Consider the following 487,500-nt stretch of genomic DNA (forward strand, 5'->3'; position numbering starts at 1 on the left):
TCCAGCCAAATTCATTTGTCATCTTAGTTATGAAGTGTCTAATTTGTAAGTATGCAAAAAATTCTTGGTTACTAAGACTGAATTCTCTTTTTAAACTCTCAAATGTTTTAATACATTGGCCATTCCAGTCTATCATCTGGGAGACATTATTCAAACCTAATGTATGCCATTTTTGGAAAGGTGCCGATTGTAGTCCCGCTTGAAATTTAGGGTTCCCTTTAATTGGCATATAATTGGAGACATTTCCTTTGATAGATAATAACCTACATATCTTCCTCCATGCCTGTAGTGGATATATTAATGTTTTGAATATTTTAATTTCCTGGGGGACTGTCTTAGGATTGCAGTGTATCAAAGCTGTGGGAAGATATGGTAGACTTACATTTTTTTCAAGTTCATTGTTTGTTACATAATCTTTGTTTAGAATCCAATCTACAACTATTCGGGCCAGTGAGGCCAGGTTGTAGAATTGTATATCCGGCAATGCAAGTCCACCATACTTCCTGGGAAGTGAAAGCTTCATTAACGAGATTCTTGGTTTTTTATTCTGCCATATAAAAATTCTCAACCTACTATTAATTTTTTCAATATCCTTCCTTTTAAGAATTATTGGAGTATTCTGTAAAATGAATAACAACTTTGGAAGCAAAATCATTTTAAATGCGGCAATACGACCTGAGATCGAGAGTGGGAAATTTTGCCATAATTTTAAACTCGCCTCAATCTCTCTCAGTACTGGTTTTACATTAAGATCATAGCATTTATCTAGGTCGGAAATGATCATTATCCCCAAATATCTAAATGATTCTGAGACTCTAAAAGGAATTTCTATCAAGGAGTCTGGGTTTTTTCTAATCCATAATAATTCAGATTTTGACGCATTGATCCTATAACCCGAGAAGGATCCGAATTGTTCTATAATTGAAATAAGTATAGGTATATTATTTTGCGTGTTAGAGATGTAAAGCAGGATGTCATCTGCGTATAACGCAATTTTAAGCTCTGCTCTACCTATTCTGATTCCTTCTATTTGTGTTCTTATCGCTATTGCCAGTGGTTCAATTGAAATATTGAAGAGGAGAGGAGAGAGGGGGCATCCCTGGCGCGTTCCCCTTTCCAGTAATATTTCTGAAGATAATGTATTATTAACGATTAACCTGGTGAATGATTTTTTATATAAGTTCTCCACAAATTTAGGGAAGTGCCCACTGAAGCCAAACTTGTGGAGAGACGAGAACAGGTGGTCCTGATGGATTGAATCAAATGCTTTTTCTGCATCAATTGAAACAATTGCTAGATCTGGGGAGTCCCCCTCTCTCCTCTGCCCCGCCAACTCAGTAGATTTAAAGTAGTCTAAAGTGACTAATACTTCCCTAATCTTTGCTGTTAGATTTCGTTTCTGCAAAAATCCAGCTTGGTCTTTGTGTATTATTTCCGGGAGAACTAATTGCAGTCTCTTGGCTAAAATAGAGGTCAGGATCTTGTAATCAGAATTTAATAGTGCTATGGGCCTGTAAGATTCCTTTTTTGCCGGATCCTTCCCGGGTTTAAGAACCAAAGTAGTGTGAGATGCACAAAACTGAGGCGAGACTGCCTTTCCATTGATAAACATGTGGTTAAAAAGTTTACTTAACGGTGAAACAACGAATGGTGCAAGAATTTTATAAAATTCATTTGGTAATGCATCCGGACCAGGAGCCTTGTTTGATGGAAGATCCTGAATCATCTTTAGAATTTCTTCCTGAGAAATTGGGGAGTTAACCATTAACATTTTTTCACCGTCAAGTACCGGGTGGGTAATTTTGCTCCAGAATTCATCTGATTTAGTTTTATCTGCATCCCTTAAAGAGTAGATCTCTTTGAAGTATTCTAAAAATATGTTAGAGATATCATCTACATTTGTGTGAGTTTTCTTCTTATGCAGAAGCTTATCTATTAATGGAGATCTTTTTTCTTTTTTCATCAAATTAGCCAATAACTTTCCAGCTTTATTGCCATAGCGATAAAGTCTTGCCTGAAGTTTAAGCTCCTTTTGGGTCTCTCTATAAGTTAAAAATGAGTCTCTTTCATTTTTTGCTCTAATATATCTGATCCAATTTCCCGGGGAGTTATCCAGCAAATAGCGATTATATGAGTTGATTACAGCTTTTGTCACTTCTGTTTCTCTGATTCTTAGTGTTTTTTTTCTGTTAGCAATATATGAAATCATTTCCCCCCTAAGAACTGCCTTTGCAGCCTCCCAGAAAATATCTGGGCGGTCACCATAAGTCTTATTAAATTCAGCATATTCTTCATATTTGCTTTTTAACCAGTTTTTAAATTTTAACTCATTCGCCAGCCATGTGGGGAAGAAGAAGCGAGAGGATCTTAGTTTGAAGTCATTATATTGAATTTCTATTGTGATGGGGCTATGGTCTGATATACATATGGGAAGTATTTTGGCTATAATTTTCATTTTACATAGCCTTTCATCTATAAGGAATAAATCTATTCTGGATAGAGTTTTGTGAGCTCGAGACAAACAGGTAAAATCTCTCAGATCTGGATTCTGTAGTCTCCATATGTCCCTGACTAACAAATTTTGAGAGATTTTCTTGAACATTTTAGTTTCCAGGCTATCTCGCCTATTCTTCCCCACAATGGACTTCTGTCTGAGTCTGTCCAGGGGTTGGTGTGGGGCCATGTTATAATCCCCGCCCAGAATTAGGTATCCTATTGATTCAGAAATTATTTTTGATTGCAGATTGTCCCAGAATATTGGATCGAATACATTAGGAGCATATAGGTTACAAAGTGTATACAGGATTCCTTCTATCTTTAATTTTAAAATTATATATCTCCCTTCCGGGTCTGAAATACTGTGCAAAATTTCATAATTAATTCTTTTCCCTAACAAGATTGCCACACCTCTCTTCCTTTTTGTGCCCGTAGAAGCAACCACTTCCTTTACCCAAGAGGACTTTAATTTTAGCACTTCCTGCAAATTTAAGTGAGTTTCTTGTAGCATAGCTATATCAGTGCCAATTTTTTGTAGGTGAGCCAAAACTGATTTTCGTTTGATAGGGGAGGTGAGACCTCCAATATTCCAAGAGGTTATTTTACATTTATCTGCCCTGCCCATCTCTCAGCCACCCAAAAAAAAAAGACAACAAAACAAAAAAAAAAAAAAAAAAAAAAAAAAAAAAAAGAAAAGAAAATTCCCTGAAGCTATATACCCTCCTAATGCAGGCATTCCCCTGGGGGCCCTGCATAACCCCCTAATAGAGCTTACACCTTGCATCGAGTATCAGACTATAATCTGTAAAACTCAAAAAATATGCTGATTTTTCATCTATTATCATTCCTTTCTAGCTCTTCTACAAATTTCTCTGCTTTTTTTGCAGATTCAAACAAGTGAACTTCGTCATTGAGAATAACCTTTAATTTAGCCGGATAAATTATGGTGGCACGGTAACCTGCTTTAATAAGTTTCGTACAGATAGGGGATAACTCTTTTCTTTTCCCTGCTGTTTCAGCGGAGAAATCCTGGAATATTAGTATATTGTTTGTCCCTAGGGAGATAGGTTGATTCTTTCGGTAGTACTGAAATATTACCATCTTATCCTGAAAATTTAGTAATTTAGCTATTATTGGTCTAGCTCTAGTCTTCCCTCTTCCTTCATCAGACTGACGCCCTACTCTGTGGGCCCTTTCAACTATTATTGGAGGATATGAGGGAGGTAATCCTAGTATTTGTACTAAGGTTTCAGATATAAATTTTCCCAAATCTTCATGTTGTTTCCCCTCTGGGACCCCTATTATTCTTAAATTGTTCCTCCGCGAGCGATCTTCAAGATCCTCTATTTTAGTTTGTATTTTGGATAGTGTTATATCTGCAGTTTCTAGTTTAGAGCTGTGAATTGAGCTAATATCCTCCAAGTCTGACACTCTTTGTTCAGCTTCTTGAAGTCTATTTGCAAATTGTCGAATTTCATTAGTGAGAGATACGATGTCTTGTTTAATCTCAAGTTTGAGAGATTCAAATCTTGGGGAAAGTGCTTCAGTTATACTGGATACCAGTGCTTGAGTATCTGCACTTTCTTTGTTATAGGAGAGATTAGAGGAGAGTGAGTGAATGTCTACCTGTGTTTCTATCGTATTTTTGTTTTTCTTATCTCTATGTCTGGCCGCCATAGCTGGTGAGGGGGTCTTAGTGTGTGTGTGTAGAAATTTATCCATGAATTGATTAAGTGCTTAAAAATGAAACAAAAAGAAGGTGGGGGACAAATTCCCCCACCTAAAGTGCTGAATAGTGATTTAAAGTGTTATCTATTGAAGGGGTAGAGAGAGAGAAAAAAAAAAAAAAAAAAAAAAGGAGTGAGGGAGTGAGTTGTGAGGGTATTTCGTGAGGATGTGGGGGGAAGGAAAAAAAAAAAAAAAAAAAAAAAAAAAGTGAATTAAAGTGTTTTAAATTATGGCGGTGTGTTACTTTATGTCCTTAAAAGGAGTTCAATCAGTTCTTTCTAAGTATCGAAATGCTTTTTATTTTTTAGTGCATTTGTTTAGCTGTTTAATAAATGGCTTTATTTATTCACTACAAGACTCTCAATCCCAGAAAAAACAGGGAAGGAAAAAGTTAAGCCAAACAAGCTTAACCTATGTGTCGAATTATTCTTCTCTCCTATTTCTAGTTACTGCAATGCTCCTGATTCCTAGAGAGTTAAGCTATACTTTAACAGTATCCAGTTTGCTTATGCTTTGTACTCAGTTATTTAGGTTTTATATATAATCACTTTTAACTTGCCAGTATATGAAATCAAGAAAACTACTACATTAATTTACCCCCTTTAGTACCTGTGTGTATCTCTTCACAATCTGTTACTTATATAGTAAATATTTTTATTTCAGTAATCACCACCGAACTTGAAATTTCCTTGTAAATGACACTTTTTATATAGTGTCTTTCTATTTTTCTAGGTTGAGTGTATTATATGGTACAGAAAAAGTCACAAATGTACTCCACTTTTGTATTCGATATTAGTCTGGGCAGTACCCAGCTTTGTATATGTATCACAACGTAGGTTATCAACTATTTATGTTTACACTTAGGACAGCAATTTGTTACCCTCCTAGAATAAAAAACACAGAAGGAAATACACTTTAGTACTTAAGCTATGATTCATCACTATGTCTTAACTTAAACAGCTATTCGGTGCCTTATTTAACCTTCATCAAATTAATCGCAAAACCTGTGTAACCATATTCAAGGGGATACATTACTATGCACATAAAATAAGAAAATATTAATTTGTTAATATAAACAGAAGCAATATCTTTCCAGCCTTCCTCCTTCCTTCCTTCTTCCCTTCTGAACCTTTCCCCTTTTTTCCCTTTTGCAAAAAGAAACATACAACAAATTCTGAAAGGGGGTTAGTATCATATGCCAAACATATTAATCTCTTCTGTTCACTTTATCTTCCTCAAAGTATGTGTGCAAAAAAAAAGATTAATCAGTGTCTCCAAGGTTGACACTGTTATGTCTCTTAAGAACAATCATGTTTTTTAAACCGTTCTAATAGTACTGTTCTTGTTATATGGTTTCTTTCCCAAAGAAACCGGCAAAGTTCTGGGAGGGATGTCAGCCACAACTTATTTATAGCAAAGGAAAGTTAAAAAACAAAGATAGTGGCTATTAATCTGTTTAACACATTAAGAAAACATGTGCAGATATCAGACAGTTAGCATGTACTTTACCAGCTACCGTCCAGACTGTACACGAGGAGCTAAGAAGCAATCACAGAAGTTTTTCTGGGTAATCCGGGCTCCCCCTTCACAACAACCATGAAAGGAGAGTGGTGAGTGTGGAGACCAGGCAGGCAGCGCTGGTCAGCTTCACCAGCCAAGACTCAGGGCAGGTATTTAGATGAGGACAGTGGCCCGGTCCCGGGGAGACAACTAGGCGAGCGGAGTGATCCAAGTCCCTCACGCAACATCGGTGGGAGGGGATCCCTGGGCCAATGAGGAGTAACACTCCCGGAGACGTTGCGCTCCTTTTCCTCGTTGCCAGAAGCGTAGCGGGACACAGGAAAAAACGGCCAGACCGCAGCCAAAGAAGATCCGGCAATCAGGTGATTCCTCCTACTCCCGAGTCAGGAAGATGAAGACGGCCGCGTCGGCACCCACCACCGGACAGCAGAGGTAAACTTCCTTCAATTACCCGACAGGTCAGAAAGGGCTAAGGTGCAGGGGGGCTCCGTCCGTGCAGGCTGGTAACTGATCAGTTGGGCTTCGCCTCTGGTATGTATGGCTGAGGAGGTATTCCCAGACAGATGCAGCCTTTCTCACCCAGCGCCTGCAGGAAAAAGGTGTATTGGAGGATTAACACTCTGGGTATAGCCGTTTAGGTAAGGTTCACCTTTCTGTTCCCTTTCTCCTTTACAGGCAGTAGTGCCAGGGCATGTAATTTTAAACAACTTTCCAATTTACTTTTATCAACAATTTTGCTTTGTTCTCTTGGTATTCTAGTTGAAAGCTAAACCTAGGAAGGCTCATATGATAATTTTTAAGCCCTTGAAGGCCGCCTCTATTTTATTTACTTTTCACAGCAGGGGATAGCTAGCTCATGTAGGCCATATAGATAGCATTGTGATCACGCTCGTGGCTAGTGGCAGACACTGCACTAATTGGCTAAAATGCAAGTCAATAGATAATAACTAAAAGTCATGTGATTAGGGGCGGTCAGAAGATGCTTAGATACAAGTTAGTCACAGAAGTAAAAAGTGTATTAATATAACAGTGTTGGTTTTGCAAAACTGGGGAATGGGTAATAAAGGGATTATCTATCTTTTTAAACAACACAAATTCTGGTGTTGACTGTCCCTTTAAGGCTTATTTGTGTATATGAATTAGCTGATTTTGTGTTTTGAAGCCACAGCCTAATAAACTAGGTTGAGCTTGTAGGTATAATCAGATCTCATTACTTTATCACATTGTGTACATATACATGCTTCTTTATCTTATATCTGTCCATAAAACAATCACCAATACTTGGAGAGAACAATGGAAAATTAAAATTGTATTGCCTTATCTCTTCTATAACCCACTGGGAGTGTAATTTATTCTACTGGCTGTGTTAACACAGCTTGGCCTTGAGGCCAAAAACTTTCAGGATGAGTGGGGATACCACAGGCTAAATAAACTATTTCAAATGCCAATATAAGGGTAATGGAAATACTTCTAAACAATTTAATACACTCCAGCAGGTAAAGTGGATCATTGGGAACAAATTAAAGGTGGGATTTTTTTTGAGGTAACTTTCTTTTACAGTCTACACTATTTGCATTTTTCTCTTATTTTAGGCTATTGGAACCCCATGTTATACATATGGGACTTTTATGAGGACAGAGATTTGGATTTATATTTTTTTCATCATTTTTGTATAATTCGTTTGGGATAATATCACATGAGGGCACCTTTGAATATTTTTGGAAATTTTTGGGAACTCTATCCTGGATGACATTGGAATTTAATTTCACAGATCAGGACTCACATTTTCATTGACTTATTAATTATTTTTTCTATTTTTAATGTGATACATTATTTGTACACTGGTGTATATTCACATTATTTGTATGTTGGTGTATATATACATTTATATGCTCTACATATACTGTAAGATATTTTGGGTTTGCTATATGAGCATATATTAGATAGATGTTATACTGTTTACATCTTACCTTTATTATTCATATATGTCAGATGTACACATAGATTTGTTTTCAACTAATATATATATATATATATATATATATATATATATATATATACACACACACACACACAATCTTTGTACCCTATACTCATTTGTCATTTGTTTGGCCCTTTCCTTGTTTGATAGTTTCAGGTGTTGTACTTTTACAGACTAAATTAGGGGGCTGTATTTGTAAACTTGATTGCTGCTTTATTGCTCTTGTTTACATATCTTTTCTTTGGAAATACTAAAGTATTCATATTGTCAGAATAGGTGGTGGTTCCAAAACGCTGAAGCTGCTATTTTATGTAAAAAAAAAAGCTAAATTAACTATTTATATATGTAAAAAAAATGTATACACTCAAGCATGTAAACTAGATTAATGGGAACACAAAGTTAAGAAAAATGTACAATACAATATCCCTTCAAATGCTGAGGAGCAGTGACAGTCTGGAAGACTTGGAATGTTGAAGGACATTTTTCTGTTATATAGCAATGTGCAAGTGTTCAAGGATTCCATTAAAGGACCAGTCAACACATTAGATTTGCATAATCAACAAATGCAAGATAACAAGACAATGCAAATAGCACTTAGTCTGAACTTCAAATGAGTAGTAGATTTTTTTTATAACAAATTTCAAAGTTATGTATATTTCCACTCCCCTTGTACAATGTGATGGCAATCAGCCAATCACAAATGCATAAACGTATAGTCTGTGAATTCTTGCACATGCCGAGTAGGATCTGGTGACTCAAAAATTGTAAATATAAAAGACTGTGCACATTTTTTTTAATGGAAGTAAATTGGAAAGTTGTTTAAAATTACATGCTGTATCTGAATCATGAAAATTTAATTTAACCTGAGTGTCCCTTTAACAGAGAGATAATTAAAGGACCAGTAAACACAGTAGATTTGCATAATTAACAAATGCATGATAAAAAAATAATGCAATAGCACTGAACTTCAAATGAGTAGTAGATTTTTTTCTGGCAATTTTAAAAGTTATGTCTATTTCCACTCCCCCTGTACCATGTGACAGCCATCAGCCAATCACAAATGCATACACGTACCATATGACAGCCATCAGCCAATCACAAATACATACACGTACCATATGACAGTCATCAGCCAATCACAAATGCATACACGTACCATATGACAGCCATCAGCCAATCACAAATACATACACGTACCATATGACAGTCATCAGCCAATCACAAATGCATATATGTTTATTCTGTGAATTCATGCACATGCTCAGTAGGAGCTGGTGACTCAAAAAGACTTTGCACATTTTGTTAATGGAAGTAAATTGGAAAGTTGTTTAAAATTGCATTGTCTATCTGAATAATGAAAGTTTTATTTTGACTCGAGTGTCCCTTTAACCATGCAAAGTTGCAATTCTTTGTTTTAGTAGTGTTTACTTGAATGGACATGAAACCCCAAATTTTTCTTTCATGATTCAGATAGAGAATACAATTTTTAAAAAGTTTTCAATTTTCTTCTATTAACAAATTTGCTTCCTTCTCTTGTTATTCTTTGTTGGATAGATATCTAGATAGGCAGTGTGCACTTGTCTGGAGCACTACATGACAGGAAATAGTGCTGCCTTCTAGTGTTATTACTAATCTATATATCTGCTGCCATATAATACTGCAGACACGTGAATACTCTTGAGGTAACCTTCCTGCTTTTCAACAAAGGATAACAAGAATACAAAGAAAATTTTATAATAGATGTAAACTGGAAAATTGTTTAAAATCGTATATATGTTCTATCTGAATAATGAAAGAAAAAGTTTGTTTTCTGTCCCTTTAATTAGTGAGCATGGTACAGACATTTATATGTACAAAGTTGTTGAATATTATTAGATGATCAAATAATATAAATGTCTGCTTGTGGCTTACAAAATGTGTCATCAGTTTGATTTAGGGCACCATTCTGTATGAAGAACACAGGTGCTACTAGATTTTAAATTTGGGGTCACAAACCTCTCTATAACTGCCACTTATGAGGGGCCACGTTTTTATGTTACAGAAATTCTATTACATAAAAATATAGTATTTACTTCTATATAAATAAAGTTGAAATGTGAAACTTTTTAATATTAATAATTTATCAAAACCTACACAGATCCGGAAACATCTCGCTAACGCAGGAAGACAGGGATTGACTATTTGCAGAGCAAAGGAACATCTGGTTGTTGCAAATCTTCATGGTTAAAGTAGTAGATGCCTGGGCACACGAGCCTTACATTAGATACACAGATAACAGGAGGTGCATGTTTGTGAACAACAGGACACTAAGGGGCATATTTATCAAGCTCCATACGCTGCTCCATAACCTGTCCGCCTGCTCTGAGGCCGCGGGCAGAAATCGCCAGAAATCAACCCAATCGAATACGATCGGGTTGATTGACACCCCCAGCTAGCGGCCTGCAGGGGGCGGCATTGCACCAGCAGTTCACAAGAACTGCTGGTGCAATGATAAATGATAGATTCCTTTTTAACCTAAAGGGGGAGGTGGGAAAGAACTGATGATAATAATCCACAAACCTAAATCCTAATAAACCTTCGTATTGGATAAGGTAGTGCCTAATGCCAAATATATATTAAATATATAAGAAGGAAAGAGACAGAAGCATTATTAGGGCACACTTGGGGGGATTATTATCTCATACATGTAGGGTAAGTGTGTTCATTGTGTAGTGAGTTTTAATTAAAACATAACGTTTATTATACAATATTATAAAATAGACTATAGTCTATGAACACACTTACCCTACATGTATGAGGTAATAATCCCCCCAAGTGTGCCCTAATAATGCTTCTGTCTCTTTCCTTCTTATATATGCAATGATAAATGCCAAGAGCGTATGCTGTCGACATTTATCGATGTCAAGCAGACATGATCCGCAATATCGGATCATGTCCTCTCGCACAATCATAAATATGCCCCTAAGGATCTATTGCTGTTGGCGAGTGAGAAAGAACTCACACTAATCTATTGATAGGCAGTGATACGCAACAAAAGCATTACACAAACAAAAAAAATCAGTTCAGTACTATACATAAAAAAAAAACTTTATTATCTGTTTGTACTACAATTAAAAGAGTGTTATCCAGAGAAACACTACTTTATGGGTATAATTAAAATAGCACTAAGAAATACCACCTGCATTGTATGGGGCGCTAACTATCCCAATCTGTTTCATTGTATGAGCATACTCAGTGTCATAAGATTTTAACACCTGATTCTACAATTAATCAAGGATCTAACAATCAGCAGATATTTGTCAGACTATAAAGCACAATTGAATTATGAGTTGCAAAAAGTAGGCAACATAAAAAAGATTGCTAACCCCTCACTGAATATGGGATAGAATATAGAAATTGAATATATTTAAAATAAGTAGGATATTTTGTAACCATTCATATCATCATTTTATTAAACAGAACAAAGACACGTCCATAATCTTATTCTCCAAAATCTATTTTACTAGATTATCCCTACACAGCACTCTCTCAATTTCCTAAAGCGGCAGAATTTAAAGAGTGTTTTTATGTATGAATGTGTCATTGTTCTGATGTTGATATGAATGGTTACAAAATATCCTACTTATTTTAAATATATTCAATTCCTATATTCTATAGGAGGGGTTAGCAATATTTTCCTTGTTGCAACTCATAATTCAGCAAATCTCTCTAGTGCAACTACCTCTCTGGAAGTGCATACAGTGATTTTGAGCAATTATTGCACTTATAGATTTCCATTATAGTTCTTCCTTATTAAGCCCCACCTTTTTCATTAAACTATAAAGCACAATTGTTTTGGAATTAGGAAAGCTGTGAACTCCTTCAGATGCTGCTCACATTTAGGCCCTACTGTAGCCCATTTTTCAGTCAGGAACCCACGCACATTATAATCTTTTTATTTTCCAGGCCCAGTGGATTACAATGATACCATTATTTTAGTATATATCAGGGCATCTAAGACTCCTGCAACAAAAAGTGTGAAAAAACTCTATCGTAAAAAGAAGGGTCTGTCCTCAAATAAATAAGTCTGAAATTTACCATCACTTTAAAACAATGGATTATTGGGGTCTCTAGGCCTTTGCCTTTTTGATCACCTGTTACAGGCACATAGAGACCCCATCTTTTTATTTTTTTTTAAGTGTTTTTACATTTTTTTACCACAAACACATACACCATTTGAAAGGGCAAACAAGTTCTTGGGTGTTCGTAGGAGTTAAGGGAGATTTGAGGAGTTTTTATATTCGCCTCCATCCTGCTTTACTGTCCCTGTCAATTCTGGGTCTAAGCGGCATCATCATGCCTGTATGTAGTGACATCACTTACATGCCCAGATTCCCCCAACTGAGGCCTAATCTTACACCACCTCATAAGTTGCTTAATACTGCAGGCAGAATGACTACATGCAGAATGACTACACATAGAATAATTCCACGCAGGGCCGCCACTAGAAATTTTGGGGCCCCTGACTTAACCATTGATCAGGCCCCCCCCCTCCTTTGACATGTGCAATTTTTGACCAAGTGACTAAAACATATATGCACTTTATTCTTAAGTGTCTATTTAAACTTGGAAATGTTGTAAAGGTAGTAAAATACAAACACACAGACACACTCATACACTGAAACACACACTCACACTCACACATAAGGATTCACATATAGACACTCTAGCAGACACGCAAAGAAACACACTCAGACACAGACACCCAAACAGACACTTAGTACTTGTTTACATTGACCTGACAAGTAATGAGGTAAACTACAGTTTTGTAAAAAAAAAAAAAAAAAAGGAGATTTAGAAAAAAAAATATGGAGTTCTGATTATCTTTTTGTAAAGGAAGATGCCAACTAAATATATTTATTTATAAAATATTTTACCAGGAAGGATACATTGAGATTTCTCTCGTTTTCAAGTATGTCCTGGGACCACAAAACATTGCATTGATACAGTAGGGTACAATAAAATACAAAAACAATAATAATACACAATATATGCAAAAGTTTAACATAGAAAAGGTCGGAAATATTTAATCAACCATGACAGGTGCATTCTGTTTTGAGCTATGTAGAGAGGGATCTCTTAAAGGATAGTAGGCTTGGGGAAGTTTTGAAAGTGTGCGGGAGGTCGTTCCATAATTGTGGTGCTCTGTAGGAAAAGGAGGATCTAGCTGCTTTCTTTTTGTATTGAGGCAAGCTAAATAATATGCTGTTATTGGATCGGAGGTTATAGGAGGTGGGAATAGCCGGGGAGAGCATTCTGCTCAGGTAGGGTGGGAGCTTCCCAGAAAGGCTCTTAAACACAAGGCTGGAAAGATGGAGGGTACATCTGGATTCCAGCGACAGCCAGTTCTTTTAGCATGTCACAATAGTGGGTCCTGTAGTTACATTACATTGTAGCACAAAGCGGCAGAACAAGTTATACAATGTATTAAGTTTATTAAGGTGAGTTTGCGGTGCAGGTGCATATACTACGTCCCGTAATCCATAATAGGCATCAGCATTTGCTGTACAATCGTTTCCTTTACTGTAGGGCTTAGGCAGGATTTGTTTCTGTACAGGGCACCTAGTTTTGGATAAAGTTTAGATGCAAGTTTTTCTATGTGAAGGCCAAAAGATAGATTGGGGTCTAACAACATACCTAAGTATTTGAAAGAGTGGACTGCGGTCAGCGTGCAATTGGTTTTTGTTTTGATGCGAAGATGGGAATTTTGTAATTTGTGTAATTTAGGTCCTGTTCCAAAGATCATTGTGTCAGTTCTGTCAGTGTTTAGGAGTTTGTTTTTTGAGATCCACTTTTCTACCTCTGTGAACTGGTCTTGGAGCACTGCTTCAAGCTGCGGCAGATCGGAATTGTTTGCATAGATTACCGTGTCGTCTGCGTACATGTGTACAGTTGAGGATTTGCAGACATTAGGCAGATCATTTATAAATAATGTGAATAGTAGGGGACCGAGAATGGAACCTTGGGGAACACCACACATGACTGGGAGAGGGAGGGAGTCACTGTCAGAAATGGAGAAATATTGTGATCGATCCGATACTTACGATCGAAACCAGGTTAATGGATGATCAGCAATACCAGAGTTTTTTAGTTTGAGCAGTAGTATGTCGTGGTCTACTGTGTCAAAGGTCTTTGCAAAATCAAGGAAAATTGCTCCAGTTAGGTTTCCTTGTTCCATACTAGTTTGGATGTCGTTGCAAACTTTTAGGAGGGCAGTTGTAGTGGAGTGATTCGGGCGCAAACCTGATTGATATAGTTAGATTGTTGGTAATACTCACATAGTTGTGTATGGATGCATTTTTCTAAGATTTTTGACAATACTGGGAGCAAAGATATAGGGAGATAATTAGAAACCAAGGTTAACTCCCCACTTTATGGATAGGCACTACTCTTGCAGGTTTCCAAAGTTTGGGTATGTATCCAGACACCAGGGCCGCCACTAGAAATTTTGGGGCCCCTGACTTAACCATTGATCAGGGCCCCCCCCCTCCTTTGACATGTGCAATTTTTGACCAAGTGACTAAAACGTATATGCGCCTTATTCTTAAAGGGACACTGAATCCAATTTTTTTCTTTCATGATTCAGATAGAGCATGCAATTTTAAGCAACATTCTAATTTACTCCTATTATCAATTTTTCTTCGTTCTCTTGCCATCTTTATTTGAAAAAGATGGCATCTAAGCTTTTTTGGGGGTTCAGAACTCTGGATAGCACTTTTTTATTGGTGGATGAATTTATCCACCAATCAGCAAGGACAACCCAGGTTGTTCACCAAAAATAGGCCGGCATCTAAACTTACATTCTTGCATTACAAATAAAGATACTAAGAGAATAAAGAAAATTTGATAATATGGGTAAATTAAAAAGTTGCTTAAAATTTCATGCTCTGTCTGAATCACGAAAGAAAAAATTTGGGTTCAGTGTCCCTTTAAGTGTCTATTTAAACTTGGAAATGTTGTATTGGTAGTAACATACACAAACACAGACCCACTCATACACTGAAACACACACTCACACTCACACATAAGGATTCACATATAGACACTCTAGCAGACACGCAAAGAAACACACTCAGACACAGACACCCAAACAGACACTCAGCACTTGTTTACATTGACCTGACAAGTAATGAGGTAAACTACAGTTTTGTATAAAAAGGAGATTTAGAAATTAAAATATGGAGTTCTGATTATCTTTTTGTAAAGGAAGATGCCGACTAAATGATGACAACAGCATGCAGTGGCTGAAAGGAAGGGCCCTGAACTGCCTAAACAATAATTTAAAGATTAAATGGTGGATTGGTGACTTCCGGAAAAGGTCTCATTAGTCTCAAAGTCTGTAGAAAGATGTGAATAATCAGTAGTAAGGTCAAATGTCCTAAAAAGGAACAGACAATGGACACACACACACACACAAGCTTGCACATACACCCAAGGAAACACCGACAGAGACAGCCTCAGAAAACACACAAAGACATACACACACACACACACACACAGAGAGACACCCACAGAAAACACACAAAGACATACACACAGAGAGAGACAACCACATAAAACACAGAAAGACATACATACACACACCCTCACTGAGACATCCACAGAAAACACACAAAGACATACACACACCCTCACAGAGACACCCACAGAAAGCAGGCACACCCTCACAGAGACATCCACGGAAAACACAGACATACATACATACACACACACACACACACACCCTCACAGAGACATCCACAGAAAACACAGACATACACACCCACCCTCACAGAGGCATCCAGAGAAAATACACAAAGACAAACATACACACACCCTCACAGAGACACTCATAGAAAAAGCTCAAAGACATATGCACACACCCTCACAGACATCCACAGAAAATTCACAAAGACATACACACCCACCCTCACAGAGAGACCCACAGAAAAAAAATACATACACACTCATAGACACACAAACCAAAGCACAAAGACATAAACACAGACACCCACAGAAACACTAACAGGAGGAAACATGTATGCACATTGTATCCCCTAAATCAACAGTGTGTGACATGCATGATAAAAAAAATTGCAGAAATTAAGAGATCGCTTTTTAAAGAATCATATTTGTAAATGTGCAAACAAAAATAATTCTGTGAATTCAAAATTGACTCAGGCACACACTGTACAAACAAAGTGCCAAGTCTGTCTCACACTGTGCATAGTGGTTTAGTGCACACTCAGAAATCCTCTCAAATGCTAATACTTTACTCCTTGTAATAACATTTTCCATGCTCAATTAGAACTCTGCTGTAGTACCCACTGGTGGCTGCCAAAACTTAAAAAAAAAAAAAAAAAAAAAAAATTTTTTTTTTTTAGTTCTTGCCTCATGGGCCCCCCCTGGCCCATTGGGCCCCTGACAGGAGTCACCCCTGTCACCCCCTGATGGCGGCCCTGCCAGACACCAAGGATTCATTAATTAGGGCTGTGACAGGTTTAGCAATTGTCGGCGCACTGAGATTCAACAGCATTGCTGGGATTTGATCAGGTCCAGATTGGTTTTTCATTTTTAGATTATTAAGGTGTTTCTTAATGACATTGATGGGTACAGGTCTAAAATTGAACTGATGACAACAGCATGCAGTGGCTGAAAGGAAGGGCCCTGAACTGCCTAAACAATAATTTAAAGGTTAAATGGTAGATTGGCGACTTCCAGAAAGGTCTCATTAGTCTCAAAGTCTGTAGAAAGATGTGAATAATCAGTAGTAAGGTCAAAATGTCCTAAAAAGGAACAGACAATGGAAACACAAACTCAAACTTGCACATACACCAAAGGAAACACCGACAGAGACAGCCTCAGAAAACACACAAAGACATACACACACACAGAAACACCCACAGAAAACACACAAATACATACACACACAGAGAGACAACCACATAAAACACAGAAAGACATTCATACGCACACCCTCACTGAGACATCCACAGAAAACACACAAAGACATACACACACCCTCACAGAGACACCCACAGAAAACACACACCCTCACAGAGACATCCACAGAAAACACAGACATACATACATACACACACACACACACACACACCCTCACAGAGACATACACAGAAAACACAGACATACACACCCACCCTCACAGAGGCATCCAGAGAAAATACACAAATACAAACATACACACACCACTAAAAAAAGACATATTCACACACCCTCACAGACATCCACAGAAAATGCACAAAGACATACACACCCACACTCACAGAGAGACCCACAGAAAAAAAATACATACAAACTCATAGAGACACCAACAAAAGCACAAAGACATAAACACAGACACCCACAGAAACACTCACAGGAGGTAACATTTCTGCACATTGCATCCCCTAAATCAACAGTGTGTGACATGCATGATAAAAAATTGCAGAAATGAAGAGATCACTTTTTAAAAAATCCTATTTGTAAATGTGCAAACAAAAATAATTCTGTGAATTCAAAATTGAACATTAATGATCTGGGTAGATGTCTAGATGAAGAAAAGTACTTTTAAAAGGTTGACATATGTTTTGTTTGATTTTTCCCCATTTTCCCCAACTAAGAGAACCACTTCAAATATAGTGTACAAATGTTCCCATGTGTCAGCTGTACTTATGGATTTTGAAAATTCTGTACTCTATATGGTCTTGGTGGAACCATAAGCTTTGGTACTCATACCATTAGATCTTGTTAAATGCAGGATTTAGGCTTGTTGGTATGTATTTCAAAATTAAGTCAGCTGTAGTGTAAACTGAACAGTTTTAAGTTAACCTGTCTCATTTCAAACACTGAGCAATCTTAGTCTGAGAGTATAACATTTTATGCAGATGTAAAAATCTTAGATAAAATGACTCCTTGCATCCGGAAAGTCATTGCATAAAGGGGCAGTAAACTGGAATGTAATTAATATATATACACTATATATATATATATATATATATATATATATATATATATATATATATATATATATATATATATCTGCCAAAAGGGCACCTACCATTTGTGTATTGAGGAGGAAACATTTCTGCATGGTTTTAAATATAGAATTTCGACAGCATTGTCAAATAATCATAAATACACTGCTGCTAAAAAAATGTGTTTTTATGGACCCCTGGCCCCACCATACAACTACTACCACACTGAAGTTACAATCTGAAATTGCACAAAGAAGTAAAAAACATTTGCTAAGTAAGTCCTACCTCCTCTGCAAATGAAAGTGATCTGCCGTCTGACTCAGGCACACACTGTACAAACAAAGTGCCAAGTCTGTCTCACACTGTGCATAGTGGTTTAGTGCACACTCAGAAATCCTCTCAAATGCTAATACTTTACTCCTTGTAATAACATTTCCCATGCTCAATTAGCACTCTGCTGTAGTACCCACTGGTGGCTAACAAAAATTATTATTATTATTTTTTTAAGTTCTTGCCTTATGGGGCCCCCCTGGCCCATTGGGCCCCTGACAGGAGTCACCCTGTCACCCACTGATGGCGGCCCTGATTGCACGCAGAATAAATACACGCAGAATGACTACACACAGAATGACTGCACACAGAATAACTACACGCAGAATGACTACACACAGAATAACTACACACAGAATGACTGCACACAGAATAATTACACGCAGAATGACTACACACAGAATAACTACACACAGAATGACTGCACACAGAATAACTACAAGCAGAATGACTACACGCAGAATAACTACATCCAGGATGACTACACTCAGAATAATTACTCGCAGAATGACTACATGCAGAATAAATACATGTAGAATAACTACACACAGAATAATTAAACTCAGAATGACTACACACAGAATAACTACACTCAGAATGACTATACGCAGAATAATTAGTTACACACAGAATAACTACACACAAAATGATTACACTCAGAATGACTACACGCAAAATAATTACACACAGAATAACTACACGCAGAATTACTACATGTAGAATAACTACACGCAGAATAACTACACTCAGAATGACTACACGCAGAATAACTACACGCAGAATGATTACACTCAGAATGACTACACACAGAATAACTACACTCAGAATGACTACACGCAGAATAATTAGTTACACAGAATAACTACACACAAAATGATTACACTCAGAATGACTACACGCAAAATAATTACACACAGAATAACTACACGCAGAATTACTACACGTAGAATAACTACACGCAGAATAACTACACTCAGAATGACTACACACAGAATAATTAGTTAAACACATAATAACTACACGCAGAATGATTACACTCAGAATGACTACACGCAGAATAACTACACGCAGAATGATTACACTCAGAATGACTACAAGCAGAATAACTACATGCCGAATAAATACACGCAGAATAAGTACATGCAGAATGATTACACTCAGAATGACTACACGCAGAATAATTACACACAGAATAACTACACGCAGAATAATTACACGCAGAATGACTACTCACAGAATAAATACACGCAGAATAACTACACGCAGAATGATTACACTAGGCCTTTGCCTTTTTGATCACCTGTTACAGGCACTTAGAGATCCCATCTTTTTATATTTTTTTAAAGTGTTTTTACATTTTTTAACCACAAACACATACACCATTTGAAAGGGCAAACGAGTTCTTGGGTGTTCGTAGGAGTTAAAGGAGATTTGAGGAGTTTTTATATTCGCCACCATCCAGCTCCCTTCTCCTGCTTTACTGTCCCTGTCAATTCTGGGTCTAAGCGGCATCATCATGCCTGTATGTAGTGACATCACTTACATGCCCAGATTCCCCCAACTGAGGCCTAATCTTACACCACCTCATAAGTTGCTTAATACACTACACGCAGAATGACTACATGTAGAATAATTACACGCAGAATAACTACACGGAGAATGACTACACGCAGAATAATTACATGTAAAATGACTATATGCAGAATGACTACACGCAGAATAATTCCACGCAGAATAACTACATGCAGAATTTCTACACGCAGAATGACTATACGCAGAATGACTATACGCAGAATAACTACATGCAGAATGACTACACGCAGAATAATTACAGGCATAACGACTACACGCAGAATAATTACACACAGAATGACTACACGCAGAATAATTACACGCAGAATAACTACACACAGAATGACTTCACGCAGAATAATTACACGCAGAATGACTACACGCAGAATAGCTACACACAGAATAACTACATGCAGAATAACTACACACAGAATAACCACACTCAGAATGACTACACGCAAAATAATTACACACAGAATGACTACATGCAGAATAATTACACACAGAATAACCACACTCTGAATGACTACACGCAAAATAATTACACACAGAATGACTACACGCAGAATAATAACACACAGAATAACTACATGCAAAATAACTACATGCAAAATAACTACACTCAGAATGACTACATACAGAATAACTACACGCAGAATAATTCCAGTTATTTATTTATTATTTTAGTTTTTAATGAGATCCAGAACAAGTTACAACAACATGTGTAGCAATTACAAGTCGTCATGTACATAAAAATGAGTGTACGGTTTTACTCATTCATCAGTCAAGATTTTAACAATGCTACAACGCGAGTAAATAATATACTGAATGTTATAAAATATGTTAATAATGGGATAATACAAAGTTTAGTAAACCTCTATTTTTTTAAATTATTCTAAATGTCTAACATATATTCAGAAATGAACCCCCTTTTGCAAGTAAATTGGTTACTCTTGGACCCATTGAGAAAGAAAACGTAATGGGGTAGATTACAAGTGGAGCACTATTTAACGATCTCTCTCTAGTGTTAACTGCACTAAAAGTTCTTTTTTTTTAACACATCGGGTTGTACTCGTATTATGAGTTGAAAGTAAACTGTTTTCACGCTAACCAGACGATTGCAAAATGCCGAACTTAGAATATCACGTGTGCATTCACGTATTCCCCCATAGAAGTTAATGTAGCAAAAAAGTGTGTGTGTGTGGGGGGGGGGGAACTAACACCCTACTCGTGCGGAAACCAGATTGCATATTCTCAAGTGCACTAACCTGACATGAAAATATAAATATTTCACATTTCAATGCTCTTCACATAGAAGAATATGTTCTATGAATTCATAAATACATTTATATATATATATATATATATATATATATATATATATATATATATATATATATATATATATATATATATATATATATATATATATACAGGGAGTGCAGAATTATTAGGCAAATGAGTATTTTGACCACATCATCCTCTTTATGCATGTTGTCTTACTCCAAGCTGTATAGGCTCGAAAGCCTACTACCAATTAAGCATATTAGGTGATGTACATCTCTGTAATGAGAAGGGGTGTGGTCTAATGACATCAACACCCTATATCAGGTGTGCATAATTATTAGGCAACTTCCTTTCCTTTGGCAAAATGGGTCAAAAGAAGGACTTGACAGGCTCAGAAAAGTAAAAAATAGTGAGATATCTTGCAGAGGGATGCAGCACTCTTAAAATTGCAAAGCTCCTGAAGCGTGATCATCGAACAATCAAGCGTTTCATTCAAAATAGTCAACAGGGTCGCAAGAAGCGTGTGGAAAAACAAAGGCGCAAAATAACTGCCCACGAACTGAGAAAAGTCAAGCGTGCAGCTGCCAAGATGCCACTTGCCACCAGTTTGGCCATATTTCAGAGCTGCAACATCACTGGAGTGCCCAAAAGCACAAGGTGTGCAATACTCAGAGACATGGCCAAGGTAAGAAAGGCTGAAAGACGACCACCACTGAACAAGACACACAAGCTGAAACGTCAAGACTGGGCCAGCTTGTGGGGCCTTTTCGGGTTGAGGATGGAGTCAAGCTCAACTCCCAGTCCTACTGCCAGTTTCTGGAAGACACCTTCTTCAAGCAGTGGTACAGGAAGAAGTCTGCATCCTTCAAGAAACATGATTTTCATGCAGGACAATGCTCCATCACACGCGTCCAAGTACTCCACAGCGTGGCTGGCAAGAAAGGGTATAAAAGAAGAAAATCTAATGACATGGCCTCCTTGTTCACCTGATCTGAACCCCATTGAGAACTTGTGGTCCATCATCAAATGTGAGATTTACAAGGAGGGAAAACAGTACACCTCTCTGAACAGTGTCTGGGAGGCTGTGGTTGCTGCTGCACGCAATGTTGATGGTGAACAGATCAAAACACTGACAGAATCCATGGATGGCAGGCTTTTGAGTGTCCTTGCAAAGAAAGGTGGCTATATTGGTCACTGATTTGTTTTTGTTTTGTTTTTGAATGTCAGAAATGTATATTTGTGAATGTTGAGATGTTATATTGGTTTCACTGGTAAAAATAAATAATTGAAATGGGTATATATTTGTTTTTTGTTAAGTTGCCTAATAATTATGCACAGTAATAGTCACCTGCACACACAGATATCCCCCTTAAATAGCTAAAACTAAAAACAAACTAAAAACTACTTCCAAAAATATTCAGCTTTGATATTAATGAGTTTTTTGGGTTCATTGAGAACATGGTTGTTGTTCAATAATAAAATTAATCCTCAAAAATACAACTTGCCTAATAATTCTGCACTCCCTGTATATATATATATATATATATATATATATATTATTTTATAGCACATATATATATATACACACATGATTATATAAAGGTATAAATATAAATACAGATATATATATATATATATATATACATACAGGTATATAGAAATATCTATTTATAAATATGTAGAACATATTACACTATGTGCAGAACATTGGAATGTAAAATATTTACAGTAAATACACACTATAACATGTTCTTAAATATGAATAATGCATAAATATGATTTTACATGTTTTCATCTATTTAACTGCAAAAGGCTCCAATGCACTTTTTTATATGTCTATATATGTGTACATTTGTATTTATGTAAAAAAAAAATAACAAAAATATGAGCACTGCAATTCAAAACATACTTTACTATATCATACTCAGTTTATACAGTAATCCAATTGTAGGAGCAAAGTATATTAATGAAGGACAAAGGACCTTCCTCATTCTTTCACCCAGCTTCATACATACTAGAATCAAGATATAGTAAAGAAAAAAACAAAAAAGGATCTAGGTGTAGGCTCTAACATGGGACACACTGTGTATGAGTGAGTGGAGTCACAGAACTTTTAACTGAATGTCCTGTTGAAATAGAGTGTGCATAGGACTAGGTTAACGTTCATCGCCACACATGCACGTTGTGATTTATAGTATCGTGCACAAACAAGTTGACAATAGGATACATACACAGGCACGAAGGAATAATGTTTGTTGCATAAAGTTTGACACATACAATGAAAATTGTGGCATCCCTGGCTGTTGAATATATGGATAGATGCATCATGAACTTTGTAACAGGATCCTCTTAAGAGATACGTATTTATAAGTTTACTAGTTATTGCAACATTTGGATACATTATCACCTTTGTATCTTTGGACTATATATATAATTTGGTCTAGTATGTAAGTGACTATTGGTATAGGACGGTGATGACAGTCATTCCCCCTAGGGACTCCTTGGGGGTTTCATTCTCTTTTTCTTTGATCTTTTTTTTCTTTTTTCTTTACTATATCTTGATTTTAGTATGTATGAAGCTGATTGAACAAATGAAGAAGGTCCTTTGTCCTTCATTAATATACTTTGCTCCTACAATTGGATTACTGTATAATCTGAGTATGATATAGTAAAGTATGTTTTGAATTGCAGTGTTGGGATTTTTGCTCTTTGTATATATTGGTTTTGGGTGATAAGACTACACCCTATCCCGGGCACTCTATCTCCATTTTAATAGGAGGCAGAATTTGAGGTGGTGCTGTCACCTGTTTAGTATTATATATGTATTTATGTGTTTATATATATATCTGTAAATACATACAGTATACATATATAAATACATCTGTACATATATATATATACTGTATATATATATATATATATATATATATATATATATATATATATATATATATATATATATATATATAAGCCATAAGAAAAACGATGGTCTGCCGATGAGGTTAAAAAAATCTTCCTTTTATTCATTCGTTTCAAGGTAAAAAACCCACAACATCCATGGGTCACAAATGTAGCAAACACTTGCAAAAGACTGCTGCTATATATATGCGAGTGTAAAAAAGCGAAGGACCAGCACTGTAGTAATAGAACCTTCAGATACAGTAAAAGAAATCTGTGGTCACCCTGCTGCTGCCCAAATCTAAAAAGGTCTGATTAAAGTGGCCCCCGCCAGAGAAATCACCCTTTCTATATGAAGAAACAATCGTGAGCAAAGAAAAGAAATAGGTGCATACAAGGAGTATCCACAAATTCTAATTTAAAGCATATAATAGGGTAAACAGAGCGAAAATTATAAATGCATCATCCAAAATATCGATTTGTGATGAATGTCATATATGCGTAAAAAAAAAATAAAAAAAAAATATATATATATATATACATATAAATAATAAATTATAATTAAGAGTTTAAACCTCTAATACAAAAATGAATGAAATTTAAAATGACCAAAATAACACTCAGGGGCCCATTTATCAAGCTCCGAACGGAGCTTGTGGCCCCGTGTTTCTGGCGAGTCTTCAGACTTGCCAGAAACAGCAGTTATGAAGCAGCGGTCTAAAGACCGCTGCTCCATAACCCTGTCCGCCTGCTCTGAGTAGGTGGCTAGGAATCACCGGAATCCATTGGCCGCGAGTCTGCAGGGGGGCGGCGTTGCACAAGCAGCTCTTGTGAGCTGCTGGTGCAATGCTGAATATGGAGAGCGTATTGCTCTCCACATTCAGCAGGTCTTGCGGACCTGATCCGCACTGTCGGATCAGGTCCGCAAGACCTTTGATAAATAGGCCCCTCAGCATAAAAGGTGGGAATAACATCCACCCTATAGAAGAAACGGAAAGTTAAAATAAAAGTCCAGAACTGGTTACTCATTTTCGCTTGTAATAATGTATATTGGGCTAGATTGCCATTGGAGAGCAATGCTGATGCTGGTTTCTTCCGCTTAAAAGATGCTGTTAACAAAATCTTTCAGGTTGCTACTGATGTCCATCTTGTAACCTGATTAGCCGGTGCTTGATTTCTACTTGTGAGAACCTGTGCTCCGTCCTGCGCACCGAGCTACTGACAAGTGGCACGGAGCACAGGTTGTCACAAGTAGAAACCAGGATTAAGGGACTCACGGAGTGCTGCTCATTAATCATTGCGTGAGCATCAGGAGACACATATAAAGGAGAGCCTACCATATCCAGGGAGGACTGAAGCAAGATCACTGGGGAAACCACAACTGAGAGTTTGTCCATATCGTGTGCGGCACTGACCTAATCAGATTGAGGTTATTTTATGCACGTTGGATATTTGTAAAGGATTGTATACCCACATTGTTACAAGCGAATATGTTTTCAGAGTAAGTTCTGGACTTTTATTTGAACTTTCCGTTTCTTCTATAGGGTGGATGTTGTTATTCCCACCTTTTATGCTGAGTGCTTTAATTTCATTCATTTTTGTATTAGAGTTTTAACCTCTTAATTATAATCTATTATTTATATGTATTTATATATATATTTTTAAATGCATATATGACATTATAAGACACATCGATATTTTGGATGATGCATTTATCATTTTTACTCTGCTTACCCTATTATATGCTTTAGGTTAGAATTTGTGGATACTCTTTGTATGCGCCGATTTCTTTTCTTTTCTCACAATATATATATATATATATATAAATCATAGTAGAAAGCGCACTTTCACCTCCTTCAACATCGACCAGGGTGCGGGCAAAGTAGTTTAATATCCAAACAGGCACGCATGTCTTTTTGAAAATTAAATGGCACTTTAAAAAATCCAGAGAGTATATATATATATATATATATATATATATATAATTTTAAATAAGTGCTCCTTGGATTTGATCCTGCTGGTGACAGAAAAGGTGAGAACACAACTTGACAAAATCAAGGGAGATATACAAGAATATGAGAACACTAATACTCCGAAATTAATAGCGGATACCAGTTCAGATTGGCTAAACCAATTACAAACACAGCTGAAGGAATATAAAGATGCTTTGATCTCCTTTAAAAACAGAAAATTGGCAGCCGTGACAGAAGATCATAAAGACAAAAGTGTGTACCGGTGGCTGACAGGAGGGGAAGGGGACAATAGGGGCTTTAGACCCAGAAGACAGAGACGGTTTAGACAGTACACCAGGAGAAACCTTCAAACTATTGATACTAGTTCGGGCACGGACTCAGACACTCCACAGTCTGCACAGGGTCCATTACCACCATATAGAGGGACCTCACGCCCATACAGAGGAAATAGACAACAACAGTCTTTTTTAGGGGTTACCACCCGCTCAGCAGGAAGGGGAAGAGGAGGCCACACCCAAGAAGAGGTGGTCAGAAGCAGACCACCGTTCCCCCACCAACCTCCACCGTTACACCAATGAATAATAACTTGGTCATTAACATCAGTGATCGTGCCCTATCAGAGCCAGAGATCCAGCTTTAAAATAAGGGACTTAATTTTGTGCCCACCAAAATGGGTGATCCGTTTGATCTGTGGATAGATCAACAGAAATTCCAGCGATCACTAAGACTCAAAGAACATTTCAGCAACAGCACAGCCTCTGAAACTGATATTCAATTCCGCAAATCGAGTAAGTTTGATCCCACCAGCTACAATTCAAGTATAAAAACATACTCTCGTTTGGGATACCAGTATGGCAAGTAAACCGGAATTCAGAAACAACCTGACGAAGGAGGAGTGTATGGCCATAAGAACTCTGGCTACAGACCCCAAGATCATCATCCGCCCAGCGGATAAAGGGGGAGCCACCGTGGTAATGAATTATGAATACTATCGATCAGATATCCTGCTCTAATTCAGTGATACCATGACTTATTCACAACTCCAGAGAAATCCGACAAAAGAATTCCAGAAAGAAATTGATACTTTGGTGAAGGAAGGCGTAATGCAGGGATGGATTGATGAGAAGATAGCGGGCTTTTTAATAACAGAATATCCGAAATGTCCTATTCTGTATACCCTACCTAAAGTACACAAGAACCAAACCCAACCACCAGGGAGGCCCATTGTGTCTGCCCGTGAGTCCATCACATCACCACTTTCCCATTTTGTGGACTTCTTTTTACAGCCCCTTGTTAAAAATATGAGATCATACACCAGAGATTCTATGGACTTGTTAGAAAAATTGGAAAATGTAAGGCTGGAGGAGCAGTGGCTATTAGTCACTGCCGATGTAAATAGTCTTTACACAGTCATACCACAAAAAGAGGGCATTAATAGGGTGGCGAGAGCACTGAATAGATACCCATATGTGGGTCCTCCTGCTCACTTTCTATTGCAGATCCTTGAATTGAGCCTGAGGCTGAATTATTTCAGATTTGAAAAGTCTTACTATTGCCAAATAAAGGGAACCGCCATGGGTTTGAATGTGGCCCCTTCATTCGCAAACTTATACATGGAGTTCTATGAGGAAGAAATTATGAGGGTGTTCCAAAAAAGAAGAAATTGCCATATACCAGCGATATATAGATGATCTGTTCATGGTATGGAGGGGTTCAAGGGAATCATTGGAGAAATGGTTCCTAGAATTGAATAAACTAGAACAGCCCATCAAATTCAAGATGTGCTACAGTGAAGATAGAGTTGAGTTCTTAGACCTATGTATCTTTAGGGATGGCAGTGGCATTGGAACTACACTGTATCAAAAACCAACGGACAGGAACTTGGTGCTACATCTCTTCTGAGAGCCATTCCCAAAGGCCAAATGCCCAGAGTGACTAGAAATAATACCAACAAGGAGACTCAGAAAATACAGCTTCAGGACATGGCATTGAAATTCATGGCCAGGGGATATAAGTGGCAATACCTACTTGAGTGTATGGGCGAACAAGATGATGCCAAAGAAAAGGAGGAGAGAAGGGCCACTAAACGCATGACCTTTACAACAAAATATTGTCCGGATACTAAACATATTGGACATAACCTTAAGAAGCATTGGCATATCATTCAAAGCGACCCCACACTACCATTTGGAGATTGGAATAGTCTGAGAGTAGGGTTCAAAAGAAATCGAAACTTAAGAGATCAACTGGTGGTGACTGACCCAGTACACTGTTATGATAACAAGACATGGTTAACTCATAATAAGAAGGGATGTTTCCGATGTATAGGGTGCACCACGTGTCACTCCATGATCCCTGGAGCCACCTTTCGCCATCCGGACACGAACTGTAACTACAAGATACATCACTATCTCACTTGTACTACACCCTTTGTGGTCTATCTCATCAATTGCCCATGTGGGCTGTTCTACGTGGGAAAAACGGTTGACGACGCCCGCACCCGCATGGCCAACCATAGATCAGTGATTAGAGCTGCAATCAAGAAAGGGGGCAGTGACCAACCTGTAGCACACCATTTTGCAATCAGTGGACATAGTGTCCAGGACTTAAGATTTAAGATCATTGACCATGTACCTGTACCCCCAAGAGGTGGGGATAGACATCGGACATTACTACAACTAGAATCTAAATGGATGTACAAGTTGAATACACTACGCCCGAGGGGTCTCAATGTCAGCTTGGACTGGCATTGTTTTCTGTGAATCCAGGGGACCTATAACTCAGATGAGTCTATCAAGGGGATCCCAGATGGACATATATTGATCCCTGGACCAAACTTGAGTATTTGAGAGTACATGACCCATTCTATATGCTCACTCCTTTAGATTTTTCTCCTCTTTCCTTTTTTCTCTTGTATTTTTTCTCTTGTACTTTGTTGTTTTAGTTTATTTTCAGGTGTTGAGTTTGGTCTTTCTCTTTCTCTTCCTCTTATGGTTTCGGTGTCTATCTTTGGAGGCTTTGTCTCTTCCTCTGCTGCTATTTCTGGGTTGTGTATCTCTATCTATTGGTGTATCTATATTTTATTTTATTTATTTTACTTTCATTATGTTATTCATTTATTTATTTCTCTATTTATTTATTTTGTTATTCTTAAATTTTGATCATATTTAGTATTTTTATTATTCTTATTTTTATTTTTATTTTTACTTTTATTTATTTGTATTTTTATTAATTTTTATTATTTATTTTTATTTTTATTTTTTATATCTATTTTATTTATTTTATTTTTTAATTTTATTTTTTTTGTTTATTTTGTGTCCATTATTTTGTGTCTATTTCCTTGCTTGCCTGATTGTATTATGGTTATTATCGTCTGGTGTAGTGATCCTTATATATGGCACAGGTTAGACAGATTGTATTATGTTTATCTGGCTGATTTGATCTATTGACTTAGTATTATTTATATTGAATGGGGACTGTAAGCCAGCTACAACTACTGGCAATATAACCTTTCAGATCTTGTTCAGCATTCGTTTTCTAATTGCAGTTGCTAGGATAACTAACCAGTATAAGGACATGCTGATTTTTTGAGGTGGCCGTTATTGGGTCTAATGATGAGCGGGTAACATTTTAGTTAGCTCTTTTTAGAGTGTAGCATAGACTGAGCGGTCACTATAAGGATTTCCCCTCTGGCGGATTTGTGTACTTGGTTGCTACGGCAACCAACCGCTGTGTAAGACATGGCGCGCAATGCTTGATGTATCAGGTTGCTATGGCAACTAACCGTGAATGTGGCATGGCGCTCGGAACCGACGTCAGAGCATGGCCATGAGGAGTGTGTGTTTCTCACCTTACTCCAAGTAACCGCATACATCAAACAGGTAGCGTAACACTGAATAAATGGATAGAGTTGTAATCTCCTATTTTAGTAATATAGTTTAATAGTAAGCAAAGGGATGTCTTTGAAAAACTTGGTTACTGGGGTTGAACCCTAATACGGTTTCTGATGTGTAAAGGTATCTATGTCCATCCAGGTTGTCTTTATCAGGAGTAAATAGTTGATACTACACGTATCACAGTTTTGTTTACAGTTCACTTTAACCAGGGTGTTAAATATATAACAGATATATAATAGATTTACACTTAATTTTGTTGTGTGGTATATTTTCACTTATGTATGATGACAATAGTTTGACGCCATTATAATGAGCACACTATTAGAATTAATGCATTTATATTTTATTGCTCACATCTATTTGCTCTATATAATGATGTATTTGATTTATTTTATGCATACAGAGCTCCTTTGTTGTGTATTTTACACTAGGCTTTGGATAGCCAGTACTTGTTTATTGAGGATCACCATGACAACTGTTTTTTGAATTTTGGCGCAATTTTCTCACTGGGGGAGGGGCTAGTTGTGTTTAAATTTTCAGTTGAATGCAATTTTTGTTTGTCTGAGGAAGGGGAGTGTGTCCCCGAAACGTCACGCTTGATTTATTAAAAATTCTTCATTAAAAGACCAGAGAGTGCTTTCCATTATTCATATATTCATATCTGCTAGCACCCTGGCATCTAATATCCTGGAAGTGAGAGTGCTCTCATTAAAACTATATATATATATATATATATATATATATATAAATCACAAGAAATGAAGATAAGTGCACTATCGCCGATAACACAAATATTCCTCTGAAGGGTAGGTCAAAGAAAATTCAGGCAAGTTCCAGGCAGGGTAAGATAAAAAAGAACAAAAATTTATTATAGTTAAAAGCGAATGCCACTGATAGTGGCAAACAAAAAGCAGAGCCAGCAGTAACAACGGTCAGGTGTAAGGGCTGGTCTCCACGCAGAAGCGTTTCGTGCCCATGCCCACTTGTTCACTGCATACCTGGAGACCGGTCCAGCACCTTTTTATAGCTATGTAATGGAAAACTTAAAACACCTGACTGAACACAGATCGGAAAAAGGGAAAAAGCCTCTCCTAACTGGTACAAGTGTGTTATCTGTTAGATACATTTTTTCCTTTTTCTCAGGAAAGCACACATGATAATGGAGACGCTCAGATAAACATTAATTAACATTAAACACACAAGGATGAACAGTGGCACTACTTAGACTTTTCCTCTTATAATAAGTCAAAATCAGAGGTAAGAGTTAGATTAATTCTACTGTATGTTAGAGGAAATGGTGCTTGTGCACAAATATAAATATAAACACAAAGGAAGAATGGTATAAAGGATACCAGACTACCCAAAGTATGCACTTGCAGCACTCTAGGTCTGAACTAAAGGTTGGGATTCCGTAACAGGATATTAAAATATAACTTTTATTGGTATTAAAATTAAAAAACCAAAGTTGTTTGGTTAATACATACACGATTAAAATTTGCTCCAGTGCTCAAATCAGTATAATGAGTTTCACATTAGATCACTATTCATGATAATTCGGCCTGAATAAATTCACTAGTTGTAGTGATCTAAATAGTTCAATAAATCAACTCGGTAATGGTTACCAACAGAGTGTTCATCTAAATAGTAGAGCTTATATATAGATTCTGGTCAAGGTTGTGTACTCTCAGCTATATAGACTCATGCTATCTTTATTCAATATAATGGGTGATAGCAGAGTAATGATTATTATATATTAATAATGATTATCCACGAATAGGGGTACTGGTGAATTAAATATTCACAAAAACGAGGGTTTGATCAGTTATAACCTGGGTTATAATTTTAACCTGTATATTGGTATAAATAGTAATGTGTGCGTGCTTGGTGCTACTGTAGTTTTCAAAATTTCATTAGGTATATATTCCTAAAAATTGGAGTACAGTTATAATCACAATAAGCCTAGTTCTGTGTAGCCCAGACCTCAGATCTGGCCACTTTGGTTCATTTAAAGTTATTAAATAGTTAGACCCTGATTAGTCCGTATAGTAATTGCTGCAAAGGTTACTACGGCTTATGTTAATCCACCTTTATAAATTTTAGGCGTATGTTTCATAGAAAACTAAATCTGCTATCCCGGCATCTCCCAGATTTGTATCAATTGACAAGTGTCCCAGAGTTTATTCACAGTGCCAAAAATTATTATTCTGGTCCAGTGTGTGGTAATTCGAATTGAGTGCCCTTTGGCACAGCCAATGTTATGATCCACAAGTCTTACAATTAACAGTCATCATTTTTTAACATTCTTCTCATACATATTCATTTTTATATACCGGGTTTTATAACTGCAGTTAAATTTGGCATAACCCACTTTCAATAAATGTTTTCTATGATTTAGTTTCAGTTAAATAACCGTGTTACAATATCAATTAATTTCGAAAGCTCTGAAAGCTGTGTTTAAAGTTAAAGCTCGGTCTGGCACAACCCAGATTATAAATATAGAGTTAACAGTCCATTAATTTGTAATATGAATCTCCGTTGAAACACCCATTCATTTTCAAACTTCAGTTTAACAATTAAAGTAAGTATAATCTGGTACAACCCAGGTTATATACGTAATGAATATCTGTCAGTTTCTGTTTAATTCGCAACAATGTTGCAGGTTGATATATATGTTACGGTTTAAGCGCTATGTGGTACAGCTAATGCTGTCACTATCGGGCAGTGTCAATCGCACTCATATGTTTGTAAGGTCTTACAATACACGCACATTCACACACCAGTTAGGTAGTTTAAGTTAAAACTGGCACAACCCAGTTACTATAGCAATATCCACAATGTGGCATATAATTTTTAAAAGACTTAGTTAACTATTAATGAAATAAAGTCTGGCACAACCCAGGCTATATGGTTATAACTCGTTATTGTATATATAGTAAGAAGGGTTTTTCTATAAACACCATGTAGCGGTCCCTATTAGGTACCCTGACCAGATAAGTCAAATATCAATGTTTTAGCTCTATAATTGCGGTAACCCTGTGCTCCACATGATTTTAGTGATACTGGGCTAGTTTAAAATACATAGAAAATAGAGCGTGAACAAGTTCAACACTCTCCCCTGACGCCTTTCGCCCGATTGGGCTTTATCAAAGGCAGCGAGCCGCCGTGTTTATGGGGATATATACCCTGTGGGACCGGAAGTCCCGCCCCCGCTCCACTCTGATAGGTATTCTAATTGGTTCTGAATGAATTGATAGACAGCTATTTGCTCTAATCGCAAAATCATGTTTACGGACCTAACATTAACATTAAATTAACTCATGAGGAGAGTCTGACACAGATTAACTTTCTGGACATTACCATCCGCAAGAACAGAGATGGAGTCATTAGCACTGATCTGTTTAGAAAACCTACTGCGACCAACAGCTTATTACATAGCACTAGTGCACATGCCCCAGGCACAATGAGAAGCCTTCCAACAGGGGAATTCCTGAGACTTCGCAGAAATTGCTCAGAAGCTCAAACTTTTGAATTGAGAGCATTAGATCTGGAGGAAAGATTACTGAAAAGAGGCTACAGTAAAAGATCGATCAAAAAGGCCAAACAGAGAGCCCGTCTAACACCACGCCAAAATTTACTTCATAAAAGACGGAAAAAAACCAACTCTCAAATCCCCAGATTAATTCTGACTCACAATACTCAAACTCCACAAATTGTGAACATAATTAAGAAACATTGGAATATTCTAATGACTGACCCTTTATTGAAAACCACTTTGGGTCCAAGCCCCTCATTTGGATTTAGGAGGACTAAGAACATCAAAGATATTGTGACTAGTAGTCATTTCCAAAGGAAAAAGACCACCTCAGCATTTAACCCGGGAGCTCACAAATGTGGGAATTGCAGCACGTGCAAATTTATGAAAAACACTACTGGGATTAAAGATAGATTTGGAAAAAATCATAAAATCAAACGATACATAAGTTGCAATACTGAAAGTGTAATCTATGTACTCCAATGCACTTGCAACCTGTATTATGTCGGAATGACAACTAGGAAACTAAGAGTAAGACTTCAGGAACATTTAAGGAACATCAAAAATGCAGCCAAAGATAAAGAAGAATTAAAGACCTTAACTAGTGTAGCTGCACACTTCCTAAGGCATCACAACTCAAACCAAAGAGATTTACAATGCTGGGGTATTGAGAAAGTCAGCCTAGGGTTCAGAGGAGGGGACCTTGAAACGGCATTATTGAAATCTGAAAGCCGATGGATCTATTTATTAAATTCGGTCCAACCTTGGGGTCTCAACGAACAGAACAACCTGTATGTTTATTTGTAATTATCAGCAGAACAACTTTTTAACCTGACAAAAGAAAGAATAAGATAAAATAATCTTTATGTCTAAGGATAATTACGAAGAGAACAATAAATTCTTCCAATAAAGGATAAGAAAGAACAAGGCCAAATGTGCAAATTTACCTATGAAAACAAGAATTTTTTTGTTTTTACAAAAATTCATGATTGTAAAACAAGATAAAACCATAGAAGGATATCCAACTCTACAAATGTTTCATTTTAATATAGAGGGTATTATCTCTATGAGGATCATATGAACATATCTAGAATCAAATGATCAACTATTGAAAGTCAGATAAGTCCTTATTGAAAACACTAGACAGGGCAATATTAGGAGATCTGCTAAAATATTGATCCAGTACCTAACTCTCATTATGTAGATTTATATAACAGTATATGATCTAATAGCTAACATTGCCATTCCCCCCAAAACATAGTGAGGTTGATGTTTATTACAATAAACCTATATTATAACTTATATGACAAATAAGTTAAGCATCTAACGATATTTATGAAATCCTTGCAAGGGAATAAATGAAATTCACTTCCACTACATACTCACATATATAAGTGATGCTGGTTTTGAAACCAAATAATCTTTGTGTTTTATATTCTCTTTTTCTAGCACCCCTAGCTACACTTTTAAATATAACCTAACTCTTATAAACACCTTCTTTCACTCCTATCACACTTATTCCCTTGTCACCTTCTTTTCCCATGTCTTCACTGCCCCACAACATTCACTTGTTTGTCTGTACGCATAATAACATAGTATATTCCATTCAAATAAAAGTTTATTAGAAGAAATACACATGCCACTTTGATTTTGGTGTAAGGAAGACAGTACACACACAACAACTTAATAGATGTTTTACACACAACACTTTCATTCATTCCCCTTTGGAATAAATTGATTTTGAAAATTGAACCAACATTTGCTTATATAAAAATAGCTGCAGAAACTAACTCTGATAATCTATAATGCTTTTGAAGCAACGCTCCAGCGAGCTTTTGAACGTAATTGTATAAATAATGAATAGTAAATAGGTTAAAGCACTGAACCAAAACTATGGGGGTCGAATAGTAAATGTAGATTCAAGTATTTTTAGACTTAATGATGACATAGAGTTTATCATGCAGACTATAATTACAGGAACATTTGTTAACATATTTACAGATTTAGGATATCCTCAGAATTTGAGACAGTATGGCACCCCAGAGTTATTATCATTATTTTTAGCGCATTGAATCTTAGGAATTCCGATGATTAATATCCTATAATGAATATCCAATTTCTATTAACAATGGTTTGACATAGATACTTGAGAGTCAGTTTATGATTGTCAAATCTTCTTACTATAATACATACAATATAACTATCCTTCTTCACAATACGGACCATGTAGTATTGCTAACATGACCGTGCTATTGGAGTAACCAACTGTCTATCAATCTATTCAGAACGAATCACAGTACCCATGAGTATGGCTCATGTAGGTCCGTAAACATGACTTTGCGATTAGAGCAAATAGCTGTCTATCAATTCATTCAGAACCAATTAGAATACCTATCAGAGTGGAGCGGGGGCGGGACTTCCGGTCCCACAGGGTATATATCCCCATAAACACGGCGGCTCGCTGCCTTTGATAAAGCCCAATCGGGCGAAACGCGTCAGGGGAGAGTGTTGAACTTGTTCACGCTCTATTTTCTATGTATTTTAAACTAGCCCAGTATCGCTAAAATCATGTGGAGCACAGGGTTACCGCAATTATAGAGCTAAAACATTGATATTTGACTTATCTGGTCAGGGTACCTAATAGGGACCGCTACATGGTGTTTATAGAAAAACCCTTCTTACTATATATACAATAACGAGTTATAACCATATAGCCTGGGTTGTGCCAGACTTTATTTCATTAATAGTTAACTAAGTCTTTTAAAAATTATATGCCACATTGTGGATATTGCTATAGTAACTGGGTTGTGCCAGTTTTAACTTAAACTACCTAACTGGTGTGTGAATGTGCGTGTATTGTAAGACCTTACAAACATATGAGTGCGATTGACACTGCCCGATAGTGACAGCATTAGCTGTACCACATAGCGCTTAAACCGTAACATATATATCAACCTGCAACATTGTTGCGAATTAAACAGAAACTGACAGATATTCATTACGTATATAACCTGGGTTGTACCAGATTATACTTACTTTAATTGTTAAACTGAAGTTTGAAAATGAATGGGTGTTTCAACGGAGATTCATATTACAAATTAATGGACTGTTAACTCTATATTTATAATCTGGGTTGTGCCAGACCGAGCTTTAACTTTAAACACAGCTTTCAGAGCTTTCGAAATTAATTGATATTGTAACACGGTTATTTAACTGAAACTAAATCATAGAAAACATTTATTGAAAGTGGGTTATGCCAAATTTAACTGCAGTTATAAAACCCGGTATATAAAAATGAATATGTATGAGAAGAATGTTAAAAAATGATGACTGTTAATTGTAAGACTTGTGGATCATAACATTGGCTGTGCCAAAGGGCACTCAATTCGAATTACCACACTCTGGACCAGAATAATAATTTTTGGCACTGTGAATAAACTCTGGGACACTTGTCAATTGATACAAATCTGGGAGATGCCGGGATAGCAGATTTAGTTTTCTATGAAACATACGCCTAAAATTTATAAAGGTGGATTAACATAAGCCGTAGTAACCTTTGCAGCAATTACTATACGGACTAATCAGGGTCTAACTATTTAATAACTTTAAATGAACCAAAGTGGCCAGATCTGAGGTCTGGGCTACACAGAACTAGGCTTATTGTGATTATAACTGTACTCCAATTTTTAGGAATATATACTTAATGAAATTTTGAAAACTACAGTAGCACCAAGCACGCACACATTACTATTTATACCAATATACAGGTTAAAATTATAACCCAGGTTATAACTGATCAAACCCTCGTTTTTGTGAATATTTAATTCACCAGTACCCCTATTCGTGGATAATCATTATTAATATATAATAATCATTACTCTGCTATCACCCATTATATTGAATAAAGATAGCATGAGTCTATATAGCTGAGAGTACACAACCTTGACCAGAATCTATATATAAGCTCTACTATTTAGATGAACACTCTGTTGGTAACCATTACCGAGTTGATTTATTGAACTATTTAGATCACTACAACTAGTGAATTTATTCAGGCCGAATTATCATGAATAGTGATCTAATGTGAAACTCATTATACTGATTTGAGCACTGGAGCAAATTTTAATCGTGTATGTATTAACCAAACAACTTTGGTTTTTTAATTTTAATACCAATAAAAGTTATATTTTAATATCCTGTTACGGAATTCCAACCTTTAGTTCAGACCTAGAGTGCTGCAAGTGCATACTTTGGGTAGTCTGGTATCCTTTATACCATTCTTCCTTTGTGTTTATAAACATTAATTAACAGTTGGCTATGCAGAAAAATGACTCAAAGCAGATTTACAATGCTTGTAGAAAAAAGATGTCCCTATAGCAAATTAATTAATTGTCCCTATTGGGTACCTTGATTATAAACAATACATATCTTAGAAATTGTTTAAAGGGGAAGTTAAAAGTTTCTAAACTCTCATTCTAGCACCCATCTTATACATAGGGATTCTGAATCAATGACCATATTAGAAACTTTGGCCTAGATTTAGAGTTTGGCGGTAGCCGTGAAAACCAGCGTTAGAGGCTCCTAACGCTGGTTTTAGGCTACCGCCGGTATTTGGAGTCAGTCAGGAAAGGGTCTAACGCTCACTTTTCAGCCGCGACTTTTCCATACCGCAGATCCCCTTACGTCAATTGCGTATCCTATCTTTTCAATGGGATCTTTCTAACTCCGGTATTTAGAGTCGTGTCTGAAGTGAGCGTTAGAAATCTAACGACAAAACTCCAGCCGCAGAAAAAAGTCAGTAGTTAAGAGCTTTCTGGGCTAACGCCGGTTTATAAATCTCTTAACTACTGTGCTCTAAAGTACACTAACACCCATAAACTACCTATGTACCCCTAAACCGAGGTCCCCCCACATCGCCGCCACTCGATGAAATTTTTTTAACCCCTAATCTGCCGACCGCCACCTACGTTATAATTATGTACCACTAATCTGCTGCCCCTAACACCGCCGACCCCTATATTATATTTATTAACCCCTAACCTGCCCCCCACAACATTGCCTCCACCTGCCTACACTTATTAACCCCTAATCTGCCGAGCGGACCACACCGCTATTATAATAAAGTTATTAACCCCTAATCCGCCTCACTCCCGCCTCAATAACCCTATAATAAATAGTATTAACCCCTAATCTGCCCTCCCTAACATCGCCGACATCTAACTTCAATTATTAACCCCTAATCTGCCGACCGAATCTCGCCGCTACTGTAATAAATGGATTAATCCCTAAAGCTAAGTCTAACCCTAACCCTAACACCCCCCTAAGTTAAATATAATTTAAATCTAACAAAATAAATTAACTCTTATTAAATAAATTATTCCTATTTAAATCTAAATACTTACCTGTAAAATAAACCCTAATATAGCTACAATATAAATTATAATTATATTATAGCTATTTTAGGATTTATATTTATTTTACAGGTAACTTTGTATTTATTTTAACCAGGTACAATAGCTATTAAATAGTTAAGAACTATTTAATAGCTAAAATAGTTAAAATAATTACAAATTTACCTGTAAAATAAATCCTAACCTAAGTTACAATTAAACCTAACACTACACTATCAATAAATAAATTAAATAAAATACCTACAATTAAACCTAACACTACACTATCAATAAATGAATTAAATACAATATCTACAAATAAATACAATTAAATAAACTAACTAAAGTACAAAAAATAAAAAAGAACTAAGTTACAAAAAATAAAAAAATATTTACAAACATTAGAAAAATATTACAACAATTTTAAACTAATTACACCTACTCTAAGCCCCCTAATAAAATAACAAAGCCCCCCAAAATAAAAAAAATGCCCTACCCTATTCTAAATTACAAAAGTTCAAAGCTCTTTTACCTTACCAGCCCTGAACAGGGCCCTTTGCGGGGCATGCCCCAAGAAATTCAGCTCTTTTGCCTGTAAAAAAACACATACAATACCCCCCCCCAACATTACAACCCACCACCCACATACCCCTAATCTAACCCAAACCCCCCTTAAATAAACCTAACACTAAGCCCCTGAAGATCTTCCTACCTTGTCTTCACCTCACCGGGTATCACACCGATCCGTTCTGGCTCCGATATCTTTATCCAACCCAAGCGGGGGCTAGACATCCATCATCCGACGGCTGAAGAAGTCCAGAAGAGGGTCCAAAGTCTTCATCCTATCCGGGAAGAAGAGTAGATCCGGACCGGCAACCATCTTCTTCCAAGCGGCATCTTCTATCTTCATCCGATGAGGACCGGCTCCTTCGTGAAGACCTCCAGCGTGGACCCATCTTCTTCCAACGACGTCCAACTGAAGAATGACGGTTCCTTTAAGGGACGTCATCCAAGATGGCGTCCCTCGAATTCCGATTGGCTGACAGGATTCTATCAGCCAATCGGAATTAAGGTAAGAAAATTCTGATTGGCTGATGGAATCAGCCAATCAGAATCAAGTTCAATCCGATTGGCTGATCCGATCAGCCAATCAGATTGAGCTTGCATTCTATTGGCTGATCGGAACAGCCAATAGAATGCGAGCTCAATCTGATTGGCTGATCGGATCAGCCAATCGGATTGAACTTGATTCTGATTGGCTGATTCCATCGGATATCGGAGCCAGGACGGATCGGTGTGATACCCGGTGAGGTGAAGACAAGGTAGGAAGATCTTCAGGGGCTTAGTGTTAGGTTTATTTAAGAGGGGTTTGGGTTAGATTAGGGGTATGTGGGTGGTGGGTTGTAATGTTTGGTGGGGTATTGTATGTGTTTTTTTACAGGCAAAAGAGCTGAATTTCTTGGGGCATGCCCTGCAAAGGGCCCTGTTCAGGGCTGGTAAGGTAAAAGAGCTTTGAACTTTTGTAATTTAGAATAGGGTAGGGCATTTTTTTTATTTTGGGGGGGCTTTGTTATTTTATTAGGGGGCTTAGAGTAGGTGTAATTAGTTTAAAATTGTTGTAATATTTTTCTAATGTTTGTAAATATTTTTTTATTTTTTGTAACTTAGTTCTTTTTTATTTTTTGTACTTTACTTAGTTTATTTATTTGTATTTATTTGTAGATATTGTATTTTTTTTTTTTTTTTATAATTTAGTTTTTATTGAAGTCATAAACAAAAGTAACAATAATGACACATCCAACAATTGTAACAGAGAAGAGAAGTACAGTGCTAATACCATAAACTTGCCAAGTAAATAACACAAGTTGTACCAACATAGTATACATGCTTGAGTGTAAGGAGTGACACTCGATGATAAGTAGTAAAAAGATGGAGAAGCTATGGTTGGTTAGTGTTATGAAAAAGCATGGAGATTTACTAGGCAGTGGAGCGAAATAGAGGGGGCATATAAATCCTATTTATGAAGGCATTAGCAAAAAGTTTGGACTATCAAGATTAAGACCTCAATTTTGTATTTTATATGTTATGTAGACTAGAAGTGACCCCACCTTGTGTTAGATAAATGTACCATAAAATATTTATTTAAGAAATATAGAATCAAGGGGGGGGTTAGTTTTGTGGGGGTAGGGGAAAGAGAAAAATAGAGAATAGTTTCCACATTGTCATAAAGAGCATTCAGAACGTTATATAATCTAGTAAGAATATGACAGATGCGGATTAGCTTGTGTTTGGCCACTTTTGGACCAAATTAGCGGGGAAAGTGGCAAGGGAGAGCAGCGGACAATAGCCGCTCAAAGTGGAGTGGGGAAGGGAATGGGGGGGCGGAGCTATACAGGACAGTAGAGTTGGTATGTAAGGACCTACTATATGGTTGTAAGGGTGGGAATCACAGAAGGGACCCATTGTTTACTTGACTAATAGAGAGGGACATGGCTCTATCAAGGTAAAGAAATTATCCAAAAGAAGTGTTATGCCCATATAACGAGAAAGTAACAGCAAGTGTGTAGCATATGCAGCTAAAAGAGATCTAAAACTTAATTATGGGGAGTAATGGACCTTAATAGTCACTCTACAGTATTATGTGGAGAGGGTGACATCAGAATGTTTGGAACATAGGGAATCTCTGGATGAGCCTCTCTCCTAGGGGAGTGCCATCTATAGGCGATGCTGGAAAAAGGAGTAGGGATATGACCCGCAGGCAGTAAGTACCGGCGGGAAAGGGAGGAGAGAGGTTTAACATGAACAAATAAAATATATTGATAATGTAGGCAGAGCAGTAAAGAAATTAGTGATGACAGTCCTACAGTTACTGATAATGATGGCAAATGACATACAGAATAGAAATACCATAATATTTAGGTAGCCAATACAGATACACAAACAACTAAATATTTTGGCTCAGTATGAATCTATAGAGATCACATTAGTAAACAAGCATGAAGAAGATTATATTTATACATACAGTCAATATATAACCAAAAAGATAAGGATATTAGAAGTGATTACTGACCATTAGGTCCACGTAAGGACCTCCCCACCGTGTTCAAAATTCAAAGGTAAGTATGTTAGTGTCTCTGTGCTTGCAGTGGGGGGAACAGACATGAAGGAAGCTACCTAGGGCATAATGGCTCCTTTGGACAGATCACATGACAGATATATCTTTATAGCTAAGAAATAGTATACCAGAGCATACTGGGTATTAATTATTTATAACGAGTCTAGCAGTCTTTGATACATACTAGTAATACTATATGTAGTTTTTTTCCTACCCATAGGGGGAGGGTAGAGCCATAAATATAGCTAGGCATTAGCAAGAAACAACTTTACAAAAAAGAAAAGAACAAAAAGAAAGAAAAATAAAATAAAAAGCTCTAATATGGGCATAGTAATTACAGCAAGAGTGAAGGTAAGATGCAAGACATCTCCTCAAGGTATATCCATAAAACCTGGGCATCCACTTAGAAAATAACTGTGTGTCAACTTGCAAAAGTAGAGATAATACCAGCATGGAGGCAAGGGTGTGGTTCATAATATAATGATATAATGGTTTGCATCTATATTGCACCTGAAAACCAACAGCATACTTAGGTATATCATAAAAGCAAATAGTTATATATAAATAATCTCTGAAAGAAGGTGATCCACATATTAGTAGTGAGATGGGACATATAGTTAGTTTACAAAGTATAAAGAGGTCTGTGGCCATGCACTACACCTGATGCCAAGGCACCTTAGTCAAAACATCCAATCATTAGTACTCTGGCAGTGATGATAGTTTTATAGTGAAAATACATTGCAGCGAGAGTCCTAAATTAAATAAACACACTATGGGTTATGGCATTGGAACAATGGTTAGGCTTATGGTCCACAAACGTAGAATGGGTCAGGAATACACATATAGGGAGCATAAGGTTAGGGGATCGTGAATAAGGAGACTTAGTTGTAAATAGGTTAGCAAGCGTTAAATCTAGTACTAAACAAAAAATCTTGTGAGAGAGAACTAAAACAGTATATAACGTTATAGATGAGAAAAAAAAAAAATAGCTAAAAGAAAAAGATACTTCAGAATATTAAGGACTAGAGTGTCTCATCTACTGTCTTGCATGCCGGAGTGTCATCCAATTCCCATCGGCTCATGTCCAAAGTGCCGTTTCCTAAACCATACTATCCTTCCGATCAGAGGGGGAGATCCATCTGTGGACTCTCCAGAGACTGCAGTCAGAGGGATCCCACAAACCACAGACGGAGCATCAGTGAGTAGCCCTGTTCCAGCCCAAGAGCTAACGGTAAGGAGATCCGGTTCCAAAGGCAAAGTTCCCACGAGATCTGACCATGACTTTGCAGGCGAGTCCATTAGGTCACCACAAGTGAGAGTTGCTATTGGGGCAAGTAGAGACCCAGTGTCTCGCTGTTGAAAACATATTTCTTCCGTTTTAGTGGCAGAAGGCTGCAGGGGGCTCAGTGGAATACTTAGCTCTGTAGATTCCGCTATATGGGACCCAAGATATCTTTTAACTTCGTCCTTGCACAGTCTCTGGGTATTGCAGTGAATCGTAACTCACATGTGGCGTGTCCAGCTCATATCTCCCGGTAACCTCCATTACCCCACTTGTTGTTGGTGCATCCTTGTGTCCGTTGATAGTTGCTCTAATCACCGCTACAAGTTCATCCTGATGGGCATCCAAAGTGCACATTAAGTTATGCAGTAAAGATACAACTTGCCTCTCCATAGCTTATTGTATGGCTGAGTCTCCAATATAAATAGTAGTGCGTGATTGATCTTTAAAATGGCGTGTCACCTCACATAACCAACACCACAGGCCAGAAAGATTTTTATGCTGATGCAGAATCTAACATTATTTTCAAGACCATAGAGATATTCATCTCACTCTTCAAGGCTTAATAAGAATTAGAGCTTAATATAAAGTTCCTTAATGAGCTCAAAATAATAAAAGGGTTAGATAAACAGCAGGAGCTCTAGTGAGATGCGTCTTTCTGCTTCGGCAGTTGGCTCCACCCCCGTAGATATTGTATTTAATTAATTTATTGATAGTGTAGTGTTAGGTTTAATTGTAGGTAATTGTAGGTATTTTATTTAATTTATTTATTGATAGTGTAGTGTTAGGTTTAATTGTAACTTAGGTTAGGATTTATTTTACAGGTAAATTTGTAATTATTTTAACTATTTTAGCTATTAAATAGTTCTTAACTATTTAATAGCTATTGTACCTGGTTAAAATAAATACAAAGTTACCTGTAAAATAAATATAAATCCTAAAATAGCTATAATATAATTATAATTTATATTGTAGCTATATTAGGGTTTATTTTACAGGTAAGTATTTAGATTTAAATAGGAATAATTTATTTAATAAGAGTTAATTTATTTCGTTAGATTTAAATTATATTTAACTTAGGGGGGTGTTAGGGTTAGACTTAGCTTTAGGGGTTAATCCATTTATTACAGTAGCGGCGAGATTCGGTCGGAAGATTAGGGGTTAATAATTGAAGTTAGGTGTCGGCGATGTTAGGGAGGGCAGATTAGGGGTTAATACTATTTATTATAGGGTTATTGAGGCGGGAGTGAGGCGAATTAGGGGTTAATAACTTTATTATAATAGCGGTGCGGTCCGCTCGGCAGATTAGGGGTTAATAAGTGTAGGCAGGTGGAGGCGACGTTGTGGGGGGCAGATTAGGGGTTAATAAATATAATATAGGGGTAGGTGGTGTTAGGGGCAGCAGATTAGGGCTACATAGGGATAATGTAAGTAGCGGTGGTTTACAGAGCGGCAGATTAGGGGTTAATAATAATATGCAGGGGTCAGCGATAGCGGGGACGGCAGATTAGGGGTTAATAAGTGTAAGGTTAGGGGTGTTTAGACTCGGGGTACATGTTAGAGTGTTAGGTGCAGACGTAGGAAGTGTTTCCCCATAGCAAACAATGGGGCTGCGTTAGGAGCTGAACGCGGCTTTTTTGCAGGTGTTAGGTTTTTTTTCAGCTCAAACAGCCCCATTGTTTTCTATGGGGGAATCGTGCACGAGCACGTTTTTGAAGCTGGCCGCGTCCGTAAGCAACTCTGGTATCGAGAGTCGAAGTTGCGTTAAATATGCTCTACGCTCCTTTTTTGGAGCCTAACGCAGCCATTCTGTGAACTCTCAATACCAGAGTTATTTAAAAGGTGCGGCCAGAAAAAAGCCAGCGTTAGCTACGCGGGTCGTTACCGACAAAACTCTAAATCTAGCCGTTTGAATCTGTAATATGATTGATACATATATTCATCATAATTTTGACACTGCACAAGAGACCAGAGAGCTAATAATATTTCACATAGGCATATATATATATACACATACATATACATATTTATATATGTATGTATCTCAATATTAAAGCCCGTTGCCTGCCTATTTTTTTCCAACATCTGAGATCTCATATCTTTGAGCCCTTATAACTTTTGTGTGCAATATTTTTTTTAAATAATTTTTATTAGATAGTATTATTATTAGTGTAACTGTTAATGTGTTTTGTGACAAATTTTTGTTTTGCAAAAAAGTTAACCATAGTTCTGAAGACGCTGTAATCATTCTAGTGTAAATCGTGATTGCGCTTGATCAATCACATTTGCTTTCATCTCGCAATACTAACTGTAAGCCTGACAAGCACAAACACCCGTGAAAAACCCCTTATCCCTTGCATGTTACTGTTTGCGCTCCACTCATAATCTGGCTCTCTGCCCTATCCATTAAAAGTATGGGTTTTGTTAAAAGGTTTTGGCTGCTTTAAAGGAATATAAAACCCAAACATTTATTTTGCGATTCAGACAGCGCATACTATTGAGTTTCCAATTTACTTATATTATCAAATTTGCTTAATTCCCATGATATTATGTGTTGAAGAGATACCTAGGTAGGCATCTGGAAGACTAAATGGCAGGAAATAGAGCTGCCCTTTAGTGCTCTTGCAAATGGATAACATTCTTGCAAAACTGCTGCCATACAGCACTCCAGAAATGGTCTGGCTCCTAAGCATATGCCCCTGCTTTTCAACAAAAGATACCAAGAGATCAGAGAAAAATGGATAATATAATTAAATTAGAAAGTTGTTTAAAATGGCATGCTCTATCTGTATCATGAAAAAAAAAAATTGGGTTTCATATCCATTAAAAATGCTTTGGTGAAAATTTTTAACCATCCACTGGCAATAGCAGATTGTTACTCTTCGTACAAGAACGAGCTCAACATAAGGAACCCTGCACTACTGGTCATCTAGCCCAATATGCCACACAGGCTTTGTTTGCACTCTTTATTTGTCAGGGGCAGACTGATCAGCAAATAGGACCTGGACCGAGGGCCCAGCAATTGCATCTTAATGGCTCCTGGTGTGCTGCTTAAGCTGCGGTTCACAGCTGCCCTATCAGTAACTAAGCAGTTAAGTGTGGGTTTGGGGGGGGAGGGCTTGTGCCTGGATGTGGGGTTTGTTTCTCAGGGGACCCAAGAGTATAGGGGGGTCCAGTTGGGGTCTGTTCCTGCGAGGAACATTGAGTGTGAGGTCTGGCCCTGGAGGTTGGGGGCCCTGTCTCTGACCCTTGATTGTGGGGGTCTTGGCCCTGGAGGTTGGGGGGCCTAATGGGGGCAGGGAGGCTACAATGTTCATTTGCATAAATTTGGGTCAGTGTGAGACAGTGGGGGCCCTTCCATAATTTTTGCCTGGGACCCTGATTGGTTTCAGTCCGTGCCTGTTTGTCCCTAATTGTCCTCAGCAATATAGGTTAGATAACAGGAAAACTATGTTTCAACATGGTGTCCTTTCCTTTATAGAAACTAAAGTTCTTTATAGTAACTAAAACTTTACTCTTCAATAGTTAACTAATTGTTCTCAGGCTAATCTTTGCTTTTAATATATAATTATACATAATGTCTTTTAACTGTTTAATGTCCCTTTAAATAAATGTAAGTCAAATGGACTATAACAAGATTATGATAACTGTTTTATAGTTATTATGCTCTTATTAGTTTTACTACTGTCAGTGCAGGTTTAAAGGGACAGTGTGCTTTAATTTGTTCCCAATAATTAATTTTAACTGCTTGAGTGTATTCAATTGTTTACAAATAGCTTCTTTACCTTTATTTTGTAATTTAATTTGAAGTAACTGTTTTTTCATGTTGTATACCCACAGTATATGAGAGAGAAAGAGTGGTATGGAATTTTGCAGTGCTATACAATTAAATAATAATAATGTTTATTTTCCATTGTTCTATTTAAGTACTGGCCTCACTGTATATACAGAGACAGATAAGAAAAATATAGAGAAATAAGCTAATGAGGTCTGCTCTCCCTGAAAACTCAGCCAATTTGTAGTGGGTTGTGGTTTCAATTAAAAGGGACAGCTATTTCATATACACCCCCCCTCCCCCCCAAGGAGCTATTTCTTATACATTTTATTTAAACTCTATGACTGGTTTAACAAACAATTGAAAATACATAAAGGGGAAACCAATTTTACAGTGCATTGTCCCTTTAATTGATTCTAGAGCTAAGAGTATGCACAACTACATCAGGGGGGTGTGAGTATGTTTATGTTCTTTCAGTATCACTTAGGAAATGAAAGGTTAGGCTAAAACAATGGCTTTGTTGATGTTTCACTCCAAACGAGTTATTTGTATCTTAGTGATGAGGTGTTAATTAGGGTATCAATGCTGTACTCTTGTAATAATATGACACTGATATAAGCAGGACAAGAACTAAACATGAGATAACATCATTATTATGTATAAGACAGTATGATCTGTAGCTACATACAATGGGAATGGTTTAAATGCAGAACTAGCATACTAGGGGCTACATTACAAGGGTAGCATGATTTTGTGTTCCTGCTCACGCACTAACTTTGCTATATGGAGGCTTTTCGTGCGCGTCGGGTAGCGTGCATATTACTAGTTGAAGGAAATTTTTTTTTGCACAAGTGCTAACCTGATGTCTGCAAAAAGCCGCACTGTGTTAATGTATTCCCCCATAGACTTTAATGGAGCATGAAAAGTAGAAAGAAAAACAAAACACCCTTACTAGTCTTACACAAACCCTATCGCGTTTAACCACGTGCGCTAACCCAACATGAAATATTATTATTTCATATTCCAGTGTTCTTCACAATGAAGAATATTTATTCATAAATACATATTTCCATGTATATCTATATATACAGTGTGTATATATATATATATAATGTTTTTTAGATAAAATATATATCTATACCGATATATATACTGTATATATATATATGTATATCTGCTATTTATTCTTATATGTACAAAAGCATTTTAATGGATGTTCCTGAACTGGATAAACCTACTTTTCGGTTTAATTTGTTTGTTGAGGTTTGGTCCTGTCTACTAACAGAGGGCCAGATAATAAGCGGCGTGCTATTTAGCGGTTTCACTCGATCACAAACACTGCTGGAAGTAAACTTTTAATGCAGGGGGGTTAGCGCACATATTACAAGTTTAAAGAGACAGTCAACACCAGATTCTTTGTTAAAGGGATAGCTAATCCCTTTATTACCCATTTCCCAGTTTTGCATAACCAACATAGTTATAATAAAACACATTTTACTTCTATAATTACCTTGTATCAAAGCCTCTGCAAACTGCCCCCTTATTTCATTTTTTTTTTTTGACAGACTTGCATTTTAGCCAATCAGTGGTCACTCCTAGGAGCTTCACGTGCATGAGGTCAATGTTATCAATATGAAACACATGAACTAATGCCCTCTAGTGGTGAAAAACTGTCAAAATGCTTTCAGATTAAAGGCGGCCTTCAAAGTCTATAAAATTAGCATATGAACCTCCTAGGTTTAGCTTTTAACTAAGAATACCAAAAGAACAAAGCAAAATTGATGATAAAGGTAAATTGTAAAGTTGTTTAAAATTACATGCCCTATTAAAATCATGATTTTTTTTTTTTACTTGACTGTCCCTTTAAAGTAAACTGTTTGCACATGAGTGAAACAAGATGCACACTAACTTCAGAACTTTACATATCACAACCGCTCACGCACCAACCTGACACTGTAAAGAACATTCAGGTAGATTTTGAGTTATGTGAGCTAGAGGGTTTTAAACGAACGCAACAAAAGTTGCGTTATTTCACCCTCTATAGCGCAGCCATTACAAGTTTTTAAACAGCCGGCTTGTGCATGCGATATCTTGGTTTTAAGCTCCATACCGCACAAAATACAAATGCTGTTTTGACGTGCTCGTGCACGCTTTTCCCATAGACATCAATGGGGAGAGAGGGTCAGAAAAAACCTAACACCTGCGATCGCGGAATGAAAAGCTCCTTAACGCAGCCCCATTGATGTCTATGGGGGAAAACAGAATTTATGTTTACCTGATAAATTTCTTTCTCCAACGGTGTGTCCGGTCCACGGTTTCATCCTTACTTGTGGGATATTCTCCTCCCCTACAGGGAATGGCAAGGAGAGCACACAGCAAGAGCTGTCCATATAGCCCCCCCTCTGGCTCCACCCCCCAGTCATTCGACCGACGGTTAGGAGAAAAAGGAGAAACTATAGGGTGCCGTGGTGACTGTAGTGTATAAAGAAAGAACCTTACTAAAAAACCAGGGCGGGCCGTGGACCGGACACACCGTTGGAGAAAGAAATTTATCAGGTAAACATAAATTCTGTTTTCTCCAACATTGGTGTGTCCGGTCCACGGTTTCATCCTTACTTGTGGGAACCAAAACCAAAGCTTTAGGACATGGATGAAGGGAGGGAGCAAATCAGGTTACCTAAACGGAAGGCACTACGGCTTGCAAAACCTTTCTCCCAAAAATAGCCTCCGAAGAAGCATAAGTATCGAATTTGTAAAATTTTGGCAAAGTATGCAGGGAAGACCAAGTCGCTGCCCTACAGATCTGATCAACAGAAGCCTCGTTCTTGAAGGCCCATGTGGCAGCCACAGCTCTAGTAGAATGAGCTGTAAATTGTTCAGGAGGCTGCCGTCCAGCAGTCTCATAAGCCAATCGGAAGCTGCTTTTCAGCCAAAAGTAAAGAGAGGTGACAGTAACTTTCTGTCCTTTCCTCTTACCAGAATAGACGACAAACAAAGAAGATGTCTGTCTGAAATCATTTGTTGCTTCTAAATAGAATTTCAAAGCACGAACTACATCTAAATTATGTAACAAACGTTCCTTCTTCGAAACTGGATTCGGACACAGAGAAGGAACCACTATTTCCTGGTTAATATTCCTGTTGGAAACCACTTTTGGAAGAAAACCAGGCTTTGTACGTAAAACTACCTTATCTGTATGGAATACCAGATAGGGTGAACACACTGCAAAGCAGACAATTCAGAAACTCTTCTAGCCGAAGAAAAAGCAACCAAAAACAGAACTTTCCAAGATAGTAACTTAATATCTATGGAATGTAAGGGTTCAAACAGGACCCCTTGAAGAACTGAAAGAACTAAATTTAGACTCCATGGAGGAGTCAAAGGTCTGTAGACAGGCTTGATTCTGACTAAAGCCTGTACAAACACCTGTACATCTGGCACGGCTGCCAGACGTTTGTGCAACAAAACAGACAGAGCAGATATCTGTCCTTTTAGAGAACTAGCTGACAAACCTTTATCCAAACCCTCTTGGAGAAAGGAAAGTATCCTCGGAATTTTAATTTTACTCCAAGAGTATCCCTTGGAGTCGCACCAACAGATATATTTTTTCCATATCTTATGGTAAATTTTCCTAGTCACAGGCTTCCTGGCCTGAATCAGAGTATCTATAACCGAATCTGAAAACCCACGCTTAGATAGAATCAAGCGTTCAATTTCCAAGCAGTCAGTTGCAGAGAGACTAGATTTGAATGTTCGAATGGACCTTGTACTAGAAGATCCTGTCTCCAAGGTAGCTTCCATGGTGGAGCCGATGACATATTCATGTCACTCCCATCTTTACTACGTCTCCTACGCAGTGTAAGAATGCCTGTCTTCTTCATCTGGTCTGAAGATAAGCGAGACATGTGGAACCTTCCCTTTGTTGGAAGTTCCTTGAATTCTAGAAGATATCCCTGAGAGACTATTCTAGTGTCCAGGGATCCGGAACATCTCTTGCCCAAGCCTGAGCAAAGAGAGAGAGTCTGCCCCCTACTAGATCCGGTCCCGGATCGGGGCTACCCCTTCAGGCTGTCTTGGTAGCAGCAGCAGGCTGGAGGCCGCAGAGTTAGGAATTGGTCCGTTCCTGAAATTGCGAAAGGAACGAAAATTAGATTTTGTTCTTAGCCTTAAAAGGCCTATCTTGTGGGAGGGCATGTCCCTTTCCACCAGTAATGTCTGAAATAATCTCTTTCAATTCCGGCCTGAATAGGGTCTTACCCTTGAAAGGAATATTAAGCAATTTGTTCTTGGACGACACATTCGCCGACCAGGATTTTAGCCAAAGCGCTCTGCGCGCCACTATAGCAAACCCTGAATTTTTCGCCGCTAACTTAGCAATTGAAAAGCGGCATCCAAAATAAATGAATTAACCAACTAAGTGCGTGAATTCTGTTCATGACTTCATCATATGGAGTCTCCCTTTGAAGCGAATTTTCCAGTTCCTCGAACCAAAATACGCTGCGGTAGTGACAGGAATAATGCACGAGATTGTTTGAAGAAGGAAGCCCTGCTGAATAAATTCCTTTTTAACAGTCCTTCTAATCTTTTATCCATAGGATCTTTGAAAACGCAACTGTCCTCAATAGGAATAGTTGTGCGCTTAGCTAACACTGAAACCACCCCCTCAACCTTAGGAACCGTCTGCCATGTGTCCTTTCTAGGGTCGACAATGGGGAACATTTTCTTGAATATAGGAGGTGGAACAAAAGGTATACCTGCCTTTTCCCACTCCTTAGTCATTATGTCCGCCACCCGCTTGGGTATCGGAAAGGCATCAGCGTGCACTGGAACCTCTAAGAATTTGTCCATCTTGCACAATTTCTCTGGAATTACTAGAGAATCACAATCATCTAGAGTAGTTAGGACCTCCTTAAGCAGGGCGCGGAGGTGTTCTAACTTAAATTTAAAAATCACTATATCAGTGTCTGCCTGCTGAGAAACTTTTCCTGAATCAGAAACTTCCCCTTCAGACAGGCCCTCCCTCACTGCTATACTCAGATTGATGTGAGGGAACAACTGATAAATTGTCCTCAGCGCTAACCTGCTCATCTTCTGTATTTAAAAACTGAGCAATCACGCTTTCTAGAATAGGATGGCAGTTTGGATAATAGATTTGCTATAGAATTATCCATCACTGCAGTTAATTGCTGCATAGTAACCAGCATTGGCGCGCTAGATGTACTAGGTATCGCCTGCGCGGGCAAAACTGGTGTTGACACAGAAGGAGAGGATGATAAACTATCCCCACTACCTTCACATGAAGAATCATCCTGGGCAATCTTATTAAATGTGACAGTACTGTCCTTACTTTGTTTGGACGCTATGACACAATTTGCATAAAACATTAATAGGGGGAACCACCTTGGCTTTCATACATACAGAGCATAAGCTATTTGAAGGTACAGACATGTTAGACAGAATATGGCAGGCTAAAAATGCAATAAAAACGTTTTTAAAGAAAAGCGTTACTGTCTCTTTAAATAATAAGCAAGCACACTTTATTTCTGAAAGTTTGAAAAACTATGAAGGCAATATCCGATTTTTTCAAAATTTGCACCCCAGAGTCCTAGTGCCTTGAAAGTATTGCACACCAAGTTTCAAGACTTTAACCCTTAAAATGAGCAAAACGGAGCTATTTGTTCAAATAAACAATTTTATCACACAACAATCACTGCCACAGCCTTGCTGCGGCTTTTTTACCTTCCCTTAAATTGATTCCACACTGAAATAAACCTTCCTGAGTCCGTTTTCTTTACCCACAGGACCCTCAAATGAAGCTGCATGCACTGCCAAGGAAATAAACTGCGCAATTGAGGCGCGAAAACGGGGCCTCCTTCATCTGCATTACCAGAGTGAAGGGGCCTTTCTGACTAAAGTAGTAGTCTAACTAGATGCCAGGCGAAAAAAACGTTCCCAAAAGTGCTTTTATAACACAAAAAAACACTCTAAATGTCCAATAAATCTGATATAAACCAATCGATTTAGCCCACAATAGTGTCAACCAGTATAGAGCCCATTTATAAGCCTTAATCTGTTATGAATCTAAGAAAATGGCTTACCGATCCCCTAAGGGAAAAACTGACAGTCTTCTAGCATTAACATGTCTTGTTAGAAATATGACTAATCGTACCTGAAGCAGATAAGTCTGCAAACTGTTCCCCCCAACTGAAGTTCTCTGGGCTCAACAGTCCTGCGTGGGAACAGAAATTGATTTTAGTTACTGCTGCTAAAATCATACTCCTCTTTTAACAGAAATCTTCTTCATTTTCTGTTGTAGAGTAAATAGTACAAACCGGCACTATTTTAAAATAACAAATTCTTGATAGAAGAAATATAAAAAACTACAACTAACACCACAAACTCCTCACCATCCCCGTGGAGATGCTACTTGTTCAGAGCGGCAAGGAGAATGACTGGGGGGCGGAGCCAGAGGGGGGGCTATATGGACAGCTCTTGCTGTGTGCTCTCCTTGCCATTCCCTGTAGGGGAGGAAAATATCCCACAAGTAAGGATGAAACCGTGGACCCGACACACCAATGTTGGAGAAAAAAGTTAAGTTTAAACCTAACACCCTAACATAAACCCCACGTCCCTAAACACCTCTAATCTGCTGACCCGACATCGCCGACACGTACATACAGTAGCTCTCATCATATTGGCTGATTTGAACAGCCAATACAATTTCAGAAGCTCTCATCCTATTGGCTGATTTGAATTATCAAAATCAAATCAGCCAATAGGAATGCAAGGGACGCCATTTTGAATCCCATACCTTGCATTGAAGATTTAGTATACATTGGCGATCGTATGAAGAGGATGCTTCGCGCCGGATGTCTTCAGGATGGAACCGCTTTGCGCCGCCTGGATGAAGATAGAAGATGCCGCCTGGATGAAGATGGAGCTGCTGGGATAAAGATGGAGCCGCCGGGATGAAGATGGAGCCGCCGGGATGAAGATGGAGCCGCCGGGATGAAGATCCTTCAAGCGGTACTTCAGTAACTGTGAGTACCTAAAGAGGATTTACTGTTAGGTTTTTTTTTAGTTTTTTTTGGGTGGGTTTTTTTTTTTAGTTTAGGGTTTGGGCTTTTCTTAAAAGAGCTAAATGCCCTTTTCAGGGCAATGCAAAAGAGCTAAATTCCCTTTTAAGGGCAATTCCCATACAAATGCCCTTTTCAGGGCAATGGGTAGCTTAGGTTTTTGTTAGAGTTAGGTTTTTTATTTTGGGGGGTGGGTTTTACTGTTGGGGGTTCTTTGTATTTTTTTTACAGGTAAAAGAGCTGTTTAACTTAGGGCAATGCCCTACAAAAGGCCTTTTTAAGGGCTATTTGTAGTTTATTGGTAGTTTTATTTTGGGTGGGCTTTTTATTTTTATAGGGCTATTAGATTAGGTGTAATTATTTTTTATTTTGGATAATTTCATTTGTTATTTTTCGTAATTTAGTGTTTGTTATTTTTTGTAATTTAGTATTTTTTATTTTTTGTAATTAGATATTTTTATAGTAGTGTTAGGTTTTTTGAATGTGTATTTTAGTTTTCTTTAATTATAGTTTAATAGTTATATTAGTTTAATTATTAGTTTAAACTTCGTTTTTTTTAATTTGACAGGTATGTTTTAATGTAATTTAAGATAGGGAAATAGTAATTTTAATCTACAGTTAGGGGGGCATTAGGTTTAGGGGTTACTAGTTTAAATTAGTTTATAGCGATGTGGGGGGATTTTGGTTTAGGGGTTAATAGTTTAATTTAGTATATTTCGTTGTGGGGGGCTTGCGGTTTAGGGGTTAATAGGTTTATTATAGTGGTGGCAGTGTAGGGGTTAATGACTTTAGTATAGTGGGGTGATGTGGGCGGACAGCAGATTAGGGTTAATAATATTTAAATAGTGTTTGCAATACGGAAGGGCGGCAGTTTAGTGGTCAATAACTTTATTATAGTGGTGACGATGTCGGGGAGCGGCGGAATAGGGGTTAATAATTTTTATTAGTGGCGGCAATGTTGGGAGTGGCAGATTAGGGGTTAATAACTTTAATATAGTATTTGCGATGCGGGAGGGCCTCGGTTTAGGGGTTAATAGGTAGTTTATGGGTGTTAGTGTACTTTGTAACACTTTAGTTATGAGTTTTATGTAACAGTTTTGTTACGTAAAACTCATAACTACTGCTCTCAGATGGTGGTACGGATCTTGTCGGTATAGGGTGTAATGCAAGCTTTTTAGCCATGAAAAAAACATTTTTACGAGTGCGGTACTGACGTTGCGTTACAGGCTAAAAGGCTTGCGGTACAGCTATACCAACAAGACTCGTAATGGCTGCGTTACTGTTTTAACGCTGAAATTACCATTTTTTAAGCATTAAAAGACGAACGCACAACTCATAAACTACCTGACAGGAAATTAAAGTATTCATAACTACCTTTAGCTTTAATGCACATAAAGAATTGTTTTACTCCTGTCGGGTTTTGTGCATATGCATGTGCGTTAAACCCAACAGGAGTGAAATTATGGTTCATAATGTACTTATATAAAATATTCTAAAATATTATTAATAAAAATAAATATTTATTAAAGGGGTTCTTAAAAATTATAATAAATCATTATTATATTTAAGTATATTTTATAATTATTAATAATTCAAAATAATATTTTTTATTATTTTATATGAAATATATACATTATGCACCTTAATATAACTCCTGTCGGGTTTAGCACACATGCATATGCGCAAACCCCAACAGGAGTAAAATAATTCTTCATGTGCTTTAAATCCAAAGGTAGTTATGAATACTTTAAATTCCAATGTTCTTCACATAGAGGACATTTTTCTTATTTTTAAATATTTATTTCTATATATAAGATTATTTTTTTGTAAATTTAAAAATAAAATTATATATATATATAAAATGAGCTGTTGCCATGCACTCCCCTCACTCCCACTTTTTCTTAGTGCCTGGGTGCATCCTTAAATCCATCCATATAAAGTAGGGTTGCAACGATACCGATACTAGTATCGGTGCAGATACCAAGTATGAGTACTTGTACTCATGCAAATGCACCGATACTTAAACCGATAGCTCCACTTCGTACCCATACGCCATCTTGTGGCGTTTTTCAAACTGCATGTTCCCATTTCATTTTAAGCTGGAGTGGAGACTTAACTAAAAATTGTTCACTTCTGTTCTGCCAATACAAATTGCTGTTATTTGTATGTCTGAGAGCAGTGCTCCAAAAGCCTCATTCAGACAAACCCCTGAAGTACTGGGCAGTTAATAAACTGAGATTTCCAGCTCTGGCTAAAATGGTCCAAAAATATCTTTCAGCCCCATGCAGTAGTGTGAAAATGAAAGACTGTTCAGCTTAGTGTCAAACGTCCTTACTGATAGCAGAAACAGACTTATAGCTGAACATGCAGAGATGCTTCTGTTCCTTAATATGAACTTGCCACTAACTTTTAAAAAAATATTCTAATTGCTAGATTGCTTGTTATACTGCTAGTTCTCATCTTGCACAATTATGTTTAAAACATACTGTACTCTGAGGAACATCCTTCCTTAGCCAGGGCTGGACTGGGAATAAAAAGCAGCCCTGGAAAAATATAAAGACCAGCCCTATTATCTGTTGAGTCAGTAGAATGCAAATGCCCCATTTTTCTCAAAGGGGATTACTGGGACACTTCCCCAATATTTTTTTTCAGAATTAAATTATATTACTTTGATTTGATTGATGTTATATAGGCACCCTACAACCCAACTGCATCCAGTAATCACCCCTTTAAATTGTAGCTTTCCAGCCTCAGTTGCTGCAGCTGTTATTTATTGTTGTTATTATTAATATATTTTATTGTAATATTTTATTTATAAACATGTTATGTGAACTTTGTGACAACAATCAAATAAAACTGTTTTATTATTTCAAAATGTCTTTTGAGTTACAATTCATAATTATAATAAGATATCTTAAATCATTAGTCTGTATTGTGCTTGGTAAACTGTCATATGACATAAAAAAAGTATCGGTGAGTATTTTGAAAAAAGTATTGGTACTTTTACTAGGTCTTAAAAAAATGGTATCAGTACAACCCTAATATAAAGTATACTCATTGAAGGGCACTCCCAGAGCTTGTATTAAAATCCTTTTAATAATCATTCATTATAAAACAAGTCACAATTCAACGTTTCTGCTTAAACAGAAAGTCTTTTTCAACCCATTAAAGCCTTTTTCAAGAGTTCCGTGATATGAATTTTGATGTATAAAAATTGATGTCTTGAAAAAAAGGCTTTCTGTTTAAGCCGAAACATCAACTTATGACTTGTTTTTAATGAATGATAATTAAAAGGATTTTTAATACAAGCCCTGCAAGTTCCCTTCAATGAGTATACTTTATATATATTTATATATATATATATATATATATATATATATATATATATATATATATATATATATATATATATATATATATATATATATATATATATATATATATATATATATATATATATATATATATATAGGGAGTGCAGAATTATTAGGCAAATGAGTATTTTAACCACATCATCCTCTTTATGCATGTTGTCTTACTCCAAGCTGTATAGGCTCGAAAGCCTACTACCAATTAAGCATATTAGGTGATGTGCATCTCTGTAATGAGAAGGGGTGTGGTCTAATGACATCAACACCCTATATCAGGTGTGCATAATTATTAGGCAACTTCCTTTCCTTTGGCAAAATGGGTCAAAAGAAGGACTTGACAGGCTCAGAAAAGTCAAAAATAGTGAGATATCTTGCAGAGGGATGCAGCACTCTTAAAATTGCAAAGCTTCTGAAGCGTGATCATCGAACAATCAAGCGTTTCATTCAAAATAGTCAACAGGGTCGCAAGAAGCGTGTGGAAAAACCAAGGCGCAAAATAACTGCCCATGAACTGAGAAAAGTCAAGCGTGCAGCTGCCAAGATGCCACTTGCCACCAGTTTGGCCATATTTCAGAGCTGCAACATCACTGGAGTGCCCAAAAACACAAGGTGTGCAATACTCAAAGACATGGCCAAGGTAAGAAAGGCTGAAAGACGACCACCACTGAACAAGACACACAAGCTGAAACGTCAAGACTGGGCCAAGAAATATCTCAAGACTGATTTTTCTAAGGTTTTATGGACTGATGAAATGAGAGTGAGTCTTGATGGGCCAGATGGATGGGCCCGTGGCTGGATTGGTAAAGGGCAGAGAGCTCCAGTCCGACTCAGACACCAGCAAGGTGGAGGTGGAGTACTGGTTTGGGCTGGTATCATCAAAGATGAGCTTGTGGGGCCTTTTCGGGTTGAGGATGGAGTCAAGCTCAACTCCCAGTCCTACTGCCAGTTTCTGGAAGACACCTTCTTCAAGCAGTGGTACAGGGAGAAGTCTGCATCCTTCAAGAAAAACATGATTTTCATGCAGGACAATGCTCCATCACATGCGTCCAAGTACTCCACAGCGTGGCTGGCAAGAAAGGGTATAAAAGAAGAAAATCTAATGACATGGCCTCCTTGTTCACCTGATCTGAACCCCATTGAGAACCTGTGGTCCATCATCAAATGTGAGATTTACAAGGAGGGAAAACAGTATACCTCTCTGAACAGTGTCTGGGAGGCTGTGGTTGCTGCTGCACGCAATGTTGATGGTGAACAGATCAAAACACTGACAGAATCCATGGATGGCAGGCTTTTGAGTGTCCTTGCAAAGAAAGGTGGCTATATTGGTCACTGATTTGTTTTTGTTTTGTTTTTGAATGTCAGAAATGTATATTTGTGAATGTTGAGATGTTATATTGGTTTCACTGGTAAAAATAAATCATTGAAATGGGTATATATTTGTTTTTTGTTAAGTTGCCTAATAATTATGCACAGTAATAGTCACCTGCACACACAGATATCCCCCTAAAATAGCTATAACTAAAAACAAACTAAAAACTACTTCCAAAACTATTCAGCTTTGATATTAATGAGTTTTTTGGGTTCATTGAGAACATGGTTGTTGTTCAATAATAAAATTAATCCTCAAAAATACAACTTGCCTAATAATTCTGCACTCCCTGTATATATATATATATACAGCAAATACACAGTAAAACACATAAGAAAATATTACAATGGAATAAAAATACTTTTTTTCAAGGTTTAAGGTATTTGAGTGGAAAGGGCCCCCAAGTGTATATATATATATATATATATATATATATATATATATGTTTACATTTGTATATACTGTATGTATATACACACACACGCACATTATAGCCCTTGCCAGTCAAACACTTTGCCATATACCTTTTATACATTTTTATATGAATATTTTTTTATCAGATAATGTATAAATTAGTGTAACAATTTATTTTACTATAATTATGTTGTGTTTGGTCCAAATTTTTTAAAAAATCTTTATGCAAGGTCTTCAAAAATATGTGCGCTATTTTATTTTGTGCTTGAGCGAACGAGTTTACTTTCAAATCATAATAAGCAACCAATTAAGCACAGACACTATATTGCTTATTGTAACCCGCACTACTTGTAATCTGGCCCAGAACTTTAATCCTTTCAGAAATGAGCATATTGACTACAAAAGCACTTTTACAACCTGCATTCCTAATAGTTTTTTGTTTCTTTAGAAAGAAGAAACATCTAAGTGTGACAGGCTTCCCCACTGTTTTATAAATAACAATATGGTATTTATTGTACATCATATGTAAAATATATAGACAAAAACAATACATTTCCCATATCATTATGTCTGCGCTGTCTGTCTTATATGATTTGAGGGGTGGGTCAGATATGCTAGTGAAAGCGTAGGGTTACCATAAGGGCATATGGGATGTGATATGGATGTGAAAGGGCATGACTTGGGAGTTGATATGGGACTCTTTGTCCTCTCCTACTTCCTCCAACCACCCCCTCACAGGTTATCCAAACCTCACACATCTGTTAAACTCTGGGTTTTGTTTAGTTTACCTGAGCCATCTTGAAGGAGTTTCTGGCAGTCTACAAATAAAATTAAATACTGTATGTACAAAAGTATTCAGTTTATTGATTCTAAAGTAGCTACCTCCGCTACATGACTCAATCACATCAATCAATCAAACAATGTAGGGATTGAGCTCTGTTTCCATAGGCAACCAATTAAAAAATTTGAGTTACATTTTAAAAGTTGTATAAATTACAGGAGAATTTTCAATAATGTTACAGGATCCAAGATACATTTGGGTCCCATAAAGGAGCACAAAAAGATCTAGACCTGGAACCAAAAAGGGCACAAAACAGGGCAACACTACCAAATGTAGAACATTGTGCCCATATCCTTGCACTCTCTTCAATACCTTCCAGATGTATGTGGGTATAGGTGTTTCAGACAGATCAGTGTGAGGTACCATCTGGCTAGTATTTTATAATTAATCTCCAACAATTTAGTGGATGTGGATGATTTCCTTGTAAGGCGAATTATCTTTTTCCAATCTTCTTCCCCCAAGTCTTTTTCCAATTCTCTATTACCATTTGTCACATAAGATGGAAGGCCCTGCCTATGGGTGTCAAGTAGTATCTATCTAGCAGTTAATAATGTTTTTTTTAAAGGTGTTTCTACTAAACATATTTGTTTGAAAGGTGTAAGGGGTCTGGTGAAATTAGATCTAAAGGGGAATGTCTGTAATAAGTGGCACAATTGGTTATATTTTAACCATTTATAAAAAAAAATATATCCATAATGTCCACTAGTTCTGTTCTAGGCGTAAATTCCCTAATAGTTTTACTATCAACTGAAACAGCTTTATCTTATTTGTGTTCCTGAAATAAGTTAAAGGGACAGTCTACACCAGAATTGTTATTGTTTTAAAAGATAGATAATCCCTTTTTTACCCATTCCCTAGTTTTGCATAACGAACACAGTTATATTTATATATTTTTTACCTCTGTGATTATCTTGTATCTAAGCCTCTGCAGACTGCCCCTTTATTTCAGTTGTTTTGACAGACTTGCAGTTTAGCCAATCAGTGATGGCTCCCAGGTAACTTCACGTGCATGAGCACAGTGTTATCTATATGAAAAACATGAACTAACACCCTCTAGTGGTGAAAACCTGTTAAAATGCATTTTTAAGAGGCGGCCTTCAAGGTCTAAGAAATTAGCATATGAACCTCCTAGGTTAAGCTTTCAACTAAGAATACTAAGAGAACAAAGAAAAATTGGTGATAAAAGTAAATTGGAAAATTGTTTAAAATTACATGCCCTATCTGAATCATGAAAGTTTTTTTGGACTAGACTGTCTCTTTAACTGTTGCCTTTAAAGTGCCTATTCCTTTTATAAGTTATTTTTACATAAATTAATCTAAGAACAACCATTACATTTATAAATGGAAGAATACATATTTCATTTTTATAGTTTCAGATCTCCTGATGTGGGAGCTCTGTTATACTTCCTCTATTTATGATCTGGTTTATTTGAAAGATCAATCTATCCTCTGCCCTAGATTGTAAAACTTTCCTGATTGGTTTCCACCCCAATCACTCAGACTCCTCCCCTGGCCACTCACTTTAAGATTATAATTTAAAAATGCTAGGAGGTATTTAGTCAAGGAAAGTCGATCTCATTTACATAACCAGAGTCCTGTTTTCCAGCAATTTCTTCAACATCCATTTCTTCCATTGCAGTTAAGGACTCTGGGTAAAAATGTACAATTGAGATTCACATCTCACTTTTTTAGCACTTTATTTCACTTTATACATTGATTACTTTTATAATTTTATTCAAAACAATTCTCTTGTCCTTCTACCTACATGGACTCTTTTTTTTCTATTTGCGGTCGTTCCTCCTTTTATTAAACTCCACTCTTTCAACGCCCCTTAAAAGTACTGTAATTTTACACATCTGATATTGAAATTTCAGACAAATTATGTATTTTTATAAATCATCAGTCATATATTATATTTACATTAAAAAACATACTTCGGGCAACATGGTTTGAGCCGTTACCTAAATTAAAAAAACAACAACAACCAGAGCATATGAAAATAAAACACAAGGCACAGAATTTTGTCAGTTGTATTTTTATGAATCTGTCACATTACAAATTGCTGAGGATTATTATCACTGAGGGATATATATATACTCTGATCAAAGAAATACTTAAGAGATGTACAGACAATATGGGAGCTGTATAGACAGCATGCAGCAAACAAGCGAAGCATTTGGGTGTTTGTATTATTTTTGTTTCATATATACATAAATAAGCCGTGTGTACAAAATCACACACACTACATTTGTTCACATGTTCATACAACATGTGTATTTCTTTATTTTGTTGAATCTGTTTCCTTTTCTTAGTAAAGAGAACGAGTTAAAGGATTTTTTTAGAATATATATATATATATTTTAGATTGTGATTGCAAACATATCATTTGCTGACAAAACTTTGTACACAGGGAAAATGTGGAATGATTACTTAAAATATGTATTTATAGCAAAACAGAATTCTACAGTACTTGTAAGTAATCATTTGAGAATTAAGGTTATGCCTTTCTATAGTATTTATCAAGGTTTGCATTGTAGTACGTTTCTGTAACAGAATATTTACATACATTTAAAAACTGAACAGCATGTTAAATACAGCTGGGAGCTGACAAGGTTGCTCTGTCTATATATCAGAAAGTCAGAAAATATTTTATATTATAATATTCTGAGAGCAAGACCATTTTTCCAATAATTTATAATGAGCTACTTGTTAAAAAACCAATTTCCTTTTCCACAGTGTTACCAATGGCACTCAGTCACTCAACTAGGAGAATTTGAGTTTGTTTTACGCATTCACGTATACGATAATCATCAAACACACCAAATAAATTAATCTCAAGTGTTTAGATTGTGCGCAAGTGTATGACAGTTGGTTTCTAGGTTACAGAATACAACGTAACAAAACCAATTTTTTTTTACAGTGTTGATGAACAAAATTGCAATTTCCAAATTGAAATTTAAAATAAAAAATATACATTAATCGCTTTGCCAATAATAATGTAATAGGCATTGGAGCAGAGGTTATGTAATGATGAAGTATTTTCCTTTCCATTTATTTTGGATTGCTTGTAAGCTAACATATCCAGTGATAATGTAATCTTACACTGGTTTGACTGCAAAGTGAACAGATCAATGACACATTTTCTGTAGATGCTCTGACAAGATATTCCTTTAGTAGAAAAATGAGGTACCACACAGTACAGTCACAATAAATAGAAGAGACACAAGATAGTGACCATATTCTTTCCAGTTAGATGTTTATGTATAATAAGGAGATGCCCAAACTGATATTTTTTAGCTTAAAAAATAGTTAAAATATCTCGAACCAATATAAAACAATCTGCATTGTGCAGTCAGATTGGCCTGTGTAGATCTAGCATTGCTTTGTTGCAATGGAAACAAGGTTACATGTTTACATAAACACACGTCGTACAGTTCTGATGCCTCCATGACGAGGGACATGTACGTATTGAGTGACAACACCACACACCATCTCAGGCTGTCACATAACCAAGCCTCTGCCTTTAGTCCTGTCTTCAGCAAGTAGTAGCCAGTGATTGGTGGATGGGAGGTTGGAAGCAGCGCACATGTTCTACGGTGGAGCTGTCGCTCTCAACTGATTTCATGTATTTGTTCAGCACGGCAAAGATCTCATTGTTTAAGATTTGATATTTCCGAATTCTATCAGCCATTTTCTTCAGAGGCTATTAAAGTAGAAGAGAAAAACAAAACATATGTGACACACTGACTAAATACATTTACACTACAAACACTGATAACTGGGTAAATATATATTGTGATCATTAATTAAAAGGACAGGAAAATCAAAATTAAACTTAATGATTCAGATAGAGCGTGACATTTTAAATTTAATTCTGATATATATTCGCTTTGTTCTTGTATCATCCTTTGTTGAAGAGTAAACCTAGATAGGATCATAGGAGTGTGCATGTTTCTTTAGCGCTCTACAGCAGCAGTGTTTACAACTTTGAGGGTTTAGGTAGGTGAAACTCAAATGCAGGAATAGATTCACAAGAAACTAAAGGCTTTAATAAAACAAAAGAAACTAAAACTGAGAATTGGCTAAAGGTCAGGTACCAGGAAATCAACCCAGAAACTAGGTACCAAGGTGTAAAGCAGGAGCAAAGTCCAAGAAAAGGCCAAAGGTTTGGTACCGGGAGATCAGTCCAGCAACTAGGTTCAAAATACTCAGCAGGAAACCCAGGTACAGGTGTTGAGGTTGGTACAATGGCACAGGAAGCCCAGTGGGTACTGTTGGTCAGGCTGTCACAGGATACCAGGTAAGCTGCCACTGGTACAATGGCACAGGAAGCCCAGCGGGTACTGTTGGTCAGGCTGTCACGGGATACCAGGTAAGCTGCCACTGGTACAGCAAGTACAGGAGATTCAGCAGGCACAGGAAGCCCAGCTGGTACTGTTGGTCAGGCTGTCACAGGATACCAGGTAAGCTGCCACTGGTACAGCAAGTACAGGAGATTCAGCAGGCACAGGAAGCCCAGCGGGTACTGTTGGTCAGGCTGTCACAGGATACCAGGTAAGCTGCCACTGGTACAGCAAGTACAGGAGATTCAGCAGGCACAGGAAGCCCAGCGGGTACTGTTGGTCAGGCTGTCACAGGATACCAGGTAAGCTGCCACTGGTACAGCAAGTACAGGAGATTCAGCAGGCACAGGAAGCCCAGCGGGTACTGTTGGTCAGGCTGTCACAGGATACCAGGTAAGCTGCCACTGGTACAGCAAGTACAGGAGATTCAGCAGGCACAGGAAGCCCAGTGTGTACTGTTGGTCAGGCTGTCACAGGATACCAGGTAAGCTGCCACTGGTACAGCAAGTACAGGAGATTCAGCAGGCACAGGAAGCCCAGTGGGTACGGTTGGTCAGGCTGTCACAGGATACCAGGTAAGCTGCCACTGGTACAATGGCAAAGGAAGCCCAGCAGGTACTGTTGGTCAGGCTGTCACAGGATACCAGGTAAGCCGCCACTGGTACAGCAAGTACAGGAGATTCAGCAGGCACAGGAAGCCCAGTGGGTACGGTTGGTCAGGCTGTCACAGGATACCAGGAAAGTGTAGCAGAATTCAGGTAACTGGTATCAGGAACAAGGTAAGTACAAGGTTGTTGCAACACTGGATATGGGGAGAACTGAAAGCAGGAAAGAACCAGGTGATCTGCTCAATAACTTAGGCCAGAGTAATGGGCTAAGTGTATTTATATGGGTCAATTCATCTCAAGTGATCCATTATTTGTCAAGTTGGTTGCTTGACCATTTTTAATTTTCCAATTTTTTTTGAGTGATTACCTCTATGTATTGGTATTTCAAAACCACCATTTTTTAATTTTACTTGGTTTAATCACGACAGCCATCTTTGTGTCATGGCGCACAACAAATTTTGGTTGTACAGATGTTTACGGAAACCTTAAAGGGACACTGTACCAAATTTTTTCTTTTGTAATTCAGAAAGAGTATGCAATTTTAAGAAACTTTCTAATTTACTCCTATTATCAATTTTTCTTCGTTCTCTTGCTATCATTATTTGAAAAAGAAGGCATCTAAGCTTTTTTTTGGTTTCAGTACTCTGGACAGCACTTTTTTATTGGTGGATGAATTTATCCACCAATCAGCAAGGACAACCCAGGTTGTTCACCAAAAATGGGCCGGCATCTAAACTTACATTCTTGCATTTCAAATAAAGATACCAAGAGAATGAAGAAAATTTGATAATAGGAGTAAATTCGAAAGTTGCTTAAAATTTCATGCTCAATCTGAATCACGAAAGAAATTTTTTGGGTAAAGTGTCCCTTTAAAGGGACAGTTCACCCCAAAAATTTCTCCCCTTTAAATTCTTCCCAATGATCCCTTTTACCTGCTAGAGTGTATTAAATTGGTTACAAGTAGCTCCTTTACTCATATTTCAGCATTTGAAATAGCTGATTTAGTTTTAGTATAGCCACCTATAATGAAAGTTTTGATACTGGAGTATATGCTATTGACAAGGCTAAGTAAACACAGCCAGAAGAAGAAGTTACACTCTCAGTGGGGTGCAGGATAGTTAAGTAATAAAATTATAATTTTCCATTGTTCTCTCTATGTATTGAGCTTTGTTGTTCCAGACAATTATAAGATAAGGAAGTAAGTCTGTGTACACAAACTTATGACATAATGAGATCTGCTATTACCTTTAAGTTCAACCCATTGTAATAGGCTGTGGTTTCAAAGCCCAAAAGCAGCTACTTCATATACACAAATAAACCTGAAAATGCAATTTCTCAAATATTTTATACTCCGCAGCTGGTATAACAAGTCATTGAAAATACAATAATATAAAAACAATTTTACAGTGTACTGTCCCTTTAATATCTCAGCTCAGGATGGTCTTAGCTCCTTGGAACAAAACTGATCTCTAGAGCACATTATAAGGTACATGCACATACTGTATATAAACATTTTGCACAGGGAGCTTGTCGCTGGAGGGCAGTCAGGTAAATACCTAACAACAACAATTGATGACACAATACAAAACTGCTGCTATAGAGCGCTAAAGACAAGTGCACATTCCTGAGATCCTATGAACAAATCTAGGTTTACTCTTCAACAAAGAATACCAAAAGAACAAAGCAAATTTTATAATAGAAGTAAAGGGAAAAGTGTTTTAAAATGGCATGCTCTATCTCAAGTATAAATGTTTAATTTTAACTTTAGGCTCTCTATAAAAATTGAAGAAATAAAGTACAAAATAATACGCCATTTAACAATACAACATGCTTAAAACAAACCACTGTGCACAGAAAAATATATTGAAAGCCCTTATATAGTAAGAATCTTCTAATTCTGTAAAGTAAAAGAGCAGGTAGTAAAGAAAACAGTAGATGCTTCCTAAATAAAAGTTAATTCAGAGTGTGCCAATGATTTGATAAGAAATACCCCCACACAGAATGTGAGATGCAGTAGTGAAGTACTGTAACCCGATCTCAAATCTTCCCTTTTATAAAAAAACGGTATTTAACACTGTACAGAATTATGACATCTGATCCAACGTGCATTTCACCCCCAACTGCTGTTTAAAACACAGGCTGCCCCTTTACGTAACGCAAGTAGACAATTATGACTAAATAAGGACTCACTACAGCCTTTTGTGAGTAGAGTATTTATGTTTTGAACACATTTTATTTGTACACAGTTGTTATTGAAAAAAATTATTCAAAAGTTTTAATCTCCATTAAAGTAATGGAGCCACCGTGTAGTAATTAGGTTTTCCTTGGTTTAAAATCCTATTGGGGTCTTTTCTTTAAGAGGTGAATGTCAGGTAAATTGAATCATTTAAATTCCTGCCATTAATTATGCATAAAATCTCCTTCAAGAGCTGAACTAGCCCTGCACATTTTAATGCTGTGTACGATTCACCTAAAATAGGATAACTGCAGGGGAATTGCCTTCTAACACAGCTCTATTTGCAGGAGATACTGACTGGGTTTGGCCCTTAATAATGCATAGTTAAAGGGACAGTCTAGCTTAATTAAACTTTCATTATTCAGATAGGACTTTTAATTTTAATCAACTTTCCAATTTACTTTTATCATCAAATTTGCTTTTTTCTCTTGGTATTCTTAGTTTAAACTAAACATAGGTAGGCTCATATGCTAATTTCTAAGCCTTTGAGGGCTGCCTCTTATCACAAGCTTTTTAAATCTCTTTTCAACACAAAGACAGAAAGTACATGTGGGCCATATAGATAACACTGTGTACAGGCACAGGGGGTTATTTAAGATTTAGCACAAAACAATGCTAAATTTAAGACAATAGTTAATAAACAGTCACAGTCATGTGATCAGGGGGCTGGAAGAAGGTTCCTAGATACAAGGTAATCACAGAGGTAAAAAGTATATTAATATAACTGTGTTGGGGTTATGCAAAACGGGGGAATGGGTAATAAAGGGATTATCTATCTTTTAAAACAATAACAATTCTATGGTAGACTGTCCCTTTAATGAAAGATTTCAAATCAACTGCAATTCAACTCTTGTGAATAGAGCCCTATTTGATCTTATCTCATTTGCTAAGGCCAGTAAAGGCCAATTACAAAGGAACTACAAGAGTAACAGTCTAACAGTGTATAATGTCCCTTTATACTGGGAGGCGGGGAAAGCGGTACTAAGAGGGGTACCCTTTAACTGCAGTCATATAAAAGGACATTTCACAATATTTAACCCCTTAACAGGTGCCGTACAGGGTACAGCCCCTCTTGTTTAGCCCTTAAGGACACACCCCTGTACAGTGGCTGCGTTCTGGGCTGTTAGTGTGCCGGTCTCGCCGCTGTCAGTACAACCGGACTATTTCTGCATGCCTCAGGAGTGAGCCACTGCAGAAATAGTGTAATGCAGGCAACCCCAGGCTAGCGATAACAGGGGCAGGGTGTCCCTGTGATCCCATGGCTGTAAGTGAGGGACTCTATTCATGAGATACACACTGCAATCAACATGTATCTCATGCTGTTGCTAGAATCCTGCAGGTGAGGCTACCAAGCAACAGTAAAGTAACTGTCAAAAATGTCAGTTACTGTGCATACAATCACTTTGATTGTATACTTAAAGGGACAGTCTACTTGAAAATGTTTACTGTTTAAAAAGATAGATAATCCCTTTATTACCCATTTCCCAGTTTTGCATAATCAACAATGTTACATTAATACACTTTTTACCTCTGTGATTACCTTGTATCTAAGTCTCTGCAGACTGCCCCCTTATCTCAGTTCTTTTGATAGACTTGCATTTCAGTGCTGGCTCATAAATACTACCCAGGAATGAACACAATGTTATCTATATGGCACACAATAATTAGTGCTGTCTAGCTGTGAAAAACTTTCAAAATTCACAGATAAGAGGTGTCCTTCAAGGAATTAGAAATTAGCATATGAGTCTACCTAGGTTTAGCTTTCAACAAAGAATATCAAGAGAACAAAGAAAATGTGATGATAAAAGTAAATTGGAAAGTTGTTTAGAATTGCATGCCCTATCTGAATCAAGAATGTTTAACTTTGACTAGACTGTCCTTTTAAAGTGGAGCCTATATACCAGCATGCGGCAATGCAGGCTGGTATCAGGATCACTGGGCAATCGCTGGATGCCTTAAGAGTGAGACGATCCAGTAATGCCCAAAAAACTGCTCCATGGTCATGTAATCACTATGACAGCCAGTCAGATTGATCACATGTCAAAAATGACAAGCCATTCTTTGCTAACAATAGCTTGTCTTGGCCCCTACCCTTCTCTCCCAGTATACACATACAATAAAAAAAAGTGTTAAATACATTTTACTAAAGTATGTTTTCATAAATTTATTTTAATAAAGTTTATTGTTTTTATCATTTTATTTTAATAAAGTGTTTTTTACCCCTAAATTGTATTTTCCGCCCTTGGAGATAAAAAAGGTTTAAGCATAATGTGTCAAAATACCGCTATATAAATACCATAGGGTGTCTAAATTGTATAAATAAGAAAATTTATGCTTACCTGATAAATGTATTTCTTTTTTGACATGATGAGTCCACGGATCATCTTAATTACTAATGGGATATTCACCTCCTGGTCAGCAGGAGGCGGCATAGAGCACCACAGCAAAGCTGTTAAATAGCTCCTCCCTTCCCTCCCACTCCAGTCATTCGACCGAAGTTAAGGGGGAAAGGAAAAAACCAAGGTGCAGAGGTGTCTGAAGTTTAAAATAACCAACAACCTGTCTCTTAAAAAAAAAGGGCGGGCCGTGGACTCATTGTGTCAAAAAAGAAATAAATTTATCAGGTAAGCATAAATTTTCTTTTCTTTTTTAAGACACGATGAGTCCATGGATCATCTTAATTACTAATGGGATCCAATACCTAAGCTAGAGTACACAGATGATACGGGAGAGACAAGACAGGGAACCTAAACGAAAGGCACCACTGCTTGAAAAACCCTTTCTCCCCAAAAAACGGCCTCAGCCGAACAAAAGAGTCAAATTTATAGAAAAAGTGAGAAGAGAGGACCAAATTGCATCCTTGCAAATCTACTCCACAGAAGCTTCATTCTTGAATGCCCATGAGGAAGCAACGGCCCTCGTGGAGTGAACCACAACCTCCTCAAGAGGCTGCTGGCCAGCAGTCTCATATGCAAAAAACAAAAAAGACTGGCGAAAAAAGCCTTAGTCACCTGTAGGTAAAACTTTAAAGTACGGACCACGACCAAATTGTGCAGAAACCATTCCTTCTGAGAAGTAGAATTAAGACACAAGGAAGGAACAACATTCTCCTGATTGATATTCCGATCAAAAACAGCCTTAGGAAGAAATCCTAATTTAGTACTTAAAGCTATCTTATCAGAATGAAAATAAGGTAAGGTGACATATACTGCAATGCCGAGAGCTCTGACACTCTGCGAGCAGAAGAATTAGCAACAAGAAATAAAACTTTCCCAGATAACAGATTCATATCTAAGGAATGCATAGGCTCAAACAGAGTCCCTGGAGAATTAGAAGAACTAAATTCAAACTCCATGAAGAAATAACTGGTCTGAACACAGGTCTGATCCTAAAAAAGGCCTGACCAAACGAGTGTACGTCTGGAATGACCGCCAGACGAACCTGAAACAAAATAGACAAGTCCACTATGTCTTTCAGAAAATTCTAGGAATCCGATCCCTACCTTAAGAGTATCCTTAGGATTCGCACTAGAATAAAAGTTTATGCCATAACATATGAGTAAATGTTTCCTAGACACAGGCTTAAAGGGACACTCAATCAAAATTAAATTTTCATTATTCAGATAGAGCATGCCATTTTAAACAACTTTCCAATTTACTTCCATTGACTAAATGTGCACAGTCTTTTTATATTTAAACTTTTTGAGTCACCAGTTCCTACTGAGCATGTGCAAGAATAAGTGTGTATGCATTTGTGAATGGCTGATGGCTGTCACATGGTACGTGTATGCATTTGTGATTGGCTGATAGCTGTCACATGGTACAGGGGGAGTGGAAAAAGACATAACTTTTAAAATTGTCAGAAAAAAAATCTACTACTCATTTGAAGTTCAGACTAAGTGTTTTTGCATTGTCTTGTTATCTTGCATTTGTTGATTATGCAAATCTACTGTGTTGACTGGTCCTTTAAAAGTCTGATTTATGGTCTCAATGACCAAATCCTATTCCATGCTTGAATAAAATAAAGTTTTCACTAGATAGCATCAGGGAAAATATTTCCAGGTAAAAGAAGGGTCCGTGACGTAAAAGATCCTTCCTCCACGGACACTCCCAGACGGAAGATGTGACATGTCCCCCAGGACTGCCTACCAATACTGCGGACCACGCCAATGAAATGAAGATCACTGACGCCCTCTCCTGCTTAGCTCGAAACAAGGCTCCAGGAGAAAAATTAAATGGAGGAATTAAATATGCAATATTAAAATTCCAAGGTAACACCAAAGCGTCTACTAAAAAGAGCATGAGGGATCATTGACCTCAATCCATACCTCAGGAATCTGATATTCTGTCGAAAAATCATGAAATTCAAATGCAAACGACCCCACTGAGAATCAATCTGGAAAAGGCACTCCCAGCCGGAGTTCCCACTACCCTGGGAAAAAAGTCTGCCCACTTATGAAGACCGCCTCTCCTAAGACCTTCCTGTAAAAGGGTCATCGACAGACAGAATTGCGGGTCTCAGCCCACTGAACTATTTTGGCTATCTCTGTCATAGTCAAGAAAACTTCAAGCCCCCCACAGATGAAGTAAGATTTAACTTAAACCTGATAAACCCAGCCGAAGCTAAGTGAGGCCAGGTTAGGAGAGGATAGAAAGATTACTCTTGTACTTTAAAATGATTATTGGAGGAACAAACTCCACTCGAGTCCATGTTCCCTGCTCTTAAGAGAGCCCCAAACAGTTCTCCAGCCCAAAGGCTGACTGTCTGTCACATTCACCCAGAAAACTTTCAAAGCAGGTTCCCTGGGAGCAAAAGATCCAGCGACAAACACCAAAGTATTCTTAACTACTGAGAACTGAGTAGGACGGCCAACTGAAAGTTCACTGTCGCTACCAACCCCAATTATTTCCCAGCACAAAGACACTGATGTGACTGATATGCTAGGCAAGAATCAAAAAAATTATTGTACTCCTGACAACTGTCAGCTTTATTGATGAGGAGACTAATATAGTTCTCCAAGCAAAACTACCCTTGTAGTTGGAACTAAGTAACTCTTTTCCAAAGTAATGATCCACAATCGGAGCACCACCCACAGAAATCTCAGACGAGTTGGAATGTTTGTCTGGAAAAAACATACTTAAGGATTTGAGATAGTCCTTGTTGATGAGAGCAGACACTTAGTATGCTTCCCTCAAATCCCCCGTGGTCTAAATTGACCCTCTTGGACCAAACAAAGTACGAAAGGATAGATTCCATCTTGAATTTCTGAGAATCCTGTAAGGATTCTAAAATAGGTCTGAAGATTTCCTCCTTCGGGAACCGCGGACAGATAGGAATAGCATCCCCAAACTCATTTTTGCCTTAGACCAGGAACTGTCACTCCCAGGTCGGAGAGGATCCGTACACAGTGTAAGAGCACCTCTCCCTTCGTCAGATCTGCCAATAAATCTTGAAAGCAGGAACCTGCTCTTGGGAGGAAAGACTCTAATTTGTATCCCTGGGACACAATGCACCCCCCCCAGGGATCATGCTCACAAACCCAAGTCTGATTAAAAAGGAAAACCTGCCCCCTTACGGATCGGGTGCACGTCCCTCATGCTGTCTTCAATTCAACAGCAAGCTTCCTTTACTGTCTTCCCCTATTCTAAACCTGATAGGGTCCTTGCCATTCTGTCAAAGAAAGTTCTCTCCTTTCCAGGAAGGTTAAAACTGCTTCTGCCTAGGAGAAGGAGTGGAAGGATTTCCCTAGAAATCTCGAAAGGAACGAAAATATTTCTTATCCTGTAGATAAAACATCCGCAGACCAAGATCTTAATATAGTACTCTGCAGGTCAATATAGCAAAACCTGAATCATATCTCCCAATGAATTAAAGGAGTCTACTAACTTAAAGGTCCTATCCTATCTCTGAGATAGGGGTGTCTGTCCAATAGAAACAGACAACGCATCAAAACCAGTACACCGTCGTACTGTAGACAGTAGGTTGACAATGAAAACCTTCTAGCTTCTATCCATAGAGTTCTCCTGTGTAGGGACCTTAGGGAACTACTATCCTCCATGCGAATAGTATCTCCCTTGCTTAGCGTGGAAATTCTCATCCACCCTGTATCGTTTTCTTTTTTAAGGATAGGAGAAAAAGGGGGAACAGAGCGTCTCCTATGCCTTAGCAATATCTCTATAGTCCTATCTGGAACAGGAAATACTTCTATCACACAATATTAGTATAACTTACTGGGCTCTCTCGGCTAGACTACACCGGTAGTGACGGAGTCACTCAGGATAGCTAAAACCTCCTCCAGTAGCAAATGGAGGAATTGAAGCTAAAACAGATGGAAAACAGACTCAGGATCAGATAAGGGCATTGCCCCATCTGAGCCTGAGAAGTCCTCCTTCAGTTACAGGGAGGAAACATATGAAATATCTACAACTGATCAATCACATTATGATGAGTGAATATGACCTCTTGCACTTTTCCCTACCGCTAGGGAAAAACTGTATTAAATGCAAGGTAACTCCAGGTGGAGTGAGAGAAGGACCGCAGGGCACTGCATGTGGGCTATAAAATTTTTGGGACGCCTTAGTGAGAAATTTGTGGCATATCTTGACCATTGTCAATAGGCTCCTAAGCAATATGCAACTTAGGAGAAGTAGGTTGAGAACAAGCTATCTTCATTAATTAAAGATCTCTCAAAAAAAGAGCAATAGAAAGGATTGGCAATGCTAGATTGGCATCCAAACCTAAAATAAGAGACCCCTCGCAAGGCCTCTTTGTCCATCCTGAGATACAAGGGATTAATTAAACAAATAAATAGCTGACATTTTTTAATAAAATTTAATACATAAAAAAAACGTTACTGTCTCTTTAAATTTAAAAAGTAACTTTTTTTTTTTTACTTTTTTTTATTATGAAGTGAGTTAAATTAACACTCAAATAACCTATCTACACCTCGGCTTAATCCTGCTGAGGTGCCTCTGAATCAATCCATCAGAGTCTGTACCTTCAACATTTAGCTCTTATTATACACTTAATCTTTGTATAAAAACAGATTCGGAGCGCAGCTGCAGCACTGTCCGGATCTGCTTAACTTTGTACAAAAACAGATCCGGAGCGCAGCTGTACCGCTGTCCGGACTGAAATACTAAGGACAGTGCTAGAAATAAATAAAGGCTCTACTATCCGATACTGAAACTGTGGAGGAGAGCACAGTCTAACAAGGCCTTAAACATAGCTCCGCCCCTCGTGGGCGTGATACAACTCAGGCTCCAGGTCCCATTAATGTAGCATCTAGCTATAGACCGTAGTGCAGCTCAAAAGAGAGCCAAACATAGCCCGCCCTTCGTGGGCGTTACAACAACGTTCTCCCGGTCCCCATTAATATGTTTTAGAAATAGGCCACCGGGAGCTATTGAACCATTCTCTGTAAACCTGGGGGCAAATTGTGACACAGTATGTTATAGAACACTCCTGTGACCCAACCAAACACCTCTTCTGAGTCCCTCTGTATGTATCTGGCTCAGCCCATGTGAATAAAGTCCCCAGAGAAGCCACCTTCTAGTCCCACAGCCCCAGTGCCTGCTCACAATGTGCTGTCAAAGGATCCCCTTCCTTTATATATATAGGAATTATGTCCCAATAAAGTGCTTCACTTCATCTGAGATTCCTCTTCAGACCCAGAATAAAAAGTCAGCACTTACCTTTAAATTCTACACGACAGCAGGGCAGCTCATTAGGATTGAGAGGTTCTCTCCCTCACATAATCCTGTGGAAAAGAATAAAGCCTGAGTCATCTTACTTAGGCTATTAGGATTAGGGCAGCATCAAAGTATGGGAGGCGCAGTGAGAATTATGTCCCACAAGTTCCCATTGCTCTAAAGCCACCAATGCTCTATTGAAGAGACTGATATGGACTACGGCTACACCCCAGAACAAAGCAGCACAATCTTGCGCTACTTTAAAAATAATAAACTCTTGATGAAGAATCACAATGTGCTGTCAAAGGATCCCCTTCCTTTATATATATAGGAATTATGTCCCAATAAAGTGCTTCACTTCATCTGAGATTCCTCTTCAGACCCAGAATAAAAAGTCAGCACTTACCTTTAAATTCTACACGACAGCAGGGCAGCTCATTAGGATTGAGAGGTTCTCTCCCTCACATAATCCTGTGGAAAAGAATAAAGCCTGAGTCATCTTACTTAGGCTATTAGGATTAGGGCAGCATCAAAGTATGGGAGGCGCAGTGAGAATTATGTCCCACAAGTTCCCATTGCTCTAAAGCCACCAATGCTCTATTGAAGAGACTGATATGGACTACGGCTACACCCCAGAACAAAGCAGCACAATCTTGCGCTACTTTAAAAATAATAAACTCTTGATTGAAGAATCTAATTTAAACACCTTTCTTTACCACTTCCTATCACTAACGTAGGCAAAGAGAATGACTTGAGTGGGAGGAAATGGAGGAGCTATTTAACAGCTTTGCTGTCGTGCTCTTTGCCGCCTCCTGCTGACCATGTGGTGAATATCCCATTAGTAATTAAGATGATCCGTGGACTCATCGTGTCTTAAAAAAGAAATAAACTTTTGTGCAGCAATTTTTAATTGGGTGACAGCAATTTCTCTTACAGCCCAAGCATAGCCAATGAGTGTTATACCAATAATCCCATCTTTTTGGAATCCTAGACATATGGGATATTTCTAAAATAAACTACAATAGTTATGTGGAAATAGTTATAAGAAAACTGCAAAAAAAAAAGATTAATTTTTAATTTTATCCCACCTTTTAAGCATTAAATTTCTATTTATTGTATTTTATATAACCACATTGGGTATCACTAGAAAGGCCTCTTTGTTAAAAAATGGTATATAATATGTATAGGTGCAATTAAAAAGAGAGCCAATAGTTAAAGTGAAGGTAATGTTTGACGAATCAGTGCCCGGTTTTTAATAATCCTATTAAAAACAGGGGCACTTTAATTAATCAAACTTTACATTTCACTTGTTTTGTTCAAATACTTACTTTTTAATCCTGACAGCTGCTCCAGCGATTCCCCCGGTCGTCGGAAGCCTCTTTATACGTCAGAAATGACGAATCCGGCTTCCTCCAATCACGGCTTTCCCCCCCGGGGAAACATGGCCTGAGGCAACGCCGCAATTGGAGGAAGCCGGATTTGTCAATTTGGACCCCGGAAGAAGGCTTGTGACGGGCGGAGGAAGCGCTGCAGCGGCTGTTAGGATTAAAAGGTAAGTTTTTGAACAAAACAAGTGAAATGTAAAGTTTGATGAATTAAAGTGCCCCTGTTTTAATAGGATTATTAAAAACTGGGAACTGATTCGTCAAACATTACCTTCACTCTTAGCTGAAAACAATAGTGATCAAAAATGCCACAATTGCTTGCATCATTTAAGAACAAAACTAAGAAAAACCTTGATCCTTAAGGGGTTAATATTTAAAACCCAAATAAGGTACATTTCAGTTTCCCATTTTGAATTTAACATTTAAAGAAACATTAAATGCAAAATGAAATCTCCTGTTTAAAGAATGAGATAAAACAACAAACTGCAACATACATTCGTTATTTTGATTGCGTTCACTGCAAAAATTGTGCTTGTTCCATGCTCCCTATAAACAGGAGCTTAAATTCTGTAACCTAAATATGATACAAACATCCTGACCTGGCTATATGCTACACACCAATTGCTGAGAGCAGGGCACAAATTAATTTACAGCTACCCCCTAACTGGTCAACATAGGGAGATAAGATAAACATACTGATTTCCCACTGCCTCCCGGGAGGTTGGTATGAATCCTACAGGAAACTGCAACATTCTACACAGTGATTGCTTAATCAGTGGAGTAGCACACATATCTGTCCCTAACTGGCCACAGAAAAGGAGATAACAAGTTTAAGAGGCTTTTCAAGGATGTCCGGAACTGAAAAATAATGGAAATTCTGATAACAAATTGACTGTTTTAAACAGTTTTTAAACATGTTTCCATGTACACAAAAATCAGCTATTGTCCCTTTAAGCATGCCCATGTTCTAATAAGTGACAATAATACAGCATTTTAGTCAAAAATGTTTAAAGATCTCCAGTCAGTCAAATAACGGTGCAGTCTGATTCCTCAAAATGATCTCTAATCTGCTTTAGAGGAATCCTCTCCATTATAAATGCCCGTTCAGCTCTCTGGTACTGATGTGGCAGTTACGATGCAGCTTGTGCAGAATAGTATAAGGTAAATAATATTTTTTGTAAAAAGTATAATCCTGATCAGCAAAAACTCACCACATTTTTTATGATCTCATCTTTTCCATCCTGGCGTTGCACCTTCAAAAGGTGGTAACAGAAGTCAAAGAGATCAAACCGCCGTTGCTGTCCGAGAAGCACAATGATTGCACAACCAGCCCAGTTTAAACCATCTCCGAAGCACTGCCTGCAAATGGTGCATAGCAAATGGTTAACAGTGAACAGGGGAGATGATGTAGGACATTGGTAAAGGGACAGCAGGATGATGTAAAAAAAATGTACAGTAAAATTATTATATATATATATATATACTGTATATATACACACACACATACAACACATAGAAAACCTGGTACTCTCTAGCAAGCACACAGTAATTTTTAAAGGCAAAAATGGGAGAGTCAGTTGCATTTGGCGCCAAACGGTTTAATCATAGGACCACGTCAAGGTCTCTCCCCTCCTGGGTCCACAATCAAACAGCTACACAATGCTTTCAAACAAACTGAGAACCAACAGTCTGAGAGTGTGGTCTGTTTCTCTGTTTTTATAAATATACAGTATATATATATATAATTATAGCTTAAAAATACAAAATACTTTTGGATGAAAATGTGAAGAATATGAAAAATAAAGAGAACAGAAGAAGGAAAGAACAGAACAGCAAAAAATTCAATATAATTAAAACATGTTTGTATAGAGGTTTTATTTAAAACTAGTTTTGAGAAAAAAAATGGTTTAGATGTCCCTTTAATTGTTAAAAAATAAATCCTCAATCTTTGAATTATTCTATATCACGCTGAAAAGTTATAAATAACAGGCTCAATATCATATGTAACCAAAGTGTAAGTAGGCTGTGGAGAGCTTCCTAGAGGAGCAGCACTTAAAGGGACATGAAACCCAATTTTTGTATTCATGATTTAGAAGGAGAATGCAATTTTAAACAACTTTCTAATTTACTTATATTATCTAATTTGTTTCATTCTCTTGATATTCTTGGCTGAAAAGCATATCTAGATAGGCTCAGTAGCTGTTGATTGGTGGCTGCACATAGATGCCTCATGTGATTGGCTCACCCATGTGCATTACTATTTCTTTAACAAAGGATATCTAAAGAATGAAACAAATTAGATAACAGAAGTACATTGGAATGTTGTTTAAAATTGCATAATCTATCTGAATCATGAAATAATTGTTTTTGGTTTAGTGTCCCTTTAATAAAAGGTTTAAGAACTTACTCTGCTGTGAACTCATTGGTTCCCACTGGGATACAGTATACGAACTGCATAGCACTCCAGAGTCGGTGAAACTCCACACATTCGTCTACATGCATCACACCATTTGTGGGGGGAGGACCGCGCCAGATGGGATCCTGAAGGTAGCTGCGGATCCGAGTCAGGATGACTTCAAACATGGAAAGACCGCAGCACAGTCGCTCCTTGGTCAAGAGGTCACCCTCCCGCGCGATAGCGATTTGCTGTAAGAAGACATTACTATTTATCTGTTCTAAAACCATTTGATTTGTGTATCACTCCTATGTGCATAATAATCTCAACATGTTTCCAGTAAAAGAGTAGCTAAGGCAATGTGAGAAATGGGGAAAAGCTACACATCGTTTTTTTTACTATATTTAAAGTGATAGCAACAGTGTTAATTATTTAAAAATACATTAAAGTGATTGTAAACTTTAATGAATTAAAGGCCAGTATCAAAAAATAATCTTAAAAACAGGGGCACTTTAATTCATTAAAGTTTACAAAGACGCTTATTTTTTAAAATACTTATAATTGCATTATGGAAAACATAATGCTGATCCTCCGCCCGCATCTCTTGCTTTCTTTAGCATATGGATGACGAATCCGGCTTCCTCCAATTGTTGCATGGCCCACGAGCTGCACTCGACGAGTGGAGTCATCCATATGCTAAAGAAAGCAAGAGATGCGGGCAGAGGATCAGCGTTATGTTTTCCATAACGCAATGGGATTTTAAAAAATAAGCTTCTTTGTAAACGTTAATGAATTAACCCCTTAGTGACCACAGCACTTTTCAATTTTCTTGGGACCAGGGCTATTTTTACATTTCTGCTGTGTTTTTATGTTTAGCTGTAATTTTCCTCTTACTCATTTACTCTACCCAAACATATTATATACTATTTATCTTGCCATTAAATGGACTTTCTAAAGATACCATTATTTTCATCATATCATATAATTTACTATAATTTTGTTTTATAAAAAAAACACTTTTTCTAACTTTGACCCCCTAAATATGTTACACATCTACAACCACCAAAAAACACCCATGCTAAATAGTTTCTACATTTTGTCCTGAGTTTAGAAATACCCAATGTTTACATGTTCTTTGCTTTTTTTGCAAGTTATAGGGCAATAAGTACAAGTAGCACTTTGCTATTTCCAAACCACTTTTTAAATTTTGTTAGCAATAATTACATTGTAACACTGATATCTGTCAACCCAAAGTATTGATCTAGGCCCATTTTGTTATATTTCATGCCACCATTTCACCGCCAAATGCGATCAAATAAAAAAAACGTAACTTTTTCACTAACTTTAGGTTTCTCACTGAAATTATTTACAAACAGCTTGTGCAATTATGGAACACATGGTTGTAAATGTTTCTCTGGGATCCCCTTTGTTCCGAAATAGAAGACATATTTGGCTTTAGTGTTGCTTTTTGGTAATTAGAAGACTGCTAAATGCTGCTGCGCACCACACTTTTATTATGCCCAGCAGTTAAGGGGTTAATTAGGTAGCTTGTAGGGTTCATTTTAGCTTTAGTGTAGAGATCAGTCTCCCACCTGACACATCCCACCCCCTGATCCCTCCCTGACCCCCCTCAAACAGCTCTCTTCCCTCCCCCACCTCACAATTGTCACTGCCATCTTAAGTACTGGCAGAAAGTCTGCCAGTACTAGAATAAAAGGCTTTTTAAAAAAATATATTATTTTTTATATATATAATACTGTGTTGGATCCCTCTTAGCCCCCAACCTCCCTGATCCCCCCCAAAACAGCTGTTTAACCCTCCCCCTCTACCTAATGGCTGCCATCTTGGGTCACAGTTTGTTCAAAATTTGGCAGTTTTTTAATAAATACCCAATTTTTCTGTAGTGTAGCTGCCCACCCTCAATACACTACCCCCCCTAACCCTCCCAGATCCCTTTCATAACACTAATTCCCTCCTCCCTCTGGCTCCCTGTCCCCTCGTGCTCTCGACGGAACTAGATAACTGATGGCTGGAACTGCTCCAGCGATGTTCCACCAACCTGCCTCCCTCGTATCCCTCCCACGCCACCAACGATCGGCACCATCGCTGGCCGATGAAGAGAGGGCCACATAGTGGCTTAAAGAAGGGTATTGCACGATGCCTCAATATTGAGGCATCGCTGCAATACCCTGCTCTGCCAGGCACGTCCTTTGTTATTAACTGACACTTTTTGTAGGACGTGCCTGGTCCTTGGTCGTTAAGGGGTTAAAGTGCCCCTGTTTTTAAGATAATTTTTTTGATACTGGGCTTTAATTCATTGAAGTTTACAATCACTTTAAACTCTCAAACAAATTTCAAATAAAATGTTTAAAGGGATACCGAACCCACATTTTTTCTTAAAATAAAGATAACAAAGAGAACAAAGAAAAATTGATAATAGGAGTAAATTAGAAAGGTGCTTAAAATTGCCTGATCTATCTGAATCGTGAAAGAAAAAAATCTGGGTTCAGTATCCCTTTAACTTTGCTTAAAGGGACAGCAACACCTTGTAATTACAAGACTTCTGTTGTGTTACTATAGAATAACATCCTTTTTACTGCAATTATTTTTCAGAAACCAAACTCCACCCACCATTTGCCTCATTTGGAGGAGCCAATCTGAGCTTTAGTTCACAGATAACAAGGCTAGACACTGTTGTAAAGTTAGTATCAGGTGACTTGTTTTGCAGTTGTTTTCAGTTAATACTAATTAGAGATAGATGTGTAGCAGGGTTATAGCCTTGAGAAGTCGGCATGGTGCATTTCAAGGTCTGAGAGTTAAAGGACAGGAAACCCCGACATTTTCTTTGATGATTTGGATAGAAAATACAATTTTAAACAACTTTCTAATTTACTTCTGTTATCAAATTTGCTTCATTCTCTTGCTATCCTTTGCTGAAGGAACAGCATTGCACTACTAGCAGCTAGCTGAACACATCTAGTCAGCCAATCACAAGTGACAAATGTGTGCAGACATCAGCAGCAGCTCGCACTAGTGTAGGGTATGTGCGTATTCTTTTTCAGCAAGGAATACCAAGAGAACGAAGCACTTCTGAAAATAGAAGTGAATTTAAAAGTGTGTAAAAAAAACATGCTCTATCTAAATCATGCAATTTTTATTTTGACTTTCCTACCCCTTTAGTTCTATTTTCTGAGCTAAACTACATGAAAAGGAAGCAAAATAAATATTGAAAATATAGTTGTTTCATTATGCATAACTAAACATTTTATATAAACATCTCAAGGTGTTTACTGTCCCTTTAACACAAAATATTTCAATGCATGTTATTATTTATTCTGCCCATTTTCCCTGTAAGTGAATTCTGCCCGCTGTGGTATTTCTTCTAACCTCTGAGAAAGGAGAGTACATCCTGCAGACTTCAGAACCCTAAATATTCAACACAGTGATTGTTTGATCAGCGCAGGAGCTCATTATATCTGTACATCACTAACAACAAGAGAGATTATAGAAACATTATCAAGGATCTTTGCAAGGGTATAGTCTAAAATGCTTTTACACATTTCTTTCGTATGCACATCTTTTTGCAGTGCAGTGATTATTTACTGATATATACTATACATTATTAATAGTATACATCTTTCTGTAGGAAGAGAAAATTAGCAGCAATTAATATTGCAGCCTATTAAAGGGACATTTGATTTTCAACAATTCTATCATGCACCTAAAAGTACTACTTACCTAAAAGTACTTGAAAATGTTATTGTTTATAATGATAGATAATCCCTTTATTTACCATTCCCCAGTTTTGCATAACCAACACAGTTATATTAATATACCTTTTACCTCTGTGATTACCTTGTATCTAAGCCTCTGCAGACTGCCCCCTTATCTCAGTGCTATTTACAATTTTGCATTTTAGCCAATCAGTGCTGACTCCTGCATAAGAGAGTGAGCAATGTTACCTATATGGACATATACACATGAACTAGCACTGTCTAAACTGTAAAATTAATTGAGATAAGAGGCAGTCTTCAAAATCAGTCTATGAGCCTACTTTATCCGTCAACAAAGAGAACAAAGCAAATTTGATGATAGAAGTAAATTGGAAAGTTGTTTAAAATGGCATGCCCTATCTGAATCATGAAACTTTAGTTTTGACTTTACTGTCCCTTTAAATGTGCAAACTGACTGAACAAAATATATGCTTACCTGTTAAATTTCCTTCTTTCCGGACATGGAGAGTCCACAACGTCATTCCAATTACTACAGGGATATTCAACTCCTGGCCAGCAAAGAGCACCCCAGCAAAGCTGTTAAGTGTAACGGCCTTACCCATAACCCCCAGTCATTCAGCCAAAGGAAATGGAAAAGGAAGAAACACAAGGGTGAAAAGGTGCCTGAAGTTTACACAAAAAAACTGCCGAATTATAAGAGGATGGGGTCGTGGACTCTCCACGCCAGGAAATAAATACATTTATCAGGTAAGCATACATTTAGTTTTCTTTGCTATAACATGGAGAGTCCATAATGTCATTCCAATTACTAGTGGGATCCAATACCCAAGCTAGAGGACACGGAATGAACAGGGAGGGAGAAAAAAGGCAGGAGGACCTAAACAGAAGGTACCACCGCTTGAAGAACCTTTCTCCCAAAAGAACAACAAACAGGGCAGAAGATTGCAGAAAATCTTTAGTAGCTTGTAAGTAAAACTTTAGAGCCCGCACAACATCCAAGTTATGCAAAAGACGCTCCTTTTGAGAAGAAGGATTAGGACAAAGAGAAGGAACAACAATTTCCTGATTAATGTTTTGATCCGATACTACCTTAGGTAGAAACCCCATTTTAGTACGAAGGATCGCCTTATCAACATGAAAAATAAGGTAGGGGGAATCACACTGCAGAGCTGAAAACTCAGACACTCTGCGAGCGGAAGAAATGGCCACAAGAAACAAAACCTTCCAGGATAATAGTTTTATATTAACAACATGCATAGTCTCAAACGGAGCCTGTTGTAAAACCTTAAGAACTAAATTAAGGCTCTATGGGGGAGCAACAGGTTTAAACACAGGCCTGATTCTAACCAGGGCCTGTACAAAGGCTTGAACATCTGGTAGATCAGCCAGACGTTTGTGCAAAAGGATAGATAACGCTGAAATCTGACCCTTTAGAGAACTGCCGATAAACCCTTATCCAGTCCATCCTGAAGAAAAGACAAAATCTGGGGAATCCTCACCCGGCTCCAGGAGAACCCCTTAGATTCACACCAATAAAGATATTTACGCCATATCTTATGGTAATTCTTGCGAGCAACCGGCTTCCAAGCTTGAATCATAGTTTCAATGACAGCTTCAGAAAAAACATGCTTAGACAGAACTAGGCGTTCAATCTCCACACTGTTAGCTTTAGAGAATCTAGGTTTGGATGGAAGAAAGGACCTTGAAGTAGAAGGTCTTTCCTCAGAGGTAACCTCCAAGGAGGTATAGAAGTTATCCTCACCAGATCCGTGAACCATATCCTGCGAGGCCATGAAGGAGTTAATAGAATCACTGATGCTCTCTCTTGTTTGATACAAGCAATGACTCGTGGAAGGAGAGCAAACAGAGGAAACAGATAAGCCAGAGAAACCCTCCAAGGAACCGCTAGAGCATCTATCAGAACGGCCTGTGGATCCCTTGACCTTGAACCGTACTTTGGAACCCTGGCATCAGATCCAACTCTGGAAACCCCCACTTGAGGGTTATCTGAGAGAACACTTCCGGATGGAGAGCCCACTCCCCGGGATGAAAAGTCTGTCTGCTCAGAAAATCTGCCTCCCAATTGTCCACTCCAGAATTCGAGTCACCTCCTTCATGGCTAAGGAACTATGAGTCCTTCCCTGTTTGTTAATGTAAGCCACTGAGGTGATATTGTCCAAATGAAATCTTATAAACCGAATCAACGCCAATTGAGGCCACGCTAATAGGGCATTGAAGATAGCTCTCAACACCAAAATGTTTATGGGAAGAGAGGACTCCTTCCGAGACCATAGGCCTGAGCTTTTAGAGGGCCCCAAACAGCACCCCAGCCTGACAGGCTGGCGTCCATAGTCACAATTTCCCAGGAAGGTCTCAGAAAGCAAGTGCCCCGAGACAGATGTTCCTGTGACACCCACAGTCTCTTGTCAGAGGGTCCAGATTTATCCTTTGAGCTAAATCCGAATGATCTCCATTCCATTGACGGAGCATACAAAGTTTCAGCGGTCGTAGATGGAACTGAGCAAAAAGAATGATGTCCATTGATGCCACCATCAGACCTATCACCTCCATGCATTGGGCCACAGGTGGACAAAAGGCAGACTAGAGAGAAAGGCAGGAAGCAAAAATCTTGTCTTTTCTGACCTCCGTCAGAAAGATCTTCATGGGCAGGGAATCTATTATAGTCCCTAGGAAACACACGTTGGTAGATAGAAAAAGAAAACTTTATTCCAAATTCACCTTCCATCCATGTGAACGTAGAAAAGACAACAGCATCTCTGTATGAGATTGGGCTAGTTGAAAAGATGACGCCTGAACTAAGATGTCATCTAGATAAGGCAATACAGCAATTCCCTGGGATCTGATCACAGCCAATAGCGCCCCCAGAACCTTTGTGAATATTCTGGGAGCTGTGGCCAGACCAAATGGAAGAGCAACAAATTATAAGTGCTTGTCCAGAAAGGCAAACCTCAGATACTGATGGTGTTCCCTGTGTATGGGAACGTGAAGGTATGCATCCTTCAGGTCTATGGTCGTCATAAACTGACCTTCCTGTACTAAAAGGAGAATGGAACGAATAGTTTCCATCTTGAAGGACGGAACCCTGAGGAACCTGTTTAAATACTTGTGGTCTAAAATGGGCCAAAAAGTTCCCTCCTTTTTGGGAACCACAAATAGATTTGAGTAGAATCCTATACCCTGTTCTGCTAGAGGGACAGGAACGATAACTCCCAGAGATAATAGGTCTTTAACACAGTTTAAGAAGGCTTTCTTCTTTATTTGGTTTCAGGAAAGTCTTGACAGGAGATATTTGGCCCTAGGAGGGCAAGACTCAAATCCTATTATGTAACCTTGAGATACTATGTTCCCCGCCCAAGGGTCTGGGACATTGCATATCCAGGCTTGACGAAAAAGAGAAAGCCTGCCCCCCACCTGATCCACACAGGAATCGGGGGCGGAATCTTTATGCTGATTTAGAGTCAGCAGAAGGCTTCTTGTTTTGTTTTCCCTTATTCCAGGGCTGGTTGGATTTCCAAGAAGATCTGGATTGATCTGGTTTAGATGAGGAAGAGGAGGACTCTTGTCCCTTAAAGTTATGAAAGGAACGAAAATTAGAAGTCTGACGACCTCTAGGTCTGTTCTTCTTGTCCTGAGGTAGGAAAGATCCCTTTCCACCCGTAATCTCTGAAATTATCTCTGCCAGACCAGGTCCAAACAGAGTCTTTCCCTTGTAAGGCAAAGCCAAAAGCTTGGTCTTAGAAGAGACATTAGCCAACCAAGATTCTAACCACAGAGCTCTGCGTCAAGCTAGACATCTTAGCTCCCAGACAGTGGCGTCCCCCAGGGATCAGTACTGGGCCCTGTTCTTTTTAATATTTTTATAAATGACTTGGAGCAAGGATTAAATAGCGACATCTCTATTTTTGCAGATGATACTAAGTTAAGTAAGGTCATTAGGTCAGAGCAGGATGAACTCTCTTTGCAAAGGGATTTGCTAAAATTAGAACTATGGGCAAGTGAATGGAAAATGAGATTTAATACGGAAAAATGTAAGGTTCTACATTTTGGAAGTAAAAATAAGCAGGCTATGTATTTTTTAAATGGGACAAGACTTAGCCAAACACAGGAGGAAAGGGATTTGGGAGTAGTAATAGATAACAAGCTAAAGATGAGTGCACAATGCAGGGCAGCGGCTTCAAAGGCTAATAAGATACTAGCATGTATTAAAAGAGGCATTGATTCAAGGGAGGAAAGCATAATTCTGTCATTATATAAAGCCCTGGTAAGACCTCACCTTGAGTTTGGAGTGCAGTTCTGGGGACCGATTGCTAAAAAAGATATTGCAGAACTAGAAAAAGTTCAGAGAAGGGCCACAAAGCTAATAAGGGGATTGGAGAAATTAACCTATGAGGAGAGGCTAGCCAAACTGGGTCTGTTCTCTTTAGAAAAAAGGCGCTTGAGAGGTGATTACTTTATATAAATATATTCAAGGCCCATATACAGAGATGGCAGAAGCTCTTTTCATTCCAAGAAAATTGGTTCTGACAAGAGGTCATAATTTAAGGTTGGAGGAAAGGAGATTTAATCTCCTGCAACGGAAACGTTTTTTCACTGTAAGAGCAATAAAATTGTGGAACTCATTACCAAAGGAGGTAGTGAATGCCAATACCATAGATACATTTAAAAATAGTCTGGATAAATTTCTGTATATAAACAAAATTCATGGATATGATTGCTAGTATTAAATGGGTCACATTTTAATGGGGTTATTTAAGCTTAACTGGAGCTTTTTGTAAGTATTTTAGATTTGTATAGGTTGAACTCGATGGACTTCAGTCTTTTTTCAACCTTATCTACTATGTTACTATGTTACAAATTATTTGTATATTGGCATCACAGATAAACGTATTGGCCAATTTAAGAGCTTTGATCCTATCTTGGATCTCCTCTACTGTAGTTTCCTCTGTAATAAGATCAGATAACGCATTGCAACAATAAGATGCAGCTCCTGCAACCGTAGCAATACTCGCTGCTGGTTGCCACTGTAACTCTTGATGGACATACATCTTTTTTAAGTAAGCCTCTAGCTTCTTGTCCATTGGATCCTTAAAATAGCAACTATCCTCTATAGGAATGGTAGTTCTCTTAGCAAGAGTAGAAATAGCTCCTTCTACTTTAGGAACAGTGTGCCATGAGTCACAAATAGAGTCGGCCACAGGAAACATTTTCTTAAAAACAGGGGAAGGGGAAAAAGGAACCCCTAGTTTGTCCTATTCCTGAGCAATAATTTCAGACATCTTCCTAGGGACAGGAAAAACCTTCTCAGGAGATGGGGAATCATATACTATCCAATTTTGAGAACTTCGTGGGGTTGATAGCAACAACCGGTTCAGAGTTGTCCAAAGTAGCTAGAACCTCCTTCAAAAGTAATCGGAGGTGCTCAAGCTTAAATCTAAAATGAATTTATTCAGATTCTGAAGATTTTTCGGCTAAAGTGTCAGAGTCTGAAATCTCACCTTCAGAAGCTACTGAAGTATTCTCATCATCAGACATCTGAGCAAGAGTGGTTAATGAAGTTCTAGAATCAGAAACCTTAGCATCAGGCAAGTGTTTAGATTTTCTCTTACGCTTACCAAATGAAGGGAAAGCTGACAAAGCCGCTGTTACTGCAGAAGAAACCTGGGGCGCGATCCGATATAGATCGCAGTTTGCGGCGCAAGCGAGGGAACCGGCGTCGCCCGCAGTTTCAGCTCGCAACTCGAGCTATCCCATATAAGTCGCCGTCAGATGCTAACGTGCCGTAAGTCTGACAAACCAGCGATGTCCAGAAATCTGCGCAAGTACAAATTTCTGGCGTCGCCAGTGACTTGCGCCACGTTAGAAACTGCCGGCGCCTCTAAAACCTGACTAAAATCTAAAACACCAGCACTGTCTAACAAGCCTCCCTAACATAGCCCGACAAGTCTAACACGCCTCCCTAACATAGCCCGACACGTCTAACACGCCTCCCTAACATAGCCCGACACGTCTAACCCTCTATCCGCTATCCCCCCTCACTATCCTAACAATAAAAAAGCTATTAACCCCTAAACCGCCGCTCCCGTACCCCGCGGCAACCTAATAAAGTTATTAACCCCTAAACCGCCGCTCCCGTACCCCGCCGCCAGCTATATTATATCTATAACCCCCTAATGTAAGCCCCTTACACCGCCGCCATCTCTATTAAAATGATTAACCCCTAATTTAATCTACCTACCCCGCCGCCAGCTATATTATCTATATTAACCCTAAGTATATTATAGTTAATATAGGTATTACATTATATATATTAACTATATTAACCCTAATTATATTAGGGTTAATATAGTTAATATAGTTACTATAGTATTTATATTAACTATATTAACTCTATCTAACCCTAACACCCCTAACTAAATTTATATTAAATTAATCTAATTCATTTATAAACTAAAATATTCCTATTTAAATCTAAATACTTACCTATAAAATAAACCCTAAGATAGCTACAATATAATTAATAATTACATTGTAGCTATGTTAGGGTTAATATTTATTTTACAGGTAAATTGTTAATTATTTTAACTAGGTATAATAGATATTAAATAGTTATTAACTATTTAATATCTACCTAGTTAAAATAATTACCCAATTACCTGTAAAATAAATCCTAACCTAAGTTACAAATACACCTACACTATCAATAAATTTAATAAACTACAAACATCTATCTAAAAATACAATTAAATTAACTAAACTAAATTACAAAAAAAAACAAACACTAAATTACAAAAAATAAAAAAAAGATTACAAGATTTTTAAGCTAATTACACCTATTCTAAGCCCCCTAATAAAATAATAAACCCCCAAAATAAAAAAAATTCCCTGCCCTATTCTAAATTAAACAAATTTCAAAGCTCTTTACCTTACCAGCCCTTAAAAGGGCCTTTTGTGGGGCATGCCCCAAAGAATTCAGCTCTTTTGCATACAAATACAATCCCCCCCCCCCCATTACAACCCACCACCCACATACCCCTATTCTAAAACCACCCAAACCCCCCTTAAAAAAGCCTAACGCTACCCCCCTGAAGATCTCCCTACCTTGTCTTCACCACACCGGGCCGAACTCCTGATCCGATCCGGGCGATGTCTTCCTCCAAGCGGCAAAGAAGAATTCTTCCTCCGGCGATGTCTTCCTCCAAGCGGCAAAGAAGAATTCTTCCTCCGGCGACGTCTTCCTCCAAGCGGCAGCAAAGTCTTCATTCTTCCGGCGGCATCTTCAATCTTCTTTCTTCGCTCCGCCGCCGCGGAGCATCCATCCCGGCCGACTGCTGTACTACGAATGAGGTACCTTTAAATGACGTCATCCAAGATGGCGTCCGCCGAATTCCGATTGGCTGATAGGATTCTATCAGCCAATCGGAATTAAGTTAGAAAAATCTGATTGGCTGATTGAATCAGCCAATCAGATTCAAGTTCAATCCGATTGGCTGATCGGAACAGCCAATAGAATGCGAGCTCAATCTGATTGGCTGATTGGATCAGCCAATCGGATTGAACTTGAATCTGATTGGCTGATTCAATCAGCCAATCAGATTTTTCTAACTTAATTCCGATTGGCTGATAGAATCCTATCAGCCAATCGGAATTCGGCGGACGCCATCTTGGATGACGTCATTTAAAGGTACCTCATTCGTAGTACAGCAGTCGGCCGGGATGGATGCTCCGCGGCGGCGGAGCGAAGAAAGAAGATTGAAGATGCCGCCGGAAGAATGAAGACTTTGCTGCCGCTTGGAGGAAGACGTCGCCGGAGGAAGAATTCTTCTTTGCCGCTTGGAGGAAGACATCGCCGGAGGAAGAATTCTTCTTTGCCGCTTGGAGGAAGACATCGCCCGGATCGGATCAGGAGTTCGGCCCGGTGTGGTGAAGACAAGGTAGGGAGATCTTCAGGGGGGTAGTGTTAGGCTTTTTTAAGGGGGGTTTGGGTGGTTTTAGAATAGGGGTATGTGGGTGGTGGGTTGTAATGGGGGGGGGGGGATTGTATTTGTATGCAAAAGAGCTGAATTCTTTGGGGCATGCCCCACAAAAGGCCCTTTTAAGGGCTGGTAAGGTAAAGAGCTTTGAAATTTGTTTAATATAGAATAGGGCAGGGAATTTTTTTTATTTTGGGGGTTTATTATTTTATTAGGGGGCTTAGAATAGGTGTAATTAGCTTAAAAATCTTGTAATCTTTTTTTTATTTTTTGTAATTTAGTGTTTGGTTTTTTTTGTAATTTAGTTTAGTTAATTTAATTGTATTTTTAGATAGATGTTTGTAGTTTATTAAATTTATTGATAGTGTAGGTGTATTTGTAACTTAGGTTAGGATTTATTTTACAGGTAATTGGGTAATTATTTTAACTAGGTAGATATTAAATAGTTAATAACTATTTAATATCTATTATACCTAGTTAAAATAATTAACAATTTACCTGTAAAATAAATATTAACCCTAACATAGCTACAATGTAATTATTAATTATATTGTAGCTATCTTAGGGTTTATTTTATAGGTAAGTATTTAGATTTAAATAGGAATATTTTAGTTTATAAATGAATTAGATTAATTTAATATAAATTTAGTTAGGGGTGTTAGGGTTAGATAGAGTTAATATAGTTAATATAAATACTATAGTAACTATATTAACTATATTAACCCTAATATAATTAGGGTTAATATAGTTAATATATATAATGTAATACCTATATTAACTATAATATACTTAGGGTTAATATAGATAATATAGCTGGCGGCGGGGTAGGTAGATTAAATTAGGGGTTAATCATTTTAATAGAGATGGCGGCAGTGTAAGGGGCTTACATTAGGGGTTAATAATATTAATATAGCTGGCGGCGGTATAGGGGGATTAGATTAGGGGTTAATAATTTTTATATAGGTGGCGGCGGTGTAAGGGGTCAGATTAGGGGATAGATAAGGTAGATGGCGGCGGTTTTAGGGGCTCACAGTAGGGGGTTAGTTTATGTAGATGGCGGCGGGGTCCGGGAGCGGCGGTTTAGGGGTTAATAACTTTATTAGGGATTTCGGGGGGGGGGGGGGGATCGCGGTTGACAGGTAGATAGACATTGCGCATGCGTTAGGTGTTAGGTTTATTTTAGCAGATCGCGGTTGACAGGGAGATAGACATTGCGCATGCGTTAGGTGTTAGGTTTATTTTAGAAGATCGTGGTTGACAGGGAGATAGACATTGCGCATGCATTAGGTGTTAGGTTTATTTTAGCAGCCAGTTTAGGAAGTTACGGGTCTCCAATAGTCAGCGTAAGGCTTCTTACGGCTGCTTTTTGTGGCGAGGTGAAAATGGAGTAAGTTTTCTCCATTTTCGCCACGTAAGTCCTTACGCTGCATATTGGATACCAAACTGCGCGGGTTTGGTATACCTGCCTATAGCCCAAAAAACTACGGGCGACGGCAGAAATATACGCGCGTAACTTCTAGGTTACGCCGTATATGTTATACCAAACCCGCGCAAATATTGGCGTCGCCGGCTTTTGCGGGCGACGATTTTTATCGGATCGACCCCCTGAGCGCCAAAATCCCCAGGTAAATAAACACCCCTAGGTGGATGAGAGGACACAGAAGGCACAGTATGAAAAACAATTAAGGCTTGGGACGTTTGAGGAGAAAGCTGAGGCATATCACGCACAGCATTATCCTGAGAGACATTAGGCTTAGAAGGGAGTAATTTGTCTTTACATTTTAAAGTCTTAGATAAACAAGAAGAACAAAATTGCATAGGCAAAACAATTTGGGCTTCTGAACAAAGTAAATGTTTATCCATGGAGCTGGACTGATCCTGTTCTAAGTCCATAGCTAATAATTCCCACAAGTAATAGGCAATTAAATACAAAAATAAAATGCTTTACATTTGATTAAAGGTTAAAAATCAAATGAGGAAAGAAAAACACTTAGATAAAAAAAAAACTCAGATTGCCTATGACAGAAAATTAAAAAGCTTTTAAATTTTAATAAAGTTTAAAAATTAAACGAGGGAAGAAAAAACTTTAAGACCAAAAATACCTCAGATTGTCTGAGGTTCCTACCGGCAAGAAAATACCCCACTAGGAATAGGAATGGAGTCTGACTTGCTCAGCAATACGATCCGATGAGGACACCAAATGCAGCCTCCACTTGAAGAGCTGAATTCAACTTCAAATCAGTCCGGTCGCAACGGTACCACTCAGCTTAACCGGAAGTGCGGGTGTCACGTGACCGGACTGAAAATAAAGTGCGCAACAATTTATCTGTAGAGAGAAAAAGACGCCATTTAAATCTACTGTCTGTAAAAACGGCATAATCGTCTAATACACAGAAGAGCAAACGCAAGTAAAAAACAATGCTTTGGCTCACCAGCCTAATATCCCAAGCCTTACACATGTCTTTATAAAAAAGTTAAAGATCTCTGACATCCTAACCCATTGAGAGAACTCTGTCTCTTTCATATCTCCAAATTAGGAATAACTTATCCCATATTAAAAAGTGCCAATATAAATGTGCCCGTATGAATCCTCAAATTAATCAAGGATTATTATGTCTTGTAACATAACGACAAAAGGGATCTGGAGGAGGATTAACCCCATACGTGCTACTGTCCTTCATTACATAGAAGGCAAAGGCACTTACCTTAGATTGTATAAGAGATGCTGATCCTCAAGGTGTGGCAAGCACTACGCTCCCTGTCATGGACCTGTAGGAAAAGAAAGAACAGAGTAACCAACTCTGGTTTTCCACAAAGGGGTAGCAAAGTGTTAAAAGTAAAGCAAAGGACTGCCTTGCCGCCTTTTAACTGCTAAAAGCCACCACTACTCTTACTCAAGAGATTGACATGGACACATCTAGACCCCAATCCTTGCTTGCAGGGAAAAGTACCCATAAAAAATTAAATTCTTCAGACACTAACTTCGCACAAACTCCATTGACAGAGGCAAAGAGAATGACTAGGGGTTATGGGTAAGGCAATTACACTTAACAGCTTTGCTGGGGTGCTCTTTGCCTCCTCCTGCTGGCCAGGAGTTAAATATCCCACCAGTAATTGGAATGACTTTGTGGACTCTCCATGTCATAGGAAAGAAAAAATAGTTAAAGTTGTTTATGTTAATGTTTACATTAACACAAGGTGCATGTTTGTGCTCAATGTGTTCCTGGGATAGAAGTTCAGTTTGACAAAGAAAACCATGATTGGTGGACAGTGTCTTGTTCTAAAATTCTCTCTTTTTAAATGCAACAAAAACAGAATTTATGCTTACCTGATAAATTACTTTCTCCAACGGTGTGTCCGGTCCACGGCGTCATCCTTACTTGTGGGATATTCTCTTCCCCAACAGGAAATGGCAAAGAGCCCAGCAAAGCTGGTCACATGATCCCTCCTAGGCTCCGCCTTCCCCAGTCATTCGACCGACGTAAAGGAGGAATATGCATAGGAGAAATCATATGATACCGTGGTGACTGTAGTTAGAGAAAATAATTCATCAGACCTGATTAAAAAACCAGGGCGGGCCGTGGACCGGACACACCGTTGGAGAAAGTAATTTATCAGGTAAGCATAAATTCTGTTTTCTCCAACATAGGTGTGTCCGGTCCACGGCGTCATCCTTACTTGTGGGAACCAATACCAAAGCTTTAGGACACGGATGATGGGAGGGAGCAAATCAGGTCACCTAGATGGAAGGCACCACGGCTTGCAAAACCTTTCTCCCAAAAATAGCCTCCGAAGAAGCAAAAGTATCAAATTTGTAAAATTTGGCAAAAGTGTGCAGTGAAGACCAAGTCGCTGCCTTACATATCTGATCAACAGAAGCCTCGTTCTTGAAGGCCCACGTGGAAGCCACAGCCCTAGTGGAGTGAGCTGTGATTCTTTCAGGAGGCTGCCGTCCGGCAGTCTCATAAGCCAATCGGATGATGCTTTTAAGCCAAAAAGAGAGAGAGGTAGAAGTTGCTTTTTGACCTCTCCTTTTACCAGAATAAACGACAAACAAGGAAGATGTTTGTCTGAAATCCTTTGTAGCCTCTAAATAAAATTTTAGAGCACGAACTACATCCAAATTGTGCAACAAACGTTCCTTCTTTGAAACTGGATTCGGACACAAAGAAGGCACAACTATCTCCTGGTTAATATTTTTGTTAGAAACAACTTTCGGAAGAAAACCAGGTTTAGTACGCAAAACCACCTTATCTGCATGGAACACCAGATAAGGAGAAGAACACTGCAGAGCAGATAACTCTGAAACTCTTCTAGCAGAAGAAATTGCAACCAAAAACAAAACTTTCCAAGATAATAACTTAATATCTACGGAATGTAAGGGTTCAAACGGAACCCCTTGAAGAACTGAAAGAACTAAATTGAGACTCCAAGGAGGAGTCAAAGGTTTGTAAACAGGCTTGATTCTAACCAGAGCCTGAACAAAAGCTTGAACATCTGGCACAGCCGCCAGCTTTTTGTGAAGTAAAACAGATAAAGCAGAAATCTGTCCCTTGTAGAAAGGATAGAATCTTAGGAATTTTTATCTTGTTCCATGGGAATCCTTTAGATTCGCACCAACAGATATATTTTTTCCATATTTTATGGTAAATTTTTCTAGTTACAGGCTTTCTAGCCTGAATAAGAGTATCAATGACAGAATCTGAGAACCCACGCTTTGATAAAATCAAGCGTTCAATCTCCAAGCAGTCAGTTGGAGTGAAGGTCCTGTCTCAAAGGTAGCTTCCATGGTGGAGCCGATGACATATTCACCAGGTCTGCATACCAAGTTCTGCGTGGCCACGCAGGAGCTATCAAGATCACCGAAGCCCTCTCCTGATTGATCCTGGCTACCAGCCTGGGAATGAGAGGAAACGGTGGGAATACATAAGCTAGGTTGAAGGTCCAGGGCGCTACTAGTGCATCGACTAGAGTCGCCTTGGGATCCCTGGATCTGGACCCGTAGCAAGGAACCTTGAAGTTCTGACGAGACGCCATCAGATCCATGTCTGGAATGCCCCATAATTGAGTTATTTGGGCAAAGATTTCCGGATGGAGTTCCCACTCCCCCGGATGAAATGTCTGACGACTCAGAAAATCCGCTTCCCAATTTTCCACTCCTGAGATGTGGATTGCAGACAAGTGGCAGGAGTGATTCTCCGCCCATTGAATTATTTTGGTCACTTCTTCCATCGCCAGGGAACTCCTTGTTCCCCCCTGATGGTTGATGTATGCAACAGTCGTCATGTTGTCCGATTGAAATCTTATGAATTTGGCCTTTGCTAGTTGAGGCCAAGCCTTGAGAGCATTGAATATCGCTCTCAGTTCCAAAATGTTTATCGGGAGAAGAGATTCTTCCCGAGACCATAGACCCTGAGCTTTCAGGGGTTCCCAGACCGCGCCCCAGCCCACCAGACTGGCGTCGGTCGTGACAATGACCCATTCTGGTCTGCGGAAGCTCATCCCTTGTGACAGGTTGTCCAGGGTCAGCCACCAACGGAGTGAATCTCTGGTCCTCTGATCTACTTGGATCGTCGGAGACAAGTCTGTATAATCCCCATTCCACTGTCTGAGCATGCACAGTTGTAATGGTCTTAGATGAATTCGCGCAAAAGGAACTATGTCCATTGCCGCGACCATCAAACCTATTACTTCCATGCACTGCGCTATGGAAGGAAGAAGAACAGAATGAAGTACTTGACAAGAGCTTAGAAGTTTTGATTTTCTGGCCTCTGTCAGAAAAATCTTCATTTCTAAGGAGTCTATTATTGTTCCCAAGAAGGGAACTCTTGTTGACGGGAATAGAGAACCTTTTTTCTACGTTCACTTTCCACCCGTGAGATCTGAGAAAGGCTAGGACAATGTCCGTATGAGCCTTTGCTTGTGGTAGAGACGACGCTTGAATCAGTATGTCGTCCAAGTAAGGTACTACTGCAATGCCCCTTGGCCTTAGCACCGCTAGAAGGGACCCTAGTACCTTTGTGAAAATTCTTGGAGCAGTGGCTAATCCGAATGGAAGTGCCACAAACTGGTAATGCTTGTCCAGAAAGGCGAACCTTAGGAACCGATGATGTTCCTTGTGGATAGGAATATGTAGATACGCATCCTTTAAATCCACCGTGGTCATGAATTGACCTTCCTGGATGGTAGGAAGAATTGTCCGAATGGTTTCCATTTTGAACGATGGAATCCTGAGAAATTTGTTTAGGATCTTGAGATCCAAAATTGGTCTGAATGTTCCCTCTTTTTTGGGAACTATGAACAGATTGGAGTAAAACCCCATCCCTTGTTCTCCTAATGGAACAGGATGAATCACTCCCATGTTTAACAGGTCTTCTACACAATGTAAGAATGCCTGTCTTTTTATTTGGTCTGAAGACAATTGAGACCTGTGGAACCTTCCCTTTGGGGGCAGTTCCTTGAATTCCAGGAGATAACCTTGAGAAACTATTTCTAGCGCCCAAGGATCCTGAACATCTCTTGCCCAAGCCTGAGCGAAGAGAGAGAGTCTGCCCCCCACCAGATCCGGTCCCGGATCGGGGGCCAACATCTCATGCTGTCTTAGTAGCGGGAACAGGCTTCTTGGCCTGCTTACCTTTGTTCCAGCCTTGCATCGGTCTCCAGGCTGGCTTGGTTTGAGAAGTATTACCCTCTTGCTTAGAGGATGTAGAATTTGAGGCTGGTCCGTTTCTGCGAAAGGGACGAAAATTTGGTTTATTTTTAGCCTTAAAAGACCTATCCTGAGGAAGGGCGTGGCCCTTTCCCCCAGTGATGTCTGAAATAATCTCTTTCAAGTCAGGGCCAAACAGCGTTTTCCCCTTGAAAGGGATGTTAAGCAATTTGTTCTTGGAGGACACATCCGCTGACCAAGACTTTAGCCAAAGCGCTCTGCGCGCCACAATAGCAAAACCTGAATTTTTCGCCGCTAATCTAGCTAATTGCAAAGTGGCGTCTAAGGTAAAAGAGTTAGCCAATTTAAGTGCATGAACTCTGTCCATAACCTCCTCATAAGAAGATTCTTTATTGAGCGACTTTTCTAGTTCTTCGAACCAGAAACACGCTGCTGTAGTGACAGGAACAATGCAGGAAATTGGTTGTAGAAGGTAACCTTGCTGAACAAACATCTTTTTAAGCAAACCCTCTAATTTTTTATCCATAGGATCTTTGAAAGCACAACTATCTTCTATAGGGATAGTAGTGCGTTTGTTTAGAGTAGAAACCGCCCCCTCGACCTTGGGGACTGTCTGCCATAAGTCCTTCCTGGGGTCGACCATAGGAAATAATTTCTTAAATATAGGGGGAGGGACAAAAGGTATGCCGGGCCTTTCCCATTCTTTATTTACAATGTCCGCCACCCGCTTAGGTATAGGAAAAGCTTCGGGGGGCACCGGGACCTCTAGGAACTTGTCCATCTTACATAATTTCTCTGGAATGACCAAATTGTCACAATCATCCAGAGTAGATAACACCTCCTTAAGCAGAGCGCGGAGATGTTCCAATTTAAATTTGAATGTAATAACGTCAGGTTCAGCTTGTTGAGAAATGTTTCCTGAATCTGAAATTTCTCCCTCAGACAAAACCTCCCTGGCCCCTTCAGACTGGTGTAAGGGCATGTCAGAACCATTATCATCAGCGTCCTCATGCTCTTCAGTATCTAAAACAGAGCAGTCGCGCTTTCGCTGATAAGTGGGCATTTTGGCTAAAATGTTTTTAATAGAATTATCCATTACAGCCGTTAATTGTTGCATAGTAAGGAGGATTGGCGCATTAGATGAACTAGGGACCTCCTGAGTGGGCAAGACTTGGGTAGACATAGAAGGAGATGATGCAGTACCATGCTTACTCCCCTCACTTAAGGAATCATTTTGGGCAACATTATTATCAGTGGCATCATTATCCCTACTTTGTTTATCACATTCATCACATATATTTAAATGGAGAGGAACTTTGGCTTCCGAACATACAGAACATCGTCTATCTGATGGTTCAGACATGTTAACAGGCATAAACTTGATAACAAAGCACAAAAAAACGTTTTAAAATAAAACCGTTACTGTCACTTTAAATTTTAAACTGAACACACTTTATTACTGAATATGTGAAAAAGTATGAAGGAATTGTTCAAAATTCACCAACATTACACCACAGTGTCTTAAAGCCTTAAAAGTATTGCACACCAAATTTGAAAGCTTTAACTCTTAAAATAACGGAACCGGAGCCGTTTTTACATTTAACCCCTATACAGTCCCTGGTATCTGCTTTGCTGAGACCCAACCAAGCCCAGAGGGGAATACGATACCAAATGACGCCTTCAATAAGCTTTTTCAGTGGATCTGAGATCCTCACACATGCATCTGCATGCCTTGCTTTCCAAAAACAACTGCGCATTAGTGGCGCGAAAATGAGGCTCTGCCTATGACTAGGAAAGGCCCCCAGTGAAAAAGGTGTCCAATACAGTGCCTGCCGTTTTTTTTAATACAATTCCCAGATTAAAATAACTCTTCAAAGTTATAATCCATTAAATATGCTTATAAAGTATTCGATTTAGCCCAGAAAAATGTCTACCAGTCTTTAAAGCCCTTGTGAAGCCCTTTATTCTTATAATTAAACTAAGAAAATGGCTTACCGGATCCCATAGGGAAAATGACAGCTTCCAGCATTACCAAGTCTTGTTAGAAATGTGTCATACCTCAAGCAGCAAAGTCTGCACACTGTTTCCCCCAACTGAAGTTACTTCATCTCAACAGTCCTGTGTGGAAACAGCCATCGATTTTAGTAACGGTTGCTAAAATCATCTTCCTCTTACAAACAGAAATCTTCATCTCTTTTCTGTTTCAGAGTAAATAGTACATACCAGCACTATTTTAAAATAACAAACTCTTGATTGAAGAATAAAACTACATTTAAACACCAAAAAACTCTAAGCCATCTCCGTGGAGATGTTGCCTGTGCAACGGCAAAGAGAATGACTGGGGAAGGCGGAGCCTAGGAGGGATCATGTGACCAGCTTTGCTGGGCTCTTTGCCATTTCCTGTTGGGGAAGAGAATATCCCACAATTAAGGATGACGCCGTGGACCGGACACACCTATGTTGGAGAAAAACGATTTTAAGGGGAGTGTAAGAGCATTTTAATATCACACTATTGCTTGCATATAACTATGTGTTTAACTTCTGCAAAGGGGTAAAACACATACGGCTAGATTACGAGTTAGGCTTAAAAAGCAGCGTTGGCCGGTCCTAACGCTGCTTTTTAACGCCCGCTGGTATTCCGAGTCTTGCAGGTACAGGCTCACCGCTCACTTTTTTGGCCAGACTTGGAAATACCGCAAATCCACTTACGTAAATTGCGTATCCTCTTTTTTCAATGGGACTTGCATAGCGCTGGTATTACAAGTCTGACAAAAAGTGAGCGATAGACCCTCTCCTGTCAAGACTGGTACCGCATTTTAAAGTCAGTAGTTAAGAGTTTTACACTACAACACCATAGCATAAAACTCTTAACTAAAGTGCTAACAAGTACACTAACACCCATAAACTACCTATTAACCCCTAAACCGAGGCCCTCCCGCATCGCAAACACTAAAATAAATTTTTTAACCCCTAATCTGCCGAACCGGACATCGCCGCCACTATAATAAATATATTAACCCCTAAACCGCCGCACTCCCGCATCGCAAACACTAAGTAAATATTATTAACCCCTAATCTGCCTTCCCTAACATCTCCGACACCTACCTATATTTATTAACCCCTAATCTGCCGCCCCCAACGTTGCCGCCACTATATTAAAGTTATTAACCCCTAAATCTAAGTCTAACCCTAACCCTAACCTCCCCTAACTTAAATATAATTTAAATAAATCGAAATAAAAATAACTATCATTAACTAAATTATTCCTATTTAAAAATAAATACCTATAAAATAAACCCTAAGCTAGCTACAATATTTTTATTTTTATTTTACAGGCAAGTTTGTATTTATTTTAACTAGGTAGAATAGTTATTAACTATTTAATAACTACCTAGTTAAAATAAAGACAAATTTACCTATAAAATAAAACCTAACCTAAATTACACTATAATTAAATTAATTCCCTAAATTAAATACAATTAAATAAAATTAGCTAAAGTACAAAAACAAACAAACACTAAATACAGAAAATAATAAACAAATTACAAGATGTTTAAACTAATTACACCTAATCTAATCCCCCTAACAAAATAAAAAAGCCCCCCCCCAAAAAAAAAAAAGCCCTACCCTACACTAAATTACAAATAGCCCTTAAAAAGGCCTTTTGCAGGGCATTGCCCCAATGTAATCAGCTTTTACCTGTAAAAAAAAATTACAAATCCCCCCCAACATTAAAACCCACCACCCACACAACCAACCCTACTCTAAAACCCACCCAATACCCCTTTAAAAAAACCTAACACTAACCCCTTGAAGATCACCTTACCGGGAGAAGTCTTCATCCAACCGGGCCGAAGTCCTCAACGAAGCCGGAAGAAGTCTTCATCCAGACGGCATCTTCTATCTTCATCCGGCGCGGAGCGGGTCCATCTTCAAGACATCCGGCGCGGAGCATCCTCTTCCAACGAAGTCTTCTTACTAAATGACGGTTCCTTTAAGTGACGTCATCCAAGATGGCGTCCCTTCAATCCTATTGGCTGATTGCATCAGCCAATAGGATTTTTCTACCTTTATTCCGATTGGCTGATAGAATTATATCAGCCAATCGGAATTGAAGTGACGCCAACTTGGATGACGTCACTTAAAGGAACCGTCATTTAGTAAGAAGACTTCGTTGGAAGAGGATGCTCCGCGCCGGATGTCTTGAAGATGGACCCGCTCCGCGCCGTATAGATGAAGATAGAAGATGCAGTCTGGATGAAGACTTCTGCCCGTCTGGAGGACCACTTCGCCCGGCTTGGATGAAGACTTCTCCCGGCTTCGTTGAAGACTTTGGTCCGGTTGGATGAAGACTTCTCCCGGTAAAGTCATCTTCAAGGGGTTAGTGTTAAGTTTTGTTAAGGGGGTATTGGGTGGGTTTTAGAGTAGGGTTGGTTGTGTGGGTGGTGGGTTTTAATGTTGAGGGGGGATTTGTAATTTATTTTACAGATGAAAGAGCTGATTACTTTGGGGCAATGCCCCGCAAAAAACCCTTTTAAGGGCTATTTGTAATTTAGTGTAGGGTAGGGCTTTTTTATTTTGGGGGGGCTTTTTTATTTTGTTAGGGGGACTAGATTAGGTGTAATTAGTTTAAAAATCTTGTCATTTGTTTATTATTTTCTGTAATTTAGTGTTTGTTTGTTTTTTGTACTTTAGATAATTTTATTTAATTGTATTTAATTGTTATTAATTTAGGGAATTAATTTAATTATAGTATAGGGTTTTATTTTACAGGTAACTTTGTATTTATTTTAGCTAGGTAGTTATTAAATAGTTAATAACTATTTAATAACTATTCTACCTAGTTAAAATAAATACAAACTTGCCTGTAAAATAAAAATAAACCCTAAGCTAGATACAATGTAACTATTAGTTATATTGTAGCTAGCTTAGGGTTTACTTTATAGGTAAGTATTTAGTTTTAAATAGGAATTATTTAGTTAATTATAGTACTTTTATTTAGATTTATTTAAATTATATTTAAGTTAGGGGGTGTTAGGGTTAGACTTAGGTTTAGGGGTTAATAAATTTAAATAGTGGCGGCGACGTTGGGGGTGGCAGATTAGGGGTTAATAAATGTAGGTAGGTGGCGGCAATGTTAGGGACGGCAGATTAGGGGTTAATAATCTTTAACTAATTTTTGCGATGCAGGAGTGCGGCGGTTAAGGGGTTAATATGTTTATTATAGTGGCGGCAACGTTGGGGGCGGCAGATTAGGGGTTAGAAGTGTAGGTAGGTTGCGGCGACATTGGGGAAGGCAGATTAGGGGTTCATAAGTATAATGTAGGTGGTGGCGGTGTCCGGAGCGGCAGATTAGGGGTTAATAATATAATGTAGGTTGCGGCGATGTTGGGGGCGGCAGATTAGGGGTTAATAAGTGTTAGATTAGGGATGTTTAGACTCGGGGTTCATGTTAGGGTGTTAGATGTAGACATAAATTTTATTTCCCCATAGGAATCAATGGGGCTGTGTTAAGGAGCTTTACGCTGCTTTTTTGCAGGTGTTAGACTTTTTTTCAGCCAGCTCTCCCCGTTGATTCCTATGGGGAAATCGTGCATGAGCACGTTACACCAGCTCACCGCTAACGTAAGCAGCGCTGGTATTGGAGTGCGGTAATGAGCAAAATTTTGCTCAACGCTCACTTCTTGTCTGGTTTGTAAAAACCCGTAATACCAGCGCTGTCTGTAAGTGAGCAGTGAGCATAAACTGCTCGTTAGCACTGCACAGCCTAGGTGATAGTAAAAGTCAGCTCTAGAGCAGCAATGCACAACTGGAAGCTAGTTGAACACATCTGGTGAGCCAATGAGAAGAAGCATATGTGTGTAGCCACCAATCACAAGCTAGCTCTCAGTAGTACACTGCTGCTTCTGAGCTTACCTAGGTATGCTTTTCAACAAAGGATACCAAAAAAGAACAAAGTAAATTTGATAACTAAACCATGGAAGTTTAATTTTGACTTTATGGTCCCTTTACTGCCCTTTTAGCTAGCAATCCCTTGCATGACCTTTTTACCTGTGGGGTTCCCAGTCTCTCAATTAAAGGGACAAGATGAAGTGGTGCATACTTTGCTTCCAGTCGCTTCATCCTTACCTCCAGACGTTCTCCCTCTGGAAGACAAAAAGCAGCATAGATATGGCAAGCCGGGAATTCATGGCACATATATGCTGCTCACACTCAATATTATCCTGTAACTTGCCTTTGATGAAGACTCGGGGTAAAATGTTCTGGAACGGAGCTGCGTGCAGAAGGTCGCACACTTCCTCCTGGGACTAAGTGAGGCAGACAAAAACAGCAGCAGAAAAGAATAGGAAATGCAAAAAAAGTAGAAAAAGAATGAAAAAACAGGAAAATAAAGGGAATGTGGAAAAGAAAATTATTAAAAATAAAGGGACATTCCAGCTAGAATTGGAATCCACATGGATGCATTTCAGTTGTGAATAGAAGCATTTTTGTAATATACATATATTAGCAAAAATGCTTTTAATATAAGCTATAACGTGTATTTAAGTATGCACCGTGCACCAGCATTTTAAACACAGCACTTGCTCAGAGAGCCTAAGGTACTTGTACCATCTGGTAATGACTCAGTTTGTTAATTGCTGACATGATACCGCCATTTATATACAATTAATACACCTTCACCTCACATCCTAGACATTGTATTTTATCTAACACATCCTAGACATTGTTGCAAATATGTTTCTATTCAAAGATGTAATTCATCTATGTGCATTTACATTTTGACCAGAATGTCCTTTTAATTCAGAAATACTGCACATCACTATTAAATTGTGCAAATATTTTGACAGTACCACTCTTTCCTCTCTACATTTTCTATATATCGTCTCTATCCATTGTTCAGTGTCCTAATTTATTTGTTGACTATAATTTTTGCAATCGTTTTTTTTTAATTTTTTTTAAATAAGCTGCACTTATTGTCAGTCCACATGTCATTCTGTTCACCATCATTGGTTTGAATAATTTGTCCAACCATCTAGCATATATTGTACATGGGTCCCACCCTCTAGCATATATTGTACATGGGTCCCACCCTCTATTGTATATGGGTTCCACCCTCTAGCATATATTGCACATGGGTCCCACCATCTAGCATATATTGTACATGGGTCCCACCATCTAGCATATATTGTACCTTGGTCCCACACTCTAGCATATAATGTACATGGGACCCACCATCTAGCATATATTGTACCTTGGTCCCACACTCTAGCATATAATGTACATGGGACCCACCATCTAGCATATATTGTACATGGGTCCCACCCTCTAGCATATATTATACATGGGTGCCACCCTCTAGAATATAATATACATGGGTTCCACCCTCTAGCATATATTGTACATGGGTCCCACTCTCTAGCATATATTGTACATGGGTCCCACCATCTAGCATATATTGTACATGAGTCACACCCTCTAGCATATATTGTACATGGGTCCCACTCTCTAGCATATATTGTACATGGGTCCCACCATCTAGCATATATTGTACATGAGTCACACCCTCTAGCATATATTGTACATGGGTCCTACCCTCTAGCATATATTGTACATGCGACCCTCCCTCTAGCTTATATTGTACACGGGTCCCCTCTCTAGCATATATTGAATATGGGTCCCACCCTCTAGCATATATTGTGCATGGGTTCCACCCTCTAGCATATATTGTGCATGGGTCCCACCCTCTAGCATATATTGTACATGGGTCCCACCATCTAGCATATATTGTACATGGGTCCCACCATCTAGCATATATTGTACCTGGGTCCCACACTATAGCATATAATGTACATGGGACCCACCCTCTAGCATATATTGTACATGGGTCCCACCCTCTAGCATATATTATACATGGGTCCCACCCTCTAGCATATAATGTACATGGGTCCCACCCTCTAGCATATAATGTACATGGGTCCCACCCTCTAGCATATATTGTACATGGGTCCCACTCTCTAGCATATATTGTACATGGGTCCCACCCTCTAGCTTATATTGTACACGGGTCCCCCTCTCTAGCATATATTAAATATGGGTCCCACCCTCTAGCATATATTGTGCATGGGTTCCACCCTCTAGCTCTAGCATATATTGTACATGGGTCCCACCCTCTAGCATATATTGTACATGGGTTCCACCCTCTAGCATATATTGTACATGGGTCCCACCCTCTAGCATATATTGTACATGGGTCCCACCCTCTAGCATATATTGTACATGGGTCCCACCCTCTAGCATATATTGTACACGGGTCCCTACCTCTAGCATATATTGTACATGGGTCCCACCCTCTAGCATATATTGAACATGGGTCCCACCCTCTAGCATATATTGTACATGGGTCCCACCCTCTAGCATATATTGTACATGAGTCCTACCCTCTAGCATATATTCTACATGGGTCCCACCCTCTAGCATATATTGTACATGGGTGTCACCCTCTAGCATATATTGTACATGGGTCCCACTCTCTAGCATATATTGTACATGGGTCCCACCATCTAGCATATTTTGTACATGAGTCCCACCCTCTAGCATATATTGTACATGGGACCCACCCTCTAGCTTATATTGTACACGGGTCCCCCTCTCTAGCATATATTGAATATGGGTCCCACCCTCTAGCATATATTGTGCATGGGATACACCCTCTAGCATATATTGTGCATGGGTCCCACCCTCTAGCATATATTGTACATGGGTCCCACTCTCTAGCATATATTGTACATAGGTCCCACCATCTAGCATATTTTGTACATGAGTCCCACCCTCTAACATATATTGTACATGGGTCCCACCCTCTAGCATATAATATACATGGGTCCCACCCTCTAGCATATAATGTACATGGGTCCCACCCTCTAGCATATATTGTACATGGGTCCCACCATCTAGCATATTTTGTAAATGAGTCCCACCCTCTAGCATATATTGTACATGGGTCCCACCCTCTAGCATATATTGTACATGGGACCCACCCTCTAGCTTATATTGTACACGGGTCCCCCTCTCTAGCATATATTGAATATGGGTCCCACCCTCTAGCATATATTGTGCATGGGTTCCACCCTCTAGCATATATTGTGCATGGGTCCCACCCTCTAGCATATATTGTACATGGGTCCCACTCTCTAGCATATATTGTACATGGGTCCCACCCTCTAGCATATATTGTGCATTGGTTCCACCCTCTAGCATATATTGTGCATGGGTCCCACTCTCTAGCATATATTGTACATGGGTCCCACCATCTAGCATATTTTGTACATAAGTCCCACCCTCTAGCATATATTGTACATGGGACCCACCCTCTAGCTTATATTGTACACTGGTCCCCCTCTCTAGCATATATTAAATATGGGTCCCACCCTCTAGCATATATTGTGCATGGGTTCCACCCTCTAGCTCTAGCATATATTGTACATGGGTCCCACCCTCTAGCATATATTGTACATAGGTCCCACCCTCTAGCATATATTGTACATGGGTTCCACCCTCTAGCATATATTGTACATGGGTCCAAGCCTCTAGCATATATTGTACATGGGTCCCACCCTCTAGCATATATTGTACATGGGTTCCACCCTCTAGCATATATTGTACATGGGTCCCACCCTCTAGCATATATTGTACATGGGTCCCACCCTCTAGCATATATTGTACACGGGTCCCACCCTCTAGCATATATTGTACATGGGTCCCACCCTCTAGCATATATTGTACATGGGTCCCACCCTCTAGCATATATTGTACATGGGTCCCACCCTCTAGCATATATTGTACATGAGTCCTACCCTCTAGCATATATTGTACATGGGTCCCACCCTCTAGCATATATTGTACATGGGTGTCATCCTCTAGCATATATTGTACATGGGTGCCATCCTCTAGCATATATTGTACATGGGTGCCACCCTCTAGCTTATATTGTTCATGGGTGCCACCCTCTAGCATATATTGTACATGGGTGCCACCCTCTAGCATATATTGTACATGGGTGCCACACTCTAGCATATATTGTACATGAGTCCTACCCTCTAGCATATATTGTACATGGGTGCCACCCTCTAGCATATATTGTACATGAGTCCTACCCTCTAGCATATATTGTACATGGGTCCCACCCTCTAGCATATATTGTACATGGGTGCCACCCTCTAGCATATATTGTACATGGGTGCCACCCTCTAGCTTATATTGTACATGAGTCCCACCCTCTAGCATATATTGTACATGGGTGCCACCCTCTAGCATATATTGTACATGGGTGCCACCTTCTAGCTTATATTGTATATGGGTCCCACCCTCTAGCATATATTGTACATGGGTGCCACCCTCTAGCATATATTGTACATGGGTCCCATCCTCTAGCATATATTGTACATGGGTCCCACCCTCTAGCATATATTGTACATGGGTCCCATCCTCTAGCATATATTGTACATGAGTCCCACCCTCTAGCATATATTGTACATGAGTCCCATCCTCTAGCATATATTGTACATGGGTCCCATCCTCTAGCATATATTGTACATGGGTCCCACCCTCTAGCATATATTGTACATGGGTCCCACCCTCTAGCATATATTGTACATGGGTCCCATCCTCTAGCATATATTGTACATGAGTCCTACCCTCTAGCATATATTGTACATGGGTCCCACCCTCTAGCATATATTGTACATGGGTGCCACCCTCTAGCTTATATTGTACATGAGTCCTACCCTCTAGCATATATTGTACATGAGCCCCACCCTCTAGCATATATTGTACATGGGTCCCACCCTCTAGCATATATTGTACATGGGTCCCACCCTCTAGCATATATTGTACATGAGTCCTACCCTCTAGCATATATTGTACATGAGTCCCATCCTCTAGCATATATTGTACATGGGTCCCATCCTCTAGCATATATTGTACATGAGCCCTACCCTCTAGCATATATTGTACATGAGTCCTACCCTCTAGCATATATTGTACATGAGCCCCACCCTCTAGCATATATTGTACATGAGCCCTACCCTCTAGCATATATTGTACATGAGCCCCACCCTCTAGCATATATTGTACATGAGCCCCACCCTCTAGCATATATTGTACATGAGCCCTACCCTCTAGCATATATTGTACATGAGCCCCACCCTCTAGCATATATTGTACATGAGTCCTACCCTCTAGCATATATTGTACATGAGCCCCACCCTCTAGCATATATTGTACATGAGCCCTACCCTCTAGCATATATTGTACATGAGCCCCACCCTCTAGCATATATTGTACATGGGTGCCACCCTCTAGCATATATTGTACATGAGCCCCACCCTCTAGCATATATTGTACATGAGCCCCACCCTCTAGCATATATTGTACATGAGCCCCACCCTCTAGCATATATTATACATGGGTCCCACCCTCTAGCATATATTGTACATGGGTGCCACCCTCTAGCATATATTGTACATGAGCCCCACCCTCTAGCATATATTGTACATGAGCCCCACCCTCTAGCATATATTGTACATGAGCCCCACCCTCTAGCATATATTATACATGGGTCCCACCCTCTAGCATATATTGTACATGGGTGCCACCCTCTAGCATATATTTTGAATTTCAAGGAGACACTTACCAGAGCTTGTTCTATAAGTAGACAGAAGAGAACTGCATTCCCCACCTCACGCAAGCTCTGAAACACGTCTGTCTTCAGCTCTGCATACTCTATGATGTCCTTTAGCTGGTGATGAAAGAACTCAAGGATTCCTTGAATGTAGACAAACATATGAAGCCGAGAAGTGAAATAGATTAGAATGGTGAAAGAATTTAAAGAAGAGGGGAAAATAAAATATAAATGTAAAGTAGATTCAGGTTAGATAAGTGAGAAAAAAACAGAGATTGTAAAACTTAAAGGGACACTTAAGTCCAAAAAAACTTTTATGATTCAGAAAGAGCAACAGTTTTAAGACACTTTCCAATGTACTTCCATTATCAAATTTTACAGTCTTTTTATATTCACACTTTCTGGGGAACAAGATCCTACTGAGCATGTGCACAAGCACACAGGGTATACATACACTAGTCTGTGATTGGCTGGTGTCTGTCACATGATTCAGTGGGTCGGAAAATAGGGGGAAAAATAAATTTGACAGGAAATTTTTTTACTGTTTTTTTGAAATTCAGAATAAGTGCTATTGCATTGTTTTTTTATGATTCACTTGTTAATTATGCAATTCTACTGTATTGAGTGGTTCTTTAAAGAGGCTGAAAATCAATGTACAGGAGACAGCACCAGCGGAATTAAAGAAACACCACTTCTATCCAGCAATACATCACAAAAGGATTCCAACCCTCTCATTTTTAATAAAATCTGACCTGTAGAGACAAATCCATTAGAAGATATGAAGAGTCCTCTAATGGCTGGAAACAATGTCTCTGTACCTTTTGACCTATGTGTCATTGTTATTAAATAAAGGTCTGGCTGTATTATACAATTACAAGGCAGTTACTAAAACATTTTGACATCTTTCTACTTGCTGATAGAGCTTGGTGCAATGTCTCATTAAAATAAATTGTAATATATTGCACAATATAAATAAGATAAAGGTGCCCAAAGATGCTGTGCATAATCATAAATGTACTCAAAAGCATACAAAAGGGACATGAAACCCAAGTGCTTTTCCTGATTCAGATGGGGCATACAATTGTAAACATTGTTCCAATTGATTGATATCGTCAAATTTGCGTCATTCTTCTGGTATACTTTGATGTGATAACGTGATTTCAAGGCCGGGATGGGATCATGGGAAAGTGCCTACGCTGTTAGCCAGATACCTTCAGTCTGATTCTAGATAATGCAGAAGGGGAGGTTGCAGGACACCATATCAGGTAGGACGCTCCATGCTGTCCTTCGGCGTTAAACCCAGCGCTGTTAGGATGGCATGGAATGTCCTAATGGTGTTAAGGGGTTAAAGGGATATAAAAGTGCTAAAAGAAAATGTGTTACTGTACTTTTACTTGTATTGTTATTATAATATATTGTAAGTTCCCATGGGAAATGGGGCCCTCAATTCCTCCTGTATTTGTTGGTCAAATTTTGTCTTTTACAAGTTTTGTTTCATTGCTTTATTTAACCCTTTCACTACCAGGAATTTCAGAGAACTTGCCCAAAATACCGGAGAATTTTTAGCATTTTTCCTATCACTCCATTTAAACGGAAATAGAGCCTTGTTTTTTTTATATACCTATCAAAACTATATATATATATATATATATTTAAGTAGACAACCCAAAATATTGATCTAGGGCCATTTTGGTATATTTCATGCCACCATTTCACCCACAAACGCTGGACAGCACTTGTTTATTGGTGGGTGAATTTATCCACCAATCAGCAAGAACAACCCAGGTTGTTCACCAAAAATGGGCCGGCATCTAAACTTACATTCTTGCTTTTCAAATAAAGATACAAAGAGAATGAAGACCATTTGATAATAGGAGTAAATTAGAAAGTTGCTTAAAATTGCATGCTGTATCTGAATCACAAAAGAAAAAATTTGGGTTCAGTGTCCCTTTAATTAACCACTGTTGTAACCTCAATATGTTGTCACTTATCTTTTTTGTTCTTTAACTATTTCAATACATTTTTTACAGTGTTTTGAAATAAAAAGCAAATAAATTCTCAATTTGCACTAAATTTGTTTTTCTTTGTCTTGTTAAGCTTGCAAATGAAATCAGTTTATATGTATTCTTAACATAATGACACAAATGCAGCAAAGATCACAGCTTTAACTAAAACTGCTTAAAGGGACATGAAACCCAATTTTTTTCTTTCACGATTCAGATAGAATATGCAATTTTAAATAACTTTCCAATTAATTTCTATTATCTCATTTGTTTCATTTTCTTTGTATCCTTTGTTGAGAAGTATACCTAGGTAGGCTCAGGGGCTGCTGATTGGTGGCTGCAAATATATGACTCTTGTCATTGGTTTTCAGCTAGCTCCCAGTAGTGCATTACTGTTCCTTTAACAAAGGATGCCAAGAGAATGAAGCAAATTAGATAATAAAAGTAAATTGGAAAGTTTTTTAAAATTGTATTCTTCATCTGAATGATGAAAGAAACCGTTTGGGTTTTGTTTCCCTTTAATGACGTAATAAACAAATTTTACCTGGGGATCCATATTCATGTCGTGGTAACCGGCAAATTTTTGGCATGACCTCTATAAGTGTCTTCACGTACTGCAGGATAGTTCCCTGTAACTGCAAGAGAGAAGACACAAACACAATTCAGTGTAATTACCTATGTCAAGTACAGAAAGTTGTGACTGCGTTATTATCATCACATCATAACCTTGTGATTTTGTTTTTTGGTAAATAATGATTTCTGCTGTATTGTTAGTGTGATTTTTTTAAGTGATCACAATCCTTAAAATCCTGCTGCTGTTAATATCCCTCAAGCGTGAAATCTTTACCTCCTAAAAAGACCACAAAATAATTATCTTTGTTATTAGTCTCCTGATTTTGCAATCCAAAACACAAATGCGCAGTGTTAAGGACAAACAAAATGGTAGTTTTGTGGAGTTTAGCAAATTATCACAAGTTGAATGGTCTTTATGTTGATTCATCCTGTTGAATAATGAGTAGTGATGAAAATAGGTATGCAATTAATAATAGAGTTGTGTGTGTCGCTGTAAGGAATTTTAATAGTCACATTATAAGTATAGTGGGCACCACACTCTTGTTTTTTCGATTTTACATGCAGCTCTCTTCAAAGCTTGTCTCTTACATTAACCCATTACACGAGCTTGTGTTAGTGAAGATCTACATCTTCACACTGGGGGCGGCCATCTTGGAATTAAAATATTCTTGCACCCTGTGACAGAAGCAGTGTGCATTCTCAAATCAGTGATATTGTTGTCTTCTTGACAACTCTTATTGTGCATATCAGTTAAAAAGCTCAATGTGGGAGCTGTATGTTTTTATATATTCTATATTATTCCTGAGGACTTTTTTTTATTTCTTATTTAACTTTTAAACTGTGTAAAAGAAACAAACTGCAAATCTGATTGTGCAAGCTAACCCTAAGTACAATGCACAGCTGTAAAAATCCAGAAATATCACTAATCTGTGAAAGTGCCGGACTGCAACATTATTTGTGTTACTAAATGGTGGCTCCTAATATAAAGATGCAGAGCTTTACCAACTGGCTTCTGTAATAGGTTACAATAAGCAAAAGAGAGCTTTAAAGAGAGCTGCAGATACAGGAGGAACAACACAAGAATGGTGAGTAGTAACCCTGATAATGTAGTGCACATTTGGTATTCATTATTGCCTGTATTTTCTGAAATTAACATTGTTAAATCATTTGTTTCCTCCGTCCCCCAGAGCCATGCAATACAGCAAGTTTAATATTTATTAGAACAATGTAACCAGCGTATCTCCATTTGTCCAAAATAGCAAAGCTCTACACGGATTGGTTACAAAGTTAGTTTAAGATGTTTTTAAAATTTTTGGGATAGATTATAAGTGATGCACAATCAGTAGCGCAAGGTGTCTTATCCTTTGCTCGATCTACCCCAAAGAATAACACATAATCTGGTATTACAAGTAGATGGTAAAATATTTTAAAGAAAGCATTTTAACATATTACAAGTGGTAAATTAAGTGTTGGGCTTGAGCACAATCTAAAATACAGCTGTAAAATGTAGCAATTTTTAAGATTCATCCTTACTTGTGGGATATTATCCTTCCTAACAGGAAGTGGCAAAGAGAGCACCACAGCAGAGCTGTCTATATAGCTCCCCCCATAACTCCACCCCCCAGTCATTCGACCAAAGGCCAAGGAAGAAAAAGGAGAAACTATAAGGTGCAGAGGTGACTGAAGTTTTTAATAAAAAATAGCATCTGTCTTGAATAGACAGGGCGGGCCGTGGACTCGGTACATCGCAAAAGAAAGAAATTTATCAGGTAAGCATAAATTTTGTTTTCTTTTGAATGATGTACCGAGTCCACGGATTCATCCTTACTTGTGGGATACCAATACCAAAGCTACAGGACACGGATGAAGGGAGGGACAAGACAGGAACCTAAACGGAAGGCACCACTGCTTGCAAAACCTTTCTCCCAAAAATAGCCTCCGAAGAAACAAAAGTGTCAAATTTGTAAAACTTTGAAAAGGTACGGAGCGAAGACCAAGTTGCAGCCTTACAAATCTGTTCAACAGAAGCATCATTTTTAAAAGCCCATGTGGAAGCTACCGCTCTAGTAGAATGAGCTGTAATCCTTTCAGGAGGCTGCTGTCCAGCAGTCTCATAAGCCAAACGGATGATGCTTTTCAGCCACAAGGAAAGAGAAGTCGCCGTAGCCTTTTGACCCCTACGCTTTCCAGAATAGACAACAAACAAAGAAGATGTTTGACGAAAATCTTTGGTTGCCTGCAAATAAAATTTCAAAGCACGAACCACATCCAAGTTGTGCAACAGACGTTTCTTCTTAGAAGAAGGATTAGGACACAGAAAAGGAACAACAATTTCCTGATTGATATTCCTGTTAGTAACAACCTTAGGTAGGAACCCAGGCTTGGTACGCAAAACCACTTTATCAGCATGGAAAACAAGATAAGGTGAATCACATTGTAATGAAGATAGTTCAGAAACTCTTCGAGCTGAAGAGATAGCAACAAGGAACAAAACTTTCCAAGATAAAAGCTTAATATCTATGGAATGCATGGGTTCAAACGGAACCCCCTGAAGAACTTTCAGAACTAAATTTAGACTCCATGGCGGAGCAACAGGTTTAAACAACAGGCTTAATTCTAGCTAAAGCCTGACAAAAAGCCTGAACGTCTGGAACATCTGCCAGACGCTTGTGCAACAGAATAGACAGAGCAGATATCTGTCCTTTTAGGGAACTAGCTGACAATCCTTTCTCCAATCCCTCTTGGAGAAAAGACAAAATCCTAGGAATCCTGATTTTACTCCAGGAGAAGCCTTTGGATTCGCACCAAAAAAGATATTTACACCATATCTTATGATAGATTTTCCTGGTAACAGGCTTTCGAGCCTGAATCAAGGTATCTATGACCGACTCAGAGAAACCCTGCTTTGATAGAATCAAGCGTTCAATCTCCAAGCAGTCAGTTGCAGAGAAATTAGATTTGGATGCTTGAATGGACCTTGAATGAGAAGGTCCCGTCTCAGTGGCAGAGTCCATGGTGGCAGAGATGACATGTCCACCAGGTCTGCATACCAAGTCCTGCATGGCCACACAGGAGCTATCAAAATCACTGAAGCTCTCTCCTGTTTGATTCTGGCAATCAAACGAGGAAATGGTGGAAACACATAAGCCAGGTTGAACGACCAGAGTACTGCTAGAGCATCTATCAGTACTGCCTGAGGATCCCTTGACCTGGATCCGTAACGAGGAAGTTTGGTGTTCTGACGAGACACCATCAGATCCAATTCTGGTGTGCTCCATAGCCGAACCAGTTAAGCAAACACCTCCGGATGGAGTTCCCACTCCCCCGGATGAAAAGTCTGACGACTTAGAAAATCTGCCTCCCAGTTCTCTACTCCTGGGATATAGATCGCTGACAGATGGCAAGAGTGAGCCTCTGCCCATCGGATTATCCTTGAGACTTCTATCATCGCTAAGGAACTATTTGTTCCGCCCTGATGATTGATATAAGCCACAGTCGTGATGTTGTCCGACGGAAACCTGATGAATCTGGCCGAAGCCAGCTGAGGAGAGAGCATTGAATATAGCTCTAAATTCAAGAATATTTATCGGTAGGGGAGCCTCCTCCCGAGTCCACAAACCCTGTGCTTTCAGCGAATTCCAGACTGCACCCCAACCCAGAAGGCTGGCGTCTGTCGTCACTATAACCCAATCTGGCCTGCGGAAACACATTCCCTGGGACAGATGATCCTGTGACAACCACCAAAGAAGATAGTCTCTGGTCTCTTGATCCAGATTTATCTGAGGAGATAAATCCACATAATCCCCATTCCACTGAGCAAACGGAACTATGTCCATTGCCGCTACCATTAGACCGATTACCTCCATACACTGAGCCACTGACGGCCGAGGAATGGAATGAAGAGCTCGGCAGGTGGACAAAATCTTTGATTTCTTGACCTCCGTCACAAATATTTTCATGTCCACCGAGTCTTTTAGAGTCCCTAGAAATGAAACTCTTGTGAGGTGGGAAAGAGAACTCTTTTTTACGTTCACCTTCCACCCGTGAGATCTTATAAAAGCCAACACTAAGTCCGTGTGAGACTTGGCTAATTGGAAAGTCGACGCTTGAATTAGAATGTCGTCTAGATAAGGCGCCACTGCTATGCCCCGCGGTCTTAGAACCGCCAGAAGGGACCCTAGCACCTTTGTGAAGATTCGTGGCGCCATGGCCAACCCGAAGGGAAGAGCCACAAACTGATAATGCTTGTCTAGAAAGGCGAACCTGAGGAAATGGTGATGATCTTTGTGGATAGCAATGTGTAGATAGGCATCCTTTAAGTCCACGGTAGTCATATATTGACCCTCCTGGATCAATGGTAAGATAGTCTGAATGGTCTCCATCTTGAAAGATGGGACTCTAAGGAATTGGTTTAGTTCCCTCTTTCTTGGGAACCACAAACAGATTGGAGTAGAACCCCTGCCCCTGCTCTGCTTTTGGAACTGGGCAGATCACTCCCATGGTAAAAAGGTCTTCTACACAGCGTAAGAACGCCTCTCTTTTTGTCGGGTTTACAGACAATTGAGAAAGATGGAACTTCCCCCTTGGAGGAGAATCCTTGAAATCTAGAAGGTATCCCTGGGTTACAATTTCTACTGCCCAGGAATCATGAACGTCTCTTGCCCAGGCCTGAGCAAAGAGAGAGAGTCTGCCCCCTACTAGATCCGGTCCCGGATCGGGGGCTACCCCTTCATGCTGTCTTAGTGGCAGCAGCAGGCTTTTTGGCCTGTTTACCCTTGTTCCAAGCCTGATTATGTCTCCAGGTTGGCTTGGATTAAGCAAAGTTCCCCTCTTGCTTTGCAGCAGAGGAAGAGGAAGAGGAAGTGGGACCACTCTTGAAGTTTCGAAAGGAAAGAAAATTATTTTGTTTGGTCCTTGTTTTATTTGACTTATCTTGAGGGAGGGCATGACCCTTCCCTCCAGTAATGTCTGAAATGATCTCTTTCAGTGCAGGCCCGAATAGGGTCTTACCTTTGAAAGGGATGGACAGAAACTTAGATTTTGATGACACATCAGCCGACCAGGACTTAAGCCATAATGCTCTACGCGCTAAAATGGCAAAACCTGAATTCTTTGCTGCTAATTTAGCAAGATGAAAAGCGGCGTCTGTAATAAAAGGGTTAGCTAACTTAAGAGCCTTAATTCTGTCCAGAATATCATCTAGTGGGGTCTCCATCTGAAGAGCCTCTTCTAGAGCCTCAAACCAAAAGGCAGCTTCAGTGGTTACAGGAACAATGCACGCTATAGGTTGAAGAAGAAAACCTTGATGAACAAAAATTTTCTTTAGGAGACCCTCTAATTTTTTATCCATAGGATCAATGAAAGCACAACTGTCTTCAATAGGTATAGTTGTATGCTTAGCTAGAGTAGAAATAGCTCCCTCCACCTTAGGGACCGTCTGCCATGAGTCCTTTATGGTGTCAGATATGGGAAACATTTTCTTAAAAACAGGAGGGGGAGCGAACGGAATACCTGGTCTATCCCACTCCTTAGAAACAATGTCCGAAATCCTCTTAGGGACCGGAAAAACATCAGTGTAAACAGGAACCTCTAAATATTTGTCCATTTTACACAATTTCTCTGGAACTACAATAGGGTCACAATCATCCAGAGTCGCTAAAACCTCCCTGAGCAATAAGCGGAGGTGCGCTAGCTTAAATTTAAATGCCGTCATATCTGAATCTGTCTGAGGGAACATCTTTCCTGAATCAGAAATCTCTCCCTCAGATAGCAAATCCCTCATCCCTACCTCAGAACATTGTGAGGGAATATCGGATACGGCTACTAAAGCGTCAGAAGGCTCAGCATTTGATCTTAACCCAGAGCTACTGCGCTTCCCTTGCAACCCTGGCAGCTTAGATAAAACCTCTGTGAGGGTAGTATTCAAAACTGAAGCCATATCTTGCAAGGTGAAAGAATTAGACGCACTAGAAGTACTTGGCGTCGCTTGTGCGGACGTTACTGGTTGTGACACTTGGGAAGAACTAGATGGCAAAACCAGATTACCTTCTGTCTGAGAATCATCTAATGCCAAATTTTTATAAGTCAAAATATGCTGTTTGCAATTTATAGACATATCAGTACAAGTGGGACACATTCTAAGAGGGGGTTTCACAATGGCTTCTAAACAAATTGAGAAATGAGTTTCCTCAATGTCAGACATGTTTAACAGGCTAGTAATGAGGCAAGCAAGCTTGGAAAACACTTTATTTAATGAAAAAAACACAATTTGCAAAAACGGTACTGTGCCTTTAAGAGAAAAAAAGGCATACAGAAACTGCAAAACTGCTTCAAATTTTCTGAAATTTTAACAGTGTACCCACTAAGCTTTAGAAGGATTGCACCACAAGTAAATAAGCAATAAACCCCCAAATGAAAAAACCGGATTGATAAATGTCTAAAACCGGTAAAAAAAAACGTTAGCACCTTGCCACAGCTCTGCTATGGCCCTACCTGCCCTAGGGAACAATAATATGAGGATAAAGCTTCGATTATGGCCCCAGAAGAGAATGAGGACCTCTGGAGAAGTTGCTGAGGACCTCTGGAGAAGTTGCTTGCTGCTTGACTGTATAACTAAATGCGCAACTGAGGCGCAAAAATAGGCCCCGCCCACCGCACTCAATGTTGCTGGGGCCTACACAAAATCCAACAAACCTTGTTTGCAAGCCATGTGGGTTATAAAAACCCCAAATAAGCCAAATGAACCATCAAACAAATGTCCCATCAGAATAAAAAACGTTACTCCCAGAACACACAAACGTTTGCCCAATCTCTAATATACAAACTGAGTGCCCAAAAAATTAGCCCTTTATGCAAGCTAGTAATGCCGCTTATAACACTAGGATTACTGCTTACCCTTCCCCTAATGGGTATACTGTCAGTCTATACACAGTCTCTGCAGAAAAAATGACTGAACATACCTCATTGCTGTATAGCAAGAAACCGTTCTTCACACTGAAGTTTTCCTGTACTCCTCAGCTTCTGTGGGAACAGCAGTGGACCTTAGTTACAAATGATAAGATCATCATCCTCCAGGCAGAAATCTTCATCTATGTCCTGCCTGAGAGTAAATAGTACAACACCGGTACCATTTAAAAACAACAAACTCTTGATTGAAGACAAAATAAAACTAACAGTTTAACACCTCTTTCACTTTACCCTTCCTGCTTAGAGCCGGCAAAGAGAATGACTGGGGGGTGGAGTTAAGGGGGAGCTATATAGACAGCTCTGCTGTAGTGCTCTCTTTGCCACTTCCTGTTAGGAAGGATAATATCCCACAAGTAAGGATGAATCCGTGGACTCGGTACATCATGCAAAAGAAAATTACTTTCTATTCATACATGTCATGATAAATGGGAAATACTTTTGAGCACAGTCTTTATACAAAGATACATGTGCTACACTTAAAAAAACAGTTCCAGCGGGGGGAGCTTCAGGACGGCGACCAAGATGGTTGCTTATTTCAGATGAGCTGATATATCTGCTGCATGTCACTCATAAGATACATCATCCAAGATTTATTTCTGATTATTTTGCCTATACTACACATACTGATCATTTTGAAATAAGCATTATTGCATGCCTTAGCTCTGAGATACTGGAACGGAGAGGAGTGCAGCTGCGGCCTTCTTCAAGACCAACTTCTATCAACCCCCCGCCCCCCGGAAAACCGGGTCATGTAGCGACAGCTACTATACACATATAACATTCCTGTGAGACTATAACCCCTAAAGTCGATAACCCTATAAATCTTATAGTAACGGGTCAATCGGAAGAAATATTTAGTTTGTTTTACTGGATCCAAAATGGCTACGCTACAAAGCTTGAAATTGGCACTATTGGAGATATTCAACAACCACTTTCTGATCATTCACCGATGCTAGATTGGCATTGCACACACTCTGGAGACCCCAGTAATAAACTACTCTATACGCAACCACCAGGTGAACCACCAGGTGAAGATGAAAAGACATGGGTAAATGATTGCGTGGCCTTGCTACCGGCCTCACTTACTGCATCATCCTTGCTGGATAGATCATTCGGACGAGAGCCCCTGATATCTGCGATGACTGAGGACACGGCAGCTTATAATACAGTCCTGTTTCGGATAGATAAAGTTGCGGCACCAGAGCGTTCATACTACCTAGCTAGAGTGAGATTCCCGACATTGTGGGAGTCGGTGCGCCGAGCTCCGAGAAGGAGCCCTCGGGCAAAACTCACCTGCCACTATCTGCAAACTACTGTGCAATCACCATAAACGATGTTGCTGTGCTGGGAGCCACTGTCCAGTGGGGGTTGGATTCCCTTGGCGGAGTGCTGCAGCCGCCTTTACATTTTTGGATGCCGACGTGCATGGCCCTAATTGATGGTAAGAAGGATGATGTGGTCCCACTTATAAACGGTTGGATTTTTGCCTCTGTTATCTTCTGGCGATCCGGGGTAGGATAAACCCCCTACTGGTAGTCACGCTGCTTGATATGGTTGTCTGACACCTACCACTATCATCTAACGAGTGTGGCTGGAGACTTGGGACTAAAACAGGCTTTGTTATTTGAGCTGAGGCCTCCCCACAAACTTTGCCTTTAGTTATATGGTTAAAATGCCTATTGTTATAATTGACCTGTTTTCTAGTTTTTTCTTATACATAATGATAACCTAGATAATCTATATAATATAGTTTCTGAAGTGTAGAACATGCTGTTTATTTACAAAATGTAATTTCTCTAGTGGATTATAGATGGTCAATAGGTATCATATGAGGTCTATAATATTGATGTGACTAATTTTAGAGAAAGTTTGCTGCTCATAGATACTTAATGGAGGGAAGTTCAAAGCTTATGAATAATATATCACTTTTTTTAATATTGTAATACTGGTCAATATACTGAAACGAGTACAGAGCTGCCAGCGGCCGAGGCGGCAGATTTTATGGGCCTCATAGTATAATAACCACACATTTTGAGCTCTGGTCAGTGTTTACAAACAATAACAGTCACACTACTTTTACTTTAAACAGAGACAGTCCTTTAATAAATTGTGATACTTCATATGGCCAGAGCTATAGTCAACCTCCTATTCATAAATTCATGTATTTCTAAATCTCTAGACCACTACAAGACCTCCTATTAATAAAAAAAAAACCTAGTTGGATTATCTACACTGGTTCAACGTTCAGTCATTTTTTGTTTTAATCATGATATACCTTCTATCTAGTAGCTAGGACTACTGATAGTTCTTTTTGTAAGCACATGATATAATGTTCTTCCTAAAGATACGCTGGTTATTGTTTGATTACTATGCTTTAATAAGAAAATTTATGCTTACCTGATAAATTTCTCTTTCTCTTGTGGTGTATCCAGTCCACGGGTTCATCCATTACTTGTGGGATATTCTCCTTCCCAACAGGAAGTTGCAAAGAGGACACCCACAGCAGAGCTGTCTATATAGCTCCTCCCCTAACCCCCACCTCCAGTCATTCAAGAAGAGAAAGAAATTTATCAGGTAAGCATATATTTTGTTTTCTCTTGTAAGGTGTATCCAGTCCACGGGTTCATCCATTACTTGTGGGATACCAATACCAAAGCTTTAGGACACGGATGAAGGGAGGGACAAGGCAGGAACTTAAACGGAAGGCACCACTGCCTGCAAGACCTTTCTCCCAAAAATAGCCTCCGAGGAAGCAAAAGTATCAAATTTATAGAATTTAGAAAAAGTATGAAGCGAAGACCAAGTCGCCGCCTTACAAATCTGTTCAACAGAGGCCTCATGTTTAAAAGCCCAAGTGGAAGCCACCGCTCTAGTAGAATGAGCTGTAATTCTTTCAGGAGGCTGCTGGCCAGCAGTCTCATAAGCTAACCAGATTATGCTTCTCAGCCAAAAAGAAAGAGAAGTTGCCGAAGCCTTTTGGCCTCTCCTCCTCCCAGAGTAGACAAAAAACAATGCAGATGTTTGACGAAAATCCTTAGTAGCTTGTAAATAAAACTTTAAAGCACGAACCACGTCAAGATTGTGTAACAGACATTCCTTCTTTGAAGAATGATTAGGACACAGTGACGGAACAACAATTTCCTGATTGATATTCTTATTAGATACTACCTTAGGAAGAAACCCAGGTTTGGTACGCAAAACTACCTTATCTGCATGGAAGATCAGATAAGGGGAATCACACTGTAAGGCAGATAGCTCAGAAACTCTTCGAGCCGAAGAGATAGCTACTAAGAACAGAACTTTCCAAGATAAAAGCTTGATATCTATGGAATGCAAAGGTTCAAACGGAACCCCTTGAAGAACTTTAAGAACTAAATTTAAACTCAATGGCGGAGCAACAGGTTTAAACACAGGCTTGATTCTAACTAAAGCCTGACAAAACGCCTGAACGTCTGGAACATCTGCCAGACGCTTGTGCAAAAAAATAGACAGAGCAGAAATCTGTCCCTTTAAGGAACTAGCTGATAATCCCTTTTCCAATCCTTCTTGGAGAAAAGATAAAATCCAAGGAATCCTGACCTTACTCCATGAGTAACCCTTGGATTCACACCAATGAAGATATTTACACCATATCTTATGATAGATTTTCCTGGTGACAGGCTTTCGAGCCTGAATCAAGGTATCAATGACCAACTCGGAGAAACCACGTTTTGATAAAATCAAGCGTTCAATCTCCAAGCAGTCAGACGCAGAGAAATTAGATTTGGATGTTTGAATGGACCTTGGAGTAGAAGGTCCTGCCTCAGCGGTAGAGTCCATGGTGGAAAAGATGACATGTCCACCAGATCTGCATACCAAGTTCTGCGTGGCCACGCAGGTGCTATCAAAATCACTGAAGCTCTCTCCTGCTTGATCTTGGCAATCAGACGAGGGAGGAGAGGAAATGGTGGAAATGGTGGACACACATAAGCCAGGCTGAAGGACCAGGGAACTGCTAGAGCATCTATCAGTGCTGCCTAGGGATCCCTTGACCTGGACCCGTAAAAAGGAAGCTTGGCGTTCTGACGAGATGCCATCAGATCCAGTTCTGGTTTGCCCCATAGTTGAATCAGCTGGGCAAATACCTCCGGATGGAGTTCCCACTCCCCCGGATGAAAGGTCTGCCGACTTAGAAAGTCCGCCTCCCAGTTCTCTACTCCTGGGATATGGATAGCTGAGAGATGGCAAGAGTGAACATCTTGGAAACCTCCATCATTTCCAGGGGACTCCTTGTTCCCCCCTGATGGTTGATATTAGCTACAGTCGTGATATTGTCCGACTGAAATCTGATGAATCTGACCGCAGCTAGCTGAGGCCAAGCCTGAAGAGCATTGAATATCGCTCAGAGTTCCAGAATGTTTATCAGAAGGAGGGCTTCCTCCTGAGTCCACAAACCCTGAGCCTTCAGGGAATTCCAGACTGCTCCCCAGCCCAGAAGGCTGGCATCTGTCGTCACTATAGTCCACTCTGGCCTGCGGAAACTCATTCCCCTGGACAGATGGACCCCAGATAACCACCAGAGAAGAGAATCCCTGGTCTCTTAATCCAGATTTAACAGAGGAGACAAATCTGTGTAGTCCCCATTCCACTGATTAAGCATGCAAAGTTGCAGTGGTCTGAGATGTAGGCGGGCAAACGGAACTATGTCCATTGCCGCTACCATTAGGCCGATCATTTCCATACACTGAGCCACTGACGGCCGAGAAGTGGAATGAAGAAAACGGCAGGAAGTTAGAAGCCTTGATATCCTGACCTCTGTCAGAAAAAAATTCATTTCTACTGAATCTATCAGAGTTCCTAGGAAGGAAACTCTCGTGAGAGGAGAGTGAGAACTCTTTTCTCTGTTCACTTTCCACCCGTGAGACCTCAGAAAGGCCAGAACAATGTCCGTATGGGACTTGGCGATTTGAAAAGTTGATGCCTGAATCAGAATGTCGTCTAGGTAAGGAGCCACCGCTATGCCCCGCGGCCTTAGAACCGCCAGAAGGGACCCTAGAACCTTCGTAAAGACTCTTGGCGCCATGGCTAACCCGAAGGGAAGAGCCACAAACTGGTAATGCTTGTCTAGGAAGGCGAACCTGAGGAACTGATGATGCTCTCTGTGAATCGGAATGTGGAGATAAGCATCCTTTAAGTCCACGGTAGTCATATATTGACCCTCCTGGATCATAGGGAGGATGGTTCGGATTGTCTCCATCTTGAAGGATGGGACCCTGAGAAATGTGTTTAGGATCTTGAGATCCAAGATTGGTCTGAAAGTTCCCTCTTTTTTGGGAACTATAAACAGGTTTGAATAGAAACCCTGCCCCTGTTCCTCTCTTGGAACTGGGTGGATCACTCCCATAACCAGTAGGTCTTGAACGCAACGTAAGAATGCCTCTCTCTTTAACTATTTGCAGATAATTGTGAGAGATGAAATCTCCCCTTTGGAGATGAACCTTTAAATTCCAGAAGATATCCCTGGGAAACAATCTCTAGTGCCCAGGGATCCTGGACGTCTCTTGCCCAAGCCTGGGCGAAGAAAGAAAGTCTGCCCCCAACTAGATCCGGTCCCGGATCGGGGGCTACTCCTTCATGCTGTCTTAGAGGCAGCAGCAGGGTTTTTGGCCTGCTTCCCTTTGTTCCAAGTCTGGTTAGGTCTCCAGACTGGTTTGGACTGGGCAAAATTTTCCTCTTGTTTTGCATTAGAGGAAGCCGAAGCTGCGCCACCCTTGAAATTTCAAAAGGAACGAAAATTATTCTGTTTGGTCCTTAATTTATTGGACCTATTCTGAGGAAGGGCGTGACCATTTCCTCCGGTAATGTCAGAGATGATCTCCTTCAGGCCAGCCCCGAAAAGGGTCTGTCCTTTGAAGGGGATGTTAATAAGCTTAGACTTTGAAGTAACGTCTGATGACCAGGACTTAAGCCATAGCGCCCAGAATGGCAAAACCTGAATTCTTAGAAGTTAGCTTGGTTAAATGAAAAACGGCGTCAGAAATAAAGGAATTAGCTAACTTAAGAGCTTTAATCCTGTCTAAAATATCATCTAACGGCGTCTCCACCTGTAGAGCCTCCTCAAGAGACTCGAACCAAAAAGCCGCTGCAGCAGTAACTGGAGCAATGCATGCAAGAGGCTGGAGAATAAAACCTTGATGAATAAAAATTTTCTTAAGGAGAACCTCCAATTTTTTATCCATAGGATCTAGGAAAGCACAACTGTCCTCGACAGGGATAGTTGTACGCTTAGCTAGGGTAGAAACAGCTCCCTCCACCTTAGGGACCGTCTGCCACGAGTCCCGTATGGCAACATCTATGGGAAACATCTTTTTAAAAGCAGGAGGGGGAGAGAACGGCACACCTGGTCTATCCCATTCCTTAGTAATAATTTCCGAAAACCTCTTAGGGACGGGAAAAACATCAGTGTAAACAGGCACTGCAAAGTATTTGTCCATTTTACACAATTTCTCTGGAACTACAATGGGGTCACAGTCATCCAGAGTTGCTAAAACCTCCCTGAGCAATAAGCGGAGGTGTTCGAGCTTAAATTTAAACGCTGCCATTTCAGAATCGGACTGAAGTAAAGCCTTCCCTGAATCTGAAATGTCACCCTCAGATAGAAACTCCCTTGCACCGGCTTCGGCGCCTAGTGAGGGTATATCGGACACAGCTATTAAAGCGTCAGAAAGCTCTGTATTTGTTCTAGCCCCAGAGCTGTCTCACTTTCCTTGTTACCCTAGCAGTTTAGACAATACCTCTGTAAGGGTAGAATTCATAACTGCCGTCATGTCCTGTAAGGTAAAAGAATTAGACGCGCTAGATGTACTTGGCGTCACTTGGGCGGGAGTTATAGGTTCTGACACATGGGGAGAGCTAGATGGCATAACCTCCCTCTTTTCAGTCTGAGAATTCTCTGGTGATAAATCTTTAAAAGCCATAATATGGTCTTTATAGTTAATAGATACTTCAGTACATTTGGTACACATTCTAAGAGGGGTTTCCACAATGGCTTCTAAACATATTGAACAAGGAGTTTCCTCTATGTCAGACATGTTTAACAGACTAGTAATGACACCAGCAAGCTTGGAAAACACTTTAATAAATGTGAAACAGCAATTAAAGAAAAACGGTACTGTGCCTTTAAGAGAAAAAAACTAGCACCTAAACTGCAAAACAGTGTTAAAATGTAGTAAAGTCTTCGAAATTTTTACAGTGTGTGTAAGGGACTAAAGCAACATTGCACCCACTTGCAAATGGATGATTAACCCCTTAGCCCCCAAACCGGATTTAAAAAACGTCAACCACCGGTAAAAGACAGTTAAGCACCTTGCCACAGCTCTGCTGTGGCTCCTACCTGACCTCAAATGCGATTAGGGAAGAAATAAGCCCTCTATAGTGGTCCTCAGATGCAAGAGGACTCCTCTAGGGAAGCTGGATGTCTCAGTCTGAAAGAAAACTGCGCAACTAAAGCGCGATAATAGGCCCCTCCCACCATGTACTCGATGTCAGAGAGGCCTTAAGGAAAACATAATTTATGCTTACCTGATAAATTCCTTTCTTCTGTTGTGTGATCAGTCCACGGGTCATCATTACTTCTGGGATATAACTCCTCCCCAACAGGAAATGCAAGAGGATTCACCCAGCAGAGCTGCATATAGCTCCTCCCCTCTACGTCACTCCCAGTCATTCGACCAAGAATCAACGAGAAAGGAGAAACCAAGGGTGAAGTGGTGACTGGAGTATAATTTAAAAGATATTTACCTGCCTTAAAACAGGGCGGGCCGTGGACTGATCACACAACAGAAGAAAGGAATTTATCAGGTAAGCATAAATTATGTTTTCTTCTGTTATGTGTGATCAGTCCACGGATCATCATTACTTCTGGGATACCAATACCAAAGCAAAAGTACACGGATGACGGGAGGGATAGGCAGGCTCATTATACAGAAGGAACCACTGCCTGAAGAACCTTTCTCCCAAAAATAGCCTCCGAAGAAGCAAAAGTGTCAAATTTGTAAAATTTGGAAAAAGTATGAAGCGAAGACCAAGTTGCAGCCTTGCAAATCTGTTCAACAGAGGCCTCATTCTTAAAGGCCCAAGTGGAAGCCACAGCTCTAGTAGAATGAGCTGTAATTCTTTCAGGAGGCTGCTGTCCAGCAGTCTCATAGGCTAAACGAATTATGCTACGAAGCCAGAAGGAGAGAGAGGTAGCCGAAGCCTTATGACCTCTCCTCTGACCAGAGTACACGACAAACAGGGAAGACGTTTGTCGAAAATCCTTAGTTGCCTGCAAGTAGAACTTGAGGGCACGAACTACATCCAGATTGTGTAGAAGACGTTCCTTCTTTGAAGAAGGATTTGGACACAAGGATGGAACAACAATCTCTTGATTGATATTCCTGTTAGTGACTACCTTAGGTAAGAACCCAGGTTTAGTACGCAGAACTACCTTGTCTGAGTGAAAAATCAGATAAGGAGAATCACAATGTAAGGCTGATAACTCAGAGACTCTTCGAGCCGAGGAAATAGCCATTAAAAACAGAACTTTCCAAGATAACAATTTTATATCAATGGAATGAAGGGGTTCAAACGGAACACCCTGTAAAACGTTAAGAACTAAGTTTAAACTCCATGGCGGAGCAACAGTTTTAAACACAGGCTTGATCCTAGCTAAAGCCTGACAAAAGGCCTGGACGTCTGGATTTTCTGACAGACGCCTGTGTAACAAGATGGACAGAGCTGAGATCTGTCCCTTTAATGAGCTAGCCGATAAACCCTTTTCTAAACCTTCTTGTAGAAAGGACAATATCCTAGGAATCCTAACCTTACTCCAGGAGTAACCTTTGGATTCGCACCAGTATAGGTATTTACGCCATATCTTATGGTAAATCCTTCTGGTAACAGGCTTCCTAGCCTGTATCAGGGTATCAATAACCGACTCAGAAAAACCACGTTTTGATAAAATCAAGCGTTCAATTTCCAAGCAGTCAGCTTCAGAGAAGTTAGATTTTGATGTTTGAATGGACCCTGTATCAGAAGGTCCTGTCTTAGAGGTAGAGACCAAGGCGGACAGGATGACATGTCCACTAGATCTGCATACCAAGTCCTGCGTGGCCATGCAGGCGCTATTAGAATCACTGATGCTCTCTCCTGTTTGATTTTGGCAATCAATCGAGGAAGCAGCGGGAAGGGTGGAAACACATAAGCCATCCCGAAGTTCCAAGGTGCTGTCAAGGCATCTATCAGAACCGCTCCCGGATCCCTGGATCTGGACCCGTAGCGAGGAAGTTTGGCGTTCTGGCGAGACGCCATGAGATCTATCTCTGGTTTGCCCCAACGTCGAAGTATTTGGGCAAAGACCTCCGGATGAAGTTCCCACTCCCCCGGATGAAAAGTCTGGCGACTCAAGAAATCCGCCTCCCAGTTCTCCACTCCCGGGATGTGGATTGCTGACAGGTGGCAAGAGTGAGACTCTGCCCAGCGAATTATCTTTGATACTTCCATCATTGCTAGGGAGCTTCTTGTCCCTCCTTGATGGTTGATGTAAGCTACAGTCGTGATGTTGTCCGACTGAAACCTGATGAACCCCCGAGTTTTTAACTGGGGCCAAGCCAGAAGGGCATGGAGAACTGCTCTTAATTCCAGAATGTTTATTGGCAGGAGACTTTCCTCCTGATTCCATTGTCCCTGAGCCTTCAGAGAATTCCAGACAGCGCCCCAACCTAGTTGGCTGGCGTCTGTTGTTACAATTGTCCAGTCCGGCCTGCTGAATGGCATCCCCCTGGACAGATGTGGCCGAGAAAGCCACCATAGAAGAGAGTTTCTGGTCTCTTGATCCAGATTCAGAGTAGGGGACAAGTCTGAGTAATCCCCATTCCACTGACTCAGCATGCACAATTGCAGCGGTCTGAGATGTAGACGTGCAAAGGGTACTATGTCCATTGCTGCTACCATTAAGCCGATCACCTCCATGCATTGAGCTACTGACGGGAGTTGAATGGAATGAAGGACACGGCATGCATTTAGAAGCTTTGTTAATCTGTCTTCTGTCAGATAAATCTTCATTTCTACAGAATCTATAAGAGTCCCCAAGAATGGAACTCTTGTGAGAGGAAAAAGAGAACTCTTCTTTTCGTTCACTTTCCATCCATGCGACCTTAGAAATGCCAGAACTAACTCTGTATGAGACTTGGCAGTTTGAAAGCTTGAAGCTTGTATCAGAATGTCGTCTAGGTACGGAGCTACCGAAATTCCTCGCGGTCTTAGTACCGCCAGAAGGGCACCCAGAACCTTTGTGAAGATTCTTGGAGCCGTAGCCAATCCGAATGGAAGAGCTACAAACTGGTAATGCCTGTCTAAGAAGGCAAACCTTAGATACCGGTAATGATCTTTGTGAATCGGTATGTGGAGGTAAGCATCCTTTAAATCCACTGTGGTCATGTACTGACCCTTTTGGATCATGGGTAAGATTGTCCGAATAGTTTCCATTTTGAACGATGGAACTCTTAGGAATTTGTTTAGGATCTTTAAATCCAAGATTGGCCTGAAAGTTCCCTCTTTTTTGGGAACCACAAACAGGTTTGAGTAAAACCCTTGTCCTTGTTCCGACCGCGGAACCGGATGGATCACTCCCATTAATAACAGATCTTGTACACAGCGTAGAAACGCTTCTTTCTTTATCTGGTTTGTTGACAACCTTGACAGATGAAATCTCCCTCTTGGGGGAGAGAATTTGAAGTCTAGAAGGTATCCCTGAGATATGATCTCTAGCGCCCAGGGATCCTGAACATCTCTTGCCCAAGCCTGGGCGAAGAAAGAGAGTCTGCCCCCCACTAGATCCGGTCCCGGATCGGGGGCCCTCGGTTCATGCTGTCTTTGGGGCAGCAGCAGGTTTCCTGGCCTGCTTGCCCTTGTTCCAGGACTGGTTAGGTTTCCAGCCTTGTCTGTAACGAGCAACAGCTCCTTCCTGTTTTGGTGCAGTGGAAGTTGATGCTGCTCCTGCTTTGAAATTCCGAAAGGGACGAAAATTAGACTGTCTAGCCTTAGCTTTGGCTTTGTCTTGAGGCAGGGCGTGGCCCTTACCTCCTGTAATGTCAGCGATAATTTCTTTCAAACCGGGCCCAAATAAAGTTTGCCCCTTGAAAGGTATATTAAGTAATTTGGACTTAGAAGTTACATCAGCTGACCAGGATTTTAGCCACAGCGCCCTACGTGCCTGAATGGCGAATCCTGAGTTCTTAGCCGTAAGTTTGGTTAAATGTACTACGGCCTCCGAAATGAATGAATTAGCTAGTTTAAGGACTCTAAGCCTGTCCGTAATGTCGTCCAGCGTAGCTGAACTAAGGTTCTCTTCCAGAGACTCAATCCAAAATGCTGCCGCAGCCGTAATCGGCGCGATGCATGCAAGGGGTTGCAATATAAAACCTTGTTGAACAAACATTCTTAAGGTAACCCTCTAATTTTTTATCCATTGGATCTGAAAAAGCACAGCTATCCTCCACCGGGATAGTGGTACGCTTAGCTAAAGTAGAAACTGCTCCCTCCACCTTAGGGACCGTTTGCCATAAGTCCCGTGTGGTGGCGTCTATTGGAAACATCTTTCTAAATATTGGAGGGGGTGAGAACGGCACACCGGGTCTATCCCACTCCTTAGTAACAATTTCAGTTAGTCTCTTAGGTATAGGAAAAACGTCAGTACTCGCCGGTACCGCAAAGTATTTATCCAACCTACACAATTTTTCTGGTATTGCAACAGTGTTACAATCATTAAGAGCCGCTAAAACCTCCCCTAGTAATACACGGAGGTTCTCCAATTTAAATTTAAAATTTGAAATATCTGAATCCAATCTGTTTGGATCAGAACCATCACCCACAGAATGAAGCTCTCCGTCCTCATGTTCTGCAAGCTGTGACGCAGTATCAGACATGGCCCTAGTATTATCAGCGCACTCTGTTCTCACCCCAGAGTGATCACGCTTGCCTCTTAGTTCTGGTAATTTAGCCAAAACTTCAGTCATAACAGTAGCCATATCTTGTAATGTTATCTGTAATGGCCGCCCAGATGTACTAGGCGCCATAATATCACGCACCTCCCGGGCGGGAGATGCAGGTACTGACACGTGAGGCGAGTTAGTCGGCATAACTCTCCCCTCGCTGTTTGGTGAAATTTGTTCAATTTGTACAGATTGGCTTTTATTTAAAGTAGCATCAATACAGTTAGTACATAAATTTCTATTGGGCTCCACCTTGGCATTGGAACAAATGACACAGATATCTTCCTCTGAATCAGACATGTTTAACACACTAGCAATAAACTTGCAACTTGGTTACAATCTTATTTAACAAAAACGTACTGTGCCTCAAAGAGCACTAAACGATTAAATGACAGTTGAAATAATGAACTGAAAGACAGTTATAGCATCAATCCTTAAAAACAACACAACTTTTAGCAAAGGTTTGTTCCCATTAGTAAAGTAACAATAATTAAGTTTGAAACATAAAAATTACAGAGCAACGTTTTTTAATCACAGTCAATATATAAGTCTCACAGCTCTGCTGAGAGAATCTACCTCCCTCCAAAGAAGTTTGAAGACCCCTGAGATCTGTTAGAGATGAACCGGATCATGCAGGAAATACAAGAGTAACTGACTGGAATTTTTTGATGCGTAGCAAAGAGCGCCAAAAACGGCCCCTCCCCCTCACACACAGCAGTGAGAGAGAAACGAAACTGTCACAATTAAAACAAGCAACTGCCAAGTGGAAAAATAATGCCCAATATTTATTCACTCAGTACCTCAGAAAATGCAAACGATTCTACATTCCAGCAAAAACGTTTAACATAATAAATACCTATTAAAAGGTTTAATGTACTTTTAACAGAGTAATTCCGGTGAAATACCATCCCCAGAATACTGAAGTGTAGAGTATACATACATGTCATTATAACGGTATGGCAGGATTTTCTCATCAATTCCATTCAGAAAATAAAAACTGCTACATACCTCAATGCAGATTCATCTGCCCGCTGTCCCCTGATCTGAAGCTTTTACCTCCCTCAGATGGCCGAGAAACAGCAATATGATCTTAACTACTCCGGTTAAAATCATAGGAAAAACTCTGGTAGATTCTTCTTCAAACTCTGCCAGAGAGGCAATAACACGCTCCGGTGCTATTGTAAAATAACAAACTTTTGATTGAAGTTATAAAAACTAAGTATAATCACCATAGTCCTCTCACACATCCTATCTAGTTGCTGGGTGCAAGAGAATGACTGGGAGTGACGTAGAGGGGAGGAGCTATATGCAGCTCTGCTGGGTGAATCCTCTTGCATTTCCTGTTGGGGAGGAGTTATATCCCAGAAGTAATGATGACCCGTGGACTGATCACACATAACAGAAGAAATACTCCTAGGAGTATCTGACTAGCCATGTGGAAACTAGGCCCCAAATAAAAAGACTTATCACCCTCAGAGAAAAAAACGTCCCATTTATGAAACATGTTTTGTCACTAACGTTTTGTCACTAATTAATATGAGTATTAACATGAGTATTACCCTATTTTGTAAGCATGATCCCAGTCGTTGCAAAATCACTGCGTCTAGGTTACCTCAAATACACAAGGTTCTGTCAGCATTTTCTAGAACTTATCCTTTCTATAGAAATAAAAGTACTGAACATACCTTAAAGCAGGTAATCTGCAGACCGTTCCCCCAACTGAAGTTTTCCCATACTCTTCAGTTATGTGTGAGAACAGTAATGGACCTTAGTTACAAACCGCTAAGATCATCAACCTCCAGGCAGAACTCTTCTTCTAATTTCTGCCTGAGAGTAAAACAGTACAACGCTGGTACCGTTTAAAAATAACAAACTCTTGATTGAAGGTAAAACTACACTAAGTCACCACATATCTCTTTATACTTCCTATCTTGTCGAGAGTTGCAAAGAGAATGACTGGAGGTGGGGGTTAGGGGAGGAGCTATATAGACAGCTCTGCTGTGAGTGTCCTCTTTGCAACTTCCTGTTGGGAAGGAGAATATCCCACAAGTAATGGATTAACCCGTGGACTGGATACACCTTACAAGAGAAATATGTTTATTATAACTTCAGGGGTATTAATATGTACGTTGCAAAATATTATTTGATATTTTATATGTTGTCTTCTACTAGTTCGTTTCCAAATCACAGTCTGTTATATAAAGTAAAGAAATTTAAGGAGGATCACCATATGAGATCCAAAAGTGGTCTCTTATTTGCTCTGAATCACCTTCTATAACATTGTATTAATTCTCTCTGGGAGGTCCAAGAGTGGCCTCATTTACCATATGGAAGGTTTCTAGTTTGATTGACAAATTATGAATATACTTGTACCCCTGTCATATGTCCTAAAAGTAAGCAATGTGTTTCTCTCTTCTCGTTAACACATATTGAGCACATGATGTAATTTATTTTGTCTGGTTTTTTTTTATATGGACACATTCGTTTCTATGCCTTGAAATGACCCTTAAATAAAAAATAAAAAAACAGTTCCAGCATTCACTCAGAGCATTAGAATTGCACTCTGTACTATACATCTCACTGTCATTAACTCACAAACTCTTTCATCCACCGCTAGCAAATCTCAGATATATTCTGTTCATCTCTCACCAGGCTCTTTACGATTTTCAGCAGCTCCTCCATCACTACAGCAATGCCCTGATACCCCAACAGGCGGCATATGGTCTTGAAGTGAGGAGGTCCCACAAAGTTGCGATATGAACTGTATATGTGGCTGTAGGCTATATTGAGAGGCTGTAGTAAGAGAGGACAATACGATGTATGATTGTAGTGATTTCATGATAAAAGTGAACAAAAAACCTAAACTAATAATTATTGCATCAGACATAACTTAAGTAATCATAATTATTTATGTACTACTAAGTGTTTTATTAAAAAGTCTTTTGAAAAAGTATAACATATTAACCAAGTAAAAGCTAACAGTGCTCAATTTGTCATTATAGATCCCTCCCCCTCACAGTATGCAAAGGGGTAGATTTAACAATGTCCGCCGCACATCGATAAATACAGACAGAATACGCTGTCGGCATTTATCATTGCACAAACATTTCTAGTGAAACGCTTGTGCAATGCCGCCCCCTGCAGATTCACGACTTGGCCACTAGCAGGGGTATCAATCAACCCGATCATATCTGATCAGGCTGATTGCTGTCCGCCTCCTCAGAGGTGGCAGACGAGTTAAGGAGCAGCGTCCTTATGACTGCTGCTTCTTAACTTATGTGAGGAACCTGTTGCATTCGCAGCATAATAAATAGGCCCCAAAAGCTTTATGTGGATTATAAATTGTCACATATACAGCAGATGGGGTGTATTGCAAATGCTGCAGTGTTGCCAATAAAATTAGCAAATTAAAAGAAAGGTGGCTGTTCGGTATTTGTGCTGCTTAATATTTCTGTATAAATGTAAATAAATTGTAATTGTGGTTATCAGCACTGGTATGCTGCAGCTTGTTGATATGTGTTATATGTAAGATTGTTACATTAAAGATGTCTTTCAAGGGGTGTGCCCTTGGCCTGGAAAACAATAAATATTTTTCTAACAAAATGGCAGTTAAATTCCTTTAAACATTTGTTTGCATGAATATTATATTTTGCAATACTATGGCCCATAGTTATCAAGGTCTGGCGGACCTGATCCGACACTGCGGATCAGGTCCGCCAGACCTCGCTGAGTACGGCGAGCAATACGCTCGCCGTATTCAGCATTGCACCAGCAGCTCACAAGAGCTGCTGGTGCAACGCCGCCCCCTGCAGACTCGCGGCCAATCGGACACCAGCAGGGGGTGTCAATCAACCCGATCGTACTCGATCGGGTTGATTTCCGGCAATGTTTGTCCGCCTGCTCTGTCTTTGTGACCGCTGCTTCATAACTGCTGTTTCTGGCGAGTCTGATGACTTGCCAGAAACACAGGGCATCAAGCTCCATTCGGAGCTTAATACATATGCCCCTATGAATCATTTATATATGCTTTAATATTCCTTTAAAGGGATAGGAAAGTCAAAATTTAACTTGCATGGTTCAGACAGAACATATCATTTTAAAACACTTTTAAATTCACTTCTATTTTCAAATGCGCTTTGTTCTCTTGGTATCCTTTGTTGTAAAAGACTAAGCCATATCTTACACTAGTGGAAGCTAGCTGCTGATTGGTGCCTGCACACATATGTTTCTTGTGATTGGCTAACTAGATGTGTTCATCTAGCTGCCAGTAGTGCAGTACTGTTCCTTCAGCAAAGGGTAACAAGATAATGAAGCAAATTTGATAATAGAAGGAAATTGAAAAGTTGTTTAAAATTGTATGTTCTATCTGAATCATATAAATGTTGGGGTTTACTGTCCCTTTAAGTGAGAACCGCTAACTTGTAAATACCTCATAAGTGCAGTATAGCACCTGCTCCCTCATATGAAAATATCTCATTGGAGTAGTGCTGTACTGATCCTAAATGCATCACCCAATACCTTGTGTGTGTGTAATGTGTATTCTTTCTGGTATCCCACTGGCTCACCTCAATATCCTCATGAAAAACATTGATTCTGGGAGCTATAGTTCTTCTGGATTTAATAAGTTTACTAGTAAAGCAAAACAGAACTAACACTCCCTATTATTATTATTATTATAGCCAATAAGATTACAGACTTAAAATCCTGCCTAGACTTCGTATATGGATTTGGTTTTCTTTGGTAGCAGTGACATCTATCAGAGGCATTTAAGCATCTTAAGTGCTCTAAAGCAGTGTTTCTCAACTCCAGTCCTCAAATACCCCAAACAGGCCAGATTATCATGATATCTAAATAGATCACAGGTGAAATAATCAGATGATTAGTAACCATGGTTACTAACCTGCTGTCAGCCATTAACTGATTATTTCACCTGTGCTCTAGTTAAGATATCATGAAAATCTGAACTGTTAAGGGTACTTGAGTACTGGAGTTGAGAAACACTGCTCTAGAGGTATCTTTTATAGACCAGATGCCCATAGGCAGTGGCCAAATTTGGGTAATTGGAAATCTGGCACTGGGAGCAAATGGAAATATGAAAATATGATCTTTAATATTGAAAATGTGTACATTTTGTAACCTACAAATGGATCATAGCAATGGCAAAGTGCCTATCCTTATGAGAAAATGATGCTATCTTGTTCACTCACCTTTGACCCATAGAGATAATATGGTTGTACATTTGCAGGTTTGTCTCTTTGAGGTTCCTGTGTAAAGGGAATGGCTGTGCGGACAAACCTGAGAGAGTAAAAGTAATATAATGGTCAAACTTTAAAAAGTGAAATATCTATCTATCTTTCTATCTATCTATCTATCTATCTATCTATCTATCTATCTATCTATCTATCTATCTATCTATCTATCTATCTATCTATCTATCTTTCTATCTATTATCTAACTTGTTATTTATAGGCTGAGGGACTCTGCTCATCAAGGAATCGTGTTATTTTGCACACCGCTAGGTCATGTCTTATTCAACACATTTATGATATGGACACTGAACTGTAAAATTCCCCTTAATGTGTTCAAAGTGACTTATTCTTTCATATTTATTTATTTGAAATAGCTGATTTTGCTCATTAAAGCCATCACCTATTGTTCTCAAGGGCATGTGTATTTAAATGGACTGAGCCTGCAGGAAGAACATACTTATGTTTTATCTCTTTATTTATACACAAAGGCCAATCATTAGGTATTAAAGGGCTAATTACAGCTGGTTGGTTCACATTGGCATATCCAAAACATATAAATGGGGGACACTTATTAGAGACCCACAGGTGATTTATCGCCACAGGAGAAGGGAAACCAGATGTGTCATGAGCTCAGTTGGACATGATATGGGAAAGACCTAGTGGAGCGGGGGATGGGATGATTGGTGGTGGGAAATGAAGAATGATAATGGTAAGGGGCACATGGGGGGCAGCCATTATGCTGGGGAGGGGGGTAGTGCCCCACTAGCGCAAAGCCACTGGGGTTCAAGGAGAAAAAACTGCTATTTTTTTTTTTAATTCTATCCCCCACCCCCACTGTGAGGCTACTTTATGCTGAGGTATCCTGTTTACATAGCTTTTCTACCACCAAAACTGCAGTATAGGTAGTGTATTCAACAGGCAAATGCAGGCATGTCAAATTACAAAATAGAGGTAAAGATGCTGTTTGTAAACAATATAAATTGATCATTGTGAAGACATTAAGGGGGAGAAAAACATAATTTATGCTTACCTGATAAATTCCTTTCTTCTGTTGTGTGATCAGTCCACGGGTCATCATTACTTCTGGGATATTATCTGCTCCCCTACAGGAAGTGCAAGAGGATTCACCCAGCAGAGTTGCTATATAGCTCCTCCCCTCTACGTCACCTCCAGTCATTCGACCAAAGACCAACGAGAAAGGAGAAACCAAGGGTGTAGTGGTGACTGAATTATAATTTTAAAAAATATGTACCTGCCTTAAAAAACAGGGCGGGCCGTGGACTGATCACACAACAGAAGAAAGGAATTTATCAGGTAAGCATAAATTATGTTTTCTTCTGTTATGTGTGATCAGTCCACGGGTCATCATTACTTCTGGGATACCAATACCAAAGCAAAAGTACACGGATGACGGGAGGGATAGGCAGGCTCATTATACAGAAGGAACCACTGCCTGAAGAACCTTTCTCCCAAAAATAGCCTCCGAAGAAGCAAAAGTGTCAAATTTGTAAAATTTGGAAAAAGTATGAAGCGAAGACCAAGTTGCAGCCTTGCAAATCTGTTCAACAGAGGCCTCATTCTTAAAGGCCCAAGTGGAAGCCACAGCTCTAGTGGAATGAGCTGTAATTCTTTCAGGAGGCTGCTGTCCAGCAGTCTCATAGGCTAAACGTATTATGCTACGAAGCCAAAAGGAGAGAGAGGTAGCAGAAGCTTTTTGACCTCTCCTCTGTCCAGAATAAACGACAAACAGGGAAGAAGTTTGGCGAAAATCTTTAGTTGCCTGCAAGTAGAACTTGAGGGCACGAACTACATCCAGATTGTGTAGAAGACGTTCCTTCTAGAAGAAGGATTTGGACACAAGGATGGAACAACAATCTCTTGATTGATATTCCTGTTAGAGACAACCTTAGGTAAGAACCCAGGTTTAGTACGCAGAACTACCTTGTCTGAGTGAAAGATCAGATAAGGAGAATCACAATGTAGGGCTGATAACTCAGAGACTCTTCGAGCCGAGGAAATAGCCATTAAAAATAGAACTTTCCAAGATAACAATTTTATATCAATGGAATGAAGGGGTTCAAACGGAACACCCTGTAAAACGTTAAGAACTAAGTTTAAACTCCATGGCGGAGCAACAGTTTTAAACACAGGCTTGATCCTAGCTAAAGCCTGACAAAAGGCCTGGATGTCTGAATTTTCTGACAGACGCCTGTGTAACAAGATGGACAGAGCTGAGATCTGTCCCTTTAATGAGCTAGCCGATAAACCCTTTTCTAAACCTTCTTGTAGAAAAGACAATATCCTAGGAATCCTAACCTTACTCCAGGAGTAATCTTTGGATTCACACCAGTATAGGTATTTACGCCATATTTTATGGTAAATCTTTCTGGTAACAGGCTTCCTAGCCTGTATCAGGGTATCAATAACCGACTCAGAAAAACCACGTTTTGATAAAATCAAGCGTTCAATTTCCAAGCAGTCAGCTTCAGAGAAGTTAGACTTTGATGTTTGAATGGACCCTGAATCAGAAGGTCCTGTCTTAGAGGTAGAGACCAAGGCGGACAGGATGACATGTCCACTAGATCTGCATACCAAGTCCTGCGCGGCCATGCAGGCGCTATTAGAATCACTGATGCTCTCTCCTGTTTGATTTTGGCAATCAATCGAGGAAGCAGTGGGAAGGGTGGAAACACATAAGCCATCCTGAAGTTCCAAGGTGCTGTCAAAGCATCTATCAGAACCGCTCCCGGATCCCTGGATCTGGATCCGTAGCGAGGAAGTTTGGCGTTCTGGCGAGACGCCATGAGATCTATCTCTGGTTTGCCCCAACGTTGAAGTATTTGGGCAAAGACCTCCGGATGAAGTTCCCACTCCCCCGGATGAAGAGTCTGGCGACTCAAGAAATCCGCCTCCCAGTTCTCCACACCCGGGATGTGGATTGCTGACAGGTGGCAAGAGTGAGACTCTGCCCAGCGAATTATCTTTGATACTTCTATCATTGCTAGGGAGCTTCTTGTCCCTCCTTGATGGTTGATGTAAGCTACAGTCGTGATGTTGTCCGACTGAAACCTGATGAACCCCCGAGTCTTTAACTGGGGCCAAGCTAGAAGGGCATTGAGAACTGCTCTCAATTCCAGAATGTTTATTGGCAGGAGACTTTCCTCCCGACTCCATTGACCCTGAGCCTTCAGAGAATTCCAGACAGCGCCCCAACCTAGAAGGCTGGCGTCTGTTGTTACAATTGTCCAGTCCGGCCTGCTGAACGGCATCCCCCTGGACAGATGTGGCCGAGAAAGCCACCATAGAAGAGAGTTTCTGGTCTCTTGATCCAGATTCAGAGTGGGGGACAAATCTGAGTAATCCCCATTCCACTGACTCAGCATGCACAATTGCAGCGGTCTGAGATGTAGGCGTGCAAAGGGAACTATGTCCATTGCTGCTACCATTAAGCCGATCACCTCCATGCATTGAGCTACTGACGGGAGTTGAATGGAATGAAGGACACGGCATGCATTTAGAAGCTTTGTTAATCTGTCCTCTGTCAGATAAATCTTCATTTCTACAGAATCTATAAGAGTCCCCAAGAATGGAACTCTTGTGAGAGGAAAGAGAGAACTCTTCTTTTCGTTCACTTTCCATCCATGCGACCTTAGAAATGCCAGAACTAACTCTGTATGAGACTTGGCAGTTTGAAAGCTTGAAGCTTGTATCAGAATGTCGTCTAGGTACGGAGCTACCGAAATTCCTCGCGGTCTTAGTACCGCCAGAAGGGCACCCAGAACCTTTGTAAAGATTCTTGGAGCCGTAGCCAATCCGAATGGAAGGGCTACAAACTGGTAATGCCTGTTTAAGAAGGCAAACCTTAGATACCGGTAATGATCCTTGTGAATCGGTATGTGAAGGTAAGCATCCTTTAAATCCACTGTGGTCATGTACTGACCCTCTTGGATCATGGGTAAGATTGTCCGAATAGTTTCCATTTTGAACGATGGAACTCTTAGGAATTTGTTTAGGATCTTTAAATCCAAGATTGGCCTGAAAGTTCCCTCTTTTTTGGGAACCACAAACAGGTTTGAGTAAAACCCTTGTCCTTGTTCCGACCGCGGAACCGGATGGGTCACTCCCATTAATAATAGATCTTGTACACAGCGTAGAAACGCGTCCTTCTTTATTTGGTTTGTTGACAACCTTGACAGATGAAATCTCCCTCTTGGGGGAGAGAATTTGAAGTCTAGAAGGTATCCCTGAGATATGATCTCTAGCGCCCAGGGATCCTGGACATCTCTTGCCCAAGCCTGGGCGAAGAGAGAGAGTCTGCCCCCCACTAGATCCGGTCCCGGATCGGGGGCCCTCGGTTCATGCTGTCTTTGGGGCAGCAGCAGGTTTACTGGTCTGCTTGCCCTTGTTCCAGGACTGGTTAGGCTTCCAGCCTTGTCTGTAACGAGCAACAGCTCCTCCCTGTTTTGGTGCAGTGGAAGTTGGCGCTGCTCCTGCTTTGAAATTCCGAAAGGGACGAAAATTAGACTGTCTAGCCTTAGCTTTGGCTTTGTCTTGAGGTAGAGCGTGGCCCTTACCTCCTGTAATGTCAGCAATAATTTCTTTCAAACCGGGCCCAAATAAAGTTTGCCCCTTGAAAGGTATATTAAGTAATTTGGACTTAGAAGTTACATCAGCCGACCAGGATTTTAGCCACAACGCCCTGCGTGCCTGAATGGCGAATCCTGAATTCTTAGCCGTAAGTTTGGTTAAATGTACTACGGCCTCCGAAATGAATGAATTAGCTAGTTTAAGGACTCTAAGCCTGTCCGTAATGTCGTCCAGCGTAGCTGAACTAAGGTTCTCTTCCAGAGACTCAATCCAAAATGCTGCCGCAGCCGTGATCGGCGCGATGCATGCAAGGGGTTGTAATATAAAACCTTGTTGAACAAACATTTTCTTAAGGTAACCCTCTAATTTTTTATCCATAGGATCTGAAAAGGCACAGCTATCCTCCACCGGGATAGTGGTACGCTTAGCTAAAGTAGAAACTGCTCCCTCCACCTTAGGGACCGTCTGCCATAAGTCCCGTGTGGTGGCGTCTATTGGAAACATCTTTCTAAATATTGGAGGGGGTGAGAACGGCACACCGGGTCTATCCCACTCCTTAGTAACAATTTCAGTTAATCTCTTAGGTATAGGAAAAACGTCAGTACTCGCCGGTACCGCAAAGTATTTATCCAACCTACACATTTTCTCTGGTATTGCAACAGCGTTACAATCGTTGAGAGCTGCTAAGACCTCCCCTAGTAATACACGGAGGTTTTCCAATTTAAATTTAAAATTTGAAATATCTGAATCCAATCTGTTTGGATCAGAACCGTCACCCACAGAATGAAGCTCTCCGTCCTCATGCTCTGCAAGCTGTGACGCAGTATCAGACATGGCCCTAGAATTATCAGCGCACTCTGTCCTCACCCCAGAGTGATCACGCTTGCCTCTTAGTTCTGGTAATTTAGCCAAAACTTCGGTCATAACAGTAGCCATATCTTGTAATGTTATCTGTAATGGCTGCCCAGATGTACTAGGCGCCATAATATCACGCACCTCCCGGGCGGGAGATGCAGGTACTGACACGTGAGGCGAGTGAGCCGGCATAACTCTCCCCTCGCTATTTGGTGAAATTTGTTCAATTTGTACAGATTGGCTTTTATTTAAGGTAGCATCAATACAGTTAGTACATAAATTTCTATTGGGCTCCACCTTGGCATTGGAACAAATGACACAGGTATCTTCCTCTGAATCAGACATGTTTAACACACTGGCAATAAACATGCAACTCGGTTACAATTTTATTTAATAAAAACGTACTGTGCCTCAAGAAGCACTAAACGATTAAATGACAGTTGAATAATGAACTGAAAAACAGTTATGGCATCACTCTTAACAAACAACACAACTTTTTAGCAAAGGTTTGTTCCCATTAGTAAAATATAAAAATTACAGAGCAACGTTTTAAATCACAGTCACTATATAAGTCTCACAGCTCTGCTGAGAGAATCTACTTCCCTTCAAAGAAGTTTGAAGACCCCTGAGTTCTGTTAGAGATGAACCGGATCATGCAGAAAAACTGACTGGAAATTTTTGATGCGTAGCAAAGAGCGCCAAAAACGGCCCCTCCCTCTCACACAGAGCAGTGAGAGAGAAACGAAACTGTCATAAATAACACAAGCAAACTGCCAAGTGGAAAATAATGCCCAAATACTTATTCACTCAGTACCTCATTAATGCAAACGATTCTACATTCCAGCAAAAACGTTTAACATGAAAAATACCTAATAAAAGGTTTAATGTACTTTTACAGAGTAATTCCGGTGAAATACCATCCCCAGAATACTAAAGTGTAGAGTATACATACATGTTCATTATAACGGTATGGCAGGATTTTTTCATCAATTCCATTCAGAAAATAAAAACTGCTACATACCTCAATGCAGATTCAACTGCCCGCTGTCCCCTGATCTGAAGTTTTTACCTCCCTCAGATGGCCGAGAAACAGCAATATGATCTTAACTACTCCGGTTAAAATCATAAGAAAAAACTCTGGTAGATTCTTCTTCAAACTCTGCCAGAGGGGTAATAACACGCTCCGGTGCTATTGTAAAATAACAAACTTTTGATTGAAGTTCTAAAAACTAAGTATAATCACCATAGTCCTCTCACACCTCCTATCTAGTCTTTGGGTGCAAGAGAATGACTGGGGGTGACGTAGAGGGGAGGAGCTATATAGCAACTCTGCTGGGTGAATCCTCTTGCACTTCCTGTAGGGGAGCAGATAATATCCCAGAAGTAATGATGACCCGTGGACTGATCACACATAACAGAAGAAATGTTCCTTTAAATCGTGGTGAGATAACATTAGTTTGCTGCTGATTTTTTTATTTTTATTTATGCAACACCGATCTTAAAAGTATTTAAGTTAAAAGTAAATGATCTCTATAGTCCTATAATATATAACAAGACACCCTGTAATTATTCTATATTTCTTTCTCCTCAGTAGATTAGTAGTATTTTAGCAATGACCTGGTCTCACAGGTAGCTGTACAATTTTATCCCATGAGCACATACAAACTCTTAAAAGACAGCTGATTGAGAAAATAATAACTGAACAGATTTTTGGGAAAAAAATTATTTGAGAAAGTGCTGCACACACTCAGTTGCAGTAATTGTGTGCGGTGATTATTTTTTTTATGTATAATGTAATGCCCTGCACTGGAACTAAGGAATTTGATATATTTGATGTCTATAGAATGTACATATGGTAAATGAATGAGAGTCTTCAGAGGGTGAATGTATTAATACATTCATGCAGGAGAATGTGTACTGTGACTTTTGATTGTTCTTGGCACAATACTTCAAAAAAGTTATAAGTACATTATCATACCCAGATCATTGAAAGTTGTATTGTACGCTTTAGGTTAGTGTGCACAAAACAGAGCAAAACCTTTATATTTTTTCAGTGGCTGAATTGTTCTATATAATTCATGTGGCTTTTTTTATATATGTTATGCAACTTATAAACTGTGAATAAAAACTGAAAAAATGTAAACCCCCTGCTCTGTATTGTGTGTGCTAAGCTGAAGCATAGGATATAGCTGTCAAAAAAGCCATCAACATCAGTGATCTGTGAATGTGCACCACTCCTATCACAGGGTGCAAGAAAAGAATACGTGAGCTCCAAGATGGCGCCCAAAGTATAAAAACACAGAGCTTCCCCAGTAGGCACTTGTCAAGGGTTAAAAACAAAGAAGATGGCTCAGAAGAGAGCTGCAGGCAAAGGAGGAAAAACAACATAATGGTGAGTAGTAATCAGTCAGTTGAAGTTGTGTCCATCAGTTTTTATGTCCCTTTAAGAAACTAGATCATAGAGTGAAAAGATACATTTAAACAGTGACGTGCGGTGAGGTCAGAGGCTAGTGAGGCACTGGCTATGATAAATATCTTACATCCATGCCAGCGCTCTAGATTTGCACCTACCGGTTAGTTGAACCATTATAACAATAGTTGGGCAGGAAGTCAAAGTTGAGCTCCCAAAAGACGTGGAGAGTGTTTCTTCCGTATGGAGCTGACACATTATGATTTGCCTCTCTGAACATGGCATCAAAACTATCCAATGTCAGATGCTTTGAAAGCAGACGGTGAGTTAAGCGATTAATATCCAGCAGCCACTCCAGCTCCTAAGGGAGGAGAATGAAAGTGGTGAGAGATGGGTAAAACCCTAAAGGGATATGAAACCCACGTTTTCTTTCATAATTCAGATAGAGCATACAATTTGAAAAAGAAGGAATGTAAGCTTAGGAGCCGGCCCATTTTTGGTTCAGCATTTGGGTAGCGCTTGCTGATTGGTGGCTGTACATATATGCGTCGTCATTGGTTTACCCAATGTGCTCAGCTAGATCCCTGTAATGCATTGCTGCTTCTTCAACAAAGAATACCAGGAGAATTAAGCAAATTTAAAGAAGAAAATTGGAAAGATGTTTAAAATTGTATGTTCTATCTGGATCATGAAAAAAAAAAGTTAGAGTTTCATGTCCCTTTAAAATGAAAAAAAAAAAATCCCTCTACAGGACAATCATCTGTGACGCATGCAAAAAACAATCTGTGACTGCAGCTTGCACAAGCTAATAAATCCCTGAGCTCATGGATTAGAGGCTAAGACCTTACTGACATCATGCAGACACATACAACGCATTGTGGAGAATAATAAGAAAGAAAGAAAAGAGCATCCCCTAAGCACTCAAATGTAATAATCTATTTAGAGCTAAATTACAAGTGGAACACTAATTCATTGCGCACCCGCAAACTGGCACATTCACCGTTTGCGGGCATGCAATATATAACCTCTGGTTAATTTTTTAAATGTGCCCCAATTGCCCCCCAAATACAGTGTGTAGTGTTTTTTTTTTAAATAAAAAATAGTAGCATTTTTTATTTAAAATAAATAAATAACTGCACTAGGCAGTTTTTGGGGGCAAAAGATGGCGGGAGTCGGGTGTTTAAAAAAACACAAAAAAACGGCATTGAAAAGTGCCTTTACATAGCGGTCTATAGGAACTGTGTGTTCCCAGCAAATATATATATTTAATGTGTTAATATATGTATATACACATATAAGCATATACATATATATTTGCACTTTGCTGCCCATCGCTGCGCAACTTACCCTTCGCATGCGCTCCCCATTGGAATCTATGGAAGCGCGCTCTCATGAGCGCAATGCTTCTGTGCAATGCAAACGCAAGGTTGCGTTCACATTGCACCTAACTCGTAATACCAGCAGCACACATTTGCATATATAGTTTTAGAGAAAGCGATATTTTGCGCTCCTCCACTTGTAATCTAAACCTTAATGTCTCTAACCCCCCAAAAGAAGGGGGTATCAAAATTAAACATAACGTTTACTGTGGATGGGTTAAGATAAAAACAGTTAAATACTAAAAATGTATACATACTGGTGAGTCCAATCCAAAATTCCAAACAAAGATCAGTTCCAAAATTATACTTAAATAAATATGCCAAGGAGAAGCACACCCAACTTGCATACAAACCCGATCGCATATTCTTATGTGCGCTAACCTGACATGAAAATAGAAATATTTCCCATTCCACTGTTCTTCACACAGCAGAAGTTCTATTTATTCATAAATATATATATATATCATTGATGTTTTTTTGCACAAATATATATTTATACTTGTCTGGGTTTAACTGCCTGGGACTCTGGGGACAGCACAGCTTCCCGAGAGTGCGATTGAGAACCCAGAGAACATATGCACACACATATAAACTATATATATATATACACACATATTTAGACATGTGTATGTATGTATCTCAGTGTTAAGCCCTTTGTATCCCTTTTTTTCTAACACCTGAGACCTCATATCTTTGAACCCTTTTTTGTGCAATTTTTTTTATAAGTGCAACTGTACCTTGATGTGTATTTTTGATGTGTTTTGTGACACTTTTTTGATCTCTGAGGACGCAATAATCATTCTAGCGTATATTGTGATTGCGCTCACGTGTTTCAACTTGTAATATGAGCGGTAAACCCGACAAGCGCAAAGGGCTGTAATAAACCCCTGTTCACTCGCTTGTTACTGTTAATGTGCAACCCACAGTCTGGCCCACAGTGTGCAACACAAATCAAAAAGATCCCTTCCTAATGACTATCAGTGGTTATTAAAGTCCCACAAGGGAGTAAAAAAGGGATTGGCGATCTACTACGCTCTCATGTTGCTCTACTGTTATTATTTAAAACAATAAAAAGTTTCAAGAGTCCAGCACCTGGGATCCAAGGTGTGCAAACACGGGGGCACTGCACAATACCCCCAGTCAATATAGCAAAAGATGATAGTCGCACCATTAAATGAATGAATTTCTTTATTGAGCCAAGATCAAAAAAATCAGCAACGTTTCGGACACAAGTCCTTAATCTTGCATAACAAACAGACAATAATTCACTTCTTATATACCCAAATAAGTCATACCTTTACAGCTAATTGTAACACCTGTAAAGCCAGGTATATCACTAACAGCCAAATGCTGCCACCATGTGGTCAACTACAAAAATCACACCTCTATAATTAATTTAAATTTTACTATTACTTACTTAGCAATGAATTAATACATAGTCTAAATATATCCATGTACAGTGCAGGCTCTCATGTAATATATTATTTTCATCTACCACTATTCATTTATATTACATATTAGCATAGATAGATATAAACATTGTTTTAAATAAAGATTTACATATAAATTTCTACAGAAAAATTGACCAATCTAGTACTTTATTCATGCCACCTGGAAATAATGTACCTAATTCATATATCCAATATGCTTCACGTTTTTGTAATAATTTAATTCGATCACCCCCTCTTCTAGGATGTTTCACCTGTTCCAAAATCTGGAACCTTAATTGGCTTAGATTACGGCCTGCAGACAAAAAGTGATGGGCAACTGGGGCATCCTTTTTCTTGGTTCTGATACTACTTTTGTGTTGGACTATGCGTTCCCTTACGCACTGGGAGGTCTCCCCCACATACCCCAGCCCACATGGGCATTTAATAAAATATATCACAAAATCAGTATTACAAGTATAGTGTCCCTTAATGAAATATTTTTTTACCAGTACTTGGATGACTAAATGTTGGCCCTTTAATTACACTATTACAATTTGAGCACCCTAAGCAGGGAAAACTCCCCAGATTTTTCTTACCAATATAAGTTTGAACCGGTCCCTTAGATGGACCAATATCTGCCCTTACCAGAACATCTTTTATATTTTTTCCTCTTTTAAAGGCTGGCATAGGAGGATTCTTAAATTCCTGAATATCAGGGTTACAAGTGCTCAAAATGTGCCAATGCCTGCAAATAATCTTCATAACCTGTTGATTCCAAGGTGCAAATTGACTTACAAAAACTAGTCTAGGGTTTTTTTTATTCTTCACAGGTTTTTTCTTTTCCAATAACATGTCCCTAGGGGTGTTTAATGCATTCTTAAATTCAGTCTCAATTAATTCACATGGATATCCCCTTTGAAGGAAACGATCTCCCATTTCTTTAAGCCTGTCCTTAACCACTGTTTCGTCAGACACAATACGCCTTACACGTAGAAACGGGCTCCTGGGTAAAGATCTTACCAATGAAGGGGGGTGTGCACTCTTATAGTGCAGGAGAGTGTTGCAATCTGTTTCTTTCCTATAAAGGTCCACAGTTAGACCTGATTTACATTTTGACACAACTGTGTCCAGAAATACAACACTCTCCTCATTAAAGACCAACTTAAATCTAATGTGACTAGTCGCTGCATTTAAATCATTAACAAAATTTACCAGGGTTCCAATGTCGCCCCCCCCCCACACACCAAACACATCATCAATATAGCGCCACCAGGTGGCGCTATATGATAGAAAAAAAGAATTATTATATACAAAATGTTCCTCAAACATATTCATAAAAATATTGGCGTATGTGGGGGCGACATTGGAACCCATGGCAGTCCCTTGGAGCTGAAGATAATAACTATCCTCAAAAAGAAAATAGTTACACCCTAAAACAATATTAAGTAACTGCAGAATAAATTCTGCCTGTGAAGTAGTATATCTATCAGATTCACTCAGAACTTTCTCCACTGCTCCAATCCCTGCCTCATGTGTGATAGCTGTATACAGTGATGTCACATCAATACTAAAAAGAATGCATTTACTTTCCTCTAAATATAGATCACGCAATTTAGCAAGAAAATCTCCTGTGTCTTGGATGTATGAACTAGAATTAACAAAAGGTCTAAGAACTTTATCCAAATATATTGACACCTTGGACAATACTGAGCCCATGCCTGCCACAACTGGGCGGCCAGGAGGTGCTTGCAGGTCTTTATGCACTTTTGGCAAAGTATACATCACTGGAGTGATGTCCTCAGATTCAAGTAAAAACCTTCTCACATCCTTACCAATAATGCCATTATTAAATGCAAACTGAACACAGGCCTCAATCTCTTTCTTTATCTCAAAGATAGGGTTGTGGGTCAACAGTTTATACACATCAATATCAGATAATTGTTTTTTAATTTGTTGGACATAATATTTTTTGATCTTGGCTCAATAAAGAAATTCATTCATTGAACTTGGTTGTGCGACTATCATCTTTTGCTATTATTTAAAACAATACTGGGTATTCCCGTATTAACTCCTAAGCAAAAAATTATTATTCTATAGAAGAGACCATCCTTCATATCGATAGCTCAAGTAAAAACCCATGCTAAGGGTTAGTATGCTAAGGGTTAGTATGTGATCGTTGCTTACTTTCCGAAGCCTGATTGTAGTAATGTTCACATTACTTAATGACAGGGAGAGAGTGCGCTTTCTCTACTCAAACTCTAAGCGTTGCTGAAGATTGTTTAATTATCCTCTCATGCTAGACTGCAGGACTTCTGTCCTGCAGCACCTACCCTCTGGAACACTCTCCCTCGTGCTGTCAGGCTTTGCCCAAATCTTTCTTACTTTAAATGCTCTCTGAAGACTTTTCTGTTCAGAGAAGCCTACCACCCAACTCAATAATATTCCTTTTACCTAACAACATTTCCCTCCTCTAACTCTGCATTAACATCTTTCTCAATCTTGCAGTCCTCAACTCCTGTTTCTCAACCTCCTACCCTTCTAGATTGTAAGTTCCCACGGGAATAGGGCCCTTGATTCCTCCTGTATGTGTTTGTAAATTCTGTCCTGTCTCTTAGTCTTAGAAGTTTTATACTATTGTTTTATTTAAATGATCTGTATCCATGGACAGCGCTGCGGAATATGATGGCGCTTTATAAATAAAGTATAATAATAATAATAATTATGTTGATAGAAATGTTAATGTTTACCTCACGTGGGTTACGTCAGATTCTGAGTGTCCATTTTATTATGATTGGCCAGGTATTGTGGGAGGCGGTCCTGAGGGTGACAGATACACACGGGCTGGCCCATTGAATAGCACATATGTGATGAATACTGGGAAGGATTTTGCTATTAGGCTGAATCGCTATAGGTTGTTCAGCAATACACGTAATGATTGAATATGCACTCACCTGAGGAGCATGCGCTCTTGTATATACAGATTCCCTGTCATTCTGTAGCAGAGACGGGGATCAGATAAACATGTAGGGTTCATATGCTATATCACTTAGAATTGGTTCTTTCTGATGATGCTCACTATAGGATAGATGGGTTATTAAATACCCTGATTGACGAGGGTTTTGTTGCCTTTGAAAAAGCATTAAGGCACAAAGAGCGTCAGGCTTCCTGGTGCGGTCCTCTCCTTCAAAGGGCCACTATGGTAATTGTGTTCCATGCTTATTTATTGTGTTTACACATTTTTGCTTAGGTGTTAGCATGGGAATACCCAGTATTGTTTTTTCCAATGCTTGTATATTGCATATATGTTACTGTTCAAATATGTAATCCATCTATGTGCATTTAAATTTTGTTTCAATCAGCCAATAGAATGCAAGCTCAATCCTATTGGCTGATTGGATCAGCCAATAGGATTGAAGTTCAATCCTATTGGCTGATTGTATCAGCCAATATGATTTTTTCAACCTTAATTCTGATTGGCTGTTAGAATTCTATCAGCCAATCAGAATCCAAAGGACGCCATCTTGGATGACGTCACTTAAAGGAACCTTCATTCGTCGGGAGTCGTCGGAAGAAGAGGATGCTCCGCGCCGGATGTCTTGAAGATGAACCCGCTCCGCGCCAGATGGATGAAGATAGAAGATGCCGTCTGGATGAAGACTTCTGCCCGTCTGGAGGACCACTTCTCCTGGCTTGGATGAAGACTTCTCCCGGCTTCGTTGAGGACTTCTTGCCGCTTCATTGAGGACTTCTCCCGGCTTCGTTGACGATGGATGTCCAGTCTTCAAAACGGCAAGTGGATCTTCAGGGGTTAGTGTTAGGTTTTTTAAGGGTTTATTGGGTGGGTTTTAGTTTTAGATTAGGGTTTGGGCAGCAATAGAGCTAAATGCCCTTTTAAGGGCAATGCCCATCCAAATGCCCTTTTCAGGGCAATGGGGAGCTTAGGTTTTTTTTAGTTACGGTTTTATTTGGGAGGCTGGTTGTGTGGGTGGTGGGTTTTACTGTTGGGGGTTGTTTGTATTTTTTTACAGGTAAAAGAGCTGATTTCTTTGGGGCAATGCCCAGCAAAAGGCCCTTTTAAGGGCTATTGGTAGTTTAGTTTAGGCTAGGGTTTTTTTTTAATTTTATGGGGGGCTTTTTTATTTTGATAGGGCTATTAGATTTGGTGTAATTAGTTTAAATATCTTGTAATTTGTTTTTTATTTTGTGTAATTTAGTGTTTTTTTTTGTAATTTAGGTATTTGTATTTAATTTAGTTAATTGTATTTAATTTATGTAATTTATTTATTTAATTGTAGTGTAAGGTTAGGTGTTGGTGTAAGACAGGTTAGGTTTTATTTTACAGGTAAATTTGTATTTATTTTAGCTAGGTAGTTATTAAATAGTTAATAACTATTTAGTAACTATTCTATCTAGTTAAAATAAATACAAACTTGCCTGTAAAATAAAAATAAACCCTAAGCTAGCTACAATGTAACTATTAGTTATATTGTAGCTGTTTTAAATAGGAATTATTTAGTTATTAATAGTAGGTTTTCTTTAGATTTATTTTAATTATATTTAAGTTAGTGGGTGTTAGGGTTAGACTTAGATTTTGGGGTTAATAACTTAAGTATAGTGGCGGCGACATTGGGGGCGGCAGATTAGGGGTTAATAAATGTAGGTAGGTGGCGGCGATGTTAGGGACGGCAGATTAGGGGTTAATACTATTTAACTAGTGTTTGCGATGCAGGAGTACGGCGGTTTAGGGGTAAATATGTTTATTATAGTGGCGGCGATGTCTGGAGCGGCAGATTAGGGGTTAATAATTTTATTTTAGTGTTTGCGATGAGGGAGGGCCTTGGTTTTTAGGGGTTAATAGGTTTATGGGTGTTAGTGTACTTTTAGCACTTTAGTTATGAGTTTTATGTTACAGCGTTGTAGCGTAAAACTCATAACTACTGACTTTAGAATGCGTTACGAATCTTGACGGTATAGGGTGTACCGCTCACTTTTTGGCCTCCCAGGAAAAGCTTGTAATATCAGCGCTATGAAAATCCCATTGAAAAAAGACTTAACGCAATTTGCGTAAGTTGATTTGCGTTATGGCCAAAAAAGTGTGCGCAGCCCCTAAACCTGCAAGACTTGTAATAGCAGCGGTAGTGAAAAAGCAGCGTTATAACCTGATAATGCTGCTTTTTCACCATAACGCAAAACTCGTAATCTAGCCGATAGTTTTAGAACCTCATTTAGTATCTAATTTCTCTGGTTTAGTTTTTTTTTTTCTGTTTCTTATTCTTACTACTTTGGATCACAAATTATTGTTGATAAATCTTTATGACACAAGATTATATTATATGGGGCTAATGTGTATTTATTTAGAATGTAATATATGGAGCTCCAATTTGATGTATGCTGTATTGTGATGTGCTTTGAGGATCCATTAACTGTGTTTTTTGTACATTTACTGATATTACATTAGGCATATGTTTTATTAAAGAATTGTATCACAATTTTTTTGTTGGGAATTATTTCTTTACTAAAGAATAAGCATTTATGAGTGACCATGTGATGAATAAACAATATGGCCTAGATTGAAAGTGGAGAGTAAAAATGGTAGCTCTATAGTGCGCGAATATTGCTAGAGCACAATCCATAGTGCTTCCATTTTTACTTCCATATTACAACTGGAAAGTAAAATGTTAGCACTCAAAAGCTTAGCGCACACTAACATTTGGAGGTCGGATAGCACAGTCATGCTAAATCCTTTACCTAATAGATTTCTGTGGGTCACTCTACAAACCTTGAGCCTTAAACTCTCTCTCTCTATATATATACTGTATATATATTAATTAAAATATAGTTTAAGACTGTGTGAAGAACACTATTATTATTTTTAGTGCACTTTCTACGGGATGTTAGCATGTGTGCTCTATCCATTGAAATTGTAGGGTGCGCTAAAAAAATAACGGCTGTGCTAACATTCTCTGGTAAAACTACCAGATTGTGCTCTATTCTTAGTTTAGGGCTGGGATACAGACAGTACACCCTGTGCTATCAGTAGCCCCCCACTTGTAACTTTTGCTTACATGTGTAAATATATATAATTTTAATACTTAAGACCCCTGGACTTTTGATATGACTAAATAAGAACACTAGATGGACAAGTATACTCCAAATCCCTGAAGCCCCTTCTGTCAACAGTTTACCATAAGACCTCAGATTAAACTCTAAGGCCCTGAAGCCCCTCTATAAGCTATATATCCACATAAGACCTCCGATCAGAACCCCTGACAATGCAGCTCAAGCAATACAAAGTTACTTTCAACTTGTAATATGACCTCAAAAATAAAAGAGTTATTAATTTAACTTGAGAGATGTTATTGAATCATGGTGCTGATATTTTTGGGCTCCACTTGTAATCTGGGCCTCAATTTACTTGAAGCACCCCTAACAGGAAAGATTCTAATTCCCTGCCTGGTCTGGTCAGCTTCTCACTCACTGGCTGACTCACCTGTACTCTGGTAGGGATTAGGGAAATCCTTATAATATCGCCGGTTATTGACATTTGAGGACTGAAGTTGGGAAACACTGATATAAAGTGTGTCACAGGGAAAGTGACAGGTAAAGAGAATATCATTGTGAAAAAGTGTCAGATATAGGGCCACAGTGAATTATTATTTAGAGTAAAGCGTTCTATAGCCTTGTATGCTCCATGAAATGAGCCTGATAATCCGCATATGTGAAATTAGATGCAGTAATGTGGTAATATGAATATTCCTTCCCTCATCATATATATTTTTTTCTAATGTAACCTAATATAGTCTGTTGTGGGTGCCATTTTCTTTCTAACTTGCTCTCTATTAACTAGTGCTCTAATATTTCCAAATACTTGCTACATTTGTATGAAGTAAAACTGGGTTTTAAAATCAATTCCTAAAAACAGAAAAATATATCTGATGCATTTGGTCACATTCTGGGATATGCATGACCGCCTTTTATTTTTTTCCCTAATAATATTTATGTGTTACATTCAGGAGAAAATAGGGCACAAATTCAAGCCTGTAGGGAGGGGCACTACAACAATGGTGAGAAACACTGCTCTAGGATATGAGGAGTCATGGACTGTCAGAGAGTAGATAAGAATGAGGAATATGTTTTTATAGTTATAAACTTTGCACAAACTTGACACTAAAAAATGTTGACTTAAAAAGATTTAAAAGGGATACTAAACCCATTTGTTTATTTAAATTCATGATTTGGATAGAGCCTGCAATTTTAAGCAACTTTCTAATTCTAATTTACTCCTATTATCAATTTTTCTTTGTTCTCTTGGTATCTTTATTTGAAAAGCAGGAATGAAAGCTTAAAGGGACATTATACACCTGCTTTTTCTTTGCAAAAATGTTTTGTAGATGATCTATTTATATAGCCCATAAAGTGTGTTGTTTTTAAAAAATGGATAGTTTTGCTTATTTTTAAATAACATTGCTCTGATTTTGAGACTCCTAACCAAGCCCCAAAGTTTTAGGAGAATACCGACGTATTCCTACTCCAGCTTGCTTCTGTTTGTGTAAAGGGTCTTTTCATATGCAAAGGGAGAGGGGGGTGTCTGATACTTCCCACTTGCAGTGGGTGTTCCAGTAACCTTTTAAACAGAGCTAAACTGGAAGCTTCTAAGTAAGATTTTAAACGGTTTTATACTGGATTTTTATATCAGTATCTGTGCATATTATTCTTTTTAGTAGTGTCTATTACATGCAGTTATATCAAAATTGGAGTATACTGTCCCTTTAAGGAGCCAGACCATTTTAGGTTCAGCACCTGGGTAGTACTTGCTGATTTGTAGTCACCAATCAGGAAGCGCTATCCAGGGTGCTGAACTTTAAATGGGCCAGCTCGCAAGCTTTCATTACTGCTTTTTCAAATAAAGATACAAAGAGAATGAAGAAAAATTGATAATAGGAGTAAATAAGAAAGTTGCTTAAAATTACAGGCTGTATCCGAATCATAAAAGAAAAAAAAATTGGGTTTAGTATCCCTTTAACCCCTTAGTGACCAGACCATTTTTTAATTTTCTTACCGTTAGGGACTAGGGCTATTTTTACATTTCTGCTGTGTTTGTGTTTAGCTGTAATTTTCCTCTTACTTATTTACTTATCCCACACATATTATATACAGATTTTCTTGCCATTAAATGGACTTTCTAAAGATACCATTATTTTCATCATATCATATAATTTACTATAATTTTTTTTTTAGAAAATCTGATGTAAAAATTGAAAAAAATCCCACACTTTTTCTAACTTTGAGCCCCAAAATCTGTTACCCATCTACAACCACCAAAAAACACCCATGCTAAATAGTTTCTAAATTTTTTCCTGAGTTTAGAAATACCCAATGCTTACATGTTCTTTGCTTTTTTTGCAAGTTATAGGGCAATAAGTACAAGTAGCACATTGGAACACTGATATCTGTTAGGAATCCCTGAATAACCCTTCACTTGTGTATATTTTATTTTAGTAGACAACCCAAAGTATTGATCTAGGCCCATTTTAGTACATTTCATGCCACCATTTCACCGCCAAATGTGATCAAATAAAAAAAATTGTTACATTTTTCACTAACTTTAGGTTTCTCACTGAAATTATTTACAAACAGCTTGTTCAATTATGGCACAAAAGAGTGTAACTGCTTCTATCTGGGATCCCCTTTGTTCAGAAATAGTAGTTATTTATGACTTTGGCATTAGTTTTTGGTAATTAGAAGGCCGCAAAATGCTGCTGGGCACAACACTTGTATTATGCCCAGCAGTGAAGGGATTAATTAGGTAGCTGGTAGGGTTAATTTTAGCTTTAGTGTAGTGTAGTAGACAACCCAAAGTATTGATCTAGGCCCATTTTGGTATATTTCATGCCACCATTTCACCGCCAAATGCGATCAAATAAAAAAAAATTGTTAACTTTTTCACTAACTTTAGGTTTCTCACTAAATCTATTTACAAACAGCTTGTGCAATTATGACACAAATGGTTGTAAATGCTTCTCTGTGATCCCCTTTGTTCAGAAATAGCAGACATATATGACTTTGGCATTGCTTTTTGGTAATTAGAAGGCCGCTAAATTCCGCTGCACACCACACTTGTACAGGGAGTGCAGAATTATTAGGCAAGTTGTATTTTTGAGGATTAATTTTATTATTGAACAACAACCATGTTCTCAATGAACCCAAAAAACTCATTAATATCAAAGCTGAATAGTTTTGGAAGTAGTTTTTAGTTTGTTTTTAGTTATAGCTAATTTAGGGGGATATCTGTGTGTGCAGGTGACTATTACTGTGCATAATTATTAGGCAACTTAACAAAAAACAAATATATACCCATTTCAATTATTTATTTTTACCAGTGAAACCAATATAAGATCTCAACATTCACAAATATACATTTCTGACATTCAAAAACAAAACAAAAACAAATCAGTGACCAATATAGCCACCTTTCTTTGCAAGGACACTCAAAAGCCTGCCATCCATGGATTCTGTCAGTGTTTTGATCTGTTCACCATCGACATTGCGTGCAGCAGCAACCACAGCCTCCCAGACACTGTTCAGAGAGGTGTACTGTTTTCCCTCCTTGTAAATCTCACATTTGATGATGGACCACATGTTCTCAATGGGGTTCAGATCAGGTGAACAAGGAGGCCATGTCATTAGATTTTCTTCTTTTATACCCTTTCTTGCCAGCCACGCTGTGGAGTACTTGGACGCGTGTGATGGAGCATTGTCCTGCATGAAAATCATGTTTTTCTTGAAGGATGCAGACTTATTCCTGTACCACTGCTTGAAGAAGGTGTCTTCCAGAAACTGGCAGTAGGACTGGGAGTTGAGCTTGACTCCATCCTCAACCCGAAAAGGGCCCACAAGCTCATCTTTGATGATACCAGCCCAAACCAGTACTCCACCTCCACCTTGCTGGCGTCTGAGTCGGACTGGAGCTCTCTGCCCTTTACCAATCCAGCCATGGGCCCATCCATCTGGCCCATCAAGACTCACTCTCATTTCATCAGTCCATAAAACCTTAGAAAAATCAGTCTTGAGATATTTCTTGGCCCAGTCTTGACGTTTCAGCTTGTGTGTCTTGTTCAGTGGTGGTCGTTTTTCAGCCTTTCTTACCTTGGCCATGTCTCTGAGTATTGCACACCTTGTGCTTTTGGGCACTCCAGTGATGTTGCAGCTCTGAAATATGGCCAAACTGGTGGCAAGTGGCATCTTGGCAGCTGCACGCTTGACTTTTCTCAGTTCATGGGCAGTTATTTTGCGCCTTGGTTTTTCCACACGCTTCTTGCGACCCTGTTGACTATTTTGAATGAAACGCTTGATTGTTCGATGATCACGCTTCAGAAGCTTTGCAATTTTAAGAGTGCTGCATCCCTCTGCAAGATATCTCACTATTTTTGACTTTTCTGAGCCTGTCAAGTCCTTCTTTTGACCCATTTTGCCAAAGGAAAGGAAGTTGCCTAATAATTATGCACACCTGATATAGGGTGTTGATGTCATTAGACCACACCCCTTCTCATTACAGAGATGCACATCACCTAATATGCTTAATTGGTGGTAGGCTTTCGAGCCTATACAGCTTGGAGTAAGACAACATGCATAAAGAGGATGATGTGGTCAAAATACTCATTTGCCTAATAATTCTGCACTCCCTGTATTATGCCCAGCAATGAAGGGGTTAATTAGGTCGCTTGTAGGGTTAATTTTAGCTTTAGTGTAGAGATCAGCCTCCCACCTGACACATCCCACCCCCTGATCCCTCCCTGACCCTTCTCAAACAGATCTCTTCCCTCCCCCACCTCACAAATGTCAATGCCATCTTAAGTACTGGCAGAAAGTCTGCCAGTACTAAAATAAAAGCTTTTTTTTAAAAATATATATATTTATACATATAATGCAGTGTTGGATTCCCTCTTAGCCCCAACTTCCCCGATCCCCCCCAAACAGCTCTCTAACCCAGTGCTTTCCAAACTGTGTGTCGGGACACACTAGTGTGTCGGCAGCAGTGTGTAGGTGTGTCCCTGCTTCAGCACAACTTTTTTTTTTTTTTTTGGTTTCTGACTTTCCGCCTGCCTGCTACGCATATCACATGGTTGACACGTCATTGATACCTAGGGGGACACAGATCTTCTTAACCTATTGGCTCAGCTCAGTGGAAACTGAAACTATTCCCATTGGTGGCACATTGGCTCCTGACTGCATGTGTAGTCTCCTTAATTGGCTTGTGACTGCATGTGTAGTCAGGGAGTGGGAGAGCAGTGTGTTTGCAGTGCAGGCAGTAGTCAATCAGACTCACCGAGCTCTGAGGGCTACAGCTTAAATGCTGAGCTGAAGTCAGTGGGGTTTTTGTGCAACTAGCTCCCAGTAGTGCATTGCTGCTCCTGCTCTTGATATATGGATAGGAAATGGAAGCTTAAGAAATGCTTGATGATGAAATGCGAGTGTCTTTATCTAATATTCCACCAAATATTCAGAAATTATATTCATCCCATCAACCTCATACATCCCATTAAAATATCAAGTAGCTATTGATGTTATTAAACTTTTTTTAATTCTTGCACATACATACTGTTACTTGTAAATACATTTCATTATTATATAATTCATGTATGTGTCCGTATCTCTTAAAACAAGTTAGTTTAACCTCCTGTTTGCTAGTACAACTGAATTACTGTGTCGCAAAATGATGTAGGTCTAAAAAGTGTGTCACCAACATAAAAAGTTTGGAAAGCTCTGCTCTAACCCTTTCCCCTCTACCTATTTGCTACCATCTTGGGTACTGGCAGCTGTCTGTCAGTACCCAATTTGGTCAAAATGTGGCTTTTTAAAATAAATATAGCCCATTTTTCTGTAGTGTAGCTGCCCCTCCTCCCAGATCCCTTTCCCAATACTTTATTTCTTACTGCCCCTCCCTCTCCCTCTCTCCTTCCCTTACAGAGGCTCGAGGAAAACAAGCACTTAATACTGTGCGCGTGCATGCGCGCACCCTCTCGCACACTGACGGAACTTGCTTGCCGGAACTGATCCAGCGATGGGCTGCCCACCCACCTTTCTGCTATGGATCCCACTCACCAACGATCAGCACCATCGCTGGCCGATGCAGAGAGGGCCACAGAGTGTCTCTCTGTGGATCGATGGGTAAAAAAGGGTATTGCAGTGATGCCTCAATATTGATGCATCACTGCACTACCTTGAAAGCGGCTGGAAGACTTCACAATCGCTTCCAGCACTCGAAACCCCAGAGGACGTGCCAGGCACGTCCTGTCTGGCACATCCTTGGTTGTTAAGGGGTTAAAGAAGAAAAAGGTTTGCATATTACAGCATCACTGCTGAACTCACCACAATAGATGTCAGATCCTCACTTTCAAATCGGCTGATGGCCTGATCGAGGGACTTGTACATAGCAGCTGAGATCCTCTGGGTGATGAGCCTGTTAAGGTCAATGGATCTGCCCAACAACTGTGTGGATGACAAAGACCAGAAAATAAATGTTAAAGCAGTACTGACGAAATAAAGGAAGCACCAGAGAAGCGTAGATATAAACAATTAAAGGGACAAGAAATTATTTAACTAAAAATGAAAATTCTAAAATGGATAAAAGGCTTTAATGTTTTAATGTTTGTGAGACTGTCCACCAATCAAACTGTACATATACACTTCTTGCTAGTTACAACACCATGGCCCCCATTTATCAAGCTGCGTATGCAGCTCTGGGGGCCGATCGCTGCAGGCTTGCATGAGCGAGCCCTCAGCCGAATACCTGCAGCTTCCTAACCAGTATGCCAGGTGTTAGCTGGAGGATTAAATCACCCTGGGTATGTTTGCCCCAGGGTGACTGACAACCCCCTAAATGCGCAATCTTCGATCCTGGGTGGACAGGTTCACATGAGCAAACATTTACCATCTGGCAGTTGATAAATGCCGGCCCAAATATATATGTATTTATTTAAATTTAATATAATTAAAAGGGACAGGTAAGTCAAAATTAATATTTTATTATTCACTAATCAAACTGTAAATATGCACTTCTTGCTAGTCGCATCATTATCAGGGTGTGTGTGTGTGTGTATATATATATATATATATAATTTAAAGGGACATGCAAGTCAAAATTTATATTTTATTATTCAGATATTGAATACAATAAAAAAAATCCAATTAACTACTATTTTCTCTTTCTCTTGGTGTCCTTTGTTAAAAGCGTGGTTTGTTTCCAATGCAACCTAACTAGGTGGGCTTAGAAGTGTGCAGGTCTTGAGCTTTACATGGCAGTATTGTTTGCAACAATGTTTATAACAATGTTGTACATTTAGTATGCAACATGTGCACACTCCCGAGCCTACCTCAGTATCACTAGTGGCTAAATGTCTGTGGCACGATTGGCTTACCTGTACATGCCGTTGTTTGAGGAGGGTTTCATAGCGATTTGAAGGTGGGTAAGGAATAATCACACCATAGTTCTTGCACTCAGCACGGAAACGTTTATCTAACAAAACACTGACAAACAGGGGGGTTAGACTGTGATCTGCTGGAGTAATTCAAGTCATATAGCTGTGCAGCATACTGTATAACAGCCCTAATGTCCAGATTGAGTCTACTGGAATCAAAATGTAATTACAGCTTAAAGGGATAGTAAAGGGCTAAATAGAGCACAACATTTTAAACAACTTTCCAATTTACTTCTGTTATCAATTTGCTTAGTTCTCTTGGTATCCTTTATTAAAGAGTAATCCTAGGTGAGCTCAGGAGCATGCATATGTCTTTCGCCATCTGGCAGCAGTGTTTGCAACATTGTTTATAGCAATATTATACTCAGTTACAAACACTGCTGCCATAGACTGGTGAAGACACGTGTACCCTCCTGGGCTCCTATCAGACTACCTAGCTTTACTCTTAACAAAGGATATCAAGGGAACAAAGCAAGTTTAATAAAATAAGTAAATTTTAAAGTTGTTTAAAATCACATATTTTATCTGAATCCTGAACGTTTAATTTTGACTACTGTTCCTTTAAAGGGACATCAAACTCAAAAAAATTCTTTCAGGATTCAGATAGAGAATACAATTTTAAACATCTTTCTAATTTACTTCTATTATCCCATTAGTTTCATTCTCTAAGTATCATTTGTTGAAGGAGCAGCAATGCACTACTGGTTTCTAACTGAAGACATGGGTGAGCCAATGACAATCAGTATATATATGCAGCCACCAATCTGCAGCTAGAACCTAGGTTCTTTGCTGCTCCTGAGCTCCTGGAACCTAAAACAGCTATTGAAATTCATCCGCAATATTCCACTTAAAATGCTTCTGTATTTCATGAATGGGAAGTAGGAAGATATAAAAACCTTTACTTACCTGCCTGACATGGCTTTGTAATATGCAAATATCTGGTCAGACAATTTGTATACAAACTGATCAAAGCAGAGGTTCACCTGCAGGAAAAAAACACGTAACACTTAAATAATGCATCTCCTGAAAAATAACACTTCCACCAGAAAGAGCAGCATTTACCTCAGCTTCTATCTCATCATAAAGAAACTGCTTCTTAAATTTGGTTAGAGCATAATAAGCACTGTCATTATAAAGGTCAAGGGGATAAAGTACGTACCTGGAAGAGAGAAAAGACACACCACATAAATACTTGTGGAGATAGCCATGGCTTGTGTTATTCACATATATTTTATAGCTAAATCACTTCATGTTAGATATGTAATGTGTTTCCACATTAGATCAGTGATGAGAAGCAAGATCAAGTGTATGTTTCTGTGTATATGCAAGAGAAGGTGTATGTTTCTGTGTATAAGCAAGATGAGGTGTATGTTTCTGTGTATAAGCAAGATAAGGTGTATGTTTCTGTGTATAAGCAAGATAAGGTGTATGTTTCTGTGTATAAGCAAGATAAGGTGTATGTTTCTGTGTATAAGCAAGATAAGGTGTATGTTTCTGTGTATAAGCAAGATAAGGTGTATGTTTCTGTGTATAAGCAAGAGAAGGTGTATGTTTCTGTGTATAAGCAAGATAAGGTGTATGTTTCTGTGTAGAAGCAAGATAAGGTGTATGTTTCTGTGTAGAAGCAAGATAAGGTGTATGTTTCTGTGTATAAGCAATATAAGGTGTATGTTTCTGTGTATAAGCAAGATAAGGTGTATGTTTCTGTGTATAAGCAAGATAAGGTGTATGTTTCTGTGTATAAGCAATATAAGGTGTATGTTTCTGTGTATAAGCAAGATAAGGTGTATGTTTCTGTGTAGAAGCAAGATAAGGCGTATGTTTCTGTGTAGAAGCAAGATAAGGTGTATGTTTCTGTGTAGAAGCAAGATAAGGTGTATGTTTCTGTGTAGAAGCAAGATAAGGTGTATGTTTCTGTGTAGAAGCAAGATAAGGTGTATGTTTCTGTGTATAAGCAATATAAGGTGTATGTTTCTGTGTATAAGCAAGATAAGGTGTATGTTTCTGTGTATAAGCAAGATAAGGTGTATGTTTCTGTGTATAAGCAAGATAAGGTGTATGTTTCTGTGTATAAGCAAGATAAGGTGTATGTTTCTGTGTAGAAGCAAGATAAGGTGTATGTTTATGTGTAGAAGCAAGATAAGGTGTATGTTTCTGTGTATAAGCAAGATGAGGTGTATGTTTCTGTGTATAAGCAAGATGAGGTGTATGTTTCTGTGTATAAGCAAGAGAAGGTGTATGTTTCTGTGTATAAGCAAGATAAGGTGTATGTTTCTTTGTAGAAGCGAGATAAGGTGTATGTTTCTGTGTATAAGCAAGATAAGGTGTATGTTTCTGTGTATAAGCAAGATAAGATTTATGTTTCTGTGTAGAAGCAAGATAAGGTGTATGTTTCTGTGTAGAAGCAAGATAAGGTGTATGTTTCTGTGTATAAGCAAGATACGGTGTATGTTTCTGTGTATAAGCAAGATAATGTGTATGTTTCTGTGCATAAGCAAGATAAGATGTATGTTTCTGTGTATAAGCAAGATAAGGTGTATGTTTCTGTGTATAAACAAGATAAGGTGTATGTTTCTGTGTATAAGCAAGATAAGGTGTATGTTTCTGTGCATAAGCAAGAGAAGGTGTATGTTTCTGTGTATAAGCAAGATGAGGTGTATGTTTCTGTGTATAAGCAAGAGAAGGTGTATGTTTCTGTGTATAAGCAAGATAAGGTGTATGTTTCTGTGTAGAAGCGAGATAAGGTGTATGTTTCTGTGTATACGCAAGATAAGATGTATGTTTCTGTGTATAAGCAAGATAAGGTGTATGTTTCTGTGTATAAGCAAGATAAGGTGTATGTTTCTGTGTATAAGCAAGATAAGGTGTATGTTTCTGTGTATAAGCAAGATAAGGTGTATGTTTCTGTGTAGAAGCAAGATAAGGTGTATGTTTCTGTGTATAAGCAAGATAAGGTGTATGTTTCTGTGTATAAGCAAGATAAGGTGTATGTTTCTGTGCATAAGCAAGATAAGGTGTATGTTTCTGTGTATAAGCAAGATAAGGTGTATGTTTCTGTGTATAAGCAAGATAAGGTGTATGTTTCTGTGGATAAGCAAGATAATGTGTATGTTTCTGTGTAGAAGCAAGATAAGGTGTATGTTTCTGTGTATAAGTCTAGATTCATTAACTTTCAGGAGCTGAAGTGAGGTACAATGGGGCATGTTCTGTAAAACCAGCTGCTGATCACCAAAAATAAATATGTTCTATGACGAATATCACTTATTTCACAGATATCAACAATGTCACTAATTCTGTGGTAGGTGGTTATACCAGTGAGATGGACACTAAAATATGTTACAAATTGCAGCCATTCATTTTATTATCCACTTCCTCATAGAGACCAGGAACAATCAAATTCCTCAACAGAATCTGAAGTTAAACATCCTTATGCAAGAAATGTCGAATCAATTTGCTGCTGTGTTTTACTTCACTTTGGCCCTATATCTTCTTTTGTTTGGGTCTGTGACAACTCTTGTAAAGTTTTCCTGTTACACTGACTGTAAACACATAACACAAGTGATTTTATTGTATAAAACCAGACTCTTCTAATGGATTGGAATGGGCGGCTAAAAATCACCCATGACAATCTGCAGTATGGGGAATGGTTGGAAGCCCTATTGTACTCATTTACAGTATTACTTTTATTTAAAAATGTATAATACAAATGATAACTAAAAAGTATAGTTAAAATATATATGTAAAACTAGGAAAGTGTCAGGGTGCCAGGAATCAGACTGAGATGAGAAGTGCAAAAATAATCACACCTTTATTAATAGCAAAAAATAATAAAAAGTCCACAAGTCAAATAACAAGCCAGGAATCAAAACCAGAGCTGGTAGTCAGACGAGCCTAGTTAGGAGCCAAAGCGAGTAGTCAGACGAGCCCGAATCAGGAACAAGGAGAACAGCAGAGTCAGGAACAAGCCAGGGATTAGGGATCAGGAACCAGGAGGGACGTCAGACAGCCAGATAATACACAGGAGCTCTCACAAACAGGTCTGAGACAATGCAAGGGCAAAGCATACTGAACAGAGGCCCTTTAAATAATAAGTGATGACATCACAATTCTGAGACTGCATACTGTCTCACACGGATGATGTACACCAGTCTGGCCATAAAAGGAAGTGCAGGAAATGAGCAGCATCACACAGTATCCACCAGAGTCAGCAAGAGAGGTGAGTAAAATGGCTGCCAGCAGCACATGGCAAACAAAACAGGGAAAAATCCCTGAAAGTACCCTCCCCTCAATGACCCCTCCCCCGAGGGAAAGCAAAAGGCTTATTGGGAAAACGGGCATGGAAGGCACGGAGGAGGGCGGGAGCATGAACATCATAGGAGGGAACCCATGAACGCTCCTCCGGACCGTAGTCCCTCCAGTGAACCAAATACTGTACGCGGCCCCTGGACATACTGCTGCTGACCTCATACTCCTCATGGTTGTCAACAAAGATAGGATGGGGACAAGGCAACACAGTGGTAAACCGATTACAAACCAATGGTTTCAAGAGGTAGACATGAAAAACATTGGAGATGCGCATTGCAGGAGGAAGGTCAAGAGCGTAGGCCACAGGATTGACCCGTCGGAGTATTCAAAAAGGACCAACATAACGGGGATCCAGTTTATTGGAAGGCACACAAAGATTCAAGTTGCGGGAGGACAGCCAAACTATCTCACCAACCTGGTAGGAAGGCGTGGGCAGACACCTACGATCAGCCTGGAACTTTTGGCGCTGCATAAAACGATGAAGGCAATCCTGAATCTGCACCCACGTGGAACGGAGTTGCCGGAGATGCTCCTCCAAAGCCGGAATACCCTGAGACATGAATGAATCGGGCAACAAGGATGGTTGAAACCTATAATTCGCCATGGACGGGGATAACTTGGAGGAAGCATTAATAGCACTATTACGAGCAAACTCTGCCCGTAATAGTGCTATTAATGCTTCCTCCAAGATATCCCCGTTCGTGGTGATCTGAGACATAGCAACGAAGGAACTGTTCCAGAGCTTGATTAGACCGTTCCGCAGCCCCATTGGATTGAGGGTGATATGCCGAGGAGAAGGAAAACTGGATCCCCATTTGAGCACAAAAGGAACACCAAAATCTGGAGACAAACTGGCTACCCCAGTCCGACACTATCTCCTTGGGTAACCCATGTAAATTAAAGCAAGCTCCTGAGCGGTAGGCAACTTCTTCAAGGGAATGCAATGTGACATTTTAGAAAAACGGTCAACCACCATAAGGATAACAGTATTGCCATTGGAAACAGGGAGCTCGACAATGAAGTCCATGGAAAGATGTGTTCAAAGACGCTCACCATTAGCAATAGGTTGAAGAAGACCCACAGGAAGACGTAGAGGAGTCTTTTTCTGTGCACAAACTGAGCAGGAGGCAACATACACAGCAACATCAGAACGAAGACCTGGCCACCAGAATTGTCGAGTGACAGACCAAAAAATTTGGTTCTTGCCTGGGTGACCTGCGGCTTTAGGATAGTGGTAAGTGTGCAAAAGTTTAGTTCGAAGATTCTCAGGAACAAAACGCATACCACTCGGTTTCTAAGGAGGTGCATTGGTTTGTGCAGCCAGGATCTCTTCCCCAAGGGAGAAGTCAAATTAGTACGTATTGTAGCCAAAATATGGTCAGGAGGTATAACTGGAGTAGGTACAGACTCCTCCTTGGACAGAGGGGAAAATTGTCTAGAGAGGGCATCAGCCCACATAATTAAACCGAGACAAAAATAGCCCATCTGGCCTGTCGGGGCAAAAAACATTTTGTTTCAGATAGATAAGTTAAATTCTTGTGGTCAGTAAGAATGAGCACTGGCACGCAAGTACCCTCGAGAAGATGCCTCCATTACTTGAGTGCCAAAATTATGGCCAGTAATTCCCTGTCACCAATTCCATAATTGCACTCTGCTGGAGACAATTTCTTAGAGAAGAAACCACATGGATGCAAGGAACCGTCAGGTGTAGGACGTAGAGGGCACCTACTCTAGTCTCAGACGCATTGACCTCAAGAACGAAAGGCAGGACAGGGTTAGGATGAGCCAGAACTGGAGGGGCAGCAAAGGCAGTCTTAAGACTATCAAAGGCCTTAATGGCAGTAGGTGACCAATGGAGTGGATCATTCTCTTTACGGATCATGTCTGTGATAGGCTTGACCAAGGAAGAAAAGTTTTTAATAAACTTTCTATAGTAATTGGCGAACCCCAAAAAACGTTGAATAGACCGAAGACCAACTGGGCGAGGCCACTGCAGAACTGCAGATAACTTGTCAGGATCCATGGAGAAGCCTGCAACGGAGATAACATAACCTAGGAAGGTTACTTGAGTCTGATGGAACTCACATTTCTCGAGTTTACAAAACAGGCCGTTCTCACGTAGTCTCTGAAGAACCTGTGTAACATCAGAACGATGAGCCTCAAGTGTGGGTGAGTGTATGAGGATGTCGTCCAAGTACACCACAACACACTGTTGCAACATATCTCGTAGGACATCATTAATAAATTCCTGGAAAACAGCAGGAGCATTACATAGGCCAAAGGGCATTACAAGATACTCATAATGCCAGCTCCTGGTGTTAAATGCTGTTTTCCATTCGTGGCCCTCCTTGATCCTAACAAGATTGTACGCTCCTCTCAAATCAAGTTTAGTAAACACCGTAGCTCCCATGAGGCGTTTAAAGAGTTCCGTAATGAGCGGAATAGGGTAAGCATTCTTAATGGTAAGATGATTAAGACCCCTATAATCAATGCATGGTCTTAACTCGCCACCCTTTTTCTTCACAAAGAAGAAGCCAGCCCCTGCAGGAGAGCAGGATTTGCGGATGATCCCCGCAACAGAGAATTGGCAACATACTCCTCCATTGCACAATTCTCCGCAACAGACAGAGGGTAAACCCAGCCCCTAGGAGGAATGGCTCCGGGTTGCAGGTCTATGGCACAATCTTAACACCGGTGAGGAGGCAACGTACCGGCACGCACCTTTTCAAAAACGTCTAGGAACTCTCGGTACTCCTCTGGCAATTGAGAGACTTGAAGAAGTACACAAGACTTTAACTGTTTTCCGAAGACAAGTGGAAATACATTGCGGAGACCATGACAAAATTTAGGACCTGCGCCAGTCGAGACTGGGATTGTGCTTTTGGAGCCAGGGATAACCCAGAACAACCGGAAAATGCGGAGAGTTTATCACCTAGAACTGGAGGGTTTCAAAATGGAGAGCCCCAACAGCCATGGATAACGGAGCAGTTACGTGAGTAACGAGTGCGGGCTGAAGGGGCCTGCCATCAATGGCCTCAATAGCAAGCGGAACTGACCGAGGCAAAACAGGAATGGAGTGCTTTGATACAAAAGCACTGTCAATGAAAAAGCCTGCAGCACCGGAGTCAACAAGAGCCTAGGTGACTATGGAGGAGTCCACCCAGGAAAGGACAACCGTGACCAAAGGTTTCTCCTTTAGCGGTTCCGGAGACAAGAATAAACCACCCAAGGTCTGCCCCCGACAGGACCTTAGGTGTGAACGTTTCCCGGCCGTGTAAGACAAGACTTCAACAGGTGGCCCTGTAACCCACAATAGAGGCAGAGCCCCTCCCTCCTCCTAAAGTCCCTCTCCGCCACGGAGAGACGCGTGAATCCCAACTGCATCGGCTCAGCAGTACCTGGTGACTCAGGACCAGGAGGCATGGAAGGAGAGGGAGGCATGGGTGGGAACGAACAAGAAGGAGACAACGGAACAGGAGGCTTCCGCAAGCGCTCCTTGAAAGAGGGCATCTCACTTAGTCTGATGTCAATTAGGATCAAAAAAGACACCAATGCCTCGAGATCTTCTGGTAAATCTCTGGCAGCAACTTCATCTTTAATCGCATCAGAGAGCCCATGAAAGAAGGCGGCAACAAGGGCTTCATTGTTCCAACCTACCTCTGCGGCAAGCGCACAGAACTCAATGGCATACTGAGCAACAGATCTTGTACCTTGCTGAATAGACATGAGTCGTTTAGCAGCAGAGGAGGAATGAGCCGGAACATCAAATACCCTTCGAAAGGAGGCCACAAATTCAGGGTAATTTGAAATCACAGGTTTATTAGTCTCTCACAAGGGATTAGCCCAGGCAAGAGCTGTGTCAGAGAGTAACGAGATGAGAAATCCCACCTTAGCTCTGTCAGAGGGAAACGCCTGAGGTAACATCTCAAAGTAAATACCCACCTGGTTCAAAAACCCTCTGCACTGATTAGGATCACCTCCATAACGCTGAGGTAGAGGTGCAGAACCGGACATGCTCCTGGTAGGACTAGGTGCAGCAGCGGAAACAGGAGCAGCCATAACTTGCGGGACACTTTGGTCCAAATGTGCAGTGCGAGTCAGCAGGGTTTGCAGGGCTAGTGCAAATTGATCCAAGTGGTGATCCTGTTCATCCATCCTGGAAATTATGGCAGGTAAAGGTGGATTATTAGCACCATCAGGATTCATGGCCCTTGCGTAATGTCAGGGTGCTAGGAATCAGACTGAGATGAGAAGTGCAAAAATAATCACACCTTGATTAATAGCAAAAAATAATAAAAAGTCCACAAGTCAATTAACAAGCCAGGAATCAAAACCAGAGCTGGTAGTCAGACGAGCCGCGTCAAGAGCCAAAGTGAGTAGTCAGACAAGCCGGAATCAGGAACAAGAAGAACAGCAGAGTCAGGAACAAGCCAGGGATCAGGAACCAGGAGGGACGTCAGACAGCCAGGTAATACACAGGAGCTCTCACAAACAGGTCTGAGACAACACAAGGGCAAAGCATACTGAACAGAGGCCCTTTAAATAATAAGTGATGACATCACAATTCTGAGACTGCATCCCGTCTCAAACGGATGATGTACACCAGTCTGGCCATAAAAGGAAGTGCAGGAAATGAGCAGCATCACACAGTATGCACCAGAGTCAGCAAGAGAGGTGAGTAAAATGGCTGCCAGCAGCACATGGCAAACAAAACAGGGAAAAAACCCTGACAGAAAGAATTTGAAAACTGCCATTTACTACTATGTAAATATCTTGCAATATTTTCTAGTCTTATCCTTTGTCATATAATTTCTATATATAGCCCTTTTTCTTATCCTTTGTCATATCCTTTCTATATATAGCCCTTTTTCTTATCCTTTGTCATATCATTTCCATATACAGCCCTTTTTCTTATCCTTTGTCATATCTTTTCTATATATAGCTTTGTCATAGTGACTCAGAAAAAAAGAAGACTGTTCCAGATAATTTTCCAATTGTTAAATTAACAACTAATAACAAGAAACAAAGTCATGGATAATTTTTGTTATTAATACCTGTTGTAATATTTACAATTGGAATATTATGTAGAAAGTTTCCTTTTCATAAACATAGCATTTTATTACATGTAAATACAGCAGATAAGATTGTTTTATTTAAACCTTTATGGTCTTATTTTGTTTGATAATTATTTTAAATACATAGGCATTCTTACATTTGAAGCTATCATCTATATGTCTGTCTATCTATCTATAAAATATTATTAAAATTAAGCATTTCTTACTCCATCATGGAAGGTTCCTTAGTTTCTAAGATGTGATCTGTAAGGATCCAGGGCATGGACATTTCAATGGGGAACTGGATGCGTCGTCCCATGGTGAGTTCCAGAAAAAACTCCCGGAACCAAAGCTGTGAGAGATCACAGCACTGCTGCAGTGCCTCTGATGGATAATAAAAGAATTTTAAAAAATCATGCTCCCAGAGAGGATTGGTTAGATAACCACTAAAATGTTAATTTTACAATGCATTGATCTCACTGTGTATAGGGAGATACAATATGAAAGATTTTATTTAAATAGAGAGAGATAAGCTAACAAGGTCTGCACTTCCTGCAGACTCAGCCCATTCCATTGGGTTGTGGTTTTATTTCGCAGAGAAAGTTGTTACAAATACAAAAATATACCTAAAGGAGCAATTCCCATAAATTATAAATTCTGCAGCTGGTATAACAATTCACTGTAAACATATTAAGGGTAAACAATTTTATATTACACTGTCCCTTTAACATAGGTACATAGTGTATCAAAGATAGAAAGCACTATATTGATTACATTGTATCCCTGCAATAATAAAAGTGCTGCTGTGAAAGACCACAAGGTCAACATATTACATGTAAAGCATTCGATGAGGAAATGTGCCAGCTAAATTGTATGCCAGTAAATGATCTAGTTTAACAGATGTATGTCAAGTACAGTAATGCCATAGTGAAATGAGCAAGATGTGTATGGAACAGTATTAGTTACAGACAGGTGGTATCATGAATAACATTGCTTTCACTGAACAGTAAAGACACAAAGACACAAGAAAAACGGTTTAAATGTTTGTTTGCAATAACATTTGTAACATTCTGGTGCAATCAGAAATTAGGAAAAACAGAGCTTCTTACAATTTTTTTCACTTTTTTTTTTTTCACTTTTTGCATCGGAATTTTTTTTTAGTTTTTTCGTAGTAATACAGTCCAAAACAAACCTTTTGTCTGAAGGGAATACAATTAATAGCAATGCATCAGCCAGGGAGCAGTGAAAAAAATCCCAAATATGGTTGCGTTTGACAATCTGCTTCGTCATGGGAATGAAGCGGATTGTGATTGATACATCATTAATATATAGACCACTAAGATATATATATATATATATATATATATATATATATATTGTTCTTTAATAGAGTCCAGACCATTGGAGTGTTTTAATCATAGATCCGAGGCAGACTGATTTAACTGCTGTCCTAGTTAAAATGATTAATTAGTAAAAGTTATGTTTTAAATTACTGACAATACTCTTAACAGTTATACAATTTTTTTTATTACTTGTATTATTTACACCTGGCCTCAGCAGAAAAAAAACTAGATAGAAAGAACAAGATTTTTAACCTAGGGAAACTCAGCTTATAATATGGCGGCACCAATTACTTTTAGAAATTAAACCACTACAATTATTTCATTAATATGAAACAATTAATATAATTAAAAAATGCACCAGTGTATAATTTTTAGGCAAATCTTTACTTTGAATATATCATCCCATATGTAGCCCAGTCTAATTCCTTTAATACAACAGTCAAATCGATAGCAGCCATAGAGCTTCTGGGTTCCCTCTCACCAGTTCCATCCCCACAACTCACCACTGAAGTTCAGGAGATGAGTGAAAAAGAAGGATTGCTTGTGAAATTCCTCTATCGCCTGCACAATAGGTCCATCTAAACTGCTGCGCAATGTCTTCTTAGACCCACTCTTGTCAGCAATCAGAGACTCCAACATTGTCCGCACCATATATAACTGTAAGGAACAAGAAAAAAAAGGCACATAATTAAAACCTAAAGTGGATACATTTTAATTTAGTTCTATTGAGAGTTCAAAATGTCAACAAGGAATTATTTTATTATTATTTTAGTATAAATATTTTATTATTTTCAACCTCTAATTTTGTTTAGAAACCTGCTGATGAGTGATGCTGTTTTTCTAGTCCATAGGCAAGTGGAACTAATGGCATGATGTCAATTTTCTGTCTCCAACACCCGCCCTCCCCCCCCCTTATCAGATCCCACTTAGACCTTATCTACAGAAGCTTCTCAAAGATGTCTTAGAAATGTAAATCACCATCAGTGCATATATAATATGTCGTCTCTGAATATTGTACATTTTGTCTTGTTATTAAGTGGATTCTGTATTGTACATGCCTGTCATGTGACAAGGGAGTATTGGTACAAAGTAAATACTTAATCCAGACCTGAGTACTGGATGGTCCAACAGCTCTCCTGGGAACCTTGATATCAAACCCTCCCTTGGGGTCCTTCTCCCCACGCAGACACGGATCGTTTGGAGGTTCTCGTCCCGCTTCCCAGTCACATATGGTCTTGCGTATTGCCTGCAGGACGCTGTGGATGGGGGAAAAAATATTGAAGAACTAGTGCCTTCTTGTAATTTAAAGAATCAAACTCAAAGTAAAAAAATATTGCAATGTACATTCATTATTTAATTTGCCTGCTTTTCCTCTGAAAATAGTGTTTTTCACTTTCATCCAGAGAGGCTGGTGTGCATGCTGTAGACTTAATAATGCTGTAATAATATGATGATACTAAAATATTCTACACAGTGATTGCACTGATAATTTATATTGCATAAAACTAAAAAAAAATTCAGGAACATATTATTCTCCCTGTACTCTTTGCCCATTATTACCTGATCAGAACGTTCTTCTTCTTGCGCACAGCCTGCCTAAGTGGCTCCCTTAAGGCACTCTGAGCAAAGTCCTGCAGTGCAGCATATATAGTATTGCGTATGGCCTGATTAAACACGCTCTCCATGCGGCCCATTAGTACCTGAAGACCCTTGACCATCGCAATGACCTTCAGAAGGAAGAACAAACATTACTTGAATAAGATGAGCAAAATGTATTTCACCTGTTTATGCATTATGTCACATGACTGATGAAGTCATTTTATGTACTGGGCTGCAGCCCTGTGTGGAAGCCCTAGAGTTAACAGCACGGTACTTACCATACAAGCTCTCATTATGCACTTAAAATCAACTACTACAACTGTGTTATACCTACTCAATATGGCTTTTTACATAAACTACTAAAATATACCGGCTTATCTGCTTACCACATTTCATAAAGTCACTATAAATTAACTGTACACAGGCGCAATACCAGAGGTCTGCAGCACATAAATACCCTGTAAAGAGACTTAATACAAGGGTTTACAGACCATAAATACACTGTACACAAGTAAAGGCCCAGACAGCATATGTGTGTATGCCGCTAAAATAACAGTAATAACTTTTGCTAGAAGCATTTTTACTGATGGAAGCATATTGCAAAAATGCTTCAATTTAAAACTGAAATGCACTTATGCACATTTCAATTTTGGCCTATCTCTTTAAATGTTACATACTGTGGGGCCTATCTATCAAGCTCCGAATGGAGCTTGACGGCCCGTGTTTCTGGCGAGTCTTCAGACTCGGCAGAAACAGCAGTTATGAAGCAGCGGTCGCAAAGACCGCTGCTCCATAACCTGTCCGCCTGCTCTGAGCAGGTGGACAGACATCGCCGGAAATCAACCCAACCGAGTACGAGCGGGTTGATTGACACCCCCTGCTGGCGGCCCATTGGCCGCGAGTCTGCAGGGGGCGGCGTTGCATCAGCAGCTCTTGTGAGCTGCTGGTGCAATGCTGAATACGGCGAGCGTATTGCTCACCATATTCAGCGAGGTCTGGCGGACCTGATCCACACTGTCGGATCAGGTCCGCCAGACTTTCTTAAATAGGGGCCTGTATGTCTATCAACTTGACAAAAATTTGAAAACACATCATGAATTATCAAAGTGAATCACACACTGTTACAGTACTTTATAGATAATATGAAGAGGGGAGAGGCAATTAGACGCACATTGTCCTGTTAATGCTGCAAACAATGGCAGTACTAATGGGGTAAATTTATGAAGCTCCCTTTGTAGATTTTGAGGCTATGCGGAGCAGGGTTGCACGAGCGAGCCTGCAGTCACAAATTTATGGAGCAGGAACTGCTTCTCTGCCACCTCAGAGCTGGTGAGATCAATCACCCCAACACTTACTCATTCAGGGTGAGTGACAGGTCCCCTGCTCTAGCGTAATTGGTTGCGAAGGAGCAGGCATTGCACAAGAAATGTTACATTTTGCCATGTGATGCAGCATTGCAAATGGCGATTGCAGGTGGACAAATTCACTACTTGCCAACCTGTCTGTCTGCAATTAATGATACATTTTCCCTATGTCACCTTTTCCTAAATAACATTATGACTACAAGGGTTAAAGAGTGGATATTGGAGCATGAGGAACCATGGAGTCAGGAAGTGACAGCTACAGACACTTTTCTTCTTAAGCAACATTAAAAGGATAGTAAATATATTGAGATTTTAATATAAAGTGTTTATGTGTAAATATACTTTAATTATTTATTTTGCCCCATTTTCTGTCTCAAAATGAACCGTTTTTATAAATCTGACAATTGGAAGAGCACATTGCAGGCTTCCCAAACCAACACTGCCACATATTTGTCTCTATTAGGCCTCAGCATTAAAAGAAAAGACACTGCAAAACAATGGTTATTTGCTAACATGACGACAGTGGCTAGCCGTGTGTATTCCAGTAACAAGCCATGATTGGCTCCTCCAAATAGAGCAAGTGGTGGGTGGAGCTTGGCTATTGAAAAACATTTACAGCAACCAATGTCCTATTGCATTCAAAATATTTTCAAACTCACCCAGTATGTAAATTTATTGCAAAGCTGCAGAGATAAATACAATTAAAAGGTGTTTATTGTCCCTTTAAGGTACCAACCTCCAACTGCTTCAGTTTACAACCCCAATTTCGAAAAATTTGGGACAGTATGGAAAATGAAGAGAAAAAAAAGTGCAATTTGAAAAATAAATTCACCCTGCACTATACTGAAAACACATTCGCCTAGATTTAGAGTTCTGCGTTAGCCGTCAAAACCAGCGTTAGGGGGTCCTAACGCTGGTTTTGTCCTATCGCTGGTATTTAGAGTCTTGTAAGTAAGGGTCTAACGCTCACTTTCTAGCCGCGACTTTTCCATACCGCAGATCCCCTTACGTCAATTGCGTATCCTATCTTTTCAATGGGATCTTTCTAACGCCGGTATTTAGAGTCTTGGCTGAAGTGAGCGTTAGAAATCTAACGACAAGACTCCAGCCGCAGAAAAAAGCCAGGAGTTAAGAGATTTCTGGGCTAACGCCGGTTCATAAAGCTCTTAACTACTGTACTCTAAAGTACACTAACACCCATAAACTACCTATGCACCCCTAAACCGAGGCCCCCCCACATCGCCGCCACTCTATTACATTTTTTTAACCCCTAATCTGCCGACCGCACACCGCCGCAACCTACATTATCCCTATGTACCCCTAATCTGCTGCCCCAAACATCGCCGACACCTACATAATATTTATTACCCCCTAATCTGCCCCCCCAACGTCGCCGCTACCTACCTACAATTATTAACCCCTAATCTGCCGACCGGACCTCACCGCTACTATAATAAATGTATTAACCCCTAATCCGCCTCACTCCCGCCTCAAAAACCCTATAATAAATAGTATTAACCCCTAATCTGCCCTCCCTAACATCGCCGACACCTGACTTCAAGTATTAACCCCTAATCTGCCGACCGGACCTCGCCGCTACTCTAATAAATGTATTAACCCCTAAAGCTAAGTCTAACCCTAACACTAACACCCCCCTAAAGTTAAATATAATTTAAATCTAACGAAATAAAATAAATCTTATTAAATAAATTATTCCTATTTAAATCTAAATACTTACCTGTAAAATAAACCCTAATATAGCTACAATATAATTAATAATTATATAGTAGCTATTTTAGGATTAATATTTATTTTAACCAGGTACAATAGCTATTAAATAGTTAATAACTATTTAATAGTTACCTAGTTTAAATAATTACAAAATTACCTGTAAAATAAATCCTAACCTAAGTTACAATTAAACCTAACACTACACTATCAATAAATTAATTAAATAAACTACCTACAATTATCTACAATTAAATCAACTAAACTAAATTACAAAAAACAAACAAACACTAAATTACAAAAAAAAACAAACACTAAATTACAAAAAATAAAAAGAGATTACAAGAATTTTAAACTAATTACACCTACTCTAAGCCCCCTAAAAAAATAACAAAGCCCCCCATAATAAAAAAATGCCCTACCCTATTCTAAAATAAATATTTTACAGCTCATTTACCTTACCAGCCCTTAAAAGGGCCTTTTGCGGGGCATGCCCCAAAGAAAACAGCTCTTTTGCATTTAAATAAACATACAATACCCCCCCCCAACATTACAACCCACCACCCACATACCCCTAATCTAACCCAAACCCCCCTTAAAAAACCTAACACTAAGCCCCTGAAGATCTTCCTACCTTTTCTTCACCACACCGGGTATCACCGATCCGTCCAGAAGAGGGTCCGAAGTCTTCATCCTATCCGGCAAGAAGATGTCCAGAAGAGGCTCCGAAGTCTTCATCCTATCCGGCAAGAAGAGGAGATCCGGACCGGCAAACATCTTCATCCAAGCGGCATCTTCTATCTTCTTCCATCCGGCGCGGAGCGGGACCATCTTGAAGCAGCCGACGCGGATCCATCCTCTTCTAATGACGTCCTAAGTCCGAATGAAGGTTCCTTTAAATGACGTCATCCAAGATGGCGTCCCTCGAATTCCGATTGGCTGATAGGATTCTATCAGCCAATCGGAATTAAGGTAGGAAAAATCTGATTGGCTGATTGAATCAGCCAATCAGATTCAAGTTCAATCTGATTGGCTGATTGGATCAGCCAATCCGATTGAACTTCTATCTGATTGGCTGATTTAATCAGCCATTCAGATTTTCCTACCTTAATTCTGATTGGCTGATAGAATCCTATCAGCCAACGGAATTCGAGGGACGCCATCTTGGATGACGTCATTTAAAGGAACCTTCATTCGGACTTAGGACGTCATTAGAAGAGGATGGATCCGCGTCGGCTGCTTCAAGATGGTCCCGCTCCGCGCCGGATGGAAGAAGATAGAAGATGCCGCTTGGATGAAGATGTTTGCCGGTCCGGATCTCCTCTTCTTGCCGGATATGATGAAGACTTCGGAGCCTCTTCTGGACCTCTTCTTGCCGGATAGGATGAAGACTTCGGACCCTCTTCTGGACGGATCGGTGATACCCGGCGTGGTGAAGACAAGGTAGGAAGATCTTCAGGGGCTTAGTGTTAGGTTTTTTAAGGGGGGTTTGGGTTAGATTAGGGGTATGTGGGTGGTGGGTTGTAATATTGGGGGGGGTATTGTATGTTTATTTAAATGCAAAAGAGCTGTTTTCTTTGGGGCATGCCCGGCAAAAGGCCCTTTTAAGGGCTGGTAAGGTAAAAAAGCTGTTAAATATTTATTTTAGAATAGGGTAGGGCATTTTTTTATTTTGGGGGGCTTTGTTATTTTTTTAGGGGGCTTAGAGTAGGTGTAATTAGTTTAAAATTCTTGTAATCTTTTTTTATTTTTTGTAATTTAGTGTTTGTTTTTGTAATTTAGTGTTTGGTTTTTTTTGTAATTTAGTTTAGTTGATTTAATTGTAGGTAGTTTATTTAATTAATTTATTGATAGTGTAGTGTTAGGTTTAATTGTAACTTAGGTTAGGATTTATTTTACAGGTAATTTTGTAATTATTTTAACTAGGTAACTATTAAATAGTTATTAACTATTTAATAGTTATTGTACCTAGTTAAAATAAATACAAAGTTGCCTGTAAAATAAATATTAATCCTAAAATAGCTACAATATAATTATTATTTATATTGTAGCTATATTAGGGTTTATTTTACAGGTAAGAATTTAGCTTTAAATAGGATTAATTTATTTAATAAGAATTATTTTATTTTGTTAGAATAAAATTATATTTAACTTAGGGGGTGTTAGGGTTAGGGTTAGACTTAGCTTTAGGGGTTAATACATTTATTAGAGTAGCGGTGAGGTCCGGTCGGCAGATTAGGGGTTAATAATTGTAGGTAGGTGGCGGCGACTTTGGGGGCGGCAGATTAGGGGTTAATAAATATAATATAGGGGTCGGCTGTGTTAGGGGCAGCAGATTAGGGGTACATAGGGATAACGTAAATTGCGGCGGTGTACGGAGCGGCAGATTAGGGGTTAAAAATAATATGCAGGGGTCAACGATAGCGGGGGCGGCAGATTAGGGGTTAATAAGTGTAAGGCTAGGGGTGTTTAGACTCGGGGTACATGTTAGGGTGTTAGGTGCAGACTTAGGAAGTGTTTCCATATAGGAAACAATGGGGCTGCGTTAGGAGCTGAACGCTGCTTTTTTGCAGGTGTTAGGTTTTTTTTCAGCTCAAACTGCCCCATTGTTTCCTATGGGGGAATCGTGCACGAGCACGTTTTCGAAGCTGGCCGCGTCCGTAAGCAACGCTGGTATTGAGAGTTGCAGTGGCGGTAAATATGCTATACGCTCCCTTTTTGGAGCCTAACGCAGCCCTTCAGAGAACTCTAAATACCAGCGTTGTTTAAAAGGTGCGGGGGGAAAAAAATAATGCGTAGCTAATGCACCCCTTTGGCCGCAAAGCTCTAAATCTAGGTGATTATTAACACATTACTTGATGTTTTACTTTGTGAATTTAATGTATTTTTGGAAAAATACACTCATCTAAAATCTGAAAAATCTCAAAAAGTTGGGACAGTCAACTGTTTACCACTGTGTAACATCACCTTTTCTTTTAATAACACTTATTAAGAATTTGGGCACTGAAGACACCAGCTGGTTTAGTTTAGTAAGTGGAATTTTCCCCATTCATCGATTATGCGTGTCTTTAGCTGCGCTACTGTACTGGGCCTTTGTTGCCTTATTTTGCACTTCATAATGCGCCACACATTCTCAATCGGAGACAGGTCAGGAAAGCAGGTAGGCCATGCTATCACCCGCACTCTCTTCTTATGCAACCATGCACTTGTAATCAGGGCAGAATGTGGTTTGACGTTGCCCTGCTGGAAAATGCAGGGACGTCTCTGGAAAAGACAACGTCTGGATGGCAGCATATGTTGCTCCAAAATGTATGTATATCTTTCTGCATTAATGGTACCCTTTACAGATGTGCAAGTTACCAATGTCATGGGCACTAACACACCACCATACCATGACAGACGCTGGCTTTTGGACCTGGCTAATAACAGCTTGGATGGTCCTTTTACTCTTTGGCCCGGAGAACACAACTGTTTTTTCCAAAAACTATTTGAAATGTTGACTAGTCGGACCACAAAACATGATTTCCCTGTGCTACTGTCCATCTCAGATAAGACCGAGCCCAGAGAAGTTGGCTGCGGAATTGAACATAGAGATACATGCACTCATCTAAATATGTATATGTATGTATATATATATATATGTATATATGTGTGTGTACAGATGTATTTATGTGTTTTACTGCATATTTACTGTACATAGTTCACATTCCAAAGTTCTTCACATACGTCCTTTTTATTCCTTAATATATATATATATATATATATATATATATATATATATATATATATATATATATATATATATATATACACATACACCTATATTTCTATTCCTGTAGATATAAATGTATTTTACATGAAAATATTATATATAATGGTATTGACGCATAACTATTTTCGATTTGAAGATAAGTACTACCTACAAATGGTCGGGACGGCCATGGGATCAAGCATGGCGCCATCATACGCCAATCTCTTTATGGCCTGGTTTGAGGAGAAATACATCTTCCTTGACCGTAATCCTCAAGTTCTGTTGTACAAACGCTACATTGACGACCTGTTTGTTGTTTGGGGTGGTACTCAAATGGAATTGGATCTATGGATCAATCAACTCAACACAGCTGAACTCTCGGTTGGATTCAAAAGTGAGCACAGTGATGAACAAATCCACTTCTTGGACCTGTGCATCTTCAAAACAATAACAGAGAATGGATGTAGATTGAATACTACCTTGTATTCTAAACCGACAGACTGGAACACCCTCTTACAAAGTAACAGCTTCCACCCCAGACAATTAAAAACGGGCATCATCAAATCACAACTGTTGAGAGTTATACGAAATATCTCCGATCTCATGAATCAGGCTAAGCAGCTACAGGATATGAAGATGAAATTCATAGAGAGAGGGTACAGCCCAGGACTAGTGGAGCAGGTTCTCAAGGAAGTGTCTCATTTGAACCAATCTTCATTGATTGAAAGGAAACCAAAGACGGGTGAAAATGATAATAAATTAAATTTTGTGACCTCATACAGCCCAGTATCAAATAAAATTGGTGATATTGTTCGCCAGAACTGGCACCTAATAAGGGACGATCACTCTTTGCCTTTTGCTGGATCATCACCACCAAGAGTGGTGCATAGGAGCAACCAGAATCTTCGATCCATGCTGATGAAAACGGACCCGTGGAAGAAACCCCAAACCTGGCTGGCTAATGCCAAGCCAGGATGTTTCAAGTGTGGTAATTGTGTCACATGTAACTCGCTGCTAACTGGTTCTAAGTTTCACCATCCCCATACGAATAAGACCTACCAGATCAGGCATCGCCTAACTTGTACTTCTAAGTTTGTGGTATACTTTTTGACTTGCCCTTGTGGCCGGTATTATGTTGGTAAGACCACCACTACCTTCAGGGAGAGGCTTGCCAATCATAAAAGTGCCATCAGGGCAGCACTGAAGGATGGCAGTGCGGACCAGCCTGTGGCACGCCACTTTCTTGAACACAATCATTCTGTGTCATCCTTGAAAGCAATGCTCATTGACATGGTGATCCCCCCCAGAAGGGGTGGCAAGGAACTATTATGCTGTGAAAGCCGGTGGATCTATCGGCTGAACACACTCAGCCCACATGGACTTAATATGCAGTTAGATTATTCCGTGTTCTATTAAGTTGATTATGCATTTAATAATATATTGTTCTTGACATTGTCTATGAATAGTAGTCACTACTTCTTCCAATATCTTGTAATATGATTTTTTTTTTCTCTCTCTTGTCCCCCTCTCTGCTGGGATGTTACACTGGATGGGTTACCCATTTCAAAACTAAATGATGCGTAGTGTGTTGACACTTTGGGGTGCTACCTTGGTGTGTGCCGTCATATGGTTTGTTCTACTATTATATATCCTCTAGTGTTGGTTCTGCATACTCCCCCCTCCTAGTGGGACATCCACTTGAGGTGTGTCTAATGGCTGATGGATCCCATATATTGGTTTTTGGTTTCCACATCTGTATACTGGTAGTCATGTCTTTGACTATGTATTTATGGTCGTTTGAGGAACGTTAATTTCTGGGTTTTCACATCTGTACACTGTTAGTCATGTCTTTGACTATGTATTTATGGTCGTTTGAGGAACGTTAATTTGCTCTGCATTATAATGAGAATATGCGATCCCATCCTTATTTTGTTGTATTCTCTGGTTTATACAGTAGCTGAATGCAGTTACCTCTGGTTTATTATGGCTTCCATTCTTTATCTACTATGTTATTTACAACTGTGGCACTTGCCAATTCTAAGCAACCATAGTGTATGTATTTATGGTCGTTTGTGGAACGTTAATTTCTGGGTTTTCACATCTGTACACTATTAGTCATGTCTTTGACTATGTATTTATGGTCGTTTGAGGAACGTTAATTTGCTCTGCATTATAATGAGAATATGCGATCCCATCCTTATTTTGTTGTATACTCTGGTTTATACAGTAGCTGAATGCAGTTACCTCTGGTTTATTATGGCTTCCATTCTTTATCTACTATGTTATTTACATCTGTGGCACTTGCCAATTCTAAGCATCTATAGTGTCTGCTGTTGTGGTAGCAGCTGAACATGGTTATAATTGAGTTAATTAGAGTATCCAGCACTGTCTGCACTTCTCTGTAGTTGATACAGCTGCTACAGGTGTGTTTTCAACACACCCCTATTGCCAACCAATGAGAGCCTGGTGATCAGGGCTTAAATAGTTTCTGGTTTCTGTTAATGGCATTCTGTTTTGCTGGTGGTGTCGTGTGCGGCTGCAAGTCGCCGTTGTGAGGTAATTTGTCTGCTTCTTAATATTGTGGCCCAAAACATGGGGGTTGTTTATGTTTTTGCTAGGGCTGTGGGCGCCACATGTTGTTAACGGTGGGTGTGTAACGCATAAGACATGCAGCTGACATGGGACAATAATCTTGCTATAGTGCGGTCTGCTTACATAGTGCCGAGTTTAATCTATATTTGTGGACTGGAAAGTTAGACTACCTATTGAGCTTATACCATGTGGGGCACGTATTAACGGCAGTGTGGATTTGCAAGGTTGTAACTACTGTCAAATGCTGGTAAGGTACATGTGTATATACTTAGGGGGTACTAGTGCAATACTAAGGTGTGCACATGACTGTAGACCTAGTTGAGTCTTTTGAAAGTGTTACGAGTGCAATACTAAGATGTGCACATACTTGTATACGTGGTTGTGGTTTTCTTTGAAGGTAGGGTCCAGCGTGACTACTGCACGCAATGTCAGGTTGTCAGATGCGAGATAAATGAGCATCAGGAAGTGATATAGTGCCTTTTCGTTGCTAAATGTATAAGGTATTATGTATGGTGCACCTATCTGCTTTGAAACATTATAACAACTGTATATGGTCTCAGAGTCTGAGGCGGTTTCTAATGAGGTATGGGGACTTGCTAGTCTCTTTTGAAGGGTCTTTTATGTATATGGCAGGCCAGCGTATACCAGACTTTGCATAACACATAAACTGTGCAGCCATATGGTGTTTTACCTACAATTGGGTTACATACGCTTTGTTTGCTTGCTAAGATTATAATATATACCCCACCAGTGTATATCCAGAGCAGATTGAGAGTATTGGAGGGACTGTATTGTTGTATCTCCTAGCGCTATGTGTATGGGTTTGCCTTATTTTTATTTTTATTTGTATTTTTTCTATGTTTATTTTCATTATTTGTGGGTTTATTTTTCTGCCTGCAAACAATTTGGGGGTGGGATTACGTATTGATGCTGTGTTTTGTGTTTTTAAATCTGTTATTTTTTCTTCTTCGTTTAACAGTTGTTCATCTGTCTTGATGAAGGCTTCTATGTAAGCCGAAACGTCGACCTATCCTTATGACTTTCTAACGTTGTTGTTATAAACAATAAACTAACTTTGATGTATATAAATCCTGAGAGTGCCCTCCCTTTCCTAGCTCTTATCTACAATCCATTGAGGATTGCACCCAGGTGCTTCATTATTAGTTGAAGCTGGAGTGCTGGAACACGTGCTAATTGGATAATATATATATATATATATATATATATATATATATATATATATATATATATATATATATATAGTGATATATATTCAATAATAAAAAGTACATTATTTTCTATGTGAAAAATATAGTAATGTAAAATATGCGTTTTGCACATCGGGTTTTTGGGATTTAGATTTTAACTCTGGGTTAGAGCACATGAAAATTTAGTAATCTTAAAGGGACACTGAACCCAAATTTTTTCTTTCGTGATTCAGATAGAACATGACATTTTAAATAACTTTCTAATTTACTCCTATTATCAAATTTTCTTCATTCTCTTGGTATCTTTATTTGAAATGCAAGAATGTAAGTTTAGATACTGGCCCACTTTTGGTGAACAACCTGGGTTGTCCTTGCTAATTGGTGGATAAATTCATCCACCAATAAAAAAGTGCTGTCCAGAGTCCTGAATTCAAAAAAAAGCTTAGATGCCTTCTTTTTTCAAATAAAGATAGCAGGAGAACGAAGAAAATTTGATAATAGGAGTAAATTAGAAAGTTGCTTAAAATTGCATGTTCTTACTGAATCACGAAAGAAAAAAATTGGGTTCAGTGTCCCTTTAAGGCACATTATTGAAATGTTACATATAAAATACTAAAAAAATATAGGTAAAAAGATAGGTTATATCCCACTTTTACTACTAGTTAGCTACGTACAGCTTATAGAGAATCAAGCCGTCTGGGATGATATGATATTATGCACAGAGGCAGGCTTGTAACAATTCCCCCATTTGTGCCACCCCATGGACTCCTTGCTTACTGTTTTTACTTATTAATTAGTGCTAACTTTAATCTTATTTCCAAGCCTATTGATAGTCTACATTCATTTACTCCCTCTGCCCTTACAAGCGTTAATAAACAGGTGGTACAACTCCTCTGATATTAGTATACCATCTTGAATATGTATATCTATAGATCCATACCCCCTAAGATGGTATATCGTTAGATTAGAAAGACCAATCTCAGACCTCCTTTCATAGTTTGTAAAATTATTATTCACAGTTGCCCAACCAAGGTTTTTCTTTTTTCTTTCTTTTTCTGGCATATCACTGTTGATGGTGTTGGTTTTCTAATATCCTAGTCCATATTGATTACATTCCCATGTATATATGCGGCAGGGGTCCAAGAGTGGTCCTATATATTCAATAATCACTGAGTGACCCCTATAACCCCTCTTTCTACTCTTTCCTTAGGGTAAGAGTACAGGTGAAGCTATTGTTTACTTTAAGAGGGAACCTGTTTTTTCTAAAAGCCTTTATATTTCCATTTGGGGGTCACTCCTAATTCTTATTGTATCATCTATAGTTCTATAAATAGAAAAGAGGATTATATAGCTAATGTGGGCATAATAATGTTTATATTTCTCTGTAATATGATATGAGTAATTTAACACACTCTGTAAGATTTATTTGATTGTTTGCATTCTGTGTTTCTACCCTCTGTATTTAATGAGAAGGGTTTGGCTTCTTGTTAGGTATAATTTTTTGTTTTTACTTTTTGCCTTACACTTTCTATTTAAATTTGTAAGCTTTTATCCTCAATAAAAATATTTAAAAAAAAATAAAAAAAAAATGTGTTCCATTATCTTGTTATCCTTAGCTGAAAGAGCAGCAATGCACTACGGGGGGCTGGCTGAAGACATTAGGTAAGCCAATAACAAGAGGCATATTTGTGCAGCCTCCAATAAGAAGCTGGGTGCCAGTAATTTAGGATATTTACTTGTTATTTTTCAACAACAGATACTAAAAGAACAAAGTTAATTTGAAAATAAAAGTGAATTTGGAATTCCCTATCAGTTTCAAATGGTTTAGCTGCTAGCATCTTCAAAACAATGCACTTTATATTAACATTATGACCCAGGCTTGCCATGTTTTCTACAGTCTCAAGACCAAATTGGTTCTTCCAAATAAGACATGTGGTGGTTGGACTTTGGCTAGTGAAAAACAATTGCAACAAACAAGATGTTTAATATGTTTTAACATGTTCATACTTGGCTGCTAAGTTATTCTACAGAATAATTGCAAGGTGTTTACTGTCCCTTAAACAGTTGTTTTGAAAACATTTACTATTTTTAACATGTGCCAAATAAATCACCCACCCCTAATAACTGGGTATTCTTCACAGTATTGTGATTTGTTTTCAGACAGATGTTCAGGGATGTTTTTAGATTTTCTCACCTCCACAAAGGCAAATTTCTCCTCGCTGGTGTAGTTATATCTTGTAGCTCTTTCATACTCTTCTGCTGTTCCTGGACAATCTTTATTGCAGAACTTATCTGTTGGATGAACCAGCTTCCAGGAGTACTATTAAAGAAAATGAAAAAACATACAATGGAAAGTGCTTTGGCATCACAACACACATAGTAAACAAGAGTTCCCAACTGTCCTGCATTTTTCAGGACAGTCCTGAGTGGAAGTCCAATATGTCTGTCTTTCTGCAGGACACTCTTTCTGCAGGACAGGGAATTCTGTTTATCTCTGTCTCATTGATAAGTTCACGCTTTGCTAATAATGTTCATACCATGTCCTCAGACTTTCCAGAAGTGCCACCAGGGCTGACCAGATGCTTCCCTGTCTAACCAAGCCCTGTCTCCTAAAACTCCATTCTTGTTTTTGAGATGAAAATTAATGGTGTGGAACTGGGACCTGAGTCCTGCCTTCATCCCTTGATTTTATTTCATCCTGCTATAATGGTCATTGTTGCACATCTGTGAAGTTAGGCTTGCAAATATTCCAGAACTTTCCAATCTCTTATATGTCTGTTTTGGGCAGCAAGCAAAAGCCTTCATCAGTGAAAGTCTGCAGCATCGATCACTATCACAGGATCTCTATCATCTCCATACCTTTTATTCCTGGCCAAATCAGATCCCACCCATGTAACAATTAAGATCCCCCCCAATGCACCAGTTATTTTACAAACATATAGGAAATATGGATCTACAAAAAGACATGAAAGCATATATAACCCACCACCTACAGTTAGGCCCATAAGTATTTGGATAGTGACAATTTTCATAGTTTTGTTTCTGTACGCTACCACAAAGAATTTTAAATGAAGCAATTAAGATGTGATTGAAGTGCAGACTTTCAGCTTTAATTAAGGGGTTTAACAAAAATATTGTATGAACCGTCAGGGGCTCTGTCTAAAGAATATAGTTCCAGAGCTGGCAGGCCTTATTATATGTTTTTTTGTCAAAGTCTAACTTGGTCTTCCTATTCTTGAGGCTTACCAATGGTTTGCACCTGGTGGTAAACTCTCTCTCTGTATTTACTTTCATTATGTCTCCTCATGTAGACTTTTGGCAAAGATACACCTACTTCCTAGAGAGTGTTCCTGACTTGGCTAAATGTTGTGACGGCATAATACAAGAGAGGACAGAAGCGTCAACAAAGGGCTAACGTATAACAGTAACATATTAACAATTGTTTTAATACTTATAGATCTATAAGAGACAAATAACAAAAAATAAAGTTCAAAACACAGAGTGATAAATCCCTAAAATTAATCCCATTCGTGTCATAATGTGCGTGTGTAAAGGTGTTATTCCAGAAAGTCTATATCCAAAAACATTATTCCAAAATGGTGTATCCAATAGGAATAGGAAAATCCTTACAATGATTTAATGGTGTCACCTAAAACTATTACATTTCTGCTGAGATGCTTTCGACACTTTGGGGTATTTGTTAGAAATAGTTGTACGTTTTTGAACTATATTTTCTTTTACTTTTTAGGTGACACCATTACATAATTATTAGGATTATCCTATACCTATATGCAATAAATTTGATTTTTATTTTACTGTTACACTTTAGCTCTTTGTTGGACACTTCTGTCTTCTGTTATATGATATCTGGCTTTTCGGAACTTGCTTTACGAACATCCACCACAGTTGTCTTCTGTGGTCGTCCAGGCCTTTTGGTTTTGCTTAACTCACTAATGCGTTCTTTTGTTCTTTTTTAAATGTACCAAATTGTTGATTTGGCTATTCCTAATGTTTCTGCTATCTCTATGATGTATGATGGCATTACCAGTTATTTGGACCTCATATTGAGAGTTCTCAGCAACAGCTTCCAAATGCAAATTCCATATTTGGAATAAACTCCAGACTTTTCAACTCCTCAATTGTTATTTAAGTAACACCTGGACATGAAACAGCTTGTCAGTTGGTCAATTACTTTTTGTTCCTTGACAAGGAGGAGACTACCCTTCTCCATCCAATTTTAATGTAAATATCCTCAAATTAAAGCGGACTCCAATCTTTTTTTTTTAACAGTAAAATAACTATAACTTTATCAATGTCCAAATACAGACCTAACTGTGTATAAAAAGAGTAAGATAATGATAAAGAGAATTATATAGCATGGTGAAATGTGATTCCAGCAAATTAGTCTCCAATCAAATTACTTAAAGGGACATAATACTCATATGCTAAATAACTTGAAACTGATGCAGTATAACTGTAAAAAGCTGACAGGAAAATATCACCTGAGCATCTCCATGTAAAAAAGAAAGATATTTTACCTCACAATGTCCTCAACTCACCAGAGTAAGTCCTGTGTAAAAAGTTATACTTCAGCTGCTGCCCAGCTACAGGTAAAAAATAAATAAATGAAGAAATGAACAGCAGCCAATCAGCATCAACAGTGCTGAGGTCATGAAATCTCTTACTGTGATCTCATGAGATTTCACTTAACTCTCATGAGATTTCATAGTAAAATTCCTTAAACTGAATAGGGAAATAAGATGAGTATGCATGAGGCTCACTCCCTTGCAGGTCCCGGGACAGGCATATTGATTTGCTGCTTAAAGTCCTTTACAATGGGATGTGAATACTTAGGACATTTTGAGGTAAATATCTTTCTTTTTTACATAGAGATTTTCAGGTAATATTTTTTAGTCAGCTTTTGACACTATGCTGCATAACTTTCAATTGTTTCAACATTTGGGTATCATGGCCTTTAAGAAAGGAAAATATAGTTAAACATATGAGAAACATTAAGAAACAGGCATTTCACAGGCTTTTAAAAGATCTTTGTAGGATTTTTATTGATTCCAAGGAAGCAAAAGATATGCAGCCAAAGCAAAAGGAAAACATGGCATCTATTTGACGCAATAATGTCAATGACCGTGTTTGAATGCAGGTTTTTTCAGTTAACCCACACCCACAATTGCCACTTGTAATACAGAATTGATTGGTAAAATTTAGAATTGTACAAGACCTTGCATTCAAGCCTGCACCCCAAAGTCTCAGAAGCTGAGAATGCAGCTTGATACATTTACCTTTTGATGTGTACAATTAATAATTGAATGTAATCTTGTCTAACTTTATTATTTATATAACACCCAAGCAATAAAATAAAATGTAATCATAAATTAAAGGGTACAGTGTACACAAACAAGCAGCAGATAAGCGTTAAATGTATTTAAACTTCAGGAACACTCTTTAAAACTGACAGGGATCTCTCTTACACCCCCACTGGCATGCTAACTTCTTCTGATGTCTCTTGTTTACACAGCTCCCTGTTAGCTATTATTACAGTAATGAAGTTTTTAGTAGAGGTTGTGGATTCAACGGGTAAATCAGCCATTTCAGATGGCAAAATAAAGGTAAATAAGATGCTTGTAAACAATTTAGTACAAAATTCATAATCACAGCTCTTCAACTAGATGGGAACAGACCCACAGAAAATAACTAACATAATATTGCCTGTGTGGGCACTTACCACCTCCATGACATGGGCACTCCACTTAGACAGCAGTTGCAGCCCTCTCAGTGCCAGGTCAAATAACTCCCGGTATTCTTCATCAGATTTCTGGCTGTCCAGACCTGAACCCGTTACCACCTGCCGGAAACCAACCATGATTATGAACCATTCCTTGGAATACTCATGAGATTAAATTTAGAATGTCACCACTATTTGAAAAGCATTCAAAATATTTTAATATAGTAAACAATTTACATTTAATGAAATAGAAAAACAACCTGCTTCTTTACCTTAATAACAATTTGTATTATGAGGTGAGGTCAGCACTGGGAAATGCTGAAGATAATCAGACAACTTATTTTATTACACATTTGTGTGTATAACATTTCCAAGCCTATTTTTATTATTTAGTAGGAAAGTGCAAACAATACTGAAAATGTCTGCGGTCTGCGGCATTTGGGTCATTTCAGTGCCGGATTTATTAGAGTAAAAGTTACACACACTAATTTCTGTATTTGCACATCCCTATCATTAATTAGATTACCTCAAACAACACTGCAACTTTTATCATTTTGTCACTTCTAAAAGCTTGTCTTCATCATACAGAAAACCCCTCCACAAAATCCTGACTCTGACATTCAAGGTCCTCAATAACAACAGACTTCTCCAGATACTCTCCCTCCCATCCCCTTTGCTCTGCTCACAACCTAATTCTCTCCTCCTCTCTTGTTGCCTCCCAACATTCCCGTCTACAGGACTTCTCTAGAATGGCCCCTATTTTGTAGAACTCTCTGCCTCGCTCCACTGTCCACAAGACCCTCCACTATTTTTCATATTTTCAAGAGCTCCTTAAAGACTCTACTGTTCAGGGATGCATACAATACACGCTAACTCTTCTTATCTCAGTTCCTTTCCTCCTCCTTTGTCATCCCCTTTAACCCCCTTAGCATGTAACCCTACAAGCCCAGATGTTTTATAGATCACTTTCATGAGAGGTGATTTACAACAGTGCAACTCTTGGCAGGGCCCTCTACGCATTTGTCTCCTATAAATGCTACCTTTGCATACTATACCAATGTTTATAACGTTGCAGAATCTGTTGCTGCTCTACAAATAACTGATAATACTAAAAATCATAATAATTATATGATGAAAGTTTTCTAAACTTCAGCATGCTTGTTTAATTCAATGCATGTACCCATATCCAGTTCCTCAATTTATTAAGTTGTTTAAAGGAACATTAAACAGTGTGAGATTGTTACTCTGGTAATGAATTTATAACTGTCCCTAACTATCCTCAGCAAAGGAGATATAAAGATAACATAACAGGCGTTTAAACCTAGGGAAGCCACTTTATGGAGACTTGGGGGCCTATGTATCAAAGGTCTTGCGGACCTGATCCGACAGTGTGGATTAGGTCCGCAAGACCTCGCTGAATGTGGAGAGCAATACGCTCTCCGTATTCAGCATTGCACCAGCAGCTCACAAGAGCTGCTGGTGCAACGCCGCCCCTGCAGACTCGCGGCCAATTGGCCGCAAGCAGGGAGGTGTCAATCAACCCGATCGTACTTGATCGGGTTAAATTGTGGCGATTCCTGTCCGTCTGCTCAGAGCAGTCGTACAGTGTTATGGAGCAGCGGTCTTTAGACCGCTGCTTCATAACTGCTGTTTCTGGCGAGTCTGAAGACTCGCCAGAAACACGGGCCCACAAGCTCCATACGGAGCTTGATAAATGGGCCTCTAGATATCTACACTTATTTCTTCAATATTTAAATAATGCTGCTAAAAACTAAGGCCTAGTTTCCATAGAGGTGGTAAAGTCTCCATAGACGTTTTTATTACCAGTTTCCACAATTTACCATATGAATGGGAACTAGGCCTGAATCTGCATATGATATGCATTGAATATATTATTATGTTTAGAATGTATTTTGTTTCAAGTCCTTTTTAAACTAGCCCCGCCCCTGCTGTAAAATACTAAATATTACACAGATTATAAAGTGAAACGCACAGTACCTGTTAGTGTTTTTCTTACCTCACTGTTGCTGTAACGAGCCAACTCAGAGATGAAGCGGATGTGGTCGTCCCGAATCTGAACCATCTGCTCACAGATATTGTACTGAGGGCTGATGCTGCTCTGGGTGCAAGTCCACCTGGGCAGGAAAGTAGCTGTGTAAACCTAGGTATCTGCGTGAATAAGGCCAGGGACCAGTAGCAGAGGGAGCCTAAAGGCACTGCAGGATGGTGCTACAGTGATTTGCAGACAATAATTGTGCACAGAACTAACCATGAACATACAATGTGCACACTCATAAACAGAAAGCATAGCCTGATGAATATGTAGGTGCACAATAGTACAAGCACTACTCAGGAACCCAACGCTGTACAAGCACAAGAATAGCTAAGCGCAAAAACACTCATTATGTGTTCATGTGAAGAGGATATAGTGTGCATGCACCAGGGTGTGCTAAGCACAAGTATGTGAACACACACTGTGCACTAAACAGACATGAAATCCAACATTATGCTTTCATAATTCAGATAGAACATTCAGTTTTAAAAAACATTCCAATATTATCAAATTTGCTTCATTTTCTTGGTATCTTTTGGTAAAGGAGCAGCAAAGCACTTCAGGCAGCTAGCTGAATACAAGTGAATACAAGTGAATGTAAGGCGGTGTAATGGAAGGTATGCTCTTCAACAAAGGATATCAAGTAAACAAAGCAACACAGATAATAGAAGTCAGTTGGTAAGTTGTTTAAAATTGTATGCTTTATCTGCCAGATATTGGGTAATACACGCTGGTGCCTAGGGTCTCATTTTTCACTAGTGTAATTTAAAAAGCTCAGTTTATCCAATACCGAGATGTACTGAGGAATAGGTAACCTCTCATTAAGCAGATATTTGTTTGCTGGTTGGGAATAGTGAAAGCAGTTAGTGCTAAAATCACCAGCCACAAGAGGGAGGGAATATAAGATAGCATTATATGTAGTAAGTGCTTAGTGGCTGATGGAATATTGTGCCCGCTAACTCACTATCCAGACTGTGTATGCTTTGGGTAATAAAAACAAATAAATAAAAAAATACAAACAAATTGAGCTCACTTTCCTTTGCAGACTGCTGGCACATAACAAATACAAAGCCTGTGTATGGTGACTAATGGATGTGGTTGTTTATTTTTATTTTAAACCTGCACGATCCAAAATGAATTCCCTTTTGCCATAAATCTTCACATTAACGTAATATAAATATTATACTTTTTTAGTTCTTTTAAAGAATGTGTTTGTTTTTTTACCAAGTAACATCCTAAAGGGGCACGAGGGGTGTGAAAATTAAATGCTGTGTTTGGTTAGTGCAATTCATTTTTAAATAATCCCCCCTTTCTTAATATTCAGTACATAGTTTAAGCCCCATACTGTGTGCACCTAGGCTTTCCAAAGCAGGCCACACCCAGTGACTGATTGGGCAACTGTTTAAAAAAAAAAAAAAGCTTTAGGGAAATGGGGCATTTCCTTTGTATATTTGTTTGTCCCTTTACATCAGATTTGCTAGACTTTAATGCACTATTGTTGCCCATCTATAAATAGCTATTGTCAAATGAGCTTCCATTAAAATCAATCTTCTGTTAAGATCTTTTTTTTTACGTGTTAAGAAATCTAGAGATAAATTGTGCAAATGTAGAATGCACTTAGACAGGAGCATGTGGTATGATTTGTGTACAAACGCACCATACATACATTTATATAGACATAAAGCAGGCAGCTATGGGTGGCTACTGAATGGCACATGAACATGACAAATGGGAGAGTTACACAGAGCAGAATGATCTCCTAGGCCACACAAAGATAAGAACCTGCTTCTACTCATTTCAACTAGGGCATCCCATATACCAGACTTTACTAAGGTAAGATAGAAGAGTTAGGGAGGCTGCCACATTCATTCCCTTAATTTGCAGCCATGTCAACTTCAGCCTCTACACTCTACCAGTACATATATATAGCTAAAATCAGCAACAACACCTATCTTTATTAAAAAATTATCCTTTATTGAAACAACATCAGGATCAAACAAAGTAGTTAGCAGCTACGTTTCGAGCCTACCCGGCTCTTGATCTCTGCGCAATCTGTCGGCGCTCTACAAATAGCTGATAATAATAACAACATGTGGATTGATAATTATCCGCATGATAATAACTATAGCTGAGCCCTTTTTAATGTCAAAATAATTACAATCAGTGATTCTTATTGTGTATTGGTAGCACTTTGTTAATTATTGGTTCAGTGACAAATGGTATTATCAAACTTCGTTAAGTACTAAAACCCACTGTCAGAGTAGGCAAAAAATAAGTGTGATCAAAATTCAATACTTTGGAATACAATTGACAACTTCATTCACACAAAATAACTTTATTAGAAAAAATAATTAAAGTAATAGTCCGGCTGGACTAGTACTCACGCACACTCACACACATATGGTTTAAAATTTGCTGGAACTCAGACTATATAATTTAATCTGAATTGCACCTCATAAAGTATACATCACTCCTTAACAGGAGATATTGGAGTATTTGTATATATATAGACAATCAACTCCTGTAGGAAAGTGAGTATGTTATTACCAGTGGTAGTAAGGTGTACCTAATAAGTACTTATACAAAAAAGCACAACATTAGTATGAATAGTATCCGATTCAATTACCGGTTTGTGTGCTGAGAAGTAAAAAGGTCTATAGTACACTCAATATGTATATGTTAGTCGAACAGTCAAAAGTAAAGCTGGTGATTTACTGTGTTCCTAAATTATAATCATTGCAAGTGTTGCAAAAAATGTTAAACTGATATGAAAAGGCCACAGTCACAGCACAGTCATTGGTTATTTTTAAAGTACGGTATATACCTTTCAATAAAGATTCAAATGCACTATATATATATAATGCACATATCTATCGTTAAGTGTAATATTTGTGTATGCCTTAGTACAATCAATTATTGACTTTGCTTTGAAACAGAGATAGAGATCAGTTTTTCAATTCAGCCTTGCTGAATACAAATATACCAGCAGGCAACCCACGAATGGAAACATATGCTGAGCTTAGCTAGAAAAGGTCTCTTCTATAGCGGAGGCCTGTTTAAACATTAGCTGTCTTTGGAGCTTATAGTTCAACCACACTGAGTATCAATATACCAGCATTCACCAATGGAACAATATGCTGAGCTGAACTAAAAAAAGGTCTCTTCTATAGCGGAGGCCTGTTTAATCATTTAACTGTCACTGAAGCTATAGTACAACCTTGCTAAGTATAGGTATGCCCACAGGTTGCCTACGTTTAAGAAAAATATGCTGAGCTGAGAAAAGGTCTCTTCTATAGCAGAGGCCTGTTTAACCATTAACTAGTGCTGTGTATAATTCTGAACACAGATTACCCAGGATCGACAAAAAGTCTGCTAATCTTAGACTGAAAAAGGTCTCTTCTATAGCGGAGGCCTTGTTTTAATATTAACTGCCACTGTCTATAAACGTATTCACTATGGTGCAATTTAAGTATTGAGGCTGAGTCAGCTATTAAAATCGAGGTTCCATAACCTCGTGCAGGTGCCTGACTCAGTCTAAGATTAGCAGACTTTTTGTCGATCCTGGGTAATCTGTGTTCAGAATTATACACAGCACTAGTTAATGGTTAAACAGGCCTCCGCTATAGAAGAGACCTTTTCTCAGCTCAGCATATTTTTCTTAAACGTAGGCAACCTGTGGGCATACCTATACTTAGCAAGGTTGTACTATAGCTTCAGTGACAGTTAAATGATTAAACAGGCCCCCGCTATAGAAGAGACCTTTTTTTAGTTCAGCTCAGCATATTGTTCCATTGGTGAATGCTGGTATATTGATACTCAGTGTGGTTGAACTATAAGCTCCAAAGACAGCTAATGTTTAAACAGGCCTCCGCTATAGAAGAGACCTTTTCTAGCTAAGCTCAGCATATGTTTCCATTCGTGGGTTGCCTGCTGGTATATTTGTATTCAGCAAGGCTGAATTGAAAAACTGATCTCTATCTCTGTTTCAAAGCAAAGTCAATAATTGATTGTACTAAGGCATACACAAATATTACACTTAACGATAGATATGTGCATTATATATATATATATAGTGCATTTGAATCTTTATTGAAAGGTATATACCGTACTTTAAAAATAACCAATGACTGTGCTGTGACTGTGGCCTTTTCATATCAGTTTAACATTTTTTGCAACACTTGCAATGATTATAATTTAGGAACACAGTAAATCACCAGCTTTACTTTTGACTGTTCGACTAACATATACATATTGAGTGTACTATAGACCTTTTTACTTCTCAGCACACAAACCGGTAATTGAATCGGATACTATTCATACTAATGTTGTGCTTTTTTGTATAAGTACTTATTAGGTACACCTTACTACCACTGGTAATAACATACTCACTTTCCTACAGGAGTTGATTGTCTATATATATACAAATACTCCAATATCTCCTGTTAAGGAGTGATGTATACTTTATGAGGTGCAATTCAGATTAAATTATATAGTCTGAGTTCCAGCAAATTTTAAACCGTATGTGTGTGAGTGTGCGTGAGTACTAGTCCAGCCGGACTATTACTTTAATTATTTTTTCTAATAAAGTTATTTTGTGTGAATGAAGTTGTCAATTGTATTCCAAAGTATTGAATTTTGATCACACTTATTTTTTGCATACTCTGACAGTGGGTTTTAGTACTTAACGAAGTCCAGTACCCAACAGTCTTTCTCTCTGTGCTGCAAAATCTCTCTCCTTTTTTTTGCATCCCATTGTACATTTTGATGTATATTACTGTTAATGGTTCTGGAACTTAAGGGTTACGATATATAAATAATAAATTTGATTTATCCCTTAAGTTTGAATTGATACAACCCACATTACTCTCCCTCAAAAAACCTTCTTACAAATTACAAATGGTATTATACCAGATCTGATTGGCTGATCACAATCCAACATCTTGATACTAACTGAGACCTTTACGGGGACGGACGGACATTTTTGCTTATTAAATTCAACAGCTAAATAGATTTGATAAACCCCCAATTTATCAAGCTACGGCAAACAGGGGCATACATACCCGCCCTGTCCACTGCAGCTCGCCTCTGGCGGGCTGAATTACGCTGCTGGAATTCAGCATTGCACAAGAACGCAATTTTGTACTCTTGTGCAACACTGCCCCCTGCCTGCGCACAGCCAATCGCCCGCAGGCAGGAGCTGTCAATCTTCCCGGTCAGATGAGAAAGAGGTTAGGGAAGCAGCGGTCTGATAACAGCTGCTTCATAAATACAGACTGCATGTTCTCTTGTGAGAACCTGCAGTCGTAGGGGGGCGAAGCCTTTGATAAATTGACCCCTATGAAGCCGCATCACCAGATACTAGTGCTACATGCACAATTAATTAAAGTTAATACATTAAAATAAGAACTTTAGCAATAAGCACAAGGTTGTAATAAACCCCTATATTTCTATTACCACCTCCTTTTTCCTCTACCAGTGGCTGACATCTTTAAAATGTTCTTTGGATATTTTCTTCCTTGCTCCATTTTGCATAGTGTCAAGTACTCAAGTAATACCCTGCTTCTGTCTTAGTTCCAAGGCTGACTCAATCCCAAGTCTTTAATATAAAACCCAGTTAAGTACTAGTATTCAGGACCAAATATTAAAATGTTAAGAAGCAGTGACACTTCGTTCTGAATCTTATCTTCAAGTGGCCAAGGAGATGCAACTGCGTTAAACAGATTCTAAATTACTATAATTAGAGCATTTTTACAACCACAAGCTTCTTTATACTGCAGCATCAGTGCTCCTCATCTATATGGGTAATTCCCACAGACAATTCCACCTAGTTCTCCCTGGAGCTGGGACACATTACGGCATGCACTCACTTTGATTTGTTCTCTTCATAGTGAGCACTGGTCTTAATGTATCTGGCCAGCTCTATCTGCATATCGCCGAACAGAGGCACCACCTGCAACTGCTGCAAGAGAAAAAAAAGATGCACTGCGCCCTTTAGTGAGAACACTGCTTTGAGTCTGTGCTTAGTCTATCTGGGCAAATGCAGAGGTATCATAAGTCTCAGAAACTTGAAGTTTAGTCCGCATCAGTCACAAAGAAAAGTAAAAAGTGCTGTCAGTAGCTGTAACTGTCCGAAAAGCTTCTCACACTTTATGGTATGTGTGAGCAAGATGTATAATAGTTAGGAATGTATAATTAAGCCCATATGTTTTTAGGCAACAAACATAAAATAAACACAATATATTTTTACATTAATTAAATAAATTAAATTATAAACTTTCTGAGATTGTGTGTGCCTGACTTAAGGATAATTTTTAAAAAGTATAAATATGAGAGCCATGGCAACTATTTTTAAAATTATAATGGTATGTTAAAGAAGCATTAAAGTTATTTTTCTTATAAAAACAATAAAATATATGAAAGCAATAAAAGCTTAATTGCAGATATATAGCATGAATTCATAAGGAAAAAAGTATTAAATACTACGACTGCAGGTAATGAAACCAAGCAGATTTGTTTTGGGTACCGCCTGGGACACTTGTCCCATAGGTTTGCCACCCCTGCAGTAGTTTTTAGCAGGAATATTAATACATTATAATGTTTCTGTAGATTGTTACATCACCTTGAAGAATTTGTCAATTTTGCTGAGATTGATCCTCTTCTTTGCATCCAATTTATAAATGTTACTGACATTTCCATCCATTAAATACAAGCCAAATCCCATAACCTGTAACACAAGAGAGCAATATTCTTCATACAAAGTAAATCATTCCTAGAATGCCCAATGTTTTGATTTAAAAAAACTCTGTAGTTGGTTATGGGAATTAAAACAGGAATATTTCATATGCAGTAAGGAAAAATATATCCAGATGGCATTAAATGTACATTAGCATTAGCAACAACATACCAAAGAGTGACAAGGCTGCACACAATGGGCCAGATTACAGTTAAGCTCAAGTGATAAGGGGTTTTATAATTGCGTTGCTATTATTGAGACTGCTAGCACAGTATTATTCTAGTATTACACACATTGATTGCACCCCAATCTTTTCAATAGGACATTAGAGTTATTTTATAAATACATTATATATATACCATGTATTAAATATTGTGTTTCAAAACATCTACACCAATATAGTATTGAAAATATGTCATTCTACTAGAAAAAAAAAGCATTTAGGATTTTGATAATGTAGGACAATCCTGGATCACCCCTTGATTATGTTTATCTTATCTCCTCTGCTTTGTCCAATCAGGTCTTAGATACAGTCTGTTTATTGTCACAGTTTTATTATTATTATTATTATTATTATGTTAGTGCATTATATTAAAGGCACCAATAAGGTTGTAAGAAATAAATGATTGGCTTATGCCAAGGGTTTTTTCAAAGAAATAAATGTTGGCAACCACTGATGTACTTTTGTGCCTGTGTGTTTCTAAAACTATCTTTCAGTCTTAGTCATTTTTATTTTTATATGTTGCATCTAAAAAAATTTCTTTTAAAATGTATTATTATTTTTATTCTTTTTTTTGCATGCTCCTCAGCAAACCTCATCATGCTGTCACAGAAAGGAGCTACGTTTGTTACTAGAGGTCACACTTTAAGGCTAGAGGAAAGGACATTTAATGTTCAGCAACTAAATGCTTTTCCCTGTAAGCGCAATCAAACTCCCTAAGGATGTAATGCCAGCCAATACAGGAAATAGCTTTTAAGACTTTAACAGATATTTGGCTAAATCAGAATCCAAGGGCAGATCTATAAAAGGCTGAATTTGATGGATTTTTGCCTTCTGTTAACCTCATCTACTATCTTACTATGTAAACACTACTTTACGGAATAGGTAGAGGACACATGAATATCTAGACAAAGATTCAGTAATGAAATTAAAAAAAATAACCGGATGCATTTAGTGGAGAAATTAAAAAGTAAGTTTGAGTTATCAAGCCAATAGTTCTTTTTAACTGAGTGGGTCTTCTGATCCTTAAGGCTCCTAAAATGTTCCATTATTTAAGAAAAACTATTCTGCACTTTACCTTCAGCAGCATGTGCTTTTCACTTGGCGTTAGATACATTTTGTTCTCATAATAATCCACACAGATGTTCACAATGTCAGCCAATAGCTCCTCGTAGCCAGGAATTACCTCCAACTGCTGGTGCAGACACTGTGGAGAATACAAATAAGCACAATTAAATTAAACTGCCCTAACGCCGATGATCCTGTACCCCTCGCTATACACTGAATCAGCAATGCATATATGTAACAACCCCTTTGCTGCAAGAGCCCTCTCTTGCAGCCAAGGGGGTAAAATGAGTGATGTGACATTCACGTTGCTCAACTTTATTATTTTAATTGTCAAAAAATGTCTGCAAAAACTCTTATGATTGTGACATGTTATATAGTATTGGTGACAACATTATTCAAGCAATATGAAATATACACAGGAAAATATATTTTATTGTTTGTTAAATGATAAAATGATTACGGACTAAAACACAAGTGAAGTGCAAAAATATAAGCTCCATTATGCGCTAATATAACCTCTTCAATCAATAGCACTTTCTGCACTCAAATTAGTTAAAAGTAGTTTTTTATCGCTCAAAGTTTAGGGTGCACTAATATCTGGATTTCAGATAGCAGAGATGCACTAAATCGCTCACAAAACAGACTTCTATGGGGGCGAACTGAAAACCTAATGTCGGATATCACTTGAGTGATAAGCTGAAGGTCCTCTATACTAAGATATAGACTATGGAGTTGAATTGAAACATAAGTTATGTTTCATCAGCTAGTTCTATGGCGATTTACCACCCAGGAGCAGCCTCCTTCATATGCAAATTAATATGACCCTAAGGAGGTCTCCCTATGGGTGATGGGGGAAACCAAATGTGGACACCTTGTCCAGTGTGCTTAGAGGAATGTGGCTGCACCTTACTGACAAGGCCCATAGGAGGCCGAAACGATTGTCTGGGGTTGTCATGTTCCTTGTTCAGAGGAGAATTGCCTGATATTTTGGGGCTGGACTGACCTTACTTGGCGAGATCAGACTGATATACTTCAAGAAAGTTTTTCGCTGTGAAAAGAACACTGGTCTAAAAGAGGCTGCTCCTGGGTGGTAAATCGTCACAGAACTAGCTGATGAGCTGTTGTTCGTTCCTGGTAGAGCGCTTCTCTCTTCGTATGCAAATTAATATGACCCTAGGGAGGTCTCCCTATGGGTGATGGGGAAACCAGACGTGGACTCCTTGCCCATTGTGCTTAGAAGAATGTGGCTGCACCTCACTGACGAGGCCAATAGGAGGCCAAAAAGATCACCTGGAGTTGTCATGTTCCTGGTTCAGAGGAGAATTGCCTGGTATTTCGGGGCTGGACTGACCTTACTTGGCAGGATTAGACAGAAAAACTACAGGAAAGTTTTTTCTGTGAAAAGCACACTGGTCTAAAAGAGGCTGCTCCTGGGTGGTAAATCGCCATAGAACTAGCTGATGAGCTGTTGTTCGTTCCTGGTAGAGCGCTCCTCTCTTCGTATGCAAATTAATATGACCCTAGGGAGGTCTCCCTATGGGTGATGGGGAAACCAGACGTGGACTCCTTGCCCATTGTGCTTAGAGGAATGTGGCTGCACCTCACTGACGAGGCCCATAGGAGGCCGAAACGATCGTCTGGGGTTGTCATGTTCCTGGTTCAGAGGAGAATTGTCTGGTATTTCGGGGCTGGACTGACCTTACTTGGCGGGATAAGACTGATATACTTCATCAAAGTTTTTCTCTGTAAAAAGCACACTGGTCTAAAAGAGACTGCTTCCGGGTGGTAAATAGCCATAGAACTTGCTAATGAGCTGTTGTTCGTTCCTGGTAGAGCGCTTCTCTCTTCATATGCATATATATATATATATATATATATATATAAGTCCAAACAGATCACACTCCAGACTTCCAAAAGCAGCAGCCCAGGGTGCAGCAGAAAAATGTATATAGAATAAAAGAAAGAGTGCACTCCAATGGAAATCCTTTCATCAATACCTCACTTTATTAGTGAACGTTTTCAGACCATAAAGCCGGTCCTCAGACAAAAAAGTGTGTACATACTTTTTTGTCTGAGGACGAACTTTATGGTCCGAAAACGTTCACTAATAAAGTGAGGTATTGATGAAAGGATTCCCATTGGAGTGCGCTCTTTCTTTTATTATATATATATATATATATATATATATATATATATATATATATATATATATATATATATATATATATATACACACACACAATGCCTTACAAAAGTATTCACCCCCCCCCCTTTGCATTTTTCGTGTTTTGTTGCCTCACAACCTGGAATTAACATGGATTGTTTGAGGATTTGCATCATTTAATTTACAGAACATGCCCACAACTTTGAAGATGTTTTTTTTTTTTATTGTGAAGCAAACAACAAATAGGACACAATAACATAAAAAGTCAATGTGCATAACTATTCACCCCCATGAAGTCAATACTTTGTAGAACCACCTTTTACAGCAATCACACCTCCAAGTCGCTTTGGATAAGTCTCTATGAGCTTGCCACATCTTACCACTGGGATTTTTGCCCATTCCTCCTTGCAAAACTGCTCCAGCTCCTTCAAGTTGGATGGTTTGCACTTGTGAACAGCAATCTTTAAGTCTGACCACAGATTTTCTAATGGATTGAGGTCTGGGCTTTGACTAGGCCATTCCCCTTAAACAACTCAAGTGTTGCTTTAGAAGTGTGTTTGGGGTCATTGTCCTGCAGGAAGGTGAACCTCCGTCCTAGCCTTAAATCACGCAGAGTGGTACAGGTTTTGCTCAAGAATATCTCTATATTTAGCACCATCCATCTTTCCCTCAACTCTGACCAGTTTCCCAGTCCCGGCTGCTGAAAAACATCCCCACAGCATGATGCTGCCACCACCATGTTTCACTGTGGATATGGTGTTCTTTGGGTGATTTGATGTGTTGGTTTGCGCCAGACATAGCGTTTTCTTTAATGGCCGAAAAGTTCAATTTTAGCCTCATCAGACTAGAGCACCTTCCTCCATACATTTTGGGAGTCTCCCACATGCCTTTTCGCAAACTCAAAACGTGCCATTTTGTTTTTTGCTGAAAGTAATGGCTTTCTTCTGGCCACTCTGCCATAAAGCCCAATTCTATGGAGCGTACGGCTTATTGTCGTCCTATGTACAGATACTCCAGTCTCTGCTGTGGAACTCTGCAGCTCATCCAGGGTTACCCTAGGTCACTGTGCTGCCTCTCTGATTAATGCCCTCCTTGCCCTGTCCGTAAGTTTTGGTGGGCGGCCGTCACTTGGCAGGTTTGCTGTTGTGCCATGTTCTTTCCATTTGGTTATGATAGATTTAATGTTGCTCCTGAGGATCATCAAAGAATTGGATATTTTTGTATAACCTAACCCTGACGTGTACTTCTCAACAACATTGTCCCTTACTTGTTTGGAGAGTTCCTTGGTCTTCATGGCAGTGTTTGGTTAGTGGTGCCTCTTGCTTAGGTGTTGCAGCCTCTGGGGCATTTAAAAAAAGGTGTGTATATGTAATGACAGATCATGTGACACTTAGATTGCACACAGGTGGACATCATTTCACTAATTATGTGACTTCTGAAGGTAATTGGTTGCAGCTTTTTATGGGCTTCATACGCACATGCCAGTTTTCTGTTTTCTATTTCAAAAAAATAGTTTTATGTATATATTTTTCTCATTTCACTTCACTAACTAAGGCCTAGATTTAGAGTTGGGCGGTAGCCGTCAAAACCAGCGTTAGAGGCTCCTAACGCTGGTTTTTACCGCCCGCTGGTATTTGGAGTCAGTCAGGAAAGGGTCTAATGCTCACTTTGCAGCCGCGACTTTTCCATACCGCAGATCCTCCTACGCCATTTGCGTATCCTATCTTTTCAATGGGATCTTCCTAACGCCGGTATTTAGAGTCTTGGCTGAAGTGAAGAAATCTAACGACAAAACTCCAGCCGCAGAAAAAAGTCAGTAGTTAAGAGTTTTCTGGGCTAACGCCGGTTTATAAAGCTCTTAACTACTGTGCTCTAAAGTACACTAACACCCATAAACTACCTATGTACCCCTAAACCGAGGTCCCCCCACATCGCCGCCACTCTATTAAAATTTTTTAACCCCTAATCTGCCGACCGCACACCACTGCCACCTACGTTATCCCTATGAACCCCTAATCTGCTGCCCCTAACACCGCCGACCCCTATATTATATTTATTAACCCCTAATATGCCGCCCCCAACGTTGCCGCTACCTACCTACACTTATTAACCCCTAATCTGCCGACCGGACCGCAACGCTAATATAATAAATGTATTAACCCCTAATCCGCCTCACTCCCGCCTCAATAACCCTATAATAAATAGTATTAACCCCTAATCTGCTCTCCCTAACATCGCCGACACCTAACTTCAAGTATTAACCCCTAATCTGCCGACCGGAGCTCACAGCTACTCTAATACATTTTTTAACCCCTAAAGCTAATTCTAACCCTAACCCTAACACCCCCCTAAGTTAAATATAATTTTATTCTAACGAAATAAATTAACTCTTATTAAATAAATTATTCCTATTTAAATCTAAATACTTACCTGTAAAATAAACCCTAATATAGCTACAATATAAATAATAATTATATTGTAGCTATTTTAGGATTAATATTTATTTTACAGGCAACTTTGTATTTATTTTAACCAGGTACAATAGCTATTAAATAGTTAATAACTATTTAATAGTTACCTAGTTAAAATAATTACAAAATTACCTGTAAAATAAATCCTAACCTAAGTTACAATTAAACCTAACACTACACTATCAATAAATAAATTAAATAAACTACCTACAATTATCTACAATTAAACCCAACACTACACTATCAATAAATTAATTAAATACAATATCTACAAATAAATACAATTAAATAAACTAACTAAAGTACAAAAAATAAAAAAGAACTAAGCTACAAAAAATAAAAAAATATTTACAAACATTAGAAAAATATTACAACAATTTTAAACTAATTACACCTACTCTAAGCCCCCTAATAAAATAACAAAGCCCCCCAAAATAAAAAAATGCCCTACCCTATTCTAAAATTAAAATAGAAAAGCTCTCCAAAAAGGAGCCTAACGCAGCCCTTCTGTGAACTCTAAATACCAGCGGTATTTAAAAGGTGCGGGAGAAAAAAGCCAGCGTAGCTAACGCACCCCTTTGGCCGCAGAACTCTAAATCTAGCCGTTAGACTATTGTGTTCTGATCCATCACATAAAATTCAGATTAATAAAACATTGAACTTAAGGCTCTAATGTAACAAAATAGGTAAAAAGTCAAGGGGGGTGAATACTTTTGCAAGGCATTGTACATACATACACACACACATTCTGCGAGATTACGAGTTTTGCGGTAACAGGGGTGCGGTGCTAATGAGCATTTTTTTTTTAACCCTCCCTTAAGACAACGCTGGTATTACAGGTTTTTACAAACCCGGCGTTAGTCGCAAAAAGGTAAGGGTAGAGCAAAATTTAGCTCCACATCTCACCTCAATACCAGTGTTGCTTACGGTAGCTGTAAGCTGGCTAAACGTGCTTGTGCACGATTTCCCTATAGGAATCAATGGGGCAGATTCAGCTGAAGAAAAACCTAACACCTGCAAAAAAGCAGCGTTCAGCTTCTAACGCAGCCCCATTGATTCCTATGGGGAAACAAAAGTAATGTCTACACCTAACACCCTAACATGAACCCCGAGTCTAAACACCCCTAATCTTACACTTATTAACCCCTAATCTGCCGTCCCCGCTATCGCTGACACCTACATTATATTATTAACCCCTAATCTGCCGCTCGACACCGCCGCCACCTACATTATCCCTATGAACCCCTAATCTGCTGCCCCCAATATCGCCGACACCTACATTATATTTATTAACCCCTAATCTGCCCCCCCAATGTCGCCGCAACCTACCTACATTTATTAACCCCTAATCTGCCGCCCCCATCGTCGCCGCTACTATATTAAATTTATTAACCCGTAAACATAAGTCTAAACCTAACCCTAACACCCCCCTAATTTAAATATAATTTAAAATAAATAAAATTACTACAATTAAACAAATTATTGCTATTTAAAACTAAATACTTACCTATAAAATAAACCCTAAGCTAGCTACAATATAACTAATAGTTATATTAGTTTATTTTTATTTTACAGGCAACTTTGTATTTATTTTAACTAGGTACAATAGTTATTAAATAGTTATTAACTATTTAATAACTTCCTAGTTAAAATAAATACAAATTTACCTGTAAAATAAATCCTAACCTAAGTTACAATTACACCTAACACTACACTATCATTAAATTAATGACCTAAACTACCTACAATTAAATACAATTAAATTAAATAAACTAAAGTATGAAAAACAACAAACTCTAAATTACAGAAAATAAAAAAATAATTAAACATTTTTAAAACTAATTACACCTACTCTAATCCCCCTAAAAAAATAAAATAGCCCCCCAAAATAAAAAAACCCTACCCTATACTAAATTACAAATAGCTCTTAAAAGAACCTTTTGCGGGGCATTGCCCCAAAGTAATCAGCTCTTTTACCTGTAAAAATAAAATACAATACCCCCCCACATTAAAACCCACCACCCACACACCCAACCCTACTCTAAAACCCACCCAATCCCCCCTTAATAAAACCTAACACTACCCCCTTGAAGATCACCCTACCTAGAGCCGTCTTCACCCAGCCGGGCTCAAGTGGTCCTCCAGAGGGGCAGAAGTCTTCATCCGATCCGGGCAGAAGAGGTCCTCCAGACGGGCAGAAGGCTTCATCCAGGCGGCATCTTCTATCTTCATCCATCCGGAGAGGGTCCATCTTCAATCCAGCCGACACAGAGCATCCTCTTCAAACGAAGTCCAAGCGAAGCCAATAGGATTATTCCTACCTTAATTCCGATTGGCTGATAGAATCCTATCAGCCAATCGGAATTCAAGGGACGCCATCTTGGATGATGTCATTTAAAGGAACCTTCATTCTTCACTTGAACTTCGTTTGAAGAGGATGCTCCGCGTCGGCTGGATTGAAGATGGACCCGCTCCGCTCCGGATGGATGAAAATAGAAGATGCCGCCTGGATGAAGCCTTCTGCCCATCTGGAGGTCCTCTTCTGTCCGGCTTGGATGAAGACTTCTGCCCCTCTGGAGGACCACTTGTGCCCAGCTGGGTGAAGACGGCTCAAGGTAGGGTGATCTTCAAGGGGGTAGTGTTAGGTTTTATTAAGGGGGGATTGGGTGGGTTTTAGAGTAGGGTTGGGTGTGTGGGTGGTGGGTTTTAATGTGGGGGGGTATTGTATTTTATTTTTACAGGTAAAAGAGCTGATTACTTTGGGGCAATGCCCCGCAAAAGGCCCTTTTAAGGGCTATTTGTAATTTAGTATAGGGTAGGGATTTTTATTATTTTGGGGGGCTTTTTTATTTTATTAGGGGGATTAGAGTAGGTGTAATTATTTTAAAAAAATTTTAATTATTTTTTTATTTTCTGTAATTTAGTGTTTGTTGTTTTTCGTACTTTAGTTTATTTAATTTAATTGTATTTAATTGTAGGTAGTTTAGGTAATTAATTTAATGATAGTGTAGTGTTAGGTGTAATTGTAACTTAGGTTAGGTTTTATTTTACAGGTAAATTTGTAGTTATTTTAACTAGGTAGTTATTAAATAGTTAATAACTATTTAATAACTATTCTACCTAGTTAAAATAAATACAAAGTTGAATGTAAAATAAAAATAAACCCTGAGATAGCTACAATGTAACTATTAGTTATTTTGTAGCTAGCTTAGGGTTTATTTTATAGGTAAGTATTTAGTTTTAAATCGGAATAATTTTTTTAATTGTAGTAATTTTATTTAGACTATTTTAAATTATATTTAAGTTAGGGGGGTTAGGGTTAGACTTAGGTTTAGGGGTTAATACCTTTAATATAGTAGCGGCGACGTTAGGTACGGCAGATTAGGGGTTAATAAAATGTAACTAGTGTTTGTGAGGCGGGAGTGCGGCTGTTTAGGGGTTAATATATTTATTAAAGTGGCGGCAATGTCCAGTCAGCAGATTAGGGGTTAAACTTTTAATTTAAGTGTTTGCGATGTGGGGGGGGGGGCCTCGGTTTAGGGGTTAATAGGTAGTTTATGGGTGTTAGTGTACTTTGTAGCACTTTAGTTAAGAGTTTTATGTTACGGCGTTAGCCCATAAAACTCTTAACTACTGACTTTTAAATGCGGTAGGAGTCTTGACAGGAGAGGCTGTACCGCTCACTTCTTCCAAGACTCACAATACCGGCATTAGGCAAGTCCCATTGAAAAGATAGGATACGCAATTGACGTAAGGGGATTTGCGGTAAGCTCGAGTCGTTGAAGAAAAGTGAGCAGTACACCTGTACTTGCCAGACTCGTTATACCAGCGGGCGTTAAAAAGCAGCGTTGGGGCCACTCAACGCTGCTTTTTAAGGCTAACGCAAGACTCGTAATCTCGCTGATTGTTCTCAACAGAAAATGTTGCCATCCGGGTGGCATTATGAAGTAGCCGTGTGAGGGCAGTGTAATAGTTTCTAATATAATATCATTTTCAGCTATCCAAAGCACAACATAATTGCATAATTTAACAAATATATTTAATGATAATTTGTGCAATAAAAACCTTTTAATATTAACTAATTTTAGATTAATATTAGCTAAAATTTTAGCCAGGTGGTCAGTAAAATCAGCTGGGTGGTGCACCTGCATACTGTAAAATATATAGAAATATTATATGGCTTATTTAGAATATTTTACAGTATGTTTAATCATTTTTCATTAATATTTTTTATGTAATATTTCCATCATGCGCCTGAAGAATACTAAGTTTTAATGTGAGCTAACCCGACCACACTAAGATCTAAATTGAGATTGCGCAAAACGCATATTTTACATTACTATGTTCTTCACATAGAAAATAATGTACTTTTTATTATTTAATATATATTTATATATATATATCTGAAATATGTACAGTAAAACACAAAATTTATTCTTACCTGATAAATTATTTTCTTTCGGAATGATGATGGTCCACAGTCCTCCATAACATATGGGATATATTTTCTGACACTAGAAGGAGGATGTCAAGAACCCATACAAGAGCCTTAAAACCCTCCCACCTCTCTCTAGTTTTATGTATAGCCAAGTAGAGAATAGGAAAGAGAGGTAGCAAAGACAAAACAGGTTCTATAGAGGTGTCATTAGAACTGTCGCCCATGAAGCAGGCGGGGCCTGTGGACCATCATCATTCTGAAAGAAAATAATTTATCAGGTAGGCATACATTTTATTTTCTTTCGTAAAAAAATTATGGTCCACAGTCCTCCATAGTATAAGGGATTAATAGCCAAGCTGATGGTCTCTGTTTCAAACAGGGTGGGAAAATACTTTCTCTGACAGCTCCTATTTAGCCGACACCACAGCCTGAAGGACTATCCTGCTAAAAGCTACCAAAAGCTGCTTGCAAAGAAGCAAAGACATCAAAACGATAAAATTATGAAAAAGTATGTAAGAAAGACCATGTGGTAGCTTTGCAAATCTTCTCCTAGGATGCATCATTCTTAAAGACCCATGATGTTGCCACTGCTCTGGTAGAGTGAGCTGTAATACATTTAGGAGGTAAATTACCAGCCATCAAGTAAGCCTTGTGAATCACTTGTTTAAGATGCCAATGCTACCTTAGTAGCTTTCTGTCCTTTACGATTCCCAGAGTAATGTACAAACAAACTAGAAGTTTTTCTAAACTCTTTAGTCGATTGGAGATAGAACTTCAAAACTCTAACTACGTCCAGATTGTGTAACAACCTTTTCTTAGAGTTAGCAGGGTCTGGACAAAGAGAAGGAACAACCATTTCTTGACTGATGTTATCAGTCGAAACTAACTTTGGAAGAAAATCATATTTAGTACCCAATACAGCCTTATCCTTGTGAATTATAAAAATGGAGGATCACAGGATAACACGGAAACTCAGAAACTCTCCTGGCAGAAGAGATAGCTAATAAGAAAAGCACCTTCCAAGACAATAGCTTTATGTCTATAGAGTCCATAGGTTCAAAGGGAGGACCATGAAGAAATTAAAGATCTAGGGAGGAGAAATAGGTCTTAAAACTGGCCTAACGCCTGAAAAAAGGTCTGAAATCCTATGAAAAAAGAACAGATAAAGATGAAATGTGACCCTTCAGGCAACTAGCTGATAAACCCTTTTCAAGGCCATCACTTAAGAAATGAAGAATTCTTGGAATCCAAAAAGAACACCAAGAAAATCCCTTTGAGGAGCACCACACAAAATATGCTTTCAAAATGTTGTGGTAAATCCTTTGAATCACAGGTTTCCTAGTCTGTATCAGAGTATCGATTACAGAGTCTGATAATCTTCTATGTCTCAAAACTAGGTGTTCAACCTTTATACTGTCAAACTTAGAGATTTGAGATCCTGATGGAAAAGAAGACCTTGTGATAAAAGGTCTTGTCTCAGAGAATGACGCCATGGAGGTGTTGTTGACATATGTACTAGGTCTGCATACCATGACTTGTAAGGCCAGGCTGGAGCAATTAATATTACTGATGCTAACTCCTATTTGATCCGAGCAATGACTCTCTGCAAAAGAACATATGGAGGAAACAGGTATGCTAGATGGAATTCCCATGGCAAACCAAGGTGTCTATCATGTGAGCCCTTGGATCTCTTGATCTTACACAGTACTTTAGAAGTTTGCGATTTAAGTGTGAAGTCATCAGATCTACATCTGGTAGGCCCCATTTGATTACCGTTTAATTGAATACATCCTGATTGAGAGACCATTCTGCTGGATGGACTTATTGAAGGCTGAGATAGTCTGATTCCCAATTGTTCACACCTAGAATGCGAATCGCTGATAAGGAGCACTGATTCCTCTCTGCCCAGGACAGAATCTGAGAGACTTCCTGCATTGACAGTGGACTGTGGTACCTCTTTGATGATTGATATAGGCTACCACTGTGATAGAGAGAGATGAGGGGGTTTAAAGCTCTTGTATGGGTTCTTGACCTCCTCCTAGTGGCGGGGAATATATCCCATTTGTTATGGAGGACTGTAGACCATCATCATTTTATGAAAGAAAAATACACACATATATATATATATATATATATATATATATATATATATAAAAAAAAGTGCATTGGAGCCACATAAATGAATATGTTCTTTGTATTTTTAAATAGACAGATATTATATATATATATATATATATATATATATATATATATATATATATATATATATATATATATAGGTATATGAACAATCGGAAATGGATCCAGCACTCTCTTATTCATCACAACCTCCGGGGTGCACTTAAAGGGCCACTGTAAGTAAATATTTTCTATGCCTGTTACTAACTATCTACCCCAAATACGCTTTTTATCAATAGCATTTCATTAACATATCTCTACCGTATATCAGAAATCTTGTCTGCAAATTTAATTGTTTTCCAAACCCACTCCGTGGGTATCCTTTGCTCTGTACCAATCCGTTTACAATACCTAGGTTTCAAAATGGCGCTTTAAACACAAAGTTATTGGTTTAAGTATTTTGAACACTCAGTGCTGAAAATAGTGGGCAGGATAACGTGACATCATCGGCGAATAAAAGATATAACTTTTAGAACGTTATGAAACTTCGTTTTGGAGAAAATATAGGTCAGTAGGTTTTAATTAATGTTTATTAACTTTAATATGTTAGTTGTTTAGCTTAAAATTTATAACAGAAAGTAATCCTTTAAACCAAGTATCCACAAATTTTCAAGAAAAAAGGCACTCTCCGTTATAAGTAAACAGAGTTTACTTATTATAACGGAGAGTGCCTTTTTTCTTGAAAATTTGTTTATATAGGCATAGATATCTTTTTTTTAATAAAAAACATCAGATAAATGTAGGAATATATATTTATGAATACATACAAAATATTCTGCTATGTAAAGAACATTGGAATGTGAAATCTTAATATTTTATGTTGTGTTATCACAATGGGATCATGTTGGTGCGTAAATAGGGTGTTTTTCTTTACTTTTCGCTCTCCATTTAAGTCTATGCGGGAATAAATTAATGCAAACATGACATTGTTCAGCTTTTTGCGCGTGTTGGGTTAGCGTGCAAGCTAAAACATTTTACTTTCAACTTGTAATACGCATGTTATCTGATGTAGGCCAAAATCCAAATTTGAGGGGAGTTAGTGTGTGAGCGATAATTACTGCTCCACTCGTAAGCTAGCCCAAAGGCAGCAGCACTCAACAATGTATTCCTCAAATAACACATTTATTCATCATCCAAAGATTCATAACATTTTTATGGACCTTTGGTTTATTGTGTACTGTTTTTTGAAAGTCTAGCAAGTGCGGATCTATTACTTGGAATTATATATTAACAGTAGAAAGCAGCACTCTCTGGATATGACGTTTCGGGGTAGTGTATCCCTTCCTTAGGCGAGTGTTGCGTTAATATCGTGCCTTTCCAGCACCCTGGTCTAAAGAATCTTTGGTAGTGAGAGTGCCCTGTTTTCTTTTACTTTCTCTCTCTCTCTCTCTCTCTCTCTCTCTCTCTCTCTCTCTCTCTCTCTCTCTCTCTCTCTCTCTCTCTCTCTCTCTCTCTCTCTCTCTCTCTCTCTCTCTCTCTCTCTCTATATATATATATATATATATATATATATGAGGAAGGGACGATTGACCCCAAAACTTCACCTATTTGATTAAATTTTTTTTGAAGAAATCTACAGAGTGCAAGCCGTTCTTTTTGATATTTACAGCTCTTGCTAGCACCCTGGTGGATATATACATACATACACACACACATATATATATATCATCATCTTGCATTTATAAAACATGCATTTATAAAACATGCTATTTTAAAACTGTTAAAAAAACATTGTCCATCTCACCATAAAGACTTTCCTTTGGTAAGATTCAATAATAAGCTTTATATTTAGGTTGAAGATTGTTTAAATATTGTTTATATGTCGGTGTGAAGGTGTAAAAGTTTATAAAGAGAACCTACAGTACCTGTGTAATCCTGTTGTGATTGGCTAGGAACATGGAAAGATTCTGTGACTCTTGTATAGATTGTGGATCAGCCATTTTTCTAAGAAACTGAGCAGCTCTGGATGAGGGAGGAAAAGAATAGCTATAAATTCGCCTTTTTATTCAAACTTTGCACAAACAAAATATAGGTCAAAGCAATATTGTTAAAAAACAGAATTTATGCTTACCTGATAAATTACTTTCTCTTGCGGTGTATCCAGTCCACGGATTCATCCTTTACTTGTGGGATATTCTCATTCCCTACAGGAAGTAGCAAAGAGAGCACACAGCAAAGCTGTCCATATAGCTCCCCCTCTAGCTCCACCCCCCAGTCATTCGACCAAAGGTTAGGAAGAAAAAGGAGAAACCATAGGGTGCAGTGGTGAATGTAGTTTAAACAAAAAAATTTTTACCTGACTTAAATGCCAGGGCGGGCCGTACACTGGATACACCGCAAGAGAAAGTAATTTATCAGGTAAGTATAAATTCTGTTTTCTCTTGCAAGGTGTATCCAGTCCACGGATTCATCCTTTACTTGTGGGATATCAATACCAAAGCTTTAGGACACGGATGAAGGGAGGGAACAAGACAGGCACCTTAAACGGAAGGCACCACTGCTTGCAAAACCTTTCTCCCAAAAATAGCCTCCGAAGAAGCAAAAGTATCGAATTTGTAAAATTTGGCAAAAGTATGCAGTGAAGAGCAAGTCGCTGCCTTACAAATCTGTTCAACAGAAGCCTCATTTTTGAAAGCCCATGTGGAAGCCACTGCTCTGGTAGAATGAGCAGTAATTCTTTCAGGAGGCTGCTGGCCAGTAGTCTCATAGGCCAAACGGATGATGCTTTTCAGCCAAAAAGAAAGAGAGGTAGCAGTCGCTTTCTGACCTCTCCTCTTACCAGAATAGATAACAAACAAGGAAGATGTTTGTCTGAAATCCTTAGTTGCTTGTAAATAGAACTTTAAAGCACAAACTACATCAAGATTGTGTAATAGACGTTCCTTCTTCGAAGATGGATTAGGACACAGAGAAGGAACAACTATTTCCTGGTTAATATTCTTGTTAGAAACAACTTTAGGAAGAAAACCAGGCTTGGTACGCAAAACTACCTTATCTGCGTGGAACACCAGGTAAGGTGAATCACACTGTAAGGCAGATAATTCTGAAACTCTTCGAGCAGAAGAGATAACTATCAAAAACAAAACTTTCCAAGATAACAACTTAATGTCTATGGAATGTAAAGGTTCAAACGGAACCCCTTGAAGAACTGAAAGATCTAGATTCAAACTCCATGGCGGAGCCACAGCTTTATAGACAGGCTTGATTCTGACTAAAGCCTGAGCAAACGCTTGAACGTCTGGTACCTCTGCCAGACGCTTGTGTAACAGGATAGACAAAGCAGATATTTGTCCTTTTAAGGAACTAGCTGACAATCCTTTCTCCAGTCCTTCTTGGAGAAAGGACAATATCCTGGGAATCCTAATCTTACTCCATGAGTAACCCTTGGATTCACACCAACAAAGATATTTCTGCCATATCTTATGGTAGATTTTCCTGGTGACAGGCTTTCTAGCCTGAATCAGAGTATCTATAACTGACTCAGAGAACCCACGCTTTGATAGAATTAAGCGTTCAATCTCCAAGCAGTCAGACGTAGAGAAACTAAATTTGGATGCTTGAACAGACCCTGTATTAGAAGATCCTGCCTCATTGGCAGTGTCCACGGTCAACCAGACACGGGAGGAGAGGAAACGGTGGAAAAACATAAGACAGATTGAAGGACCAAGGCGCTGCTAGAGCATCTATCAATACCGCCTTGGGATCCCAGGACTTGGACCTGTAGAGAGGAAGTTTGGTGTTCTGACGGGATGCCATCAGATCCAACTCTGGGGTGCCCCATAGCCGAGTCAGCTGGGAAAATACCTCCAGGTGGAGTTCCCACTCCCCCGGGTAAAAAGTCTGACGACTTAGAAAATCCGCCTCCCAGTTGTCTACTCCTGGGATGTGAATTGCTGAGAGATGGCAGGAGTGATCCTCCGCCCACCTGATTATTTTGGTTACTTCCGTCATCGCTAGGGAACTCTTTGTTCCCCCCTGATGATTGACGTAAGCTACAGTCGTGATGTTGTCCGACTGAAATCTGATGAATTTGGCCGCCGCTAGTTGAGGCCATGCCTGAAGAGAGTTGAATATCGCCCTCAGTTCCAGAATGTTTATCGGGAGAAGAGTTTCTTCCCGAGACCATAAGCCCTGAGCTTTCAGGGAGTCCCAGACCGCACCCCAGCCTAACAGACTGGCGTCGGTCGTTACGATGATCCACTCTGGCCTGCGGAAACATATTCCTTGACACAGGTGATCCTGAGACAACCACCAGAGAAGAGAAACTCTGGTCTCCTGGTCCAACTGAATTTGAGGAGACAAATCTGCATAATCCCCATTCCACTGTTTGAGCATGCATAGTTGCAGTGGTCTGAGGTGTATCCAAGCAAAACGGACTATGTCCATTGCCGCAACCATTAGTCCGATTGTGTCCATGCACTGAGCCACAGATGGCCGAGGAATGGAATAAAGAGCTCGGCAAGTAGTTAAGAGTTTTAGCTTTCTGACCTCCGTCAGAAATATTTTCATTTCTACCGAGTCTATCAGGGTTCCTAGGAATGGAACTCTTGTGAGGGGGGAGAGAGAACTCTTTTTGATGTTCACCTTCCACCCCTGAGACCTCAGAAAGGCCAATACAATCTCCGTGTGAGACTTGGTTCTTTGGAAAGTTGACGCCTGAATTAAGATGTCGTCTAGGTAAGGCGCCACTGCTATGCCCCGCGGTCTTAGAACCGCCAGGAGGGACCCTAGCACCTTTGTGAAAATTCTGGGAGCAGTGGCCAACCCGAAAGGAAGAGCCACAAACTGATAATGCTTGTCCAGAAAGGCGAACCTGAGAAACTGGTGATGATCTTTGTGGATAGGAATGTGCAGATACGCATCCTTTAGATCCACGGTAGTCATATATTGACCCTCCTGGATCATTGGTAAGATTGTCCGAATGGTCTCCATCTTGAATGATGGGACTCTGAGGAATTTGTTTAGAATTTTGAGATCCAGGATTGGTCTGAAAGTTCCTTCTTTTTTTGGGAACCACAAACAGGTTTGAGTAAAACCCCAGTCCTTGTTCTGCAATTGGAACTGGGTGGATCACTCCCATTGTAGGTAGATCTTCTACACAGCGTAAAAACCCCTCTTTCTTTGTCTGATCTGTAGACAGACGAGAAATGTGGAACCTTCCCCTTGGAGGAGAGTCCTTGAATTTTAGAAGGTATCCCTGGGCAACAATCTCTAATGCCCAAGGATCGTGTACATCTCTTGCCCAGGCCTGAGCGAAGAGAGAGAGTCTGCCCCCTACTAGATCCGGTCCCGGATCGGGGGCTACCCCTTCATGCTGTCTTGGTGGCAGCTGCAGGCTTTTTGGCCTGTTTACCCTTATTCCAGCCCTGGTAAGGTTTCCAGTTTGCCTTGGGCTGTGAAGCGTTACCCTCTTGCTTTGCAGCCGGAGAGGATGAAGCGGGGCCGTTCCTGAAATTGCGAAAGGAACGAAAATTAGCTTTGTTCTTTGTTTTAAAGGCTTTGTCCTGAGGGAGAGCATGGCCTTTTCCCCCGGTGATATCTGAAATAATCTCTTTCAATTCAGGCCCGAATAGGGTCTTCCCTTTGAAAGGAATGTTCAAAAGCTTGTATTTAGATGACACATCGGGCGACCAGGACTTTAGCCATAGCGCCCTGCGCGCCAAAATGGCGAAAAGTGAATTTTTTTATTTTTATTTTTTTTTTCGCCGCTAACTTAGCTATTTGGAAAGCTGCGTCAGTGATAAAAGAATTAGCTAGCTTTAGAGCTTTAATTCTATCCATAATTTCCTCATATGAGGTCTCCTTCCAGCGCCTCAAACCAGAAACCAGCTGCCGTAGTTACAGGAATAATGCAGGCAATAGGTTGGAGAAGAAAACCTTGTTGAACAAAAATTTTCTTAAGTAAACCCTCTAATTTTTTATCCGTAGGGTCTTTTAAAACACAACTGTCTTCAATTGGTATGGTTGTGCGTTTAGCTAGTGAAAAAACAGCCCCCTCCACCTTAGGGACCGTCTGCCACGAGTCCCGCATGGGGTCAGATATGGGGAACATTTTCTTAAAAAACATAATTTATGCTTACCTGATAAATTCCTTTCTTCTGTTGTGTGATCAGTCCACGGGTCATCATTACTTCTGGGATATAACTCCTCCCCAACAGGAAATGCAAGAGGATTCACCCAGCAGAGCTGCACATAGCTCCTCCCCTCTACGTCACTCCCAGTCATTCGACCAAGAATCAACGAGAAAGGAGAAACCAAGGGTGAAGTGGTGACTGGAGTATAATTTAAAAGATATTTACCTGCCTTAAAAAACAGGGCGGGCCGTGGACTGATCACACAACAGAAGAAAGGAATTTATCAGGTAAGCATAAATTATGTTTTCTTCTGTTATGTGTGATCAGTCCACGGGTCATCATTACTTCTGGGATACCAATACCAAAGCAAAAGTACACGGATGACGGGAGGGATAGGCAGGCTCATTATACAGAAGGAACCACTGCCTGAAGAACCTTTCTCCCAAAAATAGCCTCCGAAGAAGCAAAAGTGTCAAATTTGTAAAATTTGGAAAAAGTATGAAGCGAAGACCAAGTTGCAGCCTTGCAAATCTGTTCAACAGAGGCCTCATTCTTAAAGGCCCAAGTGGAAGCCACAGCTCTAGTAGAATGAGCTGTAATTCTTTCAGGAGGCTGCTGTCCAGCAGTCTCATAGGCTAAACGAATTATGCTACGAAGCCAGAAGGAGAGAGAGGTAGCCGAAGCCTTATGACCTCTCCTCTGACCAGAGTACACGACAAACAGGGAAGACGTTTGTCGAAAATCCTTAGTTGCCTGCAAGTAGAACTTGAGGGCACGAACTACATCCAGATTGTGTAGAAGACGTTCCTTCTTTGAAGAAGGATTCGGGCACAGGGAAGGCACCACGATCTCTTGATTGATGTTCCTGTTAGTGACTACCTTAGGTAAGAACCCAGGTTTTGTACGCAGAACTACCTTATCTGAATGAAAAATCAAATAAGGAGAATCACAATGTAAAGCTGATAACTCAGAGACTCTCCGAGCCGAAGAAATAGCCATTAAAAATAACACTTTCCAAGATAACAACTTTATATCAATGGAATGAAGGGGTTCAAACGGAACTCCTTGTAGAACGTTAAGAACAAGGTTTAAACTCCATGGCGGAGCAACAGTTTTAAACACAGGCTTGATCCTAGCTAAAGCCTGACAAAATGCCTGGACGTCTGGATTTTCTGACAGACGCCTGAGTAACAAGATGGACAGAGCTGAGATTTGTCCCTTTAATGAGCTAGCCGATAAACCCTTTTCTAAACCTTCTTGTAGAAAGGACAATATCCTAGGAATCCTAACCTTACTCCAGGAGTAACCTTTGGATTCGCACCAGTATAGGTATTTACGCCATATCTTGTGGTAAATCCTTCTGGTAACAGGCTTCCTAGCCTGTATCAGGGTATCAATAACCGACTCAGAAAAACCACGTTTTGATAAAATCAAGCGTTCAATTTCCAAGCAGTCAGCTTCAGAGAAGTTAGATTTTGATGTTTGAATGGACCCTGTATCAGAAGGTCCTGTCTTAGAGGTAGAGACCAAGGCGGACAGGATGACATGTCCACTAGATCTGCATACCAAGTCCTGCGTGGCCATGCAGGCGCTATTAGAATCACTGATGCTCTCTCCTGTTTGATTTTGGCAATCAATCGAGGAAGCAGCGGGAAGGGTGGAAACACATAAGCCATCCCGAAGTTCCAAGGTGCTGTCAAAGCATCTATCAGAACCGCTCCCGGATCCCTGGATCTGGACCCGTAGCGAGGAAGTTTGGCGTTCTGGCGAGACGCCATGAGATCTATCTCTGGTTTGCCCCAACGTCGAAGTATTTGGGCAAAGACCTCCGGATGAAGTTCCCACTCCCCCGGATGAAAAGTCTGGCGACTCAAGAAATCCGCCTCCCAGTTCTCCACTCCCGGGATGTGGATTGCTGACAGGTGGCAAGAGTGAGACTCTGCCCAGCGAATTATGTTTGATACTTCCATCATTGCTAGGGAGCTTCTTGTCCCTCCTTGATGGTTGATGTAAGCTACAGTCGTGATGTTGTCCGACTGAAACCTGATGAACCCCCGAGTTTTTAACTGGGGCCAAGCCAGAAGGGCATTGAGAACTGCTCTCAATTCCAGAATGTTTATTGGCAGGAGACTTTCCTCCTGATTCCATTGTCCCTGAGCCTTCAGAGAATTCCAGACAGCGCCCCAACCTAGTAGGCTGGCGTCTGTTGTTACAATTGTCCAGTCCGGCCTGCTGAATGGCATCCCCCTGGACAGATGTGGCCGAGAAAGCCACCATAGAAGAGAGTTTCTGGTCTCTTGATCCAGATTCAGAGTAGGGGACAAGTCTGAGTAATCCCCATTCCACTGACTCAGCATGCACAATTGCAGCGGTCTGAGATGTAGACGTGCAAAGGGTACTATGTCCATTGCTGCTACCATTAAGCCGATCACCTCCATGCATTGAGCTACTGACGGGAGTTGAATGGAATGAAGGACACGGCATGCATTTAGAAGCTTTGTTAATCTGTCTTCTGTCAGATAAATCTTCATTTCTACAGAATCTATAAGAGTCCCCAAGAATGGAACTCTTGTGAGAGGAAAGAGAGAACTTTTCTTTTCGTTCACTTTCCATCCATGCGACCTTAGAAATGCCAGAACTAACTCTGTATGAGACTTGGCAGTTTGAAAGCTTGAAGCTTGTATCAGAATGTCGTCTAGGTACGGAGCTACCGAAATTCCTCGCGGTCTTAGTACCGCCAGAAGGGCACCTAGAACCTTTGTGAAGATTCTTGGAGCCGTAGCCAATCCGAATGGAAGAGCTACAAACTGGTAATGCCTGTCCAAGAAGGCAAACCTTAGATACCGGTAATGATCTTTGTGAATCGGTATGTGAAGGTAAGCATCCTTTAAGTCCACTGTGGTCATGTACTGACCCTTTTGGATCATGGGTAAGATTGTCCGAATAGTTTCCATTTTGAACGATGGAACTCTTAGGAATTTGTTTAGGATCTTTAAATCCAAGATTGGCCTGAAAGTTCCCTCTTTTTTGGGAACCACAAACAGGTTTGAGTAAAACCCTTGTCCTTGTTCCGACCGCGGAACCGGATGGATCACTCCCATTAATAACAGATCTTGTACACAGCGTAGAAACGCTTCTTTCTTTATCTGGTTTGTTGACAACCTTGACAGATGAAATCTCCCTCTTGGGGGAGAGAATTTGAAGTCTAGGAGGTATCCCTGAGATATGATCTCTAGCGCCCAGGGATCCTGAATATCTCTTGCCCAAGCCTGGGCGAAGAGAGAGAGTCTGCCCCCCACTAGATCCGGTCCCGGATCGGGGGCCCTCGGTTCATGCTGTCTTTGGGGCAGCAGCAGGTTTCCTGGTCTGCTTGCCCTTGTTCCAGGACTGGTTAGGTTTCCAGCCTTGTCTGTAACGAGCAACAGCTCCTTCCTGTTTTGGTGCAGTGGAAGTTGGTGTTGCTCCTGCTTTGAAATTCCGAAAGGGACGAAAATTAGACTGTCTAGCCTTAGCCTTGGCTTTGTCTTGAGGCAGGGCGTGGCCCTTACCTCCTGTAATGTCAGCGATAATTTCTTTCAAACCGGGCCCAAATAAAGTTTGCCCCTTGAAAGGTATATTAAGTAACTTGGACTTAGAAGTTACATCAGCTGACCAGGATTTTAGCCACAGCGCCCTACGTGCCTGAATGGCGAATCCTGAGTTCTTAGCCGTAAGTTTGGTTAAATGTACTACGGCCTCCGAAATGAATGAATTAGCTAGTTTAAGGACTCTAAGCCTGTCCGTAATGTCGTCCAGCGTAGCTGAACTAAGGTTCTCTTCCAGAGACTCAATCCAAAATGCTGCCGCAGCCGTAATCGGCGCGATGCATGCAAGGGGTTGCAATATAAAACCTTGTTGAACAAACATTTTCTTAAGGTAACCCTCTAATTTTTTATCCATTGGATCTGAAAAAGCACAGCTATCCTCCACCGGGATAGTGGTACGCTTAGCTAAAGTAGAAACTGCTCCCTCCACCTTAGGGACCGTTTGCCATAAGTCCCGTGTGGTGGCGTCTATTGGAAACATCTTTCTAAATATTGGAGGGGGTGAGAACGGCACACCGGGTCTATCCCACTCCTTAGTAACAATTTCAGTTAGTCTCTTAGGTATAGGAAAAACGTCAGTACTCGCCGGGTACCGCAAAGTATTTATCCAACCTACACAATTTCTCTGGTATTGCAACAGTGTTACAATCATTAAGAGCCGCTAAAACCTCCCCTAGTAATACACGGAGGTTCTCCAATTTAAATTTAAAATTTGAAATATCTGAATCCAATCTGTTTGGATCAGAACCGTCACCCACAGAATGAAGCTCTCCGTCCTCATGCTCTGCAAGCTGTGACGCAGTATCAGACATGGCCCTAGTATTATCAGCGCACTCTGTTCTCACCCCAGAGTGATCACGCTTGCCTCTTAGTTCTGGTAATTTAGCCAAAACTTCAGTCATAACAGTAGCCATATCTTGTAATGTTATCTGTAATGGCCGCCCAGATGTACTAGGCGCCACAATATCACGCACCTCCCGGGCGGGAGATGCAGGTACTGACACGTGAGGCGAGTTAGTCGGCATAACTCTCCCCTCGCTGTTTGGTGAAATTTGTTCAATTTGTACAGATTGGCTTTTATTTAAAGTAGCATCAATACAGTTAGTACATAAATTTCTATTGGGCTCCACCTTGGCATTGGAACAAATGACACAGGTATCTTCCTCTGAATCAGACATGTTTAACACACTAGCAATAAACTTGCAACTTGGTTACAATCTATTTAACAAAAACGTACTGTGCCTCAAAGAAGCACTAAACGATTAAATGACAGTTGAAATAATGAACTGAAAAACAGTTATAGCATCAATCCTTAAAAACAACACAACTTTTAGCAAAGGTTTGTTCCCCTTAGTAAAGTAACAATAATTAAATTTGAAACATAAAAATTACAGAGCAACATTTTTTAATCACAGTCAATATATAAGTCTCACAGCTCTGCTGAGAGAATCTACCTCCCTCCAAAGAAGTTTGAAGACCCCTGAGTTCTGTTAGAGATGAACTGGATCATGCAGGAAATACAAGAGTAACTGACTGGAAATTTTTGATGCGTAGCAAAGAGCGCCAAAAAACGGCCCCTCCCCCTCACACACAGCAGTGAGAGAGAAACGAAACTGTCACAATTTAAAACAAGCAACTGCCAAGTGGAAAAATAATGCCCAAACATTTATTCACTCAGTACCTCAGAAAATGCAAACGATTCTACATTCCAGCAAAAACGTTTAACATAATAAATACCTATTCAAAGGTTTAATGTACTTTTAACAGAGTAATTCCAGTGAAATACCATCCCCAGAATACTGAAGTGTAGAGTATACATACATGTCATTATAACGGTATGGCAGGATTTTCTCATCAATTCCATTCAGAAAATAAAAACTGCTACATACCTCAATGCAGATTCATCTGCCCGCTGTCCCCTGATCTGAAGCTTTTACCTCCCTCAGATGGCCGAGAAACAGCAATATGATGTTAACTACTCCGGTTAAAATCATAGTAAAAAACTCTGGTAGATTCTTCTTCAAACTCTGCCAGAGAGGCAATAACACGCTCCGGTGCTATTGTAAAATAACAAACTTTTGATTGAAGTTATAAAAACTAAGTATAATCACCATAGTCCTCTCACACATCCTATCTAGTCGTTGGGTGCAAGAGAATGACTGGGAGTGACGTAGAGGGGAGGAGCTATGTGCAGCTCTGCTGGGTGAATCCTCTTGCATTTCCTGTTGGGGAGGAGTTATATCCCAGAAGTAATGATGACCCGTGGACTGATCACACATAACAGAAGAAACAGGAGGGGGGACAAAAGGGACACCTGGCCTATCCCACTCCCTAGTAACGATATCCGCAATCCTCTTAGGGACCGGAAACGCATCCGTGTAAACAGGGACCTCTAGGTACTTGTCCATTTTACACAATTTCTCTGGGATCACCAAAGAGTCACAGTCATCCATAGTAGCTAATACCTCCCTAAGTAAAACACAGAGGTGTTCTAGTTTAAATTTAAAAGCCAATGTATCTGAATCTGTCGGGGGTGGAACCCTTCCTGAATCAGAGACTTCTCCCTCAGACATCAAATCCCTCGCTCCCACTTTAGAGCGTTGTGAGGGTATATCGGATACGGCTACCAAAGCGTCAGAATGCTCATAATCTGTTCTTAAAACGGAGCTATCACGCTTTGCAGGTAACACGGGCAGTTTAGATAAGAAGGCTGTAAGAGAATTATCCATGACTGCCGCTAAGTCTTGTAATGTAAAAGGGTTAGACGCACTAGAGGTACTAGGCGTCGCTTGCGCGGGCGTAACTGGTTGTGACACTTGGGGAGAGGCAGACGGGCTACCCTCGTTACCTTCAGTCTGAGAATCATCTTGGGCCACATTCTTAAGTGCAACAATATGCTCTTTAAAGTGTATAGACATATCAGTACAAGTGGGACACATTCTGAGAGGGGGTTCCATCATGGCTTCTAAACACATTGAACAAGGATTTTCCTTAGTGTCAGATATGTTTAACAGACTAGTAGAGTACACAAACAGGCTTGGAATCACTTTAATCAAAGAAAAAAACACAATTTGAAAAAAGCGTTACTGTGCCTTTAAGAGATAAAAAGAGCACACAATGCTTAGTCCCCCTCTCAAAACGTGTGTGTGGTAGACCGAGCGCTAGTATTTTACAGCCTTATGCTCACTGGCAAAAGTCCCCTAGTGGACTTGGGATGTGACTACAATTGTGTGATATAGTGAGCGCTGGGAAGCTTAAAAGGACTGTGAGGTATGGATATGTTAAAAATGGAATGTATTTATTACAGTTAATATACAATGAAAATACAATATAATACATACAAATTAAAAAGCTTCTAAAATTCTTCCTAAAATCTCTATGGATCCATGAGATATAAGTCTTAAGGATATAGTGTTACCTATATCTGTGGTGTTGGAACAAATATTACGTTAGCTCCGACAACAGTCTAAGACCATAGTATTATGGTCTATAAAGTGCAGTTTAAGCACAGATATTTACAAACAGCAAATGTGATGTAAATGGACAAAATTGGCGTAGTACAATGTCAATAATACAGATGTCAACAATACAGATGCAGTATAAAAGTATAAGTGATAGAAATACAATATAAATAAAAGTGTAGGAGAAATCCAATTGTGTAAAAATGGAAATCAAATTTGTTGAAAAAATCAAGAAATTTATGTCTCAAATAGTTTCTTAAAAAATGTCTCTTTGGAAAATCACAGTGTTCCAAAATAAATAAAAAAAAAAAATAATAAAAAAATAAATAAATAAAAATATATATATATCAGAGTGTTCCACAAAAATTGCAAAAGTGTTCCACAAAAATTGTAAAAAATTAATCCACAAATAAATATCAAAGTGTTCAAAAAATATGGTGGGTAAGTGCGTTCAAAGAAATCCTAGATGATTAACTTCCAAAATAAACTCCAATAGCTGTGGTAGACGTGAAGGAGATTATAAGAATGCAGAATATAAAAAATATATAAAAAATGTAGAATATAAAAATGCAGAAGAAAAAAAAAAGTACAATAATGTGGCGGGTAGGTCCAAAGTCCTCCTCCTAATCTGTGGGTAAAATAAAGTGCAATAGTGTAATAACATCTAGATGTGGTATAATAAAATCAGAAATTTGCTCACCAGTATGTCGACGCGTTTCGGCCCTCCTAGGCCTTTCTCAAGACAATACTGGTCTGTATGTCTCTGGGAGCTTTATACCCTAATACCATAGGTGATTGGTTCTATTTTGGCGCCAAAAGTCGGGGTCTGCCCTTTCCTGTTTAGCCCAGTGTTACATGGGAAATGTAGTTTTTTGTTTTTTTTTGTCTCTTATGTTTTAAAAGATATCTGTATTTGATTCACTTCATACGTGTTTATTATTTATATTGTATGTGTTATTGTTTGGGGGCATCTCTTATCTTACTAATGTAATGTATATCAGGCGGTGTATCTTATTTTTGATATCCCCACTTCCGGGGTGTTTAACTTACTATCCCTTCCGGTTCTTTTATCTGTAGCTTAACATCCGGTTCCGCTACTTCCGGTTTCGCTCTCGCTAATTCCGGTTTCGCTTTTACCGGAAGTGTGTATTTATTCTTATCCGGTTGTACTATTGCCGGATGTTTATCTAATTTGGAACCTTAGTCTTGTCTGGACCCTTTCTATATGGCCTGCATGACTATATAATGGGTTAGGGGTCCATCGTTGTCCTGATTGTGTCTATATAAGCCAGTGTTTGATTCTTTAATGCATATATACAAAACAGCCTTAACGTATATGTGTAGATGCTGATTATTGTATGTGCTATGATCGGTGCGTATTTCACAAATACCTAGGGATTTAAAACTGTAAAATATCATAAAAAATCGTAAAATATGTAAAAAATCTCTTCAAGGGCATTTAGAGTTGTTAAAAGTTCTCTGAAAATTCTCTAAAAATTCTCTAAAAGTTATATATGTACATATCACAAATATAGAAATTTGTGTGAATAAGTCACATGCTGAAAATGCGGGGTTTACTTAGAATTTGTTCCGTGGATGTAAAAGAGTATATGAAATGAGGATTGGGTTTTGCATATAATAAAGAGGCTTTTTAGGAAGTGTGTGGGGGTCAGGTCTCACATTAGTTTAAAGAGGTTGTTAAACCTATTGGAATTGGCATAAATGAATGTTGATAGTTAAAGTCGCTTGTCTGCAGTAATTTGGACGTCTTTATTTAAATTATTTGTACATGGAGGAGAGAATGGTTTTTGCTGGTGTACTTCAGGGAGAGAACCTCTCCGGTGTATATTGTATTTTGTATTCTAGGTGCTTAGGAAGGGAGTTTAGTTAGTTATATATTTTCCTCAGAGAAGAATGGAGAAGGAAAGGACTCCTATTTCTCAATTTCTTCAATCTATTGATGAATATCTGGGGACCTAATATGGCGGATTCTGTCTTCTGTTCTATCAATCTAGAGCGTGCAATCCAGCTAGTGTGAAAACACATGCTTTTATTGGTATGCTTTTGCTTGATAAGGATATTTAATGGTAAATTCATTTTATGCATCATCTATAAGGAGTAGCATTTGCTGTCTAGTCTTTTCGTAAAGACAGCAAGTGTGACAGATCCTTGTGATTTAGTCCCTTGAGGAAAAGGCAATCCAATGTAAAGATCCATTTGGATTCATTGAATAGCAGTTTCTTCTCGTAGTTTCCTCCTCGCCAGTTTTTCTCTATCTTTTGTATCCCGAAGAATTTAAAGTCTTTTATATTACCTTTATGGGTTATGGAGAAGTGTCTATACAGTGGCGTGTCTTTATCCAGTTTTTCAATGCATAATATATGCTCCCTTATTCTGTCTTTTAGTGTTCTTGAAGTTTGTCCTACATATTGTAGGCCGCATGGGCAGAATATTATGTAGATGACTCCCTTATCTTGATTTGTTCGTTTTGACTCCTGTAGGAGTGGAGTCAAAACGAACAAATTCTTTGGACATAACAAGAGGGATGAACACAAGATACAAGACCTCATCAGGTGTCAAGATAAGGGAGTCATCTACATAATATTCTGCCCATGCGGCAAATTACTGCAGACAAGCGACTTTAACTATCAACATTCATTTATGCCAATTCCAATAGGTTTAACAACCTCTTTAAACTAATGTGAGACCTGACCCCCACACGCTTCCTAAAAAGCCTCTTTATTATATGCAAAACCCAATCCTCATTTCATATACTCTTTTACATCCACGGAACAAATTCTAAGTAAACCCCGCATTTTCAGCATGTGACTTATTCACACAAATTTCTATATTTGTGATATGTACATATATAACTTTTAGATAATTTTTAGAGAATTTTCAGAGAACTTTTAACAACTCTAAATGCCCTTGAAGAGATTTTTTACATATTTTACGATTTTTTATGATATTTTACAGTTTTAAATCCCTAGGTATTTGTGAAATACGCACCGATCATAGCACATACAATAATCAGCATCTACACATATACGTTAAGGCTGTTTTGTATATATGCATTAAAGAATCAAACACTGGCTTATATAGACACAATCAGGACAACGATGGACCCCTAACCCATTATATAGTCATGCAGGCCATATAGAAAGGGTCCAGACAAGACTAAGGTTCCAAATTAGATAAACATCCGGCAATAGTACAACCGGATAAGAATAAATACACACTTCCGGTAAAAGCGAAACCGGAATTAGCGAGAGCGAAACCGGAAGTAGCGAAACCGGATGTTAAGCTACAGATAAAAGAACCGGAAGGGATAGTAAGTTAAACACCCCGGAAGTGGGGATATCAAAAATAAGATACACCGCCTGATATACATTACATTAGTAAGATAAGAGATGCCCCCAAACAATAACACATACGATATAAATAATAAACACGTATGAAGTGAATCAAATACAGATATCTTTTAAAACATAAGAGACAAAAAAAAAAACTACATTTCCCATGTAACACTGGGCTAAACAGGAAAGGGCAGACCCCGACTTTTGGCGCCAAAATAGAACCAATCACCTATGGTATTAGGGTATAAAGCTCCCAGAGACATACAGACCAGTATTGTCTTGAGAAAGGCCTAGGAGGGCCGAAACGCGTCGACATACTGGTGAGCAAATTTCTGATTTTATTATACCACATCTAGACGTTATTACACTATTGCACTTTATTTCACCCACAGATTAGGAGGAGGACTTTGGACCTACCCGCCACATTATTGTACTTTTTTTTTTCTTCTGCATTTTTATATTCTACATTTTTTATATATTTTTTATATTCTGCATTCTTATAATCTCCTTCACGTCTACCACAGCTATTGGAGTTTATTTTGGAAGTTAATCATCTAGGATTTCTTTGAACGCACTTACCCACCATATTTTTTGAACACTTTGATATTTATTTGTGGATTCATTTTTTACAATTTTTGTGGAACACTTTTGCAATTTTTGTGGAACACTCTGATATATATATATTTTTATTTTTATTTATTTTTTTTTTTATTATTTTTTTTTTATTTTTTTTGGAACACTGTGATTTTCCAAAGAGACATTTTTAAGAAACTATTTGAGACATAAATTTCTTGATTTTTTCAACAAATTTGATTTCCATTTTTACACAATTGGATTTCTCCTACACTTTTATTTATATTGTATTTCTATCACTTATACTTTTATACTGCATCTGTATTGTTGACATCTGTATTATTGACATTGTACTACGCCAATTTTGTCCATTTACATCACATTTGCTGTTTGTAAATATCTGTGCTTAAACTGCACTTTATAGACCATAATACTATGGTCTTAGACTGTTGTCGGAGCTAACGTAATATTTGTTCCAACACCACAGATATAGGTAACACTATATCCTTAAGACTTATATCTCATTAGTCCCCCTCTCACTCCAGCGCTCATATATTCTCCATAATTCTAGAGCTGAACCTTTTGTTTACCATTTTTGATAATCTCATTTACTGTATGTAACACCCTTCTATACATCAAGAGCCACACAATGAAAACCTTATAACATGCTTTAAATTCATGGATTATACCTAGTATATTGTCTTTTGGTTCCATACTAGAGGATAAATAGGACCACTTGGTGTGTGACTGTATGTCGATCTATTAAAAGCATGCCAGTTCTCATATTTAAACTTGAGCGCCACACAACTTGACAATATGGATAACTCAGCTCCACCTATATCATACCCCGTAACATTATTTTTGATTTGTTGGTGTTGTTTTAATTTTATATATCTGTTGGATTAAAGCTATAAAAAATTGAGACCCCCCTGGTTCCCTCCCCTTTAGCCAAGAAACCAACCACCCCTGACCATGCTAGTTATCAACACAACATGATTTTTTTTTTTTTTTTTTTAAAAAGCTACAGTGCAGGTAATATACCTTGTTGTCCCACCCCATTCCCATGGAGGTAGCCTGCTCTTGACCAGCCTATTAAAATATAGGTGCCACAAAACTTGACAATATTGATTACTCAGCTCCATCTATATCATACCCCGTAACATTATTTTTGATTTGTTGGTGTGGTTTTAATTTTATATATCTGTTGTATTAAAGCTATAAAAATCGAGACCCCCCCTGGTTCCTTCCCCTTTAGTCAAGAAATCAACCGCCCCTGACCATGCTAGGTATCAACACAACATGATTTTTAAAAGCTACAGTACAGGTAATATATCTTGTTGTCCCACTCCATTCCCATGGAAGTAGCCTGCTCTTGACCAGCCTATTAAAATATATGCCATCATCAAGCTCAGCCCATGGTTGCTCCCTAACACGCACTGATTAGTATGAGACTAATTAACCAATCTTAAATTTACAATACCGACAACATAGACCCCATCACTGTGTTACGTGGGTCAGATGTGTCCCGTTATCCTATATCTGATGAAATTTTATTACAAATGTATCATGGGACACTATGCATGCAGATGGTTAGTCAGGTTAAGTATAATTTCTGGTAGATTTGGCTATCCCCTGATTGTTTGTTTGTTTGACTGTTTAGGTTTTATGTTTTGTGTAATATTGTTTGTGTAGGTTGATTGTGTTAAGTTAAAAAGATAAAATCCCAACACTATGGTATTAGTGAGTATATAAGCTAGAACATACGCTACCCATATAAGTCCTGTATAGGTCTCTACTGTATCTGACAGACTTGCGTTGTTATATGCTATTGTATCATATCACCTTATCAGTTTTGAATTGCTCCACTGCACCCTGCGTGGTGTGTCCTTGATCTGTATCTTAATGCTGTACCATGTGTTGGATATAAATAAAATATTAAAAAAAAAAAAAGAGCACACAATTTTACAAAACGGTGAAAAATGCAGCAATCTTTCTGAAATTTTCACAGTATGTAGCTAAAGCCTTAATAAGATTGCACCCCAAGTTTCAAAACGATTAACCCCTTAATGCCCAAACCGGAGAAGCCTAAATCCAACATCTGGTTAAATCACTACAGCACCTTGCCACAGCCTTGCTGTGGCCCTACCTTCCCTTAGGGATCAGATTTGCGGGAATATAGCTTCTTTTAGGCCCTCAAACATCAGCAGGACCCTCCATGTGAAACAGCATGAACTTTTCTGCAATTCTAACTGAGGCAATTAGGCCCCTCCCACTCTACTCCGGAGCTGTGAGGCCTAGTAAATCACTCCTAAGTGACTAAAAAACAGCCATGTGGTAATAACCCCAGAAAAAAACCCAAAAGGGCTTTCAAAGTGTCTTGCAAATTATTCCTTAGCCAAACAATCGATTGCCCTGAATAAGTGTCAACCAGTATATTAGCCCTATTATGTAAGCATTCAATTCCTTACTAAGTCTGTGAACATAGCTTACCCTCCCCTCATGGGGATCTTGTCAGTCTTCTAGCATTATCTCAGTCTTGTCTAGAAATAAATGACTGAACATACCTTATTGCAGATCACCCTGCAAACTGTTCCCCCCAACTGAAGTTTTCTGGTACTCCTCAGTCCTGTGTGGGAACAGCAGTGGATTTTAGTTACAACATGCTAAAATCATTTTCCTCTCAGCAGAAATCTTCATCACTTTTCTGCTAGAGAGTAAATAGTACAAACCGGTACCATTTAAAAACAGAATTTATGTTTACCTGATAAATTACTTTCTCCAACGGTGTGTCCGGTCCACGGCGTCATCCTTACTTGTGGGATATTCTCTTCCCCAACAGGAAATGGCAAAGAGCCCAGCAAAGCTGGTCACATGATCCCTCCTGGGCTCCGCCTACCCCAGTCATTCGACCGACGTTAAGGAGGAATATTTGCATAGGAGAAACCATATGGTACCGTGGTGACTGTAGTTAAAGAAAATAAATTATCAGACCTGATTAAAAAAACCAGGGCGGGCCGTGGACCGGACACACCGCTGGAGAAAGTAATTTATCAGGTAAACATAAATTCTGTTTTCTCCAACATAGGTGTGTCCGGTCCACGGCGTCATCCTTACTTGTGGGAACCAATACCAAAGCTTTAGGACACGGATGAAGGGAGGGAGCAAATCAGGTCACCTAAATAGAAGGCACCACGGCTTGCAAAACCTTTCTCCCAAAATTAGCCTCAGAAGAAGCAAAAGTATCAAACTTGTAAAATTTAGTAAAAGTGTGCAGTGAAGACCAAGTCGCTGCCCTACATATCTGATCAACAGAAGCCTCGTTCTTGAAGGCCCATGTGGAAGCCACAGCCCTAGTGGAATGAGCCGTGATTCTTTCGGGAGGCTGCCGTCCGGCAGTCTCGTAAGCCAATCTGATGATGCTTTTAATCCAAAAAGAGAGAGAGGTAGAAGTTGCTTTTTGACCTCTCCTTTTACCGGAATAAACAACAAACAAGGAAGATGTTTGTCTAAAATCCTTTGTAGCATCTAAATAGAATTTTAGAGCGCGAACAACATCCAAATTGTGCAACAAACGTTCCTTCTTTGAAACTGGTTTCGGACACAGAGAAGGTACGATAATCTCCTGGTTAATGTTTTTGTTAGAAACAACTTTTGGAAGAAAACCAGGTTTAGTACGTAAAACCACCTTATCTGCATGGAACACCAGATAAGGAGGAGAACACTGCAGAGCAGATAATTCTGAAACTCTTCTAGCAGAAGAAATTGCAACTAAAAACAAAACTTTCCAAGATAATAACTTAATATCAACGGAATGTAAGGGTTCAAACGGAACCCCCTGAAGAACTGAAAGAACTAAGTTGAGACTCCAAGGAGGAGTCAAAGGTTTGTAAACAGGCTTAATTCTAACCAGAGCCTGAACAAAGGCTTGAACATCTGGCACAGCTGCCAGCTTTTTGTGAAGTAACACAGACAAGGCAGAAATCTGTCCCTTCAGGGAACTAGCAGATAATCCTTTTTCCAATCCTTCTTGAAGGAAGGATAGAATCTTAGGAATCTTAACCTTGTCCCAAGGGAATCCTTTAGATTCACACCAACAGATATATTTTTTCCAAATTTTGTGGTAAATCTTTCTAGTTACAGGCTTTCTGGCCTGAACAAGAGTATCGATAACAGAATCTGAGAACCCTCGCTTCGATAAGATCAAGCGTTCAATCTCCAAGCAGTCAGCTGGAGTGAAACCAGATTCGGATGTTCGAACGGACCCTGAACAAGAAGGTCTCGTCTCAAAGGTAGCTTCCAAGGTGGAGCCGATGACATATTCACCAGATCTGCATACCAAGTCCTGCGTGGCCACGCAGGAGCTATCAAGATCACCGACGCCCTCTCCTGATTGATCCTGGCTACCAGCCTGGGGATGAGAGGAAACGGCGGGAACACATAAGCTAGTTTGAAGGTCCAAGGTGCTACTAGTGCATCCACTAGAGCCGCCTTGGGATCCCTGGATCTGGACCCGTAGCAAGGAACTTTGAAGTTCTGACGAGAGGCCATCAGATCCATGTCTGGAATGCCCCACAGCTGAGTGACTTGGGCAAAGATTTCCGGATGGAGTTCCCACTCCCCCGGATGCAATGTCTGACGACTCAGAAAATCCGCTTCCCAATTTTCCACTCCTGGGATGTGGATAGCAGACAGGTGGCAGGAGTGAGACTCCGCCCATAGAATGATTTTGGTCACTTCTTCCATCGCTAGGGAACTCCTTGTTCCCCCCTGATGGTTGATGTACGCAACAGTTGTCATGTTGTCTGATTGAAACCGTATGAACTTGGCCCTCGCTAGCTGAGGCCAAGTCTTGAGAGCATTGAATATCGCTCTTAGTTCCAGAATATTTATCGGTAGAAGAGATTCTTCCCGAGACCAAAGACCCTGAGCTTTCAGGGATCCCCAGACCGCGCCCCAGCCCATCAGACTGGCGTCGGTCGTGACGATGACCCACTCCGGTCTGCGGAATGTCATCCCTTGTGACAGGTTGTCCAGGGACAGCCACCAACGGAGTGAGTCTCTGGTCCTCTGATTTACTTGTATCTTCGGAGACAAGTCTGTATAGTCCCCATTCCACTGACTGAGCATGCACAGTTGTAATGGTCTTAGATGAATGCGCGCAAAAGGAACTATGTCCATTGCCGCTACCATCAAACCGATCACTTCCATGCACTGCGCTATGGAAGGAAGAGGAACGGAATGAAGTATCCGACAAGAGTCTAGAAGTTTTGTTTTTCTGGCCTCTGTCAGAAAAATCCTCATTTCTAAGGAGTCTATTATTGTTCCCAAGAAGGGAACCCTTGTTGACGGAGATAGAGAACTCTTTTCCACGTTCACTTTCCATCCGTGAGATCTGAGAAAGGCCAGGACAATGTCCGTGTGAGCCTTTGCTTGAGGAAGGGACGACGCTTGAATCAGAATGTCGTCCAAGTAAGGTACTACAGCAATGCCCCTTGGTCTTAGCACAGCTAGAAGGGACCCTAGTACCTTTGTGAAAATCCTTGGAGCAGTGGCTAATCCGAAAGGAAGCGCCACGAACTGGTAATGCTTGTCCAGGAATGCGAACCTTAGGAACCGATGATGTTCCTTGTGGATAGGAATATGTAGATACGCATCCTTTAAATCCACTGTGGTCATGAATTGACCTTCCTGGATGGAAGGAAGAATAGTTCGAATGGTTTCCATCTTGAACGATGGAACCTTGAGAAACTTGTTTAAGATCTTGAGATCTAAGATTGATCTGAACGTTCCCTCTTTTTTGGGAACTATGAACAGATTGGAGTAGAACCCCATCCCTTGTTCTCTTAATGGAACAGGATGAATCACTCCCATTTTTAACAGGTCTTCTACACAATGTAAGAATGCCTGTCTTTTTATGTGGTCTGAAGACAACTGAGACCTGTGGAACCTCCCCCTTGGAGGAAGCCCCTTGAATTCCAGAAGATAACCTTGGGAGACTATTTCTAGCGCCCAAGGATCCAGAACATCTCTTGCCCAAGCCTGAGCGAAGAGAGAGAGTCTGCCCCCCACCAGATCCGGTCCCGGATCGGGGGCCAACATTTCATGCTGTCTTGGTAGCAGTGGCAGGTTTCTTGGCCTGCTTTCCCTTGTTCCAGCCTTGCATTGGTCTCCAAGCTGGCTTGGCTTGAGAAGTATTACCCTCTTGCTTAGAGGACGTAGCACTTTGGGCTGGTCCATTTCTACGAAAGGGACGAAAATTAGGTTTATTTTTTGCCTTGAAAGGCCGATCCTGAGGAAGGGCGTGGCCCTTACCCCCAGTGATATCAGAGATAATCTCTTTCAAGTCAGGGCCAAACAGCGTTTTCCCCTTGAAAGGAATGTTAAGTAGCTTGTTCTTGGAAGACGCATCAGCTGACCAAGATTTCAACCAAAGCGCTCTGCGGGCCACAATAGCAAACCCAGAATTCTTAGCCGCTAACCTAGCCAATTGCAAAGTGGCGTCTAGGGTGAAAGAATTAGCCAATTTGAGAGCATTGATTCAGTCCATAATCTCCTCATAAGGAGGAGAATCACTATCGACCGCCTTTATCAGCTCATCGAACCAGAAACATGCGGCTGTAGCTACAGGGACAATGCATGAAATTGGTTGTAGAAGGTAACCCTGCTGAACAAACATCTTTTTAAGTAAACCTTCTAATTTTTTATCCATAGGATCTTTGAAAGCACAACTATCCTCTATGGGTATAGTGGTGCGTTTGTTTAAAGTGGAAACCGCTCCCTCGACCTTGGGGACTGTCTGCCATAAGTCCTTTCTGGGGTCGACCATAGGAAACAATTTTTTAAATATGGGGGGAGGGACGAAAGGAATACCGGGCCTTTCCCATTCTTTATTAACAATGTCCGCCACCCGCTTGGGTATAGGAAAAGCTTCTGGGAGCCCCGGGACCTCTAGGAACTTGTCCATTTTACATAGTTTCTCTGGGATGACCAACTTGTCACAATCATCCAGAGTGGATAATACCTCCTTAAGCAGAATGCGGAGATGTTCCAACTTAAATTTAAACGTAATCACATCAGGTTCAGCTTGTTGAGAAATGTTCCCTGAATCAGTAATTTCTCCCTCAGACAAAACCTCCCTGGCCCCATCAGACTGGGTTAGGGGCCCTTCAGAACCATTATTATCAGCGTCGTCATGCTCTTCAGCATCTAAAACAGAGCAGTCGCGCTTACGCTGATAAGTGTTCATTTTGGCTAAAATGTTTTTGACAGAATTATCCATTACAGCCGTTAATTGTTGCATAGTAAGGAGTATTGGCGCGCTAGATGTACTAGGGGCCTCCTGAGTGGGCAAGACTCGTGTAGACGAAGGAGGGAATGATGCAGTACCATGCTTACTCCCCTCACTTGAGGAATCATCTTGGGCATCATTGTCATTGTCACATAAATCACATTTATTTAAATGAATGGGAATTCTGGCTTCCCCACATTCAGAACACAGTCTATCTATATCTATTTTAAATATCTATATATTTAAAATAAAACCGTTACTGTCACTTTAAATTTTAAACTGAACACACTTTATTACTGCAATTGCGAAAAAACATGAAGGAATTGTTCAAAATTCACCAAATTTTCACCACAGTGTCTTAAAGCCTTAAAAGTATTGCACACCAAATTTGGAAGCTTTAACCCTTAAAATAACGGAACCGGAGCCGTTTTTAACTTTAACCCCTTTACAGTCCCTGGTGTCTGCTTTGCTGAGACCCAACCAAGCCCAAAGGGGAATACGATACCAAATGACGCCTTCAGAAAGTCTTTTCTAAGTATCAGAGCTCCTCTCACATGCGACTGCATGTCATGCCTCTCAAAAACAAGTGCGCAACACCGGCGCGAAAATGAGGCTCTGCCTATGATTTGGGAAAGCCCCTAAAGAATAAGGTGTCTAAAACAGTGCCTGCCGATATTATTATATCAAAATACCCAGAATAAATGATTCCTCAAGGCTAAATATGTGTTAATAATGAATCGATTTAGCCCAGAAAAAGTCTACAGTCTTAATAAGCCCTTGTGAAGCCCTTATTTACGATCTTAATAAACATGGCTTACCGGATCCCATAGGGAAAATGACAGCTTCCAGCATTACATCGTCTTGTTAGAATGTGTCATGCCTCAAGCAGCAAGAGACTGCTCACTGTTCCCCCAACTGAAGTTAATTGCTCTCAACAGTCCTGTGTGGAACAGCCATGGATTTTAGTGACGGTTGCTAAAATCATTTTCCTCATACAAACAGAAATCTTCATCTCTTTTCTGTTTCTGAGTAAATAGTACATACCAGCACTATTTCAAAATAACAAACTCTTGATTGAATAATAAAAACTACAGTTAAACACTAAAAAACTCTAAGCCATCTCCGTGGAGATGTTGCCTGTACAACGGCAAAGAGAATGACTGGGGTAGGCGGAGCCTAGGAGGGATCATGTGACCAGCTTTGCTGGGCTCTTTGCCATTTCCTGTTGGGGAAGAGAATATCCCACAAGTAAGGATGACGCCGTGGACCGGACACACCTATGTTGGAGAAATAACAAACTTTTGATTGAAGATAATAAAACTACAATTCTAACACCACATTCACTTTACACTCCCGAGAGAGACCCTAGTGCTTAGAGCCAGCAAAGAGAATGACTGGGGGGTGGAGCTAGAGGGGGAGCTATATGGACAGCTTTGCTGTGTGCTCTCTTTGCTACTTCCTGTAGGGAATGAGAATATCCCACAAGTAAAGGATGAATCCGTGGACTGGATACACCTTGCAAGAGAAATATATATATTTTAAGGGATCAAAACTTATGCCAGTCTATTAACAAATAGTAGTAAAGAATATAAGGTTTTATTTTCCCACTGAAAGCTTAAAGGGAATCCCACAAACTGTGTTTGAATAAATAAAGTAAAAAGGAATATATATATATATATATATATATAAGTAATTTTTTGCTAATCTTCGCAATACTTTACCTCTGTGACTTGTGCTTTGTGTATGACTGCCTGTAATAATGTATACTAAACTAAGCTGCAGTTTCCCTGATCCTCCTTCATGCTGCTTAAGTAAGATCAAATGAGACTGTGACCAGTCATAAACCAGATGTAGAATATATTTAAAGGTGGTGGTGGTGGGGGGTTGATAGTGTGTATCTGTGGACTGCTGTGGATTTGAAACACATGATTTTTGCTAACAAAATTACCTGTTTAGTGTCTTTTATCATTTAGGGCCAGATTACGAGTGGATCGCTATCCTAACGTGCGCCCGTAAAGGGGTAAATTTTCCTGTTTACGGGTGCACATTAAATAACCAGCCATTACAAGTGGCTGCTTAATGCTTACTGTAAGGAAAGTACATCATGCTTATCTGTAAGACTGTGAACCATTCTATGGTCCTGGTACAACTGGTATAGCCATATTTTGTGCACACAAATAACGGCTGAAATATACAGTTGGGACTTTCAAAACATGTGGGGTCTACTTAGAGTTGATAGTTTACCCTTGGGCTTTTAATTGTTTTTATATGTGAAATACTATATTAAATATTTTTATACCCGTTTCTGGATACGTCTCCAAAGATCCATGGAGTGGCTACGTATGAGCCTTTGAATCATACGGCATGCACGATTGATAGAGCATAATTATACTTCAAATGGCGTGTTCCATTTAATATTGTCATCTTTCAGACAATACTACACTATTAATGTTGTTTCCTTTTTTGTTTTGAAGGGAAAGCCCAATGTAAGATCATACATTGGGCTTTACCCGGGTAATCCTAGGGTAAACCTAGGATTACCCAAACGCTTCTGGATAAAGCTAATCCCACCATAATTAGATCATACATCAGGCTTTTTACACTAACAGCTGAAAGCTAGTCCTGCTTAAATATAAATGATTTGTTACAATAACAGTGAGTAACATCTTTACATTACAACTAGGAAAAAAATTCCATGCATTTTTTATTATTATTATGTTTTGTTACACTAACAACATTAAAACTAGGAACAGCTGTCAAAACATACAGACAGTAACAGCATAGCGCAGTGATCAGATGTTATAAGCATACAGACAGTAAGCAGTAACAGCATAACGCTGTAATCAGCTGTTATAAGCATACAGACAGTAAGCAGTAACAGCATAGCGCTGTAATCAGCTGTTATAAGCATACAGACAGTAAGCAGTAACAGCATAGCGCTGTGATCAGATGTTATAAGCATACAGACAGTAAGTAGTAACAGCATAGCGCTGTGATCAGCTGTTATAAGCATACAGACAGTAAGCAGTAACAGCATAGCGCAGTGATCAGATGTTATAAGCATACAGACAGTAAGCAGTAACAGCATAACGCTGTAATCAGCTGTTATAAGCATACAGACAGTAAGCAGTAACAGCATAGCGCTGTAATCAGCTGTTATAAGCATACAGACAGTAAGCAGTAACAGCATAGCGCTGTGATCAGATGTTATAAGCATACAGACAGTAAGTAGTAACAGCATAGCGCTGTGATCAGCTGTTATAAGCATACAGACAGTAAGCAGTAACAGCATAGCGCTGTGATCAGATGTTATAAGTATACAGACAGTAAGCAGTAACAGCATAACGCTGTAATCAGCTGTTATAAGCATACAGACAGTAAGCAGTAACAGCATAGCGCTGTGATCAGATGTTATGAGCATACAGACAGTAAGCAGTAACAGCATAGCGCTGTGATCAGATGTTATAAGCATACAGACAGTAAGCAGTAACAGCATAGCGCTGTGATCAGATGTTATAAGCATACAGACAGTAAGCAGTAACAGCATAGCGCTGTGATCAGATGTTATAAGCATACAGACAGTAAGCAGTAAAAGCATAGTGCTGTGATCAGATGTTATGAGCATAGAGACAGTAAGCAGTAAAAGCATAGCGCTCTAATCAGATGTTATGAGCATACAGACAGTAAGCAGTAACAGCATAGCGCTGTGATCAGATGTTATAAGCATACAGAAAGTAAGCAGTAACAGCATAGCACTGTAACCAGCTGTTATGAGCAGACAGTAAGCAGTAACAGCACAGCGCTGTGATCAGATGTTATAAGCGTACAGACAGTAAGCAGTAACAGCACAGCGCTGTAATCAGCTGTTATAAGCATACAGACAGTAAGCAGTAACAGCACAGCACTGTAATCAGCTGTTATAAGCATACAGACAGTAAGCAGTAACAGCATAGCGCTGTGATCAGATATTATAACATTAATAGCAAAGCGCTGTGATCAGATGTTATAAGCATACAGACAGTAAGCAGTAACAGCATAGCGCTGTGATCAGCTGTTATAAGCATATAGACAGTAAGCAGTAACAGCATAGCGCTGTGATCAGCTGTTATAAGCATACAGACAGTAAGCAGTAACAGCATAGCGCTGTGATCAGATGTTATAAGCATACAGACAGTAAGCAGTAACAGCATAGCGCTGTGATCAGCTGTTATAAGCATACAGACAGTAAAAAGTAACAGCATAACGCTGTGATCAGATGTTATAAGCATACAGACAGTAAGCAGTATCAGCATAGCACTGTGATCAGCTGTTATAAGCATACAGACAGTAAGCAGTAACAGCATAGCGCTGTGATCAGATGTTATAAGCATACAGACAGTAAGCAGTAACAGCATAGCGCTGTTATCAGATGTTATAAGCATACAGACAGTAAGCAGTAACAGCATAGCGCTGTGATCAGATGTTATAAGCATACAGACAGTAAACAGTAACAGCATAGTGCTGTGATCAGATGTTATGAGCATACAGACAGTAAGCAGTAACAGCATAGCGCTGTGATCAGATGTTATAAGCATACAGACAGTAAACAGTAATAGCATAACGCTGTAATCAGATGTTATAAGCATACAGACAGTAAGCAGTAACCGCACAGCGCTGTGATCAGATGTTATAAGCATACAGACAGTAAGCAGTCACAGCATAGCGCTGTAATCAGCTGTTATGAGCATACAGACAGTAAGCAGTAACAGCATAACGCTGTGATCAGATGTTATAAGCATACAGACAGTAAGCAGTAACAGCAGTGCTGTGATCAGATGTTATAAGCATACAGACAGTAAACAGTAACAGCATAGCGCTGTGATCAGATGTTATAAGCATACAGACAGTAAGCCGTAACAGCATAGCACTGTAATCAGCTGTTATGAGCAGACAGTAAGCAGTAACAGCACAGCGCTGTGATCAGATGTTATAAGCATACAGACAGTAAGCAGTAACAGCACAGCACTGTAATTAGCTGTTATAAGCATACAGACAGTAAGCAGTAACAGCACAGCACTGTAATCAGCTGTTATAAGCATACAGACAGTAAGCAGTAACAGCATAGCGCTGTGATCAGATATTATAACATTAATAGCAAAGCGCTGTGATCAGATGTTATAAGCATACAGACAGTAAGCAGTAACAGCATAGCACTGTGATCAGCTGTTATAAGCATACAGACAGTAAGCACTAACAGCATAGCGCTGTGATCAGCTGTTATAAGCATACAGACAGTAAGCAGTAACAGCATAGCGCTGTGATCAGATGTTATAAGCATACAGACAGTAAGCAGTAACAGCATAGCGCTGTAATCAGCTGTTATAAGCATACAGACAGTAAACAATAATAGCATAACGCTGTAATCAGATGTTATAAGCATACAGACAGTAAGCAGTAACAGCATAGCGCTGTGATCAGATGTTATAAGCATACAGACAGTAAACAGTAACAGCATAGTGCTGTGATCAGATGTTATGAGCATACAGACAGTAAGCAGTAACAGCATAGCGCTGTGATCAGATATTATAACATTAATAGCAAAGCGCTGTGATCAGATGTTATAAGCATACAGACAGTAAGCAGTAACAGCATAGCGCTGTGATCAGCTGTTATAAGCATATAGACAGTAAGCAGTAACAGCATAGCGCTGTGATCAGCTGTTATAAGCATACAGACAGTAAGCAGTAACAGCATAGCGCTGTGATCAGATGTTATAAGCATACAGACAGTAAGCAGTAACAGCATAGCGCTGTGATCAGCTGTTATAAGCATACAGACAGTAAAAAGTAACAGCATAACGCTGTGATCAGATGTTATAAGCATACAGACAGTAAGCAGTATCAGCATAGCACTGTGATCAGCTGTTATAAGCATACAGACAGTAAGCAGTAACAGCATAGCGCTGTGATCAGATGTTATAAGCATACAGACAGTAAGCAGTAACAGCATAGCGCTGTTATCAGATGTTATAAGCATACAGACAGTAAGCAGTAACAGCATAGCGCTGTGATCAGATGTTATAAGCATACAGACAGTAAACAGTAACAGCATAGTGCTGTGATCAGATGTTATGAGCATACAGACAGTAAGCAGTAACAGCATAGCGCTGTGATCAGATGTTATAAGCATACAGACAGTAAACAGTAATAGCATAACGCTGTAATCAGATGTTATAAGCATACAGACAGTAAGCAGTAACCGCACAGCGCTGTGATCAGATGTTATAAGCATACAGACAGTAAGCAGTCACAGCATAGCGCTGTAATCAGCTGTTATGAGCATACAGACAGTAAGCAGTAACAGCATAACGCTGTGATCAGATGTTATAAGCATACAGACAGTAAGCAGTAACAGCAGTGCTGTGATCAGATGTTATAAGCATACAGACAGTAAGCAGTAACAGCATAGCGCTGTGATCAGATGTTATAAGCATACAGACAGTAAGCCGTAACAGCATAGCACTGTAATCAGCTGTTATGAGCAGACAGTAAGCAGTAACAGCACAGCGCTGTGATCAGATGTTATAAGCATACAGACAGTAAGCAGTAACAGCACAGCACTGTAATTAGCTGTTATAAGCATACAGACAGTAAGCAGTAACAGCACAGCACTGTAATCAGCTGTTATAAGCATACAGACAGTAAGCAGTAACAGCATAGCGCTGTGATCAGATATTATAACATTAATAGCAAAGCGCTGTGATCAGATGTTATAAGCATACAGACAGTAAGCAGTAACAGCATAGCACTGTGATCAGCTGTTATAAGCATACAGACAGTAAGCACTAACAGCATAGCGCTGTGATCAGCTGTTATAAGCATACAGACAGTAAGCAGTAACAGCATAGCGCTGTGATCAGATGTTATAAGCATACAGACAGTAAGCAGTAACAGCATAGCGCTGTAATCAGCTGTTATAAGCATACAGACAGTAAACAATAATAGCATAACGCTGTAATCAGATGTTATAAGCATACAGACAGTAAGCAGTAACAGCATAGCGCTGTGATCAGATGTTATAAGCATACAGACAGTAAACAGTAACAGCATAGTGCTGTGATCAGATGTTATGAGCATACAGACAGTAAGCAGTAACAGCATAGCGCTGTGATCAGCTGTTATAAGCATACAGACAGTAAGCAGTAACAGCACAGCACTTTAATCAGCTGTTATAAGAAAACAGACAGTAAGCAGTAACAGCATAGCGCTGTGATCAGATATTATAACATTAATAGCAAAGCGCTGTGATCAGATGTTATAAGCATACAGACAGTAAGCAATAACAGCATAGCACTGTAATCAGATGTTATAAGCATTGAGACAGTAAGCAGTAACAGCATAGCACTGTGATCAGATGTTATAAGCATACAGACAGAAAGCAGTAACAGCATAGCGCTGTGATCAGATATTATAACATTAATAGCAAAGCGCTGTGATCAGATGTTATAAGCATACAGACAGTAAGCAGTAACAGCATAGCGCTGTGATCAGATGTTATAAGCATACAAACAGTAAGCAGTAACAGCATAGCGCTGTGATCAGATGTTATAAGCATACAGACAGTAAGCAGTAACAGCATAACGCTGTGATCAGATGTTATAAGCATGCAGACAGTAAACAGTAATAGCATAGCACTGTGATCAGATGTTATAAGCATACAGACAGTAAGCAGTAACAGCATAGCACTGTGATCAGCTGTTATAAGCATACAGACAGGAAGCAGTAAGAGCATAGCGCTGTGATCAGATGTTATAAGCATACAGACAGTAAGCAGTAACAGCATAGCACTGTGATCAGCTGTTATAAGCATACAGACAGTAAGCAGTAACAGCATAGCGCTGTGATCAGATGTTATAAGCATACAGACAGTAAGCAGTAAAAGCATAGTGCTGTGATCAGATGTTATGAGCATAGAGACAGTAAGCAGTAAAAGCATAGCGCTCTAATCAGATGTTATGAGCATACAGACAGTAAGCAGTAACAGCATAGCGCTGTGATCAGATGTTATAAGCATACAGACAGTAAGCAGTAACAGCATAGCACTGTAACCAGCTGTTATGAGCAGACAGTAAGCAGTAACAGCACAGCGCTGTGATCAGATGTTATAAGCGTACAGACAGTAAGCAGTAACAGCACAGCGCTGTAATCAGCTGTTATAAGCATACAGACAGTAAGCAGTAACAGCACAGCACTGTAATCAGCTGTTATAAGCATACAGACAGTAAGCAGTAACAGCATAGCGCTGTGATCAGATATTATAACATTAATAGCAAAGCGCTGTGATCAGATGTTATAAGCATACAGACAGTAAGCAGTAACAGCATAGCGCTGTGATCAGCTGTTATAAGCATATAGACAGTAAGCAGTAACAGCATAGCGCTGTGATCAGCTGTTATAAGCATACAGACAGTAAGCAGTAACAGCATAGCGCTGTGATCAGATGTTATAAGCATACAGACAGTAAGCAGTAACAGCATAGCGCTGTGATCAGCTGTTATAAGCATACAGACAGTAAAAAGTAACAGCATAACGCTGTGATCAGATGTTATAAGCATACAGACAGTAAGCAGTATCAGCATAGCACTGTGATCAGCTGTTATAAGCATACAGACAGTAAGCAGTAACAGCATAGCGCTGTGATCAGATGTTATAAGCATACAGACAGTAAGCAGTAACAGCATAGCGCTGTTATCAGATGTTATAAGCATACAGACAGTAAGCAGTAACAGCATAGCGCTGTGATCAGATGTTATAAGCATACAGGCAGTAAACAGTAACAGCATAGTGCTGTGATCAGATGTTATGAGCATACAGACAGTAAACAGTAATAGCATAACGCTGTAATCAGATGTTATAAGCATACAGACAGTAAGCAGTAACCGCACAGCGCTGTGATCAGATGTTATAAGCATACAGACAGTAAGCAGTCACAGCATAGCGCTGTAATCAGCTGTTATGAGCATACAGACAGTAAGCAGTAACAGCATAACGCTGTGATCAGATGTTATAAGCATACAGACAGTAAGCAGTAACAGCAGTGCTGTGATCAGATGTTATAAGCATACAGACAGTAAACAGTAACAGCATAGCGCTGTGATCAGATGTTATAAGCATACAGACAGTAAGCCGTAACAGCATAGCACTGTAATCAGCTGTTATGAGCAGACAGTAAGCAGTAACAGCACAGCGCTGTGATCAGATGTTATAAGCATACAGACAGTAAGCAGTAACAGCACAGCACTGTAATTAGCTGTTATAAGCATACAGACAGTAAGCAGTAACAGCACAGCACTGTAATCAGCTGTTATAAGCATACAGACAGTAAGCAGTAACAGCATAGCGCTGTGATCAGATATTATAACATTAATAGCAAAGCGCTGTGATCAGATGTTATAAGCATACAGACAGTAAGCAGTAACAGCATAGCACTGTGATCAGCTGTTATAAGCATACAGACAGTAAGCACTAACAGCATAGCGCTGTGATCAGCTGTTATAAGCATACAGACAGTAAGCAGTAACAGCATAGCGCTGTGATCAGATGTTATAAGCATACAGACAGTAAGCAGTAACAGCATAGCGCTGTAATCAGCTGTTATAAGCATACAGACAGTAAACAGTAATAGCATAACGCTGTAATCAGATGTTATAAGCATACAGACAGTAAGCAGTAACAGCATAGCGCTGTGATCAGATGTTATAAGCATACAGACAGTAAACAGTAACAGCATAGTGCTGTGATCAGATGTTATGAGCATACAGACAGTAAGCAGTAACAGCATAGCGCTGTGATCAGATGTTATAAGCATACAGACAGTAAGCAGTAACAGCATAGCGCTCTAATCAGATGTTTTTTTAAGCAAACAGACAGTAAGCAGTAACAGCATAGCGCTGTGATCAGCTGTTATAAGCATACAGACAGTAAGCAGTAACAGCACAGCACTGTAATCAGCTGTTATAAGAAAACAGACAGTAAGCAGTAACAGCATAGCGCTGTGATCAGATATTATAACATTAATAGCAAAGCGCTGTGATCAGATGTTATAAGCATACAGACAGTAAGCAATAACAGCATAGCACTGTAATCAGATGTTATAAGCATTGAGACAGTAAGCAGTAACAGCATAGCACTGTGATCAGATGTTATAAGCATACAGACAGAAAGCAGTAACAGCATAGCGCTGTGATCAGATATTATAACATTAATAGCAAAGCGCTGTGATCAGATGTTATAAGCATACAGACAGTAAGCAGTAACAGCATAGCGCTGTGATCAGATGTTATAAGCATACAAACAGTAAGCAGTAACAGCATAGCGCTGTGATCAGATGTTATAAGCATACAGACAGTAAGCAGTAACAGCATAGCACTGTGATCAGCTGTTATAAGCATACAGACAGGAAGCAGTAACAGCATAGCGCTGTGATCAGATGTTATGAGCATACAGACAGGAAGCAGTAACAGCATAGCGCTGTGATCAGATGTTATAAGCATACAGACAGTAAACAATAACAGCATAACGCTGTGATCAGATGTTATAAGCATACAGACAGTAAGCATTAACAGCATAGCACTGTGATCAGATGTTATAAGCATACAGACAGTAAGCAGTAACAGCATAGCACTGTGATCAGATGTTATAAGCATACAGACAGTAAGCAGTAACAGCATAGCACTGTAATCAGATGTTATAAGCATACAGACAGTAAGCAGTAACAGCATAGCGCTGTGATCAGATGTTATAAGCATACAGACAGTAAGCAGTAACAGCATAGCGCTGTGATCAGATGTTATAAGCATACAGACAGTAAGCAGTAACAGCATAGCACTGTAATCAGATGTTATAAGCATAGAGACAGTAAGCAGTAACAGCATAGCACTGTGATCAGATGTTATAAGCATACAGACAGAAAGCAGTAACAGCATAGCACTGTAATAAGCTGTTATGAGCAGACAGTAAGCAGTAACAGCATAGCGCTGTGATCAGATGTTATGAGCATACAGACAGTAAGCAGTAACAGCATAGCGCTGTGATCAGATGTTATAAGCATACAGACAGTAAGCAGTAACAGCATAACGCTGTGATCAGATGTTATGAGCATACAGACAGTAAGCAGTACCAGCATAGCGCTGTGATCAGATGTTATAAGCATACAGACAGTAAGCAGTAACAGCATAGCGCTCTGATCAGATGTTATGAGCATACAGACAGTAAGCAGTACCAGCATAGCGCTGTGATCAGATGTTATAAGCATACAGACAGTAAGCAGTAAGTTACTGCTTACTGTCTGTATGCTCATAACATCTGATCACAGCGCTATGCTGTTACTGCCAGTAACAGCATAGCGCTGTGATCAGATCTTATAAGCATACAGACAGTAAGCAGTAACAGCATAGCACTGTGATCAGCTGTTATAAGCATACAGACAGTAAGCAGTAACAGCATAGCGCTGTAATCAGCTGTTATAAGCATACAGACAGTAAGCAGTAACAGCATAGCGCTGTGATCAGATGTTATAAGCATACAGACAGTAAGCAGTAACAGCATAGCGCTGTGATCAGATGTTATATGCATACAGACAGTAAAGAGTAATAGCATAGCGCTGTGATCAGATGTTATAAGCATACAGAGAGGAAGCAGTAACAGCATAGCGCTGTGATCAGCTGTTATAAGCATACAGACAGTAATCAGTAACAGCATAGCGCTGTAATCAGATGTTATGAGCATACAGACAGTAAGCAGTAACAGCATAGCGCTGTGATCAGATGTTATAAGCATACAGACAGTAAGCAGTAACAGCATAGCGCTGTGATCAGTTGTTATAAGCATACAGACAGTAAGCAGTAACAGCATAGTGCTGTGATCAGATGTTATAAGCATACAGACAGTAAGCAGTAACAGCATAACGCTGTGATCAGATGTTATAAGCATACAGACAGTAAGGAGTAACAGCATAGCGCTGTGATCAGATGTTATGAGCATACAGACAGTAAGCAGTAACAGCATAGCGCAGTGATCAGATGTTATAAGCATACAGACAGTAAGCAGTAACAGCATAGCGCTGTGATCAAATGTTATAAGCATACAGACAGTAAACAGTAACAGCATAGCGCTGTGATCAGATGTTATAAGCATACAGACAGTAACAGCATAGCGCTGTGATCAGATATTATAAGCATACAGACAGTAAGCAGTAACAGCATAACGCTGTGATCAGATGTTATAAGCATACAGAGAGGAAGCAGTAACAGCATAGCGCTGTGATCAGATGTTATAAGCATACAGACAGTAAGCAGTAACAGCATAGCGCTGTAATCAGATGTTATAAGCATACAGACAGTAAGCAGTAACAGCATAGCGCTGTGATCAGATGTTATGAGCATACAGAGAGGAAGCAGTAACAGCATAGCACTGTAATCAGATGTTATAAGCATACAGACAGTAAGCAGTAATAGCATAGCGCTGTGATCCAATGTTATAAGCATACAGACAGTAAGCAGTAACAGCATAGCGCTGTGATTAGATGTTATGAGCATACAGACAGTAAGCAGTAACAGCATAGCGCTGTGATTAGATGTTATGAGCATACAGACAGTAAGCAGTAATAGCATAGCGCTGTGATTAGATGTTATGAGCATACAGACAGTAAGCAGTAATAGCATAGCGCAGTAATCAGATGTTATAAGCATACAGACAGTAAGCAGTAACAGCATAGCGCTGTGATTAGATGTTATGAGCATACAGACAGTAAGCAGTAATAGCATAGCGCAGTAATCAGATGTTATAAGCATACAGACAGTAAGCAGTAACAGCATAGCGCTGTGATCAGATGTTATGAGCAGACAGTAAGCAGTAACAGCATAGCGCTGTGATCAGATGTTATAAGCATACAGACAGTAAGCAGTAACAACATAACGCTGTGATCAGCTGTTATAAGCATACAGACAGTAAGCAGTAACAGCATAGCGCTGTGATCAGCTGTTATAAGCATACAGACAGTAAGCAGTAACAGCATAACACTGTGATCAGATGTTATAAGCATGCAGACAGTAAACAGTAATAGCATAGCGCTGTGATCAGATGTTATAAGCATACAGACAGTAAGCAGTAACAGCATAGCGCTGTGATCAGATGTTATGAGCATACAGACAGTAAGCAGTAACAGCATAGCGTTGTGATCAGATGTTATGAGCATACAGACAGTAAGCAGTAACAGCATAGTGCTGTGATCAGATGTTATAAGCATACAGACAGTAAGCAGTAACAGCATAGCGCTGTGATTAGATGTTATAAGCATACAGACAGTAAGCAGTAACAGCATAGCGCTGTGATTAGATGTTATGAGCATACAGACAGTAAGCAGTAATAGCATAGCGCAGTAATCAGATGTTATAAGCATACAGACAGTAAGCAGTAACAGCATAGCACTGTGATCAGATGTTATAAGCATACAGACAGTAAGCAGTAACAGCATAGCACTGTAATCAGCTGTTATGAGCAGACAGTAAGCAGTAACAGCATAGCTTTGTGATCCGATTTTATGAGCATACAGACAGTAAGCAGTAACAGCATAGCGCTGTGATCAGATGTTATAAGCATACAGACAGTAAGCAGTAACAGCATAACGCTGTGATCAGATGTTATAAGCATACAGACAGTAAACAGTAATAGCATAGCGCTGTGATCAGATGTTATAAGTATACAGACAGTAAGCAGTAACAGCATAGCGCTGTAATCAGATGTTATAAGTATACAGACAGTAAGCAGTAACAGCATAGCGCTGTGATCAGATGTTATAAGCATACAGACAGTAAGCAGTAACAGCATAGCGCTGTGATCAGATGTTATAAGCATACAGACAGTAAGCAGTAACAGCATAGCGCTGTGATCAGATGTTATAAGCATACAGACAGTAAGCAGTAACAGCATAGCACTGTGATCAGCTGTTATAAGCATACAGACAGTAAGCAGTAACAGCATAGCGCTGTGATCAGATGTTATGAGCATACAGACAGTAAGCAGTAACAGCATAGCGCTGTGATCAGATGTTATAAGCATACAGACAGTAAGCAGTAACAGCATAACGCTGTGATCAGATGTTATAAGCATACAGACAGTAAGCAGTAACAGCATAGCGCTGTGATCAGCTGTTATAAGCATACAGACAGTAAGCAGTAACAGCATAGCGCTGTAATCAGATGTTATAAGCATACAGACAGTAAACAGTAATAGCATAGCGCTGTGATCAGCTGTTATAAGCATACAGACAGTAAGCAGTAACAGCATAGCGCTGTAATCAGATGTTATAAGCATACAGACAGTAAACAGTAATAGCATAGCGCTGTGATCAGATGTTATAAGCATACAGACAGTAAGCAGTAACAGCATAGCACTGTGATCAGCTGTTATAAGCACACAGACAGTAAGCAGTAACAGCATAGCGCTGTGATCAGATGTTATAAGCATACAGACAGTAAGCAGTAACAGCATAGCGCTGTAATCAGATGTTATAAGCATACAGACAGTAAGCAGTAACAGCATAGCGCTGTGATCAGATGTTATAAGCATACAGACAGTAAGCAGTAACAGCATAGCGCTGTGATCAGCTGTTATAAGCATACAGACAGTAAGCAGTAACAGCATAGCGCTGTAATCAGCTGTTATAAGCATACAGACAGTAAGCAGTAACAGCATAGCGCTGTAATCAGATGTTATAAGCATACAGACAGTAAACAGTAATAGCATAGCGCTGTGATCAGCTGTTATAAGCATACAGACAGTAAGCAGTAACAGCATAGCGCTGTAATCAGATGCTATAAGCATACAGACAGTAAGCAGTAACAGCATAGCGCTGTGATCAGATGTTATAAGCATACAGACAGTAAGCAGTAACAGCATAGCGCTGTGATCAGATGTTATAAGCATACAGACAGTAAGCAGTAACAGCATAGCGCTGTGATCAGATGTTATAAGCATACAGACAGTAAGCAGTAACAGCATAGCGCTGTGATCAGCTGTTATAAGCATACAGACAGTAAGCAGTAACAGCATAGCGCTGTGATCAGATGTTATGAGCATACAGACAGTAAGCAGTAACAGCATTGCGCTGTGATCAGATGTTATAAGCATACAGACAGTAAGCAGTAACAGCATAACGCTGTGATCAGATGTTATAAGCATACAGACAGTAAGCAGTAACAGCATAGCGCTGTGATCAGCTGTTATAAGCATACAGACAGTAAGCAGTAACAGCATAGCGCTGTAATCAGATGTTATAAGCATACAGACAGTAAGCAGTAACAGCATAGCGCTGTGATCAGATGTTATAAGCATACAGACAGTAAGCAGTCACAGCATAGCGCTGTGATCAGATGTTATAAGCATACAGACAGTAAGCAGTAACAGCATAGCGCTGTGATCAGATGTTATAAGCATACAGACAGTAAGCAGTAACAGCATAGCGCTGTGATCAGCTGTTATAAGCATACAGACAGTAAGCAGTAACAGCATAGCGCTGTGATCAGATGTTATGAGCATACAGACAGTAAGCAGTAACAGCATAGCGCTGTGATCAGATGTTATAAGCATACAGACAGTAAGCAGTAACAGCATAACGCTGTGATCAGATGTTATAAGCATACAGACAGTAAGCAGTAACAGCATAGCGCTGTGATCAGCTGTTATAAGCATACAGACAGTAAGCAGTAACAGCATAGCGCTGTGATCAGCTGTTATAAGCATACAGACAGTAAGCAGTAACAGCATAGCGCTGTGATCAGATGTTATAAGCATACAGACAGTAAGCAGAAACAGCATAACGCTGTGATCAGATGTTATAAGCATACAGACAGTAAGCAGTAACAGCATAGCGCTGTGATCAGCTGTTATAAGCATACAGACAGTAAGCAGTAACAGCATAGCGCTGTAATCAGATGTTATAAGCATACAGACAGTAAACAGTAATAGCATAGCGCTGTGATCAGATGTTATAAGCATACAGACAGTAAGCAGTAACAGCATAGAGCTGTGATTAGCTGTTATAAGCATACAGACAGTAAGCAGTAACAGCATAGTGCTGTGATCAGATGTTATAAGCATACAGACAGTAACAGCATAGCGCTGTGATCAGATATTATAAGCATACAGACAGTAAGCAGTAACAGCATAACGCTGTGATCAGATGTTATAAGCATACAGAGAGGAAGCAGTAACAGCATAGCGCTGTGATCAGATGTTATAAGCATACAGACAGTAAGCAGTAACAGCATAGCGCTGTAATCAGATGTTATAAGCATACAGACAGTAAGCAGTAACAGCATAGCGCTGTGATCAGATGTTATGAGCATACAGACAGTAAGCAGTAACAGCATAGCGTTGTGATCAGATGTTATGAGCATACAGACAGTAAGCAGTAACAGCATAGTGCTGTGATCAGATGTTATAAGCATACAGACAGTAAGCAGTAACAGCATAACGCTGTGATCAGATGTTATAAGCATACAGACAGTAAGCAGTAACAGCATAGCGCTGTGATCAGATGTTATAAGCATACAGACAGTAAGCAGTAACAGCATAGCGCTGTGATCAGATGTTATAAGCATACAGACAGTAAGCAGTAACAGCATAGCACTGTGATCAGCTGTTATAAGCATACAGACAGTAAACAGTAATAGCATAGCGCTGTAATCAGATGTTATAAGCATACAGACAGTAAGCAGTAACAGCATAGCGCTGTGATCAGATGTTATAAGCATACAGACAGTAAGCAGTAACAGCATAGCGCTGTAATCAGCTGTTATAAGCATACAGACAGTAAGCAGTAACAGCACAGCGCTGTAATCAGCTGTTATAAGCATACAGACAGTAAGCAGTAACAGCACAGCGCTGTAATCAGATGCTATAAGCATACAGACAGTAAGCAGTAACAGCATAGCGCTGTAATCAGATGTTATAAGCATACAGACAGTAAACAGTAATAGCATAGCGCTGTAATCAGCTGTTATAAGCATACAGACAGTAAGCAGTAACAGCATAGCGCTGTAATCAGATGCTATAAGCATACAGACAGTAAGCAGTAACAGCATAGCGCTGTGATCAGATGTTATAAGCATACAGACAGTAAGCAGTAACAGCATAGCACTGTGATCAGATGTTATAAGCATACAGACAGTAAGCAGTAACAGCATAACACTGTGATCAGATGTTATAAGCATACAGACAGTAAACAGTAATAGCATAGCGCTGTAATCAGCTGTTATAAGCATACAGACAGTAAGCAGTAACAGCATAGCGCTGTAATCAGATGCTATAAGCATACAGACAGTAAGCAGTAACAGCATAACGCTGTGATCAGATGTTATAAGCATACAGACAGTAAGCAGTAACAGCATAGCGCTGTGATCAGCTGTTATAAGCATACAGACAGTAAGCAGTAACAGCATAGTGCTGTGATCAGATGTTATAAGCATACAGACAGTAAGCAGTAACAGCATAACGCTGTGATCAGCTGTTATAAGCATACAGACAGTAAGCAGTAACAGCATAGCGCTGTGATCAGATGTTATGAGCATACAGACAGTAAGCAGTAACAGCATAGCGCTGTAATCAGATGTTATAAGCATACAGACAGTAAACAGTAATAGCATAGCGCTGTGATCAGATGTTATAAGCATACAGACAGTAAACAGTAATAGCATAGCGCTGTGATCAGATGTTATAAGCATACAGACTAGGGCTGCAACTAATGATTATTTTCATAATCGATTAATCGGCCGATTATTTTTTCGATTAATCGACTAATCGGTTAAAAAGAGAATCAATAATAGTTTTCTATGTTTTAAATAAAATCCACATAATGAGTGTTACAAATATAAACTTCAGACTAAAACTTTACATTAACACAACTGTTTGAAAAGAGGTAGAACTAGAAAGAGTTAGACTATCACTGTTAATAACATTCTGTTATTCACTCTTTCAGAAACTTTGCATTGAAATGCAAAAATCTCAACATGTCCACATGCTTCTGGCTAAGGCTGGTTCTCTGTTTGCAGCTGTATTTCCTGCAGCAGAGAAAAGGCTGTTGAGGTGTATAAGTAGGGTTTTTCCAATTTCACCAAAGTGGGATATTTATCTTTGTTAGCTCTTCACCAATGCTGTTTTCTACCTTGGCAAGGGGCCTCTCAATAAAGTAACCCATGACTTCATTCTAACATAAAAATATCTTGAATATCTATATGCAATGGTAAATAACCAGCTATAAGGTTAGGGGAAATATCTAGTCCGCTCTAAAAATAACGAATATATACTTATAAAGGTTGAATCTGGTACATATCACAATTTAAAAAAAACAATAAAAAACAAAATCAAAAGCGCTAAGGACTTTATATCAATAACAGGACAAAGCCTTACACATTTATTTATACAGTACATATAATCAGCAATAGCAAGCAATACGCTAATAATTGTGCAAACAGATAATAGTGCACATCAATTTAAATAACTCCCATCAATCTAGGGGCAAGGTGTAAACAACAAGCTTGGCACTATATAATGAAAAGCATAGTTCCAAATCACCAGATTTAATATAAACAATCCAAATGATGACTATTATATCTGGGTTGCACAGGGGTAGTTGTAAACGTATACTGTCCTGAAAAAGTGAAAAGTAGACGTCTGTAGACGTCGTTTAGGCTAAGGACATAACCATAAAACACAATACCATATGCAGGAGTTCATTGGAGTGAAGCAGCTGGTGTTGTGCACAGACCAACTCATTGCAAACCAACTAATCGATTATGAGATTCGTTGACAACTATTTTCATAATCGATTATTATCGATTATGACGATTAGTTGTTGCAGCTCTAATACAGACAGTAAGCAGTAACAGCATAGCGCTGTGATCAGATGTTATAAGCATACAGACAGTAAGCAGTAACAGCATAACGCTGTGATCAGATGTTATAAGCATACAGACAGTAAGCAGTAACAGCATAGCGCTGTGATCAGATGTTATAAGCATACAGACAGTAAACAGTAACAGCATAGCGCTGTAATCAGATGTTATAAGCATACAGACAGTAAACAGTAATAGCATAGCGCTGTGATCAGATGTTATAAGCATACAGACAGTAAGCAGTAACAGCATAGAGCTGTGATTAGCTGTTATAAGCATACAGACAGTAAGCAGTAACAGCATAGAGCTGTGATTAGCTGTTATAAGCATACAGACAGTAAGCAGTAACAGCATAGTGCTGTGATCAGATGTTATAAGCATACAGACAGTAACAGCATAGCGCTGTGATCAGATATTATAAGCATACAGACAGTAAGCAGTAACAGCATAACGCTGTGATCAGATGTTATAAGCATACAGAGAGGAAGCAGTAACAGCATAGCGCTGTGATCAGATGTTATAAGCATACATACAGATGTTATAAGCATACAGACAGTAACAGCATAGCGCTGTGATCAGATATTATAAGCATACAGACAGTAAGCAGTAACAGCATAACGCTGTGATCAGATGTTATAAGCATACAGAGAGGAAGCAGTAACAGCATAGCGCTGTGATCAGATGTTATAAGCATACAGACAGTAAGCAGTAACAGCATAGCGCTGTAATCAGATGTTATAAGCATACACACAGTAAGCAGTAACAGCATAGCGCTGTGATCAGATGTTATGAGCATACAGACAGTAAGCAGTAACAGCATAGCGTTGTGATCAGATGTTATGAGCATACAGACAGTAAGCAGTAACAGCATAGTGCTGTGATCAGATGTTATAAGCATACAGACAGTAAGCAGTAACAGCATAGCACTGTGATCAGCTGTTATAAGCATACAGACAGTAAACAGTAATAGCATAGCGCTGTAATCAGATGTTATAAGCATACAGACAGTAAGCAGTAACAGCATAGCGCTGTGATCAGATGTTATGAGCATACAGACAGTAAGCAGTAACAGCATAGCGCTGTGATCAGATGTTATGAGCATACAGACAGTAAGCAGTAACAGCATAGCACTGTGATCAGCTATTATAAGCATACAGACAGTAAGCAGTAACAGCATAGCGCTGTGATCAGCTATTATAAGCATACAGACAGTAAGCAGTAACAGCATAGCGCTGTGATCAGCTATTATAAGCATACAGACAGTAAGCAGTAACAGCATAACGCTGTAATCAGATGTTATAAGCATACAGACAGTAAGCAGTAACAGCATAGCGCTGTGATCAGATGTTATAAGCATACAGACAGTAAGCAGTAACAGCATAGCGCTGTGATCAGATGTTATAAGCATACAGACAGTAAGCAGTAACAGCATAGCGCTGTGATCAGATGTTATAAGCATAAAGACAGTAAGCAGTAACAGCATAGTGCTGTGATCAGATGTTATGAGCATACAGACAGTAAGCAGTAACAGCATAACACTGTAATCAGATGTTATAAGCATACAGACAGTAAGCAGTAACAGCATAGCGCTGTAATCAGATGTTATAAGCATACAGACAGTAAGCAGTAACAGCATAGCGCTGTGATCAGATGTTATAAGCATAAATACAGTAAGCAGTAACAGCATAGCGCTGTGATCAGATGTTATAAGCATAAATACAGTAAGCAGTAACAGCATAGCGCTGTGATCAGATGTTATAAGCATAGAGACAGTAAGCAGTAACAGCATAGCGCTGTAATCAGATGTTATAAGCATACAGACAGTAAGCAGTAACATAAGAAGCATTAACACATAACCCAGAAGCCGGATAGACAACAGTAAGCAGTAACATCATAGTGCTGTGATCAGCTGTCAGCTTTATCCAGAAGCATTTGGGTAATCCTAGGATTACCCGGGAAAATCACAATGTATGATGTTACATTGGGCTTTAACCACAGCCCCTGTGTATTGTCAGTTTTACCCAGGAAATCCTAGGATTACTGGGATATCTGACTTTACCCGTAACCCCCATGGCAGAAAACTTTCACTAAAAAAATCTCATCGCAGAAAGTGAAAAAAAGTTTTGCCTCTGGGCCTGTAACATAAATATATATATATATTTATTAAGATAATTATATAAAGGTATAGATATATACAGATATATATATATAGAAATATCTATTTAAAAATACTTAGAACATATTCTGCTATGTGTAGAACATTGGAATGTGAAATATTTCCAGTAAAATATGAATATTGCATGAATGTTTTTTCACATTTTCATCTACTTAACTGCAAAGGGCTCCAATGAACTTATATATATGGCTATATATGTGTACATATGTATGTATGTGTTTATATGTGTCTGTAAATACATATATACACATAGAAATACATAACACTTTTTTGTTTCACTAAACAGTTAACCAGAGCTCTGAGGTCAGGCTAACCCGAAGCGTGATAACTTTAATTGTGCTCAAGCAATCGTTTTTACTTTTAACTTGTAATACAAACAAAAACCTGATGCACGCAAACCGCCGTAATAAACTCCTTTTCACTCTTGTGTAACTGTTAGCGCTCCTCTCGTAATCTGTCCACAAAATGTTTTATCTTAACAATATACTTCCCGCAAGGACTTTAGACTTCATAAAATGAATACTGCTAATTACATACAGCCACTGTTTGCACAATCTACTAACTCATTTATATCTGTCCCTTATTGGCTTCTTCAGGCAAGAAAAGATAAGGGAAACCTAGGTTTCAACAAGTTGTTCAACATTTCTTCATTATTTAAAGGGACAGTCTACACCACAATTTTTATTGTTTAAAAAGATAGATAATCGCTTTATTACCTATTCCCCAGTTTTGCATAACCAATACAGTTATATAAATACACGTTTTATCTCTGTGATTACCTTGTATTTTAGCCTCCGCAAACTGCCCCTTATGTCAGTTCTTTTGACAGACATTAGCCAATCAGTGCTGGCTCCTAGGTAACAGTGTGAGCACAATGTTATCTATATGACACACATGAACTAATGCCCTCTAGTGGTGAAAAACTGTCAAAATGCATTCAGATAAGAGACGGCGTTTAAGGTCTAAGAAATTTGCATACAAGCCTACCTAGGTTTAGCTTTCAACTAAGAATACTAAAAGAACAAAGCAAAATTGGTGATAAAAGTAAATTGGAAAGTTGTTTAAAATGACATGCCCTATTTGAATCATGAAAGTTTATTTTGGACTAGACTGTTCCTTTAAATAACTAGCATAATTAAACATGCACCTACATATTTATCTCAGGCTAATCTGTGCTTTGAACACATCATTATGTCTTGCATATATTTAATGCTTAATGTCCTTTTAAACAATATAACAATTTCTATAAACTAAATATCGGATATTACTGTGCCGCACGCAGTTCCTTGCTTGGAATATTTTACTTTCATACCAAGAGCACATTTAAGACATTACTGATGGCATGTGGTTATCAGATTAATGCTTAACCTGCTCTGTTTAATAAGTATTTTATGACACTTTAATCTGGAAATATGTCATTTTACCAAACTAAAAAAAATCCAAGTAAATTGCTAAAACTGAGCCATTGTCCCCTATTTAAGAAAGGTCTTGCGGACCTGATCCGACACTGCGGATCAGGTCCGCAAGACCTCGCTGAATGCGGAGAGCAATACGCTCTCCGTATTCAGCATTGCACCAGCAGCTCACAAGACCTGCTGGTGCAATGCCCCCCCTGCAGACTCGCGGCCATTCGGCAGCCAGCAGGGGGCTGTCAATCAACCCGATCGTACTCGATCGGGCTGATTTCTGGCAATGTCTGTCCGCCTGCTCAGAGCAGGCGGACAGGTTATGGAGCAGCGGTCTTTGTGACCGCTGCTTCATAACTGCTGTTTCTGGCGAGTCTGAAGACTCGCCAGAAACACGGGCCATCAAGCTCCTTTCGGAGCTTGATAGATAGTCCCCTGAACCTCATCTTTGCTAAAACTCTTTTATTTACTCGGTGCAGGGATTCATCTGTGTTCTTGGTCTCTGCTGCTGCTTGATCTGCCCCTTCTTTCTAGCCAATCAGTGCACAGAACAACCCAGCTTGTGGGTGTCTCCAGAGACAGATCTAATATAATATTACAAACAACTATTTTCCCCTCTCACCGTTTATATGCAGAATGGTCATTCTTGACACTGCATTTCATATTCTTTAGCTCATCCAGTACTGCAAACATATTAATGAACTTCCCCAGGGTTAGCAGGTACGCCTCCGACACAAAATCCTTCCTGCGCTCCGCGTGGCACAGACGCTTTACCTCGTTACAGAACCTCTCGATCGCTTTACGCTATGGATCAGAACATCATACATTTTAGGTCAACAATCCTCTTTTGTTTGAACATTCATTAATCCTTTGTAATGCCTTTTATTGGCCTCGCAAATCAACAATTCAAAATGTGTACTGTATTTACTGACAAACGCCATATATCCCATACATAAGATATAGATACACTAAGCCCCAGGAAATCTTGTACAGTACATCTAACCCTAATCAAGGTTGTCACACCAATTTATAAATTGTGCAGCATAAATTAGTTATATGACCACAGAAATCATTTAGCCACATAGTAATTTTTTATACTTTTTTTTTTAACTTTTCATTCCCTTCTAATACTTTCTCCTCTCTCGTTACCCACCTGAAAATACATAAACTTCATCAGTTTCGTGACTTCAGGTTCTAAAACTTCCACCGTCTTCTCATAGATTTCAACGCGGTTCGGCTGCTCATTACACTTTACCTAGAAAAGATGAATTAGACAATTTGTAGCTTCTGAGATTGACTTCATATTAACAAGAGAAATAGTAATACTTTTCCAGCTTTGACAGATAGCAGACAATATATATATTATGTAAATTAACCTTAGAATGATATTTTTTATTGTTTTTCATCTTCGCCAGTAAAGAGGTAATGTCTACGCGCACTATTAATTCACTGTACATTTTAACGTAAGGTGTCTGGATATAATAAGTATTGAAATAGGAATCGTGTACCATAAAATAGTTTTTAAAAGAGAATGAAAAAAAATGAACCTTTGAATTTTACTGAGAGGTTAATAGTATGCTGGGTCTGTACAGCACCACACCCTACTGAGTAGCACTGGGGCTAAGCAGAGCTAAGTAAAAAAAAAAGCTGCTATAGCCTTTCTTTTTTTCCCAATGCTGGACAATCTGATGGTAACTGGGCATGATAGGGTCACACAATGCCCCAAAAATGCTCTACCTTGGCACCCACTCTTGATCCCATCATCCATAATGTTTACAACTGGACAGTTATTTTACCCCTTGGCTGCTAGTAACATACACTTATTTTTTTTACCTCTTTGGATGACCGTAACATAGGTAAACATAGGTAAACAAAAGTCATTTTAACCCCTTGACTGTCTCACACTTCTTTCTGCTCCATATTTGTGTTGTATAGAGGAAACAACTAGACATTTAACATACTAGACTGCCCTGATGAATATTGGACACCTGGCAACCCTACAACCACCCCCCCTGGTAAACTTATGTTGTAAAAGAGGCTAATATAATCTTTTTTTCAGCACACTTTGCACTGCCCCAGTACAGTCTACTATGCTTTTGACTTCCATGTACCTTTAATATTACAATGAATGCCAACAAAAACAAATATTTGTTTTACTACATTCAAAATAGTGACATAGTATTCTAATTATTGTTATAGTGTCATTATATTTGTCAGTGGTATGGAAGGTTCATAATGAATAAATCATAGAGAAAAGACTTGGGAAAAGTGAACAAAGCAATTATTGAGAGACTGAAGGGCACCACACGTTTTATAAACTCACAACCTATGGGGTGACTGAAGCTGAAGACAACAAAATATAATGCTTGGCTGGGTTTCCAGAAAGTGTTTCACAGACTGGCATGTAACAAGCTAGCCCAGAGGTCCTTGCTATATGCACGTAGTGCTGTAGCTGCTGTATATACCTACCTGTGGAATGGCTCGAGAGCAGCTCCTCCAAGTATACAGCATTACAGCATATTCCTGCCCCTCCTCCAGCATCTCATTCTGTAAGATAAACACAGCACATTACTATTGTACCCTTACAGGCAGCAACATCACTAACAGATACATTATTGACAAGAACTCAAGAATTCCTGGTAAGCTATGGAACCACTGGTGCTTAAGATTTACTTCTACATAGTGTCAAGCCTTGTGTTATTATTTAATTTATCTTATTCTTAGCATAAATTATTACATCTACTTCATGTTCTTAACCCTTTAAGGACACAGCTTTCAGTTTGCTCAATTGTTTTATGACGGAAAAATTCTGTCATATGTCCTTAAGAGGTTAAAGTAATTCAGATCATAAGGTGGAACTTAATGTAAAACTGAAAGGGATTTTACCCTCAAAATATCTCTATTATGCATATTCAAGAACAAAGGTAAAATATGTAAAAAAAACAAAATAGTGAAAGAAGGGGAAGGTAAACAATACTTGAGGAAAGTGTGTAGTGCATGAATTTTTGTTTCCCTATAGTTTTTGAAGTGTGTTTGTTACTCCAGCATCCCTTTAGTCTTGGAGATGCTCTTGTTGGAGTATATATATATATATATATATGTGTACCCTGGGCCCTATATACTAACCTACACTGAATAATAATAAAAAAAATCTAACCCACAGTGTGCTCACTCACTTTTACAATATTCTTTATTTAAAGGGTTTTTGTTTGTTTTTATATTGTTTCAATTACCATTTGTTTGAGATATTTTAATTTTTAAAGGATGGACTTAAAAGGGAATTTTAAGTTAGCCAAATCAGCCAACTGGATTTGTCATTGTAGAATATAATTAAGGTCTTATAAAAAAAAGGCAAGAACTAGAAACTAAGGTAAAGTATAAACAAAAACAAACAAAAAATAAATACATCTAAAAAAAAAAGAATAATATCCAGCTTGCTCTTTAATTAATCCAGGAATACAGATGTGTTCCTTTAAAAAAATCACTAATACACCCTTTGACTCTCTCAGCTGTCAGAGAAGGATAAATGGCTTAATACAGTAAAGAGCTGCACATTTTTAAATAAAACAGAATTTATGCTTACCTGATAAATTACTTTCTCCAACGGTGTGTCCGGTCCACGGCGTCATCCATAACTTGTGGGAATATTCTCTTCCCCAACAGGAAATGGCAAAGAGCACAGCAAAAGCTGTCCATATAGTCCCTCCCAGGCTCCGCCCCCCCAGTCATTCGACCGACGGATAGGAGAAAAAAAAGGAGAAACTATAGGGTGCCGTGGTGACTGTAGTGTATAAAGAAAGAAATTTTTCAAACCTGATTAAAAAACCAGGGCGGGCCGTGGACCGGACACACCGTTGGAGAAAGTAATTTATCAGGTAAGCATAAATTCTGTTTTCTCCAACATTGGTGTGTCCGGTCCACGGCGTCATCCATAACTTGTGGGAACCAATACCAAAGCTTTAGGACACGGATGAAGGGAGGGAGCCAATCAGGTTACCTAAACAGAAGGCACCACGGCTTGCAAAACCTTTCTCCCAAAAACAGCCTCCGAAGAAGCAAAAGTATAAAATTTGTAGAATTTGGCAAAAGTGTGCAGAGAAGACCAAGTCGCTGCCTTACATATCTGATCAACAGAAGCCTCGTTCTTGAAGGCCCATGTGGAAGCCACAGCCCTAGTGGAGTGAGCTGTGATTCTTTCAGGAGGCTGCCGTCCGGCAGTCTCATAAGCCAATCGGATAATGCTTTTCAGCCAGAAAGAAAGAGAGGTAGCAGTAGCTTTTTGTCCTCTCCTCTTACCAGAGTAAACGACAAACAAAGATGAGGTTTGTCTAAAATCCTTTGTTGCTTCTAAATAGAACTTCAAAGCACGGACTACATCTAAATTGTGTAACAAACGTTCCTTCTTTGAAACTGGTTTCGGACACAGAGAAGGAACAACTATTTCCTGGTTAATTTTCTTGTTGGAAACAACTTTTGGAAGAAAACCAGGCTTGGTACGCAAAACAACCTTATCTGAATGGAACACCAGATAGGGTGGGTCACACTGCAAAGCAGATAATTCAGGAACTCTTCTAGCAGAAGAAATAGCAACCAAAAACAGAACTTTCCAAGATAATAACTTGATATCTATGGAATGTAAGGGTTCAAACGGAACCCCTTGAAGAACCGAAAGAACTAAATTTAAACTCCAGGGAGGAGTCAAAGGTCTGTAAACAGGCTTGATCCTGACCAAAGCCTGTACAAAAGCTTGAACATCTGGCACAGCTGCCAGTCGTTTGTGTAACAAGACAGATAGAGCAGAAATCTGTCCCTTTAGAGAATTCGCTGACAATCCCTTATCCAAACCTTCTTGGAGAAAGGAGAGGATCCTGGGAATTTTAATCTTACTCCATGAGAATCCCTTGGATTCACACCAACAGATATATCTTTTCCATATTTTATGGTAAATCTTCCTAGTCACGGGTTTTCTGGCTTGGACCAAAGTATCTATTACTGAATCCGAAAACCCGCGCTTGGATAAAATCAAGCGTTCAATTTCCAAGCAGTCAGCTGAAGAGAAATTAGATTTGGATGTTCGAATGGACCTTGCACTAGAAGATCCTGTCTCAAAGGTAGTTTCCATGGTGGATCCGATGACATATTCACCAGGTCTGCATACCAAGTTCTGCGTGGCCACGCAGGAGCTATCAGAATCACTGAGGCCTTCTCCTGTTTGATCCTGGCTACCAGCCTGGGAAGGAGAGGGAACGGTGGAAACGCATAAGCTAGGTTGAAGGACCAAGGCGCCACTAATGCATCCACTAGAGTCGCCTTGGGATCCCTGGATCTGGACCCGTAGCAAGGAACCTTGAAGTTCTGAAGAGACGCCAACAGATCCATGTCTGGAATGCCCCATAGTTGAGTTAACTGGACAAAGACCTCCGGGTGAAGTTCCCACTCCCCCAGATGGAAAGTCTGACGACTCAGATAATCCGCCTCCCAGTTGTCTACACCTGGGATGTGGATCGCAGATAGATGGCAGGAGTGATCCTCCGCCCATTTGATGATTTTGGACACCTCTCTCATCGCCAGGGAACTCCTTGTTCCCCCCTGATGATTGATGTAAGCAACAGTCGTCATGTTGTCTGACTGGAATCTTATGAATCTGGCCTTCGCTAGTTGAGGCCAAGCCTGGAGAGCATTGAATATCGCTCTCAGTTCCAGAATGTTTATCGGGAGAAGAGACTCTTCCCGAGACCATAGACCCTGAGCTTTCAGGGAATCCCAGACCGCGCCCCAGCCTAATAGACTGGCGTCGGTCGTGACGATGACCCACTCTGGTCTGCGGAAGCTCATTCCCTGGGACAGGTGATCCTGGGTCAGCCACCAAAGGAGTGAGTCTCTGGTCATCTGGTCTACTTGAATCCTTGGAGACAAGTCTGTATGGTCCCCATTCCACTGCTTGAGCATGCACAGTTGTAATGGTCTTAGATGAATTCGAGCAAAAGGAACTATGTCCATTGCTGCAACCATCAACCCTACTACTTCCATGCACTGAGCTATGGAAGGCTGCAGAATAGAGTGAAGAACTTGACAAGCGTTTAGAAGCTTTGACTTTCTGACATCTGTCAGGAAAATTTTCATTTCTAAAGAATCTATTATTGTTCCCAAGAAGGGAACTCTTGTCGACGGAGACAGGAAACTCTTTTCTACGTTCACCTTCCACCCGTGAGATCTGAGAAAGGCTAGAACAATGTCTGTATGAGCCTTTGCTTTGGAAAGGGACGACGCTTGGATTAGGATGTCGTCCAGGTAAGGTGCTACTGCAAAACCCCTTGGTCTTAGAACCGCTAGAAGGGACCCGAGCACCTTCGTGAAAATCCTTGGAGCAGTGGCTAGCCCGAATGGAAGAGCCACGAACTGGTAATGCTTGTCCAGAAAGGCGAACCTTAGGAACTGAAAATGATCTTTGTGGATAGGAATATGCAGATACGCATCCTTTAAATCCACGGTAGTCATAAATTGACCCTCCTGGATTGTAGGTAAAATCGTTCGAATTGTTTCCATTTTGAACGATGGAACTCTGAGAAATTTGTTTAGAATCTTTAAATCCAGAATTGGTCTGAAAGTTCCCTCTTTTTTGGGAACTACAAACAGATTTGAGTAAAACCCCTGACCTTGTTCCACATTTGGAACTGGGTGTATCACTCTTTAACAGGTCTTCTACACAATGTAAGAATGCCTTTCTCTTTATTTGGTTTGAAGATAAGTGAGACATGTGGAACCTTCCCCTTGGGGGTAGTTCCTTGAATTCTAGAAGATAACCCTGAGAGACTATTTCTAGTGCCCAGGGATCCTGAACATCTCTTGCCCAAGCCTGAGCAAATAGAGAGAGTCTGCCCCCTACTAGATCCGGTCCCGGATCGGGGGCTACCCTTTCATGCTGTCTTGGTAGCAGCAGCAGGCTTCTTGGCCTGTTTACCCTTGTTCCAGCCTTGCATCGGTTTCCAAGCTGGTTTAGTCTTGGAAGCGTTACTCTCTTGTCTAGAGGCTGCAGAGTTGGAAGCCGGTCCGTTCCTGAAATTGCGAAAGGAACGAAAATTAGACTTATTCTTAGCCTTGAAAGGCCTATCTTGTGGGAGGGCATGGCCCTTACCCCCAGTGATGTCTGAAATAATTTCTTTCAATTCTGGCCCAAAAAGGGTCTTACCTTTGAAAGGGATATTAAGTAATTTTGTCTTGGAAGATACATCCGCCGACCAAGACTTTAGCCAGAGCGCTCTGCGTGCCACAATTGCAAACCCTGAATTTTTCGCCGCTAATCTTGCTAACTGCAAAGCGGCATCTAAAATAAAGGAATTAGCTAACTTAAGTGCGTGAATCCTGTCCATAACTTCCTCATACGGAGTTTCCCTACTGAGCGATTTTTCTAGTTCTTCGAACCAGAACCACGCTGCTGTAGTGACAGGAATAAGACACGAAATAGGTTGAAGGAGGTAACCTTGCTGTACAAAAATCTTTTTAAGCAAACCCTCCAATTTTTTATCCATAGGATCTTTGAAAGCACAATTGTCCTCAATAGGAATGGTCGTGCGTTTGGCTAGTGTAGAAACCGCCCCCTCGACCTTAGGGACCGTTTGCCATAAGTCCTTTCTGGGGTCAACCATAGGGAATAATTTCTTAAATATAGGAGGAGGGACAAAAGGTATGCCTGGCTTCTCCCACTCCTTATTCACTATGTCCGCCACCCGCTTGGGTATTGGAAAAGCGTCAGGGTGCACCGGGACCTCTAGGAACTTGTCCATCTTGCACAATTTTTCTGGGATGACCAGATTGTCACAATCATCCAAAGTAGATAGCACCTCTTTAAGCAATGCGCGGAGATGCTCTAATTTAAATTTAAATGTCACAACATCAGGTTCTGCCTGCTGAGAAATTCTTCCTGTATCAGAAATTTCCCCATCTGACAAAACCTCCCTCATTGCCACTTCAGATTGGTGTGAGGGTATGACAGAAAAATTATCATCAGCGCACTCCTGCTCTACAGTGTTTAAAACAGAGCAATCGCGCTTTCTCTGAAATGCTGGCATTTTGGATAAAATATTTGCTATGGAGTTATCCATTACTGCTGTCAATTGTTGCATAGTAACAAGCATTGGCGCGCTAGAAGTACTAGGGGTCTCCTGCGTGGGCAAAACTGGTGTAGACACAGAAGGAGATGATGTAGAACTATGTCTACTTCCTTCATCTGAGGAATTATCTTGGGCAACTTTATTATCTGTGACAGTACTGTCCTTACTTTGTTTGGACGCTATGGCACAATTATCACACATATTAGAAGGGGGAATCACATTGGCCTCCATACATACAGAACATGATCTATCTGAAGGCACAGACATGTTAAACAGGCTTAAACTGGTTAATAAAGCACAAAAACCGTTTTAAAACAAAAACGTTACTGTCTCTTTAAATGTTAAACAGTGCACACTTTATTACTGAATATGTGAAAAACTATGAAGGAATTATCCAATCTTTACCAAATTCACCACGGTGTCTTAAAGCATTCAAAGCATTGCACCCCAAAATTTCAGGCTGTTAACCCTTAAAATGTGGAAACCGGATCCGTTTACAACTTTAACCCCCTTACAGTCCCAGCCCCAGCCTTTGCTGCGACTTCACCAATCCCAAGGGGGTATACAATACCAAATGAAGCCTTCTAGGAACCTTTTCAGTGAATTCCAGACCCAAACACATGCAGCTGCATGTACTGCTCTCAAAAGTAACTGCGCAGTAATGGCGGGAAAATGAGGCTCTGCCTACTACAGAGAAAGGCCCTTCCTGACTGGGAAGGTGTCTAAACAAGTGCCTGGCGTAAAAAACGTTCCCCAAAGTTATAAAAGTGTGAAATTCAACTTCAAACTGTATATAATACCTCAATAAAGCAATCGATTTAGCCCATACAAGTGTCTAACAGTTCATAGCCCATAATAAGCCCTTTATTCTGTTTGAGACTAAGAAAATGGCTTACCGGTCCCCATGAGGGGAAAAATGACAGCCTTCCAGCATTACACAGTCTTGTTAGAAAAATGGCTAGTCATACCTTAAGCAGAAAAGTCTGCAAACTGTTCCCCCCAACTGAAGTTCTCTCAGCTCAACAGTCCTGTGTGGGAACAGCAATCAATTTTAGTTACTGCTGCTAAAATCATCCTCCTCTTATAAACAGAACTCTTCATCTCTTTCTGTTTCAGAGTAAATAGTACATACCAACACTATTTTAAAATAACAAACTCTTGATAGAAGAATAAAAAACTACAACTAAACACCACATACTCTTCACCATCTCCGTGGAGATGCTACTTGTTCAGAGAGGCAAAGAGAATGACTGGGGGGGCGGAGCCTGGGAGGGACTATATGGACAGTTTTTGCTGTGCTCTTTGCCATTTCCTGTTGGGGAAGAGAATATTCCCACAAGTTATGGATGACGCCGTGGACCGGACACACCAATGTTGGAGAAATATATTTTTTTTTTGTAGAGGATACAGATTTGTTCCTTTTTTGGCTCAGTTTTATTTTACAGTCTTATTCTGTTTAAAACTTGCAGTTAAGGGATACTACACAGCTGTCTATTCAAGCTAAAGTCAAGGTCTAAACTATTTGCTCCCTTCTCTTCTCACATACCAGCTGTTTCTCAAGCAGAGACGGACTGGTACCAAAAATAGGGGCTAACGCATCAATAACCGGCCAAACAGGCAAATGCCCTGTATGCCCAATGTTCAGTCCAGTACTGTTCTCAGTCTCATCAACACTCATCAAAGAGGATTGAAATACAGTAAAGAGCTGAACATGTTTAAATAAATATATTAGCTTTGATTTTGCAATATAGGTTGGCAGTGAAAAAAATAAACTATATACTGGCTGTCAGCTTGTCTTTGATTGTTTGATTGATACATGTTTTCCATTGCACTTTCTGTACTTTCCACCTATAATGTGTTGTGTATTTTAAAGTCAGCTATCTATTAGGAATGGGCAAATTTACTGAAAGTGTAATTTGTTTGGTAGTACAAATAGTCCTGTGGATATTCGTTTTGGACAATCGAACGTTACTTTTGTTTTCAAATGTTCATAATTTAAATAAATGTCAACATTCAAAATTTCAAATGTAACATTCGATTTAATAAATACTATTCAGAAGTTCAATAGTTCATATGGTAGGGAATTTAGTAAACTGATACATAATAGATACAAATATATAAATTCTATTTTGAATATTGCATAATTTGAATACTAAATTTAAAGAGAGCATTAGAAACACTATTACAAATATATCGATTCAAATTTTTCAAATTCAAATAGAATTTTTAGAAAAATTCTAATTGAATATTACATTTAAAGAAAGCATAAATACTATTACATTCTTCAAACGAATGTAGAATGTTGTACAAACATTCGACATTTGAAACAAACAAACGCGTTAAAATTTGTTTCATTTTTCGAATGTTGAAAAATATTCGCGCATTCCTACTATCTATGAGCACATCCTTTGGGCGCTTCATTTGCTTGGCTTTTATTTCAGGCATGTCTTGTCTGCTAGAGAGATGCAAGTAGCATTTGTTATTCTTTTCAGTCAAAAAAATATAACCCTAGAAACCCTTATTAACTAAAATCAGACCTCCCTATTTAAGATGGACAGTCCATAATTCTAAGTTCTGTCCCACTCAGACAGCCATTTGTTCCCATTTGCAGAATTTCCATTAGACGCAACCATAGACTAGACCCACTAACCGCCTGTGACCCTGCCCTGTTCCGACACTGCCCCATCCACCAAATGGCAACTTGCCTGCTAAACTTCCCGATTCCCTAATACTGTACCTAGCCACAAAAGTTGGGAGGTATGTGAAATACATGAACAAGTTCTAAATAAAATGTATTCATTTAATATTCCCTTTTTAAAGCAAGACATCTTTTACACCAATGTTAAAGAACACTGTACAAATATATGTATAAATAATGTTATCATGTGAAAGAACAGCCTAAATATATTTCTTATTTTGCCTGAAAAAAGTTAAATAAAGCTGTTTCAATTTAAATAGAAACTAATACAGCAGTAACAGTTATTTACTTTCCAATAATTTTTGTACCTATCAGCTAATGAGCATCAACAAGAACTATGTATCAGCCAATAAGAATCAGAAGAGATTACCTGACAATTAGCAAATAGGGCACAACAGATACTGCTGCTTCGTTTCAGTTTAAATTGAAACTGCTTTTACTTCCCATTTTTCAGGGAAAACATTAGCGTGTTACATATGCGTAATTTATATTTAGAACAATATCACTGTTATGTTCTTTATCTCACAATATAATCGTGCCTCCTCCTGTTATTCTGTAGGAACATACCTAACATTTTTTGCATACAAAGGATTTTTAATATTTATTTACTTACCATGCTAGAATGCACAGTAGCCTGTTCAATGTATCTGGCTATTCCTGTTACAAATGCATTTCGATCCTCAAAATTGGTGTCAAAATTAGCCTGAGAAGATATAAAGCAGAGTCATTTTGCAGTAACCATATACACACCACTCCCACCAAACTGCATATACAAGGAGCATAATATACGAAACTCTGTGCACATCTATATTTTTCCAAAAAGGTAATGTAATCAGATAAGTAGTGTGGTTAAAGAGTCAGGGCTTGATTATCTAAAGGCCTCTGGGTTTGATAGATTGCATAAGAAATCTCGCCAGTACTATACAGGGAGTGCAGAATTATTAGGCAAATGAGTATTTTGACCACATCATCCTCTTTATGCATGTTGTCTTACTCCAAGCTGTATAGGCTCGAAAGCCTACTACCAATTAAGCATATTAGGTGATGTGCATCTCTGTAATGAGAAGGGGTGTGGTCTAATGACATCAACACCCTATATCAGGTGTGCATAATTATTAGGCAACTTCCTTTCCTTTGGCAAAATGGGTCAAAAGAAGGACTTTACAGGCTCAGAAAAGTCAAAAATAGTGAGATATCTTGCAGAGGGATGCAGCACTCTTAAAATTGCAAAGCTTCTGAAGCGTGATCATCTAACAATCAAGCGTTTCATTCAAAATAGTCAACAGGGTCGCAAGAAGCGTGTGGAAAAACCAAGGCGCAAAATAACTGCCCATGAACTGAGAAAAGTCAAGCGTGCAGCTGCCAAGATGCCACTTGCCACCAGTTTGGCCATATTTCAGAGCTGCAACATCACTGGAGTGCCCAAAAGCACAAGGTGTGCAATACTCAGAGACATGGCCAAGGTAAGAAAGGCTGAAAGACGACCACCACTGAACAAGACACACAAGCTGAAACGTCAAGACTGGGCCAAGAAATATCTCAAGACTGATTTTTCTAAGGTTTTATGGACTGATGAAATGAGAGTGAGTCTTGATGGGCCAGATGGATGGGCCCGTGGCTGGATTGGTGTTAAGTTCTGTAAAGTTATGTGTTAGAACAGGTGGTAAATAAGTTTAGGTACCTAGTATCCGCTATAGTAGGACCACTCAGCCTCACACCAAACCTTGGATTCACACAGATTTAACTTACAGGAATCCGGTTTTGCTCATTGAACTGAGGGTCACTACTGCAGGGTACAGAGTGAAAACGGAGCTGTCACGCAACCAGGTTACAGGATGCCTGTATTTCAACAGATAGGAGGAGTATCTATAGATAGAGTAGGTAGTTAATCAACTAATTACTTAGTGATTAAATGATATAGCTGACACATATACAAAGAAGACAGGTAGTGAAATGGAATGTAATACAAACAGATGTAGTACAAAGAGATATTGTAATTAGGCCAAAATGTATTTGTTAAGAATTCAGCACTTCAGGGAATATCATATGTTGTTAGAATGATATTTTGGATTATGTTATCAGATATAGTTTATGCAAGGATAAGATAGTAAACAAACGATAAGTCACTTAGTTAGGTTCAAGGTGGTCACAGCAAATGATGTTAATCAAGCAGCAGTTCAAACAGAGTAGGCAATGTAACAGGCAGTTGAAGTTAATCCTGCATTTTAGTGATAGTAACAGTCATTGAATACAGTGCTTAGGTAGTTTGCTTACTTGAGAGACATAATGATATCCAAATAGAGTAATAAAATATACAGACCAATTCCTGATGGTATTTTGGAAGGCTAAGTCAGAGCCAGATGAAAACCTTACGGTATCCTGAATGCTTGTTTGTAGAAAGGACACAGCGCGGTACACGCGCTGCAGACACGCTGAGATGCCGGGTGTGACGTCACAGCCACCCGGTGTAACAGTTAGGGAATTGAAAGCAGCTCCTTTGGTTCCTAAGAAACTGCAAGTAATAGAATAGGCACACCGGCACTCAGCAATGAAGGATTAATGTAGGCTGCAAAGATTCAAAGCAACAAGTAAGAAATCCCCTCAGATTGAGGAAAGGGCTAGGTGTCTTCAGAGAGGAGTCACATAAAGTAACTGATTCAAATTACCAAGCGAGGAGCATAGAGAGGAGGGGCCTTAAATAGGAAAAGAGGATTCAGAATTAAAGGGACAGGATTGTAATAGTGAATACCCTGACAGGACACCCCCCTCAAGGAGCCGCTCAGCGGATCAAGGACCTGGACGGTGTGGATTCCTCCTATGGAACAAGGAAACCAAGCGTGGAGCCATAACATTAGTAGCAGGCTCCCAAGAGTCTTCTTCAGGTCCATAACCCTTCCAACTGACCAAATACTGAAGCTGGTTTCGAAAGTATCGAGAATCTTGAATAGAATCAATCTCGTACTCCTTCTCATCTGTCACATGAGTTAAAGAAGTATCCATCGAAGATGTAGCCCTGATAGAAGCATATGGTTTAAGGAGTGAGACATGAAATGTTGGATGAATTCTCATGGAAGAAGGTAGTTGAAGAGTGACTGCATTCATATTAACAACATTCTTAATTTCAAAGGGACCCAAATAAAGTGAAGCAAGCTTTTTGGAAGGAACTTGTAATCTTATATTCTTCGTGCTTAACCAAACTTTATCTCCCACCTTATATTCAGGAGGTTTAGAACGTCGTAGATCGTAGTAATGTTTTTGAGCTTTTTGAGCATCGAGTAGTAGTTGTTTAACAGTGGCGAAACCTTTCACTAAGGTATTGATTTTATCATTAACAACGGGTATAGGAGAATTTTTTGGAGTCTGAATGTCATAAGAAGGATGAAAACCGTAGTTAAGGAAAAATGGAGACATTTTAGTGGAGGAGTTGAGCATGTTATTATGAGCAAATTCAGCAGTGGAAAGGAGAGAATGCCAGTTATCTTGTTCTAGAGAACAGTAACAACGGAGATACTGTTCCAGGGCTTGATTTGTTCTCTCAGTCTGCCCATTGGTTTGTGGATGAAAAGCTGTACTTAACCTCCTAGAGATGTTGAGGGATTTACAAAGATGTTCCCAAAATCTAGAGGTAAACTGAGAACCTCTGTCACTAGTAATGGAATTTGGTAGACCATGTAATTTGACAATATGATCTATGAAAAGAGTAGCTGTTTCTTGAGCTGTGGGTAGACCTCTATGTGGCAGGAAATGGGCCATTTTAGAAAAAAGATCAACAATGACCATGATAGTGTTGAAGTTAGCAGAAGGTGGCAAATCGACAATAAAGTCCATGGCAATATCTGCCCAAGGTCTTTCAGGTATTGGAAGAGATAGAAGGTATCCGTAGGGACGTGTATGTTGATGTTTTTTAGTAGTGCAAAGAAAACATGTTTTGATGTATTGCTTGATTGTATCAGACATTTTGGGCCACCAATAATTCCTTGAGAGGATATAAAGAGTCCTATGTACGCCAGGATGACCTGCTAAAGAGGAATCATGAGCTGCTGCTAAAAGTTGATTCCTGAGATCCTTGGGTACATATAGCTGATCATGATGATAGAACAGTTCATCAGAATGTTTATTTAAATTGAGGTGTGTTATTAATGAATCCTCCTTCTGTTGCAGCTTTAGGGTCTCCAAGAAATCGTTTGTTAGACAAATGATTCTGTCCGCAGGTATCACTGAGGCAGGTGTCAAATGATCTTGTGGCTTAGGAGGTATACGAGAGAGGGTATCTGCCTTAAGATTCTTAGAACCTGGACGATAGGTGATCACATAATCAAAACGTGAAAAGAAAAGGCTCCAGCGGACTTGACGAGAAGTCAGGGTCTTGTTTGACTTTAAATACTCTAAATTACGATGGTCTGTGTAAATAGTAATTGGAAATTTTGTACCTTCCAAGATATGCCTCCAGAATTCCAATGCGGATTTAATGGCAAGCAATTCCTTATCACCAATACCATAGTTTATCTCAGCTGAGCTCATGACACGAGAGTAGAATGCAACAGGATGTAATGGCTTTTCTTGAGAGGCCCTCTGGGATAGAACAGCCCCTATTGCAAATTCAGAAGCATCAACCTCAAGCGTAAAATGACAACTGGGATCTGGGAATTGCAAAATAGGGGCTGAAGTAAATTTATTCTTGAGGGTAGTGAAAGAGTCCTGAGCTTTACTATCCCATGAAAACCTGATATGTTTCTTAGTTAAAGTTGTTAATGGTTTGACAATATGTGAGAAATCTTTAATGAATTTTCTATAAAAATTCGCAAAACCAAGAAACCTCTGGACATCTTTTTTACATGAGGGTACTGGCCATTTGAGTATAGCTTCTACTTTACTGGTCTCCATAGTAATCCCAGTAGGAGAGATACAGTAACCCAGAAATGAAATAGAGTTAGTATTAAATATACATTTCTCTAGTTTAGCGTAGAGATGATGTTGTCTTAAACGAGATAGAACTAATTTTACATGTTTTAAATGATTTTCAAAAGTGTCTGAATAGACAAGAATGTCATCTAGATAGATAACAATACATACATCCAGAAGGTCGTGAAAAACATCATTTATGAAGCACTGGAAAGTGGCTGGGGCGTTGCAGAGCCCAAACGGCATTACTGTGTATTCGTAAAGTCCGTATCGTGTACGGAAAGCCGTTAACCACTCATCCCCTGCTCTCATCCTAATTAAATTGTATGCACCCCTAAGATCGAGCTTGGTGTAGATGGTGGCACCCTGAAGGCGCTCAATTAGTTCAGGAATGAGAGGCAGGGGATATCTGTTTTTCTTAGTACATTTATTCAGTTGTCTGTAATCTATAATGGGGCGTAAACTGCCATCTTTATTTTTCACAAAAAACATAGCAGCACCTGCAGAGGAAGTGGATGGACGTATAAACCCTTTTTTCAAGTTTTCGTCTAGATATTCCTTAAGGTGTGCTAGTTCAGGTTGGGACAAAGGATATATATGACCATATGGAATGGTGCAGTTAGGAATGAGAAAAATAGGGCAGTCATACTTCCTATGTGGTGGAAGTGTGGCTGCCTCAACCTTATCAAAAACATCAGCATATTCTTTGTAGCAATCTGGTAATGTCTCTACATTAATATGACAAAGTGTATGAGAATCAGTGCAGAATTGCTTGCAGTACTGAGAATCAAAAACTACAGTAGAGTCTGTCCAAGAAATAGTGGGGTTATGCATAGACAACCACTGAATACCGAGTATCATAGGGTAGACAGAAGTTGGTAAAACATCAAAAGATATTAACTCAGTATGCCCTGAGTCTGAGGTAACCTTAAGTGGAACTGTATGGTGTGAAATAGGACCAGAACTAAAAAATGATCCATCAACCAAACGGATGGCTAGTGCAACACTCTTTTTTATTAGTGGTATTTTGTGCTTATCAACAAAAACTAAATCTATGAAATTCCCAGATGCTCCAGAGTCAATTACGGCCTGTACGTCTATCTTCTGCTGATCCCACTGCAACGAAAGAGGGATTGATAAATGAAGCAAATTATTATTAACCATATTAACATTGTGCTTAAATCTCACTCTCTTACCCTTCTTTTGACGAAGGAGAGATGGGCAATCCCTTACGCCATGATCCTTTTCGGCACAATAGAGGCACAAATTAAGCAGTTTGCGTCTGGCTTTCTCTTCAGGCTTTAGAGGGCCTCTAATCACAGCAACATCCATGGGTTCATCAACATTCTTGGTAGCATGGGTAGGAAGATTTATATGATAGGGAGTATATTTCTTAGGAGTGATGTCAGTTGTGGATTTTTCATATTTCCTTTCCCTGAGTCTCCGGTCAATACCAATACATAAAGTCATGAGATCCTCAAGAACATCTGGAATGATACCTCTAGCAAGTTCATCTTTTAATGAGTCACTGAGGCCCAAGCGAAATTGATTTTTCAGAGCTGGGTTGTTCCATAAAGTGTCAGGAGCCCATCTTTTAAAGTCCGTTATGTATTCCTCTACCATCCTTTTCCCTTGGCGTAAGGATCTCAAAGCTGTTTCAGCAGTATTCTGCTTGTTATGATCCTCATATAAAAGGGACATCGCAGAAAAAAAAGAATCAAGAGAATTTAATATGGGATCATCAGTCTCATAGAAAGTGTTGGCCCAAGATTTAGCTTCTCCACGCAAAAAAGAAATCACAGTCAAAACTTTAATTCTGTCAGTAGGATAAGACCTAGGTTTCAAAGTGAACATAAGAGTGCAAGAATTTCTAAAGTCTCTGAACATGGACCTGTCCCCAGAGAATTTCTCTGGCGGACTAACAACAGGCTCCGGTGTAATCTCAGAAGTAGAAGGTTTAGTTGTCATATGCTCATTAATAAATTTTCTAATATTCTGGTTCTCAATTTGTATCTCTCTTAAACCCTGTAACATACTATCCATACTTTGTGCTAGAGAACCCACTCTATTGGAAAGCTCACTCAACTCCATGATAGTGGATAGAGGTACTTTTATTTTAGGCTTGGTAATATGTTAAGTTCTGTAAAGTTATGTGTTAGAACAGGTGGTAAATAAGTTTAGGTACCTAGTATCCGCTATAGTAGGACCACTCAGCCTCACACCAAACCTTGGATTCACACAGATTTAACTTACAGGAATCCGGTTTTGCTCATTGAACTGAGGGTCACTACTGCAGGGTACAGAGTGAAAACGGAGCTGTCACGCAACCAGGTTACAGGATGCCTGTATTTCAACAGATAGGAGGAGTATCTATAGATAGAGTAGGTAGTTAATCAACTAATTACTTAGTGATTAAATGATATAGCTGACACATATACAAAGAAGACAGGTAGTGAAATGGAATGTAATACAAACAGATGTAGTACAAAGAGATATTGTAATTAGGCCAAAATGTATTTGTTAAGAATTCAGCACTTCAGGGAATATCATATGTTGTTAGAATGATATTTTGGATTATGTTATCAGATATAGTTTATGCAAGGATAAGATAGTAAACAAACGATAAGTCACTTAGTTAGGTTCAAGGTGGTCACAGCAAATGATGTTAATCAAGCAGCAGTTCAAACAGAGTAGGCAATGTAACAGGCAGTTGAAGTTAATCCTGCATTTTAGTGATAGTAACAGTCATTGAATACAGTGCTTAGGTAGTTTGCTTACTTGAGAGACATAATGATATCCAAATAGAGTAATAAAATATACAGACCAATTCCTGATGGTATTTTGGAAGGCTAAGTCAGAGCCAGATGAAAACCTTACGGTATCCTGAATGCTTGTTTGTAGAAAGGACACAGCGCGGTACACGCGCTGCAGACACGCTGAGATGCCGGGTGTGACGTCACAGCCACCCGGTGTAACAGTTAGGGAATTGAAAGCAGCTCCTTTGGTTCCTAAGAAACTGCAAGTAATAGAATAGGCACACCGGCACTCAGCAATGAAGGATTAATGTAGGCTGCAAAGATTCAAAGCAACAAGTAAGAAATCCCCTCAGATTGAGGAAAGGGCTAGGTGTCTTCAGAGAGGAGTCACATAAAGTAACTGATTCAAATTACCAAGCGAGGAGCATAGAGAGGAGGGGCCTTAAATAGGAAAAGAGGATTCAGAATTAAAGGGACAGGATTGTAATAGTGAATACCCTGACAATTGGTAAGGGCAGAGAGCTCCAGTCTGACTCAGACGCCAGCAAGGTGGAGGTGGAGTACTGGTTTGGGCTGGTATCATCAAAGATGAGCTTGTGGGGCCTTTTCGGGTTGAGGATGGAGTCAAGCTCAACTCCCAGTCCTACTGCCAGTTTCTGGAAGACACCTTCTTCAAGCAGTGGTACAGGAAGAAGTCTGCATCCTTCAAGAAAAACATGATTTTCATGCAGGACAATGCTCCATCACACGCGTCCAAGTACTCCACAGCGTGGCTGGCAAGAAAGGGTATAAAAGAAGAAAATCTAATGACATGGCCTCCTTGTTCACCTGATCTGAACCCCATTGAGAACCTGTGGTCCATCATCAAATGTGAGATTTACAAGGAGGGAAAACAGTACACCTCTCTGAACAGTGTCTGGGAGGCTGTGGTTGCTGCTGCACGCAATGTTGATGGTGAACAGATCAAAACACTGACAGAATCCATGGATGGCAGGCTTTTGAGTGTCCTTGCAAAGAAAGGTGGCTATATTGGTCACTGATTTGTTTTTGTTTTGTTTTTGAATGTCAGAAATGTATATTTGTGAATGTTGAGATGTTATATTGGTTTCACTGGTAAAAATAAATAATTGAAATGGGTATATATTTGTTTTTTGTTAAGTTGCCTAATAATTATGCACAGTAATAGTCACCTGCACACACAGATATCCCCCTAAAATAGCTATAACTAAAAACAAACTAAAAACTACTACCAAAACTATTCAGCTTTGATATTAATGAGTTTTTTGGGTTCATTGAGAACATGGTTGTTGTTCAATAATAAAATTAATCCTCAAAAATACAACTTGCCTAATAATTCTGCACTCCCTGTAAAGCCCAAATAAATTTACTGAATAAAAAAATACATTAAAGCAGGGACTGTAAATGTTAACCCTCAACAACTATCATTGTGTTAGTCAATATATATATTAAATATTTACCTCAGTCTGCAAAGTATAAGCACTACGGAAGCGTTTTAAAGTCTATAAAAATAATCACAGTTTTTCAAATCCATTATCCGCCCATGCAGTCCGAGATTTTATTTTCATGGACAGTGCTGCAGAGTGCTTCTGTCAATCAATCAGATTCTACCGCCTATTTTCGGATCCGAAGCGCGCATTTACACATCATTTTCGCATGCGAAGTTGAACCACTCAGCTTCACAATATAAGCAGTGGATCGCGATGCTAACCGCATTGTGATTCACTGCTTATATGCTACAAATTTGAACACAGTTATCGAGTCACTTATAACCCCCTAGACTTTACGAGCAAATACAAATAAAATACTGTAATTACTAAGTTGATTATTTTAAACAGATATATATTTAGAAATATTTTTTTATTCCTGAATGTTCAATATTTCCTTTCTCTGGTTACATCTATCACCCCTATAAAAAGTAATATAAGAATCTTTTCAATATATAAATATTTTATACCATTGCCATTGACCATTGACAATTGTTAGCCTTGTTATCTGTGGGCTAAAGCCCAGATTGGTGCCTCTGAATAAGGCAAATGGTAGGTAAAGTTTGGCAATTAAAAAATAATTGCATTAAAAAGGATGTTAATTTGTTTTACAAAAGGTTAAGGGGCCTATTTAAGAACGTGCAAGTGGACATAATCCGATATTGCTGATCATGTCTGCTGCACATCGATAAATGCCGACAGCATACGCTGTTGGCATTTATCATTTCACCAGCAGTTCTGGTGCTGTGAAACCTATCAATATAATGATAATAAAAAGAAATGAATACAACTATGACATAGGCACAATGTAATAATACCTGGTACATGATGGAGGATGGTGGGGGCTCAATGCATGGCTGCTGGTCAGGGAGGGGCAGCTCCTCCAGCAGGTCCACGTTGGATAACGCATCTTCCAGCGTCACGTGGGTTGTCATGGTTAGCAGATCTGGTAGTGACAGCGCCACGAAAGCTTATTTTTACAAATCTGTGCAGGGCGATACAAAAATAATAATAAGACATAAAAGCAACAGCAAACACTTCAGTATAATGTTACTTCATTCAAGCAAACAATGCAATGAGTGCTAAACAAGAGACTCAAAATTGATACGGACGACCAAATAGTTACAAAAATGTGATACAATCTTGACCACTGTAGAATATAACTATATTTTATATTTGCATATATAACTAATTAAAGGTACATGAAACCCCATTTTTTTCTTTCATGATTCATATAGAACATATGATTTTAAACAACTTTCCATTTCATTCCTATTATCTTATTTGTTTTGTTCTCTTGGTATCCTTTGTTGAAAACGATTCCTAGGTAGGCTCAGGAGCTACTGATTGGTGGCTACACATACATACCTTATGTTACTGGCTTACCCAATGCATTAACTAGCTCCCAGTAGTATATTTCTCTTTTTCAACAAAGGATACAAAGAGAATGAAGCAAATTGGATCATAGAAGCAAACTGGAAAGTTGTTAAAAATTGTATGACCTATCTGAAGCATGATTTCCAAATGTGACTTCATATCATGCAGTTTACCAACCTGAATTTTCTCTGTGACACTCATTACCTGCCATATTTCACAGTCTGGGGTACACTTCATATTTTAAAGAACAGATCATTAAACAGATTTTTCATTGCGATAAAGCTGTTTTTCTGAATATAATCCATTCCAGTCTATAAATAAACCAATTATTCACATGATTTCAACTGAATTTCCACATTCAAATGCATAAGAAAACCCGATTTTCATAATGGTTTCCTAAAGGTCTCTCCTCACAGTGCATCAGCTATATCAGATAATTTTAATGAGATCCCTTAATACTGGTATTCCAATCCATCAGGAAGCAATTTTGGCATCAGTTTTTACCCATGATTTTTCCATATACTTAACCTCTTAAGGACTGGGCATTTCAGACAAAAACTTCCCCAAAAGACCAGAGCATTTTTGCCATCACTACATTTAAACATAAATAGAACCTTTTTTTATATTTACCTATCAAAACTATATATATATATATATATATATATATATATATATTTTAGTAGAAAACCCAAAGTATTGATCTAGGCCCGTTTTGGTATATTTCATGCCACCATTTCCCCGCCAAATGCGATCAAATAAAAAAAAAAGTTAACTTTTTAACAATTTTAGGCTTCTCACTAAAATATTTACAAATAGCTTGTGCAATCATGGCACAAATGGTTGTAAATGCTTCTCTGGGATCTCCTTTGTTCAGAAATAGCAGACATATATGGCTTTGACATTGATTTTTGGTAATTAGAAGGCCGCTAAATGCCGCTGCGCACCACACTTGTATTATGCCCAGCAGTGAATGGGTTAATTAGGTAGCTTGTAGAGTTAATTTTAGCTTTAGTGTAGAGATCAGCCTCCCACCTCCTGATCCCTCCCTGACCTCCCTCAAACAGCTCTCTTCCCTCCCCCACCTCACAATTGTCACTGCCATCTTAAAGGGCCACTAAACCCAAAATCTTTCTTTCATGATTCAGATAGAGAATAGAAATTTAAACAACATTACAATTTACTTCCATTATTTATTTTGCTTCATTTTTTGCATATCCTTAGTTGAAGAAAAATAAATGCACATGGTGAGCCAATCACACGATGCTTCTATGTGCAGCAACCAATCAGCAGCTAGTGGGCATATCTAGATATGCTTTTCATCAAAGAATATCAAGAGAATAAAACAAATTAGATAATATAAGTAAATTAGAAAGATGTTTAAAATTGCATTCTCTTTCTAAATCATAAAAGAAAAAATGTGGGTGGCATGTTCCTTTAAGTACTGGCAGAAAGTCTGCCAGTATGAAAATAAAAGCCTTTTTTTTATACCCCCCCCAACTTCCCTGATCCCCTCCAAAAAAGTTATCTAACCCTCCCCCCTCTGCCTATTTGCCACCATCTTAGGTAAATTGCTGCAAATTTGGCTATTTTAAAAAAAAAAAAAAAAAAAAAAAAATTCTGTAGTGTAGCTGCCCTCCTCCATACCCTCCCCCCTCCCAGATCCTTTTGTTAACGGATCGTTAACGTATCCCACATGTGATCCCCCTCATTACCCTCCTCCCACCTTCCCTCTCAATGACGCAGATATTTTTATAATTTTTTTTACTCCCTGTAGCGTGGCTGAGTGGTCCCACCCACTCCCGCCACCTCCAGCGATGGGCCGCTCACCCGCCTCCCTCCTTACCCTACCACCCACCCACCAATGATCGGCACCACCGCTGTCCGCTGGTCGTTAAGGGGTTAAAGGAATGTGAAACACAGAATTTTGTATTCAGGAATCACACAGAGCATGCAATTTTAAACCTCTTTCTAACTTACTTCTATTATCAAGTTTTCTTTGTTCTCTGTATCTTTTGTTGAAAAGCAGAGATGTAAATTTAGGAGCTAGACCATTTCTGGAGCACTATATGGCAACAGTTTTGCAAGAATGTTAACCATTTGCAAGAGCAGAAGATGGCAGCACTATTCCCTGCCATGTAGTGTCCCAGATGCCTACCTAGGTATCTTTTCAACGCAGAATATGATGGAAACAAATCAAATTTGATAATAGAAGTAAATTAGAAACCTTTTTAAAATGGTGTGCTCTGTCTGACTCACAAAATAAAATGTATGGGTTTCATATCCCTTTAAAGTAACAGCATGGTTTGACAAAACATAGAAGCGAGGGAGTCATGGCTCATAATCGTTTTATTATTTTACAGATTTTTTTATATACAGACAACCTTGTCTAAAGAATATGTGGCTAACTGTCCAATTTTTTTGATGTCTCCTTAATTTCAAATACATTTGTTTACTCAAACTTATAATATTAGACACATCCGTGAATGCGCACATTGGAAACTTTTGATAAATCTTGCCATTAGACAGGGTCTATAACTGTTAAAACATTTATTATTGAATATAATATATAGCAAATTTTACATTAACTTTCTGTCTTTCAGTTGGAATGTTATCCGTTCCAAACGTATAATATTAGTTCAGAGAATAAACTCACAGTGAGATTAATACAAAGGGAGGAATAAAGGATTTCCAAGCATACTCCAGTATACATCTGGTGATTTGTCATCTGTACAAATATTCTGCTAAAAACAGGAGTTGTTTTCAGGTAAAACTTCATCCCACATTTTGAGCCACATATATGCACTACCATTTCATCTATAACATGTGTAGCTGGTCACATTCAAATAAGATACCACTGATCCCTTCTATATCTGATCTATTTATCCTTTACAGTAGTAGGCGATGCCATACATAAGGTTAGATTATGAGTGAAGCAGTATTTTGCGCTACCACTCGCTCACTCCGCTAGAAGTAAGTTTTTTGCGTGTGTAGGGTAGCACTCGTATTACAAGTTGAAAGTAAAACATTTTCGCTCGCAAGCTAACCCGATGCACGCAAAAAGCCTATCTTCGAATATCTCGCTAACTATTCCCCCATAGAATTCAATGGAACAAGAAAAGTGGAAAAAACACCCTTCTGGCGCTCGCAAACATGATAGCATTTTCTCTAGTGCGCTAACCCGACATAAAAATAAAATTATTTCCCATTCTTCACATAGAAGAATATATTCTAATTATTCATAAATACGTACATATTTATACATATCTGATGGTATTTTGGTACAATGTATATCTATACCTAAAAAAAAAGTATAGATATATACAGATATATATATAGGAATATCTATTTATAAATACTTAGAACATATTCCCCTATGTGAAGAACATTGGAATGTGAAATATTTACAGTAAATACATAGTTAAACACTTTATTAAATATGAATATTGCATAAATATGCTTTTACATGTTTTCATCTGCTTGACTGTAAAGGGCTCCAATGCACTTATTATATATGTCTATAAATACAGTCATGTGAAAAAGAATGTACACCTTTGAATTCTTTGGTTTTAAGTATCAGGACATAATAACAATCATCTGGTCCTTAGCAGGTCTTAAAATTAGGTAAATACAACCTCAGATGAACAACAACACAACATATTACATATTACAATGTGGCATATTCTATTTAGCAAAAATAAAGCTAAATGGAGAAGCTATGTATGAAAAACTAGGTACTCCTTATGATTTAATAGCTTGTAGAACCACCTTTAGCAGCAATAACGAAGTAATTATTTTCTGTATGACTTTATCAGTCTCTCACATCGTTGTGGTGGAATTTTAGCTGACTCTTCTTTACAGCGTTGTTTCAGTTAATTGAGGTTTGCACAGCTCTCTTAAGGTCCCACCAAAGCATTTCAATCGAGTTCTGGACTTTGACTGGGCCATTGCAACACCTTGATTCTTCTTATCTTTATCAGCCATCTGTTGTTGTTTGTGTGCTTGGGATCATTGTCCTGTTGCATTACCCAATTTCGGCCAAGCTTTAGCTGTCGGACAGATGGCCTCACATTTGACTCTAGAATATTTTGGTATGCAGAGGAGTTTATAGTCGACTCAATGACTGCAAGTTGCCCAGGTCCTTTGGCTGCAAAACAAGCCTAAATCATCACCCCTCCACCACTGTGCTTTTGGTATGAGGTGTTTGTGCTGATATGCTGTGTTTGGTTTTTGCCAAACATGCCTCTGTGCATTGTGGCCAAATATCTTCACTTTGGTCTTGTCTGTCCAAAGGACATTGTTCCAGAAGGTTTGTGGTTTGTTCAGATGCAACTTTGCAAACCTAAGCCGTACTGCCATGTTCTTTTTAGAAAGAAGAGGCTTTCTCCTGGCAACCCTTCCATACAAACCATACATGTTCAGCCTTTTTTTAATTGTACTGTCATGAACTATAACATTTAACAAGCTAACTGAGGCCTATAGAGTCTGAGATGTAACTCTTGTTTTTTTTTTGCAATTACTCTGAGCATTGCATGGTCAGACCTTGGGTTGAATTTGCTGGGACGTCCACTCCTGGGAAGATTGGCAACTGTCTTGTATGTATTCCACTTGTGAATAAATCTCTCACTGTAGAATTATGGACTTTAAATTGTTGGGAAACAGCCTTATAACCATTCCCAGATTGAGGGGCAGCAACAGTTGCTTCTCTATGATCATTCCTGATGACTTTCCTCCTTGGCATTGTGTTAACACGCACCTGAATGCTCCAAACCAGCAAACTGCTAAAACTTTAGCTTTTATAGAGGTGGTCACACTTTCTGATAATCAATTAACCAAGGGCATTTGATTAGCACCTTCTGGCTGCTACTTAGTCTCTTAATTCCTATGGAAGCAGTAAGGGTGTACTTAGTTTTTCACACATGGTTCTCCATTTGGCTTTATTTTTGTTAAATAAATCATGACACGTGTAATATGTCATGTGTTGTTCATCTGAGGTTGTATTTACCTAATTTAACTTTAAGACCTGCTAAGGACCAGTCCTGATATGTAAAACCATAGACTTCCAAGGGGGTGTACTTTCTTTTTCACATGACTCTATGAGGTAGATTTATTAAGCAGCGGATGCTGCAATCTACCCACAAAGTTTCCGGCTCGCCAGAAACAAAATTTAAGAAGCAGCCATCATAAGACCACTGCTCCTTAACTTCTCCCCCACCTCTGAGGTGGCGGACTGCAATAATTCCTGTCAGATAAGATCGGGACGATTAACACCCCTTGCTAGCGGGCAACTGGCCGCAAATATGCAGCTGGCAGCATTGAACACACATTTCACCAGAAATGCTTGTGCAATGTTAAATGCCGACAGCGTATGCTGTCGTCATTTAGCAATGTCGGGCAGACAGCGAATCATGTCCGGCCGCCATTTGTTAAATTGGATGCTTTGTCTATATATGCATACATATGTATTTATGTGTTCATATGTTTATACATGTCTGCAAATACAGATATATATATATAAATACATATGTACAAACATATAAACACACACATATATATATATATATTTATATATAAATATATACATACATAGTGTTCTGAGGACACACTATCCCAACGCACGTTAACTTCAATTGCACTCAAGCAACTGCATTTACTTTCAACTTGTAATACGAACGCTATACACAAAGAGCACAAACACCCGCAATAACCCCCTTTTTCCTTGTGCGTAACTGTTAGCGTGCCCCTTGTAATCCGGCCCTATGTCTTTACTGTGCCCCTTTAAACTGGTGGGGAAGGATGGCAAGAGATACGGCTGTGCTACATTGACTTTGCTAGTTGATAGTAAAACAAATGTTTCTTTCAGTGTGGTAAAGCATTCCGTGGCATCTTTTGATGACGTCTTTGTGGCCTATCTGACAAAAGCATCAGCTCTAAAGGTCACAGACCTCTGCTCTCAAACTCTATTGCGTGGGGCAGGAAATGCATCAGACAGATGACTGAAAGCCTCTATGTTTTAAATATAGTCATTTTTTTTGTTTGCCTGAATAATTAACATTTTAAATTATTTCAAATGTATTACGATAAAAAACATGTTATGCATTGATATTGTAAAGGGTAAGTAGGAAATGTGTTTCTTTTTTCCTTTTGTTTTATAGATATTAAACATTTACTTCACTCTCAACCTGACAGTTCATTTTGTTAAAAAAATCAGAAACATGAGAGGATAAAGCAATGTAAGTTTCTTAAATTCTCTAAGATAAGACTTAAACACCAGAGACAGTTAATATTAAATATCTCATATCTCCCTGTCTGGTTTAAAGGAACAGTAGAGTTCACATTTAAAGCAGCAGTGTCTGCAACAGTATGTGATATTCCTACAATCATTACTGCAAACACAGCAACCATAGATTGCTACAGACGTGCGTGTTTCTGAGCTCCTATGAGCCTACCTAAGATTACTCTTCAACAAAGATCCCAAGTGAACAAAGCAAATTTTAAAATTTTTAAATTGGAAAGTTGCATGCTTTATATGAATCATAAACATTACATTTTCACTTTGCTATCCTTTTAAAGGAACATGAAACCCATCATTTTTCTTTCATGATTCAGATAGATCATGTTTTATTTGTACAACTTTCCAATTTACTTCTATTGTATAATTTGCTTTGTGCGCTTGGTATCGTTTGATGAAAAGAATACCCAGGTAGGTTCAGAGGCTGGGAGCTAGTTGCTGGTTGTTGGCTGCACATATATGCCTCTTATCACTGGCTTACTGATGTATTTAGCTAGTTCCCAGTAATGCATTGCTGCTTCAATAAAAGATACCAAGAAAATGATGCATAATTGGTAACAGATGTAAATTGGAAAGTTTTTAAAATGTTGGGGTTTCAAGTCTCTTTAAGATTAAGATGGTTCAAAATAGCTCAAATTTCTTGATTTTATGCAGTTGGAATTGTAGCCGTGATTTTTGTATCGGTTTAAGTTATATTTGCTTCTTGTATCATTTATGGACAAGGGTTACGATTATTTTTGTAATATTTTTTTCATATATTCTTAGTTACAGTTTCAAATGTATTGATAATATAACCACTAATAAATGTAGCCACCAATCAGCAAGCACTACCCAGGGTGCTGAACAAAAAATGGGCTGGCTCCTAAACTTACATTCCTGCTTTTTCAAATAAAGATACCAAGAGAATGAAGAAAAATTGATAATAGGAGTAAAATTAAAAATATGCGTATAATTGCATAGCCCTTTAACATTTGTACAACTGAGATTGTAAGTTCCCATGGGAATAGGGCCCTCAATTCCCCCTGTATTTGTCTGTAAAATTTTGTGTCTTATCGTATTGTTTCTCCACTGTACTGTTATCCTTGTACACATGGGCAGCGCTGCGGAATCTGTCGGCGCTTTATAAATAAAGAATAATAATAACTGAATCCTTTCCATTTAGCCCCATTTAGTTGGTTTTACTTTCCCTCTGCAATAATTGTTTCAAGCATCTATCTAGGCTTCCGATGTTATCATATTATCAATGCCAACTATATATATATATATAAAACGAGCAAAGTGCACTCCAGATACTAAGCAGACAACAGCTTCGGGTGCTAGCAAAAATCGGATTATAGCAGAAGACAAGAAGCACTCCAGAAGTCTTTCAAATATTGTCACCTTTAATTAGTGAACGTTTTCGGGCAATAAACTGCCCGTCCTCAAACTTACAAGGTTACCGAAACTTACCACCCAGGTGTGTTATAGACCGCCACCAGAGAAAAGTGCACCACGCTCTCTGCGGTGGATGCGCCGCCCCTAACGAGTGACGTCATCGCCCGCGGCAACGTGTGAGAACTAGAAAGGGCAAAAACAACAACAACAGACAAATTATTATACAGGCATACAATAAGCCCTAAGTATAAGAAACAAGCCTATAGAATAAGCATATTAAATCAATACAATGCAACATTACAGACAAGAATGGGGAATCAAATATATTGCAAAAAGTACGGTTGTCATAGTAACCAGTAAACAATAGACGCCATATATAGCAAGTCTTCACTTACATAAACATGAATTGGACAAAATAACACTGCACATCCAATTATGTGGTTCCACAGGACAGAAAGACTACAGGGTTGAATCCGAAAAATTCGGTATAGCATATATAAAATAAAAAGCTGTAAAGTGGAGTCACATACCAGGATCAACAGAAAGGAATTTGCTAAACAAACTAATGGAATTACAGTGATTGGAATGGACCATGGCTCTCACAAAATAATAGACAGCAATATGAATGATCATGGACTCCCCCAGGAATCCATTTTTCAGCTAACGGACAGGAATCACAGGAACACCTGCCAATCTAGCTGTGTATTCAGCCCATAAGGTACAAGAGTGTTCAATTCGAATGTCCATTTAGCTTCTTTTTGGAGAAGCAGTCGATTCCTATCGCCTCCTCTTGGCAACGGTGGCACATGGTCTATAATTGTATAGTTAAGGTCCATGACACTGTGTTTGTGTTCCAAAAAGTGCCTGGCCACTGGTTGCTCGAATGTGCCTTTATTTAGTGCCGTCTTGATAGCAGATCGATGATGGTTTTTTAATGTCCAACCATGTTGAAGATTTGTAGCTTTGTATCGGGTCATTTTTAATTTGCAAGTCCCGCAAAGACCTGGACCTCTTATAGCCCACTCTTGGTGGTTCAGCTTTATGTAAGGGTAACGATCTGGCCCCATCGTATGCCAATTTGTTTATGGCCCATTTCGAGGAGTTTGGGACGGAATTATTTAAGGTAAAAAATATTCGCTTCTTTAAGCGATATATAGATGACCTGTTTTTGATCTGGTCTGGAACGTCAGCCAGCCTGGATGATTGGTTTCAAGAGCTTAATGGGGCGAATTTGGCTCTGAAATTTAAAATGACATCAAGCAAAATACAAATTGACTTCTTAGATGTGAGGTTATATACTAGTAATGGTAGGATTCAATCAACTCTGTATAGAAAGGAGACTGATAGAAACTCCTTACTACATTACACAAGTTGCCATCCTCCCACATTGAAGAAAGCATTGCCTAAATCTCAATTGCTTAGAGTGGTGAGGAATAACTCTGAAACTGATAAAAGAGAAGAACAACTCACTGAGATGGTGCAACGCTTTGAAGTTAGGAGTTATCCGGATAAACTACTGAATGAACAGCGGGCTCAGGTCTGCCAGGCCAGTGTTTTGGTACCCAAAAAGGAGGATAAAAGGATGACATTCATCACAACCTTCACAGGTGATAAAGGCCCCTTAAAGGACATACTCAACAAGCATTGGGAGATCATTAACACGGACAGATCGTTACCCTTACATAAAGCTGAACCACCAAGAGTGGGCTATAAGAGGTCCAGGTCTTTGCGGGACTTGCTAATTAAAACTGACCCGATACAAAGCTACAAATCTTCAACATGGTTGGACATTAAAAAACCAGGGGTTTTTCGATTGCCTTGGCTGCACAACATGTGGGGGTCTAATCACTGGACCGAGCTTTACCCATCCACAAAAACGCAAAATTTATAAACATAAATTCCGCCTGACGTGTACTACCACGCATATAGTGTATCTTTTACACTGTATTTGTGGGCTGTATTACGTAGGAAAGACCTGCGATGATTTGCGTACACGTATGGCAAATCATCGATCTGCTATCAAGACGGCACTAAATAAAGGCACATTCGAGCAACCAGTGGCCAGACACATTTTGGAACACAAACACAGTGTCATGGACCTTAAATATACAATTATAGACCATGTGCCACCGTTGCCAAGAGGAGGCGATAGGAATCGACTGCTTCTCCAAAAAGAAGCTAAATGGACATTCGAATTGAACACTCTTGTACCTTATGGGCTGAATACACAGCTAGATTGGCAGGTGTTCCTGTGATTCCTGTCCATTAGCTGAAAAATGGATTCCTGGGGGAGTCCATGATCATTCATATTGCTGTCTATTATTTGTGTATCACTGTAATTCCATTAGTTTGTTTAGCAAATTCCTTTCTGTTGATACTGGTATGTGACTCCACTTTACAGCTTTTTATTTTATATATGCTATACCGAATTTTTCGGATTCAACCCTGTAGCCTTTCTGTCCTGTGGAACCACATAATTGGATGTGCAGTGTTATTTTGTCCAATTCATATTTATGTAAGTGAAGACTTGCTATATATGGCGTCTATTGTTTACTGGTTACTATGACAACCATACTTTTTGCGATATATTTGATTCCCCATTCTTGTCTGTAATGTTGCATTGTATTGATTTAATATGCTTATTCTATAGGCTTGTTTCTTATACTTAGGGCTTATTGTATGCCTGTATAATAATTTGTCTGTTGTTGTTGTTTTTGCCCTTTCTAGTTCTCACACGTTGCCGCGGGCGATGACGTCACTCGTTAGGGGCGGCGCATCCACCGCGGAGAGCGTGGCGCACTTTTCTCTGTTGGCGGTCTATAAAACAGCTGGGTGGTAAGTTTCGGTAACCTTGTAAGTTTGAGGACGGGCAGTTTATTGCCCGAAAACGTTCACTAATTAAAGGTGACAATATTTGAAAGACTTCTGGAGTGCTTCTTGTCTTCTGCTATATATATATATATATATATATATATATACATACCATAGCTATATGCTAGAGTCTTAGGGGTCAATTTATTATAGTGCGAGCGGACATGATACGATGTAGCGTATCATGTCCGCTGAACATCGACAAATGCCGACAGCATACGCATTTATCATTGCACCAGCAGTTCTTGTGTACTGCTTGTGCAATACCGCCCCCTGCAGATTTGCGGCCAGGGGGTGTCAATCAACTCGATCGTATTCGATTGGGTGGATTTATGTCCACCCCCTCAGAGCAGGAGGACCGGTTATGGAGCAGCGGTCTTTAGACTCGCCGGAAACACGGGGCATCAAGCTCCATACAGAGCTTGATAAATTGACCCCGTATCATCTAAACTTTAAGAAAAAGTACAAAGTTGTCTAAATCTTCTATTGATTTACTTACAAGGGATATCAAAGGGACACTGAAACCAAATTTTTTATTTCATGATTCAGATAGAGCATGCAATTTTAAGCAACTTTCTAATTTACACCTATTATCAATTTTTCTTCGTTCTCTTGCTTTCTTTATTTGAAAACGATAGCATCTAAGCTATTTTTTTTGGTTCAGTACCATGGAAAGCACTTGTTTATTGGTGGGTGAATTTATCCACCAATTGGCAAGAACAACCCAGTTTGTTCACCAAAAATGGGCCGGCATCTAAACTTACATTCTTGCACTTCAAATAAAGATACCAAGACAATGAAGACAATTTGATAATATGAGTCAATTAGAAAGTTGCTTAAAATTGCATGCTCTATCTGAATCACAAAAGAAAAAATTTGGGTTCAGTGTCCCTTTAAACAGTATGAGATTGTAACAAAATGGGCTAGATTACAAGTTGAGCACAAAATATAGCCTCTGCGAAAGCGATATTTGCGCTCAGCTTAGTAATATTAGCGAATGCAAATGTGGGTTGGTATTACAAGTGAGTTGCAGTATGAGACAGGGCATGAAAACTATTGCATCGAAGGGGGTAAGTCACGCAGCGATGGGCAGCAAATTGAAATATATACATATATATTTATGTGTTAATATGTGAATATACACATATTAACACATACATATATATCCCTGTAAATATATATGTATATGCTTATATAATATATATATATATATATATATATATATATATATATATATATATATATATATATATATATATATATATACACACACACACAGTTGTGCTCATAAGTTTACATACTCTGGCAGAATTTATGATTTCTTGGCCATTTTTCAGGGAATATGAATGATAACACAAAAACTTTTCTTTCACTCATGGTTAGTGTTTGGCTGAAGCTATTTATTACCAATCAACTGTGTGTACTTTTTTTAAATCATAATGACAACAGAAACTACCCAAATGACCCTGATCAAAAGTTTACATACCCTGGTGATTTTGGCCTGATAAAATGCACGCAAGTTGACACAAACGGGTTTGAATGGCTATTAAAGGTAACCATCCTCACCTGTGATCTGTTTGCTTGTAATTAGTGTGTGTGTATAAAAGGTCAATGAGTTTCTGGACTCCTGACAGACCCTTGCATCTTTCATCCAGTGCATCTTTCATCCAATACTGCACTGATGTTTCTGGAATCTGAGTTATGGGGAAAGAAAAAGAATTGTCAAAGGATCTGTGGGAAAAAGGTAGTTGAACTGTATAAAACAGGAAAAGGATATAAAAAGATATCCAAGGAATTGAGAATGCAAATCAGCAGTGTTCAAACTCTAATCAAGAAGTGGAAAATGAGGCGTTCTGTTTGATAACATACTGCATTCATCTTGCCATCAATTCTGACCAAATTTCCTGTGGCTTGGTAGCTCGCACATCCCCAAAACATCAGCGATCCACCTCCGTGTTTCACAGTAGGAATGGTGTACGTTTCATCATAGGCATTGTTGATTCCTCTCCAAATGTAGCGTTTATGGTTGTGCCAAAAAAGCTCAATTTTGGTCTCATCACTCCAAATGACTATGTGCCAGAAGGTTTGAGGCTTGTCTCTGTGCTGTTTGGCGTATTGTAAGCGGGATACTTTGTGGCATTTGCGTAGTAATGGCTTTCTTCTGGCGACTCAACCATGCAGCCCATCTTTCTTCAAGTGCCTCCTTATTGTGTGCATGTTATCAGGCCAAAATCACCCGGGAATGTAAACTTTTGATCAGGGTCATTTGGGTAGTTTCTGTTGTCATTATGATTTAAAAAGAGTAAACTCAGTTGATTGAAAATAAATAGCTTCAGCCAAACACTAACCATGAGTGAAAGAAACGTTTTTGTGTTATCATTCATATTCTCTGAAAAATGGCCAAGAAATCATAAATTCCGCCAGCGTATGTAAACTTAAGAGCACAACTGTATATATATATATATATATTTACTGGGAACATACAGTCCCCATAGACCGCAATGTCTTTTCAGTGTCGTTTTTTTTTTCTAACAGCACACAGCCGCCAACTTTCAGCCCTCATAATGCTTCTTGCAGTTATTTTATTAAAAAATAAAAATGCTACCTTTTTTTTTTTTTAAATAAACTACACACCACTGTATTTTGGGGCCATTTATAAAATTAACCAGATATCTGATCTCTGGTTAATTTTGTGAGCGCTAATTGCTACTGCAAGCTCACAGTAGCAATAACCAGCCATTTGTAATGGCTGGTAATTTATTGCGTGCCCGTAAACGGGCAAATTTGCCCATTTGTGGGCACGCAATAATTTAGTGCTCCACTTGTAATCTAGCCCAAAATGTTCAATTATGAAAGACATGTTAACATTGTATTAGTTGTTTAACTACTAATTAATAAGTATATCTTTTTTAGGCATGTGCATTCAGCAGTTTCGTTAGCTGAAGGCGGCCAATCATGGCATTCGACTCTTTTTCAAGACGGATTTCTTCTTATGAAAGTACAACACACTAGGATCTGTATTTGCAAAAACTGAATGCCTCGAGCGCCTGTCTTCTTCCGCATCTGACAGCTAATTAAACTACCGAATGCACATGGCTAATAGTTTTAGTCTGCATAAAGTAATGGAACCGCCATATTGTAACCCAGGTTGTCTTGGGTTTAAAAGCCTGTTCTCTTATCTTATTTCTTTTGCTGAGGCCAATTAGGGACATTTATAAATTACTAGAGTAAAAATCACAGTGTTTGATATCCATATAAATTTTATTTGATATGTATAATATACAAAACATTGCTAGTAAAACTTAGTTATTTGAAAAAACTTAATTATCTGACTAAACACTTATAATTTTGCTATGAAATCCGTGATGATTACATTTGGTGCTAGATGCATTTTGTATATGTATTTATCATCACATAATACAAGAAATTAAAACAAATTATAGTTATATTCAATGCACTTCTCACTGCAGAGACTGAGCAGTAACATTTAAATGTATGCTGTGGAAAGCGCAGGAATCTGAAATATTTGCATTTTTATATCACCTGATCTACAAATCCTATTCAGAGATATTTTACTCCTTATAAAAATGTGGACTCAAATTTGAAAGAAAAGCATTTTCACCAAGTTTATTAAAATAACCACCTAGGTTATGGGTTCAATTTAAAGTTTTAATTTACACTTTAAAGGGATATTAAAGTAACAGGAAACCCTTGTTTCCTTTCATGATTCAGATAGAGCATACCATTTTAAACAACTTTTTCATTTACTTCAGTTATCTAATTTGCTTCATTATTTAGGTATCCTTTGTTGAAAAGCATAGCTAGCTAGGCTCAGGACCTGGGTGCTATTTGCTGATTGGTGGCTGCACATTTTATATGTGCGGACACCAATCAGAAAACAATAAAGGCTTGCTTCACCTATCTTTTCTAGCATTATGTTAGTGGTTGTTCCTGCCATTAAAGTGATGGTAAACTTGGAATTACATGTTTGTGCCAATCAGAAGTACTTATGAATATTATAACTTTGTTTTAAGTTTATTTTTTTATTACCTGTAAAAGTTATTTTACTAGCCTTAGAGTTTCCGTGCAGTGATGATCCCCCGCCAGCCCCCGTTTTCTATTACGTTTTTTTATCTGTCAAATAAGTGTAGTCGTATGACTTGCTATTTCCAATGTGAATATACAGCGCATGCTTATTGGCGCCAATTCAGCCTTATACATACATATGTGTTGCTCGTAGAGGCTGCCATGTTTACAATAATGTAAAAAAATCAGGTCGATCTGTGAAAGTATTATTAAATTTACAACACTTATTTATATGTATTTATATATATATATATATATATATATATATATATATATATATATATATATATACACACTGTATATATATATATATATATATATATATATATATATATATATATATATACACACATACATATAAATAAGTGTTGTAAATTCAATAATACTTTCACAAGTAAGGGAGCTTATAATAAATGTTCGCATGCGCAAAGGGTTCTACTGCACAATAATGGAGTACACATATATAATTCATTAGGTATTAGAAATATTGCATGCAAATAGAAGCTTCTCACATATAAATTATATAGGAGTACTCCATTATTGTGCAGCAGATCCCTTTGCACATGCAAAGTTTTTTCTTAGCTCCCTTACTTGTGACGTCTCCTAGTGCCACGTCATCGCTGGAGCAGATATGCCCAGCGCTGGCTCTGAGCGCTTGCCGAACGCGGCCATAGTGAGTGACATGTGGCACAAGTGGGACTGCTCTTCACGTAGTGAGTGACATGTCCAGCGGGTGAAACTCCACACGTCAATAGTTTATTTTACAGAGCTGTCGTGAAGACGGAGGGAAGGGTGTTGACTGACAACTATTATAAAGTTAATAGACTTGACCATCACTTTAACGCACTGGTTTTCAAACCTGTTCCCAGGCCTCCCTAACAGGCAAGATTTTGAGGAAATAATCAGGTGATTAGTAAACGTGGTTATTTAACCTGCTCTCACCCAAGGTAATCCTGAAAATCTGGCCTGTTATAGAGGCCTGAGGACAGGTTTGAAACCCAGTGCTTTAACATATACAGTTTTATTAAGTGTCCCAATACATAATATCTCACACAGCAAATGAGAATCGCTAGCAATGCAGATAAGCAATAGTTACAACTGCAAAGTGTGTTTTGTAAATGTTTGTAACTGTAAAATACTCACAAAATAAAACATGTTCTATTAGAGTAAAGTGACCTTGTTGGATAGAATGAGAAGCCTCTCAGAAGCCTCGTAGACATGAAGAAAAGGCTGCAGGGATAGGTACGGTCAGGTGGAATTCATAAAGACACAACTGGCCCATGTGAGGCATCTCACGATCGATTCTATCTTAAAGCTGACGCAGTTGCTGTTTTTCACCTTTCATTTCTCTTTAACTGTTTCCAAGTAGGCTTTTATGCATATGCTACAGTGATCTGTTATATACCGGATGTTTTTCTCACAATTTTAATTTGTTTGTTTACTATTGTTTTGAAGGTGTTTTTGTGATATATATACAGTGGATATAAAAAGTCTACACACCCCTGTTAAAATGTCAGGTTTCTGCTATGTAAAAAAATGAGACAAAGAAATCATTTCAGAACTTTTCCACCTTTAAGGTTACCTATAAACTGTACAACTTAATTGAAAAACAAACTGAAATCTTTTAGGGAAAGGGAAATAAAAATAAAAAACTAAAATAATATGGTTGCATAAGTGTGAACACCCTTTTATAACTGGGGATGTAGCTGTGTTCAGAATTAAGCAATCACATTCAAAATCATGTTAAATAGGAGTCAGTACACACCTGTCATCATTTAAAGTGCCTCTGATTAACCCCAAATAAAGTTCAGCTATTCTAGTAGGTCTTTCCTGACATTTTGTTAGTCGCATCCTACAGCAAAAGCCATGGTCCGCAGAGAGCTTCTAAAGCATCAGAGGGATCTCAATGTTAAAAAGGTATCAGTCAGGAGAAGGGTACAAAAGAATTTCCAAGGCATTAGATATACCATGGAACACAGTGAAGACAGTCATCATCAAGTGAAGAAAATATGGTGCAACAGTGACATTACCAAGAACTGGATGTCCCTCCAAAATTGATGAAAAGACGAGAAGAAAACTGGTCTGGGAGGCTGCCAAGAGGCCTACAGCAACATTAAAGGAGCTGCAGGAATATCTGGCAAGTACTGGCTGTGTGGTACATGTGACAACAATAGCCCGTATTCTTCATATGTCTGGGCTTTGGGGTAGACGGCAAGACGGAAGCCTTTTCTTACAAAAAAAAAACATCCAAGCCCGGCTAAATTTTGCAAAAACACATCTGAAGCTTCCCAAAAGCATGTTGCAAAAGGTGTTCTGGTCTGATGAAACCAAAGTTCACCCTTTTGGCCATAATTCCAAAAGATATGTCTGGCGCAAAAACAACACTGCATATCACCAAAAGAACACCATACCCACAGTGAAGCATGGTGGTGTCAGCATCATGCTTTTGGGCTGTTTTTCTTCAGCTGGAACTGGGGCCTTAGTCAAGGTAGAGGGAATAATGAACAGTTCCAAATACCAGACAATATTGGCACAAAACCTTCAGGCTTCTGCTAGAAAGCTGAACATGAAGAGGAACTTCATCTTTCAGCATGACAACGACCCAAAGCATACATCCAAATCAACAAAGGAATGGCTTCACCCAGAAGATGATTAAAGTTTTGGGATGGCCCAGCCAGAGCCCAGACCTAAATCCAATTCAAAATCTGTGGGGTGATCTGAAGAGGGCTGTGCACAGGAGATGCCCTCACATTCTGACAGATTTAGAGTGTTTTTGCAAAGAAGAGCAGGCAAATCTTGCCAAGTCAAGATGTGCCATGCTGAAAAAAAAGACGGAGTGCTGTAATAAAATCAGAAGGTGCTTCAATAAAGTATTAGTTTAAGGGTGTTCACAATTATGCAACCATATTATTTTAGTTTTTTATTTTTATTTCCCTTTACCTAAAAGATTTCAGTTTGTTTTTCAATTGAGTTGTACAGTTTATAGGTCACATTAACCCTTTAAGGACACAGCTTTCAGTTTGCTCAATTGTTTTATGACGGAAAAATTCCATCATATGTCCTTAAGAGGTTAAAGGTGGAAAAAGTTCTGAAATGATTTATCTTTGTCTCATTTATTTACATCACAGAAACCTGACATTTTAACAGGGGTGTGTAGACTTTTTATATCCACTATATATATATATATATACGGTATATATATATATATCTCACAGTGGAACTTGTGCTATGTACTAAACAGTTAGTGGTGCTCTATTGATTAGAATGGAGCTGAACTCGCAACTTACTGCTGTGATAAGGGGGACGCACAAATCTTTATGAATTTCCCAATTTTTAACTTTGCAATATTGCCGCAAGTTTTTTTTTTCCTGGAGACAGTTTTAGTATTGACCTAGGAATAATGTGGCTATTATAACTACAGTGCATTCCATAAACATTTATTATAACACTGTTGTCCAATTAATGTTCCTGCTTTGCCACAGCGATTTGTTCCCATAGATATTGGTCTAACTGTTTTGTTTATTATTGGGCAGTTGCTATGGCAACGATCTTGGTGTCTTTTCTAGTTTTCCTAACAGGGTGCATATGAATGGCACTCTGCTGTTCTCTGAGTCTAATAAGGGCACTGTAATTGAGCTCAAACAATACATACAGAATAACACATTTTCATGTATATTTACATTATTATATATCTTACATATGGTTTATAGAACTGTCCTTCATCAGGATTAAACATGAACTCAACTAGCATAATTACATACCGTTACTGTCAAATGTAACAAAATGTGGTACTAGGGTGTGCTATGCACCTCCATTCCTTACTGTAACACTCCAAACCTCAAACGTGCCAACTGCCCTGAATCTACAAGGCAGTGCCTTTTTTACTTGTCAACTACCCTACACATAGCAAAGTGAGAGGTACTGGGAGGGACAATGGATTAAAAAAAGTAAAGTTTGGAATGGGTAGGTAACGATTAGATCACACACCTGTACCACCTGCATACTTGATATTTAGTTTATGCTCAACATTTTGTAACCCAAATTCTATGGCCTAGAACTACACATTGGTACCACAAACTGTAAGTAGAGTTCTGCCAGAAACAATAGATTCCGGCATGCTGAACTGACATTACCACACATTGTGACATATTTGTTCATATAATAACATCCATCTGGTCAATAACAAGAACAGTGACAAAGTTTGGCTACTGTCAAATGAAATGCATTGGGCGACTGGAGTGATTATACTTATATGCAGATATGTAATAAAGCACTTTTGCACTACAGCTGGAATTTCATGGTTCTTTATTTAATAGGCAACAGCTGGAGGCCACAGGCCTAGCTTTAACTGAAGCATTTATTACTGTATATAACATCTGCAGACATAACTCATTGGTTATTTGTAGGATAAACTACCTCTACATTATGAATAAATGCTAAACAGTTCTATAAAACATCTTCAGACTCATGTTGTGCCCTGTGCAACAGATAAAATGACCTGCCATCACTTTGTTATCACATTTAAATTAACTTTTTGATTAATAAACTCTGCTTTTTAGAAAATAAAATCATTCTGCTTTTTTGAGGGACTCACATTTCTTGTAGCCTATTTTTTCTTGTTGTTGTTGGATAAACTAGTTTAGTCTTACAAAACAATATAGCACAATCAAAAATTTGTAAAGCCAACGATTATTATCACTGATTGAAAGATGTTACAGTATCAAAATAATTAAGTGTCTGGTTTCTGTATAAGTATGTGATATTGCTTGAGCATTCCTGTGGATGTAAAGTTTCACTCCAGGACATATAAATCCATAATCTATAAGGATTATAGCACTTCCCAATATATGCATCAGTGACTGTGCACATTACATAATTTATTAGAGATCTCTCCTTTACTGCATATAGAAATATAGTATGCACATTCTCTTATACCCATCATAGGCAACATATAATAATAAAACACAGTAACAAAAAGCCAGTAGTTATTCACTTTCAATCCTATCTAGATATATTAGCTGTAACCATATATTCAGAAAGGCAGCCATTACAGAATGTATACAGATGATTGCTTACATGCCCTTAGTGCAGCCATATAAACCAGAATAAGAAGGCTACCTACTACCACAGTGCAGTTGTACAACATGGTACCCAGGAAGCCAGAGATTTTCCTCCCAGAGCAACCATATTACAGAATATAAACGTTGTTCGCCTGTTAAGCAGCCATATTACATGATGTACTGAGGTTTACCTATAGCGGTACCTCCAGTATAGCCACGCACCTGTTATCATAATACATTGACCTCATTAAGGGTTAATAGAGTACAGTCACATCAGGGTGTACAGAGGTTATCACAGAATGATTTGCTCCAGCACAGCCATGTTAGAGATCTCAGCTAGAAATTCATGGCGTATGCTGCCAGCAGTCATCCCTGCTTCAGTGTCAGAGCTAACTGATGACCAAGTCACACAGAATACATCCCCCTGGCAGTGCCTATAGCCGGTATTTACCTCTCCGGGTGCTGTGTCTGAGCTGTCCCTGCAGCTTGCATCAGAACAGATGCTGCGGATGTGTGTTAGAAGCCCAGCTCGCTTCACATAAGCCCGGCCCTTCCTGTCTGAACACCTGCTGCACAGCTTATGAAAGGACCGAGTCACGGCCACAGACACAAAAGGGTTAATGCAGATATAAAAGGGTTGAACCCATGGCAACAAGAGCGTCCCTCTCTGGCAGAAAATTGGTTAATATGCAAAATAACATAGCTTAGAGGTACGAGAAAAATTATACATTGTTCAAAATATACAGATACTCAGCAGGGGCAAATGGGGTAAAGGGCGGACAGGGGAGGGCAGATTCAGTGCACTGGGCAGGATTCCCCTCAGCTCTATGATAAAAGCAATTGCAATGAAAATATGAATGAAGGGTGTGGGAGGATCCAGTGACCAGGCGACAAAAACAGATGCCCACAAGCAACACAACAGACATACCAGCTATAGTCCTCTGCGGCAGGTCGCCCTAAGGGTCCCTGTCTTGCTGCTTCTTGCAGTAAATGAGTTGATATTTTCCTCTGTATTTTTACGATAAAGCCCCTAGTCTCTCATTCATTGGTGCTGTTTTTTAGAGTAGATACTGTCTCCCACCATCCTCCATCTCTCTCTCCCTCACTCCTCCCCTCCCACCCCCTCACAAAGAGCTAAACATGGCTGCAGCAGCAGATGGGAAGATTTGTGATGATGCTTACCCCCCTACACACACTTGCTGACTAACAAGCACCAGCCATCCCTCAGTATTGGCCATATCACTAGCCAGGCGACAGGGGGCATTTTATTATCGTGCATTTTCATAGTCAAAAAATGCTATAATTTTATGGAAAATTGTAATTTAGGATGGAAAACACTTTTTCCATACAGAATATATTAAAAAATATGTTGTTTCATATCTATATTATCTATCTATCTATCTATCTATCTATCTATCATCAGCTACCTATTGATATACCGGTGTATGTATATATATATATATATATATATATATATATATATATATATATATATATATATATATATATATATATATATATATTTTTTTTTTTTTTTTTTTTTTTTTTTTTTCCCCCCAGGAATTTTAAAGCTGAATTGACTATAATACATAGGGGCAACCTATTCCATACAGAATATATTAAAAAATATGTTATTTCATATCTATATTATCTATCTATCTATCTATCTATCTATCTATCTATCTATCTATCATCAGCTACCTATTGATATACGTGTGTGTATATATATATATATTTATATATATATTTATATTATTTTTTTTTCCAGGAATTTTAAAACTGAATTGACTATAATACATAGGGGCAACCTATTTTCAAGTTTGAAAGCTTGTAGCATAATCTATGTAAAATATTCACCATTTACATTAAATGTAAAAGTTTCTAGAAAGAAATTATGTTTTAAATAAGATTCTCAATTTGAATAAATGAAACCTGTACGCATGAAATTAAGGGGAGGTTTTTTTTTTACCCTATCGAAGCCCGTAGTTTCCATCCTGGCAGTAGGAGGTTGGAAAGGGGTTATTGGGAGGCTAAGGGTTGGAGCTTCGGCAGTCAGTTTGAGCGCGAATTTGAAGCTATCGGCAATGGCAGAACTTCAAGAAATTTTAATGTTAGTGCAGGATTTAGCTAATTCGAAGGGACTTGGGTGGTTACAGCAGAAGCTGTGTGATAATGCTGGGAGCGGATCCTGAGCTGTTACAGCGGTAACGAGGAAGCAGGAGGACAGTGAGGTTGTCAAAAAACCTGTGAGGCGTTCTCGGCCGCCTGAGAGGTTGAGTCCTTTAATTGGCAGCAGTCAGGACCAGAGGAGAGGGGGGAAACGGCTGTCTTGCAGCCCTGGGTCAACATTTTGTGGAGGAGATACAGCGTCGCAGCTTGTGGTGAGATGGTGAGAGCGGAGGACAAAGGAAGAGGAAAAAGAGTTAGGGAGGCAGTGAGGGGAAGACAACACCATCTGACAACAGGCAGGAGCAAAAAAACAGCTGAGTGGTCCCAGCACACCTTCAGGAGCTGATACGGCAGCAAGTAAGGGCCCCTGCACGAGGTTTATTTTGGACACACAGGGAGCAGATGCTCATTTGGCTTTTTTAAGCCAGAATATGGAATTAGTGTCAGGAGCTGGGGAACATTTTCAAGGTTTGAGTGTGGGTACATTTGGTGCGGGAGAAAAACGGTTGGAGGAGGTTACATTGGGAGTGCAGGGTAGTGAATTTAGAAGGGATGAGGGAGCTGGTGCAGGTTCAGGGGTTTTAGAAGGTAATGAGAGTCAGGTATTGCATGGAAGCAATATAGTTAGTAAAAGAGTTATTTCTGGGAAAAGGAAGTGTAAGTCTAAGAATTTGGAAGTTAGACAAGTGGAAGATGTGAAGGGTGGGCAGGTTGTAAGTATGGAGCAAAACATGTTAGATTTAGGTGAGGTTAGGGACTTTGATGGGCTTGTGTCTGCTTTATATCCTTTAGATTTGTCATTGGTGGAGAGCGAGCATTCAGCTGGAAGATTGACAGCACAGAAGGCTTCAACAGATCTGGACCTGGTTGCTGACTCACTTTGGGTTAATGAGACCTATAGTGATTTTGAAGGAGAGGAAGCGGAGGTGGAACCACAAGCAGGACCTAGTACGGTGAGCCAGATAGGAGACCTGGCTTCCTTAACGCAAGTATTACGTTCTTTGTTACCTAGGGGTGACTATGGGGGGGGGTGAGTTAAGTAAGGGAGGGAATAGGTTAGATAGGAGTAATAGGGTGGACGGGAGCTCAGTTAATAGTGCTAGGATTTTTTCTTCCTCCCAACCTCAGGAACTTTCCATAGATCAGAGGAGGCGTGATCAGTCTAGTAGTCACAGGAGGAGTAGTTCACGGTGTAGGACAAGGGATCTACCAGAGTCACCTGTCTAGGGGAGACTCGAGCATTCCAAATCCTATCACAAAAAAACATGGGAGTCGTTTTTCGCCTGTAAGGAGGAGAGTGGTGGAAGACAGAAGAGTCAGAAAAAGAATACCTGAAGAATAGAAGAGGAGATCTGTGGTATGTGGCACTTATGTTTCAGAGGTGGAGTCTAGGGGTCCTGGAACTGCACAGGGACCTGCAGGTGAGATGTCTGCTTGTCCTCGTGTGTCTGGTACAAATGAGGATGCAATTGGAAGCGAGGTGTTGCAAAATTTAAGAGATCTAGTAGCAACGTTGGAAGGGAAAGGTCCTGTTGGTAGGGCATCTAGTTCTTGCTCGGTGGGAATTTTGGGTCCATCAGTAGCTGGGGCTTGGTTGGCTGTGGAAGCAGTTGGATCTGAAAAGGCGGTTAGTACGGCCCTTTCGGAGGTAACAACCGTATCCTTAGTTGGGGGCCTTAAGGTTTCTGAGCAAGCATTGCAGAGACCTTGTTTGTGTTGGGTGAGACCTTTAGGGATCCATTTGGCCAAATATTTAAAGGAGAAGATTTGGAAACAAGAATTTGTGGAAATATTTTCCTCTCTAAAGGAGGATAGTAAAGGTGACGTAGGAAAAAAAGAGGATGATGAGAGAAAGAAGAGATATCGAAAATTACCAAAAACACTTGCTAATTGGTCTAGGGCCTTTTGTATATTGGCTAGTGTGATCAGTAAAAAATATCCTGAGATCTGCTCGTCTTTATTTGATTATTTTGATGAAATTGCGGTAGCTTGTAGAACATACAGTGGTTTAGCATGGTGGAGATATGATGAGCAGTTTAGGCAAAGAATAATGGTAAGACATGAGATGGGACGATCGGGAAATGGGGGTTTGGTTAGAATTAATAACGCTATTGAGGTTGAATCAGTCCTTTCGAGGGTCTGGAATTGGAGCAACTGGAGGTTCAGCTAGTGGGACAACAGCAGTTACCTTGCGAAAAAGGTTTGTGCTTTTAATTCAATGAAAGCTCCTGTAGATTTGGTGCATTGTGCAAATATAAGCAAAAATGTTCATTCTGTGGAGGTCCTCACTCTGGACAAAGATGTTTCAAGAAGCAGAGGATCGGTAGTAAAGGGGAGCCCTCTGTTGTGGGCTCGGACTCCAATGAAAATAGAAAGTATGGTCCCCTGGTTAAAGCAATACGCTAAAAGGAAAGGGCATGCTGAAGATGCTGAACTTCTGCTTACAGGTTTCAGTTCAGGGTTCCGGATTCCTTTTGTTGGGCATGTTAGTTTGGGTATTTCGTGTAATCTCAAGTCAGCTTTGGAATTTCCAGAGGTGGTTAAGGCAAGACTTGCAAAAGAGGTGTCTTTGGGTAGGATGGCTGGTCCATTTTTTTCTTCTCCTTTGCCTACTAATCTATGCATTTGTCCTTTGGGTGTTGTACCAAAAAAGGTACCAGGTCAGTTTAGGAAGATTCACCATCTGTCTTTTCCTAAAGGTTCATCTGTTAATGATGGCATTGATCCTGATTTGGCAGCTGTGAGATATGCGTCTTTTGACAAAGTGGTAGCTCTAGTTAGGAAAGCAGGCTGTGGAGCTCTTTTGGCAAAGGTGGATGTTGAAGCAGCTTTCAGATTATTACCGGCCCATCCCACATCTCATCATCTTTTGGGTTGCCATTTTATGGGATCCTACTTTGTGGATTTGTGTTTGCCCATGGGATGCTCGATTTTATGTTCATATTTCGAAAAATTCAGTAGTTTTATTGAATGGGTGGTTAAATCTTGGTCTGGGGAGTTTTCTGTTATCTATTATCTGGATGATTTTTTATTTGTGGGTCCGGCTGGTTCTGAGATTTGTGGTAATTTATTGAGCAGTTTTATGGGTAGCGGATTAATTTGGTATTCCTGTAGTGGAGGAAAAAACTGGAGGGCCTATAAGTAATTTACATTTTTTGGGTATCCATATTGACTCTGTAGCCATGGAATGTAGTATTCCTGAGGATAAGTTATTGGATTTAGCCCTAAAGAAAAATAAATTATCTTTGAAGGAATTACAGTCTTTGATTGGTAAATTGAATTTTGCTTGTCGGGTGATCCCTGTCGGGAGGGTTTTCTGTAGGAGACTGTCTCTTGCTATGTCAGGTGTTAAGTTGCCTCATTTTCGAATCCGGTTGTCTGCAGATTTAAAAGCGGACCTGAGAATTTGGTTGATTTTTCTAAATGACTTCAGTGGTAGGTCTTTAGTTCTGGAGGCTCCTATTTGGGATGAGTATTTACATCTATTTACAGATGTGTCTGGTTCTATTGGTTTTGGTGCCTTCTTGAACGGTAGATGGTGTGTTGATGTTTGGCCTCAGGATTGGATTGATTTTGGCCTTACAAAAAATTTGGTTTTCTTGGAATTGTTTCCATTGGTGGTAGCGGTCAGAGTATGGAGTGACACTTTATGCAATCGGAGAGTCATCTTTTAATATGAGTGTGGTCTTGCTATTGAATCGTCTGATGGCCAATTTGGTTCCTGTGATCCGTTTGTTGAGGGTGTTTGTTCTTAAATGCTTGAGAAATAATGTGGTTTTCAGGGCTGTTCATGTGCCTGGTAAAGTTAATGAAATTGCTGAGGCTTTATCCCGTCTGCAGTTGGATCGTTTCCGAAAACTAGCCCTGGATGCGGAAGTGAGAGGAACGCCTTGTCCAGAAGATTTGTGGCAACTGAGCTTCCTAGATTCTTAAATTTGGCATGTGGAGCTTTAGCTCCAAAAACTCTGAAATCTTATTCTTCAGTTTGGGTTCAATGGTTCAATTGAGTTAGTGAAAGTGGTTCACGGAACAGAAAATTTGGTAGGCTGGATTGTTTGTTGATGTGGATGGAGGAGTGGGGTAAGATAGGTTTGTCTAGGTCTATGATTTAAAGGAGACTGGCTTTCCTGTTTCAATTATTGGGTTGGCAAGATTTGACAAAAGATTTTTTGGTCAGAATGATGGCTAAAGGTTTGTGTAGGAATAGAATAGTTAAGGACAAAAGAAGGCCTTTGGTTTTCTCGTTGCTTTTGAGAATAGTTTCTTCTCTGTCAGAGATATGTGTGTCCCATTTTGAATATGTTTTGTTCAAAGTTGCCTTTGTACTGGTTTTTTTGGCGCTTTTCGAATTTCTGAATTGGTTGGGGCTAATAGAAAGGATATGGGTGGGCTCCAAGCATCTGACATTGTTTTAAATCAGTCAGAAGTCCTTATATGGTTGCCAAAGTCTAAGACTGATCAAGAAGGGATTGGGAGATGGATTCATTTGTTTAAAATTGTGTGTTTATGTTGCCCGGTTTTAGCTGTTGAGGAATTTATGTTATTGTGTAACTTTGTTTCTGATGGACCCTTTTTTCGTCATTAGGATGGTTCCCCTATGTCAAAATATCAATTTGAGGCTGTTTTTAAAAAATCATTAAGATTGTTGGGTGTGATTTAGGGTTCAGTGATGAGGTGGTAAAAAAATATTGGGAGGTGGAAATCGGGTTGTTTTAAATTATACGTCCGTCCTAATTTGAAATTATAGTTTGTATTTTGTCTTAACAGGCGCAGTCCATTGTTGGATCGTTGGACACTCATTTGTGTATTGGGCCAGAAAAGCTGCAGTTGTTAATGAGACGAGAGTTCAGTTGGGGTTGCCTGTCAATGAAGTTACTGTAAAATGGTTTGGGGTTCGGGGTTTAAGATGGGTGCAGATTTTGGGTCGTTATTATTAGGGCTCGGTTGTTCAGGCCGCCGGATCTATTAATAATTAATGCGGGTGGTAATGATTTAGGTTTCATGTCCCAAAAGGATTTAATTGATAATATTCGTAGGGACACTGGAAGATTAAAATAATTGGATACTTGTATAGCGCACAGCCTCGAACTTAATCGCCTCACGGCACTGATAACAGGTATTATTATTACCCAACTTAATGGTACTGATTTTACCGACCTTGGAAGGATGAAAGGCTGATTGGACCTGCAAACCTTGGGTTGCTACAAATCTCTGTAACAGTGAATTAGCACAATGAGCTATCTGTCCGGCTTTAAAAGAGTTATTCCCATGGTTAATGATTATTTGGTCTGAAATAGAAACAAGATTGGTTTGGAGATCTGCTTGGGATATCAAAAAATTGGAGGTTTCCAGACAGAAAGTAAATAGAATGATTGAAAGTTTTGTTAGAAAGATTGGTGGATTCGAAATTTGGCACGTGGAGTTTGAAGGTGAATCAGGGAGTTGTTTTTTCCTGAAAGATGGTGTTCACCTAAATGAAGTTGGTCTTTATCTGTTTAATTTTAACTTAAAAGAAGGGGTGTTAAAGTCCTTAGCCCGGTTGGGTGGTGCACGTCCTTAGGTTGTGCTGTGGCGGGGTGCTGGCCTCGGTTTGGCATTATTTGAGGGAATAAATGGTACCTCCCTGGGTTGGGGAGAGTTTATGAAATGTGGGCGTGCCTGGTTTAGAGCCAGTGGAAGGCACGTGAGGTTATGGGGGAGGCTAGCTCTAAGATAATAAAGTTATTGGCTTATGGTTATTTCTATTTTATCCATTTGTTAATAAATTTGGGCTGGGGCCTTTTTTACACCCCAGTTATGTCTCCTTGTTTTATTTATTATTATTATTTATATGTGCTGAATGTGAGGGTCAATGAAACCCTGTACGCATGAAATTAAGGGGAGTTTTTTTTTACCCTATCGAAGCCCGTAGTTTCCATCCTGGCAGTAGGAGGTTGGAAAGGGGTTATCGGGAGGCTAAGGGGCAGAGCTTAGGCAGTCAGTTTGAGCGCGAATTTGAAGCTCCCTCCCTTCTTTTAGTAGTTGTTGTCGCAGCTAAGGCGGGGGTGATGGCCTCGGTTTGGCATTATTTGAGGGAATAAATGGTACCTCCCTGGGTTGGGGAGAGTTTATGGATTGTGTGGGTGCCTGGTTTGGAGCCAGTGGAAGGCACGTGAGGTTATGGGGGAGGCTAGCTCTAAGATAATAAAGTTATTGGCTTATGGTTATTTCTATTTTATTAATTTGTTAATAAATTTGGGCTGCTGTCTTTTTTACACCCCAGTTATGTCTCCTTGTTTTATTTATTATTATTATTTATATGTGCTGAGTGTGAGGGTCAATATAGTTCTGGAGATGAACAGCTAGATTCAAAAGCACCACGCATGAGTGCATTCTCCTACAAATAATTTACATATAGCTCAAGCTATGAGCATATTTTCATAAATATTACCAGAGAGAAGCAAAAACAAAACACATAATGTACACAGATTTTGCACTCTAAAAAATCAAGTAAAAGCTTGAATATTTAAAAAATAAATTTAGCAATTTGCCATTTTTATTCAGATTTGAAAGTGAAAACAATATTTTAGGTATGTGAAAAAATATGTGAAATTGTTCCCTTTTATGATTCAGTTCTATATACAGGAAGAGAAGTGCTCTACAAGGAACGATCAACACAGCTAAGTAGCTTGTTATTTGGTGAGTTACCACCTAGGAACAGACTCTGTTAGCCCAATTGTGCTTTTCACAAAAGAGAAGTTTACTGATGTATATCAGTCTGATCGAAAACCTGGCCTGTTGGGGGTACTCGAGGACCGTGATTGCGAAACACTGCTGTATGCTGTGTCATGTGATTTTGAGTAGTGGATTTTCCTTTTGAATAGGGCTGAAACCTCCTTCTCTATAGATGCACTCTACGCTTGAGCTATAACCACTGAAAAAAAAGTTAACTTTTGTGAATATATCATTTCCTCATTTTACAACTGCTAGGGGGAAAAAAACATTTTTTTTCTCATAGTAAACAGGTTATCTACAAAGCCTAAACTGTTGCAGCAGAGCCACTTAATATGAGTATCTTTCTGTTTAATTGGATTGATTGCCTTGAGTTTTCCCTTGCACAGTTTACTCACAAATTCCAATGCATGAGAATTCCCATGCAAGAACATTGTATACAAAAAAAATGTTTTCTTTTTTTCTTCGGTACATTATAAGGTGCTGCTTGGATTAGTATAACTGTTTCCATTACCTATATAACAGTGAAGTCTAATTAGAGGGTTATAAAATATAAAAAAATCAATGCTCTAGAACAGTGTTTCCCAACTCTAGTCCTCAGGACCATTAACAGGTCAGATATTCATTGTATCTTAAAGGGACACTGAACCCAAAAAATTTCTTTCGTGATTCAGATAGAGCATATAATTTTAAGCAACTTTCTAATTTACTCCTATTATCAATGTTTCTTCTTTCTCTTGCTATCTTTATATGAAAAAGAAGGCATCTAAGCTTTTTTGTTGGTTCAGAACTCTGCACAGTAGTTTTTGATTGGTGGATGAATTTATCCACCAATCATCAAGGACAACCTAGGTTGTTCACCAAAAATGGGCCGGCATCTAAACTTACATTTTTGCATTTCAAATAAAGATACCAAGAGAATAAAGCACATTTGATAATAGGAGTAAATTAGAAAGTTGCTTAAAATGTCATGCTCTATCTGAAGCACAAAATACATTTTTTGGGTACAGTGTCCCTTTAAGAACTAGAGCCCAGGTGAAATAATGAGTTGATGGGTGGACTGATTATTTCACCTGTGCTCTAGTTAAGATATAGGGCTAGATTACAAGTGGAGCGGTACTTAGCGATCATGCTGGAGCGCTAATACAGCTGAAAATAAAATTGTAACACGGGTGGGTTACAACGCTTATTACGAGTTTAAAGTAAAATGTTGCATGCAAGTGAAACCCAATGCCCACTAACTTCAGTAAATTCGGATACCACAACCGCGTTAATTTCTTCTCCACCTAGACTTCAATGGAGCACATTTTTAAAAAAACTAACACTTATTGCTCACTTGCTAACTCGACCTTATTTAACCAAGTGCACTCAACCTGACATGAGTTATGAATATTTTACATTTCAATGTTTTTCACAAAGAAGAAATTGTTCTTTTTATTTTTAAATATATTTTTGTAAAATATATCTATACTTATATAGCCCTTTCCATTCAAACAACTTGTAATATATCATATACCTTTGAACTCTTATAACTTTTTTTTTATTAAAGGGACATTTCTTTCATAATAATAATTCAGGTAGAGAATACAATTTTAAACAACATTCAAATTTACTTCTATTATCTAATTTGCTTCTTTCTTTAGATCGCCTTTGTTGAAGAAATAGCAATGCACATGTGTGAGCCAATCAACCAAGGCATCTTTGTGCAGCCACCAATCAGCAGCTACTAAGCCTATCTAGATATGCTTTTAAGCAAAGGATATCAAGAGAATGAAGCAAATTAGATAATAGAAGTAAATTGGAAAGTTGTTTAAAATGGCATGTTCTATCTGAATCATGAAAGAAAAAAAATTGGGTTTCATGTCCCTTTAATATTTATATGAATAATCAGATAGTGTATTTATGAGTGTGACTGTTTATTTTAATGTATTTATGTTGTGTTTGGTACAACTATTTTTAAGCCATAACCCTTTACGCAAGGTCTTCACTCACACTAACCCAATGAAAATTTAGATTGAGCTCAGCGGGGCATGTTTACTTTTAACTTATAATATGAGCGTAAGTTAACGGGGGGCGCGATATTGCCATGTATCGTGCATGTTAACAATAGCGTACCACTTGTAACCTAGCCCATAATGAATATCTAGCCTCTTAAGGGTCCTGAGGATTGGAGTTGGGAAACACTGTTCTAAAGCAATTTATTATTGCACTATTGTTTGAATGGAACTATGTGTTAAACCTCTCGTTAAATAGACAAGGTTCTAGCACTTAAGGGCATTTTATCATTGTTCCTTTATGTCCCTTTAAAGGGACACTAAAGTAAAAAATAAACTTTCATAATGCAGATAGAGCATGCCGTTGCAAGAGGATTTCCAATTTACTTCAATGATCAAATTGTGCAAATTTTGTTTATGCAAACTTTTTGAGTCACCAGCTCCTAGCTAGAATTGACTTTGTATAAGTATATGAGTCTGTAACTGACTGATGGCTTTCACTTGATACAGAATGCTCTCAACTTAAAGGACATTTTGAAATTTGTTAGAAAAAAAACTAATGCTAATGTAAAATTAAGAGTAAGTCCTATTGCACTGTCTTTATATTATGCACTTTTTGATAATGCATTTCTACTGTATCTAATGGTCCTTTAAAATCACAAAAACTTAAAATTATTTTTTAGACATTACAAGGGGGTTTCAGGACTTTTTGAATATACCTTAAAGGAATAGTCTAGTCAAAATTTAACTTCCATGATTCAGCTAGAGCAGCAATTTTAAACAACTTTCTAATTTATCAACTTTCTAATTTATCACTTTTTCTTTGTTCTCTTGGTATCTTTATTTGAAAAGTACTATAAGCTGCCTATTTTTTGTTCAGAACCTGGGTAGCGCTTGCTGATTGGTGGCTACATTTAGACACCAATCAGCAAGTGCTACCCAGGTGCTGAACCAAAAATAGGCCAGCTCCTAAGCTTACATTATTGCTTTTTCAAATAAAGATATCAAGAGTACAAAGAAAAATTGATAATAGGAGTAAATTATAAAGTTGCTTAAAATTGCATGCTCTATCTGAATCATGAAAGTTTAATTTTGACTAGACTATCCCTTTAACCCCTTAGTGACCACAGCAGATTTCCATTTTCTTACCATTTGAGACCAGGAGACCGAATTATGAAAGGTCTTGCGGACCTGAACCGACAGTGCGGATCAGGTCCGCAAGACCTCGCTGAATGCGGAGAGCAATACTCTCTCCATATTCAGCATTGCACCAGCAGCTCACAAGAGCTGCTGGTGCAACACCGCCCCCTGCTGACTCGCGGCCAATCGGCTGCCAGCAGGGAGGTGTCAATCAACCCGTTCGTATTAGATCGGGTTGAATTGCGTCGATTCCTGTCCGCCTCATCAGAGCAGGCGGACAGGGTTATGGAGCAGCAGTGTTTAGACCGCTGCTCCATAACTTGTGTTTCTGGCGAATCTGAAGACACGCCAGAAACACGGCCCTTCAAGCTCCATACGGAGCTTGATAAATGGGCCTCCAGGGCTATTTTTTCATTTCTGCAGTGTTTGTGTTTAGCTGTAATTTTCCTCTTACTCATTTACTGTATCCACCATTTTTTCTAAAGATACCATTATTTTCATCATATCTTATAATTTATTATAATTTTTTTTATAAAATATGATGAAAAAATGGAAATAAACACACTTTTTCTAATTTTGACCCCCAAAATCTGTTACACATCTACAACCACCAAAAAACACCCATGCTAAATAGTTTCTAAATGTTGTCCTGAGTTTAGAAATACCCAATGTTTACATGTTCTTTGCTTTTTTTTTTTGCAAGTTATAGGGCAATAAGTGCAAGTAGCACTTTGCTATTTCCAAACTATTTTTAACACTGATATCTGTCAGGAATCCCTGAATCCCTGAATAACCCTTCACATCTATACATTTTTTAAAAGAACACAACCTAAGGTATTAAACATGGGGTATTTTGACTCTTTTCATGCAGCCATTTTACCACAAATCTATACCAAAGTTTGGAGAGAAAATAAGTGGTGATTTTTTGACAAAATAGCAATTTAAGAATACATTTACTGAGAACGTTAAGGGTTACTGCCAAATAACACCCCAATATGTGTTCAGCAACATCTCATGAGTAAAGTGATACCACCAATGTATAGGTGTGTTGGGTTCTCTGGGGGATAAAATACCTTATTTTTAGGGGGCGCATTCCAGTTTTCCAACTTTGAATTTTCACATCTGTCATCATGCACCCATGTCCTAGAACATTTCTGAAGCCGGCCAATGTAGTTTAACCCCTATCAAACCATATATTTTTGAAAAGTAGACACCCTAGGGTATTTGAAATGCTGGAATTTTAACACTTTGCATGCACTAATTAAACCACCAGTCTTTGTCAAACTTTTGGGTAGTCATTTTTTGTGTATTATTTTAACACACATTGTATTAGGCGTGGATTCTCAGTTCCTGTTATGTGTTACTGACAAAAAACCTCAATATGTGTTTAACAACATCTCTTGAGTACAGTGATACCATCCATGAATAGGTTTGTCTGGTTCTCAGGGGGCTAAAAAGCCTTATTTTTAGGGGGCGCATTACAGTTTTCCAACTTTGAATTTTCACATCTGTCATCATGCACCCATGTCCTATTTGGAACATTTCTGAAGCCGGCCAATGTAATTTAACCCCTATCAAACCATATATTTTTGAAAAGTAGACACCCTAGGGTATTTGAAATGCTGGTATTTTAACACTTTTCATGCACTAATTCAACCATCAGTCTTTGTCAAACATTTGGGTAGTCATTTTTTGTGTTATTTTTCACACACATTGTAGTTTAGGCATGGATTCTCAGTTCCTGTTATGTGTTACTGACAAAAAAAACACCTCAATATGTGTTCTACAACATCTACTGAGTACAGTGATACCACCCATGATTAGGTTTGTCGGGTTCTCGGGGGATAAAAGGCCTTATTTTTAGGAGGCGTATTCCAGTTTTCCATTGGAATTTTCACATCTGTCATCATGCACACATGTCCTATTTGAGATATTTTTTAAGCCGGTCAATGTAATTTACCCCATCAAACCATATATTTTTGAAAAGTAGACACCCTAGGGTATTTGTAATGCTGGTATTTTAACACTTTCCATGCACTAATTCAACCACCAGTCTTTGTCAAACTTTTGGGTAGTCATTTTTTTGTGTTATTTTTCACACACATACTTTAGGCATGGACTCTCAGTTCTTGTTATGTGTTACTGCCAAAAACACCTCAATATGTGTTCAACAACATCTCCTGAGTACAGTGATACCACCCATAAATAGGTTTGTTGTGTTTTCGGGGGGGGCAAAAGGCCTTATTTTTAGGGGGCGCATGCCAGTTTTCCAACTTGGAATTTTCACATCCCATGCACCCATGTCCTATTTGGGACATTTTTGAAGCCAGCCTATGTAATTTAACCCCATCAAACCATATATTTTTGAAAAGTAGACACCCTAGGGTATTTGAAAAACTTTTCATGCACTAATTCAACCACCAATCTTTGTCAAACTATTGGGCAGTCATTTTTTTGTGGTATTTTTCACAAACATACTTTTAGGCATGGATTCTCAGCTCCTGTTATGTGTTACTGACAAAGAAGACCCCAATATGTGTTCAGCAATATCTCCTGAGTACAGTGTTTGGGGGTGCAATGCCAAACTTCTGACATGTGTGTGATTTATTTTCACATTTAACATATCTTCTTTGCCTATCTTCATTTTGGGGGCCTTTTTACATACCCCAATTTATTTGTTTGCTATGAATGTGCATGTATTTGAGAACTTGACACCCCAATGTATTGTATATGGTGTGTTTTGATGCCGTTGATGCAACCGTTTTAGTCAAACAAATTGGAGAAAGTGTATGGTGGTAATTTTTCAATTTTAATTTTTACACACACATTGCTTTTTGACTATGATTTAGGAGAGCCTGTTGTAAGTTATTGCAAGAAAACACTCCAGGTTGTTTTCAGCAAGACCCCTGATTACACCCATGCCCCCCATGTATAGGTTTACCTGGATTATGGGAAGGTTCAGCTGCAATTGTATGACTTGTAATGTGAGTTGAAAGTGAGAGTATTTCTTCTGATAGGCCTATCTTTAGTTTGGGGCCTATTGCATACCCCAGTTTTATTTATTGCCATGAAAGTGTATATATTTGAAATGTTGACACCCCAAGGTATTGTATATGGAGTGCTTTTATGCCTTTGATGCAACCGTTTAGCCAAAAAAATTGGTGAAAGTGTATGGTGGTAATTTTTCAATTTTCATTTTTACACACACATTGCTTTTTGACTATGATTTAGGAGAGACTGTTGTAAGTCATTGCAAGAAAACACTCCAGGTTGTTTTCTGCAAGACCCCCTGATTACACCCATGCCCCCCATGCATAGGTTTGCCATGATTTTGGGAAGGTTCAGCTACAATTGTATGACTTGTAATTTGTTGAAAGTGAGAGTATGTCTTCTTCTATCTTTAGTTTGGGGCCTATTGCATACCCCAGTTTTATTTATTGCCATGAAAGTGTATATATTTGAAACATTGACACCCCAAGGTATTGTATATGGAGTACTTTGATGCTTTTAATGCAACCGTTTTATCCAAAAAAATTGGAGAAAGTGTGTTGTGATTTAGGAGAGCCTGTTGTAAGTTATTGCAAGAGAACACTCCAGGTTGTTTTCTGCAAGAGCCCCTGAGTACACCCATACCCCCATGCATAGCTTTGACAGGGGTTTTGGTGAAATACAGCACCAATTTTAGAACTTATAAAAAAATAGAACAGTGAAATTTAAAAATCTGGCACAGTAAAAGTAAAAAAATAAATAAAAAAAAACAACTCAGTAACAGTAAACGTAACCAACCCCCCCCCCCCCCCCACAACAACACACAACGGCAAATGAAAAAAATAAAATAAAAATGTACCAGTGTGTGATACAGCTTGAAGCAGTACCCAATGCAGAGTCCAGGCTGTCCAGGGCAATCAGGACAGTAAAAGGTGGTTTCCTTTCTCTGCCCCCTCTTGGTACAGACTCTGCATTTCTTCTGAGGATTCTGCTTAGCCGCAGTAGGAGGTTTTTGAAAATAAAATGGGTAGCCCCAACTCTGCTCTCTCCCATTACCACCCGGGGAGCAGGTGCATCTTGGTACAAAATCCCCGAAATGATCTGGAGCTGAAACTGTAAAAAAGTCAGTTTAATTTCGGGGTTTGCTTTTTTGAACAAAAAAGTGGTGTGGGTTGCAATCTGCATTAAGTAAATTGCAACCTTTTTGTACCAGGCCATTGTCTTCTGCATAATTAGGTAGGGCTGCAGCAGCTGATCTGCTAGATCAACCCCACCCATATGCTGGTTATAAGCCTTGATGCACACTGGCTTCATTGTGCTCTCAGCTGTGCCACGTACAGAGACCTCCACAGTCCTCTCTGTGTGGATGGGGGTAAGAAGGTATACATCCTTCTTGTCTCTGTACTTAACTGCCAACAGCTCCTCTTGGCGCAGAGCTGAGGTCTCCCCCCTTCGTAGCCGGGTGCATGCAAGTTGTCCTGGGAAACCTGGACAAAAGGACACTTGTATAAAAATTATCTACATACAAGTGGTACCCTTTGTTCATCAGGGGTAAAATCAGGTCACAGACAATCTTGCCAGTGGTTCCCATATGTTCTGGGCAGCCTGGAGGGTCAAGGTGGATATCCTTTCCCTCGTACACCCGGAAAGGAATGAGTACACCTAGTCTCGCTCTTGCAGCGCTTATACACCGTTACTCCATAACTGGAGCACTTGAAAGGAATATACTGCTAGAATCCCAGCCTTCTCTTATACTTCATCAGGGATTTATTAACACATATATTCCTTCCAGGTATATAAGCCTCTGCAAACCTGGCAGTAAAGTGGGTAATCAGGGGTCGGATTTTATACAGCCTGTCAAACTGGGGATGCTCCCTAGGGGGGCACAGGCTGTTGTCACTGAAGTTCATGAAATGTAGAATCATTTCATACGTCTTCCTCGACATACTCTGGGAGAAAATGGGGGTAGAGCAAATGGGGCTACTGCTCTATTATGAGCGGATGGAGGGTTTCTTTATGATGACCATCAGCATAGTCAATGCCCAGAATTTTTTAAATTCTGGCACATCGATGGGGGCCCATTGCTGCCTTGCTAAAAAAGTGTTAGGCTTTGCAGCACGGAACGGATGGGCATATAAATTAGTTTGGCCGACAATGTTCCCCAATACATCATCGCCCAGAAACACCTCCATAAACTGTTGGGGGCTAAATCCTGCCACATTGATGCCAGGATTTGCAGTGAAGGGTGGGATATCTGGCCTCTGGTGATGAGGCGTTACCCACTCTTCAGCAGCAATGGCAGCTGGAACAACATGTCTCCTTCTGGCAGGGGAGCTGGCAGGAGGGCTGGCAGCCATAGATACATCACTATCAGTTGAGACTAATGGCAGGGTCAAAATTGGGGTCTGAGTCAGACATAGAGGCGTCTGACTCTGACGCAAGGATGGCATACGACTCCTCAGCACTATATGTTCTCTGTAACATGATTTATTTTTATCTGTCACAGAGAAAAAAAATACTAGAAAAAAACCCACCACAAAATTTAAATTAACTAAAGGCTAGATTACGAGTTTTGCGTTAGAGGCTATGCGGTGCTAACGAGCAGTTTATGCTCACTGCTCACTTACAGACAGTGCTGGTATTACGGGTTTTTACAAACCCGGCGTTAACCGCAAAAAAGTGAGCGTAGAGCAAAATTTTGCTCCACATCTCACCTCAATACCAGCGCTGCTTACGTTAGCGGTGAGCTGGCTAAACGTGCTCGTGCACGATTTCCCCATAGGAATCAATGGTTGAGAGCCGGCTGAAAAAAACCTAACATCTGCAAAAAAGCAGCGTTTAGCTCCTAACGCAGCCCCATTGATTCCTATGGGGAAAATACATTTATGTCTACACCTAACATCCTAACATGAACCCCGAGTCTAAACACCCCTAATCTTACACTTATTAACCCCTAATCTGCCGCCCCCGACATCGCCGACACCTACATTATTCTTATTAACCCCTAATCTGCCGCTCCGGACACCGCCGCCACCTACATTATATGTTTAACCCCCTAATCTGCGGCCCCCAACATCGCCGCCACCTACATTATAGTTATTAACCCCTAATCTGCCACCCCAACTTCGCTGCCACTATATTAAAGTTATTAACCCCTAAACCTAAGTCTAACTCTAACACCCCCTAACTTAAATAAAATTTAAATAAATCTAAATAAATATTCCTATCATTTAATAAATTATTCCTATTTAAAACTAAATACTTACCTATAAAATAAACCTTAAGCCTGCTACAATATAACTAATAGTTACATTGTATCTAGCTTAGGGCTTATTTTTATTTTACAGGCAAGTTTGTATTTATTTTAACTAGGTAGAATAGTTACTAAATAGTTATTAACTATTTAATAACTACCTAGTTAAAATAAATACAAAAGTACCTGTAAAATAAAACCTAACCAAAGTTACACTAACACCTAACACTACTCTATAATTAAATAAATTAACTAAATTAAATACAATTAAATACAATTAAATTAAATTTAAAAGTACAAAAAACAAACAAACACTAAATTACAGAAAATAATAAACAAATTACAAGAATTTTAAACTAATTACACCTAATCTAATCCCCCTAAAAAAATAAAAAAGCCCCACCAAAATAAAAAAGCCCTACCCTACACTAAATTACAAATAGCCCTTAAAAGGGCCTTTTGCGGGGCATTGCCCCAAAGTAATCAGCTCTTTTTCCTGTAAAAAAAAAAGTACAAATCACCCCCCCAACATTAAAACCCACCACCCACACAACCAACCCTACTCTAAAACCTACCCAATCCCCCCTTAAAAAACATAACACTAACCCCTTGAAGATCACCTTACCGGGAGAAGTCTTCACCCAACAGGGCCGAAGTCCTCAACGAAGCCGGGAGAAGTCTTCATCCAAGCCGGGCGAAGTGGTCCTCCAGACGGGCAGAAGTCTTCATCCAGACGGCATCTTCTATCTTCATCCATCCGGCGCGGAGCGGCTCCATCTTCAAGACATCCAACGTGGAGCATCCTCTTCATCCGACGGCTCTTCTCGAATGAAGGTTCCTTTAAATGACGTCATCCAAGATGGCGTCCCTTCAATTCCGATTGGCTGATAGAATTCTATCAGCCAATCGGAATTAAGGTAGAAAAAATCCTATTGGCTGATGCAATCAGCCAATAGGATTGAGCTGGCATTCTATTGGCTGATTGGAACAGCCAATAGAATGCGAGCTCAATCCTATTGGCTGATTGGATCAGCCAATAGGATTGAACTTCAATCCTATTGGCTGATTGTTTTTATTGTGGCAAGCTCAGATTGGATGACCCTAGCCTGCCCCTATGATGAGGCAGGCTAGGCACACCCCCAGAAGACCCATGATGCACTGGGCATCACCATCTTTGAAGCCACATGGGGAGGGGGGCTATATGGGGCTATTTTATTCAAAAATAAATATATATATATATATATATTTTTTTTAATATATTATATTATTTTACTAAGTGCCTCAACCCACCGAGGCACTTAGCACACTTACAGAGCATCAGAAGCCTGTCCGATGGCTTCCGATCCTCTGCCTGACTGTTGGGCTCCATGTGGAGTGAAACCGGAAGTGATCGCTCAGTGGGAGCTCAGCAGTCAGGAACAGTATTACAGGATGCCTCAACATCGAGGCATCGCTGCAATACTGTTTGAGCAGCTGGAAGCGCTCCGATTACCCGAGGACGTGTCAGGCACTTCCTTAGTCCTTAACTGACACCCTTTGTAGGACGTGACTGACACGTCCTTGGTCACCAAGGGGTTAATAGATGTAATGTGAAAGTAAAACATAATAGCTAATTGATTCAGTACTAATTAGGCTGCCTTATGAGTATAAAGGCACCTTTTTTAATTTAAAGTGTCCTATTAATTTAGAGTAATGATGCTTTCTGGAAACAGAATTTCACAGGGGAGAATTAAGTTGACAGGAGAGCACCTCCTGTCAACTTAAGTCTCAGCTTGTGTAAAATTCTTACAGAATTATATGTGAATTGTGAGGGAGCTTTAGACATACCCTGGTACCTCTCCTGTTCAGCACAGGGAACTCCTCTCTCCCTCACACTTTCTGAAACTGTCAGTTATATTTTACACTAGCACAAGAAGAAAGTGCCATGTAAACTGTAAAAGATACACACAAAAATACAAACTATGATCTTAATATGTTAAAGTAATAAACTTTCAAAACACTCAGAAATTATGAAATCACTGCATTATGAAATCACTGTATACAGAATCTAAATGCATTAAAATACAAAAGAGAAAGTGAAAAGCTTAAATCTAATAAGACTTAAAGGGACATTAAACACCTCAAGATATTAAAATAAATTGTTTAATTACATGAAACATAACAACTTTGCAATATACTTTCATTAATTATTTTGTTCTCCTTTCCTGTAATTTAATTCTGAATATTGTAGGCTTTTCAATTGGAAGTGCATACACAGCTATATAACACACAGTCATTGGTTGCACACTCTAGTACACCATTTATACTGATTCCTAATTGGCCTCAGCAGAAAAGGTAACCTAAGTTAAAATATGGTGGCACCCACTGCTTTATGGACATGCAATTGCTATTGACTTTCTCATGTGCTAACAATTCCTTCCCCCCCCCCCCAGTTTTCTCAGTCTTGTATTCTCTTAAAGTGATATGAATCCCAAAAATGTTATTTTGTGATTCATACAGAGCATTCCATTTAAAAAAAACAAAACGTTTCCAATTTACTCCTCAAATTTGCTTTGTTCCCATGATATTTTGTGTTGAAGAGATACCTAGGTAGACATCTGGAGCAGTACATGGCAGTAAATAGTGCTACCATCTAGTGCTCTTGCAAATTGATAACATTCTTGCAAAACTGCTGCCATTAAGTGCTCCAGAAATGGGCCGGCTCCTAAGCATACATACCTGCTTTTCAACAAAAGATACCAAGAATACAAAGAAAAATTCATAATAGAAGTAAATAAGAATGTTGTTTACAATTGCATGCTCTATCTCAATCATGAAAGAAAAATGTTGGGCTTCATATGCCTTTAAGGTGAATTATCAGTATTACTGCCAATGATGAGGGGAAAATCAGTGTTTACAACAGCATTGAGAATGCTAGATATATTATGTTTGGGCATCGCTGTAGGAAATAATGTTTCATGAGAGTATATTCATAAAATAAATCAATAAATAATAATAATAATAAATAAACAAATAAAGAGACATCAAAAGTGTGCTACATCTAAAGTGAAAAATAAAATAGTAAGACTTCCGTTTGGGGGCGGAGCAAGCAGGTAGCTTGTAGGTAGCTGCCGTGAGCTTCGTTGTCTCAAGTATATGGGAACCTAAGATCTCCATTCTGCCATAGTTTACCTTGCTCTGTCTTTGCTACAGCAGAGCCGGTATAAGATCCTTGGATCTCGGCGGGAAGTCCCGACTTGGCAAAACATATGCTTTGTTGCTAAAGCATTTTACCCTATACCCCATTGTTTGAATTGGTTATCGGGGGGATATCCAAACCAACTATATTGATTATTGTCTCCTTCTGCTTACCTGGATATATAGAGACACTCTAGCGGTTGCACTGGCAGCTGCTTGGCTGGAACCCGGAGTGAGTTGGCGTGACATGTGCTGTAAGTGTGGAGCCTAGGCTACTGTGGCTGGAAACGTTGTGGCTGTTCTATCAGATCGACGACAGGGGATGGGCAAATCCCACGGCCCCTGTGTTGCTAGAGTGAGCTGAAGTGTCGCTACATAAGGTGACGGGTCTGAAAGAAGTTCAGCTGGGACGGTCTTAAATTTGGAAGCCGGAGCTGAATCTGAATCTGTCTGAGCAGGTGTATTGAGAAGCCTGTGCCGACTCGGAAAGTGTGTGAGTGGACGGAAGAGCCGTGGAATCCGGTGGTCCCTCGTAAAAACACAGCGCGTGTGGAGGTGCTAGTGGGCAGTAATCCAAATATTTACAGCTGGCGCTTTCATACCTAATCCGACTCCTCTTTCAGGGTGGTCCCGGCTTGGATCTGCAGCTTGCTTGATACATTATAAGCCGTAGACTGTTGTATCCAGGAGAGTCAGCGGATCAAGGCTAAAGCTGTAGGAAGATCTATCTGCAGTTTTTTCCTGTGGATTCATATCAAGTTGCCGGGGTGAGACCGTACTAATTATATTCTGTTTAAGACTGGCATACATTAATATCTGTGGTGAATGGTAAAGACTCTGACCTGCCACATAACAAGTTTTAATAGATCTACTGTTGCAAGTCTGAAGCTTACTATGTGATATGAGCTATCTGTATCATTTTTTCAAGTGTGAAATTTGTTCTAAAATGTGAAATAACAGAGCCACTGTTTCAAAAGTGAAGCTCACTATATAAAACGAACTAACAGAATCATTGTTCCAAGTGGGAAGCTTGACATATAATAAGGTCTAGCAGACTCATTGTTCCAAGAGCTTTGTGGGAGTAAAAAGTCACAGGAGACTGTCCAAATATACTAATCCTTGGACTGGGACTATACATATACTCTATCTGAGAAAGAACCAATAGATGTTACTTTAAGGCAAACATACTAATTGGGAGTTTAACATTGATCTTGACCTAGAAATAAGCACTTGAGATTTTCTGCACCGAATTAGATATATTTGTTTAATTTGCACTCTGGGCTAACGCCCAGCAATAAGGTTTATTTATATAATTAGCACTTGTTTTTTCACTTTACATAAAAAAAAATTTTTTTTTTTTTTTTCAAAGACCAATGTCTTTCACAGTTTGATTTTTTATCACTACAGGATATATTGCACCCACTGTCCAAGCGGACGGTCTTCTTTTGATTCTTTTTTTTCCCCTTTTTTTTTTTCCACAGACCGATGTTTTTCACAGTTTGATTTTTTATCACTACAGGATATATTGCACCTACTGTCCAAGCGGACGGTCTTCTTTTGATTCTTTTTTCTTTCTTTTTTTTTTTTTCTCACATAGGGAATAGATTAGGTAAGTCACTTAGGTAAAGGGTGCATAAATTGAATGGATACATTTATCTCCCTTCAGAAAAGTTCCTCACCCATTATGCCGCCAAAAGGAAGAGAAAAGAAAAGTAGTGTCAAAAATGTAGATACAGCTCTTGATACTTCACAAGAAAAAGGTGCAAGTACTATTGGTTTTAATGATCTGTCCGAGTTTGCTTCAGAGGTAGTTAAAATGGTGACTCCCCATTTAGACATAATTAAGCGAGAAATTAAGACAGAGATAGTCAGTTTAACAACAGAGGTTAGACAATTTACATCTAGACTGGAGGAGGTGGAGACGAGAGTGTCTGACTTGGAGGACAGAGTAAATTGCTTTGAGCCAACTACAATTGCCCAAGGTAAAACTATCTTAACATTACAATCTAGGATCGAGGAACTTGAGGACCGCTCTAGGCGGAACAATCTAAGGATTATTGGCCTGCCTGAATCCATAGAATTCCAAGATCTTATGAATTTTGTTTCGGTCACTCTACCTCAGTCACTCTCGATCCCACCCCCCCTACCCCTTTTTTGATAGAAAGGGCACATCGAGTTGGGCGACTGAAGGAAAATAATAAAGGCTTTAAACCAAGACCTGTTATCTTCAAATTTGTCAACTACCAAGACAAATTAGTATATTTAAATTATTATAGAAAACTTACTGACCTCTACATTGAGACTCTTGCTAAACGAAGAGAAATGTCGCCCTTTTTTGGGATATTTGCGGGTGCAGAATGTAATGTTAGACTGGTCTACCCAGCTAAACTTTTGGTAACTAAGGCAGGATCATCCTATACGTTAACTAGTATTAATTAAGCTAATGCTTTATGTAAGAAGCTAGGACTAGCATGCCCTTAATTTCAAAAGTAAGATTAATATGACAGGTATTGATTTAAAACAGAGGTCACTTTATAGCAAAGGTTGCGTTATAGACTCAGATTACAAGATAGGAGGTGTAATTTTAATAAGGTTTACCCCCCCCCCCCCCCTATGTTGTTTGTGGTGGTGTTTTTTCCCCCTTTTTTTTTTTTTTTTTTCTCTTCCTCCATACAATATAATTATAATGTTTATTAATGGAAGTGTGGATTAAGTTATACTATGTATATATGTATTTTGGAACCTATCTCAAGTATTATAAGAAATGGATGTTATTTGCAAGAGCTAGGGAGTTAAGGGGAGAGCCTATTTTATCTTATTATGATTTGGGAATTTATTTTTTATTTTTCCTACATCCAATATAACTGTAATGTATATTACGGGTATGTCGACTATGTTATTTTATGTACATATGTATTCTGGAGATGATTTAAATTGTTTATGTATAAAACATAGAATATTTGGTATAGACCAATTTTATTTTTTTTTCTCTCTTTCTTTCCATGCAAATTTAATTGTATATGTAAGTTAATGGAAATGCTAGTCAAGAGATACTATGTATACTTGTATTTTGGAATATACCTGAAATATATATGTTTCAAAGAGTTAGAAGTATATGGTACATGCAGGAAATATGGAATTTACTGGCGTTTTTTTTTTTTTTTTTTTCCTCTTTCCCCAATGAGGTTCCCATTCTCTCCGCTCCTGTCGTTCAGGCACCTGGTTAGAATTATTATAAATGTAAGGTTCCTTAAAGACAATGACTTCTACACTTAAGATAGTCTCCTGGAATGTTGGGGGCATAAATTCACCAATTAAAAGAAAGTCGGTAATTAAACACTTAGCAAAATTTAAACCAGATATAGCCTTTTTACAGGAGACTCACTTAAAGGGACACTGAACCCAATTTTTTTCTTTTGTAATTCAGAAAGAGCATGCAATTTTAAGCAACTTTCTAATTTACTCCTATTATCAATTTTTCTTCGTTCTCTTGCTATCATTATTTGAAAAAGAAGGCATCTAAACTTTTTTTTGGTTTCAGTACTCTGGACAGCACTTTTTATTGGTGGATGAATTTATCCACCAATCAGCAAGGACAGCCCAGGTTGTTCACCAAAAATGGGCCGGCATCTAAACTTACATTCTTGCATTTCAAATAAAGATACCAAGAGAATGAAGAAAATTTGATAATAGGAGTAAATTTGAAAGTTGCTTAAAATGTCATGCTCAATCTGAATCACGAAAGAACATTTTTGGGTACAGTGTCCCTTTAACCCCTTAATGACCACAGCACTTTTCCATTTTCTGTCCGTCTGGGACCAAGGCTATTTTTACATTTTTGCGGTGTTTGTGTTTAGCTGTAATTTTCTTCTTACTCATTTACTGTAGCCACACATATTATATACCGTTTTTCTCGCCATTAAATGGACTTTCTAAAGATACCATTATTTTCATCATATCTTATAATTTACTATAAACAAATTGATAAAATATGAGGAAAAATGGAAAAAACACACTTTTTCTAACTTTGACCCCCAAAATCTGTTACATATCTAAAACCACCAAAAAACACCCATGCTAAATAGTTTCTAAATTTTGTCCTGAGTTTAGAAATACCCAATGTTTACATGTTCTTTGCTTTTTTTGCAAGTTATAGGGCCATAAATACAAGTAGCACTTTGCTATTTCCAAACCATTTTTTTCCAAAATTAGCGCTAGTTACATTAGAACACTAATATCTTTCAGGAATCCCTGAATATCCCTTGACATGTATATATTTTTTTTTAGTAGACATCCCAAAGTATTGATCTAGGCCAATTTTGGTATATTTCATACCACCATTTCACCGCCAAATGCGATCAAATACAAAAAATCGTTCACTTTTTCACAAATTTTTTCACAAACTTTCGGTTTCTCACTGAAATTATTTACAAACAACTTGTGCAATTATGGCATAAATGGTTGTAAATTCTTCTCTGGGATCCCCTTTGTTCAGAAATAGCAGACATATATGGCTTTGGCGTTGCTTTTTGGTAATTAGAAGGCCGCTAAATGCCACTGCGCACCACAAGTGTATTATGCCCAGCAGTTAAGGGGTTAATTAGGGAGCTTTTAGGGAGCTTGTAGGGTTAATTTTAGCTTTAGTGTAGTGTAGTGTAGTAGACAACCCCAAGTATTGATCTAGGCACATTTTGGTATATTTCATGCCACCATTTCACCGCCAAATGCGATCAAATTAAAAAAAACGTAAAATTTTTCACAATTTTAGGTTTCTCACTGAAATCATTTACAAACAGCTTGTGCAATTATGGCACAAATGGTTGTAAATGCTTGTCTGGGATCCCCTTTGTTCAGAAACAGCAGACATATATGACTTTGGCGTTGCTTTCTGGTAATTAGAAGGCCGCTAAATCCTGCTGCGCCTCACACGTGTATTATGGCTAGCAGTGAAGGGGTTAATTAGGAAGTTTGTAGGGAGCTTGCAGGGTTAATTTTAGCTTTAGTGTAGAGATCAGCCTCCCATCTGACACATTCCACCCCCTGATCCCTCCCAAACAGCTCCCTTCCCTCCCCCACAATTGTCCCCACCATCTTAAGTACTGGCAGAAAGTCTGCCAGTACTAAAATAAAAGGGTTTTTTAAAAAAAAAAATGCTACATATGCTACTGTGTAGGATCCCCCCCTTAGCCCCCAACCTCCCTGATCCCCCCCAAAACCGCTCTCTAACCCTCCCCTCTGCCTTATTGGGGGCCATCTTGGGTACTGGCAGCTGTCTGCCAGTACCCAGTTTGCAATAAAAAGTGTTTTTTTTGTTTTGTTTTGTTTTTCTGTAGTGTTGCTCCCCCCCCCACCCCCACACAGACAAACCCCCACCACCTTGCTGATCGTTTTTTTTTTTTTTTTTTTTTTTAATTTTTGACTTTTTTCAACATTTTTTATTTTCAACATTTTCTGTAGTGTAGCGGTTCCCACCCGCTCCCTCCCCGTGCACGCGCCCGCCCCCGATCCCGCCCCCCTTCACATAACCAGGGCCATCGATGGCCGCCACCCGCCTCCCGGACCAGCTCCCACCCACCAACGCAGTAAGCCACCGATCTCCGGTGCAGAGAGGGCCACAGAGTGGCTCTCTCTGCACCGGGTGGCTTACAAAGGTTATTGCAGGATGCCTCCATATCGAGGCATCACTGCAATAACCGGAAAGCAGCTGGAAGCGAGCAGGATCGCTTCCAGCTGCTTTCCACACTGAGGACGTGCAGGGTACGTTCTCAGGCGTTAACTGCCTTTTTTCTGAGGACGTACCCTGCACGTCCTCAGTCGTTAAGGGGTTAAGAGAGTCGGAAAATGTTAAGCTTCAGTCTAATTGGGTTGGAGAAGTAATTGCAGCCCCATATAATTCCAGTAAAAGAGGAGTGGCAATTCTTTTTAATAAAACACTTGAGTATCAGATTATATCCTCGTTCAAGGATCCAGGAGGTCGCTTCCAAATTGTTGAGATCTTGTATGATAAAACGCGATTCGTGCTTTGTAACTTATATGGGCCAAATAAAGTTGATAGGGAGTTTTGGGACAGTATATTCTTATTATTACATAAATATATAGGCCAGAACTTAATAGTGGCTGGAGACTTTAATTTAGTGGCAGAACCGCTTTTAGATAAAGACAACAAAACGTCTGCTTGTAAACCAGATAGGAAAGTGCGGATTCTGCAGAAGTTGTGTTCACAACTGGGCTTAATAGACATTTGGCGCTCCCAGAATCCAGACATGAAACAGTATTCGTGTATGTCTAAAGGTCATCAATCCTTATCCAGGATTGATTTATTCTTAATTTCAGAAGCTTTAATTGGATTAGATTGAAACACGACTATTGAAGACATTATAATTTCAGATCATGCAATTATTACATTAACTCTTAATGCTTCAAGATTACATCCTCCTATTAACCACTCTATCTACTTTCCCAAATATCTAGTAAATAATACTAACTTTCAAAATTGGTTGTCACAACAATGGAGAGAATTTGCTAGTAATAATAATGAATATAAAGAGAAACCCGAGATATTTTGGGAGACAGCTAAACCTGTCTTGAGAGGTAAGATCAAAGCCCACATGTGTCATCTTAAAGAGAAACTTAAACGACAAGAAAACCAACTGTCGTGTCAGGTTAAAAATGCATACAGAGCATATCTGGGAGATCGTTCCAACCCTAATTGGCTTAAATATATAAATGCTAAGACGGCCCGGGACGTATTTATTTGCCATAAATCTACCCGAGAGGCACAAAAACAAAAAGCATTATATGGAGGTTTTGCCGGGAGATCGGCTAAATTTTTAGCCAGACTGACAAAAAAAATTAATAGAAATAGCATTTCGGCTGTCAAAAGTGGTACTGATAGATATACTACTAATTCAGAAATCAGTAAAGTTTTTTTAAATTATTTTAAAGAACTTTACAGTCAGGGAGAATATGATAGAAGTCAGGAAGAAATGTTTTGGAGTAAGATTAAGGCTCCTAAAATTCCTAGAGAAAATTTGACAGAGATTAACATGCCTATTTCGGAAGATGAAATTTTTGCAGCTATCAAGACAGCTAAGTCTAATAAGGCGGCTGGTCCTGACTGCTTACCGACAGAATTTTATAGGATATTGCAAATTCAAATAGTCCCGTCTTTAAAGAAACTATTTAATTTTTATTTCACGGGTAATAATAATTGTTCAGCCTACTTTGCGGCCGCCAATATATCCTTAATTCCCCCAAAAAATAAGGATCCCGAATTGCCTTCCTCATATAGGCCTATTTCTGTATTAAACACCGATTATAAGCTACTAACTTCTATTATAGCGAATAGACTTAAACCTTATTTAAGTTTAATAATTCATGAAAATCCGGCAAAGAATATGAGGAAGGTAATGACTCTGATTGATTTTTTTTGGAATAAATTTAAATGCTCCAAACATAGAGAGAATATAGATCTAGCTCTACTGACGGTCGACGCCGAGAAGGCGTTCGATCGTATTTCTTGGGAGCATTTATTCTCCCTAGATCAGTTCGGTTTGAATGGACATATTAACAACTTTATCCGAATAATATATAGAGCTCCTTCCTCTGCTTTAATTATAAATGGGGAAATTTCGCAACGTATAGTTTTACAGAGGGGAACACGTCAAGGCTGCCCCCTCTCTCCACTATTATTCAACGTGTCAGTGGAACCGCTGGCGATCTTATTACGTCAACATCTAGAAGGTATCCGGATAGGAGGATATAAATTAGTGTTACTGATGTATGCAGATGATCTATTGTTATTTTTAAGTAATATCAAAAGAAATCTTCCGCTCTTGTTAGAATTGATTAGTACTTTTAGCCAAATTTCCGGGTATAAAATTAATTTATCTAAATCTGAACTACTTTGGCTTAATAAAAAGGACCAGGAAATTGCACACCCATTCAGAGAATCTTTACAGATTACGTATCTTGTCATTAATTTAAGCGCTAATCCAGAGGAATGGTATAGTCTAAATTTTAGTAAATGTTTTGCAGTATGTAAGGAAAAATTGGTGGACTGGATGAATCTTCCTATCTCATTAACAGCAAAGGTTATGTTAATAAAAACTATTTTATTCCCAAAATTATTTTACTTAATACAAAATATCCCGATCTCCATACATAAAGCGGATATAGTAAAATATAATAAAGCGTGCTCCAAATTCATTTGGAAGGGGACAAAAGCACGTATTGCTGTAACTCGTTTGATGAATGAGAAAACAGCAGCTAGATTAGCGCTTCCGAATATACAAGCTTATAGTATAGCGGCTTCTGTTAAGATAGCTGTTGATTGGTTAACAGAAAAGGAATTGGTAACTTCTTTTGAGCTTGAATCTTTATATGTGACCCCTTTTAGGCTGGACGCAATTTTACATTGTCCTATTACTTCGCTTCCATCGAAGGTTTTCTCTCTAGTGACATTCAGGAACATTATTATTGCATGGCAAAAGTTCTGTGGAGAGGCAGGATGTTCCCCGCATATCTCCAAACATCTACCCATCCTAGGTAATCCATCTTTTCCGCCGGGTTTAACAGATGAGGTTTTCAGACAGTGGGCCATAAAAGGGCTGAAATATATTTCACAAATATTAGATATAAATTTAGATTTCTCCTGTTAAGTGTGGTCAGTCCACGGGTCATCATTACTTCTGGGATATTATCTCCTCCCCTACAGGAAGTGCAAGAGGATTCACCCAGCAGAGCTGCTATATAGCTCCTCCCCTCTACGTCACCTCCAGTCATTCTCTTGCACCCAACGAATAGATAGGATGTGTGAGAGGACTGTGGTGATTTAATTAGTTTATTACCTTCAATCAAAAGTTTGTTATTTTATAATAGCACCGGAGTGTGTTATTCATTCTCTGGTAGAATTTGAAGAAGAATCTACCTGAGTTTTTTTCTATGATTTTAGCCGGAGTAGTTAAGATCATATTGCTGTTTCTCGGCCATCTGAGGAGAGGTAAACTTCAGATCAGGGGACAGCGGGCAGATTAATCTGCAAAGAGGTATGTAGCAGTTTGTTATTTTCTGACATGGAATTGATGAGAAAATCCTGCCATACCGTTATAATGTAAACTCAGCCTTAAATGCAGTAGATGTAGCTGGTATCAGGCTGTCATGTATGTATATTTTACACTTCAGTATTCTGGGGGATGGTACTTCACTGGATTTTACTGTATGCATAGACTTAACCTAATTTGCAGGGACTTGCAATAGGTTTTAAATAACAATTAATTTATTGAGGTTAAACGTTTTTTTGCTGGCATGTAAAAACGTTTATTTCTCTGAGGTACTGGGTGAAAAAATGTTTTGGGCACTATTTTTTCCACTTGGCAATAGTTTTGTTTAATTTAAAGCAGTTCACTGATCTCTCTCACTGTTATGTGTGAGGGGGAGGGGCCATTTTTGGCGCTTTTACTACGCATCAAAAAATCTCAGTCAGAGGTTCATTTTCTTCCTGCATGATCCGGTTCATCTCTACAGAACTCAGGGATCTCCAAAGCCTTGTTTGAGGGAGGTAATCATCACAGCAGAGCTGTGAAGAGTGTAGTTTACTGTGATAAAAAACGTTTTTTTGTGTGTATTTTTTCTGTGCCAGGGTTAGTTATCCTTGCTAATGGGAACAATCCTTTGCTAAAATTGTTTATTTCTTACAAAGATTTGATGCTATAACTTAGTTATTTTCAACTGTCATAATTTTTTCTGTGCTTCTTATAAGCACAGTTCGTTTTCATATTATTGTAAATTACTTAAAAAGCATTTCCAAGTTGCTAGTTAATTGCTAGTGTGTTAAACATGTCTGATTCAGAGGAAGATACATGTGCTATATGTGCTAATGCCAAAATGGAGTCCAATAGAAATTTATGTACTAACTGTATTGATGCTACTTTAAATAAGAGTCAATCTGTACAAATTGAACATATTTCACCAGACAACGAGGGGAGAGTTATGCCGACTAACTCGCCTCACGTGTCAGTACCTACATCTCCCGCTCGGGAGGTGCGTGATATTGTAGCGCCGAGTACATCTGGGCGGCCATTTCAAATCACATTACAGGATATGGCTACTGTTATGACTGAAGTTTTGGCTAAATTACCAGAACTTAGAGGCAAGCGTGATCACTCTGGGGTGAGAACAGAGTGCGCTGATAATATTAGGGCCATGTCAGACACTGCGTCACAGGCGGCAGAACATGAGGACGGAGAACTTCATTCTGTGGGTGACGGTTCTGATCCAAATAGATTGGATTCAGATATTTCAAACTTTAAATTTAAGCTGGAAAACCTCCGTGTATTACTAGGGGAGGTGTTAGCGGCTCTGAATGATTGTAACACAGTTGCAATACCAGAGAAAATGTGTAGGTTGGATAAATATTTTGCGGTACCGGCGAGTACTGATGTTTTTCCTATACCTAAGAGACTTACTGAAATTGTTACTAAGGAGTGGGATAGGCCCGGTGTACCGTTCTCCCCCCCTCCGATATTTAGAAAAATGTTTCCAATAGACGCCACCACACGGGACTTATGGCAAACGGTCCCTAAGGTGGAGGGAGCAGTTTCTACTTTAGCTAAGCGTACCACTATCCCGGTGGAGGATAGCTGTGCCTTTTCTGATCCAATGGATAAAAAATTAGAGGGTTACCTTAAGAAAATGTTTGTTCAACATGGTTTTATATTGCAACCTCTTGCATGTATTGCGCCTGTCACGGCTGCAGCAGCATTTTGGTTTGAGTCTCTGGAAGAGACACTTCAATCATCTACACTAGATGAGATTACAGACAAACTTAGAACCCTTAAGTTAGCTAACTCATTTATTTCAGATGCCGTAGTACATTTAACTAAACTTACGGCTAAGAATTCCGGATTTGCCATTCAGGCACGCAGAGCACTGTGGCTAAAATCCTGGTCAGCTGATGTTACTTCCAAATCTAAATTGCTTAATATACCCTTCAAAGGGCAAACCTTGTTCGGGCCCGGGTTGAAGGAGATTATCGCTGACATTACAGGAGGTAAAGGCCATGCCCTGCCTCAGGACAAAGCCAAACCTAGGGCTAGACAGTCTAATTTTCGTTCCTTTCGTAATTTCAAAGCAGGAACAGCATCAACCTCCTCTGCACCAAAACAGGAAGGAGCTGTTGCTCGCTACAGACAAGGCTGGAAACCTAACCAGTCCTGGAACAAGGGCAAGCAGGCCAGGAAACCTGCTGCTGCCCCTAAGACAGCATGAATCGAGGGCCCCCGATCCGGGACCGGATCTAGTAGGGGGCAGACTTTCTCTCTTCGCCCAGGCTTGGGCAAGAGATGTTCAGGATCCCTGGGCGTTAGAGATCATATCTCAGGGATACCTTCTGGACTTCAAATCCTCTCCCCCAAGAGGGAGATTTCATCTGTCAAGGTTATCAACAAACCAAATAAAGAAAGCAGCGTTCCTACGCTGCGTACAAGATCTTTTATTAATGGGAGTGATCCATCCAGTTCCGCGGTCGGAACAAGGACAAGGGTTTTACTCAAATCTGTTTGTAGTTCCCAAAAAAGAGGGAACTTTCAGGCCAATCTTGGATTTAAAGATCCTAAACAAATTCCTAAGAGTTCCTTCGTTCAAGATGGAAACGATTCGAACAATTCTGCCCATGATCCAAGAGGGTCAGTACATGACCACAGTGGATTTAAAGGATGCTTACCTTCACATACCGATTCACAGAGATCATTACCGGTATCTAAGGTTTGCCTTTCTAGACAGGCATTACCAGTTTGTAGCTCTTCCATTCGGACTGGCTACGGCTCCAAGAATCTTCACAAAGGTTCTGGGTACTCTTCTGGCGGTACTAAGACCGTGAGGAATTTCGGTAGCTCCGTACCTAGACGACATTCTGATACAAGCTTCAAGCTTTCAAACTGCCAAGTCTCATACAGAGTTAGTACTGGCATTTCTAAGGTCGCATGGATGGAAGGTGAACGAAAAGAAGAGTTCTCTCTTTCCACTCACAAGAGTTCCCTTCTTGGGGACTCTGATAGATTCTGTAGAAATGAAGATTTACCTGACAGAAGACAGGTTAACAAAGCTTCAAAATGCATGCCGGGTCCTTCATTCCATTCAACACCCGTCAGTAGCTCAATGCATGGAGGTGATCGGCTTAATGGTAGCGGCAATGGACGTAGTACCTTTTGCATGCCTACATCTCAGACCGCTGCAATTGTGCATGCTAAGTCAGTGGAATGGGGATTACTCAGATTTGTCCCCCACTCTGAATCTGAATCAAGAGACCAGAAACTCTCTTCTATGGTGGCTTTATCGGCCACACCTGTCCAGGGGGATGCCATTCAGCAGGCCAGACTGGTCAATTGTAACAACAGACGCCAGCCTACTAGGTTGGGGCGCTGTCTGGAATTCTCTGAAGGCTCAGGGACTATGGAATCAGGAGGAGAGTCTCCTTCCAATAAACATTCTGGAATTGAGAGCAGTTCTCAATGCCCTTCTGGCTTGGCCCCAGTTAACAACTCGGGGGTTCATCAGGTTTCAGTCGGACAACATCACGACTGTAGCTTACATCAACCATCAGGGAGGGACAAGAAGCTCCCTAGCAATGATGGAAGTATCGAAGATAATTCGCTGGGCAGAGTCTCACTCTTGCCATCTGTCTGCAATACACATCCCGGGAGTGGAGAACTGGGAGGCGGATTTCTTAAGTCGTCAGACTTTTCATCCGGGGGAGTGGGAACTTCATCCGGAGGTCTTTGCCCAGATACTTCGACGTTGGGGCAAACCAGAGATAGATCTCATGGCGTCTCGTCAGAACGCCAAGCTTCCTCGCTACGGGTCCAGATCCAGGGATCCGGGAGCGGTTATGATAGATGCTTTGACAGCACCTTGGTCCTTCGGGATGGCTTATGTGTTTCCACCCTTCCCGATGCTTCCTCGATTGATTGCCAGAATCAAGCAGGAGAGAGCATCAGTGATTCTAATAGCACCTGCATGGCCACGCAGGACTTGGTATGCAGATCTAGTGGACATGTCATCCTGTCCGCCTTGGTCTCTAACTCTGAAACAGGACCTTCTGATTCAGGGTCCATTCAGACATCAAAATCTAACTTCTCTGAAGCTGACTGCTTGGAAATTGAACGCTTGATTTTATCAAAACGTGGGTTTTCTGAGCCAGTTATTGATACCTTAATACAGGCTAGGAAGCCTGTTACCAGAAGGATTTACCATAAAATATGGCGTAAATACTTATATTGGTGCGAATCCAAGAGTTACTCATGGAGTAAGATTAGGATTCCAAGGATATTGTCTTTTCTACAAGAAGGTTTAGAAAAGGGGTTATCCGCTAGTTCTTTAAAGGGACAGATTTCAGCTCTGTCTATTCTTTTGCACAAACGTCTGTCAGAAGTTCCGGACGTTCAAGCTTTTTGTCAGGCTTTAGCTAGGATCAAGCCTGTGTTTAAAACTGTTGCTCCACCATGGAGTTTGAACTTAGTTCTTAATGTTTTACAGGGTGTTCCGTTTGAACCCCTTCATTCCATTGATATCAAGTTGTTATCTTGGAAAGTTCTGTTTTTAATGGCTATTTCCTCAGCTCGAAGAGTCTCTGAGTTATCTGCCTTACATTGTGATTCTCCTTATCTGATTTTTCATTCAGACAAGGTAGTTCTGCGTACTAAACCTGGGTTCCTACCTAAGGTGGTCACTAACAGGAATATCAATCAAGAGATCCTTGTGTCCTAATCCTTCCTCGAAGAAGGAACGTCTGCTACACAATCTAGATGTAGTCCGTGCCCTGAAATTTTATCTACAGGCAACTAAGGAGTTTCGGCAAACGTCTTCCCTGTTTGTCGTTTATTCTGGCCAGAGGAGAGGTCAAAAAGCTTCGGCTACCTCTCTCTCGTTTTGGCTTCGTAGCATAATACGATTAGCCTATGAGACTGCTGGACAGCAGCCTCCTGAAAGAATTACAGCTCATTCTACTAGAGCTGTGGCTTCCACTTGGGCCTTTAAGAATGAGGCTTCTGTTGAACAGATTTGCAAGGCTGCAACTTGGTCTTCTCTTCATACTTTTTCCAAATTTTACAAATTTGACACTTTTGCTTCTTCGGAGGCTGTTTTTGGGAGAAAGGTTCTTCAGGCAGTGGTTCCCTCCGTATAAAGAGCCTGCCTGTCCCTCCCGTCATCCGTGTACTTTTGCTTTGGTATTGGTATCCCAGAAGTAATGATGACCCGTGGACTGACCACACTTAACAGGAGAAAACAAAATTTATGCTTACCTGATAAATTCCTTTCTCCTGTAGTGTGGTCAGTCCACGGCCCGCCCTGTTTTTTATGGCAGGCTAAAGATTTTTTTTTTGGATTATACTCCAGTCACCATTACACCCTTGGGCTTCTCCTTTCTCGTTGGTCCTTTGGTCGAATGACTGGAGGTGACGTAGAGGGGAGGAGCTATATAGCAGCTCTGCTGGGTGAATCCTCTTGCACTTCCTGTAGGGGAGGAGATAATATCCCAGAAGTAATGATGACCCGTGGACTGACCACACTACAGGAGAAAGGAATTTATCAGGTAAGCATAAATTTTGTTTTTTTACCCTTCTTTGAATTGTGTAATCTATTTGGGCTCCCAAAGCGAAACTTCTATGCCTATCTTCAAGTAAGACATTACGCTGTTGAATTAAAACAAATGTATGGTTTAGACTGGGCACTTCAAGATATCCAACCTAAGATTAATGCTTATAAGTTGGGTGTGTATTCTATTACTCCTTTTTATCGACTTTTAGGACAACAGTCGTCTAAAAATCAATTGGAATACATTACTTCCAAATGGAGAAATGTTTTTCCAGATTTAGATAGTCAGATAATATTGGATACCTTCAAGTCTTTAGAAAAAAGCTGGATTACAACAGCATGGAGAGAATCACAGATCAAAATATCTTTAATGCCATATCTGACCCCAGCAAGACTATCAAGGTGGTATAAAAAAAAACTGTTTGTGCTCCAGATGTAGCTCTCTTCATGCAGACCTTTTTCATTGTTTTTGGGCTTGCCCAAAAATTGGGCAGTTCTGGAATAAAGTAGGATTTTGCATGAAAGTAACTTTAGATATAGAATACAAGATTCAACCGAAGGAAATATTTTTTTAGTTAAAGCTCAAGGTTTGGCAGTTAATATAAATATAAAATTAATTAATACAATTATATTCCTTGAACGCAATTTGATTCTGAGATCCTGGAAAGCGAAAAGTGCCCCCAGCTTAAAAGAACTTAGAAGAGATTTGACTTCTCAATGTCTTTTAGAACAATGTAACTTACAAGATTCAAATGATGAGCAACTGTCATTGTTTTTTAAGCATTGGAAGACGTTCATCTTATCTTTACCAATTTCGACCCAAATTGCTGTAGTTAAGCCTCTGATGAAAACAACGTATATGCAGTTACAAATGCTTGCCGGACATTTACCTAATACCTGGCTGATTAATTCGGATGAAATAGTAGGAGGCCAACAGAGCGAAGAGGAATGAGTGGCAGGATGGGATCCCCTTTCCCTCCCCCCCCCTTTTTATTTATTTATTTTTTTATTTTGTTTTGTCGCATGTGTTAGTTGTTTAGAGAGTATCCAGTGATGTTGTTCATTTGTTATTGAATTTTAGGAATTGATAAATTCAACAGCAGAAGAAATGTAACTGTGAGATATACAGATGGTGGTTTGTTTTTTGTCTTTTTTTCTTACGGGTCATGTGTGACCCCGATATTACTCTGAATTTATTGTGTTATTGGTGTTATTACTCTTCTGTTGTTGTGAGATAAATAAAAGCTTTAAAAATAAAAATAAAATAGTCACACAAAAATAACCTTCAGTATTTAACTGTAAATGTAAACACTTAAAAAACTCACAATGTGCAGAGTTCCCAACAAATCAAATATATTTAATAAATATGGAATAAAATCTATTTGAACATTCACATAAAGTGCATCACTTATTTTACTGAGTAACATTAAACCATTTTTCATCTATTACTTTATATGTTTGTGGCCACAGAGAATATCCTTTGTTCAGTGCTTGGAAATAAATAATTAAAATGGTAGCACCAAAGTGAATTTGGAGACTCATAAAGTTGCTTTTAAACCAGGACATATCTGAGGGGAAAAATGCATTATACATTTATGTATAAGGGGGTTTTAAAGGCTTCTCCTGCACTTTTTTAATAACTGTAAATAGCACATGCTAAACTATTTTATTTAGTATTTATATTAAATTAAAGGGGAGTAAGAGCATAATATTTCAGCAAGGCATATAAAGAATTGCAGCACACTGATGACATACATGAGGCCGATTTATCAAGTGTCTGGCAGACATGATCCGCTGTAGCGATCATGTCCGCCAGACATTGATAAATGCTGACAGCATACGCTGCCAGCATCTATCATTGGACAAGCAGTTCTGGTGAACTGCTTGTGCAATTCTGCCCCCTGCACATTCGCGGCCAATCGGCCGCTAGCAGGGGGTGTCAATCAACCCAATCGTATGAGATCAGGCCGATTGATGTCCGCAGCCTCAGAGAAGGTAGACGAGTTAAGGAGCAGTGGTCTTAAAGGGAGATGAAACACAATAAGCAACTCAGATCAGTGATTTAACCTCCTTTCTACCATTTAATAAAATATAGCAGGTATTTTATCCCTCAGCTGACAGTAACACACGTTGAGAAGTAATTTAAGCCCTTGTATGCCAGTAAGTCACAAGGTGAGTAACAGACAAAGAGAAGTAAATGTACCCCTTGGTTGTCAGCAACATTCACACAGCAGTAATTTATCCCTTTGTCTTCCAGTAAAATATATACCTGTGATTTTACCCATGTGGCTGCTATTACTATACATAACAGTGATTTTATTCCTTTGGCTGTGAGTAACAAACATATGCCAGTGATATTACTGCCTTGGAGAGCATTCAGTCATTACCTGCACACAAACCCACAACAATATGCAGAACAAGGGCTGTAGGGTTTCACAATGGCAAGGATCAGTAGGTTATGGGAGGGCATTGAGATGAGAGAGAGATTGGTGGACATATTTGGCCTTCTGTGTGAGTAAAGGGAGCTTTACAGAAGCGAAGGGGGAGAGAAGCAAGTGAGGGGGCTGTCATAGAAAAACTGTACTAATCTTCAGGCACAAAGCCAGAAACTCCTGGTAAGCTGAATATGCAGTGACAGATCTCCTTCTATACAGCACTAAGAGGGACAGTCATTGCATGGGCATTCTAAGAGGTCTGTAAAAAGTGGCTTTGTTTTCAGCTTTATTTCTGAAGGAATTATTCAGTTACTTTGCAGTCTTGTCATATATGACTTGCTATGGTACAAAAACATAATCAGCATTAAAGGGACACTGTACCCAAATTTTTTCTTTTGTAATTCAAAAAGAGCATGCCATTTTAAGCAACTTCCTAATTTACACCTATTATCAATTTTTCTTTGTTCTCTTGCTATCATTATTTGAAAAAGAAGGCATCTAAGCTTTTTTTTTGGTTTTAGTACTCTGGACAGCACTTTTTTATTGGTGGATGAATTTATCCACCAATCAGCAAGGACAACCCAGGTTGTTCACCAAAAATGGGTCGGCATCTAAACTTACATTCTTGCATTTCAAATAAAGATACCAAGAGAATGAAGAAAATTTGATAATAGGAGTAAATTAGAAAGTTGCTTAAAATTTCATGCTCAATCTGAATCACAAAAGAATTTTTTTTGGGTACAGTGTCCCTTTAATAGATTTCCAACAGATGAACCTAGCAGATCTGTCAATATCTCAGGAACCCAGAGTATATTACCCTTCCAGACACTACAAATAGCTTAGGAATAGCTCTTTACATAACCAATAGCTGAACTATAAGAGAACTGGGAAATCTTAGAACATTTCACAACCACTATATAAAGACCACTCCATTCTTACACCATTCTTATCTCAAGCTATAAGGGATCAGTGATGCACAACAAAAAATTACAGAGATCATTTGAAGCAAAGATTTATTCTGGCCAGAAAAAACAAACAAACTATTACTGAGGCATTTGTGCACAGAATAAATATCTAGCACAAGTGTCAGTAGGAAGGAATCGGTTGGCCAGTTGTGATAGTATCTAAACATTTAGTGATATCACAAGCAATAGAAAATCTGCTGTAAAGGGAAGATTTGTTTTCAGTCATTTAATCATTCATGTTCTATGCATGTACAAAGGTTCCATGCAGGGGACATTAAAGGGCCACTAAACCCAAAATCTTTCTTTCATGATTCAGATAGAGAATAGAAATTTAAACAACATTACAATTTACTTCTATTATTTATTTTGCTTCATTTTTTAGATATCCTTAGTTGAACAAAAAGCAATGCACATGGTGAGCCAATCACACGAGGCTTCTATGTGCAACAACCAATCAGCAGCTACTGAGCATATCTAGATATGCTTTTCAGCAAAGAATATCAAGAAAATAAAACAAATTAGATAATAAAAGTAAATTAGAAAGATGTTTAAAATTGCATTCTCTTTCTAAATCTGGAAAGAAAAAATGTGGGTCTCATGTCCCTTTAAGCCTACAGTTGTTAGTGTGAGCTGGTATTAAAGGGACATACATGTGTAAAAAATAATACAGTATTAATACTGTAATGTGTTAGAGGATTCTTGCACTGTTTTCTGCATATAACTATGGGGCCTAGTTATCAAGCCGTCAACCTCAAATACGCTGGAATTCCGCAGCGTATTTGTGGCGAGGCTGATTCGCCTTAGTTATCAAAGGCTAGAGACCGGCAAAAGTAGAATCTTGTGACGTAAACTTCAATCCGCCGGACTCAGTCCGACACAGATCGATTCTTACGTCACTCCAGATGTTCCGCACACAAGTTCGTCACAATCTGACTACTTTTGCTAGTTATCAAAAAACTAGCAGGTATGCTCGGCACTTTTCCGGCCCAGCGTACCTGGTTTTCAAACCGCCACCCTGGAGGCGGCGGATCCCATAGGAATCAATGGGAGTCTGACCATAGCGAAAGTACAAGTTTGCTGCTGCCAGACATCCCATTGATTCCTATGGGAGATGTCTGCACCTAACACCCTAACATGTAACCCGAGTCTAAACACCCCTAAGCTGTCCCCCCCTACACCGCCGCAACTAAATAAAGTGTTTACCCCCTAAACCGCTGCTCCCGGAGCCCACCGCAAGCTACTCTATACATATTAACCCCTAAACCGCCGCTCCCTGAGCCCACCGCAACTATAATAAATGTATTAACCCCTAAACCACTGCTCCCGGAGCCCACCGCCACCTACATTATACCTAGTAACCCCTATCTTGCCCCCCCATACCGCCGCCCTCTATAATAAAGTTTTTAACCCCTATCCTGCTGATCCCGCACCTCGCTGCAACTAAATAAATAGTTTAACCCCTAAACCGCCGCTCCCAGACCCTGCCGCAACCTATATTAAATTTATTAACCCCTAATCTGCCCCCCTACACCGCCGCCACCTATAATAAATTTATTAACCCCTATCCTGCCCCCCACTACACCGCCGCCACTGTAATAAATTTATTAACCCCTAAACCTAAGTCTAACACTAACCCTAACACCCCCCTAACTTAAATATTAATTAAATAAATCTAAATAATATTTCTATTATGAACTAAATTAATCCTATTTAAAACTAAATAGTTACCTGTAAAATAAACCCTAATATAGCTACAATATAAATAATAATTATAGTGTAGCTATCTTAGGATTTATTTTTATTTTACATGTAACTTTCAATTTATTTTAACTAGGTACAATAGCTATTAAATAGTTATTAACTATTTAATAGCTTACCTAGCTAAAATAAAGAGAAATTTACCTGTAAAATAAAAACTAACCTAAGTTACAATTACACCTAACACTACACTATACTTAAATAAATTATTCCTATTTAAAACTAAATACTTACCTGTAAAATAAACCCTAAGATAGCTACAATGTAATTAATAATTACATTGTAGCTATCTTAGGATTTATATTTATTTTACAGGTAACTTTGTATTTATTTTAGCTAGTTAGAATAGTTATTAAATAGTTATTAACTATTTAATAACTACCTAGCTAAAAGAAATACAAAACTACCTGTAAAATAAATCCTAACCTAAGTTACAATTAAACCTAACACTACACTATCATTTAATTAATTAAATAAATTAACTATAAATAACTACAATTAATTACAATTACATAAACTAACTAAAGTACAAAAAATAAAAAAAGCTAAGTTACAAAAAATAAAAAAATAAGTTACAAACATTTAAAAAATATTACAACAATTTTAAGATACTTACACCTAATCTAAGCCCCCTAATAAAATAACAAACCCCCCCAAAATAAAAAAATTCCCTACCCTATTCTAAATTAAAAAAGTTCAAAGCTTTTTTACCTTACCAGCCCTTAAAAGGGCTTTTTTGTGGGGCATACCCCAAAGAATTCAGCTCTTTTGCCTGTAAAAGAAAAATACAACCCCCCCAACATTAAAACCCACCACCCACATACCCCTAATCTAGCCCAAACCCCCCTTAAAATAAGCTAACACTAATCCCCTGAAGATCATCCTACCTTGAGTCGTCTTCATGACATCACCCGGATGGAAGACTTCTTCAGCGCCGACTGGAGGATCACTTCATCGGATGGAAGATTTCTTCAGCGCCCCTTGGAGGATAACTTCTGCCTCTCCGGGTCTCCTCTTAGGTTCCATCGCTGCTCGCCTGAGTGAAGACGACTCAAGGTAGGATGATCTTCAGGGAATTAGTGTTAGGTTATTTTAAGGGGGGTTTGGGTTAGATTAGGGGTATGTGGGTGGTGGGTTTTAATGTTGGGGGGGTTGTATTTTTCTTTTACAGGCAAAAGAGCTGAATTCTTTGGGGCATGCCCCACAAAAAGCCCTTTTAAGGGCTGGTAAGGTAAAAGAGCTTTGAACTTTTTTAATTTAGAATAGGGTAGGGCATTTTTTTTATTTTGGGGGGGTTTGTTATTTTATTAGGGGGCTTAGATTAGGTGCAAGTAGCTTAAAATTGTTGTAATATTTTTTAAATGTTTGTAACTTATTTTTTTTATTTTTTGTAACTTACCTTTTTTATTTTTTGTACTTTAGTTAGTTTATGTAATTGTATTTAATTGTAGGTATTTGTAGTTAATTTATTTAATTAATTTAATGATAGTGTAGTGTTAGGTTTAATTGTAACTTAGGTTAGGATTTATTTTACAGGTAATTTTGTATTTCTTTTAGCTAGGTAGTTATTAAATAGTTAATAACTATTTAATAACTATTCTAACTAGCTAAAATAAATACAAAGTTACCTGTAAAATAATTATAAATCCTAAAATAGCTACAATGTAATTATTAATGACATTGTAGCTATTTTAGGGTTTATTTTACAGGTAAGTATTTAGTTTTAAATAGGAATAATTTATTTAATGATAGTGTAGTGTTAGGTGTAATTGTAACTTAGGTTAGTTTTTATTTTACAGGTAAATTTCTCTTTATTTTAGCTAGGTAAGCTATTAAATAGTTAATAACTATTTAATAGCTATTGTACCTAGTTAAAATAAATTGAAAGTTACCTGTAAAATAAAAATAAATCCTAAGATAGCTACAATATAATTATTATTTATATTGTAGCTATATTAGGGTTTATTTTAAAGGTAAGTATTTAGTTTTAAATAGGATTAATTTAGTTCATAATAGAAATATTATTTAGTTTTATTTAATTAATATTTAAGTTAGGGGGTGTTAGGGTTAGTGTTAGACTTAGGTTTAGGGGTTAATAAATTTATTACAGTGGCGGCGGTGTAGTGGGGGGCAGGATAGGGGTTAATAAATTTATTATGGGTGGCGACGGTGAAGGGGGGGCAGATTAGGGGTTAAGAAATTTAATATAGGTTGTGGCAGGGTCCGGGAGCGGCGGTTTAGGGGTTAAACTATTTATTTAGTTGCGGCGAGGTGCGGGATCAGCAGGATAGGGGTTAATAACTTTTTTATAGAGGGCGACGGTATAGGGGGGCAGGATAGGGGTTACTAGGTATAATGTAGGTGGCAGCGGTGTCCGGGAGCGGCGGTTTAGGGGTTAATACATTTATCAGAGTTGCGGCAGGGTGTAGGAGCGGCGGTTTAGGGGTTAATACATTTATCAGAGTTGCGGCAGGGTCTAGGAGCGGCGGTTTAGGGGTTAATAACTTTATTTAGTTGCGGGGGGCTCCGGGGGCGCTGGTATAGGGGGTAGAACAGTGTAGATAGTGTGGGTGCTTAGTGACAGGCTAGCAATAAAGCTGGGAAAAAGCTGAAGAGCAGCGAGATCGGATGAGTGATAACTCTCACAGTCCGCTGCTCATCGCTCCGTACTTGGTGCGCGGCTTTTTGACAGCTTTATTTGATAACTTAGGCAAAAATTTTCAGGTCCGCGGCGGCGATGTGAGGCGAGCTTAGGCAGGCGCATTGGGCCGGCGAAGGCAGGAAAGTTGACACGTTGATAACTACCCCCCTATATGTTTAAACCCAAAAAAGGGGTTAAACACTTAGTTAAAATCAGTTCTGGAGCATCAGTGCACTACTGGGAACTTAACACTTCAGGTAAGCCAATGACAAATATGTGCTGCTCCTAAGTATTCTGCATTTCAATAAAGGATACAAAAAGCACAAAATAGTAAATTGAACAGTCTATTACAAACGGCATGCTCTATCTGAACCATGAAAATGTAATTATGACTTTTGTGTCCCATTAAAAACAATGTATAACTGACCGTATTTTTTCATTTAAAGGGACATGAAACCCAAAAAGTTGCTTTCATGATTCAGATAGAGAATATAATTTTAAACAACTTTCTAATTTACTTCTATTATCAAATCTGTTTCATTCTCTTGGTATCATTTGTTGAAGGTGCAGCAATGCACTAATGGTTTCTAACTGAACTCATGGGTAAGCCAATCACATTCAATATATATATGCAGCCACCAATCAACAGCTAGGACCTAGGTTCTCTGCTGCTCATGAACTTCCCTAGATAAACCTTTCAGCAAAATTAAATAATAGAATTAAATTGGAAAGCTGTTTAAAATTGTATTCTCTATCTGAATCATGAAAGAAAAAAATTGGGTTTCATGTCCCTTTAAGCTAATTACTACTTACTACCTCGTTTAAACTGGAGAAAACTAGGTTGTAATGTTATTCTGCATCAGGCATTCTTATTGACTTTGCATAATGTACTGAAAATAATTCTAATGGAAGCCTTTTTTGCAACTATGGTGACTAGAGGGTGCAACAAAAAGAACAGACAGAGGCGCAGCCCGATTCAAGTGTAGCAATTTCTAATATGAGTAAGTGCACATAGACAAATGGCTACTTACAAGATAAAATGTTTTAAAAGGCATTCAAACATAAATCTCAGACTGTGGTTCCACTGGTGCAAAGAGGAAATCCAACATGCGATAATCCGCCCCAGCCGTAGTAAAAAAACAAGTGTGGTAATTGCTGTGGGATGAACCTCCGTTGTAAAGCAGAATCACTCTGTATGGAACATAAGTCCCTCAGAATATCAGTCTCTACGCGTTTCGTCTGAGGACGCTCAGACTTTTTCAAGAGAGGGTGACTAGAGGGTGACTGGGGAAGGGCAGCAAGTACTTAGGGGCCCGATTCTTAAAAACCCCTCTAGTATAGTGAGATTATATAGGATACCTTGTCAGTATTACAAGGCCCCTCAGGGATTGTTTTAAAAGGCAAGGAGCCAAATCCAGTCCTGAGCCTATGGATGATATTACCACTGTTATTGTGGTAATAAAATCTCTATTGTTTAGCTTCAGCATGAGATAACAAACTGCAAATGAGGGACTGATATGTGGCAGGGTTGGGCTTGTAAAGCCTTTCATGTGAGGGAAAATGCAAATTTTTCATACAAATTACTGTAAATGGGGGCAAAAGACTACACCTAATGAAGCATTTTATATTACAATATCATATAAGTGTTTACTGTATCTGCTGATTTTTATAGAAAATGTATAATCACAATCTTATTAGAATAATACTTTAGAAAAAATTGGACAAACGTTTGAATCAGGATAAGCTCCATTAAAGCCATGTTTTTATCTTGTGGCCATAAGATTGCCAGTTTTCTGTTACAGACTTCGAAAGGTAAAACTGTTTTTATTTTTTCACTTACATTTTACATTCTTAAAATAGAAGGGGTATCAATTCCTTAAAATAGTCATTCAATCAATATCTATATTCACTGTTATAAACTCTAGAGTACAGATTATTTTCATCATTATTTACTATTGTTATCCTGTCACCCTGGTGGGTGCTATAAAATTGGTGAACGTACAAATCCCTATTAATTTATATATATTAGAATCAAATATATTATGTATACTTAGGTATTCACTGCTCACTGGCTGACAGGGACAACTCCTACAGATGTATTGCTGTATGGGATAATCGTGACAATGAAACACTTGCTTTAAACTGTAATTTATTTTGAAAATGCATCATATAGAGAGAAGAAACAATTTGAGTGAAATCTCTTTATCTGAACATTGTAGTCAATGTTTTATTCAATATTAATATTTAAATGTGTTTTACTGTGTATTTACTGCATATATTTTACATGCCAATGTTCTTCACATAGAGGCAAAAGTTATTGTATTTTTAAATAGATATTCCTATATATACCGTATCTGAATATATATATATATATATATATATAGTGGGGCAAAAAAGTATTTAGTCAGCCACCAATTGTACAAGTTCTCCCACTTAAGAAGAGTAGAGAGGCCTGTAATTTTCATCATAGGTATACCTCAACTATGAGAGACAAAATGTGGAAACAAATCCAGACAATCACATTGTCTGATTGGGAAATAATGATCACAAGAACGGTGAGCAAACATCCCAGAATCACACGGGGGGACCTAGTGAATGACCTGCAGAGAGCTGGGACCAACGTAACAAAGGCTACCATCAGTAACACACTATGCCTCCAGGGACTCAGATCCTGCAGTGCCAAACGTGTCCCCCTGCTTAAGCCAGTACATGTCCGGGCCCATCTGAAGTATGCTAGAGAGCATTTGGAGGATCCAGAAGTGGATTGGGAGAATGTCATATGGTCAGATGAAACCAAAGTAGAACTGTTTGGTAGAAACACAACTCGTCGTGTTTGGAGGAGAGAGAATGCTGAGTTGCAACCAAAGAACACCATACCTACTGTGAAGCATGGGGGTGGCAATATCATGTTTTGGGGCTGTTTCTCTGCAAAGGGAACAGGACGACTGATCCTTGTACATGAAAGAATGAATGGGGCCATGTATCGTGAGATTTTGAGTGCAAACCTCCTTCAGCAAGGGCATTGAAGATGAAACGTGGCTGGGTCTTTCAGCATGACAATGATTCCAAACACGCCGCCCGGGTAACAAAGGAGTGGCTCCGTAAGAAGCATTTCAAGGTCCTGGAGTGGCCTAGCCAATCTCCAGATCTCAACCCTATAGAAAACCTTTGGAGGGAGTTAAAAGTCTGTGTTGCCCAGCGACAGCCCCAAAACATCACTGCTCTAGAGGAGATCTGCATGCAGGAATGGGCCAACATACCAGCAACAGTGTGTGACAACCTTGTGAAGACTTACAGAAAACGTTTGACCTCTGTCATTGCCAACAAAGGATATATAACAAAGTATTGAGATGAACTTTTGATATTGAACAAATACTTATTTTCCATCATAATTTGCAAATAAATTCTTTCCAAATCAGACAATGTGATTGTCTGGATTTGTTTCCACATTTTGTCTCTCATAGTTGAGGTATACCTATGATGAAAATTACAGGCCTCTCTCATCTTCTTAAGTTGGAGAACTTGCACAATTGGTGGCTGACTAAATACTTTTTTGCCCCACTGTATATATATATATATATATATATATATATATATATATATAAACATCAGATATACATTATATGGAAATACATATTTAAGAATAAAAGGAACGTTTTCTTCTATGTGAAGACTATTGGATTGTAAAATATTCATAACTATCTTTGGGTATAGCGCACTTGGTTAAACGCGGTTGGGTTAGCACACAAGTGATAAATTATATTTGCCAAAATAAAATCTACCAATCTAAATTAAAAGTGCTATTGGATTGTCTTTTTGTTATGTATTTTTGATTATTCAGTGCTACTGTTTGATAGTCCTTTAATCTAGAAGTGGGTAATTCAAAAAGTATTTATTTATTTATTTTAAATACTTGTGTTTCTGTTTAGATTAATAAATCAGTATTTTCTTGTTTTACCTACAGAGGCAGTTGTCTCCTTATCAAGCAGTGAAGAATAGTAAGCAGTACAGAATTAGTTGTGCAACATTAGTTTTAATTTAAATTTAAAAACATTTTATCAGGGAAAAAAACTATTTTGAAGTGTAAATGGTGCTCTTGTATATGTATAGAATCATTTTGAGTACAATGCTGCCTTCTGAATGTACTTTTATCTCTTTGTTTGTCATTTATGTGTGACAATAATACAGTCCTAGTCTTTTGTTTTCTTGTCCTTCCTCTAACCCCTTCCCCCTTGCTTATTACTAAAAACTGTCACGCCAGAGGTCATGTGATTACAATTGTTATGCTACAGGTAGATTAATAACAACTGTTTACAATTTAGTGTATACATTTAATAAATCTGTTTAATGTTGCATTTATTTATTTTTGTTAATAAAGAGGCACTGCATTATAAAATACAATCATTTAAAATGTATTACAGTGTGTTGTTAAAAATTAGTTTTCTGTGTAGATTAAGCCACCTGTTTTTTGCCCGCTTTCTGCAAACCCAGAGTGGACAGATTCGCAGAAGTGAACCCTGTCCACCCAGGTTTTGTTAAATGGGGCTCTATGTATCAAATAATATTGATCCAAATTACAAGTGGAGCGCTAATAATAGAGCGGGACACGATAATCACTATCACTGGACCGCTCTAACATTAGTTTGCAAGTTGATATTACAAGTCCATGGTAAATCCCATTTACCAGAGAAGGTTTAGCACAGCCGACATTGCTCTAGAGCTGCCTATACTTTTGATGAATATTGTGACTCCGCTAAATAGCGCACACATTACAAGTTGAAAGTTATAGGTTGCATTTAAGTGCAAGCTGAAACTGTGCTAGAATATTTAGGTTGACTTAAGATCTGAAATAAGGTGTAAGGGTTAAATTTACTTTTACAAAACACATCCAATATAGGAATTTTTATATATAGATAAATATATATATATATATGTGGCAAGTTTGTGCACTTTTGGCAGTGTATAGAACACTGGTGTGCGTGGAAATTGCGCTGTAAGATAACCCCAAAGTTGGGCATCAATTAGATTTTCAGTGAGTGCATATTGTAAAGATGTATCCACTTGTTTTTTGAATGTCCAAATAGGATCCCCAGGTAACTGTCTGTAGGTGGTAGGATCATCAAGCTGAGATAATGTTTCTTTCTTGTAATATGTATAGTCTAAGACCACCACGGCACCACCTTTATCCGCTTCACGGAAGATGATTTCTTTGTTATTTTGTAAATCTTTGAGAGCTTTCCTCTCCTCACGTGAAAAATTATTGCGGTATTGGCCATTGTTACTGTAATGATGTGTATGCTTTATGTTATAGTTTAAGTTCAGTAGTTATGCTTAGTTCACTCTGTGCACTACAAACAGTTAACATTTTAGTCATGTGATTGGAGGGGGCGGGCAGTTATTGTTAAGATGGATGCTGCTGAATAAAGTCTGTATTCTTGTTCTCTCTCCTTGCTGTTTGCTAATACATTATAAAAATCATCACATTGTACCAGAAGTGGGGTGAAAAAGTGACATGGCAGCAAACAGCAACACAAAGAATATTCCTTCTCTGGATTTAGAGTCAGGGAACATTTCTGATAATTGATCAAAATAGAGTGAGCTGATTGAACTTGTGTTTGCAGGCCCAGATGCAGACAGATGGACTGATCAACAGAAGGCAGCACACTTTCTGATATGTGTGGGACAAAAGGGACGTGATGTATGCAGAGCCTGGCAGGTAAGCGGGGATATCACTGCAGATGACAAAAAAACCCCAGAGGTATTGTTTGCAAAGTTTGAAGCATACTGCAATCCAAGGAAAAACACCACAGTGCAAAGCAAAATGTTTTATGAGAGGAATCAGTGTGGAGGTGAATCTGTGGATGAATGGGTGACACAGCTGCGCTTGCTTGCCAAAGACTGTGCTTTTTATGATGCAGGTGATATGATAAAAGACCGTATTCTGATGGGCAATAAGTTTAAAGAAGTTCAGGAAAAGCTGCTGCAGGAAGAAGATTTAAATCTTGAGAAAGCCATCAGGATTGCTAGAGCATATGAAATGTCAAGAAAGGACATGCAGGTACTGGAAGGAACACAACACCAGATCAGTGCTATAGAAAATCAAAGCAGCAGATACTGGCAAGAAAGAGGACACAAGGGGATAAAAGGCAAGTGGAACACTGGGACAAGTAACACACAAGCAACCTGTGGCTACTGTGGAAACATGCACAACAAAAATGCTGCCTGTCCTGCAAGGTGGCAGATATGTAATAAATGCAAGAAAAGAGGACATTTTGCCAGGGTGTGTAAACTGTTTTGCCATATTGCAAGGACACAAACACAGGCTGTACACGCCATAGAGGACAATGATGACAATGCAGGGTCAGACTCAGATTGCACCCCAATATATCTTGCAGCAGTACAGAAATCACACAAGTCTGCAGATGAAGCAAATATAACCCTACAGATAGGGGCTCACAAAACTCCAGTCACATTCAAAATAGATACAGGGGCACAAGTAAACTGTGTGCCAAACCACACATACCTGGAACTCCATAGAAATGAATTCCCCATAGAGACTCAAGACCTAACAAAACTGTTGGGATATGGTGGTGAAAAGCTGAAAGTGATGGGTCGCTGCCATGCAAAATGTCTTTACAAGGGATCTGAAAAGGTCTTACAATTGTTTGTGATAGAAACAAAAGCCTTGGACTTGTAAAGATCATTATGGCTGTGGATGGTGGGTGCAGCAAACTGCCAAAGGACAACATTAAGCATGAGTACAGTGATCTATTCAAAGGCCTAGGGTGCCTCCCCGGGGATTAGCCGCATATGTATAAAAGAGGGTGCACAGCCTGTCATTCATGCCCCAAGGAAAATACCTCTATCCCTTGAGGCTAAAGTCAAACAAGAACTAACAAGGATGGAGAAGTTGGGGGTAGTAAAAAAGGTCACAGAACCATCAGAATGGGTCAGTTCTATGGTCGTGGTAGAGAAGAAAAACACAGACGCAATTCGTATTTGCATTGACCCACGTGATTTGAACAAAGCAATAATGAGAGAGCACTACAAACTCCCCACCATAGATGATATAGCTCACAAGCTAGTAGGAGCAACAGTGTTTAGTGTACTAGATGCACAATCTGGTTACTGGCAATTGCATCTTGATGAACCCAGCAGTCACCTGACCACTTTCAACTCCCCCTTTGGACGATGGCGTTCACAAGGGTACCTTTCGGCATTGCTTCTGCTCAGGAGATATTTCAAAAGAAATCACATGAATTGATTGCTGGTCTACATGGTGTTGAAGTAATAATTGATAATTTGCTGGTTTATGGAAAGGATCGTACAGAACATGACGAAAACCTTATTAAGCCGACTATAAGTTTTTATGCTGGCATTCGTTCTGGTTGGATCATATTTTCCCTTGGGTCTAAATCTTGGAGCTTCAGTGTTGCTGTTTCCAAAATGTTCACCCAGTCTCAAGATTCTTTCAAATTTCTGCATGTCCAGAAAAGATGTAAAAGGGTAATTATATTCGGTGGGGATAAAGACAATCCCTTATTCAGTACCCCTTATTCCACAGTGGTCAGGCAGTACGAACTGAGATTGATCACTATATCTTCAGTCAAAATCGGTGTTGTCTAGGGGGTCTTCCTCTTGTTCCCCCCCTCCTGCTGTGTGGCCTGTGCCCCTGGAGTTTTTTGACCGGGTAGTTACACCTTGGGAGCTTGAACTGTTATCCTTGTGTGGTATGGCAGCCCCATCAGATTCAGAGCTGTTACCAGAAGAATCAACTGCCAAAAGTGCACAAACACACCACATTACCCCCAGTGAGACGAATAGTCTCAGCCATTGGTTCTTTACTACAGCCGATAGCCAATTATTTGGACTCATTGTTGCAACCGCTAGTTCGCAACATGCCATCATTTTTGCTGGATTCCATGGCTTTAATACAGGATCTCAAGCTTCTAGACACTTTAAAGGGGACTGAATTATTAGTCACCCTGGACGTTGCAAGTCTCTACACCGTTATACCACACAATCAGGGTATTGAAGCGGTTCGCAACCATTTGTGTAGGTATCCCTTTGTTGGACCAAACATCGAATGGATTCTAAAGCTATTACATCATTGTCTCACGATGAACTATTTCCGTTTTGAAAATCTATTCTACCTACAATTATTAGGTACTGCGATGGGGTCAAGTGTGGCCCCTTCGTATGCTAACCTTTATATGGCCGAATTTGAACAACATCAGACCGACTTATTTATCCATCCAAACATAAAGATCTTTTGTCGTTATATAGATGACCTTTTTTTGATTTGGGATGGAACTGTTCAGGACTTACAGCTGTGGTTCCAACATTTGAACGAGACTCGATCCACTCTGCAATTTAAAATGCAGTACAGCGAAGTGTCTGTGGATTTCCTGGACTTACGCATTTATAAAGACAAACACCGTCTATCCACCACTTTATTTCGCAAACCAACAGATAGGAACTCTTTGCTACAGGCCACTAGCTGTCATCCTCCGGCCTTAAAGAATGCTCTGCCTATCTCACAGTTCAAACGTGTAGTTAGGAATAATAGTGACTCTGTACAAGCAAAAGAACAACTTCTTGAAATGAAGTCAAGATTCCTACATCGTGGATATGCAGAACAACATCTGAACAATCATCTAAAACAATTCTGGGACCTGTCACAAGATGAAGCTCTGGTGGCGAAAAACAATAAGGCGCACACTGATAGGATGACATTTTTGACTACCTATACGGTGGACAAACAAGGCCTTCCAGCTGTTCTGACGAAAGATTGGAACATTGTGCAGTCTGACACCAACCTTCCTTTTTCTAAGATGGGACCCCCTAGAGTGAGCTTTAGAAAATTAAGATCTATTCGGGACACTCTTGTTAAAGTAGACCCTATAGGATGTTATAAAAAACAGACATGGCTTAATCCACCTAAGCAAGGTTGCTATAAGTGTCTAGGATGTACAACCTGTAATGGGTTGAGTACAACAAAATACTTTGTGCACCCACATACTTATCGAAAATGTACCATTAAATAAAGGGTGACCTGCACTACTGAATATGTTGTGTATCTCATCCGTTGTCCATGTGGACTTTGTTATGTGGGTAAAACAATTGACAACCTACGTATCCGTATGGCCAACCACCGCACTGCCATTAGATCTGCTATTGACAAACAACAATCAGATCAGCCTGTTGCGAGGCATTTTGCACTGGCGGGCCATACGGTGTCTAATCTTAGGTATGTCATTATTGACCATGTCCCTAGACTAAGCAGAGGGGGAGACAGGGCCAATCTTCTTTTACAAAAAGAATCACAGTGGATTTTTACACTGAACACTTTGGCTCCCAAAGGGTTAAATGTAAATCTAGATTGGCACTGTTTCTTATAACCTTTCTACCTATTATGTTGATGATTGCAATGGTGGTCTAATTACAGTATGATTGTTTTCTTCTGATTGCCATTTTTAAATTAGGTTTACTAAATGCCTTCCAATACTGTAAGCATATATTGCTATGTGATTAGGCTTTAATTCTTGATCTAATATTCTATCTCCTTTTGTCTGCTTTATGCCATCTTCTACTCTGTACCATTTATATATGAATGGCTGTTATCAATACTATTGTATCTAATATGATGTTGTCGTATATGTTTTGTTTAGGAAGCGTCATCTGGCTCCCATGGCAACCTTTGGCACTGTCATTCAGTGCAGATAGGCGGGCCTGCTAGTTCCGGGATCTGACGCTTTGGTTAGTAGAGGGATGCGACTTCCGGTTGCCATGGCAACCCCTGGACCTGTGCAGTGGTGCAGGGAGGACGCCATGGTTGCTTCCGGTTTCGTCGCTCACTTGGTGGAGGGTAAGTTTATTTATTGCACTTTGTAAACATGCTTTTAACATGGTCTGAGGACGGGGCTAATTACCCCAAAACGTTACTATTATTAAAGTAATATACTGCAAGACCCGTAGAGTGCGTCCTTATCTTTGCTATATTGTTTACTTTTGATGCACCCCGGGCAACATACAGATTTGTACAGTGCGTGCAGAGCTCTGGGACTGTTTTTGTATATATATATATATATATATATATATATATATATATATATATATATATATATATATATATATATATATATATATATATATATATATATATATATATATATATATATATGTCCAAATATGTGTATGTGTCTATATATATTTATATATACTGTACATATATATATGTTTATATATACATATATATATATATATATATATATATATATATATATATATATATATATTTATATTTATATATATATATGGTTCTGGATGTGTTTGTAGGTAGTTGCACCTAAAAAAGGAAGGTGGTTTTGTAGACAGGAGCACTGAGAATAGGTCTGATGAATGCTGCTGTTAGGGCCTCCAAAGTAAGACGAAATGTTTGGAGTTTGTAGGGATAGTGTTTCTAACAGCACTTGCAAGAGAGGTTCCTCATGTGCATATGTGGGTACAAAGAGATAAATGTATCTAAAATTAGTACAATTATGTAATCGGCAGTAGCAGATATAATAAATAGTTCACCTGTAGAGTCACAGGGACCGGTTATCAACGGTGTGAATCCCTTTTAGTGGATGTTGTTTCAGATAGTTAACTTTATAACTTTTAAGCAAAAGTGGAGTTTCACAGAGACAGTCAAAATGGGGACTTTGTGTGATGTTGTTGGACCCCCCTTAATCTAATTCCACTCCATATAATTGGATGGAGGGACACGCGATGGGGTGCTCCAAATTAATATGAGCTGATAAATGTTTATTAATATTTTATAACAAATTTAAAAAATATATAAAGTATATATCGATTCAAAAAAGGATAAAAATATTTAAAATATATATATGTATCATAAAAATATATTAATATTTATTAGTGTGTGATAAATGTAAAATCTATATAATACTTAACATATGTAAAAAAATGGAAAGGCAAAAATAGATAAAAATCAATATACTGTTATATCCGGCGTGAAAGAGATCAAATTCTGACTCAATGTGAAAGGTACAATACCTAAAAGTACAACAAGTGTAATATAACTACTTGTAACGATGTGTAATGTAACTAATTTAACTAATTAAAATAGTATGCGGAATAAAGGATAATGGCTCTGTGGTGAGTAATAAGGTAAATACTTGTATCACATCAAATACGGAATGGATTGCCTCAAAAAAGTCAGTTTGAAAATCACTTGAGTAAAGTGAGAAGAAGTAAGAACACTTACTAGGTGAAGTAACTGTTACTGTTAGTGTTGGGAACCACTAACGTGTAGCTTCCTGAAGTGTAGATTGTGCAGTTGGATATCCGGAAATGACGTCACGAACATGCGTCACGTGCCTTACGCATTTCGTGAGCATATCAGCTCACTTCGTTAGAGGCATGTAATCCACAGCCATCAGGGGGGCACTTAGAAAGCCAGTTAATTGGCTGATTGATAATTTGCTCAAATTAATCAGAAGGAATTAACTTACTGATTATTTACCGCTTCATCAGAAAGGGACTTGGGAAAAATATGTTTTGAACTGTTTTTTTATGTATGAATTAAAATATGGAATAAATGCTAGATTTGGCAAATGGAATTGTTGTGAACTAATCTAATATGATAAAAGGGGAAAATATTATATTTCTTAAGTGAACCAAAATACTTAGATGAGGGTTCAGATACAAAAAAATTAAAACAGATGTTTAACGTTATAGGATTTTAAAAATGTGTACGTTATTACTGTATGGAGAGGATATTAACATAGGCAATGATAAGTTCATATAGGGATTAATTAGAGGAATGCTGCTAAATCTATGTCAGTATTTAGCCCGTATGATTTTCTTGTTTTTAATTTGTAGATCCAATAGGTCTATCTTCTTCTCAGCTGTAACATTCTATTAACCCCTTCTGTCAGAGGTATATGTTCAATTGCTTTAATTGTTCATTCTTTTTCATTTTTATTGTGAAATTCTTCTAAATGCGTTCCTATGCCATATTCAGGGGTGTCACTGGTAATTTTCTTGATATGTTCCAGGCATCTTGTTTTCAGGGTTCTTTTTGTCCTTCCTATATAGATCTTATTACAGCTGTATTTGAGTTGATATATGACAAATTGGAATTTGCAATTCATAAAGCTCTCTATTTCATATTTATTGTTGTCTCCATCTATAATCCAATGATTATCTTCCTTATTTCTGCTGACGTGATTACAGCATGTGCAATTCTTCCTATTGCATTTATAAAATCCTTTTGATTTCGTTGTTAACCAGTTTTAAAACGTCTCTCACCTCTATTGGATTAAGATTTTTGCCATCAATTAGCATTCAACCTTATATAATTATTTTTTTTTCCCCTTTTGGCGCACTCTATTGCTATACTCCCTAGTATAGTCTTTTCACATTTTTTTACATATGTTAAGTATTATATGAATTTTACATTTATCACACACTAATAAATTATAATATATTTTTATGATACATATATATATATTTTAAAATATTTTTTTCTTTTTTTGAAATCGATATATACTTTATATATTTTTTAAATTTGTTATGAAATATTAATAAACATTTATCAGCTCATATTAATTTGGAGCACCCCATCCCGTGTCCCTCCATCCAATTATATGGAGTGGAATTAGATTAAGGGGGGTCCAACAACACCAAACAAAGTCCCCATTTTGACTGTCTCTGTGAAACTCCACTCTTGCTTAAAAGTTATAAAGTTAACTATCTGAAACAGCATCAACTAAACCGGATTCATGCCGTTGACTCTACAGGTGAGCTATTTATTATATCATCTGCTACTGCCGATTACATAATTGTACTCATTTGAGATACATTTATCTCTTTGTACCCACATATGCACATGAGGAACCTCTCTTGCAAGTGCTGTTAGAAACACCATCCCTACAAAACACAAACATTTTGTCTCACTTTGGAGGAAGTGAGATACCCCTAACAGCAGCATTCATCAGACCTATTCTCAGTGCTCCTGTCTACAAAACCACCTTCCTTTTTTAGGCGCAACTACCTACAAACACATCCAGAACCATTTTCTCCTCCACAGGAAGCAGCAGCATTTATTGGAAGTGGTTTTTGTACTTCTTCACCTCTTTCACCCAACGCTTCGCAACAGCCAGATGACAAAAAAATATTGAAGACATAAATACATTTGGCCTATTCTGAAAACTTTGACACGCAAATATATCAAGAAGGAAAGATTTTAAACAAGAATAAACATTAAACACGTAAGATCACTTAACGAGAAGATTTTTTATAAAGCAACAAACATAAAAATTTTTTTCCCAAATATGGAAGAAGAACAACAGGAAGACTACTCATTTGGAAACGACTTTAATATTAGAACAAAAAGAAGGTCATGGTCTATAAATGTCAATGTACCTGAACCAATTACCATTGTAAGTGAACAGGTAAACCCCAAATCTCTATTAAGGAAATTAGAAAAATTAAAAAGATTAGAGGTAAGCAATTGTAATGACATAATAGGTTTAGAAAATTACCAGAAATTAAACCTAATACCGAAAGGTCTAAAACTCACCAAAACTCTCATCTTCAATTCAGATGACATTGATCTGATCACAGAATGGGATAAAGCAATGGAGACATGCTCAGATACAGGGAGTGCAGAATTATTAGGCAAATTAGTATTTTGACCACATCATCCTCTTTATGCATGTTGTCTTACTCCAAGCTGTATAGGCTTGAAAGCCTACTACCAATTAAGCATATTAGGTGATGTGCATCTCTGTAATGAGAAGGGGTGTGGTCTAATGACATCAACACCCTATATCAGGTGTGCATAATTATTAGGCAACTTCCTTTCCTTTGGCAAAATGGGTCAAAAGAAGGACTTGACAGGCTCAGAAAAGTCAAAAATAGTGAGATATCTTGCAGAGGGATGCAGCACTCTTAAAATTGCAAAGCTTCTGAAGCGTGATCATCGACCAATCAAGCGTTTGATTCAAAATAGTCAACAGGGTCGCAAGAAGCGTGTGGAAAAACCAAGGCGCAAAATAACTGCCCATGAACTGAGAAAAGTCAAGCGTGCAGCTGCCAAGATGCCACTTGCCACCAGTTTGGCCATATTTCAGAGCTGCAACATCACTGGAGTGCCCAAAAGCACAAGGTGTGCAATACTCAGAGACATGGCCAAGGTAAGAAAGGCTGAAAGGCTACCACCACTGAACAAGACACACAAGCTGAAACGTCAAGACTGGGCCAAGAAATATCTCAAGACTGATTTTTCTAAGGTTTTATGGACTGATGAAATGAGAGTGAGTCTTGATGGGCCAGATGGATGGGCCGTGGCTGGATTGGTAAAGGGCAGAGAGCTCCATTCCGACTCAGACGCCAGCAATGTGGAGGTGGAGTACTGGTTTGGGCTGGTATCATCAAAGATGAGCTTGTGGGGCCTTTTCGGGTTGAGGATGGAGTCAAGCTCAACTCCCAGTCCTACTGCCAGTTTCTGGAAGACACCTTCTTCAAGCAGTCGTACAGGAAGAAGTCTGCATCCTTCAAGAAAAACATGATTTTCATGCAGGACAATGCTCCATCACACGCGTCCAAGTACTCCACAGCGTGGCTGGCAAGAAAGGGTATAAAAGAAGAAAATCTAATGACATGGCCTCCTTGTTCACCTGATCTGAACCCCATTGAGAACCCGTGGTCCATCATCAAATGTGAGATTTACAAGGAGGGAAAACAGTACACCTCTCTGAACAGTGTCTGGGAGGCTGTGGTTGCTGCTGCACGCAATGTTGATGGTGAACAGATCAAAACACTGACAGAATCCATGGATGGCAGGCTTTTGAGTGTCCTTGCAAAGAAAGGTGGCTATATTGGTCACTGATTTGTTTTTGTTTTGTTTTTGAATATCAGAAATGTATATTTGTGAATGTTGAGATGTTAAATTGGTTTCACTGGTAAAAATAAATAATTGAAATGGGTATATAAAATAGCTATAACTAAAAACAAACTAAAAACTACTTCCAAAACTATTCAGCTTTGAAATTAATTAGTTTTTTGGGTTCATTGAGAACATGGTTGTTGTTCAATAATAAAATTAATCCTCAAAAATACAACTTGCCTAATAATTCTGCACTCCCTGTATGTTTATAAATGTTTTAGTCAAATACAGAGAACAGAACCTGGAAAAAATTGGAAAATAAATTAAGGAGATCAGACATCAATTGCAACCATATAATCAGGATGTATACTACCAGCAACTTCATAAAGACATTGCTGGTAGGACACAAAAATTGGAACAAGATATATTCAGAAAAAAGAAGAAAAAATTAGAAAGAGATCTAAATAACAGAAAAATGGAATTAGTTGAAACTAATGCAGATTTCGATAAAGATGAATTTGTGGATGCCACAGATACACCGAATGTCGAAGTACTGTACTCACAAACCCAACTAATCGTTTCTTTCCAAACAAAACCTTCAATAACAATGGAAATAAATACAATCAAAATACAGCTAAGGATCAACGTACAGTTATAAACAAGAACAAAAATAAGAGTCATAACTCAAATTTTAGAAACGGTAAAAATACTACCCCACATTCGTTTAGACAATCAAACCATTTCTATAAACCTATTCACAATACTCATAATCAATATGGAATAAGACCATCTGAAACTGGCCACACCAACCATCTGGCCACACACAAATTATCATAATCACGACACAAATTATGACTATACTGGGAAAGCGGATGGAAGATTTGAAAATAGATATCAAGACAGATACTATAAACCAACACTAAACATAATAGATATGAGAACAATTACCAGGAACACAATCCCCAGGAACCTAACAAACATAGAAAAATGAGTACCTACCAGAGCGGTCATGAACATTACTCATTTTTTAAGCCTGAGAGAAAGAAAAGAATCAATCCAAAAACCATACATCCCCCCGGGACTCAGAGGAGAAAGACGGGATCAAGTGTTTGACAACTTTCAAACACTGCAAAAGTCGACGCCACAAAAAAGAAGAAAGGAAAGCGGGGACGAGGACGTAGAGCAGGAAAACAGGAACAAACTAAGAAGAGAAAACTGGCACTCAAGGCAACAATCGATCTAAACCAGGATAAACTAACAGAAGTAAACAGAAGAGGAAAATGTCCTGCAAAAAGGTCTCTCTTTTGCTCCCAGTAAAAAAACAGATCCATTTTCTTTGTTTGCTAATTGCAATAAATATATAAGAAAACTCACCTTACAACGTCATTTTAAGAAAAACTTCAAAAACCAAATTTACGACGTAAGCATAAATTTAAATCAAACAGAAATTATGAGAACAACACAAAATACGGTTTCACTAACACAAAGCGATATACATACACTAAATATTTTCTAGAGTCACTAGATCCAGAAACGGAGGAGGATAGAATAATCAAGCATAGTGGGTTTAAACCGAGATCCGTATTCTATCCAACCCAGTCGAAAGGCCAATATATTTCACTTTTTGAAGACCTAGTGCTTAATGATTTGGAACTTATGTGCGAATCTTTTAAATTTCCCAAGAAAAACCTTACACGTAAAGAAGAACATATTATAAAGAATCTAAGCAGAGAACATGATCTAGTGTTTAGAGAAGCCGATAAAGGCAGCTCAATTGTAATACAAAACAGAATGGATTACATTGGGGAAGCAAACCGATTACTCACCGAGACATATGAAATACTAACAAAAGATCCGACAAATGAATTCTCAGACAAATACAATCTCTTAATAAGGAATGCAAAAAAAGAGAAAATTCTCAATGAAGAAGAGTATAAATTCTTGTCTACGTGCACCATAAGAACTGCAGTGTTCTACCATTTGCCAAAAGTGCATAAGCATATTAACAACCCTCCCAGCAGAGGATGAACACCACTTCGATGAATTTGTAAATTCCCTCAATCAGAACGACTGGAACCTAAAGTTTACGAATACTTGAAGCAAGAGAGAAATTAATTTTTTGGATGTTACTATCTTAATTGAAAATAACCGGATAGAAACAAAAATCTAGGAAACGGACACCAATGGCTACTTACATGCCACTAGCAACCACCATAAGAACTAGATAGACAATATCCCATATGGTCAATTCCAGCAGATCAAATGAAACTGTTCAAGAAATAACTATTTTGAAAACACAGGATTGACTTTGAAACAAAAATTCTACAGTAAAAAGTATAATAAACAGACTGTGGACAAAGCATAAGAAAGAGTAAACGTGGTTGATAGAGAGGAACTACTTATGACAAATACGAAACAAAAGGAATGGAGCAAGAAGGATGACAAAACAACACTCCAGACACTGAGATTTATAACCATGTACAACAGTGGAGCCAAAGACATCGAGAAGAAAATGAATAAACATTGGCACCTACTAAGAAGGGACCCCATATTGGGGGAAATTATACCAGAAAAATGAAAATTACTTACAAGAAAAATACCAACTTTAAGAATATTCTTGCACCAACTAAACTTAAGACAAAAAGATCCCAAAAACAACAAAACTGGTTAACAATGAAAACAAAAGGATTTTATAAATACAATAGAAAGAATTGCACATGCTGTGACCACGTCAGCAGAAATAAGGAAGATAATAAATGGATTTAGATGGAGACAATTGTACATATACCTCTGACAGAAGGGGTTAATAGAATGTTACAGCTGAGAAGAAGAGAGACCTATTGGATCTACAAATTAAAAACAAGAAAACCATACGGGCTAAATACTGACATAGATTTAGCAGCATTCCTCTAATTAATCCCTATATGAACTTCTATTCCCAATGTTAATATCCTCTCCATACAGTAATAACGTACACATTTTTAAAATCCTATAACGTTAAACATCTGTTTTAATTTTTTGTATCTGAACCCTCATCTAAGTATTTGGCTTCACTTAAGAAATATCATACGTTCCCCTTTTATCATATTAGATTAGTTCACAACAATTCCATTTGCCAAATCTAGCATTTATTCAATATTTTAATTCATACATAAAAAACTGTTCAAAACATATTTTTCCCAAGTCCGTTTCTGATGAAGCGGTAAATAATCAGTAAGTTAATTCCTTCTGATTAATCTGAGCAAATTATCAATCAGCCAATTAACTGGCTTTTTAAGTGCCCCCCCTGATGGCTGTGGATTACATGCCTCTGATGAAGTGAGCTGATATGCTCACGAAACGCGTAAGGCACGTAACGCTGATGTCATTTCTGGATATCCAACTGCACAATCTACACTTCAGGACGCTACACGTTAGCGGTTCCCAACACTAACAGTAACAGTTACTTCACCTAGTAAATGTTCTAAACTTCTCACTTTACTCAAGTGATTTTCGAACGGGCTCTTTATTATTATTTTTTGAGGTAATCCATTCCGTATTTGATGTGATACAAGTATTTACCTTATTACTCACCACAGAGCCATTATCCCTTATTCTGCATACTATTTTAATTAGTTAAATTAGTTACATTACACATTGTTACAAGTAGTTATATTACATTTGTTGTACTTTTAGGTATTGTACATTTCACATTGAGTTAGAATTTGATCTCTTTCACACCGGATATAAGTATATATATATATTTTTTTAAAATATATTTTTATTACAGAGAGTTCAGGTTTACAACATATTAACAGATACATGCATATAATTCAAAATTAAATATAATGATACAGAATATCTTCACAGCAGGTATTAAGTTGTCAATCAGTGAATTCCATACTAGTACAGTTAATTACGGCCTATGCTTGACCCGCTCAGACCTCGGATCTTTTCTCACTTGATTGATACCCAATCTCTCTTATTTTAACTTTTTCAATACTGGACTAACCCCTAATACTAAACATAATTATAAGCCTCTTACTTTGAGGTCGAAAAGAAGAAGAGAAGAAAAGAGAAAAAAAGAAAAAGAAAGAAAAGAAATATTACTAACATCATTTCTCTATCAAAATCCTAATAATAATAAAAAAAAAAAAAAAAAAAAAAAAAAGGGGAACAGGAAAGAAGGGGAAAGTAAAAATGTCTCCTCCACTCCACCATCTCCCTCCACTCCTTCCCCTTATTAATACCATGCTACTGGAAAGATATCACGTAAAATTAAGCCTTCGAAATATGTAGACTTATGGAATGATTTAGTGAGTATATATTGTGTGGAGAGAGGATATGACTTTATGATTTTCAGCCATTTGTTAAAGAAACTTTGTATTTGTTTATCACATGTACTACATATATTGTATTTCTCAAACATAATCTGTGTTTTAACCGCATTTAAAAATATACTAAAAAGAGGAGGTTTATTATTTTTCCAGTTCTTCAGAATTAAGTTCCGAACTATAAGGATAATAGTGTTCGCTAAATTATGAGATGCTACATCCGATACTAAGAATACTATGAACTTTGGGTCAAGCACTAGATTCTCCTTTGTATTTTTATTTAACCAGTGATTTACCTTACACCATAGTTGATTTATTTTCGGACAAAACCAAAAACAGTGGAGTAGATCTGCTGCAGGAAAATGGCATTTATAGCACTGGCCTTGCGTTTCTGAAGACCAGCGTATAAGCCTTTTTGGTGAAATATACGCATTATTAAGAAGTTTTAAGTGAGATTCTTTCCAGGAGGAGGGAAGGAGAGCCTTGTTCACCCACTTAATACTTCTACTAATTGTTTCAACATCCATCCCATCAAAGTATTTGGTCCAGTATACTAGACATAGATCCAAAATTAACTGGCCCTGTTTTGCAAGCAAGATTTTATAGAGTAGCGAGATTGAATGATTCCCCTGCCTGTATAGATTAATATAGTCGCCAACTCTATCATATTTCCCATGCCAGGGCCCCAATTGTAACTTTTCCTGTATAAAGTGCCGTATCTGGAGATAGGCATAAAAGGATTTGTTCGAGAGATTATACTGCGTGGCTATACTCTCGAAGGTGCGCACCCCAAGGCCATCATCTAGTAGCTGTGCTATCAGGGTTAAACCCTTGCTGGCCCACCCACTGAATATTGCATTTTGAAGTCCCGGCTGGAATTCCGGGTTACCTCTAATTGGGAGAAAGGTGGATAAATGAAAGTTAATCTTAAATCGAAAACAGAATTGTTGCCAGGCTTTAACAACATTATATATACTAGTCAATATTTTAATTTCTCAAGGAAGTCGCTTATGAGGACAGTGTAGAGCCGCTATAATGGAGAAGGGCTTTATAAGATTTTCCTCTGATTTACTGTTTGTCAGATAATCAGAAGAAAGTAACCAATCTACTCCAAACCGTGCGAGAATAGCTATATTGTATGACTTAATATCCGGAAGCGCTAGACCTCCAAACTCCTTAGCTTGGCAAAGCTTTCTAATAGAGAGCATATGTCTACCTTTATTCCAGATAAGATTCGCACAGGCTCGATTGAATAACTTAATGTCCTTGTCCGGAATAAATAACGGCAAATTATTCATAATATATAGTAATTGGGGAAAGAGTATAGATTTAATGAGCATAATCTTAGCGGTTGCTGAGAGTGGAAAGAGACTCCAGCGATGAAATTTAGACGTAATATTAGAAAAAAATACAGTATAGTTGAGTTTATACCATAGCTTAGGGTCTTTATGCAATTGTATCCCTAAATATCTAAAACTTTCTACTTCTCTGAAGTTATGCTGCGTAAAGCTCTCCTGGTGTTTGTGAATCCATAATATCTCTGATTTGAGAGCATTCACTTTGTAACCGGAAATTAGACTAAACTGTTCTAAAATTTTTAGTGCTTTAGGTATGCTTCTTTTAGTATTTTTAAAATACAGTAACAGGTCATCGGCATATAGTGAAAGAACACAGGATTGCAATCCAAACTTTATTCCAGACAGTTCCTGTCTAAGATAAATTGCCAGGGGTTCTATGGAAATGTTAAACAGGAGGGGAGAGAGAGGACATCCCTGTCGTGTCCCTTTTTCTAATTTGAAATACGGCGTTTGACTACCGTTAATCAAAATGGACGAAATAGGAAAATTATATATAGATTTGACAAAGTGTATTATATTCCCGGAAAAGCCAAAGTTAGACAAAGAATTATAAAGATGTTGCCATATAATAGAGTCAAAGGCCTTCTCAGCGTCAATCATCACCAAAGCAAAGTCCTGTTTACAGGTTGCTTTGTCCCTATGCAGTTTGTTCCAGAAGTATTCAAGAATCATATATGTTCTACGGATATTTTTTGTAGGGGATCTACCTGTCATAAAACCTGATTGGTCTGTGTGAATAATTCCCTGTAAAACGTTTTTAAGTCTGTTCGCAATGATATTAGTAAGTAATTTATAATCTACGTTTAGTAGAGAAATCGGTCTATATGATCCCGGATCTGTTGGCTCTTTATTTTTTTTAAGTAGCAAAGTGATGACTGACGCTGAGAAGAATCTAGACATGGCCTTTTTTTAAATGAAATACTCATTGAACAACATGGTCAAGATAGGGGCTATCTCAAGCTTGAGCAGTCTGTAGAACTCAACAGGTAGCTGGTCTGGACCTGGAGCCTTACCAAGTTTGGATTCTTCTATAGCTTTAATGAGTTCGATTATTGTTATAGGGAGGTTTACTATTTCATTCTCCTCAGAGGAGATTACTGGACAATTGATATTATTCCAGAACCTCACGTTATCCTCTGCATCTATAGTTTTCCCTGCATAGATTTTTTGATAGAAATTAAAAAAAACACTCTTGATATCTTCTAATGAAGTATAGTTCTTATCTCCAACTACAATCTGCTCGATCGTATTATTCTTCTTTCTAACTTTGTCAAGCCTGGCAAGATATTTGGTAGATTTACCATAGTGACCGGTGAAAAGGGCATTCATTCGCATTTCTTCATAGGACAATTTGGATTTTAAAAAAAGATCCCTGTCTTGTCTAGCTAAATTATATTGATTTTTATCTATTTTTGCCTTTTCATTTTTTTTTACATATGTTAAGTATTATATGAATTTTACATTTATCACACACTAATAACTTATAATATATTTTTATGATACATATATATAAATATTTTAAATATTTTTATCTTTTTTTGAAATCGATATATACTTTATATATTTTTTAAATTTGTTATGAAATATTAATAAACATTTATCAGCTCATATTAATTTGGAGCACCCCATCGCGTGTCCCTCCATCCAATTATATGGAGTGGAATTAGATTAAGGGGGGTCCAACAACACCAAACAAAGTCCCCATTTTGACTGTCTCTGTGAAACTCCACTCTTGCTTAAAAGTTATAAAGTTAACTATCTGAAACAGCATCCACTAAAAGGGATTCACGCCGTTGATCACTGGTCCCTGTGACTCTACAGGTGAGCTATTTATTATATCATCTGGTACTGCCGATTACATAATTGTACTCATTTGAGATACATTTATCTCTTTGTACCCACATATGCACATGAGGAACCTCTCTTGCAAGTGCTGTTAGAAACACCATCCCTACAAACCACATATATATATATATATATATATATATATATACACAGTGCTCAGCATAAATGAGTGAACCCCTTTTGAAAAGTGAGATTTTAATCAATATCTAAATGAACACAAGAACAATTTCCAGAATTTTGACAAAACTGAGTTTTGTAGTACATTTTTTAGCTCATTACATGAAAGTATGGTTAATAATATAACTTAAATTACAAAATCTTTAGGTTTACTCAAAGTAGGTGATGCACAAATGAATACACCCCACAACAAAAACTACTACATCTAGTATTTTGTATGACCTCCATGATTTGTAAGGACAGCACCAAGTCTTCAAGGCATGTAATGAACAAGTTGGCGACATATTGCAGCATCTATCTTTTTCCATTCTTCAAGAACGACCTCTTTTAGAGCCTGGATGCTGAATGGAGTGTGATGCTCAAGTTGTCTTTTCAGAATTCCCCATAGGTGTTCGATTGGGTTCAGATCAGGAGACATACTTGGCCACTGCATCACTTTCACCTTGTTCTTCTTCAGAAATGTGTGTTTTGAATCATTGCCATGTTAGAAAACTGCAAGACGACCAAGGGCACAGAGTGATGGTAGCATCTTCTCTTTCAATATAGAGTAGTACATCTGTGAATTCATGATACCATAAATGAAAGGCAACTCCCCGACACCAGCAGCACTCATGCAGCCCCACAGAAGGACACTGGCACCACCCCACTGTGTTTCACCATGTTCCAAAAACATTTATCTTGGTCTCATCACTCCAGAGTACAGAGTCCCAGTACAGTCTCCTGTATTGGTACATGCTCTATTCCTTAACCCCGCTTCATTTCTTACCCTCAAGCATGCTTCACGCTGTGTGCTTGGTCCCGCAGACAGGAAATCCCTCCGGAAACTTGTTGTCCTTAATCCGGTGCCCAGGATCCTAGGAGCTTCACCACGGCTCCCAATTACGTAATACAGCCACACTTTCAAAGGAGATCCCCGCACACGGAAGAAAGATGAAAGGCTTGAATAACTTGAATAGACTCAGTCCATGAATAATGGTAAAAACATGGCTATTTATTCAATGCATAAAAACATTGCATTACAAAAAAGTGAACAGTGAGAGAGGAGTCCCAGTAGTCTTCTTCTTTTTCAGCATGTGTCCTGGCAAATTCTAGGCAGGGTTTTTTGTGCATGGGCTTTAGGAGAGGCTTCCTTCATGGATGACACCCATGCGTGCCATTCCTCTGCAATGTATGCCGTATTGTGTCACGGGAAACAATCACCCCATTTTGGCTTTCTACTTCTTTAGCTAACTGCAGTGAATTTGCATGGCGATTTTCTTCAACCCTTCTTATCAGAAGACGCTCCTTTCAAGGTGTTAACTTCCATGGACGGCCTGAATGTCTCTGTGAGATTGTTGTAGTTCTGTCTTTGTTACATTTTTGTATCACTTTTGCTACAGTATTCTGACTGATGAGTAAAGCTTTGCTGGTCTTCTTGTAGCCTTCACCTGTGTAACAAATGATTTTCTCTCTCAGGTCTTGTGACATTTCTTGTCCATGTGGTGCCATTGCTGACAGCATGACATGGGAAGGGGTTTTCTTTGGTAAGTAACGCCCTTTTATAATCAACTGTCTGCTGGACACCTGTTTAATTAATAATTAAACTTACCTGTAGTTGAATTCTTGTTAATTAGGAATTTGTTGTCTGACATTTAGCTTTGCTCCTATGACTTTTATTGGGGTGTATTCATTTTTGCAACATGGTCTTGAATGAATTTGTTAGTAAAAATACTTTGTTGTGGGTGCAAATTAACAAATCTTGGTTGCAATCAATTGCCCGCATTTGTGGGAGTATTTTTTAGTATAGTGTCCCATAGAATATGTGGTTTTTGAAAGGTAAGTAAAGGTTTTCTGACAAATCTGTTGGGGTGTACTCATTTATGCTGAGCACTGTATATATATATGTATATGTATTTTATATATCTGTATATATTCATATAGATATATAGGTATAGATGTATATTTTACAAATATATATATATATATATATATATATATATATATATATATATATATATATATATATATATATATATATATATATATATACTGTATATATATATAAAAATAAACAGAATATTTTCTGTAGTTGATCTAGAACAATAGAAAGGCTTTCTTTAACATGCCCCATAGAAGTCTATGGGGAGAAGGAGTTAGCGCGGCAGTCTTTTGTTCATATGCTAACTTTTTACTTTCAACTTGTAATACGTGCACTAATCCAGCCAGCCGAAATTTGAACACAGGAAGAGTTTGAACACTGTCCTGCTGGTGATGTGACAGGTAGAGCAGTGGTTGCACTACTAGGTTAGCAAAGGGCACAGGTGAAAGACCGAGCCCTAGCCCAGGGGGGTCCAGCGGGTGCGATCTGTGATGGCCCTGGAGTTCCACCACTATGCAGGTAGAGACCCAGCTCCTCACACAGACCTGGCCTTCCCCTCCCTGACTTCTGGTATGGAGCTGGCCCCTAATTACTTTTAGACTAATAATGTTTTACAATACATACAGTGATTGTCACACACTTTGTCATTGCCTTTCACCCGGATTTCTGACACTTCTGGTCTCAGCTTCTCAGCCACAGCATGGTATAAGTAACATGTTAGGGTGAGGACAAGTTTGAGGTTAGAGAGTTAGAAAGTGCACCGAGTAATACTGAGCCGTATCCCTACCCTCCTTCATTCTGACTTTTACTTCCCAGGTACTTTCATTTTCTAAATTCACTTTCTGTGGATTAAAGGGAAAAGAGTGCAGAGATCATTTGAAAGGAACTCTGAGAAGATACATTGCAGGGTTAAAATTAGAGGTAATAATATAGGCTGGAAGCAAATATATGTATCCATATGAAGCAGGAGCAATGCATGCTACAACATTTTCAAAGCAATTTAAATGTGTATTAATATTGGGAATATTTACTTTGTGCTTGTCCAAGACAGGGCCGGTGCTAGGATTTTTGGCTACACAGGCGAATACACATTTTGCCGCCCCCCCCCCCCCCAAAAAAAAATAAATAAAAAATAAATATATGATTTACCCTGCCATTACTGATTCTTAACAAAATGTTCTAGTAATGTGTAATGTAATGGATATAATAGTTACAACATAGCAGGTAACAAAATGTTCATACAATATATATATATTTACATTTATACACACACAACCACATACATATTTATACACACACAATGACAAAGGGCACACATACATACACACACACAAACATAAGCAAATGAACAATAGATTATTCTCCGTCCTAAATACAAATTGTGAATCTCTCAAACAAGCTGCAGGCATAGGTTATTATGGGATATGGCTGTTCTATGGGTTATGAGATGAAATCAGGTATTTTATTAAGAATATATTTTAAGTATATTATCTGAAGGGTAAGGGTCTGGCGCTGTCTATACCCTGGCCAGCTGCAGGGACATTAAAATACAATTATTCCATCCATAGATTTAGAGGCTGGCCTGGCTCCTGCTTATCATAGGTTTGCTGGTTAAATTTAAAATCAGTACATTAGACGGCCCCAGCCCCCAGTCCAGACCCTCACCCTTCATGAGACCCCCCACGGGCCACTATCAATCAAGTGTGCTATGTGCCCACCCCCAGGACCACAGCCATTCCAGAACTTCCTACCTGCAATCCTCGCTCGGCTCTCCTCACAGTCACTCCTCGTCGAGGACGACTTCACCTGGACTGGTCGTCTCATCTGAGGTCTGACTCTGCAACTGTGGGCAGCGAGCAGCGGGTAGCGGGGCAGGTAGCGGGCAGCGGGGCAGGTAGCGGGCTCACACACCTCACGTGGCTGATGGCTCAGATGGAGGATCATGGAGCCAGACAGTGTGTGATTATCTGAGCCTGTAACGTGGAGACGTCAGGCGGCTGTGGCTGCTTTCTCCCGCTCTCAGAGTGAGTCAGTGACACAATTGAAGTGAGCTCCGCCTCCGCGCACCTCGTCACCAGTCCTCCACTCCACTGAGCTCTCAGCTCTGACATCTTGTCGTTCTGACAACATGGTCGGTCACAAGCGCACGCACAGCGTGCACGGACTCCAGGCCAGCCCACTGTGGGAGGGAGCGGGACAGGGCTGGTGGAAATGGAATTAGTGACTGAGTGGTCTAAAGTCTAAAAACAGTGTTAAACACTTAAACAGTTTAGGTGCGACAGGCGCACGGCACAGATGATGGTGATGGTGGATCAAATTTTCAAAAAATAAAAATGCATTTTTTTATCATCATAGGCAGCAGTCGGCACTGCTCTCAGCGCCCCCCTGCTGGTGCGCCCTAAGGCAAGCGCCTATGTTGCCTATTACAAAACGCCGGCCCTGGTCCAAGAGAAGGCCCAACATAATACCGCTATCCACTGAGCTTTACTTTCCCAGACTGTGTTTGATCCATGGTTGCATTTTGTAGCACTGGTGATTAGGTGACTTCCCATGCTGTTTATGGGTAGTAAATTGTTGCATGTTTATATAATGAATCTGCATTTGTGAACTTACACTCTGCAACCTCTCTCCATTTGTAACACTACGCACATTTATGTCTCATACTGTAGTTTGGATTGGTTCAATTACTGATTTCTACTCACTGGGAGGGTTGAATTGTGCTTCTGAGTGTATTTGTAATTTTGAAGCACAAGTATAAGCAATTCCTATGTCCTGCCAAAGCATGAGTTTTTATTTTTATTTTAATTTATAGAATTTCTTAAAACCTCTCCTATAAGTGAGAAAAATGTAAACGTGGGTCTGTAGACTAATATGATTTTAAGCACAAAGCACACACAAAGTAAAATCTCTCGGGCCTTATGCTGCACAGCAAATGTATTCTGCTCAGTCTCCTGTATCCCTGTATACAATGTTAATTAAAGGGACACTTTACATTTTTCTTCCCTTTAATTTGTTACTAATGATCCATTTTACCCGCTGTAATTCTATAAAGGGATACTAAATAGTAAATAAATACTAAATACATATTATTTATTCAAAGTCAAAATTAGCCTAGGAATTTTTTTTTCAAATGAGAACAACTGTAAGCCTTCTTTCCACTTTCCATTAGTTTAATTATATATACATATTTATAAATATATATATATATATATATATATATATATATATATATATATATAAAATCAAACTAACAGAAAGTATATATATATATATATATATATAAAACATATACACACACAAGTGTACATATAAACAAGGATGGGGCAAACAGGGTGTGGGGAATAAGAGGGGCTGGACAGTAGCAGACTTAACAGAGGGCCTTGGTGCCAAATTCTCTTTTGGGCCCCCCAAAGGTAACTCAGTAGTAAGCAGTATTAATAATATATATGCTGTTCTTTTTAAATATTGCAATTATAGATACATAGAAAATGCACTAATAAAGGGCTCCCCTGCATTAGGGTTGTACATATCCTCCACACGCCTGTGTATAGACTAGACGCTATGGGCCCCCTCAGTACTTGGGCCCTGGTGCCCCTACACCTGATGCACCAATAGTAGTTCCACCCCTGGGGCTGGATGTGGGGCCCCAGAAATATATCTTGCCCAGGGCCTTGCAAATGCTAAAGGTGGCCCTGAACTCAAGGTTACTAATTATAAGGTTATTGTTGTAAAATGTTATACTAGGTCGTAAAAACAAATTAAGTGTGTATAATAGACTGATTGTATATTGCAGGGGATTACTCTTTGGATAAGATGCATGAAATGTCATTAGTTATGGAAAAGTATAGCACAGTATTAATTGTCCATCCTGACAATGTGCTACAGTAGTGAGATATCTTGGGTCACAATATATCACATTGCATTGCAAAACAAGAGAATCAAGTTTACACAGTTTGTAAAAAGACTGTATAAACACAGAAAAAATAACGTACAACTTTACTAATGTACACAGTACTTACAAAAACACTTATAGAGTAGACGAACCACCTTTTGCAAGAATAAATGCTTTATTTCATCATTCCCCTATTTCTCATTACTTAGGTAGCTGCTATACACTTGAAAGTAACCTCCCATTTCCTTAACAAGTGAAATGTAACCTGCAACTTCCACCGGTTCTGGTTACTGTGGTTTAAGTTTGCAAACTGTATGCAGCTGTTCACTGCATAAGCTGTTATTGAAAGATGTCGTGCAGATAGATTGTGGATTTACATATATTTAAAAAAAAAAAAAAAAGTCTTTCTATTTCTTAGTATATACATATTAAATTTTTGTAGATCAAATTAACAGAAGTAGTGGTTTTGTAACTTTTAAATGTATAGTTATTAATACTATGGCATCTATTTATCAAGCTGTCAACGTACCTGCATTCAATGGCACCAATACGCTCGCCTAAGATCGCCTAACATCGCTGCCGCGGACCTGATTATGCTCTCCAAAATTATCAAAAAAAGCTGTCAAAAAGCCGCGCACCAAGTACAGTGCGATGAGCAGCGGACTGTTGTTAACTAACAGTCATCGATCTCGCTGCTCTTCTGCTTTTTTAAAGCTTTCTTGGTACCCTGTCACTAAACACCCACACTATACTGTTTACCCCCTAAATTGCCGCTCCCAGACCCCGCCGCAACTAAATAAATAGTTTAACCCCTAAACCGCCGCTCCCTGAGCCCACCGCAACTAAATAAATAGTTTAACCCCTAAACCGCCGCTCCTGGAGCCCACTGCCACCTACATTATACTTATTAACCCCTAATCTGCCCCCCTACACCGCCGCCACCTACATTATATTTATTAACCCCTAATCTGCCCCCTCGACACCGCCGCCACCTACATTATATTTATTAACCCCTAATCTGCCCCCCCTACACCGCCGCCACCTATATTATATTTATTAACCCCTAATCTGCCCCCCCTACACCGCCGCCACCTACATTATATTTATTAACCCCTAATCTGCCCCCCTACACCGCCGCCACTATATTAAATGTATTAACCCCTAAACCTAAGTCTTACCCTAACCCTAACACCCTCTAACTTAAATATAATTTAAATAAATCTAAATAAATATTCTTAGCGTTAAATAAATCATTCCTATTTAAAACTAAATGCTTACCTATAAAATAAACCCTAAGATAGCTACAATATAACTAATAGTTACATTGTAGCTATTTTAGGATTTATTTTTATTTTACAGGCAACTTTGTATTTATTTTAACTAGGTACAATAGTTATTAAATAGTTATTAACTATTTAATAACTACCTAGCTAAAATAAAGACAAATTTACCTGTAAAATAAAACCTAACCTAAGTTACAATTACACCTAACACTACACAATAATTAAATTAATTCCCTAAATTAACTACAATTAAATAAAATTAAATAAAATTATCTAAAGTACAAAAAAACCAAACACTAAATTACAGAAAATAATAAAATAATTACAAGATTTTTAAACTAATTACACCTAATCTAATCCCCTAACAAAATAAAAAAGCCCCCCCAAAATAAAAAAAGCCCTACCCTACACTAAATTACAAATAGCCCTTAAAAGGGCCTTTTGCGGGGCATTGCCCCAAAGTAATCAGCTCTTTTACCTGTAAAAAAAAATTACAACCCCCCCAACATTAAAACCCACCACCCACACAACCAACCCTACTCTAAAACCCACCCAATCCCCCCTTAATAAAACCTAACACTAACCCCTTGAAGATCATCCTACCTTGAGAAGTCTTCACCCAATCGGGCTGAAGTCCTCAACGAAGCCGGGCGAAGTGGTCCTCCAGATGGGCAGAAGTCTTCATCCAAGCCGAGCAGAAGATGTCCTCCAGACGGGCAGAAGTCTTCATCCAGAAGGCATCTTCTATCTTCATCCATTTGGTGCGGAGCAGCTCCATCTTCAAGACATCCGACGCGGAGCATCCTCTTCATCCGGAGTCTTCTTGAACAATGACGGGTCCTTTAAGTGACGTCATCCAAGATGGCGTCCCTTCAATTCCGATTGGCTGATAGAATTCTATCAGCCAATCGAAATTAAGGTAGGAAACAGCCAATAGAATGCAAGCTCAATCCAATTGGCTGATTGCATCAACCAATAAGATTTTTCCTACCTTAATTCCGATTGGCTGATAGAATTCTATCAGCCAATCGGAATTGAAGCGATGCCATCTTGGATGACGTCACTTAAAGGATCCGTCATTGTTCAAGTAGACTCCGGATGAAGAGGATGCTCCGCGTCGGATGTCTTGAAGATGGAGCCGCTCCACGCCAGATGGATGAAGATAGAAGATGCCGTCTGGATGAAGACTTCTGCCAGTCTGGAGGACCTCTTCTGCCCGGCTTGGATAAAGACTTCTGCCCATCTGGAGGACCACTTCGCCCGGCTTCGTTGAGGACTTCGGCCCGGTTGGGTGAAGACTTAAAAACATATCTAGATAGGCTCAGAAGCTACTGATTGGTGACTGCGCATAGATTCCTCATGTGATCGGCTCAGTAGTGTGCACTGCTGTTTCTTCAACAAAGGATATCTACAAAATGAAGCAAATTAGATGATATAAGTAAATTGGAATATTGTTTAAAATTGTATTCTCTATCTGAATCTTGAAAGAAAACATTTGGGTTTAATGTCCCTTTAAGCATTATCAGATGTTCCTGAAATTAAACACATCAATCATACCTAGGATAGAAGTGAGCCCATTTGAAAACACATCAGAAGCTAGACCAGATGCATGCCTCTGCATTCCAATTTTTTATTCACATTAAACTCAAAACCAGATGCCCAGTACATACCCTTTATGCCATTTGTATGCTGTCAATAGAACCTAGTTCAGATTAACACCCTATATAACCTCTTTATGTTCACAGCAGACTCTATATCACATGTATGCCCCCTAAAGCAATTTTTTTATGTCACCTATATTCCCACATCAAGATACCAGAACCAGAAGCATGCCCATTTATGCCAGATATATACCAACAGCAAACCCCAGAACAGATGTATGTGCAGTGAAGTTCACTTACTTTTTGCTGTCTTATGACACAGTATCACAAGTGGGGTAATGTCATGTTCTGAATCACTTATGGCATACTCCTGTATATAGTGGGTACTGTACCTTTAAGTAGCGTCATTCATACAGAGTGCTACTTAAAGGGACATAATACTCATATGCTAAATCACTTGAAACTGATGCAGTATAACTGTAAAAAGCTGACAGGAAAATATCACCTGAGCATTTCTATGTAAAAAAGGAAGATATTTTACTTCACAATCTCCTCAGCTCAGCAGAGTAAGTTCTGTGTAAAAAGTTATACTTCACCTGCTCCCAGCTGCAGGTAAAAATAAAAAACAAATGAAGAAATGAACAGCAGCCAATCGGCATCAGCAGTGCTGAGGTCATGAACTCTTACTGTGATCTCATGAGATTTGACTTAACTCTCATGTGATTTCATAGTAAGCTTCCTTTACCTGATTGGTGAAATAATATGAGAGTTCACGAGGCTCATCCCCTAAGCTGTCCCAGGACAGACACACTAAAAGGCTGCTTAGAAATCCTTTACAATTGTATGGTGGCTACTGAGGAACTTTTGAGGTAAAATATCTTTCTTTTTTACATAGAGATGTTCAGGAGATATTTTATAGTCAGCTTTTTACAGCTATGCTGCATCACTTTCAAGTGTTTAAACAATTGGGTATTATGACTCTTTAAGCATGCCTCTTCACCCTGTTCATTGCTTGGTATTGAAGTCTCCTGTCTGCTATTCTCCCAGCCTCCCTCACCTGGCAATTTGCCTCCTTGAATATAATCTTCGCCACCTAGGCTCCATGCCTCCCTCCTGGCAACCGGAGCTCCACATTGGCTTCCACTTCCGGAATCTGCACACTGCGGTGACGTCACGCGCCATCGGAGCTCCACCGAGGATCAGCTCTCTTCTCAGACTTTCCCACTTCTGTTTGAGGTATACCGTTACCCTGACCTCACCCTCTACTATAACCAACAGTTAAGTGCTAAGTGTATATTTAATTGTGCTATATCTGTTACCTATTGTACGCTAGCCACACTGTTCATTCACCCTGTACAGGTTGCTCATTCAGTTATATAATACTCAGGCTGACTCAGAGATCTTAATATACTGCTTAGCCTTTCTCCTAATATGTAATTACTGTCAATCCTGTGCCTAAGTCTTGCAGTGTGAATTCACATTTACGTTGCTGGTTTCCTATTTGAACAGTGTTGCTGCAAACTATTCAGTACTTTGCACATGTGGCAGCTGTAACTCTGTGTTCAAATATTTTTACCATCTATCAATTTCTGCCTGGTTTCTGGGAATTGTTACACAACCTATAGGTTGTTGATGTTTAAATTCAGGAATCTCATTGCAACACCTAAATAATGGTTTTATGGTTAAGTTTAAATTCAGCAGTTGAGATTCATGACAAACCCTGTATCTATTCACAAATAGACAACTTGAACCCTGATAGGTAACTATATCATGATTCAAGGGAGAGAATGCTGGCTCTTACTCAGATATGCCAAACAGGCTCTTACTTAAAGGTATTGCAGTGCCTATGCACTTCACAAATCAGTTGGAGGCACTGTGTTGAGACAGGGGCAATTGAATACTACATCTGAGTACCCTTTATACATTACATTAAATCTGATATACACTATAAACCAATTTTGCTTTACAGTTTGAGATGTTCATATATTTAAAACAATGTAAATAAGCCTGGTAAAAAAATGTTTCTGGTGTATATTTTTAGGATCACAGTCATTTTATACTCAAATGGATAGCTCTGAGCTAATGCTCACTGTCAAGTTTGACAATCCACCCCTAGTATTCTTCCTTGGGAAACTGAATTAGTTTTGGTTAATTTTGACCATGCTAGAGCTCACAGGCACCTAGATTACAAGTTTTGTGCTAAACAGGGTGTGAAACGAACACAACAAAAGTTGCGTTATTTCACCCTCTATAGCGCTGCCATTACAGTTTCTAAAAAGCCTCCTTGTGCATGCGATATGGTGGCGTTAAGCTCCATACCGCACAAAAGCCAAGGGCTGCTTTGATTTGCTCGTGCACACTTTCCAACCCATAGACATCAATGGGGAGAGAGTGTTAGAAAAAACACCTGAAGTGCGTCATGCCGATCGCCGTAACGCAACCCCATTGATGTCTGTAGGGAAAAGAAAGTTGCACCCTAACATAAACCCCAAGTCTAAACACCCCTAATCCGCCGCGCCCAACATCGCCGCCACCTAAATAAAGTTATTAACCCCTAATCTGCCACCCTGACATCGCCGACACTAATAAAAGCTATTAACCCCTAATCCGCCGCTCCCCGACACTAAATAAAGTTATTAACCCCTAAACCTCTGGCCTCACACATCTCTGCCACTAAATAAACCTATTAACCCCTAATCCCCCCCCCCACATTGCAAAACACTAAATTAAACTATTAACACCTAAACCTAACACCCCCCTAACTTTAAATTAAAATTACAATATAACTATCTAAAAATAAATAAAAACTTACCGGTGAAATAAAAATAAACCTATCATTTAACTATAAATTAACCTAACATAACGAATCTAATAAAATAAAAAATACTACCAATTAAAAATACTTAATTACAAATTTAAAAAAACATAACACTAAGAAAAAAAAAAAAAAGTTTACCAAAAAAGTTTACCAAAAATAATTAACAGTAAAATCACGAAAAATATAAAACATTAAGATTACAAAAAAATAAACGAAATTATCAAAAATAAGAACAATTACACCTAATCTAATAGCCCTATAAAAATAAAAAAAGCTCCCCAAAATAAAAACATCCCCGGACCGGCAACCATCTTCTTCCAAGCGGTGACAAGCGGCTCCATCTTGAAGACCTCCGGAGCGGATCCATCCTCTTCTTCCGTCCGAATGAAGCTTCCTTTAAATGACGTCATCCAAGATGGCGTCCCTCGAATTCCGATTGGCTGATAGGTTTCTATCAGCCAATCGGAATTAAGGTAGGGAAAATCTGATTGGCTGATTGAATCACCGCTTGTCACCGCTTGGAAGAAGATGGTTGCCGGTCCGGATCTACTCTTCTGCCCGGATAGGATGAAGACTTTGGAGCCTCTTCTGGACCTCTTCAGCCGCCGCTTGATAGAAGACTTCAGCCGGATGATGGATCTCCAGCCCCCGCTTGGGCTTGAATGAAGACTTCAGCCCAATGATGGACCTCTTCAGCCGGATGATGGATCTCCAGCCCCCGCATGGGCTTGGATGAAGACTTTGGAGCCTGGAGCGATCGGTGATACCTGGCATGGTGAAGACAAGGTAGGAAGATCTTCAGGGGCTTAGTGTTAGGTTTATTTAAGGGGGGTTTGGGTTAGATTAGGGGTATGTGGGTGGTGGGTTGTAATGTTGGGGGGGTATTGTATGTTTTTTTTACAGGCAAAAGAGCTGAATTCTTTGGGGTATGCCCCGCAAAAGGCCCATTTAAGGGCTGGTAAGGTAAAAGAGCTTTTCTATTTTAATTTTAGAATAGGGTAGGGCATTTTTTTATTTTGGGGGGCTTTGTTATTTATTTTACAGGTAATTTTGTAATTATTTTAACTAGGTAACTATTAAATAGTTAATAACTATTTAATAGCTATTGTACCTGGTTAAAATAAATACAAAGTTGCCTGTAAAATAAATATAAATCCTAAAATAGCTACAATATAATTATAATTTATATTGTAGCTATATTAGGGTTTATTTTACAGGTAAGTATTTAGCTTTAAATAGGATTCATTTATTTAATAAGAGTTAATTTATTTCGTTAGATAAAAATTATATTTAACTTAGGGGGGGTGTTAGGGTTAGGGCTAATACATTAGGGCTAATACATTTATTAGAGTAGCGGCGAGGTCCGGTCGGCAGATTAGGGGTTAATACTTGAAGTTAGGTGTCAGTGATGTTAGGGAGGGCAGATTAGGGGTTCATACTATTTATTATAGGGTTAGTGAGGCGGATTAGGGGTTAATACATTTATTATAGTAGCGGTGAGGTCCGGTCAGCAGATTAGGGGTTAATTATTGTAGGTAGCTGGCAGCGACGTTGTGGGGGGCAGATTAGGGGTTAATAAATATAATATAGGGGTCGGTGGTGTTAGGGGCAGCAGATTAGGGGTACATAGCTATAATGTAGGTTGCGGCGGTGTACAGAGCGGCAGATTAGGGGTTAAAAAAATATGCAGGGGTCAGCGATAGCGGGGTTGGCAGATTAGGGGTTAATAAGTGTAAGGTTAGGGGTGTTTAGACTCGGGGTACATGTTAGGGTGTTAGGTGCAGACGTAGGAAGTGTTTCCCCATAGGAAACAATGGGGCCGCGTTAGGAGCTGAACGCTGCTTTTTTGCAGGTTTTTTTTCAGCTCAAACAGCCCCATTGTTTTCTATGGGGGAATCGTGCACAAGCACGTTTTTGAAGCTGGCCGCATCCGTAAGCACCGCTGGTATTGAGAGTTGCAGTGGCGGTAAATTATGCTCTACGATCCTTTTTTGGAGCCTAACGCAGCCATTCTGTGAACTCTCAATACCAGCGGTATTTAAAAGGTGCGGCCAGAAAAACGCACGCGTAGCTAACGCACCCCTTTGGCCGCAAAACTCCAAATCTAGGCCTTAGATTTTTTAAATTTTTCGTAGGATTAGTTTTTTTTAGTTGTAATTTAGATTTCTTTCATGTGATTGGCAAGAGTCCATGAGCTAGTGACGTACAGGATATACAATCCTACCAGGAGTGGCAAAGTTTCCCAAACCTCAAAATGCCTATAAATACACCCCTCACCACACCCACAATTCAGTTTTACAAACTTTGCCTCCCTATGGAGGTGGTGAAGTAAGTTTGTGCTTGATTTCTATGATTTCTTCTATGATAAGCGCTTCTAAGCATTCTGAAGCCCAATTCCTCTCAGAGTAGAGTGTTGGTCAGAGGGATGTGAAGGGAGTATCGCCTATTGATTTTATGGTTTTCCTTGCGGGAAATCTTCTCAAAGGTTCTCTGTTATCGGTCGTAGGGATGCATCTCCTACCTCCCTTTTCAGATCGCCGATATACTCTTATATACCATTACCTCTGCTGATACTTTTTCAGTACTGGTTTGGCTATCTGCTATAAGTGGATGGGTGTATTTTGGTAAGTATGGTTCATGATTTAATACAATCTCAGCTATGGTTTGGCATTTTATGTATTAATATAAAGTTTTAAATATATGTATTTTATTTGCCATGAGTCAGGTCTATGTATATTTCCTTTTGCAGACTGTCAGTTTCAGTTTGGGAAGCATGTTTTAGGAAGTTATTTTTCTTACCTGGTGTATAGTCCTTTTTTAATTGACTGTTTTTTCTTTTAATTTCACAGGCAAAATTAGGCTCTCGAGGTCGCAAAATGCTGTTATTTATTGTGTCATTTTTGGCGCGAAGGTACGTCTTTGATGATGCAAGTTTGTCATTTCCGGCATCTTAGTTGACGCCAGGTTTCCTTGCACGAGGTTTCATATAAGGAAATTGTAAATGTTGTTTTTTCTTTTACATTTTGCAAGATGTCTCAATCTGATCTTGTCTCAGAAGCAACTGTTGGAACCCTGCTTCCTGATCACAGTTCTAACAAAGCTAAGTGTATCTGTTGTAAGTTAGCTGAGATTATGAGGCCCATTTATCAAACTCCGAATGGAGCTTGAGGGCCCGTGTTTCTGGCAAGTCTTCAGACTCGCCAGAAACAGCAGTTATGAAGCAGCGGTCTAGAGACTGCTGCTCCATAACCCTGTCCACCTGCTCTGAGCAGGCGGACAGGAATCGCAACAATTGAACCCGATCGAGTATGATCGCATTGATACCTCCCTGCTAGCAGCCCATTGGCCGCGAGTCTGCAGGGGACGGCATTACACCAGCAGCTCTTGTGAGCTGCTGGTGCAATGCTGAATACGGAGAGAGTATTGCTCTCCGCATTCAGCGATGTCTGTCGGACCTGATCCTCAGGTCCGACAGACATTTGATAAATAGGCCTCTGTATCTCCAGCTGTAGTATGTAACAGTTGTCATTAAAACCTTTTGCACGCAGAATTTTTTTCCATCAGTACTAGTACATTTTCTGTTGTTCCTTCAACTTCTAATGTACATGATATCCCTGTTGATATGAAAAATTATATTGCTGATGCGATACAGAAGGCTTTGTCTGCTTTTCCACCTTCTAATAAACATAAAAGGTTTTTTAAAACTTCTCATAAAATTGATGACATTTCTAATGACCGACAACATACTGAAATATCCTCTGATGAGGATCTCTCTGATTCAGAAGATCCTACCTCAGACATTGACACTGAGAAATCTACTTATCTTTTCAAGATTAAGTATATTCATTCCTTGTTGAAAGAGGTGTTGGTTACTTTGGATATTGAGGAGTCTAGTCTTCTTGATATCAAAACTAGTAAACGTTTAAATTCTGTTTATAAACCTCCTGTGGTTAATCCTGAGGTTTTTCCAGTTCCTGCTGCTATTTCTGATGTGATTGCTAAGGAATGGATTAAGCCTGGTACTTCTTTCATTCCTTCTTCTAGGTTTAAAAGGTTGTACCCTTTGCCAGCGGCTAGATTAGAGTTTTGGGAAAAAATCCCCAAAGTTGATGGGGCTATTTTTACTCTTGCCAAATGTACTTCTATTCCTATGGAAGACAGTACTTCTTTTAAAGATCCTTTAAATAGGAAACTTGAATCTTATCTAAGGAAAGCTAATTTATATTCTGGCTATCTTCTCAGGCCTACCATTTCTATGGCTGATGTTGTGGCTGCATCAACCTTTTGGTTGGATAAGCCTAGCGCAACAGAAAACAGATCTGGATTTGTCTAGCATTGTTCGTTTGCTTCAACATGCTAATCATTTTATCTGTGATGACATTTTTGATGTCATCAAAATTGATGTTAAATGTATGTCTTTAGCTTTTTTAGATAGAAGAGCTTTATGGCTCAAATCTTGGAATGCTGACATGGTATCTAAGTCTAGATTACTATCTCTTTCTTTCCAAGGTAACAATTTATTTGGTTCTCAGTTGGATTCAATTATTTCAACTATCACTGGGGGGGGGGGGGGGGAGTTTTTTGCCTCAGGATAAAAGATCTAAGGGTAAATCTAAAGCGTCTAATCATTTTTGTTCTTTTCGAAAGAATAAGGAACAGGAAACCAATCCTTCCCCTAAAGACTCTGGTTCCATTTGGAAACCTTCTTCAAATTCTAATAAATCCAAGCCTTTTAAGAAACCAAAGCCAGCCCCCAAGTCTGCATGAAGGTGTGGCCCTCGATCTAGTTCAGCTGGTGGGGGGCAGATTGAAATTATTCCAAGACATTTGGGCAGATTCTGTTCAAAATCAGTTGATTTAGAGTATTGTCTCTCAAGAGTATCAAATAGGATTCAGAGTAAGACCTACTGTGAGAAGATTTTTTCTCTCTCACGTTCCAGCAAGTCCGGTGAAGGCTCAGGCTTTTCTGAAGTGTGTTTCAGATCTAGAGCTTTCATGGGTAATCATACCAGTTCCGTTTCAGGAACAGGATCTGGGGTTTTATTCAAATCTATTCATTGTCCCAAAGAAAGAAAATTAATTCAGGCCAGTTCTGAATCTGAAGTTTTTGAATCGTTTTGTAAGAGTCCCTACTTTCAAGATGGTGACTATAAGGACTATTCTGCCTTTTGTTAAGCAAGGTCATTACATGTCCACGATAGACTTACAGAATGCATATCTTCACATTCCGATTCATCCAGACCACTATCGGTTTCTGAGATTCTCTTTTCTAGACGAGCATTACCAATTTGTTGTTCTTCCATTTGGCCTAGCAACAGCTCCAAGGATCTTTTCGAAGGTTCTCTGTGCCCTTTTATCTGTAATCAGAGAACAGGATTTTGCAGTGTTTCCTTATTTGGACGATATCTTGGTACTAGCTCAGTCTTTACATTTAGCCAAATCTCACACAAATCAACTAGTGTTGTTTCTTCAAAGACATGGTTGGAGGATCAATTTAACAAAGAGTTTCTTGATTCCTCAGACAAGGGTTACCTTTTTAGATTTCCAGATAGATTCAGTGTCCATGACTCTGTCCTTAACAGACAAGAGACAAATGAAATTGGTTTCAGCTTGTCGAAACCTTCAGTCTCAATCATTCCCTTCAGTGGCTATGTTCAGGGAAGTTTTAGGTCTCATGACTGCAGCATCGGACGCGATCCACTTTGCTCGTTTTCATATGAGACCTCTGCAGGTTTGTATGCTGAATCAATGGTGCAGGGATTATATTCGGATATCACAATTGATATTCTTAAATCCCAACATTCAACTCTCTCTGACTTGGTGGTTAGACCATCATCGTTTAATTCAGGGGGCCTCTTTTGTTGGTCCTACCTGGACTGTGATCCCAACAGATGCAAGTCTTTCAGGTTGGGGAGCTGTCTGGGGATCTCTGACAGCACAAGGGGTTTGTAAACCTCAATAGGCGAGGTTACCAATCAATATTTTAGAACTCCGTGCTATTTTCAGGGCTCTTCAGGTTTCGCCTCTGTTAAAGAGAGAACCATTCAGAGGTTTTCAGACGGACAATATCACAACTGTGGCATATGTCAATCATCAGGGTGGGACTCACAGTCCCCTAGCTATGAAAGAAGTATCTTGGAAACTTTCTTGGGCGGAATCCAGCTTTTGTCTAATTTTTGAGGTACATATCCCAGGTGTAGACAATTGGGAAGCGGATTATCTAAGCCATCAGACCTTACATCCGGGGGAGTGGTCTCTCCATCCAGATATATTTTGTCAGATTGTACAGATGTGGGGTCTTCCAGAAATAGATCTGATGGCTCCCATCTAAACAAGAAACTTCCCAGGTACCTGTGCAGGTCCTGGGATCCTCAGGCGGAGATGGTGGATGCTTTAGCAGTTCCTTGGCTTTACCAACCTGCCTATATCTTTCCACCTCTAGTTCTTCTTCCAATAGTGATCTCCAAGATCATTATGGAACAATCATATGTGTTTCTGATAGCACCAGCGTGGCCTCACAGTTTTTGGTATGCAGATCTTGTTTAGATGTCCAGTTGCCAGCCTTGGCCACTTCCTCTAAGACCAGACCTTCTGTCTCAAGGGACGTTTTTCCATCAGGATCTCAAAACATTAAATTTGAAGGTATGGAAATTGAACGCTTAGTGCTTAGTCATAGAGGTTTCTCTATGCTACAGGCTCGTAAGTATGTTTCAAGGAAGATTTATTATCGAGTTTGGAAGACCTATATTTCATGGTGTTCTTCTCATAAATTCTCCTGGCATTCTTTTAGAATTCCTAGAATTTTACAGTTTCTTCAGGATGGTTTGGATAAAGGTTTGTCTGCAAGTACTTTGAAGGTACAAATCTCTGCTCTTTCCGTTTTATTTCATAGAAAGATTGCTAAGCTTCCTAAAATTCACTGTTTTGTTCAGGCTTTGGTTCGTATCAAGGCTGTTATTAAATCAATCTCTCCTCCTTAATTTGGTTTTGAAGACTTTGCAAGCGCCTCCTTTTCAGCCTATGCATTCTTTGGATATTAAACTACTTTCTTGGAAAGTGTTATTTCTTTTGGCTATCTCTTCGGCTAGAAGAGTTTCCAAATTGTCTGCTCTATCTTGTGAGTCTCCTTTTCTGATTTTTCATCAGGATAAGGCTGTTTGCGGACTTCGTTTAAATTTCATCCTAAGGTTGTAAATTCTAACAACATTAGTAGGGAAATTGTTGTTCCTTCCTTGTATCCTAATCCCAATAATACTGTTGAAAGATCTTTGCATTCTTTGGATGTTGTAAGAGCTTTATAATATTATTTTGAAGCTACTAAAGATTTCAGGAAGACTTCTAGTCTATTTGTTGTCTTCTCTGGTTCTAGGAAAGGTCAGAAAGCTTATGCCATTTCTTTGCCATCTTGGTTAAAGCTTTTGATTCATAAGGCTTATTTGGAGGCGGGACAGTCCCCGCCTCAGAAGATCACAACTTATTCTACTTGATCAGTCTCCCCTTCTTGGGCTTTTAAGAATGAAGCTTCAGTTGATCAGATTTGCAAAGCAGCAACTTGGTCTTCTTTGCGTATATTTACTACATTTTACCATTTTGATGTATTTGCTTCTTCTGAAGCAGTCTTTGGTAGAAAAGTTCTTCAGGCAGCTGTTTCAGTTTGATTCTTCTGCTAATGTTTTAAGTTTTTTTCTTTCAATTTATGAGAAAAACTTATTTTTTTGTGGATTTAATTTTTTCAGCGGAAAATGGCTGTTTTTATTTTATCCCTCCCTTTCTAGTGACTCTTCTGTGGACTTCCACATCTTGGGTATTTCTATCCCATACATCACTAGCTCATGGACTCTTGCCAATTACATGAAAGAAAACATAGTTTATGTAAGAACTTACCTGATAAATTAATTTCTTTCATATTGGCAAGAGTCCATGAGACCCACCCTTTTTCTGGTGGTTATGATTTTGTGTATAAAAGCACAATTATATTTTCAGTTCCTCTTTTTTTGTATGCTTTTTTACTCCTTTTTCTATCACCCCACTACTTGGCTATTCGTTAAACTGAATTGTGGGTGTGGTGAGGGGTGTATTTATAGGCATTTTGAGGCTTGGGAAACATTCCCCTCCTGGTAGGATTGTATATTCCATACATCACTAGCTCATGGACTCTTGCCAATATGAAATAAATTCATTTATCAGGTAAGTTCTTACATAAATTATGTTTTTTTAATTTTTGTTCATAGTGTTAGTTTTTTTTTAATTTGTAATTTAGATATTGTAATTGGTAGTATTTTTTATTTTATTAGAATAGTAAGGTTAGGTTAATTTATAGTTTAATGTTAGGTTTATATTTATTTCACAGGTAAGTTTTTATTTAGAGTTAAATTGTAATTTTAATTTAAAGTTAGGGGGGTGTTAGGTTTAGGGGTTAATAGTTTATTTTAGTGTTTTGCGATGTAGGGGGCCGTTGGTTTAGGGGTTATTAGGTTTATTTAGTGGCGGAGATGTGGGAGGCCGGAGGCTTAGGGGTTAATAACTTTATTTAGTGGCGGCGATGTTGGGGAGCGGCGGAATAAGGGTTAATAACTTTATTATAGTGGCAGCGATGTCGTGGTGCGGGGGAATAGGGGTTAATATATTTAAATAGTGTTGTTGATTAGGGGTTAATAACTTTATTGAATAGTCGCGATGTGGTTGGGTGGCAGATTAGGGGTTAATAGGTTTAATATAGTGTTTGCGATGCGGGAGGGTGGCAGTTTAGGGGTTTAAAGGTAGTTTATGGGTGTTAGTGTACTTTGTAACAGTTTAGTTATGAGTTTTGTGAAACATTTGTGTTCCACAAAACTCATAACTACTGCTCTCAGATGGCCGTATGGATTGTGTCTATATAAGCTGTAACGCAATCATTTTAGCCTGAACGCACAACCTGTAATACCGGCGCTATGGAAATCCCATGCAAAAAAGTAATTTTTTTAAGTGTGGGATTGACGTTGCATTACAGGCTAAAATGCTTGCAATTTAGCTATACCGACACAATTCCCAATAGAACGTTACTGTATTTACTCTGAAATTGCCATTTTCTCAGCGTTAAAAGTCGCAACGCAAAACTCATAATCTAGGTGTATGTGAAACAGAATACAAGATTGTCAAGCCAAAATCATCTTAGCTTTAAAATGAACACATGCAGCTCATCTATGTTATCTGTAAATTTCCTTTGCTGCTTTTGACACATTTAGCTTTGTAGGGATGCAATTAAATACATTTACTACATGTTCAATTTCAATAAAAATCATATTTATAAAATATGTAAATCAAGACTCATCCATATACGTGCACAAAAATGCTAAAAGAAAATGATCTAATGAGCATTATATAGTTTCACTATTGCATCTTATATCTAAATTACCCCTGCAGAGGGAATAAACATATACGCCTAGATTACGAGTTTTGTCGGTAAAAACTTGCGGAGCTAACGCTCCTTTTTTTTCCAGCGCTCCCTTAAGCCAACGCTGGTATTACGAGTTTTCTGAATGGCTGCGTTAGTCTCAGAAAAGTGAGCGTTGAGCCAAATTTAGCTCCACTTCTACCCTCAATACCAGCGTTGCTTATGGTAGCGGTAAGCTGGAAAAACGTGCCTGTGAACGATTTCCCCATAGGATACAATGGGGCTGAGCTGGCTGGAAAAAAAAAAGCAGCGTTCAGCTCCTAACGCAGCCCCATTGTTTCCTATGGGGAAACTCTTTCTAAGTCTACACCTAACACCCTAACATGAACCCCGAGTCTAAACACCCCTAACCTTACACTTATTAACCCCTAATCTGCCACCCCCGCTATCGCTGACACCTACATTATATTATTAACCCCTAATCTTCCGCTCCGGACACCGCCGCCACCTACATTATAGCTATGAACCCCTAATATGCTGTCCCTAACATCGCCGACACCTATATTATATTTATTAACCCCTAATCTGTCCCCCCCCAACGTCGCCGCCACCTACCTACACTTGTTAAGGCCTAATCTGCTGACCGGACATTGCCGCCACTATAATAAATGTATTAACCCCTAAATTAACTACAATGATCTAAACTAAAATACAATTAAATAAACTAAACTATATTACAAAAAACCAACTCTAAATTGCAAAAAATAATTTTTTTTTACAAGAATTTGAATCTAATTACACCTAATCTAAGCCTCCTAATAAAATAAAAAAGCCCCCCAAAATAATAAAATTCCCTACCCTATACTAAATTACAAAAGTAATCAGCTCTTTTACCAGCCCTTAAAAGGGCTTTTTGCGGGGCATTGCCCCAAAGTAATCAGCTCTTTTACCTGTAAAATAAAATACAAGACCCCCCCCCAACATTACAACCCACCACCCACACACCCCTATTCTAAAACCCACCCGATCCCCCCTTAAAAAAAACTAACACTACCCCATTGAAGATCACCCTACCTTGAGTCGTGTTCACCCAGCCGGGCACCGATGGGCCAGAAGAAGACATCTGGAGCGGCAGAAGTCTTCATCCGATCGGGGCAGAAGAGGTCCTCCATCCAGCAGAAGTCTTCATACAAGCGGCATCTTCTACCTTCATCCATCCGGCGGGGAGCGTGTCCATCTTCAAGACATCCGATGCGGAGCATCCTCTTCTTCCTGACGACTAACGACGAATGAAGGTTCCTTTAAATGACGTCAACCAAGATGGCGTCCCTCGAATTCCGATTGGCTGATAAGATTCTATCAGCCAATCAGAATTAAGGTAGGAAAAATCCGATTGGCTGATTGGATCAGACAATAGAATTGACCTCGCATTCTATTGGCTGATCCAATCAGCCAATCGGATTGAACTTCAATCCGATTGGCTGATTACATCAGCCAATTGGATTTTTCCTACCTTAATTCCTATTGGCTGATAGAATCCTATAAGCCAATAGGAATTCGAGGGACGCCATCTTGGATGACGTCATTTAAAGGAAACTTCATTCGTCGTTAGTCATCGGGAAGAAGAGGATGCTCCGCGTCGGATGTCTTGAAGATGGACCCGCTCCGCGCCGGATGGATGAATATAAAAGATAAAAGATGCCGCTTGGATGAAGACTTCTGCTGGATGGAGGACCACTTCTGCCTCGATCGGATGAAGACTTCTGCCGCTCCGGATGTCCTCTTCTGGCCCATCGGTGCCCGGCTGGGTGAACACGGCTCAAGGTAAGGTGATCTTCAATGGGGTAGTGTTAGTTTTTTTTAAGGGGGGATCGGGTGGGTTTTAGAGTAGGGGTGTGTGGGTGGTGAGTTGTAATGTTGGGGGGTTCTTGTATTTTATTTTACAGGTAAAAGAGCTGATTACTTTGGGGCAATGCCCCGCAAAAGCCCTTTTAAGGGCTGGTAAAAGAGCTGATTACTTTTGTAATTTAGTATAGGGTAGGGAATTTTATTATTTTGGGGGCTTTTTTATTTTATTAGGGGGCTTAGATTAGGTGTAATTAGATTAAAATTCTTGTAATTTTTTTTATTTTTTGTAATTTAGTGTTTTGTTTTTTTTGTAATATAGTTTAGTTTATCTAATTGTATTTTAGTTTAGATCATGGTAGTTAATTTATTTAATTAATTTATTGATAGTGTAGTGTTAGGTGTATTTGTAACTTAGGTTAGGATTTATTTTACAGGTAATTTTGTAATTATTTGAACTAGGTAGCTATTAAATAGTTATTAACTATTTAATAGCTATTGTACCTAGTTAAAATAAATACAAAGTTGCCTGTAAAATAAATATAAATCATAAAATATCTACAATGTAACTATTAGTTATATTGTAGCTATATTAGGGTTTATTTTATAGGTAAGTATTTATTTTTAAATAGGAATAATTTATTTAATTATAGTAAATTTATTTCGTTTTATTTAAATTATATTTAATTTAGGGGGGTGTTAGGGTTAGACTTAGGTTTAGGGGTCAATAACTTTATTATAGTAGCGGCGACGTTGGGGACGGCAGATTAGGGGTTAATAATTGTAGGTAGGTGGCGGCGACGTTGGTGGGGAGCAGATTAGGGGGTTAATAAAATTTATTATAGTGTTTGCGAGGCAGGATTGCGGCAGTTTAGGTGTTAATACATTTATTATAGTGGCGGTGATGTCCGGTCGGCAGATTAGGGGTTAATAAGTGTAGGTAGGTGGCGGCAACGTTGGGGGGGGGGGGCAGATTAGGGTTAATAAATATAATATAGGTGCGCCGATGTTAGGGACAGCAGATTAGGGGTTCATAGCTATAATATAGGTGGCGGCGGTGTCCGGTCGTCAGATTAGGGGTTAAATAATTTTATTATAGTGTTTGCGATGTGGGGGGCCTCGGTTTAGTGGTTAATAGGTAGTTTATGGGTGTTAGTGTACTTTGTAGCACTGTAGTTAAGAGCTTTATGTTCCGGCGTTAGCCCATAAAACTCTTAACTACTAACTTTTTTATGCTGTAGGAGTCTTGGAGGTAGAGGCTGTACCGCTCACTTCTTCCAAGACTCGTAATACCGGCGTTAGGCAAATCCCATTAAAAAGCTAGGATATGCAATTGACGTAAGGGTATTTGCGGTAGCCAAAAGTCGTGGAAGAAAAGTGAGCAGTACACCTCTATCTGCCATACTCGTAATACCAGCGGGCGTTAAAAAGCAGCGTTAGGACCCCTTAACGCTGCTTTTTAAGGCTAACACAGAACTCATAATCTAGGCGATAGTTAACATCAGGTTCAGAGCAACAATGCAGGGAACTAACTAAACACATCTGGTGAACCAATAACAAGAGGCATATGTGTGTATCCACCAATCACCAGTTAGCTCTCAGCAGGGCATTAGTGCTTCTTCACCTACCTAGATATGCTTTACCTACAAAGAATTTCAAGAGAACAAAGTAAATTTGATAACAGAAGAAAATGTAAAAGTCTCTTAAAATGACAAGCTCTGTATGAATTATTAAAGTTTAATTTTGGCTTCCATGTCCTGTTAATGTTTAGATAAATGCATTTCACATCTTCACTCAATGAAACAAAACACAGCATCTGATAAAACTCCGTCCTCACAATACTTTGTAAAATCTTAGACTGTTTTGCCAGGAAAGAGATTAAAACTGAGATCATTTTAATGACATATATTACAAATAATGATAACATTTGGATTTTATTGAGTTCTATTACACACTACTTTATACAGAATTCAAATAAAATAACATGAAAGAAATTGTTACTGCAGATAAATCAGTTAGGCCTAGATTTGGAGTTCGGCGGTAGCCGTCAAAACCAGCGTGAGAGGCTCCTAACGCTGGTTTTGGCCGCCCGCTGGTATTTGGAGTCAGTGATTAAAGGGTCTAACGCTCACTTTTCAGCCGCGACTTTTCCATACCGCAGATCCCCCTTCAATGGGATCTTTCTAACGCCGGTATTTAGAGTCGTTTCCGAAGTGAGCGTTAGAGCTCTAACGACAAGATTCCAGCCGCCTGAAAATAGCAGGAGTTAAGAGCTTTCTGGCTAACGCCGGTTCATAAAGCTCTTAACTACTGTACCCTAAAGTACACTAACACCCATAAACTACCTATGTACCCCTAAACCGAGGTCCCCCCACACCGCCGCCACTCGATTAAAATTTTTAACCCCTAATCTGCCGACCGCCACCTACGTTATATTTATGTACCCCTAATCTGCTGCCCCTAACCCCGCCGACCCCTGTATTACATTTATTAACCCCTAACTTGCCCCCCACAACGTCGCCGCCAGCTACTTAAAATAATTAACCCCTAATCTTCCGACCGCAAATCGCCGCCACCTACGTTATCCCTATGTACCCCTAATCTGCTGCCCCTAACATCGCTGACCCCTATATTATATTTATTAACCCCTAATCTGCCCCCTCAACGTCGCCGACACCTGCCTACACTTATTAACCCCTAATCTGCCGAGCGGACCTGAGCGCTACTATAATAAATGTATTAACCCCTAATCCGCCTCACTAACCCTATCATAAATAGTATTAACCCCTAATCTGCCCTCCCTAACATCGCCGACACCTAACTTCAATTATTAACCCCTAATCTGCCGACCGGAGCTCACCGCTATTCTAATAAATGTATTAACCCCTAAAGCTAAGTCTAACCCTAACACTAACACCCCCCTAAGTTAAATATAATTTAAATCTAACGAAATAAATTAACTCTAATTAAATAAATTATTCCTATTTAAAGCTAAATACTTACCTGTAAAATAAATCCTAATATAGCTACAATATAAATTATAATTATATTATAGCTATTTTAGGATTAATATTTATTTTACAGGCAACTTTGTAATTATTTTAACCAGGTACAATAGCTATTAAATAGTTAAGAACTATTTAATAGTTACCTAGTTAAAATAATAACAAATTTACCTGTAAAATAAATCCTAACCTAAGTTATAATTAAACCTAACACTACCCTATCAATAAAATAATTAAATAAACTACCTACAATTACCTACAATTAACCTAACACTACACTATCAATAAATTAATTAAACACAATTCCTACAAATAAATACAATTAAATAAACTAGCTAAAGTACAAAAAATAAAAAAGAACTAAGTTACAGAAAATAAAAAAATATTTACAAACATAAGAAAAATATTACAACAATTTTAAACTAATTACACCTACTCTAAGCCCCCTAATAAAATAACAAAGCCCCCCAAAATAAAAAATTCCCTACCCTATTCTAAATTAAAAAAGTTACAAGCTCTTTTACCTTACCAGCCCTGAACAGGGCCCTTTGCGGGGCATGCCCCAAGAATTTCAGCTCTTTTGCCTGTAAAAAAAAACATACAATACCCCCCCCCCAACATTACAACCCACCACCCACATACCCCTAATCTAACCCAAACCCCCTTAAAGAAACCTAACACTAAGCCCCTGAAGATCTTCCTACCTTGTCTTCACCATACCAGGTTCACCGATCCGTCCTGGCTCCAACATCTTCATCCAACCCAAGCGGGGGTTGGCGATCCATAATCCGGTCCAGAAGAGGCTCCAAAGTCTTCCTCCTATCCGGCAAGAAGAGGACATCCGGACCGGCAAACATCTTCTCCAAGCGGCATCTTCGATCTTCTTCCATCCGGAGCGAAGCGGCAGGATCCTGAAGACATCCAGCGCGGAACATCCATCCGGACCGACGACTGAACGACGAATGACTGTTCCTTTAAGGGACGTCATCCAAGATGGCGTCCCTCGAATTCCGATTGGCTGATAGGATTCTATCAGCCAATCGGAATTAAGGTAGGAATTTTCTGATTGGCTGATGGAATCAGCCAATCAGAATCAAGTTCAATCCGATTGGCTGATCCAATCAGCCAATCAGATTGAGCTCGCATTCTATTGGCTGTTCCGATCAGCCAATAGAATGAGAGCTCAATCTGATTGGCTGATTGGATCGGCCAATCGGATTGAACTAGATTCTGATTGGCTGATTCCATCAGCCAATCAGAAAATTCCTACCTTAATTCCGATTGGCTGATAGAATCCTATCAGCCAATCGGAATTCGAGGGACGCCATCTTGGATGACGTCCCTTAAAGGAACAGTCATTCGTCGTTCAGTCGTCGGTCCGGATGGATGTTCCGCGCTGGATGTCTTCAGGATCCTGCAGCTTCGCTCCGGATGGAAGAAGATCGAAGATGCCGCTTGGAGAAGATGTTTGCCGGTCCGGATGTCCTCTTCTTGCCGGATAGGAGGAAGACTTTGGAGCCTCTTCTGGACCGGATTATGGATCGCCAACCCCCGCTTGGGTTGGATGAAGATCTTGGAGCCAGGACGGATCGGTGATACCTGGATGGTGAAGACAAGGTAGGAAGATCTTCAGGGGCTTAGTGTTAGGTTTATTTAAGGGGGGTTTGGGTTAGATTAAGGGTATGTGGGTGGTGGGTTGTAATGTTGGGGGGGGGGTATTGTATGTTTTTTTTTACAGGCAAAAGAGCTGAACTTCTTGGGGCATGCCCCGCAAAGGGCCCTGTTCAGGGCTGGTAAGGTAAAAGAGCTTGTAACTTTTTTAATTTAGAATAGGGTAGGGAATTTTTTATTTTGGGGGGCTTTGTTATTTTATTAGGGGGCTTAGAGTAGGTGTAATTAGTTTAAAATTGTTGTAATATTTTTCTTATGTTTGTAAATATTTTTTTATTTTCTGTAACTTAGTTCTTTTTTATTTTTTGTACTTTAGCTAGTTTATTTAATTGTATTTATTTGTAGGAATTGTGTTTAATTAATTTATTGATAGTGTAGTGTTAGGTTAATTGTAGGTAATTGTAGGTAGTTTATTTAATTATTTTATTGATAGGGTAGTGTTAGGTTTAATTATAACTTAGGTTAGGATTTATTTTACAGGTAAATTTGTTATTATTTTAACTAGGTAACTATTAAATAGTTCTTAACTATTTAATAGCTATTGTACCTGGTTAAAATAATTACAAAGTTGCCTGTAAAATAAATATTAATCCTAAAATAGCTATAATATAATTATAATTTATATTGTAGCTATATTAGGGTTTATTTTACAGGTAAGTATTTAGCTTTAAATAGAAATAAGTTATTTAATAAGAGTTAATTTATTTCGTTAGATAAATATTATATTTAACTTAGGGGGGTGTTAGTGTTAGGGTTAGACTTAGCTTTAGGGGTTAATCCATTTATTAGAATAGCGGTGAGCTCCGATCGGAAGATTAGGGGTTAATAATTGAAGTTAGGTGTCGGCGATGTTAGGGAGGGCAGATTAGGGGTTAATACTATTTATGATAGGGTTAGTGAGGCGGATTAGGGGTTAATAACTTTATTATAGTAGCGCTCAGGTCCGCTCGGCAGATTAGGGGTTAATAAGTGTAGGCAGGTGTCGGCGACGTTGTGGGGGGCAGGTTAGGGGTTAATAAATATAATATAGGGGTCGGCGGTGTTAGGGGTAGCAGATTAGGGGTACATAGGGATAACGTTGGTGGCGGCGGTTTACGGAGCGGTAGATTAGGGGTTTAAAAAAATATGCAGGGGTCAGCGATAGCGGAGGCGGCTGATTAGGGGTTAATAAGTGTAAGGTTAGGGGTGTTTAGACTCGGGGTACATGTTAGAGTGTTAGGTGCAGACGTAGGAAGTGTTTCCCCATAGGAAACAATGGGGCTGCGTTAGGAGCTGAACGCTGCTTTTTTGCAGGTGTTAGGTTTTTTTTCAGCTCAAACAGCCCCATTGTTTCCTATGGGAGAATCGTGCACGAGCACGTTTTTGAGGCTGGCCGCGTCCGTAAGCAACTCTGGTATCGAGAGTTGCATTTGCGGTAAAAATGCTCTACGCTCCTTTTTTGGAGCCTAACGCAGCATTTGTTTGAACTCTCGATACCAGAGTTAATTTTATGGTGCGGCCAGAAAAAAGCCCGCGGAGCGTTAACAGCCCTTTTACCGCCGAACTCCAAATCTAGGCCTTAGAAAATACACATACAATGACAGCTATAAACTGCAACTGTGTGACCCATATGTACTAAGTAGTGATTTACATTACTATTTCTGCTGTGATCTGCAGTAATAACTTTAGATGTTTCACAAGGATTTATCTCCTGTGTTTGCTGTTTTAATACACTGCCCTATGGTGTTTCTTTATGTAATTTTGTTTAAGCAGAATAGGCTTCTGTTTAGGGTATAGGGGCAGTCACATTGGAAAGGTTTTTTTTTTTAACATGGCGCCTATTTATTAAAGGCACTTGAAACCCATTTTTTTCATTATTCACATAGAGCATACATTTTAAACTTTTTTTTTTTCAATTTATTTCTAATATTATTTTTTCTTCATTATCTTGGTATTCTTTATTGAAGGAGCAGCAACGCACTACTGGGAGCTAGCTGAACACATAGGTAAGCCAATGACAAGAGGCATATATGTACAGCTACCAATCAGCAGGCAGCTCCCACCACCTGAGCATACCTAGGTATTCTTTTCGATAAAAGATACCAAGAGAATGAAGCAAATTAGATAAAAGAAGTAAAATGGAAAATGGTTTAAGATTGCGTGCTCTATGTCAGTGGTTTTCGAGGTGTGAGGCGGTCCTTCCCAGAGGGCTGCCAGAGCATATACTTCACACTATCCTATGGAAATCAGAAGCAGCAGCTGACTTCGTCAAAACATTGAACTTTTTGTTAAAAAGCTGACAATGACACGTGCCATGTCGTTCCAGAATGAGGCAAAGGGTAGTATGTAGGTGGAAGAAAGGCGGCAGTGAGGTCGACTGCAACTGCGTTACGTTTGTTGTCTTGATCATTAACTTTTAACACTGGAGTAACAAAGTGCAATTTGAAACGTGAGTGAAGTAGCAGAATCAGCTTTTGAGAGTTGTGTGTGGAAACAAAAAAAAATTACAATTTTCTTTTAAAAGAAAAAATAAAGTAACATCTATAATGGAGGGTGGCGCTGTCTTGTTATTATTATTATTATCGGTTATTTGTAGAGCGCCAACAGATTCCACAGCGCTATAAACAAAGGGGAAGTACAACAAAACAATAGGGATCAAATGGGTAGAGGGCCCTGCCAAGAGTTGCACTGTTGTAGTCAGCTCTTAAGAAGGTAATCTACAAACAGCTGGACTCTTAGGCTTACATGCTAAGAGGGTTCAGGGGATAGCGATGGAGGAGAGGAACTGGTATTAGGAAAGGTTAGCATAGGTTGTATGCATCCCTGAACAGTAGAGTCTTTAGGGAGCACTTGAAGCTTTTAAAACTAGAGGAGAGTCTTGTGGAGCTAGGCAGAGAGTTCCACAAGATGGGAGCCAGTCTGGAGAAGTCCTGTAAACGGGAGTGTGATGAGGTGACAAGAGAGGAGGAGAGTAGGAGGTCATGAGCAGAGTGAAGGGGACGGGAGGGAGAGTATCTGGAGACAAGGTCTGAGATGTAGGGGGGAGCAGTGCAGTTGAGGGCTTTGCATGTCAGAATGAGAATGTTGTGTTTGATCCTAGAGGCAAGAGGTAGCCAGTGAAGGGATTGGCAGAGAGGTGCAGCAGATGAAGAGCGACGTGTAAGGAAGATGAGTCTGGCAGAGGCATTCATTATGGATTGTAAAGGAGCTAGGCGGCAGGTGGGGAGACCAGAGAGGACAGAGTTGCAGTAATCAAGGCGGGAAAGAATGAGAGAGTGGATTAAAATCTTAGTTGTGTCTTGTGTAAGGAAGTGTCTAATTTTAGAGATGTTTTTAAGGTGGAAGCGGCAGGCTTTAGCCAAGGACTGAATGGGAGGAGTGAAAGAAAGATCTGAGTCAAATGTGACCCCGAGACATCGGGCGTGCGGGGGAGGGGTAATGATGGAGTTGTCGACAGTTATAGAGAGATTGGGGGTGGAGAGTTTTGAGGAAGGGGGGAAAATAAGGAGCTCAGTTTTGGAGAGATTTAGCTTGAGGTATTGAGAGGACATCCAGTTAGAGATGTGAGAAAGACAGTTAGTGACATAGGTTAGCAAGGAAGGAGATAGGTCTGGTGCAGAGAAGCAGATTTGGGTGTCGTTGGCATACAAATGATATTGTAAACTGTGGGACTTTATTAGGGAACCTAGTGATGACGTGTAGATTGAGAAGAGAAGGGGACCAAGGACAGAAGCTTTAATGCAAGAGGGAGGAGGGAAATAGGGCGGTAGTTGGATGGGGAGGTAGGATTAAGGGAAGGCTTTTTGAGGATGGGTGTGACCAGTGCATGTTTCATACCGGTGCTGAGGAAGAGGTTGAAAGTGTGTGTGAGCGTAGGGCTGAGGGTAGCAGAGAGGGAGGGGAGTAGCTGTGAGGGTATAGGGTCAAGGAGACAGGTAGCAAGCTGAGAGTGCAGTATAAGTGCAGAGACTTCTTCCTCAGTGACAGGGGAGAATAAGCTAAGTTTAAGGTTATGTGGGTTACGGTTGAATGAGAGCATTTGAGGGGGTGAGAGAAAGGAATTACGTTGAGAGCTGATTTCATTTCTGATGGAGTCGATTTTGTTATTGAAGTGGCTGGCAAAATCTTGAGCTGACAGAGAAGTTGTATGAGGAGGTGGGGGAGGGCGGAGAAGGGTATTGTAAGTGGAGAACAAACGTTTTGGGTTTGAAGAAAGATTAGAGATAAGAGTAGAGAAGTAATGTTGCTTATGGAAATTAAGGGCAGAATAGTAGGAGTTCAAGATAAATTTGTAATGTTGAAAATCAGCTGAATTCCTAGATTTTCTCCAGTGCCGCTCAGCAGTACCGGAACATCTGCATAGTTATCGTGTCAGAGGAGTATGCCAGTGCTGAGGATGAGTGTTTGATTTCCGAGCTATGGTAAGAGGGGCGAGATTGTCAAGGACGGAGGTAAGGGTGGAGTTATAGTGGCAGATAGATTGCTCAGGGCAGGAAAAGGAGGAGAAGGATGAGAGGAGAGGTTTGAGGGAATTAGAAAGCTGTTGTTGATCTAATTACATAATGCTTCTGTGAAGTTTGGTGTGAGGAGCAGAAGGAGGGAGAGTTGTAGGGAGGGATGATATGTTGCAAGTAAGGAGATGGTGGTCAGAAAGAGGAAAGGGTGAGTTTGTGAAGTTTGAGAGAGTACATCGATAGCTAAAGATCAGGTCAAGGGAGTGACCATCTTTGTGAGTGGGAGAATCAGTCCATTGTGACAAAACGAAAGAGGAAGTGAGTTGCAGAAGTTGTTTTGCAGAGGAGGTAGTGGGATTGTCAAGAGGGATGTTGAAGTCACTCAGAATGAGGGAAGGGGTGTCTGAGGAAAGGAAATAAGGTAGCCAGGCACCCAAGTGATCTAGAAATTGAGTTGAGGAGCCAGGGGGTCGGTATATGACTTGTAAATTTCCTCAAAAGGGAGACCCAACACCTAAGACTTTGAAACGCCTGCTCTATGTGAATCATGAAAGACATTTTTTGGGTTTCAAATCTCTTTAATTAGATATCAATTATCCCTGGTTGTCTAGTTGAGGTGCTGACCCCGTTAAGGTGTCTTTGGCAATGCAGTTGTGAGAAGTATATGAGCTAAAGTTGTTGTGGATGGTGGACTTTGGGTTTCCCGATTGCTAGGGCAGCACAAAATATAAGCACTGCTTTGTGTTAATACATTTTTATTGAGCATGCTCACTGATGGAATAACACTGCTTTATGTTAATACATTTTTATTGAGCATGCTCACTGATGGAATAACACTGCTTTATGTTAATACATTTTTATTGAGCATGCTCACTGATGGAATAACACTGCTTTGTATAAATACATTTTTATTGAGCATGCTCACTGATGGAATAACACTGCTTTGTGTAAATACATTTTTATTGAGCATGCTCACTGATGGAATAACACTGCTTTATGTTAATACATTTTTATTGAGCATGCTCACTGATGGAATAACACTGCTTTATGTTAATACATTTTTATTGAGCATGCTCACTGATGGAATACCACTGCTTTGTGTAAATACATTTTTATTGAGCATGCTCACTGATGGAATAACACTGCTTTGTGTAAATACATTTTTATTGAGCATGCTCACTGATGGAATAACACTGCTTTGTGTAAATACATTTTTATTGAGCATGCTCACTGATGGAATAACACTGCTTTGTGTAAATACATTTTTATTGAGCATGCTCACTGATGGAATAACACTGCTTTGTGTAAATACATTTTTATTGAGCATGCTCACTGATGGAATAACACTGCTTTGTGTTAATACATTTTTATTGAGCATGCTCACTGATGGAATAACACTGCTTTGTGTAAATACATTTTTATTGAGCATGCTCACTGATGGAATAACACTGCTTTGTGTAAATACATTTTTATTGAGCATGCTCACTGATGGAATAACACTGCTTTGTGTAAATACATTTTTATTGAGCATGCTCACTGATGGAATAACACTGCTTTGTGTAAATACATTTTTATTGAGCATGCTCACTGATGGAATAACACTGCTTTGTGTAAATACATTTTTATTGAGCATGCTCACTGATGGAATAGCACTGCTTTGTGTAAATACATTTTTATTGAGCATGCTCACTGATGGAATAACACTGCTTTGTGTAAATACATTTTTATTGAGCATGCTCAATGATGGAATAACACTGCTTTGTGTAAATACATTTTTATTGAGCATGCTCACTGATGGAATAACACTGCTTTGTGTAAATACATTTTTATTGAGCATGCTCACTGATGGAATAACACTGCTTTGTGTAAATACATTTTTATTGAGCATGCTCACTGATGGAATAACACTGCTTTGTGTAAATACATTTTTATTTTCTATTTATTTTATGCATTTAATTAAGGAAAGAAAAGGAAAAAAGAAAAAAGAAAAACAACTATATTCATTCAATTAGTAAACAGTTTGCTTCAGAGTCAGTTTCATATTCCTCAATTAAATTATCAAGGAAAGGGAGATATGTATAACTACAATATGGGGAGAGGAGGAGGGGAGAGGGAGGGCGGGAGGAGAGAGAAGGAAAAAGAAGAGAGAAAAAAACAAAAAAAAAAACCAGGGGAGATTTTGAGTGTTACCATCGATCAAGTATCACTACTTCAGAGTGCCTAAAGGGGTAAATTAATTGATCTATTTCTTCTGGTGGAAAAATCTTAATAAATGTCGACCACTTTTTGAAAAAGAGCATTATCTCTCTTTCAGATGTTAGAGTTGTGTCCATTTGCTCGATGATGCATTGTTTTTTCATGTAATTTTTAATTTCCAAAATACTAGGTATCTTGGGGGCACGCCAGTTCTTAAGAATTAAGTTTCTTGTTGCCAAAATAGTCACATTTCTAGCCTTCATGTGTTCAATAACCATGGGCGATTCTTTAAGAAAAACAACTTCCGCCAGAGAGATAGAGAGAGGATATATCTTCAATGTTTTTTTGAGCCAAAATTCTACTCTTTGCCATAGCTGTCTTATCTTCGGGCATGCCCACAGCATGTGGACAATATCAGCTGCTAGATACGCACACTTTGGGCATATATTGAATTCATGGTTGTGCCATTTATATCCCTTTAATGGAGTGTAATAAGATCTATACAAAAGTTTAATATGTGATTCTCGCCAACTTGCGGATAAGGTAGTCTGGGCCGTTATAGATATAGATTTTTCTACCTGTTCTATCTCCAAATTTAATTCTGGATATATGAGATTCCATCTCTGCGTTATCTGACTTAAGTTAGAATTTCCATGTGAGCTAGTTGCTAATTCATACCAGATTGAAACAGAGGTTAAATCATTTTTTGCAAGAATAGGCCAGCAATCTAATTTCCCCCATGTCCATACCCATCCGAATTTCTCAGTGAGAGAAAAGAGGTAGTGTCTCGCCTGTAAGTAAGCAAAAAAGTCCTTATTATTCAATTGGAACTCTTGCTTTAATCTATCAAATGATTTTACTGATAAGGTATCTTGATCTATGAATTGCGTCATAAAGGTTAGACCTTTCTCCTGCCAGGTCTGAAATAATCGAGATTGTGTTCCTTGTTGAAATTCTGGGTTACCACATAAACATTGAAATTTTGGAATAGACAGATCAATGTTTACTTTTTGTCCAAATTTTTTCCAAGCTTGTATTATTACATATATCGAGTTAAAAGACTTCACCTTCTTTGGGATTAATTGTACTGGGCAATGGATTAATGCTATGGGATTATAGGGATATAGGATATTTTTTTCAAGTTTATTGTTAGTAAAATAGTCTTTGTTCTCAATCCAGTCTATCACTATGCGTGCGAGAAAGACTAAACTGTATTTGCTAAGATCAGGCAGGGCGAATCCCCCATATTTTTTAGGAAGATAAAGTTTGTCTAGAGAAATACGGGGTCTCTTGCATTTCCATATAAAGTATCTGAGAGCCCTGTTCAGTTTTTTCCAATCCTTCACTTTTAGAATAACCGGAACATTCTGTAAGGGAAAAATGATTTTTGGGAGTAAAACCATCTTAAATAAAGCGATACGTCCTGATAGGGATAATGGAAGATTTTGCCAACTATTCAAGTACTCTATTATCTTTGATAATATGGGAGGAATATTAAGATCATACCACTCTTTTGGATCAGCTGATATATTAATTCCAAGATATCTAAAATGGGAGATTACCTCCTTAAAAGGTATCAACTGCGGAGAAGCCTCATTTTTCCTAACCCATAACAATTCTGATTTCGAGTTATTGATCTTGTAGCCAGCAAAGGACCCGAAGGAGTTGATGATCGACAGTAATCTTGGGATATTTTTTCCTGTATCCGACATATAAATAAGCACATCATCCGCGTATAAGGCGATTTTTTGCTCTAACGAACCAATTATTATTCCCTCAATAGATTGCCTGATTTTAAGAGCTAGGGATTCCATTGCCAAGTCGAATAATAAGGGTGATAATGGGCATCCTTGCCTCGTACCTCTCTGAAGTTTAATTATCTTAGATTCTAGGTTACCAATGACCAGTTTGGTAGAGGAGTTATTACATAAATTGTCAATAAAAGAAATAAAATTGTCCTTAAAGCCAAACTTAAGCAATGTAGTTAGAATATGTTGATGATGTACCGAGTCAAACGCTTTTTCTGCGTCAAGCGCGATAATTGCAAGATCAAGATGGTCATATGCCGAAATTTCTTGCGAATGACGAAAATAGTCGAGAACAAGAAACAATTCCCTAACCTTAGCCGCTAAGTTACGTTTAGAGAGGAATCCTGCCTGGTCTTTGTCGATAAGAACTCCAATCTCACCCTGAAGTCTCTTAGCTAGAATGGAAGATAGTATCTTATAATCAGTGTTCAATAACGCAATAGGGCGGAAGGACTCCTTTTTCACGGGGTCCTTTCCTGGCTTCAAGATCAAAACTGTGGTAGATGCGGCAAAATTCCGTGAGACAGGTTTTTTTTTCTATGTAATAGTGATTAAAAAGATTTCTTAAGTGAGGGATTAGAATAGGAGATAATATCTTATAAAACTCACTAGGTAAAGAGTCTGGTCCAGAAGCTTTTTCCAATTTTAAATTTTTGATAGCACATTTAGGCCTAGATTTGGAGTTTGGCGGCAGCCGTCAAAACCAGCGTTAGAGGCTCCTAACGCTGGTTTTGGCCGCCCGCTGGTATTTGGAGTCAGTGATTAAAGGGTCTAACGCTCACTTTTCAGCCGCGACTTTTCCATACCGCAGATCCCCCTACGCCATTTGCGTAGCCTATCTTTTCAATGGGATCTTTCTAACGCTGGTATTTAGAGTCGTTTCTGAAGTGAGCGTTAGAGCTCTAACGACAAGATTCCAGCCGCCTGAAAATAGCAGGAGTTAAGAGCTTTCTGGCTAACGCCGGTTCATAAAGCTCTTAACTACTGTACCCTAAAGTACACTAACACCCATAAACTACCTATGTACCCCTAAACCGAGCTCCCCCCACATCGCCGCCACTCGATTAAAATTTTTAACCCCTAATCTGCCGACCGCCACCTACGTTATACTTATGTACCCCTAATCTGCTGCCCCTAACCCCGCCGACCCCTGTATTACATTTATTAACCCCTAACCTGCCCCCCACAACGTCGCCGCCAGCTACTTAAAATAATTAACCCCTAATCTTCCGACCGCAAAGCGCCGCCACCTACGTTATCCCTATGTACCCCTAATCTGCTACCCCTAACACCGCCGACCCCTATATTATATTTATTAACCCCTAATCTGTCCCCCTCAACGTCGCCGACACCTGCCTACACTTATTAACCCCTAATCTGCCGAGCGGACCTGAGCGCTACTATAATAAAGTTATTAACCCCTAATCCGCATCACTAACCCTATCATAAATAGTATTAACCCCTAATCTGCCCTCCCTAACATCGCCGACAGCTACCTTCAATTATTAACCCCTAATCTGCCGAGCGGACCTCACCGCTATTCTAATAAATGTATTAACCCCTAAAGCTAAGTCTAACCCTAACACTAACACCCCCCTAAGTTAAATATAATTTACATCTAACGAAATAAATTAACTCTTATTAAATAAATTATTCCTATTTAAAGCTAAATACTTACCTGTAAAATAAATCCTAATATAGCTACAATATAAATTATAATTATATTATAGCTATTTTAGGATTAATATTTATTTTACAGGCAACTTTGTAATTATTTTAACCAGGTACAATAGCTATTAAATAGTTAAGAACTATTTAATAGTTACCTAGTTAAAATAATAACAAATTTACCTGTAAAATAAATCCTAACCTAAGTTATAATTAAACCTAACACTACCCTATCAATAAAATAATTAAATAAACTACCTACAATTACCTACAATTAACCTAACACTACACTATCAATAAATTAATTAAACACAATTCCTACAAATAAATACAATTAAATAAACTAGCTAAAGTACAAAAAATAAAAAAGAACTAAGTTACAGAAAATAAAAAAATATTTACAAACATAAGAAAAATATTACAACAATTTTAAACTAATTACACCTACTCTAAGCCCCCTAATAAAATAACAAAGACCCCCAAAATAAAAAATTCCCTACCCTATTCTAAAAAAAAAAAGTTTTACCTTACCAGCCCTGAACAGGGCCCTTTGCGGGGCATGCCCCAAGAATTTCAGCTCTTTTGCCTGTAAAAAAAAACATACAATACCCCCCCCCAACATTACAACCCACCACCCACATACCCCTAATCTAACCCAAACCCCCCTTAAATAAACCTAACACTAAGCCCCTGAAGATCTTCCTACCTTGTCTTCACCATCCAGGTATCACCGATCCGTCCTGGCTCCAAGATCTTCATCCAACCCAAGCGGGGGTTGGCGATCCATAATCCGGTCCAGAAGAGGCTCCAAAGTCTTCCTCCTATCCGGCAAGAAGAGGACATCCGGACCGGCAAACATCTTCTCCAAGCGGCATCTTCGATCTTCTTCCATCCGGAGCGAAGCGGCAGGATCCTGAAGACATCCAGCGCGGAACATCCATCCGGACCGACGACTGAACGACGAATGACTGTTCCTTTAAGGGACGTCATCCAAGATGGCGTCCCTCGAGGTAAAAGAGCTTGTAACTTTTTAAATTTAGAATAGGGTAGGGAATTTTTTATTTTGGGGGGCTTTGTTATTTTATTAGGGGGCTTAGAGTAGGTGTAATTAGTTTAAAATTGTAATATTTTTCTTATGTTTGTAAATATTTTTTTATTTTCTGTAACTTAGTTCTTTTTTATTTTTTGTACTTTAGCTAGTTTATTTAATTGTATTTATTTGTAGGAATTGTGTTTAATTAATTTATTGATAGTGTAGTGTTAGGTTAATTGTAGGTAATTGTAGGTAGTTTATTTAATTATTTTATCGATAGGGTAGTGTTAGGTTTAATTATAACTTAGGTTAGGATTTATTTTACAGGTAAATTTGTTATTATTTTAACTAGGTAACTATTAAATAGTTCTTAACTATTTAATAGCTATTGTACCTGGTTAAAATAATTACAAAGTTGCCTGTAAAATAAATATTAATCCTAAAATAGCTATAATATAATTATAATTTATATTGTAGCTATATTAGGATTTATTTTACAGGTAAGTATTTAGCTTTAAATAGGAATAAGTTATTTAATAAGAGTTAATTTATTTCGTTAGATAAATATTATATTTAACTTAGGGGGGTGTTAGTGTTAGGGTTAGACTTAGCTTTAGGGGTTAATCCATTTATTAGAATAGCGGTGAGCTCCGATCGGAAGATTAGGGGTTAATAATTGAAGGTAGGTGTCGGCGATGTTAGGGAGGGCAGATTAGGGGTTAATACTATTTATGATAGGGTTAGTGAGGCAGATTAGGGGTTAATAACTTTATTATAGTAGCGCTCAGGTCCGCTCGGCAGATTAGGGGTTAATAAGTGTAGGCAGGTGTCGGCGACGTTGTGGGGGGCAGGTTAGGGGTTAATAAATATAATATAGGGGTCGGCGGTGTTAGGGGTAGCAGATTAGGGGTACATAGGGAGAACGTAGGTTGCGGCGGTTTACGGAGCGGCAGATTAGGGGTTAAAAAAATATGCAGGGGTCAGCGATAGCGGGGGCGGCAGATTAGGGGTTAATAAGTGTAAGGTTAGGGGTGTTTAGACTCGGGGTACATGTTAGAGTGTTAGGTGCAGACGTAGGAAGTGTTTCCCCATAGGAAACAATGGGGCTGCGTTAGGAGCTGAACGCTGCTTTTTTGCAGGTGTTAGGTTTTTTTTCAGCTCAAACAGTCCCATTGTTTCCTATGGGAGAATCGTGCACGAGCACGTTTTTGAGGCCGGCCGCGTCCGTAAGCAACTCTGGTATCGAGAGTTGCATTTGCGGTAAAAATTCTCTACGCTCCTTTTTTGGAGCCTAACGCAGCATTTGTTTGAACTCTCGATACCAGAGTTAATTTTATGGTGCGGCCAGAAAAAAGCCCGCGGAGCGTTAACAGCCCTTTTACCGCCGAACTCCAAATCTAGGCCATAATCTCTTGATCAGAGATAGGAGAATTGATTTTGGCTGTTACTTCCTCAGCTAAACATGAATGTTCAAGCCCTCTCCAGAATAATTCTGAAGCTTCTAGATCTGATTCCCTGAAGGAATATATGTCCTCATAATAAATGGAGAAAGCGTCAATAATTTCTTTTGGATCTTTAAGTATGGTATCTTGTTCAAGAAGTGAGTCAATAGTGGGACTTCCTTGCGTATTCTTAACCAATTTAGCCAATAATTTACCTGCCTTATCGCCATATTTATAGAACTTCGCTCTGTATTTTATTTCGTTTTGTACTGAAGTATGGATCAACAGAGTGTCTCTCACTCTCTTGGCGGAAGTATATTTCCTCCAATTTATAGACGTAGGTTGCGCTAGATATTTATTATAGGCGCTAGTGAGTGTTCTTAGCATTTCTTTTTCTCTATGTTCAGCTTTCCGTTTGAAATTAGCCATGTATGAAATGATATCTCCTCTAATTACTGCTTTGCCTGCCTCCCATAATAGACTCGGATCATTAACTGACCCCAAATTTAAGGAAAAAAAATCCGTCATTTTAGTAGTCAACCAGCTTTTGAATTTAGAATCTTTCATTAGAAACTTAGGAGAAAAAAAAACGCCGTGGTTTACATATTTTATTATGCAGTGGAATACTTAGAATAATTGGAGCATGATCGGAGATAGTAACTTGTGTTATTTTAGTTGTGGCTCCTGTTTTTAATATCTCCTCATTGACTAGAAATAAATCAATTCTTGACAGCGAATTCACACTCCTAGCTTTACACGTAAATTCTCTTTGAATAGGATTATGAATCCTCCATATATCCTTGAGAGCCAGATTCCTAAATAAAGCCTTAAACATTTTGTTTTCTAATTTATCTCTTTTAGAGATATAAGTGTTGCGTGTTTGTCTACATCTGTCCAGGGGAATCTGTGGAGTCATGTTGAAGTCCCCTGCTACAATTATGTTGCCTTCACCAAGTTGTAAAATTTTAGTCTGTAATGACTCCCAGAATTTAGTTTCAAATTTGTTAGGGGCGTAAATATTACAAAGGGTAAATATGGAGTTTGAACATTTAATTTTTAAAATCAGGATTCTACTTTCTGGATCATAATCTTCTAACAGTACCTCGTATGGGATATTCTTCCCTAATAAAATAGCTGTTCCCCTTTTTCTACCTATGCTAGGTGTAAAAAATACTTCCTTAACCCAAGAGGATCTTAGTTTTAATGATTCAATTGTATTCAAATGAGTCTCCTGGATAAAGGCAATATCTGTGTTTAGTTTCCTTAAATGTGAAATTATCATTTTACGCTTTATCGGAGTAGAAATACCTCCTACATTCCAGGAGGATATAACTAATTTCCTTACTTTAGTCGACATTTATTAAGAAATTTGGAGTGGGGAGAAAAAAAAAAAAAAAAAAATTATATATATATTGTACATGTATTATAACGGGATAAAAAATTAAGGACCTTCTCCCCTCCTCCCTCCCCCACTCTCCCGCTAAAAGTAAAGTCCAACAAACCCCAATAATAAAGATAGATAGAAAACATTCGAAACATCAGTGATAATCACAGGATTACTCTCTTATGTAAACTTTTAAATCAACATTATTTCACACATCTTTCCGTATAGAACTTTTCTGCATCGGATGTATTATCAAAAAAATATATATGGCCCTGGGATTCCACCTTAAGTTTAGCTGGGTAAACAACTGTAGCTGAGAATCCCTCCTTAATCAGTCTGCCACAGATTGGAGAGAGCTCCCTTCTCCTCAGGGAGGTTTCATAGGCAAAATCCTGAAAGAGTAGAATTCTATTTCCTTCCAAGAGGATAGGTGCATTTTTGCGGGATAGCTGTAAGAGCTTAGACTTATCCTGATAATTTAAGTACCTCGCTATTATGGGCCTCGATCTTATTCCATCTTTACCTGACAGGGGGGTCTCCCCAATCTGTGAGCCCTTTCTACAGCTAGGGGTAATAATTCCTGCGGGATACCAAGAAGTTTGGGAAGAGTCTCAGCCATAAGTTTTATCAATTCTGTATGTTGAACCGTCTCAGGAACCCCAATTATTCTAACATTGTTTCTCCTGGAGCGGTTCTCTAAATCTTCAATTTTATTTTGTAATTCTGTTAATGAAAGTTAGTTAGCCTTCAAATTCGTGTCATGTGTTACTGTCAGATCTTCTAGATCGGACACTCTCTGTTCGACTTCCTGAATCCGTGCCGAAAATTGTTTAATTTCTGCTGATAATATATGTATATCTTGCTTTATTTCTAATCTAAGAAATTCAAATTTTGGATTCAGGGCTTCCATAATTCTTCCAGTACAACCTTTAGTCCAGAATTTAATATTCTATTAATTATATCTGAGCAGAAAAAATAGTTCCAGTTTTCAATTCTCAAATTATGTCTGGCTCCAAAAGATTATACGTACCCTACTGTGCAATAGAGCTAGTTCTTCTGCTAAGTTTATCTTGTCCTTTTATCCCTGATCGGAGTTCCTTGTCTTTTTCCCCCCTATGTATTTTAGACCCATGTTAATTGAACTGAGGAACAGAAGAAAAAAATAACTGGATTTCAGTATCTAGCCTTATGCCAAATAATTAGTAACTCTGCATATTACTGCTCTGTAGATAGGTTCAAACTTATATAGTAGCCGTATCCCTCTTTTGTATCTTAATAAGTTTTTGTTTGTAAATGTTTCTACTAGTGCCGCTCTCAAGTAGTGGCAAGACTAGAATCTCTTAATAATAGCAGATCTTATATTTTTTAATTATAATATAGTAGATGACAGAGTTAAATATTTTGAGGCTTGTTTGAGTATCTTGTATAACGTATTTGACTATAGGCCTCCAAATATTTTTATTATATTACTACCTAGAGATAAACTAGCATGCGATAAACTTTAACATACAGGGTTAATTATCGCTAGTATAGACTATTTACTAGCCACTCTAACCTTGAATTAATAACACAATATGCATATTAGAACATACAAATTTTAAGCCAGTACTATTAGTATAATGCAAACTCTTAACACAATATTTATGCAAAAATCTTAAGCAAGGTTAGTCAGCCTTAAATGTTAGCTAGGATACTTTTTTACATACAATACCCCCCCCCCCAACATTACAACCCACCACCCACATACCCCTAATCTAACCCAAACCCCCCTTAAATAAACCTAACACTAAGCCCCTGAAGATCTTCCTACCTTGTCTTCACCATCCAGGTATCACCGATCCGTCCTGGCTCCAAGATCTTCATCCAACCCAAGCGGGGGTTGGCGATCCATAATCCGGTCCAGAAGAGGCTCCAAAGTCTTCCTCCTATCCGGCAAGAAGAGGACATCCGGACCGGCAAACATCTTCTCCAAGCGGCATCTTCGATCTTCTTCCATCCGGAGCGAAGCGGCAGGATCCTGAAGACATCCAGCGCGGAACATCCATCCGGACCGACGACTGAACGACGAATGACTGTTCCTTTAAGGGACGTCATCCAAGATGGCGTCCCTCGAATTCCGATTGGCTGATAGGATTCTATCAGCCAATCGGAATTAAGGTAGGAATTTTCTGATTGGCTGATGGAATCAGCCAATCAGAATCTAGTTCAATCCGATTGGCCGATCCAATCAGCCAATCAGATTGAGCTCGCATTCTATTGGCTGATCGGAACAGCCAATAGAATGCGAGCTCAATCTGATTGGCTGATTGGATCAGCCAATCGGATTGAACTTGATTCTGATTGGCTGATTCCATCAGCCAATCAGAAAATTCCTACCTTAATTCCGATTGGCTGATAGAATCCTATCAGCCAATCGGAATTCGAGGGACGCCATCTTGGATGACGTCCCTTAAAGGAACAGTCATTCGTCGTTCAGTCGTCGGTCCGGATGGATGTTCCGCGCTGGATGTCTTCAGGATCCTGCCGCTTCGCTCCGGATGGAAGAAGATCGAAGATGCCGCTTGGAGAAGATGTTTGCCGGTCCGGATGTCCTCTTCTTGCCGGATAGGAGGAAGACTTTGGAGCCTCTTCTGGACCGGATTATGGATCGCCAACCCCCGCTTGGGTTGGATGAAGATCTTGGAGCCAGGACGGATCAGTGATACCTGGATGGTGAAGACAAGGTAGGAAGATCTTCAGGGGCTTAGTGTTAGGTTTATTTAAGGGGGGTTTGGGTTAGATTAGGGGTATGTGGGTGGTGGGTTGTAATGTTGGGGGGGGGTATTGTATGTTTTTTTTTACAGGCAAAAGAGCTGAAATTCTTGGGGCATGCCCCGCAAAGGGCCCTGTTCAGGGCTGGTAAGGTAAAAGAGCTTGTAACTTTTTTAATTTAGAATAGGGTAGGGAATTTTTTATTTTGGGGGGCTTTGTTATTTTATTAGGGGGCTTAGAGTAGGTGTAATTAGTTTAAAATTGTTGTAATATTTTTCTTATGTTTGTAAATATTTTTTTATTTTCTGTAACTTAGTTCTTTTTTATTTTTTGTACTTTAGCTAGTTTATTTAATTGTATTTATTTGTAGGAATTGTGTTTAATTAATTTATTGATAGTGTAGTGTTAGGTTAATTGTAGGTAATTGTAGGTAGTTTATTTAATTATTTTATTGATAGGGTAGTGTTAGGTTTAATTATAACTTAGGTTAGGATTTATTTTACAGGTAAATTTGTTATTATTTTAACTAGGTAACTATTAAATAGTTCTTAACTATTTAATAGCTATTGTACCTGGTTAAAATAATTACAAAGTTGCCTGTAAAATAAATATTAATCCTAAAATAGCTATAATATAATTATAATTTATATTGTAGCTATATTAGGATTTATTTTACAGGTAAGTATTTAGCTTTAAATAGGAATAAGTTATTTAATAAGAGTTAATTTATTTCGTTAGATAAATATTATATTTAATTTAGGGGGTGTTAGTGTTAGGGTTAGACTTAGCTTTAGGGGTTAATCCATTTATTAGAATAGTGGTGAGCTCCGATCGGAAGATTAGGGGTTAATAATTGAAGGTAGGTGTCTGCGATGTTAGGGAGGGCAGATTAGGGGTTAATACTATTTATGATAGGGTTAGTGAGGCGGATTAGGGGTTAATAACTTTATTATAGTAGCGCTCAGGTCCGCTCGGCAGATTAGGGGTTAATAAGTGTAGGCAGGTGTCGGCGACGTTGTGGGGGGCAGGTTAGGGGTTAATAAATATAATATAGGGGTCGGCGGTGTTAGGGGTAGCAGATTAGGGGTACATAGGGAGAACGTAGGTTGCGGCGGTTTACGGAGCGGCAGATTAGGGGTTAAAAAAATATGCAGGGGTCAGCGATAGCGGGGGCGGCAGATTAGGGGTTAATAAGTGTAAGGTTAGGGGTGTTTAGACTCGGGGTACATGTTAGAGTGTTAGGTGCAGACGTAGGAAGTGTTTCCCCATAGGAAACAATGGGGCTGCGTTAGGAGCTGAACGCTGCTTTTTTGCAGGTGTTAGGTTTTTTTTTCAGCTCAAACAGTCCCATTGTTTCCTATGGGAGAATCGTGCACGAGCACGTTTTTGAGGCCGGCCGCGTCCGTAAGCAACTCTGGTATCGAGAGTTGCATTTGCGGTAAAAATTCTCTACGCTCCTTTTTTGGAGCCTAACGCAGCATTTGTTTGAACTCTCGATACCAGAGTTAATTTTATGGTGCGGCCAGAAAAAAGCCCGCGGAGCGTTAACAGCCCTTTTACCGCCGAACTCCAAATCTAGGCCATAATCTCTTGATCAGAGATAGGAGAATTGATTTTGGCTGTTACTTCCTCAGCTAAACATGAATGTTCAAGCCCTCTCCAGAATAATTCTGAAGCTTCTAGATCTGATTCCCTGAAGGAATATATGTCCTCATAATAAATGGAGAAAGCGTCAATAATTTCTTTTGGATCTTTAAGTATGGTATCTTGTTCAAGAAGTGAGTCAATAGTGGGACTTCCTTGCGTATTCTTAACCAATTTAGCCAATAATTTACCTGCCTTATCGCCATATTTATAGAACTTCGCTCTGTATTTTATTTCGTTTTGTACTGAAGTATGGATCAACAGAGTGTCTCTCACTCTCTTGGCGGAAGTATATTTCCTCCAATTTATAGACGTAGGTTGCGCTAGATATTTATTATAGGCGCTAGTGAGTGTTCTTAGCATTTCTTTTTCTCTATGTTCAGCTTTCCGTTTGAAATTAGCCATGTATGAAATGATATCTCCTCTAATTACTGCTTTGCCTGCCTCCCATAATAGACTCGGATCATTAACTGACCCCAAATTTAAGGAAAAAAAATCCGTCATTTTAGTAGTCAACCAGCTTTTGAATTTAGAATCTTTCATTAGAAACTTAGGAGAAAAAAAAAACGCCGTGGTTTACATATTTTATTATGCAGTGGAATACTTAGAATAATTGGAGCATGATCGGAGATAGTAACTTGTGTTATTTTAGTTGTGGCTCCTGTTTTTAATATCTCCTCATTGACTAGAAATAAATCAATTCTTGACAGCGAATTCACACTCCTAGCTTTACACGTAAATTCTCTTTGAATAGGATTATGAATCCTCCATATATCCTTGAGAGCCAGATTCCTAAATAAAGCCTTAAACATTTTGTTTTCTAATTTATCTCTTTTAGAGATATAAGTGTTGCGTGTTTGTCTACATCTGTCCAGGGGAATCTGTGGAGTCATGTTGAAGTCCCCTGCTACAATTATGTTGCCTTCACCAAGTTGTAAAATTTTAGTCTGTAATGACTCCCAGAATTTAGTTTCAAATTTGTTAGGGGCGTAAATATTACAAAGGGTAAATATGGAGTTTGAACATTTAATTTTTAAAATCAGGATTCTACTTTCTGGATCATAATCTTCTAACAGTACCTCGTATGGGATATTCTTCCCTAATAAAATAGCTGTTCCCCTTTTTCTACCTATGCTAGGTGTAAAAAATACTTCCTTAACCCAAGAGGATCTTAGTTTTAATGATTCAATTGTATTCAAATGAGTCTCCTGGATAAAGGCAATATCTGTGTTTAGTTTCCTTAAATGTGAAATTATCATTTTACGCTTTATCGGAGTAGAAATACCTCCTACATTCCAGGAGGATATAACTAATTTCCTTACTTTAGTCGACATTTATTAAGAAATTTGGAGTGGGGAGAAAAAAAAAAAAAAAAAAAATTATATATATATTGTACATGTATTATAACGGGATAAAAAATTAAGGACCTTCTCCCCTCCTCCCTCCCCCACTCTCCCGCTAAAAGTAAAGTCCAACAAACCCCAATAATAAAGATAGATAGAAAACATTCGAAACATCAGTGATAATCACAGGATTACTCTCTTATGTAAACTTTTAAATCAACATTATTTCACACATCTTTCCGTATAGAACTTTTCTGCATCGGATGTATTATCAAAAAAATATATATGGCCCTGGGATTCCACCTTAAGTTTAGCTGGGTAAACAACTGTAGCTGAGAATCCCTCCTTAATCAGTCTGCCACAGATTGGAGAGAGCTCCCTTCTCCTCAGGGAGGTTTCATAGGCAAAATCCTGAAAGAGTAGAATTCTATTTCCTTCCAAGAGGATAGGTGCATTTTTGCGGGATAGCTGTAAGAGCTTAGACTTATCCTGATAATTTAAGTACCTCGCTATTATGGGCCTCGATCTTATTCCATCTTTACCTGACAGGGGGGTCTCCCCAATCTGTGAGCCCTTTCTACAGCTAGGGGTAATAATTCCTGCGGGATACCAAGAAGTTTGGGAAGAGTCTCAGCCATAAGTTTTATCAATTCTGTATGTTGAACCGTCTCAGGAACCCCAATTATTCTAACATTGTTTCTCCTGGAGCGGTTCTCTAAATCTTCAATTTTATTTTGTAATTCTGTTAATGAAAGTTAGTTAGCCTTCAAATTCGTGTCATGTGTTACTGTCAGATCTTCTAGATCGGACACTCTCTGTTCGACTTCCTGAATCCGTGCCGAAAATTGTTTAATTTCTGCTGATAATATATGTATATCTTGCTTTATTTCTAATCTAAGAAATTCAAATTTTGGATTCAGGGCTTCCATAATTCTTCCAGTATAACCTTTAGTCCAGAATTTAATATTCTATTAATTATATCTGAGCAGAAAAAATAGTTCCAGTTTTCAATTCTCAAATTATGTCTGGCTCCAAAAGATTATGCGTACCCTACTGTGCAATAGAGCTAGTTCTTCTGCTAAGTTTATCTTGTCCTTTTATCCCTGATCGGAGTTCCTTGTCTTTTTCCCCCCTATGTATTTTAGACCCATGTTAATTGAACTGAGGAACAGAAGAAAAAAATAACTGGATTTCAGTATCTAGCCTTATGCCAAATAATTAGTAACTCTGCATATTACTGCTCTGTAGATAGGTTCAAACTTATATAGTAGCCGTATCCCTCTTTTGTATCTTAATAAGTTTTTGTTTGTAAATGTTTCTACTAGTGCCGCTCTCAAGTAGTGGCAAGACTAGAATCTCTTAATAATAGCAGATCTTATATTTTTTAATTATAATATAGTAGATGACAGAGTTAAATATTTTGAGGCTTGTTTGAGTATCTTGTATAACGTATTTGACTATAGGCCTCCAAATATTTTTATTATATTACTACCTAGAGATAAACTAGCATGCGATAAACTTTAACATACAGGGTTAATTATCGCTAGTATAGACTATTTACTAGCCACTCTAACCGTGAATTAATAACACAATATGCATATTAGAACATACAAATTTTAAGCCAGTACTATTAGTATAATGCAAACTCTTAACACAATATTTATGCAAAAATCTTAAGCAAGGTTAGTCAGCCTTAAATGTTAGCTAGGATACTTTTTCCAGAGTAGTTAATACATTAATGATCAACAGTTGGCATAGTGGGTTCTTTTTACTTAAGATGGATTAGATTTTTTGCATATACTTCCCTTAACTTTAAGTACTTAGCATGGCCAAGTATACAACTTGACTTTGGGTATTGCTGGAATAGTTTTATGTCCCCAGTTACTGAGAATTATTCCTTTGCAAAAAGGGAATCCTGTGCACTATGTAAGAGTAATCATGCACTCCACTTATCAATAAGCACTAATTTTGAAGCAGTCTCTAGCGTGTTTGTTTAAGCCAAAGTCAGAAAGGGGTTAATAAGCAATGGTGTTAGCTTAAAGGAGTTAGTGTAGCAATGCCAGAAAACAGTACCTTTTTGCACACATTAAATTCCTTGCAGTATACTTGCAGTTTCTCAAGGTCTGAATGAGAGTAGCTACCCGGAGCCGTGTCTTGCAACGGTGACCTATGCTCTCCTGGCCTGGGCGACAATTCCTTTAGGGAGAATGAAGCATGTAAAGTGTGTCCCGACACTCCTTAAGGGAGGACAGCAGCACGTCTCAGAAGCCGACACCACCTCAAGGGAGCAGCCCTCCTCCAGACCGCAAACTTCACTCTGGCGCGGGAAGCTGCCGACTCTCTGTCAGCCCAGGGCGTGTACCAATCTGCCTCCACCTTCCGTGTATTCACCCACTCACAAGTAAGGGTCTCTATGCCACTCAGGACCCAGCTGGAGATCGGGTATTCCGTTACCCAAAAGCGGCAAGAGAGTGGTCACCTCAATCCGGTAAGCAGAGTAAATTTCTGAGAGTTATCTGGTCCTCTCTCCTTAACCTCTTACCCCCCCGGTCGTGATCCAGATGGAAAGAGGGGGGGGGGGAATGAAGCTCCGTTGAATCCTTCTGTGGTATTTTCAGGCTGTCTGTCTACCCCCCTCACGCAGCACCGGTGGGAGGGGGGGACTGCCTCTTAAGGTCTTAACCTGTGTGTGGCCTCTCCTTGGGATGATCTTCTCAGGGGCCAACACACCGTTGATATCCTATAGCGCTAAGATGTAACAGTGCTGTGTAGGTTCCTCCAGCAGTGTCCCAGCTGGTTGCAATGATCCTCCGCAGCTGCAGGGCACCTGGCGCGCAGACTACCGCCAAGGTGAATTGCATGGAGGAGATGGACAGAGCTTGTGCAGCACAGTCTCATGCACAGGCTCCTCCCCCGGAAACCTCTTGAGTCGTGTAAATACATTTTTATTGAGCATGCTCACTGATGGAATAGCACTGCTTTGTGTAAATACATTTTTATTGAGCATGCTCACTGATGGAATAACACTGCTTTGTGTAAATACATTTTTATTGAGCATGCTCACTGATGGAATAGCACTGCTTTGTGTAAATACATTTTTATTGAGCATGCTCACTGATGGAATAGCACTGCTTTGTGTAAATACATTTTTATTGAGCATGCTCACTGATGGAATAACACTGCTTTGTGTAAATACATTTTTATTGAGAATACTCACTGATGGAATAACACTGCTTAGCAAATATTGGCCATACTTGAAATGACTAAAAATCTTAAAGGTGTGTTTTCAAGATTTATTTAAAAAAAAGCATACAATTGTGGACACCATCCCTATTATTTTTACTACCTAATAGCTGTTATAAATTATTAAACAACTTTAGATTTTGTTAATATTTTCTCTGTTTCCTGTAAAGTTTGAAATTATTCTGTGCTAAGACGGTCAAACAAAATATAATGTCATGGTCACCTGATCACATATACAGTATATGAAAACTTCTTTCTGAAGTGTTTATGATTTAGAGACTTGAGATAAAAAATAAAGCAAGACATTTTCTTATATAGGGGCAGTAAACACCTTGACATTTTTATATAAAATGTTTAATCACAATAAAATACATGATTTACAATACACATTTATTCTTTATTTTGTCTCCTTTCCTGTGATTTAACTCTGAAAATGACCAATGTCCCACGTTTGAGGGCTGGAAGTGCACATGACAGACATTACAAGCCTAACCCTGCAACATATGTGTCCCTAATAGGCCTCCACAGATATTATCAGATAAACTGCGGACCAATGAATTGTTTACTAAAAATGACAGTGCCTAGCCTTGTCTAATCCCGTCACAAGTCTGGATTGGCTTCTCCAAAAAGGTCAAATTGTAGGTAGAGTTTGGCTATTGTAAAACAATTACAGCAATCAAGGTGTTAATTTATTGTTCCCCCACACTTACTTGTGCTAATTTATTGCCACTACTATAGGGTATTTACTGTCCTTTTAGCTACAGCAAACTTCACAAGGAAGAGCAGACACAATTACATAGAAATAGGTAATTGTTTTCCCATTTCCTGTCATTATCTCACTATTTATAATTTTCACCTTGTGTGCCCAGATAAGCAGATGGAATGTACGGTACAACATGTAAGTCACTATTATTCAGATTGTTACATGTTTTTAAAGGTCTTTATATCTCATGAGGATACAGACTTATTGATAAGATTTACAAGATCTGAATTGTTTATTTCCAAAAGAAACCTTCCAAGTACCCTATGGTGTTTTAAATACCTTATTAAGAGGAAAATTAGATTTAAATCTCATAATTTTAAAATGTAATTATAATTAACACTAAAAGGGGCTATGTCTTACAATAGCATTTTGCTTATAAGGGTCTATTTGATAACCTGGCTACTAGTTGTCAGAGAACACTGTTTTACCTGTCATCAGACATGACATTAAAAGATATGTCTAACTCAAACCCTTACTACATGCCACAATTGTGTGTAGTAAACACATACAATAGTATCTGGACTCTTTAAAGCAGTTCCCTGGTTGCCTCTCTTCAGATCAGCCAATCACGTTTCAGATTCAACTATTTCCGTGATCTCCCTCATCAGACGACTAAAAGTTGGACGTGATTCTGGTTTCTGTGAAAGTTGGAAAAAAACATCTATTTTTACATCAAAATACTCAGTTGGTTAAATATAAATATATTATATTTATGTGTTGGTGCCAAACATTTTTTTCTTTTAGCTTCATAATTTAGTGAAATTCAAGATTTTCTTCAGAGGATACAAATCACTCTTAGAGGCCTATTTATCAAGCCGTCAACTGCAAATATGCTGGAATTCCGCAGCGTAATTGTGGCGAGCATGATTCGCCTCATTTATCAAAGCCTACAGACCGGCAAAAGTTAAAATTTGTGATGTAACATACGATCTGACGGTCTCAGTCCGGCACAGATCGATGCTTATGTCATTACAGATGTCCCGAATACAAATTCAAGTTATCAAACTTCTAACAGGTACGCTCGCCACTATTCTGGCCCAGCATACCTGCTTTTCAATCCGCCACCCTGGAGGCCGCGAATGCCATAGGCATCAATGGGAGTCTGAAAGCAGCGAAAGCTTATGTTCGATGCTGCCAGATATCCCAATGATTTATATGCTAGAATAAAAGTTACGTTTACACCTAACACCCTAACATAACCCCCGAGTCTAAACACCCCTTATCTGCCGCCTGACATCGCTGCAACCTACATAAAATTATTAACCCCTATTCTGCCGCTCCCGGACCCCACCGCAACTAAATAAATGTATTAACCCCTATCCTGCCACTCCCGGACCCCGCCGCAACCTACATAATGTTATTAACCCCTATCCCGCCGCTCCCGGACCCCGCCACCACCTACATAATGTTATTAACCCCTATCCCGCCGCTCCCGGACCCCACCACAACTAAATAAATGCATTAACCCCTAAACCCCTGGCCTCCCACATCACTACCACTTACTAAACCTATTAATCCCTAAACCGCCAGCCCCCCACATCGCCATAAACTAAATTAAGCTATTAACCCCTAAACCTAACAAGCCACTAAATCTACATTAAATATTAACTCATCTCTATCTTATAATAAATTTAAACTTACCTTTAGAATTACATTAAACTATATTAAACTATTAATTAACCTATCCTATTATACTAAAATTACATTAAACTATTAATTAACCTATCCTATTATACTAAAATTACATTAAACTATATTAAACTATTAATTAACCTACCCTAACTATTATAATACAATTACATTAAACTAACAATTAAAAATAAAATAAAAAACACTAAGTTACAAAAAATAAAAAACACTTACAAAAAATAAAAAATAAATTATCAAATATTTAAACTAATTACACCTAATCTAATAGCCCTATCAAAATAAAAAAGCCCCCCCAAATAAAAAAAACCTAGCCTAAACTAAACTGCCAATAGCCCTTAAAAGGGCCTTTTGCTGGGCATTGCCCCAAAGAAATCAGCTCTTTTACCTGTAAATAAAAATACAAACAACCTCCCAACAGTAAAACCCACCACCCACACAACCAAACCCCCCAAATAAAAACCTAACCAATCTAAAAAACCTAAGCTACCCATTGCCCTGAAAAGGGCATTTGTATGGGCATTGCCCTTACAGTTTTTGAAGACTGGACATCCATCCTCAATGAAGCGGCAGAAGTCTTCATCTAAGCGGGCTGAAGTCTTCATCCAAGCCGGCAGAAGTCTTCATCCAGAAGGCATCTTCTATCTTCATCCATCCGGCGCGGAGCGGCTCCATCTTCAAGACATCCGGCGCGGAGCATCCTCTTCTTACGATGTCTTCTGAAGAATGAAGTTTCCCTTTAAATGACATCATCCAAGATGGCGTCCCTTACATTCCGATTTGAATTAAGGTGGAAAAAATCCTATTGGCTGTTTCAATCAGCCAATAGGATTGAGCTTTCATCCTATTGGCTGATCAAATCAGCCAATAGAATGTGAGCTCAATCCAATTGGCTGATCCAATCATGATTACAACAGCCAATAGGATTTTTTCCACCTTAATTCTGATTGGCTGATAGAATTCTATCAGCCAATCGTAATGTAAGGGACGCCATCTTGGATGATGTCATTTAAAGGGAAACTTCATTCTTCAGAAGACGTTGTAAAAAGAGGATGCTCCGCACCGGGTGTCTTGAAGATGGAACCGCTCCGCGCCGGATGGATGAAGATAAAAGATGCCGTCTGGATGAAGACTTCTGCCGGCTTGGATGAAGACTTCGGCTCGCTTGGATGAAGACTTTTGCAGCTTCATTGAGGATGGATGTCTGGTCTTCAAAAACTGTAAGTGGATCTTCGGGGGTTAGTGTTATTTTTTTTTAAGGGTTTATTGGGTGGGTTTTATTTTTAGGTTAGGGGCTTTGGGCGGAAAATGAGGCTAAATGCCCTTTTAAGGGCAATGTGGAGCTTAGGTTTATTTAGATAGGTTTTTATTTGGGGGGTTTGGTTGTGTGGGTGGTGGGTTTTACTGTTGGGGGGTTGTTTGTTTTTTTATTTACAGATAAAAGAACTGATTTCTTTGGGGCTATGCCCCGCAAAAGGCCCTTTTAAGGGCCATTGGTAGTTTATTGTAGGCTAGGGTTTTTTTATTTTGGGGGGGCTTTTTTATTTTGATAGGGCTTTTAGATTAGGTGTAATTAGTTGAAATATTTGATAATTTATTTTTTATTTTTTGTAACTTAGTGTTTTTTATTTTATGTAACTTAGTGTTGTTTATTTTGTGTAACTTAGTTGTTATTTAATTGTAATTTAGTAATTTTTAATAGTAGATTTAAATAATTTGAGTAGGGTTAGGTGTTTAAATATGTAATATAGTTCATTTAATTGTTAGTTTAATGTAATTTTAGTATAATAGGGTAGGTTAATGAATAGTTTAATATAGTTTAATATAGTTTAATGTAATTTTAGTATAATAGTTAGAGTAGGTTAATTAGTAGTTTAATATAGTTTAATGTAATTTTAGTATAATAGTTAGGGTAGGTTAATTAGTAGTTTAATATAGTTTATTTTAATTCTAAAGGTAAGTTTAAATTAATTATAAGATAGGGATGAGTTAATATTTAATGTAAAGTTAGCGGCTTGTTAGGTTTAGGGGTTAATAGCTTAATTTAGTTTATGGCGATGTGGGGGGCTTGCGGTTTAGAGGTTAATAGGTTTAGTTAGTAGTAGTGATGTGGGAGGCCAGGGGTTTTGGGGTTAATACATTTATTTAGTTGCGTCCTGCTCCGGGAGCAGCAGGATAGGGGTTAATACCTTTATTAAAGTTGCGGTGGGCTCCGGGAGCGGAGGGATAGGGGTTAATAACTTCATTAGAGTTGCGGTGGGCTCCGGGAGCGGCGGGATAGGGGTTAAACATTTTAGTATAGTGGTGGTGTTTAGTGACAGGGTATAAATAAAGTTGGGAAAAAGCCGAATAGCAGCGAGATCGATGACTGTTAGTTTACAACAGTCTGCTGCTCATCGCCCCGTACTTGGTGCGCAGCTTTTTGACAGCTTTTTTTATAAATATGGAGAGTGTATTCAGGTCCGCGGCCACAATGTTAGGCGATGTTAGGCGAGCGTACTAGTTCCGGCGAATGCAGCATAGTTGACGGCTTGATAAATAGGCCTCTTACTCTTATTTTCAACTAATTACAAAATATGTACTCATTTAAATGTATTATTCATACAATGCAAAAATAGAGCATAAGTATGTCCATGTTGTGTGCAAATCATACTAAAACAGAATTAGAACAATTTAAAGGGACAGAAAATATACAACAATTATTGCTGTGCATGCATGCGGATATAAAGTTTAGCATTTCAGTGTGTGCTTTTTTAAAGGAATGAAACCCAATATTTGTCTTTCATTATTCATATAGAGCATATAATTTAAAAAAAATAAAAATGTTTTCCAATTATCTTATCAAATGTTCTTTGTTCTCATGTTCTTCTTTGTTGAAGAGCATACCTATGTAGGTAGCGTTCATGTTTCTGGATAACTATATGACAGCAGTTTTGCAAGAATGCTTTTATGCAGTATTTGCAAAATATATAACATTGTAAAAAGCATTCTTGCAAAACTGCTACCATATATTGCTCTAGATGTGGACACCAGTCTACCTACTTGCCTTTCAACAAAAGATATCAAGTAAATAATGTAAACTTGATAATAGAAGTAAATTGGATTTGTTTGATTTATCTTAATTTTGAAAGAAAAATGTCCATTTAATACTTTGCTGGCTGTCCCTCGGCACAGGTTTTTGTTTACATTGTGTGTCTGGGTCTGGTAAAGCCAGTTAGCGGACATATTGACAATTTGTGTTAGCAGGTGGTAAAGCCAATCAGAGGCCATACTGACAATTTGTGTTAGCAGGTGGTAAAGCCAATCAGAAGCCATACTGACAATTTGTGTTAGCAGGTGGTAAAGCCAATCAGAAGCCATACTGACAATTTGTGTTAGCAGGTGGTAAAGCTAATCAGAGGCCATACTGACAATTTGTGTCAGCAGGTGATAAAGCCAATTAGAAGCCATACTGACAATTTGTGTCAGCAGGTGGTAAAGCCAATCAGAGGCCATACTGACAATTTGTGTCAGCAGGTGGTAAAGCCAATCAGAGGCCATACTGACAATTTGTGTTAGCAGGTGGTAAAGCTAATCAGAGGCCATACTGACAATTTGTGTTAGCAGGTGGTAAAGCCAATCAGAAGCCAAACTGACAATTTGTGTTAGCAGGTGGTAAAGCCAATCAGAAGCCATACCGACAATTTGTGTCAGCAGGTGGTAAAGCCAATCAGAGGACATACTGACAATTTGTGTCAGCAGGTGGTAAAGCCAATCAGAGGCCATATTGACAATTTGTGTCAGCAGGTGGTAAAGCCAATCAGAGGCCATACTGACAATTTGTGTTAGCAGGTGGTAAAGCCAATCAGAGGCCATACTGACAATTTGTGTTAGCAGGTGGTAAAGCCAATCAGAAGCCATACTGACAATTTGTGTTAGCAGGTGGTAAAGCCAATCAGAGGCCATATTGACAATTTGTGTCAGCAGGTGGTAAAGCCAATCAGAGGCCATACTGACAATTTGTGTTAGCAGGTGGTAAAGCCAATCAGAGGCCATACTGACAATTTGTGTTAGCAGGTGGTAAAGCCAATCAGAAGCCATACTGACAATTTGTGTTAGCAGGTGGTAAATCCAATCAGAAGCCATACTGACAATTTGTGTTAGCAGGTGGTAAAGCTAATCAGAGGCCATACTGACAATTTGTGTTAGCAGGTGGTAAAGCCAATCAGAAGCCAAACTGACAATTTGTGTTAGCAGGTGGTAAAGCCAATCAGAAGCCATACCGACAATTTGTGTCAGCAGGTGGTAAAGCCAATCAGAGGACATACTGACAATTTGTGTCAGCAGGTGGTAAAGCCAATCAGAGGCCATACTGACAATTTGTGTCAGCAGGTGGTAAAGCCAATCAGAGGCCATATTGACAATTTGTGTTAGCAGGTGGTAAAGCCAATCAGAGGCCATACTGACAATTTGTGTTAGCAGGTGGTAAAGCCAATCAGAGGCCATACTGACAATTTGTGTTAGCAGGTGGTAAAGCCAATCAGAGGCCATACTGACAATTTGTGTTAGCAGGTGGTAAAGCCAATCAGAAGCCATACTGACAATTTGTGTTAGCAGGTGGTAAATCCAATCAGAAGCCATACTGACAATTTGTGTTAGCAGGTGGTAAAGCTAATCAGAGGCCATACTGACAATTTGTGTTAGCAGGTGGTAAAGCCAATCAGAAGCCAAACTGACAATTTGTGTTAGCAGGTGGTAAAGCCAATCAGAAGCCATACCGACAATTTGTGTCAGCAGGTGGTAAAGCCAATCAGAGGACATACTGACAATTTGTGTCAGCAGGTGGTAAAGCCAATCAGAGGCCATACTGACAATTTGTGTCAGCAGGTGGTAAAGCCAATCAGAGGCCATACTGACAATTTGTGTTAGCAGGTGGTAAAGCCAATCAGAGGCCATACTGACAATTTGTGTTAGCAGGTGGTAAAGCCAATCAGAAGCCATACTGACAATTTGTGTTAGCAGGTGGTAAATCCAATCAGAAGCCATACTGACAATTTGTGTTAGCAGGTGGTAAAGCCAATCAGAAGCCATACTGACAATTTGTGTTAGAAGGTGGTAAAGCCAATCAGAGGCCATACTGACAATTTGTGTTAGCAGGTGGTAAAGCTAATCAGAGGCCATACTGACAATTTGTGTTAGCAGGTGGTAAAGTCAATCAGAAGCCATACTGACAATTTGTGTCAGCAGGTGGTAAAGCCAATCAGAGGCCATACTGACAATTTGTGTTAGCAGGTGATAAAGCCAATTAGAAGCCATACTGACAATTTGTGTCAGCAGGTGGTAAAGCCAATCAGAGGCCATACTGACAATTTGTGTCAGCAGGTGGTAAAGCCAATCAGAGGCCATACTGACAATTTGTGTCAGCAGGTGGTAAAGCCAATCAGAGGCCATACTGACAATTTGTGTTAGCAGGTGGTAAAGCTAATCAGAGGCCATACTGACAATTTGTGTTAGCAGGTGGTAAAGCCAATCAGAAGCCAAACTGACAATTTGTGTTAGCAGGTGGTAAAGCCAATCAGAAGCCATACCGACAATTTGTGTCAGCAGGTGGTAAAGCCAATCAGAGGACATACTGACAATTTGTGTCAGCAGGTGGTAAAGCCAATCAGAGGCCATACTGACAATTTGTGTCAGCAGGTGGTAAAGCCAATCAGAGGCCATATTGACAATTTGTGTCAGCAGGTGGTAAAGCCAATCAGAGGCCATACTGACAATTTGTGTTAGCAGGTGGTAAAGCCAATCAGAGGCCATACTGACAATTTGTGTTAGCAGGTGGTAAAGCCAATCAGAAGCCATACTGACAATTTGTGTTAGCAGGTGGTAAATCCAATCAGAAGCCATACTGACAATTTGTGTTAGCAGGTGGTAAAGCCAATCAGAAGCCATACTGACAATTTGTGTTAGAAGGTGGTAAAGCCAATCAGAGGCCATACTGACAATTTGTGTTAGCAGGTGGTAAAGCCAATCAGAAGCCATACTGACAATTTGTGTTAGCAGGTGGTAAAGCCAATCAGAGGCCATATTGACAATTTGTGTCAGCAGGTGGTAAAGCCAATCAGAGGCCATACTGACAATTTGTGTTAGCAGGTGGTAAAGCCAATCAGAGGCCATACTGACAATTTGTGTTAGCAGGTGGTAAAGCCAATCAGAAGCCATACTGACAATTTGTGTTAGCAGGTGGTAAATCCAATCAGAAGCCATACTGACAATTTGTGTTAGCAGGTGGTAAAGCCAATCAGAAGCCATAATGACAATTTGTGTTAGAAGGTGGTAAAGCCAATCAGAGGCCATACTGACAATTTGTGTTAGCAGGTGGTAAAGCCAATCAGAGGCCATACTGACAATTTGTGTTAGCAGGTGGTAAAGTCAATCAGAAGCCATACTGACAATTTGTGTCAGCAGGTGGTAAAGCCAATCAGAGGCCATACTGACAATTTGTGTTAGCAGGTGATAAAGCCAATTAGAAGCCATACTGACAATTTGTGTCAGCAGGTGGTAAAGCCAATCAGAGGCCATACTGACAATTTGTGTCAGCAGGTGGTAAAGCCAATCAGAGGCCATACTGACAATTTGTGTCAGCAGGTGGTAAAGCCAATCAGAGGCCATACTGACAATTTGTGTTAGCAGGTGGTAAAGCTAATCAGAGGCCATACTGACAATTTGTGTTAGCAGGTGGTAAAGCCAATCAGAAACCAAACTGACAATTTGTGTTAGCAGGTGGTAAAGCCAATCAGAAGCCATACCGACAATTTGTGTCAGCAGGTGGTAAAGCCAATCAGAGGACATACTGACAATTTGTGTCAGCAGGTGGTAAAGCCAATCAGAGGCCATACTGACAATTTGTGTCAGCAGGTGGTAAAGCCAATCAGAGGCCATATTGACAATTTGTGTCAGCAGGTGGTAAAGCCAATCAGAGGCCATACTGACAATTTGTGTTAGCAGGTGGTAAAGCCAATCAGAGGCCATACTGACAATTTGTGTTAGCAGGTGGTAAAGCCAATCAGAAGCCATACTGACAATTTGTGTTAGCAGGTGGTAAATCCAATCAGAAGCCATACTGACAATTTGTGTTAGCAGGTGGTAAAGCCAATCAGAAGCCATACCGACAATTTGTGTCAGCAGGTGGTAAAGCCAATCAGAGGACATACTGACAATTTGTGTCAGCAGGTGGTAAAGCCAATCAGAGGCCATACTGACAATTTGTGTCAGCAGGTGGTAAAGCCAATCAGAGGCCATATTGACAATTTGTGTCAGCAGGTGGTAAAGCCAATCAGAGGCCATACTGACAATTTGTGTTAGCAGGTGGTAAAGCCAATCAGAGGCCATACTGACAATTTGTGTTAGCAGGTGGTAAAGCCAATCAGAAGCCATACTGACAATTTGTGTTAGCAGGTGGTAAATCCAATCAGAAGCCATACTGACAATTTGTGTTAGCAGGTGGTAAAGCCAATCAGAAGCCATACTGACAATTTGTGTTAGAAGGTGGTAAAGCCAATCAGAGGCCATACTGACAATTTGTGTTAGCAGGTGGTAAAGCCAATCAGAAGCCATACTGACAATTTGTGTTAGCAGGTGGTAAAGCCAATCAGAGGCCATATTGACAATTTGTGTCAGCAGGTGGTAAAGCCAATCAGAGGCCATACTGACAATTTGTGTTAGCAGGTGGTAAAGCCAATCAGAGGCCATACTGACAATTTGTGTTAGCAGGTGGTAAAGCCAATCAGAGGCCATACTGACAATTTGTGTTAGCAGGTGGTAAATCCAATCAGAAGCCATACTGACAATTTGTGTTAGCAGGTGGTAAAGCCAATCAGAAGCCATACTGACAATTTGTGTTAGAAGGTGGTAAAGCCAATCAGAGGCCATACTGACAATTTGTGTTAGCAGGTGGTAAAGCCAATCAGAGGCCATACTGACAATTTGTGTTAGCAGGTGGTAAAGTCAATCAGAAGCCATACTGACAATTTGTGTCAGCAGGTGGTAAAGCCAATCAGAGGCCATACTGACAATTTGTGTTAGCAGGTGATAAAGCCAATTAGAAGCCATACTGACAATTTGTGTCAGCAGGTGGTAAAGCCAATCAGAGGCCATACTGACAATTTGTGTCAGCAGGTGGTAAAGCCAATCAGAGGCCATACTGACAATTTGTGTCAGCAGGTGGTAAAGCCAATCAGAGGCCATACTGACAATTTGTGTTAGCAGGTGGTAAAGCTAATCAGAGGCCATACTGACAATTTGTGTTAGCAGGTGGTAAAGCCAATCAGAAACCAAACTGACAATTTGTGTTAGCAGGTGGTAAAGCCAATCAGAAGCCATACCGACAATTTGTGTCAGCAGGTGCTAAAGCCAATCAGAGGACATACTGACAATTTGTGTCAGCAGGTGGTAAAGCCAATCAGAGGCCATACTGACAATTTGTGTCAGCAGGTGGTAAAGCCAATCAGAGGCCATATTGACAATTTGTGTCAGCAGGTGGTAAAGCCAATCAGAGGCCATACTGACAATTTGTGTTAGCAGGTGGTAAAGCCAATCAGAGGCCATACTGACAATTTGTGTTAGCAGGTGGTAAAGCCAATCAGAAGCCATACTGACAATTTGTGTTAGCAGGTGGTAAATCCAATCAGAAGCCATACTGACAATTTGTGTTAGCAGGTGGTAAAGCCAATCAGAAGCCATACTGACAATTTGTGTTAGAAGGTGGTAAAGCCAATCAGAGGCCATACTGACAATTTGTGTTAGCAGGTGGTAAAGCCAATCAGAAGCCATACTGAGAATTTGTGTCAGCAGGTGGTAAAGCCAATCAGAAGCCATACTGACAATTTGTGTTAGCAGGTGGTAAAGCCAATCAGAGGCCATACTGACAATTTGTGTTAGCAGGTGGTAAAGCCAATCAGAAGCCATACTGACAATTTGTGTTAGCAGGTGGTAAAGCCAATCAGAAGCCATACTGACAATTTGTGTCAGCAGGTGGTAAAGCCAATCAGAGGCCATACTGACAATTTGTGTTAGCAGGTGGTAAAGCCAATCAGAAGCCATACTGACAATTTGTGTCAGCAGGTGGTAAAGCCAATCAGAGGCCATACTGACAATTTGTGTTAGCAGGTGGTAAAGCCAATCAGAGGCCATATTGACAATTTGTGTCAGCAGGTGGTAAAGCCAATCAGAGGCCATACTGACAATTTGTGTTAGCAGGTGGTAAAGCCAATCAGAGGCCATATTGACAATTTGTGTCAGCAGGTGGTAAAGCCAATCAGAGGCCATACTGACAATTTGTGTTAGCAGGTGGTAAAGCCAATCAGAGGCCATACTGACAATTTGTGTTAGCAGGTGGTAAAGCCAATCAGAAGCCATACTGACAATTTGTGTTAGCAGGTGGTAAATCCAATCAGAAGCCATACTGACAATTTGTGTTAGCAGGTGGTAAAGCCAATCAGAAGCCATACTGACAATTTGTGTTAGAAGGTGGTAAAGCCAATCAGAGGCCATACTGACAATTTGTGTTAGCAGGTGGTAAAGCCAATCAGAAGCCATACTGACAATTTGTGTTAGCAGGTGGTAAAGCCAATCAGAGGCCATATTGACAATTTGTGTCAGCAGGTGGTAAAGCCAATCAGAGGCCATACTGACAATTTGTGTTAGCAGGTGGTAAAGCCAATCAGAGGCCATACTGACAATTTGTGTTAGCAGGTGGTAAAGCCAGTCAGAAGCCATACTGACAATTTGTGTTAGCAGGTGGTAAATCCAATCAGAAGCCATACTGACAATTTGTGTTAGCAGGTGGTAAAGCCAATCAGAAGCCATACTGACAATTTGTGTTAGAAGGTGGTAAAGCCAATCAGAGGCCATACTGACAATTTGTGTTAGCAGGTGGTAAAGCCAATCAGAGGCCATACTGACAATTTGTGTTAGCAGGTGGTAAAGCCAATCAGAAGCCATACTGACAATTTGTGTCAGCAGGTGGTAAAGCCAATCAGAGGCCATACTGACAATTTGTGTTAGCAGGTGATAAAGCCAATTAGAAGCCATACTGACAATTTGTGTCAGCAGGTGGTAAAGCCAATCAGAGGCCATACTGACAATTTGTGTCAGCAGGTGGTAAAGCCAATCAGAGGCCATACTGACAATTTGTGTCAGCAGGTGGTAAAGCCAATCAGAGGCCATACTGACAATTTGTGTTAGCAGGTGGTAAAGCTAATCAGAGGCCATACTGACAATTTGTGTTAGCAGGTGGTAAAGCCAATCAGAAACCAAACTGACAATTTGTGTTAGCAGGTGGTAAAGCCAATCAGAAGCCATACCGACAATTTGTGTCAGCAGGTGGTAAAGCCAATCAGAGGACATACTGACAATTTGTGTCAGCAGGTGGTAAAGCCAATCAGAGGCCATACTGACAATTTGTGTCAGCAGGTGGTAAAGCCAATCAGAGGCCATATTGACAATTTGTGTCAGCAGGTGGTGTGGCAAACCTAGCCACTTCTGGACTATAACGTAAGAAAGGTTGTCTATAGGCTGTATATTGTGCTATGTAGATGTGACAGACCCTTCTGTCAGCACTGAAAGAGTTAACTGTGTTCAGCTTTAGCCTCAGCTATTGTGCACTGTCATTAATGTTATTGATACACAGTCCATTGTTTAATCAACCTCAGAGAGCAGACCCTAGATGATAAGGAAAGCCAAGTGTGTGTCTGTGTTTAAATTGTTATCAGCTTGAGCAAGGTATTCTATTGTATCATGTAAAAGGGCGTGTTCCCTCCATCTAATGTACAACATTCTTTCAACCCCCCTTTTGGGGGGGGTCAGACCTGCATAAATACTGGGCATATGAGCCTTAATAAAAGACATTCTGTTTTAAACCTGAAAACTGGCTGGGTTGTGAATTGCTGATTCCCTATGCAGGACATTGTTCCCTGGTGTTAACCCTTGGTATCCGGTTGGTACCGTTACAATTGGTGGCAAGCGACGGAATGAACCTTATCGCCCAGAAGAGCAACTACACAAGCCAGTAACCTCAGGAAGAGGGGGATTACTACAATACTGACTAAGATGGAAGGAGTACCAGGGACCGAAGTGAATGGAGATGGATTATTCTAAGCTAAAGAGACAAACGTAAAAGGAACTGCTAGAAGCCAGGGGAAAGATAGGCAGCAGCAAACCCAAGGCTATATTAATTGCTGAGCTGATGGAGGGAGACAGAGCTCGCAGCGCTACGCCTCAAGCAGCCATGGAGGAGACCCTATACCAGAGGGAAATGAGGACCAGGCTGGAATTTTTACCCCAACCTGTACCACGGGATATGCTATCCGTGGTAATGGCAGATGTGCAGGAGTACGTGATGGCACACAGTCCGCGGAATGCATCCTCCCGAGCAGAATCCATTTTGGACGCACTCAGCAACCCAGTAAGACCCAAAATCCCATACCATGCATTTAAAATGTTTTGTGAGGAGAAGGATGAGATTGATGGGTATTTACAGGATTTTGAGAGACTGTGCGAGTTACATGATTTGGAGCAGTCCGTATGGGTGCCGGTGCTAGCAGGCAAGCTAGCCGGTAGGGCAGCGGAAGCGTATCGCGCTGTACCCAGGGAGGACAGCAAGGATTACGCTAAAGTGAAGAGAGCGATCTTGGAAAGATATGCCATTACCTCAGAGGCATACCGGCGCAAGTTTAGAGGCCTGCGCAAGCCAGAAAGAGATTCCCATGCAGAGTGGGCCCACAAGCTGGATCAAGCATCTCAGGGGTGGATACAGGCCAGCCAAGCTACCACCATGGAAGAATTGCGACAACTGATGCTGTTGGAGCAATTCTTTAACGGCTTGTCCCCAGAAGCCCAAGAATGGGTGAGAGATCGAAAACCCCTCACCTTAACCGAAGCAGCCAGATTAGCAGACCAGCATTTTGATGCCAGGAGGCACCATGGACTACAGCCTAACAACGGACGGGCTAATATACAATGCCACACCTGCAAGCAGTGGGGACATATGGCACGTGAGTGCACCCAAAATCGGAGCAGACAAGCTTGGAACCAGGTCAGACAGAACCTGGCCCCAAGGGCGGCTGCTCACCATTACCAAACGGAGCCAGCCGCTCATGAGGTGTTGAGCACCCAAGCCGAGGAACCCCTGGGAATTCTGCATGAGGTGATGTCGGTCCAGGGACTTCGGGATTCGGGAGCTACTTTAACCCTGATAGCTCCCCATTTGGTGCCGGATACAGCACCCACTGGCGGATCCGTGGCAGTACGAGGGGGAGCAGTATACCGATTGCCCACTGCTAGAGTGGAGTACAGACCCCCAGTCACCCCAGCAGCTGCCAGTTACCAACCCCCGGCGCACCGCTATACCACACGGCCTCCGGCCACGAACTACCCTCAGAGAGCCCGGTTCAATTCGCGGGGCTACTCACAACCTATTCGGTGCTTTGGATGTAAGCAACTAGGGCACAAAAGACCAGAGTGTCCCCTAAACGCAGCGAATCAAGCACAGTCCTGGAGAAGACCCGCTGGCGGAATCCCACATAATCCTCAGCCTGTGGCCCGCTACGTAGAGGCGCCAGAATGCTGGGGCAGCCTACATGAAGCAGACCCCGTGCAAGCTGCCCACCGGAATAACCGGCAACGGGTTAAAGTGAATGGGAAGGAGGTCAGTTGTCTACGGGATACTGGTGCTACCATGACCTTGCTTCAAGAGAACTTGGTGCCTGAGAAACAGCACACTGGAGACACTGTGGCTGTGAGGGTAGCAGGGGGCACTGTGTTCCGCCTACCTGTTGCCAGGGTACATTTGGATTGGGGAGTGGGCGCTAGACTTGTGAATGTGGGGGTCAAGAAGGACTTACCTGCTGATGTTCTCCTTGGAAATGACTTGGCCCCCCTTGTTTCTGCCTATGCTCCCATGGATCCCGCTGATGTTAACCCTGTGACTACCCAAGCCCAGTCCCTCCGGGAAGAGACGCTTCCATGTTTGGGGTGGGGGCAGTACTGAGCCAAGTTGGAGCAGATGGCGGAGAACACCCCGTAGCTTACTTGAGCCGAAAGTTGTTGCCCCGGACATCCCCAAGCCGATCCGTTGGGATCAGACTGTGTATGCCGGCTTGGTTCTGGGGGAGCATTGTGGCAAACCTAGCCACTTCTGGACTATAACGTAAGAAAGGTTGTCTATAGGCTGTATATTGTGCTATGTAGATGTGACAGACCCTTCTGTCAGCACTGAAAGAGTTAACTGTGTTCAGCTTTAGCCTCAGCTATTGTGCACTGTCATTAATGTTATTGATACACAGTCCATTGTTTAATCAACCTCAGAGAGCAGACCCTAGATGATAAGGAAAGCCAAGTGTGTGTCTGTGTTTAAATTGTTATCAGCTTGAGCAAGGTATTCTATTGTATCATGTAAAAGGGCGTGTTCCCTCCATCTAATGTACAACATTCTTTCAACCCCCCTTTTGGGGGGGGTCAGACCTGCATAAATACTGGGCATATGAGCCTTAATAAAAGACATTCTGTTTTAAACCTGAAAACTGGCTGGGTTGTGAATTGCTGATTCCCTATGCAGGACATTGTTCCCTGGTGTTAACCCTTGGTATCCGGTTGGTACCGTTACAGGTGGTAAAGCCAATCAGAGGCCATACTGACAATTTGTGTTAGCAGGTGGTAAAGCCAATCAGAGGCCATACTGACAATTTGTGTTAGCAGGTGGTAAAGCCAATCAGAAGCCATACTGACAATTTGTGTTAGCAGGTGGTAAATCCAATCAGAAGCCATACTGACAATTTGTGTTAGCAGGTGGTAAAGCCAATCAGAAGCCATACTGACAATTTGTGTTAGAAGGTGGTAAAGCCAATCAGAGGCCATACTGACAATTTGTGTTAGCAGGTGGTAAAGCCAATCAGAAGCCATACTGACAATTTGTGTCAGCAGGTGGTAAAGCCAATCAGAAGCCATACTGACAATTTGTGTTAGCAGGTGGTAAAGCCAATCAGAGGCCATACTGACAATTTGTGTTAGCAGGTGGTAAAGCCAATCAGAAGCCATACTGACAATTTGTGTTAGCAGGTGGTAAAGCCAATCAGAAGCCATACTGACAATTTGTGTCAGCAGGTGGTAAAGCCAATCAGAGGCCATACTGACAATTTGTGTTAGCAGGTGGTAAAGCCAATCAGAAGCCATACTGACAATTTGTGTCAGCAGGTGGTAAAGCCAATCAGAGGCCATACTGACAATTTGTGTTAGCAGGTGGTAAAACCAATCAGAGGCCATATTGACAATTTGTGTCAGCAGGTGGTAAAGCCAATCAGAGGCCATACTGACAATTTGTGTTAGCAGGTGGTAAAGCCAATCAGAGGCCATACTGACAATTTGTGTTAGCAGGTGGTAAAGCCAATCAGAAGCCATACTGACAATTTGTGTTAGCAGGTGGTAAATCCAATCAGAAGCCATACTGACAATTTGTGTTAGCAGGTGGTAAAGCCAATCAGAAGCCATACTGACAATTTGTGTTAGCAGGTGGTAAAGCCAATCAGAAGCCATACTGACAATTTGTGTTAGCAGGTGGTAAAGCCAATCAGAAGCCATACTGACAATTTGTGTCAGCAGGTGGTAAAGCCAATCAGAGGCCATACTGACAATTTGTGTTAGCAGGTGGTAAAGCCAATCAGAAGCCATACTGACAATTTGTGTCAGCAGGTGGTAAAGCCAATCAGAGGCCATACTGACAATTTGTGTCAGCAGGTGGTAAAGCCAATCAGAGGCCATACTGACAATTTGTGTTAGCAGATAGCAGGTGGTAAAGCCAATCAGAGGCCATACTGACAATTTGTGTCAGCAGGTGGTAAAGCCAATCAGAGGCCATACTGACAATTTGTGTTAGCAGGTGGTAAAGCCAATCAGAAGCCATACTGACAATTTGTGTCAGCAGGTGGTAAAGCCAATCAGAAGCCATACTGACAATTTGTGTCAGCAGGTGGTAAAGCCAATCAGAAGCCATACTGACAATTTGTGTTAGCAGGTAGTAAAGCCAATCAGAAGCCATACTGACAATTTGTGTCAGCAGGTAGTAAAGCCAATCAGAAGCGATACTGACAATTTGTGTCAGCAGGTGGTAAAGCCAATCAGAAGCCATACTGACAATTTGTGTCAGCAGGTGGTAAAGCCAATCAGAAGCCATACTGACAATTTGTGTCAGCAGGTGGTAAAGCCAATCAGAGGCCATACTGACAATTTGTGTTAGCAGGTGGTAAAGCCAATCAGAGGCCATACTGACAATTTGTGTTAGCAGGTGGTAAAGTCAATCAGAAGCCATACTGACAATTTGTGTCAGCAGGTGGTAAAGCCAATCAGAAACCATACTGACAATTTGTGTCAGCAGGTGGTAAAGCCAATCAGAAGCCATACTGACAATTTGTGTCAGCAGGTGGTAAAGCCAATCAGAGGCCATACTGCCCCTTCCATTTAAATATGAAGAGCACGCTCCTGCACTCTGCTTTAGCTCATAAAACTGCAGTATGACTGGAGAATGCTGCTTATTTCATTGGCCTCTGATTGGTTGGACCTTCCACTGACAAAAAACATAAAAAATAGCCCACAGCATGGGTCAGCCAGCAAATTATGTAAACAAGTACCCCTGGGCACAAATCTTACATTTAGAAAGTGTTTTAGAAGTTCAGATTACAAACTATATACACTGCAAAACTGCTTTCTGCTTAATGGGGTCCATTTATTAATGTGCGGACCGATATAGCGGATCATGTCCGTCGCACATCGATAAATGCCGACAGCATACACTGTCGTCATTTATCAAAACCACCCCCTGCAGATTTGCAGCCAATCGGCCGCTAGCAGGAGGTGTCAATCAGCCCAATCGTATCCAATCGGGTGGATTGCTGTCCACCACCTCAGAGGTGGTGGACGAGTTAAGGAGCAGCGGTCTTAGGACCGCTGCTTCTTAACTTCCGCTTCAGCTGGAACTCAAGCAGAGTGGGTCTGAGGCAGCATCCGCTGCTTCTTAAATAGACCCCAATGAGTTTGCAATGATTATTGCAGCTACAGAGTTTCAAATGTATGATAGTTTTTCGCTTTTAGGTGCCTGTTTATGTTTGTATATGAAATGGCTGTCTCTGCTAACAGAAATCACAACCTAGTGAAATGGACTGAGCTTGCAGCGAGAGTAGACCTCAGCTTATATCACTATATTTACACAAAAACCTCCTTATCTTATCTCTAACTGTAAAAAAGACCAATACTTCTAGAGAAGAATGGAAAATACAAGTTTTAGTATTTTACCCCCACTGGGAGCATGATTAAAAGCTTCTAAACCAATTTGATTACAAAGCATTTCTATAACCAGTACTGGTTCAGTATAGGTGGGGATAGAACAGGCGAAAGCAGCAATTTCAGATTATTAAATAAAGGTAAAGGAGCAATTTGTAAACAATTTAATACACTCCAGAAGGTAAAACAGATCACTTGGAACACATTAAGGGCTAGGTTAGGAGTGTAGCACAATATAGCGCTACCACTCGCGAGTTAACTCTACTAGACAGAGATTTTTTGCCTGCGTCGGGTTGCGCTCATATTACGAGTTGAAAGTTAAAAGATGGCACGAACGTAAATCTGACGCGCAATTTTTTTTATTGAGACTGGGTTAACTTCTCCCATAGAAGTCAATCAAGAGCGGAAAACCCCCCCAAAAAAACTTGACACGCATACTCGCGTTTCCATGTGAGCTAACCCGACCACGTTTAAATCTAAATGGTAAAACACAATGTGCAAAATGCATCTTTTACATTCCTATGTTGTTCACATAGAAAATAATGTACTTTGTATTATTAAATATATATTTCCATAATATATGATACTGTTCATGTAAAATACATATCTATACCTATATATACAGTATCTCACAAAAGTGAGTACACCCCTCACATTTTTGTAAATATTTTATTTTATCTTTTCATGTGTCAACACTGAAGAAATGACACTTTGCTAGAATGTATAGTAGTGAGTGTACAGCCTGTTTAACAGTGTAAATTTGCTGTCCCCTCAAAATAACTCAACACACAGCCATTAATGTCTAAACCGTTGGCAACAAAAGTGAGTACACCCCTAAGTGAAAATGTCCAAATTGGGCCCAATTAGCCATTTCCCCTCCCCGGTGTCATTTAACTCGTTAGTGTTACAAGGTCTCATGTGTGAATGGGGAGCAGGTGTGTTAAATTTGGTGTTATCGCTCTCACACTCTCTCATACTGGTCACTGGAAGTTCAACATGGCACGTCATGCAAAGAACTCTCTGAGGATCTGAAAAAAAGAATTGTTGCTCTACATAAAGATGGCCTAGGCTATAAGAAGATTGCCAAGACCCTGAAACTGAGCTGTAGCATGGTGGGCAAGACCATACAGCGGTTTCACAGGACAGGTTCCACTCAGAACAAGCCTCGCCATGGTCGACCAAAGAAGTTGAGTGCACATGCTCAGCATCATATCCAGAGGTTGTCTTTGGGAAATAGACGTATGAGAGCTGCCAGCATTGCTGCAGAGGTTGAAGGGGTGGGGGGGTGAGCCTGTCAGTGCTCAGACCATACGCCATACACTGCATCAAATTGGTCTGCATGGCTGTCGTTCCAGAAGGAAGTCTCTTCAAAAGATGATGCACAAGAAAGCCTGCAAACAGTTTGCTGAAGACAAGCAGACTAAGGACATGGATTACTGGAACCATGTCATGTGGTCCGATGAGACCAAGATATACTTCTTTGTTTCAGATGGTGTCAAGCGTGTGTGACGACAACCAGGTGAGGAGTACAAAGACAATTGTATCTTGCCTACAGTCAAGCATGGTGGTGGGAGTTTCATAGTCTGGGCCTGCATGAGTGCTGCCGGCACTGGTTAGCTACAGTTCATTGAGGAAACCATAAATACCAACATGTACTGTGACATACTGAAGCAGAGCATGATCACCTCCCTTCGGAGACTTGGCCGCAGGGCAGTATTTCAACATGATAACGACCCTAAACACACCTCCAAGACAACCACTGCCTTGCTAAAGAAGCTGAGGGTAAAAGTGATGGACTGGCCAAGCATGTCTCCAGACCTAAACCCTATTGAGCATCTGTGGGGCATCCTCAAACGGAAGGTGGGGGAGCGCAAGGTCTCTAACATCCACCAGCTCCGTGATGTCATCATGGAGGAGTGGAAGAGGACTCCAGTGGCAATCTGTGAAGCTCTGGTGAACTCCATGCCCAAAAGGGTTAAGGCAGTGCTGGAAAATAATGGTGGCCACACAAAATATTGACACTTTGGGCCCAATTTGGACATTTCCACTTAGGGGTGCACTCACTTTTGTTGCCAACGGTTTAGGCATTAATGGCTGTGTGTTGAGTTATTTTGAGGGGACAGCAAATGTACACTGTTATACAGGCTGTACACTCACTACTTTACGTTGTAGCAAAGGGTAATTTCTTCAGTGTTGTCACATGAAAAGATATAATAAAATATTTTCAAAAATGTGAGGGAAGTACTCACATTTGTGAGATACTGTATAGGAATAGGTTTATATATATATATATATATATATATATATATATATATATATATATATATATATATATATATATATATATATATATATATATATATATATAACAGTATATATATATATATATATACAGGGAGTGCAGAATTATTAGGCAAGTTGTATTTTTGAGGATTAATTTTATTATTGAACAACAACCATGTTCTCAATGAACCCAAAAAACTCATTAATACCAAAGCTGAATAGTTTTGGAAGTAGTTTTTAGTTTGTTTTTAGTTATAGCTATTTTAGGGGGATATCTGTGTGTGCAGGTGACTATTACTGTGCATAATTATTAGGCAACTTAACAAAAAACAAATATATACCCATTTCAATTATTTATTTTTACCAGTGAAACCAATATAACATCTCAACATTCACAAATATACATTTCTGACATTCAAAAACAAAACAAAAACAAATCAGTGACCAATATAGCCACCTTTCTTTGCAAGGACACTCAAAAGCCTGCTATCCATGGATTCTGTCAGTGTTTTGATCTGTTCACCATCAACATTGCGTGCAGCAGCAACCACAGCCTCCCAGACACTGTTCAGAGAGGTGTACTGTTTTCCCTCCTTGTAAATCTCACATTTGATGATGGACCACAGGTTCTCAATGGGGTTCAGATCAGGTGAACAAGGAGGCCATGTCATTAGATTTTCTTCTTTTATACCCTTTCTTGCCAGCCACACTGTGGAGTACTTGGACGCGTGTGATGGAGCATTGTCCTGCATGAAAATCATGTTTTTCTTGAAGGATGCAGACTTCTTCCTGTACCACTGCTTGAAGAAGGTGTCTTCCAGAAACTTGCAGTAGGACTGGGAGTTGAGCTTGACTCCATCCTCAACCCGAAAAGGCCCCACAAGCTCATCTTTGATGATACCAGCCCAAACCAGTACTCCACCACCACCTTGCTGGCGTCTGAGTCGGACTGGAGCTCTCTGCCCTTTACCAATCCAGCCACGGGCCCATCCATCTGGTCCATCAAGACTCACTTTCATTTCATCAGTCCATAAAACCTTAGAAAAATCAGTCTTGAGATATTTCTTGGCCCAGTCTTGACGTTTCAGCTTGTGTGTCTTGTTCAGTGGTGGTCGTCTTCCAGCCTTTCTTACCTTGGCCATGTCTCATTATTAGGTATTGCACACCTTGTGCTTTTGGGCACTCCAGTGATGTTGCAGCTCTGAAATATGGCCAAACTGGTGGCAAGTGGCATCTTGGCAGCTGCACGCTTGACTTTTCTCAGTTCATGGGCAGTTATTTTGCGCCTTGGTTTTTCCACATGCTTCTTGCGACCCTGTTGACTATTTTGAATGAAACGCTTGATTGTTCGATGATCACGCTTCAGAAGCTTTGCAATTTTAAGAGTGCTGCATCCCTCTGCAAGATATCTCACTATTTTTGACTTTTCTGAGCCTGTCAAGTCCTTCTTTTGACCCATTTTGCCAAAGGAAAGGACGTTGCCTAATAATTATGCACACCTGATATAGGGTGTTGATGTCATTAGACCACACCCCTTCTCATTACAGAGATGCACATCACCTAATATGCTTAATTGGTAGTAGGCTTTCGAGCCTATACAGCTTGGAGTAAGACAACATGCATAAAGAGGATGATGTGGTCAAAATACTCATTTGCCTAATAATTCTGCACTCCCTGTATATATATATATATATATATATATATATATATATATATACATACAATAAAAAGGCAATTTTCCTTTAAGTGAAAAACATTGGAATGTGAAATATGTACAGTAAATAAACAATACATTAAATATACACAAAAAAACACAAATACATATGTGCACACATCTATACATATATATAAATTAGATTGCCCTCAAGCGAACGCGTTTACTTTTAACTCGTAATATGCACAATACTTTCTATACGCACAAAGAACCGCAAAGTGCCCTCACTTGCGTGCAACAGTTAGAGCGCCACACGTAATCTAGCCCTAAATGGGAGGAACAATTACAATGCCCTCTAATATACATTGCAGGTAAGAGTGACTACATGCTCGTGTGTCCCTTTCATCTTCTCCCATCCACCATACCTCCTGCCAACAGCTGTTCATGAGTTTGTATATCCTTTCAGATGCCATCTTAGGTTTGAAGAGCCTCAGTCCAGCTGAGATTTCCTCCACTGCCACTCCGTTACTTAGGTGTTCAAAGGGTGTTTTCCCCTCGCTAAATACCTCCCAGACGAGCACACCTGCCAAACAGGGAAAAACTAGCTTTACACCAAATGGAAGTAATGCAGGCACCACACACTGTAACATCAGGTAATTGTAGTATACACATGAACATGGCATTTCTGCTAAATAAATGCAATCAGATATCTAGATACTAGTACAACTGCTACGCTTTCTCCCGTCTATTTCCTATTCCTCCTACCTATCCTGAAGTTACAATACCAGCTCCTAACCTATAGGATGTGGCTCTTGACTCTGTTTCCATCAATTCCCTGACTGTGACATTTGTTACTATACTGGTTCCTGACCTATAGAATGTGGGTCCTGACTCTGCTTCCATCTCCTCCCTGGCTGTGACATTTGTAACTATACTGGTCCCTGGCTCGTTTGGTGTGACTCCTGGCTGCACCTATGTCCCTCCCTGGCTGGGACATGTGTTACTATACTGATTCTTGTGCAATTGGATTAGGATCCTTACAATGCATCTGCCCCTCCCCTGGTTGTAACACTTGTTACTGTACTGGGTCTTGACCTATTGGATATGGCTCCTGACTCTGCATTTGTCTCACACTTGGCTTTGACACTTGTTACTATACTGGTTCCTGACCAATTGGTTACGGCTCCTGATTCTGCATCTATCTCACAGCTGGTTGTGACATTTGTTACTAGAATGGTTCCTGACCTATTTGGTTGTGGCTCCTGATTCTGCATCTGTCTCACAGCTGGTTGTGACATCTGTTACTATACTAGTTCCTGACCTATTGGATGTGGCTGCTGACTCTGCATCTGTCTCACACTTGGCTATGACACTTTTTACTAGAATGGTTCCTGACCTAATGGTTGTGGCTCCTGATTCTGCATCTGTCATACACCTAGTTGTGACAACTGTTATTATACTAGTTCCTGGCCTATTGAATGTGGCTCTTAACTCTACACTTATATCCTTCTTGCCTGTGGCCCTTGGGATAATTGTTCAGGTGATATGGTCTCTTATTGGTTGCATTGCATACAGTCTACTGCCCGCATATCAGGGGGTTGGCTAAAGAAATAGAGTTAGCTTATAATTGTATGCATGTTTTAAATAACACCTTTTTAACTGCTTTAAGCAGACTGAAAGTGAGGTAATAAACGTGTAAGGTATTAAATCTATCCCCTTTTAAAGATTTATTTGCATGTTTTGTAACAAATTGTATATTGTTTCAGTTTATTGATCATGCAAACACACACAGATTATCTGCTGTATATCGGCTCGCTATATTATTTTACAACTCCCTATTATTTAATATTACGTTTGATGTTCTTTTAAGGAAGATATATCATATCTTCCTGAGAGCTGGTGTATTATGTAGACATAAAAACAAATTATCCATGCAAATGGACAAGGAATGCACTGTATAATCTCAGAGTAGCTGGAATGTTTGGGAACACGTTAGCACTGGTTGGCTGTGCAGCCTGGGAATCTACAATAATATTGTTAGAAAAGAATCATGTGCAGTGACACTGTATGTTGTTAATAAATTGAGATACACTAAACAAAGGGACATTCTAATGAAAAAAATTGCATGCTCTTTTTAGAATCTGTTACTTTGCTTACTATGGGCCCATTAAAAATCAATATGATCTCCCTTTCCAAAGTGCATTGCATAGGTTTTGGTTGAGTCTTCATTTAAAGCCAAACTATTCCAATATATATATATATATATATATATATATATATATATATATATATATATATATATATATATATATATATATATATATATATATATATATATATATATATATATATATATATATATATATGAGGCGTTGACAACTTTTTGTCTGTGTTAAAGTCATGCCCATTCTCAGTTCACATGTTAATAAAACACATCTATTTTTGTTTAATAAAGTAAAAAAAAGAACAAGGCCCTTTCAAACTATGAAATGTGTACATAAAAAAATACACTTTCACTACTACTTGCAAAAATGGAAACTCTATTGATTGCTCTCAATTGATGTTAATGCACAAAAGCGCTAATTCTTTTACACTCCACAAAGGACAGGAGCAGACCTATTGCCAGTGTAAGTGCTGTGACTGCACCAGGGCCCAAACTGGGGCACATCTGTTTCTAAAGGAAAAATCCAAAATGTTTCATTTTTATTTAACATAGCCTGTCTGTTGCCTCCCCTATTATCAAACAGTATGTTATCTATAGCTTGAAATTAAAACATACTTTACTGTCTTATTCCATGTGACCTGAAATGCTTGGCCAGTGGTGTCTTGGGAGAATCAGCAGTAATTGATTGCAAATGTTCCCTAATGTGGTCTTTTAACATCCTGGATGTACGTCCTACATACTGCATACCACAAAAATCACGTTTTCAGATAATTAACATATGTGGTATTGCATGTTAAATTACTTTTAATCTTGTACTACATTTGTGTGCATGTAGAAATGAAACTGTCCTCTTTATAGGCAAAAAGTTCTCCAGAGGCAAAGTAAAATCCATATACTTTGTAATCCACATAGGATAAAAAGAATCCCACGGGGGTCCAACAGCAGCACATAAAGCCACAAATGTATTACGCTGAGATGTTTCGGCTAAATGCCGTAATCATAGCTGATAGAATACATCTGTGAGTCACATTTAAAAGCAAACTCTAATTCTCATTGGTGGTACAAGTAACCAATACCTGTGTTATTTGATGTGTCTACACTTAAACCTTTATATACTCCTAATGCCAAATGACAACCGTGTGCATATGTAAATAACTTCACATATAAGTTAATTTATTGCTTCTAAGCCTAAATAAATTGTGATCTCGCACATATATACAAGTATAAGGAGTGAAAAAATAAGAAAGATCCCCCTCTAATCTGCCAACTTTGGCACCACCGATTTAAGGCTCTTGGCTCAGGCATAGGGGGATGTACAAATGTGGAAAATCAAGATGCAGACTGTGTGAGTTCTGCATCTTTTCCAATACTTTTCACTCAGAAGTTACAGGAGAAGAATTCAAGATTGAATCCTGCCTCAATTGTACATTCTCCTATGTCAAAAATCTAATCACATGCACAGAGTGTCACCTACAATATGTAGGACTCACAACGAATTATGTGAATACGAGAATTAGGAATCATCTGTCTACCATCAAAATAGGTGAAGCAACTATTCCCCTAGTTAAACATTTTAAACATAAACACAGCAAGAGTAACACAACTTTAAGATGGCAAGCCATAGAAATGGTTAAAAATCCACCCCAAGGGGGAGATAGAGACAAAATACTTGGCAAACGTGAATTGTTTTGGATATTCAGGCTTCAGACCAGGGTACCATTGGGACTCAACTCAGAGTATGATCTGATTAATTATTGGAAATAACTTAAACATATATGCAATAATTTTGGCATTCGGATAACACTATGAGACTATTTCTGACCTGGCTCCTATTATCTTTGGATATTTTAGCAGCCACCTATGGGGAATTGATCATAGTATATTTTTCAGAAGCATGCATTGTGGGCAGTATTTTATCCCTGTTCCTTTAATTGCACAGGACACACAGGTGTATGTATATATATATATATATATATATATATATATATATATATGTGTGCATCTAGAAATAGTTTATATGTATATTCCTGGATATTATTGCTAACTTATTATGCCCTTCTAACAAAATACTTTCATGGATGTTATTTATGTTCTAGTTTCAAAGTTTACTATGTGTGGATATAGTTTTATTTATTCAATAATTTATTGTTCATACCAACTTTAATGCTATAAGAATAATAACATTATGCATATATTAGGAACAAAAGTACCAGTATGCTATTCATTATCTATGTATAATGCCTTCTCAACTGTGTTCAACTGTGTATTGCAGACATTATGAATGTCAGAACATCATTGCAGTATTATGATTACCCAGTTTTCTACCTAGTTTTAAGTCACCCAACAATCCGTTCTTTCCACTATCTCTTTCTTCTTTTTTCACTCCTTATACTTGTATAAATATGTGCGAGATCACAATTTATTTAGGCTTAGAAGAAATAGATTAACCTATATGTGAAGTTATTTACATATGCACACGATTGTCATTTGGCATTAAGAGTATATAAAGGTTTAAGTGTAGACACATCAAATAACACAGGTATTGGTTACTTTTACCACCAATGAGAATTAGAGTTTGCTTTTAAATGTGACTCACAGATGTATTCTATCAGCTATAATTACGGCATTTAGTCGAAACATGTCAGCGTAATACATTTGTGGTTTTATGTGCTGCTGTTGGACCCCCGTAGGTTTCTTTTTATCCTATGTGGATTACAAATAAAGTTTATGGATTTTAATTTGCGCCTGGAGAACTTTTTCCTCTGACTTTATCCTGACCAGCGTCCTGAGGCAAAGGGAACACGCATTGCCCCTCCAAGAGCAGCGGAATTTCCCTCCAGAGCTCAGAAAGACTGATTGGCTCCAACCAGGCTGAATTATATTTTCTGCATCATATATCTTTATAGACTGCTGCATTTGTCTGACACACTTATAAGGTGGCTCTTGAGAGGGGCAATTGTGTCACGTAGATCCCGTTGGGACTGTCTACTTATTTAATATACTGTGGTTGTGCATCTTGCAATCTCTATCTTCGCTTTCATTTATATATACTGTGTATATATATATATATATATACACACATATATATATATATATATATATATATATATATATATATATATACATACAGTATATACACAGTTATATGCAAAAGTTTTGGCACCCCTGACAATTTCCATGATTTTCATTTATAAATAATTGGGTGTTTGGATCAGCAATTTCATTTTGATCTATCAAATAACTGAATGACACAGTAATATTTCAGTAGTGAAATGAGGTTTATTGGATTAACATAAAATGTGCAATATGCATCAAAACGAAATTAGACAGGTGCATATATGTGGGTACCCTTGAATACCTGTAACTACCTAGCACTGATTAATTGCAACACAAAATTGGTTTGGTGAGCCCATTAAGCCTTGAACTTCATAGACAGGTGCATCCAATCATAAGTAAAGGTATTTAAGGTGGCCAATTGCAAGTTGTTGTTCTCTTTGAATCTCCTCTGAAGAGTGGCAACATGGGGGCCTCAAAACAACTCTCAAATGACCTGAAAACAAAAATTGTTCAACATTATGGTGTAGAGGAAGGCTACAAAAAGCTATCACAGAGATTAAAGCTGTCAGTGTCCACTGTGAGGAACATAGTGAGGAAATGGAAGACCACAGGCACAGTTCTTGTTAAGGCCAGAAGTGGCAGGCCAAGTAAAATATCAGAGAGGCAAAAGCAAAGGATGGTGAGAACGGTCAAAAACAGTCCACAAACCACCTCCAAAGACCTACAGCATCATCTTGCTGCAGATGGTGTCACTGTGCATCGTTCAACAATTCAGCGCACTTTGCACAAGGAGAAGCTGTATGGGAGAGTGATGCAGAAGAAGTCTTTTCTGCACACACACCACAAACAGAGATGCTTGAGGTATGGAAACGCACATTTGGACAAGCCAGATTCATTTTGGAAGAAGGTGCTGTGGACTGATGAAACAAATATTGAGTTATTTGGTCATAACAAGGGGCGTTATGCATGGCGGCAAAAGAACACAGCTTTCCAAGACAAACACTTGCTACCCACAGTAAAATTTGGTGGATGTTCCATCATGCTGTGGGGCTGTGTGGCCAGTGCCGGTACTGGGAATCTTGTTAAAGTTGTGGGTCGCATGGATTCCACTCAATATCAGCAAATACTTGAGAATAATGTTGAGGAATCAGTTACAAAGTTGAAGTTACGCCGGGGCTGGATATTTCAACAAGACAACGACCCAAAACACTGCTCAAAATCTACTCTAGCATTTATGCAGAGGAACAAGTACAATGTTCTGGAATGGCCATCCCAGTCCCCAGACCTGAATATCATTGAGAATCTGTGGGGTGATTTGAAGTGGGCTGTCCATGCTCGGCAACCATCAAACCTAACTGAACTGGAGATGTTTTGCAAGCAGGAATGGTCCAAAATACCTTCATCCAGAATCCAGACACTCATTACAGGCAATATGAAGCGTCTAGCGGCTGTTATTTCTGCTAAAGGAGGCTCTACTAAATATTGATGCAATATTTCTGTTGGGGTGCCCAAATTTATGCACCTGTCTAATTTCGTTTGGATGCATAGTGCACATTTTCTGTTAATCCAATAAACCTCATTTCACTACTGAAATATTACTGTGTCCTTCAGTTAGTTGATTGCTGATCCAAACACCCAATTATTTATAAATTAAAATCATGGAAATTGTCAGGGGTGCCTAAACTTTTGCATACAACTGTATATATATATTTAGGGGTGCCTAAACTTTTGCATACATCTGTATATATAGCATGCGTCTGTTGTATCAAGAATAAAGTACTCACACCTTTTTAGTCCTTTCGCTAAAAATTGCAGCTATCTTGTTGTATATCACTTCAGAAATTTTCAGACCAAGAATAAAAATAGGGTTGCAAAGAAATGTGGTAACATTGCACTGGGTATTGGGGAAAAAAAGTTTAAAGAACCCTGCTTTACTTTATGTAGTACAAAACAATTCTCTCATATTTCACCTCTGTGAACATTCTTTCATCTTGCAACAACCAGATTCTATCTCGTTTACCTACTTTGCCAATAGATCATTCCTATCATACCCTCTCACTGACAGTCTATCTGTAAGCTCTCTTACTTGTTGCTCAAATGTTTAGAACTTAGAACAATTTCTTCTCAAACAAATGTATTGTCCTCTAGGTATTTTAAGGTGAGAAGGATGTTGTGCGGCCGTTAGCCCGCAAAAAAGTATCGACTATGTGGCCTATCCGTATGGAGCTTGAGGGCCCGTGTTTCTGGCGAGCCTAAAGACCGCTGCTCCATAACCTGTCCGTCTGCTCTGAGGAGGTGGACAGACATCTCCGCAATTCAACACGATCAAATACGATCGGGTTGATTGACACCCCCTGGCCGCAAATCTGCAGGGGCGGCGTTGCACCAGCAGTTCAGACAGACACATAATAAATAGGCCCCTATGAATGGTTTATGATATGTCTCTGTAATGATTTTGTTTGTCTAGCTTAAAGGGATATTCCAGACAAAATTTAAATGTACACAGGTGTGTTTCGGTTTTGAAAAGAAGCATTTTTGCAATATACTTATATTAGCTGCAGCTGTTTCAAGAGGGTATTTAAGTATGTTTTGTGCACCAACATTTAAATAACAGCACTTGCTCAGAGAACATAAAGTGCTTGCATCATGTGTTAATGATTACATTTGCATTATTGCTGATATGATACAAGCCCCACTGACTACCTGAGCAGCTGCAGTATTTAAAATACTGGTGCACTGAGAATGTCTAGCTATGATTCCCGTGCAGTGAAAAATTATAACACTAAAACAATAACTTTTACTAGAAGCATTTTTGCCAATAGATGTATATTGCAAATATGTTTCTATCCAAATGTGTTATTCATCTGTTTGCATTTCAATATTGACTGGAATGTCCCTTTAAGCAAAACATCCAAAAATGAAATGGCCGTGTTGGAATATTCAAACGTAAAATTATTATTATTTATGTAATCAGTAAACTCATGAAGTTTCTCATCATCCTCATGCCAGATCATCAAAAAGATCATCAATGCACCTTAAATATGAAGTTATTTATGATTTAAAGGGATTATTTTCAGTGAAAATACATTGAAATTAAAAAAAATAATAATTGAAGATTAGCATATGAGGGGGGTGAACTTTGCCTTCATTGCAGTGACTCATTTCTGTAAAAAATATTTACCATCAAATAAAAAATGTTGTGTGGTAATAAATATAATACTGCTTCTGTCAAATATATAAATTAAATACATGAATAAAGAGATCAATAGTGACTAACAACCACTATCTCTGGATACTGACTCTAGCATTCTCAATAGATGTTTTGTATCTTGTACATGTCCATGAGTATTAATCACTATAGGTTGCACAAAAATAATCTATACAAGATCCTAGTTTTTTCTCCCAGTGGACCTATGCCCCAAATAATCAGACATCTTCTTGGCTTTACAGCATTTTATGTATCTTAGGTAAATGCTTAAACACAGTTACTCTGGGCTGGTCCACTTTGAGTTGTTCTGGGGTTTGTTGACTGAGTTTTTAAACCTGCAAATGAGTTAAACAGGGACAGTATACACCAATTTACATATAACTGCGTGTGACAGACACTACTATAAAGAAGAATATACACAGATATTGATATAAAAATCCAGTATAAAACCTTTTAAAAACTTACTTAGAAGCCCCCAGTTTAGCTCTGTTGGTGAGATTGGGCTTGGTCACCCAGTGAAAGGGTCTGGGAAAGTAGGAACAGGCAGACACCCCTCCTCCTCCCTTCCCTGCATATGAAAAGACCCATTACACAGAAATCAGTATACATCTGAAGCTTTGGGGCTTGGTTAGGAGTCTGAAAATCAGAACATTGTTATTTAAAAATAAGCAAATCTATACATTTAAAAAAAAAAAAAAAAAACACACTGCCAGATGGGTTATGTAAATGGTTCATCTACAAAACATTTCTGCAAAAAAAATCTAGTGTGTCCCTTTAAAATACCGGTCAGGAGAGCACCACTGATCCAGAATGGAAACTCAGAGTAAAACAATGAGCACTGCTGATGATCCTGAGTGGAAACCACTGCTGATTAGGGTCAGTGGCCATGTCCGCTCAGGACAAGCAGTCCGCTGCAGCTCCAGCTTGGTACTTTAACTATGGGTTTAACCCATTTGCTAGGTTAAACACATAACATTGCATGGTTGCTAGTGTTACAATTAGATTCTCTAACAATTCAGAGCATGTAGTTGTTCCACTAAAATGGGGTTGGTGACTGTAGATTGAGCATTTTTGGAGTTACTAAGTGTTGAAAATAGTCATTTTCTTTATCTTTTACCACTAAAACAATTAGCCAAACCTAAAACAAAAACAGCTGCACCAAATTTTGGAACATTTTTGCTGCAGATAGATTTTATTGCCTAAAAGATACTTTTGTTTGATGAAAAATAAAAAATAGCAGTGGTTTCGAAGTATACAAGTTTATAGTGGTTTAATTTGATATTTTAAAAATGCTCAGTAGAAGCAAATAACTGGGGGAAAAAAACAAGTGAAGCCATGCTCAGTAGAGGCATTTGGCAACAGAGGTTTGTGTGAACTGTAGTGCCAGATAGTGGTCTGTATGATTTTGTAGCCAGAAAGGCGGTGAGTAACTGCAGCAGTTTCCTGTAATTAAATAAAGATAAATTAAAATCAGACTACATGCTTGCTACACACTGTAACAGTGCTTCTGTTGCTGATCAGTTGCAGTGTTCATTTTTGGAAGTTAGTAACCTCCATTTTAAGGGTAGATAGAGATATAGCAGCAATCACATGTTGATGTTTGTATAGGCGATCTGTCTGTCACCTATCTGTGGAAGGGTATCTGAGATAACTATATATAGATATATCCCCCAGGTCTCCAAAGTTATTGCCTGTCCCCACTGCAATCCCACTGCCTCTGCCAGACTCATCTTCCTTGCACATCGTTCCACATCTGCTGCATCTGTCTGCAAGTCCTTCCTTTGGCTTCCCTTAGCTTCAAAAATTTGATCTTAAAGGGACATTGTACACTAGATTTTTCTTTGCAGAAATGTTGTGTAGAAGATCCATTTATATAGTCCACCTGGGAGTGTTTTTGTAACAATGTATAGTTTTGCTTATTTTTTAATAACTTTATGCTGATTTTCAGACCCCTATCCAAACCCCAAAATATCAGATGTAGACCCAAGTCTACAGACTCCTTCTTGCTCCTGTTTGTGTAATAGGTTTTTTTCATAGACAGGGAAGGGGGGGGGGTGAGGGTCTGCTATTCCTGCTTTCTCTGCCCATTTCAGTGGGTGTTCCAGCCTAACCTCATCAACAGTGCTAAACTGGGTTTTATACTGGATTTAAGATTAGTATCTGTTCATATTCTTTATAATAGTGTGTATTACATGCAGTTATATGAAAATTGGTGTATACTGTCCCTTTAACATATGCTTTGTCTGCAAATACTCCCCTACATTCTTCTGCCCACAAACTACTTGTCTCCTCCTGTCTTATTACTTTCCCACACGTCTGTAAGAGTTTTCCAGAGCTGCATATATTATATGGAACTCCTTGCCTCGCTAAGTAAGACTCTCCTCTAGTTGTCTGTGCTTCAAACATCCCTTTAAAACTCACCATTTCAGTGATTCATAAATCTACTTTAAGATGCCTCTTCTGTTTCTGATCCTCCCCTTTCATCTTCCCCATGAACTTCCTTTAGAAAGTAAGCTCATGAGTCCATCTATCCCAATGATTATATTATGTAAGGGTGGATTACATCTCACAATTACTCATAGGCAGGGCCCTCTGCGCTTTATAATTCAAATAAATATCTTCTGATAATTGTAAATATTGTGCAGTTGTGTACTTAAATAGATACTGAACCCAATTTTTTTCTTTCATGATTCAGATAGAGCATGCAATTTTAAGCAACTTTTTAATTTACTCCTATTAGCAAATGTTCTTTATTCTCTTGCTATCTTTATTTGAAAAGCCAGGAATCTAAGCTTATGAGCCAGCCCATTTTTGGTTCAATACGCTGGATAACGCTTGCTGATCGGTGGCTGCATTTAGCCACCAATCAGCGTTACCCAGGTGCTGAACCAAAGATGAGCCGGCTCATAAGCTTAGATTCCTGCTTTTTCAAATAAAGATACCAAGCAAACAAAGAAAAATTGATAATAGGAGAAAATAAGAAAGTTGCTCAAAATTGCATGTTCTATCTGAATCACGAAAGAAAAAAATTTGGGTGCAGTATCCCTTTAATGTTAAATCATTGTGTAGTATCTTGGTGTTTTATAAATGAATGATAATCATAACAATAAAAAATTAGTAAAATAAGTAAAAATGTCTTATATATTTGTCTATGTCCCATTGAGTGCCTTTTCTTTGATGTATTAAAGAGCACAGTAGATGGTTGTTTCAACTCAGGCAGATGTGAGTGTGCGTCCTGCTGGTGTTTCTATATGAATCCTTTGATTTTTGTAAACATATTTTTAGGGTATATATATATATATATATATATATATATATATATATATATGATTGACATCAGGAATTAAGTGCACAGGGACCATATTATCACAGCTCATGTTTGCTAAAAGGCATTTGAAAGTAAGCCCTGAGATGATCTAACAAAACTGGAGAGATAAAGGCATTTCAGTTAATCAGGTACACAGAGTCACATATTAATGTTTAAGATGTTATGGCTGGAGGTTATTAAACTGTTATCCACAGCTAAAAAGAGAATATTATTATAAAATTTGTACCGAAAGACCACACATCAGATTTGCTGCTGTATCGGCCATATCGGAAGACTTCTGGCGCTGACCATTTGATGGGAAATTTGGTGCCTGAGGAGCTGGTATACTGGTCATCAAGAACAAACCTATGTAATAAACAAATAACAGTTAATGATATTACTAAAGGAGATTATTTAATTATTATTATTATTATTATTATTATTATGTGCAAATTATTATTCCCTAAACGTTGTGCTGATAGACAAAAATGAACTACCAGCAATTTCAAAGACTTTTTAAACCAACATTATTTTTGGTTGTCTCATGAGAAAAATGTTATCAAAATTTAATATACACTATAATGAAAATTTCTGAGATTGATATTTTTTATTAGGTGTTTCTACGTTCAAAACCTAAAAAAAAATTAATGTGATGTGTTTAGATAGCATGGTCTTCTCTTGCTCAGTTTAGTTTTTGCAGCAATTTACAGCATCCTTGTACAGTGTTTTTCAATTAAACCAACCATTTAACACTGACAGGTTCAATGTTTCTTAGCCCTGAGTCTCAAGATACCTCAGCAATAATTTAATACCGTTGCTTGACTACAGGTTGTGAAATCAGATAACTAATTATTCACATGTATTCAAGAAGAGAGATTATTAAATTATCCTTTGGTGGACAGGGCCAGATTTACAGCCCAGTTACCTCTAGACACCAAAATCTGAAGTGCCCCTCGCGTCCCCCACTCACCGTTAACTGATGTGCCGATAGCCTTAACTAAGATGGTATGCGCCAGTGAAAAAACAGCACCCCACATGTGCAGCACCCATCTTTGTTAAGGCCGCCCCAAGCATTATGTATGCCCAGGGGAAGTTGGATGCCACACATAATACTCGCGGCGACCTTTATTTATTAATGTGTAACAAACCCAGCTTCCTCCAATCGTTGCGTGCCCCCTTTGGCATCCAGCTCGTGAGGCCACCCAACTATTGGAGGAAGCCGGATTCGTCATTGCTGTGCTAACTACAGCAGGAGATGTGGACGTAGGATCGTTGGTCTCTCTTCCATAAAGAAAGCTTAGTATTTTAAAACAGAAGCTTCATTGTAAAGTGTAATGAATGAAAGTGCCCCTATTTTTAATATTAGTTTTAGATACCGGTAAGGAATACACAGGTCTCCAGTGTAGATATGCTCCATTTCGTTAGCATTCGGAACTTATGCAAAGTGTACCTTTTTCTTCACAAATAAAAGTCGTCACAGTGCCTTTACATTGTGGTCTATGGCGACTGTGCTTTCACTGTTAATATATATGTATATGCTTATATACATATATATATTATGTGTTAATATGTGTATATACACAAATAAATACATAAATATATATGTATATATTCATATACATATATATTATTTTGAATTTGCTGCCAAACGCTGAGAGACTTAACCCCTGTGCTGCGCTAGGTTCTTTGCCGTGTCTCACAGCATGAGAACAAGGCTCCCATTGCAACCTATGGAAGCACGCTCTCATGAGAGTAAGGCTCAGTAACGCCTTACTAAGTGGAGCGCAAATATCACGTTAGCGAAAGTGCAATTTTGCGCTCCACTCGTAATCTAGGCCTAAATAGGAACACAGTTGTCTTCAAAACAAGAATTACATATAAATAACTCATACTGACTTACCTTGTCATTCCAAAATCTGAAACTTTGACCACTAGTGCCTCCCCAATTAGACAATTACGTGCAGCCTGTTTCAGGAACATAAGATAATGGTGTAATTACTAAGACCATGATGAGCGTTGAAAGAAGAAAATAAGAAATGTTATATACCAAATCTCTGTGGATGAAGTTAGAAGTCTCTAGGTATTCCATTCCCTCACAGACATCTTGGCACATGCCCATAGCTGTTCCCTTAGAAAACATCCCACGATGGCTGATCAAGTAGTCTAAGAGGCAACCATGTTCCATATACTCAAAGACCAGAAAGATGGGATTTTGTTGGGAACAAACACCTAGTAGCTGCACAAGTTTAGGATGGGATAGTTTCCTAAAATAAAAGAAAGGTAGAGAGTCTTAGATGAAAAGAAGACAGGAAAAACAAGGAAAAATATATAAAAAGGCCAAGATGTAAATCTTTAAAAATGTAAGTCCTTACATTAACACTTGAGCTTCCTCAACAAAATCATCTTCTGACATCATCCCTTCTCGAATCATCTTTATAGCCACTTTGGTGATCTTGCGCCACATCGCCAGCTGTACCACACCAAACTGGCCACTGCCTATCTCTTGTATTAATGTGAGGTGTGTGGGGTCAATTTCCCATTTCCCTGATAGAAGAAAAAAAAGAAGCAAATAATTAATTTGAAAGGCCTGAGGCTGTATTCTTTTTATTTGACGTGATATTTTTTAATTTTAACATGATGTAGCCAGCTTGGAAAACATATTTCAAATTTGTTTGCTGTCATATTAATGTTACCTCTTTTACAGATCTGTTTTAAAAATGTAAAGAATTTAAAGGTAAAAATCAAATATCTGTGGACATGTGAAAAGCAAATTACAGAGATAAATACATTATTTTTGTGCTTCATTCAATTTGAATCAGTTTATAAATCCCTGTTATGTGTATTTAAAATAAGATTTACTTTTATCATAGAATGGAATTATGGGAAGGGCAAGTTATGAATGAGACAGCAGATTTGCAACACTGAACACAACATGGATATATTTCAGGAACATCATGTCATACTAATCTAGTAAATGTTTTTGACTAGCTGAAGAGATGGATCTGTTTGGAATACCAATGGCTTTGTTCAAAAAATAAAATAATTAAAATGCTAAATAATCAAGTGCTGAATAAACCTTGAACAGACAGACATATAGATAGATAGATAGATAGATAGATAGATAGATAGATAGACAGACAGATAGATACATAGATATATAGATATATAGATAGATGAGAGATAGATAGTGAGCTCCTATGAACATATCTAGGTTTGCTCTTCAACAAAGGATATCAAGTGAATAAAGCAAAACTGATAATAGAAGTACATTATAAAGTTTGTTTTAAAAAAATTACATGCTCTATATCTAAAGCAGAAAAGTTTAATTTTGACTTTACTTTACATTTAAAAAGTACATGACTGACAGCAACAACACTGATAAGGGTTGATTGAAGTATTATTTCAGAGGATTTTTAAGCAGGCAATGGATGCAACCTACGAGTAGAAAATACAGTTGTATGCAAAAGTTTAGGCACCCCTGACAATTTCCATGATTTTCATTTATTAATAATTGGGTGTTTGGATCAGCAATTTCATTTTGATCTATCAAATAACTGAAGGACACAGTAATATTTCTGTAGTGAAATGAGGTTTATTGGATTAACATAAAATTAGACAGGTGCATACATTTGGGCACCCTTGTTATTTTGTTGATTTAAATACCTGTAACCACCTAGCACTGATTAATTGGAACACTAGGTGCATCCAATCATGAGAAAAGGTATTTAAGGTGGCCAATTGCAAGTTGTTGTTCTCTTTGACTCTCCTCTGAAGAGTGACAACATGGGGGCCTTAAAACAACTCTCAAATGACCTGAAAACAAAGATAGTTCAACATTATGGTTTAAGTGAAGGCTACAAAAAGCTATCACAGAGATTTAAGCTGTCAGTGTCCACTGTGAGGAACATAGTGAGGAAATGGAAGACCACATGCACAGTTCTTGTTAAGGCCAGAAGTGGCAGGCCAAGTAAAATATCGGAGAGGCAAAGGCAAAGGATGGTGAGAACAGTCAAAAACAGCCCACAGACCACCTCCAAAGACCTACAAACTCATCTTGCTGCAGATGGTGTCACTGTGCATTGTTCAACAATTCAGCACACTTTGCACAAGGAGAAGCTGTATGGAAGAGTGATGCGGAAGAAGCCTTTTCTGCACACGTGCCACAAACAGTCGCTTGAGGTATGCAAACACACATTTGGACAAGCCAGCTTCATTTTGGAAGAAGGTGCTGTTGGCGGATGAAACAAAGATTGAGTTATTTGGTCATAACAAGGGGCATTATGCATGGCGGCAAAAGAACACAGCGTTCCAAGACAAACACCACAGTAAAAGTTGTTCCATCATGCTGTGGGGTTGTGTGGCCAGTTCCGGTACTGGGAATCTTGTTAAAGTTGAGGGTTGCATGGATTCCGTTCAATATCAGCAGATACTTGAGAATAATGTTGAGGAATCAGTCACAAAGTTGAAGTTACGCCAGGGCTGGATATTTCAACACGACAACGACCCAAAACATTGCTCAAAATCTACTCTGGCATTTATGCAGAGAAACAAGTAAAATGTTCTGGAATGGCCATCCCATTCCCCAGACCTGAATATCATTGAAAATCTGTGGGGTGATTTGAAGCGGGCTGTCCATGCTCGGCAACCATCAAACCTAAATTAACTGGAGATGTTATGCATCCAGAATCCAGTACTGAAATATTACTGTGTCCTTCAGTTATTTGATAGATCAAAATGAAATTGCTGATCCAAACACCCAATTATTTATAAATGAAAATCATGAAAATTGTCAGGGGTGCTCATTGATTAAAGGGACATTGTACACTAGATTTTCTTTGCATAAATATTTTGTAGATGATCTATGTCACAGATCCCGGGCAGGAAGGGTTAAACCCCTACCCCCCTACAACCTCACCCCTGTTGTTTCTCAGTGGTTTTGGGCTCCTCAGAGCAAACACAATCTCTGGAAGCTTTTGTTTGCTTGTTTTGTGTTCTAAACTTGTTAAGAGAAGAGCTGATGTATAACCAGGAAAACCCTCCAAGGCTGGCCGGGCTCCTAGAACTCCCAGTCGGCTGCCTCACAACAGACACCCGTCTAACCCCTTTCAGGCTGGCCGGGCTCCTGGAACTCCCGGGTTGGCCACAGAACAGCAGGATACCCACTAACTTTACCGCTGGTCTCTCCAGCACCCATGTGCCACTGAGCTCGTTTTTTGGGGGGATTAGTAGCCCCTAGGGAGGACAAGAGGTGGGGGAATTACCAGAGGGGAGCTCCTTTGGGAAACGGGGTTTTTTGACACCCCTACCCCCATAACTTCAATGGGCTGTATCTCCGGTCCCCAGTAACAAATCACGCAGATTTTTTAACTGTGGCATCCGGGGACTGAGAGCTTTAAAATGACATCCTGGAAGTGCCGCAGATCCCCCGGTATCACCCTGAAACTGCCACCCCTGTGTCCTGGGATTCTGTGGGACTGTGGCTGCTATGGAGGTGCCGGTCTGTCTGGATGGGTGGGAATGGTGGGAACATTGTGGGATTGTCCAGTATCTTATCAAGATGAGCTTTGTGTATAAAAGGAGTGTGTGTTTTCAATAAAATCAGTTCCTGTTTCACCTGAATGCTAGTATGTCTAGATATTTGGGTGGGCTCCTACTAAAATCACTTTCCTGGGCTACATAGCAGCCTGTTCCAGGCAAAGGAATGACCCTCTGGCAGAGCTACCTAGTTTGGGTAGCCAGAGTCTGCCACAGGGTGGGACCCTGAGTACTGGAGCTGTCGGGCATCAGGGGTGGCTACAGGCTGTGGTCACCTGCCAGCTACATAGCTGCAGTCGGCAGGGAGGAAGCAGCAGGACCCATTTGGCAGAGCTACCCAGTCGGGGTATCCGTCACATTGGCTGGCAGCGGTGGGATCTGCTTCTTCCTTATGATTCCTGCTGACAGAGGAGAAGGGCCACAGTAGCCGGTAACTATGGAAGTCAAATTTCTAAGGAGAGTACAGGAGGCGCTGGCCCAGCTGGACGGTCCTATTTACCAACAGGACGTGCTGGACGTGCTGGGACTTCTGATGGGAGGCTCTTCAACAGGAGCGGGACAATGGAAAGGTCCTCCCCATGAATGACACGAGGTTCCGGGTTCAGCGGACCGTGAGAGTGCCTTTCCTGGGAAAACAGCCAAAGAAGGAATGGCTATCTGTTCTACATAGACTGGTCCAGCAAGAGATGTGGGTGGAGGACGGCTATCGGGCCCCCCAATGGCTCGCTATGCAAGCGCAGCCATGGCTGGAGGATGGCTCCCCTACAGAGGGCTTTGGCTTTGGTGGTCCTGGATTGCTATTTACAAAAAGGTCAGAGGACCCACAATTTGGGAGTCAGATGGACCAGGGTCTGGAGGATATCTCTGGGCTCCAAGAGGAACTGCTTGATCTCTTGGAGGAATCCTGGCTACTAGATGATCTGGATTTTATAATTGACCAGGAAGAGGCACTGGTCAAGGAATACAAGAGAATGCTTGATCTCATTAAGCAGCGTGCCAAGGGTATACCGATTTGGGGTGCTGCCCTCTGGGATTCATGGAGCTCGACCGTGGAGGAGTAGCAACAAAGAAAAAGGGAACCAGGGCTGCTGGATTCCGATCAGCAGTCTGGCTCCGAGCTTATGGTCTTGGACCAGAGGGCCACCCTAGCAGAAGCGCTGGCAACAGGGCAGAGAGCCGCCGGCCTCTGCCCAGCCCCTGCAGCAGCTCTGGTAAACCAGGGAGAGGAGGTAGTCGTCCTCCCTCCCCTTACACAGAACCCCTTGCAGGGAGAAACGGATGTCGATAACTTTCCCCAGAGGCAGAACCCCTTCCTGGGAGTGGAGACAGTTGGTCTCTCTCCCCAGCAGCAGAGCCAGGTACAAGGAGAGGAGACAACTGGTCTCTCTCCCCAGCGGCAGAGCCATCCCCAGGGAGAGGAGGTAGTCGTCCTCTCTCCCCTTACACAGAACCCCTTCCTGGGAGAGGAGAAAGTCGGTATCTCTCCCCAGCGGCAGAGCCAGGAGCAGGGAGAGGAGACAGTCGGTCTCTCTCCCCAGAGGCAGAGCCATCCCCTGGGAGTGGAGGTAGTCATCCTCCCTCCCCTTACAAAGAACCCCTTCCTGGGAGAGCCCCTGCCCAGCCCCTGCAGCAGCTCTGGTAAACCAGGGAGAGGAGGTAGTCGTCCTCCCTCCCCTTACACAGAACCCCTTGCAGGGAGAAACGGATGTCGATAACTTTCCCCAGAGGCAGAACCCCTTCCTGGGAGTGGAGACAGTTGGTCTCTCTCCCCAGCGGCAGAGCCAGGTACAAGGAGAGGAGACAACTGGTCTCTCTCCCCAGCGGCAGAGCCATCCCCAGGGAGAGGAGGTAGTCGTCCTCTCTCCCCTTACACAGAACCCCTTCTTGGGAGAGGAGAAAGTCAGTCTCTCTCCCCAGCGGCTAAGCCAGGAGCCGGGAAAGGAGACAGTCGGTCTCTCTCCCCAGCGGCAGAGCCAGGAGCAGGGAGAGGAGACAGTCTGTCTCTCTCCCCAGAGGCAGAGCCATCCCCTGGGAGTGGAGGTAGTCCCAGAGCTCCGCTCTTTTGGGGATTAGTAGCCCCTAGGGAGGACAAGGTGGGGGGATTACCGGAGGGGAGCTCTTTTGGGAACCAAGGTTTTTTGACACCCCTACCCCCATAACTTCAACGGGCTGTATGTCCGGTCCCCAGTGACAAATCACGCTGATTTGTTAACTGTGGCATCCGGGGACCGAGAGCTTTAAAAGTTTAAAGCTGAAAGTGCCGCCGCTCCCCCGGGATCCCCCCGAAACCGCCACCCCTGTGTCCTAGGATTCTGTGGGACTGTGGCTGCTATGGAGGTGCCGGTCTGTCTGGATTGGTGGGAATGGCGGAAAAATTGTGGGATTGTCCAGTATCTTATCAAGATCAGCTTTGTGTATAAAAGGAGTGTGTGTTTTCAATAAAATCAGTTCCTGTTTCACCTGAATGCTAGTATGTCTAGATATTTGGATGGGCTCCTGCTAAAATCACTTTCCTGGGCTACATAGCAGCCTGTTCCAGGCAGAGGAAGGACCCTCTGGCAGAGCTACCTAGTCTGGGTAGCCGGAGTCTGCCACAGGGTGGGACCCTGAGTACTGGTGCTGTCGGGCATCAGGGGTGGCTACAGGCTGTGGTCACTTGCCAGCTACATAGCTGCAGTCGGCAGGGAGGAAGCAGGACCCGTTTGGCGGAGCTACCCAGTCGGGGTAGCTGAGGTATCCATCACAATCTATTTATATAGCCCACCTGGGAGTGTTTTTGTTACAATGTATAGTTTTGCTTATTTTTAACCCCTTAAGGACAAGACCATTTTTCAATTGTCTTACCCTTAAGGACCAGGGCTATTTTTACATTTTTGCTGTGTTTGTGTTTAACTGTAATATTCCTCTTACTCATTTACTGTAGCCACACATATTATATACCGTTTTTCTCGCCATTAAATTGACTTTTTAAAGATACCATTATTTTTATCATATCTTATAATTTAATATAAAAAAATTACAAAATATGATTAAAAAAATTAAAAAAAAACACACACTTTTTCTAACTTTGACCCCCAAAATATGGTACACTTCTACAACCACCAAAAAAAAAACATGCTAAATAGTTTCTAAATTTTGTCCTGAGTTTAGAAATACCCAATGTTAACATGTTCTTTGCTTTTTTTGTTGTTGCAAGTTATAGGGCAATAAATACTAGTAGCACTGATATCTGTCAGGAATGCCTGAATATCCCTTGACATGTATATATATATTTTTTTAGTAGACAACCCAAACTATTGATCTAGGCCCATTTTGGTATATTTCATGCCAGCATTTCACCGCCCAATGCGATCAAATAAAAAAATTGTTCACTTTTTCACAAACTTTAGGGTTCTTACTGAAATTATTTACAAACAGCTTGTGCAATTATGACACAAATGGTTGTAAATGCTTCTCTGGGATACCCTTTGTTTGGAAATAGCAGACATATATGGCTCTGGCATTACTTTTTTTATTTTTTTATTTTTTTTTAATTACAATTTTTATTGAGATTTGTGGTAAATACAAGTTATATGACTTTCATCCATTCACAAGAACAAAGAATATACATAATATATAAAAAAGGTGGATATGGCTGATAGGTGGTTATACAATATGTTTGTGAGCTTATAATGACAGCAATGGGAAATAAAAATAATTTCTCAGAACATTTATGTCAATAGAAGTTCCCTTAAAGGGAATGGTTAATAAATTGTCAAATTAGTGCCTGACAGACCTGCCTGTCTATATTGAAATCCGTGATTGTGTGTTAAGATACACTAAAACACTTTCAATGATTAGGTTTTGAGGCACTTTTCTATTAGACATCTTAGTTCTCCACCATTGGACAAGCAAATGGACTTAGCATAATGATATCTCATTTTGATATGGGTAACATGTAGTATGTAATAGAAAAATAAAGAGTTAAGGGGTTAATCAGCAGGCGAGAGCTACTTCTAATATTAGGAGGGAGAAGGGGGAGGGGCGCGTCCGGTAGGAGATATTATTATTATGGGGCTCTTTAGTAAGCGGGTCTCTTTTGGGTTAGTCATAAGACTAATGGAATATAAGAGGGAAGGGCCTCAAGTGATAGGACTGACAGAAGACCTTGAACCAATAATAACAGATATAACATTGTATAGAAGCTATATTATTTCATGCGGATGTTATAATATATATTGTTAAGTTGTGTAGGTGCATATAATCTGAAAATATAATCACAATATCAATAGACCTTACATATCATCAAGACCCCTGCTTCTACGCTGTAGACATACAATAGAATAGGTGACAGCCTCAGCTAATAATGAATAGGTATAGCCGTACAGGTCTTAAAAGAACTATAAATCTACATAAGAGCTAAATACATAAAAATGAAACCTCTTTTTCTCTATCAATGTTCTACACGAGACTAAAAGGCCTCTCCTGGACCTGTCTAGTCTAATGGTGTAGGAAAGAGGAATGAAAGCAATGAGTGTGGTCACTCTTGGGCCTTAGCGCATAAGTAAGTATAGAATAATCTGAAATTATACATTATAATATGGATATGGTATATTAATAGTAGTAATAATATAGTATTTAGATAATGAGTTTAAATATCTGCTTGTAAATAGCAGTATATAGATAAAGAGTCAGTTCAATAAATGGGAGGACCTGCAATATAGAAGATATATATATGCTTATTCGCTATAGGACTGGTATGAGGTAATAGTTTGATCAGAACTCCCCAGTCTGAATTGACTACAGAATAACCTGAGAGTGCTGCCTAAAATGAAATCCACTATAATAATTCTAGGAGTTTATATGGAAAGGGAGACACTATGCCTGATTTATGTGTACATATACCGCTGGGTAATGTCAATCTTTTCCCACCACTTGGTAATATATATTAAAGGCTTAAAGACTTATATAATTTAACATTAAGGTAGCCCATGGGTAGGAGATCTTTCTATGCAATATTAGCTGTCTAAAACTTAAGAACACCAATATTGAATATGGTCTGATGCCTAAGAATGTGCATGAGATGAAGACCACATTGAAGCACACGCTACTATTCTGTCTGAGAGAAAATCTCCTTGTTAAATAAAATAATAACACGTCTATCTTTGTGTAGTATAAATATCAACAACAAAAAATGGGCTTAACCGCCTCGGCCACCGGCAGTCCAGTCCTCTACAATGAGATATTAATAAAGCATAGTATTGTAGTATGAAGTGATTACTAATATGGATTATTATACTTATACAGTGCCTGAGTAATAAATAACGTTAAAGTTTTAACAAGCCATTACATTCTAGCTCCACTATAAGTGCATGAAAGCACCAGCTATACTGATTGACATACTGAATAATTAAAGAGTAGGTGTATATTGTAAGAAAAGAAAAAAAAATGGTCTCCACAAACGTTACCGTCAACAGGACGATAATAATATAACTTTTATAAGTGGGGGGGTTCTATCTGTCCTATATTGGAAAAACGTATCGGAACAAGAACTGTCAGTGAGTCTGAGAGACTTAAGCCAGGAGAGTATCTTCATGAGCAGCTAGCTCAAGGACCCCAGTTTGAGGATCAACCAATTCCCCTCTTAGTTTGGCGTTTTTTTTAACTTTAAGTAAATCTCCTCAGGGCTTTGCATGTCCAAAATTTGCACTGACACTGTAAGCCTTACACCCATGCCTTTGGCATGGCTCTTCTGTATGCAAGTGTCCTGATGAACGGAATCAAGCGACCAGAAGTGTATATTTAGTGCATTCCGGCTCTCAGTGTGTAAAACAGTAGGAGTGAGCCACACACCTCGCACCAAGGGACTTGTTGCTTCACTCCAGTGAGGGATTAGCGGTGATTTGTGCGACTTCTCATGAAAGCCTAGGCTGTTTAGAAGGGAAGTAGGTAGTTGTGCAGATTTTGAAGCTGCGGGTAGGATTTCCTCTGTTGTCGGGCTACAGTGCAAGACACTAGAGGTATGCAGCCGTGTCGTTGCTAGGAGTTTTGTTTCTTTGTCGTCCTCCCGTTGTTGATGTTACTGTCGTTACGCCAATATTGTTTTTTGGCCTTGTTGGTTGTTCTGGGTTTCTCTCAGGAGCCTCTCCTCTAGCAGCCATCACTAGGTCCGAGAAGTATGCATCTATTTTATGATCTAGGTCCTTAAGCCAGGCATGTATCTTTAGGAAAAAGTCCTCCATAATAATGAGAGCTAGAGAATTAGGGAGTGCAGTGGTTGATGTGTACCTGGATTACTGGGGGGGGGGGAGTCAAAGCCTGTAGGGGAAACCGCCCGCCAAGATCTTGATGGCCCAGAATAGAGCCCACAGGTCATAGAAACAGCCAATGGTCAGTGGTCTAGTACTCTGGATCCCAGAGTACCTTTAGAGATATGAATGAAGCTTGGATGTTGCTATAGTCCCGAGATGGGTGGCTGATTTTCCAAACTTCACAACAAGCTGCAATTTTTGCGGCCATTTCCATCGCCGCCTGGACATGCCCCTCCTGGCATTACTTTTTGGTAATTAGAAAGCCGCTAAATGCCGCTGCGCACCACACTTGTATTATGCCCAGCAGTGAAGGGGTTAATTAGGGAGCTTGTATGGTTAATTTTAGCTTTAGTGCAGTGTAGTAGATAACCCAAAGTATTGATCTGAGCCCATTTTGGTATATTTCATGCAACCATTTCACCGCCAAATGCGATCAAATAAAAAAAATGCTCACTTTTTCGCAAACTTTAGGTTTCATACTGAAATTATTTACAAACAGCTTGTGCAATTATGGCACAAATGGTTGTAAATGCTTCTCTGGGATCCCCTTTGTTTAGAAATAGCAGACATATATGGTTTTGGTAATTAGAATGCTGCTAAATGCCGCTGCGCACCATACTTGTATTATGCCCAGCAGTGAAGGCGTTAATTAGGTAGCTTGTAAAGTTAATTTTAGCTTTAGTGTAGAGATCAGCCTCCCACCTGACACATCCCACCCCTGATCCCTCCCTGACCCCTCTCAAACAGCTCTCTTACCTCCACCACCCCACAATTGTCCCCGCCATCTTAAGTACTGGCAGAAAGTCTGCCAGTACTAAAATAAAAGGCTTTAAAAAAAAAAATACATATTCTGCGGTGTAGGATCCCCCCTTAGCCCCCAACCTCCCTGATCCCCCCAAACAAATCTCTAACCCTCCCCCTCAACCTTATTGTTTGCCATCTTGGGTACTAGATCAGTATCTGTGCATATTCTTCTTTATAGTATTGTCTATTATATGCAGTTATATGAAAATTGGTGTATACAGTCCCTTCAAAGTATATTGAGGAAGTGACCTAATATTTTTACAAAAAGCTAGTGAAATTATTTTCAGCAGAAGCGATAGGGACTGTAGGGACAAACGCTAGTGAAATAATTTTCAGCATGAGTGACAGGGACAAGTAGGCCTGGAATATACACAAAGCCAAACTGAGAAATGTATCTGGAAATTATTCATTCCAATTTGCGCATTTTAAAATGACAAATTGTTGCATGCTGTAATTTTTAGAAAATCTTCATTTATTTTGCAGCATCAACTCCAACCTTGATTTTCAGCAAATCCTGACCTACAGCTCTTACATGGTATTTGGGGAATTATTGAATAACATGGAATAAAAAAAACATTTAAATATTAAACATAATACTTGCAAAAACAGACTAGCATTGCAGCATAGCAAACAAGTATTGTAGTTTTCAGATCACTATTGTTTTAAGATAAAATAAAATATATAAGACAGATGTATGATACAGATGTTATGTTGGTGACTGTGTAACAAGGAACTCACCGTAGCTTAAGCCTGCAGTTACCGGTGCTGTCTCTTTCCAGGAACACACAGGATGTCGCAGTCTTGTAACCAGGCCTAAAGTGTAATGACAAACAATCTGAGATAATTAGCCTCAAACTCCTAATTCAGCCTGGGCATTGTAGGAAACAATCATATAATTATCATTAATTTTTAAAGGGTTGTGAAACCCCCCACATTTTTTTTTGGTGATTCAGACAGAGCACACCATTAAAAAAAATGTTCCCAATGTACTTAAATGATCAAATTTGCTTCTTTCCCATGATATTCTGTGTTTAAAGGGACACTGAACCCAATTTTTTTCTTTCGTGATTCAAATAGAGCATGCAATTTTAAGCAACTTTCTAATTTACTCCTATTATCAATTTTTCTTTGTTTACTTGCTATCTTTATTTGAAAAATAAGGCATCTAAGCTTTTTTGGGGATTTAGAACTCTGGACAGCACTTTTTTATTGGTGGATGAATTTATCCACCAATCAGCAAGGACAACCCAGGTTGTTCACTAAAAATGGGCCGGCATCTAAACTTAAATTCTTGCATTTAAAATAAAGATACCAAGAGAATAAAGAAAAATTGATAATAGGAGTAAATTAGAAAGTTGCTTAAAATGTCATGCTCTATCTGAATCATGAAAGAAAAAATGTGGGTACAGTGTCCCTTTAAGAGATACCTAGGTAAGTATCTGGAGCACTACATGACAGAGAATAGTGCTGCCCTCTAGTGCGCTTGCAAACTGATAACATTCTTACAAAACTGCTGCCATATAGTGCTCCACAAATGGGACAGCTCTTAAGCTTAGGGCCCTGCTTTTCAACAAAAGGTACCAAGAGAACGAACAAAAATAATATAGCATCCCTTTAACAAAGGAATACCTGAAAACTTGGGATACCAAAATAATGAAGTAAAATTGATCATATATATAAATATATTATTTGATAATAGAAATAAATTGGAAAGTTGTTTAAAAATATTAATTTTTTTACTTTGACTTGTGATTCCTACTTATTTTCTTTTATATGTTTTCATATTAAGGGGGCTCTAAAGTCAAAATAAAATGATCATGACTTTCCGTTTTACTCCTATAATCAAATTAAAGGCACAGTGTACTGTAACATTGTCTACCTTTATATTTGTTCCCAATGGTCCATTTGTCCTGCTGGAGTGTATTAAATTGTTTACAGGTAGCATCTTTACTTTTATTTTAGTATTTGAAATAACTCATTTTTATTGTATTATTCTCACCTATACTGAAACTGAATTGGCTATAATAAAAAATGTAATAAAAAGTTATGTTTCAATTGTTCTTTGTATTGGACTTTGGTAATACAGACAGAGACAATAATGGTGGTCATAGAAGGACACCATGAAGGAAACCACTGCTGTCTAAAAAATAATTGCAGCACATCTTAAGTTGCCCAAGACCACCAGGATATTCCACAACACGTCTGGGAAAATGTGCTGTGGACTGAAGAAGAGACAAAGGGGCCTATCTATCAAGCTCCGAAAGTAGCTTGACGGCTCGTGTTTCTGGCGAGTCTTCAGACTCGCCAGAAACAACAGTTATGAAGCAGTGGTCACAAAGACCGCTGCTCCATAACCTGTCCGCCTGCTCTGAGCATGCAGACAGACATCGCCGGAAATCAACCCGATCGAGTACGATCGGGTTGATTGACACCTCCCTGCTGGCGGCCCATTGGCCACGAGTCTGCAGGGGGCGGCGTTGCACCAGCAGCTCTTGTGAGCTGCTGGTGCAATGTTAAATGCGGAGAGCGTATTTCTCTCTGCATTCAGCGAGGTCTGGCGAACCTGATCCGCACTGTCGGATCAGGTCCGCCAAACCTTGATAAATAAAGGCCAAAATCTCATCCTAAATGTAAAGCATGGTGGAGGGAACTTCATGGTTTGAGGTAGCTTGGGGGCTGATCACAATCCTTTTACTAAAACTTATTATATGCTTTATCTACAAAAATACCTGTAGACATTAATGGTGGTTTTCTGTAAATAAACATTAGATACATTTTTTCTTTGTTTTTTTCTTCTTTTTTTAAGGATTATGATTGGCACCTGGATTGCTAAATGTGATGCAAATTGACAAAGATCACTTGGAGGATGTGGTGGCCTTGGTGACTATCAGCACATTGTTTGCCTCTGACTGGTGAGTTCACTAAAAAACTTATTGCAGCATAGGAACTTGAAAATTACAGAATTTAAAGAGGTTGGTAAGCTCCCTTCTTTTCAGTTGAGAGTTTTAAAAGCTCCATTATAACCAATAGAGCCTCATCTCTCTTGCAATTGTTAACATTTTGCCCATAGAAGGCGTTTTACTCTCAAGCATGCTGGCATCACAAAAATAGCTTAAAGACCTCACAGAACAGCCTAATGGAACCACAAGTCTTTATGAATTGTATTTGAGAGGTTTCTGAGACGTTTCATCCAACAAGATTTCTTTACGCTTATAACACAGACCTGAAAATATTTTACAACCTCCTCCCTCCTTCCCTGCATATGAAAAGACCCATTACACAAGCGGGAGTCTGTAGACATAAAGCAAGTTTTTCCTACTTGTTATGTTGGTTATTATTGCTATTTATCATTGCATTTGTGAGATATCAGTAATTAGGGCACTTAACACAACTATATGGCCCCCATTTATTATAGGCCAGGAGGACATGTTCCTGTCTTGGGAACTTGTTATCTCTTTTACTGCATTTATTTGCTCCTGAGTAAGGCGGTTGATCTGTAGAGCTATTTTACCAGAGTTTAAAAGTTGCTTAAAGATACATTCGTTGAGAGTCTTCAATAAAAATTCTGGAACTTATAACGGCTTCCTTTTGAAGCAGGTTGGCTGCAAAACGTTATTGCATTATCGTTTGTTCTTCCTCTCAGTGGTAAATTGTAGAAAGTGCTGGAGATACCATCCTGCAGAGTCCGGCGCTGCCATTGAATACTTACTTTGTCTGCCTGGCATTGTGGAAAACAGTTGCTTGTGCACCGGTGCCCCCTTCTCTTGCGTAACTAATTCCACAAGAGCAGAGCTTGTCAATCATCCCGATCGGATCTGATTTGGATAATTTCACTCCACGACCCTTGAGGTGGCAGAGAGGTTAAGGAGCTGCGGTCTTAAGACTTCAGTTACTTAAAGGTACATGAAACACAATTTTTTTCTTTACAGATTCAGAAAAGTATGCAATTTTAAACTTCTCAATTTACTTCTAATATCTAATTTGTTTTGTTCTCTTGATATTTGTTCAAAAGGATACCTAGGTAGGCTCAGGAGAAGATTATTGGTGGCTGCACATATATGCCTCATGTTAATGGCTCACTTGATGTTCAGCTTGCTCATTGTAGTGCATTGCTGCTCCTTCAACAAAGGATAGCAAGAGGATAATAGAAGTTGGGAAGTTGTTTAAAATTGTATGCTCTATCTGAATCATGAAAGAAATGTTTTGGTTTTAATGTTCCTTTATCTAGTGTTTCAGGCTCGGTCACGCAAGCCTGCAATGCTGCATCCAAAGCTTCATAAATGGGGCCCCATATGTCAATGGCAGGAATGCCTACTAATGAAATGCTAGAAAAGATAGCTGCTGATTGGTGGCCTCATGTATACACCAATCAGCAAATGCTACCCAGGTGTTGAACCAAAGATGGGCAGTTTCATAAGCTTATATTCCTGCTTTTTAAAATAAAGATACCAAAAGAACGAAGAAAAATTGATAATAGGGAGTAAACTAGAAAGTTGCATAAAATGTAATGCTCTATCTGAATCATGAAAGAAACAAATTGGGTTCAGCAGCCCCTTAAATAAATTTATGTGACAATGCTTTTTAACCACAAAGTAGCAGCATTTATTTTCAAGTGAAGACTTTATTATATTAAAGAGACATTACGGTCAAAATTTAAATACACTTAAATTTATTACATTGTTGAATAGAAACATATTTACAATATATATATATATATTAGTAAAAATGCTTCTATTACGTGCATATGGAGCATAGCTAGATAGTCAGTGCACCAGCATGTTAAATACTGCATCTGCTCAGGGCGCCAGTGGGGGCTTATATTATTTTGGAAATTAACAAATTTATAGCTAGATTACAAGTTTTGCGCTATAGAGGGTGCGAAACAAATGCAACAAAAGTTGCGTTATTTCCCCCTCCATAGCGCTGCCATTACAAGTTTCAGAAAAGCCACTGCTTTGACATGCTCGTGCACGTTTTCCCCATAGACATTAATGGGGAGAGAGTGTTAGAAAACACCTGCGATTGCGGATTGAAAATCTCCGTAATGCAACCACATTGATGTCTATGGGGAAAAAAAAGTTACGTTTAAACCTAACACCCTAACATAAACCACAAGTCTAAACACCCCTAATCCGCCACCACCGACATCGCCGACACCGAAATAAAGTTATTAACCCTTAATCTGCTGCTCCCAACATCACTGCCACTAAATAAAGTTATTAACCCCTAAACTGCCAGCCCCCCACATCGCAAAAAACTAAATTAAACTATTAACCCCTAAACCTAACAACCCCCTAACTTTAAATTAAAATTACAAAATCCATATCTTAAAAAAAATAAAAACTTACCTGTGAAATAAAAAAAAAACAAGTTTAAACTAACAATTAACCTAACATAACTATTATACTAAACTATTATGCTAAAATTAAAATAACTGCCAATTAAATAAACTAAATTACACATTAAAAAAAAAACTAACACTACTAAAACAATTTATGTCTAAAATTACAAAAAATAAAAAATACTAAATTAAGAAAAATAACAAACACTAAATTAAGAAAAATAAATGAAATTATCAAAAATAAAAACAATTACACCTAATCTTATAGCCCTATAAAAATAAAAAAGCCCCCCAGCCTACAATAAACTACCAAAAGCCCTTAAAAGGGACTTTGTAGGGCATTGTCCTAAAGAAATCAGCTCTTTAACCTGAAAAAAAATACAAAGACCCCCCCAACAGTAAAACCCACCACCCAACCAACCCCCCAAAATAAAAAACCTAACTCTAACAAAAACCTAAGCTACCCATTGCCCTGAAAAGGGCATTTGTATGGGCATTCAGCTCTTTTACATTGCCCTAAAAAGGGAATTCAGCTCTTTTACATAAAGCTCAAACCCTAACCTAAAAAACCCCCCACCCAAAAAGATTTAAAAAAAAAAACTAACACTAACCCCCGAAGATCCACTCAGTTTCTGAAGTCCGGATATCCAGGCGGCGAGAAGTCTTCATCCAGACGGCGAGGTCTTCATCCATCCAGGCGGCATCTTCTATCTTAATCCTGGCGGTGTCTTCTATCTTCATCCCGGCGGCGCGGAGCAGGTCCATCCTTGAAAACATCCATTGCGGAGCGTCCTCCTCATACGGTCACCACCGTACACTGGATCTTCAATGCAAGGGAGCCTTTTCAAAACGGCGTCCCTTGCATTTCTATTGGCTGATTTTATTTTTGAAAATTCAAATCAGCCAATAGGATGAGAGCTACTGTAATCCTATTGGCTGTTCAAATCAGCCAATAGGATGAGAGCTACTAAAATTCTATTGGCTGTTTTTATTTTGGGGGGGCTTTTTTATTTTTATAGGGCTATTAGATTAGGTATAATTGTTTTCATTTTTGATAATTTCGTTTGTTATTTTTCATAATTTAGGGTTTGTTATTTTTCATAATTTAGTCATTTTTATTTTTTGTAATTTTAGACTTAAATTTTTTTAGTAGTGTTAGTTTTTTTTAATGTGTAATTTAGTTTATTTAATTGGTAGTTATCTTAATTTTAGTATAATAGTTTAGTGTAATAGTTGTTAGGTTAATTGTTAGTTTAAACTTAGTTTTTTTTAATTTCACAGGTAAGTTTTTATTTATTTTAAGATAGTGATATTGTAATTTTAATATAAAATTAGGGGGTTGTTTAAAAAAGTTTTTTTTTGCGATGTGGGGGGCTGGCGGTTTAGGGGTTAATAGCTTTATTTAGTAGCGGTGATGTGGGAGACCAGAAGTTTAGGGGTTAATAACTTTTATTAGTGGTGGCGATGTTGGGGAGTGGCGGAATAGGGGTTAATAGCTATATTATAGTGGCTGCGGTGTCGGGGAGCGGCGGAATAGGAGTATATACGTTTTAAATAGTGTTTGTGATGCGTGAGGGTGGCGGAATAGGGGTTAATAGCTTTATTATAGTAACGGGGATGTGGGCGGGCGGCAGATTAGCGGTTAATAAGTTTTAAATAGTGTTTGCGATGTGGGAGGGCCTCGGTTAAGGGGTTAATAGGTAGTTTATGGGTGTTAGTGTACTTTGTAACAGTTTAGTTATGAGTTTTGTGAAACATACTTGTGGCGCAAAACTCATAACTACTGATTTCAGATAGCGGAATGGATCGTGTCGGTATAGGCTGTAACACAAACATATTTGCCTCACCGCACAACCTGTAATACCAGCGCTATGGACTTTACAATCCATAATGAATGCCTCTGCCAGGCTCATCTTCCTTACACGTCGCTGTTCACCTGCTGCACCTCTCTGCCAATCCCTTCACTGGCTTCCTCTTGCCTCTAGGATTAAACACAAAATTCTCACTCTGACATACAAAGCCCTTAACTGCACTGCTCCCCCCTATATCTCAGACCTTGTCTCCAGTTACTCTCCCTCCCGTCCCCTTCGCTCTGCTCATGACCTCCTACTCTCCTCCTCTCTTGTTACCTCCTCGCACTCCCGTTTACAGGACTTCTCCAGACTGGCTCCCATCTTGTGGAACTCTCTGCCTCGCTCCACAAGACTCTCCCCTAGTTTTGAAAACTTCAAGCGCTCCCTAAACACTTTACTGTTCAGGGATGCATAGAACCTACGCTATCCTTTCTTTATACCAGTTCCTCTCCTCCATTGCTATCCCCTTGAACCCCCTTAGCATGTAAGCCTAAGAGCCAAGCTGTTTGTAGATTACCTTCTTTAGAACTGACTACAACAGTGCAACTCTTGGCAGGGCCCTCTACCCGTCTGATCCCTATAAATGTTTCATTGTATTCCGCCTATGTTTATAGTGCTGCGGAATCTGTTGGCGCTCTACAAATAACCGATAGTAATAATAATAAAATCCCACGCAAAAACTTCAATTTTTAAATTCAGGGTTGACGTTGCGTTACAGGCTACAATGCTTGTGGTATAGCTATACCGGCAAGACTCGTAATAGCTTTGTTACTGTTTTTACGTTGAAATGGCCATTTTTTCAGCATTAAAACCATAACGCACAACTCACAATCTAGCTGTTAGTCATTACCAGTTGATATAAGCACCTTAGGCTCTCTGAGCAAGTGTTGTGTTTAAAATGCACGGCCCATACTAAAATACTCTCTGGAAATAGCTATAGCTTTTACTAGAAGCATTTCTGCTAATACATGTACAGTAAATTGCAAAAATGTTACTATTCAACACTGAAATGCACCCATGTCCATTCCAATTTTGGCATGTCCCTTTAATCAATAGATTTATAGAAAATAATGTCCATAAACATTTAAACTGGGTCATACAGTAATTTATATTTAGGTTTAACATATTTAATAAAGGTAGATTCCACTGATTTTATATTGTTGCATCTTACATGAAGCATTTTGAAGCACATTCTGTTTTTTTTAATCTTGTTCTTGTGCTGAAAAATCTTTGTTTTTCTGTTTGTGGGAAATGTCACTGTTTACCAATATAGCTTTGATAGTCTCCCTTTATCAGCCAGTGACCATCTATCTCAAAGACCAGAGGTGTACAAACACCCACTTCCTGTTAACTTAAAAATGAAATGAGGGCACTTTAACTAAATATTTTTTTAAAGCAAAGACATTCTGTAACATGTATAAATAATGCTCTTTCATAAGAATGGTGGGACATTTTTTAGTTTAATGTTCCTTTAAACGAATTCAGTATCAGTAAATAGGTTATTTACTGGCAGTCTAAGGGTTCAGGTACATTGGAGCCACCAAAGGGTCTCAACAACAAAAACTCACAAATGGAAATTTGCAGGGCAAAGTCTGGACTAAAATGAGATTTTGATGCACATGGCATCATGGTGTTAGATTTTAATCAGCAGTCTCTGTGTCAAGTGATTGTGAAACTTTATGGTTAAGGTTATTGCCTATGATCCAGGGGTCAAGTCAAGCGGGAACGCATGGGAACGGACATCCTGCACTATTTTTGCAGGAGGAACTAAGTTACCTATGGACAGAGAACAGAAACACTTCAGTAAACACTGCTGCTGTTGCTGGGAGGAGATGGAGCACAGTCTGGTTAGAGGGATAGTGATATCCTCTAGTAGTGGGCAGTAACAAATTAATTTGCTTTCATTAACCAAAGTGTATAGATTATATACATATAAATACAGTGGGGTAGATTTATCAAGCCATGCATGTAACATTGCACAAGCATTTCACAAAAAATGCTTGTGCAATGCTCCCCCCTGCACATTCGCAGTCAATCGGCTGCTAGCAGGGGATGTCAATCATCCTGATCGTATCTTATCGGAATGATTGCAGGAGCAACGGTCTTAGGACCGCTGCTTCTCAACTCCTGTTTCTGGGGAGCCGAAAGGTTCGTGCGGAATAAGCAGCATCTGCTTCTTAGTAAATATACCCCAGTGTGTGGGTGTAAGTGTGTATGTATATAAAAGAATATTAATTGTTAGGGTGGGTGGAAGTCTTGGTGAGTTCCCACACTTTTTTTTTGTAGGACTTGACCCCTGATATGATCCCAGAAAGGGCTGCAATGCATCTGACATCCAGAGGGTTAACAGAAGTTTGCATCTATTTTGGTCACTAAGTTTTGGTCACTGAAACATTGCTGCTGTCAAAATAACATTGTCATCTGGTTGCAATTGCCAACTAGTGTCATTAAAAACAGAGCCGTAAGCTACCAAAGTTGCCGACAGCAAAAAGTAGTTTACAGCTCTATTTTAGTACCAGGGTTCCATTGAAATATTTAGCGCAGTGTGTGTAATCTGTATTTTCGTGTAATTTAACGTTGTGTTAACGCTTTCATCCGGCATCAGATTTCTCGAAAATCCCTCCATAAGAAGTTTGTTACTAGGGTAACCTGACCTTACACTAAAAAATTGTGCTCCTTATCTGCAATTGCCACTAGAGAGAAAGACATGGGAATCATGTAGGTCACAAAACAAAGAAAAACTAAATTCAGGTAAAAAAAATTTATTTGAGGAAAAACATTTTTTAATTTTATTAAAGTTTTTTTTAATTAATTGTAATATGTAATATGTAGTGCTGCCCTAGGCATAGCTGGAATTTAGCAGGTATGTGCTTGATTAAATGATAATATGTAACTAAATACTGATATTTAAATAGGACCATAACTCCAGTTAGTCCTATACCTGGGCCAGCAATAAACATTACATATAACAATAAATGTATAAAGTGAATTGAGGTGGTAAATTGTGTGATAAAACCAATTATCTCCATTAAAGTCTATAGAGATTTTTTATGTTACCACCAGTTTCCAAACTTTACAACCTTGGTGGAATCTAGTCCAGTGTTTTAATAGAAACCTGGTGTAATTTAGCGCTTTTTGGCTTCCATCATTTCCTATGGGACACATAATATTTTTTCTGCAGCAGTAATGGTTGAAACTGTCGATAAACTTTATGGCTTTCAACAGCATTTTTTCGTTTTGCAACCTTGCAAAAGCCATTTACAGCTCAATGTAAACAAGTCCTAGGTGTGTAGCAAGTAAACCAGAAAAACAAACACCATTTTTTAGCATTTACATGCAGGATATTAGTGCGGTACTTACCCCCTCCATTGTGTTGATGATAGTTAATAAGTTGTGGGATAGTAGTGAAGATAAATTTTTCAGCCAGGTAATACTTGGGAGGGGTTTCATTGGTCTCCCTGATGTGATAATGCTTCACAGCTGGCTTTCTATCACTGTACAGACAATGGACATTTAAAGCACCAGTAAATACAATATATTTGCATAATCAACAACTGCATGATACCAATACAATGCAATAGCACTAAGGGGCCGAATTATCAAGCTCAGAATGGAGCTTGATGCTCCAGTTTCCGCACGAGCCTTCATGCTCGCCGGAAACAGAAGTTATAACTTCAGCGGTCTAAAGACGGTTGCTCCATAACTGATCCGCTGCCTCTGAGGCTGCGGTCTGCAATCTGCACCAATCCTATACAATCGGGCTGATTGACACCCTCTGCTAGCGGCCGATTGGCTGCGAATCTGCAGGGGGCGGCATTGCACAAGCAGTTCTGGTGAACTGCTTGTGCAATGTTAAATGTCGACACCGTATCATGTCGGAAAGACATTGATAAATTGGCCCCTAAGTCTTCAAATGAGTAGTAGATTTTATCTGAATCATGAACGTTTCATTTTGACTAGACTATTCCTTTAATGTCCATTTAAAGCTGCTATTTTAAAATGATAAAACAGGCAGAGTGACGAATTTATCTGGTGCGGTTATGATTGTTATTATAAGAACACTCTTGGCATCTATGAGGATGGGTCAAGACATTTGACAAGTAATATTCACTAATTTTATTTTTTTATAAAGGCATCATAACATGAATAATAGACATAAATCGATTATTGCGTAACATGCATTTCTAATGGATTCCAATGGATTCAAATTGGAATCACATTACATCTTAATGACTTGAATAGACCATTTTTCTAGCAAAGGGGTTTTTATAAGCTAAGAAGTGAAACATATGATAGAGTAATCCATATTTAAAGGACCAGTAAATACAGTAGATTTGCATAATCAACATAAGCATGATAAAAAGACAATGCAATAGCACTTAGTCTGAACTTCAAATTAGTAGATTTTTTTCTGACAAATTTATGTCTTTTTTCAGTCCTCCTGTATCATGTGACAGCCATCAGCCAATCACAAATGCATATATGTATATTCTATGAACTCTTGCACATGCTCAGTAGGAGCTGGTGACTATAAAAATGTGAATATAAAAAAACTATGCACATTTTGTTAAAGTAAATTGGAAAGTTATTTAAAATCCCATGCTCTATCTGAACAATAATAGTTTAATTTGACTTGAGTGTCTCTTTAAAACAGATAGAAGTAAACAATGTGATACACTGAGAGCTTAATTTGTTTATAATTGCCCAGAATTCTTAGAGTGTTCTAAAGGATAGGTGACCGGCTCATAAATATTCTCAAACTAGCTTTTATTTTTTCAGTAGGCAACAGAAACTGCCACCCAAATCAGGAAATCATTCACCACAATATCCTGGCACCCACTTATGTTATTAGCAACACTATAATTGTGTACTGTATTAACATTCATTTAACTTGAACTTATCCATTATATAAATAGTAAAACATATTTAGTAAACAGACAGGATATTGGGGAACATTACCCAAAAACTTTGGTGAAGATTGATACTGTATACATTCCTGGGTGTCTTGAGTCTCGGACCATAAAAGCACCTTCTTTACCCTGTGTAAACAGCATTAAGAAAGATCATTATAGAGGAAGTCAACTGATGACAAAAATGACAGTGTGTTTAGGCTTATTCATGTTAATGTATCTTTAAAAAATAAAGGCAAGAAGAAGACTTGTTATTAGTCACACTTATTAAATACAGTCATTATTCTCCATTCACCCTCCTCATCTTTTCTAAGTTCTCACTCTTAATCTATCTACCATACGTTTGTACCCACCAGCAAGGTCGGCTCCAGAATGAATTAAATGGGGGGGGCATTTTTTTTCACGAGGGGGCACGCATTTACAAAGCATGTATGAGAGTCAAAATAAGAGCAGACCTACATATTCTGCAGGAAAGCGTAGCTTTTGGCTGGCTTATCCCCCACTATTAACATTTGGAGAATATGTGCTAAATCACTAGGTAAAAGAATGAAGTCTAAATCCTATGCAGTGCACTAAAACAGAGCCATTACACTTAAGACCCCCAGTGCAATAGCTCCTAAATACAATTCACCCCTTAATCACCATGTTCCAAAACCCTTAAACTCATTCTCAAATCTCAATCATGTCCCCTAAACAGCAATGCACCCCAAACCCCCAAATGCAATTAACCCCTTTGTTTGCTATAGCAGTGAGGATACTAGGTTTTCAGGTACTGGTAATTTTGTAGATTAGATTTAGCTATACCTGTTTCGCAATAACTAACGGATATCAGGCTACTTAATACAACCTATGTACTGTGAACCCATAAGAATAGGATTGTATCATATAAATCTAATTCTATAAATTGCTACCGGCTTCTATCAACGCCTCAAAAGTGCACTGTGATCTTAGGCCCGGCCTAAGATCACAGTGCACTTTTGAGGCGTCGATAGAAGCCGGTAGCAATTTATAGACTTATATTTATATGATACAATCATATTATTATCATGGTCTATTGTTTAAGAAAATGAGTAACTCATGATAGCTAGGTAAAATTAATAGGGTAAAAGACAAGTCCAAAAAGTCTCTAACTTCCAATTCCAAATAAGAGGTTAAGAGTAGACACGGAGCTCCTTGCAGATGCGTGATGCGACCTCACAGTACAGCAGCTAACTCCGCCCCCAGCATGCAGCATTACATAACAATTCATTATTTTATTTATTATTTTTAAAGCGTAAGATCATATCAATATTTTTTGAGGGGGCACAACATTACATTTGGGTGGGCATTGCCCCCCAATGCCCCCCCTTGGAGCTGACTCTGCCCACCAGGTGTTTCATTTCTCTCTTCTGCAGGATAGTCAATGCAATTATATATACATAAGAGAAAAATAAAAGCTGCATACAAATTACAATCTTAATGGGCTGCTGCAAAACCAAAATACAGCCACATTTTACAAACAAATCAGTGGTTGAAGTTCACCAAAGTCAGGGACTCTGTGCAGGCACTTTGATAACTTATTAAGGTTTTCTCTGTCTTTCTGTTTTTGCTCAGCAGCAGTTTGTGTTTTACATTGTTATTAATACGTCTGCTTTGTTTATATGAAACTCTATGAGAACTGTTATAGATCTGTTGTCTTGCCTACCTATTGGGTGAGCTGTGTGGGTGTGTATGTTGTTTGAGAGGTTGCTATGACAACCTTTTGGCGTTTTTTGTCACTCTGGGGGTGGGACTTGTGTTTTATTGGTGTTGGTCTGTATAAATGAATGCATTTTCCATGTATTCTCTGTCTGAGGAAGGGGATATGGTCCCCGAAACGTCACAAAATAAACTGCACATTTAAAAGGACCAGTGAGTGCTGCCATTTGTTCATTGCTATTCAATTCCTGCATGCACCCTGGCAGATTGACCTAAGAAGTGAGAGTGCTCTCCAGCTGCTTACATTTATATATATATATATATATATATATATATATATATATATATATATATATATATATATATATATATATATAATGTATACATATGTATACATATATACAAATATAAATACATCTGTACACACATATTATATACAAATATAAATACATCTGTACACACATATTTATATATATATATATATATACAGTATATATATATATATATATATATATATATATATATATATATATATATATATATATATATATATATATATACAGTATATATATATATACATACATATTTAGACATGTATATGTATGTATCTCAATGTGAAAGTCCTTTGCAGCCTTTTTTTTCCCTAACACCTGAGACCTAATATCTTTGAGCCCTTATAACTTTTCTAAAATATTTTTATCTGATAGTGTTATGAGTATACATGTACTTTTTAATGTATATTTGATGTGTTTTGTGCAACTTTTTTGTTTCGCGAAACAGTTAACCAGAGCTCTGTCATACTATCGTAAATAGCGATTGCTCTCAAGCAAAATTTTTTACTTTCAACTTGTAATACGAGTAGTAAACCCGACAAGCGCAAACACTCATGATAAACCCATTTTCGCTTGCATGTAACTGTTAGCACTCTTCTCGTAATCTGGCCCTTTATTGGCTCTGCTGTGTAGTACACAAATAAACTGATGGTAACTGCTTCACGTATTAATTGAATTATGTAGCATTAAACAAAGGTTCAGTAGCATTTGCTGTGTCACAGTATACACTTACCGGCCACTTTATTTGGTACACCTGTTCAATTGCTTGGTAAAACAAATTGCTAATCAGCCAATCACATGGCAGCAACTCAATGCATTTAGGCATCTAGACTTGGCAAAGATCACTTGCTGAAGTTCAAACTGAGCATCAGAATGGGGAAGAAAGGGGATTTAAGTGACTTTGAACATGGCATGGTTGTTGGTGCCAGACGGGCTTGTCTGAATATTTCAAAAACTGCTGATCTACTGGGATTTTCATGCACAACCATCTCTAGAGTTTACAGAAAATGGTCTAAAACAAAGAAAATATCCAGTGAGCAGTGTTTGTGTGGACAAAAAAGCCTTGTCGATGTCAGAGGTGAATGGGCAGACTGGTTTGAGATGATAGAAAGGCAACAGTAGCTCAAATAACTACTCGTTACAACCAAGGTATAAAGAATACCATCTCTGAACGCACAACACGTCGAACATTTAAGCCGATGGGCTACAGCCAGGGCCGCCATCAGGGGGTTAAAGGGGTGACCCCTGTCAGGGGGCCCGATGAGGCAAGCACAACTATTATATATATTAAAAAAAAATTGGGCAGCCACCAGAGAGCGCTACAGCAGAGTGCGGGAAATGTCATTACAAGGAGTAAAGCATAAGCATTTGAGAGGATTTCTGAGTGTGCACTAAACCACTATGCACAGTGTGAGACAGACTTGGCACTTCAGTTTGTACAGTGTGTGCCTGAGTCAGATGGCAGATCACTTTCATTTGCAGAGGAGGTAGGACTAGTAAATGTTTTTTAATTTATTGGTGCAATTTCAGATTGTAACTTCAGTGTAGTACTTGTATGGTGGGGGCAGGGGTCCATAAAAACAATTTTTATTAGCAATATGCAGCAGTGTATTTATGATTATTTGACAATGCTGTAGAAATTCTATATTTAAAACCATGCATAAATATTTACTCCTCAATACACAAATGGTAGGTGCCCTTTTGGCAGATATGATTTTTATATATATATATATATATATATATATATATATATATATATATATATATATATATATATATATATATATATACATTCCAGTTTGCTGCCCCTTTATACAAGGACATTCCAGATGCCAGGAGGTATTTCATCTAAGATTTTTACATCTGCATAAAATGTTATACTCCCAGGCTAAGATTGCTCAGTGTGTATGAAATACATACAAACAAGCCTAAATCCTGCATTTAATCAGAACTAATGGTATGAGATTGAGTACCACAGCTTATGGTTCCACCAAGACCATATAAAGTACAGCATTTTCAAAATCCATACGTACAGCTAACAGATGGGAACATTTGTACACAAGATTTGAAGTGATGCTCTTGGTTGGGGAAAATGGGGAATTAAAAATGACAAACATATGTTAACCTTTCAAAAGTACTTTCTTCATCCATACCCATTCTGACAGATCATTAATGTACAATTTTGAATTCACAGAAGTATTTTTGTTTGCACATTTACAAATATGATTCTTTAAAAAGTGATCTCTTAATTTCTCCTATTTTTTATCATGTATGTCACACACTGATGATTTAGGAGATGGCAATGTGCAGACATTTTACCTCATCTGAGTATTTCTGTGGGTGTCTGTGTTTATGTCTTTATGCTTTTGTTATTGTCTCTATAACTTTGTATGTATCTTTTTCTGTGGGTCTCTCTGTGAGGGTGTGTGTATTTGTCTTTCTGCATTTTATGTGAGTGTCTCGGTGAGGGTGTGTGCATATGTCTTTGTGTGTTTTCTGTGGCTGTCTCTGTGAGGGTGTGTGTGTATGTGTGTCTGTGTTTACTGTGGATGTCTCTGTGAGGGTGTGTGCCTATGTCTGTGCATTTTATGTGGGTGTCTCTGTGAGGATGTGTGCGTATGTCTCTGTGCGTTATCTGTGGATGTCTCTGTGAGGGTGTGGGCATATATCTTTGTGCATTTTATGTGGGTGTCTCTGTGAGGGTGAGTGCGTATTTCTTTGTGCATTTTCTGTTGGTGTCTCTGTGAGGGTGCATGTGTGTATGTATGTCTTTGTGTATTTTCTGTGGATGCCTCTGTGAGTGTGAGTGTGTATGTCTTTTTGTGTTTTCTGTGGATGTCTCTGTGAGGGTATGTGTGTAAATCCAAAGAACGTCCACAGCACTCGAAGATTACTTATAGCAATTTATTGTGATGTATAAAAAAGCGACGTTTCGGGATCACAGCCCATTAATCATGCATGATTAAGGGTCTGTGACCCCAAAACGTTGCATTTTTATTCATCAGAATAAATTGCTATACGTAATCTTGGAGTCCTGTGGATGTTCTTTGGATTTACAGATTATTTGGAGATTCAGTAGTGTCTCCTGTCTACATGTGAGCCCCCCTTACAGTTGTTCTGTACCTGTTCTTTTTTCTTGTGAGGGTGTGTGTGTGTGTATGTATGTCTGTGTGTTTTCTGTGGATGTCTCTGTGAGGGTGTGTGCTTATATCTGTGTGTTTTCTGTGGGTGTCTTTGTGAGGGTGTGTGCATATGTCTGTGTGTTTTCTGTGGGTGTCTCTGTGATGGTGTTTTGCATATGTTTGTATTTTCTGTGGGTGTCTCTTTGAGGGTGTGTGCATATGTCTGTGTGTTTTCTGTGGGCGTCTCTGTGAGAATGTATGTGTTTGTGTGTGTCTTTGTGCATTTTCTGTAGGTGTCTCTATGAGGGCGTATATGTGTGTATGTCTTTGTGTGTTTTCTGTGGATGTCTCAGTGAGGGTGTGTGTGTGTATATATATGTATTGGTGTGTTTTCTGTGGGTGTCTCTCTGTGTGTGTTTGTCTTTGTGTGTTTACTGGGGCTGTATCTCTGGGTGTTTCCTTGGGTGTATGTGCAAGTTTGTGTTTGAGTTTGGGTGTGTATGTCCATTGTCTGTTCCTTTTTAGGGCATTTTGACCTTACTACTGATTATTCACATCTTTGAGACTAATGAGACCTTTCCGGAAGTCACCAATCCACCACTTAACCTTTAAATTATTGTTTAGGCAGTTCAGGGTCCTTCCTTTCAGCCACTTCATGCTGTTGTCATCATATAGTTGTTATCTTCCTTGACAAAAAAATAATCAGAACTCCATATTTTGTCTTGTAAATCTCCTTTTTTGACAAAACTGTAGTCTACCTCATTACTTGTCAGGTCAATGTAAACAAGTGCTGAGTGTCTGTGTAGGTGTTTGTGTCTGAGTGTGTTTGTATGTTTCTTTGCATGTCTGCTAGAGTGTCTATATGTGAATCCTTATGTGTGAGTGTGCGTTTCAGTGTATGAGTGTGTCTGTGTGTTTCTGTGTTTGTGTGTAACTACCTTTACAACATTTCCAAGTTTAACTACACAAGAATAAAGTGCATATGCGTTTTAGTCACTTGGTCAAAAATTGCACATGTCAAAGGGGGGGAGGGCCCTGATCAATTGTTATGCTAGGGGCCCCAAAATTTCTAGTGGCGGCCCTGGCTACAGCAGCAGAAGACCACACCAGGTGCCACTCCTATCAGCTAAGAACAAGAAACTGAGGCTACAATTCGCACAGGCTCTCCAAACTTGGACAATAGAAGATTGGAAAAACGTTGCCTGTTCTGATGAGTCTCGATTTCAGCTGCGACATTCAGATGGTAGGGTCAGAATTTGGCGTAAACAACATGAAAGCATGGATCAATCCTGCCTTGTATTAACGGTTCAGGCTGGGGGTGGTGGTGTAATGGTGTGGGGATATTTTCTTAGCACACTTTGGGCTCCTTAGTACCAATTGAGCATTGTTTAAATGTCATGGCTTATCTGAGTATTGTTGCTGACCATGCCCATCCCTTTATGACTACAGTGTGCCCATCTTCTGATGGCTACTTCCAGCAGGATAATGCACCATGTCACAAAGCTCAAATCATCTCAAACTGGTTTCTTGAACATGGCAATGAGTTCACTGTACTCCAATGGCCTACACAGTCACCAGATCTCAATCCAATAGAGCACCTTTGGGATCTGGTAGAACGGGAGATTCCGGGAGATATATATATATAAAATAAGAGTATACAATTTAAAAAAAGTTTCCAATTTACTTCTATTACCAAATTAGCTTTGCTCCCATGGTATTCTTTGTGGCAAAGATACCTAAGTAGGTGTCTGGAGCACTTCATGACAGGAAATAGTGCTGCCATCTAATGCGCTTGCAAATGGATAACGTTCTTGCAAAACTGCTGTCATACAGTGATTCAGACATGCGAACGCTCCCGAGCATACATCCCTAGTATTCAACAAATTATACGAAGAGAATGAAACATTTTTGATAATAAAAGTAAAATAGAAAGTTGTTTAAAATTGAATTTTGTGGGACTTCCGGAGGAGGAGCTCAGGTGTATGGTCTTGCAAGACACCTGCTCTGATTTACCTTCCTTCAAGCCTGATGGCGGGAAACCTGCGCCTAAACCCCTAGACCCTGGGCGGCTTGTATGGCTCAAACCACCGCTACCGGAATCCACATTAGTGCCACTCCAAAGCACTGAATTGTTTTCAGTAGTATTCCCAAGGACCTACACAGCCTTTGTAAAATCTTCCATTCCGACATCTAAGCAATAAAATCATTAACAGCCTGCTATAATACATAGCGAAGAAACACAGAAGGGCGGATCTTTGCCCAAACTAGCATTACTCTGAACTCTGTTCTCCCGCTGCTGTTATTTGTGAACGGCTCACTAGCTCAGAGGGCAGAAATCTACCTGAACTCTGGACAGAGAAACTGTGATATGATCCAAAAAATCTAGACCCGAAGTGACTACTGTCACCCTGGCCTCAACTCCACCTGGCCTCTAAAAACATCGGAGGCGAACATACTATCCTGACCCGGTTCTGGCATACGGCGTTCCAACCCTGCTGACCCCCGCATCTCCTACCTGGTTTGGAACGGGAGGTCCTCGACCCATCGGATATCGCTGGCTTGGACGCTGGTCGCCGCGCGCCTGGATCCGCGGCGCCTTGGTGGCGGAGGTGAGCGGAGACGCAGTGAAATCTTGGGCACTGTTTCCTATTGGTCCGGACCTTCCCTCCCACCGGTGCTGCGCGAGGGGCCTGGATTACGTCCTTTCGCTGTGCCGCTCACCTAGGACTCCAGCACCTGCAATCTCTCGGCGTCTGTGCTGATTTTTCCCCCTCTGCTGGGGGACTCATTTCAGGACTTCTCCTCTCCTTGCTTGCCCGAGGCTTCCCCTCCCACCGGTGCTGCGTGTAGGGGGAGCCCGGTCCTTCGGAGAGGATACCTGGGACGCCGTGTGCCTCTTGTCGGGAACCGGTAAAGTATGCAACAAATAAAGTGACTTAAGCATCTTTTCCCTTCAGTATCCTTTTCCTAAAAAAATAACATTACCAGCCTCCATATATGTTTATTACAACATCTACGCCTGTTTGATGTAATCTGACAGTTACCAGAACCTTCATCTGAACTTTTTTTTGTTCTTTTTTCTTTTTCCTATTTTTCTCCAACAAAAACTCACATCAAGAGTGTTACCTAAAGATGGACTCTTTACATAACCCATGATAAAACCGTGGGCTAAAAGTAATTGAACTGATTCATGTTGTATCATATGCTTAACTTTTTTTCACTTATATAGTGGACTTTAACAAAACGATCAAAGAGTGCCTAGAATATGTTTATATGGGCATATGGTGTAAGGTCTTTTCTATTTTGGGGGCTTAGAAATGATTATATAGAAAATCGTAGAATTATTTCACTTACCCACGCTAACAAAGTGAGATATGAATGCCTCTTTCTGTATATAGAAATACTTATGACAGGTGTAAATGTACAAACTTTTTATGTGAAATAACGTACAGGCTGCAAAATTCATTGAGCAGCCAGATATAACTTCTCTATTTCCTTACTTACGATTAGATCAATACCCTTGCCTATAAGTGCCGGTAAAACATCTAACATGATCCTACCCTAAACACTTACCTGTAACCTCCAATGAAAGCGGGGTGACCCTAACTATAAAATATATTACGATTAAGATCTGAAAGCATTATCTTATAGAACACACTGATAATAACTTGATAATTTTTTTTGCAGATATCTCTTCCCCAACCAAGATATCAGAGATATGTATAAAATATACTAAATGTAATAGTGCTACTTCAGTGGTACCAGGTAAACAAAACCTGAACAATATAACCATAATCTCACTCAGGTATAGCTCTGATACTTAAACTTGTGTGAATACTGTAAAAGCTTCTATTTTATTGGTCTCTAAGAAGGATTGTAACAGTGACTTTCTATATAATTACTATAGTAACATCGTACAGAAATATAAAAAGCTGCTTAAATAATATAGCAACATTAACCCCCTATTATTATACAGAGACACAAATATTGATATACCTTTATTTTTCTATTTTGAATAGACTAATCTCTATCAGGGGAGAGAAGGAAGTGGGAAAAAGAGGAAAGAACTCTGCTCCGACACTGAACTTAATAACACAGTAAAATTAGCTAAGACTGCTTTTATTAAACATTATCAAACATAAGCTAATTCAACAAGGACTAAATTATTTTTTGAATTAATAGTAATAACTCTCATAACCATATCTCAAGAAGTGAAGAGCGCAGAGATCTAAAACTAAACTAAATATGATCATCCCAACCAAAGAATAAAAATATATAGCCCCCCTCGTACAAAAAAAAAAAAAAAAAAAAAAAAATCCTTTTCTAGGGCATCAGAAAGGTTGTATCATAAAATCCGCTCCACTAGCTCATAGATTACAATTAGAAATATCTCTGCTTTCCAGAGTCTGTAAGTGAAAACCCCTGAGGGTTGTCTTTTTTTTTTTTTTCCTTCTGTGTGTGTCTTACCCCTGTTAGTTCAACAGGGGAAGTAGAACTAGGCTGCCTTGATCTAATTCTGCCATTGCTTGGTTGGTGAATCCGCAACTAATCACTTAAATAACTCACATCCTTTATAGGTCACCAATTTTTTTTTTTTTTTTTTTTTTTTTTTTTTTTTTTTTCACACATTACCACTGTTGGCACCCACACAATTTATAATATAAACTCACCCTTGTTAAATTCACTTTCCCTTCAAAAATGTTCATCTTTTTCTTTTCACTTTAACACCTAATCAAATACACCCCCTATATTGTTATACTGCACTCTTTCACATCAAACACAATTGCAACTTATAATCGACACTTGGGTCCATAACTCACAAGCTCACAATCACCCAGTCACACATTTTCATTTTATTTTATTTATTTTTTTTTTTTTTTTTCTCCTTCTCCACCCCCTTATGGAAAGATTTTTAAACACTTCCCCTAGAATTATCTCTCCAAGCATGGCGGGCAGACACAAGGACAGAAAAACTAAAGGAGTTACAGAAAATGTAACAGATACTACCACAATTATCACCAATCCTGCTACAGAGACCTTAAATATTCAAAGCCTGGTCTCTAATATATCAGAGGCACTAACGCCTAAATTTGAAACATTAAGATCAGAGATAAAGCAGGATATAGCACAGCTCTCCCAGGAAATTAGGCAGTTCTCGGGTAGACTACAGGAGGCAGAACAGAGAATTTCGGACCTAGAGGACCTTACCATAACACACAGCTCCAGTATAGAGGAAACTAATTCCAAAATTCAAAAACTAATATTAAAAGTTGAGGATCTAGAAAACAGATCTCGTAGGAACAACATAAGGATTATAGGAATACCTGAGGTCAAAAAATATGAGGATCTTTCTCTGTTTGTTACTCAGACTCTAGGGCAACTCCTAGAAATGCCTACCTCTCATATAATAATAGAACGGGCCCACAGAATTGGCCCACCTCCGAGTGATAACAACACAAATAGGCCCAGGCCAGCAATTGTACGTTTCTTAAACTACCTCGATAAAATTAATATAATTCAACAATTTAAAAAGAAACAACCAATTAGCTTAGATGGTGCCAAAATTTTCTTATTTCAAGACTTCTCAGCTGAGACAGCCTCTAGGAGGCGAGAATTGGCACCAATATGCACAAAACTCATACAGAGAGGATATAAAGCAATACTATTATACCCACACAAACTCAGAATAACTGTCCGAGATAAAGTATATCTCTTTGAAAATGCTCGTGAAGCTGAGACTTTCTTCTCTAAAATAGAATCTACAGTACAAACAGAGTGTGGATAGACAGCAACAAATAGACAGCAATCAGACTAATAGGCCTTAGAACGACATGGGTTCTTCCAAAATAGAGCAGCCCTCAGAAGGGGTCTACTATTGGATTAAGAACTTAGTAGAGGAGAATTCTCTGCTGAGTATTGAATTGAGAAACTATGGGGCTCTAAATGAGTATTTGGAACTCCAATGTTCCCTCCCCTTCCCCTTTTTTTTTTTTTTCTTTTTCCCTTTTTTTTTTTTTTTTTTTTTTTTCCTTTTTTTTTTCTTCTTTTTATTCTCCTTCCCCCCTCCTCCCTCGCCCCCACTCCTACCCCTGTCACAACTGCCCTATTAATGTTAACTGATGACTCAAAAATTAAATAGAGTTAAATTTATATCCTGGAATGTAGGTGGTATTTCGACTCCCATTAAAAGAAAAGCCATTGTCTCTCACTTAAGAAAAATGCAGGCAGATCTTGCCTTCCTGCAAGAAACACACTTAAATATAGACGAAATTAAAAAATTGAAAGGCTCTTGGGTAAAAGAGGTTGTTGCCTCTCCCAGTTTTGGGAGAAAAAGAGGGGTAGCCATATTGATTGGAAAAAGATTAAATTATGAACTAATTCACTCTGAAAGGGACCCTGAGGGGAGGTTTGTGTTGGTAAAAATTAAAATTCAAGACCAATTGTTTACTCTCTGTAATATATATGCACCCAACACGCTTGAGCACCAGTTTTGGGATATGCTACAATCCAAAATATTAATTTACTCAGAAGGCTATATGGTATTGGGAGGGGATTTTAATATGGCGCCGCAATCCCCGTTAGATAGATTTCGACAGACTAATAAACAATTAAAACAAAAAAGAGACAACCTTGAAACAAAAATATTTAAAACTCTAACTCAGAATTTAGCCATAAAAGACATCTGGAGGATTCAAAATCCTGATGTAAGAGAATATACTTGCCTCTCTAAGGCTCATAAAACTCTATCTCGAATAGATCTTTTTCTTATCGATGATAGATTATGTACAATGAAAACTATTGCAGGAATAACTCCTATAACTCTGTCGGATCATTCCCCTATCTTCTTGGAAATACAGCTAAATCGATCCATAGATCTCCCTCCAAGATTTAGATTCCCATATTATTTGGCCAATGACTCCAAATTTAAGAATCACTTGATCAATAAATTCAAGGAATACCTTCATTTTAACTCTGAGTATGCTGACCGCCCAGAAATCTTCTGGGGAGCGGCTAAAGCAGTCCTCAGAGGAGAAATAACGGCTTATGCTGCCATGATATCTAAAAAATTGAAAAAGAGAGAAAAAGAGGTCACAAACTCTGTTATTAATGCATATAATCGTTATCTGCTCCAAAATACGCCTTTCCACTGGGCTAAATATATAAAAGCTAAAAGCGAAAGAGACGCTATGGCATTATTAGTGGAAACACAGAGAGAATTGAAATTCCAGGCCAAACTCTACAGGTTCGGCAATAAATCAGGTAAAATGTTAGCAAGGCTAGTCAAGGGAGATAATAGGCCCCCTGTGATTGGAGGACTTCTTCACCGAGAAAAGCTACTGACAAAATCAGAAGACATCTTAGAAGCCTTTACAGAGTACTATAGAGATCTGTACTCTGCGGAAACTTCGGATAAATCTCAGTCTGAGCACTTTTGGGATCAGGTGAATTGTCCTTCAATCACAGCAGAAATGAACACTATGTTGAATAACCCGATATCAAATGAGGAAGTTAGCAAAACGATTTTTGAATCAGCAATGAATAAAGCAGCAGGTCCCGACGGCCTTCCCAATGAGGTGTATAAGATCTTAATCCCAGAGATAGTTCCATATTTATGTAAAACATACAACAAATTCTTTATTGATGGCAATGTTATACCAGCTAGTTTTTCAGCCTCTTTCACAACCTTGATTCTGAAGGGAGGCAAGGATCCCAACCACAAGGAATCTTATCGACCGATAGCCCTCTTGAATTCGGATTATAAAATACTTACCTCAATCTTGGCACGTAGGCTCCAAGGCAGTCTCACATATATTATTCACAAAGATCAAGCAGGATTCATTCATGGCCGCAACTCCACCTCTAAGATCAGGGAGGTCCTTTTGACGATAGAATTCTTTCAAACTAGAGAGAGAGGGGCAGAGAGTGGGGAGGATCTTGCAATAGTCGCTATTGACGCGGCTAAGGCATTTGATTCAGTTTATTTTAGCCATTTGTTTGCCACCTTAGCTAAATTTGGATTTAGAGATAACTTTGCTAATTTTATTCATAATTTACACGCAAGCCCATCTACTAGGCTAATAGTAAACAACTCATTATCCTCAGACATTATAATCCAAAGGGGAACACGACAGGGGTGTCCTCTGTCCCCTCTCCTCTTCGATATTGCCATAGAGCCCCTTGCAATAAAGATCCGACAGAGTATTGAGGGCATTAATCTGGGTGGACATGTAATGAAGGCTGCACTCTATGCAGATGATATACTTCTTTATATCTCAAATACAAAGTCGAATATACCCAATTTGCTTAGCATCATTCAACAATTTGGCTCCTTCTCTGGGTACACGATCAATACCTCCAAATCAGAATTATTTTGGTTAAATAAAAATAGCGATTCAATTCAAGATAGTCCGTTTAAAGAGGTCTCGGAATCATTCAAATATCTGGGTATCATTATACCAGTAAGATTCACTGAGCTGTACAAAGTCAATATAACACCCATAGTAACAATGATCTGTGAGAGACTGAAATCTTGGCAAAATTTACCTATTTCGTTATCTGGGAGAATAGCTTTATACAAAATGATTCTTCTCCCAAAACTTTTGTATATAATACAAAACATCCCATTAATATTATATGGAAAGGATATTAGACTGCTTAATAGGGTAGTCGGGAAATTCCTCTGGCAGGGGAAAAAGTCGAGAATTTCTTTAACTAAACTAACTTCAGCAAAGGAATACGGGGGCTTAGCTTTGCCAGATATTAGGCAATACAACATGGCCTTTCTTGCACGAACAGTGACAGACTGGATCCTCTCCAAAGATTATGTTACAAATATTTCATTGGAAGCAAACATTAGTCACCCATATCATCTTGCCGGCCTGGTACATTGTGCACCTAAATTGCTACCCCCCGAAATTAAAAAGCTTAAAAGCATCTCAAATCCGATTAAAGCCTGGTGGAAAATAGGGACTGCCCTAAGATTGGATTGTGGTATATCCCAATACCTACCAATAAAAGGAAATCCTAGATTTCAGCCTGGTCTTGAGGGAGCTATATTCGATAGATGGTCCCATCTAGGGCTGGTAAAAGTTAAACAAATCTTTGAAAACGACTCAAATGTTATAAAAACATTTGAACACTTGAAAAA

The 487,500-nt window shown here is 39.1% G+C and overlaps 3 protein-coding genes across 3 annotated transcripts in view; all 3 read right to left on the minus strand.

The window, feature by feature from the left end:
- Nucleotides 1-4,173, minus strand: part of NIPAL4 (NIPA like domain containing 4) — a 41,415-nt gene extending 37,242 nt beyond the window's left edge. The window contains exons 1-2 of the mRNA XM_053719668.1: nt 3,926-4,173; nt 1,630-2,042 (exon numbers count right to left, since the gene is read on the minus strand). Of these exons, the coding sequence (XP_053575643.1) occupies nt 1,630-2,042; nt 3,926-4,173 (661 nt within the window). The remainder of the gene's footprint in view (nt 1-1,629; nt 2,043-3,925) is intronic.
- A 57,685-nt stretch (nt 4,174-61,858) lies between these two features.
- Nucleotides 61,859-298,487, minus strand: CYFIP2 (cytoplasmic FMR1 interacting protein 2). The gene is made up of 31 exons (XM_053718790.1): nt 298,329-298,487; nt 277,162-277,328; nt 267,794-267,883; nt 258,841-258,918; nt 257,525-257,626; nt 256,994-257,175; nt 211,388-211,484; nt 198,282-198,410; nt 196,870-196,974; nt 196,118-196,209; nt 190,215-190,332; nt 188,198-188,317; nt 184,652-184,777; nt 171,776-171,942; nt 171,324-171,471; nt 170,719-170,872; nt 169,100-169,256; nt 160,576-160,672; nt 160,420-160,496; nt 159,454-159,562; nt 158,405-158,524; nt 143,388-143,587; nt 135,333-135,420; nt 132,775-132,918; nt 111,120-111,210; nt 108,585-108,715; nt 103,128-103,200; nt 102,944-103,038; nt 78,510-78,748; nt 77,314-77,461; nt 61,859-63,542 (listed from the first exon to the last, which is right to left on the minus strand). Exons 2-31 carry the CDS (start codon nt 277,276-277,278, stop codon nt 63,375-63,377), a joined length of 3,762 nt encoding a protein of 1,253 aa, XP_053574765.1. The 5' UTR covers nt 277,279-277,328; nt 298,329-298,487; the 3' UTR covers nt 61,859-63,374.
- Nucleotides 298,488-414,441: 115,954 nt separating this feature from the next.
- ITK (IL2 inducible T cell kinase) overlaps nt 414,442-487,500 on the minus strand; it is a 205,506-nt gene continuing 132,447 nt past the window's right edge. Inside the window, exons 9-17 of the mRNA XM_053718791.1 lie at nt 473,271-473,350; nt 471,672-471,805; nt 461,856-461,930; nt 450,861-451,032; nt 450,536-450,752; nt 450,389-450,453; nt 448,736-448,854; nt 437,178-437,335; nt 414,442-415,504 (exon numbers count right to left, since the gene is read on the minus strand). Coding sequence (XP_053574766.1) covers nt 415,433-415,504; nt 437,178-437,335; nt 448,736-448,854; nt 450,389-450,453; nt 450,536-450,752; nt 450,861-451,032; nt 461,856-461,930; nt 471,672-471,805; nt 473,271-473,350 — 1,092 coding nt within the window. The 3' untranslated portion in view covers nt 414,442-415,432. The remainder of the gene's footprint in view (nt 415,505-437,177; nt 437,336-448,735; nt 448,855-450,388; nt 450,454-450,535; nt 450,753-450,860; nt 451,033-461,855; nt 461,931-471,671; nt 471,806-473,270; nt 473,351-487,500) is intronic.

This window comes from Bombina bombina, chromosome 6 (assembly GCF_027579735.1).
Source record: "Bombina bombina isolate aBomBom1 chromosome 6, aBomBom1.pri, whole genome shotgun sequence".
Taxonomy (NCBI): domain Eukaryota; kingdom Metazoa; phylum Chordata; class Amphibia; order Anura; family Bombinatoridae; genus Bombina; species Bombina bombina.

What these genes read in the sequence shown, in the direction of transcription:
- CYFIP2 (XM_053718790.1), bottom strand. Translation starts at nt 277,278, where the DNA reads ATGACAACCCACGTGACGCTGGAAGATGCGTTATCCAACGTGGACCTG. An exon ending in GTGCCCATGTCATGGAGGTG is followed by an intron (nt 184,778 to 188,197) that starts GTAAGTGCCCAC and finishes TTTCTTTAATAG; the next exon opens with TACTCCTGGAAGCTGGTTCA. An exon ending in TCATCTCCTGAACTTCAGTG is followed by an intron (nt 169,257 to 170,718) that starts GTGAGTTGTGGG and finishes ATTATCCATCAG; the next exon opens with AGGCACTGCAGCAGTGCTGT.